The sequence below is a fragment of the Emydura macquarii genome, unplaced genomic scaffold (genome assembly GCF_026122565.2).
Source record: "Emydura macquarii macquarii isolate MOO-44397 ecotype Brisbane River unplaced genomic scaffold, CSIRO-AGI_Emac_v2 contig_1768, whole genome shotgun sequence".
NCBI lineage: Eukaryota > Metazoa > Chordata > Testudines > Chelidae > Emydura > Emydura macquarii.
This window is the reverse complement of record NW_027131905.1, coordinates 418,581-930,462: the sequence shown is the minus strand read 5'-3', so window position 1 is coordinate 930,462 and position 511,882 is coordinate 418,581. Positions and strand designations below refer to the sequence as shown.

The following is a 511,882-nucleotide window of genomic DNA, read 5'->3' as shown; positions in this document are numbered from 1 at the left end:
TTTGCAGGAGCAGGACCTAAGAGTAAGCATTCTCATCCCCATTTTACAGATTGGCGATAACTTTGCCAAGGACTCTACTAGCTGAGCACCCTAAAATTAAATCCAGTTGGACATTTCTATTAGTTTTAGGGCTAGTCTGCACTTAAAGCTTGCAGCGGCACAGCTGTATCAGCGCTTGTGTAGCCACCTTATGTCGCTGGGAGAGAGCGCTCCTGCCAACATCATAAAACCAAAACATCTCCCTCCGACATAGCGCTGTCCAAACAACTTTTCCTGTAGGTTCTCCACCTGGCTACAGAATTCGCTTTAATAAACAATGAGGTCAAAGGTATTGGAACTGAACTAATGAATGGTTCAATGATCCTGCAGGAGCCTTCCTGCCTTCCCTTGAAAGCTTTAAATATTTTTCACCCTCTCCTGACCATTGATTGATAAGCAGCAATATGATGTACTTGGAATATTTGATCTCCTTAGGGACTCTCTCGCCTCCCCCTGAGAAAATAACATCCATTCAGTAGGTGGCGCTCAGGCAGGACCAGCAAATGCTACAGGCCCCTCCGCTTGCCAACAGCTCTGCAGCTTATCAGTGTACCCACTTGGGGAAAAAGAGATCACACTTTAAACTGTAGAAGCCTTAGGAAAAGAACTAACGAAAGAATCAGGGGAACTAATAATAAATTCCCTTTGGCAGGGAACATTACTCCATGACACAATAATTTCCTTGCTAGCAATAGTGTAAATTATTAAAGAAAATAACTTAACAAAATGATTTGCATAGTAACCATGTCAGTTTAATTAAACACTTTATCCTTTGCTTTATTCTGTCTATGCATATCTGACGGGTACTTTACCAGCATTTATAAATAGAAATTTTAACCCACTGGTGAACGTAAATTATTTTCCCTCTATCCAGAGAGGGTGTGGTCTGTTTCTGGGCCCAGTTCCTTAAACGTATTAGGTGTTTATCTACTCCCTTAGGGGCCCAAGTTCACCATTTAGGCACCACGGACATTTTCAAAGCCTCTGCTCAGCTGCTGCTGAAACCGGTAGGCCCCCATATCTCTTAGGCCCCCTATAGTGCAGCTGGTTGGAATTGGCAAAGCTGTCTCCATGCTGATGCCACCCCACAGCTAATGAGTTGCTCAGAACTCAAGCCAAAGGCCTGGAGGCCCCAAAGTGGGATTCTCTAACTCATCGGGGAATGCCTGTCTTGCTAGAGAGGCCCGTTCCATAGGTAGACTCAGAGCACGCCTCACACTTGTTACCTGCCAACCCCCACAGCAGGAGGGCTGGAGGCAGACCACCGACCAGTGCGTAAAGGGGCACACAGAAGACAACTAGGGACACAGAGAAACATAGAGGCAGTATGAAAGAGATCTCAGGCATGAGAGAGAGAGATGGTCTTCGCTGCTAGGAGCTGAGCTGCTTAAGTGGCTGATCTGTGTGAGGTGCCTATCTCCAGGACAGGGTTTGTGGCAGAGTACCCCAAGGAGAGAAAAGCTGTGTATTTCTGGCACATCAGCCGATTAAGCACCTTACCCCCTTCTTTCTCTCCCCCCCACCTTTTCTAGGCATTTCACTCCCGGCTAGCTTAGGTGCTCCCTGCTCAGCTGGATGGCTTCTAAAAATCCCTGCCTTAGGCACCTAGTTCTCCCTCATGCCTTTTATGGGAAGCCTGAGTGCCTGGCTTGGGGCTGAAAGTTCCACTGGGCAGTGGGGTTTGGCAGCACGTCACTGTGCAGAGCAACGGCTAAGTATCTTTAACAATCTGGGCCCCGGTTCTTTATTTCAGGCTGTAAGGACTCTTGCCTATAGATCCGGAGGGCTCTTGCCTAGTCCCTGATCTTGGCCAATATGATGGCCATCACACAGGCATCCTCAGATTTAGTACTATATAGCAACAAATCCAGTTTGTGGTGTACTGTTCAAAAGCTATGAATTGCCATCCTGCTGGAAGGCCAGACTGTGCTGTTCAGGTATAGGCCCGTGAGGGGGGAGGAATCTGGTTAAATTGTTCTGTGGAAGCTGCAAGATGAACTCTGCCTTAAGAAGATGCAATAGGTCGCTTTCTGCATTGCCTTGCACCTTGTTTCTTACAAAGTGTGTGCTGTGAAATCAAAATGATAGCATTTCATGCAATGATACACAACTTGCAAGGCAGTGGAGAATCTGGTCCAGTGCTTCCTGGAGCTTGGCCTTTTAACAACCCTTTATGGAGAGAGGTACATAATTCTCTATGGCCTATGCAGGTGGTAGTGGACCCTCTGGGGAGCTAACAGAGACTAGTTCCTGCATTCAGCAGAATACAAGAACTCATGTTGCTCCTGGCCTTGTAGGGAGATGCTGACTCTTTGGCCCAGATCATCCGAAGTATTTAAAGTGCTCAACGTCCATTGGGCACCTATATACCTTTGAGGCTATGGGACTTTGTGCTCACCACTTGAGGCCCAGCCACAATCTGATCCAAATGCTGCAATCTATCACCTCTTAAACCCTTTAAAAGCAATATTGCCAGCCCCAAGCACTGAAAAAATCATGAGATTGACTTTAAAACAATATGCTGCTTTTTGGGTTCCTTCTGGTTTTTGAGTCTTTATATTTTCAAGCTTTGTCTGTGACTAGCAGGGCCTAAAAAACTAACATTTCCTTCCAATGGCAGCTGAGAGTCTTGGGTGATCACATGACTGCAGGAGCCTGGGCTTTAAGAAAATCACCAAACATCATCATGAGACTTGTGGTAAACTACAAGCGTTGGCAAGAGGTCATATGTGGGACACAGAACCTTTGCAGTCAGTCCACACTGGTGTGAATGTCAACCAACATATTTAGATATTATATTACAATATTCATTTGTGTGTATGTTATACCCTGCAGATTCACTAAATATATTAGTTAGCAAATTCCATTTCATTCATTTTGTGTGACGAGAATTCTTTCTGTCTTGCTACAGCTCTAAGCACGAAATTGAAACAATGTCTAAAATCACAATGTTACAAGAAAAGTGTGCAGGTGACTTACTCCTCTTTATAAGAGCTGAGATTTAAAACATTTTATTTTTCCTATCTCCCTCTGTCTGGGTTGGCAACATTGGTGTACTCTTAGCAGGTAAGAAATTACTTTTAACCAATTGTTTGACTACATTATAGTGATTTGACCATGTACAGATGTAAATCTGGTTCCAAAGTAAAATATTGTCACTTTTATAAAACAGCAGGCCAACAGAAAGTTTCCACATTTTGAAAACACATTCCAAGGAGACAGTTCGTGTGTACACAAAATAGTGCTCTGCAGGAGTTGGAATCAAAGGGTTGCAGTGGTGAGACAAGTGTAGCTGACTGTAAACAAAAGTGAACCTGTGTTAAAATGTAATGTCTAAACTGAGAGAAACGTAAAACATAAGCAAAAATAATCACTGATTAAACTGCAATCAGTCACTTGTAATCATCCACGTTATTAACTTGTATCATAGATTGGTTTGTTTGCAGCATAAATTTTAAACTGACAAGGTGGGTAGGGTAATATGTCACTTTTAGTCAGTTGAGTTATTACTAGTATCATAGACTGGTAAATGGTATTACCGTACCTACCTTGTTTCTCTAATATTCTGGGACCAACATGGCTACAACAGCATTACATTTTGAAACAGACAGGCTTCTCTCTAATGAGATCAATTCTGAAAAATAATTATCTGCGTTTACGTGAATCTACTGAGTCATGCCACTTTCTTATTTTTCCAGTTGCTATTTGAGCATCTTTATTTCCCAGGGGGAAAGTTAAGTAGTATGCTGTTTTCCTAATACAGCACAGTGCCAATAATTACCCTGCTTCCCCTCAACAGCTCTCATTTCTTGCGTCTCTGGCAGCAGGTTAGTCCTCTTGAAATTAATTGGCCCAATTCTCCAGCCTGGTCTATACTTAAAAGGTTTGGCTTTGTCTATGCTTGTGGTGGTGTCTAGGATACTTGTGGCTGCACAGCACAGTGAAAGGCAGGCTGCATCCACACTCACTGTAGTGGATAGCTACACATGGCTGTGACAGGTGCTGGTGATGGAGGAGTGAGGGGGGCGCGGAGCAGGGGTACACTACAGAAGTGTAGTTGCCAGGCGGTGTTGCTTGGGTGTGCAGAGAGTCATGTCAGCTACATACCCTAGGGTTCCGCTGTGTCTGAACTCTACTTGCCTAAGCAGCAAGCTGCTATTTATACCCGTGTTAGCTGGGTGTGCAATGTCTATCCCAGGGGTTCTCAAACCTTTTTCTTTCTGAGCTCCTCCCCCACACACATGCTATAAAAACTCCACGACCCACCTATGCCACAACAACTGTTTTTCTGCATGTAAAAACTCTACCAGTCCATGAGGAGTTGTAAAACTAGCCAAGGCCCTGTGGCAAACCCTGACCGCCCTGCCCCCCACATCTAAGAGGGCAGAAAGAAAATACTATGTGTCAGCGAAGGGGTTTGAATACCTTTATACCCACCATGCACTGGGGTCCGTGGTTGTCACGGCCGCCAACGAAAGGGACAGGCAGGGGAAAGTCAGCTCAACCCCTAAACATAAGGATGCAAAGAGCCCCAATTTGTTTGGTCGAAAAATTTATTCTACGGCTAGCCTGCAGCTACGAGTGGCAAACCAACAGGCGCTGCTAGGTAGCTACCATTTTAATATCTGGCAGTCGCTGGACAAGTTCGCAGACTCATTGTCCCCCTCCTCTAAACAGGCCATCTTAGAAGACGGGATATTGGTGGCCAGGGCATCCTTGCAAGCGGCTTCTGACACAGCAGACTCTGCAGCCAGGACAAAGGCCTGGGCTATATCGATGAGACGGGCATCATGGCTCCAGTCCTTGGGTCTCCCGTCAGAGGTCCAGCAATCTATCCAGGATCTTCCCTTTGATGGCACAGCCCTCTTTGCTGAGCAGACAGATGCCCGACTGCATGGCATGAAGGACTCCAGGGCTACTTTACAGTCACTCAGCCTCTAGGAGGCATTTTAAGCCCCAGCATGAACAGTGCTGTGGGGACCACCCCGGCAGAGACTCCTATAAAAGGAAAAACAAGGCTTACAAGAGGCACCAGAGCCATTTGTCGTCTGCCAGCCATCATCGGGGCGCTAGCAGCCATAATTGGGGCAGAAAGCAGGCCTTTTGAAGGTGCACCCAGGAGTGACTTACCAGTTTGTTCCATGGATCCAAACCTCTTTTTGTTTTCTTCTCATCTAGCCCGTTTTCTCCCAGCCTAGACTACCATAACATCAGATAGAAGGGTGCTCAGCACAGTGGCTATTGGTTATACCCTCCAATTTGCCTCACTCCTGTCTTCCCACCCTCCCCCCCATCCCTCTTCAGGGACTCCTCTCACAAGCAACTCCTCGAACAGGAGGTGCAAGCACTCCTCCAAGTGGGTGCGGTGGAAGAGGTTCCCAGAGACCTGTGGGGTCAAGGGTTTTACTCACGTTACTTCTTGATCCTGAAGGCAAAGGGAGGGCTAAGGCCTAATCTGGACTTAAGGCGTCTGAACAAGCACCTCAGAAAACTAAAATTGTGCATGGTCTCCCTAGCCACCATCATTCACTCTCTGGTTCCAGGCAACTGGTACACCACTCTTGATTTAAAGGACACTTACTTCCACATTCCAATCTTCCCTGGTCACAGGAGATTCCTGAGATTTATGGTAGAAGACTGCCACTACCAGTTTGGCTGCGCCAAGAGTTTTCACTAAGTGCATGGCGGTGGTAACAGCCTACCTCAGGAGGAGAGGAGTGCAGGTGTTTCCCTATGTGGATGACTGGCTCATCAGAGGCAGGTCAAGGTCCCAGGTCCAAGCCAGCATTTCAGTCACCCAAAGTGTTTGTCAGGCGCCGGGCCTCTTAATAAACTAACAGAAATTGGTATTAATCCTCGTGCAAAGGATATAGTTCACCGGGACAATGCTGCGCTCAACCAGGGCCAGAGCATTCCTTCTGGAGGAAAGATTCCAGGCAATGGCAGAGATTATTGCCCACATTTCGGTTTATCCGCTCACAACAGTGAGGATGTGCGTCAGCTTCCTGGTCCACATGGCAGCCTGTATCTACGTGGTCCCCCAGGTCAGGCTGCACCTCAGACCCCTCCAGATGTGGTTGGTATCAGTTTATTCTCCAGTCAGGCACCACTTGGACAGGATACCTACAGTCCCTCCAAAAATACTTACCTCCCTGGCATGGTGGTTGAGTCTGGGTCACGTCCTCTCAGGAATGCCCTACGAAGCACCTCAGCCATCAGTAACTCTGGTCTCTGATGCCTCGGACCTGGGATGGGAAGCTCAAGAGCCAGGGTATGTGGGCCTCAAAGGAACTGGGGTTACATATCAATATCAAAGAACTCAGGACAATTCATCTAGCTTGTGCAGTCTTTCTACCACATCTTGCCAACAGAATGGTGCAGATTCTCATGGACAATAAACGCCATGTATTATATCAACAGGCAAGGGGGGGACTGATTCCCTGCCCTATGCGTAGAGGCCATGCGTTTCTGGGACTTCTCCATAAGCCACAATATCCACCCAATAGCTGTTCACGTCCCAGGGGTCAACAACTCTTTGGCGGACCATCTCAGCAGGTCCTTCTGTTCTCACCACGAGTGGTTCCTCCGTCTGCAGGTAGCAGCTTGCATCTTCCAAAGGTGGGTCAATCTCTGAGTAGACTTCTTTGCCACTAGGGCATACATGAAGTGCTGTCACTTCTGCTCCCATCAGGGACTAAATGCAGGCTCCATCACTGATGCTTTTCTCCTCCCTTGGTCAGAGGGACTCCTGTACACTTTCCTGCTGATACCTTTGATCCACAAAGTCCTCCTGAAAGTGAAGAGAGACAAGGTGCAGGTCATCCATGTGGCACCAGCGTGGCCCAGACAACATTGGTTTGGGATGCTGTTATAGCTGGCCGAACCCAGGCATTGGACCCTGCCGCTGTGCCCAGACCTTGTCTCCCAAGATCATGGTTGCTTGCTCTACCCATAGCTGGCCTCGCTCCACCTGACAGCTTGGATGTTCTGTGGCTGAACCAGCAGTAGCAGGCCTGCTCAACCCAAGTTCAGTGCGTGCTCCTGGAGAACAGGAAACCATCGACCAGATCGGCCTATAAGGCTAAGTGGAAGCGCTTCACCTGCTGGGCAACCGAACGTGGCATGTCCCTGACAGAAGCATTGATCCTAACAATCTTGGAGTATCTGCTCCATCTGAAGCAAGATTGGCCTTCTTGTCAATTAAGGTCCGTGTGGTGGCCATATCTGCTTTCCACCCCTTGGTGGGAGGTAGAACAATCTTCTCACATGAAATGATGAATAGGTTCCTCAAAGGTCTGGAAAGGCTTTTCCCATCAATAAGGGATTCCATACCCGCCCTCCTTCCCCTCAATCGGCGTTCCAGCAAGAAGGAACTGAGAGAGAGGGGGAGCCAGAGGCGCCTATGTGCGAGTGCATGTGTGCACCGCTGCAGGGGGTGCTAGAGCCGGCTTGTACGGGCACCACTAAGGGAAAATGTTTTCCGGCACCGGTGCATGTGGTGAGCATTTTCCAAGCGAGCATGTGGTGAGCCTAAATTGGGAATGGACATGAGCAACATATCTCAAAGAATAACAGTTACGAGGTAAGTAACCATTCTTTTTGTTTTTTATGAAAGGTTCAATTGAAAAAATTACCTTTATTTCAAAATCAAAAACTTTTGCAAATAGTGTTCATTTTAAATGTTTTAAAACTTTTTCAGCAAAATTAAAAATGAAAAACTTTGCTCCCCCCCTCTTAAATTAATTCTCCCAGATACCTGTTTTCCTTTCTCCCCTTTTCCCTTTTGTGCGTTCTTTTTAAAAATGGCTGAAAATCCTATTTTTGTCTCATTTTTTAAATGGGGGCAAGCAGGAAGGCATAGAGAAATACAGCATGCATAACAACTACTGATTCAGTTTGAACCCTGAAAAATGAAAAACAATTCAAACATTTTTATGAACCTGATTTTTCCGTTTTTTGCCAAGCTCTAGCGTGGTGGTGAATGGGTTAAGAGGAGCTGGAGAGTTCAAGTAGTGCACTCAAAAGGATGGACCAGGACCACTTTAACATGAGACTCAGCGGTGGAAGTGGCTACTATAAAGTCAGAGCAGGGGAATGCATAAGCCCAGGGGGAGGGGAGGTCTTGGGGTTCTTTCCTGAGAAAAAGCTCTTGTGAAAGGCCAGGTGACATGGAGCAGCTACCAGGGTAGAGCAAACTCCAGTGATGAGCCCTGACAAAAGGGCAGGATCTGGATTTCCAGGGACAGAATCTTGGGAGAGTTACTCAAGCAGGGGAATCCCAAGAGGAAAGAAAGATCCTGCTTGAAGAGGGCAGAAGTTTATTTTTTCAGCTGGAATTTGTTGGTGGACTCCAGAGGGGAAACCCAGTGAGCCCCAGCCCTAGAAGAAGGATGAATCTAGAGAAACCCATGGAGCCTGGGAAAATAGTGAAATCATGGAGCCCAGGAAGGGGCTGTGGGAAAAGTCTGCTGACAGGCTGAGGTAGGAATAAGCCTAGGGAAAGTAGCAGGGACCGGATCTAAATAGATACATTGACTGCTCACTACAGTACCCCTGGCCTGGAACCCAGAGAGAGGGAGAGCCTGGGTTCCCTTGCCAGTCACTGAGGGAAGTGGTGTGAAGCCCCCAATATAAGGGGCTAGGGTCTCCTGAGAGTCCTCACATAAAAGGTTGTAAGAACCACTGGGCACAGAATTGGGGGCTGAAGAACTGATTTTGAGAGATCGGACTTCTATTTACTGTACTCTGTTACCCTGGAAGGGGGCTGGGGGACTATAAGTAACTTGGTTAGAGGGCTGAGTCATGAGAAGAAGAAGACCGCTGGAGTGGCTGTTGGCAGGGGGTGCCGGATAAGGAGAGTCTGCTATGCCATGGCAAGTGGCATGTACTTTTCTACACTCTCTTCCACAGCCTTCCATAAACTGGTCTCAGTTAAGTCCTATTGGTACATTAGACTGCTGGATCTTGCACTAGCTGGGTTACAACAGGATTTTGAAGCCATGCTAGAAACCAACAGCTCAACTGTGCTCCCATTGAATTTGCATTATGCCAGCAACTTCAATGGGGAAAGTATTAGGCCTTTACTTGCTAGCATGGTTTCAATTAGTACAATTGTAACTAAAGAAGCCAACCAACTTACCCACACTGGTCAGAGAACTTGTTTTATAACAGAGCTGACGTCTCAGTCTTTGTCCTCAAAGGAAAGCTGAATGACACTTTCAAAAGACAAGCCTGGGAGCTTAAATTCATAACTTTGTTAGACACTAAAATCATGGACTTAAATCCATGGCCTGGATTTATAGTTCACTACAATAATCTGTAACCCACTAACCTTCCTTTGTCCTATGGCTGCAGAAGTGTTAACTGCCCTCTTCACCCTGAATGGTCTCTTGCAACTTGTGTTAACTCTTTATGCTGAACAATCTGTTCCACCTTATATTTAGCTGTGACTTCTGAGGCTATGTTCAGACTGACGGCGGCAAAATCGCCAATGCCAGATCGATCTTTCTTGATCGATTGAGACCTGCTCAAGCGATCAGGAAGTTGACTGAGTAAGTCCACCCCCTCAACTAGTGTAGCACTGAGCCACAGCGCAGTGAGAACAGCGCACAGAAGGGAAGCAGAGCAGTCGACGTCAGTTACGTAGTTTGCGTAACTCCAGTCAAGTGCCGCCAAATCGTGCGGTAAGTGTGAACCAGACATGAAGAAGAGCTCTGTGTAGCTTGAAAGCTTTTCTCTTTCAATAACAGAAGTTGGTCCAATAAAAGATACTACCTTACTTACCTTGTCTCTTTAATATCATGGAACAACTAGTCAGTAGCGGAGACTGACATTTTCATGGATATTGTGTTAGCTGTACTCAAGATCAAGTAAGGAGTTGAGAGACTTTGAGCCAGACCAAAATCAAATGATCTGACTCAGTGAAGAAAGCTCAAGAGTGGGGGGCTGGAGATCTGGCGTGAAATCCTAGACCCACTGAATTCAATGGGAGTTTTGGCATTAACTTCAGTGAAGCCAGGCTTTCACCTTTGAATTTTATTTCTGACTCTGCAACTGACTTTCTGAGTGACTTGGGTAAACTGTTTTAATGCCTCTGTTTCCCCATCTGTAAAATGGGGACAATGCTTACTGCCTTTGCACATTTTGAGGTCCTGAAGAAGAAAAGCTACTATATATTATTGTTATTCATTAATGCTTTTGGGATCTCTCCTATTTTGTTTTGAAAATGTTTTTAATTTATTTTATTTAATTTTTATCTGAGATTAAGCAGAGTGGAAGATCTGTTAATGCTAATGTTAAATAGCATGTTAATCATCTTTTGTTTTGTTCCAGGATTACTATTGTTTTCTGATGCCTTTGAGTCACTGAGAATAGAAAGACTTTACAAAGTGAGAACAGATGTAAAACAATTGCTTTAATTTGTTCATTCTTGCAAAGTTATATATTGGATAAAACATGACCCTGGAATACATGCAAGGCTGTAATTTACAGAGTGCAATTGACATTATAAACAGCACAATGTAATTTGAAAGTGAGCATATTCCCTCCAGCCAATTTAGTTTCCTATTGTTGATACAGTGTTGTCCCTTATGCTTTGCAATTGCTTTAGACAACTGTCAAGTGACATTTTCCAAGATGACCTCTGCCTTGGAGTGCCTCGGTTCATGGGTGTCCAACTTGCAACTCTTCAAGCTTGATTTTCAGAGAGACTAGGCACCCTCAAAGAGGGCCCTGGGTGCCCTAGCATCTCTGAAAATGAAGTCAAAGGTGCCTCAGGGTAGGCACTCAAAATTAACATTCCCCAGATCAGTGGCTGCTTCAGGAAAATTTTAGCCTAAATATTACAGTCATCTAACCTCAATTTTTGCATGTTCATGACATTTTGTATAGTAAGCATAGGAGACACATGGAACACGGCTGGTTACCATATCTGTTAAGCAAAATGTTAAGGGCCATGAATTTCCTATATTGTAAACCATCTGCATTAATGCATTGTAGCTGTCAAGTAAATAAACACTTAAAGCCAGATTCTGCCACTCTCACACCTTACTCCTCAAATAGTCCCATTGAAATCAATTGATTTCAGCACATTCAGAATCTCCACCAGTGCTGTGGTTTACAGAATGTAGACCCTAGTGCTGCACTGATTGACCTCAATGAGAGCTTTGCCGTTGACTTCAGCAGTAGCGGGGTTACCCCCTGTGATCTGATTCACTACCTGGAGATCAGAGAAAACTGGATAGTCAATATGCTACATGAGCTGCAATATCTAGATGCAGTGGAATGTGTTTGGGGATAGAATCTTGGTTTTATTTCTAAATACCTGGTGAATTGAAACTGGCTTTCAATCTTTAGACACCATCTCATGAGAATTAATGTCTATAAACCTAAAAGGCTCTCTTAAAGGCATATTTGACTAATAGGGCCCATTTGTATTGTTCTAAGCAATTCACTAATTCCTTTTGTTTAAAATGATATTGCAGCATATGGGAACAGATGCTCAGTTGTACAATAATGACTCTAAATTCATGTTGTTCATCATGAGCCATCCCACTGCATTACAGAAATTAAGAGCATTGATCATGTCCCTTGGTGTCTTTCATTAACGTTAAGAGGAAATTCTTTGTTTCTGAGGCTTGGAACACATGCAAAGGAACCAGTTGTGCACTCTGACATTTGCATTATCAATAGAGTCTGAAATTTTTAACACACATAGCACAATACAGAGAACCAGAGCCTGAGCTGGTGGAAAGCAGCATAGTTCAATTTATACCAACTGAGGCCTTCTGTTTTGTTTTTTAAATTCTTCTTTTTTTTTTTCTTTAACTTTAACAAGCACAGGTAACGAGGGGGAATATTTTTTCATAATTTCAATTTTGTGACATCCAGTATCTGCTTTGATGTTTGGAAGTCGGTTTGATTGCTATATTTACCCCTTTCTCGTGATAACTTAGAAATTGTTCCCATAGTTAATTGAAACTTCTCATTTTATTCTACGTATCATAAATTACTTTTCTACAACATAGAAAATTCCCTTATAGCTGAAATCCATTCCTTCCCTTTTTTGCCTCTTCTATCCTCCCAGCACCTAAAGAATTCTTGTTTTATTCTTACCACAATTAAGCAGAGTAAAAAACCTTTGCATTTGCATTTTAATAGTCTGATAACACCAGGATATAAAGAGTTGAGAAAGTTAAAATGATAGTTATCTCTTTAACAATTGTCATTTGGATATTATTCCAGAACTTCAACTAGGGACCTGGGCATGGGTGGTCATACCTAATGATTAGTCAGGTGCCAGGAGTAGGGCCATGGAGGAAGGCAGGAAAACAGGACTTTGAAAAAGAGAGGGTTCTGGGCTGAGGAGCGCAGGAACAGGGTGATAGGCAGGGCTCAGGAGTCAGACAAATAGGCAGCATTCATAGCAATCAGCCAGCGATTAGCCTAGTGGCTCAGACAACTTCCTTGCCTCTTTTTGGCTTAAGTAGTGCGTACCGCCAATCAGTGGGGCTGGACATCTCCCCCAGTCAGGAGCTCTGTAGGTGTGGCCCTTTGTGAGCTAGAGCAGTAGTTCCCAACCTGTGGCCCAGGGGCCAAAAGTGGCCTTTCAAAGTGGCCCACTGCTCCCCTTCTGCTGGCTGCAAAAGGGAGTCACCACCTAAGGACCCAGGTGGAGCACGTTGCCGTGGGGCTACAAGGCTGGTACAGGCTCCTTGCTACAGCCAAGGGGACGGGAGATCAGCACTCCCCTCCCCCTGGCTGTAGCAGGGAGCACGGCAAATTGCTCTGCCTTGGTGCCTAGGTGCTGGGGTCCCCACTGGAGCCACAAGGAAGGGAGCACTGATTTCCCGTCCCCCTGGCTGCAGAAAGGAGCCACTGCCTAGGGACCCAGGTGGAGTGCAGAGAGCTACAGGACGCATGTGGTTTCCCTGCTGCAGCCAGGGGGACAGGAGATCAGCAAGGAGGCAGCATCCTCGCTGATCTCCTTCCATCTGGCTGCAGTGGGGGGCAAAGGAGGGAGGGCTGCTGGTGGAGTAACCAGGACCCACCATGTTTGAGGAGGGGCAGGACTTTAAAAATCAGTGCCTTATGGTTTGGCCTGCACTTAGCAGGCCACCCACAGTGACTTAGTTGCAAGACCATATGCTTCAGTGTGTAGTGACAGTCACTCATCCACACTAGTGCTTTGTCGGTGAGTGTGAGACATACGGAGAGTAATTTGTAGGTGTAAAACAGTGAATGTAACAATGAGCACAGTCGCATCAAAAGTTTACTTTAAATATGTCATGATCTGTAGTCCTTAATGGTGTGTACGTCAATACATTTTTTATGAGGTGATAGACTGGTGGCCCGTCAGGGTTGTAAAATTGATATTTGTGGCCCTCGAGCCAAAAAGATTGGGAACCACCGAGCTGAAGCTTCACCAACTCCCCTCTCCAGCAGGTCAGGTGAGCTGGTGGGTGGCAGCCATGGTCCAAGCACTGCCTGAGGATCTAGGTTCAAAGTCTGCAAAGCACCAAAATATGTTTTGTAGTCTCGTGTTTTCCTTGAGCAGCTTTATTGTTCTTTGTATTACAGTAGTATCTGTTCCGTGTTTCTATGGCACCAGTTATATATATTATGCTAGATGCCATATAAACACAGAACAAAAAAGGCATTCCCTGGCATCCCCCAAAAGCTTACAGCCTAAATATAAGAGAAGAGACAACAGATAGATACAGACAAACTGATGCGGGGAGGGGAGAATAATGAAACAATGTTGGTAGACAGAGGTCTTTGCACACCAGTAGTTTAATTGTTCTCAAGTTCTTTATAATCTTCATGGCAAAGTAATGCCTGGGGGCCCCCACTGTGCCAGGCACTTCAAAAGAGTGTGCACTCTTCAAATAGACAAAAGTGTTGTTTTCTCCATTTTACAGATAGGAGAAATGAGGCACGGAAGAGATTAAATGAGGTGAAGTAGTGGAGAAAGAGTGTTCTTTCAAATAAAGTCTATTTGCTTGTGTGGCTTTTACCAGAGTAGTATCTGAGAACCTCACGCTTACAAATGGATTTTGTTGTCACAGCAGCCTTGTGAGTTGGGGGCGTACTGTCGCCATGTTACAGTTGGAGAACTGAGGCAGTAGGTAGATTCAGGGAGTTGTCCATCCTGACACATGTTTGTGTCTGAACTGAATGCAGGCCTCTTGAGTGACAGGCCACTGCTCAATCCATTAGACCATCCTTCCTACCCTATGACTTAGCTTCAGTTCATGGCCCTTTTTGTTAGTTTTTGTCACCATTCTTAGAGGCGACTTATTTTTTCTTGCATGGATAGTTGTGGAAAGTGAAAGATGCATGTAGGTGTACAAATGTGTTTGCATGAAGGTATATGCAGAAATGTTTGCACGAGCCTTATTGAAAACCATTTGCTTTCTCTTTTCCTGCTTATGTGATCCAATGGGGGAATGGAAACAGTGCCGTGTTATTTAGGTGACCAACTGCAGAATAGGACCAGCAGAGTCAAAGGTGTAGCTGAGTTGAATAGTACTTGAACAATCATATAGGAAGAAATATGTTTGTGTAAAACATTTGCAAATTTCTGAATCATGAACAAATTGATAGAAATCAAAGTCTGTCTGTGGTAATTCAGAAAGAGGAAATGGGGCTCAGTTCATCAACTAAGCCATTAGCTATGGCTGAACTGTCGATGCAAGTATTTACTAGCGGTCCATGGCCCACACCTAGATTTCCATGTTGTAGGGGCCTGTAAGGAAGGTGGAACAGAAAGAGAAGGAGAAGACTTTTTAAAAAAATGATAGATTCAGATGAAGATGGAAGTTCTCCATCTTTGAATTACATAACACAGGCTGAATGTTTAAAAGCTAGCATTATCTTTGGCATCACTTCAGTCGCTTCTTAGAGAATATTATGTAGAGTGCATCCACAAAGCATTTCAGTTTCTGTATCGTTCTGAAGCGGAGCACCGAATACAAAAAGAAAGAATGATTGTAACAAAACTGTGTGGTATCAGAAGCTATCAAAGTGATTCTACAAAAGCCATTTTAGCTAAATGTATTTTTTCATTCCCTTTCAGTGGCTAAATTCCACTGTGGTTACCAGCGGGTTAAATACATGTTCTGTCAGATCCTAAATTTAGAAATACATGTAGCAGGTGGAGCTGCAGTCACAATGCAGAGAGCATAAAAGCTATTTGTTAAAAAATGGGTCTAGATGTATCAGTTTTGGAGCTATGGTGTTTCAAGAGATATCTAGAATAATAGATTTTCATGTGGCCTAGCAGAGTGAGCACAGAGTCAAGATGACTTGAATTCTACTCTGTTCTACCAATGGCTTTCTCTGTGGTCTTGAGCATCTTACTTCATTTCTCTCTGTGAAATAGGGATAGTGAAACAGACTGACAGACCTGGTGGAAAAGAGTGTCCCATTCCCTGCCCCGATAGAAATTTTGACTTTGTGGCCAAATATTTTGCTTCACAAGAATTGTAGCGCAGGTGCCTTGTGCTCCCATTCTTTACTATGGACTGGGGTCCCCAGGACAGACCTTAGAGTCCATTTGTTTTTTATTTGTTTTCATTGCATTTTGAGTTTGTGATTCCTGTTTTACTTATGTTATTGTAGTAGATTTCTCAAGGGGTATGTCAGATACCAGGGTCGTGGCTGGTAGAGAATATAATATTTCCGAGGTGATCTTCTATATTTTAGATTTTTTTTCCCTCAATAAACTGCAAACTAAATGCAGAATGCATCTATGCTCTGAAAGGTGGTATAATTGTTATATTGACTAACAGAGTTGCAGGCTAGGGGTCAAATTGTTTAATCTCTGAGAAATCTATCATTGACAATCGATGGACTGTAACCGTCGCTGAGTGATACCCTCAGGAATTGAAATGACCACATGGCTGACCTCCAAAGAGATGGGAAGATTTTTGTCGTGAAAAGGCATGGCCGCACATGGAGAAGGAAAGCCAGGATAAGAGAAGAATGGAAGACATGCTGTGATCAGCATAATCTATATGAAGGCTGAAGGATTGGATTGATCAAGGTGATCAATGTCATTTGTCTTGAAATTATGTTCTCTGAATTTTTGCATAGTAGCACTGTTCTCCATGACAATGAAGTCTTCTTTACTAGAATAGGTTGGTTGCTTCAAAATAAAGGCTCAGTTCTCCCACTGACTTGAATGGCAGCCAATTATGCCTCTTATTTCTGAAAAGAGAATCATCTTAGGTCCTTGTAGTGTCCTTTGAAGTCGAAAAGAAAGAGGACTCAATTGAATACGAAATGGATACTTTACTGAAGTTGCTAGATTCTAGTTCTGTAGCTCATCTCCCAAATTGATCATCATAATTGTATTGTATAGTGTCACCACACAGGGTCTCCCTAAGTTCTGGCCCGACCTGAAAAATCACAGAATGGCCTGTTGAATACACAGCAGACCCTGTGGATACCTTCATGAGAGAGGTCAGTTTTCAGAATGGAGAGAGATAAATAGTGTTGTCCCCCAGAGGTCTGTATTGGAAGCAGTACTGTTCAACATATTCATAAATGATCTGAAAAAAGGAGTAAACAGTGAGGTGACAAAATTTGCAGATGACACAAAACTACTCAGGATATGCAAGTCCAAAGCAGACTGCGAGGAGTTAAACAGATCTCACAAAACTTGGTGACTGGGCAGATTAAATGAACAAAATGGCAGATGAAATTCAATGTTGATAAATGCAAAGTAATGCACATTGGAAAACATAATCCCAATTATATATGTAAAATGATGAGGTCTAAATTAGCTATTACCATTCAAGAAACATCCACTCAATGTGCAGAGGCAGTCAAAAAAGCTAACAGAATTGTGGGAATCATTAGGAAAGGGATAGATAATGACAGAAAATATCATATTGCCTCTTCATAAATCTATGGTACACCCACATCTTGAATACTGCGTGCAGATCTGGTCACCACATCTCAAAAAAACCATATATTAGAATTAGAAAATGTACAGAAAATGGCAACTAAAATGATTGGGGGTATGGAAAAGCTTCCATCTGAGGAGAGATTAATAAGACAGGGACTTTTCAGCTTAGAAAAGAGATGACTAAGGTGGGGACATGATAACGGTCTATAAAATCATGACTGGTGTGGAGAAAGTAAAAGAAGGAAGCGTTATTTACTCTATCATAACACAAAAACTAGATGTTACAAAATGAAAATAATAGGCAGCAGGTTTACAACAAACAAAAAGAAGTATTTCTTCACACAACACATGGTCCACCTGTGAAATTCCTTGCTAGAGGATGTTGTGAAGGCCAAAACTATAACAGGGTTCAAAAAAGAACTAGGTAAGTTCATGGAAGATAGGTCCATCAGTAGCTATTGGCCAGGATAGACAGGGATTGCTGTTTGCCAGAGGCTGGGAATGGACAACGGGAGGGATCACTTGATGATCACCTATTCTATTCATTCCCTCTGAAGCACCTGGAATTGGCTACTGTCAGAAGACTGGATATTGGGCTAGATGGACCATTGGTCTGACCCAGTATGGCTATTCTTATGTCCTGCCTATCAGAGTATAAAGGGGACAGTTTATTTAGTTGAAATAGACTCTTGCTATATGACCAAGAAATGCAAAATCGATATTGCCCTTAAATCTAATTTAGAGACAGCTGTAAATAAAGGCCCTGATTTGCAATTAGACACCCCAAAATCAAGGTATCCCAAATTAGTGGGTAGTCTAAAAAATTTAGTCTTAGATATCTGGGCCTTTTTTTTTTTTTTCAACTGTAAAATGGGGCAATAATCCTTGCCCTGCTCACAACACCCTTGTAAAGTAAGCATACCTGTATTATTGTTTGTGAGGTGTTCAGATAGTGTACCCCATATCATAAGTTTTATAGAAAAGACTATAAATTCACTGTTATTAAATTATGATACTTTGGATAGTACATTGGCAACTGACAAGTTCAAATATTAAAAATCAATTGACTTTCCACTGCAAAGGCCTGACAAGAAACTGTTCATTGAGTAATTTCTTTGTTCTATCTTCGAGTGATTGCTCATATGCATTCCAATTAGGTGTGTGCATGCCCCGTGCACAGATTCCCGGAACCTTTTTCCTTAGCACACCCGCAGGGCCGGGTACGGCGCCCCCTGGAGTGCCGCGCTCATGTCACGGTATATAGGGCACTGCTGGCCCCGCGGTTCCCCAGTTCCTTCTTTCCGCCTCTGACGGTTGCTGGAACTTCTGCCCCTTGCTATTGCAAGCAGCAGTCCTTAGCTTATCGTTCTTGGTCAACAACCATTACTGTTAATTTAGTTTTCTTTTTGTTATTCAACAAAAAAGTCAATTGGTGACTGTGTTACTTGTTAAGTGCCCTTAATGGCTCCTGCAGAGTCATGCCTGGCTCCACAGGCTTCAAGAGTTGTACTCTTTGCTCTAAGCAATTTCCAGTGAGTGACCCTCACGATCGCTGCTTTCGTTGCCTCGGGGAGCAGCACCGAAAAGACAAGTGCCGAATCTGTAAGTCATTTAAGCCTCGCACCCAAAAAGAACGGGACGCGAGACTGAAGGCTTTACTTATGGAATCCGCGCTGCACCCGGCCTCCGAGCCGTCGAGATCCCTGGCACTGAGCGTCTCTTCGGTGCAGAATGCGCCTCCGGCACCGGCAGCGGCACCAAAATCCTCGGTGCCGACTAAGAAGAAGCAGCGGTCGGAGATCCCTTCGACGGACTCCTCCCTGCGGCCACCTAAGCAGGGAGCTGTCCCGGAGACACCCCAGCCACGTGCCGTGGAGGCTCCTCTGGCACCGGTGTCTCCTCGTAGGGAGCTTCCCCCGACTCATGCGAGTGGGGGAGTGCCTCTACAAGGGCCGTCGACACCGGAGGCGTTCGCCGCGGCAAGGGCCCTCATGGCCTTGCCTACGCCTCCGTCCCCCCCTCGGCCGAGGGACAAGGGACCTGCGTCTCGGGGCAAACCCGCGCTGGGTGGCCCCGGTGGGTGGAGGAAACACTGCTCCCGATCCTCGCCCAGACGCTCAAGGAGGGTGGAGAGCCGCTCCCCTCCGAGCTCCGACTCTCAGTCGTCGAGCGCCTTGGCACCGGGGGCGGTCAAGAGGCCCCAAGAGCCGATGCAGAAGCTCCAGTGCCGGCTCCGGCACTTATCGCAGCTCGGGCTCGAGCACCCCGGTGTGGGAAACATCTCGACACCGCACCGGCTCGCCTACTGGCAGCCCCGGTCACCATCACAGACTGACGGCACCGGGCCAGGAGGTTCTGCCGAGCACCCTTGCTACGGCACCGGACACTGCGTTGTCAGCATCGGCACCACCTGTTACGGCGATGGCAGCCTCCCTGACGGGAAGATGCCTCTGGTGCCCCTAAGCGCTCCGGCACCGCTGTGCCCGGTACCACCATACCCCACGTCGTCGGTACCGATGTTACTGGCACCGACGCATTCTGTGATGTCAACCTCGGTACCATCACAACAGGCACCGATGACTTTGGTACCGACGCACTCGGTACCGGTGGGACCGGCACCGGCCCCGATGAGACCGGCACCGATTCCATCGGCACCGACGATACCGGCACCGATTCCCTCGGCTCCGACGATACCGGCATACTCTACGCTCGATCCTGGCACGGTACCGACCGGCGCGGCGACGGCGGGAAAGCCGCGTTCCCACTCAGAGTCCCCGGCACATAGCCGCAGACATCGCCGTTCACACTCCAGAGGTGGCAAGCGGCGTTACAAGAGGTCATGCCATAGACATAGGAGATCCAGCTCCTCTAGCTGGTCTTCTTCTAGACGGCGCCATGTTAACAGGACCCCCCTTCGAGCCCATGGCCACATGCTCCCTATTGGTCCTTTCTTGGAAGGTATCCTTCCTGGTGGCCATCACTTCGGCCAGAAGGGTCTCCGAAATAAGGGCATTGACATTGGAGCCCCCATCCACTGTCTTCTATAAAGATAAGGTCAGGCTGCGACCCCACCCGGCCTTCCTGCCCAAGGTAGTGTCCCAATTCCACTATAATCAGGACATCTTCCTCCCTGTGTTTTTCCCTAAACCACAGGGGTCAGCGAATGAGCGCAGGTGGCACTCTCTGGATGTCAGACGGGCCCTGGCATACTACTTGGAGAGAACCAGGCCCTTCCGAAAGTCCACGCAATTATTTGTAGCAGTAGCAGACCGTATGAAGGGCTCTCCCGTCTCCACCCACCGAATCTCATCATGGATTGTAGCCTGTATTAAGACATGTTACGAACGGGCAGGAGTGTCCCTGCCCGGCCCTGTGAAGGCGCATTCGACCAGAGCCCAAGCCTCTTCAGCAGCCTTCCTAGAGAGCGTGCCTCTGCAAGACATCTGCAGAGCAGCGACCTGGTCGTCGGTACATATCTTTATGACTCACTACGCCATTGTTGAACAGGCGAGGGAGGATGCAGCAGTCGGCAGAGCCGTGCTGAATAGAGCTGCTTTCCAGTGACTCCTACCCGCCGCCGAGAGTATGGATACTTAATCACCTAATTGGAATGCATATGAGCAATCACTCAAAGATAGAAAACAGGGTTACTTACCAGTAACTGTTGTTCTTCGAGATGTGTTGCTCATATCCATTCCAAACCCACCCTCCGTCCCCGCTGCCGGAGTCGGCAGAAAGAAGGGACTGGGGACCCACGGGGCCGGCAGTGCCCTATATACCGCGACATGAGCGTGGCACTCCAGGGGGCGCCGTACCCGGCCCTGCGGGTGTGCTAAGGAAAAAGGTTCCGGGAATCTGTGCACGGGGCGCGCACACACCTAATTGGAATGGATATGAGCAACACATCTCGAAGAACAACAGTTACTGGTAAGTAACCCTGTTTTTCAGTTAGTGCTTTGTAACACCAATTGGATTTTGTTTTTAGCCACCTTACTGCATCAATTCAGTTGCTAATGGAAAAAAGGGGTTAAAAATGGCCCTTCTTTGTATCAAATGTCTGTTCCTTCACCCATTGAAATCAATTGCAAAGCTGCCTGCTCAAGATTAAAACAGGGATTCTGCAGTACTGCTGGGAATAGATCTCCTAAGAAAGAGTCTTGTACCTTAATCACAAAACCATCCTTCATCTCGCTCTGCTGCCTTTTTCAGGTTTTCTGGGCTCTCACTTGTCAGCCTTCATTCATTTGTCTCTGTCTCCCTAAAATATTGCATTATTTAAAATATTTTGACATCTGTCATGTATTTTCTGCTTGGTATTGCAATCAGTTCTAACACACAGTTTAAAGAATGACAGCCCACTGGGTAAATGAGCATTGGAATAAATTTTATTTTCTCTAGGGGATTTTAATATATTGGCAACATCAAACTGTTACATTTCTCTTCCTGAATTTTAACCTCGAAGCTGAGGCAGAATTATTGTATGCTGCTACTGTGTGTAATTCCTAATTTCAGCAAAGATTTCATCCAACAGTAATGGATAACAAACTTGGCTGATCATTTCCTTGGTGCAGGCCAAATGAAAACAGGTTCTATATGTGACCAAGCAATGCCCCTTATTCTCCTGTGTTAATGGTTGCAAACTAAAGAAAAAGGTATAGCATCAAAGCTCCTCTTTTGTCTTAGTTTCACACTGGGCCAGTGGTTTTATTCTTTCCAGGATGTATTAAGATGTCATTGTCATGCTAGCTGGATTGGTGGGAGGGGGCATTTATTATATTGTTCGACATCAGTATGTCAAAATCATAATAATTCATGTGAGATATGCCATGCCAGGTACTGTTAGAAAGTCTATAATGTGCTAAGTAAGATGATAATGATTATGTTCATGTGTTATATGTGTAATTGAAGTTATGGATATGGTTACTATATCTGTATTTCAAATTGTGCTGTGCCTGGGTAACACCTCAGACAGGATGGCTATAACAATAGCCTGCTTAATGGGCCATTAAGACATTCACAGGTGTAAGGGGCCCAGGGGGAGAAGCCAGGGATATACCTGATGAGTCACCAGCACTTGCTCATGTGACTCTGGACTCCATTTTGGTTCCTGTGAAATTCCACAAGCAGCATGGCAAGGGCCAGAGGACATAAAAGGCAGAGGCCCGGGATCCATTTTGGTCTTCGGTCGGTCTTTCAGTCATCATCTACCTCTGGATCAACTCATCTACAGAAGCTGTGAAACAAAGGACTGAGACCCATCCAGGTACTGGATGTATACCAGAGGGACTATACAAGCCTGCAAACTCCACAATTCTTCTAGAAACCTGATATATATGGACTTTCAGATCATTTGTATGTATCTGATTGCTTTAATCCCTTAACATTTCTCTTATAGTTTGTTTCTTTCCTTTTATAATAAACCTTTAGTTTTAGTTACTAAAGGATTGGCTGCCAGTGTGGTATTTTGGGTAAGATCCAAACTTATATTGATCTGGTACTGTGGCTGACCCTTTGGGGTCAGGAGAAATCTTTTGGGTAAAGAGCATAGAGTTTTAAATAACTGGTCTCTTTACTGGAGCTAGTGGCTGACTGGGAGCCACAGACTGAAATGAAGTAAAGGGGGAAGTGCATATTTGTATTTTGGCTTCTGGTAACTATTGTACGGAATCAGAAGCACCGTTTGTGGCTGGTTGGGAAATCTGACTTCAGTGTCACCCACCAGTGTTGGGAGAATCTGCTGTCTTTTTGCAGCCTTCCCTGACCTTGGCATTTTCAGGTGGCTATCCTAGGCACGGAAGGGTCACAGTCATTACAATCTTAATTTATACAATCCATCATACTATGTGCATTTGGTTCTATTTTCTTTTGGGTTTGAACAAACTCACTGCTTGTTCTTTATATTCACTTAAGCAGTTTCTGGATGTATGGGAAATTGTTTTTCTTCCTCCCCGCTAATTTCTTTTCAAGACAGGCTGCAAACTCCGATGAGGTTAAACGATGTGAATAAATATGGCTGGGATGAGGACAAGTATGACTGATCACTGGACCATACAGTACCCAGGTAGTTTTGGAATTATTAACAAATACAAGGAAAAAGAAATAGGAGAGATCATAACTCATAACTGAGAAGCTCTTACTGTTAAGATTAAAGTTTGGATGATGCAACATGCATCTCTGCATATGAATGCAGAAGAGCAAATAAGGACAAAGTGGAATTAGCTTATTAAGAACTCTGCTTCTAACAAATGAAGACATCATTTTGGTCTGAACAGACAGAACCCTAGAGTTCAACTGTCAATAGGAAATCAGTGTTTACCAAGAGTTACTCACACTCTGGTATATGAAATACCATTGCTATTTCCCAGAGTTCAGTACTAGAACTAAAGACCTGATCCAATGGCCTTTGAAGTCAATGGCAATCTTTTTCAACTTTTTTTAAGTGGCCGCAGCTCAGACCAGAATTTATTTCAGACCATATTTCCGTTCTGTGTTTAGAGAGTGCCACACATGACAGGGGCTATTAGATGCTACTACAATGCAAATAAATAATAAATAGTTACTCTTGGAGGATGGATCACTTGGTAATTTGCTGTTCTGTTCATTCCCTCTGAAGCACTTGGCATTACCCACTGTTGAAAGACAGGATACTGGGCTAGATGGACCATTGGTCTGACCAAGTATGGTTGTTCTTATGTAGAATGTGAACTTTAGAATGGTGACCATTGACTGGATGTATAAAACTCAGTATCCACTAAAAATTGTCATACACTATTTTCTCAAATAAGAACTCTGCCATGGTAGGTCTCCTTCCTGACTTAAATTAACTTAGATTAATTGACTTAGATTAAACCTGGGTTCTTGAATTTGCCCATCTAAAGCAGGGGGTTCAATGTTACTTACTATACTATTAAATTACATGACTGGATTCACTCATCTCCCCCATAATAGAGATTTCAACCAGAAAAATGAATGGTCAGAAAACCATTTCAAAAATCATTACTGAAGAAAAGTTCATTTTAGTATCAGATGCACTTAATTAAAAAAAAACATGCTTAAATAATTGAGGCTACACTTGCTGTACCGTTTATCCCAGTTTTGAATCCTCAGGTCCATATCTATGGCTTCCATCTTCCTCTGCTTCTTCTAGATTTCAAATTGTCTGTTTGCTGTAAAAGCTGGTCTACACTACAGACTTTTGTCGACCAAAGTCAGCTTTTTGCACCAAAACAGTGGTGGTATAAACACTTCAATCCCCACCAACGCAACTCCTGATTTTGTGACAAAATAAAACCACCACCACAAGAGGCATAAAAAATTTTGAGCCAAACTTTTAGCATCAAAGCATCAGTGTATGTGTGACATCTGTCGCCGCACCACAGTTAGAGAATCCCATCACTGAGAAGCCATCCACTATTTCATGCACATTTCCAAGACTCACAGTCCTTGTTAGCAGAATGGAATTAATGGCCCTGCACACTTGTGATAACACAGCGCCAGCGGTGGACTTCCCAACTCTAAACTGATTAGCAACTAACAAGCAGCAGTCTGGAGTTGCCAACTTCCACATGGTGATCACCACACGCTTCTTCACCAAGAGGACAGCTCTCATTCTGGTGTCCTTGCGCCACAGAGCAGGGACAAGCTCTGCACAGAATTCCATGAAGGTGCCTTTGCATATTCGAAAGTTCTGCAGCTACTGCTCATCAACCCAGATCTGTATAATGATGTGATCCCACCACTCAGTGCTTGTTTCATATGCTCAAAAGCGGCAGTGCACCATGTGCAGATGCTCTGTGAATGCAAACAGTAATCCAGCGTTGTTTGTTTGCATGGCACACAGCAGGTCAGGCACCTTGGATTCCTGTTCCGATTGGGAGCTCATGATATAGTGCATGGTCAGCCGCAAGGTGTTCAGAACACTGAAAACAACAGGGGAGAGCAGTGCAGCATCCATCCTTTCAGATAAAGATGGCGAGCGCACAGGGAACTGGGGCCGTTGAAAAATATGAAACAGTTGGAAACTCAAGGAATGGTGGGACAGAAATCAACGCATCATAGGACACTGAACCTGCACCCATGATGCACTTCGATCCTCTCCGCCTTCCCACAACTCCTACCGGCACAAGCTGGTGAGTTGCACAGTGGGATAACTGCTCACAGTGCATTGCTTTCACTGTCAATGCTAGAGCACCAATGTGGCCGTGCTTCAGCCACATGAGTATTGTGTGAACAGGCACAAGCTTGTAATTATGGTGCTTTTTGATCAGCACTGTAACTTGCGTTGACAACACTCTAGGGTAGACAAGGCCTAAGTCTCCCTTAACTTCACAAAGTAGAGAGTGCTGAATTTTAGTCTCAGGTACCTCAGCTTCTGTTGACTCCAGAATAATTCAGTTTGTGATTAAGGTGCTGGACTGAGAACAGGGAACTCTGGTTCGGTTCCTAGTTCTGCCACAGACAAAGGGTGACCATGGGCAAATCACTTAATCTCTCCGAGTCTCATTTCCTTGTAAAATAAGAAAATAATACTACTACTTTGAGTGACATCACTGTGAGTGCTGCTTCACATGCCCATGCACCTCTTAAGTCCTTGATCAGAGATTTTTCCACTAGCAGTGTCTGTTTGGCCCATGCATGGCTCTATACAACCTCATGCCTCTAGGGCTATGGACAATGGGCATCTAGGGCTATGGGCAATCTGACCTCAATTTCTTCTCTGCTGCCTCAACCTGAGATGGATCTCTAGGTTGTCCACACTGTGCATGCCTCAGTGTGTTTTGTAGCTCTTGTTTAGTTAGCTTAGTGTTTCTAGTTAGTGCTAGTTGTTAGAATAGACTTAGTTCTGAGAGATTTCAGTTTTTCCCTCCCACTTCTTTCTCCCTCATTTTTTTCCAGGGAGCTTATTTGGCCTATCTGAGCATGCCTGGCTCACCAGTTTTCAAACACTGCCTCTCTTGTCGGGAGGCTATCCCAATCAGTAACAGCCACTCTAAATGTATCCATTCCTTGGGAGAGTCCTGTATCTCCCAAGAGCTTAACTTTTGCCTGGCTCTAAAATCTAGAGCTCAGAAGAATCAGAAGACCAATCTGTTGCTGGAGCTCTTCCTTTGATCTGCTTTCAAGACAGGTCAGGAGGCCCTCCTGCATACATCTTTCTCCAATCAGATCCAGCGTCCCTTTGACTTCAGCTAAGGTCTCCCCTAAGAAGGCTTTACTCCTGGGGGAATTCTGCACCACTGTGCAATGCAGAATTTGCACAGAACATTAATTCTGCACAGAATTTCATTTTTCCCCACAGAATTGGTGTTGCAGAGCTGCTGGCTGACGATCTCCTGCTATGTCTATTGTGTCAGAGGTTTCAACCACTTGACTCAGTACCGTGGAGGCAAAAGACATGGTTAACCAACTGAGCTGAGTCAAGTTTAGTATTCTTACCTGCTTCAATTATGTGTAACTGGCACTCAAGCTTCCAGCTATCCTTCATCTCCTCTCCCGTTATGTGGGTCATAGGACTTCACTCCAACCAAGGTGTCCTCTATCTCCAAGCATGGCTCCTAGATGGTTTACGAGATTAGAATCCACCTGCTTAACAGGAGTAGAAGTATTACTTAACAGTAGAAGGGAATCAAGTTGAATTACTTACCTTTAGAAATGGAAGAGATTCAACTACCGTTGTCATCAAGGCCTTGTGCCTGAATCGTCTCCACTTTCAGCCATCTTGGATTATCTGCTGGACTTTAAAAAAAATTGGGTTTATCAATTAGCTCTATTAATGTTCATCTTGCTGAAATATCTTTTCATTCCTCAATAGAGGGATTTTCTATTTTTGCACACCCCATGTCCTCCGGATTTATTAACAATCTGGGGACTCTTTATACCCAGGTTAAGGATACTACTCCTATTTACAATCTCAATCTGATATCTAGATATTTTCATTTGAACCTATGGTGACCTGCTCCTAGCTTCACTTTTCTATGAAGATGGCCTTTCTAGTAGCTATCACGTCAGCCCGCAGAAACTGAAGCTTTGATGACAGACATTCCCCCTCCCATCTGATATTTTTCAAGAACAAGGTCTCCCTACAACTGCACCCAAAGTTCTTACCTAATGTGTGGTCAGATTTCTATCTTAACTCATCTACTGATATTTTTTCCTAAACCACATACATCACAGTGAGAGACTTCCCTTCATACATTATATGTACAACAGGCATTATCCTTTTGTCTGGCTATGACTAAGCAATTTTGGAAATCTAGATTCTTTGTCTCCATTGCTGAAAGATCAAAGACATCCACGATCTCTTCCCAGAAGCTATTGTATTACTGTTTGCTATGATGCATCTGATGCTTTGCCTCCCCAAAGCATCACTCACGTACATTTCTGTGTCTGAGATATGCATAACTGCCACATAGACTTCAGTGCATACATTTTCTAAACACTATGCCTTGGTCCACACCATCATATCTGATACAGCACTTAGTTTTACTGTGCTGTCTGCAGTCTTGAACCTGATTCCAAAGCTCCCTTCTTCCTGTGAGGATGCTGCTTGGGAGTCACCTGAAGTCTCGCACAACAGGGAAACTCTCAAAAAAAGTAGAAAAGATCACTCCTCTCATGCAGCAAGTGTGGTTCTTTGAGGTATGCATCCCCATGGATACTCCATGACCTGCCCTCCTTCCCCTCTGCTTCGAACTGTTCTTGTTGGACATTCAGATAGAGAAGAAGCCGAAGGCAGTTGGCTTGCACAGACTATATACCCTCATAGCATGGCACAAAGTTGTATTGAGTGCATGTGTAGGATAAACAAACACTGTTAATGGAAAACAAGAGACACATTCACACCTAAAGTGACCTATATGGATGCACACTTCAAGGAACCACAGTTACTGCACAAGTTGAGTCACTTTTTCTTCCTTGCTGTCAGTTTAGACTATAGGCTGTTTGGAACTGTCTACAACCTGTTTCTACAGTGCCTAGCATATGTCGACCCCCAAACATATGAACAAAGGGTTAACAGCAGTCAGAAAGCTCAATATACAAAATACTGCCACCCTACTTATATGGTATATTCTAAATAAACTGGCTGAGCTGATAAGTGAATCCGTTCTAAATCTCTTTCCCAAGTGCTTGTTTTAAACTCCAACATGACCTCATCCCTGTATTTTGTAATTTTTTTAAAGAGTAACTGGATAGCAAATTTAATTCTTATCAATTGGCCCACCATCATGATAACTGGCCCAGGAGGAGTTTGAGGAGATGGGATGCAGGAGTGGTGCCTGGAAAAAAAGTATGTACATAAAGAGCTTACAAAACCTGCGTGTAAACAGTTACCTCTCAAAGCATACTGGAAGTTAAGAGTCAGTGCTCAAAGAAGTGCAATAATATGGTTCTCTAATCTCAATAACTATATTACACTGGGAAGACTGAAGTTGAAATAGTTAGGAAACTCTTGCTGTATGAGAACCAGCAGTTCCATTTTGCAAGAAATTCCATGATTTTGGAAAAATTAGTTCAGAACTGGAACAAACCCAAAAAATTCTGAAACTTCTTGCAAAACAAAAATTTTTAGAAAATGTTGGTTTGGGTCAAGTGAAATGTTTTGTTACATAATATGACAATAAATGTTGATATAAAAAGTTGTTTCAAAACAAAAAATAGAAACATTCTGTTCTGAAAATGTCAAAATGGATCGATGGACTGTTTTAACAGTATTGAAACTACTTGTTTCATGTTTTAAAATAAAATTTCACAGCGGAAACATGGATAATTTTGATTTCTCAGCTTGACCCTGATTAATTTATGTTACCTGTCAGAAGATCTTACAGTAGTATAGCAGAATTTCTTGGCAAATGTTCAAGGAAACTGGGTTTCCATTGTAGATAGTTCTGATTCTCTGCTGGACATCAAAAATGCAAGCTGTGTCAATGTGAAAAATAGATAAATAGTGTATTATGTAGTGTATGTAAAGACTTCAATATCTGCTCTGCATACACTGAATTCTCCTGAAAAAAAACTATGCTTTTAAAGAAAAAGTAATAAAATATTAGATAAGATGAATTAGCAGCAGAGATTCAAACAAAGGGAATATATTGTTTTGCATAGCTCAGGTTTATGTTAGAACTGTCACATGCTGCCTGGAATTTGGGTTTTGTTTTGTCAGGCTTTGAATAATGTCTTTTAACATGGCTGCTGGTTGCAAAAAACTAGAAACATTGTAAACTATGCATCCTTCTCACAATCCAAGTGTGACAGACTTAAATATACAAGGAAGATGTGAAAAGACTTGTCTATGTACATGTTAAAAAACTAAATGCTCAAAACATCAAAACTTTACTGGTTTCTCCATGTGATGAAACATTTCCTAGAGGTGTAAAACAGACTGAGAAAATTAAACTCAAATACAGATTATTCAAAAATGTCAAAAATAGAGTAAACGTTCTCAAATTCCTGCACAGCTGCATTTGGATGAGACATTTGATGTTACAAAACATAAAACAATGAATGTATGTTAATTTAGGAAATTAGTAGAACACTTGATCAGTAACAGGATCAGAGGAAGTGTTGTTAATACTGACAAACAGTGTAATCCCAGAGTCAGAAACAAATGGCATCTTATTTTGGTGGTTGTCCTTTCAATCCCCATTTGAGTGGATGCGTGTTTGCATTTGGATACACTGGATACAATATCTCATACTGAGTTTTGTGACCACACCATGTGCTTTTCATTGTTACCAAGCTGTTAGAGATGCCTAATATGTTGCTATATTGCCACTTGCTTTTCATTTTATTGAAACCATGCATGTTATCTAATGAAGTTGACTAAAGATGGCTAAGTAATAAAGTGTCTGATCCTTTCAGACTTTATTCATGATTAACCTGAAAGTCACATGACCATTGAATAAAAAGGGAAACATGGGACATAGAGTCTTTAGTCCTTGTGTCACTGGGATTCATGCTCCATTTGATAGGAATATAAGAAAATAACCCAAGAAGATGGCTATAATAGTTCAGAGAATCCACAACAGGCAAGACGACAGGAAATTAACACAACACATTCATATTGAAATAAGTCAGTATTTCCTCCTTATACTTTACAAAATAGCCAGGACTGAGTACTATGAAGTTATGTAATTTTTCACCAAATCCAAAATTCTGATTAAAAAGAGCAGGAGAGAAAAGATGCCAGACCCAGCTTGTCTTTCCCTGGAATTGATACTTGCAGCCAGCTTTTCACAAAGCTGTCAGGACCACGCCTTCTCATTGATCATGAGGTATTACCAGCAGCTCTACCATGTGCTCAGGTGGCAGCTGATTACTCACATGGGCTGCCCTCATGGTTAGGAGCTTTTTAAACAGTAGTGACACCATCTCTCATCCAAAGTTTGGCTACCCATAAGTTTGCAGAAAAATCACTGAGTGTTCCCTTGACACGAGCTGCACAATTTACTCTTAGGATTCCTTCCAGTATTCATGTCAGAGAGCTGTGTTTGCTTGGCAGATACTGCTTGTGTAAAGGATTTGGCTCCCAATCCACAGCCCACTGAGGTTTATGGAAAGGTTCCTACTGCTGTCAATGGGCTTTGTATCAGGCCCATACTAGACTATAATTCTTTATATCCTCTTGTTTGTGTCTTTTGTTGCTGCTGTGTGTATTCTGGGGGAAGAGGAGATGTGGGAGAAGATGAACTCTTTTCAGAGAAGCACTAAAAATGTTTATCAGACAATTCTCCAGTGTACTGTGCCACATTGGACCTTTGTGTTAACAAATAATGAACACACTGAAACTGTACAAAGTTCAATGGTTTGCAGTTCTTGGTTGTGGGGCCAAGTTTTGCTTCCTTATCCCTGAAGAGTGGATGGGGGAGCATGGCGACTGGCCACACCCAAATGATGTCAAGAAGGAAGAGGGGAGGGACTATTGCCTAACAGGTTATCACTTCATCTACTTCTACAGAAGTAATCAACAGTCATGTTATGGAAAACAGGGAATTTTGTCTGCTTTCAGGTTTCGCTATGAATATTTTGGACAATCCCTAGACACATTCAATTAAATCAGAAGCTAGGGATACCAAAGTGCATGACAAAGGCATTATTAATCACTGTTTACCTTTTTACCAGGCCATCCTTTCTTAAAGGACATCAGAGTGTGGCATCTCTTCTATCCAACGTGCCACCATATTTGTTGGGATCCACACATGTAGCTAGTTTTGTACGTACATCTTCTGCCCTTCAGTGGGAGCTGAGGCTTTCCTCTTAGTGTACATTTTCTCTTTCCCATCAGTATATTTCAGTAAGTCTGAATGTTTGTGTGGTGTAGAGTAGTAATGTCCCACAGGCATCTGGGAATCATTACTTTCAGCTTGATCTTGTAAGATCCCATGCTGACTGTAGAATTCTAAATAAAAGAACAGCTAGCCACAAATATCTGCATAGTGGCAGCTAAAGTCCTGAGTAAGAAGAGACATTTCCATTTTTTCTGCATCCACAAATAACAGGGGAACTCAGATGCCAGTCTTCCCTAGTATATATCTCTGAGCAATACGAGCACTTGATATAGCTCTCAAACTCTCTGGCTTGCAGAGTTTGACCCCCACACAAGGCAGGTGTGACACTGAGCCAGAAAGGCTTAAGCAACTAGCAGGCCAAATGACTCAAATTCAATCTTTAAAGACCTATTAGAAAAGTATATAAATGGTAATTAGGGCCATTCCTTATAAATAGCTAACAAAGCCATGTTAGATAGACTAGAGTCTCATGACTAATGTGAATTTGAAGTGCCTTGATGTTAAAGCTCTTCCAAATTCCTTTTGGTTGTTTATGGTGTTGTGGTACAAGCTGCATGTTCATGACTGATCTGACTAAATGATGGTCTATCTAGCAGTCATCCATACCTCTTATGGCTCGTGTAATATTTATATCAGTACGATCATGGACTCTGACAATGACATAGTCAAGAAGATGCTAGTATTTGGAACGTGGGTGTTTCCAAGTGGTCTTATATTTGTCCCTCTGTCTAAAGATAGTGTTTATGATAAGCAAATCGTGCTCCACACATTTACTGAGGAGAAGAATGCTGTTAGAGTTCACTTTCCCCACTCCTTCTTTCCCAATAGTACCTCTCCAGAATTTGGGATGTTGCCCAACTCTTGCATTGAAGTCACCGATGAGGATAAGCTTGTCTTCCTTGGCTATGGCAGTGAGAACTGCATCAAGAAAACAGTAGAACTGCTCCTTGTTGTCTTTGTCATCGTCATACACACTGATGACTGTGGCATACTGGTTGTTACTAAGCTTAAGACGCAGAGTCATGAGACATTTGTTAATACCCATAGGGAGTTCTAAAAGTTGGCTAGCAATCTTGTTCCTGATGGCAAAGCCAACCCCGTGAATATACCTCTATTCAGATGGCTTTCCTTTCCAAAAGAAAATATAGCCACCATCTTCTATCAATTGACCTTCATCAGCCCGATAGGTCTCATTTAGGGCAGCAATATCGATGTCATATCTTGCAAGTTCTCTAACTATTATGACAGTTCTTTCAGGACAGTCACTGTTCAGGGAATCCATGAGAGTGAAAGCATTCCAAGTGCCAAACTTCATTACTTTGCTTCATAGGTTCTGACCGTAGAGTGATCACACTGGACATGGCCATCCATACAGGGTGGGACAGGGGTTGAGACAGTATGTTAGGGCACTTTCTAGCCCCTTCCCCATTCAGGATGAGCAGAGGGGATCCTGAAAAGGACTGCTCAGTCATGGCCACAGCTGCTAAATTGCACCGGCATGGATGACATGGATAACATATTGAAGCCATCTTAAGCATCTGGAATGGTATCAACAGCGCTGCCTTAGGAAGATTCTCTGTACCAGATAGGAAGACTGTTGCACAAGTGCCAGCGTTTTCTCTGCAGCTAACACCACCAGTGTTGAGGCAAAGATTATGAAACATTGACTTTGCTAGACTGGTCATTGTGTGCGGATGGCTGATTCTCGACTTCTGAAGCAAGTCCTGTTTTCTTCTTAGTCATGGTAAGAAGACCTGTGAGGGACAGAGGAAATGCTGCAATTACACCCTGATAGTATATCTTAAGAAGGGAGGTATTGACTCCACAAATTGGGAAGAGCTGGTTGACAATAAACTGCAATGGCGTCACATCATCCATCAAGCCTCAGCCTGTTTTCAAGAGAATCATCTTGTTCACGAGACTGAGAAATGGTAGAGAAGGAAAGAAAGTGTACAGCATCCCATTCAACAGTTGTGCTGTCTCCAAACAACCACCTGTCACGATGTGGCAAAATCTGTAGCACATGAATTGGACTCCTCAGCCATCTTAAGTCTCAATGACATTCCCTCTGGCAGACATCATCCTTGTATTGAGGGATAGCTGCTGCTGCCGCCACCAAGGTAGACTAGAGTCTTGAAGTGCAGATCTGTATTGTTAGAGAATTAGAAGATGATGAATGTATTTGTCTGTATTTACCTATAACTTGCTAGAGATTAACAATGTAGCCAGATGGCTCCTGCCTGTCACTATATTCTATTGATTCAGAGATCAAAAGGGGATAAAACTTGGGTGTAATAATATCATTGTCTATCCCTCTCTTTGAAGTTTGTAGTGAACTGAATCTGAATTGCTTAATGGATAATTACCTTATGCTGATGAATGCATCTAATTACCTGTGTATACATAGGAAATAAAAGATTTTACTTCAAAGCCCCAGTAATTACCTGTTGCTCACTGAAGGAAAACCTGCTGTCAAGAAACTATCAATAACCTTCCAGAGAAGGATAAAAGAACTCTAGGGCCTTAATCCCGTCATCTCAGCTCTGCTCACACTTTGTCAGGGGACGGGTAAGTCGCAAGACTGATGTCTTCAGCTCTAGACTGGATTACCCTGATATTTGATGTGGACTGCCTATTTGGACTATAAGCTGATGAACTGATTCTGGAAAGAACTTTTAGCAACTCAGCAGCTCACCATCTCTACTATGAAACTGGCCTAAGAACTTTATTCATATCTGTATGTATAATGATCTTTAATCACAATACTCTCTCTTTTCTTTTTAAATAAATCTTAGATTAGTTAATAAGAAGTGGCTGTAAGTGTGTATTTGGGTAAGATCTGAAATATTCATTGATCTAATGGGTAATGTATCCAATCTATTGAGATTGGTAGAACTTCACATGAGATAAACAAGATTTTCAGTAATCATCATCATATTTGACTTGGCTGTCTGGGTGGGAGTCCAGGGATAGACTGCTTTAAAGGATCTGTAGTTTTGGCTTCTGGGTAACCAGTAAGGTATTGTAGAAGCTGTTTTGTTGCTGAATTGGTGAATATAATTATTAGAAATCACCAGATTTGGGGATTGTCTGCACCATTCTTTGCAGTTTCCCCTGATCAATGTGGCCCCCTCAGTGACCACGGTCACAGAAGGCTTCATGGAATATGCACTTGATAAATAATTCTCCCTTTGAATAGCCTGGGGGATATGTCAAGAGCAATGCTTTGGCCAACCTATTCAAATGTTGTAGATAAGAAATCAATAATGGACAGCACTTTAACAAGTCAATCTCAAATGGCAGAGCCCCGGGGGAAATGTAAGAATTGTTGTAGTGATAATGGAAGTAAGCGTAGGTACTATATTGGTCTCTACAGAGTTGCTGAGAAAAATAGTGGCCTAGCAAAAGAAGCCTGGAGAGATCATATCTAAGGAAAGGCTACTCTTCTTTATTAATCCTATTGGCAGCACTAGACCTCACTTGTCTCTGGTGTGCTCTGCCTTATATGCCTTTCAATAGGGTTGACCTAATTTTGTCCATCTTAGGACCCTAAAGGTTGTGCTATGGCTCACAGACACTACAGGCTGTGATATCATATTCCACCTTGACCCGGCTAACTCAAATGCACAGACCTTCCAAAGAGACTCATAGTCAGGCTGAGACTATGCAAGAAAAACTTCAGCTTTAAAAGACTACTTGAGCAACTGTAGAGGTGGGGTAGAATGATGATTTGAACTGTCTATGAACACTATAATCAAAAGGCTTCAATTGTGCCTGATGGAAATGGATCTGAACTAAGGTCAGAGAGAATGTGAACTAATACCCTGCCCCAATAGGAATAAGAAATAGTGTGCCCCAAGGGGACACAGTACAGCTCTATTCTCCTCTTCATGCACCTTAAGAAATGGGAGCTTCCTAGAGTAGGAATGCTGCTCTGCAAGGGAAGACAGCACTTGCTTCTGGCTTTGGTATTTTTCAAACTGACTCCATTATTCTGTATGGAGAAATTATGTCAGATAAATTTTAGGGGTCTAGAATTTCTTAAAGTTAATTTTGTTTTTCCTTCAAGGCTTTTGCAAATTGAACTGAACATACTAAGACAACCTGGCTTCATAAAAGATGGGATATGAAAAAATAGTGCCATTGACAGATTTTCTTAAATAGTATTTCTTTAAAAGGTGAGGCATAAACAAAATGCATGATGGTGTGGGGTGATGGAAAGGCTTTGTTGCTACCATTCTGGGATGGCCATTTTCATCATGATCTACAGGGTCTACTTACTGCTCAAGGTGGAAAATAAAACAATTTCTTTTGATTTTTTTTTTTGGTTGGCTTTCAAAGAATGGTCAAAATATTTCAACCAGCTCTTCCTGCAGGCCTTGATCCTGCAAGCTGCTCCTCACGGAAAGGCTCCTGTGTCATACAAGGTACACAGGCAGCCCTCCTGATATTTCCTAACTTCTGAGAGTTGGACTTTGCAGCCTTAATAATATCCTTTAGCCATCATTTTGTTGTGTGTAATTTTTTTGGGTTTAAAAAAGCAAATTTGAAAACCAGATATTCCATAATATGTAGAACTGGTCAGAAACTTTCTGACAACGTGTTTTTCTGTCAGAAAATGATGATTTGTAGAAAGGGACTTGTTCCATGCAATGAAATTTCAACTGCAACCTTCTCAGCCTGCTTTCCTGACTCCTCAGCAGTGTGTGGTTCTCAGTGCTCACCAGCTTGTCAGCAGCATGTCTGGCAGGCTGTTATGAAACTCGGTCTCAAAGGGCTTCCAGTTCCTGGAGACCATATTTCACTTGGAAACCCTAAAAACCATTCCTGCAATGGGAACGTTTGGGTCTTTCTGAAATAAAATATTGCAACTGACAGTTCCATAAAACATTTTTTTTCAACCTGAATTGTAACTGGGAGTGTGTTTCGTGACCAGCTCTAATCATGTGGCATCACATGGTTCATCAGTAGCTTGCCCATCTGACTCCTCAGCAGCCTTCCTGCCAAGCTAGTGGGAAGCTCAGGCTCCATTGCTCCTCAGAAGCTTGCCTGGCAAGCGGTTGCAAAGCCATGGCTTTCAGGGCTTCCTGGCTCCAATTCAGGACAAAATATTTTCCAGATGCCCAACATTTTTCACAGAATTGGAAGTCCATTTTCTACCCAGCACTAATCATGTAGTATCATATTGACATCCACACAGTTCACCAGCAGGGCTGGACCCTCTAAATCCACAGCACAGACCTTTGCCTTATGAGCTAACAGAGTAATAGTAGGTTGTCATCCTCTATGTAGACCAACAGAAGAGAGGGATAAGACACACTTTGCAAGTCAGTTATTTGCTGACTGCAAAGAAATTATGAGACTTAGGAAGCTTGGCTTCCATACAGGAAGGAAATGTTCTCTCTAGAAAGAATAGACTCTTCTGCTCATTTCCCCCCTCAAATTTGACATCTCCTGCCCTGTCCTCCTAATCTACTCCTGTAGCAGTCCTATCTCTTGCCACCCAGGCTCCTTGTACAGGCACCTATATAAGACAAAGCACTGAATATCAGGATTTTCCCTATGTAGGCTAGCGACACGGCCCAGCAGGGGCGTTGCGACCCTTCCTTGGGTCCAGGCTCCGAGGAAGGCCCCAGCGCCTTGCTTTAAGGGGAAAAAGCTAGCAGGTTAGTGTGTGGTTCTCAATGCTCACCAGCTTGTCAACAGCATGTCTGGCAGGCTGTTACGAAACTCGGTCTCAAAGGGCTTCCAGTTTCTGGAGACCATATTTCACTTGGAAACCCTAAAACCCTAAAAACCATTCCTGCAATGGGAACGTTTGGGTCTTTCTGAAATAAAATAGCCCCTCAAGCGGGGCAGGCATGGCCAAGCGGTCTGGTGCCCCTGGCCCTCAAGTGGGGGCGGGTAAGCAGTCTGGTGCCCCTGGCCCTCAAGCGGGGGGGAGGGGGGAGGCTGGTAAGCAGTCTGGTGCCCCTGGCCCTCAAGCGGGGGGGGGGGGGGGAAGGGGGCGGCTGGTAAGCAGTCTGGTGCCCCTGGCCCTCGGGCGGGGGCGGGTAAGCAGTCTGGTGCCCCTGGCCCTCAAGTGGGGGAGGGGGGGGCTGGTAAGCAGTCTGGTGCCCCTGGCCCTCAAGCGGGGGTGGGTAAGCAGTCTGGTGCCCCTGGCCCTCGGGCGGGGGCGGGTCAGCAGTCTGGTGCCCCTGGCCCTCAAGCGGGGGGGGGGGGGGGAAGGGGGCGGCTGGTAAGCAGTCTGGTGCCCCTGGCCCTCGGGCGGGGGCGGGTAAGCAGTCTGGTGCCCCTGGCCCTCAAGCGGGGGGGGGGGGGGAGGGGGGGCTGGTAAGCAGTCTGGTGCCCCTGGCCCTCGGGCGGGGGCGGGTAAGCAGTCTGGTGCCCCTGGCCCTCAAGCGGGGGGGGGGGGGGGCAAGCAAAGTAGTCTATAGCCCCCAGCCTTCAGGCAGGTGGGGCTGGTAAAGCTTAGCAACCTCTAGCAGGCAGGTTCAGAGGAGCCAAGCACTCCCGGGGTGGCTAGGGGGAGGGGGATGCAGGCCCCATCAGCCATTGAGTCAACGGGGCTCCAGCCGCAACATGCTGACTGGTTTGACTGCAGACTCACCCAAACTGTATTCGGCTGTCCCTGGGCTACTTCCTCCCACCCTGAACACGGGTACCTGCAGCCAGGGGTCTCCCTCCAAGTTGCTGGGTAGACAGCTAAGGGCAGTCCCACGATTACCTCATCATCAGCAGGCAGCAGGTCTGGGAGCTCCTGGGGGTCATTAGCAGATGGCAGCCCTCCAGGTCCCCAGTGGGTCCTCTGGCACACCAGGCTCAGACAGCTCCAGGGGATCCCTGGCGACAGGCAGATCCTCTAGGTCAGGGCTGGCCTTGGGAGGTTTCTCCCAGTCAGTGGTCTCAGTAGTTCTTTCCAGTCACTAGAGCCTGGTGGCCTTATCAAGTCACTAGAGCCCGGCAGCCCATGCAGGCCTTGGAAGCTCTGGTTGGTGGGGGTGTTTGTTCCACACAGCTGTGGGGCTTGGGTCAGGCCCAGATCACAGCCTCAGGGAAGGCACATCCTTCTCTAGCAGCAGCTTCTCTCTGACTGACCTGCCTTTTATACTTCCCCTTCCTGTCCTGGCTCCGTCTCTTTGCTCATGGGGTATTTGGCCTGCAGGACCCTGATCTGCTCAGCAGGGGCGTTGCAACCCTTCCTTGAGCCCAGGCTCTGAGGAAGGCCACAGCGCCTTGCTATACCCTATAAAATTGGGACATCTGGTCACCCTACTTGGTAGTAAGTGACAGATGTGTTCAGTTAAAAAGTAGAACTGGAAATACATAAGTTTGGTTGTTATAAAACTATATTAATTATCATCCTACTCTATTTTTCATTTTCAGTCACTTCACATTAATTTGTATATAGTTAGGAGAATTGGGGAGAGGAGTCCAGTCTCCACCAGCAACACATGACTCTGTGGACATTTTTGAAGAGGAGAATGTCAGTGGTGATGATTACGAGTAATATATCAGAAGCAAACATTCTGATGGCTTTGTATTGAGCAGATTTTACCTTCAAAGCAAAAAGAAACTTCTTACTTCAGCTGATGTTGCTTTTATATAGGTGCTTTCATCCTCCAGAGGAAATGGATCCAGAAGAGCATCAGTAGCTTCTCTTGTATCTTTTAAATTGAAGGGAATTTTTAGGCACCTTGATAGATGGGCTCTTACGTTGCATCCTTACTCATTCCATTCCTTTCCCATCCATTTTGTTGTTCCTAAGACTTTCATTTACAGCCCCACTAATTAATATTTAGCTGGCCAAATCATTTTGCAGCAAATGAAAGGCACCCTTTGATCACCACCTTTCCTGTCCTCTCCTGTGGTGCACAGTTCTGTCTTCCTGGCTAAAAAAAAAAAACCCAAAACGTTTGTTGTTAATGAGGAGCGCCCACCAAACTGCTTTTTAGAGAGATGTTAAAAAAAAAATCATAGGGGGTTTTCCTTCCTGTTCCAAAGTTCTTAGACAGCAGAAATGATCATTAAATATAATTGTTTTCAGAAAGAGTATACAATTAAAGTAAAACTATCCAGAGGTGATATGTAAGCATCTCTTAAAATTGGAGGCAATGGATGATTTTGAACATGCTTTCTTAAACTAGTCATTTTCTATAACCCCTTATAGCTAGAGTACCATTACAGTAAAATGGGAAGAGTAGCGGGTTCTGACATTAAGATTTCTTTGAGCAAAACATTTTGTTCCAATCTAGACAAAAAAGCCTGAAGTACTTCTGGGCTTATATCAGAAGTGAGGTGCATAATAATTTAAATCTCAGTACTAAGAAAGTTCTATCCCCTGAAGAACTCAAATCCTGGCTTGAACAACATAATATGAATACAGACTGGACACCAGTCCCTGTTCAGCATGTAGCTCAACTGGAAAGCAGGTAATTGATGTGGAACTTGCACGTCTTATCACTGAAACATAGTTTGATAGGTTTCCAGTTCAATATACTGTATGATTCTGTGTATGTTGTGTGTGCACTTTTCCTATATAAAATGTGTATTTTCCTCTCGGTCAACATAGAACTTATACAAATGTTCAGTATGCAGTGAAGATAACTTATTGAATAAAATACAGGATTACCTCTTAAAAAAACAAACAAAACCTACATCTTGCTTGCTTTTTAAATGGCCAATTTCCCCTGGCTCTGTAGCTCAAGTTGTGTGAGTGACTCTTATTATACACCACCTCCATGGCTTTGCAACGGATTGTACAAAATTTTTCTCTAAGATTGATTTTTATTGCCTTTACTTTACTGCAAAATTAGATTATTACAAAATGGTCATTTTAGCTGGCAAATGAATGTACTTTGGCTGGTTTTGGATGCTACTCTGCTTTCTCCAAGCTATCCAGCTTTGCTTATGGCTATTAAAATGCATACTTTCACGGATTTGCAAACTGATGTTGCCTCACTGCAGATTGATATCACCTTCAAATCCTTCCAGAGAGTTGTAATCTACTTATCACATCAACATTAAGGCTGGTCTAAAATATTTTTTGAAGGAAAATGGCTTTTCAACAAAATGAAAACTGTTACAAAAATATTTCTATAAAAAAAATAAATCTTTTGCTGAAAAATCATAAAACAACTGAAAACATGTGGCTGGAATTTTGGCAAGCCAAAAACAACTTTTTTCTGTTTTTAAACTATTTTTTTTTCAGTTTTATGATAAAAAACAAACATTTTAAAGAAATAATTTCCTGACTAGCTCTAGCCCATCATATGAGGGGTTGACATTATGTGCATGTAATGCATTGGCTAGGGGTATTTGACTATGTCTCCATCTAGTGGCTGTCCAGCATCAGGATAAGAAAATTACTCTAAGATAGCAAAGTTACTTCTTTAACTCAAGTACTATGGTGCTGACAGTCCTGGGATTGACCCTGATAAGAAATCATTGTAACTGTATGAATGTGGCCATGGGGATGCTTGTACACCTTAGAATAGACCCACATTTTTTTGTCACTGCACTATTCCTGGCCTGTGATGGGACATTTGATTTGGGGAGGAGGGGTGGGTCTGTGTTATTACAGAGAAGTCTTTCTTGAGTACCTGGCTGGTGAGTCTTGCCCACATGCTCAGGATTTAACTGATTGCCATATTTGGGGTCAGGAAGGAATTTTCCCCCAGGGCAGATTGGCAAAGGCTCTGGGAGTTTTTCACCTTCCTCTGTAGCATGGGGCATGGCCCACTTGCTGATGGATTCTCTGTACCTTAAAGTCTTTAAACCATGATTTGAGGACTTTAATAACTCAGTCATAGGTTAGAGGTCTATTACAGGAGTGGGTGGGTGAGATTCTGTGGCCTGAATTGTTCAGGCATTCAGACTAGATGATCATATTGGGTCCTTCTGACCTTAGAGTCTATGAGTGCATCCACAGACAGTCCAAGGAACTTAAAATAATGCGGGTGGGGGAAGAAATTTTGCAAGTGTGGCACCTCCAGAATGTTGAAGCTACTGTGTCTGGAACCTTGTCACTACAGAGAGGGGTATAGAGTGGGAGCCTCAAGGCTCTTAAATAACTACATCTGTATATCTTTGAGTTCCAGCAGCCTGAGTAGAGATAGGTGAGAACCAGGAAACAGAATACATACACACACACCTGTGGAAGACCCTAAAGTAGGTGTAAAACGAGAACGGAAGGGAAGGATGGCACCTGTAAGAGAGAAAAGAGGGAAGGTATAATGGGATAGAAAAAGGGTAGTGGGATAAATGTGTGAGAGATGGGAGAAAGAAGATTAGTTTTCTTCCATCTTATGTTGCAGTGTTTGACCTATTAAAGCATTGAAACTAAGGCATTAAGAGCATAAAGAATAGTGCACAGTGACAAAAAATATTGGGTCTATTCTAAGGTATTTGAGTATGTTTTACATCCCCATGGCCACATTCATACAAAAAACCCACAAAACTGCACACATTTAATCTAAACTTTATTGAAAGGACTTGCAATAATACTCTAATCCAGAGCAATTGATCATCTCCAATTATCTCATAAATAAAATTTAGCTATTATACCTAAAGGTTATTAGTAGCAGTCTGAAATAGTACAAAATGGTGAGGTTTTCTTTCTTTATGGACTTAATAAAAATAGAAAAGAAAATGAATGGCATGATATACATTTCCTTTTTACTAAAGGAAAATAGATGTGGAGAAAAGCAATCAAAATTTCTAATATCCAGCCTTTGTGTTAGAGAGCCCAGAAAGACAGACTTTTTTTTTTACAAAAAAAAAAACCAAAAAAACCCCCCCAAAACACCCTGCAACAGCCAGAATGAATTAACGTGTAACATGTTATCATTAAACAGGTTAAGGAAGTGAGAGAATTCACACACTCAAAATCTACTGCATTCTTTATATGGATCAAGCTTTAAAAAATGTGTGCCTAGAGTTTAGGCCCCTGTGGCAATTTACATTAACTGCTGTGTGCTCAACACTTATGAAAATCAGACTCTTTAGGAACTCAGGTAAAAATTATGAGGCCAGATCTTCCACTTGTGTAAACTGGCAGAGATCCATTAACTACACCACTTAGCAGCTGTTGAGCACTTGGCTCTAGGAACCTAACATTAGGCTCCCAATTTTGAAAAGCTTGATAATCATAAACAAACACTCACTTAAGGCTTGTCTGCATGGCAGGTGGGTGCACAGCAATCAGGATGTGAAGCTCCAGCCCATCAGATCGCCATACGCTAATGTCCCATGTGGACACCACTACAGAGCAAAGTCCTGGAGTGCAACTTAGTGTGTTGCTACTTCAAAGCATAGTTCACTAAGCTGCATTCCATGACTTCGACTATTTCATATCCGTGTCTACTTGGGACATGGCAAGCTGTTGCATTGTAGAATCATGGCCTGGCTTGCTATGCAGTAATTTGCCATGTAACGAAGCCATAAGACATTCTACTTCTAAATAAAAAGTTCCTGCCCCAAGTTAAACCAGTACAACCATTTAATGAAGCAAGACAGGTGAATATTCATACACTGCAGTGCATGTGTAAATAGTTATAATCACCTCTCCGTTCCCTAGGAGTATTCCTTGATATTAAACAGATTTAACCCCAAATCATGTCAATTTGAGCCCAATCCCTCTGCTGAAACTTGGATAAGTGTCTTTTATCTAAACAATGGACAGTTCTGCCCCTCCCCTTTTCTACAATCCTGCCAAATATACGGCTGGATGTCAGCAAGACTAATAGTCCCTTCTTGATCGTGGTAGCCCCAGTTATATAAGATTTTCAGAGAGCTGCCTTTGCCTTTATCCAGGAAGGTTTGTTTAGACCTACTGAGATTTCATCATGGACGCAGAACAGACCTTAACTAGGGTCAGGGAAGAAGGATAAAACAGGAAGAAAGAATAGGAGTCGCTGGATCTCCGCCAAAGCTGATTGAACTTGAAAGAGAACTTTACTCGGTGGGAAGCAGAGGGGCTGGGTTTTCAATCAAACTGAAATCGGTGAGAGGACAAGAAGACTGGGGTTGGTTGTGGTGGAAGGTATGGAGAGAAAATTATGTAATGGAGAAGTGAGGAGAAGAAAGCTCAAAGGCTTCCATAGACTTAGTTGAAAATTCAGGCTCAGGTTTATTTATTGATAATTGCTATTTATATTGTAAACTATCATATCCAGTTTGTCACATAAACCTTTCCTGTTTAATACAATTATCCAAGTAGCATTTAAATGTTTAAATATCAGTGTCATGCATAGTCCTACCTGGTCATGTTAAAGAAACTACTTTTACTGAGGAAGCTGCAACATTCAACAGCAAAACATTTCAAAAATAAGGAATACACATTCTGGAAAAGAGTCTGCACTCCTATCTCTGAGAATCTGTTTTTTGTTTTCCTTCTGCCTAATCTCAATCCATTTTCTGTCCTATATAATAGATATTTTGCAGATCTCAAATCCTAAGAAGTGGGGATAGCGGGATACATTACAAGCTTCAGCTTGTATTATGTTTCATTATATTTCAGGCTTTCTATCTGTGTGAAAGAGCAAAGCTTCTTTGGCTCACTTGTCAGGAAAAAATCTGATCTTTTTTTTAACTTCCCTGAATGCTTTTCCTTTGCCCATACATTTTGAATTTTCCAAGGCTGATGATGAACCTGAAGCATGGGCTAACAAGTGTCTTTCAAAACTAATTTCTTTCAATTAAGATACTTCTCCATTAAACAATGAGCCAAATGTACAATGTTTCATTGTAACTTTGCCTTAATTAAAAAGTTTAAATATATATATGCCACATGATGAGGATGCTATTGTGGAAAAAATTCCAGGAATCATTATCAGTACTTCTACTGCACAGAGAGATTCATGACTGGCTTCTTCAAGTAGCCACGTGCATTTGTTTGCTGTCCAAATGTCCTCAGCAGATATTAAGATAAACATCTTGCCAAATGCATACTTACTCACTGAACAGTTAATGGATAGTTGGAAGGTCAGTTTCTTCTTAAGCAGACTACTAATGAGAAAAAGCTTTAGCATTATTGCTATCAGCTGCCAACAGAGTAAATGGCCCTACTTTATTAAAGGATTAAAAACAGAATCAATTTAGCTATTTGTCTAGCTATAACCAAATGATATGGGTGTGATCTCCAACAACACGGATTTCTCTGTGGTATGGCCTAAGAGTGTTAGTTTATTTTCCTAACAAAAGCTAAGTGACTCAATAGCTGGTAAATGAAATTCAAGATAACGTGTGTTGGAAGGAACAATGTGAATAACTCAGACACATTGCTGGGCTCTAAATAAACTGAAAACACTCAGTAAAAAAAGATCTGGCCTTCACTGTGCAAAGTTCAATGAAAGCACCTGCTCAATGCACAGTAATGGGCAAGAAACAAAAATAGTATTAAGAATGGGATAGAAAATACTGATGATATTTTAAACACTACATCCTTGCTTTTAAGCAATTTCAGTTCTGGTCAGGCCATTTTTAAGATATAGCCCAGGTGGAATGGTTCCAAAGATAGTAATAACATTTATTAGATGTATGGAGAGATTTACATGTGAGGAAAAAAGGAAAGCTTAGGGTGTGTCCTCTTAAGACAGGAGATGAATAAGATGGGACATGATACAAAGTAATGAAGGGTACAGAAAAGGAAAATAGAATGCTCCCATTTATCCTTTCTAAAAATACAAGAATAATAGATCAACCGAGGGAACAAAAAGGCAACAACAGCAAAACTGATAATAAAAGAAGTACACTTTTTACACATCTCATAATTTGATCTGTGGAACTCAATGTAACAAGAATTCACTGTGGCAAAAGTGGGTGGTTTTTTTTAAAAAAAGGATTAGAAATGTATATGGATAATGAGAACAACAACAGTTATATGTTCGCTCAGATAACTTGTAACCCTTTTGAATCTTTTTTCTTACTTCAACCAAGATAGGAAGAAACTTCCTTTAGAGAAGGTTATTCTAAGAACTTAGAAATTGCCAGATATCTTGTACCTTTTTCCTGTTGACCTAGGAAACAGACTTTCCTGAGACCCAATAGCTTGCCTATGAACCAGACACCCATAATCCTCTCCAGGCATGTGAAAAAGAGGGAAAATAGCTTGCTAAAATTACCAGGTAAGATCTGATAACCTCTACAAGAATTGTTAAGCAAGGAATATTGTTTTTAGCAATGTACTAACTGCAAGTAACAGATGCTGAAGTTAGCAGAATTTAATATACTTACCAAAAAGTCAGAGGTAAATAATAGATGTTACTGGAAATTTATGAGTGAAATTAAAAGGTTCGTCTGTGAAAAAGGGGAAATAATGAAAACAAAACTGTAAATGGATTGTCTATAAAGATGTCAAGCTGTAAGCCAATGGCTAAACAAAATCAGACAACAGTGCAAGCTGTTCGGCATCAGGCTACAAGGTGGGTCTCCAGATGTGGTATGCATATGCCTTTTCTGTAAATCCAATCAAGCTGACAGATTCTGAGATCTCTTTCATTACTGAAGCAAATTCTTGTTGGCAAGACTCCAAAGCCTTGAGAATTTGCAATTGTTCATAAGATCTTGGACTAGATGGAGCACTAGTCTGATCCATTATGGCAATTGCTATGTCCCTATCATTTATTAAGAAGATATATGACAAGTCATAGGTCTTTATCTGTTCCTAAAATTTCTCATAGGAATCCTAGCAAGATGCCCAGAAACTAAATATTCTCATCTTGAACATAAGCTGACTTTTTCACAGAATTCTATTTAAAATTCAGAAACACTGTTCAAAATGTGGAATTCCTGATTTTGATTATAGAGATCTGAAACTAAAGGAAATTTCTGCCTGCATCTTTTTTTATAGCAAATATTTTTTTTTAAATTCAACTAAATATAATGTTTACTTTTGATCCAAGGTAATCAAAACTGCTCACATACGCAGGGCCACATCATCATAAGACCTTTGAAAATGGGCACACCTACTTGTGTGCACCATTCATGCACATGAAGGAGCATTTGTGTATACACAGACTTGGTAATTATGGTCATTTTAGTTACATGCAAAATTACCTAATTTGTTTATGTAATATGCCTATGCACCAAAATATGGTGAGCACATATTATAGAGACTCATTAAAAATTATCTATATGACTTCGTTGATCTGTTTGACCTACAGCTACTGTTCTCTTCATTTTAATGCTTCAGTACTTAGTCTTGTCTTGGAAAAAATGTAAAATAAAACCCTGCATTGAAATAAGGGGGATGTTCTCTACAAGAATGTGCACCTTTCATAAGCATGTTCAAACTCTGCCCAATAAGACTTGACAATTTTTTTAACAAACTATCAGCATTTCCACAACCCTCATTTTCAGGAGTTTGACTCACCATATGAATAATTGTGCAGCAGGAGAAACGTGCACTTCTTCAAAATGATAATTGATACGAGCAGGAAGTATGGGTTGCATGGGTCGAGCAGTATCAGCAAAGAAAGATGTTTTTGGAATGGGAGGTACATCAATTGGTACCATGTGAAAATTCAAGATGTTGAAGATGTTAACAGGAAAAGTGTGGGAAGGTTGTGATGATAATTACCATCAAGCGCAAAGTTGCTGGGAATCCTTTCTTAAGTCAGGTTTAGACATTCACTGAGACTACAGAGGGTGTAAGAATAGAGAGGAAAGAAATTAGTGAGATTCATCTAGGGAGGACAAATGAAACTGAACTTGGAGACAATGGAGAGGGACAGGATCCATTGGGGTAGGAGAATAGATGCATACCTGCTTCCCTGATTCTACCAGTAGTGCTAGAAGGCTACACTGCTCCTTCCCTTCAGTCGTATTGATTGTCAGTGCAGCCCATTCTGTCAAACATATGGTTGGACTGGGGAGCCAAGTGCCATTTAGACAAGTAACTCTGTTCATAACCAGTGCTCCTCTGCTCAGTGGTCACGTGTGGCAAATGGAGAAGGAAGAAGTGACCTTGGAGTGACTGGGGAGAAAAGTGAATAATCAGCTCTCCCACACTACTGCCATGATCAGAAGGTGAAGAAGTGGAGAGAGAGGGGTAAGACTTGGGGGAGATAGCAGAGCTGGAGACAAAACTCCAGATCTCCTTCCACTACTATAGAGTCTTTCTCCAGCACTAAGCAAGCATCTTCCAAAGGTGGTGGCTAAAACTCAGCAACTTTGGTATTGCTACCATACATTGAAGGGTGCTGAGAGGAAATGATACTGTTCTCTATGCATATATTTTATCATCTAACCTTGTAGCATGGGGTCTGGTCCGACCTTGCAGTTGAAGCCCTTCTTCAGGCCCTGGCTCGGTGGAAGGCCACTGCACCTTCCTTAAAGGGGATTGTTAGCATCTGCAATGAGTCTATCGCCCCAGCCCTGAGGCAGGGCGGGCGAGCGAGCCGTTTCCTCTAGTCAGAAGAGCAGGGGACGGTAATCACTCCCTGGGTGGTGAGGACAAGGGGGAGGGGAGGGGAACGCAGGCCCACCCGACTCCACTGCATCCCAGCCCAGGGCCCTAGCTGTGGCAAAGGCGTTACCACTGAGTCGGCGGGGCTCCTGCCGCAACACGCCGACAGGGCTTGGCCCTGTCTCAGCCAAGGCTATGGCTGTCCCTGGGCCACTTCCTCCCTGTATCCCCAGGTACCTGTGTCCGCCGGGTCGCTGGGGTACACGGCCCGGGGTAGACCTACCAGTCCCTCCTCATTCACAGGTGGTAAGGCAGGGAGCTCCTCTGCGAGGGGCAGCTCCTCCAAGTCACAGGGCTGGGGGGATGGCTCAGCCTCAGACAGCTCCTCCAGGTCCTGTCCTGTCTCTGGGGGCTCGGCATCAGGCAGCTCTTCCAGGTTGGGTCCGGCCTTGGGGGGAATCCCTGCCCTCAGGCTCAGGGGACTCAGTCCATTCTCTGGGGCCTAGGGGTCTGGCCCAGTCCTTGGGGCCTGTAGGCCTAGGCCAGTCTAGGGGGCTCCGGGGGCCTATCCAACCCTTAGGGGTTGGTTGCTTGGGCCGCTCCCAGGGTCCTCACTCCAGGAGGCGCTGGCTTGGGGCAGCAGCCCAGCCCAGCCCAGCCCAGCCCAGTTCAGGCCTTTGCTGCAGCCAGCAGGACAGCACGTCTACCTCCAGCGGCAGCTTGTCTCCCTCTGAGCTGTGGGGCCTGCTTTTTATACTCTCAGTCCTGGCTGAGGCTCCACCCCTCGGCTGCCGGATTGGTCAGCTGGCAGGACCTATCGCCAGCCGGCCTCCCGGTTGCCAGGAAGACTGGGCTGCTGGCCCTTTTACTGTCCGGCCCCATGGTTGTGGCCCTTCTGCGGGCCCTGGCTTGGAGGAAGGCCACTGCACGTTCCTACAAACCTTTATTCACCTCTCCTGTTCTTTCCATCTTGCAGCTATTGAGATTTGCTACCAATCACTATGTTCTATTGAGCCCAAGTTAGACCAGAGGAATAATAACAGCAGCAGCTGGTAGAATAATACACCCTTCCCTCCTCTCTAGTCTACTACATAAATAGCCTAAAATTTCATGTTAAAGTTGTGTGTGTGTGTGAGAAGTCACATAGAATTTCATAGAGATGAAATCAATGACTGTATAGAACTGCCACATATTACACCTAATATGATGATTTCACTGTTATCTGCTTCTCTAAACAACCTTTACACCATTTGTTTATCTCTACCTTTATGTTATATTTCAGATGTTTAGAGTGTAAGTTCTTTGGGACAGTAACTGGCTTTTGTGTTTGGCATAACGAGGCCCTTATTGGGGAAATACAACTAATAATTAATACAAATTAAATAAGGTTCTATAGAAATTATTCTCAAAATATTGAAAGGAAAATGAAATCCCTGCCATAGAATTCTATTTGCTTGTTTAAAATTGTTTAGGGAAGTTATAATTGTTAATAAAACTCTACAGGATTCTTCCATGAGCGATCTTTATGTAAAAAAATAACCACTGCTGCAAATTTCAAGAGCACAAAATTGTCTATAAAACAATGAATATTTTCAAGTGAAAACCTAGCTCAACCCTTCAAAACATACAGAGCTTAAGTTCCAAGATGGGCCTAAACCTGGAAACATTTATGCCTCATGCCTGTGAGTAAATGTATTCATGTGAGTAATTCCATTCAATGCAGCAGTCAGTGGGACTGCTCATCTGAATACACTTATTCATGTGCATAAGTATTTCCAGGGCTGGGCTTGTGGTGTGGATCTGTTTTCGTCTAAGGGATGTTAAAACACCACATATGTCCTGGGACCTTGATTGGGTTCTTTATTCATTTTTTTTTTAACTAAAAGCTCTGAACCACAGAAACTTTCTGTTTTTAGAATATTACTTTTGAATCTTTGAAAGGACTTCTGAGGACTGCTTAGCTATTTTGTAAAAATGCTGTAATTGATTAGACATATTCTTCCTTGCAAATTAAAAATAAAAAATGAACTGAGCCAAGTTCATTAACATACAGAGCATAACTAATATCAGTCACTATTAAGATCCTGATTGTAGAGTGTGTTTTCTCATAAACATGATTATAACAACCTAATTTGCATTACTAAATGATTGCTAAAAATATCAAAACAATTTTTTCCTGCTGGCCAAAAAAAAAGTTGATCCAATCATTAAAACAGAAGTAACACAACTGTGATGGAAGCAAAGATGATTAATCACAATTTGCATAAGAGCTTAGTTATTATTTAGCTAACACTATGCATGCCAGAAGACTAATTGCAAAGTACTTGTTTAAAAATCAGGTCAATCTCTCACAGACACTCATATGAAGAGAAGATTCCACAAAAAGATTTCCATGAATATTTAGTCAGGTTTTAAGAGCTAAATCATGGCTTTTGCTATGGGCCCTGAGCAAGGGGCTGTACGTAGTTGTGTGGCCACAGGATCACACCTGGCACCAAATTGCGATTTCTCTGTAGGGAAAGTCATCTATCTCATTCCCATACCATAAAATCCTAGAACTGTGGTGCAGATGACTTCCCCTGATGCACAGGCTCAGATGTGCTGACTAGCATAGACTCATAGAATCGTAGGACAGGAAGGGACCTCGTGAGGTCACCTAGTCCAGTCCCCTGCAGTGGTGGACTGACCGACGGTGGAGGAGGGGAACAGGAGGGGGCCTTGGTGCAGGCCTGGGGGGGGGGGCGGGGGGGCGGAGCGCTGTCCAGGTCCCCCGTTGTAGCAGGCAGACAGGGGCTGCTGGGCTTTGACATCCCTGGCAGCTGCACCAACCCCAGCTCAGGCGTGCCGGTGGCTGAGGACTCCTGCTGCAGGGGGAGCAAGCATCCTCCCAGCCTCTGTGCTGGGCACAATGAGGGCGCTGCAGGGACCCCGGCAATGGAGGGGCCAGGCAGCCAACCCCACAGCGGGTCTCCAGGGGAGAGCCCATCACGGCTCCCACCTCCCCACCGCCAGAAGGCTTGGGGGTATTTGCCCTTGTCAGTCCTGCTCCCAGCCTGCCCTCACAGCAGGGGGTGAGAGGATGAGTGGGGGAAAGCGGGAAATGGGCTTGCAGACACCCCCTTCCATGAGGAGTGCTGTTACCAGCTGCTGCCTCAAAGGGGGGCAGGTGTGCAAATGCAAGCATTGGACCCCTGGTGCTGGTGAACCCCTGGTACGCCACTGGTCTCTTGCAATTATGACAGGACTAAGTATCATCTAGACCATCCCTGACAAGTGTTTGTCTAACCTGCTCTTAAAAATCTCCAGTGATGGAGATTCCACGACCTCCCTAGGCAATTATTTCTGGCAGTTAGGAACTTTTTCCTAAACTGTTTTCGCTGCAGTTTAAGCCCATTGCTTCCTGTCCTGTCCTCAGATACTCAGAACAATTTTTGGCCCTCTTCCTCATAACAACCTTTTATGTACTTGAAAACTGATATGGACTCCCTCAATCTTCTCTTCTTCAGACTAAACAAACCCAATTTTTTCAATCTTCCCTCATGTTTTCTAGACCTTTAATCAGTTTTGTTGCTCTTCTCTGGTCTTTCTCCAGTTTGTCCACATCTTTCCTGAAATGTGGCACTCAGAACTGACACAGTACTCCAGCTGAGGCCTAATAGCATGGAGTAGAGCAGAAGAATTACATCTCATGCCTTGCTTACAACACTCCTGCTAATACATCTCAGAATGATGTTCACTTTTTTTGGAACAGTGTTACACTGTTGACTCATATTTAGCTTGTGATCCACTATGATTCGCAGGTCCCTTTCTTTAGTACCCTTTCCTAAGGAGTCATTTCCCATTTTGATTGTTCCTTCTTAAGTGGAGTACTTTGCATTTGTTCTTATAGAATTTCATCCTATTTACTTTCAGACTATCCCTGCAGTTTGTCCAGATCATTTTGAATTTTAATCCTATCCTCCAAAGCACTTGCAACCCCTCCCAGTGTGGTATCATCCGCAAACTTTATAAGTGTGCTCTCTATGCCATTATCAAGATCATTGATGAAGATATTGAACAGAACTGGACCCAGAACTGATCCCTGCAGGACTCCACTCGATTTGTCCTTCCAGTTTGACTGTGAACCACTGATAACTACTCTCTGGGAACAGTTTTCCAACCAGTTATTCACCAACCTTATAGCAGTTCCATCTAGGTTGTATTTCCTTAGTTTGTTTATAAGAAGGTCATGTGAGATAGCCTTACTAAAAAAGCCTTACTAAAGTCAAGATATACAACATCTACTGGTTCCATCCTATCCACAAAGCTTGTTACCCTGTCAAAGAAAGCTGTCAGCTTGGTTTGTCACAATTTGTTCTTGACAAATCCAGGCTGACTGTTACTTATCACCTTATTATCTTCTAGCTGTTTGCAAATTGATTGCTTAATTATTTGCTCCATTATCTTTCCAGGTACTGAAGTTAAGATGACCAGTCTATAATTCCCCGGGTTGTCCTTATTCCCCTTTTTATAGATGGGCACTATATTTGCTCTTTTTCAATCCTCTGGAATCTCTCCCATCTTCCATGACTTTTCAAAGATAATTGCTAATGGCTCAGTTATCTTCTTGAGTATTCTAGGATGTATTTCATCAAACCGGGTGTCTTGAAGACATCTACCTTGTCTAATTTTTAACTTGTTCTTCCCCTATTTTAGCCTCTGATCCTACTTCATTTTCACTGGCATTCACTATGTTAGATGCCCAATCGCTACTAAAACTGAAACAAAAAAGTCATTTCACACGTCTGCCATTTCCATGTTTTCTGTTGTTGTTTCCCCCCCCTCATTGAGTAATGTTCCTACCCTGTCCTTGATCTTCCCCTTCCTTCTAGTGTATTCGAGGGAATGTTGGGAGAAGGGAGCCAAGGCTCTCCCTACTTCTAACGTATGCCCACTCCCCTTCTGCCTGCATGGTGTGGGCAGTGTTGGTCTAAGGGAAAATGGTGCCCTGGGTGAATTTGTATTTTGGCACCCCTGGCCCCTGCTGCCTCCCTGATCTAGGTTTGCCTACCCCCATCCAGGTTTGCCAATATTGTATTTCAAAAATAAGGGACTGTTTTCTTAGCACTCCCACCCTAACTCTCCCTCTGATATTATCATTTTTATTAATAAAATTAAAAAACAATAAAAGCAGTACTTACCTACATTTGTCAGGGGTATTTCTTGCTTCTTTTTGAGGCACTCAGTGACGCCTGATATTGTTGTACAAAGATGAAGAAATAAGGGATGTCTGTTGTAAGATAGCACTGTTGGCAGCCCTACACCCTGGCCCCCACTGCCTCCCCTGCATCCACACCCATCCCCCCCATAGCCACTGCCCCCTACTGCCTTCCCATCCCTTCCCACATCACCCTTAACCCCCACTGTCCCCCTGGGCTCCCCATCACTCCAATACCCCCCAGACCCTGCTGCCCCCTTCCCCCGTCCCCATTGCTCCAAGCACCCTTCTGTAGCCCCACATCCCAGGCCTGCCCTGCTCCCTGCCTCTTGATCATGGCACTCCCCACTCAACCATGGCATCCTCAGCAGTTGCCCACCTATCAGGCTGGCCCAGGGCATGGTGAGTAGCAGCCTGGAGAATCTGTTCTGTTTCCTGTGCTGCTATCTACCATACAAGTAGCCTGTGCAGTGAGTGAAGAGGGATCCTTCTGCTCCATTACTCCCTTGAACAGAAGTGTAGTCAGGGTTGCTGACTGCCTCTAAATGAATTCACTTTGGACATGCTCTGTTGTGTTTGCTTTCCACTTCTATTCAGACAACTGAGATTTCCTGGCACAAATGCGCTGAAATTTTCTGTGCAAAAATTTGACGCCACGTTTACGTTAGCATGCACAAACTTTCACACCAGAAGTACTTGTGCACTCTTCCAATCAGGACATGGAACCAACGCCATGTTACTTATCTAGCCACTAAACTCACAAATGCAGCTCAGTAGTCACAGGCTGCTATTTACTATTAATTCAGAGGTTAAATTGAACAAATAATATGAACAAGTACATTCAAAAAATTGTGATTGTATATATTCTGCAACCAGAAAAAAGCTAAAGTAATTGGCTAGATGGATTGCTGCCTGTGATTTACTCTGGAATATATAATTCTTTGAGGTAATTGCACATAGTGTACTAGGGTCCATTACAAAAACCCTGGAAATACTGGTGTAATCATTTTTGTCATGATTGCAGACGAAAGTAGCCATTTGTATTTTAAGACCGTTAGTAATTAAACATTTACAGAAATGTGCCAGTATTTAACAAACAACACAGAAAAAAGAAAACTGAACAGAAGGCTGTATCTGGCACATTTCACCATGGCAATACTGTGGAATGGTGCAATGTGAGTACTATAACTCTACAAAAGCAAGTGTCACTCTAGTAAAATGTGGTAATAAAAAATAATTTCCCCCGCTGCAAACAGCAAACTGTTTTGGGTTTCTCCCCCATCTATTCATCTCCCCCATCTCTTCAGAACAAAATTGTGACTCAAATATTTTATCCGTGAAATAAAGCATTGCTCTGAGTTGAGTAAACAAGGCAAGCCCAGTAATCTGAGATCATGCAGGTTGGCAAAGGATGAATGAGCCCTGAGGAACTTTGTTCATTTTTATTTCTGCCTTACTTTGACCTTTTCCCCCATATCACCCTTGTGCTTTGGAACAATCATCCATGACTTGACTGCAGCTTCCTGCATCCTCTTTTTCTGGTCCCATTTCTGTTGCTAAACAAAGGTGTATTGATTTTAAGGAGCTATAAAGCACATTTACATGTTAAATTAATTCTTTCACCGTCTATTACCACTTTCCCAAATTAAGCTCGAAATCAGTTACTGGCCTAAGACCATTCCCATTAAAATCAATGGAAAGATGTCTATTGACTTCAAGGGGAGTTGGTCTGGGTCCAAAGTGTGGGTATGATCTCCAAAGTGACACCCCCAAATGAGTCCTCAGCTCTGTTGCCTGGCAGTGTTTCTTATGTGTAGTGACCGAACTGAGTTTGTTACTACTCTCATCAGCTCTGTGACGCAAAACTATTACAGACGCGGCTGGTGTGCTCCTTACCTTCTTTTTCCTCATCACCAGACAGTTCAATTACAGGCATGTGGCTGGTCATGATTTTGCACCAATGGGATTAAGGTTATTGCTGGAAATCAGTGGGGTTCCACAGGAGGAACCTGAAGGCATAATTTGACCTGCAGAATCTTTGGTGATGATGATGATGTGCAGGATGGCAAGAACCAAGTTTGACTGTCAGAGCTAGGTCAATGCAGGGGAGGAGGGGGTGGAACTAGGTCCATGAGCTTTCGTGCAAAGTGAACACATTTGCCTCAGAAATGGCGAGGCACTGAGTATGGAACCCACAATGTCATTTTAAGAGTTGCTTTTTAGAGCAGACCTGAACCCTGGAGGACCAATCTATGAGGGCCTCTGTACCTCCTGTGAAGTGTCAGACCCCCTTGACGCCAGCTGACTACAGTGTGAACTGAGGTACCTAGCACCAGGCAGGGTCAGACCTTATGGGGCCATATGCTCCTGATGCTAATTAAATTCCACCTTCAGGAGAAAGCCTCAGTTTATGGTTTATTTGGTCGCTGAAGAAATTCTGGAGTGGATCATTACTTTCCTTACTGTGTTCCTCCATGAACATAGCATCCCTTATGTCGCCTATGCTGCACCAGACAGTATATGGGCAACAATAAAAATGTAATTTCACCCAAAACATTCATAATTACAGTGTGTATAATCCATTGCTCTGGCTTGGTCATGTTCTTTTCAACTTTACAAGTATTTCATGGCACTACCCATACTTATCATATATAGGACTTATCCTGCAAACATTTACATGTGAGTAGTCCCATTGACTTCTCTGAGACTTCTCAGAGGAATGAAGTCACTCGTGTACATTCAGGACCATTTCAATTACAGTGGGAATACTGAAGTCCCCATAAACCATGTGAAATGGTATCCGCTGTGATTCCTCCCAAGAGAAACAAACTTTAAGCAAGAAAAAAGTCATTCTAAAAAAAGTATAAGCAAAAAACAGTTTATTTTGGTCACTGAAAGATGTGCAGACCCAGAAAAACTCTGCTCTTTGTCTTGATCCTGTGTTTATTCCAGTCTATGCCACAGCTAAGCAATAAACAAACATTTTCATATGAGACATCTAAAATCATTCTATTTCACTACACTACATTTGTAAGCTGTTATGTTACCCATGGGAAAGCCGCATCAGTTCATGGAGCTTTAAAAATCTGAATTATGAAAGTATTATGCCAAAAAATTATATATAATGTGCAACCAAATCTAAAAATAGACTCAAATATAAAGAACAAATAGGATTTGTGTAAAAAAATTAAGCTATAAACAATACAATAAAATAGAATACTTTAAATAAAATATGCTTATCATCACTTCCTAAAGTCTAATTTATTTTTTTTAAAAGTGGAAAATGGAAATTTGCTTACAGATGTTGATCTTAAAATTATATTAAAAACACAATACAGCAGAACAATTATTCATTTATTAACAAAATGTGGATGTACCAAATTGTAAAAGTACCACAAATATATGGAGGTGTGAATAATTTTTTAAGTGTTTTATATCAGCATTACTCCTAAGAAAGTGGATGTATTTTTCCCTACCCAAGACAATTCTTAACCAAAACAGATCAATGAAAACAGACACATGTTACTTTTTCACAGTTTATAACATCTTTCTCTCTATAAATGTTATGGACATGAGCAAATTTCTAACATTTTTAGTTTTCAGATTTTGAGTTGTAGCTCACTCAGTGTAACAATCATCTTTCACCTTTATGATAATACACTATCAATGAATCTGCTTCCACTAAAATCAACAGCAAAACTCTCATTGACTTTAATGAGACCAGGATCAGGTCTTTTACTATAAAGCAGAATGCATAAGGTTAAAGAACAATCTGAATACATTCATGCTTTGACTTTTTCAACTCATTTCAGGTAGTTAAATGAAAGTATTAGATATCGGGTCTATTTCACATTACATTAATTTATTTACAGTGTATACATACATTTATGACTTTGATGGCAAATATTTGGGCTGTGGTTAGCAGTTTCACAAAATTCCATTTTCCAATTTAAGTGACTTGTTTTAATTAACAGAGATGGCAGCATATTTCCTTTAACATTTGATAATGTAAGATCTTAAGGACAAATCTGGCCCAGACATAGCACTGTATCTTGCAAGTAACCAGAAATCTAACAATCTTGGAGACACTTCCAAAAGAATTCTTTCAAGTTTTGTTCCAGGATTTTGTAGATGTTACAAGAGGAGGGTCAAAATATAACACATTTATATTTTGCTGCTGATGATAATTTTTCCGGTAGCACAGTCTAAAGAGAAACAGTGTCATCTGTGTAAACTGAGCTCCCAATCTGTGTGCTTTGTATCTTTGTACTTGGCAATGGGATTGCACTTTTTGTAAGAGTCAGTTTTTCTGAGGGGGAAGGTGACCAAGCTGTGCACAGACAAGCTTTCACTGACCCTTTCAGTGTCAAATTTGCAACAAGATTTGTTTCTAACTAGCTGCTGCAGCCTTTTGTGCAGCCATGTCCCAGTAGGTTGTTGTTGCGTCCATCCTGAAGTTTTCCATGTGTCTGAAAGGATGCTCTGCTGTCCATACTAGACGTCTGCCCACTTTGTTCCTGCTGTCTTCTCAGTCTACCAAGAATTAAAATTATACATATATTAGCTGTGGACAAAGAATTATATACAAGTAAAAAGTACTGTGCTCATTGATTTATGGATATGTACATATTCCCACTGCACATGGAGCCCAGGTTTGCCCCAGTTATACTTGTTTGATTGACTTCCCTAGCTTTGTCTCTGCAGCTGCTGCCCTTTTTCATTTTTCTTATTCTTCTAACTAGTGGCGAACTCCATCTTCTGGGGTGGCTTTTAATTTACTCTCTCATGCTTCCATTCAACTCAAATGGGTAGTAAAAGAGAGTGTGCCCTCTGTCTCTTAGCACCCTACCTGCTCTACTTCGAATAAGGGAGAAGGAAAGGGAGGAAAAAGGAGTGTGCAAGGGAAGGCGCCCTGGCTCTGCCTACTTCCCCATGCTGACCAGCATGACTAGGGAATTACCGTGGTGGTACGTAATCACCTGCCATTTTTACCTGGGCCAGACAGTACTTCCCTGTGGTTTTTTTCACTGGGGTGCAAATCAGCAAGGCTGACTCACTAAGTGGCTATGGGCAAACCACTGCAGTGCTCTGCTCCCTTCCCCATGTTTAAAGTGGGGGTTATGATCATCCTTACCCAAGGCTGCATGAAGAGTGATGTGTTTAGCTGTGCAATGTTTTGAATATATAAATGACACGGTATCATTACCCCAGCGTTTCCCCGTGCTTTAAATACTGATGAGAGTTAACTACAAATCCGATGTAGTCATCTAAGGAGAGGGGCAGCTTGCTAAGCCTTACCACTGTGTTTGATACACTTTTTGTTCATAGCTATTGCACCTACTTGTTGCTGAGACAACATTGCAGGCCATACATCATTGCTCCAAACTCTGGTAAATCACTGGGGGAAACAGAAGAGGTTTGCTGGGAAGCAAGCACTGAGTGAGCTGCTGGTTGCCCAATAGGATCATTCTGGGCCTGGCTAAAGGGACATTCCATATCCCAGTCTCCGCGCATGTCCACTATCTGCGGTACAGAGTGAAATTCGCATGCTGTTCCTGAGAATGCAGCACAATAGTGCCATCCGGTGGATGTTCCAGCATGATGTCAGAAGCACATACATGAGAAAACATTGTTGGAACCAGTGGGGGTGGGGAAAAATATAGAATTTAGGATGGTGCAATTATAGAAGAGATGAGGCATGGCTGCAGAAATGAACTGACTGGAAGAATGGAGCACAGAATAGATGGTTGAATGGATCAGGAGGGAGGCAGGACAGAGCTAAACTGATCAATTTTGTAGGGAGCTAGACCAGACAATTGCATTGCTGGGAGCAAAACAAAATTGATTGGAAAGAATGTATGGGTGGAGTGGCATCAGGTGCAGAATGGATGGATGCAATGTGTGTGGAGAACTGCACTGGGTAAGGAAAAGCAGAGAATGGATTAAGGGGAGACTAGAGAATGGATATTGTCCTGGATAATTTGACATTAGGGAGGTCTGAGATAGTATTCCAGGGGCCAACAGACTCCAGAACATCCTCCACCTTGCAGCTATGAGTTTGCTTATTACATAATTGGCCCATCAGTGTTAAATCAAAATAACCCAGCAGAGAAGTTGTGTTTCTAAAATGCAGGTCAAAAGAAAAAGCCTCTCAAGAAAAGTGCAAAGCAAAAAACCTCAGGTCTCAGCAAAAAGTCTGAACCCTTCTAAAAGCATTCAGATTGGCACAAAGCATGCCAGTGGGGACGGCAAGAGCAGATCAAAGCAGGGGCGGGAGCTACAAGGAACATCTCTGCCCTAGCTTGCTCCCCTCTGGTGCAGGGTTGTTTGTTTTATTTCCAGAGAGAAAGTGGCACTCTTCCCTGAGTGTCAGCACTGAACCAGTGCTTCAGCATGGGGCACAGTGTGGCTGGAGCTGTGTTGTTCAGATGAGAGACAAAACTGAAACCCGGGCCTTTAAATATCGTATGGCACGATATTTAAAAATTAGGCGATAACACTGTTATACTGGCCACTTTCCTATGTAGCTCATTCTAGTCTGCTTAAATAAATTCCTCCTGCAGTTTCATTTGGAGCGCTATTGTTCAGAACGTGCCTACTGCTGCAGCTTGCTGTTAAAGAGCTGCTGCATTCCCCTCTAGACATGGTTGTCCGTACCCACCACACAGGTCTAGTGTGTCACTTAATTAGATGAGGCTGGCAGAGCACTTTGGAAGATGGGCTATAAGTACAAGTGGTGGAATTTTTTTTTCTGTGTCCAGCTTAGTTACCTATAATTGAAGACTGAATTTGATTGGTCTTTAGTTTCAAATGAATTGATAGATTTGTTGGCTACTATGCAGAATGGGTGGGTAATCTTCATTATTGCTATTTTATTCATTTACTTATTTAGACTTTTAAAATATATTTTTAAAAAATCCTATCCAAGGCTCCAAGCACTCTAATATTTACTGGGCAGTATGGCCTAGTGCCTAGAGCATGGAAAAGGGAGTCAGGAGTCCCAGGTTCTATTTCTGCTTTGGCTCTGCAACCAGCCTGCTGGACTACCTCCACCAAGTCACTTCCCTGCTCTGTGCCTCCATTTCACCATCTGTATAATGGCAATAATGATACTGACTAGAGCTGGGCCAGGAAACAGAATTCACAACCCATGAAAAGTGTTGAGGGTTTTTTTGGGGGGGGGGGGGGGGGGGGGGCAAAAATCATCATCAATCGAGCCAAAAAGTCGATCTCCAAAATTTCATGGAACTGAAATTCAAAAATATTTTGTTGCAGAAACACTGAAATGTTCCTACTGCCCAGGCAAGCTCTGCAGCCCAGGGAACCATTTTCCTGCGGGAGCCCAGGGAGCAGGCTAGCACAAGAGGGAGTCCAGCTTTTGCCTGTTTCTCTTTAAAGTTTTGATGGAATCAAGAGGTTCCCGTGGAATGTTTCAGGGCCACCAAATCAGCAAATTTCTGTTCTGCCCGAAAATTTTCAACCAGCTCTAGTACTCGCGTCCTTTGTAAAGCACTTTGAGATCTCCTGAGACACGGTGCCAGGTAAAAGCTAAGTATTATTATTAAATAATAATAATAAAATCCCAGCAGGATTAGTCATTTCACAAGAACTCAGCCAAATATGTGTTACAATTACACCAAATATAGTGTCCCAATTGTGTTAGGTGCTGTGCAAACGTCTGAGATATTCCTAACCCTGAAAAGTTTACACTCTATACAACGAGAGATCTATAAAGGGCCTGATCCCGTAGCCACTTCATAACCTAGGATTCCCATTATATGCCTCATTTAAGGCAGCAAAGGCAATGTTTTCAAAGAAATGAAAGAGAGAGAATTTTAACTGCCAAAGAAGTCTTCTGCAGAAATTATGGGTTAGATGCAGAAACGAGAAAGAGAGATTCTTTGGCCTGTATTAGGCAGGAGGTCAGACTAGAGGATTATTATCCTTTTGGGTTTTAACATCTTTCATATACTGCTGCTCATTATGGTCGTATCTGAAGGCCAGATTTTTATAGGTGCCTAAAGATGCAGATAGGCACAAATGGGATTTTAAAATGCAAACAGGTGCTTATCTCTGATTAATTTCACTAGGAATTAGGCACTTCTGAAAATCTTAATTCCCACTGAAATTAATTAATCAATCAAAGAATTAAGCACCTATGTGGTTCTGAGTGCCTTCCTCAGAAAATCAGTAGCAACAGTGAAATCCCTAGTGGACTTCATGGACTTTCTGTTATTTCTCCTTTTTTTGGGTCAAAACTCTGATTAGGGTTGGTATATTTTTTCTTTTGATTGGTAGGGAGTTGGAACTATCAGGGTGGTCTGACTATGAGCATCACTTGTGTTGGAAAGACTTTCTCAAAAAGGAAGGATTGGCAATGTTTCCTAAAGATGGTCAGAGACTGGACTCAGAGTTTTCTGACTTCTGAGAGTCTATGAATAGAGTTGATCAATTAGCTGAGGGTCCGTGATTCTTATTGACCTTCACACTGTTTGCGCTGGCAGTGAAGGATAAAACACTACTTATACATTTCCTTCCCTGCAACTGCACATGCACATCAGAGCTTGGCATGGTCTTGCCCTCTGTTAAGTCCTTTATGCATAGATTATAAATTCCAAGGCCATCATGGATGATGGTGATCATCTAGTCTGACCTTCTATATAGCACAGGCCATAGAAGTTCTCCAAAATAATTCCTAGAGCAGATTCTTTAAAAAAAAAAATCCACTCTTGATTTAAAAAATTGTCAGTGATAGAGAATCCACCATGACTCTTGGTAAATTGTTCCACTGTTTAATTACTCTGACCATTAAAAATTAATGCCTTATTTCCAGTCTGAATTTGTCTAGCTTCAAATTTCCAGCCACTGGATCAAGTTATTCCTTCTTCTGCTAGACTGAAGAGCCCATTATTAAATATTTGTTCCCCATGTAAATACTTACAGACTGTAATTAAGTCATCCCTTAACTTTTTCTTTGTTAAAATAAATAGATTGAGCTCTTTGAGTATCTCTCTAGAAGGCATGTTTCTAATCTTTTTGTTGTTCTTGTGGCTTTTCTCTGAACCCTCTCCAATTTATCAACATCCTCCTGTGAGCACCAGAACTGGACACAGTATGCTAGTAGCAGTCACACCGGTGCCAAATATCTGCTCCTACTGAAGATTCCCTTATTTATGCATCCAAGGATCACATTAGCTCTTTAGGCCATAGCATTGAACTGGGAGCTCATGCTCAGGTGATTATCCACCACAACCACAAAATCTTTTTCAGAGTCATTGCTTCCCAGGGTAGAATCTCCCATCCTGTAGGAATGGCCTACATTCTTTGTCCCTAGATTATATATATTTACTCGTTATTAAAACACGTATTGTTCGCTTGCACCTCATTGACCAAGTGATCTGGATTGCTCTGAAGCACTGACTTGGCCTCCTCATTAAATATAAAGGAAAGATTTCTACAGAGTTTATGCTTTACATTTCAGTGGGGATTTTATGTAAGAGAGACATTTTGTGATTTACCTATTCAGGCTTGAATATTTGAAATTTGCTGACATTGAAGTTGTAGGGACAAATTCAGCAACCCAGGTAGCAAAGTGAAGTTGTAAAGTACAGCTCCCTGTGCCAACTAAAACTGCTGCACCAATAGGGGCTGTCATCCTTTTGCAGGTCAGACCACAGCCCAACCGCTTCCCCACCTCGGGGCTCTGCCAGAGGTACAGATTTCATTTCCAACAGGACCATCCTCCAGGTTGATGTGGGCTTAAGCTGGGGGTGAATTTAGCTTTATATGTGCTACTGCAATCCTTTGTTTACTCCTCTGGAAGCTCATACACATCAACAAAGGTACACAGAATAATACTACAGAAATTTTTGGAAAATAATATTGAGGACCTACAGTATGTGCACGTCTTATAAAAAATGGGCTATATGCACCACTTTGAAATCTTCCCCCATTATTTTTAGTGCCATCATTTTACCATCAATTGCAGACAACAGTTGTCTGCAATAGAAGAAAATATCAATAAGTGAGCATGATTTCTTGGACAATAAGCAGGTTGGCTTGGTATCTGGCTGCCACTGTGGAGCATAAGAATTAAGCTTGATACATAAACACTTAATAAATTCTCTGTCTGTATTTTCCTAGCAGATTTTTTCTAATAAACAGACTTTTGGTGTTTGACTATTTGTGAAATTGAGCAGTCTGGGAGTGTTTTGCAGGTCATAACTGAATTTTATTATTTGCCTAACATCTGAATCACTACACTTAGTTCTCATCTGCCAATGTTTGTAGCTAGCTACAATTTGATGAATAAGAGACAGAAACAGCAAGAGAAATATGCAAACCCTGCCGCTTAAGTTGCTGTCAATTTGCCTCACTAAATAATCAAAATTTTGGGGAGTTATCTCCCTTGCCGAAAACAAACTGAGCAACCAGATAATATAATAGTTGGATCCTTGTCCTTTCTTGGGTTTTTATTATTATTTATATCTGACAGCAAAACAAAAGATGATCCATTGGGTGAGCTCTTGTTAGGTAAGCACACTTGTTAATTCTACAATTCCATACACAAAGCGGAAAATATTTACTTTCACTTGGAGGGAGTTTTAATTTAGATTAAGGAAAAATGACAACAAGAACAAACAAAAGGTAAGAGAACACAGTGTCTCCTCTGTAACAGATATGGCAGCCCTGCCCAGGGCAGGATGCTTAGAAATTTAAAGGAACAGATAACAAAGGCTTTCCGGTTTCATAGCTCAATACATCAGAACTGATGTAATGAGAATTTTGTATTAAATTGAGTTATCATTGTGACACTGGCAGACTAGGTGCTAGTTCATGCCAAAGCCCAATGTCAATTCACTTATTAGTAGAGATCAAAGTAATTGCTATATGCATAAGAGTGTATTTGGTGTTTAAACTTCAAGTAAACTAATGGGACATTACATGGATTGTTTTTACTTGTCTGTATACTGTTATAATGCAATCACTGTAGGCCATGGGCCTGGTACTATCCTGCAGCACTGACCACATTGTGCAACCTGTGTGCTGGCAGCCTTTTAACTACTGACCAGTCACATACTCACAAGCCAGCAGCCTAAATCAAAAAAAAATACCGTTTAGGAAATGCAACCTTGAATCTGAACATCCCCATGACAGACAAATAGTTTTAGCCTGAGAAAGAATGTCATTGTTTGTTTGTTCTTATGATAATAGTTTTGTTTTAATAGTGTGAATAATGTAAATAATAGTAAATAATTAAAGATTGACATGGATGAGTTGAATAACACTGGAAAATACATGGAATATCCAAGAGGAACAGCCATGAGATGTTGTCAGCTGCTATGTACCAGCCACAGTGGTTGTGTACAAATGGACTATAAAAATAGTGCACTTGGGCTGTCAGGTGTGCGTTCTGCCACTCGAATCCAGCAGGCACTCTATCAGACTGGCCATCTGACAAAGATTCCTGAAGAACACTCCTGTGCACAGCCTATTGGGTGAGAACTCATCTCTATGGGTTTTGCAAGTATAGCATTGTAATAGTGTTATATTAGTATTGTATTAGCTATAGTGAGCATGTTCTCATTAAATTGCATTATCAGTCTCCAAATCAGTTGTTACTGTGTCTCACTGGAAATTGACACTGATTGCTGACACCAGCTCCATGCAACACTGCAAACATTTACATTGTAAATACCCCTGTAAATAAATAACCCATCAGACAAGGAAAAAGCCTTGTGAAATGCAAATGAAGAAACTTTAACAGAAAATCCCCTGATTTCTAAGAAAGTGGTCATTGTGTGTGATGATTGATGGTCAAAGAGTCATGTGATCTGGGTTCAATTCTTGGCTCAGCCACAAACTTCCTGTGTGACCTTGGGCATATCATTTAGTCTGCCATCTGTAAAATAGGGCTAATATTAGCCTACCTCATGGAGGTGCAAGGGTTGCCAACTTTGTAACATTTAAAAACACACTCCAGCACGAGTGCCAGAACCTCTCCTGAGGTCCCGCCCCTACCCCACCTCTTCACCCAAGGCCCACTTGGGACAGTACTGGATCAATGAGAGTTGCCTTCTTTACTTGTGTAGCAGTGATGGATGTGTTCTCAACCTGTTCAAAGTAGAAGATTTCTTTCTGGCCAATATCTTGATGTTTAACTGGTAAAGGCAGCCTTGAGAGACCGTCTGCATTGCAGTGTAGAGTGGATCTCTGATATTTGATCTTTTGTGTGTGTGCAGAAAGCAACAATGCCCATCATTGCATACGACTAGCAGCCAATGGTGGAATGCCTGTGCTTGGTCCAAAAATTGATGTTAGAGTTCGATGGTCAGTGAGAAGTGTGAACTTCCATCCAAACAGGTACTGGTGAAATTTCGGAATTCCAAAAACAATTCCCAGTGCTTCACGTTCGATTTGGGCATAGTTAGTTTCTGTCTTACTTAAGGTGCATGATGCAAAAGCAATGGGACTCTCCTCTCCAGAAGGCATAATGTGTGACACGACCACTCCCACGCCATAAGGAGAGGCATCGCAGGCCAACTGTAGAGGTAAGGATGGGTCAAAATCTGTCAGAACCTCTGATTTTAACAATGCACGTTTAGTCTTGTTAAATGCAACATCACAGGCTTCAGTCCACTTCCAGACCTTGTTTTGGCAGAGGAGTTCATGTAGTGGTTTTAGTAGTGTTGCTAACTGGGGAATAAATTTTCCATAATAGTTCAATAGCTCTAAAAAAGAGCAAAGTTGGCTCACGTTTTTAGGAGGTGGAGCTTCCACAATAGCCTTGACTTTTGCAGGGGCCTTACGAAGGCCGGTAGCATCAATGATATGTCCCAAATATTCAACAGAGGGCTGGAAGAATTCACATTTGTCTTTGTGGACTCATAGGCTGTACTCTTCCAGTATTTGCAGGGCAGCATCCAAGTTCTTAAGGTGATCCTCCTCATTTTTGCCAGTGACCAGGATGTCTTCAAGGTAGCACTGGACTCCTGGCGAGCCACTCAAGGTCTGGTCCATAACCCTCTGGAACAAAACTGGAGCAGACGTTATTCCAAAAGGCAAGCGACAGTATCGGTACAGCCCTTTATGCATCATGATAGTTAACAGCTCTTGGGACTTCTCATGGATGTGCATTTGTAAATACACCTGACACAGATCAATCTCGCTGAACTTTTGTCCACCAGCCAAGCCAGCAAAGAGGTCATCGATGCGGGGAAGAGGGTATTGCTCTGCACACAACACCAGTTTAACAGTAACCTTAAAATCCCCACAAATCCGAATGGAGCCATCTTTCTTCAATACCGGAACAATTGGTGTTGTCCATTGGCTGTGGGTAACTGGTACTAAGACTCCATTCTTGACCAGGTGCTCCAGGTCTGCTTCAACTTTTGGCCTGATGGCATATGGCACAGTTCAGGCTTTCAGACCTTTTGGTTGGCTGTCAGGCTTAATGATCAATTTCACTGTGATTCGCTTCATACTTCCCAGGTCCTCTTCAAAAATAGCAGCATGTTTCTTTAATACGGCTGCCAGACCTGTTTCTCCCTTAGCCCTCATGTGCACTTCTGCCCAGTTCAGCTGGATCTTCTGAAGCCATGACCTTCCAACTAGGGCAGGGTAATTGCCTTCCAAACAGTGGCAATTGAGCAGTCTGTCCATTGAGCTCCACTTTAACATTAGTAGTATGCAATATAGACACAGTTTCTCCAGTGTAAGTCTTCAGAACAATTTTTGTCGGCTTAAGGGGAAGATGCTTTAGCTTCTCCTTATACACCATATCTGAGACCCACGAAACTGCTGCTCCTATGTCCAGTTCCATGTGTACAGGTATACCTTCCAACAGCGGATTTACCCAGTATTCATGTGAGCCAACTGCCATGGACAAGATGTGAAATGGCACTACTACTTCTGACTGGCTGACAGACTTCTTCTGACTTCTGTATCATTTCACTGAGCAGACCATTGACTAACCTATCACACAGGGCTTCATTTATCACATCATTACATTCACAGTGCTCAGCAAGCTTCTTAAGAGCTGCTACATATTGGGAAATTGTTTCACCTTCTTCTTGATTCCTTTCGTGGAATGTAAATCTCTCTGCAATTACCAGTGGTTTTGGGGAAAAAGGTGCCACCAAGATTTTCACGTCATTGTAAGATTTGTGCCTGGCTTATCAGGTTGCGCTAAGCTGTGTACCAAACTAAATGTTTTAGCTCCCACAACACATAAGAAAGTTGCCACCTTCTTATCATCTGCAATTCCATTTGCAACAACAAAACACTCAAAACACTCAGTATATGAGCTCCATCGCTCCACAGTTTCACCAAAATGTCCCAGGGACCCCGTGAGTGTAGCCATTGCTGCCTTTTTTTTCTTTTCTTTTCTTTTAGTGTCTCTGTGTTGGGGGTCATTCACACACAATTACTAGTAATTTCCTTTCACTAGCACTTCTTTCCTTCCCCTTCCCAATCTGTCTGCTTTACTTTTGGTTTGCACCGTCAACATGAACAGCAGCTCAGCCACACAGAACGGCAAAAGGTTCTCCTTATGTTTTACTTTTGCTGCTTGCCAGTGGCAGTACCAGCACAGGTCCATCGTCCTTGTCGCCACTTTATTATATTTGGATACTTGGAAGTTACTTGCATTCAGAGAGAAACCAGCAGACAAGAACACAGGGAGATGTAAGCACACACAGACTGAGTTTTTTCTCCTACTTGTACGACCAGACAGAACTGGCTGAGGTATATCATAATATTCTAGATCTGTTAGATACAGCAAGCTAGACAGGACACAAAATACGCAACAGTAGGATCGGATTTTCTTTACTTGTTCTTTATAATCCCAGTGCTTTTCTCCATTGTGATTTAAATACAGGTTTCTTGAACACGCTCCTGAGATTTTAGTTTGATTGGCGTTGAATATTCTTAATGATTCACTCTATACCTGGTTGGATTTCCTTTTCTTAATAGAGATTTCACATCTATAATGTCTGTCTTGGTATTTATATCATTCATTACTATAATGCTGAATGCCTCTTCTATGAGGCTATCGCTCACCTTTTTTTTTTCTTTTTACCACTTGAAGTATGCTCTGCTGATCTTGCTTCAGTTTAAGTCTCTCTCTATTTCTCAGCATTTCAGGTCACTATGCTGCTTCTCACTAATCTCTTCCTTGTCCCTTTTGCAATGGATATGCCTGCCTTTCTACATCAGCAACCTTAATTAAAAAGATGCCTTGCTAAATATTATACAATCTGGCTGGCTTCTCAGGACTAGTAACTGCTTCTTAGCTATGAACTGCTCCACTTCCGTGCTGTCCTTCCTGTTCACCATTAATGATTTAGAAGTACCAATCCAAACTTGATTCTTTCCTGCTGGTTAATTGAGTTGCTGCATAGCCAGGGACTGGTGTTTCATTTGAAGACAATTTCCACTTAAAGGAAGCCACATATCAAATACCAGGAACTACATAACAGTAATTAGAGACATACCTTATGCTTTTTAATATTAGTTCTACATTACATTGCATCTATATAAGGCTTTCAGCAGTAAGCCAGGGGCCCTGGCACCAGAAAGTTTACAAAGGGACCAAACAGTGAGCTGTACCAACTGGGCAATGAGGCCAAGGAATGCCCTGTTTTTCAGAGTGTACGCCTGAGAGCTCTAGTTACAAATTCTCCTGGCAGAACACCGAGGCAGCACTGCTATCTTCTCTTGGGGTGAATCTCTCATGGGGCCCAAATGTACAATGGACATCTATTACGTCAGATTCAGTTCTCTGTCTCAGCACATTATTACGCCTCAGGACACCTCTATGAGGAAGGCAAAAGAGCATTAAGCACATCGTACATGTATGGAAACAGATTAGAGAGTTGAGTGAGTTGCCCAAGGTCAAAGTGCCTGATCTAAAGGCCACTGAAGTCAATGTCCAAGATGATTTTTCTTTGGATCAAGAATCCATGGAGGATAAGAACTGGGTGCTCTGTCTTCCCAAGCCACTAGCCTAGACTTCTGCCTGTATAGTGTTTTGCTTGTATTTTTGGCTATTTTGGTTCCTGCACATCTGTTTATAGAAGCAGTCAGATGTGAAGTTTCTCTAGTGATGATAACATTGGAAGAAGAGCAGGAATGATCTGTGCTCAGCCCATTTAATAAAATCATGAACAAACAACAGGATTTTATCTTTACAATTGTTTTCTTAAAAGAAATTGAAAATACAGCTTTCAGCTATGCTTTCTCATCAGGGGATTCCTTTTATTAAGGTTCTAATAAACAAAATCAGCTTCTTAAGAAACTGCTGGCAAAACTGCCAGAATACGAATTCAGAATATTTCTGCAAATGTTTTGGGAAAAATGATCTCTGGATTTTTCTAGAAATAAAAACATTAACAATAGAAATAGAATTATGAACCTAAAAATCTTAGATCAAAACATCACGATGAAATCTATGTTTCAGATTGTGGGTCTTAGCTAAAGAAAATGAAGTGGTAATAGAGCAGGATACCTCTATTGTTTAGAGCCTGTTTTATGTTTTTAACTGAGGGTATGTCTACACTGACGGTGGCAAAGTCGCCGCCATCAGATCAACCTAACTGGATCGACTGATCGGTTGGTGAAGACCCGCTCAGTCGATCCAGAAGTTGATACAGTAAAACCACCCCCCCAAGTGGCGCAGCGCTGTGTCGACGGAGCAGTGCAGTGAAGAGGCCGCACAGAAGGGAAGCACAGCAGTCAACAGGAGTTATGCAAGCTACGCAGAGTAGCTTGCATAACTTCCATTGACTGCCGCGGTATCGCTCAGTAAGTGTAGACCAGGGCTGAGACATTTTAGTATAGCTGCTAAAGAATGAAAGCAAACATTTACTCTTGTTATCAAATTTAGACTACATCTGCACTAACAGCATTTACCCATTTTATCTGGGTTTGGATTAGAGATTTGTTCTGCAAGTGTTAGTACTGAAGAATGTAACCAGTGTAAAAATGTCCCTCTCATGAGGTTCTCATTCACAGCAGGTTGTGCCTCCTCTTGGCTGCTCAGGGGATTAGCTCTCCTCCAGGTTTGATGCCTCTCTCCACCTCTTGTCCTCTCTCTGACTCTGGGATGGCCCTCTTTTGCTCCAGGAGCTGGAGCTTCTTCTTCATGATTCAGCTCTCAAGCCAGGTCACTATGTGGTTTGCCCTTCCAGGGTGCGCTCTTCCCTCGGCTCCTACTTTTTTCCTGGGCTCTCTCCATCCCTCTCTCACGCACAGAGGATGGCTGCAGACTTCTTCACTTCAGCTTCCTGGCTTTATACTAGCCCAGCCCATACCTGCTCAGGTGAGCTTCATCCTCCAATCAAGGGTAGCTCCTCCAGCATACTCCCCTTATGTGGAGCCTATCCCACTAATTGGCCCCTTCTGAGCGTCCTTAACCCTTGCAGGGTTGGCCTGGGATGAACACCCCATTACAGTCCCCTAAAACGGACTCTGTATTTTGTAGCTCATGTTCACCTGAAATAGACATGCTAATAAAAATGAAGCCTTTTACCCAATTTCATTTCTGCCACTGGCATATCTGGAGCATTGGCCCATTCAGAAATGAGTAAAGTATATTTAACTCCATCCAAACTGCACGTGACAGTCAGAGCTCTTAATTTAACAAAATAGCGATTCTAGCTGGAAGAACCAGGTGCGGCAGCATCTCCAGAGGCCGCGGCTATGAACTACGTATTCCAGCAGGGAGCAGCAAGCTGTCACCTCCACCTCCCCTTCAACAGTCCAGCAGGAGAGCAACAAGGAGTACATTCTACAGCTAGGAGCTAATCTGCATCTTTCACTCTATGCACAGAGGTTCCCAGTAAAACTGAATTGATGCAGTAATGGGCCAAGATTTTCAAAAGTTCAATAGAGATTTTGGGTGCATTGGCTGTTGGTGCCCAACTTGAGGTAACAAGAGGGGCCCGATCTTTCAGAAAGATTTGAGCACCCCCCTCCTAAAATCAAGCCCCTCTAAGACGTCCCAAGTGGGACATAATTAAAAATCGAGCCCCACAAAATTAATAGTTGCTTTTGAAAACCTTGGTCATGTTGCACAGGGAGGGAGGATTTGCACAGCTTTGTGGGGGTTCCCAATGTGCTATCATGTGGAGGGGGCGGGGTGTCAGGGTTAGGAAAATGGGCATCCCAAGGAAGGAATGGCAGTGAGGCTGGTGGATTGGTTTCCATGCAGATTCATGGATATTGCCCCCTGCATAATAAGGCATGGGTGCCACAGGACCTATTGTTGCCTCAAGGCTGGAGCAGGATCTGTGGAGCAGTTCCATGGCCATTTTGCAGCCTGGGAAGGAGGATTCCTTCCCTTCCAGGATCAGAGAGCCCGCAAGCACAGTCCTGCTACTTTGGGATGCACCTACTCTTCAATCAGAACATGTATAACTAAGATGAATTACAGTGCCCCACCTGAGCTTCTGACCCAGAGCATCCACAGCATCTACCCTTGCAACCTCTCACCAGACTGATTCAAATGGTAAGAAAAGGGCGTACTTACTCATTGGGATTTTCCTTGTGTTCTGGGAATGATCATATTATTTTACTCTCTGGAAAAGTAGGTTTTTCTGTTTCTCATGATAGCGGGCACTTACATGGAAGTGTTCCTATTCCATGTGCTGTTTCAATGTCTGCATGCTGATCACAGCTATGTACATTCAGTTTTCTGCAAAAGACTACTTTGATTCATGTATCTTACTGCTTTTGGTCACTAATTTTTTTTAAAACTGGGTGCCTGCAGTGAGGCTCCTAAGTCGTTATGAAGCACCAAAATAAGTGGGCTGATTTTCTAAAGTGCTACTTCCCATTTATAACATTGGGACCTACTGAGTGAACAGCAATTTTGAAGTTTTGGCTACTTATTTCAGTGCCTAAATAAGTATGTAGATACCAAACTTTAGGGACCTCTTTCTGAAAATCTTGGCCATATTGCATTTGTTTATTTGGACAGTCCCATGCATTTAAACCAAACATGCAGGAAAAACAGTCAACATCAGCCTGATTCCTCCATTTCCAATTCCTATTTTACAAATACATATAATTTCTTCCCTGTACAAATTCTGCATGGCCTGATGCTCCTCAGATCAACTTTACACACAAATGACTCTGGGCTTTCTTTCAGGTGGCACTCTTGGCCTGTAATGCCCTCTCTCATCCTCTGTGCCATCCCACTTCTCTCTGCTCCTTCAAAGCCATTATCAAATCTTAAAACTATCCAGGACACGTGTGTGACTCAGCAACCATTTTAAAAGACTGTCAAGTCAAAGGAATTAACATCAAGCTAATCTCCAATCTCACTGGAAAAGAACAATGCTAGACATAGCTGGTAAATCCTGAAGCACTGAAGGATCAGTCTATTGGATTGAATCCACTCATTTGAATGGAATATTGGGGCTTTTCTGACTGTATCCTCTTGATGTTTATCTTGCTCATAACACTTGTTATACTTATCAGTTTCCAATCATTTCCCTGCAGTGGAGATTATCTAGCCATCTGCAAAAAGCAGTATATAAGACATAGGGTGCAAATTCCATCTCTGCCAACACTGATCTGGCTAGATCCTAGCTATGCAAACCCTGAAAAAATATAGTCAGTTTGACAGTTATACTTTTGCTAGGGCATTATGACAGTGTACAGAGCCCATTCTTGAATCTCAAAGTCCCATTGACCTTCCTTAAATTATACTCAAAAAGTTCCTTGTCATACCACAAACTGTTTGAAAAATATAACACAATAAGTACTGTATATTTTCAGCTGTGTGATATCTGATGCAGAATGAAAGGTATATGGTGAGAGAGAAAGTCAGACAGTCTGGGGATACTCTGAGATGTCAGAGACAATAATAACTGACTTGGTTTTCTACAACACAGAACTGAAAGGAGTAGCAGGGCCAAAAGAATCCCTAATCCTATCCTAACTGTACCACATTATTATAGAACCTGCTGCTTAAGAAAAGATTATCGTAAGCTTAAGAAGCTTTTCACAGATACCTCTATTCTGGGGGCTTATAATCCTTTCACCTGAAAGTGGTGAGCTAAATTCTGATCTGATTTACATCCATTTCTGTGCTACTGAAGTAAACGAGGCAGAAGGTTTAAGTCACAGCAGAATTTGGCTTTTTAGAGCGAAGATTCATCTTGGCCACAGCATTGCACTGGGCGCTTATGTTGATTTTCCACTATGATCCCTGCGACATTTTCCAAGTCACAGATTCCCAGTATAGAATCCCCATCCTGTAAGTATGACCTTCATTCTTTGTTCCTAAATGTAGTCTTTTACAAATCATAACAATCAATCTTACATGATCTATGAAATTACTATGTTTTGGCCTACCCTGGGGCATGGACCCTTCGGAGGGAATGGATCAGAAGGAAATCCATTTGATCAGAAGGCAAGGGATGCATTCTCCTAGGGACGGGGGTTCCACGACCACCATTCCCAAGAGGAAGAGAAGGGTGATGGTGGTCGGGGACTCCCTCCTAAGGGGGACGGAGTCATCCATCTGCCGTCCGGACTGGGAAACTAGAGAAGTGTGCTGCTTTCCTGGAGCTAGGATTACAGATGTGACGGAGAGACTGCCAAAACTTATCAAGTCCTCAGACCGCTACCCCTTCCTGCTTCTCCATGTGGGCACCAATGACACTGCCAAGAATGATCTTGAGCAGATCACTGTGGACTATGTGGCCCTGGAAAAAGAGATAAAGGAGTTTGAAGCGCAAGTGGTGTTCTCATCCATCCTCCCTGTTCAGGGAAAAGGCCCAGGTAGAGACCATTGCATTGTGGAAGTAAATGCATGGTTACGCAGGTGGTGTCGAAGAGAGGGCTTTGGATTCTTCGATCATGGAATGTTGTTCCAGGAAGAAGGATTACTAGGAAGAGACGGGATTCATCTAACGAAGACAGGGAAGAGTATCTTCACAGACAGGTTGGCTAACCTAGTGAGGAGGACTTTAAACTAGTTTCGACGGGGGATGGGGACCTAAGCCCGAAGGTAGGTGGGGAAGAGGGACACAACAAGGAAGCAGAAGGAGGAGGGTGCAGCAGGGGAGGCCTCCCAATTCATACTGTGAAAGTAGGCCAATCGGCTACTTATCCCAAGTGCCTGTACACAAATGCAAGAAGCCTGGGAAACAAGCAGGAGGAACTGGAAGTCCTGGCACAGTCAAGAAACTATGACATGATTGGAATAACTGAGACTTGGTGGAATAACTCTCACGATTGGAGCACTGTCATGGATGGGTATAAACTGTTCAGGAAGGCAGGAAGGACAGGCAAGGGCGAAAGGGTGGAGAAGTTGCACTGTATGTAAGAGAGCACTATGACTGCTCTGAGCTCCAGTATGAAACTGGAGATAAGTCAGTTGAGTGTCTCTGGGTTAAGCTTAGAAGCAAGAACAATAAGCGTGATGTCGTGGTGGGTGTCTGTTACAGACCACCAGACCAGGAGGATGAGGTAGATGAGGCTTTCTTTACTCAACTAGGGAAAGTTTCCAGTTCACAGGACCTGATTCTCATGGGAGACTTCAATCACCCTGACATCTGCTGGAAGAGCAATACAGCAGAGCACAAACAATCCAGGAAGTTTTTGGAGGGTGTCGCAGACAATTTCCTGGTACAAGTGCTGGAGCAACCAACAAGGGGCCGTGCTTCTCTTGACCTGCTGCTCACAAACAGGGAAGATTTGGTAGGGGAAGTAGAAGTGGGTGGCAACCTAGGCAGCAGTGACCATGAGATGGTCGAGTTCAGGATCCTGACAAAAGGAAGAAAGGAGAACAGCAGGATACGGACCATGGACTTCAGAAAAGCGGACTTTGACTCCCTCAGGGAACTGATGGGCAGGATTCCCTGGGAGGCTAATATGAGGGGGAAAGGAACCCAAGAAAGCTGGCTGTATTTTAAAGAGATCTTATTGAGGGCACAGGAACAAACCATCCCGATGTGCAGAAAGAATAGCAAATATGGTAGGCGTCCAGCTTGGTTTAACAAAGATGTCCTTGGCGAACTTAAACGCAAAAAAGAAGCTTACAAGAAGTGGAAGCTTGGTCAGATGACTAGGGAGGATTATAAAAACACTGCTCGAACATGCAGGAATGAAATCAGGAAGGCCAAAGCGCAATTGGAGTTGCAGCTAGCAAGGGACATGAAAGGGAACAAGAAGAGTTTCTACAGGCATGTTGCCAACAAGAGGAAGATTAGGGAAAGTGTGGGCCCCTTAGAGAATGAGGGAGGCGACCTAGTGACGGAGGTTGTGGAGAAAGCTGAGGTACTCAATGCCTTTTTTGCCTCTGTCTTCACAGACAAGATCAGCTCCCAGACTACTGTACTGGGTGGCACAGAATGGGAAGGAGGCAAACATCCCACAGTACTGAAGGAACAGGTCCAAGACTATTTAGAAGGATTAGACATACACAAGTCCATGGGGCCGGATGCAATGCACCCGAGGGTGCTGAGGGAGTTGGCTGAGGTGATTTCAGAGCCATTGTCTATTATCTTTGAAAGCTCGTGGCAACAGGGGAGGTCCCTGAGGACTGGAAAAAAGCAAATATAGTGCCCATCTTCAAAAAAGGGAGGAAAGAGGATCCAGGGAACTACAGACCGGTCAGCCTCACTTCAATCCCTGGAAAAATCATGGAGCAGGTCCTTAAGGAATCCATTTTAAAGGCATTTGGAAGAGAGGAGGGTGATCAGGAACAGTCAACACGGATTCACCAAGGGAAAGTCATGCCTAACCAACCTGATTGCTTTCTATGATGAGGTGACTGGCTCTGTGGATGTAGGGAAGGTGGTGGAAGTGATATACCTTGACTTTAGCAAAGCTTTTGATAATGTCTCTCACAGTATTCTTATCAGCAAGTTAAAGAAGTATGGGTTGGATGAATGGAATATAAAATGGATAGAGAACTGGCTAGAGCATAGGGCTCAACGAGTAGTGATCAATGGCTCCATGTCTAGCTGGCAACCGGTCACAAGCGGAGTTCCCCAGGGGTCGGTCCTGGGGCTGGTTTTGTTCAACATCTTCATTAATGATCTGGAGGATGGGGTAGATTACACCCTCAGCAAGTTTGCGGATGACACTAAGCTGGGGGGAGTGGTAGATACCCTGCAAGGTAGGGATAGGATACAGAGTGACCTAAACAAACTGGAGGATTGGGCCAAAAGAAATCTAATGAGGTTCAACAAAGAAAAGTGCAGAGTCCTTCACTTAGCAAGGAAGAATCCCATGCACAGCTATAGACTGGGGACCGACGAGCTAGGCAGCAGCTCTGCAGAAAAGGACCTGGGGGTAACAGTGGATAAAAAGCTGAATATGAGTCAGCAGTGTGCCCTGGTTGTCAAGAAGGCTAATAGCATACTGGGCTGCATTAGGAGGGGCATTGCCAGCAGGTCACGGGAAGTGATTATTCCCCTCTATTCGGCATTGGTGAGGCCCCATTTAGAATATGGTGTCCAGTTTTGGGCCCCCCACTACAAAAAGGATGTGGACAAGTTGGAGAGAGTACAGCAGAGGGCAACAAAAATGATTAGGGGGCTGGAGCACAGGACTTATGAGGAGAGGCTGAGGGAACTAGGCTTGTTTAGTCTGCAAAAGAGAAGAATGAGGGGGGATTTGATAGCGGCCTTTAACTACCTGAAAGGGGGTTCCAGGGAGGATGGGGCTAGGCTGTTCTCAGTGGTGGCAGATGACAGAACAAGGAGCAACGGTCTCAAGTTGCAGGGCGGGAGGTCTAGGTTGGACATTAGGAAAAAGTTTTTCACTAGGAGGGTGGTGAAGCACTGGAATGGGTTACCTAGGGAGGTGGTGGAATCTCCATCCTTAGAGGTTTTTAAGCTGAGGCTTGACAAAGCCCTGGCTGGGATGATATAGCTGAGGTTAGTCCTGCTTTGAGCAGTGGGTTGGACTAGATGACCTCCTGAGGTCCCTTCCAACTCTAATATTCTATGATTCTATGGTCCTGGAATAGATACTTTGGCATCCACCCTGAGAACACACACATGTACATATTTAGAGACTTGGGACTGGATTCACAAGGGGATTTATTTGCCTAACTGCCATTATATGTACCTAAATCCCAGAATCAAGCCCCACCAGGATTCACAAGGTCTCTGCTCAGCTGCCACAGAACCCTGTAGGCACCTAAACACCTTCAGTGCCTAACATTTTTCAATAAAAGTTCCCTAGGTACTCATGATTCTGTTTCTGAGCATTGTACTGAAGCCTCACTCTAGGCATCCAGACATCTAAACCCCACAGTGACGCATAATTTGCCCATGGGGCCCGATCTGGTACGTGTGCTCAAATCTCACTGGATCAGGCCCCTATAGGTGAGCTCACATAAAACAAGGGGGAGGGGGAGGAGGAGCTTCCCATCACTTTTAGCCTAGTGGTTAGGGTACTCATCTGAGGTAGGGGAGACCCGCACTTCAAGTCCACCTACCTCCTAAGCGGGGAAAATAATTTGAATAGGGATCTACCACCACTCAGGTGAGTGCCCCAACCATGGGGCTATGGGTTATTCTGGTATAGTGATCCCTCAATTTCTCCTCTTGAAGCCGTTCCACTGGGGGTCAATAATGTTTAAAATACAATCAGTCATTAGAACAGGGGGAGTGGATCCTGGGTCTCCTACCTCCGAAGCAAGTGCTCTAACCAGTAGGTGTGACAAAGTGGGAACTTTTTGTAATATTTTATGAGGCCTGTGTGTGCCTCAGTTTCCCCAAATGCTGCACTATTGCACAGTGGGAGTGGAAAAGGTCAGTCTGCTCTCAGGGCAGGCTAAGAGACATAGGTGGGGGTGTTACCTAGCTGTCTGGGCCTTAGCCCCCATATCAGTGGAGCAGTTGAGAAGACAATGGCAAACACAATCGCCATTGACACCTAGCAACCAATGACTGAGAGGAATATGGATTTCCCCACCTCTCAGCAGGGACACTGCTGAGCCAACAGTCCCTAGCTGGAGAACAAACGACTGGAGAGGTATGAGGCGGAGGATAAGAGTTGGCTGCTGGAAGGAGTCAGGGCTCTCACTTTATGATGAAACTACTGAAAACAGTGAGATCAGGGGAAAGGAAAATTTGGCCACGGACACTGGAGCAATCTACTTCTGTTATGAAATTTGCCACTGGATCTTTAATGTCAATGCACAACAGACAGGACCATAATTTCTATGGTCATATCCATAAGACCCCACACAGTACACTACGTGGAATCCAATGTAGGAATCCAATTAGGAGGACAAAGGAGTGTGTCTACCCTCTTGGGATTCAAACCTGTTTCCACTGGTTCTAGCTAATGCTTAGACCACTAATGCATTCCCACTGGCTGAAAAAAGGTATCACTTTTCTCTGAATGTTCAGTTATGATGAAAAGAAGTAATGGTGTCTTGGCTTTTTGAGGCCAAGTACACAATGAATATCCACATCAGAACACTGCAGCTTACTTCATGAAAATTTCATGAGTTATCACCTCTTTTGGCTTTGTTCCACTCATGAAAAAGCCGGCCTTTGTATAATAGTCCTTTTGCTTAATTGTTAACTGCTTCTCTGGAGACCGCCAGTGACATTTACTTCTTCTTGTACCACACATTCACTGTAAGCATTCTGCTTGTTTTCAGAGATGGAAGAACAACAAAATTGCTACAGCACAGACAGTACAGCAGGGAAATCAATGAAAGTCCAGCCTTTTATTTCATGTAAGGGCTTTTAACTCATGCTGGTGTGATCATTAATCATTTTCGTTAAGACGGGGGGCGGAGGGGGACCTTGTCCTTTTGAAATTAATTTCAACAGTGTATGTTAAAGAGGCATTGAAGGAATGCACTTACTTTTCTCTGTTGAATATGATGAATTCTTTCCTCACAGTTTCCAAGCACTGCTGCAGGTGTACATTCTTTAAAAACAGCATGAATATGTTGGTTATAAATGACAGAAAATTGTACACAAAGTCACAACAACAGAACGGGTGTTGAACAAAACAGCTTACAAATTAATATGAACAAGTGGCATTTTCCAGACTCTCCAAGATGTATATATCATGTGCTGCCAGGATGTTTTTGAAAGGGAGATGTTCATCTTTAAAGGATTCTTGAAGATTTTAAAATCTGACCGCTGTCAGAAGAATACGTGTGAGCATTCAAAACCACTTGAAGCAGCAACAGAATGTATAAAATATCATTGTACTGAAAATTTGAGCCTGGAAAATAATTACTTTTTATCTCCTTGAAAAGCTTAGGGTTTTTATACAATGAGCTGTGGGATGCATAAATCAAGACTGGTAAAAAGGGGGAAAATGTTTCTAGGCTTTCCTTAAAACATTTATAAACATGCAGTTTGTGTGCTGCACACTTGTCATCCTAAGCACTGGCTGTGGATAAGTACTCCTTATGTCTTCTTCCATCCATGTGTGGGAAGTGCATTTGCCAATTGGCAGCAATTTTCTTACTTTAAAGGTGTATACTTTAGCATTTTAAATCTTAAAGTTGCTCAAATTATTTTCATGGCTGAAATAAATTGTTGCTTTGTGCCTTGTTTTGAAAGTGTTTCGGGACTGCAGACAAATATAAATTTACCAACATTGGGACCAAATCAATTTCAGAAATGCTAAAACTGAAGTCAACTGATCAAATCCTTCAAAGAAAGGAAATGGGATGCTAATTGACTAAACCCATAGTTCATGACTTACCAGTGAACAGCTTTCTTTTGCTCCATCTCTGGATTTGTTTTTTGCAAGTCGCTTTTTCTTTTTATGAAGGGGCTTGGACTCCAAAATCATCTCTTCTAGTTCAAATGTAGGGTCACAATTCAGTCGTCCTTTCTGTTACAAGAGGATACAAAGTTATTTTTCAGAATACCATTCTGTCTTTTGTTTGCTTGTTCAATGTTAGACTATGTCTATGCTGTATCGCTGCAGTTGCGCCACTGTAAGGTCTCCCATGTAGCTGCTCTATGCCAACCACAGAAAGCTTTCCCATCGGCATAATTAAACCACCCCCAATGAGCAGTGGTAGCTATGTTGGCAGGAGAACGTCTCCCATTGACAGCGCCGTCCACAATGGCGCTTTTGTTGGTCAAACTTATGTTGGTGAGGGGAGTGTTTTTTCACACCCCTGACTGACAAAAGTTTGAGAGACAAAAGTGCTAGTGTAGCCATAGCTTCTGTTCAGTAGATACCAAGGTCAGAAGGGACCACTGTGACCCTCTACTCTGAGCATACATAACATTACGATAAATCTCCCTCTCACACCATCCATAGGGGCAAAATTCATTCCTGATGTAACTACAGAAGCCCAATATATTTGGCCTATCTTAACTGTACCAGCTGTGAAACAGAAACTGTTACTTTCATTTCCAGTAATGAAGTTCAAAGTTTAAATGATGGAGTAAAAATTTATAAATGGTTAGTGACTGGAGTGACTCTAATGAAGTTACACCAGATTTACACCATTGTAACAGAGAGGAGGCTGGCCCAATGAATGAGGAGTTTTCTCTACTTTGTTATGGTAACCACAGCAAGGAGGCAAGGCCAGGAAGTACTTCAGAGGCATGGCTTGTGCAGAAAACATACACCGCTAGATTTTTCTTTGATGCGCTGCATGTCAATTTAACTCCCTTTTGTGATGCTGGGAATCATGGCTAAATCCTATGCCACACCCTGAACACTTCATGAAGAGCTCTAATATTCCCCCCCTACCCATACAAAAGATCTTGTAATTTGCTGCAGAGAATGTGGTGCCAACACAGACTTAATTTCAGCATCGAGGCCTGCTCCTGTTGCAGTCAGTTATGGACCCTGTCTATGCTAGAAAGCTATAACTATATTGGCAAACTGGAAACATGGTTCATACTGGCAAAGGAGTGCTTTGGCTGGTATAATTTAAACCAGTTCCCTGAACAAAGTTTATCCTGTCAAAAGGACTTTTTTGCTGGAATAACTGCACCTCCGCTAAGGTTTTGCTGGCACAGCTACGCTGGGAAAACATTGAAGTGTAAAGCAAGCTACAGTTTTGACATTAGCTTTAACTGGAGCAGAATCAGCTTGTTTATGGACTTTTCTCATAAATCAAGAGTACTAAATGGACTAACTTTTAGAAAGAGGGGAACCCATTTCCATCCAGTGAAAGTAGATCTGATTGAGCAAGGTACTTAAGCATGTGAGTAGTCATATTGACTACATATATATATGCTTAACTACCTTACTGAAACAGGGCCACTGTGAGCTGAGAGCTAATTTTGTTACTTCAGCACAACACAAGCAGCAGAGAAGCCAGTGAAAAAATCAGCAAGAGAGATTAAGAGTATAATTATAAATGGCTAGATTCTATTCTCAACTACATAGATATAAATCTGGAGTGACTCCAGTGAAGTTACTCCAGATTCACACTACTGTAACTAGGAGAGGACTTTAGCATGAAAGTTAATGTACATGACCATTCAAAATGCAGAATTTTCCTGCTGTGGGCAATTGAGATTTTGAAATTATTTTCCATTCTGAGTTAGAATAAAAAGTCATAATATCAACATTTTCACAAAATAAAAAATTCTGAAAATTTGGTAATTGGAAATGTCAAAATGGAAACTTTCTGACATTTCCAATAAAAATGAAATGATGTAATGTGTCAAAACAAGGTTTTTTCATTTCCATTCTCCTGATCAGAAAATAAAAAAAAATCATAGTTGAAATCAATATTTCCCGGGAAAAATGTCAATTTCAACACAATGATATTTTGATAGGAGAAAAAATGTTGGTCAAAAAATCTTGACTAGATCTAGTGTTGTGGTTTAGTGGAATAGACACAGTGTTGGGATTCAGGAACAAGTAACCTGGCTCTGCTATTCATTAGCTGTTTGTTCTTCGGAAAGTTATGTCATCTCTCTGTTTTGGTTTTCCCACATGTAAAATAGGGATAATCCTGACCATGCTCACCTCATAGAAGTCTGAAAGTTAATGAATTAATGTCTACACAACACTTTGAACATAAAAGTACTACATAAATGCTAAGCAGGAGTCAACCAGAGACTCAGATGTTACTGCTGGAAGAAGCTAAGCTTGTTTGGCATCAGGGCCTGTTTAGAGCTGCAGGCAGGAACCTTCCATTGCACAGCTGTGGGAAGAAAAGGATGATGAAGGGGAGGAAAAATCCCAGCTTCTGGGCATTTTCAATTTCATAAACAACTGAAAATATGAAAGGATGTAAAAATAAACAAACTGTTCCAAAGGCCAAAAGCAAAAAAAAAAAAAACCATCGATAGAAACTTAAAGAAAAATATAACTGAAAAAAGTCACTGGGTATTTTAAAAAAAATCAACATCTGACTGTCTCTCTCTCTGGGAGCAGAATATTCTGTGTGCTAAACTGTTTTGTAGGCTGAGATATGGGAACGTAGAATATACCTGAAGTGCCCTGTCCTGTCTGACTTTTTAGTTAGCTCTGTTGACAATCATGTTGACACTAGGATTAAGCAAACCACTTCAGATCTGACAGTCCTTCCTTACAGTACAAATTGTCTAGAGGAACAAACTGACAGTTTTAACCTGGGTCAATACTGGCTGAACAGATCCTCACTTCCTAGTTTATGTGCTGATTTACTACTGGAAAAAGTAAAATAGTCAATCATTCAGTGATTCTTTTGGAGATCTTGTGTGTGCATGCACAGACATCACTTAAGAGCAGCCCTGCACCACAAAAAAAATAAATAAATAAGTAAACTCTTATAATTATTATGGATTTCAGCAAGAATTCATAGACTTAATTCAAAGAGTTCATGTAGAACCAGTTAACTAATGGAAGGTCCCTGCTAGCGTCTCAAGGACTGACTGACACCTCTTCCTTCTCAGGTTTATTTAAACTTGCCTTTTTTATATATGTATATATTGTTGAAGTCACTGTAATATTTGGGCATGGAATCCTTACATTACCTTTTGAGGTATGCAAAGCCTGATTTTCAACAGTGCTCAGCACCCAGTAGATCCCATTATAAACGATGAAAACATGACACATTTCAACAAATTTATTTTTTGTCTTTTTTGTCCAGCTTAGTTTACAGTACCACTGAGTAAACTGATTAATCTGTCTCCTTTTCTACACATTTTACTTGCATGTTTTAAATTTAGTTCCGCACCCCCAATCTGAGTGTGTGGTGCATATGTCAGATCTAATGTTGTTTGATCATATCAAGGGGTGAATAAACAAACAAGGTGTTAGCTAGTGCCCTTCATACACAATGCTTTTTTGTCTGCTGAAAACTGTCCTGAGGTCTGAGTGGCAGGAGAGAAAGTTCACAGGAGGCCCAGGTTATGCATAAAGCAAACTCTATCTGGGGTTTTAGGTTTATTTATAGGTTCCCTTTTCTCTCGATAAGTATCAGGGCCATAAAGTGGACTGTAGGATCTAGTGGCCAGAGCAAGGAGTAGGATCAGGGCTGTGGCCATGAAATGGGGTCACAGGAAGGAAACAGGAACAAGGCAAGTTGGCAGGAACCAGGCAAGGAGGCAGGGACTTGCTCTTAGAGCTCTAGGCAGCAACAAACCTAGCAACTAGGTGCTCAAACAAGGGGCCCAACAGAAAGAAGAAGCTTTATACTCAGTGGTGTGCAATCAGCAATCTGCTATTAATCATCTGACCCCACTGAGTCGCAGGTATAGTTTTTGGTGGTGGGATATTAGCAGCAGTTTCCTCCCCAGCCCTAGCTGATTGGTGGCACAGAAGGTAAGGTATTTATATGGTCTTCATTTCTACAGTATCTGAACACCTCAAAATCTTTTATTTATCCTGCAAACACCTCTGTGAGGTAGGGAAGTGCTATTATTCCCATTTTATAGCTGGAGAACTGCAGGACATGCAGGAAATAAGTGGTAGAGCTGGGAATTGAACCCACATCGCTTGCATCCTAACCATGGGAGTATTCTTTCTTTATACTTTTCCCTGGTGCAACCAGAATACCACCAGTTAAGTCGCTGGCCCTGTTCCCACCATGCACTTCAAAAATCTGCAAACTAATTCAGATGCAGATCAGCTTTGTTTGGCTGAGAGCCTTCAAAAAAGGACTAGGCTCCTCTCAGAAAAGAACAGAGAGTTCTGAAAGTTTGGGCATGTAGGATGCTGGGATTTACCTTCTAAATGCCCACGTCACAGTCTGGTGGTGCAGGGCTTACCTGTAGGGTCACTGAAACAAGGTGTGTTTCACATGACTATCTCAAAAGCAAACTAGGGAAATATAGCTTAGATGAACCTACTATAAAGTGGTACACAACTAGGTTGGAAAAATATACTCAGAGTAGTTATGAGTGGTTCAGAGTCAAGCTGGAAAAGCATATTGAGTGCGGTCCTGCAGGGACTGATCCTAGGTCCAGTTCTGTACAAAATCTTCATAAATGATTTGGATAACGGCATAGAGAGCACACATTTAAAATCTGTGGACAATACCAAGTTGGGAGGTGTTGTAAGTGTTTTGTAGGACAGGAATTCAAAATGATGTTGGGAAACTGGAGAAACAGTCTGAAATAAATAGGATGAAGTCCAATAAGGACAAATGTGCAGTGCTACACTTAGGAAGGGATAATCTGTTTCACAAATACAAAATAGGAAATGACTGTCTAGTAAGGAGTACTGCAGAAAAGCATCTGGGGGTTATAGTGGATCACAAAATAAATATGAGTCAACAATGTAATACGTTTGCAAAGAAAGCGAACATAATTCTGGGGATGTATTAGCAGGAGTGTTGTAAGCAAAACATGAGAAGTAATTTTTCCACTCTATTCCATGCTGATAAGGCCTCAACTGGAGTACTGTGTCCAGTTCTGGGTGCCACATTTCAGAAAAGAAGTGGACAAATTGGAGAAAGTCTAGAGGAGAGCAACAAAAATGATTAAAGGTCAAGAAAAGATGAACTACCAGGAAAGATTGAAAACACTGGGTTTGTTTAGTCTGGAGAAGAGAAGACTCCGGGGAGACATAACAGTCTTCGAGTACATAAAGGGCTGTTATAAAGAGGAGGGTGATCAATTGTTCTCCTTATCCTCTGAGGACAGGACAAGAAGTAATGGACTTAAATTGCAGCAACGGAGATGTAGGTTAGATTTTAGGAAAAACTTACTAACTATCAGGGAGTTAAGCACTAGAACAAATTACCTAGGAAGGTTGTGGAATCTTTGTCACTGGAGATTTTTAAGAATAGGTTAGACAAACACCTGTCAGGGATCGTCTAAATAATATTTAGTCCTGCCCAAGTGCAGGGGATTGGACTAAATGACCTATCGAGGTCCTTTCCAGTCCTACATTTCTATGATTCTCTGGTAGAAGATGCCCCTGTCAATAGGCACTAAAAGACCTCTATGCCCAGCCCACCACACATCCATTGATATAGCTTGTTTGTCTCCCCAGACTGAAATGTTTGTTTTCTAGGCCAGTTTATTATCCTCCTTCCGACAATGTTTTCTGTTATTTAATTATCAATATAATCAGAGTATGGCATATCCACATTTTAAGATCACCTCAAAATATATTTAGCTCAAATATGAGTTCTGCTGGAGTCTGTAGCAATCACTATGTTGCGGTTTTTTATGAACACCTCTAGATTAGAGCACTTTATAAATAAAATGCAATCTCGTTTTATTCAAACACCACTGTCTCTCTCAGGTTATACAGTTTAGAGACTTATTAAAGCTTTTGAGAAATTTTTATCTCTCTAGTTTTGAAGGCTATGGAAAATGAAAACAAGTGAATTACATTTAAATCACCTTCTTGACTGATTCCTCCAACATTTATTACTATACAAAGTAAATATCTAAGAAAAATACAGGGTTTGACAGCAGATGACTAGAACAAAGCACAGATGATGATGAAATAATAACAGTACAACAATGTAATAACAGAAATAACAATGTTTCAAAACAGGGAGACCAAAGATATATAGGGTGAAATTTCATGCCTCCCACTATGGGCCCTGGGGGACCAAAATTCATTTGTAGCTGAGAAGTGGCAGGGACATTGCAAAAATGTGGACATGCACATGGGAGTGCTGAGGGCACGTCTTCACTATCGCGCTAAATCGGTGAACTGCCATCAATGTAGTGGCATTGATTTAGCAGGTCTGGTGAAGACAAGCTAAGTAAATGGGAGAGCGCTCTCCTGTCGATGTCTGTAATCCACTTCAGTGAGAGACAGAAGCTATGTTGACATAGTGTAGTGTGGACACCACTGCAAGTCGTTCTAAGGTATGTCGATTTAAGTTATATTACTTACATAACTTAACTAGTGTAACTTAGATCGACTTAGTGAGGTAGTGAAAATGTGCTCTGAGTAAAGGCACCCTGAGTAAAGTAATTCTATCTTTATAATAAATAAGCCCTAACATCACAACACACACACCCCTCAACCCAACCTCTCACCAAAAACCTGGAAAACAAGACAAGCTTTACAGTGTGCTCCGAAAGTTAACTAATCTGGGTTCTGCCAGAGTCATTGGCAGGGCAGGGCAGGGCAGGGCAGGGGAAGCAAATTCCAGGGAAAATGTCTTTCCATCAGCCCAGTCCCCTGGTCTTCAGTCAGACAAGATGGAGAGATAAAGTAGGGTGGGGTTCCCACAAAGGTACGGTAACATCTACCTCTTCACTAGTCTTTCTAATGACCTGATTCCCATGTTCAGCAGAATGGAGCACATCCTGCCATACAAGCCTATCATGAAGCCTTTGGCAAAGCTTTTAATTGAGTCTTTAACTAGGTCTGAGGGTATTTGAGTGGAGTTTTACTTCTCTCTTCCTTTAATTGGACAAGAGTATTTCATGACATTCCCTTGTAACTAATGTGGAAGGGTGTTCTTTTAATGCCTAACTCTAGACTTGGAGTTTCTATTCTGAACTAGTTTTCACTGTTATCAAAATTAGTTACAGCTGGTATTATGGTCTTGTTCCCCATTATGTGCCTTTGTAAACCGAGGAATCTTTTTTTCAGGGCATGTTTATACTGCTGCAACTGCAGCAATCGATGCAGTGACATTGATTGAGCGGGTCTGTGTAGACCCATTAAGTCAATGGGAGATAGTTTTCCTGTTGACTGAATTAGTCCACCTCCCCAAAAGGCGGATGGCAGCATCGACAGGAGATGCTCTCCCTTCGACGTAGCACGGTGAAGATGCCACACTGCGTAGCCGTAAATACCGACCCAGTGCAGCAGTGTAGATCAGGCCTCAGAGTAGCTCCAAATGCCAATGAGAGTTGGTGTTTTAGCTAGGAAAATTGTTTTGCTTGTAATAGTGGAGGGTTCTTTTTTTCCCCTTTTTAAAATGTTTTGACTTTTGGTGGACAAGAATTTTTTTTTTTATCCCTCTAGGGGAAGACCATATTCAGACAATTTTAGCATTGGAATAGTTTTGCATCTAGATGTCTATGATATTGCTTTCTTTTTTAATCTAACATCTACACTTTATGTATGCCTTACCTCCTAGACGTAGACAAACCAAACAGACCAAACCCAAATACAACAGAGTGATGCATCTTTAGATATGGCAGACACAGTCTTTCCAAGTAGGATGGAAATTGTGAACAGGAGTCTCTCTTGTTTCACAGTCACCATCACCTACTCTGTTATCAACTACAGTTATTGAGACAGTTCAGTTGGCTGACAAAATGGGGACCAAACAATTAGTTTCTACATCTGCTTCTTAAATAACTTTTAAATGCCTTTTGCTGCAACACAAGGTTTGGAAACTTGTCTCGACTCTTTTGAAAACAAGATAGATAAAACGCCTTCAAAAAAATCTGTATTAGGAAGAACGCCTCCCCAACCTAGAGCCCCCAAACCTGAAATCTACCAAAAATATATTAAATAAATTCAAGAGAAGTAAAGAACTGTAGAAAATAAAAAAGAACTAGGAGTGAAATTTTCAAATTTAAATAACTGTAGACACCTAAAGTGTTTTGATGCAAAATGTTGGACCTGATTCTGTCAATATGTTCATGAGTAACTTTGAATTCAATGGCACTATTCACATCTGCAAAGTTATTCATATGTATAAGTATTTGCAGCACTGGAGCCTTAGTTAGTGTCTTAATACAAGACACTGGGACAGATCTCCAGTTGATATAACTTGTCATTGTTCCACTGAAGTCAGAAGCTGACTTCAATGGAGTTATGACATTTTCCATCAACTGAGGATTTGTAACTTGCTCTTAAACAGGAAAGTTTGAAAACTATACTAATGTTTGTAATGTGTTAGGTTTTTCAGTTGTATCTGAGGGAGAGAAATTGCACCACTTTGTCCATATTTGTAAACTCAATTAATGATATCAGTTCTCCCTGTTATCTACTCAGATGATTTCAAATCCCTAATAAGGGATCTCTGCATAGGTCCCTCATTAAATCAAGTCTGCAAGTTATCAACATAATGTTTCACCATATGTTGACTATGGGAAGTTAATAAATCAGATATGGGTGAAAAAGGATACTACTACTTTTCAAATTAAAAATATTCATATATTTCTACGTGCATCAACGGGTTCAGAGAAAGAGACCTATTTCCTACAGCTGACATTATACATTTTGTTCATCAAAATAACATCTCAATTAACAAGAAAATAATTACTATTTACAATTAGATTAAGCAAAATAGTTTTATTTGCTCAGATGACAAATATGGATATCTATGAGGATGATTCTGAAGTTAATTTATTTAAGATTTTGATACCTCATTTTGTAATTTCTGACTGTAGGCTGCCGTAATAATAATCATTATGTCAGAATAAGAAAAGGCAATTGGATTTAGAGGAGTCCTCTATGGTATGTTACTTGTCCTATCTGAATCCCAAAATCTTTTAGATTCTTTTTCATCTCAAAAACTCTGGATTTCATTTTTTTTCACAGGATGTCTAGAAGTAGCTATTTGCTTTCTTAGTGTTGTTCTTAGCAACTGTGGTAAAATAGAGGTATGTATTTTGGATTTATAAATAAAAGATAAAAAACCAAATATTTCCATTTGAATCGCTTTTGTATTACAATGTACTTTGAAGATAATCACATCAGTGATAGTGCATGTTCTTATGGTCAGAAATTTACTATAAGCTTTCTTACTGGTACAAATTCCACCCTAATATAAGCCAATGGAGTTGTGTTGCTCATGCTAGGGCTAAATTTTGCTTGGTGACTTAAAAATAAGCACTGGTTCAATAGAACATTATTTCCAACACTGAAAATATAAGGAAAGGAGGTAACCTTTAGATTTTGAGTAGTTGAGCTGAACTTTTTGTCAAAAGAATTCACTCCTGGTATGAAGGACTGGTGCAAGGCAAACCCTGAAGAGAGATGCCTTGGGCTTGGACTGGCTAGCTGAGTGGCTAAGAGGGGTGTCTGTACTCCTCTTGAGTGTCACACAAATGGCTTCTGTGCTGGCTCTGAAGATTCCTCTTTGGGAGGAGTTGGGGACTATCTAGGTGTTGGCCAGGGGAGGGTCCATGGATCCAGTAGCTTACACAACTGGTGTGGAGTGGCTGTGGCCATTATCTCAGTTCCTAGGCTGCAGTAGAATATGGGTAGGAGTAGGAAAATGAACTCCATTCTCACCAAACCTGCACCCTGGTCCTAGTTTGGTGAGGATGAAGTTCACTTTCCTACTCCCTTCTGCTGTAGCCACAGGGAGTTAAAATGACTGTGTGTGTGTGTGTGTGTGTGTGTGTGTGTGTGTGTGTGTGTGTGTGTGTGTGTGTGTGTGTGTGTGTGTGTGTGTGTGTGTGTGTGTGTGTGTGTGTGTGTGTGTGTGTGTGTGTGTGTGTGTGCTAGAGTAAATTTCATCCACCATTTCCTAGTATAGGTTATATGGGATATTTTACTCCCACCCCCTTCTCGGTTTGCTCTACAGTGCTTTTTCAGCTACAACTGTTATGCTCTTTTAAGCGCATTGATAGAAGCTTTACAACACCCATTCACTGTACACTTTTGCTGAAAGGATGAGATATGGCTTCCAGTAATGACTCTGGATCAGATGCCAGGAAGTACAACTAGTGCTCCTCTCCCTGAAGAGACCAAGAACATTATCTCTGCAATTCACCTAGCTTCATTTGCCTGATTAACCAATGCCTTCTTTATCTGAACTGTTATAAGACTTGATCATGCTCCCTTTGAAGTTACTGGGAGCTCAAATGGGAGTAGGATCTCACCCACGTTTTTCAGGTTTGGAAAAAAACCTCAACCAATCCCAAATCTGTGACAAATGTATCCTTTTGGGGAGACTTTCGCAAGAATTCTAATGGAGCTTCTATGATGGAATGAAGCCAGAGAAGCATTTTATCAAAACATTCTTTGCTTTTCATTCATTTTCTCAAATGCATTCATTCAATAAATCATTTTAAGAAACAGAATCCAACTCTTCAAATGTGGAAAATTGTCTTCTAGAAAATAAACCAACCATAGAAAGGTAGGGCTGGAAGGGACCTCAAGAACTCATCTAGTCCTGTCCCCTGTTCTTCAGAATATAATATTTTTGTACCCAAATGGATTGGAACATGAGGATGAAAAATCTAAAGGCCCTAATCTTGCAAGCACTTATGCACATGTGTAGCATTAAGCATGTGAGCAGTCCCCCTACTTAATCAAAATAATGTGCTTAAAGTTAAGCACGTGTGTGTTTGCGGGATCAGACCTAACATTAGCTACCCTCTGTTCTGACCTAGAGCCATTTTTATTTGAAAGAAAATAAAAAGTGAACCAAGTTTAATTATTTGTCACAGAAGGGACTGTCAGATTGTCCAGTCTGACTTCCTGTATATCAGAGGCCACCAACACCATCCAGCACCTGCACACTAAACCCAACAACTAAAATTAGACCCACAGCCCACAGAAGACTAAACTATTATGTGCCACAGACAGATAAGAGGAAGGACCAGGGTGCACCAGTGCCTGGGGCACCTGCAATGGCAGTCAGAGAAATGGTTGAGTGAGATATACCCAGATAAGCCTGGCAAGTGAGCCGCATCCACACATTGCAGATGAAGGCAAAACACCCCAAAGGCACTGCCAATCTGACCTGGAGGAAGATTCCTTCCTGAACTCACATATGGTGATCAGTTTGGCCAATAGCATGTGAGCAAGAAGCAGTCAGCCAAGCACCTGAGATAGAGAATGCTCAGTGCCATCTCACAGCACAGGCCCACCCCAACCATTGTTCTATAATAACCTAATGCAAATTTTGTTCTCTGTTATGGCAGGATGAATGAGAGCAGAATTTATTTGAGCGTGTGCATCAGGAGGAAAACACTGAAACATCCTTGGAGAAATACATGCAAATGTCTATTAGTAAACGGTTAAAATGACAGTGATAATTGGATAGGGGATTTGCAAATTTAGTTCAGCTAGAATATTGACTCACATTAGGAACAAAGCCTGGTGTCTCAGCTTTCTCTAGGACAGCATCCCAGTTGATATCAGCTAAGTACGGAGAGCTCTGAATGTCTGCAAGACTTGAAAGGCGGCACTCAGGGTCCTTAGTGAGGAGCTGTGATCAAAACAATGACAATTTATGCCATAGGACAATAAGACAATTTATGCCATAAGGATTTCAAGAAGAGTAAATGCATCTTACTAATGTGGATAATAGATTTATAATTAGGAAAAGCTTGGAGAACCATCTCATACTTCCTAGAAATCCCAGCATGTTTTTTAAAATTGAACTTACACGATGATCTGAGTACATTTCCCAGATCTGAAGAAGAGCTCTGTGTCGAAAGCTGGGCTCCCTCACCAACAGAAATTGGTCCAATATAAGATATTACCTCACCCACCTTGTCTCTCTAATATCCTTGGACCCACCCGGCTACAACACTGCATAGAATATTAAGGTAATTTAATTACCAACGGAGGTCTGTTCGATGGCCTAGAGAATATGAAAGAAGTTGGTAACACTAGTCCATTTACTAGTGGACAAGAGTCCAAGTGATGAAAAAAAACCCCACCATCATACTTTGGCACTACTTACCATCTTACATGCATTCTTTCACTTCATTAGAAGATGTTTTCACAGTGAACTCCCTGACAGCATTGAAAATTAAGCATCTCATTGCTCCATATAACAAAAACCAGATTGCTCATTCCATCAAATGTAAATCTGTAATTTACCCCTCAATGCTCCAGTGGTACATTTTAAAACATTTTCTGTTCAAATGGCGGGGGGGAGGGGAATATACCTTGCAGTGTAACTGGGAGATGAAGTAATCTGGGCTCAGGTGGACTGATGGAGGAAAGCAGGTTCCAGTGTCATAAGGCTTCATGGAAAATATCCTGCCTGTGGCTTCTGGCCACTTATAGCGAGGAAGCTACAGTGTGAGAACCTTTTCTGCCACAATTATGGGAGCATGGCACAAGGAGCGAGGCAGACTCTTAGGTTTATAGGTAGTTTTGCTGGCAATCGCAGCAGAGAGGCCAAGGACTGAGTGGGAATGGAGAATGTGGTGCTCGCAAACAAGGGCTGAGGCAAGAACAGGGCAACACAGGAGTGCCGCTGCTTGATCTGTGGAAAAGTAGATGTCACTGGTCTCTAGGGCTGTTTCATGAAAATTCAAATTCCTTATCAAATGGAATTAAACAGATAAATGTAACTGTTCTTTCAGATTGGTATGAGAAGAATAATAACCAACTTCATAAGAGGGAATGCTGCATCTCTGCTGTTCAGAAATGCCAAGGAAAGGCACCTTTTCCTCTGTCCATGAGATTTAAACAACATCCATGATATTTAAACAAGCTATCTCTTGCTTGTAAGATATCCACTGGATTGTTGGGGGAGGAGGCAAGTGCAAATAGTGCTTGTATTTTCTTACCTTTTTCAGCAATGCTATCATGCCCTGGCACCATGTGGATGAGTAGTGAACTCTTTCTATCTTGAACATGTTGAGGATCTCATCAATTGGAGTGGCTGAATGAATTTCATATGGCCTCTGTTATGTAATGTTAAAATAATATCAATGTAAAATCAGCAAGAAAGGTTATAAACAGACCATACAAAATCCTTGTTTTCCAGTACTGCCGAATATTTTTGTCTCTGGAGCCATTTGTGTGATGTGTAGCTTATTTATTAGTTGTTATTATTGTTATTACAGATGAGCCTGGAAGCCACAACAGAGATCAGGGCACCATTGTGCTTGGTGCTGTATTTACACTTAGTAATAGATAGTCCCTGCCCGAAAAGTTTACAATCTAAATAGTCAAGACAAATAAAGGAAGAGTTATCATCTTCATTTTAATGATGAGTAATGGAGACAGAGAGATTAAGTAATTTGCCAAAGATAACATGAAAAAAATGTGTCAGAACCAAGAAATAAAACCAGATGCTTTATATCCCAGTCAAGTCCACTGCCTTAATCTCAAGGCCATCCATAACACCCATTCCCTGGTGGGTATGTGGTGAATTTAAGCTTGTTTGTTTAGTTAGCTACTGGGCATGTTTGCAATCATACTTCCCTCGGCACCTCCAAATATTAAAAAAAAATGTGCTTTTTAAGCTTATTACGTGGCTCCAACCTCAATCACATTTTAGAATATTGTGAAAATCTTCGCTACTGTTGTGTTTTGGTTAATTTGGTTAACAGTCCAAGAGCTTCAAGACATAGTTAGTCATTTTGGCCTGATCTTTTGAGATTCTAGGCACCTGCAGCTCTCAGATTTTTCAATGGGAAGTGTGGCTGCTTAGTACCTCTGAGAATCAGATCACTAGTGATTTTTCCCATGCAGAGGATGAGAAAGGGAAAATGGGGGAATGGTTTTGCATTTATCTAGCATTTTTCACCAAGGATCTCAAAGCACTTTGGAAAACTCACAGTGAATGGTTTAAGCTTCACAGTGCACACGGAAAGTTAGTGGCCAAATCAGGGATAGAGGCCAGGAATTCTGACTCCTATGTCCCGTTCTGATCACCAGATCATGCTACCTCTGCTGAGGACACAACTTTCACCTGCTATGAAAACTGCTTTTTGCCATTTTCATGAACTGTATTAGATTTTTTTTCATAAATTATCACTCCACCCAGTCTCACTGTTAATTGTTATCACACTCTATAAGCTGTAAGGATAGTATAATATTTTAACTTCAGCATACCTGGGGTTTACAGGAATGATGCAACCAAAGTGTATCAGGAATTTAAATCTGCCAAGAATGAACAGGAATTTTTTGATAGACATAGACTTTTTTTTTACCTTCTAGATCAAACCAGGCAAGAGCAATGGAAAGAAACTGTTTCCATACTGAATTACACTCATTCCAGTTGTAAATTCTGACAAACTATGAAAAGCAGAGATCCTAGTCTGGGTAAGATAGAAAACCCATTTACAGCAAACTCTATTGCATCCCAGCTCGTGGCCAACAGCAGAGCTCCTAAACGAGACAAAGCTTTTAGCCATGCAGTTAAAATGGTGGTTGCTGAGAGGTAGCAGATGCTATGTGTAGACACAAACCTGATGGCTCCTTTCATTGATCAAGAACTCAACCTGGTTAGACACAATTGGAGCCTACCAAGGTTCCTGACCTATATTCTATCCAGGACGAGTTCATCTCTCATTTTGGACCAATCACCAAAAGCTGAATCACTGTACCCAGAATTGCAGCTTTGGTGGGAAAGAGACTCTAACACACTACGTAAATTCATGAGTCCATTGCTGCACCTGTCTCCTTGTCCACTTTATCACAGATCCTGGACCAGCCTCAACACGCTACTCTGGCTTGACCAGAGTTACCACAACCATGCACAAGGTTCCTCAGCATACTGTGTCTGTGGGGCACCATCACAGACAATAACTCATGTGATGGAAAGTGTGCCCAATCAAACGTCTGGAGCATGGTCTACAACACATAGCCTGCCTTGATACAGAGGCCATGCTCTGGTAACAGAACCTGGACACTGAGCTCTGATGTCTGCATATGAGTGAGAGAGACAGGAGTGGGAAGGCTAATACCATGGCTACCATAATGCACAGTATTAATTTCCTTGGGGGTTAACTTCCTGCAATGATTTACAAGTTATCTTCTCTTCTTTGCAGGTCTTTTATCATTAACTGCCTAGATATCTAACTGTGTCTGCTGGGTTGTGGGAATAGACGGACACCAGTGGGAGATTCTGTGATACACTGGAAGGGGGCAATGGACTGACCACTGTAGTACGTATTCCAAACTGCTATGATAGCTGTAGCCTAGCTTCCAATAACATGCTGTTTTGGCTGACTGGTATTGCACAGTACAGTACAACAAGAACAGCTGTGAGGTTTATGATCCTCCCCCCCCCCCAGGTTAGTTCCATCAAACACGGGTAGAGGCAAACAGGAACAAAAAGTCAGCACAAACAAAATGCAATTTTTTTTAATTTAACTCCACTTGATCTCCATCAAACCATTTCTTACGTTACCCATATTCTATCACCAGCTCCCGAGTGGGAAATGATTTAACTGGCAAACTACTTGGTCACAGAATGACGGGTTTATGTCTCTCTCCTTTTTTCCACTGGCGGTTTTGTGGTTCTGTCTACTGTGAAATTCCTACAGCTTCCTCTGAAGCATCTGGCAGTAGCCACTGTGAGAGACAGGACTAGATAGAACATGGGTCTGATCCAGTATTGCAATTCCTTTGCTCCTATGGAAATGAGCCATATGTGCTCTTGCAGCTGAGCTGAGAGCTGTGGGAGCAGAGAAGAGAATTGGGCTGACTGTCTGCTGCCTGATCTTGAAGCACTGTATAAGCAAGTTGCTTCCCCACCAGAGGCCACTGCAATGGAAGGTGGGGTTTTGAAGCTTGTGCTTTTAATGGGTAGTAACATATGTAGGGTTGAGTACATTTGCTCACCCCTATTACTCCTCTTATGCTTTGTGCTCCTCTGCTTGGGGCTTGTCTAAACCAGTAAAAATGGTGTTTACAATTTAGAAAAACAAATGCCATTTCCCTACTCTAGCCAAGGCCAGGGACTAATCTGTCCCCACAGTGACAGCCTGCTGCATAAGCAACAAACCCTACTCAGTAGGACAGAAATGGCCGGCTAGGTCATCAGATGGATGGTAGTGTTTTTATTTTAACACAGTTTTGAAATTCAGCCTTCATTCCACCCTTGCTTTGCCTCTAGCCAGAGAAAATCATTCTAGGAAGATTGTGTTGAGGTTGGCAAATAGATACCTACCTAATCTACATAATTATTCAAGTAATTGGCAACGCTTTGTGATCAGGTTTGGGACTCATCCAGGTCTACATCCACTATTGTGCATTCCATCACAATGTTGTCTTCCTAGGAACACCCACTGCCAACAGACTGCTGTTAAAGCACTACGTTGTTCTTTCATTGGTTTTTCTTATATCCAGAGCTGCATTTTATTAAGATTGCCTGACACTTCCCATTACGATACCCTGTTTTCAGTTGCGTATGACTTTGCCAACATGTAACCATTTGAACTAAAATTTTACATGCCATCTTCTGTCTGCCTTCTCTAGTTAACCTTTGAATTCTTTAAGTCAGGGACTGTTTTATACAATGTGTTTGTACTGTGCCTGGGGAGCTGATCTCTGTTGTGGTCTCTTGATGTTCCTGTAATACAAATAATAATGACTTCTCTAGAGAACATAAACCATATGAGCTGACCACCATGCAGGAAGGAGTTATAAAACTCTCTTCTCTTCCCTCCCCCTCTCCCCCCCGGCTCCATCACCCAAAAGGAATGAAATATAAAATGAAAACACTTAAGACACAAGTAACTGCACTGAAATTGTATTTAAAGTACTATTTTCCATGGGGAACGGTTAATATTTAACACTATCAGGTTTTAATCCTTTAGAACCACAATGGAATGGAATTTTTCATTATCTTCCATGAAACTCAACCATGCTTAGGAAGATTTTTCATCAAGCTCATTCACATAATTGATTAGATAAGTAACAAGTAGTCTGGCAGATAAGCCTCTCCTGTGGTTGATCCAAACATCCTGGCATATTATATTAACTCTTCTAAGGTATTCCTCAAGAGAGCAAAAATATAATAAAACCCCATAGGACTTAACTTCTATACTGAAAAGACATAATTGTTTTCAATTTGGTACACTCATGTATTCAGAAATCAGTCCTGCAGCCCTTACTTGCATGAGCAGTCTTGTAAGCAAAGCCTGCAGGAGTAATTCTTAAAAACATTTCCGTTGAACACACCATGCGATTTATGCCCCCTTTTTGTGAATTGCCACGAAATAATTACTAGAGCTGAGTGAAAGCTTCATGACAAAAGGTAAAACTGGGGAAGTTACCTCCAGTTGGAGGATGCAGTACAAATCCAAATCTCACATCCTGTTCACCCAAGGTTTGGCATGAAAGCTAAGCGAAATGAGACAGACACTCTGCAAACATTTCAACTATTGTCAGGCAACACATTAAATAAAACCAAAACCAACACTCTTACCCAACCCCGCAGCAATTCATATGCTGTAATTCCTAGTGACCACCAGTCTACTGGGTATGAGTATCCTGGGCCCCCATCCATAAAGGCCTGGAACACTTCTGGAGCTAAAAATAAATAAATCAAATCTAACGAAGTGCATTGTATTTTAGTGTTAAATGGCAGCTTAATAACATTTGCATTTGAAAAAAATGAATAACTGTGCAGTTAGGTTGAAAGTAAGCACTCAATCTGTGCTCACGGATACACAATTATTTTCAGGGGTGCACATAAGTTCCTTCTTTAACTAGAAATAAGGGATTTTGCATGCCCAACTGCACTGTTCGGTGTTCAAACATAAAAAGAGAGATGGCCAGGAGTGTACAACATTCAGGCTTTATTCCTTCCTCCATGTATACAGTCCTCCTTCATCAAGCATTTCCTGAAAGCAGAGTTCTCTAAGTTCCTAGACATTACCCTATACATAAATATACTATAGAATAACAACCCCTGTTGGGAAACTGTATATTGTAACATGCCGACCTAGCTCAGAATGCAGATATCCCACTGTACTGCGAAAGTAAGTAAGGCAAAAAATCTGTTATTTTGAAAATATCAAATTGTGCATTGAGAACATCATTTTTAAAAGAATCCAGGGAAAACATATATATTCAGTGTTTATTAAATGTTTCTAGATACATAGAGGCAAGTGTGTTGCTGAAATGGAGGAACTATATAAGAAATACTTTTGCTGTTTAATACCTGGAAGATTAAAATGAATAAATGAACTCTGAGCCAAATTCAGGTCTAGTGTAAGCAGACTCAATTCCACTTAAATTAATGGAGTAAATGCTTTCTTAACACAGGAATGAATTTGACCTTATGAATACAGACAAACAACAATAACCATTGGACTTTGACCACCAGACTCATTTCATATTGGTCATTCAACACACATCCAGGTAAAATCAACTTTTGGTCTCTACTGACTTAGGATGGATTTGAATGGGTGATCAAAAGGTGAAAGGCTTTAATATTCTTGGCCAACTCTGAACCAGTCAGTCCCCCAGTATTGAAAGGGATATAAAACCTCCGGCTTCAGGGATATTGAAACCTCCAGCTTCAGGGATATAAAACCTCCAATCTCTAGCAATTAAAGATTAAGATGAAAACTTCCTGGAGGATATCTGCTGCTGCACCTGCCTCTGGAGCTGGCCACTGAGAGACGGGATATTGGACTAGTTGGACCATGACTCTGATCGAGTATGGCAATTCCTATGCTACGATATGCAGTTAAAAATCCTGAGATGGTTTATCATCTATGTTGTTGTCTTCCAGGCAAAAAGTTTATCAGGATTTTTCTAGGCCATCCATTTTATATTTGAAATTCTATCTAGCTTGTTTGGATTTAGCATTATGTGAATTACAATAAATTAGAGTCAACCAAATTTAGAGGAGTTGAAATGTAACTAAATAAGTTGGAAAATATGAAGTACTGCAAATGATTTCAATTCCGGTGTGAACAAATTCGAAGGCAAAGAAGGTCACTTTGACTGTATTGCCACAGAGGGTTAATTTAGTGGTTATTTTATTTATTCTATCTAGAAAGTAAAACAAAATACACAATAAATCAAACTCACATATCATACATATTAGAATGGAATTAAGTTAATTAAATTCAATTAAATTGTTTTAAATTCAATATAAATTTAGTTGCTGATATAATATCTGAACTGATTTGAGATAAACATACTATTTACGAAGTGATAAAGGCCATAAAAATAGCTTGCCCACAAAAAAGCTTTGATCTTTTCAAAATTAGAGATGTCATTAATTAAGAGAAAAACAAATCCTCTAAATAAGACATTTGTAGATTCATATACAACTAAGGTAAGCTCTGAAATGAAAAGACAGTCATGCTTTTCTAATTATTTCACAGTATAATCTTAGTAAACTCTGTGATAACACCACGTTCCTGGGGTATTTTCTAAACAATGGTTTGGCCAAGCAGAAACATGATGCTACATTGCAATTACCTGGTGAGTTCTTCCATGGCTATGATACTGAGACTAATACACTACATTATCATCTCATCACTTTCAATTGCACACTAATGTGAATGTGGTGGTAAATGATCTACCCTCTAGTTTAGTCACACCTAGTTCACAGCGGCAGCCTGGGATTTGACTATTTCATTTAGAGAATCAGCTTTAAATAAAATGAATTCCTTATGGAGAAGTATGCAACTTTTGGATCATTTCATGAGGCATCCTCATGATCTAGATTAAAAATCCCTTAAGTGGTGAATTCAGAAAGACCATAAACCTATTATTCACATGATAAGCTGTACTTACATACAGAACAGATCTTTATGAAATATACAGCTGGAATATAACAGCTTGTTTTCCTTACACACAAAATGAAATTCAATGCTGATAAATTCAATGGCAGAGAGGGTGACCGGATGTCCCGAATTTATAGGCACAGTCCCGATATTCAGAGCTTTTTATTATATAGGCACCTATTACCCCACATCTCTGTCCCGATTATTCACACTTGCTATCTGGTCACCCTAATGGAAGAATAAATTCAATGTTGATAAATGCAAAACAATGCACAGTGGAAAACATAATCCCAAATATACATGTAAAATGATGGGGTCCAAATTAACTGTTACTACTCAAGAAAGAGATCTTGGAGTCATTGTGGATGCTTCTTTGAAAACATCCACTCAATGTGCAGTGGCAGTCAAAAAGGCGTACAGAATGTTGGGAATCATTAGTAAAGGGATAGATAATAAGACAGAATATCATATTGCCTCTATATAAACCTATGGTACACCCACATCTTGAATACTGTGAGTAGATCTGGTTGCTCCAGCTCAAAAAAGATACATTGGAACTGGAAAAGGTACAGAAAAGGGCAACAAAAGTTATTAGGGGTATGGAAAAGCTTCCATTTGAGGAGAGATTAATAAGACTGGGACTTTTCAGCTTGGAAAAGAGATGACTAAGGGGGGATATGATAGAGGTCTTTAAAATCATGACTGGTGTGGAGAAAGTAAATAAGGAATATTTACCCCTTCTCATACACAAGAACTAGCCGTCACCAAACAAAATCAATAGGCAGCAGGTTTAAAACGAAAAATTGTCCCTAGTTCATATATTAGGATTTATTTAAAAAATTATTCCATTGAAAGTAAGTAAAGAAAATTTGCTTGCTACTACGTCGGCTTATTACTCTGCTGTACAGGTGTAGTATGACTCTCACTATTTAATTCATTGCTCTACATTGATGAGGGGCCTCTGTTTTATTTCTGTGGGGTAGCATTGAAAGTGCTTTATTGATGTAATGTTTCTAGTTGTATGAGAGGGTTGTAACAGTGCCAGACTGCTACAGCTGTGTTTTTCTATTTCAGTGACTGAGTTATTTATTTATTTTATTTTATTTGTTGTGTCTGGGAGCAGCAGTGAACAATGTCACCTCATCCCCAAATTAATCTTATCAGCAGGATGTGCTTCAAGTTTCAGCACTGAGCCAACTGTTTGTTTGGTTTTAGGGTCTATTAAAAGGCTCTCTGTTTTTCAACCTTAAACTGGTGACTGTCCTCAGATCAGAAAATGAACATTTAGGCTCCTGTTTTCTAAAGCAGATAAGCAGCTTTTCACTGCTTTAATGGTATTTATTTTCCCTCCAGAGCAACTCTCTGTATTCCAACAGATTGAGTGACAGTTTTAGGATTTAAGCACTTGCTCTACAAGATGAGAAAAGGCTGTGTGAGTTAAAGTGTTGCATCAATTATGGCAAGTTAGGTGGTATCTTACATGGCCCTACTGAAGTCAATGGAAATTTTGCCATTGACTTCCATGAGACCAGGATTTCACCCTTGGGCCCTGATTCAGCGAAGCACTTAAGTAATATGTTTACGTCTCAGAACATGGTCAAAATTAAGAATGGGTCTAAGTACTTTTCTGAACTGGGATCTTAGGTCCATAGAGTACCATGAGATCTGTGTTGCAAAGCTTTGTGATTTGGCATTATTGGTGCACTTCAGGGGCTGACAAATGCTTCCTTGCTCAATTTTGGACCCAAAAGAGGCAACAGATCCTACAGATAATCTGAATTTGCAGTAGGAGAGCTTTGAAGCAGGGTATAGGGAATAAAGAAAATAAACTATTCTATGGAGGCTAAATTCTGAGTGCAAACTCTTTGGGATAAAAGCAAGTAAACAGTCTGCAGGGGAGATTGAAAAATTGCAACTGACTTTACTCATTGTATTTACTGGCATACGTAAAACAATTATCCAGAACTATTAAGTGTAAAGGTCAAATCCAGTCCTGATGCCCAGGGCTACAGAAATCCCCCAACCACATAACCAGTGTGGTTCTACCTCATAAGACCAGGAGGGAGTTAGAGTCAAGGGAACTATGCACGCAGCTGGACACATTGGTGTGGTGTAGAGCCCCACTCTGGGCAGGCGCCTGGTGCACGGGAGTTGGGCATGGGGTGGTCAAAGATGGAGCGGGAAAGAGGGTCTACTACTGTGTAGATCCTCCGCTGCTCTGACCCTTCATGGTGTGGGGCTGCATCTCAGTCATGGAGGGCTACTTCAGTCCTCCATGGAGCAGATCCTCAGCATATCTGCAGGCATGAGGTGGAGAGAATGCCTACTTTTCTTCTCCCCGCACATCGATCTAGCACTCAGAGTAGCTACTTGGACTGGGCTCTGGGCTTTGGATTTTGCCCTAAGAGATTCATTCAAATGTGCTGAATTGAAAGAGCACAGGTCGGAGAGAAAATTCCAGTTTTGCCTGGTTCCAGTGAAATCCACCCACTAATGCTCTTCAGCAAAATATTAAGTTAAAATCGTTGGGCCTGCAGATCCATCCAAGGAGAGTTCTTACTTTCATGCATTATCACATTAAAGTCAATGGGATTTCCTGTGGTAGCAAGCATAACTCTTACCATGAGGTTAAGTGGTTCACTAGCCCCTTCTAGATGTATGGTAGCATGTGCCCTGTGTACTACAATCTCACAGAGGAGAGAGAAGTGCTGTTGCAAGCAGTAGGTTCTACAGACTCCAGCTCTTGGTGAGTTCCCGTAGACACATTTCAAGCAAGTAACAGAAGACTATTTTACTAGGGCTGGCAAAAATAAAGGTGCAAATGCCCTAGGCATAAGGACTTCAACAGTGATGATAAAGTTCAAAACCAACAGTCCTTAACTCAACCCCTAAGGGCCATCAAGAACAGGGCGATAAAGCTAAGAGTCTCCCTGGGATCGTTCCACACCATGCCCCTCCCTGAAGGCAGCTGCCTGTTTCTTCCTGCTGTAGTTACTGCTGACCCTCTACCTGCAACAGCATTTACACAGTCAGCTCCCAGCTAGACCTCTAGCCCCTCCCTTACTCGTCAGCTGATCCCCTCTGACTTCAAGACATGCTTCTTTTTGCTGTACCTGTGATTATGAGCTTGCTTTATATTTAGGGTGACCATATTTCCCAAAGGGACAATGGGACACCATGTGGGGTTAGCCCTCCCCCTCTCCCTACTCCATGCAGGGCTGGCCCAAACCACTCACCTGAGCCCCTCTCTCTGCGTGGAGCTAGTCCGAGCACCAACCCCCCTCCCCACCCAGGGCTGGCATTGTTGCTCATGTGAGCCCTGCCTGCCCCCTGCCTGGAGCCCTGTCCCCCCAACCCCCATGGGATTGCATTGCTGCACTCCTGCCACTTTCACATTCCTCCGCACCCTCATTTTTGACAAAAGTGGGCATTTGTCCTGTTTGCTCTTGACAGCACATCAAGTTGGCAAAAGCAAATGGGAGAAATGCACACTTTTTCCAAATCAGTCAGGATGGCTGGAACAGGGCTTAAAAAAGGGACTTTCCTGCAAAACAGGATGTATGGTCACCCTATTTATACTGAACCTGGTAATGCAGCGCTCTCCTCTGGCTAATACTTTCCCACCAGTTCAAGTGGCAGGAAAGAGCCAGCAGGTTCATTTAGTATTATAAGAACAAATTATCATTCATTGACCATACGATGAGACAGAACGTTCTTGTTCGTTTCTTGTAGAAGCAGAAGCCTCACAGAATTAAAACAAAAGACTGATTTTCAGAGGTGTTGAGTATCTGCAGTGCCTATTGAATCCAAGTGATTTCATTTTTTGTCACATCCCCAATTAGTGTATTCTGCCTTCCTCTCTCCATATCTCTACATCTACTTACTATGCATTAGTCAGTACAGTAGTTTCACTCATGCTTTTAAAGGTTGAACTCAACAGAAATGGCAGGTATGGAGGACTTCTGGAAATCTGGCCTGACACTGGGCACCCAAAGACACAGGCACCCAAAAAGGTGGACACTTTTGAAAATGAAGCTTTCATGGACCGGCCAACCTTTTGGTCTAGGTAAAAAGGAGTGTTGTAGTGCACACCCCACTGGTGTTATTGCTTAAAGTCAAACCCCTTTCTGTACAATACTGAATGCAACTGAAAATGAACAGTGGTAACTTAATCACAGCAGGACAGAGAGGACTTGATGTCCCATGTTAGGACACCTGTGCCAACTTTCACATGGTAAGTAATGATATCAAGGATGATTTACTGTCAGGTCTGATAATGAACAAACTCACACTTTTGACTGCAAACACTCTCTGACATATACATCTTAATTTCTTTTTCCTCTACCTCTACTCTGTCTTTTTCTCTTAACATACTTTTAATCTCACTCTGTTTTATGCTCTTGTTCGCTTTTTTGAATTCTGACGTAAAATGAACCTGTGGGTTGTAAACAGAGTCCGTCTGAATGTATTCAAGGGTCCCCCCAATAAATTTTCTTTTAAAATGAACCAATAAATAAAATAACATACCATCTCCTTTTCCAGAGTTCTGTATTTTACGATTTTTGTAGCTGCATCACTCTGGCATTCAAAGAACCATAATGCAATATCATTGCAGATCTTTATAGATTCTAAGGCCAGATGGGACCATTGTGATCATCTGGTCTGACTTCCTTTATAACACAGGCCATAGAACTTCTCCAAAATAATTACTATTGAAGGAGAGCATAGCTTTTAGGAAAACATCCAATCTTTTAATTTTAAAATGTCCAGTGATGGAAAATCCACAACTACCCTTGGTAAATTGTTCCAATGGTTAATTATCCTCCCATCTCTGCACCCAGATCTCTCACTATAGGATTTTATGATAGTTTAGCCCATTGCATTTTTTGCCTTAGAGTGAGATCATATTTGGAGAACAGGTAATAACTATAATTGAGCATAAAAGCCGTAAAGCATGTTTCTTTCAGGTTACTGCTTTCGTTCTGATGGGTCTGGCCAAACATTATTAGACATGGCTAACTTCAAATTACCTCAGTCTATCAGTGTTCCATGCTCACCATTATTCATTTTAATTGTGTACTTTGAGCGACAAGTATATTTTGTGAACTAGTTCATTTCTGACAAATTAATTCATAGATACTATTCTACTCTGCAGTTGTCATACCAGCCAAATGATCTATACTTTTGACAGCATAACAATGATGCAGTTCATGGTTATAGGTGTGTTGCAGAAAAGATAAAACTGATGTGAATTTTTACTTAATCTACTGCTAATTCTGCTCCCTACTTGTGTCAAGTCCTCAGTATCCAGCATTATTTCGCACAAGCTTGCAATAAATAAATAAAATATATATCATATATAATATCATATATAATATAATATAATATAATTAATATAAAATATAAAATATATAATATAAATAAAATAAATATAAAATAAAATAAATAAAAATATAATTGCAAACAACATAGCACTCACTTTTCTATGACCATATAAAGCTTTATTTAACCAGTATCAGTTATTGTAAAAGACACTAGACGTAGGCCAAAACATTGGCCAGAGCTACGTTAAACCGAGGTTGCCTGAAATTAGGTACTCAAACGAAAGTAGTCAGCTGAGCACGCTCGGCTCCCATCGAACTTAACTGCCAAAATTTAAGCGCTTAGCACTTTTGAAAATCAGGCCATTTTAAATTAGGTGCTCAAATGTGAGTTTAGGAGCTTCACTGCAGGCACCCAGGTTTGAAAATGTTGACCACAATCAATTCATCGGTTTGAGGTTTGTTACCTGCAAGAGTGGCTGAGCCAAACAGAGAATAACTATTACCTTCTTTGGTAGATTACCTTTATGATCAAACCAGTATGCACAAGATCATCAAATCAGGGCCTTGGCACACCTCTGGGAAGAATGCCAATTGTGAACAGGAAAGGAAGGTGGGTTTTTTTGATGAACTATTTTCGTTTCATTCTTTCAGTAAGAACCTCATTGAAGAGTCTCTGATGTGCCTGTCTGGTACTACATTTGAAATTGACTGGTGTTGATTAGGGAAGCTTTGGGAGGCTTACAGCAGAGATTTTTCACACTCAGAGTCATTGCTGTGGTCTCTGATAGAACTGGTTAGAACTGTGCAAAATCAGAGAGAGAGAGAGAGAGAAAAAAAAGATGCAGTGCAGACCTTTTCAAGTGACCTTTATTTTCTTCTAATGCATCTCCTGGTTTGCAATACGTGTAAGCAATAATGATAGCAGTGCAAGGCAATTCCTGAAGATTAATTACTGCTGGAAGTAGTTGATGGCCTCAGATGTAGCTGAGTGCTACTAATCCAAGCTGGTCATTAATTCCTCTGAAATGTCCTGTACTGAGGTTATCATTGCTACTATAAATTGAAAATAAAATTTAAAAAATCATAGTTATGTGATCTTTTATTTAATGTGTGAGGGAGTCTGAATTTATATGCACAAGGTTATTGCTAAAGAATTAATGCCCTGATATTTTAGCCAATCAGACTAGTGGTATCATCTCTCAACATTATCTTCTACTGGTAAGCATCAGTGGAGTGAGAAATCTGCATATCACTGTGTGCAAGATAGGAATTATATAGGTTCATAGCATATGATAGCAGAAGCACATTCTGCTTATTCAGTGGCACTCATACATCACAGTGATGGGGGCTGTATGAGAACCTAGCCAGTAAGGGAATACAAATAAATAAATAACAAATGGATTCCAGTACAAATACTTTGTGTGTCATATAAAATTCTGCATCTAAACTGTAGGCCCCAACCATGCAAAAATGTACCCCTGGGCTTAACTTTATGCACTGGGAGTATTCCCATTGAGTGAGTAAAGTTAAGCACATGTGGAAATCTTTGAAGGCTCAAGGCCAAAGCTCTAGGGGCAGGGAAAGTGTCTTTTCTGTATCTTGGCAAGGACCAGGCATTTGTGAGTGTTTAACAATGAAATAGTAAAATACAAACATACAAACATCTCTGGCATTAGGCCATGTGGTCTATGATTAATCTTAACATGCCAAGATAGGGGAGTTCATTGAATTATATATAGCACATGTTAGACTAGTCAGAGGAAAATGGAAGCGTAAATTGCAGCCCTGGGAGATAGCAAATTACAATGTAATATCCTCAGTTGCTATAGTGATGAGTGTTATAGAAATGCCTTTAAGTACATAAAATACAGAGTTGCAAGAGATAACTTATTAATTAGTCCAACAAAAGACAAGCTTCTATGAATCAAAGCCTCTTCATCAGGCCATGATGAATAGCAAAATAATCTATACCATGTAGAAGAAGATTATTAATTTTAAACCACAATCAAAGTCTGGTCAAATAGAGATGAGGCCAGATTTTCAAAGATATTTTGGTGCCCAAAGATGCAGATAGGTGCCTAATGGGATTTTCAAAACCATCTACGCAGGTTGGATGCCTAAATTCAATTGATTTCAATGAGAATTAGGTACCTAAATACCTTAGTAAATCTGGCCCTGGATTTAGAAAGATGTGAAACAATCATAGGTGTGGACTGGAGCTCCCCAGCATAATTAATAGTTTTGTTGGGATTACATTGACACTATGTTCTATCAAGCATACCAAAAGCACAGGGTGAGGACTAAACAAACCAATATATTTCAAAGCACAGGGCTTTCCACCTCATTTAAAAAAAAACAGCATTAGAAGAATACATCTAATAGAGAGACTACGCCATTCTTAATGTAACCATATTGGTGTTAAAAGAGACACACTGCAGATGAAAACAGATCCTTGGTGCGTGAGTGGACCTCAAAATCTGGGCAAAGAAAGCACTGGTCTGGCCTCCACAGATCCATCCCTGTCTCCAAAACAAGTCTCCTGCTGGAGCCCAGAATGACCAGGATGTGGGACAGCTCCCACATCTTTGATTTCTGTTGCAATGCTGATTTACGTTCTGTTTGCCAGCAAGAAGATGAATCTGAGGACCTACCCCCTCTATTCTGAGCATTGCTGCCAGATTGTCCTCTCCCCTTGACCACAAGAAAAGAAGATGAAACTCTGGTCCATTCTTTGCTACACTGTTGAGAGTGGAAGATGACTGGGCCCCCATCTTCTGTGTGGGAGAAGGAGCAAAGGAGATGGGGCAAGAAGATTAGTAGGATGAGAAAGAGAGAGAATGAAGAACAAGGAAAGAAATGGTATAGGGTACAGGGAGAGAGAGATGGAAATATAATATTGGGGAAGAAAAGCAAAGATACATATAAAACGAAAACGATTGGGAAAGAGAGATAAAAGAGAGAAGGAAGGTGGTAGGTACAAGAATGAAGAACTGAAGACACAGACAGAACCAAAAAAGAGAAGAGCAGTGAGGAAACAATGGCGAAGAGAGAGTTACCCATGAAGGAGCTGTTCATTCACTGTGCGCCTTATTGTACACCTTACACAAAGCGCACTGAGAGTCCAATCCTGCATGAGATGAAAGTTCCCATCATACTAGCTGTATATTATGTGGTGAAACCAAGGGTCCTGAGGAGCCCTACCTCATTGAGTGCACCATACAAAAATGAGTAACTTAAAAAAGTGCATCATGATACATGCAGAGCCTTGCCTCCTTCAGGACCCAATCCAGTTTCCATTATAGTGACTAAAATGACTCCCACTGATTTCAGTGGGATCTGGATTGAGCCCTCAGATGCACACATTATGAAATTGTCATCCTACCACATACACACACTTGCACTGGGCTGGTGCATACGCTTCAAGAAGTATATAATCCTGATGCACTTACAAAGTGTGCCAGGTATGAGACAGGGCTCATGCTCTACATATATGCAGTGCAGCTGACTTAACGCCAAACATGGTCTAAAAGGACTAATGTTCATATTAACTTCACTACAGACACACAACATACCATTGCCAAAGTCCCACGGTTAGGCCAAATGAAAAACACTTTCCACTGGAACACTCAAAGGCTCCTCTCAATGACAGGATCCCCGTCATTTTTCAACATTCAGTTCCCAGTTGGGAGTGGGCAAAGGAGACAAAGGGAACTGCATTCTGGATTACAGTGTTTGCTACTTAACTGGTGCTACAGCTCAAGCAGGGAGAACTACTCACCGGGGGTGACAGCCTGGCCCCACTGAAGTCAGTGGCAAAACTCCCACTGACTTCAGACGCGGCCAGGATTTCACACTGTAATTTTTTGACTGTGTCTGAGAAACCAGCAGTTATTTTTTTTAAAATGCACGTATCCAAAAGAGTTTATTTTTTCAACTATTATCTAAAAGTCCAAAAGCCATTCTTACACCATAAGAACATAAGAACAGCCATGCTGCGTCAGACCAATGGTCCATCTAGCCCAATAACCTGTCTTCCGACAATGCCAGGTGCTTCAGAAGGAATGGACAGAAGAGGTAATCATCACGTGATCCATCCTGTTGCCTATTGCCAGCTTCTGGCAAACACATAACAACAGAGTTAAAGTCAAAGTGCTTGTACAGTGTCACTTTAATATCAGACAGTTGTGTGTTTTAGATCACTTGGGACATAATCCTGCATTACGAACTCAGGGTGGCCAGATTCTGATGCCAACTCTGGAACCACTGACTCCAGTGGGTCTCCAGGTGGGAGCAAGGGTTCATGTACCTTACAGTGGTGAGTATTTAAGGCCTGATTCTTCCACCTTTACAAATGCTGGATTGTTCCTTACTATAAAAGCAGTCCATTGAGTTCTTACTCACAGAGTAAGAATGACAGAATTAGGCTCTTAGACCCAGATCCACACAAAGACTAAGACATAAATGCTTAAAGGTATTTAGACACCTAGCTCCTATTGAAATCAATGGGAGTTAGACACCAAAATGCCTTTGAGAATTTGAGCCTTAGTGCCAGATGTAGAGGGACTTATATTCCTAAAGTGACAGATAGGTGCTTAGTGAGTTAGGCGCTTAACTAACTCCCATTGACTTTTGATGGGAATTAGGTGTCTAACTTGCATAGGGACTTTTATAAAATAAACTAGATGCCCCTCTGTATCTTTCAACACCTTAATCCCTTTGTATCTCTGGCCCTTAGGCCCCAAATTCAACAAGGTATTTAAGCACATGCCTAACTTTAAGTCAACAGAAGTCACTGGGGCTACTCATGTCTCAAGTTAGACAGATGCCTAAACACCTTCCTAGCTTAGGGCCTTGTTAGTTAATACATTAGTTTCAATGAAAAGTACAAATGAACCTTTGCTACTGAAATTATAGCCCCAGATTCATAGATTTGTACATGCTCAGGGGAAATGCTAACAGCTAACATTCCAGTATCAATTTTTCACTTCTCATTTAAAAAAAAAATATCAGAGAAGGTTAGTAAGTCTGCCAATTGAGATTTAAATAGAAAGCAGGAATTAAATCAGAGGGGTAGCAAGTAATTTACTATTTAGAAGAGTAGCGATTTAAAAAATAAAATGAAAGAAAACAACTTTCTACCTCCACTGGAAATGTAAATACAAACTGGATTCGAGGCGTTTACCTCCTTACTGCACAGGATTTTTCCTTTTTGCCTCCCATAAGTCCAGCCCCTCCTTCACATTGGATGGGGCGAGTAGGGGATTGCTCAGATTCACCAAATATGGAAGCAACATGGAATCATGAAACATCACGAAACAGATGAAACATGAAACAACATGAAACAGACAAAAATCAAAGTCTATCATATTGTTGTCCTCATGACATTGCTCTAGGGGTGTGAAACGTGGATCCATTATCAGCGACACAATATAAAGCTTGAGAGTTTCTACTGGCGATACCTACAATTGCTGGGCATCAAATGGCAGGACCAGGTTTACAACACTGAAGCCCTGGTGAAAGCTGGTTTGGTCAGCATCGAGGCTCGGCTCAGCTCATTGGATCTGCACTCAACTGAGATGGACTGGCCATGTAATCTGAATGCCTCAAACCAGTCTATCAAAACAAGTTTTATATTCTGAATTAAGCTACTTCAAGTCTGAACATGCTGGTAATTTCTAGTGATAGGCCAAGGCTTTTGTTCCCTTATTCACACCTCAGTACTTAATATACCTCAGAAGTTTTTAATCCTCATATTTTAATACAATCACATCAGAGCAAATATTTATTAGATACAATTAGCTGAATACATACACTGATCCTATAACCCTTATTAATCTGCCATGTAGTTATACAGTCTCTCTTGGGTCTATTCTTAGTTTATGGTCCACTGCACCATTTAAGTCCTGAATGTAACTCTGTGTGTGTGTGCATGTTTGTACGTGCATAATCTCTGGACCAGCTTCAACCAGGCAGCATTAAGCTGATGTCTAACACACAATGTTGGTTCTATATATTCTAAAAAACAATAATGAATATGTAACAGTCTCAGGCTAACTAATATGAAATGTATCCATAATTAAATGTCCTCCTTATTTTGTGCTGTCAAAAACCACACAACAGTGGAACTGTCACATCTTTCCTAGCAATCTGTTTGAGCAATCATTTGCAAAAAGATAACACAATGTCTGGCAGAGCATTATGATATAGTGGATTGAGTATAAGGCTGGATCCCAGGAGCTTCCATGTTCCATACCCATCTATACCACTGATTGATGTTAATAATATTGGGTTTATATAACATAATGTTTATAGTTTGTCATTTCAGGAACATTAATTGCCTCACAATATTCCTATGAGGTGGGCAAATATCATTGCCCTCAATTTATATGTGGAGAAATGAGACTTGGACAGGTTAACTGACTAGCATAAAGTCCCCCAAGTTAGTGGAGGAATCAGAATTAAACCCAAGTATCTACATCCATGCCTAATCCTACTCAGTGCTTAATCCACTACACCGTAGTGCTCTCTAGGTAAATCACATAAACCTATCTATACAAAGGGGATAATTACTTGCCTGCCCATCCCATGGAGCTCCTGCTTAATCCCTTATCAGAATGAGCACTCAAAAGTTAACTCCCATGGCAGGGACCACCACTTTTTCGTACATAACATAAGAATATAAGAATGGCCATACTGGGTCAGGCCAATGGTCCATCTAGCCCAGTATGCTGTCTTCCGACAGTGGCCAATGCCACGTATTTCAGAGTGAATGAACAGAACAGGTAATCATCACGTGATCTATCCCCCTCACCCATTTCCAGCTTCTGGCAAACAGAGGTTAGGGACATTTCAGAGAATGGTTTTGCATCCCTACCCATCCTGGCTAATAGCCATTGATGGACCTATCCTCCAGGAACTTTTCTAGTTCTTTTTGTACTCGTTATAGTTTTGGCCCTCATAACATCCTCTGGCAAAGAGTTCGCCAAGTTGACAATGTGTTGTCCATTTGTTCATTTTAAACCTGCTGCCTATTAATTTAATTTGGTGACTCCTAGTTCTTGTGTTATGAGAAGGAGTAAACAACATTTCCTTATTTACTTTCTCCACACCAGTCATGATTTTATAGATCTCTGTCATGTCCCCCCCTTAATCGTTTCTTTTCCAAGATAAAAAGTCCCAGTTTTATTAATCTCTCCACAGATGGAAGCTTTTCCATATCCCTAATCATTTCTTTTGCCCTATTCTGTACCTTTTCAAATTCCAATATGTCTTTTTTAAGATGGGGCAACCAGATCTACACGCAGTATTCAAGATGTGGGCATATCATGAATTCATAAAGAGGCAATATGATATTTTCTATCTCATTATCTATCCTTTTCCTAATGATTCCCAAAATTCTGTTAGCTTTTATGACTGCCGCTGGACATTGAGTGGATATTTTCAGAGAACCATCTGCAATGACTCCAAGATCTTTTTCTTGTGTGGTAACAGCAAATTTAGACCCCATCATTTTATATGTAAAATTGGGATTATGTTTTCCAATGTGCATTACTTTGCATTTATCAACATGGAATTTCATCTGCCATTTTGTTGCCCAGTAACCCAGTTTTGTGAGATCCCTTTGTATCTCTTCGCAGTCTCCTTTGCACTTAACTATCTTGAATAGTTTCGTATGATCTGCAAAAATTGCCACCTCACTGTTTACCCCTTTTTCCAGATCATCTATGAATATGTTTGACAGCACTGCTCCCATTACAGACCACCCCGGGAAACAACCATTTACCAATCTCCATTTTGAAAATTAATCATTTATTCCTACACTTTGTTTCTTATCTGTTAACCAGTTACTGATCCAGGAGAGACTCTTCCCTCTTATCGCAGGAGAGCTTACTTTGCTTAAGAGCCTTGGATGAGGGACCTTGTCAAAGGCTTTCTGAAAATCTAAGTACACTACATCCACTGGATCACCCTTGTCCACATGCTTGTTGACCCCCTCAAAGAATTATAGTAGATTGGTGAAGCATGATTTCCCTTTACAAAAACCAGGTTGACTCTTCCTCAACAAATCATGTTCATCTTTGTGTTTGATAATTCTGTTCTTTACTATAGTTCCAACTAATTCGCCTGGTACTGAAGTTAGGCTTACCAGCCTGTAATTGCTGGGTTCGTCTCTGAAGCCTTTTCAAAAAATTGGCATCACATTAGCTGTCCTCCAGTCATCTGGTACAGAAGCTGATTTAAATTATATGTTACATATGACACTTAGCAGTTCTGCAATTTCACATTTGAATAAATGCGTTCCAAATGCCACACAAGGGACATCAGCACTGGAAGCACTGGCAGATCATCAATCAAACCATTAAATGTTATAGGCCAAGGATGGGATTTTCAAAAGTGCTGAAACGTTGCCTAAATTGTCTCCCAACGCAGCAAATGCCAAATACTCCCATCAGTTTCTGTAAGAGCAGAATTAGGCCAGTGCTGAGCATTTCTGAAAAATCCCACACCAAATTCATACCTAGTATTCTACATTTCTCTCGATGTAATCACAAGAAATTCAACTGATGATATTTTTGCTTAACCTGTAAGGTTTAAGGTTGATGTCAGAATATTAACTGGCTTTCTTCTCCCTCTAATAGTACCTCTATGCAGTATTAATTCATATATGCCTGACTGTATGTTAAATGTTGAATAGGACTCCTTTGTAAATCCACATGTCTCTAACACTGTCAACTTAAGTTATAATTCAGTGACCTCCAAAATGGGCTGTGGAAATCAGAGCTAGCTACATCTACCTGCCATGCATGCTGGTTATGACTTTTTCAGGTAATTTACTGTAGATTTTATTGGATCTGTATTTTGTCAGGTGGATTTGTGTCCTGAAAGTTTGATATTAAATGAAGCCAGGCTGCACTATTCAGAAAATTGAAACAGAAGAGAAACCATGAAACCTCTACGTGGGAACTAAACTATCCTCCACAAACTCTAATACATGATGTAAAGAATAAACACATGTAGAAACTGTGCTAAACAAAACTCAATTATAGTTCAGCCAGTAAACAGAGATTTGTAGGACTCAAATAATTTTAATGTTTATGCAAAATAAATAAAATGATAGAAAGAAAATATTCACACATTTTAATATTTTTAAAAAATTAACCAAGCATATTGCAGGGATATAGCAATATTACAAGCAGGCATGTCTGGTAGCATGATTTGATATTTTATGTAGGAGAATGTTGACTGCAACCCATATCTGAAGGCCACTTTGTAGTTTGTACTTATAGGTTCATAGACTTCAGAGCCAGAAGGGATCATCGTGATCATATAATCTGACATCCTGAACACTGCAGGCCCCAGAACCTCACTTATCCATTCCTATAATAGATCCATAACCTCTTGCTGAGTTACTGAAGTCTTCAAATCATGATCTGAAGACTTCAAGTTACAGAGAATCCACCATTTACTCTAGTTTAAACCTCTAACTGACCAGTGCCCCATGCTGCAGAGGAAGGGGAAGAAACCCCAACATCTCTGTAAATCTGACCTTGGGAAAATTCCTTCCTGATCCCAAATATGGCAGTCAGTTGAACTCTGAGCATGTCGGCAAGACTCACCAGCCAGACACCTGGGAAAGAATTCTCTGTAGTTACTCAGAACCCTCCCCATCTAGTGTCCCATCTCAGGCCATGGAGAATATTTGCTATTCATTTGTTCTTGTGTCAACATTGGCACTTAACTTATAACTCCTCTCCCTCCCTGGTATTTATCCCTCTGATGTATTTATAGAGAGAGTAATCATATCTCCCCTCAGCCTTCGTTTGATTAGGCTAAACAACACAAGCTCCTTCAGTCTCCTCTCATAAAGTAGGTTTTCCATGCCTCTGATTATCCTATTAGCCCTTCTCTGCACCTGTCCGAATTTGAATTCATGTTTCTTAAACATGGGAGACAAGAATTGCACACAGTATTCCAGAGGAGGTCTCACCAGTGCCTTGTATAATGGCAATAATATTTCCCTGTCTCTACTAGAAATAGCTCACCTGATAAATCCTAGGACTGCATTAGCTTTTTTCATGACACATTGCATTGGCTGTTCATAGTCATCCTGTGTTCAACTAATACACCTAGATCTTTCTCCTCCTCTGTTGCTTCCAAATGATATGTCCCCATCTTATAGCAAAAATTCTTGTTAGTCCCTAGAGCATGACCTTGCATTTTGCACTATTTCATCCCATTTCTATTACTCCCAGTTCTCCAGATCTTCTTGCATGATATTCCAGTCCTCCTCCATACCGGCAATACCTTCCAACTTGGTGTCATCCACAAATTTTATTAGCATACTCCCAATTTTTGTGCCAAGGTCAATACAAATATTAAATAAGATTTGTCCCAAGACCGATCCCCGAGGAACTCCACTAGCAATGTCCCTCCAGCCTGACAGTTCATCTTTCAGTATGACCCGCTGTAGTCTCCCCTTTAACCAGTTCCTTAACCACCTTTCATTCTCACATTAATCCCCATCTTCTCCAATTTAACTGATAAATTTCCAAGTGGAACTGTATCAAATGTCTTCCTGAAGTCCAAGTAGATTAGATCAGATCTACTGCATTTCCTTTGTCTAAAAAATCAGTTATCTTCTTAAAGAAAGAAATCAGATTGGTCTGGCTTGATCTACCTTTTGTAAAACCAGATTGTATTCTATCTCAATTACCTTTTCCTCTATGTCCTTAATTACTTTTTCTTTCAACATTTGTTCCAAGAGCTTCTCTTATTGCTCAGAAATCTCTGTTGTTACTGGAAATGCCTAGCAGTTACACACCATCTACCCTTCCTGAAATTCCAAACTTGGGACTTGGGATAGTGACTGTACCAGAAGCTAGATAAAAATCTCTCCATCATCACTAATAACCATCACATTCTTATTCTTCTCACAGATATTCACACTGCAGGTTTGATGGGACCCATGCCACTAAAATATTTAGGATAGTTTTTGGTAGCAGATTTGCTTGTCAAAAGCCAGCCACCAAGTAAAAGATCTGACATACAAAGTGACCTCCTCCAACGACTGCCCAAGAAAAGGAGCATGGAAGCCTGGCAAGCCTATGTGTTTTCTGAGAGGTGTTCTGACCATAAAAGATTGTAGTGATTGTTTTTCCAATAAGCACCCTCAAGCTAAAGCTGATGTAGGAGAGATTTGGAGTTCTAACACTCTGCATTTCATACCAGTAGGACTGTAAAAATAAAAAAAGGACCCAAGAAATTCAAATAGACACCACCTAAGCAACTTTGAGTGTTTTAACAAAAAGTGCTTCCTCGGCTGCTTTGAGACCTCAGGCTATAGCAGTGCTTGAGAACACTTTGCTTTGCTAGGAAGTTGCAACTTTTTTTTTTTTTAAATTCATATTCAGACACTGCCACAGTTGGCTTTCTCACTTCCAGACTGAATGACTGTGTACCCCTCCCCTGAGATGTGGCTCAAGCCTCCCCTGAGTGCTTGCTGTTTAGAGCAGCTTTTCCCCTCTCCTGGTATGGGTTGGGTCCTGGGTTCTTTTCTGACACGCCTGATGCCTCCACCCAAGGTGACGCCTCATTGTGCTCAGGACACAAGGGGCGCGGTCTCTTGAGAAAATGAATAATGCTTCAGCTGCTGACCAGGAGTATAGAACCCTTACACAAGAAACAACAAAGTACATCAACACAAACCCCAGCAAAGAAACAACATGACCCAAAACAACAACATAACAAAGGGGGACTTTATTGGGAGGAGGAAAATAGGATGGGAGAAGGAAAGGATTAAGGTTAACTAATAAATACTAAACATTAATAAATCAACAAATTCCCACCTCTCAATAGCCACAATTTATCCCAACCCCCAGCTCCCTCCCTGGCACCTTCCCAAGCAAATGGTACACTGGGGAATGAGTTCAGAAGCAAGTGCTGCAATGCTGTGAACACTGGCCAGCTTAAACAAAAGCCAAATAGAGTTGTGTTCCGACAGGTTAATGATCCTCGAGAGTTAATAATGAGTCAGTTAGTAATTAACTGGATTTATTATAAGACAACAGAAATAATATAGAATTTTAACTATTTATACACATTTAAACAAACAATTAACTACAATACACAAGCTAATACGATGGAATGCTAAACAGACAGTTAACTGCAAGGCACAGACTAATTTTAAAGAGACAGTTAACTGGAAAACACAGACTAATTTTAAAGAGACAACAGACAGTTAACTGCGAGTCACAGACTGATATGAAGGAATGTTACAGTCAGCTAGCGGGAGGACACGGGCTGATAATTAACTCCTTACCACTCCGATGAGAACGGGACACAGCATAATGAACACAGAAACTCGAACTCGGCCGGCTAACAAACGATTCGCGCTCGGGGGGGTACACGGGAGCGGGAGAGTCCGGACCAGGTGATCAGGCTGGTAGTTCGGGAAGGCTCTCAGCGGGGGCTTGGGAAAGACCCCTTTTTATGGGCTAAATGGGACATGAATGGTTAACTGATTGGTCAGAGATGCAGCAAGGGATGGGGCTATGGGCTTTGTGCCAGCACTGGATTGGCTGGGGGACACTTGCAATAAGTTTAGTTTCCTGGTTGCTGTTAAGTTTCGTTTCCCATGGTCAGTTAAGTTTCGTTTCCCATATATGACGTGGGAGCCGAAGGCACGGCCGATCACATAGGCATACCCTAATAAGGTCAGGTCCTGGGTTGACTGTTAGCACCGAATGGGTGGGGGGGGCGAGGGGTGATCATGGCAGAATTGGTGAAGCGACAAGTTGGACCTTGCAAAGAGAATTAAAACCAATAGTAAAAGGCTCTATAGCCATATAAGTAGGAAGAAGATCAAGAAAAAAGAAATGGGACCACTAAGCACTGAGGATGGGATGGAGGTTAAGGATAATCTAGGCATGGCTGAATATTTAAACAAATACATTGCCTCCGTTTTTAATGAGGCTAATGATGAGCTTGGGGATAGTGGTAGGGTGGCTAATCGGAACGAGGATATGGAGGTAGAAATTACGATATCCGAGGTAGAAGCCAAACTTGAACAGCTTAATGGGACTAAATCGGATGGGCTGGATAATCTCCATCCAAGAATATTAAAGGAACTAGCACATGAAATTGCAAGCCCATTAGCAAGAATTTTTAATGAATCTATAAACTCAGGGGCTGTACTGTATGACTGGAGAATTGCTAACATAGTTCGTATTATTAAGAAAGGGAAAAAATGTGATCTGGGTAACTACAGGCCTGTTAGTTTGACCTCAGAAGTAAGCAAGGTCTTGGAAAAATTTTGAAAAAGAAAGTAGTTAAGGACATCAAGGACATTAACAGTAATTGGATAAAATAGAACATAGCTTTACAAAAGGTAGCTCGTGCCAGACCAATCTGGTCTCCTTTTCTGAGAAGAGAACAGATTTTTTAGACAAAGGGAATGTAGTGGATCTAATTTACTTCGATTTCAGTAAGGCATTTGATATGGTTCCACCTGGGCAATTATTAGGTACATTGGAAAAGATGGGAATTAATATGAAAATTGAAAGGTGGATAAAGAACTGGTTAAAGAGTAGACTACAGCGGGTCATACTGAAAGGTGAACTATCAGGCTGGAAGGAGGTTACTAGTGGAGATCATCAGGGTGAGACCTCATCTGAAATACTGTGTGCAGTTCTGGTCCCAATGTTTAAGAAAGATGAATTCAAACTGGAACAGGTGCAGAGAAGGATGATCTGCAGAATGGAAAACCTGCCTTGTGAGAGTAGACTCAAATAAGTTGGCCTGTTTAACCTAACCAAAAGAAGATTGAGGGGAGATATGATTGCTCTCTATAAATACATCAGAGAGCTAAATACCAGGGAGGGAGAGGAATTATTTAAGTTCAGCGCCAATGTGGACACAAGAACTAAGGGATATAAACTGGCCATCAGGAAGTTTCGATTTGAAATTAGACATAGGTTTCTAACCATCAGAGGAGTGAAGTTGTGGAATAGCCTTCCAAGGGGAGCAATGGGGGCAAAAAACTTAACTGGCTTCAAAACTGAGCTTGATATGTTTATGGAGGGGATGGTATGATGGGACAGCCTAGTCTGGCAATTGACTGATCTTTATCTGCTGGTGGTAGTTATACCAATGGCCTGTGAAGGGATGCAAGAAGGGGTGGATTCTGAGTTATTAAAGATAATTCTTTCTGGGTGTCTGGCTGGTGAGTCTTGCCCACATGCTCAGGGTTTAACTGATCACCATATTTGGGGTTGGGAAGGAATTTTCCCCCAGGGCAGATTGGCAAAGGCTCTGGGGGTTTTTCACCTTCCTCTGTAGCATGGGGCACAGCTCACTTGCTGGTGGATTCTCTGTACCTTAAAGTCTTTAAACCATGATTTGAGGACTTTAATAACTCAGTCATAGGTTAGAGGTTTATTACAGGAGTGGGTGGGTGAGGTTCTGTGGCCTGCATTGTGCAAGAGGTCAGACTAGATCATCATATTGGTCCGTTTTGAGCTTAGAGCCTATGGTAGGCAGTCAGTTCAGTCCCTGAAGCACATGTGTAGTATGCCCCTTGGGAACCGCTCCACTGAATAAGAAGGCAGATATTTTATAGATAAAGAAACAGACACAGAGAAGTTTAGGGCCAAATTCTGAAACCATTGCATCAAGTAGTACTAAACAAAGGGTGCAAAATCAGATGCTAAGACAATGTCAATACTAGGAAAATAGGCTGTGTTTTAAAGTGTATTGACCTCAACCAATATTGACCACAACCAGCTAACATGTTTTTAAACACAACTTACCCTGTCTGTACTAGGTGCAAAGTTCTGTTTAAAATCATGTTAGTTAAAGTATGTTCCTCAACAGGTTTTAAAACATGACCTCTTCTCCTAGTTTAGACACAGTATATGTGACTTGCCAAAGGTTATATCGAAAGTCTGTGGCAAATCCAGTGAACTTTTTAGAAAATATCTTTCTTTCAGATATCTAGCACAAGTAAAAACCACAACTTTGACACCAGCATTGCAATTCATCATTAGCATTTTGCTAAGGATCTAATTTTCCTCTCACTTAACCCACATAAATCAGGAGTAAATCAAGCAAACTCAATTTAGTTACAAAGGCAAAACCAGTACAAGTGAGATCAGGATCAGGCCCTGTCTGTTTTAGTGTTGTTGTTTGAAGGGTTTCTAGCAGCCTTGGTACTTAGCATAAGCTGCAGAACATCCACACTCCTCACTTCTCATGCTGAAACAGATAATTTTAACAGTTCAAAAAGCCCTACTGGCTATGCAAAAAATGCTTTCTCACATTTACAAATGAATCCAAGACTGAAACTTCTTTGACAGGTAGCGTAGTGAAGGCTTTGAACTTGTGGCTTTTGCTGTATATTTGCATTTCCAAGAAATGGGGAAGATACAGTAGATGGAAAGCAGGGAGGATGGAGGAGCTTGATAATCTCTAGTTAAAGAGCTAGATAGCATTTATCTTTTGCTATTTCTTTCATAGTGAGATTTTTGTGGTGTTTTTTTGGAGTGTAGGAGGAACAGGACTCACTGCCGTGTAACTTGAACTAAATTCTGAAATGCATAGAGAAGAAAGAGGCTACCAAAGCTACTTGTCTTAATGTTAAATCAAAAAAGAGGAGGCAGAATGATGAGAAAACAGGAGTAATTAAGAGATTTAGGAAGAATTTCTTTAGATACTGATGTGGAATCTAATCACGTACATTTCAGCATCAACGTTTTTAACCAATTCACTGCAGATAATTTTAACATCCAGATAATCTGTTTATTCCCCAATAAGCATCGTCATACTGGTGCTAAGACCCCACCTGTCCCCTAACCAAACACCCAAACCTCCAGCTTTCCCCTGACAACTTTCATAATAGCTGTGCATTTTCAATATAAATTTCTGCAGCCCACTGAAGATTAAAAATGTCAGGATGTCATAAAATTCATTTAATTGAATATCAAATTAAGTGACATGGAAGGTTCTACTGTTATTGTTTTATTCATTTTCACATGTAAATCAATAAAAAGCCCTCTATTTTTCATTTATATGAGGCCCCTGCAGAATCTCCAGGAGTCTTGCTGAAGAATTTAAGTAACAATAATTTGTGCATTATAGTGTCATGGCAGTTAAGGTTGCTTCATGATATCTGCTTAAAGGTGGACCTTTCAAAGTCGTCTAAAATTGACATACTTAGCTGAATTTCTTTGAAAGTTGGTGTGCCTCACTAAATCTTTGGAGGATGCAAATTAAGAACAGTATTTAAGAAAGAGTACATTTTTTTTTACTGTGCATGCACCAATACAGAAAAACAGCTAGCGGGACTCCATTTCTGCCATTGTATGTGCTTTAAACACAACTCTTGTAGGTGCACTAAAATCTAAATGCTTACTCAGATTGCTCTGAAATTCTTCCTCCGGTGATTGCAGTCTGGAGTAAATCAGTCCTCCTCTAGAGGTTTTTAATTCTTCCCTTTGGTTTATTTTTCAATATTTACAAGGTGGACCTCAGTGTAAGCACTACTAGTTCTCTTATGCAAAAAACCTAAACTCACAACACAAAAGAAATACATTTCCTTGCCCCCTACCTTGCCTTATTATGCTGGCTTCTGGTTGCCAGCCCTTCCCCAAACAGAAATTAACTTGATTGTTTCCCCTAGAGGGAAGAGAACAGCCTCCCCCATCTAAAAAGGCCTTTTCTCTCTGCTCCCCTTAACCCTGCTGCAGCTTGTTTCTCATCCCTCCCACCTCTCTCTCACCAGAAGACAGGTTTTAAAAGTCACTGGCAGCCCTTAATTGGACTTAATTGTCTCTAACCTAAGGTAACCGTTTTTTCCAGTTCTTAGGGAAAAGGGCCTTCACAATTCTAGGGCCTCCCCCAACTCCTATAGCTTTCAAGTCTGACTGTCACACTGGACTGGGGCCATACTCAGCAGTCATGCTCTTGAGATGCTCAATAAGGCCCCAGTTCAGCAAAACACACAAGCATGTGCTTAAAGTGTTCAAAGCTGATATTACACGTTCTTTCCCAAATGGTGGAAATAGGAACAAAACTATTATCATTTAACCATATCTGCAAACTCTGGGGATTCAGATGAAATGAGATGTGGGTCTAAACCAAAGCCACCGCTGAGTAAAAGTTTCGCAAAACCATACTCATCATCAATTTCTCCATCCTTAATGTATTTCCAGTTGCACTAAAGCGTGTCACAAATTGCTTATTGTTATCATACATGTACCCCCAGAATTAACTTTGTTTAGACACACTTCATTGAAATATGCCATGTGTGTTTTTACAATGGCCTTTAAAACTTACCCATGTAGGGCTTTGTGCCAGCCATGGAGGAAGCCTTTTCTGATCCTTTCACAATAGTCGCTATGTTAAAATCAGTGATGTGAACATGCCCTGAAATTAAACAAACCAAAGTATAAATAGAACAATAGACAGCACATGTGCATGAATCCTCCACCTTCATGTAGTGGTGGAACCTGTCTACCTTCAGACCTTCTTCAGGCTACAGTGACCCTTTCCTATGGGCCTTTTTGAGAGTCCCCCCAGGCTGGGTGGTAGTCAAGCAGAAAGAGACTATACAAGAAAATTCCATTTGTTTCTGATTTAGTAACCATAAAACAAGACTCAGACTGGCAGGAGTGTGTGTGTGAAGGCAGCAGACAGGCACCAAATGACCAGTTCTTTCACAGCAGGGTGTAGGACAAAGGATATGTAGCAGAAGTAGGCAGGTGTCCTCACCATTCTGATTTGAATTGAGTTGGGTGGCCCATGCCTGCCACCATTAAGGTTTTCACTAGGACAATTCACTGCAGGGTGTGTCTCACTCATTCCCCATTCAGCTGGCTGATATCTTGGCTGCTCCCCTGTGTGCCCCAGCAGACTTTGTGGACACGCCTGTTGACATGCCTGGTGTCCTGTAACAGCTGCGGGGGCAGACAGAATGGAGAGAGAACAAGCCAAGAAGCAGAGCTAACATTTAGCTGTGAGAATGGGGGAAGTGCTAAGAGAAGTCGCGAATGCTAACTGGTGCTAAAATCATGAGACAGTGAATGAGGATGATGACACTGTAGTTGGCTGCCAGGCTGAATTGAGGCACACAGCATAGGGTCCTGCACTCCCAGGAGCCCTATGTGATTGCATAGGTTACATAGGCTTAAGCTGTCACTGGATTCATTTTCTTCTGTTTACGTACTGCTTTTACATTGTAAAGCAAAGTTGCACAGGCATGAAGTTATTTAGGATCACATCTGACTGTTTTGCAACACAGGTGGAGCGGTAAAGAGAGCTACCCCCAACTAATCATTCACCCCTATTCATTTGGAGCATAATTTTTAAAAGGTATTAAAAATTATTCAGTCGTTGTACAGTAACCTGTTCCCTGAATTATCACCACCTCCATTACAGTCTAGCAATATTAGAAATCTAGTTACATCTACTTAATTGAACAGAATAAAACACAAATGAATTATATTAGGACTTAACTTAAAGCTTCTTATTTATTTCCTTTTATAAAGAAAAATTTCTTCTTCAATTAAAGGCCATACCCACTTGAATCCACAAGAGTATTCGGGGGCAGATTGGCGCAAGGTGCATGTGATGTTGAAGGCATTCTGGTGTATTTGGCAAATGTCCTGTGATGATGTAGTCTGAGGGACCAGTGAATATTTCAAAGTATTATACCTCAACAGCTACCAGAAGTAGAAACTACAGCTGAAAATTTCAAAGCTATCATTTAAATTAATTGGAATTGGGCATCAAAATCTCTGCATAACTTGGATAATCTCTACCTAAAGATGTGCAATTTTCCAATGTTGTTTAGCATTTTCCCCCTGCTACGGAGTAGGAAGTAGCTGAAGTCATGGTTCTGACCCATTTCTGCACTGGCCCACAGAGCTGACTGCTAGAGATAGAGGGCTTCATCATCCCAAAGGATTAGGGTGACCAGCTGTCCCGATTTTATAGGGACAGTCCCGATATTTGGGCTTTTTCTTATATAGGTGCCTATTTACACCCCCACCCTCTGTCCCGGTTTTTCACACTTGCTATCTGGTCACCCTACAGAGGATGCAGCACACACACGCTCTCTGTGTGCCAGAGACCCCATTCCCCATGCTCCCCATCCCCCCTGGGATGGTGCAGCTCTGCACAGGGCATTGCCTCAATGGCACAGTCTGACCCTACATGGTACAGAAATGTTGCCCTGCCTGCTCTCAGGTGAAAAGCCAAGAGATCCATTAGCAGAAAGAGGATAATAGCACCGATTCTTACTGAGCTGATGGAGAGTCCAAGGTAACTTGTTTAAGTGGACTTGATTATATCAATAAGATTCAGTTTGTTTGTGGAGTAGAAGAGCTTCTTCTAAGGAGCTCAGGGCAGCATTGTTGAATCCAGATATCAACAGAGGAAGGGGTAAGGGGAAAATGCTATTCCAAGATACACTATTACTAAGAGAGAATTCCAAAGAGGCTTCATAGCGTCATATATTTTAAGGCCATCAGCTGCTCTACTCTGACCTGCGGTCATAGAATTTTATCCAGTTACCCAATAACTTGGACTTCAGTAAAACATGTCTTCCAGGTATGCAGTCTGGATCTGAAGACTTCTACAGATAGAGAATCTCTTGGTAATCTCTCCCATTGGTTAATCAATATTATCCATAATAATCTATGTATCTTTGATACAGCAGTCACATACAGGAAAAGTAATGAAGTAAAATGTTGGAGAGCAAATTCTAGGATTTTTCATATTGGTTTAAAAAGTTAAGAACATGGGGTGACCTTTTCCTTGTCTAGCTTCACAACGTCTGTCTATAAATGCCTTCTAGCTAACATCGTGAACAAAAAATAAGAGGATATTCAGGGTTACTGTGAAAAACATCATCAAGCATTGTATCCTGGCACCTATTACAGATCTTATGTACAATATTGTACCAGACAATATATCCATATTGCTTTTTTCTAGATCGTGAGAGCTGCAAAATTGGTCAGTGCAAGACAGATCCAAGGTGCAGAAATAGATCTGAAAGTCATTAGCAAACAGATGATATTTTAACCCATGTGAATGTATGAGACCATGCAATGGTAAAGATGTGGAAAAAATAATTTAAAAAAAAGAGAAGAGAGCCATTGATGAAGGTCTGTGTGACTCTAACAGAGGGGAAGTAGAATCATAGAATCATAGAATATTAGAGTTGGAAGGGACCTCAGGAGGTCATCTAGTCCAACCCCCTGCTCAAAGCAGGACTAACCTCAGCTATATCATCCCAACCAGGGCTTTGTCAAGCCTCAGCTTATAAACCTCTAAGGATGGAGATTCCACCACCTCCCTAGGTAACCCATTCCAGTGCTTCACCACCCTCCTAGTGAAAAACTTTTTCCTAATGTCCAACCTAGACCTCCCGCCCTGCAACTTGAGACCGTTGCTCCTTGTTCTGTCATCTGCCACCACCGAGAACAGCCTATCCCCCTCCTCCCTGAAACCCCCTTTCAGGTAGTTAAAGGCCGCTATCAAATCCCCCCTCACTCTTCTCTTTTGCAGACTAAACAAGCCCAGTTCCCTCAGCCTCTCCTCATAAGTCCTGTGCTCCAGCCCCCTAATCATTTTGGTTGCCCTCCGCTGCACTCTCTCTAACTTGTCCACATCCTTTTTGTAGTGGGGGGCCCAAAACTGGACACAATATTCTAAATGCGGCCTCACCAATGCCGAATAGAGGGGAATAATCACTTCCCGTGACCTGCTGGCAATGCCCCTGCTAATGCAACCCAATATGCCATTAGCTTTCTTGACAACCAGGGCACACTGCTGACTCATATCCAGCTTTTTATCCACCGTTACCCCCAGATCCTTTTCTGCAGAGCTGCTGCCCAGCTCGTCGGTCCCCAGTCTATAGCTGTGCATGGGATTCTTCCTTCCTAAGTGGAGGACTCTGCACTTGTCCTTGTTGAACCTCATTAGATTTCTTTTGGCCCAATCCTCCAGTTTGTTTAGGTCACTCTGTATCCTATCCCTACCCTCCAGGGTATCTACCACTCCCCCCAGCTTAGTGTCGTCCGCAAACTTGCTGAGGGTGCAATCTACCCCATCCTCCAGATCATTAATAAAGATGTTGAACTGTCCCAAAATATTCAGATTTCATAGATTCCAATGCCAGAAGGCAACATTGTGATCATCTAGTCTGACCTTCTGCATAACACGGGCCATAGAACTTCACCAAAATAATTCCTAGAGCATATCTTTTAAAAAAACATCCAATCTTGATTTAAAAATGTTCAGTGATAGCGAATCCATCATAACTCTTGGTAAGTTGTTCCAATAATTAATTATTCACTGTTAAAAATGTACACTTTATTTCATGGGCCCGCCTGCTACTCTAGGTTCCAGTCCATTGACCTTCAATCACCAAGCAACCCTTTCTGCTATTTCCCTGGTCCTCCTTCTACTCTGCCGACTTTCTTCACCACTCTTCTGGGTTAAATCCCTTCCATCAGGGTCCGAATCCCACTGATTCTGCTGCCCCTGGGATATCCTCCTTCTCTCAACACTAGGCCAGAGAATGACTACAGACCTCCATACTACAGCCCCTTCTGCTTCCACTTCCTGGATTTCTACAAGCTGAGCCTGCCCTGGCCCAGCTGGACTTCATCATCAAGTAGTGTTAGTCAGTTAAGCCTAAGTCTATCCTCGGGTGCGTCCTATAAAGTTAATTGGCCCCTTCCGAGCCACTTTAACCCCTGCAGGGTTGGTGTGGGGTGAATTCCTCCATCGCAGTCTGATAGGCCTATAATTATCTGGGTCACCCTGTTTATCCTTCTTAAATATTGCCACAACGTTAGCTTTCTTTCAGTCTTCTGGAACTTCCCCCACATTCCAATACTTATTGAAAATCAACATTAACAGTGCAGCAAGCTGGACCTGCTGATTTTAAAATGTCTAACTTTAGTAGCTGCTGTTTAACATCATCCTGATGTACTACTGGAATGGAAAAAGTGTCTTCATCCGATGAGACTACATCATCTATTTTCCCCCCAAATACAGAACAGAAGTATGTACTAAACATTTCTGCCTTTTCTGCATTATTATTGATAATTCTACCATTTCCATCTAGTCATGGGTCAATACTGTTGTCATGATACTTTCCTAATATTCTTTAAAAACTCATTATTATTATTCTTAACTCTGCTGACCACATATTTCTCTTTGTGTACCTTTGCTTCCCTGATCAATTTTTTTTTCTAGCTTCTGATTTATATTCATTATTATCAACTTCTGTCTTTTGCCATTTGGTATATTTATTTTTTATAGCTGCCTTCACTTCTCCTTTAAACCTGGTCACTTTTTAAACCAATGCGGCCACCTTCCTCAATTTTGGCTTTTTTGGGCATCCCATAAAGTGTTCTTAAATAATTCCCAATTATCATTCATATTCTTCTGATTAAATTCTTCCTCCCAGCTGATGTGACTCATAATTGTCTTCAGCTTTGTGAAATTGGCCCTTTCAGGTGCATCACTAAAGAAATTCTAAATAGAAACAAATCTGAGTAGACATTGTAAAGGTTAAATTCCTTTACAAAAAAGTTGCGAATTTCTGTAATCAACATGGCAAAAATAAAAATATAAATAAATGTCCAAGGCACAATGTATATCTTTAAGAAGCTTTAAATGTGTGCCTCAGAAGTGGCATATGGACTGTATGCCTTGTATTAATCTGGATGCTTCTTTTTTTCCACATGAATGTGTAATGTAAACAACAAATGTTCACTCTCCCTCCCCCCCAAAAAACTGTTTAATCTTTGCTAAGAGAAGATGGACCATACGTAAGGTCAAAACAAGTTCTGAATGAGATTGAGGCTGCTGCACTAACAGAGAAATGCTACATTAAAACTAGCTCTAGTTCTTAAAACTACGGGATTGATAAAATGCGAGTGAGCACAGGTACAAGAGATGACAAGACTACAGTTGAAGTGCTAACTGCTCACAGTGTAATAGAACGGACGTCATAGAACAGGATGATAAAATTTTGGAGCCGTTCATAAGTAGCCTGTCCTCAAAAGGCCAAGTTCTTTTTGAACTCCTTAAATATACTCTGTGGGGATCTGGGATAAAGAACAGTGTGTGCATCTGTGAGTCTAAACATTCTGTTGACTACATCTGCAGTACTAGCATTTTAAATTTTTTGAGGTCTATAGCCATTTCATCACATGCCAGTAATTATTTTTTTCAGTCAGGTGTTACTCTCAGAGATTATTGGAAACCCTTAGTATATTGTTATCGACTCGAAGACTAGATATGCCAAAATACAGAGAATGTTTCATGACCCTATGGGTATACAAGAGATTGCAGGGGCTAGATAATTTCACGCTAGTGAGAAAGCACAAGCCACTCGTACCATTAACAAACAGGGAAAGCTTAAGCAAAATGTTTGCTGCAGACTGCTCATGGATTTGGTGAGATTTAAACCTATTTGAGAACATGCATCAGCAAAATCTTCAGTGATAGCTAATACCTCACCAAGAATTCCCACTGATCAATCAGATCTTCAGTACGATATTCGTATTGCCAACTCCAAGTTTAAAAAATAATTAGCCAGACCTCACATCATATTGCCTTACAAATCATGACATTTTAAATATTTTTTGGTTCATTTAATTGCCTTTTGGTTTTTAGTCTGTAATCAGACCATGTTTTCAAATTTTTCTTTACAGACATGAAGACTAAAAACTTCCTTCTATTTTTAAATGAAAGTAGAGTGTTCCACATAATTACAGGATTCTGGGAACTGAGGCTTCAAAAAAACAAAACAAAACAAAAACAAAAAAAAACCAACCCAAAATATTAAGTGTCATGAGACTTACAACAGAATGAAAAGATTTGACAATACTGGAAACAGAGGCAGATAAGAGTGCCATTTGAATGGCCTAAAAGTCACACCCCAGAAATTGCTAGTGATTACAATTTTCAGAAATGCTAAAGCACAAATACAATCTTTATGCAAGTGTATAACACATAGTTGGCCCAGTTGCTTATCAAAGCTCAAACATCCAGCCTGTGTCCTCTATGCAATGAGAGGGAAGTGTTGCAACACTGAAGACCTGATTACCTATGACAATAGGTAACCCTACAATCTTCATAGAATGACATAATGGAAAGAATACAGGCGGGAATACATTGATGTTAATGGCTGAAGGGGACTCTGTCTGGAGCCTATTAAGAGAGCTCATAAACCTAACAGACAGGTTGCTGCAGAGGAGACCAGACTTGGAAAATGAACCCAATCCAGTCTCTCAGATGAACTCAGATAGCACTAACCACAGAGCCACTGGGACAGCCCATGAAACTGAAATGTTGGGGATAAAATAATCGTAGCAACTCACCATGTTCATCCAGCAGTATGTTGTCAGGTTTGATATCCCTGTAAAATAAGAAATGGAAGTACATTATATACAGTGCCGAATGGATATGTGCAAATTCGAAAGTGTTTCTCTTCTGTGCAGGAGAACTGGGTCAGTTAAACTATTACACATCCAAAGGAAAACACACCATCACCCAAAGGCAAATGACTCTACTGATGTCCTTTTATTGACCTGAGAAAACGTGCACACTGAGCTGGTTCAGTTAGCTTCTATTTGACATGGCTTTATTTTCTCATGGCTAGCACTGAAACAGGTACATTTTAGGGATTACATTAATTGTTCATTATACCAGTGGGCAGGGAGCGGGGGTGCTTTGCAGCTGGAGGTGCCCGTTTTTCCTGGGGAGCCCTTGTTGGATAGACCTGAGCAAGGAGGACATAAAGAGGGGTGTTAATAGGGGGACATGGATGACCCCCAGGCTCCTCCCAGTCCTCACTAATCTCCTATGTCCCCCACATCACCATATAGTCCTACTAACTACCTTCTGCCACCACTTCCCATAACTCCTCACACGGCACCTACCCCACAGAGCAGCAGGTGAGTGAGGATCTGGGTGTTATTCAGGCAGGCATGGTTGTGTGTGAGGAAGCCCGGGACAAAGGAAACTCTGACTGTGCTGGGAGCTTGGGTAGCAGGGGCCCAGTGGCTCTGCACCAAGGCATTGGCATTTTCAGGCCTCCCCTAAACCGCTGCCTCAGCTTCGGGGCACATGGAAACAGCATGGCCACGATGGGGAGTCTCAATATGCTGATGCCTAGGCAGAAAGATGCTGAGCTCCCCATCATCTCACCCTGATCTCAAGCTGCCTTGATTTGAAGTTTCTACTAATCTCAAGAAAGCAGCCATTACAAACTGTCAAACCAAGCAGGAGAACATATCTACAGACAAGTTTTACATGATAAGCAATAAAGACCTTAATACATGCGTTTCCATTTACCCAAGTGACAACTTGATTACTCCAAGTTAAATATTTCTCAGGAAATACAAACCGGAATTATAACAAACCTGTAAATTACTTTAAAATATGCTAATGTATACTTAGGTTTCACTAACAAGGTTCAACCTAGGTGCCTAGAAATAATTTGAGTCAATAAGCAGTTAAGAGTGCTGAAACTGGAAAATTTGTTACATGAATTCAAAGCAATACTTTTTAAAATGAAACTGTGCACAGCAAAAAGACAGTGGTAGCAATTACACCTTGGATATTTTTCACATAAGATGATTTGTGATACCCCACAAAACTGACAACTTCTCCAACAAGAGAAAGAAGCTTGATGGCTCAGTTAAGAGTTATAAGACACAAAGTTATCATTGCTTTAACATTTGGTGAGAGTCCTAAGAACTCATAAGTAAATTGAATCTATGATTGCAAGTTAGCTGTGCTCGTAACAAATGGTGAATTTTAGGAGAAATCAGAAATAGCTTTGAAACATTCATTGCACACTTTGGGGGGGGAGGGGAGAGAGAGAGAGAGAGAGAGAGAGAGAGTGTGTGTGTGTGTGTGTGTGTGTGTGTAAGTAAAAGGTCTGACTATGAATTACTGTCTGGAAAGACCATTTAGAATTGTATTGTTATTTCAGTATTAAATAATTATTTAAATTTCCAAGTTTATAACTTTACGCTTATTTTTGATCGAACTGTCACGGACAACTCAATAAAATTTTGTTTTATATACAATTTGATTGGCAAATCAATAACAACCTGTTTTAAGGATCCATAGTTTAAATATCAAATATGCCCAATGGAGCGCTGTCTATGTACGCAAGGCACACAGTGCATGCCTGACCCGCTGTGTGTTGTACAACTTCCAGCCTGTTGGCCAGATTCGGATTGCAGGATGATTCTGTCCAGTACCCACGGAGGATATCATTTTGTAGAACAAACCTTTGCACAGTGACCTCAAAAGCAGCATACGTGCAAGTTTATGCCACATGGAGGATGCCATTTTGGATCACCTAAGGTATATAAGTGAGCTGTTGCAAGCCTTACTAAAATTATCATAGCACGCCACTGATATACCCATTAGTATCAAAAGTGCCTCCCCAGAAGGGTACACAATCAGAATAAGTTTATTACTTTGTGACTTACAGATAAACTTAAGCCTCCTGGGGCAGATCTTAAACTGTTGTAAATTTTCATAGCTCTAGTGCAGTGGTTTTTAACCCACAGGTCATGTGCCACTTGCAGCCCAATCAGCATACAGCTGTGGTGCACCTTGACATCCTCAGAGCCATACAAGCCATACATATAGATACCGTGTGGATGAGGCCCACATAATGCATATATGGCGCACAATGGTAAATAGGTTGAGAACCACTGTTCTAGTGATTTCAGTGAAGATACAACTATGTACACAGATTGAAGATCTGTTCCTGTAGGTAATTTACTTAAACTTTGTCTTTGCTGTCACACAACCATTTTTATTTTACTTTTCTAATTTATTATTCATCCTTTTTTGATTAACAAAATACATATATTTATACTAATTCTCAAGACTTTGCTTTATCTTACAATACCCAAAATTCAACAAATTCACAAGAAACATGGAATGGGGAACTGATCAATTAGACACTATGTGTTGTTATAACATGTACCCTAATATTCTCACAGTCTGCTATATTATCAAATTTAGTGTCTGATCCTGCACTTCTCAAGTGAGTAAAGATACTTGGGCTTAGGTCTTTGCAGACTATTTATTATTTAATAATACATTCTTTAATTCTTCATAATAAATTATCTAATAATGAAGCAGGGTTTAGTAGCATTAGTGATATAATTAACTGGATTTTTATTTCAGGAAATACGTCTTAAGGGCTTGATCCTGCTCCTATTGAGATAAATGGCAAAACTTAACAGGGCTTCAGTGGGAGCAAGATTGGATCAGAGTTTGATCAAGTTAATAAAATGGGAATTCTTCATAATCTATGATAGTTTTTCATGACAATGCAAAAAGGCACCCAAGAGATTAGTTATTATAAACTCAATCCTTTTTAAATTTCAGTTTTTGAGAGTTTTAAGAATGAGATACGTCTCTGAAATGGCTTAGAAGTATTAAATACGTATTATCTAAACACAAAATATTATATTAAAAGAAATTGGATCTAGTCTGGCAAATCCAATGTTCACATTGCATATAGCATCATGACAGATGTGTTCTACTTGGCGGATGTATCTGTAATGTTCTGAAATAGTCAAATGATAAAATTAGATCTGTGCTTATCTATCTGAGACTAATTCAGAGAGTGGTTTATACCAACAGATTCTCATATACTGTAGACAGGGGTCTTTTCCCACCTGGGGGAGCTACCATAACACTTGCTCCACTTATTTTGTTCTTTCTGTTCTGAGGCAAACCAGTGTGTGGCTATAGCCCGTGGGCAGGTTACCCTCGGTTATGTCTTATTCTGGAAAGCAATCAAATCAGTCAAAACCTAAGGAAATGTGATGTGTGCATACCACTGCTTTGTCTGGAAAGAAATGCATTTAAAGCAAGTACAAGTCAGGAGCTAGCCAAAATCACTAAGGGAACATGCAGTTATTGTTACTGGATATTAAATACCTGGAACATTTATCTCCTACAGACCAAAGTGAACCAGTCTCTTGACAAATAAATGGTCTAGTCACATATATCTAAATGTATGAGTAAAGCATATTGCAATGCATGAAAATAGTCATAAGTGGGACAAGTCATTTGATAAGGCAGCATAAATTCAGATATGTTAATTTAAGTGAAAACCTATTTGTTATGATAGAAAATATTTTGCACCTTGGCATGTATGTTTGAATAACAGTATATGAAATTCAGTACACTAACTTCAAGGTTTTCCTTCTGTTATGCATATCCATACAAATGAACTGAAGCTGTCAAGTCGGGATCCAGGACCCCTCAGGTCTTACTTCAGTCTCAAAATAGAAATCTGATTACATCTACAAAAAGCAAACTAAGTCAGACATTGAACTGTGCCGATGCCTTGTGCTGCTTCCAGACCATTCACTATGTAGTGACTAGCAGTACTACACTATTCATCAGTTTCCAGAAGAGCAGAAGTTCATTCCATCTGCCTTCGTTGCTCAGTGTGAATTGTTTACTACTCAGCATCCCCTTGTAAAGAGCAGATTGATCCTAGCAACTCGATTGTCAGGCATGCACAGGACAAAAGAGAAGAGATATTTATGTAAGCTTTTCCTGCTTACCATTGCTTGTGAAACCATTTCTGCCTCCCTCTGTTCTCTGGTTACTAGAGAGTGTCAGACTGGTGTTGCCTTAAGAATATAAATGCAATCAAAATAGAAAATATCCTACCAAGATTCCAAATGAGAAATAAGAAATTAACGTCTGCTTTAAAATCCAGAGCACGTGGAATCCCCACTATAAAGATGCTCACTGTGTAGGGCGTAAACCATGCTGCCCACATCATACTGATCAATGTGTGATTCAAAGCCCATTGAAGTCAGTGGGAAATTTCAAGTTGACCTTGAGGGGCTCAGCTTCAAGCCCTTAATATCTCCACTACTCTTTCCTTTCTCTTATCTTCTTTCTATATTGGGGGTTGGATTAGATGACCTCCTGAGCTTCTTTCCAACCCAAATATTCTATATCTCATGTTGGAGAGTGGAGTAGAAGCAGGCTTTTACACCAGAAAGTCAGCAGCCAATAGGAACAGAACAACTGGATTTACAATCCAAAATCCAGGGGGCGCCGGAAAACATCCAGTCAAACAAATGATGTCAGTTCCAAAAAAAAAAATTTTTTTTTAAATCATGACATCTTAATTGCCTTTTTTTTCCCTGATTGTGTGCAGTTTGTTGGTGATGACCCAAGGAACTTCTCTTCAGGAAATCAGTCAGGTAGCATGAGTACAGTAAAGGTTGGCATGGTGGCATAGTGCTCTCTGTGAAGCCTGACCTTTGAATCTCTGTCTTTGTCTCTAATTGGGCTGGAAGGATGGCAAAGACAGCATGCTGAGCCATTGAGAAGTGGGAGGGCTGCATCCACATGGAACGTTGTCTTTTCCCCTTTAGATGCAAGAAGATGATGGCAGTAATAAAGGAGAGCAAGTAGATATTATTTACTTGGAGTTTAACAAGTTTTTATTAAAGTCCTTCCCAGCAGGCTATTTTGGATACTAAGTAGTCATAAAATAAGAGGTTAAAGTTCTGGTGTGGACTAGATTAACTGGCAGGGACAAAAGGTAGGAATAAGTGGCCAATCTTCAACATGGCAGGAAGATAATAGTGAAATGCTCCGAGGACCTGCATTGGGATTACTATTTATAATATTTATTAATGATCTGACCTGATAAAATTTCCATATGATTTAACCTAGAGAGGATTGTGAGGAACTGCAGAAGAACCTAGCAAAGCCAAGTGATTGGGCAATACAGTAGTAGATTGAAATGGGGGTCACTCACCTCTTGACACCTCCTGCTGCTGCGTGCGATACTACAGTTCTTTTCCTGCTCCTGGCACCCTCTGTAGGTTGTCAACCTTGCTTGGTGGGTTTTCGGTGGCTCAGTCCTTTGGCCAGGTCACACAATCAAAGTGAAACCCTTCTGGGGTAGCAAAGAGTCCAAGAAAACAGTCTATCTGCTCTCAAGAGGGTCTTCAAACCCAGCTCTGGACCTTTTAAATTCAGCTCTTTGCTTGGGCTTCCAAATGAACGTTTGGCCCCTTCTTGGGGCTTACGCCACTTCAGCAGTGGGGAAACCAGGGACTGCCCACTACTCCAGGTTCCAACCCAGGGACCCTATAAACAGCAGCCATGTACCCTTCACCTGGCCCTTTTCCCACCTGACCCTTTTATTTCATACCTTACCTCAGGATTAAAGTCCTCAGGTCTTCTCTCAGTCAGCTTAGGCAAATGCAGCAAGAACAAAACTCTGGCTATTCCTTAGGCTCCTTCGGCCTGAGAGGAACAACCTTCCTTGCCCCTCTGGTTCCATCCAGGAACAGAACTACTCAGGCCCTGCAGCTCCTTTTATCAGCACCTGCTGGGCTCTGATTGGCCTTTCAAGGCAGGCCTGGAAGGCCCACCTTCATTGCTTCTTTTCTAGGATGGGGTGTAACAGGACCGTGGGGTCTCCTGTAGGTAGCCACGAAGTTCAGATAATACCTCATCACACAGAGGAAATTGAGAGTAGACAAATGCAAAATAAAACACATTGGAAGGAACAGTTTGAACTACTCATACACATTAATGGCTTCTAAATTAATCATTCTAGAGAGAGACCTGGTGTCACTGTTTGCAGCTAAATGAAAATATCTGTTCATTTGGCTGCCATTACATATTGAGCCAGGTTGTATTAAAAAAAGGATAAAGAATAATATTGAAAAAATTGTAATGCCATAATATAAATCAAATGGTACATCCTCACTGTAAATACTGAGTTCATCTCATTCCCAAAAGGACATAGAAGAAATAGAAAAGATCCAGAGAAAGGTAAAGAAAATAGAGCCATGGAAACTAAACTAAGAGACTAAATAGACTAGGGCTGTTTAACTTACACAACATATTTGTAAAAGGCAACATGATAGGGGTAAATAAGATAATAAATGGTACAGGGAAGGCCAATAGAACACTCCTATTTCCTCTCTTATGATTCAAGAACAAGGTGATACTAAATGGAATTGAAAGAAAACACATTTTATATACAAGGATGAAATATTTTTGAACAATTTATAATTAACCTGTGAAACTCATTGCTACTAGACATAGTTGGGACAAAGAGCTCAGTAAGATTAAGAAAAGGGTCAGACATTTCCATGAGTAATAGGAGTATCAGCTACAGTTCCATTGGCTAAGATAAATATGAGCACCTTAGCAAAGCAATTCTACAATCAGTACAGCTGCCGGCTCTTCTTACTTTGCTAAAATCCATTACTTATAATGTTGTTATTCAGCCTGAGAGACGTGAAGAACTAACACTGGCCATCTGTTTTTCCCTACTCTCATATTCTGCAGCAACCATGCAATTACCAGAGTCTTGGTTGCTGCCATTTTCCAGTTTGTTCATAATTTCTTACTCATGCCGTGATTTCCCTTCTATTTTGTCAAAGTATTTTTTTCTAGAGAACATAAGTTATTTCTGGTGACAGCTGTCCCCTGCTAGCCTAAGCTATTTTCTGATATTCCTGGAGAAGATCATTACACCTGCATTTGCAAACAGTTCAGAATGTCTATTAGCTCATGTTTAACAATTGCCATCCCTTTCTTGAGGTCCAACAAAAAAACAGGAGATATTATTTCAGTTTCTTGTCTGATGAGCTCCTGTTCTTTTCCCTGGTGACATCTTGCAAGATTTTCTTGATGATATTTCCAGTCTCCCAAGCACTGAAAAGCTAGGTGATTCTTACAGGGATGTGTTAAAGCAAGTTCACATTTTATCTGACAGATGTTTTAACAGCACGTTATTATAGCATCAAATTCTGAAGACTTATTATACTAAGGTTGTGTCAGCACTGCTAGCACAAACCTTGGTTTTTATGGTGATTATGTACTAGCTCTGAATGGACAATGAAAGCTAGTGGTGGGGGTTCAGGTTTTCACTAATCAGAACAGACTTACAGAGCAAACTCCAGTGTCCACAATATTATGAAACAAAATCTTAGCCTTTATGGGTCGTAAGGATCACCTTTTCAAAAGTGGACTTTAATTTTAAGTGCTTTTTTTAGGGTTACCCAAGTGAAGACAGCTACAGGCATGATTTTCAAGGGGGCGAAGCACCCACTATTCCAATTAAAGTCAATGGGAACTGTGGTTTCTCAGTATCTTTGGTTCTCTCAAGTTGGGAGATCAAAATTGAAGTGCCTATAATTAAAGACAAGTTTTGAAAATTTGGCTATAAGTTCCCAAGGCCAGAGATGGAGTCTCTGCAGGAACCAGAATTAGAATTTATGAATTCCTTATCCATCGTTATGTATCCAAACCACTAGGCCACACTTCTCACTCTCTAAGAACAGCTTCCCTCTGGCAAGTTTCTTTGCTCAGGCCATTCTAGAATGCTGCTTTTGTTCAAAGGGCGAAGTCTAACATGCTAGTAAGAAGACAGCGTACACTCCAGGCAGACTCCCTTGAAGATACACACCGCTTAGACACAAAGTCACTGCCTGGAGGCCAGTCTGAGTATCCAAGCCCGGTTAGGTTTTGGCAGATGTGCGGAGTGCAAGGGGAGAGGGCTCTTTCTCCATACACCCATCCAGAAGCACCTCCTAAGGGGCTCTGTAAAACCTACTCTTGCCCAATGGTTGAAGTAAGCTCTACAGTCCTGAATGCAGCCCGCTGCAGTGAGGAGAAAGCAGGAGCTACTCAGTTATAGATCCCCATTGGCCTGCTCACACATTATATCCTGCGCACTCGGAGCTGAGTTCCACACTGCACATGAGGTCTTTACCCCTTCACAAATCTGCCGGCTCCAGCCCCAACACTCGCACAATGGAACTGCCCTGGCCAAGGGGGCCTATGTACTTGTAGAAGAGGGTGCTGGGTTTGAACCGAAAGAATAATCAAAAAATATTTTCATCCAAGGGAGTTCGATCAAAAACTGAGCTTGCCTTTTGAAGGTGATTTTTTGCATTCTTATAGCAGGTGATCACTGTCTGTAATGTAATTGTTTGGCCTCCCACCCAATCCCCACTCCCAACTGCTAACACTCACAAGCTTGTAATTTTAAAGAGCAAGACACTGTCTATGGAATTTTTGATTGATTAACTTTTCAGAACAATTTTTCTCAAGCAGGCTCACTGTGCTTGTGCAACTCCTACAGCAACCTGACACTATGTGGTTTGAAGCGTCTACAAAATAAGGGCCTGATCCAAAGCCCATTAAAGTCAACGGAAAGACTCCTATTGGCTTTAGTGGCCATTGGTGCAGCCCTATCCAAGCCCTAACTGTTATGTTAATGGCATATACACAGAGAAGTTAGAGAAAAACATTAATACTCTTGCTAGAAGGTTGCAGCATAACAACTACTTTATTACTTAAAATTTAGAATGATAACACACAAGAACCCCAAAACAGAGAAAAACAAAAGCAGGCTGATCCCTAAATCAAAGATTCACGTTACCTTAGGATAGCTGCCTGCTGCTGATCACATGCTTCCTTACAGAGCCCCCTAGCATGACAGCCAGACCAGGAAACCCCCCTGCGAATTTTAAGTGATAAATCACCATTTTAACACATTTTTTTCATAAACACCACTAACTGTTTAAAGTGCTGACCTGCAATTAATGAAAATGAACCCATGCTGCTAATTTAGCGATGTGTCATATGGCATGAACAGAGAAAAACCAGGACAGAATTCACTGTACATTTAAAGTGCAGTATAGTCCCTTTCTATTTTCCTAATTAAACAGCTAATCTCTTATATTAAGCAGAAGTCGTCCACAGGAGAAATTCTTATTATTTCACCTAGGAGAAAGATGGGTACAAAATTACAGAGAAAACCCCATCAACAACCTTTTAATCTATAAGGTGTTTCACTATCTATTTGTCAGATCCTATATGTTTCCAGTTTGTCAAATATCCCACATAGCTATGGCCAATCATGCACATAAACTGCAGCCTAAAATATGGAGAATACAGTACAAAGAGCAGCTGTCTGGAATGAATAATAGCTTCAAGCTGATGTCTAGAAGTTAGCTGCTCCCATTAAAAAAAAAAAAAAAGCACAGGTAAAAAAGAAATGAATTATGGATGACAAATTCAAGCAATGCAAGGACAATTCAAATAACCTGATCCTGGTGAATATCTGATCCACTCAAAAATTTAATTATTTCAGATTAGCTCTTCTCTACCTGTTTGATGCAGCACACAAAACACCTGAACACAGCTTGTTAATATTTAACACTGAGTCACATCAAGATATATTGCACACTTACCTGCCATACCATAATGGGCTAATTTGATGTGGGTAGTTCAGGACAAATTTAATAAAAATTAATATTACCCATGTGATATTTCTTAACAACCATAAAATAATAGCAATGGAAGTTTCAGCTAGAGAACATTCAATTCATGAGAGATTTATTATTACATGAGAGAACTGAGGTATAACGCACTGACCAGCTGGGGAACCAAGGGTGTTGTTAAGCTGGTTTCTACTGACTACAGAAAAGACCCTGAACAGGTTATGATGTTCACATTTGGATTCAGGGTCTTGGCATTGTGCTTTACTCATATTTGGTGTTGATATTCAGAAATACCAGGATTTTAACATCACACATCCAAGCCATGCAGTTAATAAGGAAAGTGGATAAAAAATGCAACATGGTTAAGTCACTGTATATAAGGTGAAACCTGAGATATGGGATACATCACTATTCACTCGTTATACTAAAGCTAAGACAAGATTTGAGCCAGATGAGCGTTGTCTCTGAATGCAGGGCTGGATCTAGGGGCAGGCGACTGCCTGGGGTGTCGGGCTTGGGGGTGCCAAGCTCAGGGTACTGTTTTTGTTGTTAGTGACAAAAGGGAAAATAGAATGTTTGAAGTAAAATGTTTCAGGTATTCCGTATGTGGATTCATTTTTCACTGATCTCCTAGAATGTTCTGGATCTTTGTAGAATCTAGTGGAATCTTACAGACTTTCTGAGAACTGCATTTTTCTCAAACCTCCTAGAATGTTCTCAGCCATGCCCTCGCAGGTATGTAAAGGGCGGTATATTGCCAGTCAATCAGTAAGATATAAGAACTAAAATGAAGTGACAACCCAGCTGCGACATTATGAACCTTGTTTTATTGTATACCTGTGAAAGTGTACTTGTGTTTAAGACTTGAAGAGTGTCAGTAATGACTAAAAAAGGACATATATAAAGAGATACCAGAGAGAGATCTATCAAAACCCCTAGCTAGGCAATAATATAAAATAAATACTGTTTCTTCTTTTGCCATGCTTTTCAAAGCTCAAGCTCATTAAAGCATAACTTTGATCGATGATGGCCGACAAGAGACTGACATCGTTTGCTATTTTATCTCTTGAAAATGCTATTGGCTAGTCGTTGGATCTTTCTGACACTGCTTCAGTTCGCGAGGGCAAAGGTGAGAAAAGCAATCTTTTGAACTAAAGGACTAGGGTTAACAGTCTAAGGCTGTCATCTACGATAACACTATTTAATACTGGTCCACCCAACATTGGTGCACAATTCAATTTCTTGAAGTTAGAACATTTTTGTTATTCTTATAATTAAAAAGTTTCTATAAGCTTAGAGGTAATTTTTTTTATTTGCTTATACATGGCATGAATAAATACAGAATTACAGATCCAACTGTGCAAAGTTATTGACTTATATGACAGGGATAAATCAAGCATGCAAATTGTTCATCAAAGTCGTGAAATGGGCTACAAATGCCATAAAATAATAAGGTATTCAAAGTTTAACAAATGGAGGGTGAGGGGTACTGAAGACTCTCCTTACCTGGGGCGCCATTTGGTCTAGGGTTGGCCCTGTTTGGATGGGCAGCACAGTAACAGCCCAGTGTGGTGAATGCATTGCACCTTCAGGGTTCAGTCCCTAGCATGGGTTTGCTGAAGAACACACTACAGTGAAAACAACTATGTTCCTTTCCTCAGCACCCTGTAGTCCAATCATCTTTATTTTCTCACTCCTGCCCAAAAACATTCTTCACAGCAACTAGTACTGCTCAGTGTCATTGAGCAAGCAGCACAGCAAAAATATTAAATAAAAAGTGCGACAGCCCTCACCTTTTTCTGAGTGGAAATGGCAGCCACTGCAGCCCACGCAGACCTCTGACTGGCAGTCTGTGTTCACCCTATATTAATCTTGCGCATTACTGACTGCCAAAGGCTATCCATCCATAACTAAGTCCTTCAGAGCCATCTATTTCTTTATTAATTAATAGTGTGGTGTAGTGATGTGTCCCTTTAAGGCTACCATAGTAAGAACCTCAGCCGAGTTGAAAATTTTAATCCAGTATGCCAGGTGTTAGATTGCTAGAGAAATTGCTAGCTCTTTCTCTGCAAAGAAAGACCTTCAATTTGTATGGAGTTGTGCGTATGTGCATACGTATCTGGATGTACTTTCAGAAAACAATACATCTGCTACCCAAATAAACTTAACATTTTGGTTTTGAAACAGGGTTTCAAATAGAGGGGAAAGCCAAGGAGGACGTCTGTAATCCAGTCCCTGGTACCTTCAAGGATTAGTTCAGATGTAGGTCTATTTAAACCTGTTCTAATTACATCGACAGCCAGAGGCAAGCACTATGGATGATTTACCGTAAGATGGCCTTCTCATGAACTGAACTATTTATCCTGCAGAATATATCTTTAAAATATTTTTCTCTCCAATGAGGTGAAAATCCTAGCACAGTTGAGATCCATTAATTCTGCTTGGAAGCAAAACAAATGGCTATTTTGCACCATGAGATCCAAACATAAGTTCATCATTTAAGAAGCAAAGGGTGCAAGAACGTGCTTAATCAACCTAGCCACTTCCGGCTGCATTTTCTGGAGGCTGTTATGAACAAAGGTTTTGGAAATATCTTACAGTGTCTCATTCTAATCCAAAATATTAGAAAGCCTAACATTAATTGGGGCCAAATTTGGCTCAGTGAAATTTATTTAAGTTTTATACAGCTCTTCCCACCCCCTGACCCAGAAAAAATTACATTTCAGACTTAAATAATTGAAAGCATCTCTTCAGAGTGACTCTGAACTAGAATGGTAGTTTCACAGTAATTTATGAGAATTTCAGAAACAAACTTTTTATGTGAACTTTCCAGACTCTGTTCAGCTACCAGAGTGAAATGTGTTATACACCATAGAAAAGTGTATTGTACTGTACTGCATTGTATTGTATATTTGGACAGCTATCAGTGGTCCTAAAAAGGATTATATTTTTTCCCCATAAGAACTCTGGGCCAATAAACATTCCAACGCCAAAGATGGACTGTTTCAACCACCGTATGTTATTCATTTTATATTGTTCAAATTCTGCTGCCCTTATTGAAGCAAATCTTTCATTCTTACGTCTGCACATTAATGGGCATTTTACCTGAGTGAAAAGTGAATAAAAATGTCAGGATCTGGAACATCACTGAATATCATGCACCATTGCCAAAAGTCTACAGATCTTACTCTAGATCCTGAATAAAATCTTTGTATCACATTTTAGAAATGCATAAGACCATAGGCCCTACAAGTCACTCATGCAAAGATCTATTTATCTTTATTATGGCTAGAGATTTTCCTCCTATTTATAGCCTTAGGCATCTTTGCAGTAATTCACCCCTAGGTTCTAGTGTATAATGCAAAGCCATTATTACTTCCATATTTATTAGCTGATAGGAAGAGCTCATGAGGCATTTTGATCAGACTTCCACTGCTCCATTCGTGTTCACTCTCATATCTAAGATCTTTCTATGTAATATATCGCCTAAACAAGAGGACCATTTCTGATGCATATATGCAATATAACTGTAGTGAATATTAGCACAAAATGATGAAGTAGCCTTTATGAGTCCATTTAAGGATTCTGAAGTTGAACAACTTTCCTTTTGTTTTTCATTAAGGTTCTTATTTTAAAAACAAATGAACAAACAAGAACACTGATAAGGCCTGAAGTCCAAAATATCTATTATCTACACTCTTTCTAAATGACCACTGAGTGCATTACAGATCATTACAACATTTGTGCACTACATTAGTTCTTGCCTACTCTGAACTTTTTTGGGAGATCACCCACTATTGCGCTATAGAAGCAACATGGGAGCACTGGACAGGGCACCAGTATTTTTAGCATGGTAATCTGAACAAAGTTAGTAGTAAGAAACCTGATACTCCACCAACACTACAATTTACACTGTTGCTACCACCAGTACAGCTGTACCAGCGATAATATGAATGATAGGAGATTTCCACTGACTTCAATAGGTTTTGAAGCTGGCCCTTCTGTGGACTTAATGTAACCCCGCTTCATGAAACCCTCATCTTTATCCAGTATCTACATGCGATTGGAATCAATTTTCAGGTTCCCATATTTTTACAAAAATGCACTTAGATAAAAAGCACCCCCCTAAAATCCCAAGCTAATGTACAAATATATTAATTGGAAGTAATTAAAACAGATATCTGTTAGCTATTTCTTTATCTCATCTTTGCTTGGAAAAATGCAGATTAGTGAAAAACTTTCAATTCTCCTTTTTTGTCAATAGGTGGCAGTAGTGATAACTACATTTGTGAAGTATGTCTAGTGGTCACCCTTAAAAAGTCTTGATTTTGCCTTAGAGAAACAGATCCATTTACGTCAGTACAAAGCAATGGCCATTTTTAAAGGGTGACCACTGTACTTGGTTCTTCCCACAAACATAAATCAGCACTATTCTGCTATTCTTCACTGAGCTGCTACTATTACATCTGCTGAATTTACTTATAGATATTCTAGCACAGCATTAAAACCTCACTGAATACAGATATCCCGTTGTTGTACTGTATTTCTATCATATTTTCCTGCATATCCAGTACGATTTTATTGCAGATTTAATTAAACTTTGCATCAAAGCAGTGAAAACAGATACAGATTATAATACATGAAATACAGCATGAAAGCTTTCTAATGCTACAAGGGCTTGATCCAGCAAAATGGTGAGCCCAACCACAAGGTGCTGCTAAACACTGTCAGCTCACACTGTGTTCACTGGGATTTGAGGGTGCTCATCACCCAAGAGGAGTTCTCAACACTTCACAGGAAGGCACTGTGCAAGTTCAAATACTGCCAGTACTAATAAGCTGACCAAACAATGAAAGACTGAATCCTCCAATATGGCCTTACCAGAACCAGATGATAAGTTGGCTTTAGAGAAGAATTATCAGATCCAGCAGAAAAGAATACCTATCACACACAGTTGCTTCTGACATCAGAGCTCATGGTGAAATCCCGATCCGGAGCAGCGTGAAGCAGGCTGTCTCCTCAACCCCATCATCTTCAGCCTAGCCATGGAGCCACTCCTCCGAGTGATCTCCAATGGCACTGGTGGGTTCAAACTCTATGGTGAGAGGGTGAGCGTCCTGGCCTACGCGGACGACCTCGTCCTGATCACAGATCCAGCTCATGCTCAATGCTATCAGCCACGCTGCCAACTGGATGAGGCTCCGCTTCAATGCCAGGAAGCGTGTCCCTCCACATCGATGGCAGCAAAAGGGATTCTCCCTCCGAAACAGACAAGCGTACCAACAACTCGGCACTCCCATGGGATTCCGCCTCCAGCAGATGCCCAAGGACACCACTGCGGAGATCCTATGGGACAGCACCAGGATTGACGCCTCCCTACTGGTCCCATGGCAGAAGATCAATGCCCTGAACACCTTCCTGATCCTCCACATCTTGTTAATCTTGTGGGGATCTGCCGTGGTGAGGGTGAATCTCAGCAAGGAGGACAACACCTTCAGGCAGCTGGTGAAGAAGTGGATGTTTCTTCCCCAGAGGGCCAGTAACGAGCTGGTGTACATCATGCACAAGCAGGGTGGCACTAACGTCCCTCGCATGGGCAACATGTGCGACATTGCAGTGATCAGCCACACATTCCACCTTCTGACGTGTTCCGACACCACGGTGGGGAACATCGTGGAGAGTGCCATGTGTGATGTCATCAAGAAGCAGGTTGGCAGAACCCCTTCCACCAAGATGGCACCACATACCTGAGCGGCTGCCTGGCTGGCAAGTTTGGATGGGACAGAGGTGACTTTGCTTCACTTTGGACCTGTGCTTGCAATGCCACGCGATGCCTGGAGAAGCGCATCTGCTGCCACTAGACATGGTATGAGGAGCACCAGGAACTCAGAGTCCTGGTGCCACAGGTCAAAACTACCAAAAAACAATAGTCGCCCCGATAGCCAGGAGCATTCTGGAGAGGGCCCTGAAGGGTGCCATTCATGCACAAGTACGTGGAAAATCTCAAGTGGAAGCAGGACCAGGGCAAGGCCTTCAAGGTGATGAGCAAGTGGGATACCAGCAACCACTTCCTCCCCGGGGGAAGCTTCACCTGATTTGCCGACTGGAGGTTCATCCATCAGGCCTGGATAACTATGTCCTGCTGAACGGAGCCATCCACCACTGGAATCTGGACAAGTGGTGCAGGACATGTGGCTACTCCAACGAGACTCTGCCTCACGTCCTGTGTAACTGCAAGCTCCACTCCAGAGCCTGGCAGCTGCACCACAATGCCATCCAGGATTGCCTGCTCAGAACCATCCCGCCACCCATGGGGAAGGTGGCGGTGAACTCCGTCGTCCCTGGAACCGACAGTCAGCTGCGACTGGACATCGTCATCACTGACAAGGAAGGAAAGATCATCATGGTAGACGTCATGGTCCCTTTGAAAACAGGACCCTGGCCTTCCGCAATGCCTGAGCTCGAAAAAGAGGAGAACTCCCCCGGCCGATGCTTTGAGAGCAAAGGGCTACAAGGTTCAAATGCACAAGTTGATTGTCGGACCCCGGGGCACATGGGACACCTGCAACGAGCAAGTGCTACAGCCGTGTGGAATCGGTCAGTGTTATGCTTGGCTGATGCGGCGCCTCATGGTGTCTGACACCATCAAGTGTTCCAGAGACGTCTACATGGAACACATCACTGGTCACAGGCAGTACCAGGAATGAGTCATGCTGGAAAAGTGATGCAGAAAGAAGTTTGCTTTGTGGATCGTATTTGCTAAATGGACTAACCATCCTGAATTTATCATTCAACGAGGGACAATCAGCACTCATTGTTATACTTGCTTGCCACTCACCAACTTCAGTATCTCCCTTGTACGAGTGATGTACCCAAATGTTACAATGTTTATATCTCAACTGTCTCACTAAATGAATAACCCTTAATCTGGGATAATGCAGATAATGTATTCTTTGTACTGTATGACTTCTGAATCAAACCCTGTACCTTTTGGATAATCTATGCATTATCCCCAGATGTACAGAATCTTGTCCCTTCAAAAACTATGTATTTGATAATTTTATAACATTAGCTTTAATAAAAAATTGTATCTCTGAAGATTAAGAATAAAGTTGCCACCAAAGCACAAGATAAGATCAGCAAGTGCTCCATCAACAAACATAAAAGTATCACTGTCTCCTTCTAGGTACAAAGGAGCAGACAAAATGGGCTAGGTCCTGTTCTCACAAACACCTGTGTAAATGAATATACAAGAGTAACTGAGAAGAGGATTTGATCCCATGAACTTTGTCCTGCATAAGTGGTCTAAACGAAGGGCAGAAGGAATTTGTCATTATTGAGAACCATGTTCTGCTTTATCAATCAGGAAAAAGCTGAGTCTGGAAAATATACGTTGTTTCATTATGAATGACAGACTACATGAATGTGTTTGGTTCCCTGCCAAGAAGGCCCTATTCCCGGCACTGTCAAGTTTCACCCTAGGCACAGTCAACTGTAGAGCCCCAAAGAGCCTACCTGTCATGGAAGGCCAATGTCACAAAGAGCCAGGTTGAAAAGACATCTCTATCACTCTATGTTGCTTGAATCTCGGGAACAAAGATACCGTCTAAGGACTGAAATGGGTGATTTAGGATTTTTTAGAAGGGAAGGGTGGGGACAGGCAGTGATTCTCAGTAGAACTGCACATCTCTTCAAGGAGATAGTTATTTTAGTCTGATATGTAAAATATTTCTGCATGAAACAGAGAGATAGATATTGCTTAATAATTCTCTTTCTTCAGCTTTAGGTCTTCTAAAATATAACTTTTTTACATGAAATCTTCCTCCCCAAATCAACTACTAAATAATCATGGTGCAGTTTAGGGATAAAAGATTATTGGCTAGGAAAGCACAGCTTTGTCCATGTATTCATAATTTTTAGTCTAATGTGCACAGCCCTTTTTTGGGAGATGGGGAAATGGGACACAGTTTTATTTAATGTGGAACTCTGCGTGAATCTCAGGCCTGGTCTACACCGGCAGTCAACGGGAGATACACAAGCCATGTAACGTAGCTCTTGGCACTGCATCGATGCAGTCTTACTCCTTTCGGGGAGGTGGATTACTGGTGTCGACCAGAGAGGCCATCTGGGATTGATCACTGTGGAGCCCTCTATGTAGACATACCTCATCAGTTTGTGTGTAGGTTTGCATAGGTTTGAAAGAGCACCCTACATGGAAAATTCTACAGGGCTAGTGCCACAAAGTAAAACAAGGGGAGTTTGCAGAGCTTTGTAGCTGAAATCCTTAAAGCCAGAATTGTAGATGAGTAAAGCACTTAATTAGCACAACAGCTTGGAAGTGTGGCATTCCTGAAGATAACTTTTTATCTCAGCTTGTCACGCTAAAATTACTACATTATTAACTGTCATTGACTTTCTTTCAGAAGAGAGGCCTGTTATTCACTGAGTAAACATGTTGATCAAGTCTTCTTTACAGAGGGCAATCTTTCAACGTGTGCAGTAAGCAACTTGAAAAGTAATGTAGAAAATCTAGGAGTGCATTTCTCACATCAAGATCTCTCCATGAATACGTATGAGAGCAAATTTCCCCTGACAGTGCTTCCTTCTTCTCCGTATTAAGTCCTACGTAGAATATGCATGAAAAAGACTGGATGAGAATTCTTCAAAGATACAAATTAAGGCTGTGTGAATTGTTCAGTATGAACTGCAAAAGTATTCAAAATCAGCCTGGCCTTGAATTAGAACAACTCTGTGTTCATCTGCTCAAATTTTATTCATGCCCATGACGGTGAATGACATCTGGAAGTGAGTAAGCAAAGTTACTGTTTCTTCTTTTTCCAGCTGCCCATGAATGTCCCTCACATTCTCTCCAGTCACAGTTCTCACTGCCATCACCCCCATTCAATATTCCCCCATTTGCCCCTCAGTTCTCCCTTAATAAATAGGTTCCCCCAGCCTCCGTATTATCTCTTCAGCTACTGCCCAATCATAGTTTCTCCAGCTCTCCGATTCTTAACAGCTTTCCCACTAACTCCATTCAGCATTCCTACATACCCTCCCCAGCTTCTCTCATTCATCATTCCCATTCCTGCACACCCACCTTTTATCTGCACTCTAACACTGTGTGCAGGAATTCCCTTCAGTACAATCAGAGGCCTTCCCATACATCCACAGTCAGCATTCACCTGCTCTCCACAGATGGCTCCATTTCCCAGTCTCTTACCAGCTTCATCATCATTTCCCTCACTTCTTCCCCAGTTGGCCCACCATTTAGATTTCCCTCATTCTCTTCCCAACTCCTTCTACAGTCAGAATTGTCTCCTCTTTCTTCTCAAACCCCCAAATTAGAGTCCCCTTTCTCTTACCACCAAACTCCTAATTTGCCTCTTGCTGCTGGCTTCCCTGAGAGCTGCTGGGGCTCAACACCCCTTAAAGTCAGGCCACTTTTATTTAGGTGCCTAATTATTGATTTAGAAGCCTAACTTTAGGTACCTAACATTTAAGATTTTTGGCCATTTTGTATTTTCAGACACTGCAAAAGAAGTATGATACTTTTTGCTATATTTGTTATAGTGTTCTCTCATTATTCCTAGCATTCTTTGTTCTTCCAATTCTGATGCAAGTTAGTTGGCATTTATCAGAGACATAAAAAGTGATGGTGTTATTTTAAATAACTTTACTATTTTAATAAACTGACAATGTGCTTATGGCTGTACATACCTAGAGAACAACATGGTTCCTGCCTGAAGGAGTTTCCAGTCTCATTTGAATAAGACAGAATACAGACAAAGTGGTATATACACTGACAGTCCACATGTAAAATAAAACAGTAGAAATTCCTTCCATGGTAGAAATCAAATGTTCTTCCTCCCAGGACACCATAGAGCACTTAAACTTTCTGTGTGGAAAAATATGTTTGAGTGCTGTATAAGAACACAGAAAGAAAGAAAGAAAGAAAGAAAGAAAGAAAGAAAATCACAGAAATGAACCAGGAACTTATCACCCATCCCCAACCATACAATTAGATTAATGAAATCAGGGTGAACAAATAAGAAGAAATTATATTGTTTTCACTTATTTTGAAAAGTATCACCTTTAGCATTTATAAGCCAAACAGCAACATCTGCATGTTCTTTATTAAAGGATATGCTGAAGTTTCAGAGTAAAAATGAACAATGAAATGAGGTCTGATATGAGTAAGATATAAGGAAACAAACTAACTGCCTCCCAAAACAAAAAACAACAACAAAAAATGCAACCAGTTGAGAGAAGTTACAGTAGAACCTCAGCGTTACGAACAGCAGAGTTACGAACTGACTGGTCAGCCACAGACCTCATTTGGAATTGAAGTACGCAATCAGGCAGGAGTAGAGACAAAAAGACAAAGCAGATACAGTGCAGTACTGTGTTAAATGTAAACCACTAAAAAATTAAGGGAAAGAAGCATTTTTCTTCTGCACAGTAAAGTTTCAAAGCTGTATTAAGTCAATGTTCAGTTGTAAACTTGTGAAAGAACAACCAGAACGTTTTGTTCAGAGTTACGAAAATTTCAGAGTTACAAACACCCTCCATTCCTGAGTTGTTCCTAACTCTGAAGTCCTACTGTATTTTCTATCTGTTTGCCATTGTCATCACTGTAATTATGTAAAGGCCTGATTTTGATCACATTGTAACCATAGAATCATAGAAGATTAGAGTTGGAAGGGACCTCAGGAGGTCATCTAGTCCAAGCCCCTGCTCAAAGCAGGGCCAATCCCAACTAAAAAGTGGACCACCATGCCCACTCTATTTTATTTACTCAGCTTTAGTCCATCAAAATTATTATTGTTTACTAGGTGCTGATAATAAGACCATTGATACTCCAACATCAAGAAAAACACAATTTTACTTCAGTGTACTTATAGTCTAAGGTTTCAGTTCAGCCAGGTACTTTTTAAAACATGACTACCTTTAAGAATATTCATTTTCCCATTAATTTCAAGTTAGACGTGATTAAGTAACTTGTTGGTTCACTAAGTCACACAGAAAACTTCATTCATCGCCACTAGTGCAGGGACATATAAATTGCACCTCCTTGAGCAGCAGATAATTCACCCCTGGACTGACAGTAGGTTGTGTTTGCACAATCTGGAACATGCTGACACTGTCTACGAGGAGTCTCATTCAGAATCAGAAACATTTAACTGCAGTGCTGCTTCATGAGGAAAAACTACATTACAGTTAGAATTCAAATTAATGGAGGATATAGAAATATTTGAAAGCTGCCATGTAGGGAACTCCCAGATGAGCCCCAAAAGGCAAAAAAGAATAAAGGGGAAATAAAAAAGGAGTCAACAAAGGAGCTTCAGAAAGAGAACTCTTGCACAATCAATAACACAATAATTAAAGCCCCTGCCTGCCCAATGAATCTTTAGCACATAAAACTGACTCTTCCCTCTCTCTCACTCTCCATAAATCCATCTAAGTCAGAAGTTACACAACTCATGCCAGGATCATCTTGCCTCTCTCAAAATTGTCCTAGAATCTGCTGTATATATTTATGAGTGAAGGACAAGATTAAACTGATGCTGTCCTTTAAAAAAATCCCTTCCACCTCATCAGCTACACAGAAGGCACTCTGCTACAATAGTGGGTACCTGAGAAATACCTACAGTAAGATAATATGCCTTGTTGATGTAGCCAAGTTGGTCCCAGGATATTAGAGAGACAAGGTGGGTGAGGTAATATCTTCTATTGGACCAACTTCTATTGGTGAGACAGACAAGCTTTTGAGTTTACACAGAGCTCTTCTTAGACCTGAAGAAGAGCTTTGTGTAAGTTCCAAAGCTTGTCTCTCACCAGTAGAAGTTGGGTCAATAAAAGTTATTACCTCACCCACCTTGTCTCTCTACAGGAAGATAGCTCAAAAGACAATAAAACTCCTGCAATGACGAAATATTCAACAAAAATCTGCATTTTCTCATCTTCGTTCATTGCCAGTCTGCCGGCATTAAAAGAAAAAAAAAATCTCTGTAAAGAAATCCTCAAGAAAAATGATAGGAAACCCCAAAGAGATACAGTAGCTACAGAGTAAGGTAATGCATTTTTCACTTGCTAAAGCTGAGACATGAGGTATGTGTAAATGGCACATCTGTTGCTGTTGGTTCGAGTTTATTCATGCTGAAACCTCCACATGCTTTATTCATGCTGTATCCTTATCCAACTGCTTAAACTTTTTGATGTCTTCTTCAAAAATACAAACCAGAATAATTCAATAATATTTAAAGCCAAATTGCTCCTTTATGCATTACTGGACAGAATGTGCCTGTATGCATGAGATCAGAACAGGTGCACATAGGAGATAGTCCAACAACAGCAGATGAGTTCAAGAAGCTCTGAACTTCCCCCAACATGCCAACATGTCCAGTGGCTAAAAACACACCTTAGTCATATAGAATACAGATAGCACTGTGAGAAAACAAATGAGGGAAATGACAATCTCCGTCCTTTTGTCACTGTTGGAGATTCTGGATATGATTTTCAAAAATGCTCCACATTGGCCTAACTCTGCTCTTACTGAATTCTGTTGAAACTTCTATGACAACAAGGAGCAATTTTGACAATCCCACTGGAAAAGGCTGGTTCTGATCCACCAACACTGCTATGCATCAGAGGTAATATTAGAGAGTCTACTGGAGTTACAGTAGCCGAAAAGTGATGTAAGTGAGATCAACACTGGGCCTGGAGACATGAGATAGTCTATAGTGTTTCATCAGTGTCAGCTTATCCCGGTTCATACTGTATGAAGCTATGAAAATGATGATGTGTCACATTTTAAAACACAGAGTGAAGGAAGGAGAATATATTTATTTCTATTTTCTGTATATGGACAAGAATGACAAATGTGAAAGAGAAATAAGATGGTCCAAAGGTCCTTGACAAAGAATCCAGGTGGATGAGAGGCATAGAGGAGAAGAACTCTGACACACTCCCCACCCTATCCCCCAACAGTAAGTGAGAGGTGGTACGCACAGGGCCCAGAGCCAGCAAACTGGTGTAACCTACTGGTTAGCATATGTTACAGTTTCCCCTTTGTTTCCAATCCACTGAGATTATGGGCATGTCCATATTGCAATAAAACACCCATGGCTGGCCCATGTCAGTTGACTCTAGGGGCTCAGGGTGCAGGGCTATAAAACTGCAGCATAGACATTTGGGCTTGGGCTGGAGTCTGGGCTCTAGGACCCCATGAGAAGTGAGGGTCCCAGAGCCTGGACTTTAGCCTGAGTCTGAACATCTACATTGCAATTTTCTAGCCATGCAGCCTGACCCCCATTATCCCAAGTCAACTGACACAGACCAGCCGCAAATATTTGTTTTTTGCAGTGTCGACATACCCTATGGCTCTGTTACAGCCTCAGCAAGTGAGCTTTAGCTTTATCTGTAGCAGCACATGTTTCCGTTGTAGCCTATTGTGTTGGCCAATGTGGCAGCTGTCATACTTGATTCAGCAGAGAATTCTAGTTTCAGGGAATCCCTCCTGGCTATTTGTGGTCCATTTTATAGCCTCTTTCCACCTCATGAGTTGCACAAAGCTGCTGATCTGATTAGAGCTTAGTGTCACTAAAGTCAGCTGTTCTCTGTAAAGAACAGCTCTCTCCTTCCCCTGCTCTACCCAGAGTTGGTGCTATCAAACCTGATCTCAAAAAGAGAATCTAAATTAATGGAGCATGGGTTCATTTCAGCAGGCCTGAACTCTTTGGTACAAAACCATTCTGATTCCTGGCAAGCCTGTTCCCTCAGCCCTAGTTAGCACTAATGGGTTTGATCCTTTCCAATTCTTTTTTTCTGGAGATATTCATATTTTAAGTCAGTCACTGGGACCCTGCAGATACTTAAGAAAGTAAAAAAGGGGTTTGTGGTCTTGAATTATAATGAGAATCATAAGAAAAAATCTTCTAGCTTGTTGCACTGCTCCATCCAGCTTATATGTCATCCTTTCCTCGTTTTTCCCAACAATGAGCAAGAATAGATATTTAGTCCTCCTATGAGCCCCACTGATGGGTTCTTTATCTTGTTCCAGGACAGAAATATTTTCATGCAGTATGGAGTATGAAGCAACAACTAAGTCTGAGAATCCCTGGAGTCCATAGTCCTCTAATTATAACATTATCACATACTTATGACTTTAGAAAAGGAAAATGAAGACTTAAGTATATTTATGTAGTGTTGGTTGCAGCTAAATCACAATGGGAAGAGAAAAGATTCAGAAGGAAAAGCAAAATCAGTAAGTAAATACCAAACAGGAAACCAGAAAAAAGACCAAAAATAGTAACACAATTTGTAAGAACTGATAGTGAGTGTTTGTGGAACAGACATATAAGAATAATATTTAGCACTAATATAGCTCTTTTTTTATCTTCAGAGTGATGTACAAGCATCAAAGATCGGATCACAGAAGCATAAAATCGTAGGACTGGAAGGGACCTTGAGAGGTCATCTAATCCAGTCTCCTGCACTTATGGCAGGACTAAGTATTAGCTAGATCATCCTTGACAGGTGTTTGTCTAATTGCTCTTTAAAATCTCCAATGATGGAGGTTCCACAACCTCCCTAGGCAATTTATTCCCATGCTTAACTACCCTGAGAAGTAGGAAGTTTTTCCTACACCTGCTTGGGTGTTTCATGATATACAGAATCACAGCTTCTCAAATAAGAGGCATGTATTAAGAAAAGCAGCTACAATTACAAATAGTCTTCCACGTGGCTTGAGTTCCAACTTTGTCTCCTTTTTTTTTTTTTAAACCTGTGACCACACCTTGTCTGCAAGTCTATGCAGCAGATAGAGACATCTGGTGGCTGAACAATATACTGCAAGTAAACATATCATTACAAAATGTGGAGCATTTGGGTAGGGAATTGCATAAAGAGTCTTCCCTTCCTCACCTCCCTATGTGGAGGTCAGACACAATCTTCATTTTTGCACTTCCAGGATGTAAGGATCAAAGGAGTCTATTACCAATATCAGCACTAGACTCCCAAAAAAAGTGTGGGTAGAGGTGATGTGAGGATGGGTCTTTCTCTTTCCCCTTCTTGATACTTGGCAGCACAGCTGACCCCAACTTGCACCCTGTAAAAGAGTATGGCAATGACCACTGGTGTGGATGGTCTTTTTCTCACAGAGGTATGCATGGAGCATCTCAGGACAACTCACAGAATCCCCTAACTGATACAGACAATTATTGACTTTATCTACTGAGTCTATGCTTTAGATACCTAGACTTCAATATTATTTCCCACCAAATTTTGTCAAAGGCAGGTAAGTCATGTGGTAAATCATATAACACAAAGAATATGGGTTTTTTTACTGCTTTGAAATAAATAATAACTAATAATAAAATTAGAATTCATTCTCATACTGAAAGATCTCAGTTCAGATGGTGAAAGTTTTTATTTCTGAACATAAATAATGTCTTGTGACATCTTATTCCTTTTTAAGGTATCATTTGAGATTTAATTTTTATGCCAAGAATTTGTGAATTACATTCTCTTTTATCAATGCTAGCTTACAAATGCTCAGTATTTTTTCTGCACTTTGTTGTCTGCATGGTGTTCATTTTCTTAATGGATTTGATACATCATCTAATTTTCTTCTCTTATTTGAGATCTATTATTCAGCACCTGCATTTTTTTTTTTTTGAAAGAATGCAAACTTGCACTTATTTCAAAAGCTCAATAAAAGGATTTAAAATATGAAGGAAATGGAGAAATACACATAATCTGAAGATAATTCAGTGGATAGGTATCTTATGCTGTCATGACCTTTGTGAGCATATATGAATAATAACCACACTCAGAATATTTTTCCCGTTCAATCTGCTTCAAGATGCTGTTAATTGCTAATGAGCAAAAAATGTGTTTGCCAGCAAGAAAAACTCTAGTATGGGCTGCAATCTAGCATGCTCTATCATGAACATACACTGCTTTCACATATGCCTAAGGAAGAACTCAAAGTGAGACTACTTTGGTTCCTTCCATATCTGAACTTTCCTGCCCTATGTTAACTACCACTTACAATTTAAGTGGACAATTTTACACAGAAATCACTTTATTTTGGAGTTTATCATCTTGACATAAAATGTATAGAGCCATAAGTAAAAGTCTGTATAAAAGATAGAAGTTGTAAACATATAGAAATGTTTCTTTACTTTACAGAATTGTTGGTGTAGTCACCCTCTGAGCAGTTTAGAACTTGTGACCTTTTGCATTGCAGTGCAGATTTTTGCCATATGAACTAAAAGAATAATTGCTGAAGTTAGTAGGAGTGGTAAACTTTCTGAAAGTGGACCAGCCACAAGAGAGAGGGACACAACACACACTTTGCTTGTGTGTTACACTGGCAGCTAAATAACCTCACTACCACCCATGAGCATAATAGTTTTGCTGTTCTTTGTCAAAAGTGGAACCTACAGCCATGCCATTCAAAATGGTGATGACAATAAAATCACGAGATGGGTGGGTGAGAGAAAACAAATGAAAATCAAATGAAAAAAAAAATCAGGGCAGATGGACCCTTTAGTACTTTACACTAAAATATTGCTGGAAGGCTATTGAAATTTCTTTTCCAGACATCTGTCACATCCAGCCTCAGTCCTGACAGCATGAAACTGCCAAGTGATGACAGAGTTGTAAGGATAACACAGTTAATTTAGGGCCATAGAAATCTCTTACCCCTAGTGAGAGAGAAAATGTAATTCTACCAACATGGCATGTGTTTTAAGGGAAGCATCTATAGAATCACAGGCCTAACGTTCCTCAGAACAAAGCCTCTATCTGCAAAAAACATCCTTGATTCAACTCTTCAAGTAAACACTGTAAGAAATACAGTGAAAATGTGCAGCCCAAGTTACTCAGGCTGAAAATGTGTGGCATGTTAGCCAACTACTGGCAGGTTTTGTTAAAATGTATGAGCAGCAAAGCTTGTGAGGGGAGGGAGGTTGTGTTGGTCATGCCTGAAATAATAATAATTCATTCAGCTTTTAATGGGAATACATTTGTCAAACAAATTATTCACTAATTCTTTTCAACCGGCACTAGACACAATATAAAGGACCTAGACATGTAGTCTTAAAGCTTGTTATCAGTGAGGAAAGACTTCAGGATTTGATCCAACATGATCAAAGTGTACCCAAGTTAGATTGTTTCATCCTTGCACAGGTGATATTTTAGCGGATTTGCTCTCAGGCCAACCTCCTGGAGGGACTAACACAGCCGTCACATGTTTTAGGTGGTCCTGCCAGTTTTGTCCGTAGACTATGACGTTATCTAAGAACATGGCAGCATGTTGGCTATGGAGTTGGAGGATCTGGCCCATTAGCCACTGGAACATGGCCCCAGGCAATCCAAAGGGCATTGTCCAGAATTGACAGATCCCAAAGGGAGTGGAAAAAGCTGTCACTTCCTTGGATTCTGGTGTGAGGGGAATATGCCAATATCCCTTCATCAGAGTGGTGATGTACTCTGCTTCCCCTAGCCAGTAGAGTAGTTCATCAATGTGAGGCATTGATACACATCAAATTTTGAGACTGGGTTGACCTTTTGGAAATCAGTACAACACTGAGTGGTTCCATCAAGCTTGGAGACCAATACTACAGCGCTTTTCCAGTCACTGAATGATTCCTCGTTTACTCTATCATTGACTGGAGTTCTCATTTCATGGTTTCCTTCAACTTCTGGATAAGAGGTCAAGGATCTTCTCTGACTTTAAGCCCTGGTTCCATCTGGATGTTATGTGTTATTAAATGGATCTGTCCAGGTTGAGTAAAAAATACAGAAGAGAAGTAGTGTATCACCTGTTGAGCCTGGTTCTTTGGTCTGAAGTGAGGTTATTTCCAATCTTGACCATTGCTGGCTCTGAGCCTTGGAAACCTGTGGGCCTAATTCAGCTTTGAGTGGGTAGGGGGCTATTAGTAGACACTCTTGGGCTTTCCACGGTTTCAAAAGATTCACATGGTAGATCTCATGTACCTTTCCAATTGTCAGATTTTGTGATTTACGTGCCTCACTTGTCGCATCAGCTCGTAGGGCACTTGCCAGTGGGCTAGGGGTTTTGATTCTGAACTTTTCTGGTCTACTGGTCCTTCTCAATGTAGCATAGATGACCCCCCTGAATTTTGAAGTGTGAGAACACTTCTGCTTGATGGAGCTCTATGGTCTCTCCATTTACTACTGCCATTACTATGCTCAGTTCAACATGTCATCCGCCCATTGTTCCACTACAAAGTTTGAGAACTAGGTCAGAATTTCCAAGTCAAATAATGGGGGGTTGCCTCCTTGTGATCCTGGGATGGGGCCTTGTTTTGTTGGGTTGGGTCAGATACATGGGACACCCCTCACCCATGAGATCTCACCCATGTCCACAAGGGTCATTGGCCCAGCTGGACCTGTGGCTGGAGGCAGAGAGGTCCTGCCATTTGGATAGGATCCCACAAGCTACTTTAGCAACTCCCCAAAATAGTTCTGGTCTCAGTCAGCAATAATGGGGTAAGTGAGCATCGGTGCAATGGCCCCATCAGGGACTCTGTGCACTCCCTCACTATTAGAATCACTTGAATGCACAGGTACAGTTTCATGTTCCCATGCATAACACTGTAGTATGATTGAGCCCCGAGTTGGCCCTTGGTTAGGAATCACCAACTTCGCAGGTCTTCCTTGTCGAGCTTGTGCCCATAGGGTCCAGATCTTTCCAAAGCTGTGCTCCATTTAGGGGCGATCTCAGGAACAGTGCCCAGGAGGTGAAATGCCCACACGTGAAACACTTAGTCTTGGCTGTGATGACTGGCTCTACCTCCAAGCATTTGAGTGGGGATCACCCAAGTTCAGATTCCAGCGATATCCCCATCTTTACGTCTGGTGGGTCAGCAGTCTCTCAGACTAGGGTGCAACTTGATAACCCCGGGTTTTTGAGCCAGAAGATCCTGGGGCCCCCTCAATCCGCAGACCATCTGGTGTCCCTGTGAGGATGGAGTAGATCTGAGCCGTTTGAGATCATGAATTAATTGGGTTGCTCCCTTTTTTTGGTGGTGTGCAGCTTGTAGTCCCCCTAGATCCATTGTGCAGTGTCATTATAGGGGTCTTGGCAGCCAGGTAATTTTTCATGAGCCAAACGGTGTCAGCTATTTTTGAGACAGTGCCGTAACACCCATTTGTTTCCCCCAGGGATTCACATACTGTATGGTTATTACAAAATAGCTATAGAATAGTTACACAAAGCAGACATTCAGAACCAATCATGGTGCTAGGAACTGAATAACTATGGGGGGAAGAGATGAACTGTATTGCTTTCCAACAGCAACTGTACAATTTTTGTATATTATGATTGGATGAGACAACAGTGGCTCCTTGGCAAAGGTCCCCTGTTCTTTACAATTCTCACCTCAGACCTGAGAAACTCGCTACATCAAACATATGTCTTGCAGGATATTTATCCATAGAGTAGAATTTAAGGTATCTACAGAAAGTTCATAATGTGTTAAGGTTAATAATCATTTGAGATATATGTATGGCATAATGTATTTATATTGAAAATATGTTTTATGGACTTGGAGTAGAAGATCATCATCAGTGAATAATATGTCTTAGTAATGGCCCATTCAGGCATGAGGGAGTTGTCACCCCTCCCTGGTTAGTCAGTAATGTAATGCAAGGCTCCAGAATCAAGCCTTGCTCCACCAAGGACTTTCAATGGAAAACCATCAGAGACAACAGCAATGAATCAAAACCATTTGGAGATTAAAAAAAAAAAAATGGAATGTTACAACAGACAGAGAATCGTGCTGCTGCTGAATAAAGACAGAAGACTGTTTCAGCATAACACAAGGTGGGGAAAGACACTCTCCATCCATTCACTGAGGAAACATCTTGAGTAACGGGGGTTTTCTTATGAAAAATTGGATCCTGGTTCCTGTGAAGCCAGTCAGCTCTGCAACAGACTGCACTTTGTGGGGGAGGGAGGAGGGGAACCTACCTTATTAGATAAGAAAGGTAACTATTAATAAATGTAGATCCAGGTTTCTGTTTTTGATTTTTGGTATTGTGAACATTTGTTTCCACCACTCTCTCGTTTCTAGTTGAATCTCTGTTCCTTCTTACTTTTGGTTTATATAAATGGCTACAAATGTGTTTTACAGGAGCAGTGAGTTAAACCAAAACTGGTAAATGGGGGTACATTGCTCCTTGAGGGGCAGAGGATCTGGAATTTCTGTGAACCATCAAGGTTAGTGGCTGGATAGCAGAAGGAAATGCTTCAAAGGGCCTAGGGACTAGGGTGCATCTATTGTTAACCTTCAAGGCAAAGACAGGGCTGGCCATCACCCAGAGGAGAGCGCTTGTGGGGCTGAAAGGCTGGTGGTGCTAGGGAGCAAACACCCACAGACAAGGCTCCCTCTTGTAGAGCCAGGGGCTAACAAGGTGATTCACTGTCCTGGGTACCTGGAGAACCACCACATAGCCATAGAGTAGCTACAGAAAGCAGACATTCAGAACCAATCAGAGTATTGGAAACTGAATAACTATGGAGGGGTAAGGGGGTGAACTGTAGTTTACTGTGAATCTGAATAGGAATTAGTGTGTTTCTATAAAGTTGGTAGACAAGAACGGCCATACTAGGTCTGACCAATGGTTTATCTAACCCAGTATCCTATCTTCCTGCACTGGCTTGTGCCAGATGCCTCAGAGGGAATGAACAGAACACAGTGATCAAGTGATCCATCCCCTGTTGTCTAGTCCCGGCTTCTTGCATTTGGAAGTTTAGAAATACTCAGTCCATGGGATTGTGTCCCTGACCATCTTGGCTAATAGCCATTGATGAATTTACTCTCCATGAATTTATGTAATTCTTTTTTGAACCCAGTTATACTTTTGGCCTTCACAACATCCTCTGGCAATGAGTTCCACAGGTTGACTGTAAGTTGTACGCAGAAGTACTTCCTTACGTTTGTTTTAAACTTGTTGACTATTAATTTCTTTGGGTGACTTCTGGTTTTTGTGTTACATGAAAGGGTAAATAGCAGGTCCTTATTCCCTTTCTCCACACTATTCATGATTTTATAGACCTCTGTCATATCCCGCTTTTAGTCATCTATTTTCAAAGCTGAACAGTCCCAGTCTTTTTAATCTCTCCTCAAATGGAAGCTGTTCTACATCCGTAATCATTTTTGTTGTCCTTTTCTGTATTTTTTCCAATTCTAATATATCTTTTTTTTGTCATGGGACAACCAGAACTGCTCACAATATTCAAAGTGTAGGCATACCATGGATTTACATAGTGGCATTAGGATATTTTTTATCTTATTGTCTCTCCATTTCCTAATGGTTCCTAATTTATTGGAATAGTTCTGAAAATAATTTCTATGTTATTTTTATTGGTTGTAATTCTGCTTTTGCTAGTAACAGAGTAAATCTGTATTAACTCCATCAGTGTCCATGGAGTTCCATAGGGATTTAAAACCAGTTTAGTAAAATCAGAGGTAGGCCCATACAAATTACACTTGTGTGGTTCTGGGGTACCTCCATTGAAGTCAAACTGGCAAATGTCAGTGGAGTTATTCTAACTTTCTACATGTATAATTATAATTTGGAAATAACTCACAGAATGTATCAGTTCTCTAAGGGTACGTCTACATTAGAAATGTAAGTTTACCTGTATTAGGTTGACTTCCACCGACCTAAGAGGGGCAATGCGGGGAGCTGAGAGTCCGGTTTCTCAGCTCCACTGGCAGCTCCCTGCTTGGAGTCCAGCTGCCCCACAAGCTCCCAGGCTTCTGGTGGGCTGCCTCACCTCCCTGCTTCCTCCCCCTCCCCACTCCTCATTCCCCACTGGATGCAGAGAAAGCAGCAGGGGCTTCTCCCCTCTCCATTCCATGCTGGGCTTCTCGCCCCGATCCCCAGTCGGGAGCAGGGTCTGAAGCCACTCAGGCTTCTTGCTCCAGTTCCCAACCAGGAGTGGAGTCTGAAGCCACCTGGGCTTCTTGTCCCGGCTCCCAGCCCAGAGCAGGATCCAAAGCCACCCTGGCTTCTCGCCCCAGCTCCCAGCCCAGAACAGGGTCCAGCTGCCCAGCTCTTCAGGGAAGACAGATATCAGCAGATATAAGGAACGCAGTGTCTACACAAAAACACTGAGTCACCCTAACTACACCGACATAAGCCTTATGCCTCTTGTGGAGGTGGACTTATTATGTTGGCGTAGAAGGGCACTTACATTGGTGGAGGAAGGCTGTACTATAGTCACTGATATAATTTAGGTTGACATAAGCTGCTGTATTTTGACCTAACCGTGTAGTGTTGACCAGCCCTAAATCTTATCTTGACAGATTACAAAACTGATATTTCAAGATTTGGGGGAAGAAAAAAAGCAGTTACATTTTAAATTGCCACTTCTTGTTGTATTAAACTTACATGGCTGCAGGTTAGTCTCAACAACAAAACATAACAATATAGCTGGAGGTAATAGTAATGGAAACCTGTGCACATTTCACACAAAACTGTAAATATTGGGGAAGATTTAAGTTCCTGTCTCAGGTACTGTATATTCAGCCCTTTATTATTCTGCCATTTTACAGTCTAGCAGCTCAGTCTGATGAGTCACACCATGGTTCTTTCTTTGTAACACAGACAAAATGTAGTGTGTCGCTCTTTCAATGAATCACTAGCAATTTTTTTTCTAGGCTATTAACATACACATTCAAAAGCAAAGATTTACTGCAATTTTCTAGGTGAAAGTGTGACTACTGAAGTGGAGAAGATTTTGTTGAAATGTTATTGCTGATATCTGCTACCAAGATGTAGAAATACCCAACTGTACTTTGATTTAATCTGTGGTAGTGATAGAATGCTCACAACACTGAGTCTTTTCTTAGCGGATACATGTACTTCCTCACTGTCTAACAATGCTGGCTCAGATCCTCAGCTGATGTAAAGTGGCATAGTGCCATTGATGCCCATGGTGCTACACTGACTTCCACCAGTTCAGGATCTGGTTAATAAAGTTGAATTTCTGATTGTGATTGAGATGGAGTAGAAGGTAGTGCTGGTGGGAACATTTCTGACAAAATACAATTTCATCGAAGCCAGAACATTTCAGTTTGGATAACGTTTTGTCAGGAAGGTGAGAGAAAGTAAAGTTCTCTTTCGCTATAGCCTGGTAGTTAGGGAACGGCTCTGGAATGTGTGAGACCCAGTTTCAAGTCCCTGCTTCGCTTGATTCAAAGGCTTGATCCTGGTTCTTCTTCCCACATGCCCCTAGACCAGACTAGGCCACACACACAGGTTTTGAACTGAAAATGGACATTTCAGTCAACACCAGTTTTGATCCAAAAACAGACATTTCAACAAAATTCTGTTTTTGCAAAAATGTTTGAAACGTTTCATGTTTGTTTCAACGTGGAATGACAATAAATGTCAGAACCTTGAAAGTTGCTGCAAAACAGATTCAAAGTCCTCCTGCCAGCTCTATAGAAAGCAGAAGGAGAGGACTCTACCAAATAGGCATAGGAAAAAATTACTGAGAGAAGTAAAAATATTAGAGGCAGCACAGATGTTCAGTAAGTGTTAGGTGACTGTGGGTTAAAAAAAATGGACTTTGCTAGTTTGCTTAGGGCAGTAGAATCCCTTAAGCACAAACTGGAACAAGGTGAATGAAGCAAAGGCAACTAACAATGGTCATACCTCAAATTGATTGAGATGTGATTTACCTTTCACCCCGGTGCAAGTCAACCATCATCAGTTCAGTGCAAGTGAGGAGAATCAGACCCTTGGAGTTCAAGATGAGCTGATTTATAGAAGCAGAAGTAACTCTCCATTGAAACAATTAATTTTCCCCTAGTTTTGCACCACAAGCCATAAAAAATGCATTAATTTTGATGCAAAACCATGAATTGCTTGAAGCTGGATCCTGATTTGCTCAAGATGTTTGCAAACCTTCACAAACTTTTCTGTGGAACTTCATCTCAGTTTCAAGTTTGAAACAAAACCCAAAAGTTGTTGGGTTTTGTTGGTGTAAGGTTTTCTTAATATTTTGCGTAGCTCAGCTGTACAAATCTCTCCCCATTTGCACAAGAAAGAAATGCTCAACAATTTGTTCTTACTCAGGGAGTGTTCCTTAAGGCATAGAAATAGATCATGCTGAGTAGTACTTTTGAAACATTCACTGTGAATGCAAAATTTATAGAAATCTATAAAAAAATGTTAGTATTATGCAGAGGATGCAAAAGTTCAGGAAATTCCCACAACATTCATCCAAATTTAACTTGCAAGAAAATCAATAGTTACAAAGCTTATTTCAGTTTTGTTTTGTGTGGGTGCTACAATACAGAATAAGCTTCTACTTCTGCCTGATTTTAGACTGGAGATGTATCCAATCAGCTGGAAAAGATAGGATATGATTCCGCCTTTCCATGTTGAGTCAGAACGTACTTGTAATCAGCTAGCTTTCTCATACAACAGCACAAGGGAGTACTGGTGGGTGGACAGGATGACAGGTCTCAATTAATTTGTTTAGAAGAACCTATTTATATTGATCACTGTCAACCCCATTGCATGAACAATTTCAATTTGGCCTCTGAAATAAAGATCTAACAATTCTGGTGACACATGAGGCCGGCTTCTCCTCCCACTTATACTGATGTAAACCAAGAGGAATCCTACTGAATTCAATAGAATTTCACTGCTGTAAAACCAATGTAAAAGCAGAATCAGGCCCATGACTTTTTTTATTCTGCAGTTTGCGGTTATTGACATCACAAGGGAACCCACCTTCAGGCTCAAATTAGGTTTAGAATCATTCAAGAAAGATGGACAGATACCTGATGCGTGGCATTCTTGACAAAGAGGCATAATTTACACTGACTACTTTTGTGACTACTTTAAATAGTTTAAGATCCGGCAAACTAACAAACAGATCATTGCATTATAGGAAATGCCACAGAGAGGGAAAGAACACAGAGCCTATAATTTCTTCCACTTTGTTCCTTTCCATTTCTCTTGTTTTCCCCATGCACATTTCTAGTCTTCTGGAAACTGACAGCTAGTTCCTCATCATCAGTTGCTGTGATGTGATGCTCTTTGCTTTTTTTCCTTCTGATGGTTATTCCATTGATTTACAAATGTGTGCGCTCAGGAAAATTGTAAGGGAATTAAGAAAAATTCAAACAGGTGGCCTTCAGAGTATTGTATCTAATATTAAACAAAATAAAATATTAAACAAGCGTGCACCACAGCTCTTGAATAAGAGGATAAACAAAGGGAGTATGACAAAGAAAGGGGGGATGGAAACAGCAATATTGCAAGGATGAGTGAAGGGAAAAAATCCCACCAGGGTCAAATCCAACTCCTGGTTACATTTATGCAGCAGGAGCTTTGCATAGGTATCAACAGGCAGAATTTAGGTTACTCAAAACCAACAATGCAATAAATGAGACACATACAGGTGGAGTAAAAGAATCCGCAATGTGGCTAAATAAAGAAGTCCCTCACTTGTGTCATAGTTTATACGTTCTTTACTAATAGAATGAATGCTATTCATTTACCTGTGAATTATATGATATCTCTGCAAATAGTCCAGTGAAAGTGCCAGTTCACAAATATATAATTTAACAGTTCCTTCATTAAAATGCACATTCTGTTGTAGGTGGTAACGCAGATCCCCTCCAAGCAACAGATCAACCACCATGAACATGTCTTCTTCATCTTGAAAAGAATACCTGGAAGAAATAATTATGGAAATGAAAAAACTATTATTCGGTTCAATTCAATTAGCTGTTTTTGGCAAAGCAAGATATTAAAAAAACAAAAAACAGCCAGATCCTTCAGGTATCTGCCCATGGTAGGACAACAGTTTGCTCAAATGCAATAGATTGTTTTTTCCAGTACTACCAAGACTAGCCCAATCCTGTGTTCCTTATGCACTCAAACCTCACTCTGACAACAGCAGCTCTTTTGGATGCACAAGAAAAGCAGAACTGGGCCCACAAATGTCACCTGGCATTTTGAATTTGAGAAACATGGATCACCAGTTTTAAAACTGATTTATTGCTGCCAGTATTTCAAAAATCTTTTGGGATTTATGTATTTTAAAATGAGTAGGTATCTTTCAAATCCATAAATTGCCTCCCAAGTAGCAGGAATGAAAAAAAGGCCTATAAAAACCATGCTCAATAGTCAGATAAATGCAGGCACAGGTGATGAATCTGCATCCACAAGTATTATCTTGCAGGATTGGGACCTTTTATCATGTAGGGTATATTCCCCACTCTGTTTATATAGCCAACTCCCAATAAGACACATCTACCCCATATCTTGTATTATGGCCCTGAATTCATTCATCAGAGGAAATAAAACTACATTGCCCAACATTACTTATGTTCTCCATATATAATGACATTTTATAAAGTCTTCTCGATGGTCACTGATTGATTTCTGATTAACCCTTTACAAGAAGTGCTTGTGGAAAACACCAAGGGCCAAATTCTAGTCTGTCTTAAACATTATAAATCCAAAGATCAGCCAACTAACACATATAATGTGGTTATCACCAGGACAAAGGGTAATTTCCACGAATTTCTACTTACCATGCCATTGCCATATTTTTGTTGTGATCAGAAAACACTGTCAGGAACTCACTGGTTTTAAATTCTGAACAGTGGATTTTTATAAGATGCTGTTTTTTTCTTACATATAGTACAAGATTAATGCCTTATTTATTTTTCTAATATAAAGTAAGTATGTTATAAAGTTATACCAGTTTACACCATCTGAGGATATGACACACTGACTGCTAAACTACTGTAGTAATACATCTTTTGACACATATTACCCTGTGTGGTGTGCAATTGTGTATGCTCTCTCTGAGTCATCTTCAGTACTACAATAATGTTGTCCTCTAATTTTTAAGTGTCCCTAAAAATATGTTACAGAAATAATGAATGTTTCATCTAGAAAATCCATAGCAAAAATACGAGGCAGAAAAGTCTATATTAGATTATTTTAATCAAACAGCTTTATACAGCTTCACTTCTATTCCCAGATTCATGCTTTCTGAAATGAGGTAGTGCTTAGGGGTTGTCACAGATGGCTCATTTTGAATTTAAACTCTTTCTGTTCTTTTAGAGCATAGCTCTGAGAAGCACATGTCTATAGGTGTATCAATCTTCTGTTGCACTTCTGTGCATCTGCCAAATGCCGGGGAAATAATACATATTTATTTACATTATATTTGTTTCTTTATAAGTCAAATTTTTTAACCAAAATAAAAAGGGGGGCGGGGACTGGCACATGTATGTACTTCCCTCCACACACGCAGTGCACCTCAACAAAAGAAATGAAAGGCTGCATTTATGTTCAGATTTATTCTGGATTCTACCTATTACAGAGCCTGAAACAATCTCAAAAGTGATGTTTAAATACATGGTTGATGTTTAAGACTGATTGCTTTTTTTTTTTCTGTTCTGTTTTTATATTGAGTGGTTGTAGCTTAAAGCAGATGTAACTAGAAAGGTGATCCACCTGTTATTTGGTCCTTAAGTGCCTGCTTGAATAAGACACTCAATATTTTTTTTTACCATTTTTTATTCTGAGATAAGAAGTTGCAGATTTAAAAAATGCCAGTTAAATGTATTAATAATATTTTGTTTGGTTTGGGACCGGAGATGTCCCATGGCCGCTAAAATTATATCTTGATAGAATGGATTATGAGAGACCTCTCCTCCCCACAAGGAGGCTACCTGGAGGCCACTTCCCCAAGGATGCAAGGATTAGCTGCTAGAAGGTTGGATTTGTGTTGTTGCTGTTATTAGCTTGCAAAAACCATGTGCTGGGATATTCTGACCTTGATTTTAAACTCGGCATCCAGTCATTTTCAAGGAAAAAGAACGAGTTGTGGGTGAAAAATTGTGCCCACAGAAAGATTGTGTAGATGAAAGATGGATCTGTGTAATTATAAAGAGACACAAATACAAATCTAAAGATGAAATCTTGGCCTCCTTCCAAGTTGATGGCAAAAATACTATTGACTTAAATGAGACCAAGATTTCATCCTTAGTGAGCAATTCTGCTTCCACAGTCTATTTTTTTGTGCATAAAAAAAATGGCACTGGTTAGTTATCCCACAACCAAACCTTTAGTGTGTATCTTAGGAAATGTGGATATATGAGTGTACATGTACCAAAAAGAAAGCAGGGGAGACAAAGAAAGTAGGGGGGAAAGGAAGAAGATAGTGCTGTACTAATACTAAATGTAGTCTCATCTAAGGCCCAATTCTGCCCCATTTTCTTATACTAAATAATCTTGCTCTCTGAGTAGTTTCAGTGAATACCAATCCATTCACTGAACTGGACCCAAACCAGTCCACATCAAATTAAAAAAAAACAAAATCGACAAACCATACCTTCCAGATTCAAAAGTTTGGATAATGTTTCAATTCTTGCATCTCTCTGCATCTGTCATGACTGGAAGTGGAAAAAATAAAATGTACAACAAAGCAAGCTGTTATCCAGCCTCAGGAGGTAAACTAATGGGCTATACACAACCTAGCTCTTAAAGATTTGAGTAAGGTCGCCGCATACGAACCATCCTCACCAGAGGTCAGATTCTCATCTCACCTACACTGATAGAAATCTGGGGGTAACGCCACCAGCACCAACAGAATTACTGTAGACTTATGCCAGTGTAGCTGTGGTCTGAGCTGCATGGGCCCAGGGCCATGAAGAAGATTTGTCAGCTAAAATGTCTGAACCTGTGAACATGCTGGGAATGGAACAGACACGATAGGTGGAAACATAGGATGCAGAGGGCAGCCATTTTCAATGGCACTATATCTCACCTCAAGTGTGTGTGCACAGGCACTGAGTCATATTACACAGAGATACTGGAAAGCCACAGATATATCTTTTATCCTTCATACATAACACCTGCCACCACGCTGTGTCATCGTCTTGTCATGTCAGGAATCAGGGTCTGCAGCAGAGCAAATCACCTGGCAGCCTCATCAGTACAGCTGGCTTGAAGCAGGCTGCCTGACTGGCCACACCACTTGATTGACTGCGGGGACCAGCAGGCTGGCTGTTAAGCCAGCAGCACCAGCAGCTCCCTGGCTTCACCATGCTCATGCCCACCACTGTGCCTGCTCTATCTTACCATGTTCCTCCTGCTTCTGCCTTGCACCCAGCCTTGCCTCTATCCTGCTTTGGTCTTGAACCCCTCCTTGCCTGCTACCCTGCTGGCTCCAGTTCCTGACCTCTAGTTTCATCCTTGGCTTTGGCTCCTGACAACCGATTCCAGCTTGACCCTTGGCTCTAGTATCTAGTCCCTGCAGTCCGGTTTGACTATTGAGTCCAGCTTCCAACTACTGACTCGGGCTCTGACCCTAGTCCTCAGGGCCCAATGCCTGCTCCAACCACTAGGCCTGACACCCACTCCAACTACTAGGCTAGACCACCCTCATTCCAGTTAGCTGACAGATTCAGAAGCCCTTAAAATTAGGGCCAGGGATCCTTGGTGCTAGTATGGATCCTAGTAATGCCCCAGCAGAAATGGTGGACACCATCCAGAAGCTGCAGGTGCAAGTAATCACTCTGCACTCACAGAATGCGGCCCTGCAGGCGCAGGTTGCTCTGCTGGCTCCTCCTACTCCACCCTTCCCAGAGCCAAAGAGTCTGATGCCCAACAAATTTGATGGAGTAAGTTTCAGGGGTTCCTGAACCAATGGCAGCTCCTGTTCCTACTACTTCCTCAATCATTCCCTATGGACCAAGCCAGCATGGGGCTCATCTTAAGTTTGTTGACTGGGCAGGCCTTGTCATGGACTTCCCCCCACTTCCTGGAACAGTCCAGCCCCATCTTGCAACAATTAGAGGAATTCATTCAAGCCACATCCATCATTTTTTATGACCCCAGGCATGTACGGGCCGCTGATGCAATCCTTCAGGCCTTACGGCATGGAGGCCGACCCGTTGCCAAATATGCTGCAGGGTTTTGTTGTTTGGCTTCTGGGACTGGGTGGAATGAGGTAGCACAACACCACCATTTCTGCTTGGGGCTAAAAGAGGATATAAAAGATGAGCTTGCATAGGTGGAGCCTCCATCCAGTTTGAACAATCTGATTGACAGAATCAGCAATCACTTCATGGAGTGGCATTACGAGCGTACCATGATTTTCCACAGGCTACCATTCACCCTGCCCATTACATCCATAATGTGCAGGTCTGTCCCAGCATTAGAGGTCATGCAAGCCAACCAGGTTCATGCACACCTCTCTGACTTTTTGCATGAACAATGAAAGAAAATAGAAGGAAACAGAGGTGACAAAGCATGAATTTACAAGTGACATTGTAAATAACATGTAGCTAGTAGATAAAGGAATAGTCTGATAAGCCTGCAGCTGCAGCTATTGCTTGCTAGCACACTTTGTAGCTCATGGAAAGCTTATGATCTGTACAGGGATCAGTTCACAAAATTAGTAAGCCAATTATAAAGCATGTGAGACAATGTAGAATGTAATGTGCATACATTAGTCTGTTTTATAATATTTATATAATCTGATTTATAATTATGTACTCTGGAGTTGTGGTGCACGCTAACCCACCCCCCCTACATTTGATCTTGATCACCTCAGGTGTAGTTTTATAAAATGACAATAAAGAAACCTCAGTGACAACTCCAGATTTTAACTGAGTTTTTGGATTCCAGAGAACTGGATAAAATGTTCTCCCAGAACGGGATGAAGTGTTCAGGATAAGCCAATAGGAAAAGGTCTTGGAGGGAATCCCAACAGTCATCCACTGGAAGACCCAGTCCCTCGGGTAGCAAGACTGCCAGGACCTTCAGCGTCCACTGCAGCACCACCTGTGGTGGCCACAAATTCCATGACTTCACCAATGTTTTGGACAAAGGAAATCCTACATAGATTCCTGTGAGCTTTATGCCTGTGACCAAGACTTCTTGTTCAAGACTGCTGAGTCTCTTCCAGCCCTTTCCCGCTCCACCTCAGCCTTGGGTCATCATTTTCATGGAGTTTATTGCGGAATAACAACCCTCCCAACACCACACTACCATTCTAGTGGTTCACCACTTAACCAAGATGGTGCATTTTATTCCACATTGAGTGCTTCCCTCTGCCTGTTTGAGAACAACATCTTTCACCTCCATGTCTTGCCTACAAGCCTGGTATCTGACCAAGGATCCCAGTTTATTTCTCATTTCTGGTGAGAATTTCTATGCCTTTTGTGTGTCAAGGCCCTGAACTCAACAGCCTCTCATCTCTGCACCAATGGGCAGGCAGAGTGGGTGAATGAGGTCCTTTAACAATACCTACATTGCTTCCTAACTACCATCAAGATGACTAGCTGTCTGATTCCTCATGCTGAGTTTGTTTGCAACAATGCCACATACGCCTCCCTCAGGCAGACTCCCTTCTTTGCTAACCATGGTTTTCATCTTTGTGCTAATCCAGAGACCCCCTCTGAATTATCGATGCCTCCTGTTACTGAATTCATGGCCCACATCTGGAAGGGGTAGCAAGAACTCCAGAGGCAATTAGAAGTCACCAAGACAACCTACAAATGATCTCACCAGACAACATCTGGCTTTGGGGTAGGGGATAAGGTGTGGTTGTCCATCCAAAATCTGAAATCGACTGACTTCTCTGTAAAACTGGACCATAAGTATCTGTGGCCTTTCCAGATCACAAAACAGATTAACCCAATTACATTCTAGTTGCAGCTACCAGATTCCCTCAAGATTCACCCAGTCTTCCATGTCCCTCTTCTAAAATCATTAGTCCATATATCTCCCTCAGCTGCCTATAATTGTTCAGGGCCAAGAAAAATATGTGGTTCAGTAGATTCTAGACTCTCATTGGGTCCAAGGAAAACTACAATATCTAATTGACTGGAATAGGTATGGTCCAAATGACAGTTCACGGGAACATTCAGAACACATCCATGTCCTGTATCTCCTGTGCTGCTTTCACCACACTTACACTGAGAAACTGGGTCCCAAAACCCCCAGATGGTGCCCTGGTGGGGGTACAGTCAGGAATCAGGGCCTGGAGATGAGCTAATCTCCTCATAAGTGCAACTGGCCTGCAGCAGGCTGACTTATTGGCTATTTTGCCTGATTGGCTGGAAGGGCCAGCAGGCTGATTCTTAAGCCAAAAGAACCAACAGCTTCCTGGCTTGTCAATGCTCATGCCCACTCCTGGGCCTGCTCCTGTTTTACTTTGTTCCTCCTGCTCCTGTCTTGCATCCAGCCTTGCCTGCTACCCGGCTTGCTCCAATTCCTGATCTCCAGTTTGACTCTTGGCTTTGACTCCTTACTAGTGACTCTACCTAGACCCTCACCTTTGGTATCCAGTTCCAGTCCCCCAGTTTGACCCTTGGGTCCAAGTTCTGACTACTGACTCCAGCTATGACCCTAGTCCTTGGGTCCCGATACTCACTACAACCACTAGGCTACTCTGCCCTCATCCCAATAAGCTGACACACCATTAGCCAAGGCAAATATAGTGCCCATCTTCAAAAAAGAGAAGGAGGAGGAACCAGGGAACTACAGACCAGTCAGCCTCTCCTCATTCACCAGAAAAATCATGGAGCATGTTTTCAAGAAATCGATTTTGAGGCACTTGGAAGAGAGGAAGGTGATCAGGAACAGCCAGCATGGATTCACCAAGGGCAAGTCATGTCTGACCAACCTGATTGCCTTCTATGATGAGATGACTGGCTCTGTGGATGAGGGGAAAGCAGTGGTCGTGATATACCTTGACTTTAACAAAGCTTTTTATACTGTCTCCCACAGTATTCTTATCAGCAAGTTGAAGAATTATGGGTTGGATGAATGGACTATAAGATGGATAGAAAGCTGGTTAAACCATCGGGCTCAGTGGATAGTAATCAAAGGCTCAATGTCTAGTTAGCAGCCGATGACAAGCGGAGTGCCCAGGGGTCGATGTTGGGGATGGTTTTGTTCAACATCTTCATTAATGATCTGGAGGGAGGGGTGTATTGCACCCTCAGCAAGTTTGCAGATGACACTAAGCTGGGGGGAGTGGTAGATACCCTGGAGGGATGAGATAGGGTATAGAGTGACCTAGACAAATTAGAGAATTGGGCCAAAAAAAATCTGATGAGGTTCAACAAGGACAAGTGCAAAGTCCTGTACTTAGGATGGAAGAATCCCATGCACACCTACAGACTGGGGACCAACTGGCTAGGCAGCAGTTCTGCAGAAAAGAACCTCAGGCTTATAGTGGACAAGAAGCTGGATATGAGTCAACAGTGTGCTCTTATTGCCAAGAAGGCTAATGGCATATTGGACTGCATTAATAGGAGCATTGCCAGCAGATCAAGGGAAGTGATTATTCCCCTCTATTCAGCACTGGTGAGGCCTCATTTGGAGTATTGGGTCCAGTTTTGGGCCCTCCCACTACAGAAAGGATGAGGACAAATTGGAAGGAGTCCAGTGGGGAGTAACAAAAATGATTAGGGGACTGGAGAACGTGACTTATGAAGAGAGGCGGAGGGAACTAAGCTTGTTTAGTCTGCAGAAGAGAAGAATGAGAGGGGATTTTATAGCAGCCTTCAACTACCTGAAAGTGGGTTCCAGAGAGGATGGATCTAGACTGTTTCAGTGGTAGTAGATGACAGAACTATGAGTAATGGTCTCATGTTGCAGTGGGGGAGGTCTACGTTGGATATTAGGAAAAAATGTTCACTTGGAGGATGATAAAGCACTGGAATAGGTTACCTAGGGAGGTGGTGGAATCTCCATCCTTAGAGGTTTTTAAGGTGTGGCTTGACAAAGCCCTGGCTGGGGTGATTTAGTTGGGGTTTGTCTTGCTTTGAGCAGGGGGTTGGACATGATGACTTCCTGAGGTTCCTTCCGACCCTAATCTTCTATGATTCCTTTGATATTTTTCCTGCACAGTCGCTCTACTTGACTGAGACCTGAGTAGCTGGCACCTTTCTTAGGGTCTGAGCAATGGTAACAGTTGCTTTGACCTTGTGCAGTTAAAGCAGCATGTATGGGGTCAGCATGGATGAGATATGTATACCTATCACATGCAGGAAGAGCTGGGCACTCCTAACAGCAGAAGTCCTCTTGCCCTGGTGACCCATACTGCTCCCCATCAGCAGTTGCTTAAGTTACCTGCCTTTGTGTTAAGGAACAAGGGGTAGGAGTTCCTCCAACTGCACCAAGTAGCTGGAGTATTACAAAAGACCTACCTATCTGCCAAAGTTCTAAGGAGAACTCTATGGAGCAATCCTAAACTCTGATGGATTTTCTTTAAAGGGTGAAAATGTCTTTCTTCCACAACACTTTCCCGTCTACAAACCAAATACCCTTTTTAAAACAAATGAAGTGTTCCCTTTTAAGTCCCTTCCATTTGACATTTCATGATACTAGTGATTTTGATTTATTATTTTAAGAATTGGAGTTGACAGGAAATGAAATACCAGTCACCTGAAAAACAAATCTTTGAGAATAGTTATGCAGGTTTGGGAGAAGGGGGAGGGTTGCTTGGCAAATCAGCCAAGCAGAGATTAGCTTTTTGAGTTAGCGTTGTAATTTTACTTCAGTAAGCTTCTTATCTGCTCAACAGCAAATGACAAACCAAAAAAGGCTGATTGATTCTGAAGTAAATCAGAGGTTGTTTTTGACTTTTATGTTTACCAGGTAGCTGGGGAATACCTTACTGTATGAATTACAAGTTTGTGCGAATACTGACTGCCACATTACTGATGGATTGTAAAACCACATTTTAATCTACACAAAAATGAAAGCGTAAATGGCTTGTAGCTGATTGCTTTGTCTGGATTCAAAAATCACACAAAAAAGGAAATGGTAGCATAAAGCTGTTATAGAAAAATAATTCTAATTACAGACCTATGTTCTGCTTTCTCTTGCTTGAAGAAAAGTTTTAATGCATTATAATCAGCTTTCTCTGAATTAAGATAAAGTATAATGCCTTTAGCAACAGTGAATTGGTTTCACTTTTTTGGCTACTTTCAGACTGGATTATAAATCATATGTTGAGCAAACTCATAGAAACCAAATTAAAGAAAACATTAGCAACAGAGAATTGGCTTAATGCTTTGGCTTTTTTCAGACTGAAAAATAAATCAGATGTTGAGCAAAATCACAGAAACCAAACCAAATACTTTCTAAATGAGTTATTTGATTTCAGATTTTAATCCACATATTGCACATTAGGGTAAAGAATTAAAGTTATTCTGACTCATTTATAGTCCATATTCTTTAGGTTGACACCAAGTAATTTTTAGTTTTAAGTTCCACCAGCTGAAGAACCCACTGCCCATACTCCTGGCTTCTCTTTATATATTCCTTGGGAAAGGTGGGAAACTCCATTAAGATAGAGTTAAGGTTGAGAATATGCATCAGTAATTTAATGATAAAAAAACATTTCAGGGATGTTGTAATTCTTCCCAAACCAAGCATTATAAACCCGGGTAATTCAGTCAAGTGTGCACTCAAAAGAAATCCAAATGTGTTAAAGCAAGAAATGCGCAGCCCAGGCACCAAAACAATCTTAATTCTGCCCTGTAGAGACACCATACAAAAATATATTATTACAATTAAGGCATATTACTGTTTGTGGTCCCCAATTCAATTAAACTAAATCTTAAAAATAAATTAGATTTTTTTTCTTAGATTTTCTTCTCTGGGCACCATTGCAGGGCAGAGATGTATTTAGGAGCAACCTTAGCTCTTTTTTTTTTTTTTTTTTTTTTAAATTTAGTTGCTAAGAACAGATTCACTGGTACCCCAGAGCAACACAAAGCAGCCAGAGAGCACTAGCCAGTTAAACTGGGATTACAGTTACTTTGCATCACGGGTGTAATGCAGAGCACTGAACTGTACTAGTGAATCTGGCTCTTCATTTGCAATTGAGTTTATTATTTTACAGGGCTGTGCTAGTGAGATCCAACCCAATGTCTATGTGCCTTAAAAACTCCCCATATGTTTCTGTTTCAGTTCCTCCAGCAATGCTACTTCAATGCACTGCGTAGCCAAGACAGCAGTGCCATAGGGAGCCTTTCTAGGATTGATGCACAAACTAATGTGCAGCTGTGGAACCTTCTGGCCTTTTCTATGTTAAACTGATCCATGTTACCAACCTAAAGAGGACAAGGCAATGGCAGTTTTAACTTGTGTTACCTGGTCAAAGTAAAGTCCAGGTTCCTGCCCCAACAAAGAAAAATTCCAATGAGTGCCCTGGCTAACGCTGGTTGACTGAGTTAAAAATGATTGAAAATTACACATGGTTCACATATTGTGTTGGCATGTCTTGCTAAGATCATAAAGTGTGCAGTGAAGGAAGGCCACACAGTGTATGTGTCTGGCTAATTCAGATGCATGCTGAACATTATACTATGGACGTGCAGGAGTGGGGCAAGAGCTCTTCGCCTCAGCTTCTATTGGTTCTATAGCTTCTTATACAGCTTCTTATAGCTTCTTATACAACTTCTGTAGGTTCTAGAGCTCTTAAGGTTTGCAGGAGCAGGGAAGCCCAGGGGCAAGTGAGGGGGAGCGGGTGGGGGGAAGGGGATCCTAGGAAAAACTAAATTAAGAGAATAGTAGTTATGCAGTTAAGTGCACAAAAATCAGAGAATAGAAAAAAAGATATGTTGCATATCAAGCCCTTGTTTGTATGCATTACAATTAAGTTTTTAATTATATCACCACATACTCAAATAACATACAATTGTTCAGTGCTGCCATTTAGATTATAAGATGTTCGTGGCAGAGTGTTCTGCCAGAGCGTTCTTTTTGTTCTGTGTTTGTACAACACCTAGCGCACTTGAGTCCTGGTCCATGACTGGGGCTCGTAGGAGCTATGGTAATACAAATAATAAATAATAGTAATATATTTACTAATGCATATATGCCGGACAAGCAGAGCCTGATTATTCACTGCCTTGAAACTTGTGTGATCATTTACAACTGTGCAAAGTGGGTATTACACCCTGCCAGATCAGAACAACACCATTTCACCCTCACCTTACAAAGTAGAAATAACTACACAAGATACAAGACAGAGGGTCAGATTCCTGGGGTAGAGAACACAGTGAACAAATCCTATCCAACACATGCCACAGAATAAATATAACAACAAAGAGTAATAAATGCATTTTGCAGGCATATATAAGACACCACATTTTTCAGGTAAATTAGTTTCATACATGACTGCCTTATCCTCTGCACTGCACCTTAGGAAGGCTGGGCTGTAATTGAAAAGAAAATGTACAGAACATGGAGACTATCAAAATTATTAAAATACATGTGTCATTTGGCTGCTCCTTTAAGGAGAAGCAGCTGTCCAACCTACTTGTGACAGGCTCTGCTGAAGAAAATGAGCCAGTCCTGCTCGACCTGGTTATAACCACCTTCCAGCTATAGACCTGAAGAAGAGCTCTGAGAAAAGCTGGTTTCTCTCACCAAGAGAAGCTGGTCCAATAATAGATATTATCTCACCCATCTTGTCTCTTCCAGCTATTTAGGCAGATAAAGTAAGGAACTCTTGGGCCTAATGAAAGGATTAGGAGGCTCCTGAGGAGAAAAGATGCTCTGGAGGAAGGGGAACTCCCAGGGAGACAAAACCAGGCAAAAGTGGTACTCCCTAAGGCAGGGAGAGTCAGGATTACAGAGCTCTCCAGGCAGAGGGGCCTGGGAGAGACCCTGACCAAGCACGAGGAAGACTGCAGAGCTCAATAGAGAATGGAAAGCCTGAGACCTTAAACAGAAGGAACTGCTGCTGGAACCCAGGGACTTTTGTTTTGGGACTTTTCAGTTTTATCTGGGCTCTGAAGTCAGAGCCTTTAAACAGCTTTTTACAAGTGCTTCTGTCAGAACTCTTTATTAAAGGGAGACACACTGCTTTAAAGAATGTTTGGCTTCTCCTTGACCGGGCTGCTAAAGTGACCTCATTGTTACCTCACTGAGGGGGAAACTGAGGCAGGATACAGCAGAGCCACACTCAGCTGCAAGGTGGTGTTCAGGAAGTGAAGGAGTCTCCTTTACAATATGTTGAAGAGAAGAGAAGATACCATTAAAAAGTCTCAGTTAGTAAAGGTTCATAGATTCCAAGGCCAGAAGGGACCATTGCGATCATCTAGTCTGACCTCCTGTATAACACAGGCCATAAAACTTCCCCAAAATGATGCCTAGATGCCAAATGATGCCTATATCATAGAGTCATAGATAATTAAGGTTGGAAGGGACCTCCGGAGTCATCTAGTCCAACCCCCTGCTCAAAACAGGACCAACCCCAACTAAATCATCCCAGCCAGGGCTTTGTCTTTAAGAAAAAACATCCAATCTTGAGTTAAACATTTTCTGTGATGGAGAATCCACCATGATCCTTGGTAAGTTTTTCCAGTGGTTAATTACTCTCACTTTTAAAAATGTACACATTATTTCCAGTCTGAATTTGCCTAGCTTCAACTTCTAGTCTTTGGATCATAGTATACCTTTCTCTGACAGATTGAAGAGCCCATTATTAAATATTTGTTTCCCATGTAGCTACTTATAGATTGTAATCAAGTCGCTCCTTAACCTTCTCTTTGTTAAGATAAATTTGAGCTCCTTGAATCTATCATTATGAAACTCAAATAGTGTAAATATACAAGAATTTTAAAAATTACAAAATACTACCCATGCATTTCTTAGGCTATAGATAAACTGTAAGATCATCTGTTGTATTATTTGGATGAGGATATCATCACATAACTAAAAAGACTATCATAATGCACATGAACAAGGAAATATAATTAATGTTGTATTTACAGCTTTAATGTTGTCATTTCCTGAAAAGCCTGCCTTGCTCTAAAATCTTAACATTCTCTTAATGTAGTTTCTTTACTGAATATGCTTTGTCCATATGCTAGCCTATGAAAATAACATCAAAACAACAAATGGACTAAAAGCAGAAAGAATTAATAAAAAAGCCAATCATAATCGTAGGCTTTATATAGCAATTTACACTTGGTGAAGTGCTGGATGGATAAGAGCTAATTAGACCACTCACAGCCCCTGTGAAACAGGCAATCTGCAGCATTATTATTCCATGTTATAAAACTGACACAGACACAAGATATGTAAGTGGTTTTCTACAGCCAGTCAAGGCAGAACCAGGATCAGTACTCCTTATTCAGTATCAGTACTCCTTACCAGCTGTTTATTCTGGACTTGTTTTCTAGCCTCTAGACAATTCTGCTTCTTGGAAATTTAATAGTTTGGGAAGTGAGCCAGATTATCCTGTTCCCAACAGCAGCACAGGCATGGGTTCAGAGGGAGGAACTCTCAGCTAGGAGCCCCATGTAGTGTTTCTTTCCACTGGGGTCTCTTCCCAATGGAACAGGCTCAGAGCTCGACCCCAAACTTCCAGGGATCAAGTGTAGGACAGCACTAACCATGGGGAAAGCCTAGGCCTTGAAAGCGGCTCTAAACCCATGCAGCATGGCTCCATGCTGCAGGGACACTACCTGGCCTTGGCTGCCCCAGTACCCTCTTATCCCCCTCCAGCTGGAATCTGCAGAAATGATTATACAGTTCCCTTTGCTACTTAACTCCCTGACTCAAATGCCCCCACATCCATCTTGTGAGGTTCTCTTCAGTGTTTTACAATGGATATGCATTCCAGATTTATTTATAATTCAGTGAGAGGGGAGGCTGGGTTGTAGGGTTGCCCTGGTAACTCTCTTGCCAGTGGAGTTGAAAGCATAAAGGGCCCAAGGTGCTCAATCATTGTCCAGGCTTTGCCCAGTTGGTTCCCAACAGGGTGATCTCCAAAATATTGGCCCCAAGTACAAAACTTGGGCAAATTACATCTCAATGTCCTTAAGCTATCCACAGATGAGGCACTGCCTTTCTCAACTGACTCCCCTTGCTCTCTAGCAGATGACAGCAAAGAACACAAGCTGATATGTAAATGAGCTACTGCAGAGAACACAGCTGATATTTAAATGAGGGTCTGCATCACTCAGTCAACTCCCCTTGTTCTCCAGCAGAGAGTGCACTCCATTACTTCCTTTCTCTCAGAAGCTTCAGGCCACAGGGCTTTGTACCGGTATGAAAAAAGAAGTCAACACAAGTAATGCTTAGACTGTGATTCTAGAGAATCATGTCTAATGCGGATCAATATGAGGCCTGCCTTGTCCCAGTTAAGTTCTGCTGTGTGAGGGTGAGTACAGGTTCTGAGAGTGTGACTGGCAAAATGAAAACTGCAGCGATTTTAGTCTGAAAATAAATAATGCGGAATGTTTGTGTGATAATGGGTAAAGTGACTGGGTGACATTTGCTCAGATATTCCAAAGCTATTTGCCTTCAATCCTGGAAAATTTCAGGCAAATAGGTGAAAGTTACAAGCAAAACCAGGAATTTAAGCTAGAAACCTTCCTCCAACATAAATACTCTTGGTTGCTATGCTACAATAATGTTTTTGGTTATGTTATAATAATGTTTTCTGTTGTTTCTAAAGACTATCTACACATACTCTTTCTTCAAGTGATCCATCCCCAAAAGTGCTCTCTGATAATGTGTTTTTCAGGACTCTAATTATTTACTTTTCTGGCTCAGCAGCTACGGATAAACCCATATGCTTGCAGACTTAATGGCACAGATCTGTGGATGAAAAGCCTGCAATTTTATCATATATTAGCAGGCCAATAATAGAGTAAAACTTGCAAAAGAAAGCAAAAAAAGGCTCCACATCTCAGTCTCTCTCTCCGTACAACCTTTTGGCAGACTCAGATACAATCATTTCAAAGCTCATTTTAATTGTTTAGTTTTTACATGGGGCACTACGGCAAGTTTTGCCAAGTTCAGCTAGTCTTATGCACACAATCCCACGTCCGTTTCCATTTCCATCATCTTATTTTTTCCAAATGCTTTTCCAAATATTTTTTCCATTCTCATTGTGGTGAGAAGATTAAATAAAATACAATTTCCTGTATTGTACGTAGCAATCCTCATGAGAGGTGCCCCATAGTTATACATGATAAACACATTCAAATTAAAATAACAGTACATTGAAGTGGCACTGGGATTTACTGGTAATCTTGGCTGAACACTGACATTACAAGTCAGGCAGCTCATGGAGGAGATGTACTGTGGCTGGATAACATTCATCATATTTTAACAACTATTCTTCAAGTTCTTCATTATCATTTCATGTTATCACCACTACTTATTTATATCACTTGAGATGTACGTGGCACTATAGCAGTAGTAATTATTATATCTATAGAGCCAGCAAGCAAGGTTCCCCTGTGTGCTACTTGGCACATAAAATGCAATTAAAGCAAGGAAGAACTCAAAGGTTTTACCCTTAAACATGTGGATTCCCCAAGACACATACACAGTATACGTCAATCTCTCAGAAAGGCAGGATTTCAGGAGTGATATGAAGGAAGAGAGAGCATGGTTAGGAAATATGATGAGATAATTTTCCAAGTTTGGGAGTTGGCATGAAAAAAAGTTTGGAATCTGGTTCTCAACTAATAACTTGACATAGCTCCAAGGATCTGGCTTCCTAAGCCAGGAGCATGTAAAAGATAAAATGAGACATTTAGGAAAGGGACTTGGGCACACATATGTCTGTGGTATCCTGGGGATTTGGGATAGTTATTTTAGGATAGTCCTTAAACATGTATTCTAAGATGGGGAATTCTGCCTGGTCCTTAAGCTGTTTTTGAGACCAGAACTCATGTGTTGTGCTCATGAGACACTACAGACCCCCTATCCGCTTGAATCTGTAGACAGAGGGTGTGTAAGTAATTAGGGCAGAATAATCCCTTTGCCCCTTTTTTCCTCAGAAGGTCAGTTAGTCTGCCCTGCACTTCTAGTTAGAGTTCTAGTTACTATATTGAGCTGTTGATTTTCCAATCAAGAAACTTTGCTGAGCTTTGAGAGGAATGAATGATATATCCTGAGGGTTCAATATAGTTATTTTAAGATAGTCCCTAAAGACATATTCAGGAGTGGGCAGTTTTTCCTGGTTCCTGGATGCAACTTTAAGAAAGATGCAGTTGTTGATACCTGTGCTCCCTACACACTTTGCACTACTGTAACAATATCCCAAGATGTGTTTTTTACCCCTTTCTTCCTTAACAGAAGAACCTGTAACAGTACGAGTATCTTTCTCAGCATGTACTTCATCAACGTAAGGGGAAAAATACCTGCCAGCACTTTTAATTAGAGATAGGCACAAACTGCACAAGAGCGATTCTAACTCAGACTGGAATTTTGAACAATCTAAAGTTTTACGGTATTCAGATCTAGGGTTTTGGTTTTGCCAACAAGAGCCATTCACAATATTCAATTTCCAAAACAGGATTCAGACTTCAATAACTCCCACAGTTCAGGGTGATCAGATATGGGAGGAGAATGTCTGGGCTGCCACAGACCCAGCTCTACTTTTAACATTAAACATGGTTCTGTTTCAGACTCATGCACATTCACATTTTTAAAAATTCTGGCTTTCAGAATTATTATGCAAACAAAGTCACAGATGCAACATTCACATTCAGGCACTGGTCCTGCAAAGACTTGTGTACATGCTTAACTACAGCACGTGAGCAGTCCCTTTGAACTATGCACGTACTTAAAGTTAAGCAGAATGAGGACCTTAGATGCTATAATAATTGGTGCCATATAGACACAGTAAGAAACCGCTCTCAAAGTTTTGTTGTTCTTTTGATTTAGCAAGGCAGGATCAGATTCTGTTTTGAACTACATAAAAAACCTTCATATTTCCCTCTGCTACTTCTGTGACCTAGAAAAGGCCATCCAGGCTTACCTAGTAGATCCACCATGTGGATGACAGACTTTAGCACTTGCTGTCAGCTTTCTATAGCTAGTTACTCTGTAGGATTTTAACAGTCCTCCTTTTATGCCCTTCACTCCACCTGACCTTGCCTTAGACCAAAAAACCCACTCTCCGCTGCTGTCATAAATGATTCATGTTCTCTTGCTTTTGTTTTAGAAGTACCACAATTCTTCACAGATAGCATCCCTAAGTATCTCCTCCGGTCTGATGCTGGCTTTAGTTATTAAAGCTAACCTGACCTTGTTAAAGAAACACTTCACACAAGAAGCTCCATTTATTTCCTGAGACTATTTTAGCTAATTTAAAACCATCATATTTGAACATGCTTATATTACTTCATTTAGCTGTCAATTTTTCTAGGAAATTGAAACACTTCTCCTGGTGAGACCTATCCCATTAGTAGGCCTTCTTTTGTTTTAATTTGTGAGTGATTATGAAAGTGAGAAATGAATTGCACTAGCTTGAGCAAGATATTTTGCGTGTAGGTGTTGTTAAATATTTGCCACGCATCTCTACCAATACACCTTGATCCTGACCTGCCAACATCTATTTCTCAACCTATTCAGAACAAAAGGCAAGGCAAAGTCCTAGACAGCAGTTTTGGGAGCATAATACAGGGCAGAATTTAGCTTATTGTCTCCAGTGGGGTTGCACAGATATAACTGAGGGCAAAAATTTGTCTTCAAATTCCAATTCAGAGTCCAATTCTCCCTTCTATGGATTATCCCATCTAAAGGAGTGGAAAATGAGTTTCTGTTAAGTTTCCTTGTAATTCTTCTGTCAGGGTGAAGTTTGTTTCTCTGTGAAGGATGCTCTTACACATGTGATTGCCCCAGCTTCCACATAGACCTCGAGAGATCCCGAAGAGGAAATAATCTTAACTCCTGGGACCTCTTGTCATTCACTGTTGCCTGTCATCCATGCACCAACTCCCAGAGCTCTCAACAGGCCTGAGAGATGGTCTGTCTCTTGCTCTTCTTCCAAGCATATATGTCCAGAATCCAGAACACTCAGCTCCAGAGCAGTGAGGAGTATCCTAGAGTCTAGAACTCTCATGTATAAATATAGCTGCTGCAAAACTGCTAATAAAACAACGTGCCCAGAATCTGTAACTTGGTACTACTGTCTTATTTAAAAAAAGTTGAGCCAAAATCAGATTCAGTCCCTGATTAATGTTTCTGACTTAAGTACGGAGTACAGTTATGCTTTCACACTTTCCTTTCATTCTAGGGTTTACCCTGATTCAGGGGAACCCACTAGTTGTGCATTCATCTCCAAGAAATTATACGTTTGTTTGAACACTCCTTTTGTTTAACTTTTCTAAAACATTACATAGCTATGGAAGTTCCTGGGTTACAAGCACTGCAAGTTAAAATGCTTTATTCAGGTACAACACAGATGGGAACAGTGGGAAAATTCCTTTCCTGCTGACAGTGTCTCAACTTTGATCTTGAGAGGCTATTTTGTTACTGTTTAATTTAATGTACATGTCACATTTTCTTTTTCAGCATCAGCCACGGAATTTGTAGTAAGGAGATGAGGACAGAGTGATAAGGCCCCTAGACCAGGCTCCTGAGTCCATAGAAGTTCCCGTCAAGGCAGATAGAATGAAATATAGGAATAGTTGAAAGGAAATAACTATAGGTCCGTTATCTGCTTTTAAATATCTACAAGTGAAGGGCTTAGGCCAAATTTGCTCCTTCCCCATTGTTTAGATGTCATTGACTCCTTAGGAACAAGAGCCCTTCTTGGTGTACACTTTTCCTTTCATAGCATCTGTTCCCAAGCACAGATTTCACCTTCAGTATGCAGAGTATGCAGATTCAGATCTAGGTCCTTTTCCTCCTGCCCCAAGGATAAATGTGTTGGATGGAGTTTGCAAAACCACCTAAACAATTTGAGTGTGCAATTCACATTTATTTCTAATGGGAATTGGACATCCAAATCCCACTCATTAACATGTAAAAGTCTTTCCTCCTAACATAACATTTATCCACTAATCAGATATATAACCTTCCATCAGCCCTTTCCCCAGACTTGAGGAACATACACCGTTACATAGCACATTACTATAGATAATTCCCAATAAAGGGCATTATAGTATGATAGTATGCTTACATATAGGGTACTGTTTAGGGACTTAGCAAATTCCATATTCAGGAGGTGCTGGATGGGAAAGTACAGCATTTGTGGCCGAAGGAATATAGTCCGATTGTTGCACTGTTTAGGCTCTCTTCTTATGCTTGAAAGCGGAACACTGCACATGCAAACACATGCACGCACCCACTAGAGGAGCTATTTGTTTTTCTTATGAGAAAAAAAATCTATTTCTTGCCATAGTGTATGTAGTGTTAAGCAATCCATTTTCACAAGACCCTTTGAAGGAGCAAAATATACACAGTTTGTTATACTCTCATTTTTATAACCTGTATGGTCTGCTGATCTTTTCTATAGCCAAGAGTTTAGTGGATGAGTAATGCAGATTATTGGAAGAGCAGAATGTTATTTTCATGTACTTCCCCCTCAGACCCACAAAAACATTGCTCACATCTTCAATATTACTTGAAAAATCTATGCGTTTTGCTATGTACTTTATGGCAGAATATGGTTCCTAAATATTCAGATCTTATTACCTCACCCAGCTGCAGTACTTCAATCTCCCAGTTCCCATTATTGTCACAGTAAAAAGGTGCATTTGATATAAAAATGAAACATCCCATCTTCTTAGCTAGCTGATGAGTTTATCAAATTGATTCAGGAGGCTCTGACAAAGGAACCTAGATCATTGAGTACTCTGATTTGATCTTGCACTAGACAGTTAAATTTGTGCCACAGAAATTGGTTGTCAGCTTGGAATACGTGTACAAAGTGTAACAACTTATCCATGTTACTTCATGTTAACATAGGTTACTGATGTGATTTGTAATAAGGGAATCAGAGCTGTACACTAAGAGGAGATGAGAAGATTACCAGGAAGAGAAGGAGAGGGAGAGATCCTGGGAAGGAATGAAAAGAGCATCCTGGAGAATAACATTACACTAAGAAGGCGTCACTGCTAAAAACCTGTGGGGAACAGCTAAATATGAAACTTCTGCCCCAATAAGCATCATCTTACTTGGTCACTCCCATGCATCCTATTAGAGCTATGCTACTCTAGAAGCTGAAGGGACTTGTGTGATTCGCAAGATCTGTAGTATTGGGGCTCACAATCACCTTGTCCTTTCTACTAGAAGGAGTGGGGTTGATAATGCCTTTCTCTGACAGATTAACATGGTGGAAACTCATACCATTTTAGGTTCCCTACCTATTCCTGTTGTCCCCATGAATGAAACAATCTAACCCTAAATCTCTCTGTAATCATTTTAGAAAAACAAACATACCCGGTACCTGGGCAGCAGGAATGTTTCAGTGTTTCTGAAACAAAATGTGTTCCCTGGGTTCCCAGGGCTGCCTGGCTGTGGAGCTGGGCAGATGGGGAACTGGCGAGCACACCCACACACGAAGCAGAGAGCCCATTGAGCTAGTTAGCCCAGAGTCTAGGAGCTGGTCACCTCACCAGGTGGGCTGTGAGGAAATCAGTCAGCCCAGGAAGTCTGGGAGGCCAGCAACCTGGCAGCTGGGGAGCTGGGCAGCCCAGGAACCCCAGTAGCCCAGCAGGTGGGCTGTACGGAGAACCAGGGAAGCAGGCAGCCTAGAGAGACGTGGAACCCAGAGAGCCCACACCAGGCAGGTTGTGCAGAACCCGAGATCCTGGAGAACTGGCCTACCTGGCAAAGATCCTGAGGAACTGGGCAACCTGGCAAGCCCACCAGGTGGGCAGCTGAGCAGATCAAGGAACATGGGAGCCCCAATTCCCTGGCTTCCCACCAGGTGAATTGTGGAGCAACTGGCAAGTAGCCCACCAGCTGGGCTGCCAGGGATACTGGTGAGCCAGCAGGCTAGCAGGAAACCCTGCCAACAAACTTTTGATGGAATTGACATGTTCCCACCAAACCTTTAGATTCTGTTGAATCAGCATTTTATGGCAGAAAACTGTTCTATTGCAAAATTGTTGAGCAGCTCTACTAACATTTATTTTAAATGCATTCCTAATAGGAAATCACTATAAGACACAGTTGCGAGGGCTGAAGGACGGGGTAGAAAGCTATGTTAATTTGATATAATACATGCAGCTGATATGATTACTGGCTCCAAAACTGGATTCTGTAGCCAGGTTGGGGAGGACAATAGGAAACAATATTTTTGGGGGGTTTTTTTATAAGTATGCTCAAGCTGAAGAAATTCTGGAAGGTGACTGGAGTTAAGCAGGAAACAGCAACATGCATACATATGAGATGTTAAATCAGAGCTCCTAATGGAGATGGGTTGGGATTCAGGGACTCCATTAAGTGCAAATGGAAGCATGCTTTCAGTATAAACATTTGTTTTGCATTAAATGATCAGAGCAATCCTCCATCAGTTAGAAGGAAGCATAAAGATACACTAGTCATTTTCATGTATAACACTTGTGTTAACTATGTTCTAAAGAGGGGGCTTTGGAGACAGAGTAGCTGAGCAAAACAAAATCATTCTTGGAATTCATCTGGAATTCTGAGAAAGAAGCAGTGTAATGGTTTAAGCATAGGACTAGGAATGCGGAAGCACTCCGTTCTAATTTAGGCTCTGACAGTCTCCTTCTGTGGTTTCGCTAATTCACTTAGGCAACATTTTTCAAAATTAGGTGTCTAATGTTAGGCATGTACATCTATAATGAGGCACCTAAGCAATGGACATAATGTACCTACATCTACATGTTCCATTATTTAGGTGCCTCATTATGGATTTACATGCCTAACATTAGGTGCCCGAGTTTGAAAATTTCAGTCTGAAGCTCTGTGTGGCATTTTGCCCGTCTTCAACAATGAGGACAATTCTCATCTACCTTATGGGGTTGTTGTCAGTGTCAGATGCTGTTTATAGAGCACTTTGAATATGAAAAGCATCCTGTACAGGCTAACTGCTGAGTATTAATACATTATATATTTGGGCCCAATTCTGCCCTGAATGAAACTCCCTTGGAAATTAAAGGGAATCTGCATACAGATTGTTAGTATTGTGGGGTAGAAAGGGGTCAATCTAATTACACCAAGTAATTTTATTTAAAAAATATTTAATTTAGAGAAACAAGAAATGGCAGGTCAGCTCTTACTAATTGTTTCCTTTTCTGCCAACTCAGGAGTGTGACTCCTTCTATTTAGTCACAGGGGTTCTTTTACATACCTTAAGGGACATCACAATCTAGACCAAGCAAAATAATCACGATGATTAACCATGGCTATTTTATTATTAAAGAAACTAAAAGAAATTATTAACAAAACAACACAAATGACAGAATACAAGAGATAAACTGGTGACTTCTGTTGCAATCTCTTCTGTATGCCTCACTGTGGAGAGCGTTAGAAGAGAGAGAGAGAGAGAGAGAGTGAATTGCCTGCAGGTCATTCTTCATTTGGGAATATAAGACCAAAATATATTGTTTCCAAAGTTATTGTGAATTCCATTTAGCATCTTACTAGATACTTAAAACTGTTTATGTATGGGCAAAATAATTTATTTAAATGCAAGTGGATGCTGTTGGCTATTAATAAATAACCAGTTTATAATTAGGGGAAAATAAGCCATTTTAACTAAATCCTATGAAACTGAAGAAAATATTTAAATTAGTGTTTTTACTTAAAAAAAGTCATTTAAGGTACTGTCTTGAGACAGAGCAAATAACCAATATTAAGAGTCTTAAATCCAATTAAATCCCACTGCTGCTCTGTTTATCAATGGTTAGCCCAGTCTCCTCTCTAGGATTACGTAGTCAAATCATCTGATGATTAACAGGAGAAACGTTAGTAATTTAAATTTCAACAGCACTTTCATGTCCCAATATAGTCACTATAAGATTTTAAATCTCATCCCTTTGTAGTGTCTTACTTAACTTTCTCTCACCAATCCATGTTGAAGTTTGAGAAGGTTTTCCTTTGCTTGGTTTCTTCTTCAGTCCTTTTTGTTTTTTCTTATCTGCCTGTGGCTGCTTGCTTGTAGAGATAGACAGGATAAATTGTGGCATGCTTGCTGTCTAAGCAGAGTAGCCGAGGATGGTAAGGGGCACGGTGCTCACTTCATAGTCTTTTATACTCTTCTCTTTTCTATTTTCATGAAATTATAGTAAAACATACTTCTTTCAGGCTTGTTTATATTCAAGCTGGTTGCTGTCACTCTCTCATTGGCTCCATGCCTTCATGGGTAGTCCTTAGGAGCCTCTTCATCTTATGAATATGTAGTGTATTAATTTGAATATGCAACATTTTCTTAATTCCCTTTATTCTTCCTGTAGCAGGAAAGCATTAGACAACTATTTTCAAAGCCAGTAGTAACTCTCTTTTTATTCACTCCACTCTCTGAGATATTCTTTCACTTTCTGCGGAAAGTCAGTCATTTTTCGGGTCAGCCATTTCACGGAACCAGGCATCAATATTTGGTGAGGACCTACTTTTCCATTTTTGCAGGATTAATTTTTAGCAACCAAAGTGTATGTTGGAACCATGCTGCCTTGTTACCAAGTAATCTCCAGGTATCAGGAATACATCCAAGAATGAAATTTAAAGGGTAGGGCTCCAACTTAGCATCCAATATCAAATCAGTCCTTTGATCTACTTCATACCAGAAATTCTTAATACAAAATAACTCCCAAAATATGAGCTAATATAGCACCAAGTTACATTTCCAAAAGCTGTCAGCACTGATGTGGCCCATTACCATTAGGCTGTGTGGGGACCAATATATTAAAAAAAAGTGCCTTTTGGTGAATAAGCCATAGTCTCAGGTCTATAGTTGCTTTTTTCACATTAGATATAATTATATTTCATTGGGTTGAAGATAGTTGTGTATCTAAATCGCTATTTCAAGCAACTCTCAAATTATCAACTTTAGCAGAGTTTTTTGGGTCCAGAACAGTGTAAAAGGATATCACTGGCCAAGTAAATCCAAAAAGGTTTCTCGTAAATAATAAAAGTGCTGGAGGTTCTGGAGCTCCCAATGCATCCAGTCTGAATAAATTCATAAGTAAATGCTTTAACTTTTTTATATTTCTACTGATATTTCTATGATCTGGAGCAGGACAAGTCAAATTGTTGCTGAAGATCTACAAATGATTTAGATTTATCATTATCAGTTAGTTGTAACAGTCATAATTCCTCTGTCCATCATGTGATGGGTGTACCAACTCTGAATGGTGAAGCGAGGGCAAGAAATTGCTCTGCATGCAGGAAGCCGCACCTCCTTGCCCCGCTCGGCATGCTCCCAGTGGAGGGAATGTTCAAAAGGGAACAAGTCAACTCAGTCTGGGCTGACCGAGCAGGAGAGCAGTTGGGTGCTACATCATAGAATCACAGAAGATTTGAAGTCCCTTCCAACCCTAGAGCTTATCTAGTACAATTCCCCCGCTCAAAGCAGAACCAACCCTGACTACATCATCCCAGCCTGGGATTTGTCAAGCTGGGCCTTAACAACCTCTAAGGACGGAGATTCCTCCGCCTCCCTAGGTAACCCATTCCAGTGCTTCACCACCCTCCTAGTGTAAAAGTTTTTCCTGATATCCAACCTAGACCGCCCCCACTGCAACTTGAGACCATTGTTCCTTGTTCATTGTTCCTTGTCATCTGCCACCACTGAACAGACTAGCTTCATCCTTCCTGGAACCCCCCTTCAGGTAGTTAAAGGCCACTATCAAAACCCCCTCACTCTTCTCTTCTGCAAACTAAACAAGCCTAGTTCCCTCAGCCTCTCCTCATAAGTCATGTGCTCCAGCCCCCTAATCATTTTCATTGCCCTCTGCTGGACTTGTTCCAATTTGTCCACATCCTTTCTGTAGTGGGAGGGAGGGGGCCAAAACGACACAATACTTCAAATGTGGCCTCACCAGTGCCGAATAGAGAGAAATAGTTACTTCCCTCAGTCTACTGGCAACGCTCATACTAATGCAGCCCAATATGCCATTAGCCTTCCTGGCAATATGTGCACACTGTTGACTCATATCCAGCTTCTTGTCCACTGTAACCCTCAGGGCCTTTTCTGCAGAACTGCTGCCTAGCCAGTCAATCTTTAGTCTGTGGCAGTGCATGGGATTCTTCCGTCCTAAGTGCAGGACTCTGCACTTGTCCTTGTTGAACCTCATCAGATTTCTTTGGCCCAATCCTCCAATTTGTCTAGGTCATTCTGTATCCTATCCCTCCCCTCCAGTGTATAAAGCACTCCCTGCAGCTTAGTGTCAGCTGCAAACTTGCTGAGGGTGAGATTCACCCCATCCTCCAGATCATTAATGAAGATGTTGAACAAAACTGGCCCCAGGACCAACCGCTTGTTACTGGCTGCCAACTAGACATCGAGCTGTTGATAACTGCCCTTTGAGCCCAATGATCTAGCCAGCTTTCTATCCATCTTATAGTCCATTCATCCAACCCATACGTCTGTAACTTGCTGGCAAGAATAATATGGGAGACAATATCAAAAGCTTTGCTAAAGTCAAGATATATTACATCCACTGCTTTCTCCACATCCACAGAGCCAGTCATTTCATCATAGAAGGCAATCAAGTTGGTGGTCAGGCATGATTTGCCCTTGGTGAATACACACGGACTGTTCCTGATCACCTTCCTCTCTTCCAAGTGCTTTAAAATGTATTCCTTGAGGACCTGCTCCATGATTTTTCCAGAGACGACTGAGGTGCGGCTGACTGGTCTATAGTTCCCTGGATCCTCTTCCTCCTCCTTCCCTTTTTTGAAGAAGGCACAATATTTGCCTTTTCCCAATCATCTGGGACCTCTCCCAATCGCCATGCGTTTTCACTGATAATGGCCAATGGCTCTGCAATCACATTAGCCAACTCTCTCAGTACCCTCAGATGCATTGCATCCAGCCCTATAGACTTGTGCATGTCCAGCTTTTCTAAGTAGTCCTGAACCTGTTCTTTTAGCACTGAAGGCTGCTCACCTCCTCCCCATTCTGTGCTGCCCTGTGCAGTAGTCTGGGAGCTAACCTTGTCAATGAAGACAGAGGCAAAAAAAAGCATTGAGTACTTCAGCTTTTTCCACATCAACTGTCACTAGGTTGCCTCCCTCATTCAGTAAGGGGCCCAAACTTTCCCTGATCATCTTCTTGTTGCTAACATACCTGTAGAAACCCTTCTTGTTACCCTTCATGCCCCTTACTAACCGCAACTCCAATTGTGCTTTGGCCTTCCTGATTTCACTCCTGCATGCTCAAGCAGTATTTTTATACTCCTCTCTAGTCATCTGACCAAACTTCCTCTTCTTGTAAGCTTCTTTTTGTGTTTTAGCCCACTGAAGATTTCTCTGTTAAGCCAAGCTGGTCGCCTGCCATATTTGCTATTCTTTCTCACATCGGGATGGTTTGTCCCTGCACCCTGAATAAGGTTTCTTTAAAATACAACCAGCTGTAGTTTCCTTTCCCCCTCATATTAGCCGCCCAGGGGATCCTGTCCAGCAGCTCCCTGGGGGAATCAAAGTCTGCTTTTCTGAAGTCCAGGGTCCATATTCTGCTGTTCTCCTTTCTTCCTTTTGTCAGGATCCTGACCTCGGCCATTTCATGATCACTGTTGCCCAGGTTGCTACCCACTTCTACATCCTTTGGCAGAGAAGTCTCAGGGGCTCCAAGGGGCGGAGACCATGCCTCATAGTCAAGCCACTGGTGGCTTCTCAACCATGGGGGCCAAGGATGACAAGTCACTGCAGAGAAGGGAAGATGCTCCATAGATTGACCCAAGAAGACTCCAAGAGGGACCCCAACCTAGAACCATCGCACAGATGGAGGAAGAGAAGCAGGTGTATGAAGTGACCCAGGGAAAAGACATAAGGATGCCCTCCCTAGGCTGATTGGGATAATTATTTTGAAAAGCCCTGGGTTGGAACCCGGTAGAGCAGGGTGGGCCTGACTCTTGCAGTTGGCTGATATTGCAACTGATTCTAGCTGCTAGGCAAGGTGCCACAGACCCTTGCTGTTGGGTGATATTACCACTGACACTAGCCACTAAGCAAGGTGGCCACAGGCTCTCACCATTGGGTGGTATTACCACTGACTCTAGCAGCCACAGACTATTGCCTCCAGGTAACATAGCCCAGAGTATTGCCACTAGGTGGTACTGCTGGCCTTGGACACAAAACACCCCTGACAATCCAGTCCCTCCATGTCAAGGTTTTGCCACTGATTTTAAGGACTGGCTCCATAGGACCGCCTCTACATGGAAGAATAGATGGAAGCACAACTTTCTAACCAAGTTTGACCAAGATTGCCCCACAGCCATTATTATGGGAGTTCTGGAGCCACCAAATCTGTAATAATTTGATCCTACAATGTCTGAAAGGGCGAGAGGGTATACGAATTCTTGTTCAATCTGAACCCAAAATGGGGTCATATCAAACAGCTACAAAGATGCCTCGCTTAACAAAAAAGGAGACATAGAGTTTTCCAGGCTGGTAAAACAAAATTCTCCCAGAGACAGGAGGAGCTGTAATTTGTTCCGAGCCAGTCTAGGATTCTTACCTGTGCCCCAAAGGAATGTTCTAAAAATATTATTGAATTTCTCAAAATACATTTGAGGACTTGAAATAGGGAGACCTTCAGGACATACAAAATTCTGGGAAGGACATTCGTTTTCTGTATATTAATTTTACACCACAAACTGCAGGTTAATGAACTCCATCTCCCCAAATTGCTAGCCACTTGGGCAATAACTGGTTCTATATTTATCTTAGAGATCTCCTGAACATTTTGAGGAATCAGTATTCCCAAATATTTCATAGAAGAGAATTGTCACTGAAAGTCCAAATTTGAGAAAAGGCCATTGTGGACATATTTGTTAATGCCTAAGATTTCTGATTTACCCCAATTAATTTTATATCCTGAGAGGAGTCCAAACCTATTAATAATGGCTACAAGGTGAGGAATGGCTTAGATACAAATTCAACAGCATCATCTGCATAGAGCATAATGTTGTGCTTTATTTGGCCCACTGTGATATCATGAATATGTTGATTGGCTCAGACAGCAATGGTTAAAGGTTCTAGAGCTCAATCAAACAGAAGAGAAAGGGGGCAGCCTGGCTTTTTAACTCTCTGTAATGGAAATGAGGTGGAAATAATACCATTGGTAACTACCCTGGAAGTTGGGTTAGAGCACAAAAGTTTAATCCAAGCAATAAATTGGTTACCAAATCCAAATTTTGCTAACACATGAAAAATAGAGTCCCAGCTATGCGGTCAAAGACCTTTTTGGCATCTAAAGAAACGGCAGCCAAGAGTTCTTTAGAATCTCTTGAAGTGGCAATAATATAAATCAGTTGATGCAAATTATCTCAGTCATGTCTATTATGAAGGAAGCCTACCTGATTTATACGTATAATGGGTGAGAGAACTTTGGCCAATCGCATAGCAAAAGATTTAACTTAAATTTTAGTGTCACAATTGATTAAAGAAATTGGCCTGTAATTACTACATAGTCCAAGGTCTTTCCCAGATTTAGGAATAACTGAAGTTACAGCTTCTCTTAGAGTAGACAGGAGAGTTGGCTCATTCATGGCCTCATTAAACATATTCAGTAACGTAGGTGTTAAAGTTTCAGAAAACTTTTTGTAAAATTCAGTTGGGAACCTGTCTGTCAGGAGTCTTTCCAACCTTCATTTCTTTATAACCTGAGTCAGTTCTGCAATTTCTAAAGGGACATCTAAAAGTTCATTCTGAGAGTCAGACGTATGGCAGAGATAATGCCCTAGATAATTTTTTTAGTGGATCTTTACTGATTCCCTCTTCAGTTAAATATAGTCTTGAATAAAACTGTTGAACTTGTTTATTAATATCTGACTGTGTTGTATATAATCTATTGCTACTATCGCAAATTGCAGCAATCTTATTTGTTAGCCTTTTGTTTAAGTCTATATGCCAACAACTTGCCAGCTTTCTCAATGGATTCCCAATACTTTTGCTTCAAACAGAATAAAGCAAACTCAGCATTTTGGTTCAGAAATTTGTTGATTTCATATTTTAGATTGATAAAGGTTCTCAATTTCTCTGGGGAGGGGACAGAAGCACAGTCTATATCCAAGGTCTTAATTTCCTTTGCAAAGGTATCAGAATTCTATGTTCTCTCCACTTCTTTTTAAAGATGACATAAGAGATGATATGGCCACTGATGAAGGTTTTCCAAAGTGTGGCAGCAAGTGAAGTAGTGGGGGCATATTATTTTTTTTAAGAACAGTTCTAACTCTTACTGGATAGAGTTAACAAATGATGTATCATACTGCTGAGTGGTATTTAATCAGCACATTTTAGTTGGGGATGCGTTTCCTGGAGGCCTAAAAGACCTATCTGACCATGCTTCTATACATAACAATAGTACCAATGCCACAATCAGTGACAGAACTGATCAAGTATTGTGACACTAATAAATAGTCCAATCTTTAATATGCTGAAAGAGTTACAGAAAAAACCCGATTATAGTCTCTGGCTGCAGGATTACCTAATCTCCACGCATTTTGTAAACCTAGATCAGCCATGTATATATGAAGTACCTGACAAGTATTAGTGCTTTTATATGGAGATAGAGAAGATTTATCAAGGATTGGGTATAGAGTTTCATTAAAGTTTTCAGCTATAATAATAGGATGATGGCCCATGTCATTTATTCTAAAAAAATTTTACAAAAAAGTTTGGGATTATTCTGGTTTGGCCTACATAGATTGGCAAAGATGATTGTAGACTTGCCAATTTCAGCCCTCAGGACAGCAAATCTGCCCGCAGTGACAGACCTAGTGCTTAGAAAATTAACGTTCAACTTCTTATGTATTAGTATAGCATTGGCCCTCACTTTAGAATTAAAGCAACTAAAAACAGAGGCCTACCCAATCGCTATTCAGTTTACAAGCTTTACAGAATGTGTAAATCTTCAGATGTGTCTCTCGAAGCATAGCAAAGTCGACATTTTCTTTAAGCGTTGAGTATATTTTTTTCCTTTAATAGGGTTATAAAAACCCTTTATATTCCAGGAGACACATTTAATTATTGGAGCCACCACTGTTAAAATATACTGGATAAAATAAAAAGTTGCTTTGTGAATATGAGAAATTGCAAATTTTCCTGAGCAGCACACAGTTCTTGTATATCTAAGAAGGAACAGTTATATAATCTGAGGTAGGGTGTTGCTTCCCAATACATATTCTACAGAAGTGGAAAGGAAATTCCCAGAATGGGAGAGTAACAGGAGGGGGATAGAAAGAGGAATGAAGTAAGTGAAAAAACAAAACAGAAAAGATAGTGGAGAGAGAAATACACATTAGTACATATGATCAAAAAGAAGAATCTCTTTAAACCGTCCAAAAATACACACCTGACACCCAGAGTGGGTGGCTGATTCAGGTGAAACTTAGAGATCTGTACAGGGAGATCTTGGAAGACCAGTAAAATGCTTGGACCACTATTGATAATTAGAATGTCAATTATCTTGCTTAAGGCCAAAAGCAGCCAACGTCAGCCAGCTTTTAGTGGGCCTGTACAGCAGCTTTAGCATAACTAAACCAGAAGGGAAGGGATTGAGGGCGGGAGAAGCCGACTCTGTATCCTTCCTTATAAGATCTTTGCTGAAATTGCTGATGCATCTGTTCTATAAAAAGAGGAAACTTATCTATAACTGCCTTTTGCGATATGTTTGTCTGGACCCTCAAAACATGCAGGATCTGCAAAAACCATCATTTAGACAGATGTGTTTAAGAAAAACCTCTTGCTTAAACTTTGAAGTTGTTTGCTTAACAAACTTTTTATTGACATGTTATTTATACAATAACCCAATAAATAAGGGGAGGAAGTATGAGGTAGTTGGAATCTTCAGGGACACAATACAGCTTAGTGTCCTGCATGGCAGCTGAAAGACTGGCCAATTGGCCAGACACTACTCTAGACTTTAGTAATTATTGATTTTGGGGTATTTTACTAGCCTGTTGTGGACATGTGTAAGTGCTTGAGACTAAATAAAAGTGCAGCTTTCAGGGAAAGTGCTCTTGTATTGAACTGTATGTGCCAGTCATCTATCGGTTGAATAGCCGTATTTCCATTTATTTATTTCCTGCCACTGCCTCCCCAAGAGTAATAGTTACCAAGAGCTTTGGGGTTTTAGAAGCATGGTAACACCCACAGCCCCTGCTGTCCCAAACATTACAGCTGTTGTAATCAGCGATTACCAAAAGAATCTTCATACATAAATGCATAAGGAAGCACCATCTAATAAAGCAATGATTATCTATCTAAATTTATTTTCCTATTGCCTTAAGTCACTGGAAAGAATCTAAGGTAATAGAAAGTAAATTGATAACTCTTCAATCCCAATGAGAAAGGAAAAAAAAAAAAAAAGAAAGAAAAGGAACTAATATCAATATTCACTAACTCCCATCAACTTGTATAGAGCAACCATATCAGATCTTAGAGAGCAGTACATAAATTCCATATGGTTGGATCATTCCATAGATGTCTCCTCTTTCAAGGGAGGAGTTTGCAGATTTGTGAGGTATTTTTCTGCCTCCTGAGGGGAACTGATGATACTGTGTTCTCACTATTCTTAATATGGAGTGTTGCTGGGTATTTAATAAAATACTGCACGTCCATCATCCTGTACAGTTTTTTTTTTTTTTTTGCTTAGCTAAAAGCTGCCCTTATTTTAACTACATCACAGGTATAGTCTTCAAAGAGCAGCATTTTAATTGCTGATTCTCTCCACAACAGCTCCTTATTTCCTCTGGATTTCTGCAGTATAAGCTCCTTAGGGGTAAACTTCAGGAACTTCACAATCAATGCTTTAGGCTGACCTCCTGGAGCTGGCTTGGGGGCAAAGGTCCGGGGTGCCCATTCTATATCAAAAACAAATCTACCATCAGATCCAACAACTTAGTTAGCAGTTTAGGGACAAATTCAGAGCATTTAGCTTTCTCTGTTCCCTCAGAGACACCCACAACCCTGATGTTACATTGGCTTGAGTGGTTTTCTGTATCAACTAGCTTCATCTAAATAGCCTTGATATCATTATAGTTCTTTCATAACCTGTAATTTTTTCTCTTTGGAATCATCTTCACATTCAGAAAGTCTGTGTTCTGCTTCACCCAGCCGTCTGGACAGAGTACAGTAGTGCACTGTGAATCTCAGTCATGGAGGTTTTTAGGGTGTTAACTGTAGATTTAATTTCAACAGTATCTGCGGCAACCTGTGGCAGTACAGCCATCAGCTGTGTTCCAACAGTCTCAGACACCATTCTGTTTGCTGATGAGGAAGAGGAACATCCCTTCTGGTTTTTTGGTGCTTTCTGATCCGGAGAAGATGCAGAGCTAGAGGGCATCTTAGGGGTTTCAATAGTCAGGTACAATATTTTTAGGGGTTGGATGTTGGGCTTTAAGGGATGATGTTTGGGGATTGCCCGTGGGCTGCTTAAGAGATCAAGCAATCTGCATCCACCATGGCTGCAGTGCCCTGTGGTATCCTCTTTCACCTTAATAAAAATTTGACAGGAAATGAAATTCTGTTTTCAAAAAGTCCAAACACTTCTGTTCTTTATATGGTTCTCAAAGTAGTCTTATACAATTAAATAACTTCTAGAATGTCTTTAGCATAAGTTGTTGACTCTACATGATAATTTTTGAAATAATGATTTTCTTGTCTGAGTTAAATAAGGATTTACTTTTGCACTGCCAGTAATTAATTAATTCCCCATTAATACAAATATTCTTTAATTAAATGACTTCTTACACTAGTTTACTTTAGCATCAAATGACCTTGCTCTATTTGTACATAAAACATCTTATTATTCCTATAACAATGATATCAGGCAGTTATTATATGAAGGCGTGCATTTTCAAATACTTGAAAATATATATTTTAAAAGAAGCTTATGCTTATCTTTAGCATCTGAGAAACATCAAAAGTGTTCACCTTTATGTGGAAATATTAGTTGGAAATAATCAACATCTTCTTTAAACATTGTCCATCATAAATGTTTTCCAAGTTTAAAGATTGAAGATGTTAATGTGTTTAAAAAGGAAATCAATTTCAATATGGATATTTCTTGAATCATTTGTGTGGATTTAAACACAGGTTTTTGTTTGAAAAGAAAAGGGTGAAGGAAGGTTGGTATAGGCCCACCTTCCACCTAAATGTATGGCTCTGATAACACACCTTAGATTCCTTTTTACAATTAGGCCTCTACTTAAAATAGGAATGTTGTGCATGTTTGTTTTCTTGATGTTTTCTTATCTTTGGAAGATAGAAATAAAAAAACTTCTGGAATTTCTTTGATGAGCTTCAACATTTTGTAATCATAATTAATTAAACATACATATTGTTTTATTTCCAAGCATCCTGGCTATAACATACTTATAGCTTTATTTTAATATTCGGTAAAGATGCAAACAAGTTTTTAACAGCTTAAAAATTGTTATAATTATATTAATATAATTTTGAATAAATATTTAGGTCTCTCCCCAACATTATGATTGGTCCCTCCATGAACTAGAGTTTAAAACAAAAACAAACAAACAAACAAACAACACCCTACAGGATAGGATTCTGTAGCCAGGAGTAGGCAAGGAAAATGTTGGCTTTTTATTGTTGTTTTTTCTTCTGACACCAACATCATGCCTTTGCCGAACAGTAACAGATGTCTGGGGCCTTGCAGGTCGGCTTTCCAGTGGAGAAAAAATCAGTGACATGGAGTCTGGGTATATGTGAAGTGTAACTTGCTTTATTTATGCATACACTATAGACACACAGTATGATAGAAGATTAGGGTTGGAAGGGACCTCAGGAGGTCATCTAGTCCAATCCCCTGCTCAACCTCCTGGAACAGAGGTGGTCACAAACAGCATGCTGAGCAATCACTTCTCTCAGGGAATCTCAGCATGACAGACTCCTGGTTCCCAGGGAGCAACTTTGCCTCAAAAAATTGCTCTAAATGAGAACCCAGGGCACAAAGCAAAGTCGCTTGCTGCTCACACAGCTCCCTCTACACAGAACCTTGTATAACCTAGCACCACCACAAACATTTCTTCCAAGACTTAAAACTTGCTCATAAGCTAAGAAAAGGAACTTGGAAGACCATGTGTAACTGCACCACCTGGTGATGCTTGATACAGTAGTACTCAACATCTGGCCAAAATAGTGGTTCAAACTATGGGCTGATGTCAAGTCAATGAGCATGCAAGAAAGAATTACAGGGAGGTCATCCACTGTCTTGTTACATTTATGTATTAACAAGAAACAGATTTCCTGGTCAATTTTTGCTTTGGAGGTGAGAACTAATCTCATGCTTTCTGATTACGGGAAGATGGCATCAGGGCAGAAACAGCCCTAAAGAGATTCCCATTCATTACAAACATCTAAAGGCTTTCATAAAACCAGCTTTCCTATTAACCATCCTGGACTTAACCATTTCTTATCAAGTGACTGGACTGCCCGCTAACTTACTTCGTTCAGAAAATAAAACCAACCAAGTCACACAGAGGCCTGGTCCTTCACAATTCCTCCTGCACTGCAGGGTGGCAATTTCTTTTGAACAGGAACGCAGTACTGATTACTGACCAACATTTGTTACGTGTGCAATGGGAAAATTCAGCATGTCAGCATAAAGGACAAAGATGACCACATATTTATAATATGGCATATAAGCTAGTGATATATATTAAGTTACATAAGGAAGGACAGTACATAACACAGCAATTCACCGAAGTGAATCATTGAGGGAATGATATTTAGCACAAAAAGGGCTAATACAATTATTTTCCAGCAATGCCAGATTGTGAATCACTATCTGATCATACCAAAGATGGTGTCACAATCATGGAGAATACGGAGTATAAAAATGTGCATCACATCTACATTCACAGTGTGAAACCTGACAAAAAAGAATAAACAGGAATAAGAAAAACACTACAAAAGAAGAATGTGATTTTCAAGACATTTTTACTATAGGGAATACTATAGGGAATGATGAACCATTTGCTCCTTTTATTTGTAACTATTGCTATCATAACTAGCTAACTTTTTTGCTAGCACCAATGATGCAATGGTTGTCAAAAAGATGATCAGATTGGAGCAGAAAAGAAACAGAAGAACATTAGCAATTAGTGTTGAGGGGAAAACTTGAACTATCACCTGAAAGAAGCATGAGCCTATCAATGTGCCGGTGGAATTCAGGCTTGGTCTACATGCTAGTTGCATAAATTCTGTATGAAATGAATGTTTAGAAAGGTAGGAAGGAAGCCCTTTAAAACAGCAGGGTTTCATCAAGGAGCACAGCTGGGAGTCCAATGAACAGCATTATGCTTAGGGAAAACATTGACAGTATTGCTAGCTGGGAAGGTTAGTGGATATATTTTTCCTTGCTGCATTGTCTATCTTAAACTATTAGATGAGGCTCATCCCTTTATCCAGAGCATGGCTAAAATCTCATAAAGTTGTAGTGTGAACTTTCAGCACCTCTCTGTATGTGAACTGATTTAGTACATGCATTGCTACTGTGTGAAAATGGAACTATTTTGCAATACAAAACTGTTTGTACTCTTATAAGTATAGCAGTGACTCTGCCCCACTTCGAAATGAGCAAATTAAATAACAGTAGAATAAAGTTACTATCTCCAAGCTGATCCAATGTGACACTCATGACTGTTAATAGCATCACTATTTCAGATGCAGGATCTAAGCAAGGGTAGCTGCTCCATTGCTACAAACTCGCATGCCATGTTCAAAAGCAGCAGAGGCAGAACTTCAGTGAAAATGCACACCTTTGTTGAATAGTCCAGCACCCAAAGCAGAGGACTGTGAGCACTCATTAAAAAGCAGCCAAGGAAAGTATTTCACTTAAAATTTTGAGCTAGAGTCACTGACGCTGAATATGCATATACATTTCTACCCAAACCCAGAAAACTAACATAAGAATGGCCATGCTGGGTGAAACCAATGGTCCATCTAGCCCAGTATCCTGTCTTCCAACAGTGGCCTATGCCAGGTGCTTTAGAGGGAATCAACAAAACAAAACAGGCAATTGTTGAGTGCATAAAGTATTTTTATCCCCATTTTACAGACAGGGCAACTGAGACAGAAAAATGAAATGATTTGCCTAAGGATACACACCAAGTCAATAGCAGAGTCATTAATTAAACTCAGGATCTCCTGATTCCCACCACAAAGCTCACTCTGCCACAGCACATTAGACTCCAGAGTTCACCTTTGCACCATCTTTAGATGAAAGACTTAATGTAGTTCAATACCTTAATGCTTACGCTGAGTCAGTGAATACAATCATCTCCCTCTAGCGGATGATCCTAGCAACTGCATGGACTGCTACAACGCCACAGATAAAGGAATTTTTCTGTAAATCAAATGGAAAGAACTTCTGCTTTTGATGATGAAGGTCCTGGGTTTGATCCCTGGTGTCCATATGTGAAATATAGCCATGGTGTGCTGTGATTATACTATGACAAGTTCTCCCCAGAGGAACAATCACTCTTGAAGAATCAAGCTAATTAGGATCACCACTGTGTATGGCTAAAGTGGGAAACCAACAGACTGTTAAAGAAACAAAGAGGCTGTACTTTGTTAGATTTAATAATAAAAACATGCTATTACTCTAGTTAAATTACCAGATGCTTTAAATCACATGCACCAGTAATTGTTAGTTACTGCTCATGTGAATTTGACCATTGTAATTTTTATAATTTTAAATTGGTTTAAGTCTATTTTAGCAGCTAATCTGTTATATTAGTAACAGGATGCTCATTTTGTTCTATATATAAGTGACGTCAGAGAGATTTAACATGATTAAGCAGAGATTTGTGTGTGCCTTTATTTATACACATACACACACTACATATATAGATGATGGGTACATTACACAGAGAATACATGGAGTTATGTAGGATAATGACTTTTTTGGCTATTACTAGTTTTGCAGGTCAGTTCAGTCTAGTGCTGACAAAAAATTTAAACCAAACCATATCAATGTGTATTCTGTATATACCATATCATTTATAGAAAACTATTTGAAAATATTTTATACAGCTTAAAAAATATTACTGAGATTACTTTTTATATCCCTCTGACCGTAAAGGGACAGTAGAATCAATTCAACTGCAGAGTGAAAGAAAAAACAAAGACATTTTAACACTTCTAAAAATGACCAAAATAAGTTATTTATACATAAAAATGTTATGATTTAAAATCCAATTTCTTGGGACTTTCAAAGGCTACTAGCAAATGTTTTGTGTACCATTGGAAGGGCGCCCAGCTTCCCAACGGTATTATGCCACCATTTACGGTCCAGATAGCTAACAATGTAGAGATATGCTTCTAAAAAATTTCAAAGGGGTAGTCGTGTTAGTCTGTATATAGCAAAAACAACAAGAGTTCTGTGGCACTTTAAAGACTAACTAATTTAATTTTTGTAGGCATAAGCTTTCGTGAGACTCAGCTCACTTCGTCAGATGCAGAGGTAGAATGATACAGTAAATAGGAAACATAGATATACAAGTGCATAGAGAACAATGGGGGAGGTGGATGAAAGCCAGATACTTGAGGGCTAATGACAGTCATTGAGTAGGAGATGAGAATGGGTGAGCAAAGCAATTGAGCAACTGAGGAATATTGCATGCCAGAAAGGAATGTGACTTGAGAGACAGATTTTTTACATGCATGCAAAAACCGGATGACACCAGTTACAGAATTAGGGAAACTCAGTAAAATCTGTAACTTTGGTGGCTTGACAGTTTCTGATCACAAATAGACTCATTTGTGGCATTGAAGACAATATGTGAAGAGAGAGATTGTTCCGGGAGAGGGAGTTAACATTGAACAAAGCTCACCAGGCCGCCGAAACAGTAAAAATGCACGTAAAACAGCTGAATTCACCAGAAGGAAAACAGCATATAGCCAGAGTGGCTCAAATCACAATGTGGAACCAATCCTTGCTAAAGCAAAGACTGAGTCCAAATGGTCATGTGGCAAGTATGAATCATGGCATGGCCCCAGACAGTGTCTGGCCTATTGGAACCTCTGTCATAACTGTGGGAAACTTAATCATTTTGCAAACTGCTGCAGATACCAAAGCCATAAAAGTCAAGTGCATTTAGTTACTGACAATGTGACTGAGGAGTTTTTGGTAGATGTACTGGGATCAAGCAAGACTGATGAAAGGGACTGGATAATACCTCTGACAGTGAATGGAACAATCATTCCACTGAAACTGGACACAGGAGCTCAGTTTAATATTCTGTCTGCATGAGATTATGAGAGACTGAAAATAAGACCTAAACTGGGATCAACAAACATAAACGTAACTGGATATTCTGGAACAAATATACCAGTGCAGGGGTGATGCTTTGCTAGCATTAACTATAAAAACACCATATACAGGCTCCCTTTCGTTGTAGAGACACAGGAGGTGAGACCAATTTTGAGCCTGGCCACACATGAGAAACTCAATCTGGTAAAAAGTGCTGTCACTACAAGATTATACTGAACCTGGCTATGAGGCACTCTTTCAGGAATATCAGGACCTGTTCCAGGAACTGGGTTGCTTGCAGGACGAACATACAACCCAGATAAACAAGCAGGTCCCTCCAGTTATTCATCCATGTGGAAAGGTGCCATTTGCATTCCATGACAAACTCAAGGCTGAGCTTGCAAGGATGGAAGCTATGCATGTAATACAAAAAGCAGAGGAGCCAACAGAATGGGTGAGCTCCCGAGTCGTGAAAAAAAAGCACTGGCCAGCTGCACATATGTTTAGATCCCAGAGACCTCAACAAGGCTGTACAAAGAGAACATTTCAAACCACCAACCAGAGAAGAGATTATGGCTCAGTTTCCAAATGCTCAATGTTTCAGTAAATTGGATGCATCCTCAGGGTTTTGGCAGCTAAAATTAATGGGGGAAAGCTCAAAATTATGCACATTTAATACTCCATTCAGAAGATACAGATTTTTACACTTACCCTTCAGTATAACTTCAGCACCAGAGGTGTATCACAAAACAATACACATGATCTATGACCATTAGCGGTGTGGACACATCCAAGGATGACATTATCATCTGGGGCTTAATGAAAGAGGAGCGTGATTGTTGACTTCGGCAAGTCCTGGATGCAACTAGATCTGTAAACCTCAAACTTAATAGGGACAAATGTGTCTTTGGAGTTAGAGAACTGACTTTTATACGGGACATTATTTCCCATGAAGGTGTAAAATCTGATAAGAGGAAGATTTCAGCCCTTGAAATGATGCCACGTCTCCAGTCAAAGAAAGATGTCCAAAGGTTCCTGGGAAAGGTTAATTATCTTGAAAAATTCTGCTTTCTGCCAAAGCAGCGGCTTTGGGACAACTCCTAGAGGAGAAAAAATGAATGGTATTGGGGTGCTGAACAGGAGGAATTATAGTAAGGTTTAAAACATCTGATACAACCAATATTGAAGTTCTATGCATTAGGAAAGCCTATTAAGATTTCATATGCATCACAGTCTGGGTTGGGTGCAGTGATTTTACAGAAGCATGAGGATTGCTGGCAACTAGCAGCATATGCATCCAAATCACTGACTGACGCAGAAACTAGATATGCAGAGATTGAGAAGGAGCTTTCGGAAATCTTGTTTGCCTGAGAGTGATTCAAATCAGTATATTTATGGACAGACAGTAGAAGTTGAAATGGACTACAAGCCCTTGATTGCATTATTTAGCAAACTGCTAAATGACTGTACCTTAAGGATTCAAAGAAGATGATAAAGTTGCAAAAATATAACTTGCTGGTGACTTACATGCCTGGTAAATTTATGTTCACAGCAGATGCACTTTCCAGAGCGATGCCATCCATGGCACCTGAGAAGACAATAGAGACAGAAGTGCAAGCCTACATAGACGTGATTGTGAGGTCGATTCCCATAGCTAACAAGAGACTGCAATAAATAAGTGTGGAGACAGAGTAAGATGAATTGTTGATAATCCTTAAAGAAGAAGTGATCATCAAAGGGTGGCCTGAAGAAATAAGCAGTTGCTGTCTAAGTATAAGAGACTATTAGAACTGCAGACATGAACTGACCATGATAGATGGGGTGATTTTCAAAGGTGGTAAGGTCATAATTCCACTAAGCCTCTGAAAATAAATGCTACAGAAGATCCATGAGGATCATTCAGGAATTGAGAAGTGCAAAGAATGAGCGTGAGAGGTGCTATATTGGCCACAGATCAATCACAACATCACTAATGTGATAAGAAACTGCTTTTCATGCTTGAAATACAAGCCATGCCAACAAACAGAGCCACTGAGACCCCATCCAGTTCCACAAAGGCCTTATGCAAAGGCAGGCCTTGACTTATTTACCTGACAATCAAAGGATTACTTAATAGTCACCAATTATTACTCTCTGTATCCAGAAATTTGCACATTGCACAGTACCAATAGTAAGTCAGTGATTGCTGGCATGAAAGGAATTTTTTCCAGACATGGAATTCCAAATGAGGTTTTCAGCGATAATGGGCCAGAATTTTCCAACGCAGAATTTAGGCAATTTGCCTCAGTTTGGGATTTTTATCACGAAACCTACAGAACAAATTACCCCCAATAAAATGGACTGGTGGAAAGGTCTATACAGACGGTAAAAAACCTGATGAAAAAGACTTCTGACAGTGGGGTGATATGTATAAAGAGTTGCTGGTCTACCAAAGTACACCCCTGCAGAATGGCTTTTCTCCAAATCAGCTGTTAATGGGAAGAAGGATCAGATCTAATTTATCTATTACTAATAACTTGCTGTGATCTCAGAACAGTGCCATCCTCCAGAAGATGAAAGAAAATCAGAAGTGGAAGCAAAAATATTAAGTTGATAGAAAGGCCTGTGATCCCCCATTTCTTAACCCAGCTGATGGGATGTATCTGATGAATCACACCTCTAATACGTGGGGCCAAAAGGGTACCACTAAAGAACAACTGCATCCATGGTCTTACGTAGTCCAGACAGACCAAGGGGACACATTTCAATATAATTGTAGGGATCTATAAGTTATACCAGAGAGTTCCAACACCATAAAAGTTGAGGTAGATTCCAGCATATCTCCTTTGACTGATCAGGTATCATCAACACACCATGAAGAAACTGTCGGGGAATGAGAGAGCAACTCAGACTCGAATGAAGGGCTGGTACTGAGAAGATCTGATTGTGTGATCAAACGTCCAGAAACACTCATAGAGCCTTACTAGGATATGTGAGGAAAGTGAGTGGTAAAGACTCACTTGAGAGTGATGTGCTAGTAACCTCTCCTCTCTAAGTAGTTGACACGTTGAGTTTATGGAGTTGTATAATGCATGTGTTATTAGATAGCTGTTCTATGTTATTAGATGTTAGATATATATAAAAACTATATATTGACGCATGCACTAAGAGTTAACTTGTTTCCATAGGAGGGAAGATGTAGAGATATGCTCATAAAAGATTGTGATTTAGAGACGCTCCTAGCATGGGACAGTGTTGTATGAATTGGGAGATATGCCCTACATCAGATCTAACATGGCTGTTCCCAGCTGCATGGCATGCATGTCCTCCATCCTATGTAGGCATGCCCTACATCAGATCTAACATGGCTGCTCCCAGCTGACCTGAGAGTCATTCCTGTCTGTGTTATTAAAGTTCTATTCCTTACTCATTCAATAGTTTATTCTTTAATGAACCCTCAAGATCGTTACAAACAAGATACCTAATTTTAGTCTGTCACTGGTCCAAAACTGATTAGAGCCCACTCTGGATCTGGGACCAGTGTAATTTGCGGGAGCAATGGAGGGAAAGGTAATAATTTTGTGCCATGTTGATTTTTTCCAAAATGGCAGCTGTTTGAAGCTGTTCAGCCATTTCAAATGTTAGACTAAATCCTGGTGAGAGAGCACAGTAAGTCCATTTCAGCTCACTAATCATCTATGATCTCCCCAGCAACACTCCTTGCCTCATCTTCCTCCCATGGGGAGACTTGGGATCATGTTTGGATGGCATGAAATCTTCATAGCACTGTCAACCACAAATGATCAGAAGTCATGAATCAGGCTCCCAAATCATGAGATTTTTTCTAAAAAGAATAATAAAATATGGGTTCTTTTATTTGTTTTCTGAACCTTTAGGGTGCATTCAGTTGATATGTTCAACCTTTTCTCCATAACTCTGAGGTAAACAAACTTTTTCATAATGAAAACTGAGATTCTCTTGCAATCACTTGGCTTCAGATGCTGAGGCTTTAAATAATACATCAAATAGGGATAGTTGGCCACACTCTTCACTGCAGGTCTTCTAAACCTGCTTCAGCAGAATCCTGTCTTCCTTGTTCACCAGCACCTGCTGCTTCCTGTTGCTGCTGCCAGCTCCCTAGAGCATTCCCATTCCCTAACGCTGCTTCTTTTAAAGGTGGTGGGCATCCGTTGATGATTTCCCAGTTGCTGTGCCCAAGCAGAGCCAGGTGTTCCAAAGAGAAAAGGCCCCCACAAAAGTGAAAAATTAAAATAAAACCCATGCTCAGGCTGGAGTTGAAGCTACACAAATTCAGACCAGAAATAAGTTATACATTTTTAACAGGTGGGCTTAATTAGCCATTGGAACAATTTACCAAAGGTTGTGGTGGATTCTCCATCACCGACGATTTTAAAATCAAGATTGGATTTTTTCTGAAAAGTTATGCTAGGAATTATTTTGGGGAAGTTCTATGGCTGGTATTACACAGGAAGTCAGAATAGATCAGTGGTTCTCAACCTATTTACCATTGAAGGCCACATATTAAGCTCTCTTTCTGTTATGTGTACTGCATCCACACAATATATAGTATTTATATAGCTCTGAGGATGTCACATGAGCCTCAGCTATGTGCTGATTGGGCCGCAAGTTGAGAACCACTGAACTAGATGTTCATAAAAATTCCCTCTGGCCTTGGGATCTATGATTTTCTCTGGTCTTCCACTAGCCATTTTTAAATTAATACAGTGACATATCACAAATAATTTCATCTTCCCCACCTGGAAAAAGAAAGGGGCTGGACAGGACTGTATAGCTTTTTGAGTCATTTTGATGTCCCCTCTGTATGTCCAGGAACTTTTCTTGTTTGTATTTGACTAGTTTAAAAACTTCCTATTAAGCAGTTTTGTTGCTCCACCTAACTTCACACCTAAAATAGCAATGGAGGAAATATGGTCTTGTGGTTAAGGCATAGCTTGGGGATTAAGGAGATCTCTATCTAAGTCCTAACTCTGCCACAGACTTCCTGTATGACAGTGTGCAAATCACTTTCCCTCTCTAACTATGTCCCTTTCATGCAGCTCAGTATATTTTTCCCAGTTTACAGATGGAGTACGGAGGGGCAGATTCTCATTTACACCAAGCCCTTTTATGTCACTCTACTCTTACTGCAATGCCACTTTACAGTGCTAAACTACATTTACCCCCCTTTATGTTGCTGGAGTGACTTAAAGATGCCTTAGTATAAACGATAATCTGCCCCTCATCTATAAAATGGGGATAATAATCCTTCCTTTTTCGTACTGTTTGTCTGTCTTGTCTGTTTAGACTGGAAACACTTTGAGGCAACAACTGTCTCTTACTATATGTATGTACCATGCCTAGCACAATTTTGGTTGTGGTATCAAGGTGCTACTGTAGGGCAAATAATATTGTTAGAAATATTTATTGACGTTAACATTTGATTGGGCTGGTTTCTGGTTATTATGGTAAATCCTGAAACCTGTTCAAATTGTTATACAGCAATTCCTGGAACTCTGTTGCCACTTGGCATAGAAATTAGATCTGAGTGGTACTGTATATTCTGCTCTTGATGTGAACATGCAACTCCCATTAAAGTGGAGGACTAATACATATGCATCAAAGAAAGGATATACCCTAGATTTTCATACTGAATCCTAAGTGAAGCAAAGCTACAAATGTGTTGTTAGTTCAGAAATATGTACTCATTGGAATGAAAAGGAACTACAACTGGAGGTGGAATGTGATTCAAGCTTGACTATGGGTTTTGAATTATGGATGACTTGTGATCTTAGCACAAATGGAAAAGCAAAATAACAGCCTTTAATTTGCAAAGGAATCTTGAACTACAAAAAAGGAGTGATGTGACGTTCCAGACTTGACAAACTTGGCAGACTTTTATGGGAGATTTAAAATATTATATATGCATGCATGCTCAGGTTATGAGTCTGGAGAAAACTTAAAATCAATGAGATTTAAAAGATGGTAAAAAGTTATCTGAAGGGAAAATACACGAGAAGAGAGCAATGAGTGGAGAACAATATATAGAGGGAGTTTTTTTAGGGAATTATTAAAACTGTTCAGCTACCACACTCAGAATTAACAAGCCAATTATTTCCTATATGCCATTGAATAAGGAATACACCTTAAAGGCAGTTTGACATTTTTAAGAGGAAACATTTTAAATTAGGTTGAGTGAAGAGGAGAGGAGAAAATCTGAAGTCACTTGACCTGGCTATTTTCCAGCCTACTGAAATGAACCTCAAATCTCTGAGTTTATGAATGGAAGATAAAGCTTCACAACTTTGCCAAGGACCATCCGGCACTTTAGGACCCTCTCCTAGGAACATGAGCAAGTTTCTGAGTTTGGATCAAGTAAACAATACTCGAATATTTGAGCTTGTCTGGGCTCAGGTATGTCACCCTAAATTCCCAAATTACCCTAAATAAGGCACCTTACTGCACTGATAAGGGTACAATTTCATACCCTTATTCATGTTGAGTAGTATCTTACTTCACAAATTGTTCTATTGATATCCTGAGTAATTACATTCTGCTTAGAATTTCCACTGTACTTTAAATTTGGAGATGAGTTTTTTTTTTCTGTTCCTTTCAAAAAACCTTTAGTTCATTTTTGAACAAATCTGGTATATCTTTCTAGAAAAACCTCTCCTCATTCCACCATCACATCCAAACACACAATCACACCATACTGCTATTAATGCAAGACACATACTGTCCTATACATTATGCATACCAAAAAAAACCATGGTAAAGAAATGAAACATTCCTGCCAGTACCCCCTTATTTCACATCCAAAATAGGGTCCAATTACCAGTGAAACTACATTGCCAGTGCGTCGCTAACCTGCAGTGCTAGTGCTCTGCAGTCAGAAGGCAGCAGGAATTTGCTTTTCCTGCTCATGGAGTCTGGTTTTTATCAAGCTCAACTGACTCCACAGCTCCCCATTTCAGCTGGAAGTGGAATATTGTTAAATCAGGTCTTTCAAGAATGTCACAGCAATGTCAAAAATTACACTGAAATTCAAAACATAAAATTGGCTAATTTAAATGATCTATTGGACATCTTGGCTCTCCAGCTAATAGCACAGCATCTGGTAAGTCACAATTAAAAAATGAATTCAAGTAATCTGTAAATGCTTTGGGATCCTTCTGGTTAAGAAGGTGTTATATGCTATTACTGGTCAAATAAGTTAAATGACAATCCTGTTTAAAGTGACTAGACAATGTTAGTATGATAGCTGGGACCAATGTACTACCACATGTATTATGTGCCTCTTTGAAACTGTCTTTAGAGATTCCATTTTCCTCGATTAGCTTTAAATACATTAACCAAAATAAATATCCATAAGGAGTGGGATGGGCGTGGGAAAGCTCTTAAAATGCTCTTTAATATTTTGTCTTGGGCTCAAAGTCTTTTGCTTCATTCCTTTACTGTTTGCAGATACAAAATTAAATATACAAAAGCTCTTAAAGGTTCTCTTAGCGATTCATTGAAAATTCTTCCCTCTCCTCTTTTATTAGTCTACCTGGTACACAAGACAAAGCCACCTTTAAATGTTCTTTAGGAGCTTAATCAGAGCCAGTCTTAGAGCTTCTTGTGCCTCAAGCAAGACCATGTCACAGTGGCCAATATGGGGTCAGAGAAGGGAGAATTTTTAAACAAGGGTTTTCACAGCAGGGGGGAAGAAAAGTGTAAAGATTTTCTTCTCTTCTCTTCAAAAAAGAAGTGCTTCCTCTCTTCATTGCATTGTTAGACCCGTCAAACTTAACTGACATGTAAGCGTAGGAAACTGGAGGCTTTGATCTCTTTGTGTATAGTTTAAAAATGCAGATACTTAGGCAGGGCCAGCGGACTGCGGCAGTTTTAAATAAAACATTATGAAAGTAAGCACTGACATTTTTTGTGGACGATAAATGAGTCCACAGTACATTGGCACATCTGAGTGCCAGTTTCATGCTGGCGCCTTTTTCAGCTGCAGGCTTCATTCATATTACACTCACACATATTTCTTCTCCCTCTCCACTGCTCAAGACTGTCCAGTCATACACACAGTCTCTCTCAGAATTAGATCAATATACAGTGACATTAATTCTGAATATTATTGTGTGGTTCAAACAACTTCTCTCTTCCCCACATTTGGAGCAGTTTTAAAGTCATGGCTATGCAGTGGAGCAATATCTGGCATAGATTTTAAAGCTTGCTTATAAGTCTAACAACAGTACTTTAAATTCATGAGAGAGAGCAAGAGAAATGGTGGTATCTACAGGGAATAGTTTGTGGCTGTGTTATTTTGATACTATTAAGTAATAAGAATATTATTATGTGCACATTTAAAGTGCTAGTCACTATAGCATATGCGCTTTATGGATCTGAATGACCTTGGGCCAATCCCCTGTAATGGCAAAATTTACATACAGGGTATGCAAAAATGGGTCATGCAGTTATATATTATACTAGAGCCAGGAGACATTTTTTTGGCCAAAACTTTCTTTTGCTGAAAAATGCAGATTTGGGTCGACCAAAAACATTTTGCAAATTCATGTCAATTTTGGCAAACTGTTTCAGCCAAAATGAAAAAAAAATTGGAACTGTTGAATTGATTTGTTTCACCTTTGTCAGAATGAAATGTTTTGATTTTAGGCACCATTCACAAAACTGAGGAGGAACAGGGCTGTCCCACCCCTTACACTCAATGCTGAAGTGTTTTGGACTATCCACAATGGACAGAGGAATTGCTAGGCCAAATTTCAGTGGTATTACAACCCCATGCATCAGGTCTCAATGCCACTCACAGATATTTAGCCTGGCTGCCTCTGTCTCTATGCAAAGGCATCTGAGTCAGATTTCAGCAGTGTCGTGACCACGCAGCCGGAGTGATTCTCCAGGCCACTGTGGCAGCAGTCATATTGATTTAATACAGGATCACTGCTTAAAAGAGGGTGGGCCATGGTCCCCAGGCTGTCTGACCTATGGAATTCTCAGCAGTGAAAAAACCTGCTTAATTGGTATCACTGTGTAATATGGCAACTACCAAGGTGATTGACACTGGGTATTAAATCAAAGATTTCCAGAATTAAAAACAAGCCTCTGTAGCTAAGCTGGAGTCCCATAATCAGGAGCTCTAACAGACCCACTTTCTCAGTGGATCAGGCTCAGAAGAATAACATATTCCAAAAGCTGGATCACATTAACATCCTAAAACTAGGTGAACATTCTAAACTTCTGTGCGGCAGATCCTGCTTTCTGGAGTGGACATCGGAGCTGTATTAGACATGAAAAGATTCTAAGCAATTATTTCAGTGGGACTTTGCACATGCTTAAAGTACATAGATACCTTGCTGAACTGGGTTACCCAAACTAATTCTCAAATAGTTTATCTGGATGGATGTTAGAAGGACCTGTAACTGACCTTATCATTGACATAACCCAGCAGAGCATGAAATAGTGGGATCACATTAAGTGGATGAATGGTAGCAATGATTTCTTTAAAAAAAAAAATCCCCTATCTTTCTGTTTGTACTTCAGTCACTTATGTGGAAAATCCCTAGGGCTAAATTTTCTAAATTACACGCACCAATGAGTGAGTAAAGACAGGGAACACACTGGCATGCACAAACAGATGTTCACAGAGCAGTTCATATACATATACATTTGGTGTAAACCTGTTATAAATGTGTGGGCACATTGTATACCTTGCCAAAAAAGGTGGGGAATATCAGTGATCAACTAATAAAGTGCTCAGCAATATATTGGGCCATATGTCAGTGTCGTGCGAACACATGGGAGAAAATTTTCAGTTTCCATGGGTTAATTTAGAGGAATACAGAAGCTTACTAAATAATAAGTGAGAATCTAATAAATGCAGGACATATCTGTCACTGGGCTGCACACCACAGACATTTATGACACTCCTGACAGTGTGGAGAAGGATGGTGTTGTTGTTAAAGTACTAGCTTGAAACTCAGGAGATCTGGATTCTATTCTCTGCTCTGCCATGACCTTCCAATGTGACCTTGAGCAAGTTATTTAATCTCTCTCTGCCTCAATTCCCCATTTATAAAACAGGGATAATACTTCTTCCTTTGCTCATCTTATTAAGTGTATGTAGAGTGACCAGCACAAGGTAGTCACAATCTTGGTTTTCTACTCTAGGTCCTCCTGAAATATAAACAACAATAGAATGGGGGCGGGGAGGGGAGATCAAGATTTTCCTGCCCCAAGAGCCCAGTTGAGCTAAATCTCTAATGCAAACCTGGACGGTTCTGATTGTGTCCCAAGGAGGGTGGTAACATGCAGAAATACTGGTCAATTCCTTGCTATATTGTATGAGTGTTGTGTTACAAAGGGGTTGGCAGTGACTCCATTCTACAGTTGCGCTGAGATTTGCATTTAAACCAGCATTACAATCCCTCTATTTCACCCTTTTCTGACTGAATTTAGTTTGCAAATTTAATTCCGTATTTTTTCGGATAACAACTGAATTTAGCATCATGTTTGTAAGAGTGTTTTAGTAACTTTTCCAGAAGAAACATTTAAAAATAAAAGCCCTTTCTGAATTTTCTCGTTTGGAGTCCAGTTTTTTGGTTGCCTGCCACTGAACATTCACAGTCACTTTTACACCAAACTTCACACAAAAATACATTCTTATAACATCTCAGGGATCAAACATTTTACAAATCTTATACTTAAGCACAAAAAGTTATTCCTTTGATTAATCACAACCTAACTGATCTCTGCAAAGAAAATACAGCAGAACTTTCCAGATCCACCAGATACTTATGTTCTCCAGGGCTGCTTCCATGATTTACTAGATCTCCTGTCCCATCTCCCTTTTGGAATATTCACTGATTTTAAAGCTAGAAGGGAGTCTGACCTCCTGCACAGCACAGGCCATAGAATTTTATCCAGTTACTCCAGTATTGATCTCAATAAAATATCTTTCAGACACTAACATTAGTAAAAACTCATTTGCTAGACTATTCACAGAAAGCAAATGCACATGGGGTTCAAATACAGAAAAAGCAAATTTATTTAAAATGAATATTCATGCAAGATGTTTGCAGTATTTGCCTAACTATTAGCAGCATCCTGGTTTTGGCTCTTATTTTAGCATATACTTAAAATAATAGTTAAGCCATAGCTCTGTAATGGGATCTGAAAGCTGAATTCATTGGCATTCAGTTTTGACCAGCAATCATTGCATCATCCAGAGCGATATTTCACCACGTGCCTCTGTTAATAAAGAATAACTAATGGAGGTAATTCAAAGGAAAAGTAGTCAAGATATTAGTTTTCCCCTGCAGTCTATGACTACAATAGCAGAACATGTATGGATTTTTCTTTTAAAAATGATTTTCTTTTATCAGTCCTGGGAGCTGTAGATACTAACTTATAGCAAGAATTTCCTACTATCCACCGTAATAAAAAAAAAATCAATTCACATTATCTCACTTTGAGCACATATAGTTCGTGAAAAGAAGACAAAAAACAAAGATGTTTTGGCCAAAGTGGTCTTCCGCAGGGTTAGCCACATACAACTGAAAACACTAACTGAAATTATCTAATTTCAGTCAGAAAACTATCTTCAAACCCCTCCCTGAAACAGCCTTTCACCAGGTCACTTACTCTAAAATTTTCAAACCTGGGTGCCTAAATCCCATACTTCAGCACCTAAGTTCCCATAGCTCCTATGATCTCAGACCCTTTTTTAAAGTGCCTGTGTTTGAAATACCTGCCCCTAGTACACATAATTATTAAAATATGTATTTAGAGAGACCAGAACTGGACATTAAGGAATCTTAATCAATGAAGGAGTAGTAAAACATTCTGACAATGAAATTATGGTAAGCAGTAAAAATAAAAAGACATGAATATCAAAGAGCCTGCGCCTGACAGATGCAGAGTACCTGCTAATGCCAATAGAAAACAAGACACAATGTCTCAGAATCGGGGTAGAAAATTTGTATATTCAATTGTAATATTTGAGGAATAGTATATTGTAATTGGCCAAGCAAAGCAAGGTCCTACAGTAAATTTGATGGCATTTTTCCATTTTGTCTGTATATCTGTTGTGACATTGACTCATGCCAAGGCCTCTAGGTCTCACTGAACACCAACAAATGCATAGCTGGAAACTGTTCTGGCTCACCTGTGTGTTAGTATTGCTCCAATAGGTAGTAGATTTACAAAAATGTGTTTAGACTTTATGAAATGCTTAGGAGTCGCTACATGTGTAACGCTGACAGACCCCAGTTGCCAGCAGATGGAATTAAACCTGGGATCTTTGAAGCTTAGTGTATGAGCCTCTACTGCATGAGCTAACAGCCCCATGACTCTTAACTAACTCAGTAGCAGACTCATCAACCTCTAAATGGTCTAGATACCACTAGAGGGGGACAGAGTGCCATACCAGGCTTCTAATACATGTATCCCATGTTATAAGGTAGTATTTAAGTGTTTATTCTGAAACTGTAAACCCTCACAGTCAGGAGAGATGCATTACCAACTATGAAATACTAGTTTTCTGTAACAGGTCTCACCGATAGAAACCAGACAAGCTATTGTGGAACATCAGAGGACAAAATACTTTGTTAATTGCCCACATCCATGAAGAGCAAGTGCAGATAGGCTTGTCCCATCATCTTGAACTCTGGGGGAGTATCATTGTGCCTCAGTGAGTCACAGCTGAGAACACCAGATTCAGGACAAACTACTGAGAAATAGGGCAGACTCGTGCCAAACTGGTAGTTATCCTACCATTAGATATACCAAGCCCGTAACAAAAGTAAACTTCTGTCTCAACCACACTGGTTAACAAGACGTCAAAAATGAAGTCTTCTTAGGCATTCCAGCCCTTATTTCACCACTCAGACACTGGACCTTATGATAAGTGGCTACTGAAAACCAGTTTAATCAACAAAGGGTTATTCTGATCTCAAGAGATCAGTCACATAGCCAGGTCAATATATAATTCAGACTTTACCCAATAATCATGCTTTTGCCAATCCTTTAGTAACTAAAATCTAAAGGTTTATTTATAAGAGAAAAGAAGAGAATGAAAATGGTTAATATATCATATACATACAATCACTGAACAACAACAACAGAAAACGTGGAAATGGCAGAAGCGCTAAATGACTTTTGTTTGTTTTCACCGAAAAGGTTAGTAGTGATCGGATGTCTAACATAGTGAACGCCAGTGAAAATGAGGTAGGATCAGAGAGAGACTAAAATAGGGAAAGAACAAGTTAAAAATTACTTAGGCAAGTTAGATGTCTTCAAGTCACCAGGGCCTGATGAAATGCATTTTAGAATATTCAAGGAGTTGACTGAGGAGATATCTGAGCCATTAGCGATTATCTTTGAAAACTCATGGAAGATGCATGAGATTCCAAAGGACAGACAAAGGGCAAATATAGTGCCAATCTATTAAAAGGGGAATAGGGACAATCCAGGGAATAACAGACCGGTCATTTTAACTTCATTACCCAGAAAGATAATGGAGCAAATAATTAAGCAATCAATTTACAAATACCTAGAAGATAATAAGGTTATAACTACGAGTCAGCATGGATTTGTCAAGAACAAATCATGTCAAAGAAAACTATCAGGTTGGTTTGACAGGGTAACAAGTCTTGTGGATAGGGGGAAGCAGTAGATGTGGTATATCTTGACTTTAGTAAGGCTTTTGATACAGTGTCATATTGTCTTCACATAAACAAATTAGGGAAATACAACCTAGATGGAGCTACTATAAAGTGGGTGCATAACTGGCTGGAAAACTGTTCCCAGAGAGTAGTTATCAGTGGTTCATTGTCAAGCTGGAAGGGCATATCAAGTGGGGTCCCAGAGAATTCAGCTTTTGGTCCAGTTCTGTTCAATACGTTCATCAATTAGTTAGATAATGGCATAGAGAATACACTTAAAAAGTTTGTGGACAGTACCAAGCTGGGGGGGCTTGCACGTGCTTTGGAGGATAGGTTTAAAATTTAAAATGATGTGGACAAACTGGAGAAATGGTCTGAAGTAAGAAGGATGAAAATCAATAAGAACAAATGCAAAGTACTCCACTTAGGAAGGAACAAATCAGTTGCCCACATACAAAATGGGAAATGACTGCCTAGGAAGGAGTACTGCAGAAAGGGATCTGGGGCTCATAGTGGATCACAAGCTAAATATGAGTCAGCAGTGTAACACTGCTGCAAAAAAACCAGACGTCATTCTGGGATTTATTAGCAGGAGTGTTGTAAGCAAGACACAAGTAGTAATTCTTTTGCTCTACTCCACGCTGATTAGTCTCAACTGGAGTATTGTGTCCAATTCTGAATGCCACATTTCAGGAAAAATTTCAATCATACAGCATCACAGGGATGGAAATAAAAAATTCCTGACAAGAAGGAACTAGGTCTCTTGGACTTTGGCAGGAAAGATTTCTAAGCATAAGCAAGGGATCCACAGTGCTTGGCCTAAGTTAGCTCTAAAAGACTTCTAGAGCTTGCTTATTATAAATGCTTCTACTACCTTTTGGAACCTAAGACTGTAACTCATTTGTGTGTGGATGTTTACCTCTTTAACCTTGCAAATAAACTAATTTCTTTTTCTTAGATAATTGATTATAGGATTGGCAACAAGCATTGTCTTTAGTATAGAATCTATGGTGCAATGACCTAGGATAAGTGACTGGTCCTAACCTGAACACTGTTGTGCTTTTTGGTGTCATAAAGGCAATCTTACCTGAGTAGCGAGAAAGTCTGGAATACCCAAGGGGACTATCTATGATTCCGCATTTAGGCTATTAGAGTGGTTGAAGAGTTCATTCTTGATACTTGGTGGTGAAATCTAAGTATAGAACTCACAATCAGTCTGGGGTCTGTGTCCTGATTCTTCACATTCTGCCCTGAGGTTGTTACTCATGCTTGTGAGACACTCCAGTCAGCTTGACTTCTAACCTGATAACTTTTGACACCAGTGCTGTAACTGTTTATGGATCAAGGAACCAATTGGTGGCAGCCATTAATACCTTCCAGCATAATAATACACCTCCATTTTAACTCTGCCCATAGTCTCAGTACAGTTTAAAATGTCATAAAAACATAAGAATGGCCTTACTGGGTCAGAACAATGTTCTGTTTGGCTCAGTATCCTGTCTTCCAACAGTGGCGAATGCAAGGTGCTTCAGCGGGAATGAACAGAACAGGTAATCATCAAGTGAGCCACTCCCAGCTTCTGACAATCAGAGTCTAGGGCCACCCAGAACAGGGGTTGCATCCGTGACCATCTTGCCTAATAGTCCATGAACTTATCTAATTCTTTTTTGAATTTTGTTATAGTTTTGGCCTTCACAACATCCCCTGGCAATGAGTTCCACAGGTTTACTGTACATTGTATGAAGAAGTACTTCCTTTTGTTTGTTTTAAACCTGCTGCCTATCAGCTTCATTGAGTGATTCCTTGTTCTTGTGTTATGTGAAAGAGTAAATAATACTTCCTTATTTGCTTTCTCCACACCAATCACAATTTTATAGACTTCTATCATATTCCCTCATTGTTGTCTCTTTTCCAAGCTGACAAGTCCGTCTTTTTAATCTCTCTTCATACAGAAGCTGTTCCATACCCTTAGTATTTTTTGTTACCCTTCTCTGTACCTTTTCCAATCCTAATATATCTTTTTTGAGATGGGGTTTGTTGGGATTCCCTCTTAGTCCTTTTCCCCTTGGCTTATCCAGATACCTTGTCTATTTCTCTGGTATCCAAAACACTCAGTTTGACTCTGGATTTTGTCACTCAGGTTCCTTTAGTTGGCATACAGCAAAGCTATGCTGAGTTGATCAGAGTCAAGCATAGGGAGTGAGTATAGGGCATACCACATATCTGAAGTTAAATAGAAAACCCCTTTCTTTATATACACTTACACATTACATTGCATTTGCTATACATTAAATCACACATTTTGGGATTGGCTGGTTTACTTTGCAGGAACCAATCCCTGTACAGCATGCGCTGTCCATGAGGAAACCGATTTTGACATTCCAGGTTTAGCTTGTCCATAGTCCCTAGCATCAGGGTGCTTATCTTAGCTAGCACAAACATCCTGACTCCAGCATACAGTTTGTCAAGCCCCTATTTACAACTTAACCTTCCATTCACCTTACCAATTATGCCCACTGAGAAATGAAGCAAGTTACTTATGTCAAGCCGGGTCTACAGGGTGACAGAAGTGAATGCAGTATTCAAAGAGTGGGTGTACCATGGATTTATACGGTGGCATTGTGATATTTTCTGTCTTATTATCTATCCTTTTTCTAAAGGTTCTGAACATTGTTAGCTTTTTTGACTGCCACTGCACATTGAGCGGATGTTTTCAGAGAACTATCCACAGTGACTCCAAGATCTCGTTCTTGAATGGTAACAGCTAATTTAGACCTCATCATTTTGTATGGATAGTTGGGATTATGTTTTTCCAACATGCTTTACTTTGCATTTATCAACATTGAATTTCATCTCCCATTTTGTTGCCCAGTCACCCAGTTTTGTGAGTTCCCTTTGTAACTCTTCACAGTCTGCTTTGCACTTAACTATCTTGAATAATTTGTATTGTTTGCAGATTTTGCCACCTCACGGTTTACCCCTTTTTCCAGATCATTTATGAATATGTTGAACAGCACTCATCCCAGTACAGATCCCTGGGGGACACCACTATTTACCTCTCCCCATTCTGAAAACTGACCATTTATTCCTACCCTTTGTTTTCTATCTTTTAACCAGTTACTCATCCATGAGAGGACCTTCCCTCTTATCCCATGACTGCCTACTTTGCTTAAGAGCCTTTAGTGAGGGACTTTGTCAAAAGATTTTTGAAAGCCTAAGTATATATCCACTGGTTCACCCTTGTCCACATGTTTATTGACCCCCTCAAGGAATTCTAATAGATTGGTGATGCATGATTTCCTTTTATAAAATTCACATTGACTCTTCCCCAACAAATAGTGTTCATCTATGTGTCTGATAATTCTGTTCTTTATTATAGTTTCAACCAGTATGCCTGGTATTGCAATTAGGGTTACCAGCCTGTAATTGCCAAGATCACCTCTGCGGTCTCTTTTAAAAATTGGTGTCACATTAGCTATCCTTCTGTCATCTGGTACAGAGGCTGATTTAAGTGATATGTTGCATACCACAGTTAGCAGCTCTGCAATTACATATTTGAGTTCCTTCAGAACTCTTTGGTGGATATCATCTGGCCCTGGTGACTTATTACTTTTTAATTTATCAGTTTGTTCTAAATACTCCTCTATTGACACCTCAATCTGGGACAGTTCTTCAGATTTGTCACCTAAAAAGAATGGCTCAGGCGTGAGAATCTCCCTCACATTCTCTGCAGTGAAGACTGATGCAAATAATTCATTTAGCTTCTCCACAATGGCCTTATCTTCCTTGAGCGCTTGTTTAGCAGCTTGATCATCCAGTGGCCTCAATGACTGTATGGCAGGCTTCCTACTGCTGAAGCACCTAAAAAAGCTTTTTGCTGTAGTTCTTGGGTCTTTAGCTAGTTGCTCTTAAAATGCTTTTTTGGCCTGCCTACCTTGACGTGCCAGAGTTTATGCTCCTTTCTATTTTCCTCAGTAGGATTTAACTTCCAATTTTTCAAGGATGCCTTTTTGCCTCTAACCATTTCTTTCACTTTGTTGTTTATCCCTTATGGCACTTTTTTGGTCCCCTTACTATGTGTTTTAATTTGAGGCATACATTTAATTTGAACCTTTATTATGGTGTTTTTAAAAGTTTCCATGCAGCTTGCAGACATTTCATCCCTGTAAGTGTACCTTTTAATTTCTATTTAACTAGTTTCCTCATTTTTGTGTAGTTTCCCTTTCTGAAATTAAAGGCTACTGTGGTGGGCTTCTTTGGCATCTCCCCTCCCCGACCAGTATATTCAATTTAATTATACGATGGTCGCTATTACCAAGCAGTTCAGCTACATTCACCTCTTGGACCAGATCCTGTGCTCCACTTAGCACAAAATCAATAGTTGCCTCTCCTTTTGTGGGTTCCAGGACTAGTTGCTCCAAGAAGCAGTCATTGATGGTGTCAAACTTTATTTCTGCTTCCCATCTTGAGGTGCATAGGCAGTGCATGCCTCTCATTTGGGGGGCTTTCATGCGAGTGCCAGAAGCTCCCTAGTAAGGCTATAAAAATGGAAAACTCGATAATAGGTGATTTCAACTGTCCCCCTATTGACTGGGTACGTGTCATCTCAGCATAGGTGGTACATATAAGAGGCTTGGGGAGGCTTTGCCTCCCCAGAAAAGGCTGGCCATGCAGGGGGCAAGAAATGACAGATGCGACACACATCGTCTCCCTTTGGAAGCGTGCTGGCCTGCTGCTGGAAGCTCCCTAGAAGTCGGGAAGCCAGCAGTGCCCAGACCGTGGCCCCATCTGCGCTACACCCCCACTCCATTTCTTCCCCTGAAGACCCCTCCCACCCACCACTCAGTCCTCTCTGCCCCAACCCCCCACATTGCTCACCCTTAAAGCAAAAAGGGGGGAAAGTGATGGGGCCATGGCCTCCTGACGCCCCCTGTTCCAGCACCCCTTAGCTGAGTTGCTCTGGCATCAGCACAGCAGGAGTTGTCATCTCCCCATATCTGGGCCAGCCAGTGAGAGGCAGAACCTCTTTTAAAAGTGACAGGGCCAGTCTCACTGTGGGACTTCTCCTCCTCCTCTTGTATGTGCGCATTAATGCCGGAGCAACTCAGCCAAGGGGCACCAGAGAGCCATGGCCCCATCACTTTTAAAACTGGGAGGGCATACTGGTAAGGGAATCTGTCCATGCCTCCCCTCCATTGCTGCACAGTTGGCTCAGCAGAGGAGCTTGGGCTGAACGGAGCTGGGGGAAGAACTGGGGATGGGGAAGGAGCTGGGGCTAGAGGCAGAGTTGGCCTGGAGGCAGCGAGGGAATGAGGGCAAAACTGAGCGGGAGGGTAGAGCAGGGGGCAGAGCAGAGCTGTGACTGGGGCGGGGCCAGAGTAGGGGCTGGCCCAGACCTTGCTGTGTGCCCCCTCCTCCCCAAAGATTCCTCCATGCTCCACTGTTTGGGGACCACGGCTCTAGTGTTGTTATATATTGTATGAACATTTATATGCACTTCAAATGGATACAGGCAGAGTACAGACAGACAACATATTCCACTTAAAAATGGCATTTCCTGACTTCTCAGGCTTAAATATAGATCAAGCTTGTATTAAATGTAGGTTTCTGTATGACTATACACATAAGGTTTACTTTACCAATCACAGAGAGGAATGCATCTCTGAGGTGCAGAAGGCAGCTTTTACACAGTACACAATACTACATGCCAGACCAAGGAGAAACAATTAAGAATAATTTATCCATCGGAATCAACAGGAAAATTTTGGTAGGTGGACCACCAACCAATTAGATTTTAACCAGAGCACCAATATTAAAATCTCTACTATTAGACTGCCATCAGATTAGGACCCTTGTTAATCAATCAAAGGCACATTGCCTAGAACAACATGCTAGGGCATTAGGTCTATATTGATTCAAAAGGAAAAATGTCAATTTCTGCACCACATACTTTGCCTTTGTATGCCTCCCATACAAGCACGGAATATGCCCAAGCCTGCTTAAATGACACATTAAATTAAAATCATAGCCCTGGGTAGTGAAAAATATAGCTCCGAATACCTGGCCTAGAAAGCGGTAGTGGTGAAATACACTAATTAACAAGCTAGCTAATTACAAGCTCTCCCACAGAACCTGAACATGTGCAAATATATTACACAAAATTCTTGACAGAATACACATTGTATTTGTGAGACAGACTATCAGGTGTGACAAAACATTACAGGATTGGACAAATGTTCTTTGTCTAGTTTATTTTATAACAAAACAGCTACAAAGTGAAGACAAATATTTGAATTATTCATTATGGGGGTATTAACTTTTCAACTTCCATGAAAAACTTTAATATCTCATAAGGTTTAGCTTGTATTATTATTTCTAAAGTAAATGTAATGGGACTCCGTCCCTCCTCCCCCAAAAAATATAACAGTATGTTTCCTTGTCTTCATATTTGAATGTTTCCTTTAAAATATCCTGGCTGAACAAATTAAGTGAGACTTGGCAACAGGCATGTTATTTACAAAGAATACAGCGCATACATTGCTTGTTATTTATTTGTATTATGATAGCACCCAGAGATCCCAGTCAAGAGTGCTAGATTCTGCACATCTCCATAGAATTTCTAATCTTATTTGTATATGAACATATTAAATCACATTTTAATGTGTAAGGACGCGAGAAGCTTGTTTACAGAGTCCTGTGCAACAAACCACTTAATTTGATTCTTTTCAAATCATATGTTCATAGCTGATAGACATGTTCATATATGTAATATATCTATCTATAATACACCATACAAATATAGTATATAATACATGCATGTAAATGTATCTAAGACACTTACATACTGACCAACATTTTCAAACTTGGATGTCTTCAATCCATATTTGGGCTCCTGAGTGGAAACTGTCTTTTTTTTAAAACGGGCTGAGCCCTCATAGCTCACACTGGCTTCAGCAGGAGGTGAAGTTGCTAAGGACCACTGAAAACATCAAGCCAAATTCTGTCTAGGCTCCTAAACTTAAGGCACCCAGGTTTGAATATATTATATGTATGTATACCGTACACTGCTAATTGTGGATTTTCACTTTAAAGCCACAGAACATTAAAATTCTCCTATTCTGCAGCTTCCAAAGGACTTTCAGTGTGAATTCTATTGAATAACATTTACAGCAAGATTCTCCATGCTACCAATACTCCACTTGGATGCAGTGGAGAGGTAAAGGCCACAGGCAACTGGTTGTAGCTCCCTGATCCTGCACAGCCCAGCGTTAGAGTAAGTTAGAGCTGAGGAAAAGAAGTTTCCCCCAAAGACCTTATGTTGGTGGAAAATTGGACCTAATGAAGTGCCTCTGTCTGGAGTATAATCAAAGAAGATTAGGATTGGAAGGGACCTCAGGTGGTCATCTAGTCCAAGCCCCTGCTCAAAGCAGGACCAACCCAACTAAATCATCCCAGCCAGGGCATTATCAAGTTGGGCCTTAAAAACCTCTAAGGATGGAGATTCCACCACCTCTCTCAGTAACTCATTCCAGTGCTTCATCACCCTCTTAGTGAAAGTGTTTCCTACTATCCAACCTAGACCTCCCACACTGCAACTTGAGACCATTGCTCCTTGTTCTGTCATCTGCCACCACTGAGAACAGCATAGCTCCATCCTTCCTGGAACCCCCTTTCAGGTAGTTGAAGGCTACCAAATCCCCCCTCACTCTTCTCTTCTGTGAACTAAACAAGCCTAGTTCCCTCAGCCTCTCCTCATAAGTCATGTGCTCCAACCCTCTAATCATTTTTGTTGCTCTCCGCTGGACTCTCCAATTTGTCCACATCCTTCCCAAGGCATACACCCCTTCTCTCCATATCACTCTTCACCCAGTTCTGATTGGGTCTATTGATAAATAATGACTAAGAAAGGAGTGATGAATGTCAATGGGTCTATTTGGTCTCTCTTTCAGATAGGGTTATTCAGTTTCAGTCATCTGAAATGTTATTTTATTTAAAAGCTGGTTATTGGAGGAGTTAATGGATTTAGATTATTTACTAGGAGCTGGTCAACAGATTTGAGGCATTGATGATACAGCATTTGAAATTAAAATGCCAACTTTTATCCTCACTTACCAACCAGTGGTATATGGGATACCTTCATGTTTTCTATTTTAGATATAAGGAAAATAACTATGCTTTCTCAGATACCCCTGAGTAGTAATTATGGGTGAAGACTGACTGTTCAAAAGGCAGCTTCTAGCATTACTAATGGGTCAGAGAGCCAGCTCTCTCCCCACCTGGATGTGTCATTTATTCACTGCAACTTGCATTTTCTATTCCATCAGGAGCTCTCTTCTGAGGATCCAGTGTATGAATATATTTTGAATCAAGTTCTAACTACAGGAGAAGTAATTTTCTAATTTTCTTCTTCATAAAAATCGGAATGTACACACACACAGCCTGGACAAATTCATACTAGATTGTGTGAATCCTGGATACATAACACCTGCTTTGTGTGGAGACAAAGGACAATTAATAGATTGCAGAATTTGTGATTATAAGGATATTTTTCTATGATAAAGCACTTGCAACCTACCTCCAAATTACCCTTAAAAATTCTGCTTACTGGCAAGATGGAATTTGATTTATAGCCTTTGAAAGGTAAGAGACATGAGAGTCCCTTAAAATAATTGCACTCTCCAGAGGGTGATCTGAAAATGAGTCAACCTTTAAATTAAAAACAAACCTCTTCCTCTCTAAAAGCTGGGACCCATATTTAATCTAAGCTGGATAACACAAGGGTGTTTTGTGGCTCACAGATAGGTCATATATTCTGTTTACCCCTGAATGAGTGAGTGCTACCAACTTGATTCCAAAATTCTTTTGAGCATTTGCCCTACAATGTCAGTTAATCCTTGGTGTAGCTCCACTGATGTCAGTGTTGTTACACCAAAAAATATTTGATCCATTTAGTCTTATTCAGGTATTGACTGACACACAGCAATAATAATATTCACAGGGCTGATTGTTCAGGGAAAGCACATGTATCACATACAGAGCTCAAGTCTCCAACTCTGTAACTTAGAATCTGGCATCCTATTTTTTTTATTATTATTATTATCTTCCCAACATACACTGCTGCTATTTCAAGGAGGTAAGCACATCAAAGAACAATGAGTAAGTAAACATTAACCAAATGGGAAACTACAGGAAGTGTTAGTGTACAAAAGATCTTCATGCTCAGAAATTTTGAAGTAAAAGTGAAAATGACAGTGGCCCATAGATAACATATTATGACGAAGAAAATGAAAATATCACACCAGCCCCTAGGAAACAAATTTAATAAATCAAAGAACAACACTACCGACACCTCCGGAAGGCACTCAAAATTATTAGTGTGCTGAAAATTAATGCTGTACCTTCCCTTTACTGTAGGTTGCATTGATAGTATCTTGATGTGGAACTTTTATATTAGCTTTGACACCACTCTTTTACTATTGGAAAGTTTGTCAAAGAATTCTTCACAAAAACAAAGCTCTAAAGCTTCACTGCAAACCTGTCATTGGCCCAAAAAGTTCAAAAGGAAATTTTGCTTCCTTCTCATAAACGAATGATGAAGCTACTGAAAGACATACATCTGCTTCAATATCTAAGTCTTTATGGAATCTGCTTGAAGCAAAATGCTTCACTTGGATTACTCAAAAATATATTTACTATCATGTGTAATGCAGTCAATGGACCAGCCTCCACCTACCAAAACAAGAGGGCTAAATTCTGCTCTTGATTACATATGTGCAACCTCACTGACTTCATATTTAAGTTAGCATATTCTTGGAATTTGGGTTTTATGTAGGTTAGTTTGTGTTCTGTATTTGGGCTAATTTCTCTATTGTTCCCCCTGCCCTGCCATTGCTTTTCTAATAAATTAAGGGCAGGTCTAACAATAGAAATTTACATCGGCGCAGCTACACCAATGCAGCTGCACCACTGTAGCATATCTGGTGAACACACCCTAAGCCAAAGGGAGAGAACTCTCCCATCATCTTAATAACTCCACCTCTGCAAAAGGTGGTAGCTATGTCAGTGGGAAAAGATCTCCCACCAACACAGTGCTGTCTACACCGGTGCTTAGGTTGGTATAACTATGGGATGTCAGGGGCGTGGATTATTCACAGTCCTGAGCGGTGTAGTTACACCAAAGTAGTTTTATAGTGTAGACCAGAGCTAAGAGCTCCTAAATTCTCCTACTACGGACCACAGCTTGTTTCATGGACACCTTCTCTCGCATTTATGATTGCATGAACCATCTTCCCTCCTCTTTGTAATCACAGGGAGTTGCATCACTTCCCTGAAGCAGCCACAGCTATGGCTTGCACAGAACAGTAATATTAGGAAAGTTCCAACTGTCGTTAGCCTTGTCTATATGAAGGAAATTCACACTGCTATACTCACAACAATGTAGTCCTATTGTAAATCAACATGAGGGGTTTGTAGTTGCACCTGTGCATATTTCCTTATTATAGACAGAGCCTTTAAAGGCAATATAACAACCAGAAATGGGGAGGAAAGGCAGCACCATATGACCAGCACCTCTTCACAGACCACCAGCAAGGGTACTGTGGATACTACTGGTCCGTGCACCACAGTAATAAACATTCCAGACACCAAAATGATACAGCTAATAGGATAGGAAGTCAGTGGTGGGAAAGACATATTACATCATTAAGTCTCCTCCCCTGTATGTGCAATAGGTAGCCCTCTGATAGAGGATGCATCGGATCCTGAATAGTTACTATATATTTTTAGCCAAAAGGCCATTGTTCTATTAGATTTAAAATCCCACCCCCAGGTCTCCTGCATTTAGAAAAGATGAGTGACAAGTGCATGGGTGGGTGGCAAGGTGGCGTGATGAAGACTGGGTTATTTTCAGGAGAGCAAATTACACTGGTAAATCAGAGTAAAAGTAAAAATGAATGCTAGCTGCAGGCAGATGTTACATCAACAGAGAGCCAAAGCATTAGTTGATGTAAACATGCCTAGCTCCATTGACTTCAGTTTACACCAGCGGAGGATCTGGTCCAGAATCCAGACAACTAAAAACATTACAGTAAAAGAAGAATTATTCATACTATGGACAATTCTTGTGTCAAATTCTTTTTCTGGAAAGAATTAATAACTGAGGAAGGAGAAAGACAGAAGTGAAGATAAAGAGTGAAGGGAAGGGGTCGGAGGTGAAGAATATGAATGTGACTGAAGGTCATCAACAACATTGTACCATTTTGCACCAGCCAAAGAGTACCACTAGTTTAACAAGTCAAAGTAAAATGGCAGATTGTAAAGAAAAACAGCAGGCTGTCTGAAAGATGTAGAAAGTCTACTTTGCTAAGGGTATGTCTACACTGATTGTGCTGCGTCGGGCTCCATGGATTGACACAACAGGATCAATTGAGTGGCCAGTGGAGACCCACTCAATCGATCCCGGAAGTGCTCTCCATTTGACGCAGTAACTCCACCCCTCGGAAAAGAGTAAGGTTGCGTTGACCAGAGGGCATTTCCCATCGGCACAGCACAGTGAAGATGCTATGGTAAAGGTGGGTAAGTCACTCAACAGGAGATGTACATTCTACAGTACGTAGCTTGTGTATCTCCCATTGACCCAGTGTGGCAGCGTAGACCAGGCCTAACTTAAGTGAGAAATGATCATTTCAGAGGCTGGACATGAGGGGGCAGGTATGGTAAATGATTCTGATCTCAGTTATACTACAGTAACTCCTTGAATTCTGGTGTAACTGATCAGAATCTTGCCCAGAAAAATTGATTGTTTCACACTCTCTTACACACACTCACTCTTGCATACTGAATAGAAAATTAAAGAGATTGGGTCTCAGTCCAATTCCTTACTGCTGTGCACCTCGTGTAACCACTGACAGCTTGAGAAGTAGGTATAAATGTCACCAAATCTGAATGAAAGTATTTTATATCTATTTGTTTGGATGGAAGTAACTTATACAAGATGGTAGAAAATTAGGCCCATGAATTTTAAATCAGTCAAATTTGAGGTGTTATTCCTAGTTTGTTCAGCGTTATAAATACAACTAAAACTAATTGCATAGTTTGTTGGTTTAGCATAGTTGCAAAACCGCTGGCAGATAAATTCAAACATCTCTTCATGTAGCTGAAAAAAAGCTCTCTCTCTCTTTCTCTCAGGTACATACATGGCTTCCATTACTGTAGTCTCCAAAAGCTTCACAATCTTTAATGTATTTATCCCCACAACACATCTGTGGCACAGATTTGTTCTATTAACCCCAGATAACTATATTTCCCTAACAGGGAAAAGGGCCTTCTCATTGGACAGAAGAATCCCATGCACAGCTACAGACTGGGGACCGACGAGCTAGGCAGCAGCTCTGCAGAAAAGGACCTGGGGGTAACAGTGGATAAGAAGCTGGATATGAGCCAGTAGTGTGCCCTGGTTGCCAAGAAGGCTAATAGCATATTGGGCTGCATTAGTAGGAGCATTGCCAGCAGATCGCGGGAAGTGATTATTCCCCTCTATTCGGCACTGGTGAGGCCGCATTTGGAGTATTGTGTCCAGTTTTGGGCCCCCCACTACAAAAAGGATGTGGAGAAGTTGGAGAGAGTCCAGCGGAGGGCAATAAAAATGATTAGGGGGCTGGAGCACAAGACGTATGAGGAGAAGCTGAGGGAACTAGGCTTGTTTAGCCTGCAGAAGAGAAGAATGAGGGGGGATTTGATAGCAGCCTTTATCTACCTGAAAGAGGTTTCCAGGGAGGATGGAACTAGGCTGTTCTCAGTGGTGGCAGACGACAGAACAAGGACCAACGGTCTCAAGTTGCAGGGGGGAGATCTAGGTTGGACATTAGGAAAAAAATTTTCACTAGGAGGGTCTTGAAGCACTGGAATGGGTTCCAAGAGAGGTGGTGGAATCTCCATCTTTAGAGGTTTTTAAGCTGCGGCTTGATAAAACTCTCGATAGGATTATTTAGCTGGGGTTAGTTCTGCTTTGAGCAGGGGGTTGGATTAGATGACCTCCTGAGGTCCCTTCCAACTCTATGATTCTATGATTGTATCAGTAACAGTGGTGTATTCTGGGACATTGGAGACCCACTTTCAGATTGACCTCACATCCTTGCACTCATGGAACTCAGGCAAGCTGCAAAAGTGTTACTCTTGAGACCTCAAGGGTGTAGAAGAGGAAGCAACAGCAATTTGGTCCACAAACACCTCCTAGCCTAGTAGCCAATCATAGACAACTGACATTAACTTTATAGGTGCCTCCTTCTCTTCCTCTTTCTTCTCTCTTACATGGAGAGGACAACTCCAGTCACAGGTCTTAGAAAAGAGTAGGTATTAAAGGCTGGCCAGATAAAGCCATCAAGAGAAGATATGCCCCAGGAGAGCTGGGGTAGGGGCAGGGGGAGGGAGAAATATCTCATTCCCTTCTGTATAAGGCTATTTCTTATTCTGATATTCTGATTGGTTTAATGTAACCAGAAATAGATTTGAGTTTCTGATAGATTTGAGAGTGCCATGCAGATGTGTCTTTTGGTTTCCTCCATTAATAGCTGCTGCTGTTGATTATTCACTGTTAGTAACTTTAATTACAAAAGCTTTCAGTTATCATTTTCACAGTCTACTATTATTACTTATTTCTAAGTACCCAACTCTAATTATTAGGAAGTAATTACTGTTGTTGAAAGATTACACTCTTTTGTCTTTAGTTTAAAATATTAGAATTGATGGCTACGCCTCTACAACAAAATCAGCATAAAATACTGATAAAAATTTAAAACAGCATTTAGAAGAAGGAAGCATAGTGCAGATATTATTTAAGACTGGCAATTAGCAAGAGATTTTTGCAAACACAATGGCTTTTAAATCAGCATTGGAATGTGTGAATAGAAGGAGATGTACAGTTGCCTGCAACATAAAACTAAAAGAGCTAAGAACCCTATTCAGAAATCAGTCCTTTACATGGTGGAAAAGAGGATTTAGGTGTATTGCTCACACAAAAAACATTTGTAGCCAAAAGACTTTCATAAATGGAGGCTGACTATTTCTACAGGGCACACACAGACCTCAGTGAACACTGGTCACTGCTTACAGTTACCTCTCAACTATTGCTTCTCTTTCCCATTCTCCAAAGCAGAACTGACATGTCCTCACTTGCTATTAGCACCAACCATCATGCCCTTCCTTTACCAATAGTTCAAACTCACTGTAAAAATCTCGTAATAAGAACCAGAGATGGCCAAAAAGACCCAGATACTAACCTTCAGTAACTGTTGTTCTTTGAGATGTGTTGCTCTTGTCCATTCCAATGTAGGCGTGTGCTTGCCCTGAGCACCACTGCAAGAAAGTTTTTCCCACAGTGGTATCCATCAGGTTGGCTCTGGTCCCGCCTGGAGCTCCCTCAGTTCCTTCTTGCTGGCTAACTCCAACAGAGGGTTTGGGGTGGGGGTGATTGGAATGGACATGAGCAATACATTTTGAAGAACAGTTACAGAAGGTTAGTAACTGTTTTTCTTCGAGTGCTTGCTCATGTCCATTCCAATGTAGGTGACTCTCAAGCTGTTGTGCAGGTGCAGGGTTCAGAGTTCATTGACTAGCTGACTGTAGCACCGCTCTGCCAAATCCAGCATCATTTCTAGCCAGCTGAGTGATGGCATAACCACAGCAGAAGCCATGGACCGAGCTGCCGAGTCTGCCACATCCAGGGTTGCCTGAAGGGACGCCTCTGCTATGGCCTTGCCTTCCTCTACGAGAGCCACAAACTCTCATCTGGACTTCTGCGGTAGCAGCTCCTCATATTTTTCCCTAGAGTCCCAGGAATTGATATCGTACCTGTTTTGGAGCATCTGGTGATTGCTGCCCCTGAGCTGGAGCCACCCCCGTCAAGTATACTTTCTTCCCAAAAAGTTCTAACTTTTTGGCATCCTTGGCCTTGGGTCAGTCCCTGTTGGCCCTGTCTTTCCCACTCATCACCACCAAACATCCCTGTGGTGGGTGGGTGTACAGGAACTTGAACCCCTTAGCTGGGATAAAAGTATTTCCTTTTAGTTTTCTTTCCCATCAGCTGAAGGGATTCTGGGGTCTGCCACAACACCCTGATGGGGTCCATGGTGACATCATTCAGGGGCAATGCTATTTTTGCAGGGCCTGTTGCTGTCAAGATGTCTATAAGGGAATGAGAGGACTCTGATTTCCTCCACCTGGATGCCCAGGTTCTGAGCTACCCTCCTTAGGAGCTCTTGATGCACCTTACAATCTTCCTATGGGGGCGCAATATCAGTTCCTGAGACCACCTCATCTGGGGAAAAGGAGAACAACACTTAGGCTAGCACTAGGCCCTGCTCTTCACCCTCAGCACTGGACTAGTCTCGTGGTGCCAACTCTTGATACACGGCACCGGCCTCTATATTGGTGCCTAGATCATGTTCTGGGGGTGATGGAAGCAGTCTGGGCTCCAAAGCCACCCAATATGACCTTCTGGAATGGGAACCTGCCTGTGATGCAAAAGCTCAAAGGTTCCAAAAAGGCTACTGTATGGGGAACTGTCACTGCCCTGGTGGCCATGTTGCAGGTGGTACTCCCTGGCTTGGGTCCATAGTGGGATAGTGCTGGCTGTAATGGTGGTGCTAGCTCCTTCGTGAGATATATGACTCTGCCTCTGAGTCCATCTCCAAGGATCCCTTCAGAAATCGGGGTGAAGGGGTGCTGACTGGGGCTAGTGAACGGATCTGTGAGGGAGGGGACAGGGGCTGTGCCATCATGGCTGGTTTCCCCTTTGACACTAACTAGGGCCTCAATCCCACAGTAGTCTTTCCTGTTGGTGCTGCTGTTGACAGATTCTGTATGGATGGGGATGGCGGTACCAGTAGAATGAGTAAGTCCCTCACTTCTGCAAATGCCTCTACTGTTGACAGCACTGGCAAAGGACTCTGGTGCCTCTCCCATGGAGGTGAGTCCGTTGGCACCAGAGTCAAGGCTCTCATTCCAGGACTGGAGTCAATGGCGCAGTGTAGGTTGTTGGTGCTGCAGAGTGGCCCAACACCGGTCACATCCTGGCTGTGTCTACCTGCTCTGTCCACCTCAGTGTCGGTGATCGGCCTCTGTCAGTCTCTCTTTGTTTCTTCCTAGGCACTGGCAATGCTGAAGGGTGCGAAACATTTCTTGCCAGCACATCTTTCTTTGGCACCGGGGATGTTTGACAGTGCCACGATTCCTTAGACGGAGTTGGAGCATCTCGTCTCGGTGCCAGAGGTGGGTAATGACATCGGGTGTCCCGAAGTGTATCCTGGCACTCCTTACTGAGGCCAAAGTACTTAGTGCCAAGTCCAAGTGACCCGGCTCCGAAGGAGGTCAGAGTGCTGCCTCCATGAGGCTAGTTCAGAGTCTAGCATCTATATCCTTTTTGGCGTGGGGCTTGAAGTCCCTACAAATCCTGCACCGCTCCTGTATGTGAGCTTCCTGCAGACACTTGAGGCAGCTGGAATGGAGGTCACTCACAGGCATAGGCTTGTGACAAGACTCACAAGACTTTAAAAACCCAGAGACTGAGGCATGGCCTGGTGCAAGGAGAGTTAAACCTGCTTAGCGAGGTTCACTAACTCTTAACCAACTATCTAACTAGTAACTGAAACTTAACTACTAAATTCAATCAACTATATGTTGATTGAATAAGAGAGAAAAAAGTCCACTGAGGAGCTCTTGCAGAAGCAAGAAAGAGTCATAGTTCCAGTGACTGTCATGGGTGGTAAGAAGGGGGCGGTGAGTCAGCAGGGCCCTTTATGCTGGTGCTATGATTCCAGGGAGCACCAGAGATGACCCAATAGATACCACTGAGGAAAAAATTTTCCAGCAGTGGTGCTCGGGGCGAACACACACCTACATTGGAATGGACATGAATAAGCATTCAGAGAAAAGATGGATCTTTTTATTTAGCCTCCTCCAAATGAAGGTTCATATCAATAGGCCCTTGATTTTTTGGAAAGCTGAAACCTGGCCAAAACGTTTTGCAAAACCAAAAGCCTGTCCTCTTTGGCTCATTTCTACTAAGAAAAAACATTCTTGCCAGCAGTTCTGGCTTCTGAAAGCCAAGTTTCCCTTCTTGTAGTCTTCTGTGAAAGAGCAGGTAGCCTCAGTCCAGTTGTCAGTGAATAGCCATCCACCTCACAAAACCATTCCCACACCTAGCATGAAATAGTAACCCTTAGCCTCCGCAAATAGAACAATCTTAAAAACCACCCTCTCCTACCTTGAAATGTTCTTCTAAAGATCAGGGTGGAGACCTCTTGGTGCAAAAAGTGAAGAAGCAAGCTTGCCTTGCCAAGGTTTTATGCTGTTCTGTGGCTTGAAAGCTTAGCTTTCCCTATACTTTAAGTGGCATCAGCCACAGACCATGAGGGGTCAGGACAGGGAGGGAGGTTTGTCCTCCCTTTGTTTTCAACAGAAGGTGATGGGACCTTCCACTCTATTTTACTTTCATATCAAATCAGAATTAATGTGGGGCAGACATACAAGAATGATTTTTTTTAATTTCTATTTTCAAATATGGCAGAAACAGTCTTATGATATAGAAAAGACACGGGAAGCCATTAGCAAATCTTATATTAATACAGCACACACCATCCTTGGATTTAGCAAAGGTAGGAAGGAAGAATGGATTAGCAATTTCACTTGGGATGCTATCACAGAAAGAAAACAGGCTAAGTTAAATCTACTCAATGACTTAGAGCCAAGGAAGATAAACAATGAACAAAGAAGAATATAGGGATAAAAGAATAAATTGATCTTGTATAGTCCACATTTTCATCCTGTGTAATAGCAATGAGTGGAAGCTGCCAGTAGTCCTGAATTATGTGGATTTTCGAAAGGCATTTGACAGTGTAGATAATCACTGTGACATCACACAAATCCATGGAGTCCTCAACAAAATCATTCATATTTACATACAGTAAAGATAAACCAGGAATGGACTGGTGTAGTGCTAACACTGGTGTCAGGCAAGGTTGTATTTTGTCCTCCATCTTGTTTGGAGTTGCTATTGATTTTGTTATGCAACAGACTGTCAGTATGGAAATGGGTATTGTTTAGATAGATGGTGAGCTTGGAGACCGACTTTGTAGATGACATCTGGTGTTATAAGTAAATCAATTGAAGATATGCAGTGAAAGACAGATGGTCTTGCAAATTCTGCCAAGCATATAGGTCTTATTAATAAATCAAAGATGGAAGTTACGGAAATTAATTTGCCTACCAATAATAGTATCAATTTGAAGGATGAAGCCTTGAAAACTGTTAATAAATTTACTTATCCAGATAACATCATTCACAATAGGCCCAGAATAGGTAAAGCAAGTGCTATATTTCAAAAACTCAATACTGTGTGGCAGTCCAATGTGATTAGCAAAACCACCATGCATAAGCTCTGTAGAAGCAACATCCAAAGCATCCCCCATATGGAGCAGAGTCCTGGAAAAATAATAAGTCCATTCAATGCAAACTGAATGCCTTTCAATGCAGGTGTCTGTGGGATATTCAAAGTAAAAAAGACTAATAGAACAAGTAATGAAAAGATCCCGAACAGGCATAACTACCTACAATAATACAAGTAGTACAAAAGACAAGATGGACATATATGGGACATTTTAGGAAAGCCTGACAGACTACATAAACAAGTGTTTCTTAGTATCCCCGGGCAAGAGATGCAGAGGCCTGTCTAGAGGCATACTCCATGACATAATAATGGCTGAAGCAGCATTATTACATCTTAATAGAAAAGACCCGGAAAAACAAGCCAAGGATAGGAATAATTGGCATTATTTGACTTCTGCTTTATGCACTAATAGTGTGGGTAGATGATGATTTTGATAGGAGAAATATGCCCCCATCTCCATCAGCAGCTCACTTTAAGAGATCATCTTGATTTGCTCATCTACACAAACTTCAGTCACCTATATCCATTACACGTAAATGCACGAAAGCTTTCTAAAGGGCAGAATTGTTCATTAAATTAATAAAAGATGTTACTGGTTTGGAGGAGACTCATACATTTTCGTTGGGTTAAATTAAATCCATTTGGCAGCAGCTTTACAGAGGCCATTAAAATATTCCATCCAAACCAACACGTGTTTGACAAATTTCTCCTATTACCAGCTTTTAGAACTCTTCCACACAATACAGTATTAGCTACGAGGAATCTAGTTGTCCTTCATCTGCCTGCACTCTTACAATTATACAGTGGGGAAACTTAAAGCTAACTGTCCTAAACTAAGACAGGTATTTATAATCATGATTCAAACTAACAACAACTTTAGGTCACCTCTCTGCTCCTCTCAGTCTTGGGTATTGTTGGGGGGGATTTCATCTCTGTGCACAAGTTAGAGGAGCCTCATAGTTATTCTAATTTATACAAAATGGAAGGGCTCCCTATGGGCTGTTCCACTGGCCCAGAATCACCAGAACACAGTTCCTTTCCATTTCTCCTCCAGCAGCCTTCTACTGTAGTATGCCCTCAGAATACCCACTATGTCAGTGATCAGGAGTGGGTGACACAGAGCCAGCTATACCAGCTCCATGCCACCTGGAGCTTCTCCCACAAGGGGTGAAGTCCAAGCAACCCAGTCAAAGCAGCTACACAGACCCTTTCCAATGTGAGAAAGGTGCCAAAGAGATGGTGTATGGGCTAACGATCTGTCCCGTAAGTGGCAAGTGTCTCTTGAAATAGGTAAGAAAAGGCTTTTATACATATCCTGGTTTCTGACACCTTGTAAGCTGTTAGAAAATTCAGTTAAAAAGTTTTAAACAAGATAGTCCTATGCAAGAAAGTTTGGATCCAGATCTGAACTTCCTCAAAGTTTGAAGGCATACTGATACTACATTCATGGTGATTATATAAAATAAAAACCAGATAGACAGAGCTAAGGTTTTAGTTCGGGACCATTTTTAGATTTCAAATGCTGAAGGCTTTGAACTGTGCAGGTGAAGCTGGCCAGAAAAAGGATTTTTCTTGGTGAAATTTTTTGTTGTTGTTTTTCACCAGAAACCAAAACAGAAATATTTTGATTCTGAAATGCTGCCCTGATGGGAGTTTTGTTCATGTTCTTCATGCTCCTACGCTTAACCACCTTATGTGCAGGTTCCTATCATGCAGATATAACATGTACTGTTAGCTTACATATAGTACACACAGTTCTTTACCTGGTGTTAAATGTGGCGCATTTAAAAATGATAAAACTTAGCCCATTCAGATCACAAACATTTGCTATAAATAGAAAAAGTCAGATATTTGGATATTGATATCCCATAAGGTTGTGTGTTATTACAGAAGATTACTGAAACATGAACAGGCAGCAGTATAACATGTGACCAAGCACTGAAAGAATCTAACTATTTATAAATGTACATCACATTTTTTTAAGCTGACAACTAGAATGTAAATGGTCAGTTTTAACAACTGGCTTTGATAAATTTTTCTCCCTTTGCAGTCATGGAAACCTGCATTAATAAAGGACAAAGTAACGATGCAACCTTATTAATGTACCATGCATCTTCCACAAGGCAGACACATTGACAGTTATTATTTATATTATAGAAGCACCCACAATGTGTTTTTCAAACACAGACCCTGCTCCAAAGAGCTCACAGTCTAAGACAAAGAGCAAACAGGAAGCAAGAGGAGGGGAAGGGATAAACCATACAATCAATTTTTTAATGTAAATATCAGTTGCCTGCAACTGCCAGCTGGGTATCTCTTCTAAGCATTATGGTAGAAGTCACTCTGGAGGAGAGGGTAAAGGCCTTGCGGATTAGCTTGTTCCAAGTCTGAATGGGGACTGGTATGTAAAGAAGTGTGAAGACAGTTGTGAGAGAAAGAGAAATGTGGAGGGAAGGCGTGTTGAGGTTGGCATAATTGACTAAGGTAGGCTAATGGGCCAGATGGTCTGTTCACACAGAAGTTGCTGAAGATAATGGCAGGAGATGTGAGGAACGGAAGAGGAAGAGCTAGTGTTAGAATCAGAGAGGATGGTGGATGGGAGGAATGAGATGGGGGAAATCATAGAGGTGAGCACCATGGTGGAGGAGAGGAAAGAAAACTAATGGAGCATTATCAATGGAAGATAAAGAATATGGAAGCAGAGGAGTAGAAGAGAAGAACGATGCCAAGGCCATGATGCTTTTGGACAAGAAGTGCAAGAGGAGAAGAGCTCACCTGTAAGAGAAAGCAAATGCAGGGCTGTATCCAAAAAAAAAAAAAAAAAAAAAAAAAAAAGAAATCTAGGCTTCACTGAGTGGAAAACGAAACGGTTGTGATGGAATGTGGATTCCCAAGGGAAGCAGGAGAAGAGGAGGGAAAAGGAGAGGAGGATGGAGATGAGGTTTCAAAAGTAGGGGCCAGATAATATTTTTGTAGTTCTTTAATATTCCACTAGAGTGATTTTTTAAAATTTTTTGTTTCCTTAGGGTTTTTAATAAATAAATACATAATAATAAAATAAAATCCCCTGAAAGAAGCAATCAGCTATGGTGCACTGCACTGCAATCAGCTGCTTAGTCACTCAAAGTATTCCATCATTTAACCCTACGCCAGACAGAGTGGGTAGCTTTCTGATAGGGTTAAATTTATTCCACCCTCATGAAGCCTAACGATTTGGGCACAGTGCATGTTGAGTCTTGTGGCAGGGCTGATGCACAGCCTCTCAGTTGCTCTATTCCAGCCTATGGGCTGAAACTGAATCCTTGATCTCTCTGTGCGAGTTGCACACGATGTTGAGACCACAGAATCATTGTAAACATGGCTCTGAATACAAATGGATTTGTGGGCCCTGCTCTGGCCTGCCTTTATTATGGTCTTCTTGCTGCTTATGTTTCTGCACGTGATTCACCCTTTCCCTGACGAGTGTGGTGTGCAAAGAAAATCCTGTGCGGCTGCTCTGCCTACAGTCTCCACACACAGCCCTCAAGCCAGATGTAAGCAGCACACAGACACTTGTGCTGACCCACCAAACCACAAGTGAATTACACCAATAGTGAGCACTGCTCAGAGCCCTTGGGCAGTGAACCATCTTTAACTGTTCATTTTTATCTGTGCACATTTGTAACACCAAGTAATAAAATAGCAGATGCACATGGGCATCCTGAAACAAAGTGAGTGAGTGAGAACAGTAGGAGCTAGGGTAGTTTCCAAACCACTGAAGGAAACAAGTGATGGGTTTTCATTTTACATTTTATAACACACTGCCTAATGACTAAGAACATCAAAAGATTTTCCTAATTTGGTGTTTCTTCATGAGGTGTTTAGTGAAGAATGCATCTCAGCTGGAATTTTAACTGGAAACCTATGTATCCCCCAAAATGGCTCTATCTGTCAGGATTTACCTGTTAGCTGTCAGTCAAAGTAACAATAAACACACATCCTCTTTTAAAACACATGGTCGCTGAAAAGAACATTTCATCCTTCCTCATTCTGGAATGGCCACTCACTGTGATTTGCATAATTTACTCACCCCAGGATGCATCTGACTTCAATGTAGTTAGGTTTGGTTTAAATTTTATAAGGAGGTGCAAAGGTGAAAAAAAGAAAAAAGTTTTAGAAGGTTAATGTTGCTGGATAAGTGAACTGAGCAGTCATAACATGACTAAGTTATGGTATGTAGAAGTGCCGTAAAAAGTTGCTGAATGCCTTATGGTCTCTCCTAATTCCCTTGTTCAGATGTCAAAAATTCAAAAGCATGTTTTCTTTGCTATTCAGTAAAATTAATGTCAAAAACAGAATAATGTCTTTGTTATCAATGACTGCTGTGTCTTGAGCCAAGATTGTTGAAAACAGGTGCCTGAAATTACAGCTTTAGAGACCTGTGTAGGGGTCTTTACATGGCTGAAATTTTTAACATTTTTGAAGCTCTGACTGACTTCAGTGGGAGTTTCTGGATGCTCAGCCCTTTGGAATATCAGGTCACTTATTCATGTCCTTATACATGTAAAAGCTTAACTTTAGGTATCCACTTTTGAAAAGCTTAGCCTTTGTCATCAGAGAAAAGGGCTCTGAATTCAAAATGGCAGCCACAAACAATTTCAGTGGATAGTGTTCACTTTGATCGAGCATGGACTGGCGTTTGATAAGTTTATGAAAAATGTTGTATTGCACTAAGCTAAGCTATCATTTTCAGACAACAACAAAAAACATTTAAACTTAAGTTAATAACTGGAATTAGTCTAAAAGCCTAGTCATTTGCCACATAGTCTGGAAAAATCAATGTTATTTTGGAATGAAGAAAGAACTTGAAGCCCACAAAAGTTTGGTTTGTGTATGATTGTTCCTATAAACTCAAACACAGGTGAATTTATCTGATTTGAACAAGTCATTTGCTGGTAGACCAAATTCATGTACTGAAATGATTTACTTGCAGAAAGAGAATACAGGCTCTCTCCTTCCATTTCACTCACACCACTGCCTTCATCCCCTTCCCTCTGTCTCTTCCTACTGTCACCCCTATTCATCTGCAACCCCACCCCATTTCTTCCACTTATCTTCTCCTCTCACCTATCTTCCATTGCTTCACTTCTCCTGACTTGTCTTCTCTTGGCCAATCAACAGTAGCAATGAGGCTTCAAAGGAGAAGTTGATGCTGCTGGCTCCACTCTGTTTATTTATTCACTAGTCACATGGCTTCCAAGAAAAATCAACATCTACTCCTCCACTTTTTCAAGATCAGAGGTGTTAACCCCAGTGTCCTGGGTAAATTCCAGTTTGGTTAGCTATAGAAAAAGTTGTCGGTATGCAGAATTCAGTCTCCATTTTCTCTCTCTGTCCAAAAAATGTTTTGAAGTGGTACTGTGCACTATAAAGTAGCTGCTGCCCTCCACCCTAGAGATGGCTGCATTTTAATGCTGAGTCAAATGTTCCTTATCAGCCTGTAGTTTGTAAAGAGTTTTAGGATCCCTCTGGAGGAAAGGGGCTATATAAACGTAAGTCCTTCATTACTGCACACCATATAATGAAACTCAGCATTAGTCTCCTTTGTAGCATAAAATTCTTATTATAAATGTAATTGATTAAACCATCATCTTTATAAATTAAAATCACTTTCTTTAACTCTCTTAACATAAGCTCCTCAAAGTGCTTTACAAGTATAATAAAATATCATTTCAGATCAATGAAATCCAATTAACTGGCCAGTTATACCGTAAAAAACTCTTTAGTTTACTTTTAAAAGTAACTAAGGCTTCTACTAACTTTAATGAACTAAGGCAAAGAATTCCCAAAGCAAGAAGTATTATAACAATGATGCATTATAAAGCTTATTCCTTTGCTTCAGTCCTACTGCTTGCCATCTTAAAACCACTCCACTTAATGTGACTCTTACAGCGTAAAGTTTTAAATTGCATTACACACAGGAATTTGTTACATCTCTTATGTACTTCAATTATACCTTGTGCTGCTGTTTTGTCTCTTTAGGTAACTGGTGGAATCAGTCACTGTTATTTATTATTTCTACAGCACCACCAACATGGTAGGCCTTATGGATGGGTAAAGAGACAGGGATCCTGCCCAAGAGAGCTTCTAATGTAACCTGAAGGAGAGGTACAACAGAAGAGAGAATTCGGGCATTTGCATCTCTCGTTAGTTCCATGATTTTTGCTTTTAATAAAGATGTTGCTTTGTCAAGATTAAGGACACACTTAGATTACATCTATTCCTTTGCAAGTGTATGAGATTTCACCTGTGCCTTTTAGTTGCAGTTCAAGCTAAAATATCACAGATGTCAAAGCCCCAGTCTACTCTTAACGAGGCCACTGTGAATTATTTACAAGCTATAATATGTCAGCACAAATTCCTAAGGAGAACAGTTAATCTGAGACAATTTCAGAGTTGGATACAGATTTTGAGGAATAATATGTCCAAAGCAACATACAAAGTTAAAGCAGTGTAAGTGCCTATTTTAGTTACTTAGCACTAATAAATGCCTTTAGCATATGTTTTATGTACACTTGAGTCTATCCACCGACTGTATCCTTTCTCTAAGGGGGAAAAGCACTTTACTTGCATAAAGCTTTAGAATGTGGGCTCTGTGCAGGTGGAGCGTGGAGTGGTTGTCTGGTGAAATTCATCTGATCAAGTCTAAATTAACAGATTCATTCATATGTGTGCACTACCCCTTCATTTTATTACACTGAAGACCAGTGCTCGGCGGGGGGAGAGGGGCCTACCAGCACTGTCCTATCAGGAGTTCTTGGCTATGCAGAGGCCCATGCTGCAGTCACGCCTTCATGACTTTGCTCAGGCGGTGTTGGAAGGGTCCGCTCACCTCAAGAGCACCTCCTCCTGGTCAGGCATGACCTAGAAGCTTCTTCCCATATGGCACCTCCGCCAATGGTAACTCTGTGGCTGCGGTGGTCTTTCTTCCCATAATTCACAGAATTCTCTCTTTGCAACATAGTCCCCTGTTAGGTTACTATAAAGTCCCCATTTCTGGGGTATCAAAGTCTTACCAGACCAGCAGTCCAGGTGGCACCTCCAACAGTCCTGCACCACTTCCCTGTGGCTGGTAGGGGAACACAGCCCCTCCAGCTACACTGGGTTCCAGCCGAGAGACCCTATAACCAGCAGCCAAGATCTACATAGTCCCCCTCCTTGGTGCTGTTTCCTTGAGCTTCTTCCTATCCAGTCTTCTCAGATTCTCTTTCCTTGCAACTCCTCTGGGTTTGACCCTTCTTCCAGAGTTAGGGTCCCCCAGCTTATTCACCCCACTGAGCTTCCTCCTTCCCATCTCTCTTCTCTCAGAAGAATGAGTACAAACTCTCTCCCTGCAGCCCCCTTCTGCTCTCAACTTCTTGGCTTTATACAAGCCCAGCCTGCTCCTGCCCAACTAGGCTTCATTTTCAATTAGCTTTTTCAGTCTCTGACTGTCCCCCCATTGCAGCCTATATGGTTAGTTGGCCCTCTCTGAACCACTTTCACTCCACATTTTTCCTGAAAGTGCTAATACCCCATCGCAGGTCCCCTAACACAGAAGGGTGACAGTCTTCCTTCCTTTGGGCAGACCTCAGCTGACAGAAAAAAGCAATCTGGGCAGGCCTAGCTTGCCCAAAGAGGTATGGTGGGTGGCCTTCCATAAACCCACCAGATTGCTTTTGTATAGATGGCTCCTCCCACTACCAAGAAGTGGAGTAGCCATGCTGACACCCATGAGGGGTGTGCCTACAGTTATGGGTTGTCTTAGTCTGGCCATACGCAGGGACTGAACATGATCCTACATGCACAAGAATAATTTAGCTTCTAGGTTACAACGGAACACAGAGTTATTTTAATGAAACTGACAGAAAGTTGGGATTTTTTTTTCAATGCATTGGTACAGGGTCTAGTTGGGAATTTTCCAATGCAACACAATTTCAGAGGAAAATGCTGATATGTCAAACCCAAAATATTTCATGGAAGCACCTCAGGTTTGACAACTTTCCTCAAATCACAGAGAGGGTTCTGACAGAAGCTGCTGGGGTTCCTCAGAGGGGCGTAGCCAGAAGTGATTTTCTGGCAGGGCCTGTGATTGACTTGGGTGGGCCTGGGGCACGTCCTGCTTCTGGTCACATGACTGGAAGCAGGAAGTTCAGGAAGTGACAGGGCCAAGAAACTAAGCTGTTGGACGTTCCAGTTACCTTGGCAACTGAAGCTTCAGGCAGCTTAGTGATTTTCTGCCGGTCACTTCCTGAACTTCCTGCTTCCGGCCATGTCACTGGAAGCAGGAAGTTCAGGTAGTGACCGAAAGGTCCCTGCAGCCTGACACTCCAGGGTAGCTTAAGCAGAGTGTCGGCAGCAGAAGCAACAGATTGGATGGGCCTGCTTTCAAAGTGGGTGGGCTCTGGCCCACCCAGGCCCACCCGTAGTTATGCCCTTGGTTCCTGGTGGACTATTGGGGCACCTAGGCTTCCAGGGTCTGTGGTTCCAGGGCAGCCCCGCCATGTGAAATGAAACATTTACCTCAATAAGGATAATGCAGAAGAAATTAGACCCACTAAACATTCTGGACTGTACATTACCTGCATCCCAGAATGAAGACAAATGAAGAGAGATGACAGATGAAATAAAAATACCTACAGCAGAGGGAGGGAAAGAAATCAAATCCTACCAAATTTAGCTAAAGGCTAATTCCAAATTATGCCCCTTAACTTGTGTTTTAAGATGAAAAGTCTGACCTACAACTGCAGTAAGAGATAGATCAAGTAGGATGCAACTCAATAACTGGATTTAAAATACAGCTGCACAATTTCAACGTTGGCAGTAGTACTTTACATTTATGCAATTCAAAGAATCAGCATAAACAGACAAACAAGGAAAGTCATCGTGTCAAGTTATACATTCTCATCACATCTGTAAAAAGAAACAATGGTAAACTTTGATTGGTTACTGCTATTTATGAGCAATACGAGCCTCTGGGCTCATGCACAGCAACTAAATTGCCAAATTCCAACCAAGTTGACCCATACAAACCTCCTTTCGCCACTCAAACTCCCAACCATCTTACACTCAAGCAGAAACTGCCATATGTCCCCCTCTTCCCACATCCTGCCCTACTTGTTTCCTACCCCACTTCAGCCCCTTTCCATTTATCTGTGCAAGGCTTTGGCTCTAGCTCAGTTTTCCCAAACATACGTATAAATTTCTGGTGGCTTTGCCTCTCTCTGCTCTCCCACTGTCCCTTGTCTTTCTGGCCCTTTCTTCACCTCCACCTCTTATTTTAGGTATCTTGCCCATCACCAGTGGATACACTAACTAGACAAAGTGGTCACTGCTACCATCTGCCTTCCCACATATCCCTCCCTAAGGCTGGCTGCTTCAGGTGGGGCCAGAGGAACAGGAAAGAGGTTCACAGGTAGATGGATGGACAGATTGAGAGGGTCTACTAACTATTTACTCTGCAGCAGAAGCAGTAACTTCCTGTTCATGCATCACTGCCCCTTTTTGTGCCACTTGATACTTCAGAAAGATGGGCAGACCTTGAAGCTTTATGCTCTCTCATATGATTGTAACAGGAACTGCAGGGCTCTGCCCCTCACTGAGGCTGTGGGTATAGGATTTATGTCTAGCATGTGCTGTTCAGTTAATGTGGAACTGTTGTGATAACTGGGTCTACAAATGTACCCTAATTGTGAGTTCAACTGTAAAAAGTGAGTGAATGTTTATGTAGTGTCACAAGTAGAATCCCACAGGGATTGGTTCTTGGCCTACGCTATTTAACGTTTTTAATCAATGACATGGCTGAAAATATAAAATCATCACTGATAAGTTTGCAGCTGATAAAAAAATTGGGGGAGAGGTAAATAATGAAGAGGACAGGTCACTGATTTAGAGCAGCCTTGGTAAGCTGGGTGCAAGCAAACAAATTTTGTTCTAAAGAGGCTAAATGCAAATGTGTACATCTAGGAACAAATAATGTGGGCCATATTTACAGAACGAGGAACTCTACTCTGGGAAGCAGGGACTCTGAGGGCTTGTCTTCACTTACCTCGGAAATTCGGCGGCAGTCGACTGGAGTTACGCAAACTATGCAAAAAACTTGCGTAACTCCCGTCGACTTCTGTGCTTCTGTTCCACGAGCCGTCTTCACTGCTGCGCCACTTGAAAAGGTGGTCTTAATACGTCGATTTCTGGATCGACTGAGCGGGTCTTCACTGACCGCTCAGTCGATTCAGATAAGTCAATCTGACGGCAGCGAATTTGCTGCCGTCAGTGAAGATGTAGCCTGAAAAAGATTTGTGGGTTATGGTGGATAATCAGTTGAATATAAACTCCCAGTGTGACGCTGTGGCCAAAAGTGTGAACGCAACCCTAGGCTGCATAAACAGAAGAATCTTGAGAAGGAGTAGAGAAGTTATTTTATATCTGCTTGGCAATGATGCAGCCACTGCTGAGATACTGTGTCAATTTCTGGCGCCCACAATTCAAAAAGGATATTAATAAATTGGACAGAGTTCACAGAAGAGCCATGAGAATGATTAAAGGATTAGAAAATAAGTCTTATAGAGAAAGACTTAAGGAGTCAAACTATTTAGCTTAACGGAGAAGGTTAAGAAGGTTAACAGTCTATAAGTATCTACATGGGGAACAAATATTTAATACGGGGCTCTTCAGGATAGCAGAAAAAGGTAAAACACAATCCAAATTCAAACTGGAAATAAGGCATACTTTTTTAAGAGCGAGTAATTAACCATTTGGAACAATTTGCCCAGGGGCAAAGTGCATTCTTCATCACTGACAATTTTTAAAACAAGGTTGGATTTTTTTCTAAAAGATCTGCCCTAGCAATTATTTAGGGGAAGTTCTATGACCTGTGTTATACAGCAGATCAGACTAGATGATCACAATGGTCCCTTCTGGCCTTGGAGTCTATGAATAACCTATAACAACTTATGTTGATGGGAAAAGAGTGAATTAGTCCAAACAAAAAAGGTCCACTGATGTAACTCAAGAACTGTGCTAAGATCATGCTTGGTAAACAAGAGATGTATGGAACTGGAGGTCAGTGAATCAAAACTGGTATGTTGAAAACTATGCCGAACTGTTGGACCAAATAATGAGAAGACTGGCTAGCCAACCCTTTTGGGGTCCTTAAAGAAAGAAACTCTGGGAGAAAAATTGGCTACAGGAGTGAAATTCACTATCATGGCTGCCACTCCCACTGTCTCCTGGGTCCCTGAGCCTTAGTCATCCTGATCCTGAGAGATGTCCTGACCTGACCAGGCCAGCTAGAGGGACCCAGACGACATTACCACCTCTACTGGAATTCAGCCAGAGCCAACCACCACCTGGTATGTGAGACTTCTGCCTCTTCCCTGCCCCCTCCTGCCACCAGCCCCACTGCATGTCCTTTTCCTTCCCCACCTCGTTTTTTCCTCTTTCCTATCTCTCTCCTATTTCCTTCTGTATAAAAAGGGTCTGGCGTAGTCAGCCAAAATGTCGTATTTTGCAACGCTGCTGTAAGCCTGTGATCAGAAAAAAGGCAGCTAAATGTTTGTTTTGTCTTCTTAGGAAATGGGATCATGCTTTAAACAGCAGCAACAGCAGCAGCAGCTCCAGCCCATCTCATTTAACTTTCTCCCCCCCCACCCCAAGAAGGATAGTTATTACCAATTTGAAAGACTTTCAGACAAGGTGTTTTTTTTTTTTAAATGCTCTCCAGCTAACGGGAAAGGAAACAAGGGATGTTGTTAAAATGAAAGCCTGACTGAATGCGTCACATTTCAAATGCTTTCACTGTTTTTCCTCCTTTTCTGTATCTTTTATTAAAGATTCAAATGATGTGTTTGCCATGGTACTCAGCAGACTAAGCTCTCTGTATACCATACCTCAAACAGGGTTGACACCTCTGACTACATGGGCCCCTTTATTCCATCGCTGTTAATACAACTTAACTAACCACCGCAGTATCTTAGTCTGAAATTATTTCCAATATACTTCTAGAATTCATTTGCTACAAATCTTTCAGCTTGATTAAAGTCACAGCCCTGTGCAGGGGGAAACAGAGAGCAGCCCAAGGGCAATCCCCAGAAAGACTGTGCCTGCAGGAGGAACTGTGTCTTCCAGTGCTGCTCCCTCTGCATGTGGAGTGCACAATCTAGTCCATCCATTAGGATAGAGTAGATCATTCCAAAAAGGAGCTGGGGAGGAGGAGTCTTGCTCCTGAGGACACAGGGAGCAGAGCGACTGCTATTGTGAGGGGGCTCTGTGTGTCCATGGAAGAGTGGGGAAGAGTTTCTTCTTTATGCCTCTGCAGCCATGCAGGGACAGCTCACAACCTGGGTTGATGATGTACATAAATAAATATCGCTCCAAACACTGTTCACTGTCCAGAAATACACTTTTGATGCCGGTTTAGTGTTGCACACTGCTGTGCAAAAACCAGTGTTGAGGAGGTCCCACCTCAGAGAAAACGCAAAAAAATGTGAAAAAGAGGCCCCTAGTGTTTTTTCCAAAGGGGAGCACTTCATGTTTGAGTTAAACAGAGAAATTACAGTTGACTTATTTGATAGCATAACCCCGGTTATTATGAATGCAGCACACAAGGTGTTGCCAAGAACCTGTGAGACTCATCCATATTTTGGCCACAGTTAATATCCTTTATAGTTTGCTATTTCCAATTTTAATTGAATTTGAAGCAGTTTTAACATGGGCTAGCATCCTGCACCAGTAATCTAAAGCCGGTGAGACTCCTGTACGCTTTTCTTGTGAAATACACACACATCCCAGATAGTGTAGTGTTGGAAGGAAAATATATCAAACTATATCACGCCTCTGACAATGCAGCCAACAATCCTACTTTATATGGTATAAATGCATTAAACATATAGCTCTGAGCAGACTAGAAAAATGACCTGTACGTTGACAATGATTGATTCTCGAAACTGCAAAGGAGCCAGCAACAGACTCCAGCTTCTAGAAGCAGAAGCAGCCAAAGCAGGAACTGCTGCCCTGGAGGGAAGGGGGTAAAGTGGGGCCTAACCGGGGGCCCCCTATCACCCTAGGATTACCCTGGACCCAGTGTTGTGGAGGAGGACTTTTCTTTCCACTTAGCAGATCCCCTTCTAAATAAATACAGTCAAAATAATCACGATGGAACTAACATGCCTTCTGATGCCATCACATGGTTCACTCTGCTTTTGTCTTCTACCCCTTCCCCCAGCCTGCGTCTGTCTTTTTTATTTAGATTGTAAGCTTTTCGGGGCAGGGACCATCTACTATGCTGCCTAATATAATGGGGACCCCATTCTGGGTTGGTCCTCAAGCATTTTCCAAATAAACATGATTCATAATAATATTCCCCATAACCTGTCAATGCGTTTTCAATGTCAGTTATGTTTTTAAGCAAAGTCAAAAAAAAGCAAGATTGCCCCATTGTTTCCACAGGTCTCAGTAAGACTTTCAGGAATGGTACTGAAAATGTGTCTCCTTTCTGTGCCAGCAGTTATACCATTTTCAACACCTGAGTTGTTCAGCAGGGAGGATCTATGGCCAGCAATGGGTCTTTATGGTTTTCTTGGAATAGTTAGTCAATCCCTTCAAACTCAGAAGTTGTGTCAAGTCTAAAGGCAGTGCAAAGAATTGGTATATAGGGGGTTTAAACTTGGGTCCTCAACTCAGTTCTAATGTCAATTGGAAGAGAAATGTTTGTGGGCCCTTTAAGGAAGGACAAAAGAGCCTGACCTAGAGTACCCCTGTGTACACGTGGGAGGGAGAAAGAGAACACTAAAATATTACAGACCACTATAAAGTAAGATGTTGAAGTCTAGAGCTGCATGCTGCTGTTTTAGCACGAGCTTGCGTTAAGAATTGGCATTTCTACAGCTCATTCATCTGTGCTTGAAATACAGAGAAGAGCTGATGCAAAGCTAGGGCACTTTTCATTAAAAAAAGAAATCTCTATTATCAGAAATGCATGTAAAACCGAGAAAGTTGGTTATAAGGCTCACATCTCTTCACACACATTTATTCAGTTTTATTTGCTAAGTGTAGGTTATAAATCAAACCCCAAAACCCTTTCTGAAAAACTGAGTTTCACTCAGGCTATTATTTAACATTTGGGGGAGGGGTGGAGGGAAATGACCTCTCTCTATATCAGATATTATGAAATGCTATTCATAGTTCAAATAATATGATTTATAAGTTCTGCTTGTGGAGTTGAATTTAATAAAAATGAGGCAAGATGCATGAGCCTCATAAAAAAATTATGCAGCTCTTCTAGAGCAGAGGCACTATCTTGTTTAGAACAGCTATTCTGAGTATTTTCTATGCAGTGGACAAATTCTCTGCTGGGGTTATCCATTGACTTCAGTGAAGTTATTGCCCTCAATGCCCTTAACCCCATCACAGTATTTGACCCAATATCTTAAGTGTTGACAGACAAACTGCATAGTTACCTCTCATCACTTTCTTGTGAATTTCTGACTCAAGACCTAACTGCTTTCCAGTTGTAGTGTTACAGAGGGTGAAAAAAAAATCATGAAATCTTGAGTTGAGCTACTAATGAACATTTTCCCTTTGAAAATTTAATTGCACAAAGAACGGTTATCTTGCTTGATGAGTATTCACCGCATAGGTCAACCCAGTTTTCCAGGCTTTAAAAAAAAAAAAAGTTAGGAGAGTTGTCATTATGTATTTAACTGAATAAATGTTATTAACAGAGTTGGTTAAAAACCAGAATTTCCATCCTGTGGAAATTCTAATATTTTGAAATTAATTTTCATCCTGAATTGGGCCAAAAAGTTGAAATATTGAATGTTCACAGAACAGAAATTCTAAAACATTTTAATTTGGAAAAGCCAGTGTTGTTTTAACATTTTGTTTTGATTGAAAATGTTTTGACATTCCTAAACTGAAAGCTTTTCATTTTGGTTTTGTTCTACATTTATCTGTGTCCTCTGTGATGCCTTGTGGCATGGGAGCTGTAGTTTGGGTTCCTTATGCCTCATCTCCTGTATGGGAAGGAGTCCCCAGATGGACTACAACTCCCATGATATACCATGTCATGTGACTCCCATGATGCACTGAGGCGTCTTAACCAGAGAGGAGACGGTGGTGCATCATAGAAGTTGTAGTCCAGACAAGAAGACCAGTCCATATAAAAGTGTGGGGGCATGAGACACCACAGCAGCTCAGGCAAACATGGGTTAATGTCAGACTGACCCAAAATAAAAAAGATTTTGAATTGGTTTGACCTGACCCAAAACAAACTATTTCATTTTGATTTTCCCAATGGAAAACCCTATATCTTTTTTTGCAGAAAATTTTGATTTTGTGGAAACTGTATTTTGATGAAAAATTCCTGACCAGCTCTGGTCATTAACATTTATGCTGAGCAACAGAACAGTTTTGCTGGTATCTAAGCTCATTTGACTTCTATCTTTATTCTAAACACCATCCATCACACTGACCACTTGTTCCACTGGACTGATTGTTGCTGGTAAACACAGAGCAAATCCCAATACTGTAAAATACACGCAAAATACATTTAGGATTCTTGAATCATGCAGTCTATGAAAAGGCCAACTAGATTTAGTCCTGTGCAAGATGGTCCAGTGCTTAGGGCACTACCCTGGTGCTTGGGAAACTGGGTTTCAAGTCCCTGCTCTGTCAGATATCCTGTGTGACCCTGGGTGAATCACTTCACCTCAGTATAGCTCAGACACTCATCTGTAATGGGGATAATGCTTCCCTACCTCACACAGAGGAAGTATGAACACCTCACACATGTTGATGTATTTATTCTCAGATACTACAGTAAAGGAGGCCATAAAGGCACCTTAGATAGAATTTTACAATTTATTATCCAATTTTAGATCATTGTTAAACATTTTTATCATGCGGGTCTTTTTGAACTTCTCTAGCCATTTTTGGTCTTCTTCTGGCCCTGAAATTTTCCTGTATTTTATAATATTAAGTTTCTCTAGCACAGTTAGTGCAACATGTACATATGATAGATAATCTCATGATCTGAGGATTCACGTATGGTCTCAGAAGTGTCATAAAAACAGATTATTTATCATCAAAACTTGTCATGAAAATGAATATGTTTTGTGGTCTTGCCTGTTCCAGGTTTAATGTGTGTCATGAAAAAGGGAAATAATGAGGAAAGGAATTTGTCAGGCATTACAATTCTGTGATAACTCAGTCTTACTGTTACGAGATCAAAACCTAGCATACAATTTGTTTCACAACAAATGTTTGATTTTTGGGACTGATCCATTATTAATATTGCTAAAGTTTCTTGTATCTTATACAGTTTGATGGTCCAGTAAGAAAATGGTTCTGTCCTAAATAGGGATCACTGATTATATCTATATATACACAGTTCTATTGTGCCCATCTAGACTAGAAGAAACACTGACCTTTCATGTTCACGAAAGATGCTATATTGACACCAAATGTATCAGATAGCTCTCTATTATTCACCCATGCAGATATAGAATGAGCGAAATGACAGCAAGAAGAGGGTAGATTAGTTGTCCATTCAGAAAGACAGCTAAGAACTGTGTAGGCCTTGCAGGAACCCTAGGCATGGCTAAACAGTAAGAATCAAAGGCTGTGAATTAGGATAGGCCTTATTAGAATAGTAATACTGGGTGTCAGCAAACCAAGTTAGCACATTCCAGACCTGAAAGGATGTACAGAAACACACAGGTGTGACACACTGTACCCCATGTACACCCTTATGGCGTGATTTGTGGATCATTCTTGTTCACCCTTACAGTGTAACTGTGTATTGTCTGATGCAAAGTATGTCATATAAGGTATTTTTGGAATGCTCAGGACATACTGAACATTATTGTTATGGTAGCATGTTTCCTGCAATGTCATACATATGTACAGATACGAAACTCTGCTAGGTCATATCCCCAAATGTGTGTCTCACGTGGCTTGAATAGATGCAGACAAACACAAAGCTGAAGGTACATGCCCCGCAGAGGCATGCATACAGGAACAATAGACTGTCCTAAGCACCTTTGAACACTTTGGCTCAAGAGGGGAAAAAAATCACGCCCATTGCTGGACATGGACGATCAGCTGACCCCAGAGGGGGTCGAGGAAACTTCTTAAAAGCTGAAGCATCTTTGTCCCTTGGCTCTCCCTTAGAATCCATCTTCTAAGCAACACCAAAGATTGAGAATCTACCCACAGAGAGGCAGGGGGGGTAGGGCCTGGTTGCTAGAGACATCGCAGCCAGCCTGTGTGGTAAGCTAACATCAGACTGAAAAGCTATAGAAATATTAATCTTAGTTTAGGATGCAAATTATCTTTTAGTTAATTGTGACCAACTCCTTGACACATTATTAATCTCTTGATTTATATTAATCTGATTTATATTCACTTAAAATCTTGCTGTAGTCAAACTTATTTGGTTGTTTTATCTAAAACATTTTAGATTGAATGTGTGCAGAGACCTCACTTAAAGTGACAGAGCTAGTGCACATCAATTTCTTTGATATATTGACGGACAAATGTAAGTGAGCTTGCAGGGTGCAGTGTATGGCTCTGAATCCTGCAAGACAGCAGTTCCTGGGGTTGCATCTGGGACTGGTGGTGGTTTCTTGGAGTCTATCCCATGAATGGCTGGCCAGAAGCGCTCCTTCACTAGGTCAGAGACAGATTACTCTCAGGAGGCTGGGCTGACCCAGGAGTGGGTGGTTCACACAGCAAAGTGGGTTAAGTCAGGGCCCAGGAGTGAAAAATTGGGGTGACACAGCTACACACAAGTCCATACTGCATGGGGTGCAGGGGAATGTCACAACAGGGTTCTCAAGTAACTACGTAAACACATTCTTAAGAGATGGTACAAGAACACACTGACTACTCAAAGATATAGAGGATGACAGGATAATGGATGAGGATATTATGTTCAAAGTACCAAGTACAAGTACAAGCATAAGGGTAGTAACTAACAACATCTGGAGTGTAATTTCATAACTTGTTTGTATCAATGTATAAAAGAAGAAGTCATAGGAGGGGCATCTTTGTGCTTTTCTAGGGGACAGCATCTTGGTGTGCTGACTGAACTGGTACCTTGTTATGGCCATGTGTGTTAGCGTACCTGTAGTTCCTATATGGCGCTAGCCTGTGCTCTGTCGACACTAAACATGGCCAAGCATCTTTGCCCCTGAACCAAGCCTGTGGTCTTTCTTTATGAACAACATCAAGCTCTGCTGAATCAACACGCTGCATTCTCTGCCAGTGCAGCTAAACACCAAAGATTCAAGAAAAACAGCACTGGCAACACTCCGAAGCAAAACAGACTGTTGTTCATAATATAGTAACCTGCAGACCAGGAACCTACCCGCTAACTAAAGAGCTATGAAAAGGTTATGACTTTTGATCCCTATAGCAAATAATCCAGGTTATTTTCAATTCAGAGATGAAAAACTTGCATCTCATTGCCAATGTCTTGAGATATATGCAGTATAGTTTATGAAGTCGCCAGATGAATATCTGGATCCACTCATTGTTTCTTTGCCAAAATATTCTCAGATCCACCATGTGAGTCTGGGACACTCACATACCATAATGGTGGAGGCCTCAAAGTGCTTGTGGTGGGATAGATGTTTTAATGCTATTCCCAGCCATACTATTTTCCATAACAGAAGAGTAATTTGGGGAATGATAGAGATTCTGTTACCCATAAAGATAGGACACGTTATACAGTAAAATCCTTTCCCTATTGCCATAGCTATGAAAATACTTGAATCATCAGTGGTGTCCGGCCACCTTCTTTTGAACTTTTCATCTGTTGAACGATACTTGTTATTCTCCTTATTCCAGACTTCTGCAACTCCCAGCTACATTCAAACTTCCTATTACTATCTTTATTATCACAGTGGCTGTGTACAACATCCATTATTCTCAGTTTTATGAATTCAACATCCAGAATAACTGGGTAATTTGTTGCAGTTGTACAAGGTACACTGTATGGTGGTCAACCAGAGAAGAAAACAGCCATTTTATCTAGTAGAAAATAATCCTTAAAGACATTAAAAAGGGGAAAAGCTTCTGGGGATACTGTAGTTGGCATTGACAAGATAAGATAGGGAAAGGACATGTTCACTGACATATTCAGTTCTGTGTGTGGGAGTGTGTATTATATACAAACTGCATCTGATCCAGAATTTCAGTCTCATGGGCTGCCTAGTTAACCATCCTGAAACAATAAGCTTTTCCTCCTTTAGTTTCATCTGCATCAATAGATAGTTCCTTCCTCAAAGCATATTTTATCCTTATAAGTATTCACAATGTGGTTTCAATATACCAAAATATTGTAATCACATGCCTAGCAAAACTAGCATAAAAAAAAAATGATAAACCATGGGAGACCAACTTTGTTGCACACAGCTACTGTAACAATTGAGAGAGAAAAACATACCAGCAAGTAAAAAAGGCAAATTGTTATGTTTAACCATTCCAACATGAAAGGGCACCTTTAAAATATTTATGGAGGCAAAACCACAGAAAAAATTAAATGAGCTTAAAAAAAAAAAAAAAAGCTCCAAGAATCCTTTCAAGATTTCAACTCCCTGCCCTTTGAATTGATTCAGCAATAAGGAGATAACCTAAGGAGCATGATAAAATTTTAAAAGTTTGCTTACCACAGATTGACTAGGAAGGGATGCTCAAGGCCTTGCATGATCTGTAGCTCCCGAAAGACATTCCGCACTTCATCTCTCTCAATGCACTTTTGTTTATTCATGTATTTCATGGCATACATTTTCTTGGTGTCTCTCTTCTGCACAATGCACACCTAATAGACAGCAAAGTTAAAAACAGAAGTTTCACAGCTGCCTCCTTTTGGAATCTCAGAAAAATATAACATTGTGACTTTAAAAAATCCTTCTTGAATAATGATAGTTACTCTAAGATTTTGAGGAGGAGTAAATACTGCTAACCAGTAGGATCCTGAGTGAGACCTCAACTTAGCTTTTATATAGCACTTTTCATGACTAGATCTCAAATGACTTTACAAAGGAGGTATTATTATGTCCATTTTACTGACGTGGAAACTGAGGCACAGCAAGGCAATGTGACTTGCCCAAGGTCATCCAGCAAGCCAATAGCAGAGCAAGGAATAGAACTCAGTCTCTTGAGTCCCAGTCCAGTGCTCTAGCCTTAAGGTCACACTGTCCCCTTAGTTTAAAGAAAAAACTGTCCAGTGTCCTCATTCACAAAAGCACAGGCACATACCTTGACTATAGCATAATCATCATTTCCTTGGATAATGTGCTACAAAAGATCATCTAAATATCAGAGCTATTTTCCCATAACAATTGTTAAGGGAAAGATAATCTTTGCTCAGACTGGATTATTGTAGATTTTAAGGCCAAAAGAGACCATTGCAATAATTTAGCCTCACACCATAAATCACTTTGTTTGGTTTCTTTCACAGCCTTATAGACTCAAAGAGTAAAACAAACTAATGCAAAGTGGTAATCTAGTGTGAGAAAATACTATTCTCTGCCTTCATTAGCCTTAAGGCTATCTTAGCTCTGATCCAGAACGGACTGACTACCACATTCTTAAATAGCAGACATTTCTAAGAGCCATCACTTTAAAAAGCAATTTGTGGCAACATTGGAACGTAAATTTAAAATGCATCTTGGCCTGAAAGCGGAGAGTGATCTCACATTCACAACGAGTGCTAAATACAGCAGCAAAACTATGCGGGTACGGATTGACTGAAAAAGCTTTCCCATTGAATGCTCTTGTTCTGCAGGGTTTTTCAAAGCCACCCCCTTGAAGATGTTCTAACATACTTTCTGCTAGAATTTACCATGTTATTCCCTATTTAGTATTTACATTACAGTGGCATGCACAGGCTGCAGACAAATTCAAAGTCCCATTGCACTAAGTATTGTACTAAGCACTATAACATTATATATGAAACTGAAATTCATTTCTGCTCTGGACAATTTATGCCACATAAAAATAAGATTTTTATAAGGGTTTAAAAGCCCTGTATCTAGCTAAGGGAGAAATTCCCTAGTGCAGGAACCATCCAAGACAGCCAAAGCTGCTTTCTGATTATTCCTTGCATATCCTGGTGTAGGGAGCATTTTCTGGGGGCAGGAGGACATGTCAGAGATGGGGCCAGAGGACATAGAGCACTTCCAAGATTACATACAGTTCTGCAATCGAGGAGGCTGCCATAACTTAGGCCTGTCACGACTAATTTATCTCACATGCTCCAGAGCAGCCAAGGGTTTGGAGGGTGCAAAGATAGCTTAAAGTCACTTTAGGACTGCCTCCCTCTGGACTGCAGGTTCTGCGTAGAAGCGGCTCTCAACCTTTCCAGACTACTGTACCCTCTTCAGGGGTCTGATTTGTCTTGCGTACTTTCTCATTTTTACCAACTAGTTATAAAATAAATCAATTGGAATATAAATATTGTACTTACACTTCAGTGTATAGTATATAGAGTAGCATAAACAAGTCATTGTCTGTATGAAATTTTAGTTTGTACTGACTTCACTAGTGCTTTTTTACGTAGCCTGTTATAAAACTAGGCAAATATCTAGATGAGTTGACGTAGCCCCTGGAAGACCTCTACGTACCCCAGGGATACGTGTACCTATCGTTGAGAACCACTGCTATGCAGCACCTTTCAGAATTGCACCAAACAGTCTCACCCATTGCAAGTTTTTTGGGGGAGGGACAATCTAAGGGATTTTACTCACATTGAATAGCAATTTACACCATGCGTAATCCCAGTGACTTCAAGGGGAATATTTCTGGGGTAAAGTATTGATCAACATGAGTAAAGGGATCAGAATCTAGCCCTCAGAAATCATGACATACAAAGAGTAAGGGCAGGGAGAGGGATAGAATCAAATATATAAAAATCACATATATAATATATATTTATATATATGTGCAATTTAAGATAAAACCAGTGCCAATTATCTCCATCTGCTCATCAAGAAATCATAAATTGATTGTTTTCTTGTGGGCATCACAACACAGGTGGAAAGGTTCAAAGAAGGAAAAGGTAGTGGAATTAAATCTTAGAACTGTTTAATCTATAAAGCGCTTTTACAGAGAGTGCTCAGGATATTTACTTTACATATATGTTTATTTTAAAATGTCTGTAAAATACAGTAGTTGTACAACACAAACTTGATTGAGGAATATCAACTGATGCAGTGGAACGAATAACCCATTGTCTACACAAGATTGGGGATTGGATGATGGTTAGCTAGCCAATAATGCTCAGACCAGAGAGACTAAGGTAATATTGGTAAACTGGAAAAGCAGCCAGAGGAGCTGATGATTAGATCAACACATATGATTCAGGGAGTATGACCACTTTTTATAAACAATTAAAATTTTCAATCTGGAAATATTATTAAATCCTGGCTACTCCCAGATGCTCAGAAGGCAGCGGTAGTTAGGAGCACTTTCTTCTGTCTGGGGTACCTTTCAAAAAGATGTGGATCCTGCTATTCTTGTCACTGAGGTTCAATTATTGCAATTTAGTATATTCGAGGCTGCACTGAGACCAACCAAAAACTGAACTAGGGCTGAATATGGCCACTCACAAATTAAATGATATGCCTCAAAGAGGCAAATTGTCACTAATGGCACATGATCAGCACTAGCTTCCAATAATTTAAAGCCATAAGTGATTTGGGACCTGGATATTTAAAACTAGAGCTATGAGGGAAATGGTTTCGCATCCCACATGAATTTTCCAGATTTCAAAAAGCTTGTCACAATTTGGAATGCGGAAAGAGTTGAAATCTCAAAGATCTTCATTAACTAAAAATCTGAAAAAAATTCAGATCAAGACAATAGAAACATTTCATTTCAATAACACCAAAGCTTTTGTTTTTGATTTCAACCTTTTAATTTCCCCCCCTATAAATTGACAAATAACAAAACAAGTTTCAAACTGAAAAACTGAACTTTTTCATTTAAAAATGTTGAAACATGCTATTTCGCCATTTTCAAAACTATTGTCCAAAATTTTTTTTGATATGGGAAATTTATTGAAACTGGCCCTTTCCTGTGATAAGTTTCAGTTTTGATGTTTTGGCATTTTCAGATGAAAAACATTGTGTCTAAAATCTCCCAACCAGCTCTACTTAAGAAAACCTCTCACCCTGTGTGATACTCTCATAGCTGTGACCAGTGGAGGTATGGGAGTTCCATATCCTTAGTTTCAAAAAGAGACCCTGCCAGCAGCTCCATCTTCTGTGAAGGATACTCACCTTTGGAATCTGTTTCTCCCCCATGACCATCACAGCCCAGATTTTTCACACTTCCAGCCACTCTGCAAAACCCATCACTTTTCTTGGGCAACTGCACAGGAGGGGTTTTACGAGAATGTGATCTATTTGTTTTGCATTGGAGCTATTATACATCTGGGGGGTATGATATATTTGCTACAGGATTTTAAAGTTTTTTATTAAATATTGTTTTTAAAATGGTGAAGTGCCTAAAATTGGAAGATAGGTGCTGAAAAGTCAAACAAAATACTGACAAAAAAAGAAATTGTGTGGCTTTATAAAGTATGTTTAAAATTAGTATGCACGCTTAAAATCCAACATTACTCATGTGGATTAGAGAGGATTCAGAGAAGTTAAACCCCCTCATCTCATTGTAATGGATTGTCACTCATGCAGGAGCATCTTGGACCTAGTTCCAGATCTGAAGGGATAATGGGAGCTGTCTGACTACTTAGACCTCCACACCAAAGCAGCTGGGGAGAGAATCAGGCGGGAGGGCGGGGAATGGGTTAAAACCTTGGTAGCATCCCCAATGCTCCAGCCAGCAGAACAGTTATTGACCATCAGTAAATTACTTCCTTCATTCCCTGAGAGGAAATGGGGAACAGGACCTGAGTCACATTTCCTTTCCAGGGTAGCTTTGGGATAGGGCAGCAACAGGTTGCCAGTTGCTATGGGCTGTGTCCTTGAGACATAATCTTGTCCTGTGATGTGGTGTGCAGTGCCCAAACTGGTGGGCTAAGGGTTGAAGAGCTCCAGTCCTGGAAGGCTATGCCCAGCTGCACCTGCTGGGCATGCTCACATTGGAGGCTGGGCTCAAAAGGGAGCATCTCAGCTTGCTCTGGGTGGACAGAACCAGAGAACAGTTGTGTGCTGAAAGCTCCTGCAGAGAAACCACTGAGGCGCCACACGGCTGACAGACTAAGCCCCATGGCCAAAGTGCCACAGGCCCTTCACCCCAAGGCTGGGATAGGAAGTGTTCCAGGGAATCGGCATAAGGGTGCCTGCCCCTAGGCCACATATTTGAGCTATTATTCACAGGGTCTTGGCCTGGAACCTGGTGGAGCAGGGAGGATCCAGGTTCCCCTACATCTGGCCAATGACTCTTGCCATTGGGCAGCATGGCAGAGATCACTGACTCTAGGTGGTGATACCAGGCTCTGACTTCAACAAGTCCTAAGGCATTGTATTCTATTAACATATAGTTAAAGTCAGACATTTAGGTGTGAATAAATGCAGCTTCTGATTGCCTTTCTTAATGATAGAAAGGATCTATTTAATTAATTAAAACAAGGATGATAAAGATTTGGCCAAAATTACCAACGATGTATAATGGGGTGCGATAAAAGCTTCAGGTGTTTTTTCCCTGATATAGTCAATGGAAGTCTGATTGTTAGTGAAAGAACTCAGGATAACTACAGGCTGAATGCCAACATGTCACTGCTGATGCAACATAAGCTGTTACACATATATGGAACGGGGGGGGAATAATAATAATAATAGAAAAAAGACTATGAGAGCATTAAAAGATGGATAAGGGAAGCTAAAAGAGAGGAAAATGTTCAAACTTGTCCAGGCGCTGCAGGAGTGTAAAAAGCAGGAGATTCAGTAGAGATTCTTGATTCCCCATCTGAAATTAAGTAACTGCTTATAGAATGCTAGATGTTCCAAACCAATTTCCCAATGCACCATGTAAATCAAACACTACTAGATTTTTGCTCCCCACCTAAAACCCGGAAGTCAGTCACTTACATGAACATGTGGCTTGCTCTTTTCCTTCTAACTCTTGGCCAGGCTTGTTGGGTTTCCTCAGAAGCTACCTGTTCTGTTATATTGAGAGTCTGCTTACTAAGGGCCATGTTAAGATTTCAGTGAGACGGCTCATAGAGTAAGGTGTTATAGTTTAAAAGCGACAGGAATCAGTCTTAAAATAGCAATATAGAATCATCCACCCAGCTATGTCAAATCTGCTCTAACAGTTGAAATTAAGTTCACTTTTATAAATATTGTGTTTAAATGGATTTTAAAAGTGTTTTAAATGAGAATCTGCTCCTGAAAGGTGCTGGATTCTCTCCACTCACACGGACGATGAGGGGGTTGAGCTATATGGAGGTAATCATGATGGGATTAGATCCTCTGTTATTAAAGGATACATGTGTAACTTGTAAAGACATGTCTTTTTTAAAAAAATTAAAAGCCATTGCTATAACAACTTGTTCCTACACATTTTTAACATATAATTTTCTTTGCGATTAATGAGAGTTTTCATTAAAATACTTTGGATATTTTGAGGAAAATTATGGAATCAAGGTTGTGTCTACACTGAGGTTATTGTAAAAATCTCCCACCATTCAGAGATTTCAAGGCCAGAAGGGACCACTGTGATCATCTAGTGTGACCTTCTGTGTAACACAAGCTATAGAACTTCCCCTAAATAATTCCTAGGTTATATCTTCTAGACGAAACATCCAATCTTCATTTTAAAGTTGCCAGTGATGGATAATCCAGCCGTGTCTCTTGGCAAAGTGATCCAATGGTTAATCACTCTCTGTTAAAATTTTATACTGTATTTCCAGTCTGATTTTGTTCAGCTTCCAGCCGCTGGATCATATTATACTTTTCTCTGCTAGACTGAAGAGCCCATTATCAAATGGCAACGAGTACCATGTAGGTACTTATAGACTATAATCAAGTGACCTCTTCACCTTCTCTTTGTTAAACTGAAGAGGTTGAGCTCCCTAAGTCTTTCACTATAAGGCAAGTTTTCTAATCCTTTAATCATTCTTGTGGCTCTTCTCTGAACCCTCTCCAATTTTTCAAAATCTTTCTTGAATTGTGGACACAAGAAATAAGCACAGTATTCCATCAGTGGTCGCACCAGTGCCAGATACAGGGGTAAAATTACCTCTCTTCTTCTACTGTAGTTCCATCCAAGGATAGCCCTTTTGGCCCTAGTGTTACACTAGGAGCTCATACTCAGCTGATTACCCACCATGACCCCCACAGAGTCATTATATGGCATTGCCATGAGTGATATTGTAGACCTCTCACTGGTATTTTTACCACGCTGCTCTCTAGCCTTCTGCTGAATAACATGGAAAAAGGCGGCTGGCAGTGCTGTTTTCACCAATGAAGCTGCACCAATGTTATAGGGATGGTGGGAAAAAATTCACAAGCTTCAGTGTACATGGAGTCTTAATGAGAAATTATTGTGTTGCTTAAATACTTTCAAATGCTTGGAGACATTTTGAAACATGGGCACAACAAGTGCAACAACAAAAATGGGAACACAAATCCAACATTTGTAAACAGAAACAGGCTAACTGATGTGTAAATGAGGAGGCAGGTGCAGAGTTGCATCATTTGCACATAAGTGTGGGACTCTGCACCTGTTGGGCTCAAATTACAAAAGTTATGCATTTAGAATTTCCTTTGAATATCATTAAGAGCAAATCAGTAATTACCGCTCTGCACAATTGGTACCTTCGGCTTCAGTATCAGTGACAGCTGCTGAATTTTCCTATCAGTTTGATTTTGGGGGTATGTGATGCTTAGTTTTAAAATTTCCATTATGAAAAGGTTCCAGCCACAGAGAGAGAGTTGTTTCTACATGCCTGAGCTGCTATCACCAGGAGGTGGAACAGTCCCTTTCACCTGATAAAATCTAAAGACTAATTTGTTTCCACTATTGCTGTTCTCTTAAAGCTAGCAGCTGATAAAGAATCTGACAAGGGCCATATTCATACAGAGTTGCCTTCCCCATGGAGCCAGCTGGAGAGTGAAACTGATGTAATTGTGACTTCAGGGCTAGATCGTGCCTTTGGTGCACAATCCAAAGTAAAGTCCAGTGCTGAGCTGCATTCTGCCTCTGAGTTCCCCAGCATGCAAAGGGAGGACACACACCATTACAACTCATTTGAGATCTAGTTTACTGCCCCTGCTCAATAAGTCCCGTGAGTGCAGAGACTGCAATTCTACCTGGCCCTCACGTTGCATAATGGAACCTGGAAGAGGATTTGTTGTATAAAAAGAAGGCAGAATTTGTCCTTTAGCCAGTTTTAATCTGCTATCTGTACCCTGGGGAAAGACTCACTGTGCTATGCAGGATCCCTACCTACTCAAATGGCCCTAAACAAGCACTTTCCCCACCAACAATGGGGATTGCTGAGAGTCACTTTCCCTGCTGGAGAACATAAACCTGTTAAGTCTCTGATCTACCCAGGAGAGTTGCAATTCCAGATGTTTCATGCTGGGCTCCCGAACAGCTGCCTAGGGGAGACCCAACTGGAAGCAGGGGTGAGGTACTCTGTCCCCACACACTTAGTCCCAACTAAATTGTTCCTGTCTATGTCTGGGATGAACTAGCTGAGACAATAGACACTAGAGGTGTGTATGGTACAGAATCTACCCTCCACTACTGATCTGTCCTCTCATGCCCTGAGCCACTAACGTTTTTGGTCTCAGCTAGGTTGCCCTAGCCATGGAGAAACTTACACAGGGGTGGGGAGAGGGTATTGTAGACCTGGCTTTATGCTACTAGGGAAATTGCCTGTCCCAGGGAACCCACAGCTGCCCTTTTAAGGCCTGTCCAATATAAAACTGCAGGAACAGAGGCAAAGCATCTGGCCCAGTATCTTCTCATGTCAGTTCAAGCTCAAAAATATATGTGGTCATGTTATCAAGAAAAATTATTATTCTGCACTTGCGCTATATGATGCTGTTGGATAAACTGCAGATTATTAGAAAATACTTTGCAGATTATTCAGTAAAACAGGCTCTGTGACTGAAGGACTGATTCTGATCTCACATCCTTGTTACACCAGTGTAGCTCCCTTGACTTCAATAGAACTATTCCTGATTTACACCAGTGCCAAATAAGAATCAGATCCAATCCATGTGTCTCAATACCTGAGACAAATAGGAGAAGGAAGTGTTTGTACATTCAAATCATAATTTAATTTAAGGAAGTCAGATTGTCAGGGCTTGTTCTAGGGACAGGTAAGCAGGGCAGTCACCCTGGGTACCAATTTCTAGGAAGTGCCACACTATTTGGCCTTTTTATTTTGTTGTTGTTTTTTCCACTCTGATTGGCTGGCTGTGGGGTGGTGTTTTGAATATATGGAATATTTTTTATTCTTTTTGGTTTGGCTGCTGGCAGGGTCGTGAACCCAAAAACGTTTTCTGCCCTGGCTGGCAAAATGGATAGGCTTGCTCCTGCAGACTGTTCAATGTACTTGATAATTTGAACAGAGAATTTGAAGACGTCTGGTACAATAATATCCCTGGAAAGGCGACCCTGAACCTGAATACAAATTATCCTGACAGTCTGAGCCTACAATTACATGGCTACATCTGTAGTAAAGCTAAATGAAAATTATAGTATTTCATTCCTAGTCAATATTTGATTTATTGAATATCCAAATAAATAATTTTTACTATAATTTGTTTGACTAGAATCATATTTTACAGAGCTATTAAGAAAATCTAGCTAGATTAAATGCAAGCACACAATTACAATATTTGACAGGGAGTAAAACAACAATTACCTGGACTAATATTAGGAATTTGCAGTTTGAATGGATTTTTTTAAATTGTGTTCCCACCCAGCTGGACTTTCTATAGGTTACTGAAAGCAGGAAAAGAAATACTGACTACCAAGGAGAAGGCTATTCCTGAGGAATTTCTGACTTGGCCAGCTTTGGGTATTACAAGGAATGTTAATAGTACACTGCCTTGAACCTGGAAAGTGCCCTTCACACAGTGATCTTAAAACACTGTGAAAGGTGAGTAAATATCAATGCCCTGTGGTACAGATAAGAAAACTGGGAAAGTGAGCTACCCAAAGCCATAGAGCAAGTTAGGGACAAAGCCAATGGGACTGCTCACTTGTCTAAAGGCACACATATGCTTGGGTACCGTCCTAAATCACTGCCTAAACCAGGCTCAGAATTTAGGTCACTCAGTATTTAAGCACATCCTGTGCTGAATTGCAGCCTTAGCTGTCAGAGGAGCCTCTTTATGAGCAGGGTAAGTAAACCTTTTTACTTCAGGATTTTACTCCTTGTTTCACCTCCCCACATCCCTGGCCCTTTTTCTATCCTGCTCACAGCCATTGTGGTATATCTTTTCACTTTCTCTAGTAAAAGAACTACTACTGTAGTTACAAGACTGCATCTGCCTTGTCAATCTTGATAGAGATAATGCTCCTTTAAGAGAATGGTGCATGTTGGTACAGGCTCATTTGAAAGTCTGGGGGCCACTTCTCAGGTCTTTATATCTCAAGAGCTCATCTTTCTATCTTCTGAATGGCCTGTGAGTTCTCATACAACAAGTACTATTGCAGTAAAATATGGAAGATAAACTGGCACCGGGATGTCAACAAAAGTCAGTAAAAAATGCTTTGTTGTTTTTTGAAGCTGCCTCTGGGGAGACAGGCTAGCTGCTGAGAGAGTTAGCTCCAGGGCGGGAGAGAAGGAGAATTGATGGAGAGACTCACCTTCAGCTCTGCGCACAAAAGCATGCTGAGCTGTGTAAAGTCTCTGTCTGGCTGTCATATCAGCTGCCACCTGCAGCCCTCTGCAGAGGCCTAAGGTTGCTGTAGCAACCACTCTAATTTTAAGATATATCTACATAGAGACTGCATTCCAGTAGCAGTAAAATATAAAGTTAGGGAGTGTCATAAAAAAATCCTACAGCTGTCACAAGACAAAAGAGGCTGGGGTGGCCAGAAGAGGGGGAATAACAAAATGGAAATTTCACAATAAGAAGAAAGACGCCATACTGAACAGCAAAATCTACCTCTTGAGGAGGCACAAGAAAGAAAACATCATCCCCAGAGGACTCACCATGTATAACCCTCTGACCGCTACACACAATTCCAAGTGTGCAGAACAGCTCTGCAGAAGAGCCTCAGAAAACACTGAGGAACCATCAGCTTTTCCTTACATACTCCAGAAGGGAGCACCTCAAACATGAAATTATCAAATGCTCGCACACACCAGAAGGAAAAATCAGGAAACTTACCTGGAAATAATTCAGGAAATACAAAACAACTATTAAAAAAGCCTGATGACACCCATCCAACATAAACACAAAAATTGGAACCACATCTGGAGTCACCATGATACCCACGTGAACAATACACAACACCTTATCATCAACGTATCAAGAATGCCTCTAACTGGAACTGAAGTATCTGTACTCGCCAAGGGACTCAATTTCTTCCCCACTACAGAATCTGATACCATACTAACATGTGGAGAACTAGAAGAATTCTTCTGCTGACACCAACTCAAGGAATTCTTTCACAACAAAGATGATATCACCCACAACTACCACATCCTCACTGACAGTCATAAGAAAAAATAATAATTTGATGGGACACTTTCCAGCGGATGAAACTACACATTGGCTCATAACATCCATTGCTTCAGGAAAAAAAAAATCAATAGTGCTATTCTCAACAAATATTGCATCTACCACAATCTCTCCACTGACAGGATATCTATACAGTTCTAAAATCTAATCACTAGGTAATGACCAAACCAGCAGACAGAGGAGGTGACATTGTAGTCTTTAATTCTGATGACTACAGCAACGAGGCTAACAGACAACTCTCACCACCTACTATAAAGAACTCAAAGGAGACCCACACCACAATTTACACAAGCATTTAAAGATACCAACAAATCGTTCCCAAATAACTCCAAGAGAAACTCTACAACCTCATCCCCCATGAACCCTCCCCCCAACCTTCTGAGGCATTCTACATGCTTCACAAGAAATGCAAACAACAGAACACAGGCAGAGCCATCATACCCGAGCATGGTACTCTTACTGAAGGAATATAGGACTCATAAAAACCATATTTAAACTACTCACCACACAAAGAGCCAGCTTCCTCCAAGACATTACTGACTTCCTCCAGAAACTCTGCAACTTAACAGCCTCCCAGGGAACACCTCCTTGCCACCATGGATATCACCTTCATATATATCAACATCCCTGACCATGATGACATCACTACCAATCTCAGATACCTACATGTTAATGTACACCACTCAGAAATCCACTCCAAACACATTGCCAAACTCTTCAATTTCATCCTCACCCACAGCAACTTCACATTTAACAACAAACACGGTGTCCAAACCATGGGAAAAGCCATAGCTACTAGGATGGTTCCCCAACATGCCAACCTCTTCAAGAGGAAGGATTTCTGAGGGGGAAATGCACCATGAAACCAATGATATACCTGGAATACATTGATGATATTTTCATCCTCTGGAGAGACGATCTAAGTCCCTCAGATTTTCACCACAACTTTAACAACCACTATCCATCCATCCAACTCTTTATAGAACATTCCCACACCAGCATCAACTTCCTGGACACCACAATCAACTTCAGCAATGAAACCTTACAAATGGTTATCTGCAAGAAGTCCACAAATCACCACAGTTACTTCCACTGACCCCAGAAACACTAAGACATTTGCTTCTACAGCTAGACACTCAGATACCACAGAATTTGCTCTGAAGAGAAAGTCTGGAAACACCCTAAACACATTTAAAACCACCTTCACTAAACAGGGACACTCCACCAGAGAATTAGATCACATCATGGAAAGGTCCACCCACATTCCCTGGGAGAACCAGTTTCAATGTTGGGGGGACGGAGGGGAGCAGAATCATTTACCATCCCACACTGGAACCCTCATATAGTATCATCAAACAGCTACAACCCATACTTGATGGCGACTACACCCTGAAAGAAATCTTTTCTAAATCCACCCTTCTGGCCTTCAAACAATCCCCCAAACTCACCAAGCTCATCATCAGAAGCAAGCTCTTGACAGACCAGGACACACCAACTCAAAGTGGCACATGACCCTGCCAAAACAACAGATGCAAAATCTGTAAAAGTATCTCCACTGCTACAATGATCAACCCCCTCCCCTCCACAGCACAACTTTCAAGATCCATGGGTCCTACACATGCCTATCACACAAAGTGGCATACCTCACCTAGTACATAAAATGCTGCAACAATAACTATGTGGGTGAAACCAGACAGTCACTATGCTCTTGAATGAACTTACAAATAAAAGTGATAAGAGACAAAAACATCATATCACCCATGAGTAAACACTTTTCATAAAGCTATCACTCCATATATGACCTTTCAGTCCTCTTCCTCCAAACAAACCTACATAACACCTTCAAAAGATGAGCCTGGGAACTTAAATTCATTACTCTGCTGGACCCTAAAAACCATGGACATAAACAGAGACACTGGGTTTTTAGCTCATTACAATAATTTGTAACACACCCTACTGCTTGCTAGCATGTGTGAACCCCTTTGCTTAATAAGCTATCTCAACTTGTATTTAGATCAGAGACTCTGGTTACCTTTCCAATCCTGAGGAAGAGCTCTGTGAAGCTCAAAAGCTTGTCCCTTCCACCAGCAGAGGTTGGTTCAGTAAAAGATATTACCTCGCCTATCTCAACCTCTGATAAAGTCAAGTCAAGAAAAGTGCCACACTCTACAAGCACAAAATAAAATACAGGACATTCATCAGGTAGAGGGCGTTGCAATAGATTCTGGCACAATTTATCAAAATAAAGAAATGATGAGGCAACTGCATTGTGTCTGGGTGCTTTCTGCCACCAGGAGGTTCCAGACAGAGACTGACAGGTAAAGTTGGAAGCAAGGTCATCCTGAATGGATGGTAGGGGCTGAAAGTGATTTGCTGAGGAATGTTTTTGGAAGCTGTGCTTTTGACTTGCCCTTCTTCTGGATATCACAGGACAGGGTCATCTTAATGTGTTTTCTCTTTTTTCACTGTTTGTGGAAGAGACAGGAGATGGAGTGGAAGTCTTCTGTGTTGATTTGGGCTAAATGAGTACATTATGCTGAAGTCTATTCTGTTGCCTTGACAACTGTACATTAAATATTTAGGTTAAATGTTGAGCAGCATGTGTATATTTCTTCCTATTGTTCAGTGGATCTTCTAGGGGACTAAAAGTGAAACTAAATCCAAATGATAAAAAGGTTCAGAGAACCCTGCAGCCAACTGAACCCCAAACAAATACTCAGCACCAACAAAGGCTGCTATACTGGGAATTACAAAAACAAACAGTGCTTCATGAACCACTTTCTTTGCATTGCCATCTGCCCCCAACAGCATTGAAAAGAGTGAATGCACCAGCTAGCTCCTGAATAGCTCAAAAGGTTGTAGCATTCTGTTTACCCTTCCGCAACAAAACAGCTGCATTTGACATGAAGAACCAAGGCCTTTTGGGGAAGGCAGTGATGTCAGGGGTGAGGGGGGCAACTCTGAAGGAAAGAGAGGAATGGAAGGACCTCTCCATGAGTTAGGATCATTTGGATATACCTATGAATACTTATCTAACCTGTACCCCAGACAATGTTGTCATTAAGGACTTCTGTAGTTTCAGTCTGATGTGACATTCTAGTGTGTGATAGTAAACAGTCACTGAGTTCCACCCTCAGTGCTATGGGGAGGATTCTTGGAGACAGTTTTGCATATGACATTCATTCCTGCAGTCTTACTCAGGCAAAACATCTCTTGAAATCCATTGCATTTATTTAAGGTTTTACATCATGGGGCCAAAAGTTTGAAAGTCAGCTTGCAAAGTGATTTGGACTTCTGCTGGATAAAACGCACTGTTCCACGTGTAAGGACCTGACCCCCAAGCCTGCAAAATTTAACATATGGACTTAATTGTAAGTGTGGGAGTAGCTCCACAGTGGGCATGTGCTTAACTTAAGCATCTCCTGAATCAAGGCCTAATTCATTATTGTTACTTGATCTGCTATCCAGGTTATACACTAGCTTCAAATTCACTATTTCAAGTAATGATCTCTCTCTAACATTTTCTTAACATGACTCCATCTGATTGCACCGCCTTGTATTTACCCATATGAGAACTTAAAATCTTGGATACTACAGGTTTCTTTATTATAAACAATGAAAAATCACCTACTCATTTGTAAACAAGTCATTAGTATTCCCCATTCTAGCAGTTGCTCATTGATTTGAACAAACATTTTCTCAGTCATCATAATTACCTTTCAGCTTATAGAACTTTACACATATTTGAATCAATGTAAAAGTATCTTTGTAATTGAAATATTTTAATCATATTAAAATGGATAAATCAGGATCAGAACAAGATCATTCTTATCTAGATAGCCTAACTGAGCTATTTGTTACTACTTCTTTTGTTTGTTTGGCTTTTTTTAGGTTGATTTCTTAGTCCTACTAAGCCCTATAGAAGATATTTAATTATTATAATCATCTTTACACAATTAACTTAAACAAATGTACTGTAGACAGAGTAACAATTTAATGTACAACCAAAGTTACACTAAATTTGATTGTGATCAGAATGTTACAAACACACAGCTCTCTCTATTAGTCTAACCAGAGTGAATGAGCACACCATATTAGTATGAAGCAATCTGCTGCTAGATTTTCATCACTAAAAAGTAAGTTGATTCTTACCTTTCCAAAACTCCCTTTCCCAATAGCCCGCAGTATTTGAAAGTGGTCAAAATTAACTGTGAAAGCAAATAGAAAAGAGAGGAATAATAGTTTTTAAAATGTAGACTCAGAATCAGAAACAGTTATTTAAAAATTAAAGTCAATTCAGACTTGCCTACTCTTGTGGCTTTACCATGTATCTCATGATCTTTACTCTCTTAAAGCCCCAGGTCCTGGAAATGAAAATATGTTTGACTGAAAAAAATGTTTTGTATGCAGTGTTGCTGTAGCTGTGTTGATCCCAGGATATTAGAGAGACAAGGTAGGTGAGGTAATATCTTATATTGGACCAACCTCTGTTGGTGAGAGAGAGAAAAGTTTTTGACTTATACAGAGATGACCTGAAGAAGAGCTCTGCATAAGTCAAAAACTTGTATTGCTCACCAACAGAAGCTAGTTCAATAAAAGATATTATATCACTCACCTTGTCTCTTTAAAAAAAAAGTTGTAAGTTTCTAGTCCTCATGGTTGCAGAGAAAAGCCTGAAAGTATGAACTGAGTGTAATCTAAATACTCAGAAACCAGGAAATAAAATAAAATTATCTCCATTTAAAAAAAAAAATTCATGAGTTTAAAGAAAATCTCACAATTTGGCAGGCTAATTCATTATTTTGAACATCTGAGATGGGCAATATTGTACCAATGGAGGGAGAGGGGAAATATATCCTGGTGAGAAGTCAGGAGAAGAGGACAATCACAGCTGTTGCTTTCCCCCAAGAGAGACAGATACATGAATTCAGACCCATGTGTGAATTCTGGGCAGTGTGACCCCACTCCTCTTCTGAGTCAACCTTATCCACTTTTGGTGTCACAATAACTAGCTCCAGTTCTCTAGCAGAGCAGAGATGGTTTGGAATTGTAACCATTGTACCAGTCCTAGAAAAATGCATATTTCAGGGCTCTAGAATCTGTTTAAGTCAACAAAGTTCAATGCCAACCTCATAGGGGTATTTCATTGTTTGTATAGCACATTGGAGATCTTCAGAGAGAAGAAACTACAGAAAGTGCAGTTTGATTAAAATAAATGTTACTGTGAATATGAAGAAGATCCTCCCTTCACTGCAACAAACTTAGATACTCAGGGAATGTCTACACAGCAATTAAATACCTGCAGCTGGCCCATGCCAGCAGACTCAGACTGGGGAGCAGTTTAACAGCACTGTACGCATTCGGGCTCAGGCTATAGCCTGAGCTCTAGGATCCTTACACCTTATAGGGCCCTAGAGTCTAGGCTTCAGTCAAAGGTTGAATGTTTATATCACAATTAAAGAGCCCCACAGCCCGAGCCCCATCAACCCAAGACAACTGACATGGGCCAGCCACCGGTGTCTAACTGCAGTGTAGACATACCCTGAGTGATAAGAAAGTCACCTCTCTTGGGGTCCAATTTATTATTAAAAAGGTCTTTCTCAAAATGCTAATAACTAAAAATTCCACACTCAAAGCATGTCTGAACTTACAGTTTCTTTATTCCTTCCCCCAGGTCCCAGCTCAGGTTACTTCCAACCTTCCTTGCAACCAGGTAGGATAATGAGCTAGCTGCATCAGTGAGTCAACAAAACCTATTTAACAGTTTAAAGCAGTAGCAGAATCTGCTAATAGTCAAACACTGACATCCTGTTACAGATATCCAATAGCAGTGGTAGCAGTAACCACTCTCCAGGCTTATTCCTGCCATCTCTTTATTCAGGCAGAAAATCCATTGAAGTGAATGGGAGGTTGGTGCAAAAGGATCAGGATCAGTCCCAGTGAAAAATGTAATTGTAAAAATTTGTAAAAATGTAATTAAAAAAGAAACACAGATTTTTCTTAGATGTAATACAAAATCTACTTCAGAAGATTTTTATCTTAGCATAGAATGGATTTTCTTCAGTCACACCAATGTACATTAGAGTAGTCTCTGCCCCAGAGACTACTCTGGGTTTGCATGTGGGTGTGAGAGAGTAAGATTTTGGCTTTCAGAACCTTTCTTAGTGGTGTTGTCGCATACAGTGTGACCTTCAAAGCCCAGGTTAGGTGGTAGGGTTGGTAATTAAGGGGAAAATCTATCATTATTCAGAGCATATTTGATATGGAGTCATTGAGACACAACTATGGGAATGTGTGATTCAGTTTTTACAATCACTTGTCAGCCAGAATCACACTTTAAAGTGAAACTCAAAGGCTGCAAAACCACATGAACTGAAATTGGCAAAATGTATTGAAACATTTAAAAAAAAAATCCCAAGAACTGGCAACTTGTGTGTTGTTCTAGCAATGGCTCTCCATTTCTAATGTGCCCACCACTGTTATCTGGGTACCTGCAAAATTATGTACAGCACCTTTGCAAAATTGCTCTGAACATTTACCACCCCAGGCAAAAAAAACTACTCACAAACAAACAAAACTTAATAGTCACATTTTATTCACCTGTCAAAAATATCTATCAGCCCAGGTTGAATGGGAGAGTAGAGCTTTTTAAGGCTGATGTCAGTTGTTTGCAATTATACAATGGGGCTGTCTGTGATAGCAGGAGACTAGTTTTGATGAATCATAGACTACAAGGTCAAAAGGGACCATTATGATCATTTAGTCTGACCTACTGCACAACACAAGCCACAGAACTTCACCCACCCATTCCTGGAATAGATCCCTAACCTAAGACTGGGTTACTGAAGTCCTCAAATAATGATTTAAAGACTATAAGATACAGAGAATCCACCAGCAAGTGAACAGTGCCCCCTGCTGCAGAGGAAGGTGAAAACCCCCTCAAGGCCTATGCCAATCTGCCCTGTGGGAAAATTTCTTCCTGACCCCAAATGTAGTAATCAATTAAACCCTGAACATGTGGGCAAGACTCACCAGCCAGACACCCAGAAAGAATTCTCTGTAGTAACTCAGAACCCACCCCATCAACCATCCCATCACAGGCCATTGGGCATATTTATCAGTAGTAGTCAAAGATCAGTTAATTGCCAAATTAGGCTGTCCCATCATACCCTCTCCTTCATAAACTTATCAAGCTCAGTCTTGAAGCCAGCTAGGTTTCTTACCCCCCACTGCTCCCCTTGGCAGGCTGTTCCAGAAGTCACTCCCCTGATGCTTATGACCCAGGAGCTCCCTTCCCGTTCTAAATCTGGACATATAGCAAGTCACTGAGAAGGGCTAACATCTCAGTTTCTCCTTTGTAACAATGCTGGTAATGTGTTTTTCCCCTCAATTAAAGATATTTATAATATATTTAAATATTAGATTATTTTTGTTTGCTTGTAGTATCTTCAAGGAAGCACTATTGGTCCATTTGTTAATGCTGTTACTACAAAAACCCTCTTCATAATCACCAGAGATTGAATCCAGGACCCAGAGAGCTGGATGCAAGGTACTAGAGCTTGAGCTAAACATATCAGTGGGTTAATTAGGTGCAGTAGCAGAGTCATATCATCTGTGGATTGGGCCCAGCGGGGAAGCATAACATATGCTGAAGAGGGGGCTACACTGCTATTGGTGGAAGGCTTATCAAAACAATGAGTCTAATATATTGCTTCAAATGAGGTGAAATTAGAGTTGCCAGGTATCCAGTTTTCAACCAGAAAGTCTGGTCAAAAAGGGAACCTGGCAGTGTCTGGTCAGCACGGCTGAGTGGATGCTAAAAGTCTGGTTACCTACAGTAAGCAGCCTCTGTCACTGGGGAATGGGAAGAGCAACTGCTGACACCTGATGGAGAGAGCTGGCTGGCTCCTAGACCTGGCTCCAAACTAAGTATCACCGCCACCCTGGGGTGCTGGGAACCTGTTGCCCCTCCCCCGCTGTGTCCGGATTTCCTCAACCCAGCCCCTGCTCCCCACCACCCTCTTGCCCCTTTGTGCTCTAATTGTCCTGGCCCCTTACTCCAGGGACTGAACCCCGTTGTACCCCACTATGCTCCACTTTCCCCACTCCAGCCCCTTGCTCCAGGGACCAATCCCTCCCACCCCGCTGTGCCCCAATTTCCCCACCTTGGCCCCTCGCTCCAGGGACTGACTCCGGCCATGTGATTGCGCTGATTGGGCAGGTGGGCAGGCTCCGTGTCAACTCTTCCCAGCTTGGCCCTGCAGGTGGCATGTGATGTGCATCCCAAGGGAGGGGGAAGCGAGTGACTGGAGGGGTGGAGAAGTGGGGTGGGGGCTTAGGAGAAGGGCCAGGGAAGGGCACAGACATTCAGTTTTCAGCAGTGAGAAAGTGGGAAACCCTAGGTAAAATATGGCGTCATCCTGATTTCTGGAAGAAAAGAGCTTATCTATCGAAGGCATGCTGCTGCTGGAAAGACTTTGCTCCCTTCCCTTGACATTGTGCAATCCATGGTCATTGTTGATCAAAGCTGGTGTCCAGGAGATCTGTTCTTTCTGTGATCCAGAGTTAGCTAGTCCCCAGGCCCTGTTCCTGCTAACCACTCTGCACAGGTGCGCCCATTGAAGTCAGCTGAATGGAGTGACTTGCAGGATCAGTGACCCCAATCTTGAAACTGATCAAAGATTTACATCCTTGTAGCATGCAAAAGTTCAGAGAAATGTTTCCCTCAGCTCCTGCTTAAATAGTATAGAGTGATTTTTACCTCCTGTTTGGCATGTTTTCCTCCTTTGCAAACAAGCTTATCTCTGTAACTCGCATACTACAACCCTTTTGGTATTTCTTGTGTATTTTATTGATTTTGTTTTCAGCCAGACACCTCTGTTTAAAGAAAATGCAATCTGATTGAGCATGGCCTCCAGCCTGCATGGTGTAGCCAGGCAAAAGTCCTATTTATGAGAATGGGAGTTTGGTCTCAGAAAGAAGGGTAGGTTTGAGCTCTTCCACGGGGCCATATCCTGATTTTGGCTAGCCCAAAGTAAGACCTGTTAGGTTGGATTTCCTCTCAATGTAATTCAGGAGAAAATAAATGAGGAGAATCAGGTTCATTGGCTTCAACTGATTTACTCCAGACACACACAGGCATAACTTGAATCAGTGTCTGGGCCACTGAGGCCAGTCCCCAGTGACAACTGGATAACATTTGATGTAGATTTGTCTCCAGCAATTTGAATTTAATCTCACACAAATTACAAAGGAAATATATTCTATTATGCTGCATCAACTTGATTTTGAAATGTATCGTTTTAATAAATGATTTTATTTTTGAAAGAACCTAGATTAAACACTCATGTTTAGCTAGGGAAAGGAAGTTTATTAGTGTCCATTTAAAGCCTATTTCTCCAAATTGTGTTCTTTAATGATTATCATTATTCTTAATGACTAGGAAATTTTATTTATTATAGGGGATTTAAATGCAAATTGGACTTCTTCAAGAAGAAAATGATTAAATGAGGCATTTGTCCCTTTTAATTTAACTCAGATTATTAAAAAAACCACACAATAGTGATTGAAATCACAGCCACAATAACTTATTTCATTTTCCCAACTTTCACTCTCAGCGGGAAGATAAACTGGAATGTTACATTTTTCAACCTAACATGAAGAGAAAACAATGATATCTTTCCATGGGTTGCTATAAAACAAGCCTCTTATTTTAAATTTTAAAGTGAATGTCTGCTTCTGGGTACTGTAGTTAAGATGGGCACTGTAATGGCCAGGTGGATCAGCCAGACAATGAAAAGGGACACAACTCATTGGTAGTTGTCAGGAGGATGAAAAGGAATCCTGGCTTCCTACAGCCATGCCAACCTGAACTGTGATCTTCATAGATACACACACACACCAGGTAAATCCTGGTTCTATTGAAGTCAATGGCAAAGCTCCCGTGCACCTTAGGTTACAACCAGTGGGGTCTGGGTCAACATTTAGATTAGGACTCTCCACCAGCATCTCTTCTGCAAGAAGCAGTGCTGCTGATTCAGTAGGTAGCACTCTTCTCTCTGGGTCAGTGCTGACCCAGTGCTCTCGGCATCGTGCTAGAGAAGGGTGGAAAGGACATTTTTTCAGATGAGACCTACAGTCAAAATAGCAATATTCAATTTTTAGGATTATGATGTTTTAAACAGCAGACTTATCAGAGGCCAGAAAAACATTAAATGTAGCAGAGACAAAGTGGGTGAGGTAATATCTTTTATTGGACCAAGTTCTGTTGATGAGAGAGACAAGTTTTTCCAGTTTACGCAGAGCTCTTCTTCAGGTCTAGGAAATGCATTCAGTGTCACAGCTAAATACAAGCGGGAACTGATTGCATAAGTAGTTAACACATAAAGAAAAACTCTATGTGTAAGCTAAAATGCTTGTCTCTCACCAGCAGAACTTGGTCCAATAAAAGATATTACCTCACCCACATTCTTTCTAATATCCTGGGACTGACATGGCTATAACACTGCATACATTAAATATAGCAGTCAGCTTAGCAGCACAGCTGTAACTAACAGAGTATTGCAAAACTAAATTGAGTGCTACTTTAATGTTACACTAGTCCATTGATTTCAACCCTTCCCTTTGACATTCCTTGCCTTTTCTTATTTAATCACACAATTTTTATGTTCTTTTCATGTGTTTTTCCCTGTTGTGAACACGCAAGACTGCAGTGCCACTGTTGATTCTGATATAAGCCATTTGACCCTGACCTCCAGCAGCTCCAGTACTTAAAATATCATCAAGACCAGACATTGTCTGTGCAATGAGGGTATCACAGAGTTTTCATCCTCTAAAGTATTCCATGTCTAACGCTCTTGCAGAGACTGGCAATGTATCTAATGGTGTTTTGCTAGCACAGAACCCAGGCGAGACAATGGTATGGCTGGGAGGGGAACTCATTCTTTACCAGTAGTAATATGACCATTACTTAAAAAAAAAAATAGTTTTCTTAGTATCCTTCACTTGAGGGGAAAACACTTCCTTCTCAACTTTTTGGGAGGTTGATGCATTTTATCCTAACTAGTTTTTGTAGCAAGCACCATTTGCTAATGAGTTATCACGTGTAGCATAATAGGTGTTAATGGTGCTTTACAAACATGTAGGCAAATAAAGTATCTCACGGAGACTGCACTCTAAGTGCCTGAACCTACATTTGTTACTCATTCAAAATTCCAACCACCATGAGTGGACCTTCTGACTGACTAAGGATTCCAGGATCAGGTCCTAAATTAGATCCAGCACAAAGATTAAGGTCAGGATTAGATGTCAGCAAGGGATTCTTTCCCCGCAATATATTGTTTATTTTATATTTTCCCTCTGAAGTATCAAGGATGGCCATGACTGGAGATGGGGCATAGGATAGGAAGAATCGGGGCTCTGGTGTAGCCCTGAGCATTCTTTCTCTCAGCTGCTTGGCTGGTTGGTTCTTGCTCACGTGCCTAGGGTCTAATGGATCACCATATGTGATGTTGCAAAGGAATTTCCCCCCTGGGTCAGACTGGCAGTGAACTCGGGGAGTCACCTTCTTCTGCAGCGTGTGTGTGGTTCACTTGCCAGGATTATTAGGGTATATCTCACTTAATTATTTCCCTGCCACTGTGGAGGCCTGGGATGCTGATGCACCTCAGTCCTTCCTATTATCTGCCTGTGGCACATAATAGTCTAGTCTGCTGTGGGCTGTAATACTTTGATCTAATTTCAGTTTTGAGTTTAGCAGGCTGGGTCCTGTTGGTGGTTTATGATATACAGACTATATTTTACACAGACTAGATGATCTGCTAGTCCCTTCCTCCTTAAACTCTAAGACTATATTTGAGAGTGGAAACAGGTAGTGCTAAAGCAAAGGGTAGGGTGGAAAGTAGTGAGTAACTCACATGGTGATTGTCCAGAAGAAAGGACTGTAGCAAGAAAAGCAGCTAAAAGAATCCTGTAAGAATGTGTAAATTACGCCTTCATACACACTCTTAAACTTAAACCTTTTTCTGACTCCTCGGCATGTAAATTTCTCCAAATCAGATTTCCTTGCATACATGTAAACGAATGCATTCCTAGAGAAGTAGTTCCAGGAGAATTTAAGCAAGTATATAGGAGCTATAATTTGCTCATCAGCTCTGAATTTGGCCCTTACAATACACAATTTACTTGGGCATTTTACAGAGACTAGGAATTAGTCTGGATTCCTCCATCCCTCTTCCATCCAAACAAATTCAGAAAAGTTAAAATCAAGGCCCTTTAACAATTATGCACGGGGGAAAACAGGAGAGTTAGATGCTGGCATTAATCAATTTGACACAGCTAGATATGTGTATTACTTCCACAAAAATGAAATGGTTAACTGGGACACCTATACAAAACTGAGAATGGAGCACAGAATACAACCCACGCAATCAAACTGTCTGGCTACATAGGGGAGAAAATGCAGAATAGTTTATGGTAGCTGTTGCATGATAAGGTATTAGGGTGCCTGATGCCTGTTAATTTCAGTGATGAATCATATGTGCGTATAGATTAAAGTTTTATTTCTCTCAGTTTAGTTACGCTCAAATAATTTTTAAAACGAATTCCATAGCACAGCTTCAAGTCTCTATTATTAGTTTTGAACCACAGAAGTGTACTTTGCTTTGATTATTTTCATGGTTTTCAAATAAACTTGATGCATGGTCTCATGGAGAGCATATTATACTAGTTTACTCTTGAAGTAACAAAGGTGTGAATAATGGTAACAATATCCACTTCCAAAGGAAAAGGCTATACACTACCTGCCAATGTAGATGTAAAAAAGTCATCACAGTCACATACAAGTATTGCATTCAAAATATGTTAGAAAGACTAATAATTTCTAGGCAGTATGGTTCAGCATTTAGGGGCTAATCTGGGACACACACAGACTTTACTTCTGTTTCCTGCTCTTCCACAGACTTCCTGTATGAATGTGGGCAAGTCTCTCAGTATTTCAGTTCTCCATGTGTAAAAATAGGGATTGCACTTCTCTACCTCCTATGGTTGGGCAACTAAATACATTAAAGGTTGTGAGTAAAGCTAGCCAAAATTTTCAGTCAAAACTTTTTTCACCAAAAAATACAGATTTGAATGGATCAAAACATTTTGTAAATTCATGTCAATTTCAGCAAATTATTTCAGTTTTAAAAGGGGGGGCAGGGGGAAGGGGATTCAGAAATGTTGAAATGAACTGTTTCAAGTTCCTGCTTGATCCCAGGTCTCCCATTTCTCAGGTAAGTGCCCTAACAACGAGGCTATAGGGTGAGAGAGAACCACTGCAGAATAACCAGTAACAGCGGTTTGGGCACTCCTATGAGAGACCTGGTTTCAAATCCCTGTACCAGAGTGAGACTATGAATATGGGCTTCCCACATACCAGACAAGTGCCCTAACCACTGGGCTACTGGATACAAGGGGGTGGGGAGAGAGCCCACATGCATGCCCTCCTCCCTTCACTTCCAAACATCCTTTCCTTTTATTAAAAAACAGATTCGTAAACCTGTTAATGCATCCTAAAGAAATGAAAATAAATGTAAAGAACTGTTAAAGATGTCTAATATCAAAACAAAACATTTTGTTTTGGATTAAACAAAATGTTTCATTCAACCCCAGACTATTTTTCTGACTTTTCAATTTGCAGAAAATTCCAAAACATTTTGGTTGGGGGCTGATGCAAAATGAAATTTTATATTTTGGAACTGCCAGCAAACCAAACAAATAAAAGAGCAATAGTTATTGACACAGCTCCAGTTGCGAGGTGCTCAGCTCCTATTGTAATGGGGTCCATTTCAGGAGCTAAGAAACAGATAAAATAATATGCGGAGTTAATATAATAGTGCCTTCATGTGAGGATCTGAAATCAATTTACAAAGTTGTATAAGAATTATCATCCATATTTTGGAACGCTGTGGCACAGAAGATTAAATGACTGACCCAGACATCACATAGCAAATTAGCCATAGAGTTGAGAACAGAATCTGATGCCTAGTCCAGTCATACACTTCCCAGATGACACTGGTATAGCTGAAAGGATGTAACACAGCAGAAAGTTCCTAATGCAGTAGAAAGATATACACATTTCCTGGTCTCCTCCACCCCACCCTTCAAGAGAAAATACACCATTAGGAAAATAACATTCATATCACAGTCTACTGACTTTTTACTGCCATACTGCAGACAAACTGGATAATTTTCATGGAAATGTCTATTACTTATCCTTTTACATAGACTATACAGAATTATATGTATAATGATGTGTTAAAATAATAGAGTCCTTTACATGAGTTCACCCCACTTGCATTATTCATGAGTGGTGCAGTGATTCGAGCCAAATAAAAATAAGCAAACCATTATTTTGATACAGATCATTACATATATGATTTATGCCGCATCAGATAGGAACAAAATTTCCACTCACTGATTTGTAGGTTTACTTAGGAATTTAATTTCAAATCTCACTTTCAGCATAATTTGTTCAATTGTAAATTACAGCTAGCTGAGGTGATGATATGTATACAAGATGGATTTTGTAGAGTACTGACTTACCTATTATGTGCTCAGTGTGGCTGAGATATATTTATTCTATAAATATGTCATTAGCCCAAATACATTAATAGGAGTTATTTGAAGAATTTTACACTCCATAAAATAAAACATATACCTCATCTTAAGTGGTACAGATGCAGATATATACAACTTTAGCATTGCTGAAAAGAATGCAGAGGAATAGATTTGAAATTGTTTAAGCAATTCAGAAGATGTTAGTATCCAAAAGAAGATGCTATTCTGAGCTAGACTCCTCCTATTTTTTCCTAGGTAATCCTATTAACTTCATTCAGCTGCATGGGTGTAACTGAGGCCAAAATATGACCCAAGTGTATAAAGCTAAAAAAGACATCAAAACCGTGACTGAGTCTTCTATGAAGCATAAGCACAAACCACATGGTGTTTGAAGCACGGGAACATTAGTTTCCTTATTAATTCCCCATATAAAGTTCTAGAAAGCCAAGAAATTTGGATGAAAATGCAGGGGTGCTGGAACAATTTTTATAGTGGTGATGCTGAGAGCCAGGGAAAAAACTATCAACCCTGTATATAAAGGAATCCACTTCAAACCACGGGCATGGAGTAGCATCCCCAGTACCCCTAGTTCCAGCACCTGTGTGAAACTGTGTTTCTATTTTGCATGCATCATCCATTTCACATGATACAGAACTCTAACAAATAAGTTACCGCCTAGGACTGTGCCCCAGAGCACACTGATGCACACCAGGGTCACTTTGAACTTGACAAGGCCGCAGTGATTGAATGGAGACATTCCTGCTTTAAGAACACAATTTGTTAACCTACCACCACCACTTGAGCTAAATGTCCCTATCATAGCATAGTAGCATAGAGTTTATGACACACGGTTGAGCAAATCTGATTGCACTCAGTAGAGAACAGTAGAACTTGAGCCCTGATCCTGCCCTGTGTCTACATGGCGCTCACTGTAGCTCTGTATCTCACTACCGTGATATAGATACACCACCTCTCTGTTTCTTCCCAAACTGGAAATTTTAAAGTCATTTGTGTGTGTTTGTTTCTTAACATTGCAAGAAACAGAAAGGGAACAGTGTATTGCAGCTATTCCTAGCTCCAGTTTCATATTCCATAACATAGCTATAGTTTTCTTCCAGAAAAGATAGGGCTAGTACATTACAATATATTTGAAAAGGTTTGCTTGGGGACAATGCTTTACAATGAAACACTCGGCTAAGGAGCTAGATTTGAATTCAAGTCTATTTCATGCCTTGAACACCTGGTAATTTTTTTACATTCTGCTTCCATTTCCTTTGTAATTCAGAGAACTAGCTAAATATTATTTTTTTCCTTGTGGCTCTGACACGTACTGCATTGTACCTTTTACTCATTTGGCAGCATTGCTAATAAGTTTTCAAAGAGTCCTGCGGCATACTTTTTCCATTTGGTTATTTTGTAAATTCTAAGGCTTTTTGAACAAATAGAGATATGACGATTACAAGCCACAAGGTTGTTCTGGCAGTATCTAAGTAAATTTGAGCAGACATCACAGCTTGTTAAACTGCTACTGCACTTGCATGCACAAGCACAGAAGATGAATAGCCAGCTACATGCAGTTATGTCAGCTGCCATAATGGAGTCTTGAAGGTGAACTAATATATACAGGAGAAACATGACAAGTACTTAAAAATTAGATTAAGGGGCATAAAATGTTTTATTAGATGGAATCACAGTCCATATTGCTCTATTTATAGAAAATGCATTAGTGAAGAAAGATCATGTTTAAACTGAGTATAAAAAACAATATTTTGTTGACAGAACATTAAAAGCAACTGTAACTTTGAGGCAAGCAAAGAAGAAGACTGGGTACCTAAATTGGGTTTGAAATTGGAACATGCCATTAAGATATATTTATTTGATTAGGAAGATGGAGAGAACATGGTAATTAGGAAAAGGATAGGCTTTTGGAGAAGAAAGATAGCAGTTTCAAAGGTGAACTTTTATCTTCCTAATGATACATTTTTCTATCATTGCATATCAGAGCTTTGCATTTAAATTGAATGAAGACATTTCAATTCTTCAAGCATAATGAGTGTTTTAAGTCAAATTTAGCTGCTGTTTCTAATTACTGTTTTAATCACTCCTAATTTTTTTCTTAATTATCTACAGTCTGTTTAGATTGAGGAAGATCTGAATACTTTTATATATGCAAAAGCTGAGAACCAGAGCCAAGTGAAAAGTGGAAAAAATAGTTCTGTAAATATTTCTTTGAATTTGAAAATAAATTTCAGTTTAATCATATTTGCAAAGTAGAGGTTTTTGGAAAATGTGATTCCTATCCTAAAGGAAATTCTGATATTTTAACATTTGTTTTTGTACCAAAATGGGATGAAATATTGAAATATCAAAAATGTTTGCAAAATGAAGTGTTCAGAAATCTATCAATTTGGAAATGTCAAAAAAAATCTATTTTTTGTATTAAAATGAAAAGTTGGGTTTGTTTTTTTTTAACATTTTGAAAGTTTAAAATATCAAAATTAGCTGAGCAAAAATTGAAATTTCCATCCCACAGGAAATTCAGCTATTTCAACATTTTTGTCATGACAAGTTGAAATATCAATTTTTTTTTCATAGAACAAAAGAGAAATTGCTGTTTGGCAACGGTGAACTGCTTTTTTCAGCATTTTCAGTCAAAACAAAACATTCTAATATTCCTGAATGGAAAAGTTTCATTTCAATTTATTGAACTGATCAGAAGTGTTTCATTTCAAGTCAGTTAAACATTAATCTGTATTTATAAATACACCTTATGATGGTGTATTGCCTCAAGGGAGTTGTAGTTTGGGTGATTAATGCCCCCATTCTCCCCTATGGGCCAGGCTCTCTGGTTGAAATACATCTCCTTCTCCCAAATATTTAAGTTCAGCACCAATACAGACACAAGAACTAATGGATATAAACTGGCCATCAGAAAGTTTAGACTTGAATTAAACAAAGGTTTCTAACCATCAGAGGAGTGAAGTTCTGGAATTGCCTTTCAAGGACAGCAGTGGGGGCAAAAAACCTAGCTGGCTTCAAGACTGAGCTTGATAAATTTATGGAGGGGATGGTATGATGAAACAGCCTAATTTGGCAATTAGCTGATCTTTGACCACGAGCAGTAAATATGCCCAATGGCCTGTGATGGGACATCAGATGGGGTGGGTTCTGAGTTATTACAGAGAATTCTTTCTGGGTGTCTTGCCACATGCTCAGGGTTTAGCTGATCGCCATATTTGGGGTCGGGAAGAAATTTTCCCCCAGGGCAGATTGGTAGAGGCCCTGGGGCTTTTTCACCTTCCTCTGCAGCATGGGGCATGGATCACTTGCTGGTGTACTCTCTGGTGAATTCTCTGTACCCTGAAGTCTTTAAACCATTATTTGAGGACTTCAGTAACTCAGTCATAGGTTAGGGGTCTATCACAGGAGTGAGTGAGTGAGGTTCTGTGGCCTGCATTGCGCAAGAGGTCAGACTGAGATGATCATAATGGTCCCTTCTGACCTTAATGTCTATGATATACCCACAGCCATATGTCTCCTATGATATAGGATACCACTTAGTCACAGGGAACATTCTGTTATATCATGTATCATAGTCCAGACAGGGACCCCAACTCAGAAGAGAGAATGGGGACATCTGTCACCCAATGACAGCTCCCAAAAGACAGTGCACCACAACAGGGAAATACAGTTTAATGTTGAACTGGCTCAAAATGCAACATGTTTTGGTTTTTGGAAAATTGGGAATTTTCCATTGGAATAATTTTTCAACAGTTTCAGTGCAGTTTCCACAAAATCAAAATTTCCTATGGAAAGCTTCAACCAGCTCCAGTCCAAGTGCCAATTCAAAATGAAATGTTTTATTTAAAATTTTTCCCATAAAAAATTGTCATTGAAATCAACATTTTCTTGCAAAATAATAAAATAAAATAAGATTTTGACAAGTCTTTGGCTTTTCACAGAAAGTCTCTCCTTCAATCCTCTTATCAGTAAGTACATGAAATAGCAGCAGCAAATTTGTGATAAGTTTACAGGTTGCATGGTCTGAGGACAAGAAAACACTTGGGATAAAACTCTACACCAGTTGAAGTCAATGGGAGTTTTGCCAATGGAACCAGAATTTCACCCTTGAGTTCTGTAACTGGCTCTTATATTCAGTGCATCACTTAGGCCAAAGTTTTTCTTAAGTATCCAATAAAATGTACGTGTCTCAATTTTGGATGCCCAACTTGAGATTTAGGCCTTAATTTCCTTGCCTCAGCGTCCCAAATATCTTCCTAGAACATCCAAATATTAATTTAGGCTACTTAAATAGAAAACAGACTTTTTTTCCCCACAGTATGCACCTCAGTACAATTTAAATGCCCAAATGTGGGATCTAGTGTTCATATTTAGGTGAACACATATGAAAATTGTTCCCACACTGCAATACAATAAAAGTAATTTTGTGAAACCAAAATACTTCGTGATTACTAGTAAGCTGTAAAGTAAATATGATACATTTCAACCACTTAGAAAACAGAAAAATTCTACATTTTCTGGCATAAAATTAAATGGTTGTTTTTATTCTAGTAGCTTTGATTTATGTTTCTGTTTGCCAAGGACATGCAGGAAGAAGAATTATCTTATTCCCATAATGATTATTCTAATAATAGATTTCAGTTATATCAAGAGAACCCAAAACATTTGTAGTCCTTTTGATTTTTTTTTTAAATTTCATAGCTTTAGGCTAAGTGAACATTTTAATAAAAAAGCCTCCCCATTGACTCAATCTTTCCTACCTTAAACCACACATTTACTTTTACCGCCTGCCATCACTGGACAAAGGAACAGGATTTCTGCACAGAACTCTTTTTCTATGTGCTATAAAGTATATGGTTTAATGTAATAAATGTATTTACTTTAATATGGGATGAAATGTTAAAATTCTTGGTGTAAGAGTTCTGAACACCTGTTTATATGTATTCATATTTTGACTCAATCACCTAGTGTCCTGGACTTCCTTTTCAATGGTAAACTACTTGGATTAGACACAGCACCATTATAAATTACTGTTCAGAGGCTGTGCCGTGAAAGAAGTTTTTTCCCTTAACAATATTAATTTTGGTGGGTTAAAAATTTTGGAGCGGCACTAGAGTGACCTGTCATTGTATACTAAGACTAACTATCCTGTTAACAACAGATTAGAATAATAAAGTGTAGTCCACGAAAGTAAAGCATGAGTACAGTAATGTAAAACTGGAAATCATTAAGTAGAAGAAAGCATCGTGGGGAGGGGGGGAGTTGCTTAAGATGTTATCCCAGAATTTGACATTTCTATTTGTACCTCAAGTGTACTGTCAAGTTCTGGGATCAGCAATTTTGTAAGTTCAGCAATTGCAAGCTGAAAACCAAACATCACATAGCTAGGAAAATCTTAGGCCTTCGTGAGGTAAGGTCAGACAGCTGCATACTTGCAGTTTGCCAATCAGAATGGGAGGATGGGACAGAAAGTTATGGAAGAGAGTGAGTGAATAGACCTTAGTTTTAAATGCCCCTAACACATTGTTTTTATGACTAGAAATACTAGAAATGTTTTGAGATAATTAATAGTTTGTTGAAATTAGGAGAATTGGTGACCCAGTAGAGGTTACTATGCTGACCCACTAGATGTCACAGTAGGTTACGTGCTTTGTTAGAGTTAGCTATAAAAGATTAAGTAAAAGTAAATACCTTAGAACAGTCTGAGGGAGCTTTCGTTCAGGCAAAGAACTGACATCTAAACTCCCCATCAGCCAGCCAGAAAAAAACCCCCTGAAAGCCCAGCTGGTGATCACTCGAGACCTTCTTAGACAGTGAGTAACTATATCTGGAATATCCTAAACCTATTGCGTATGTGTGCATGATCAAAGTCTAATAAATAGTAGTTTTAGATAAGAGCATGCTTGCTTGTATCGATCATTTATCAGATGCATGGGCTGTGCCCTCTATTGATTTATTCCTGACACCATCTGGAAAGAAACAGTTAAGTTACTAGTGCTTTGGGTTCTGAAAACCCTGGGTAACAAAGAAGAAGCTTCAAAGGATCACATCCTCAAAGACTAACCTCACTTTTGAGCCCACAATTTGCAACTACAAGAAACTGCAGATGCAATTTTGCATCCAGAGTTATACACAGGCAAAATGTTATCATTTAGATATTTAATTATCTGAGTGTACCTGAGATTAAAATGATGTAGGTTGTGCCTACAATTATTTTCTCCCACAAAAATCATACTGTTAAATGCAAATAGGCAGTAAATATATGTCAAACAGCTCATTGAGACCCTTAGTACTTTGCTGAAAGAGGAAAATTAACAAATTATCATTATTGAAGCTTCGCTGAGGTGGGGTTAAATGCACGCTATAGTGGGCCTGACCATGCCACAATCTCAAGGCCACTTCTGATTAAATCAAAAGATAAGTCAACAAAACCAAGTTACATTAATAAACAAAACCTCTATTTCATACTGAAGCACTGAGGGAGGCCGTTGTATAAATCCTAGATTCTCAGAGAGGAGAGAGACCTGTTGTCGAATCACCAAAGTCAAATGCAGAACTCCTATTGCCTTCTGTGGGACCAGGGTTTGACTCCAAGAGTCCAGCTGTGTCCTTTTGCCAAAGAGCCTACTGGAATCTCTGAGGTGCACCTCTGTGGTAACCTGAGCAAAGGCTTCCTCAGAAAGCCCAAGTGCTGAAACTAAAGGGAATTCTTAATGTTGTCCTGAAGAAAAGAGTACTGTACCAGTGGAAAGTTATGGTGCTTGCCTCATGTATTGCTCCTTGTGTATTTACAATGGTGGTTAGATTTGTTATTTGCCCTCTTAGAGTGGAAATGTCCATTTACTTACATATCATGATTGCAGCAGTCAGAAGAGCCATAATTCTCTGCCACAGTCCACCTTCAGAGCATTAGGTTTACTAGGATCCATCAGCCTTGAAAACTAGTCATTGGTTGGTCCAAAACAGAATCCATAACAAATCTGAGTCTGGAAGTTATGGGTGCTTCTTTGGTATTTAGAAAGGTTATTGTGTTACAAATCATTGGATGTCAGGAAAATAGTAAGCAATTGGAAAGCAAATATTTGATTGTCATAGCCTGGTTGAGTATATATGAGTGGGAGGGCTGATTAAATGTATTCAGCTTTCATTATGATTTGAATTGAAATGAATGTACTGAATTTCAAATTTATTTTAAAATACATTTTGTTTCCAACCATTTAGTTAAAAGATCAGAACATTTCAGAAAAAATTTTGAACAACATGAAGATTTTTAATTTTGCTTAAAATGTTTCATGGAAAAGAATTGCCAGTTTTCAACCAGCTCTAATAATGAGCCAGATTCTCTGTTGCCCAGCACCTGTGTGCTCATTTACACCAGGACACAGTAGATGTAAGACACAATTAAATCAGAAAGTGAATAATTGACATGACTTTCCACTGGCATAAGTGACTTCATAAGGTGCAAGCAGTTGAGCTTCTGGCCCCGTGTGGTAGAGTGGCTACTTATTAATCAAGTTTATTATGGTAGTGTCTATGGGTCAACCAAGAATGGGGCCCCATTGCCCTAAGCATCATACAAACACAGCAACAGACATTCCTACCCCAAAGAGCTTACAACCTAAACAGACAAGACAGACACAGGGTGTAAGAAGGGCTAGAACACAACAAGAGAGTGAACAATGTGATGGCAAACTTATTACTTCCATGTTTTGTTTTGGTGGTTTGTTTGTTTGTTTGATTTTGTGGGTTTAGTTAGGAGAAAATCAGCTAAAAAGAAAAAAAAAGCGGAGGGAAGGGGACATGAAGAGAAACAGGGTGAGTGGGAAATGGCAGAAGAGAAGAGAAGAAAAGAGAAGAGGGGGAGGTGTGTAATAAAGCTGAGTGAAGAGACTGAGGGAGAGGAAGAGAGAGGTTTGGAGCAAAAAATCAATCAGCACAGGGCAGAGAAAGTCTAATCAAAACTAGGGAAAGTTCTCTGAATGTCTGAAGGTTCCTGTTTTGGCTGCTTCTGCTTGGGGAATAAGTTACTACTCAACGTGAAGGTGGCAGAATACATAATTTGTTTTTATCCTACATCAACTACCCCAATTTCATAAAAAGGATGGAAAAATTCTTGTTAAATTAAGAGGAAAATAATGAAGAGGATGAAGTAATTAGAAAATTTGTATTGATCTACACATATCACATTTACAATATTACTACTGAACAGAGTCAGTAAAGTTCAGAACTTATCCATTTCCATTGATGTACAATCAAACTCTTCATCATACCATTAAAGTACACTGATTCTGATCCTTCAATTTTCTCATAAAACATAGGTTGAGCATGTGCCAATAATAAATCATTTGTTTTTAAATGACCTGCCAACAGGCCTTTAGACTTAGATGGAAATCTAAAAAGGCCTACCATCCAACCTGCCTGAAAATTACTTGGAAAAATTTTAGGAATAACAACAGTTACCATGTGTCAGTGTGATTTAAATTAATGTAGTCTAAGATAGGAATCCTGTTATTCAAAACTAAAGTTATGTGAAATACAAAGTCCTGATAAAACGTATCAACCCATTTATGAGTCTCATCATAATGAACTTTAAATCTTTCAACATTAGCAAAAAAAGAAACTTCAAATAAACTGAATTTGTCAGCTGAACAATAAGATAGGCATCAATCCCTTGCATGGACATTGCTAAAAGGGACAGAAATATGGAGAATGGAAAGTGCTCACCTAAGACAAGAATGACTCTTTGTAATGTAACTGCTGTGATCTGAGCTGCAGAAACACACCTGGTGGATAACATGTTCTACTTGTTATTGCTTGGGCCAATTCCAAGTTCTCATCAATGGTGTGCGCACAAGCAAGGTAAAATTTCCTTGACAAAAACTTTGTATTTATAACAGCAGTTTCTGAGACAACCTGATAGGAGAAGTGACAAGAGGAATTTACATCCAGAATAACTGCCAATAGCGATTACAATTACAAAGGAGAAATATAGGTTAGTGTTATTTCAAATGAGAATATAGCATGAGCCAAAAAAGGACCAATAGGTTCAAAGAGGGATAGCATTAGAGCATAATGCAGGCATATAAGTGAGTCAATGGATGCTATTCATAATTCTGAGCTCTCAAATTTTAGAGCAAAATTGTACCTAGCTGACTGAAGATACAAGCCAGATTGTGATTTCTAAGCCACAGCTGTGGGTATGGGGCAGTACAGAATTGCACCATCCCAGAAGGACATAAGGAAGATCATCCTCTGCTGCTATTCCTTGTGCATGATGGAGTGCAATCTGACCCAGCCAGGGGCAGTGGGGTGAGAAAGGCACCAGGATCCCAGAGCACGAGCACAAGCGGAAGTCCTTTGCACGGATAGCCCTGGCCTCCTGTGGATCACGTGGACAAGACCTGAACTTATTTTGCATAACCCTCTTTTCATGAACCCTTCCTCCAATTCAGCTATTCTGGAGCAATCTCTGAAGAGTATCTTAAGGAGATTTCTTTCCTTTTAGCCCCCAATGGGTTTTCATGCAGGAAGAGTGATCAAATGTGCATGGCAGTTAATTAGAAAGGCAATCATGCCTGACAGACAGAGACTTGCTAAGTTATAACACTTAATGCTCAAGAGGAAGAAATTTGTTTGAACCTCTGGTACTGTCATTTTCTACAAGTCACCAAAACCCATGGAATTATTGAAAAACCACTGTAATTACTGACCATGTACTTTAAATACCATGTCATTAACAGGTAAATATCTGGTCATTTCTGCTGTCAAAAAAAAAAAAAAAAGTGGCATGATGATTCATGGGTTCTAGAGATTGCAAGTTACATTTCATATATCTAATAGTAGTTACTTAAAAGTAGATATTAAGTATAATGATCAAACCTTACATCTATACAGTAGAGTAGAACATAATGCACATACAGGATCAGTCTACACTGCAATTAAAAACCCAGGGCTGTTCCATGTCTGCTGACTTGGTCTCGGGTGAAGGGGCTGTTTAATTGGCTCGAGCCCAGCATCCACACCTCAGTTAAACAGCTCCTTCACCCAAGCCAGTTGACACGAGCCAGCATGTAGACATGCCCACAATCTACTATATCAAAATTAATTAGGCTAGTAGTATTTATGCAATGTCAAAATATTCAGGATAACTCCAGTTTAGTTTACCATGTTTAGGAGTTGTTGCTACTGATCTCATTGGTATGTTTACATTCAAAATAGAACAGAACATTTAGCAAATCCATTTTACTCTGTAAAAAAGCTATTTTTATATGGATAACTTGCTTGAGTGGAAAGTAATTGGAATGCAAGTTACTTTCTGAATCACTACTGGCACATAGCCTTTTATAAAGTAATCATTTATAAAATTCCATTATTGAAAACTCAGTCAGTGAATTTCAATTTTTTTTATAATATCAATAAAAGTTTAATTAAAGATCTTTTTTTGTTGCTCCTGAGAACTGTTCTGTTTTGATACAGGATAGTTTTACTTCAAAAAAGCTATTAACCTCGTAACAACACTGGAAGCATCAGAAGTTATTGGAGAACAATGGAATCAATGTACAAGACGTTATCACAGACACAGAATAGCAGGCAAGCCTTTGTGAGGCTATGTGCTCTTCTTAACCCTTTTGAAGGGTAAATGTGACATTGCAAATAAGGAGAAAATCTTCAGACTCTGTCCAAAATTTAAAGTAGTCTAAAGACCTTTCCTAACAAAATAAAGCTCCATTAGCTGAGTCAAAGGGGCTGTCGATGGATAATGATTAGAGCTGGGTGGGAAATGTTTTTCCCATCCTGTAAAAATTTAAGATTTCATAAAGTGTTCCCATTCTGCTTTGGATGAAACCCAGACCTTTTAAACCTTTTTTTGAAATAAAAAAAAAAAAAAAAAAAAACCAAGAGAGAGACCCTAACCCAGAGTAGCCTAGTAACCACTATTAACCTAGGAAGTGGAAGGCCCAGGTTCATGTCCCTGTCTGATTCCCAGCAGGACTTGAACCTCGGTGTCTCACATCCTAAGTGAGTGCTCTAACCAACAGGCTGTTAGTGGGGGCAGCTATCTCACGCTGTACTTTTGGAGCTGTTCCACGCTGTATATATAAATATTCATTGAGTCTGTAGCGGGGTGGTTTGTTCGGTCAGCAAGCCTAGTGGTCTGGGTCTCTGATTAGTCTCTCTGTCAGTTTGTCCCAGGATGGTTAGTTGGCCAGCAGGTATAGTGGTCTGGGCCTCTGACTACAGTCCTATCAGTCTGTAAAGGGGTGGTTTGGGTGGTCAGCAGGTCTATTGGTCTGGCCATCCAACTCCAACCTTTCTCCTAGTTCAAGGTGTCCCTGCCCTCTGGATGAGGTCATAGCAGGGACTGGCCTCTTTGATGGTGGTAACCCCTCGTCCTGCCCTCCTTGGGGCCAGGAGCATAGCTCTAGGATGGGCAGGGGGACCCAGGCCCTGTGTCTACCAGTTCCTGGCCCAAGGCCCTGAAAATGAAGTGGTGTGCACAAGCCTAACTTTAGCCAGCTCACTTGCTTACTATCCACTGGGCCACCGCATCTCAGTATGGGGCATGGTCACAGTGGACTTAGAGTCTTTACTTACAAACCCCCAAAGTCTAGGGCCAGTGCCTGTGGCCTTTTTGAGCCCTTGCACACAGTTCTCCCTCCCTCTTGGGGAGCATCTGGGGATGTGGGAGAGACTCACAGTTACATCCCCTCGGTGGAAGCTTCCTCTTGTTTTGCTGCAGGGTGGTGCTTCTTCAGGAAATAACCTTTTTCTCTCTCACGCACCTCCACAGCTGTGGCTGTTGAAGCTCTGTTTATCCTGTTATTTTCTCAGGAGTATGCTTAGCAGTGCCTGAGGGGCAGGGCCTCACTGGCCCAGTACTGCTCCAGTTCTGCCCCTGTCTCTGTCCTAGTGTGGGGTTCGTAATCCCCAACAGACACCTTCCCCCACAAAACTGGAACTGCTGGTGCACCCTATGCCAATGAATCTCCACTGTCGCTCAAGAAGAAGTCAGAATTTTTATGGCCCTTACCTGCTCGGTGTAGTGCTTCGAAGCATTACAGCTGGAGCACTAAGTATCAGCACGTTTTTGGAGGCTTATGGTCTTTCCTGGCAAGCAGCCACCTTGAGCCACAGGTACAAGATCTATTACCATACAAAATGGTTGCCCTCACAAATAGTACCTTAGTGCCTCAATGACTCATTTTGTGGCTAAAGCATCTTTATTGTGGAATACACGACCTCCTGGGAAAACACTCCTGGCTGAGGTACAGAACCAGGTGCTCCTCTCCCTCTATTTCTTGTGAGACGACTCCATCTTTTTTTAGGATGACAGATTTTGAAAAGTCTGAGTGAAATTGTACAAGTTCTTTTGTCAGTTGTTTTAAAGGCCCTATCGCACTCCTCAGGCCAGCAGATCTTTCGTGGTGTTGTGTTTTTCACAAGATCTGTCAAGGGAGCAGCAATCATGGCAAAGTTAGGGATGAACTGCCTATAATACCTGGCCTGTCCTAGTAAGTGCCACACATGTTTCTTAGTGGTGAGGATTGGACAGCCTTGAAGAGACTGCTCCTTCACTACCAGCAGTCACACACATCTACCCCCTACTAAATAGCCCAAATAGGTCACCTCCTGGCTGGCCAATTTACATTTGGATGGGTTTGCCATCAGCACTGCATCTTTGCGGGCCTGATAAGTTGGCTACAAGGTGTAGCTGATGTTCATCCCGAGTCTTGCCCGATGGATGCCTCTCCTGGCCGCAGGGCGAGAGGTGCTTCAAGGCTCAGTTCAGGCTCTGGAGGAAATGGTGTTACCAATGATCCTTCTTGTTCCTTCCACTCCTTCAGCAAGATGGCATGGTATATCTTAGAGAGTTTTTTCTTACCTGGCTGATAGACTTCATAATCTACAGGGCCAACTCTCCGCATCATTTCAAAAGGGTCCTGCCATCGGACCATCAGTTTGGACTTAGCAGCAGTACACAGTCCCCCAACTGGAATTCCCAGGTGTGTGCTCCTCTGTTATAAATCCTTTCCAGGTTGCTCTGAGCCTTCACTAGGGGTTTTTCCCCCCACAAAATCTCCTAATGTCTTCAGCTTCTCTTGCATCTGGAGCACATATTGCTCTGTGCCAACTGCTCTGGACTCTTGCTCTTCCCAGGTTTCCCATAATAATTCTAATATTCCTCAGGGTTGAGGCCAAATAGCAGTTCAAATGGAGAAAGCCCCGTTAACACTTGGGGGACCTGGCAGATGGCAAACCATAGGGGTGGGAAAAGCTGATACCAGTGGCAGCGCTTTGTGTCTGTGAACTTCTGCAACATTGAGTTTAAAGTCTTATTAAAGTATTCCACTAGTCCATTGGTCTGTGGATGGTACGCCAACAGCCTTAACACCTTTACCTTTAGTAGCTCACACAGCAACTTCATTAGTTGGGATGTGAAATTGGTTCCTTGGTCCATGATGACCAAGATCTCTTTCAGGATCTCTACATGGGTGAACACCTTCATTAGTTCTGGAGCCAGGGCTGAGGCTTTCACAGATCATAGTGGATATGTCATGGTGTAGCCCACAATCATCAATATGTGCTGGTATCTTGCTGCACTCTTTTCTAGGGGGGCTATCAGGTCTGTGCCAAATGAGATGCCTACCACCAGTTGAGGCATCAGTGGGGCCCAGGAGACTTTTTTCTGGCCAGTCCACTGGCATTCTGGAAGGATTTCTGGTTACTCTAGATGCCCCATCTTGGCAGTCTTCCTGGGGATTTGTACTCCTGCCCTTGCTTTTGGATGGGAGGCATCTTTCTGCTGGGAGGGGGTGGCCCTGTACTCCTCCATTGCTCTTCTGGGCTCTTTCCTCTGTTCCTTGGACAGGTTACACTGTAGGCAGTTCACCCATGGGGTCTGGACTGGCAAGTGGGTGGTGAACATAATTTTCAACCAAGGCCACAGCATCAGAAAATGTCTCGAGGCAGTGCCACATCAACTATTCCTGGCTCCAACCAGTAGCACTTGGAAGAATTGCTCTAAGACAACTTTTTTGGCCACTTGGACCCCATCTTCTCTTCTGTCCAGAGCCACCAACAGCAGTGCTCCTTCAGGAGTTGTGCCACCACTCTTGCTCGAGCTCCCGGCAGGAACCTGTTTTGCTGAAAGTATTGTTGGTAAGTCTCCTCTCTGATCTCAAACACCTCCATGATGGATGACTTGAGCTGAGCATAGTCTTGTGCTGCAATCAAGGCCCCTGTATACTATCTGGGCTGTCCCTGTCAGGTATCGAGCCAATATCACACCCCAGCGATCTTCAGGCCAGCAGGCTGCTATGACAACCATCTCAAATGCTAAAAGGAAGGCCTCGAGGTCGTCCCCTTGTCCCATCTTCATGAGCTTTAAGGGAATAGGTGGTGGATGAGGATTGGGACCTCTTGAAGCCAACAACCGACAACAGGGTGGCCATCTGTTGGACCAGTTCCTGTTGCTGGTCTCTCTACTGTGCCGCTAACTCCCACAACAACTGTTATTGCTGCTGCTGTTGTTGTTGTTGTACAGCTTGTTGCTGATGTTGTGTGGCCAACTCTTGGAGCAGCTGGGTCGGCTGCTCCTGCTGTTCCACCACCCATTTCGGTAGCTGGTCCAGATCCATGTTCTCTTTTTTGCCTCCCTCCCCCTCTAACCTGAGCAGCAATGCTGCCTTTTTTCTCCACCAATCTGTAGAAGGTGGTTTGTTCAGTCAACAGGCATAGTGGTCTGGGCCTCCAACTCCAACTAACTCTGTTAGTTCAAGGTGCCCTCTGGACAAGGTGTTAGCTGGACTGGCCTCTGATGGTGGTAACCCCTCACCCTGATGCCCTTGAGTAGGTAGGGTGACCTAGGCCCTCCTTCTCCACTGAGTCCTGGCCCAGGGCCCTGAAAATAAAGCAGTGTGCACTGGCCTAAGTTCAGCCAGCCCACTTGCTCACCTTTCCCTGGGTCACTTCCTAATAGCACTGCACCTCAGTTTGGGGCATGGTCACAGTGGACTTAGAGTCTTTATTTCCAAACCCCCACAGTCTAGGGCCAATGCCTGTGGTCTTCTTGAGCCCCTGCACACAGTTCCCTCTCCTTCTTGGGGAGCGCCTAGGAAGGTGGGGGGAAACCTCACAGTGAGGTCCCCTCAGTAGAAACTTCCTCTCCTATTGCTGCAGAGTGGTCCTCCTCTGGGAAATGGTCTCTTTCACCCTCTTCCTGCCCCACATGGGGCTGCTGAAGATCCCTTTATCCTGGTCTTCTCCCAGGAGCATGCTCAGCGGTGTCTGAGGGGTGGAGCCTCCCTGGCCCACTACTGCTCCAGCCCTCCCTCTGTCTCTGCTTTAATGTGTGGTTTGTAAATGTCATCACAGGGTCAAAAAGAAAGAGTTATTCTAGAGCTTGGTGGTTAGGACACTCACCTGGGAAGTGGAAGATACAGAGGCTTGAACCTGAGTTTTCTACTTTCCAGGTAAGTGCTCTAACCACTTGGCTATTCTGGGGTGAGGCCTCTCTTTCCCCTACCCCATTCAGGACCTGAGAAACCTCTCTCAATGCAAGTTTTGTCAAAACTGATACATTCCTACAAAAAGTTTCATTTTCAACACATTCTCTTTCATCAGAAGAATGCCAATGTCAAAAAAATTCCTGACTAGATGTAATAACTATATGTATTAGGACTGAGCTGACAAAATACATCTCTGAAACCTATTACTTAGAGGAACGAGTTGCTAGAACTGTTCAGCAGAAATGATACCTACTAAGAAAAAAATTAACTGATAAATTACAGGCATCGGAAAGTCTGGATTCCATTCCCAGCTTTACAACAAACTTCCTATGTGACACCAGGCAAATTACATAGACCTGTGAGACCTTCAGATATACAATAGGAATAATACTCCCTACCCAGAATTATTAGACTAATCTTCTTAATGACTACACTGCAAGACCCTCAAAGGGAAGTAACTATAGAAATTCAAGTATTAATGTAAACTTATTAATGGGCCAGACTGAAACTTCCTCCAATAAAACCCATGAGAGGGGTCCCCATATGGAGAAGAGTTCCTTCCATGGAATTGCCTCCAAATTCATCCATCAAGGCAGATTTAGGGTTTCCCCATATGAAGGAAGCAGTGGGTCTGAGCCCACACTTCTCAGAATCTAGTGGAATCTACAAGGAGACCTTGTGCTTCTGTTCTGGACAGAGGCCCCTAGCAGTTCTCCCCTTCCCCCGCCTACAGAGCCCCATTGCCTGGTGGTTGCCAGGACCCTCACTCTGCAGAGAAGGGTTGCATAAAAGGTCATTTTAAGGCTATATATATATTGCTTTTTTGGTGGCATCGCCAGTGGACACTGGGGCGGACAAATTGTGCCTCCACCTTGGCTGTCTCCTCTCTAATGCACAGAGCCCCAGAGCTGAGATCCACATGCAGAGGGCTACCTCCAAGCTTGGGCCAGAGGAGTAATTTCCTCCCATTCATTGTCACTATTATTGATAGGGCTCATGCAGTAAATTGAAAAACGAAGAAGCAAAGGGAGTCAGATTTCTTCTCTCATTTGCACTTTTGTAAATCTAGAGAAACTCCATTGATTCCAAATAAATTATTCCAGTGTAATTGAGAGCAGAAATGTGTCCAAAGTGTTAAGTGGTGAATTTGGTTTTCATTCACTTTGGTAAGAACTCTGCTGTTCAGCCAGAGAATGGAGATGACAGGCAAAGAGAGGCAAACCCACTGAATGTCACATTAATGGGGCTGCCCAGTTACGACTTAGCTTCTTTATCATTCAATGTGTGCACTACTCACCTCTTCAGTAATGTTTTCAGGCAAGTGTGAAATATACCTTCTGGTGATGCCAATACCTATTTTTGTCATTGGTGGCCCTTCCTCACCAAAACCAAACACTTCAGGAGGTACTTTGAGACATAACACCACACTCACTCAATCCCCGTGTCTTTCAGAAAACAAGTTCTTTCTCTGGCTACTCAGCCAAATTCTCACAAGAGTTTTCACCGAGCTGCGATTTTGCAATAATGGGATTCTACTGCAGTCCATGGGATTGCACAGGTGTAACAGAGGGTAACATCTGGCTGTAAAACAGAACAGGTTACCCTTTGTTATGAGAAATGGTCAAAGGATTTAAATTAACACTACCTGTGGTGAGTGGGTTTAGGTGCCAAATATCTGGAGTGTGGGAGAACCATTGTAGACATCAAGTGTTCCATTGCAAGGATATTAATAGCTGTGGGCACAAAAAACTGCCAACGCATCTGGCAGAAGCTAATTGCATCTATGAATCTGATATCAACAGAAAGATTTCCACAAACTTTTTCATCAATGACAACTGTTTACTTTTACAGAAAGTTTGATCTCTAACACCATAGTGGAGCATTATAATCTGTCTTCCAGCCTCTCCGCTGAGATTGATTTCACCAAGATTTCCAACAATCCCTTTACCCATAAACCCAATCTAGCCCATAAATGGTTAAAAAGTTGTATTTTAAAAAATATGTTCAGTTTTAGAGATGGGCCAAAAAAAAATAAACCTCTTCAAGATTTCAGTATGTGCGTATGAGGGGGATGGAATTTAGATTAGAATCCCTGATCTGAATGCACCCTTACAGCATTGGCTCCAGTTCATATCCAAAGTCAAAGAGTTGCTATTTTCAGGTTCCAGGTAGGATACCTACCATTCCACTCTGGGATCAATTGATCTTTTGAGATTTTCACAATTCAGGCTGCCACTTGGGGCCAAAATCTATTGAGAGCATCTTGCAAGGTTTCATTACCATCAGATCCAGACCCAAAACTGAACCCTGAGCCTAATTTTACTCAGGATCCCCAAACCACCTCCTTGTCCCATCTTCTTTCAACAAGAAATTTGGTAATCACAGCCATAATTCACTTCTCATAACCTTGGAGACCTATCTTAAAAATGCCTGTACTCTGTTTACATCCATTTCACACAATACAGTTGTATAGTTATCTACTAGTATTGGTACTTTTGGTCCCGATGAAGCAGGTAAATATCTAGATCACTGCAGAATGTATATAGAGTGACTACCCTTAAAAAGTGCCAGTTTTTACTTTGATCAAGTTTCCTCTTTTTTTTTTTTTTTTTTTAAAGCTTCCCTATACTTTTCTCTAGGGAATACCTCAAATGCTGATATAAAACTATTTTCAGATGACTGGCAATATTCTTAATCACACTGAATAGCACCTAAATGGTTAAACAGAAGTTAATGAGACCAGTTATGGAGTAAGGAGCTAGTAAATATGAATAAGGCTATAGGAATCTGGCCCTTTACATAGATTCTTGGAGCATCTAGTCCTGGAGCCCACAAGGGGAGATGCAATTTGTGATTTAGTCCTAAGTGTAGCATAAGATCTGGTCCCAGAGGTGACTATAGCTGAACCACTCAGTAGTAGCAGTCATAATGTAATTGAATTTAATATCCTTGTAGGGAAGAAAATACCAAAGAAACCCACTATAGTAGCATTTAACTTCAAAAAGGGTGTCTACACAAAAATGAGGAAGCTAGTTAAATGGAGATTAAAAAGGAACAGTCACAAGGATGAATGCCTGAAAGCTGCATGAACACTATTTAAAAACACTTCAATAGAGGCTCAAACTAAATGTATACCTCAAATAATGTTTTTTTAAAGTAAGAGGACCAAAAATATGCCATCATGGCTAAACAACAGAGAGAGAGAGAAAAAAAAAGAAGTGGATAGAGGCAAAAAGGCATCCTTTTAAAACTGGAAGTCAAATCCTATGGAGGAAAATAGAAAGGAGCATAAATTCTGGCAAATCAAGTGTAAAAGTATAATTATACAGGTAAAAAAAGAATTTGAACAACAACAAACAAGCTCCCTCCCCCAAAATTAAACTTGATTGGAAAAAAAAATCTGGTAATCTGGGGATCATGTAACTTGTTTTCTAAACACAACCTTAAACATGGGGTAGCCAATCATAACTCCACTACATATTGTGCATGCACACAAAAGAAAGTTATCAGTCCTCACAGATGGCACTAAGATCATATCTAAAAACAACACAGAAGCCTCCCAATCTCACTGTCTAAATTCATAGTGGGCACCAAATTGTATGGCCCTTGTTTATAAAAGAATAGAAGAGTTCTCCAGAGTAATGCATATCAACTGAATGGTATAAACATGGTCTTTGTGATATAACGTGATAATGATACTAGAAATGTAAGGAGGAATGTGAGTATGTATCCAGAAATTTGAGGTGTGTATTCAGAATTTAACACTAATGCTGATTGCGTGATTACATTCTCTCTCTCTTCTTTAGTGGAGCGTCAGCTAATTGGAGGCAGCAAGAACAGTTTTTATTGCTCTAGAAGAAATACAACAATGTAGTGAGAAAGAAATTATTAATATCTGGATCAACTCAGTTTGCAGTTAAAGGACACATGCACTTTCAGATATAACAATGGCCCTTATCTTGACATCAATTCTCTAAAAGAAGAGGGATTTTTTGTATGAAAATCTATGCCAGGAGCTTGTCTCAAATAGTATCAAATTTACTGTAACACACTGTGGTCTTGCAAAGGATAATTGAAGAGCCAAAATCATGAAGCTGTTACTTGATTTTTTTTTTCGGTCCTTCAAGCAAAATTACTATTAAAATCAGTGGAAGTTTGGGCTAACAAAGAGTGAATAAACCAATCATCTTCTGTATTTTGCCCTAATTTTGAAGAACTAGAATAAGAACAGTGAGGAAATAGAAATAGATAAAAACATCTGAAAATATTAATATGTCAGATAAAAGAAAAAAAGAACTACAAGGTGTGGATTTGAGTCATATAACCAAACTACGGTGCAGATTTGATAGGAAGTAATTAGAATAAGCATATTCCATATAGAGAAAATTAGGAAAGCATCACAAATTATGAAGGTGCAGTATATTTTAAGAATATGGGTTTTGTAAAAGAAAATACTTATGAGGCTTATTATATCTGACAGAACAAATAAAGATCAAACATTTGAAAACTGTACTGGTTGGTGCCTCTGACTCTTGTAAATGCTTTATAATTATACTGCACAAGGGGAAATTTAAGAAGAAAATGCCTTGGTATTAATTATGAACAAATGAAAATAAATTCTTCATACGCTGCTAAATAAGTATATCAAAAAATAGGGTAAGATTCATAAAAGCACTTTGAGATTTTTGTGTTTAGAATAAAGCAGTGTGACAGAGATAATAGAAAACAGACAGACTGAAACACATTTTGATTATAGATAGAATGGATCTTCTATTATAGTTACAGAAGAAACTGAGTATATGTGAGAAACTGATAAAACTGATATATAAAATAGATAAGAGCAAAATAAAATTGGACTCTCCAGGACTATTTATTTGGAATACACTGAAAGATGCTAGAAAGAGTTTCTGAAAGATCAAAGCATTCCAGATTGGGAAGGACAGCAAATATGTCATTCTGTATAACTGAACTAGTGGTATAAGACAACAGGGCATCAAATTGTTTATCAGTATTTCCTACAGATCTGAAAGCAGTTGCATTGCAAAAAAACAAGATTGTCCAAGTGCCTTACAGATCCTAGGCTGCTCATTTGGATTGGCTGATTTATTTATGGAGATGTTTATATTGGTGACCTTTGCCAATGTCCCTGGTGCTTTGCATCAATAAAATCCAATTACTAATCAGACTACAGAAAACTGATTGATAGTTACCAGGCCTTCTCCCTGACATTTCCTAATATCAAAATCAAACCACAGATAAGCCAGACAAGTCTTACATCATCCATTGAAGGCTACCAAACATAGGCTCTGATGGATTAAGCAGATTCAAGATACATGGGTCTGCCATTCAGAATGCTCTGTTGCCAGCAGTGAAAGGTCTGAGCTCCAGAATCAACAGGGAAGGCAATTCTGCCAGTTTTACAGATAAAGCCCAACTCTTTGAATTGAACTTGGAAATAAACTGGAAGTTGGTGCAATCTCTGGAACACAAATGTAATGCCAGCATATGCCTGCAATCTGTAATTGCCATTGTGTTATATGAATTGTCACTGTTTTTGTTAAAGAACTGTTGCTATGTTCAACAGCACTGTAAACACAGGCCTATTTACAAACCAAGAGCATTACAGTTAGGACAGACACAGAGAGACCTATAAAAAAAGTGCTACTCTGCCCCCCAGCCTTATAACCCTTGAACACAATGTTGAGGTAGAGAAGGCAGTGCTGGGCTAGTGCTTGAGCTTTACGGAAGATGCAAGTCTTTCAGAGTGATTTGATTGAGGGCCTGTATTCGGGATAGGAGAGCTAAGATTGGAAGCAGTTTCAAGCATGGATAGCATAGAAAAAAGGTATGGAGTTGACAGTGGTAGAGGGAAACACACAGCTGCGTAAGGCTCACATCACTGATAGTGTGAATGGACAAAGAAGGACACACTAAAGTGATATCCAAGCTGCATGGTGCTCAACAGACAAGGATGAGAAATTTGAACTTGCTCCAGTAGGCAAGGATTTTGAGAAGAGTGTTACAGGGCCTGACTGGGTGAGGAAGATAAATTTAGCAGTTGCTTTCTGGACAGACTGGAGGGTTTCAATGAAGGAATTATGGAAACCAGAGGACATTACATTAGTCAGAGTGAGTGCTGAAGAAGTCTTTTGGCAATTAAGACAGAAAAGGATGGATACATTTTGGACCAAAAAAAAAAGCAGGAAAGTCCACATTTGCTAACAGTTGCCACACAGTGTTATCTGAGATACCATACGTCTCTACACTTAAAACACTTCACCTTTGTGTGGAAGATATTGCAAGCGTTGACTGTCTAATGGTGACCAATGTATAACAGCAAATTTTCCTGACTTGATGAAGTCCTGCAAACAGGCTATGGCCTATAAATTTTTGTTTTTGTCAGATGTCTGCCAAGCAAGAGTATAAAAGGACAAAGTAGGCAGTGCTAAAACAAAAAAGCAAAACAAAACAAATCCCTCACAACACCAACTCTTACTTACTGATTAAGGAATCATGCCATCATTATTTTCCTGGCCAACATTTCTGATTTCTGAAGGTCAAACTTTTGGAATTTTATGAGCTGACAACAATTTTCTTGAGAAAGAGAATAAACTGGACCAAAGTCTACAACTGCATGTGCTGACATGTCAGAGGAAAAAGAAAAGAAAACTACTGGATAAGGGCAAAACCACACACAGTGTTAGTTTTGCAATATCAAAAACCAAAACCTCATGTAGTTCATATAAATATAATCTTCTCTGAACCAGCCCTAATTTGGATCCAGCTTTGGCCAATCAGCTGAAAGTCAACCTAAAACTCAACTTTGTTCCATGATAAAAAATGTTGGGCCTCTCCTCTGACCTGCCCTTGTTGGCAATATATATAGAGCATGCACAGAATTCTTTTTTTGTGTGTAAAGCAGTTTCCTGGTGCCAAGTGGATACTTTGGGCTGGTCTACACTACACAGTTAGGTCACATAAGACAACTTATGTTGACCTAATTATGTCAGCGTCTACACGACTTCCTTCTTCTCACCGATGTAAGTGCCCTGCTACACCAACATCATAACTCCACTTCCACAAGAGATGTAAAGCTTATGTTGCTGTAGACACTGCTTCCCTTACATCAGCTGTTGACAGGCTTTTCAATTTCACAGCTCTTGCTGCAAAATTGAAAAGAAAACCCCAGAGCTAAAACCCAGCTTCCCATTGCTCCCTTAGAGAGGAGTGGCTGGACCCCAAAGATGGTTGGGAGCCATGGTGAGAAACCCAGGCAGCTTCGGACCCTGCTACAGGCTGGGAGCTGGAGTGAAAAGCCCAGATGTCCTCCCCCCTGGGAGCAGGTGGGCTGAAAAGCCAGGGTAGCTGGACCCTGCTCCCCTGGGGCGAGAAGCCCCAAGCAGCTTCCGATGGGGAATGGGGAGGAAACAGGTAGTGGAGGTGGGGGGTAGCTTGCTAGAATCCCAGGTGCATGTGGGGCAGCCAGACTTCTGGCAGGAAGCTGCCAGACCAGGCTCTCAGCCCCACACTGGCCCTCTCAGGTTGGTGGAAGTGCTCCTGGTGAGGACTCACACCACCAACCCAAGGAGGGCAGGGTGGACATCAGCCTCGGCAGTAATTACTGCAGTAGCTGTAAGTTGACCTAATATACGTTGACTTACGTTTCTAGCATAGACGTATCTTTAGAAAAGTTGGTATTGTCCTTGGAAGTGGTTAGTGTACTGGAGACTAAACTCCATTGAGCAAGACAGTTTGGTCCTTCTTTACGGGAAGGGAAGGATAAAATTGGTACATTAGCCTATTCTGCTGACAAATCAACTAATCTGCATTTATTACATGTACTAAACTCTAGTTGGAGTCAATGGGGTTTCAGCCTAAAAAGCAGGGGAAGACTACAACCCCAGGAGTGATTTAAGGAAATATGTTCATTGCCATGATAAGGGTCTCTTTGAGGGTTAATAGTTTTTAAACTACTGTCTCCTGTTGCAAGGAAACTGATATATATCAGCGTACCTTAGTGACTAGAGGACTGGACTGGGATTCAGGGGACCTGGGTTCCATCCTTGGCTCCACTATCAGCCTGCTGGATGACATTAGGCAAGTCACTTCACCTCTGTGCCTCGGTTTTCCCTATCTGTGAAGTGGGGATGGACTTACCCATGCTCGGTATTGTTATCTGCAATATAGTTCATAAAAAAAGGCCCGGTCCTGCAAAGACTTATACCTGTGCCTATCTACGCACTGTGTATGGTTCAACAGAAGTCAGTGGGGCTGCTTACAGTGGACACAGCTAAGCCTGTGCACAAGTCTTCTCAGGACTGGGGTCTAGTTTTGTATCTATGGGTGAGATTATAGCATTTCCCATGCACCACTCTTTCCCCCTTTCTACTAACATTATCTCAGTCTTCTGGTAGGTAAATTTGAACCAGGTCTTTCACTCAGGGTCCAATTTCCACCTTTCGTCTCTTGTCCTACACTTCTTTTGTAAGCTCCTTAAGAAAAAATGACCATCTTTTTGTTCTGTATTTGTACAGTCTCTACCATAATAGGATTCTGGTTCACCAGTAGAGCTGCTAAGCACTATGGTAATACAAATAATAATGAAATTGCGACTAAGGGTTGATACATAAATAGAAAAGATAATTGTATAAATCGACATAGCCATAAGGGAAAAAAATGCTAACGGTTTTCCTAGTTTTATATTTGATCTCTGCAGTAGCTTGATATCAAGCACAGGTGGTAAAGCTTGAATAAAATACAGGATTTTTTTTTAAAAAAAAAGTTTAAATAATACAAAGAAAAACTGCTTTGGAGCAATTTTATAGATCAAAAAGTTTTGTTTTGTTTTCCCTCTCTATCCAAAGACAAATGCTAGTGGGGGTCAAAATACTCTTCTTTCTAAAAAAAGATAGTGAAGAGGAATGTAATCACCAGGGTTTGACAAAAATGTAATTCAGAGCTAAGAGTGATCCCATTCTGAATTCATTACTTTCATCTGGAGCTATTGTAATTTATCTTGTCCATACTGTATGTATTGACTCATAATTCATTTTATTGACTCACTTTACTGTAACTGTTCTTCTAAAGCTATGAACTAACCTGCAAGGTCACTGTAAAAACAGATTTTTGGCCTTCAATTGGAACAGCTTTCTTTGCAGCTGTTACGTGGATCTTTCGGACACTGTCAATTAAAGTCATGTAGCAACAGGCTGACAGCAGCTATCTGATGATCATTGGCGAGAAGTTAGACGCTTCATATTCTGTTTTGCATCAGATTCATTACGATCTTTACCCATTGCTCTAAATCAGCTCCAAGTGCAACCTTAGGTGTCAATTTTGACTATTCACTTTTAAATGCCCCCAGATTCCACTGTAGTTTATGTAAATTTAGTAATTATTTACCACTTTATCCCCCTCAAATCCATGCTAATCCAGGCATTTTTATTCATTAGCATCTTTTCATATACTTTATGTATTCATCACAAGCTGTCAGTCTGGTGAGCCAGTCACTTAATTGTCAGCTTTTCTGCATTCTACTGACAACTTCAAAACCTTCCTTAAAACGATGGTCTCCCATGAAGCTTTTCCAAGGATGACACACAAGTCAGAATACTTAAATACCACTTAGAATTTGAATGGATGGATCATGCATTCCTTGCATACACACACAAAAAACCCCTCATTTCATCTGCGTTGGTCCATTACAAGATTGCTATAATAATAATACAGAAAAGGCAGAAATATTCGATAAATATCTCATTTTGTTTCTGGGAAAAAGACAGATGATATCGTTATACCATATCATAACACTTTTTCCATTCCACTAGTATCTCAGGAGGATGTTAAAGAGCACCTACAGAAGTTAGAAAATTTTTATTCAGCAGGGCCAGATAACTTGTATCCAAGAGTATTAAAAGAGCTGGATGATTTTCAGTTAGTATTGGAATGCTGGGGATGCTTCAGAAGACTGGAAGAAAGCTAACATTGCTACAATATTTCAAAAGAGTAAATCAGATGACCCAGATGACTATAGGTCTGTCAGTCTGACATTGATACTGGGCAAGGTAATGGAGTGGCTGATAACGGACTTTGATTAATAAAGAATTAAAGGAGGGTAAGGCAATTTATGCCAATCAACATGGGCTTATGAAAAAACAGATCCTGTTAAACTAACTTGATATCCTTTTTTGATGAGACTGGAAGTTTGTCTGAGAAAAGTAATAGTGTTGATGTAATATATTTAGATTTCTGCAAGACGTTTGACTTGGTATCGCATAACATTTTAATTTACAAACTAGACTAAAATTAACATGACACATATTAAATGGATTTAAAGCTGGATAATAGATAGGTCTCAAAATGTTATTGTAAACAAGAAATCATCATTAAGTGGATATGTTTCTAGTAGGTGCTGCAAGGATTGGTTTTTGGTCCTACACTATTTAATGTTATCATCAATGACCTGGAAGAAAAACATAAAATCATCACAGATAAAGTCTGCAGGTGAAACAAAAATTAAAGATGTGATAAATAATGACGAGGACAGGTCATTGATACTGAATGATTTGGAATGCTTGGTAAACTGGTCGCAAGCAAACAACGGGTTTTAATATGGCTAAATTTAAATGTATACATGTACACACAAAGAATGGAAGCCATACAGAGACTCTATCCTTAGAAGCATTGACTCTGAAAAAAGATTTGGAGGTCATGATGAATAATCAGCTGAAAATGAGCTGTCAGTGCAAAAGAGCTAATATAATCCTTGCATGCATACAAGGGGAATCCTGAGTAAGAGTGGTAGGGTTATATTACCTCTATATTTGGCACTGGAGTGACCACTGTTGGAATACTGTATCCAGTTCCGGTGTCCACAACTCAAAAAGGATGTTGATGAATTGGAGAGAATTCAGAGAAGGGCCATTAAGAGTTATTAAAGAAATAGAAAACCTACCATATAATGATAGACTCAAGCAGCGCAATCTTTTTAGCTTAACGTAAGTTAAGGAGTGACTTGATTACAGTCTGTATAGTCTACATTGGGAACAAATATTTAATAATGGGCTCTTCAGTCAAGCAGAGAAAGATATAACACAATCGCCAATTGGTGGAAGTTGAAGCTAGACAAATTCAGACTGTAAATACATTTTTAACAGTGAGGGTAAATAATGTACAAAGAGTTGTGGCGGATTCTCCCTCATTGGTAATTTGTAAATCAAGATTGAAGATTTTTCTAAAAGATATGCTCTAACAATTATTTTGGGGAAGTTATATGGCCTGTACTATACAGTGGGTCAGACTAGATTGTCACAATGGTCCCTTCTGGCCTTGGGATCTATGAATGTATAAGATTATGAGTGTGAAAGGAATGCAGCAAAGCCCTATGGTCTTTGTTTTCAGGATAATTGGAGGCATTGCCACTGACTCAGGCCTTGATTTAGGAAAGTCAGTGGGACATTAGCAGGTACTTAAGTGCTGTACTGAATCAAGAACTCACTGTATAGCCCTTAGCCAGGTCATTAATGTCACCATGCCTAGTTTTTATTACACCAGGTTATAATAATATTGTGCAACAATATACCAGAATATTGACCAGCCTTACAGGGATTTTCTGAACCTAAATATTTTTAAAGGGCTTTGAACACCTCACATTAAAGTTGCTATATAATGCAAGTTCACTATGGATATACTGTCACTTATTGTAAAAATATACATGGGGTTTATTTGAACAATTTAGAAAAATTTCTTCTAAAACTCATTTCACTGTGAAATTTGGGGAAATTAAGGGTTTAAAATAGAAGTTTTTAAAATAAAAAATAAAAAAGGCCGTCATGTATAAAAACTGCCATATCAATGCAAAACTTTTTGTAGTCAAAATTCTATCAAATACCACTCCTTTTCCCATTCTCACTTCTTTATCTTGTTCCATGCTGCTGCCTATGCATGGAATTATCTCCCGAACCTGCTTACCAAAAAACATCCCTCTTCATTCAAATCGTTCCTAAAATTCTACCTTCTGTCATCTTCTGCCTGTAAAAAGTATTGAGGGAGGAAAGATAAAGTTACATGAACTGTACCACACACTGTGCTGACCTTATTAAGTAACTGTTATTTGTCCTTCCCTTTCCCCACATTTTTGTCACTTTATAATCCTCATTTTGTAAGTCATATTAAATTTAGATTGTATAGTCTTCAGGGCACTGTGTCTTTAATTACTTTTCTGAGATGTCCCTGTATGTCCTTGTACTACAAGGCATAAAGAGAGTATAAGCATCTTGACTGGACTTTGATGATGCTTTAAATTGACAAGAAATTAACAGTTAATGAACAGTCCATGCCTATTGGGTGAAATTCACCCCTGTTCTGAGGGCTAACATGAGGCTTACATACTACCTAAGCCCCATTTTTAGCCCCAGCTTTTAAGCACCTAAAGTTATAAGTAATAGCCAATGTGGATCTGACAAAATGTGGATCTGACAAAAATAAATCATGCCAAATCAACCTAATTTCCTTCCTTGACCAGATTTCTGGCCTAGTGGATGAGGGCGGAAAGCAGACATGATATATCTTAAGGCTTTTGACACAGTCCCACATGACATTCTCAGAAGCAAACTAGGGGAATGAAATTACAATAAGGTGGGTGCACAACTCATTTAAAATGTGTACTCAAAGAACAGTTATCAGGGGTTTGCTTTCAAACTGGGAGGACATATCTAGTGGGGTTCCACAGGGATCTGTCCTGAATCCGGTACTATTTCAATATTTTCATTAATGACATGGATCATGGAGTGAAGGAGTCCCTCACAATAACTGCTGGAAGGCTAAGCCATTATTATCCCAAACAGACACGGGGGGAGGGGGGGCAGTGGGGATGATTTTGAAGGGATAAGCTTTGCTGTTGGATGAGACCTGGGGGTGAAGCTTCACAATTAAGATCAATTCTCCTTTGAAGAAATGGGTGGCTGGGGACTGTATTGCCTAGGATTTGCCAGGCACTAGGTGTGGTGCCTGTTGTCTCTATGCAGTTTCTCCATGATCATAGACTCATAAACTATAAGGTCAGAAGGGACCATTATGATCATCTAGTCTGAGCTCTTGCACATCACAGGCCACAGAACTTCACCCACCCACTCCCATGGAGAAGACTTTAGGTATAAGGGATCCAGTAAGTTATAGTTGTTTACATTAACAAAGTTATGGTATGAGACAATTTGACACCTAGGTTTTTACACCACATCCATCACTATGATGTGCGAGAGCCATATGATGTGTATTTCTTTATTTTGCTAGCCACACAGAGAAACCAGCACCACAGTTTCCAATACATTGAATCATTTTGTTCCAATTAGGCCCTCAAATATGCATATAGAACTCCTATTCATTTTGATTCTACTTGTATTGATAAGCATTGTTATTATCAGGCAAAATTTGCCCATCCCCACAAATGAAGCTACCCTCAATTGCAACAATATTTTTTTCCTATTCTTATTGTAGCTTCAGTACTCTGGATAGCACAGGCAATTCAGTACTCTGTTAGGCAAACAGTGACACACTTTGGTGCTAGTGAAACTATGAAGTACAAAGTGTTTTGGATTAAGCCCTAAGGGTGCGATTTTCAAACACCAAGGCATTTTGTGCTCCCAACTCACTTAAGCACTTCGGAAAACTCTACCCTAAATGCTTATTTATAACTCAGCCAATGCCATTATATATTGTCATAAATAAAAGAAAGATTGTTTCTAATAAAGTAAGCTAGCATTTCAATATTAACGAACTCTTCCAAACTGGAAGTCTGTTGTAAACATATTACTTTAAAAGAAAACATGAAGTTGATATTAGAAGCATCCAGAATAATAAAAAACAAAGAATAAATAATAGTTTGATAGACAGCTTAGTGAAATATATCTACATTATATGAACTATGATTATTTTAGCATAATTAATAATAAGTACACAATGGAAATGGTTTTCTGTAGGAAAAGGACAAAGTGGCACGAAGATTTCTTCATATGAATTCACAGCTGAAATGTGTTTATTTGCATTGATGACTGGGGCTATGTCTTCACCGGAAAGAGCGGTGTGTTTCATTGAGACAGTGAACTTGAGATGTTGCTCCTGATGTAAAATAATAGTGGAGACAAAGCACAGGTAGTTTTTACCTTGATGTAGCTAGCTGAGATCAACCTATGCCTTCCACTTGGAGTTTGTCTTGTCTAGCTGCATGGACTTAAAAACTACCTGTGCCTTATCTCCTCTAGGATTTTACATCTAGAAAGATATTTTGATTTAAGCACACAGCTCTTTTGCAGTGAAAACATATCCTGAGTGACCCTGAGTAAATTTCTGAATTTTTCCCAATGCAGAAAAATCAATTCTATCAATGCAGAAAACAGTCATCTACCTAATATTGTCAGGTATTTTGTAAAAGTAATGGGGTCTTGTTATTATGACCCTTCACCTCAGTACTCTGCTATTGAATCTTTGCTAAGAAGAAGGGACAGACAACTGGGTTTTGTGTCTGAAATGAGAATTAATGAGCATGTACTTTTTAAAATACGTTACATTTTACCTAATTCCTCTATAATGACAGAACAATAAAAATGTCAAGTGTCTTCAGAAGATCATATTACTGGGAAGTTTTGAGAGATGTATTAAAGACACATTACAAACATTTGGTAACTAAAGCAATGCAGTGTAATCTGTTGTGCCATAACATCCCTTGAATAAAATATATATCCTTTAATAAGTTTAGAATTATTCGGAAATGAACATATTCAAAATTCAGTCTGAACTCTCCATATATACAAAAATAGATAGCACACATATACGTAACAAAAAAAGCATTGTCAGTGATGATATGCAATGTCTGTTTTTTAAAATTACAACATACATTTTCTTCTATTTCAAAAAGCTAAGGTGGTTGAATTCAAGCAGTCACAACATTTTAATAAAATATTGTTTGTTTTTAGACAAATTTAACATAGAAGCATTAAAGAACCATTATACTTAATAAAAGCTCTTCTATTAGTTCAAAGCACTTCTTTTACTATATAATACTATGTGCACTGTAGTATTATCTCTGAAAGTGATATCTCAAAGTAACATAGACTCAAAGTTTCAAAAAGTAGGGGGGGAAATGTATAATGTTGATGGCAACACACATCATTATTTAAAATATGTAATAACATATTTTAAGAGCACAGAATTGGACAGGAAAATAGAAAGAAACACCCTCCAGTTCGAATGTGATCTCCATTCAGAAACGTATGCAACTACATGTGGTGTGAATCCAGGTGGACAGCGTGAAATTGAGCAGATTAGCTACATTAACAGTGAATTAATTGGTTACATGGAACAGTAAATTCTGAATAAAGATAGGTTAGACAGGAATTTTTTTTAACCTAGTCCATTTATTTATTTTAACCCAAGGATAATAAACCCTTAAGAGACCCAAACAAATCTGGAACTGGAAATGATTAAAAAGGAAGAGAGTGTTACCAAGTCTCTGAACCGTTAAGGATCGTTGTATTGCTTTGCACCTAAGTATTAATAAAAAATATTTGACACATGAAATAGGGAGGAAAACAACAAACAACCCATGGGGGTGATGAGGAAGCAGCAATGGAGGGGCAGTGCAGAGAGAGAAGTGAAGAGGGGCGGGGGGGGGGCAAAGTCTGAGGCTGGGATAGCACAAGGGACAATGGACAGCTCCTTACTTACCATCTTCATTCTCATCAAACACAGGAGTTTTGTGGGAGTGATTGCCACCCATATTATTCCACAGCTTCTTCCACATGCCCAGCCACAATCTCCGCGGGGCGAACGGCCAGCATCCCAGGGGGAACGGGGGAGAATGCCAGAGAAAGAAACCAGCCCAACTAGCAGTGTGGGGTTGATCGCACTTCTCAGCCACGTCCCAGGCTCGGAGTCCTCCCTGACTCTGGCTCGCTCGAGAACTAGGAGGGAGTCCCCGCATCTCCTTCCATGCTCTCACGCCTTCAACCTCCCCTCCACGCCCAGGACTCTCCTCCGATCGCCGCTCCTAGTCGGGCTGCAGCTGCTCCGGGAATCCTCGGGGATGTTAGAAATCATCCTGCGAAATGAAAGCGATCCATCTGCCTCTGACAGGAATTGCTGCTGCTACTCGCTAACTTGATACATGTTTCATAGCAGACGCGGGGAGAGGAGGGGGGCTAGGTCCTGCTGATGGTTGCCTTTGGTAAAAGGTAAAAGCTGGATCTACCTGGATCCTTTTGAATTTGGTACCCAAGATCCCACATTCCACGCCCTAAAGTGAGCACATTATAGCCACGCAGGTTGCTCCCTGACCCCGGTGCAGCCCAGCATCTCAGAGCTCCACAAACCAGGCTCCAGCACCAAGATCCTGCTAGTTCCAGCCAACTTTTGGCTCCACTCCCCCCTGCTTCCACTGGCCCAACAGAGAAAAGTGGAGCCACTCCTATTGTATCAAAACCAGGACTGTGATGCACCTCAGAGCAACCTCTCCGCAAAAACTTGGATTCATCGGCCGGAGCTTGCCACATACAGCCTCTAAACACAGAAATGTTAATACCCTCCCAAGAGAGCAGGGTTTCCACTCTTCCACGAAACCAGCTCCTGGTGTAAAAAACTGGCCCCCACGTCCGGACACCAACATCTCCTGTGGCAAGAAAGCTGCAGAAACTGGTTCAGCACCTGTATACCCCCTGGATGGAGCTAATATTAGGTGGCAACCCTCTACCCCCACATACTTTCCTCATCTAAATTTAGCATCTAGGCTGACTTCTTCTAGTCTCCCAGAATCATTAGGATGCCAACATACTGCGGTGCAAAAATTTGCAGCCTAGAGGCCGGGTCTGAGGTTTTGAGGCGCTGGATTAGGGTCTAGATTGCCAGGTGAAGTAGGAGCAACTAAATCAGTTCAAACTGGCTGGATCCAAGAGGATCCAGATAGTGGATGTGGGTGTTTTGTGGCACTGTTATGGTGGGATCTGGGATTTTTTTAAATATATTTTTTGGCACAATAGGAGCTGCTAAACTTGTTCTCCACTTGGGTAATGGGATGTAGGGATCCGGGGTTAAAATCTAGGAGGATCCAGGTTTCCCCCGGACACCGTAGCCTTTTAAGGAAAAGGGCTACCTTAGCTTCTCAGCCTCCCCCCGTGGCAATGAAGGCTGTGGTTTGTGGGTTAGGGCGAGGCGTATGGACATGTTCCTCCTCCTCAATAAGAGAAGCGAGGTCCGCAAACGACTGGTCTCATCACCCAGGGAATGGCCCGGTACTGGGCAGGGAAGGTTGCTAAAGTTGGCTGCACCTTTCACCCCTTGCGTTGGGGCACTTAGAGTGGTGGAATTGGGGGCCGGGGTTGGCGGTACAGGTGGGGCCGTTCTCTCCTGCTGTGAGGGCCAAGTGATGGAGTCATAGGTGAACCATGCTGGGAAACAAACTGCACCATCACACATCATGGCAGATCTGCTCCTGGACTGGATCTTACACCTGCCCGTGAGGCAGCTCGGCCGTAAACAACATGCAATTAAACAAATGGGGAAAGGCAGAGCCCAGCCTATGGGTGGTACAGGGATCTTTAGCTCTACTTGATCCTAGCACAGAAAGGGTTAACGCGTCTAAACACCTGTTTTCACAACACCCCCTCCCCCAGTAAACCTTCGAAGAGATGTTTAGCCTTACAATGCCACCTGCTGGCCCAACTAAACACACTTTTGTCTGTGCAATAAAAATGTCAGTTGTGTGATCATTATTGCTGGCATCAGGTGAAGTCACTGTAAGGTACCTAAGCAGGACACAACAGTCGTCTGGACTGAATGCAAAGCTGCTGCTTTTTGTTTTGTGTGCTGTTAAATGTTTGCCTCAGTGCTTCAGCTTACACTAAAAAAAACCCAGGAGAGATGAGTGTGAGAAATGCTGCTCCAGTTGCTGTGGCCCACGATAATCATATCAGACTAATAAGCCAAAATAGGTATATCTGATATTAGGCCTAACTGGTGGGCAACCAATGAGGGGATGGGCTGTTCCACTCACCACTCACTTTCTGGGTCCTTAAAAGAAAAATTTTGTAGAGAGAGTATGAAACAATAAAAAACAGAAGCTACTGGTGTGAACTTCACCATCATGGCTACCTCCTGGCCACACTGGGACAGACAGAGAGAGAGACCCAGATTACATTGCTACCCCTACCAGATCCAGCTGAAACCCAGACAGCTCCTGAGATGACAGTTATTACCAACGAAGATACTGTCAAACAACAGAGGGAGGGCAGGGTGGAGGAAGAAGAAGTGTCCTTCTAAAAACTGACTACAGCTAAAGGGAAAGGGATTGAGGGGTGTTGTTAAAATGAAAGCTTTATTTAATACTTTACATTTCAAATATTTGAATAAAGTTTCCTTCTTTTCTGTATCTTTAATAAAAGGTTAAAAGGATTTTTAATGGTGTGTTTGCTATGGTGCTAAACAGGCTAATGTATCTGTCTATCAAGCTCCAGACCTTGTTTAACACTATTTAATATTGGGCAGTAATTGGTTATGTTAATTTAGATGGAATAAAGGGCTAAAGGGCTAATAAAAATAGAGGGAACAATGCTGTGTAGAACAGATATAGACCAACAGTCCTCCAGTTCTGGCCCTTCTTTCTCTAGAGACCAGTCTCTAGGATGTATCCAGAGAAGGGTTTCTGAGGTATCAAAGACAGGATAATACTATTAGAGTCAGTCCTTCCCCCTTTTCTGTGGCCTCTTCCCAGACAGATCTGCCTGCCCTGGTTCCCCTCCGCACAGGGACAGGGAGTGAACAATAAGGAGCAAGATTCCTTAATTTTGATATTCATGAAAATTTAAATTTTAAAAATCATAACTTTAATTTCCTTTCCACTATTTGTGTCATTTGTTTCCTTTTTGCATTTCTGACAGCTTGGATAAGGAACAAGTTTATTTTTGTTTGTAATCATCTAGTCGCTTTCACTTTCAGATTCATATTTTATTTTGCAAAGGTTCTTATACCACCCCCATCACTGTAGCATCTGAATCCTTCCAGTAGTGCATTGAGACACATCATTAACATCTATCATGTGCAGCTCATTCTTTGTGTCACCCTTTTTGTGGGGGAATTGTACATGGTGTAGTGTGGTTTGGTAGGGTTGTGTATTTGTTTGCTTTAAATGTACAGGCTACTGTGGATGTGTGTGTTTGAGAAGGCAGGTTGAACAGGTGTACCTTGCATTGGAGAGAAGGTAGTGAAATTTGTGATAGTCTTTAGTTCATGTACAAATTCATTCCCCAGTCTTAGACTAGCCCCATAGAGAACTTTGTCTTCTACTCTATCAGAAGGCTAGTGCAGGGCCATGTTCATTTGCTAACTAACATTAGAAATAAAAAATATGAATGACATTCCCATTGGTGTTATATTTTTTAAAAGCTTATTTTTTCAAAACCTAAAATTCAAAGTTAACTTTGACCTGACCAGCATCACTGATGCTTTTGCTTTCATGATTTGTGCATTAGACGCCTAATGCAAAGCCCATTGATATCCATGGAAAGATGCCATCTTTCGATCAAGCCCTAGAAGGGAAGCTGGCACTGTAAACTATTTAGTGTCTTGCATACAAAAGGAGATATAACTACTGGCTCTTTTTCTGTAGAAAATTTAAATTAAAAACTCTAAAGAGCACAGAGAATTACTTATGTCTCTTTGTAAAAAATCCCTCAGAGATTTTTCTAGGTGAACTTTCATGCTCAGTCAAAAAAATTTGAATATAAATCACTATTTTATGGCTTGATCCTTCAAAGTGCCAAGCATTTTGGCCACGATCCCGCAAAGCACTTAAGTAACTTTAAGCATGTGAGCAGTCCCATGAAAATAGATTTTTTTCACATGATTAAAGCTCAGCATGAACGTAGGCCCAGACCCAGCAAAGCATTTAATTCCATTCTTAAATTTCAGAGTTCTCAAATAAGCTTGGATTTTTAACATTCTCCCTGAAAAAACATTCCTAGCTCAGCCGTATGGACCAAATGTACAATTAGAGTAAAATCGTTACATTTAATTTTCATATGGTGTGATAGATTCTTGCTTTTAGGGTGGTTACTTCAATTTATGATGGTGTAACCAAGATCAAAATCTGCCTTGGTATCTTCAGACCCCTTACTAGGACTGGTGAGAAATATTAAATCAAAATCACCAGTGCCTTTATAAGACCCGAATCCTGCCACCGGATCGGTCTAGGCAAACCCTTGTGTCTATGCAGAACACCATGAATTTCCAAGGCATAGGGGTTCAGTCATGCGGTTCCAACTGCAGAATCAGGATTAAATTGAGCAATTTTAACACAGTACTTTAGCAAGAACTGGAGAGACTCCCTTTTAGAGAATGTTTACCAGTAGTGATACACCAGACAATTAAACATAATATTGTTAGTCATGAGGGTAAATTATGAGTGTTGGCCAATTCATAAACACCGCAGGAACTTCTCCAACAAAGAAGTTTCTGCTTGCTATTTCCTTCCATTGCCAGATAACAGCCTTTACAAGCTCATAGTGGTTATTTAATCAAAAGAGTGTTTTGCTTCTGAATGTAGTTATTGCATTGCATTTTTCACAGCTTCTATATCACAGTCAGGTTACTCTTTCCATTGGGATGTAAGGAGATCATTCTGATCATAGAAAATCATCTCCAGGGAATAGTTGCCATCTTGAAAAATAATATTAATCTGCTGAGTGGACTGGGAGTAAGGACAGCTGGGTTCCAGTCTGGTTATGACACAAGACCCACTGTGACACCTTGGGAAAGAAATGTAAACAAAAGTCAAGTACCACTCATATATAAAGTGAGCCAAGTACTTACTAGCCTCCAGGGATGACGTTTCTGTAAAATGGGGATAATATTCCTTTCACCTGTCCTGTGTCCGTTTTGTGTATATATATTTACACACACACACACACACACACACACACACACACACACACACCCACACCCTTTTATCATGTTCACTCTTCGTTACTTCCTCTCAAAGTACAGTTTCACTGTTTTCAATCTCTCTTCATATGGGAATTTTTATATGACTGCCCTTAGTCATTCTGATCACTTCTCTTTGAACTCTATCCCCCCCAACTGTGGTATAACTTTTCACGATACAGTGACCTGAACCGACCACCATGGGTAAGATTCTGTGGTACATTATAAGAGGGCAGCACAGAACATAAAAACTGCTATGGCTGGTTGACCAGTGCAAAATAAATTTACAACTTTCCATAAATAAATGTGATGAGATTGCTTATAGCAACTGTTTATTTGTTAAACACCTGGAGAAGCTTCAGAAATGTTGATATGAATGATTATTCATCCAGACATTTGCACAGAAGTGCATTATTTGCTATCTGTTATTCTTTATTTATTATTTTCCTCTTCAGGAAGTTTGTCAACCAGTTAGTTAGCAAAACTATACGACGTTACTTAGCTGACCAACCACACACACACACACACACACACGCACGAAAAATGGTAGAAGCAAACTCACAGGCTGAACATTGTTCAGTGCTTACTGAATACATTCACAAGTCAATCCTGGGGTTTCAGAATGATTTGCATGCAAAAAGAAGGGCTACATTTGTCAAATTATTATTCACAATGACCTCCAAGAACTGCTCTCATCCTTTATCTTATTTCTTCTGTCTAACCTGAGTCTTCAGTAAATCTTCTGAGATGCCTTTCATGCATTCCCCTGTCAAAGTCCACAATGATCCAAATGTTTTCCATTAATTTACAGGATGAACATACACAGACAAACCTGCTGGCCACACAAGTAGTTTATGGATTATGGCATTCCTTTTCATTTCCTCTCCCATCCTCCCACAAATGTAAGCACTATTCCCACTGTGATACCCCTAGGAACAGAGGTGAAGCAACAGAAGGGCTGATCCACCATCCAATCCACAGTCAAGGCCCAGCACAACTCCCACTGAAATCCATGGCAGATTTCCAACACCTTCTATAGGAGTAGCATCAAGCCCCAAGAATATCTCTCTCTCTCCTCTTTGTTCTATACAACACCAACACACTCTCAGTTCTTAACCGATACTGAACAACAAGAATCCTCCTTTTGGGTTTACCCAGAACAGCCGGGATTCCAGTGTACAATCTTGGTCTTGTAGCAACTCTCCAGGAACAGTTACCCATATGCTTTTCCAACTGCCTTTGAGACCTAAAATTGAAATGCCTACATAAAAATAGTTGATAGGAATCTCTAAAGCATAAACTTTTGGGAGAAAATTCAACCCAAGACTAAGTTATGTCTAATATGTATTGTTGTGGGACAGATATTTCCTCTCAGCTACATCAAAGAAAATCCAAAAGGTCTCCAGCTGTTTCAGCAAAGTTATCCCAGATTTACCCCATTTAACTAAAAGCTGTATCTAACCCTGTATGCTTGTGTATTCTCTTTAAAGTATGGACATTTTGGTTTTATCTTCACAGACACTTGACAGTTGTACACTGCATGCAAAAATATAGATATTTTTGACATTGTGTGACAAGAAAAAGGAGTTTGCTAGAGCTGAGTACTTCTCTGTGAATTCTTTATTAGAAGCTGCAAAGTCATCTCAATCTTAACTTCATCATTCCAACAGATTATTGTACATTTTCAGTTATTTAACATCTGTATTGTCTCATTTCTTTTATTTTATTGCTCACTCTACAATCTGTAAATCACCACTCATGTAACATGACTACATTCCTTTGCACTATAAAACTTCCCTTAGGGCATTTTTGTAGTGTAGAAGTCAGTAGTTAGTAAGTCTGTGATTACAGCTTTTACATTAAAATGCTGTTGAGGCAGTTACATGGTGACTGCACAGTTCTTGATTTCAGAGCATAACCAGTTGCAGTTACAATGTTTGTAAATCACAGGTTGTTGTATACTGAAGTTTTACTGTTTGAGTATTATCAAAGAGTTAGTTCCTTTATTAATAAATAACTAGCTGTTTATTTTCTTTATTGATTGTGTATTTTTAAATGAAGCTATGAGAGGTTCCCTGCACGAAATTGGTCACCTCTTTCTTTTTCGGACAAAGATCCAGGTTTACTGCTTTGTATTCCAGTTAGCACTGGAGAGCCAATCTAGCTATGGGAAAAGCAAAGCTAGGTATTGTTCTGGTTCACCCATCCTCAAACAATGTGGGATTATCAGAAGAGCTTAAATGATTTAGAAGCCCCAAGCCCATCAATTTTTAGAATCCCCCAGAACTGTCAACTAAATTCTATTTGCAAAGTCTTCATTAGTGACAGAAAATGCACAAGCCAGAAAGAGACCAATTCTATTTTCAGATCCAAGGGCAAGTTTGCAGTTCTGGGGATAGGATTGTTTTTAAAAAGCTGTAGTTTTATTGGATTTACAATAAGAAAGATGGATTGTATTATAAATCTGTTGTATAAAAATTCAAAGAACTGACCAGGCTCCATAAATGATCCAAGGATAAATCTAGGATTCACTACATTGGGTTTGACTTACAACCCACCCTGTTTTTTGGAGGGCCTAGGCTGGCATCCCAAATTCTCCTGCCCTCCTGAAATTATTTCCTCTCCCCATGCATCCACAATCCCTATCCCCAAGATACAGCACTAGAACAAAATAAAGTTTCTAATGGTATTTGCACCAACCATGGTTTTCTGGATCCTCTCTTTTCAGGCGGAGGCTGAAAGCCTTCAAACAGGCTTAAGGAAACAGAGCCAGACACACTTCTTAGATCAAATCAACATAGCTTCAATGCAGCTGTGCTAGCTGAAGACCTGACCTACAGTCATCGATGTCCCATTTTGTTCGGAAGAGGAACAGAACCCAATATTTGATGCAAACTAGTCTTCCTCTGAAATTACTAGTGCTTACTTAATCAGGAGCAGATCTTCCCCCGATCCTGTCATGGCGGGCTGCTCAGCCACTTCCAGCACATAACCAGACAGGTCTTAAATAATCAAAGTGTTTTAAATAGAACAAAACTCATAGTTAATGTTAAGGTTTTCTCAGTTATTTTTAGTAACTGCCAGGAACAGGTCATTGGCAATAAACAAAAATTCATAGAAGCCCATGACCTGTCCCTGGCTGCTACTAAAAATAATAGTGTAAAAAGGTAGCTACCTGGGTGATGAGAGCCCTAATCCCCCTGGGCAGGGTCCAGGCTCAGAGCTCTGGGGCCACCATCCCAGGGCTGAAGCAGAAAATATCATGGAAGTCTCTGGAAGTCACAGAATCTGTGACCTCCATGACATAATCTTATCCTTACTCATAGTGCAGCTCTGTGTGGGTGTCCAGGTCCCAGCAGTACCTGACTTACATTTCTATTTGTATGTTCCAGGAAGGTTAAAAGGACTTCAGCTGTTTTCTAGCCACCGTGGCTATCTCCTTCCCTGCACAGCACAGAACAGAACAGAACGCCCCAACCTGGAGTTCTACATTCAACCTCATGCCTCCAAGGCCCAGTGCTATCACATCACAGCCTGATTGTACTGTACAATTGTACATTGGCTTCCCAGAAAAGTTAGCCTGAGAAGGTACTGCAGGAGTGGGCACGTAACATTTGAAACTGGTAAAAGTGTATAGGGCAAAATATAAAGGGTAAATAATATAATTATGTCTGTTTATGAGAGAGTATTTATACAGAAAGCTTTTACCAAGAAGAAACCCTAAACCAATAAATGGAAGTTAGAGATGGTGCTGAGCTGCAAATGCACATCTGCGCTCAAACTCTTCCCAGATTCTGAGAGTTTTGGATTTGGGGTTCTACTTTGGATCCATCCTTACTTACCATACATGATAATTTGTTACTGTACAATAAAGTGCTCTCCTTCAAACAACCACACCAGACTGAATTGCTTGCACTGGTGCAGTGGACACCTTTTTAAAAATGCATTCAGATTCTACAGATGTTATTGGTTCTAGAAGCGTTCCTCATATAAAGGACAGGGAGTGTCTAGGATACCTTTACTGTCTCAAACTGGAATGAACTTTTTAAATGCAATGTATGAAATTAAAATAAAGTAAGTGGAGTTTGGTCAGGGATGAATTTACTTCAAGAATTGTTGTCTATGGGTTCAATCCTGTTCCCACATAGCATTAGTTTTGCAATGACTTCAGTGCTAGCATGACTAGGCCCATTGTTACTGTCTAATGATTTGACACTATTTATTACTCTAACTCACGCCTTAGTATACCCTAATCAATATTTTCTGTACAGTATGTAACAGAAGCCACTTACACTAGAAAGCATTTCACTCTTCTGTGGTCCAGTCCTGCTTCTCTGGAGTTATGCCTACTATACAATAATGACACTGTACCCATTTTTCTCAGCACAGGAATGGGAAAGTTCATTGTTCATGAAATAAAAGGCATATATGAAAAGCTGTGAAACCCTCTGTAAATTATATTTCCCTCTACTATTGATCTTGTTGCCATTCCTTGAAGAAGGCTGGTGCAGGATTACAGTGCTAGCCTGGGACTTGGAGGAGCTGGCTTCAATTCTCTGCTCCACTCCAACTTCATTTACATCAATGGAGTTACTCTGGTGTAAAACTGCTGGTGGGAGCAGAATCCAACTCTTGGTAATGCTGAAAAGAATGCCAGGCTTTGCCTACACCCCACACAGGTGGAGAGATGGTACAAGGAATATTCATCCTGTCAGGCATGACTCACAACTTTTAACCTTCGGCTCAGGGACTCAGTACAAGGACTATTGGATGCAAGTACTAAGAGCATCAGTACCTTATCCAAAGTGGGCAGCAGTCAGCTGTAAAACAATGATGTTTTATTATGGGCAGTTTATTATAGTGCTTGAGAAGCACGAAACAGAGCCTACATTCTAATTTTGACTTTGCTGCTGGCTGTGTGTGACCTGCCAAAATTACCCTCTCTGTCTCAGTTTTTCCATCTATAAAATGGGACTAATAGACCGAGCAGAGCCCCAGCAGCCAAAAGACCAGTATGAGGAGAGGATGGGTCAATGAAAAGTGAACCTCTCCTCTGCTTGGGGGGGGGAGAAAGGAGAGAAACAACAAAACCACCACCACCACCACCACCCACAAAAAAAAAAAAAATGGATGGCAGTGGCCAGAACAGCCAAGGGATGCACTAACTCCAGCAGCTACGCTAAGCAATTTCCTCTCGCATAGCTGCTATGGACCAGAACCAGTGCTGGTGACCTGTGCTGTATGTTTCCTTTAATGTTAGTTGTTTAATAAGCTTTACCGCTAAATGATTATTCTCTTCTCTTTGTGCAACATAGCTACATCTAGAACACTGGGGATGCTTTTAGTAACAGCCTGTATCTTGACATCTGCCTTTTGCTGTGATGAGCAATTTATCAGGAATATTAACTGGTGTGAAATTATAGGCTTCCCAATTCTTTATTAGTCGACTGAGGGGGAAGGCAGAATGAGATTGCTACAGTAGCAAATGGCTCGTCCGCATCTGCTATTAGCAATGGCCAGAGATAGGACAATTGATGGGGAGGGCTCTGACTTACCTGGAGAAGAACTCTCTATAGTGACTGGTTGGTGGGTTTCATCCACATGCTCAGGATCAAATTTATCACCATATCTGGGGTTGGGAAGGAATTTTCCTCCAGGTCAGACTGGCAGGAACTCCATGGGGTTTTCACCTTCCTCTACAGTGTAGGGCATGGGTCTCTTGCTGGTTTGAACTAGAGTAAATGGTGGATTCCTTGCAACTTGAAGTCTTTAAATCAAGATTTGAGGACTTCAGTAACTCATCCAGAGGTTTTGGGCCTACGACTGGAATGGGAGGGTGAGGTTCTATGGCCTGGGATGTGCAGGTCAGATTAGATGATCATGATGGTCCCTTCTGGCCTCAGTGTGGGAGTGTCTTTCAAGAGCACAGGAAATAGCTCCCTTTGAGTTCAGAGGCAAAAATCCTATTAGCTTCAATGAAATCAGGATCAAGCCTTTGAAGAATCATTCTGATTGTTTGGCCACAGACTGAGACCACATCTAAGCCTTGCACGGAGTGTCTCCAAGTCCCCTCACAGCCAATTGCAAGAGAGTGTATTTGGTACCGTGTATGATCAGGCCCTCAGTTTGATGAGACTAGCTACTGCAGCAGGTAGGCAGAGTCTGTCAATACGTTGGCCTGTTTGTTCTCAGCATGGGAGGAAAGTGTTTCTACTTGCTTATCTGTTTTGTTTCAACAGTTGGCAGCCTGTTGCTTGATGTGCTGTGAGATTGCTCACAGGTATCTGGAGTGTATTTCTGTGCCTGCATGAAATCAGAGCGTGCTTGCTCTGAGGGAAATTTGTTACGTTTGTTGCTTGCTGTGGAGCAGTGGCTATTGATTGAAAGCAACCTGCTGTGGCTACTGCTGAAAATAGTGGGGTCTTCAACAGATTGACAGACAACACTAAAAGCAGAGGGGTGGAGGGGGAAGATGAAAAATGTGAAGGTAGAATTATACTGTTGGAGCTGTGTGTTGTTTATTTGAATCGGTCTGATCATGGATCCCTCTCTCACGCTGGGTCAGTGGGAGTCACTAAAGGGAAAGGGACTACTTGTACAAGTGCTCCACAGCACACCAGCAAGGGTTCTAGGGGCTAGGCCGACCGTTTATATCAGCCTTCAATTGAGAAGGCTGCCTGAGGGGCCCAGTCCTGCAAGGTGCTGAATGCCTTGAAATCTCATTGACTGCAGCAAGGTTTAGTGGACAGGGTGCAGCAAGGGGAGTCAAGAAGGTTTCTGCTCTGAGCTCTTCTAGTGACCTTGGGTAAGTCACTTCATCCCCCCCCCCCCCCCCCCCGTGTGTTGTGTCTTTAGATTGAAAGCTTTTGGTGGCAGGTGTTGTCTCGGTTTACCCCGGGCTCACACTGGGGTCTCTAGGCACTAGTGTTACCACAAATAAAAAAATCACAACAGCAGCAAGTCAGTAAAGTAGAAAATGTCACCCCCTGAAATCCAACCCTAAACACAACAAAGCTTTCTTGTATCTAAAAGGCCTAGAAAGGGGACGTGAGCCACTTAACAGGCAGAAAGAGCAAAATACTTGATTGTACCTTGTTGGCACAGCTCACAGCAGAGGGTAGCACACAGCTGCATTCCACAGGAACAAGGCTGGAGGTACTCAGCTTTTGGGAGTCAGAATACCTTCCCCCCGCAGTACCCACTGTGCACCAACATAAGGGCCAGGCCAAATCTGGGCTTAAAAGAAATTTCAGGGGCTGCATATTGACCACCCTCGGTGTCTGGGTAGTTACCAAGGTATTTCATATATTAATTGAATCTTAGGATGTAAAGACCTTTTTTGTAATAGAAACTGGATGAGTCAAGTCAGGGAAGGACACATGGTTCAAATCATAGAGAGCATAGTAGAAACACTAAAATAATTGGGTTTAGTCCTCACTTGACTGACTAGTGCTCACTATTACGTGCGCCAAATTAACTACACTACAGTTACTTCAGAAAAATTTAAAAATCAGTGGAGTTTCATGTGCTTACATCAGGCCTGAATCTGACTCTCCATACCCAATTCACTGTTTTCCTGCATCTTGTGCAGCCATTTGCACAAATGCAAAAATTAGAGTAAGACACTCATTTGAACTGGCCATGTTTGAAAGCCAGGTAGCACTCTCTTTGCAGGGGCCAGTGTAATCCATTGTCAGAGTGCATTGAACATCTCTCTCTGTGCCTAAGCCACACAAGATATGCCCCTTTACCCCTCCCCCCACCCAGCTACAGAGCCTGACTCTTCAGCTCAAGTTGTGGCCATTTATGCTTTCAGTTCTGACGACCTTCTGTTCAGTCCCCACTATCACCAAGATGGCAGCCATCACATAAGAGGAATTCATCTCAAGCATCAGAGGTCCACAACAGGTCAAATCCCAGGCAAGCCCCCCTCTTATGTGATAGCTACAGTCTTGGCCAGCATCAGGAATTGAACTGTACAGCTGAAAGAATGAGTGTCTACAGCTTGAGCAAGAGAGTCAAGGTCTGTGGAGGGGAAGAGGAGGTCTGTGAAACCCCCACAATCTGTGGCTTGGGCACACTAACTAGTGAGTTACACACGGCAATGGGCAATCTGTCTTTCTGTTTAGACCTGAGAAAGAATAGCCTGAAAGTGACAGCTTCCCAAATGTTTCCAAAATAAAAGCCACCTAAGTGTCTAAGGTATATTTAAAAAAAAGCAGTGCCTGTGCCTTTAACTGAAGTAGAAAGAGACTTGTGTGAAAGGCACATAAATTGAAGAAAACTTGGGTAACCTGGGCACCACAGCGATAAGAAACCCTCAGCACCCAAGTCAGATATTGGCCTGTGCTGCTTCTGAACAGATGTGCGTTATACTGGCTTGAGTCTTTATACATGAGAAAGGATAAAGAACCCTAGAGGATAGCACATGGAACCATCCTGCCCTGGAAAGGAGACAAGTTATGGGTTGCCACCTCTGAGATGCAGAAAACCCAACCATTAGACAACCCCACTCCTCATCAACAAAAAAATTGGCCACAGGCCATCACCCCTGCCCTTCACCAACAAATAGGATCCTAGTGATTATAGTTAATTACTAAATTGTTTTAGAGAAACACACACACGGAGTATTTTTATGTTATTTAATCATTGTTCTTATGTTAGTTTAACATGGTGCTGCAATCTGGACTGCAGGGGGTTTGAATTGTAGAGCACACTAACATATCTCAAGTGAACCACCCCCCCACCTCCAAATGCCTGAAGCATTAAATCTTTTAACCAGCAAAGCAGTACAAAAACTAGCCAGTTACCCCTAGGCACAACAGCCAGGAATCCACTTTAGTGATGTAGATGTTTTTCATATATTGATTTCATGACACAAATGCCAAGCCAGGCATGAAAGAATCAGTCAAGGAAAGATATGTTGTTACCAATGGCCATAGGGAGACAGCCTCAATGAGAAAAAGGCTAGTGGGCAGAAAAGAGAGAGGTGTATAGAGAATACATCATCAGATTGGTGGAGGAGGGACCATCTCTTTGTTGTGTTTGCACAGCACCTAGCACAGTGGGGTCCTGATCTATGATTGGGGCTTCTAGGTGTTATTGCAGTACACCACCACCACCCTCCTCTCTATGGCATCTGAAAATTCTTCTCCAGCTTTCAGCAGCAATAATGCATGTAGTCAGAGCAAACAACCACATCAGGTGCTTTCTGGAGCTTTCCTTGAAGCAGCAGAATAGATTAGAGTTCTCTTGTAGCCTGTCTGAACGCTCTTAGCTAAAAGAATTATGCATAAACAAAAAGCCAGCGTTATGTTGGCCTAGACAGCAGCATCATGGGTTAGTAAAGATTTGTTACAACACACAGTTGAATTTTGCAGTACTGCAATAATTCCATCACAGAACTACCTAAAACATATTTAGCTTGAAAATATGCAGCACTACACAAGCATTTGGCTACAGCTTTCTCTGGCAATACTTCTGCATCAGCCTTAGACCCTGATCCAGCAAAGCATTAAAGCATGAGTGTAACTGAGCATATCAGTTCTCCCACTGAAATCACTGGGAGTTATTGGATGCTCACTCACATGTTAAATGCTTTGCTAGGTCAGGGCTTAGTCTCCCTATATACAAGAACAATATCTGCTTCTATTCTTTCCAAATCAGTCACAGTAGCCCCCCCAAGAGGCAATCAGATGATGTTCCATTATATAGAATTTAGGTACATAAATTGGGGGTGACATTCAAGTAACCTCTTCACCACTGCTATGAGAAGAAACATTGAGCATCAACCACCAAATCCAGTATTGGCCCGTGCTTTTTCAGGAGAGAGATACCAATTATGCTCCTATTAAATGGCAACACAAGTAAAGCTTGCAATGAAAGTAAAGAGGAACAGACTACGGCAAAGAAAAAAAACCTCATCTTTATTTGCATTGGTCTCACCCCAGTTATTAAGCAGCTACTTATTAATTAGTTAAGAAATGACAATATGCTCAGTGCTGTACAACACAAGATGACACAGTCCCTGCTCCATGGTGCAGAGGATCAAAACAGACAGCACAAATCAGACATAATACACCAGATGGCTCAAGGGATGGTTTTAATGACAGAAGAAATTGCTATGCTCTGAATCACGGTGGCATCAAATACTGGAAAGGAAAACTTGGCTCACGTGATGCTTCCCGGAAGGAAGCCACGTATTCCCAGAATCATCCCACCACTGTGTGTGTAAACTGCAAAGCAGTCATTCCATCACACGTTTGTGCAGTTTGCACTATCTAGCCACATAGAACTGGGCAATGTCTTTTTCCAGTCTGTACTATTTCTCCCTACCTCCTGCACTTAAACCTGGAGCCTTCATTCGAATACATGAGACATTAATGCACAGCCCTGAGAAAGGGTGGAGCTCGCTGGTGTAGATGAAGTGTGAATGCTGTGTCATACCTTAAAATCATACAGGCTGTGTCCCTCTCTATGGCTGGCCAAGAAGTGTGGGGATCCAGCCCCTGGCTCTTCCCCAGCTTTTTTACCCTCTGAGTGGCTTGTGCTCCAGAGGGCCCCAGGAGGTTCAGTCCCTGTGTTCAAGGGCACAAAGACTGCAATTGTGACTGGCCTTTGCATGGGATACCAACGTGGGGAGGCAACCCCCATCTTTGTGCACAGCTGCACAAGGGCTGGCCATTGGCTGGCATTAAATCTATATAAATTGACCTACGGCTTCTGCTCAATGAGATTTTGACTAAATGCCTAAATCCCTCTTGAAAACGAAACCTAGTCCTAAATCTGGTAGAAGTTGCACTGCTGAGTGCAGCAGTGCCTAAATCCCTTGAATAATCTGGGCTTTCCCTCTTGCTGATGGAACCCCTAATCGGGCAGTATGGTGGAAAGTAGAGTTGAAAAAATGGTGGCACGAGGACTTCATGCATTCCACCCTACCAGCAGCTATGCCTCTGCACGGTGACAGACATTTACCATATGTTCCTAATCAAGGGCCAGATTGATACCCTTGCTCTTATTGAATAGCGCCTTACTCCACTAGCCATCCCATTGGGTGCGAGTCAGGGTATGAGTCAGCATCTGAACTACCACGCACAGTGGCAGATTGCATGAAAGAAATAAGAATGTAGAACAAACAAGTCTTTCTTCACTCTTTTATCACATTGATTTTAAGATGGAAATTGGTGCATCGTCGTGTTCTGAATTCTTTGCCTTTCTTAACTTTGACTCATGATGAAAACTGACCTTGCCTACGTCTGCCTCACATGCGAGCTTGTCTGAGGTGTATTGGGTTTTTTAGTTTTACAGCAGCCAGAGGATGTGAGACTGACCTTGGGTACTGCCGTGTCCAGAAAATACATACATTATTCTGTTGAGTCAATTACTAAAAACAAAAAATGTGAGGGGGAAAATTCAGTGTATACTGACTTTGAGACCCCCAGGGCAGTTTTTTGGTTTGTTTTCCATTAAAAGTTAAATTCTTCTCATCTAATTCCTGGTGTGTATGTTTTGGCCTCTGTTTCCTGTAAAAAATGTGTCCACAGAGCTAAACAAAATGCTTTCCTAAGGGAAGCTGAAACTTCACATGTGGTACAGCATAGAGAGAAAGAAGGCTTTATAAAGAAAGAAATGCATTAAGTTCTATGAGGAGATAAGAAAAGATTGACATCATTAATGGTCAAATTATATCAAAAAAGTAATTTAGGATTGCCAGTTAGGTCTGGTGCTCTGGAATATATTTTCTACACTTTCTGAACGAGTATGAGAAACAACAAGTTGCCAAAAAGTTTAGTCAGTATTTTCTTGACTTTAAAGTACTTTGACCAGGCACCTTCTCCAAACAGCTCTTCAAAACACAGTTCACACACTATGTAAAGTCCAAACTATCCTCTTTCTGGTGCTTGGCTTTAACAAAAATCAGCTCAGCTCTTCTAGCAGTAGCCAAACCTGGGTAGTTCCTCGCACAGGACTTATCAGCTCACACACTAGATTCTCACTCACACAGAGAAACAGCCTCCTCTCCTACATGCAGATAGGATAACAAACACATAACTCTTTCCCAGAAAGATCAACACCTGATAAGATTTCAGGCAAACACTTCCAGACTGTAACTTTCAGAAGGTAACAAGTTGGAACTGTTGCTGCTCTCATTAAGTTAATGGCCAAACTCCCATTGAGCTACTTTAGTGCTGTGGTTTTCAAACTGGGGTACACTTCCACCTAGGAGGTACACAAGCTCTTGTCAGGGGGTATGCAAGAAAAATCCTGTAATGGCAGACAATGCACTTTATTTAGTGAGACTTGGGAATCTCATCATAGGGTAATATACCAATCTCAGACGGGGGCTAAACAGCCCACTATATTTGGCAAGGGGTACGTAGCCTAAAAAGTTTGGAAGCCACTGTGAGCAGAAACTGACCCTTTGTACATCTGTTTCAAAGGCGGGCTACATTTACAAATACAAAGTTGAGTTAGAAGCTATTAAAATCATAACTAGACTTTGTTTGATCACTGAAACTTTAACGAGTGCTGCTGTGTTCTGAAGGGCCTCTGTCTTTCATTCCATTCCCTTGATTTCTTTTATTGTGACAATAAAAGTAATACAAGTAACACAATCATTCAAAGTATCCCTGCTATGCTTTTTCAGTAAAGCAAAGCTGTACCGAAATTATACATGAAAAGTAATTGCACCTATGGCTGATTGACAAGGACAAAGTCATTGCCAGTTATGTACACCTCGTAACTAGAATGGGTTTATGTTCTGAGTTTGGTTCACAATATGGCAACAGTCTGAGGCCATTAAATAGCTGACACAGTTACATAAAGGCTTTAACACTGCATTCAGACTGGGGTTCAGTAGTGCAACTGTATCTCACTGGTCAGTGTGTGTTACACATCCCCTCTGTGCCTGATCCGCAGAGGATATGAAAGTCTGTTACAGGTCTTGGCTATAACTCAAGTTCTGAAAGATCATGTTAGCTCTGGAGGTCCCAGTTCAATCTATTGCATCAGACAAGAGGATAGCTATTGCATAATGATCAGGTCTGTATTATATAGATGCTGGTTTGTTCAGTTGGTCCTGACTCCTGCATGTAATGTTATAATTTCACTCCACGTGGAAATGAGGCAAATGAGGTTTGGCTGAAGCCTGCAGTCCTTCAATAGAAGGATTTCTATGTTTTCACATAGCATGGATCACATCTCAAGACAGTAGTTGTTGTAACGATTAGCCTTCCTTCCATTTTCTAATGCAGACACTTGCAGTTGCTTACATGGAGAAGCAATATTAGAAAAGTGGTTTTGAGAAGGGGAAGTCAGATGGCCCAGCAGCACATGGCCAGGCAGCTGACTGCAAGCCATTAGCAGATACTCTGCAGAACCCCACAGTGGTTCAAGGGGGTTGTCAGGCCTGTCTACAGATGCAGTCTTCCTCCAGCCATGTGTTCTAGACTATGATAAAGAGTAACCCATTTTAACGATAATGTTTTAAAATTCTAGGCTATACAGGGCAACTTGGCTTTTAACATGTGTCAACTGCTTGAGGCAAACCCTTGCCTTGTCTACAGTAAGGTTTGGGTATAAATTAGAAAGTGTTTTTCCACCTCTAAGTTTTCAAGTCTGTCATGCTCATTTGGGGCCTGAACCAATGAGAGCCTGGACAATGAAGCCTAAAGAGCTGTGTGTGGCTCGAAAGCTTTTCTCACTCACCAACAGAAATTGGTCCAATAAAAAGATATTACCTCAGCCAACTTGTTTCTTTAATATCCTGGGACCAACACTGCTACAGCACTGCATATTGGCAGAAAGAAATTTAAGGGAATCAGGCAGAATTTTCTCCAATGTTTATCTATAGCTACCAAGGAACTATGGAGTCTCTCACCCCACACTCATGTTATTTTATTTTTTTTATAGGGACAGGCCTTTATCTCAAAGAAGATTTAATTGCCTTCCTATTGTATACAACAGTGTCGTTACAAACAGAAGCACAGCTTCAATCAGTGGGGATGTTTTAAAATTCAAGATTAAAACACTTTTTCCACTGTTTTTGTAGAACACTGCTATTATTTTAGGAGAACACTAGTTTGGGGATCATTTCCAATATCAGCAAGAGGAATTAATCACTCCACTGCTGCAGTCACTACTTCTCACTGGATGACAAGATTACCTTGGGGGGGGGGGGGGGAAGAGAATCAAGATGGCTTGTCTATTTTTCAGCTTGGACAGCTTCTTTTAATTCATGTAATGATGCCACCATCTAACCAACAACAGCATCAGAGCATGAATCACACCATTTCAATTGGCTGATTGCGACTTCTAAAGTACCAACACGGACAGTAGAGTGCTGGGTTATCTATTTTGCCATTTCATTTTCACAATATGCCCTTAAAATGCCAGGCAGCCCATTAGCCAAGGGGAAGATTGAGGAAAAAATGAGTTACAGTTTAAAATCAAGCCTAAGCACAGAAAATCCCAACCAAAAACCAGAAAAATGAAGATCATGTGGTTATTCGAAGAGAATCCAATATAACATTGCGAGATTTCAGCCTGATCTATATTTGAAACTATACTTGAAAGTCATGCCATGGCAGTTACAGGTGTAATCTAGTTATGCTGGTACAACTGCTGGTGGAGGCACAGTTATACTGGTGCCTTACACTGGTACAGTGATTCCCCTTTCAACACGGGAATAGCTATACCTGTATAAATGTGTCCCATGAGGAAGGATTGTACCACTTTAACTATGCCAGTATAGTTAAAGTAGTACAACTTTCTAGGATGGACAAGGCCTTAATCTAATCTATGGTTAGGTTAATTGGGGGAAGTTACCAGGAATGCCAGCAAATACAAAACTCCACAAAAACTATATAAGAGTCCTTAACATTAACCAACTCACTGCCTTCTCAGCTGTCTGAATAATATAGTTATGGGACCCTGAGTAATCAAGGTGTTGGGAAGGGTGGTTCCTAAGAAGGAGAAAGTTAATTTCTTTTTTGTTTAATAAAAAAATTTGGGAAGAATTTACAATAAAAATAAAAGGTTTTTAATTGAAGAGTTTGATACATAGTAACACTAATTTTTGCCATGTTCCATTATTTACTTTTCCTTGTCATGCTCAAGTATTTATTTTGCCTAATTCTATTCCTGAAGCAGGCTGATAGAACAAAAATATAAGGTTTAATAAGTTTTTCAGTTTCTTGAACAGAAGGCAATTCCAGTTATTTTCACAACATAACTGTCTATAGTTAGTAGCACTTCATTCATCTGTTGCCTGTTCTCCATGTTCTTGCACCTTATGGAGTTATTCACATCGTGCAAAGTGGGAAAGATCCTTGGTATCCAGTGCAGCTTGAAGGAGCTGGCAAAGGCGGCTTCCTGATCATAGAGCAAGGATTTCACTTTAGGTAAGTCAGTGAGAGTTTTGCCTTTGATTTCATCCATAAGGTTTATGCACAGGATGAGATGCATGTACGTGGGTGAGAACAGAATAACAGTCTCTTACATGGATCTGATCTGGGAACTTTGTTCATCATAACTAGCTGATTTGAGGATTTATTTTAACTCTGCTGTTATAGGAGTCTGTTGGAAGAGCTGTTTACAAATCAGAGATACACAAAGCAATGCACATTTGACCAGCTGAGAGTTTCTGGGTGAGAAGGATATATGGAAAACTGAATCTGCTACCAGTCTAAGAATGTACTGAAAAAGCTTCTGTGCATGTTACAGCTCAGCAGGGAAGTCTCCCTGGATTCCTGTTTAGATTGGACCAGTAGATTACACACAGCTGCACTCTCAATCTCATTCATTCCTTGTGAATTAATGCTGGAATGCTAGTCCCAGGAAACAAAGTCCTCCATTTACCTACAGATAAGGCACCATATACACAGGAGTTCCTTACCTGCATGGTTTAGAAGGACAGTCTTCAGGGGCAATTGGGTAGCTCAGACCCCAGCATTTAATCGCTTTATTGGGTTTACATTAGAGATGAATTTGACCCACCGAATGCATTTATTTCTACTGCCCTAATACTGTCGTTGCTATCTAGTAGTTTCACACCATTTTTCATTGTGAAGATGACCATGAGGGGTGTGAAGATGATTGGTGGTGAGAAGACCTGGAGCTATGTAACACATTTTGGGAAGGGGATGGAGGGGGTGATTTGTTAGTAAGTGGGCTTGGTTTCTCAGCTGCCTCAGATCAAGGGTTATGGCTCTAAATCTAAACCAGAATCTCTACACATTGCTTAGATCTGGTCACTGCTAGGAAATGGAGTGTTCTGACCTCAGAGTACACACAAGCTACTCCAGGTAAAACAAACAAACAAAAAAAACACACCCTCTCTTCCCCCTCCCCCCCCCCCCAAACAAACACATATACACATTGACGACCAGGCACTTTAGTTTTACCTTGAAATAGAAGAGTCTAACCAATTACTCCCCCCACCTCATATTCCTTCCGGATTGATCTCATCTGGTTTACCTCATGGTGAGACTGAAGTGCCTTCTCTTGACTGTGTTTTTGCCTTGGCATAGCTCACATGTATTAGTTACCCTGAGGCTGAACAACACCACCACCACCACATTTTTCTGGCAGTGAAGACAAGGATTAAGTCTCTAAAGCTACATTACTAAAGTCTAGTGATCACTGCCAAAATATGGGAGTCAGGACTAGAGCTGTGCAATCACAAATCTTCAGTGTATTTATCTCAATGCCCCCATGAGGTAGAGGATCATCACCATTCTAGAGATGGGAAACCGAGGTAGACACACTAAGACCCAGATCCTCAAAAGGTATTTAGGCTCTTAATTTCCACTGAAATCAGCATTAGGAGCCAAAATACCTTTTGAGGATCTGGACCCAAGTAACTTCTCCTCCCACTGGCATTGCTACAGTGCCAGGTCCCTGTCAACAGGGCCTCCAGGTTTGTATGGCTCATGTGAAATGAATCCAGATGTGCTGACCATCCCTAGTCACAACTCCTGGGTTGTACTCCCAACTGTTTTGTGAAGATCTGTTTAGATTCCCCCCTCCCCACTTTTATTCACTGGATTTTAAAACGTGTCTTTTTGAGTGGCAATATCCGTTTGGTTTTATTATAAGGAAACAGCAGGGATGCTGGGGATGAAGATAGGATTATTAAAAAAAGAATTCAGTAGGAGAGATTAAGCAGCAAAGAGGATTCAATCCAAAACAAAAGGCATTACAGTTTCAAGCTCGTTACTGTATGGTAATAATGGCAGCCATCATTTCAGAGGTACTATAAGTCAGTTAGGGTTTGTCTGCACTGGGGATCTATGCACCAGTGTAGCTTCACCAACAGGTGCAAATCACTAGCAGAGAGCACCAATATAAAAAGTGACTTGCACCACTCTGACTTACCCCCGTTTCAAAGAGGGCAAGCTGTACCTTTTACATGTATGCAGTGCTACCAGGCAGTTACATCAAATATAGCTACATCCTTGCAAAATAAATACATCCCAGTGTAAACAAGCCCTTACTATAAATACCAGGAGTGTCTATAAGCCTCTGAATACCTCTGTGTAATGGAGAGACTGAAGTTTAGAGCTGGGCTGAACTGCTTTAGTAAACACAAGTGGTATTTTTGTCACAACAGTAAGGTTAGGCAGCATGTTTTAAATCACTTCCTAAATACACAGGACTTCACAGAAAAACACTTCCCTCCCCCCCTTTAATCTGTGGCTCATTTCAGGAAGTGCCTGATGGCAGCTCCCAAGTATTACTTTAAAAAAACATTCACTAGAGCAGTGTGCAATTTTAAAGGGATAATACAGAATGTTGTTTGGAGTCCCAGAGGACTATTCAAATATGAGAGGAATTTCTGCATATACAGCAAGCCCTTTCATTTTTAGAAAAAATATTTGTTTCAATTTTTAGTAAGTTAAAAACAAACAAGACTATGTAGCTCAAAAATGTAGGTAGTTAAGCCATGAGATATTTCCAGTTCGCTCTGTGTTTGCTTTTATAATGAATATTGCATACTAAAGGATAAACAAACAAGTTGTCACCAGCACCCTTGGTGAAAGTTACATCATAAACCATAAGAGTGAAGCTGAGATGGTTGTGTGACAAGTGAGCACCAAGACAGAAACTCACTTATTTAATGTACGTACAATTAGGGTGTTTCTGTACAACAACCATCACTTTGATCATTACCAAAGATTGAACCTGGGTCTTCTAGACCCATGGGCATGAACATCTGGAACTTCAGCTGGTAGGCTGAGCTACTCCTCACTGAAGAAAGTGGAAAGATTTCCACTGAATTCAGGGGGCTTTGAATCAGTCCCACAGTACTCTAGCTGGGTGCTATAACAGACATAGATCCTCAGTGAATCAGGCACAGAAGACAACACATAACACACATTGAATATCAGGTTATATCCTGCTCTCCTCCAGTGTCTTCCTCCAGGCTCCCTGTCATCTGTTTCTCCTGTCTAGGCCTCTCCATTCTGCTACCTCCTCATCACAATCTTGTGATTTGCAGACCACCTCCCTCTTGTCTCTTCCCCTTCCCTGCTGTTGGTTCTCTTCTCCCAACTCACATACCTTTTGATTGCTTGTCATCTGTGGTCCTCACATCTCTAACCGAAACTTAGATCTAAGCAGTGTCCAACCAAGCAGAGTTCAGATCTGAATCAGAACTTAGTAGCTTAGATACACCTTTACTTTCTAATCCTGTCTCCAGTCCCCTCAGGTCAGGGCACAGCATTACAGAGAGACTTCCCTCTTTAGCACTCCTTGTTATCAGCTGGTCTAATTCCAGAGGCTGTCTTCTTCTGGGTAACTCAGTCCTCCGGCAAGGTAACACTTAGAGTTTAGTCCCTTTCCAGGGTAAGGAAAGTCCAACTGAACATCAAACAAAACATCCAAACACTGTGCTTCTGGTCCTTCGTGGCTATTCTTCAGCCCATCTCCTGAGCTCAGCTCTGATCCCTTTGGTGCTACCTTTAAAGCCTTCTGGCTCTGCTACAGAACACATCAACTTTCCCTGGAGCCCCTCTCACTGACCATGGTTTACTGCAGTTCTCTACACTTCACAGAACTGCACAGTTCTCCTTTGCTCCTTTTAACTGAGCACTGCCTCTCAGGGCCCTCTCACTGGAAACTCCTTGCCTCCTGACTGGTTTCCCACTGTCTCCCCTCCCCAGGACTCTAGCTGCTTCTTCCAGGAACCTCTCTATGTCTTACAGAGGGCTTTTCCCCCAGGTGTAAGCTACTACCTGCAATTCCCATCACCGCTTTCCCCAACTGTGTTCTCTCAAGCCTGTTTATAATGCAATATGGTCACCATGCTAGCACCTGATACCAATAGTCCCATCCCCCCTCAGGCTGGGAGGAAGTTAATTACATCACAGGTGGGGCTGGCCTATTCCCCTTAAAGAGGCCCATCACCTTGTGATATCCCAAAATAGATTACCCCACATTTAACAGGATTTTGCCCATTGTATTTTTTAAAAAAAGACTCTTCTGAGGTCCTCTATTTTCCTCTCAAAGCCTATGTGCCACAATCTTCTCCGTGATGTGAAGGGCTAAATACAGTTTTATCAGATGCTATCAACTCCACCACTTCAGTGAGCCAGAAGAGGCTGCTGGACAGAACTACTCCTCCTCCCCTGGAGCTAAGTGTGTTGATTCTGCTGGACTTCCTAGAGGCTGGAGAGCAAGGCAAAGGGTAAGGTCATGACCCAGACTTGGATCCCTGTGTTGTATTATGACCAGGCCAACCCAGACTGTCTTTACTGTGTATTTACATTTTTTAAAAACCCTGCCACTAACAACTCTGGTTTGTTGTTTTAATAGCGTATACACTAATATATTGGCGGACCTCTTGCTGAAGTCCATGGTAGCTACTGGAAATGTAAAAAGACTGCTTTTCTCTTTGCTTTTGAGCTGTAGGTTTTAAATAACATTTTCTTATCGCTGGAAGGTTTGTTGGTTTTAAATTTAAGTAGTCTGCAGTAGTAACATTTCCAGTATTGGGGCCTGATTCTCTTCTTACTTACACCAATTCTACATCAGTGAAACTCTACTTCCTTCAGTGAGCTACTCTTGATTTATATCCGTGTGAGAGTAGAATCAAACCCATAACTTGCCCTTGTTAACACTGAGTAGTCCTTCCAGAAGTAGTTCCATTGAAATTAAACATGATCAGTACCGACGGGACTATATATGGCGTAAGGTCCTACTCTACATGAGTAAGGGAGGCAGAATCTGGCTTTAAGTAAATTTTCAGAGCTCATGAAATGTGCCATTTTGATGGTGCTAGAGACAGAATATTTTGTCTACAGATCAGATATGACATGGAGCGTGACAGTGCAAATTAACCCACACTGTCCTGCCAATGTGGATCACACATCACAGACCTGAAGGAACCAACTCATGGAGCAAGGAGTTAGTTGGTGGAAGCTTCTCAAGGTGGACAAGCCCTACCTCCTTTGAATCAGATGCATTTTGATCCTTGCCTACTGCGGCAAATCTGGCTCTAAGGACCCCCTTTTATATCAATTTTGATTACCCACTTTCAGAGGTCATTAGCTTATGCTAAGGGTAATTCCATTTCCATATCTATTAAAGTCTTTCATCTCTCCATAAGATGAAAAATGTGATCTAAGACCAACTGGCCCCACAGTGAGCAACAAATAGATTGTAATGGATTTTAGTCATCATGTACCTAGACCTGATTTGTACCAGGTGCTCTGGAAGTGAAAGTTTCCATGTCCCATCATCAATCCTCAATGTCTAGAGCTGATAGCATGTTTCTCTAAGAAGTTTAGTGGTCACCTCGAATAAAGGGAATAATTGTTTGCCCATATCAGAGACGTAAGCTGAAGTTCACATTAGATCTTTTAAGAACTTCTCAAATCAGCTACAGCCTCTAATGCAACTGAAAAATAATTCTCTGTTATTTTCTTAACTGAGAAGCTTAGTTTGCATGCTGAGAAGTGTCAATGTGCTGGTGACTTTGGCAGACATCCTGAGCCACTCACTTGGGTTTGAATCACCTATATGTGTGTGATCTGACCCAAAGATGTTATGATGTAGGTAAGAAAATTAAACCTGACTTCCTCTTTGTCACATAAAGATTTCCTTAAAACCAGCCTCTATTCAATAGCATTTGGTGTAGCTCATTTTTTAACTGTCACAGCTGACATGAGACTCAATGAATCAGGTATCTTTCTCCACATTAGCTTCACCAGAAAGCAGAGCAGGAAAAAAACTTTATTGTGAGTGATGAATGCTAGAGCTGAGCAAATAATTCACAGTGAATTGTTTATTTGACCAATCTGGCTTCTTTCTCCATGCACAAAATGTCCATTAGCAATTTGTGATTTTCTGAAATTTATTGGTTATTTGAAACTATTCACTGAGGGCTAGATCCAGCCTTTGCTTCTAGCCCGGAGCATGAGGCAGTGCAGCGCTGTGTCACCCCAGGAGGAGTCCTGGTGGATGAGGAACTGCTCTCTCTCTTTATGGGTGCAAGTCAATTTTACCACTTCCTGTGCCAGGTCAGCTCCACTAGTGAGTACATGGGGAATAGGGGAGGATGTGCAGAAAGAAGGCTGCTGGATCCAAAGCTCTGGCTTCTCCACCTGCAGCGGGGTAGGGAGCAGTGCTCTCCTCCTTGTGCCTGAGCAAGGGTGCAGGATGCAACACTGGGGCATGAGTAGGCGGGTGGGGTGGGCTGGGGTATCTTGCTTCCTCTTTCTCCCCTTTGTTGCCATACAAGCAACATTCAGACTCAAAGTAGCGTCCGCACATCTTTCCAGCTCCGGGGAATGCTCACATGTAACTCATTGCAAGTATTTGATACCGAGAATTTAAAATGGCCAACCTTGCCAGCCAGCTTTGGAGAGGCCAAGAGCAATGGAGACATCATCTGGGACCAGAGTGCGGGGGGTGAGCAGATGAGGCAGAGCTCCATGGACCCCTGCCCTCTCCTTTCTCTCTCTCACCCTCCTTTGTTCCAATATTTAGGGGTGCGTCTGCTTTCTTCTCCTCACCCCTTCGTTCCTCATGCTCAGGGTGTGGGAAGGGAGTCACATGCTGCATCTGGGTCCAGAACTCAGGGGGAGAAGGGGGCTTTCCCTGCCCACTGCTGCTGCCATGGAGCACGGAGGGTGGTACTGGGGCCAGATCTTTGGCTGCCATTTGGTTGTACTGGAGCGTGAGGGTGGTTGATGCAGCTTGCTACCTAGGCTGGCTAGCCATTGTGGGTCCCCAGTTTCAGTCCCACCCTTTATCTACCTGCTGGATCCCTGGTGATGGCAGGGTATGGCTGATCACCAGTTTTGGGGTCTGGGAGCACCCTCTTCCATGTGGCAAAACTGATAACTGCTGCATGAGGGTTTCACCTTCCACGGTCAGAGTGCAAGAGTTGAATGACAACTGTCGCACTTTAGCAGGTATCCGTGCAGCTGGTGGGTTAGACAATGTGTTTGGCTAAGGTACCTGTAAACTAGTGGGCTGCAGGCATATGGCCATGCTGGGTGGGAGGCGCAGGAAGGGAGAGGTGCTTCTATCTCAGGCAATTCCCGGCTCCTCTCCTCTCATCTCTCCTACCCTCAGAATGGAGGAGGGGAGTGGGTCAGACTCTGGCTTGCAGTCAGGGTCCCTTAGCAGACGTTAGAGGGTAGAGAAGACATGGCCTTCATACCCATTCTCAAGTTTATGTCTACAGCTGCCCAGTGGGAAATGCATTGGAACAACCTTTCCGGGGAGTTTGGGTAAAGTTACCTACCCAGTTAGGTAAAAATTTTTAAATAAAGCTGTGGCCTCTGCATTTAGCCATATTATCATGTCTCTCTCTCATTGTTTCCATGTGCACGTTCATTGCACATTGTTAATTAGATGAGACAGATAGGTTAGAGTGTTAGAGGGTGGTGAAGCACTGGAACGGGTTACCTAGGGAGGTGGTGGAATCTCCATCCTTAGAGGTTTTTAAGGCCCACCTTGATAAAGCCCTGGCTGGAATGATTTAGTTGGGGTTGGTCCTGCTTTGAGCAGGGGGTTGTATTAGATGACCTCCTGAGGTCCCTTCCAATCCTAATCTTCTATGATTCTATAATTGGATACATTCATCACACAATATTTGTTTTTGTTCTCTGATTCAATGAGTAACTAAGAATCAAGTTTGAGAGTCACATTTAGGAGTTTAAAGCTTTGCAAAATGTTCTCTATTATTTAGTTGAAAACTTATTTCCATGAACACTCCTGCCAATTAACTCATGCACAGGAATAGTAACAAAAAGTGAATACAAGAGGGACGCAGACACAGGTAGCGTAAACTTCATGTTTTCTTTGAGTAAACATTCATGGAAAATATTTTGAGGTATTAGCTCCGCTCCATTCATTCATTCATTGTCAGCTCACAAAATGATTTTTTTCTTTTCCTTGTATTAGTCTACTCTGCAATTGATTGGCAATCAAAACCTTAAAATGCTTTGAACATGTAAAGTGCAATATAAAAGCTGTTATTGTTAAGTATTATGGGAATCAAAATAGACATTTATGAAAAAGATGCGTGTGCTTTTAAAAAATTCAAGCACCTGAGGCAATGACAGTGGGTTTTTATAGATCTGGCTCCCATTCCTAGGTTAAGGAAAAACAAAATGTAAAAGAATATAAAAGAAAAAGACCTGGGAAATATAGAGATTTTTGTTTCACTGTAAAAATTGAGGTTGTAATACAGGAACATTGAGAGGGAAGATAATATTGTGCTTAAAGCACTTATTAGGACTGGAGATCCGGATTGATTCTCATATCCACCACATTCTTCCTGAGTGATCTTAGACAAGGCAGTCAGGCTCCGCAATGCCGAGTGAAGCACCACAATTTGAGATTTCAAAATTTTTCTCATTCACCATTGGTATGAAAAAGGCCTTCCAAAAGTTTTCAAGAAATCTGACGAGAGAGAATGCACAAACAAAACAACTCCTGCTCTCCCTTTCCCCCAACTAGCCAATAGCCTAGCAGTTGGGGCACTTGCCTAGGTTATAGGAGAGCCAAGCTTGAGGGCCTACACTGCCTGATTTGGAGAAGGGACGTGAATCTAGGTCTCCTACAGCCTCACGGTTAGGGCTCACCCAGGATATCAGCTATCCTAGTGTATCTTGTTTAACATGAAAAATGTTGAAATGTCTTTTATATCACTGCACCATGAGAAAAATTTTGAAATCTCAAAAGTGTTTATGGGATGGTAAAAATATTTCCCACCCAACTCTATGCCTAAGAGTGTAAATCACTTTTGAAAATGGGATTTAGGCCTTGCACCACTACGGAGACCAACTCCTAAATACCTTTAAAAATCTAAGCCTTGTGTTGGAGCAACCTGAAAGGTTATTAAATCACTGATTGTATTTGTTATAAGTTGTTAGTTTAATTTAATAGCATTTTAGTTCAGGCAGGAAATTTAGAAAGGGATCTACAAAAGGGAAGATGTGCTATAAAGTCCTCCAGGAAGTGCTGTGCTTCCTGTACACTCTAGAGGCAGTCTTTGATTTCCTGTGACACACTTACTGCTGGGACAGAAACAAAGCAGCCCAGGATAGGCTAGTCACAGGCTCAGATTCCCAGAGTAGTAGAAAGTTTAGTTACCTTATTCTGTAGATAGTTCCTGTCCATAATGATGAGTTTATCTTGGTACCACTTTGCTCGTCTGTAAGGTTCTACACTATCCATTTATCATAATAATAAGGTGAATAGGAATTTGGTTCAGCATTGAGAAGTTCAGTATGAAACATTATTTTCCCTTTCATCTCAAAGTATTGAATATATAGATAAGACAATAGAAACTGACTGCAAAAAAACCCAACCAAACAAAAACAAAATCTACCACACTCCCTGCTTCAGTAATATCTTCAAAACCAGCAAAGGATATGTGCCACTACAGCAATTTTAATTGGTTTTCTATTTTAACTAATACAACAATATTTTGCCCCCATCTTGCTAGCACTGAGACTTAGAAACCTGTTTCTCTTTATGCACGTGAGCAGCCCCACAATGAAACTACTTGCATGCATAATGGGAAGTAAAGTGGTTGCAGGAGCAGGACCTGCAACTCCACGATAATCCTGTGTTGCTTATTACACATACTTGTTATCCTTTAAATGCTTACTGAGTTGTTTTCTCTAGAGGATAAGGTGTATCAGTTGTGTTTGTTTTGTTATCCTCACTCCCTCCTTTCCCTGTTCCAGGGCAGGAAAGTGCTAGCAACTTTGGCTTACAGGTTTGCAGGAAATTTAAAACGGCAGTGAGCTGCTGTTTGGACCAACCCCAAACTTTTTTTTCATTGATGCAGGAGCCTATTTAAGGTGGAAGTCGAGTTGTCAAACAGACTCCACTGAAACCTAGCAATAGTTGTGTAACCATTAACATTTATTGACATACTCTCCACAATGAAGATGATGCTACGTTTGGTTGTTCTGCTCTCTGTTTTTCTGTTGGTTAGTTCAGCTCCTCCAACTTGCTACTCAAGAATATTGTCTTTGAGCAAAGAAATCATGGCATCGATTAAGAATTTAAAGAACACTGAATCTGTGGTGAGTTGATCTAAAACATTACTTAAAGGATACATTAAATTATTGCTTTTGAAACAAAAAAAGCAATAAAAGGACATAAAAATTGCAATGGTCTCTATTCTTTACTACAGGACCGATGTGTGGAGCTGCTGCCCATGCTCTACTTGGATATACATGTAAGTTTACACTATTCTTTCTTTACAGCCATGAATTAAAAGCAGCTAATGAAAAAAGTGCAAGTAAGGGATATATTTTAGGAGTATGGATTGAAGCAACTTTTTGAAAATTTAACTAGAGAGAAACAATGAAAAGCAGCATGGTGGAATCTCATTTAAAAAAACAAAAATATTTTTCTGACGCTCTTCTTGTTAAAATTTTGGAAGTGATTAAATCACCATTTTGAAGCGATTAACATTTGTGTATTATCAACTTACAGTTACGGAATTTTACCAGCAAGTAATGTATGCATGGTAATGCCTGAGAATAGTGAAAAGGTCAAAATCAAAACCATTTTGTATTCTTTCCAGTTGTGGCATGTCTAGCTCATACAAATTGCTATTTTAATACATTCAAGTGGGAGAAGTGCATTGCTGAGTTTTTCTTTTTAATCAGCTGCCACTTCTTGAGCTCTCGGAAGATTTTCCATAGGAGACAAAAGAAGGACAGCAATAATGATAAATGCATGTCCATCCCCAACAGAGGATGTGTGTGAGATATTCTTGTGTGTAAGCACCTTAAATTCCAGTGCCAAGCCGTAGAATGTGTTATCCTTTCTTCACAAGCATCTGGAAAAAAAATCTAAGAAGTTTTGTTGGCGGCAGCATAATCTAATAAAGTCAGTGAAGGGCTGAGATCCAGGAATTCCTTGATTCTCCTTCCAACTTTGCCACTGACACTTCATGGCAAAATGCAAGTAATTTGATTTCAGTGCCTCGGTTTTCCTGGCTTAAAAATGGGGATAGTAATATTTAATCATCTGCTTTACAGGAACGTGGTGAAATTAGCTTACCTTTTCAAAATACTGCACAAAAGTTTAGTGCTATGAACAAAGTTCCATCTGATCTTTACACCACTGTGCAGTGGGAGGCAAATTATAATAAAGAGGTCTTGGTTATTGTAACAAACTGGGATGCTCCCATAGAAAGAGTAGACTAAATTCTTCTCTATATAATTCCACTGACACCAGAGGGTTATGTTGGCATTTGTCCTCTGCTAGAGCACATAAAAAAGAAGCCAGTGATGGTACCAAACTATGAGACCCAAGACTGTGGTGGGCTACGCTGTTAACAAAACACAAAGATGGAGCAGACAACCCTGTTATCAAATATTGATTGTTTGCATTATTTAAAAAACACACATACACAGAACTGGGCGTTGTGAATTCCCATCAAGGGGAATATTTGAGAGTGGCCAATCAGTAGTGTAAGCCCCCCAGCACCGCAGCAGAACAGTTTTACAAATTCCTTTTTCCATGCCTTGCAGAATCATTGTGTGTTGTCAAAACTCCGTAACTTTGTGGCGTATCCCGCATGCCAGAGAGTGCCCCAAGTGAGTGCTCTGAAAGAAAAGGTCCGGAGCCTGTACACCATTATGATCTCCTTCTGCAGGAGGGTATGTCGATGAATGTACATTGCTATTATTGCATCTGCTTCCAGCCGGATACAACCTCCATTGACATCAATGGAGTTGGATCAGGCCCTAAGCGTCTTGATATTTTCCACTGCCTTCTGCCTCCCTACTGCCCATTTATAACACTCATGATTTCTCTTCTTTCCCCAGGACTTAGTTTTCCTTACTGATGATTGTTATGCTTTGGAATTCCCTATCCTGTCTCCTACTGATCCCTCCGTCATTCAGCGCTAAAAGAGAATCAGACCACAAGAACTACCTGGGATGGTTTAAAGGAAGCCAAAAAAAAAAAAAATGCAATCAACTCCAACATTAACGACCTTGTTCTTTTTCAAGCACACTAGCACTATTATCTCAGACCTATGCATTTTTCAGCCTTGCAGGAAATGATCTGCATGCCTTACATACCTATCAAGCTGCTAGTGAAACTATGGTTAGAAAGCATTTTAGTCATTTGGCATTTGATGTTGTTTCAGGTTAGTCAAATTAGAAGGTATGTTTTGTTTGAACATCAGAAATTAAAGGCTGGGTTTGTTACTCTTTCATGAATAACTAGATTCGTACAAAGAAAATGTATAGGATTCATATTCTAATCTAATGATTCCTCTCTCATTAGAAGGAGGCTTGCAATTGTCTGCTTTTTCTTCTAAAGCAACGGGTAGAAACGTTGGTCTGTAGTCACGGACCTCTCTGTACTTTTATACACATGTTGATCGCTTTTAGTGTTAACTTTGTATGTATAGAAAGTGACTCTTCCGTCAGTGAAAAACTAAAATAAAAAAACCCCAACCTCTTCTAGCCCGAGAAGTCAGCGTCACATCATGTCCATTTCATGCACACACTGAAAGGTATCACTCCTCAAGCTTCCTTTTCACAATCCCCCTATAACTTCTTTTTTTTCAGCATGCCTGGTCTTCAGCTTTGTTTCCATGGCAATGCAAACATTTCCACAGCTGCAGAATGAAGCTGTTTTTAGGCTGTCATCAAAATGTGTGTTAACATTTTAGGAAACACCCATTTTTTAAATGCTAACTTTATTACTACTACTAGATAAATATTCACTTTTAATTCAGTTTCTGTGTTATGAAAAGTTAGCTGCGTGAGACAGCAGTTCAGGAAGCTTATTCAGTACTTCAAGTAATAATTGAGTCATGCAAATATAATACATAATAAAGAGCAATGACAGAGTTTCCAGTCAAACATCCTCTCTAGTATGAGGGCTTTGTGGCCCTACAATGTTTAAAGAGTGAGGCCGCCCAACCTTTCAGATCCTGGGGACCCACATAGAAGAATCTTTTCTAAGACCCATGGAAGTAACAGCTGTATGCATAGTTGTCTCCTTCCTCCATTCTATGCGCTGGTTCCTCCATTGGTTGGCAGCATGCCTCGTTTGCAAGCCTTGATGCTGGTGTTTGATGTGTTCTTCTCAGATGTTACCAACTCTCATGACTTTAATTGCCAATCGCAGTGTCTGGTGTTTTTCTGAAAGCCCCAGCTCCTGGAGTCATGTGATTGTGAAAATCTCAACTTTCATTTAAAAATAAAAATAAGTTTCTAGCCCCCGTAGCTGCAGTGAAAAGCTTGGCACCATGAACCCTAAAAGTGCAAAAGTCATTAGGCAAGTAAAAAGAACCCCCAAATTATTTTTTAAATGTCAGGATTTTGGGAGCAGGAAGGGTTTTGGACCATTTGGGGTTACCCCAAGCCACAGAAACTATAGTCAGTTCTCAGCTACAGCATGCAGCACTCGGTTCTGTTCGGCATTCCAATGCAAAGAGGGGCCATTAGAATTCTCCAGCTGCCTCCCACAAATTTATATATCGACAGCAGCTGCTCCACAAAGTTGGATCACATTGTGTTCGCTCATGAGCAGAGGCACAGTTGTGCATGGATAGCCACACTTGCATGGAGTTTTTAGGGAGATAATCCAATGGGGCAGCCTATCTTCTGAGAATGGAGGATGCCCTAGTGCTTAGAGAAAGGAAGTGGAATCAGGACTCCCACATTCTGTTCCACCACAGGCCCCTCTCCATGTGTGACTTTAGACAAGTCAATGTAACTTCTCTGTGCCTCAATTTACTCAGTTCTAAAATTAGTATAATAATATTTACCTACCTGACAGGAGTGCTCTGAGTTTAATTAAGATGATTTGATATTTTCAGATGAAAGGCGAAGTATTGACGTATGAATCAAAAATTACCATATAGATTAATGAAGATCTAAGCAGAAACAAAATATGCCTACAGAAATCAAAATACGCTGGAGAATTTTGATAAAAACCACATTGCCATAAGCAAGGAAGATTAACTCCTTTGCTTGAAGAATAAGTTTGACCTTGATTCTATTCAGGTATGTTGAGTGTGTATTATTTATATCTCAACAGTCCAATGTGTTCTGAATATGAGATTTATTTGACAGCCATCCCAAGATACTCCACAACCCCAGAATATTGCATTAGACTGCATGGAATTAAGGGCCAGTGCAACACCAAGTCAGAGACGTAGAACAAGCAAAATGATAGTGAGAGGAAACCCCTCCACCTTCATATTCTGATCTCAGCCTCTTCCAATTTGTGTACAATCTGCCAATCTCCATACAGAAAGGCATCTTTAAGACTCAAAGGCCGTGGCACTCAACCCGCAGCCTATGGGCTACTTACTGCCCAATCAGCATACAGCTGTTGCCCATGTGACATCCTCAGGGCCATACAGGTAGTGTATATATTGTGTGGAGGTGGCTCACATCACAGAAAGCTGCTTATGCAGCCCACAGCGGTAAAGAGGTTGAGAACTACTGCTCCAATGCCTTGTCTGCACTAGAGAAATACAATGTTCTAACCCCCATTTCATTCCCCTGGCATGCCTGGAACACACCCCATGTTCACATGCATTCCCCAAATTTTCCCAACAGTGCACAGGCATCCACCCAACCATTTGGTTTAGCCTTGCTTACAAACAAGGTTCACCACCATGTGACCTTCACTGACACAATGCCCATGTGGATTGAAGTGTTGGCATAACAGCCCTAGTGGCGCAAATAGTCTTTCTCCAGCCTACCAAAGTGCAATGATCACAGCTTAGGTTGTTTGTGCTTTCTGCTCAAGCCACTTCCCTGTATAGAAAGTACTATACACACCTCAGAAGTCATTTGTAAGCAATTTGCCAGTCTGAACTTTTTCGATAGCATTGACTGAGGGCAACTCCTTTAGCAGCATGTATATCTCAGAAGAAAACTATTAGCATGCTGGCAACAGGCACAAATACTGGTGTCTCGCTGGGGCAACCAGGAAATCGAGTCACAGTTGAACTCCGCTAGAAAAACACTTGTCTATAATTAAATGTCTGAGCAACTGGACATTTGGTCTAGCAAGCAATGCTGGGAAAATAGTAAGGGCCTTACAATGCAACGCAACAAGACACATGATAATAATAGCCAATCCTGGGCAGAAGGGAAAACCTATGTATTTTGGGAAGACCTGGACTTGAACCTCAAGGCAGCCTGACGTGCTACTAGACAGTAGATGCTCCCTGTACTGCAATGTTAAGGGATGAAGAGAGCGTGGAGGAGAATGTTTGCTTCATAGTCCAGGTACACCAGTGATGAGAAGCTGCAGCGGGAAATGTCTAAGAATGCGCCAATACCCGAGGAATCCTGAGGTCCACAGATAGCAACAGAGGCAGTAGCCAATCCAGTTTGGGAAAAGGAATTAGGAGACTAGGAATCCTCTACATCAGCAGTTCATTTTAATATATAACAATGGGGACTGATTTTTGCAGGGTCAGGGGCTAATGGAAGGGCTTTCTAGGCTCTAGTGAACATTAAAATTACCTATATGAAATGGGCACACAGTATGTGGCCTTACATGAGGGTGGATATAGCCCCCTCCCTCCCTTCCCTATTCCATTTGCAAAGTGCAAGCAATAGTTGCTGGGCCACTCCCTCAACCAACTGGTTCAGCTCTCCTGGCTTCCATGAGGTCATTCAGCAGCCACCGGCCTTGGTAACTCTCCTCAACTGTCAACTGCATGACCCGATGTCCCTGGGAATGGCAGATGTGCCCACCCACTGGCTGAACTACACCATGTGGTCAGATGCAAAATGGAGTACAAAGGGGGGATTTCCCTACTCTATTTGAACTGAACCCCATGGCCTATCTTCGGGCTTGTCCCACATTGTTCCCATTCCTCTCATATTCCTTCCCCCGCTTCAGGCTTATTACATTTGTGAGGGAAGTCTAATCTGATGCCTCTACTATTTCTAATCCTAAAACAAATGGCCTTTCAAGAAGGCTCTAGAATTGGAGACTGAACAGAAATTGTTACTTTCATTGCATGCATATGGCTGGTAACTTTAGCATTTCTGAATTTTCATGACTGCAACGAAGGCTATGCTACACCATTGGTACAATCTCATTCATTTACCAATGGTTCAGTCCTCCCATGTAGATACAGCCTATTTCCTGCATGAGCTGGGAGAGGAGTCTGGGCGGTACTTACACCATGCATTCTAGATTGCATTTTAAAAGCTTATCTATTTCCACTCAGTGTTTATTTTATTCCCAGAATCAGTTCTGTCTGACCTTTAAAGTGCTTTCCTCCTAAAATATATTCCCAATGGCTTCAACTCAGACTCTATTGCAACTCTCATGCCATCTTTAATGGAAAATATACTGAAAACAGAGCTAGTTCTTACGTTTCACAGCAACATACAGGGGCCCAGATCACCCCAGTGAGAGTCAAGGGTGGGTAAAGTGCTCTGTGCATGGGTCCCTCTTGTGGCATGTGAAAGAGGCACAGGTACGTGTGCAACACAGTTCCTCTCTTCTTAGGCCCCAGTGGAGGGATCTCCCCAGGATCAGTGGACGGGTAAGGAGTGGGGACCGGGGAGGAATTAGGGAGACATGGTGGGCCAACTTTTTGTTGTCATGCACCTCATATAATCATGTTATATCAGTGCAAAGTGGATGTAAAATGCTAGTCAATTCGATTGGTAGCAGTCTACATTCACTTTGCACCAGTGTACAATGACTGCAAAAGGTGCAGAGCCATGAAGAATCTGGTCCATTATCTGTCCACTCACCTTGTGGAGATTAGTTGGAAAAAGTAATAAATCCTGAGGCTAGATTATCTTTCCCTGGATCCCCTCTGCATGCAGCAAACCCTATGTAAGATTAGTTCCTCATGGGCAAAAGAAAGGGTTCCATGGTGATAAGGCATAAATGAGGATGCCCATGAATAGGGCAGAAGCACACTTCTGTCCAGCTTTGGGAACATCTCGAGTTCTTCTGCCCCCTGTCACCCTTCTCAGTGGATTTTCTCCATGGGGGAGAAGCTTTGTTTTAATCATGTCATTGTTGCTTCCTGTACTTGTCTTTCTCTTTACATTTACGCCTAACTAAAGCTGGCATGTGAATGATGGGGTGTTGGGGCAAAATTGTTCAAAATATTTAATTTCCATTTTTGGCAAAATTGTGTGTTCTGAAAAATGCTCCAGCCAGCTTCATTCCCAATTCTCTTCCTCTCTCCCAATCTCAAACACAGACTGGGGTTTTCTAGAGTGGCTAATGTTTGCCTAATACTCCATCCACGGGGCTCAATGCAGACAGTGAGGCCAATGCTGAGTGCTTCTGAAAATCCCACCACATCCTCCACAATAACTGAGTAGAAACTATGGTCCTATTTTTCATATAGATCCAAGATAATTGGAGGTAACAAACTATGTTTCCATTGGTCTGATGGGGACTTGCTGGACACAAGATACAGACCAAATTCACCTGTATGCAATTTCATTGAAATAAACAGCATTAGACTAGAGATGGATTTGACCTGGTGTGTTTTAATCCCTGTACTACTATTTCTTTTGGTATTCATTGTCCAAACACAGGATTTAAGTAACTACATATAACCATGGTCTCCATTCTCCCTGTGTGTATGACATCTCTGGAGTGCAAATACAAGGACATGAGTTAGTTTTTTCAGATGTATATTCCAAGAGTATAGCTTTGAACGTTACTTTGCAAACATTTAATCACTATGGTTATCTACACATTCTTCCCTCCCTTGGCTCCCATGAGAAACTTTCTGGAGTGGTAGTAAACTGCTCAACACAGATCCAAAATCCAATGAATGAACACCACATTTACTTGCAAAAACTCTTGGACTTCCATACACTCTCCCCTTAGACTCACAATAAGCTGCAACCCTGAATTGCTGCTCTAAACTGCATGGCCAGCCTGCCAGAGGAATTCAAAGAGCAAGGGAGCTGCTACTATCTTTCCAAGCCAAAAATATATAAGTGTCCCATCCAGAATAAGATCGTGTTCCTATGAAAACAAATTTTCATAATCTAGAGTGACTGTGTCCATGTTAAAAGCCTCAGCCCAGAAGAAAACCACATCCTTGGGTGAAATAATATAGCATTTAGAAAACTATAAGCTCTGAAAATGAAGCCAATTTTTTAAAAAATGCTTGAAAGATTTTTTATGTCTAGACATCTTGTTTTATCTTTGTGGGTCTCAAAAGAGAATGTGCTTAGATTCCTCATTGAGCTAGGATTCCTCATTGAGCTAGGACCATAAAAATAGTAGAATGGCCAGAGTATCACGGGCAGTAGCAAGGAGTAGCACTGGCTAGCCATGCCGTGTAGAAACCTGGTTGAACCCCAGGGGTATGTACATGAGGCAGCTAGCCTGTGCTGCTGCCCATGCTACCCCTGCTACACGACTATTTTTAGCACCCTAACTCAGAGATAGCGTGAGTATGTTTATGTACAAGTTCAGTAGCTGCTCCCACTACTATGGGGCCCAATCCAAAGCTCATGGAGGTCAATGGAGTTTTCCGTTAACTTCAGTGGATTTTGGATCAGGGTAATACTACAGAGGCTAGTAGTACTACTGCCTAGAATGCATTTAATCATTTCTAATGATGCACTATCAGGTTACTACAGGGATTAATCTCTGAGATATCCCCACACCAGAACAGGCACTCACTTACCTTACACCATGTGAAACAAACCCAACAGAGGGGGATACTTTTTTCTGACAGGCTTATTTTGTCTTCTATACTGTGTAGAGAGCAGGTAAAGGAAGAAGAGAGCTTTTTTTTTTTTTATCCTGACCACAATTTATAGATTTAAGGCTCATTCATGCTTTATAGACACTGAACCACAGTGGGAGCTCTGCATAGCTTTACCACCTCGGGGGGAGCTCTCTGCATCAGTTTCTTCCTCTGAGAAATTCAGAGAAGACATTTACCTCATAAGTGTGAGAGTTTATTAGATATTTTTAAGGGGTATTCAAGTGTGAAGCAGTGGCACAGTTTTATCTTGAGGCATCTTTTTATTATCTTGTCATCTTATCTTTGTGTTCTGGGTTTGTGCTAGGTGCTGTACAATCAGGTCCTGAACCATGACCGGGGCTGCTGCAATTCAAATAATAAAGGCACAGCCACGTTTTTCGGGCAGGGGAGAAACAGAGGGTGACAGCACCACAGTGCCCCCGAAGGCACAATTACTGCTGGACTTTCCAGGGTTGCGGGGGGCACATGCACATTGCTATTCCCTTTCAGGGCTGGACCATACTCCTCACATTGTGTTGAATCTACTCTCTGGCCCTTTCTCTGGTACAGCCCCATGACAACCTGGTTCTGTACTGTTAAGGTATAAAGAACTGAAGAATATATCAAAGCCACTTTTTTAGAAGGAACTTTTCAGCTTCTTCCAGGAGGAGTGGGGAGGAGTTAAAATATGAAGTTAAAATGGAAGAGGCTTCGGCAAACATTCAAGACCTTAGCACTCTACCCACATAGGGACACGAGCAACAACATCACTCTGTTTTCTAGACACAGTGGCAGCTGGCCAAATCCTGAACCTCACCAAAAACATGCTCTGAAGTGCCCCTAGTCTCTGTTTGCCAGAAGCTGGGAAATGGGTAACAGGGGATGGATCACTTGATGATTACCTGTTCTGTTCATTCCCTCTGCAGCACCTGACATTGGCCACAGACAGAAGACAGGATACTGCATGAGATGAACCATTGGTCCTACCCAGTATGGCCGTTCTCATGTTCTTCCCAGTCTATAATAAAGATATTATATTGCTTATACAGTACCTTTTATCTTAAAGGAGCCCAAAGTGCTTTATGAACTATTATTAGTATTAGTATTACTGTAGCACCTACAGGCCCCATTTATAGACCAGGATTCCCTTGTGCTTGGTGATGTATAAACACAGAACAAAAAGACAATCCCCATTCCAAGGAACTTACACCACACACTACATGCACCATCATTTCATTTAGCTGTGTCTGAGACAGAACATGGCCATGAAGTGGCATTCAACACCACATAGTGCAACAGTGTGGGAGATGGGAGATTTTGGCTACAGACACTAGGACAAATTCCTACCATTCATGGGATCTTTGATGACCCTGCAGAGCTAACAAGAACTCAGGGTCAGACCCTCCCTGGTGTAAATCCCCCTAGTTCCATTTACTTCAGCAGGAGTGTTGGGTGCTCAGCATCTTTGAAAACAAGACTACTTATCTAGCAGCCTGACTTTAGGCACTTTTTTTTTTTTTTTTTAAACTTGATCTTGTGCAGTGATTTACACTAACAAGGATTCCTTGCTGACCCTAACAGTGATCAGTTGCGGCATATGCTGGATGCTATTAGTCTTTGTTTAGCATAACTGAAGGTTAGCATTGATGATATCATCCACCTACTTTTTTTTTTTTTTAAACCCAGGCACAATAAGAGTTTTCTTTGACAGAAGAAATGGTTATTTTACTGGGAAAGTAAAAAGGTCTTGTGTGGCATCATATTTGTTACTTAATCTTCCTGATTAATTATGGCTGTATAAACTATTCCCTAAAGTTCTTCATGCCAGGCATCTTGAAATGGCACATCCTGCCCATTCTTCATCCAGGATGGGTGGAAGGAAGCAAAAAGGCAATGTAAGAGCATTAGCTGAGTAAACAAGACTCCACAAATTCTTGCAGCAATGCTTTTCTTTATATGCCAGGAGGTTGTGGAACAGTATTTTTTCCTTAGCCTTCTTTGATTTGGTTTAAATGGAATTTTTTTTAAATGTATGTCATCACTAAAAGATTCATGACCAGAAGCAAAATTATGCAAATGGAATGATTTCCAATCATTACCACCTTCAAATGGAGAACCACAGAGATGTACTCAAGAAAATCCATTGATAAGGGTAATTATGTCATTAAGCTTTTTCAGCCATCTCTTTATACATAAACAACAATTTTTCAAATATATAGAATCTTTCATCACTATGGTAGAAAACTAGGCAAGTAGCTAGACATGTAAAGAAGACATCTCAAAGTGCATTACACACAATGAATTATACTCAAGTCAGAAGGGGCCAATATGATCATCTAGTCTGACCTCCTGCACAACGCAGGCCACAGAATCTCACCCACCCCCTCCTATAATAAACCTCTAACCTATGACTGAGTTACTAAAATCCTCAAATCGTGGTATAAAGACCTTAAGGTACAGAGAATCCACCAGCAAGCGAGCCATGCCCCATGCCACAGAGGCAAAAAACCCCCCCGAGTCTTTGCCAATCTGCCCTGGGGGAAAATTCCTTCCTGACCCCAACTATGGCCATCAGTTAAATCCTGAGCATGTGGGCAAGACTGACCAGTCAGACAGTACCTCAGAGTTGAGAAAAAGAGCTGCAGAGAGGTTGACACCTGAGGGCTTGTCTACACTTGAAACACTACCGAGGCTGACAGGAGGGGTTCTCCTATCAGCGTAGGTAATCCACTTCCCCGAGAGCTGGTAGCTAGGTCAATGGAAGAATTCTTCCATCAACCAAGTGCTGTCTATACCAGGGGTTAGGTTGACTTAACTACATCACCTTACGGGTAGGGACACCTAAGCCATTGAATTATGCAAGAGCTTGCTACAGTAAAAGATAAACAAATATCTGGTTTCAGTCTCAATGGCTAATGGTTCTTTACATCACCTCCACACTCTGCAATTTAGGCTGCCTGTTCTCATAGAGATCTCTTTTGGATGTGCTGACATGTTGGTTCTGCAGCCTTCTGTTGTAGAGAAAAATCTGACATCAGAGAAAGATGAGTAAAAAGCTGCTGAGCACCTTCAATGCTCATTGAAATCAAGTGCTTAACACCATATAAGATTTGGCCTCCTCCTAGACAAGCTCTCACAAATTAGAGGTATAAGAAGTCCTGGTAGTTCATTTTGGACCATTGGGCACAGCTCATAGTAAGGGTTGATTCAGAGCTGCTCCTCCCTATGGGAACATTGTGCATTACAGAAGTCCTCAGCCTACAGAAGCAGGGTGTCACCCCTAGGTTTCTTTGTGTGAGGTGCACATTATTGTCCCCTGTACAGCCAGCTAGATATGCCAACTGGTGAGAGAGGGGAGCAAGTTATGATCCTACCTGCTTTTCCCCCTTTCTGGTTCCCAGAAGACTAGGGAGGAAGCAGCCTCTGTGCTCCCCAAAGCACAGGGGCTTCACTTCTGTCCTTTCGTGGTCTGTGTCAGAGTGAAGAGGCTTCTCACACCCTCTCCTACCATTGCTCAACCAAGCGATGGCCAAACACAATCTGACCTTTGAATTCTAGGATGTGATTCAGCTGAGGAATTGCAACAATCAGGCCCTCAATCTTTTTTATTTGGGGTAAGTTGGTTTGTAAAGACATTAGTAACCCAACTTCACTTCTTCAATTTGGAAAACATGTTTTAAGTCCCAGCATTCCGGCAGTTGAGCTCAACTAAAGAGAACATTTCTGAGATAGAATTACCATTGAAATTGATCAATTATTATGAAAGAAAATAGAGTCTCGCAGTTACATTGAAAACAGCCTAGTCAGCAACCATAACTCTGACCATTCTTTTTTTTAAATCGAGTCTTCCCTGAAATAATTTTGGACTGACTAGTCTCATCACATTTCTACTGGTTTTACAAACAAAGTTCTTGGCACTTTGCTACAGTTGCTTTTCAGCCATCCACCAATTTATGACTTTTGGAACCACGTCCAGATTGTAGCTCAAAAACTTGCTGGGTCAGTGTTCTTTTTTCATTTACCTCATTGATTCTGAAACTAACTGTCCAACAGCTGAGTCAGGCCCTGGTATTAAAAACTAAAATATTTTGATAACACAGATGCTGAAGGTCATAATTGATAGTTGGAAGGAGATGGCTGTAACAAATGGGAGCAACTGGCTTAGTTTTGACTGTATAAATATGAAGTATGAGGTGGCTGATTTCCACATGTAATTTATATCCAAGTTAGACATCTGAGCTCTAATGAAGAAATAAAACAATTTATAATTAGTAGCAGAGTGCACACTTATGTGCTTTTTATGCCAATCATTTGAATGTACCCTTTCAGTTGAGTTTTTCAAATCAAACAATAATAGAAATTATAAGTGGCCCATTGTATCACAAAAGATAATTGTGGCAAAACTGTATCAGGATTATCTCTATGAAACTGCAGGATTGTCCCTACAGAAGATTGTTCTGTCTTCTAAAGAAATTGCAGGATTGTCCCCATCTTCTAAAGCTTTAAAAGCCTGGACAAAGGCCTAGGAGTCCTAAGAATCTGATACTTTTCCTCAGACCAAGTAGCAGTTTACTTCACAAGTGGTCCTACTGACTTCAAGTTATGCAGCTTCCACTATCTTCATCTGATGACTATTCCATAGCCCAATGGACTGTATCTCACAAAGTTTTTATTGATACAGAGGCCTGGTCTACCCTCACGCTGGCGGTCGACGGGAGAGATACAAGCTACATAGTGTAGCTTGTGTCTCTCCCGTCGACTTACTTAGGTTACCGTACCACAGCATCTCCACTGCACTGCGTCAACGGGAGGCACCCTCCTGCTGATGCAGCCTTTCTCTTTTTTTTTTAAGGGGGGGGGAGAGGAGTGGATTTAGATTTACGGCGTTGACCAGAGAGCACTTCTGGGATCGATTGAGTGGGTCTCCACTGCCTGGTCAATTGATCCTACTGCATCGATCCGTGCAGCCTTGGCAGTGTAGACATATCCTCAGACCAAAAACCAGAGTTAGTCAAGAATTTTGGAAATGTTTCAATTAAAAAAAAATATGCAGGGACAAATTTTTTAACCAGCTCTACTAAATTTTCCCTTTTGTAGAGGCCCTTCTCTGATTTCCACATTTGCCATATATCTTCAGGGCGTCCCACCTTCAAATATCCATCATCAGAAAGGCTTTTGTCTCTTATACACAGGAAAGAGAGACATTACTATTATACATTTACTTTGGGAATCAAGTTTCCCCTGTAAAAAAAAAACCATCTATTGCTTGTGATCAAGTGGGTTCTAAGAGTTTCACTCATCCTAAATTTTGACAGCATGCAGTGGTCTACTTCCCTATTTCAAAAGATGCAGAGTTCCTTTGCTCGATGACTTCCTAACCTTTTTTTGTGACTCACCTTTCACGCTAGAAATGTCTCTCTAAGAGCATGCTTCTAGTTTTTATCTCAGATGGCCTTGCCTCTAGCTTTTTCTTTTATCACACTTTTGAAAGTGTCCTAGTAGTGCCTCCTAATGGGAGGATTCTTTTCCTCAGAGACAGTGTAAGGATCATTAAATTAATACCAGTACCAACACCTCCCCATGGCAATTGTGAAATGATGAGAAAAAAGAAAATCCATCATGTCTCTCAAAGCTCTTAGGTATCTTATTCCCTTGATAACAGTCTCATTGAAGTATAGGACTGGAAGGGACCTCAATAGGTCATCTAGTCCAATTCCCTGCACTCCAGGTAGGACTAAGTAATAAGTAGACCAGTGGTTCCCAACCTGTGGCCCGTGCGGTCTTTCAGAGTGGCCCGCGGCTCCCCTCCTGCTGGCTGCAGAAGGGAGTTGCTGCCTAAGAACCCAGGCAGAGCGCATTGCCAGTGCAGCCTCCTTCCTGCAGCCAAGGGGATGGGAGATCAGCGCTCCCCTCCCCCTGGTTGTAGCAGGGAGCACATCAAAGCGCTCTGCCTGGGTCCCTAGGATCCCTGCTGGAGCCAGAGGAAGGGGAGCACTGATCTCCCATCCCCCTGATTGCAGAAGGCAGATGCTGCCTAAGTACCCAGAGTGCAAAGTGCTCTGCCTGGGTTCCTAAGCGCTGGGTCCCTGCTGGAGCCAAAAGGAGGGGAGCACTGATCTCCCGTCCCCTGGCTGCAGCAGGGAAACTGTGTGCTCCAACTGGGTCTCTAGGGTCCCTGCTGCAGCCAGAGGCAAGGAGTTCCTTCTCGTTGAACTCCTTCCCTCTGGCTGCAGTGTGGGGGAGGCAGGGAGGCTGCTGGCAGAGACTAGTGGCCCTTCAGGGTTGTAAAAATTATATTTGTGGCCCTCAAGCCAAAAAGGTTGGGAACCACTGAAACTAGACCATCCCTGACAACTGTTTGTCTAACCTGTTCTTAAAAACCTCCAAAGAGGGAGATTCCACAACCTCCCTATGCAATTTGTTCAGTGCTTAACTATCCTGGCACTTAGCAGAGCATCTGTTTAAATTCATTCCTGTTCAGCACAGCATTTAGAAATGGTCTTAAGTGCTGTGCTGAACTGGGGCCCAGGACTGTATATTCTCATACCATAAATCCTTGCCACTGGTGCATGTTTCTTTTTGATTTAGCAAATACAAATTTGGCTACTCCAACAAACGCTTCATACTACATCATTATTAACTCTGGTGGTTCTTGCTGCTGTGACGTGGCTGTAATAGCATGTTTATTAAGCTGTTCTGATGAAGGAATATGAAATTTTACTTAGGTCCAGCAAAATCACAGTCTCATTTATCTAAGTGTGCTGTTAAAAGTTAAGCGCTCCGTAAGATTCTATTAATAATTAATGGTAAGGAGCACTAACAGAAGTATGTTATGGGCCTGTACAATAGGAAAACCATGCAATAAGGCCTGCTCCTGCAAACAGTTAGGCATGAAAGTAACTTCCTTTACTGAGTTCAAGGGGCTATTCCCATAAGTAAAGTTGCTAGTGTGCCTCAGTGTCTACAATATTGGGCCCATATTGTATAAGTTGATAAAGAAATTGAGACTAAAGTTAGTGTATACCAGTCAGTGAAGAATGGAAAGAATAGTCACACACAACTGAGCATTTCCTTTTCAAAATTCACTACTACTCACAGACTTATATTGTTAGTGGTATTACAGGCAATATCTTACGGCCCCAGCTGAGGGCAGGACCCCATTGTGGTAGGCAGAGAGAGTCTCTGCTACAATTAATTTACTGCCTTAATCAAAAGTGTCAAACATACAGCCCACCAGCTGGATTCAACCTACAGAATGTACTGGTGTGGCCTGTATAATCTATTCAAAGTCTGGAAAAACTCGGTTTTCGTTTTTTTAAAAAGTTTCTAGCCCTAATGGCAACAGAGATTGACCTTCCAAACAGAACTCGAGTGTAACTGATGCACTAATGTCTGCCTCAGTCTGCATGAAACAGTGACTCAGAGGGGCAAACTTCCCCCATGCCCTAATCACCAGATTGGTGTGTCTGCTTGTCACAGAGTCCCACTCACTGTTAGGGTGCCACCCCTGGTTGCTTTGGGGGATTAGCTCCTTCTAGGTCTGGCACCCCCTTCTTATGCTCTTTTGCACGCCCTGCTGCCTCTCTCATTCTCTCTGCAACTCAGAGTGCTCTCTCTTCATGGCTTGGCCCTCTGACCAGGTCTCTAGGCATTTTCCCCTTGCTGGGGTATCAAAGTCTTTCCAAACAAACAGTCTCTGGCAGTCTTCTCATTCACTACCCAGACTGTGCAACTTCCCTAGGGGCCGATAAGGGAACTCAGGCCCGCCCTGTACTTTGGGTTCCAGCTCAGGGACCCTCTAGTCAGCAGACAAGGTCTGCACCGTCTTAAACTTTGCTGCCCTTTCCCTGACCCTTTTCCTACAGCCTCTCCCCTAGGTTTCCTTTCTTTCATCTCTCCCTCCACAGTATCCAGGGTGTGTCTACAGCCTCCCTCACTTCAACCCCTTTCTGCTGCCAGCTTCCTGGCTTTAGACTAGCCTTGCCTGTTCCTTCCCAGCTGGGCTCCATCATCATTCAGGGGACTACTTAGGGCACCTAATTTCCCTCTGCTGTGCCTGTTCAGTTGATTGGCCCCTTCTCAGTCTCATTAATCCTTTCCAGGCTAGTATGGGATGAACATCCCATCCCTCTATTCTAAAACCCCCTGGATTTTCAAGATTAAACTATTTAACCCTGACCAGTTTAGTGGAAAGGATGAGTGGAGCTGGGTTAGCCAAGGTTACTGGGAATTACATCAGGGAAGGAGAAGAGAAACAGGGAAATGCAGATGGAGAAGGAAAAATTACAAAGGGCAGGGGTAGCAGTGCCTAAAGGGGAGCAGATTTCTCAGACAGACAGAGTGACCATAAAGGTACTGAATAAAAAATAATTATATAAAGGTCATATTCCTTCCTAGATCTCTGCAAATCTCCTGATATCAGTGGGTGTTCAATCCACTGCTGGTGTGTATAAATTTAAATTTCTACCCTGGCACACCATCTGTAAACAAACAGCAGTTGACCCACTCTGCCAGATGACTGCAATCCGTGATCTAAAGAGAGACAACACAAACAACGGGAGGGAAAAACAGAAGCACAAGGAGGGGAAGTAACTTGCCCAAGGTTGCACAAAAGTTCAATGGCAGAGCCAGGATTAGGATCCAGATCTTCTCTCCAGTGCTTTACCCACTAGGATACGCTGTCCTATTATTGCCTATTAATTAAACTACTTCCAATACTCACATCCTACAACAACACCTTCAGACATTCTGCATTGACCACCTTGCTAGAAGCATTAGAGACTTCTGTAATAAGGTTTTCATACCCACCTGGCTTGGGACTTCATTACAAACCTGAAAGTTGGCCAAGATTCACAAACCTTTCAGTAAAACAGGTTTAAATTTGAGTGAGTCTGGACTCAGCTCTGGTTTGTGTTTGTGTAGTAGAAACCTTTCAAAACTCCATTTTCCCCTCAAGGGTTTGACCTGACTCCTGGCAAAATTAGCAAGATCTGCTCAGTTGGTTTGAGTTCTTGGGTTCACATAAACCCAAAGCTTAAAGTAGAACTTTAGGCAGTTTGAACCCAAGTGAACTGAAATAAGAAAGGTTCATGCAAATTCCTGTGAACAAATGAAACTATGTTTCATATAGCCCGGCTTCAATAAATGAACAGGCTTTGGCCTATCATCAGTCTTGCAAGGAGAATAGATTAATTCTGCGTTAAAGAAGGCATGATAGTGGTGAGACAGTGAATCTCATTCTAGGAAAGAAGATTGCTATTGATCAACTATAGTTCTGCTATTTAAAGCTTTACTTCAACAATTTAACTGAGGTATGGCCCTATCTCGTGACTCCAAAATTGAATTCATTTTAGGCCTTGCTTGATGGATACCTTGATTTGTGGAGCAGTGGCTTTCCTATCTTGGACAAGATTTACTGGAACTTGCAAACACATGTGCTGATCTGGCAGGAAGATGAAAAATCCAAATCACTTATGACAAGTCTCAAATGTGAACTGCTAGAAAAAACTGAAGAAAATGGCCTGCCTGAGGAATGCCTTCATGCTAAGTAGTAGGTGAAAAATATGAAGCTTGCAGGCCTGGAAGAAAAGAAGAAACCTCATCAAAAAAAGATGCCGTAGAGATTTCCAGTAACTTTTCCTCTACACTTTATAGTTCACAGTCTGTTGAGCCTCAATAGGTTCATTGATACCAGCAGCAAAGCTTTAGCTCAGATGTCCCACCTGGCTTTGGTAGGATGGGAGGACAGTTTCAGTCCCATGTCCTACCTGGTTTGCTGATAGAAGGGGGGGGGGGGGGACCTCCTTTAATCTCACACCACAGTTTATTTTAAGCATTTGGGATCCAGCCACTCTCACCTTATGGACATGATCCAAAACCATGGAAGATAATGGGAGTTTTTCATTGATTCAGTAGGCTTTAGATCACATGCTATATACAGGACAAGAGAGAGGGGAATACTAATGGCAATGACCAATACAGGTGAAGGCCAGAGGGGGTGAGCAAAAGCTTTTGTGCATTATTTCCTCTTTAACAGCAACCAGACACTGAAAAGGTCCTTTAAGCCACACTACTTCTTGGGCCTGTAGGGCCTTTGGACAGGAGAATGTGTTTGTACACTTTTTCCCTAAACAAGTAGTTTTTTTAAAAATGTTTGCTGACTTCACACCGCACACACCAGCACCACCACGTTAGAAACAACAGGTCTTGATTGCTTTGGTGTTCCTAGAGGACTCTGTGGAGCACTGGAGAACTGGTAACATCATGGCATCCTGACAGACAAGAGAATCAAACCTGGATTTTTAGTCTGACTTTAAACCTCTTTAGTTCAAATGATGACAAGGATGCGGGTGATGTATCTCCCCCAAAAAGAGATGTTAATAATCCCCCTGCCCTTCAACTGAGGCCTGGGAAAGGCCCCAATTCAGTTCTGTGATCCACTAAAAGAATCCTTTAGCAAAAACAAGGAAGACAAGACTTTATATTCCTGACATTTAAAACAATCCTTTCAGGGGGGAAAACAAAAGCTGCAGGCATATCTTTCCCTTTGCAGGCTACTTTTAAAATGGATGAATATTAATTGTGGGCCTGTCTATGAATTTCTTTTATTCAAAAAGAAACAAAACAAAACTCAAATCCTTTCACCTCCCCAAGCCAGCTCCTTGCAGCTTTCCCTTTTCTGTCAGGGAAACAAAGTGTAGTTAACAAGAATGAATAAAATAGAATGCAGCCCTAACCACAAAGCTTTTGGCTAATCTGAGATGGGTCTTAATCTCTCCTCTTGAAGCTGGTTCATTTTGCATAAAATACTTCAACAGACATTGAGCTAGAGGGAGAGAAGGGGAAGGGTTTTATAGCTTGCTGGTTAGAACACTCACATGGGAGACCTGTGTTCAAATCTGCTGCACGCTAGCGATTTGAACCTGGATATTCCACAGCCCAGGTGAGGGCCCTAACTCTAAAATTTAAGATGGGCACACCCTTTCTTCTCGGGCACCCCCCTCTCTTTGGTCACTCTGGCCCTCTAAAAATGCTTGGAAGCAAAACATTTTGGGTCAAATAACGTGTTTTGTTTGACTCCATTTCTCAACGTTTTTCCGGTTCGATTCAGGTCAAACTCAATTTTTTTCCCAAATTTTTTGAACTGTCAGTGAACCAAAAAAAAAAAAAATTAGTTATTTGCCCTGCTCTAATTCCTGGCTCTGCCACTCACCTGTGTGGCCTTAGGCCAGTCATTTTGTCTCTGGACCGGTTTTCATTCTCATGTTTTGCCCCTCTCATCTATGTAGATTGTTCCTTCCCTAAGGAGCTTACAGCCTCTCACTGTCTGCGTACAGTGCCTAGCACAAATGGACTCCAACCTCTGGGCACCTGTATCATACATCTTGCCTTCCGTTTCTTGTATCCCCTTCTCTTTCTCACTCCTTTGTTCCCCCCCCCCCATCTCCCTCTCAATTATTCTTTCCCTGTTTATTTCACTCTCTTTCTTTGTAAAGCAGCATTTCCTTTCTTTGTATTTTTAGCTTTCTCAATCTCCCACTGCTTATAGGGCCAGGTTCTGTTCCATCCCCACACTCATGGTGAGTAGTTCCACTCAGAAAAGGACTAAACCAAAGTACTAGTCAGCATGAGTAACAGGAGCAGAGTCTGTCCCTGCATGTTCCATTGTCTGTCCCCCCTTTCATTCCCTCTCTAACCTGCCTCCTTTCCTCTCCTCCCCCTTGAATCTCACCCATTTCTTGTTCTCTCTTGCCTCCCCATCCGTCTGTTCACTCCAGTCCCCCTCCGCCTTCTCTTCTGCCTCCTTACAGCATTTCTCTTTCTCCCTCTTCTCCTCTTCCCTCTTCAGTCCTTCATTTCTCAGGCTTGAGCCTGACTAGGGATATAATAATTAGTTTGTTAAAGAAGCCATTTAAACGTTCTAAAAATAGAACGTTTAAACGGTTAAATGCATGGAGGGGGGAGCACAGCTCTTCACTGCCAAGCCAGACCTGCCTAGCTGTGGTTCCCCTGCCGTGTGTGCAGAGCCGTAGTTGGGCTGTTTTCGCTTGCGGGGAGTCGAGCCCAGCTGCAGCTCCCTCCCCACGGCGCTGGGCTCCACGCCTCCCCACGAGCAAGAGCCAAGCCCAGCTCCTACTTCCCTCCCCCCCAGTTTAAATGGTAATCAGCTGTTTAAAACACAGAGCCCTCCCATTTCTTCTCCTCTAGGCCCCTGTGTTCTCCACAACGATTTTTGTTCCCACCCCCACCGAGGGGAGTAGGAGGACTCTGTTGCAGTTGAGTGAGTTACCAGCAGGCTCACTCACTCCCTAATGCATTGCCTCTCTGCACCTCTGCTTTCTACTCCAGCCAGTGCACTGCAAAACACGACTGAATGCAGACTGCTAAAAGAGAAAGTGTGTGTCATCCAGGAGTCAGCCAGTTTACCCAGACTAAACTAGGAGCACGCCCATGTAACGAGGCACCACAGCCCTTTAAAAATTAGGGGTCCTGATCCAAGCATGGGTCCCAAGTCAGCAAAGCATTTAAGAATGTGCTTCACTTTAAGCACAAGTAGTCCTGCTGGATTGAAATCATCAGGATGATTCTCCTGCCCAAAAGGTAAGCCCATGTTTGTGGGGTCCTGGCCAGAATGCTGAGCACCTTGCCCAATCAAACCCTCAGTTCCATCAACTGCAATGGGACCACTCAGGAAATGAAAGTGCAATTTAATACGCAATCATTACCAGACACAAAAATGCTTCTTTCATTCCTGAAATTACTGCATCTGAAAATGGAGAGGGGGCAGAAAGAGGTGGAAAATACTCTCTCAAACACACACAAAATATAAATCTAGATTTATGAAAGTAATTATTTGCTGTGTTTTCCCATATATTAAGCACAGAGGAATCCCCCCTCCTCCCAGACACAGACATGTCCAACTACAACAAGGGCAGTTAACATAATATTCGTTCGATATAAGTATCAGGCAGGACAGCCCTCTTTAGTGGCCATGTACCTTCCTGTCTAGCACGTTTTAAGTCCCAGGGAATTCTAGTTGGAGAAAGGTTATTAAACCATTTCTGTAATGCAAAAAGACTAAGAACCACAGACAATTTTAAAAGTGACTTTTATATGGTCTGTTAATATAATTGATCCAGATATCAGAAAATAAATCTGTGCATTAAATGTTGCTTATGATGAAATATGGCAAGCTGCAGAAAGCTGAAGGTACTTTGTTTTCCCCTTACACTTTGGAACAGGAGAAGTGTGTAATTATTTCACATATAACCATTCCCTGTTGAGATATTAGTGCTTACTTATATACAATGCAATGATAAATCTCTCTCTCTTATCGGTGTAACATATTTCCTCAAATCTCTGATAAGCATTCACAACACCTGCTCCATAATATCCTAGATTTGCCATCCAGAAATCTGGTCAGCTTATTCCCAGTGCAATAGAATAGTTTATTGTCTTGCTTTAAAGGGATTGTGATTCTACTTTTAATTAAAATAGATTTATATCCTCCTCTTATCACCAGGTTCAGACTGCATTTACTCAAAGGGGATTCATAACCAGAAAGAAACATGGAAGCAGGCAACAACTCCTATCAGTATGAAAATAGAATATTTCAGTTTTCTTTACAAGCCAGCTCGGTTTTGAGATTTAACCAAACTTCAAGGAAGATCTCGTTCTTATTGCAAAAGCCAGGTTTACAGGACACCCTCGAATAAAAAAGGCTTTTGGAGGGCTGCTCTAGTCCATTTTGCATCTTCAGTTAAGTTCACTAAAACATTATGCCTAGCTCTTTTGACAAATACACACTAGGCAAGGGTGTGGCCAGGAATAAAAATGTGATGGCTTTTGAAGAACACATTTTGTGCCCCCGCTGCAGCCCTGCGGGTAGAGGAGCTTAAATCTCCCCCTGTGGGGCCAGAGAAACTCACTCTCGCCCCCGGGGCCCCAGGGTTGGAGGAGTTCTGTGCCCCTACTGATTACTGGGGGGCCCCTGCTTGCCCCCTGCCCTGTGCATGCCTCTGACACTAGAGGCCTGATCCTCTGAGATACTGAAAACCTCGGCTCCTGTTGATTTTGGCCTCTATTCAAAGCAGCACACCTCTAAATCCCACTGAAGTCAAAGAGTTAAACCTATGCTTCAGTGCTTTGTTGAATAAAGAGTCCAGGGCACACAGCACCTCACCTCACAGGACTATGCCCTGGTCAAAGAAAAATAGGAGAACAGACTTGGTTGCTCTAATTGAACTCCGTATGAAGGGGGAGGAAATATCTACCACCAAATACTAGTTTCCAGTTTTCTTGCGCTGCAAGGTGAAATCCTGGCCTCACTGCAGGAAACACTGTTTAGTTCTTCACCTTAGTAAGAAAAGAATGAAAACTCCAATATCTTCAGTTTCTTTCTTTTAATCCTGCCCTTTCATTTACTTCTATCCCTCCTTCTCATTGCATTTTGCTCAGTCACAGGCAGATAGAAATAAATGAAATATTTACTATTTTGCTTTTCCTCCCCAACAGAGATCTTTGCTGACTCACTGTCCTACTCCCACGCAAATTACTTATCTCCCCTCTAGGCACTTATGTTCTGGTAATGGAATGTTGCTGTCTTCCTTCAGAACATGTTTGTTGATTTGGGGTGATTGTGATTTCCTTCTCCTTCCCTCCCTCCTTTTTAGGGTGATGGTCGTCTTCCACCTGAAATAAATTAGCCAGGAGACTCTGTTCCTGGTGGCAGTGTTAAAGCTCTTCTTAACATTCACCATAGAAGACTGCTTCATTTATTTTTAACAGTAGTTAATACTTCTCTTTTGTTAGCTGAGAAGTTTCTCGAGAATTGGCTAGAGAGGTGGGATGGAGAAGTGTCACTTCAAATCTGTACTGCTGTGCAAAGGATAACAAATTCTGCTCTTCGATATAGATCCAGGCTAATTCTGCTAGAACTACTGCAGATTTGCACTGCCAAAACACAAAGCAGATTTGGTCCATGGCCTTTCTTTCAGCTAAAGAAAAAATCTCAACAAATATTTATGGAATATACATACCAATGCAGGGAGGGTATATTATCATTAGGACAATGTGTTGCCCCCTTTTACAGTGTAAAATAATTCACTTCCTTGTTGTGGGGCTGCAGGGAATAACGCAACAGCCCAGATGCTTGGTGATTAAAATGGAAGTGTGAGGTGAGGTGAGTATGGCTAGTACCTGTTTACCTATTTGTATCAAGTGGATAGAATTATATTATTGTGGGTCAACGGTAGCAGCATTAAGAGTGAAATTTTACTGTCAGCCAGATTTACTGATTCACCTCTAGTGCTCCGCATTGTGCATGAACAGAGCAGCATAATTCTTTGCAAATCCCACCCTTTCACAAACAAGTGTTCCCACTATCAGTGGACTTTGCTGTGGAAGGGGTTTATAGACTGGCACTTCAGAACTATATGGTCAGTGTTGAACAGAAGTGGATGAAAAATTTTGACAGAATTTTTGGGGGATGAAAAATGCAGAGTGGTGTCGACCCCTAAGAGGGGATATGATAGGCATCTATAAAATTGTGACTGGTGTAGAGGAAGTGAATAAGGAAGTGTTATTTATACCTTCACATAACACAAGAACTAGGAGACACCTAATGAAATTAATAGGCAGAAGGTTTAAAACAAAGAAACAAAGGGAAGTATGTCTTCACACAACACATAGTCAAACTGTAGAATTCGTTGCCAGGGAATGTTGTGAAGGCCAAAACTATAAGAGGTTAAAAAAAAGAACTCGATAAGTTCATGGAGGATAGGTCCATCTATGGTTATTAGCCAAGATGGTCAGGGATGCAACCCCATGCTCTAGGTGTTCGTAGGCTCTGATTGCCAGAAGCTGGAAGTGGACGACAGGGGATGGATCACTCAATGATTGCCTGTTCTGTTCATTCTCTCTAAAGCGCCTGGCATTGGCCACCATTGGAACACAGAATACTGGGCTAGATGGGCCAGACCCTTAGTCATTCTTATGAATGAAATAATTGTTTCAGTAAAAAAATAATTAAAATTAAAGCTTTTCATTTTGACATTTTCAGAACATTTCCATTTTAAACCGAGAGTCATTTTACTCCAAAAATGTTAAACGCTCAAAGTCAAAATAAAATATTGTGTTTGACCTGAATTTTTTTTTTTTTTGTAAAGTTTGGAATTGTTAGCAAACTGAAAGTCCAGTTATTCAACAGCTCTGGTGTTTAAGAAGCTGAGGCTACACTTTATCGTATTTTATTCATTCCAGGGGTTTCATTCTGGCTGCCAGCCAATGAACTTGCCCCATAGTCATTTCTTTACCCAAAGCAATCATGAACATCTTAACTTAGTGATGCATATGGGATTTTGGCCAAAAGAGCAGGTTCTGCGTTGAGATTGCTGTTTGTCCTTGGCTTAGTCATGTAACTTATGCGTACCTCAGTTTACACATCTGTAAACCAACCATAATCATCCTTACCTACCTCCCAGTGGCCTGAAGTGGTTGGATGAAAGGCACTATATTATTACAATTTTGTGAAATATTATAGCTATAAGTCCCAGCCCTCCTGAACCCCCCAACAGGGGCACCTGGAGGCATTAGGATTTAATTCTGCACAATGTACCTTTGATCACAAATTTAGCACAGCACTGAGTCACCCTACATGGACCCAGTTCTGCTTGTATAACCCACACCTACTCAGCATGGTGCTCGTCTCCCTCTAGTGATGACTGTGCCATATCATAGAGGTCCACCCAGCTCAGATTGCCCTTACACCCCATCACTTCAGACACAACACCTCTGGGTATGCCATCAGCAGTGAGGATTGCATTTAGGACGTCAAAGCATGACCCACTACTGCCTGAGCTAAGAGACCCCAACTCTGTAGCAACAGAGGAGTACAGAACACTAGACTGAGCAGACGTGGCCTCCAGCAAGGCAAAGGGCGTGTGACAGCAGCTGTTCACTCTACCTGTTTGGGAGACTTTGCTGAAACAGAGCCTACAAGAGCTAAGGGCCTTCCACGATAATTAGAATTGCAACGGTGCTCTCTGTGTTTAAGAAATTTTCTTTCACTGTTATAATTCTGATACATCCTGCCCCGTAGTACAGAGAGTGATCTTAAACATTTGGAGTCTGGGCACTCTTTAGGTATCATGCATTAAAGAAACATTAGTATCAGGGCTGTCAATGACTGTTTTGATCACTAAGTTTTTCCTTCTTTGTGTATTAGCTGGTACTTGGCAAAAATCACACTTATATTCTAGCAGAAGCTAGTTTACAAATTGGTGTGGTGGGTAGCCATGCCATTTCATTTCCTCTCTCTTCAATAACGTCATTCAATAAACTGAGTAAAAGATCACACAGATACTTAAAATGTTATCTGAGCAATAGACTCGTGTTGTCTTGTGAATTATATGCAGACAGTCAATAGGACAAAGTGAAATTTAGCAGCTAATTCCTATCACAAGAAGTCTACAAATATTCTCAGAGTTCCTCAAATATAGGTAATAAATAGAGAAGCATTTCATTTGATTCTCAGACTAATACATCAAATATTTATGACTGTTTTTAAAATAGAAAGTTACTGTTATAACCCTTTGTGCTTTATTAGCTAACTCTAGTGTGCTTACAACATAGAAGTTGAGATCCTGGATTTGACTTTTGGTCCATCTAGTTCAGCTACTAGCAATAATTAATATCTGGGAGTTCAGAGGACAATTAACAGCCATGATATTCTATATAGGGGACCTAAGTTGATTTCAGAGTCCAGTAAGTGATCAGTTTATGCATAAAGATCCTGTTGCTGCTCCCACTGAAAGTAATACACCCACTGATTTCAGTGGTGCAGGATCAGATCCTTAAAAATGAAATGCAATTACCTGTGTTATTTCTGGGTCACAATCTGCAAACCCTTAGCCTCACTTGAGTTCATGGGGCTACTCCCAGTAGTAAGAGTTTGTAGAGTTCACCCTTACTTTGCATAGCTGTGAATATTACCAGGGCTCAGGAAACTATCTGGGAACATGAGTTCCTCCCTGTTCTTTTTTTTTTTTTTTTAAATGTCTCTTTTTTGACATAGGTATGACCCATCCATGCCTAGGATAACCATCTGAAAATACCAAGGGCAGGACAGGCTGCAAAAGGAGAGCGGATTCTTCCAAACTGGTGGCTAACACTGCAGTAAGTTCACCAACCAGTTACAAACAGTGCTTCTGGTTCCCCACACTGGTTATCAAGACGTTAAAACAAACAAAACAAAAATACACAGCCCCCTTTACTGCATTTCAGTCTCTGGATCCCAGTCAGCAACTAGGTCCAGTAACGAGTTAAGTATTTAAAACTCTATTCCCTTTACCAAAATGTTCTCCTGACCTCAGAATCAGCCACATTACCAGATCAATATATGTTTGGATCTTATCCAAAATACCATGCTGCCAGCCAATCCTTTAGTTATTAAGACTAAAAGGTTTATTATAAAAAGAAACAAATAATGAGAGATGTTAAATTGGTCAAAGCAATCAGATACATACAAATGACTGTAAAATCCATATGTATCAGATTCTCAGTAGAATTGTGGAGTTTGCAGACTTATACAGTCCCTTCGGTGTACATGCAGTACCTGGATGGGTCTCAGTCCTTTGTTTCACAGCTTCAGTTGTAGATGAGTTGATCCAGAGGTAGGAAGAGGAATGAAGACTAAAGACAATGTGGATGTGGTGCAGCTGCCTTTTATAGTGGATTGCCTCGTGGCTTGTGTCAAACACAAGCCCTCAGCACATGGCATGAAAAAGCCTCAGAGAGAATCTCCTGTCTATAAGGCATGTTCTTATATGTCCTGGTGACTCATAAGGTGTAGTCCTGGCTTCTCTCCCTGGGATCATTGTACCTGTGAGTTTCCTTGATGGGTCATTAAGCAGGCTTATTGCTGCTGCCATTTTGTTTGGGGTGTCACCCAGAAACACAGCACAAGTTGAAATACAGATATGCCATACATAATCATAGCCTACATTACAAATATGACACATACATATAAACAATATAAAACTTAGCAATTATAACCTGTCTAATGGTACCTGACATGGCCTATCCCATATGAATTATTGTAAGTTTGTAATATTGATGTTAAGTATTATAAATGGTCCCCCTAATCCAGACAGCATCACAATAGGGTTTTCCCTTTATGGACCTCATAGAACAATAGATGCATAGTCTAAAAGTGGTTAAGGAAAGTGACTTCTGCACAATTATGTTATTATATCCATTGGTCTGGGAAACTGGTATTTGCATGCTATGATAAGTAGAATTTACCACTTGACAAATGTATTGGCTCAGTCCTGTGTGGTGCTGACTCCCTTCAACATCCGCTGGGTGAATCATGCTCCCACTGAAGTCCAGGGCAAAACACACTTGCTATTAAAAGACATAGGTCAAGATTGCCATGAATGAAAGGTGGAAGAAAACATGGCAGGACAAACCTCACTTCTGCAGGATCTTACTGTTCAATTTTCTAGCACTGGGTTTTAGATAGCAGTCTAGCTTTGTGTTTCCTTCCCTTCATGATGAGCAGAGTCCAGCACTGCTGCTGGTTGTAACGAGCAATCACCATTTATATAGGCTTCCTTGAAACATAATATTTTCCACATTCAGAATGGACAAGGAACAATCAGTGTAATAGTTTTGCTTCTGCTATTAACAAAACTGCTTTTCCCCACCAGCAAATAGACAGCTCCCCAGTGCATTATGGCCAGGCAAATTAAAAGAGGCATCCCATTTGAACAAGAAATTTCCATGTTCTACAAGTGTATACAAAGAGCCCTGCCTGGATACAAACATTTGGATCCGCATCCGATCAGCATCTGCGATAATTAACTTGCGATCCACATTCCACCTTTTATATGTATCCGCATCCTCACCTTCTCCCTCCAAAGCAGTGGTTCTCAACTGGGGGTCCACAGCTTCTTGAGGGCCATGAGCCAGTTTCAGGGGGTCTGCAGCGCACCTTGCAGGGCAAAAGCCCAGAGCCCTGCCGTTTACCCCCATGGGGGGCACCGGGTCTCCAATCACATGGGACCCCATAGGGCCCCTGAAACCAGATCACAGCCCCCCAAAGAGCCACAGATTCCAGTTGAGAACTGCTGCTCTAGAGCCCGGGTATGATACAAAAATTTGGATCTGCCACCGATCCACAATGATGGTCAACAATACAACCACATCTGCGGCTGCAGATATCCATGGATATAAAACAGAAATCTGCGGATCTGCAGGGCTCTATGTATACATATCCCTGAACTGTAACATTAAAGAATGTTTGGAACAGTGCTTCAAGTCTGTTCCAGGTTGACAGTGGCTGAAAGTCATTTCCAAGTCATTCTTTATGAGATGGGCTAGTTGCCCCAATGTGGTTCCTAGCGGACTATCATCCAGATCACAAAAATCACCACATTTCAGAGATTTTTACGTCTGGAAGGGACCATTATGATCATCTAGTCAGACCTCCCACATAACACAAGTCAAACTGTCTGGTGTGACTCAAGAGTGAGTACCAACCTCAGGGCAGACTATGGCTGTGAATTCTACACTTAGATTTCACCAACCAACTATCAGGTATAAACTCCTGAGGCACTAGAACAGCATAATCATGGAATCACAGACAGTCCCCTTGGGTACTCCAATCTACCATGTCACCTAGGCAAGCTTGCCTTTGTGATATTGTGATTTTTGGTGTAAGGGATCATCTAATATTCAGGATGCTCCCAGTCCCAAAGGACCAGTCACTTACCCCAGTCAACTGCACCTCAGACCTCACACCAAAAGACAACGCTTGTAGCCAATCCTATAATAAATTTTTAGATAGTTTATTAACCAGGAAAAGAAAATCAGAGTTATTTTAGTTAAAGCAGGTAAACATAACGAATGAGTTACAGTCTTAAGTTTCAAAAGGTAATAGAAGCTTCTATAATAAGAAAGCTCTATATGTCCCTTAAGGCTAACCCAGGCTAAACACTGGGGATCTCTTGCTTATGCCTGGAAAATCTTGTCCTTGAGAGTCCAAGCAACACAGAGTTAGTTTCTCCGTGTCAGGGACTTCTATTCCCTTTTGCCCTTCTCTAAGCTGCCAGCTGTGGGGAGGAATTCACTTGCATGTCTCTTCTTCATGGTGGAGAAGAAGGGAGCAAAGCCTTTTGTCATCTGTGGTGTTCCACAATAATTTGTCTGGTGTTGATGGGCCTTCTCTGTTGGGCAGGACCTAATACCCTCTTTTGGAAGCCAGCATTTCACACTAATTCATGTCTCTTTCCTGCCTGGTGATTTACTCAGAGAATTACAATGCAAACACTCAAATATTACAAATATGGGATACAGATGTTATGAGAGATCAATGCATGCAGAACTTATAAGCAACCAATAAAATCTGAACACTAAGCACCATTCCTATAACTCTAATATCTACATTAACAATACTAACACACAGGTGAGCCAGACATCACCATTCTAAATAGCTAAGAGACATAGAACCAGACTAAGTCCACACTATCATGAGAGTTCATGGATGGATTAAAACATAGGTCCATGCCTACGGCCCCAGCTCCTGGAGTCCAGTATTGAGGTCAGGATCTCAGCTTTCATTTTTAAAATGAAAGTTTCTAGCCTTCATAGTTATGAAAAAGAGCTTGAAAATACGAACCAAGCACAACTGATGCAGCAATGTCTGCCTGAGTTTGAAGAGAGCCTGGAACAATAGCTGAAAGTTGTGAACAACCCAATGTGTCCTCACTGTATCCTGGAATTAACTTAGGGTGCAAATCATGCCTCTGTCAAACAATAGCTTCTTTATTTGGGCAATTACTTAGAGTTGAAAGAGCTCCGTGTGGCTCAAAAGCTTGTTTTTCTCACTAAAGTTGGTCCAATAAAAGATATTACCTCACCCACCTTGTCTCTCTACTTAGAGTTAATTAAGAAGAGGAGATTCTCTGTGTGTGCTTCACCACTTTATGAGCTTTAGTTAATACAGACAAATATAATTGAAATCATAGAAAAATGCATAAGTTCAATAAGGTGGTTTCCTGCATTGTTCATATTTACAGTCTTACATTGTGCAAACTTACAACCTTATGGAGACCATTAGAAACAAATTGAAAGAGTCTGGTGCCAAGGGTGGGTCTAACCCACATGGGGCTGGTTGGGAGTCATGTGGATAGTTCTGAGGCAACTGAGGGCAGCTACTTACCTTGCATCCTGTACTTGCTCTAGCTACCAAAGTGCAAAGTGACATTTTCTCCTATTGTACTTCAGGGACTGCTTCAACTTCTCACAAGATTCATAATCCTTTCTATAGTGTCTGGCAGAAGCCAGGATTTTCTGATGACTCTGAATAGCCTCAGCTTTCCATAGAGTTCCCCACTACATCACTAAGATAGCTGAGAACTAATTTGCCTGAGTATCTGACCTGAAGTACCAAAGCCCCACAAAACAAATTTGTATTCCACTATCTTTTTTTCAAGGAGAAGCCCTTGTGCTGTGGAATTTTGAGGTTGATAGCGACCATGTTTGCCCCTGTTAGCACTGTTGGTGAACATATACAGAGGCAGTGAGGGTGTTGGATAACAATTTGTAATTTTCTTTTAGGCTGGTCTGATGCCCCCTGAAAATGTTGATGTCTCAAGGAGTGGGCTGAGGTGATACCTGCCTGGACTTGGCTGCCTGTGTAGGGCCTATATGCACATATCGTTCCATGACCATCAGTCAAGCGTGTAATACTCATGTTATCTTATGCCAATTGGCATCTTCTACTAGATGTCACTCTAACCCCTTAACACTTAGGCTTGGCTATAGGTCTTAAGCATTATTTTTTTGTATAATTTGGTTCTTCTCCTTGCTGTTATAGCTTCAATAACTTCCATTATTACTCCTATAGGCATGTTTAGCAGAGAAATTATAATTTACTCCAAACCATAGACTCTCCAAAATCAGGTCAGAGGTCAATACTATGGGGGTGTTAACTTCTACGTCTACTACTGTAGCATGGTTCCATCAATGCCACTCTAGCACAGGACTCTGTTTGTGGCACAGGGAACGTGCAGCAAGCCTAGCCCACCCGTTCAGGAAGATTCACTCCCACACCTAGGGTGAGCACCTTTAACTTTGCAGTGAGAAGGAACCCTGTTGCTGTTTCTCTGAGCCGGAAATTCCGCTGCAGCCAGTCCTGTGGGGGATTAAGAGGACTCTATGCCTCTTTGGGATAGGAAGAGGAGCCACACTGCCTCTCCAGGGGTATGAGGCTGCACAGGGCCGGAAGGGCCTAGTGTTGCAGTGAGCCTAGGGCCCTAGATTGCCTTAATCCAGCCTTGGATATAAAGTATAGAAGGTTCAGGACAAAACTTCTACTGCCCCCTGATGTAAAAAGCTGCATCGAGGAAGCCATTTGCAGTACACACAAGATTTTATTGGTCCTATGCTGTCTATTCCTGGGTGCCATCTACTTAACCTTGTCTGTCGGCTAATTAGATATCCTTTACGTTGTTGTTGCAGCTGTGCGGATCCCAGGATATGAAAGAGACCAGGTGAATGACAGAGGAACACTCCCTTGCATTGCCATTCAGGAAGCAACCGTTTTAAATATAAAGACCCAAAGAAAAAAGAGCTTGTAAGTTATGCCTGACTAAAGAAGGTCACCCATGGGTCAGTGCAGTGGAAAGTCTTGTTTTAAGATTCAAGAGAGCATCTAACAACATCTATGAAATATTCACGTAGACTGCAGTGCTGAATATTAAATGTGAAGTGATTCTAATCCTAATTCAGAGCTCCTCAAGTGTTCCCTCTATCTCCTTTAGAAAGCCTGCTAATATCCCCGTTGAGAAGAATATTAAATTGGTTGCCAAATTTTCAGCTAGTTAGAGATTTTAACATCACAATCCATAATCTAGACAGACTTCACAATTGGGACCAAAAAAATGCAGCAATGAGAACGAAGTAGTATAAAGTGTTTTTTTTTTTAAATGAACACAGTTACATTAAATCCTCATACCCAAAGCTTGTTCACTTGCAGAAGGGAAAGAAGACACTTTTGTAGTCTGAAATTTCATTGCTTAATAAACTGAGCAAAGTAATGCTTTTATTTAAAAAGAGGGCTTTACCTGCAGAATTCATTATAGTCTCAAAAGATGACAGACATAATGATTATTCTGTGGAGGGGGGAAAAATGCTGCCAAAAGCATTCATGTATGTGCTGTAAACCAGCAGGTTTGTTCACTGTGGCATTTTACAGTGATAAGCATCTCAAGACATGCTGACAGACAAGGGAAGTATAAAATGTGAAACTGACTAAGTGGGACACAAAATCTGTGTCACATTCAGCCTTGCTGATTACAGATAGCAATGATAGTGGAGGCTGAACAGGAAAGGGAATAGATTGCAATCACTTATGTGCCTGGAAGGATGAGCGACAAGTATAAATGGTCTTCTAGGGTGGTGCGAGACAGTCATCTCCCTTACAGTGAATATGGATACTAAAATTCTGGTGGCAATACTAAAAATAAAGATAAAACTTATCTTTTATTTCCACATAGGCCTAAAGATACCCATGAAGCGAAGCATGACTCGATTCTTCCATTAATTCATTTGTAATCCTCCTGCAGCCACTCCTCTCTTTTGTTGTGACCAAACTTCATTCCTAGGTTGTTTATGTGCATTTTGCTCACTCCCATCTTTGTGCCATCTTCCACAACACCCCACTCACCTGTAACCGTGCCATGGCACACAGAGCTCTGTAATGAGCTAGTGCTTCCATCAGAGAGAGCAGTGTGCGCTTCCTCTGTAACAGCCTGTATCTGAACCAAATACAAAATGTCAGCTACCTCCCACAAAAAGCAGACTCTTAGAGATTTAAAAGTACAGTGCACAAAACAAAATCAAAGTTCTTCCTTCTTTTTCCTCGCTATTAAACAGGTATTTGTTTTTTTGTGTACAGAAAGACAAACACCCCTCCCCCATTCCTCCTTAAAGATAAAATTATCCTTAAGACTCACCTATTCCATGACCAATTCCAGTTACAACCACCTGCTGCTCCATCTCTAGTTTTGAATTAGTCTGTAACATATCAGCTTTGAATAAAAGTGCAGCAGAATTATCAAAAGTAAGCCATTGTTATGCATGAATTACACCAATATGTCTAAACTGGACCCTGGAACTGTGACCCTTACTACCTGCATTCCTCAGTACCTCCAATGTGAATTACGTTTGATACACACTTGGTAAAATTCACTATTTTACATAACAAACCTATTCTGCAAAATCTCCTACAAGGACTAGTCCTTACTAGTACTAACATTGGGGGAACATAGGTAAATAAGAGCACAACAGATTGGAGAAAACAAATGAGTAATCCAATGGCAGTAGCAATCACCTGAGAACTCTCATCAGCAAGTAGAAAAGCTGATACACCTGTGTTTGCTTCAGTTGCCTTGGCAGGGTCAAACTGTGTGATAGGTCTATCTAGAGAGAAGCACAATCACCTCTGACTGGCATCACCCACTGGAAGCCAAATGGTTCTCTCTCTTTCTCACTGGACAATAATGAGTGCAGTGTGCCTTTGTAACCTGGGACTGCAGCTTAGAAAAAATCAAATCATCTGCCCTGTATGGAAACAAATTAATGGGCAGACTGCTCAGTGGGTAGCACTATTTGCTAAGCTGACAGCACAGTTGCATGTCAAAGATAGCCATCAGCTGTTAAAGAGGAAACATTTCCCAGACAGTGACACCACAAAATGCAGCAACTCGTTTAAGAGACAACCTGGAGTTCTAGTTCTTGCAAAAATGCATGCAGATATGACCCTCATATCCTATAGTTCTCTCCAGTGGGGAATCTGGTTACAAAACAGTGACTAGGAGTTGGGGGTCTTGAGTTTAGTCCTTGTATTGTTTGTGTTCATGTAATTCTTGAGCTAACTCCAGGAGTCCCAATTCCTTCTGCCCTGACATAGGATCGCACCCGTCCCCTGCCCCCAGATGGAAATAGAATCCTGGACCCTTAATCCCAATCTCCCCTGCTCTGGCCACTAGAATCACATTCATGTCTCCAATACAAGTCAAGAATTGGGAATGTGAAGGTTGTCTCTGGATGCCTTTGGGGAACTGGCAGCAAGAGCCATTTGCTGCTTCCCTGTCCCCTGACACACTGCCCCTTCACCTCCAAGCAAATAAAGGTAGTTCTTAGCTGTTGCAAAATGAACAAACCAACCTTCTCCTGCAAACTGTCTCACATCTTGGGACAAATTGCAAGGTTCATCAAATGTTTTTTCTGCACCCCTGCAGCATACTCAGATAACAGAGAACAAAAGAAGGCTTATTTGGCCTTTTATCTTTGGGGCTTGTTTTCAAAAGTACTAGGTGCCCCAGCCTACAGGAGCAGTTACATTTTTATTGAACAAAAATCGTAGCAGCGGAAGGATGGTTGAGGGTGACTCACCGTGATAAAAGAAAAAGCATCTCCTTTGTGCCCCGTCCTCCCTCTGTGTTCTCTCCCCTTCCTGCATCTGGGAACGTGGGTGGATGTGGAGCAGGTAGTTCAACAGCTCCTGTAGTCCATCTCGGGAGGCAGCATTCATTGCTACATATTGCTATCTAGTGGTAGAATTGCAAATGTTCACACTTTACCAAATGATCCTCACAAATGCAGCTGTTTGTGTGTATTGAGGTGTATGTTAACACATGCTGTGGCAATAGACTCCCTAAAACTATCAATACCTTTGTTTCCTTAAATACCCCTTTGTAAACAGGAGGAATATTTGAACAACTGACTTGGTCTTGAATTCCCTCTGGGAAAGAGGAAGCATGAAATAAGCGGTTCTAGGGAATTTTAGGACCTTTTCCTTTCCTCATTTCCACAAGAAAGAACACTGTATTTAGCAGTGGACATTTGACCTCACATATTAAAATACGTAGTCTGTAAGATATCTGCCATCAATGGAACTGACTAACTAACTGACTTAATAATCTTGAGTTTAAAAATTATGAACTGATTAATTTAGTCACCTGTCCAAAAATTGGAACATTGGGTTTGAATTAATGTAACAAACCGCTGTCCTCGTCTGGACTCATTCTCTTGACCTGTGTAACTGGAACAACCACTAAGCATCAGAGATGTTAATTTACAACTCACCATAATTCAGATAGCTCCGCTCATGTGATTGAGTATTAAACAACATCATGCAGAACATTTTTCTGTACACATTATTATTTACTCTCTCGTGTGCTCTGCGAGGCAATAGGCTACAGTAGATGAAGTTATCATTGCCCTTAGAATTCATTCTATGAGTGGTTATCATCTGAAATGATTTCGCTTTTACAGCTTGTGGTGATACTAAACTAGTATGGTCCATGGTTAGTAGTACTTCTGACAATTTTCCCAAATTTTCACTTACACAAAGAAAGTTCAGTTTATTATTTGTCTGTTGCAGATATTTCTAAAGCACCCATCACTGTGTTATCGAAGCAGGAAAAAATTTGGACATTCAAAATGAAAAAAGAAGTTAAAAATGGGAACATTGCAAAGTGAGAGAAGCCCAAAAAATACTTGCTGAGCTGACTAGGAATTCATATTCATCATTCAGATGGGAAAATAGTTTGGAGATGTGGAATAGCTCAATCCGATTGCTGCAAATGTGTGTCTAAAGGGGAGCTGCTGTATTAATATCAGCTCCACTATCAGGCACAATTAAGGCAGACGAATGGCACTCAGATTTAAGATGAACATCTGTTTCGATAGGAGCGTCAGTGTGAATTGTTGATTGCTCTTGAGACAGGTCAGTCAACATACCCTCCACTCCATATCAGTAGCCATATCAATTAAGTGTAAAAGGAAAATGCCTGGGAGAAGGGGAGTGGCGGTGGATAGCAGTCGATGGAAAGCCACACTGGATATCTGAATATCCACTTCTAGTGTGCTAGACAAAGCTGCCGAAAGGGAGTTAGGAAATTCTGGATGACCTAAGATAAAGCAGTGATTGCACCGTATTACGCTACTCCAACTCCTGTAGTGTAGTCAGAAAAGAAGCTAGACCTTCCTTCGTCCTCTGGCTGTTGTGATATTACTCGTTTAGCCTTTCTGGGCCACATTGTGGTATAAGCCAACTTCCCTTCCTTAGGGCCTACGTGCAAGGGCCAGCCATAATTGCAATGTTGCTATCTCCTAAGTCTTCACAAGACTGCTCCTTGATAGGGCACAAGTCCCCTTAAAAGGGACAGGGAGGAGGTGGGACCAGCTCTTTTATGGCAAACTCTTTAGTGGAGCTTGCCAGCCACAAAAGAGATCACACAGGCTGCACTTATTTCAGGAGAGGGGCAGTAGCTGCTTTCCCAGGTGCTCTGTTAGACATGACTCTGGGACTCCCATGATCCCCAGAGCTCTGCTGAGCTGATGCAGCTCTGCACCATTACACATGTGAACCTATGTGTAGTATGTGCAAGCAAGCCCTTTAGCGTTAACTAGGGTAATGTTAAATTATATGTGGTACAGGAGTGGCCCACCATTTGTGATGGCATAGTCTACCCTTTAATGGTAGTGGGGCCTAGTGGTCAGCCCACCCCCTCACATGTCATGGCCCTTTAAGAGTTTGAAAGGTCTGACTCTATATAAACAAGGGCCTGGGAGGTATTGGACAGGAGGGAGGGCTCACCAGCACTGCTACACCCCCACAATATAGTACCAGGCATGGCATCGTGAGCAAGCCCTGCCTCACTTCCCTTCACGCAGCTTATAAACAAGTCTAGACACATCAATTTTAACCAAAGAGCATCCCTTTTCCAAAGGTTTATTTATTAACAAGGGCCATAAACAGAAGTCAGAGACCCTTCTTTCCTATGCCTGTAAACAGTCTGTATTTCTGGAACCATTCCCTCTTCCTTTCCTGGGTTACCCTCTTCATTCTCCCCTTAAGCAGGAATCCCCAGCTCTTCTCCCTGGAGCTGGCATCAGTTAATCAGATTTCCTGGTCCTTCTTAAGCAGAAGCCCCCCCCCGAGCAGAGCTGAGGGCTAGCTAGCTGTAAGGCCTTTGCCACCTTTTCCCTTAGCTGGCCCCTTTTCCTTAATCAGGCTAGCCTCCTCCTGCTAGTATCTCCTGGAGTCTCTCTGCTATGAGGGAGGAGGCAGCATTTATACTGTCCCCCTTTCCCCAGCTCATCCCCAATTGGTTGGGGGAGAGGGGAGACTTGCCATGCCCTCTTTGCAAGGCTCCTGGCCTTGGGACCTTCAAGAAAGGGTAACAAGGTTTCCTCCCAAAGACTTCTGACTCTGGGGATTGCTTCCTGTCACCCAACGTCTCCCGGGTCATGTGTATTTATAGTCAGATCTTGCAAACTCTTAAAGGGCCATGGCATGCAACAAGATGGGCTGACCCTGAGGGGCAGACTACACCGTCATTTAAATGAGAGAAAGGGCTCTTAAGACTGTCTCAGAAGCAAAAGACTGTTCCAGACAAAAAAGCAGCATGGGCCTGAGTCCACAACTGGAAAAGGGAACCAAGAGGAGAGTAAGGCTGACCGCAGTGGGAGGAGTGTAGAGTCCAACAGGCAGTGGTGGTTGGTCATGGGCCAACCAATTAAATCCTCTCTCCTGTCTTTCAGCAAACCTAAAGACTGTGTGGGAAATACCTCTCCTTGCTCCCTTGTCTCTAGCACGATACTGGACTTTAGTGGGGGCACAGAGTATAGTCAGGAGAAGGAGGGGCTGGTGACTGCTAGCTCCTAAGAAGAGCACCTCCCTCCACTGAATGTAGAGAGCAGCACTGAGATCACAGCATGCTCAGAGGGTGCTTTTTCAGTCCTTTGGGGGCAGAATCTGAATAGCCCCCCCGCCCCCACATCTGAGCACAGATGAAGGCCTACATACAGAGATCCACCCCCCACACACACCTCAAAAATACCATGAGGTGCGAGTGGGAGAAAGCTGAGCCGAGTGTGGAGATTTCAAGGGAACAGCAAATACGAACTTGGAGGAAAGGGGGAACAAAGGGGGCTGGAGATCCAGTCAGGAAGTACAGAACTGAAGGAGGCAGGGCATTAGGAGGGACCTGTGATCTCATGAGGGAGGTGGTAAAGGGTGAGGTTACCAGAGGAGCAGGCTTTGTGTTTCAGGTGGGAGAGGAGAGGCATGGAGCAAAACAGAACAGGGGAGCAGTGGTGGGCATTACAGTGCAGGAGCTACTGGGGGACAAAGTTCCACATTGCTGATTTTATTTGGGGCATCAGAAATTTTGTGTGTGTCACACTTAATTTTTTTGGCCGGGGAGGGGTGTTCTTCATTGCAAGCTCCCATCCCAGCACTTTGGGGAATTGGCCACCATTAGTGAAAGGGCGAGCAAAGGGAAATGGAGGAGATGGAACTTGAATCCAAAGATGTAAGAAACAAGAAGCCAGTGAAAGAACTCGGGGGGCTGGATGGCACAGCTAGAGACATGTCAAGCTCAGAGAGGAATTAACTTTAGTAGCTGAATCCGGTGCTTCATTTGTAATGAAAGATGTGCCAGGGCTCAGACACAGCAAGCGCCAGCACAAGTTAAGCACAGGCTGGGCACCCAGAGAGCAGAGGCTGCTGGCTGGGCGCTCAGCTCTGAAGGCAGCACCTGCTGCCAGCAGCAGTGCAGAAGTAAGGGTGGCATGGCCTGGCGTATTGCCAACCTGACTTCTGTGCTGCTGCCGGTGGTGGCGCTGCCATCCGAGTCCGGCAGCTGAAGAGCGGCAGCTGCTGGCTGGGAGCCCAGAGGTGCCGAGGCTATGAACTGTCAAGCCTAGAGGTGCCGGGGCTTAGCAAGCCCTGGCCTAATTTAAGAACTGGCTGTATCTTAGGTTGGCAGGCGTGATGGGGGGAGTGGCAGAAAAGGCCCGACAAGAGAAGGTTACCATAATCAAAGGGAAGGATGACGAAGTCATGGACTAGCATTTTGGCAGTAGAGATGGAGAGAAAGGATTGAATGTTGGAAACCGAGAGAAGACACAAGAATTAACAAGAGCCCTCTCTCTTAGCTTGATCTCTACAATGGGTTGAAGCAAAGTATCAACCGCCATCAAACTCTGAGGGATTTGAAATCTGCATCCATACCCAAATCTGGCTTTATTTCTTGTAACAATCTAGCAGATTGGTTAGCAGGGCAAGGGCTCAGGGACAAAACCTTCCCTAGGAGAGTCCCAGCTTCTCCAGTTCTAAATGTGAAGATTTGGATCACTTTTACCACATCTGATATATTGTTACTGTTGTTATATAAGCGATACCTCCAGCATTCATCCTTCTGAGAGATATTAACCTAACTGGGTACATCATAAAGTACTAATCCATCAACCAGATTAAAAAGCTGTGGGCTAAGGAAGAAATCACATGTAGTTCTCTGGATGAAGTATGCAGGAAAGAATGTGGTTTTTAGAACTGGAAGACTACAATACAATCCTCTTAATCAGCACCCTAAAAAGTGTCATGCCCCACTAACTGACGAAATTGCCAGGGAGCAGATTCATAATAATGCAGACCAGTGACTCTAAGCAATGGATAAATGACAGGCCATATTACCTACAGTAATCCATTTGAATGTGGGGTACAAGCTGGTTCACAGTCACGTACAATATGATGCAAGCACCAGTGTTAGCATACGTTTCCCAGTGAGTATTACATCCTCTAGTCAATTAATGCTGAGTCATTAGTATCAGCCATAGGAAGACAAATGATTCAGGCTTAATATCATTTTTAAAGCAATATATTTTACAATGTTTGGCCCAAATTCTGCTCTCAGTTACTCCCCTCTAACTTGTGTTTTATGGGGCCATTCTCAGTACCAGACTAAGGTAAAACTGCAAGCGCATCTACTATGTAGCAGGACCTGGGCCCATTGCTTCAGGCTTTGGAAAGGCTGCCATCTCCTCAGAAGCTTTACCATGCTCACACCACAAAGGTGGAAGATAAATTGTTGATCTATCCACACCACTCCCTTAAGGAAGCCAGGTAATGGAATGGAGTCAGCCAGCCACCCCAAAAAGCTATTTAAGGTGCTAGGAGGTTTCAAACCACTGGGCCTGTTTTCTCCACATTCCCTGCCCCGAGGAAGCACAATCAATCTGGGGAAGATGCAGATTCTTTGGAAAGAGCTGTTTATGAATTCATGTAGAAGTGCTGAGAAACTCCTTTGACCCTTTAACTCAAAATAGAAACGCAGGGGGAGTACAAACCCACATCACTGAAAGCCCTCATGAAGTTCAGAGAACCCCCTAGATACTGAAGCAATCGAGTCTTATACATCTCAACCACTCCCTTATACTGCAGCAGAAAACACCCGAGGGGACATGTAAACATAAAATCTATCATAGCCATAGAACATTTTTTAAATTGAGACTCAGATCCTCAACTGAGCTCAACTGGCATAGTTCTACTAACATCAATAATGTGATGCCCATTTACACCAGTTGAGGATCTGGTTGTGTACATTTTTCACAAGATAGTGAAGCTCCTAGAATGCTGTTTAGAAAAAAAGTACAACTGGACAAGGGTCTTGTTTGAGAACTAAATATTCATGACAGAGAATGTGCCCTTAACATCATTTTACAGACAATGAATAAAGACAAATCTAAATTATTTTATTTGAACTTTTATTTTTGTATGGTATTGTAATCATGTTGGAGAAAAGTTATAAATAGACTTTAAGAGCACTTTTGCTAAATTAAAGCTTAACTGACCTCTAGTGGTCAGTATTCAGAATTAAAGCTGTTGCACACGTTCTAGGCAAGAGGCATTTTCTACCTGATAAATTAGTCTTTGAAATGAGGATTCAGGGCTTTCTTCCTCCCCTTGTTTCTTTAGGAGACGGCTCTTTTCCTTCCTTTTCCATTGCAATCCTCCAACAATCCCAGGCCTTCCTCTGATGGTAGCAGGGATCTGTAGGACAAAGGTCAGGTCCTTACATTAAATTCTAAAGCTGATTGAAATTTTTTTAAAACACCTTGGTGGTCAACAAGTTTCTGTGGGAAGCACCAATTTTCTTCAGGTTTTTTCCACCAGAAAAATGAAAACTGAATTTCATTTTTTGGCAGGCATGAACTGAATAATTGTAGCTGGTGAAGTGAGAATTTGGGGTTTAATGGAAAACTCACCTGACCAGTCTAAGATTTGTGTTTTCCCAAAAACTAAATATTTGTAATAACCTCTCACCCCAAACAAAAGTATAATGGAAAAACATCAATATTCACCACAGGGAAGTATGTGACCCACCGTAGAGAACACCCTCATTGTAACTGGTTACTTGAGCTCGTATCTGCCACCTACCCCCCTCCCTTTCTTGTAGAAGAAGCAGATTCCAAAAGCTATACTTTATAAAAACATAAAGTTGTGTAAATGTATCTGTGGAGGTTATCAATATTGTTCAGTGAAATAAGGTAGCCGCCAATCTATGGGGAATGATAGTTAAGAATGATACTGGGACTTCGCTCTCATCCCTGCATCTGGGGCAGTACATAGCTGCTCTGACCCAAGAAAACCAACCGCCTGCTCCCCTCTTACTCCTGAGAGAAGTAACTTAGAACAGCTTATATCTCCCCCACCCCTGTGCCAGCAAGCAGCCAGCCCAGGCTCCACCCACTCCCCTTCTTCTCCACCCACCTGTTTGAGGTAATAAGCATTAGGGGCACAGGCCCTGCTCTCTGCCCTGAGCCACAATTCAAGGATCCTACCAAGATCTCTAAATTAGTGGATCTGATCACCACACTGGGACAAACCATCAACCACACTCAGTTCCATTTATCACCTGTGGACCTTCCTAGCCAGGGGGCAGGGTCAGCCAGGGGGACAGCTTGCCCTCTCACAGCCTTGTGCAGCAACCATAACAACGTTTACTTACATACTCCCTCTTTCCCCTCAGGCACTGGGGCCTTGCTTTATATCTTCCAGCTGGGAATCAGCCCCAATCAACAAGTGCTTCTCAGCTGGGTCAGCTGATCCCCAGCACCTGCCTGCTGGACTTCCCTCCAGCACAGGGTCAGCTGCTCCCTGGCTCTAAGAGGGCCAGACCATCCTGTTTGCAACTCCTTCCAAGAGTGGAGTTGGAGATGCACCAAGCCTCCCGCTCCCATGAAAAAAAGTCCATATTCATATGGGTGGCTCCAGACCAGTAGTGAACCGTAAATGCATATGGCTCCAGAGCCTTACCATCCTGTCAACCTAGGGTCTGTCTCTCCCATAGCATGCAATCACTTTAGAGAGGTGTGGTCAGTGACGAGGGAAGCAAATAGTACCTCAGGCCCTCAATGGCCCACTTTATCACTAGATACTTCTTCTCAATCCCTGCATAGTTTTGTTCCTAGCTTTCTGCTCAGGTATAAAATGGGGTGGTTCCTATCCTCAAACCCCTGCAAGATGACAGCTCCCTGTCCCTGGTCAGAAGCATCCATTTGCAAGATAGTCTTCGTTATAATCTGGGCTATGTAGTAATGGTGTGCTGCACTGGATCCACTTTATTTCCCCAAATACATCCATGTAGGCAGCAGTCCAATGCACCTTATAGGGCAGTGATCCCCAATGTGTGGGTCATGCCCCCCGAGGATTCGGGGGGGCACAGCAGGGCCCACGCCAGCCCCCATGGGGGTTGACAAGGGAGTGCCACCAAGCACCGCTCTGCCTCCAGCTCCACTCTGGCCCCGCCCCCAGCCCTGTCTCCAACCCTGCCGCCAGCTGCAGCTCTGGCCTCAGCCCTGACTCCAGCTCCTGGCCATAGCCCCCCGGCTCCCATCCCCAACCATGATCGAGGCCCAGCTCCCACCTCCCAGCCTCGGCCGCAGCCCCAGCCCAGCTCCCGGCCGTGGCCCCTATCTCTTGGGGGGCACAGACCATGTAATGGGGGACACGGACCTAAAAAGTTTGGGGACCACTGTTCTAGGGTGCTTTGTTGAGCAGAAGGTCCGTTAAAGGGGCTGTGATTCTCAAAAAATTGGGGCATGAACTGCCAGTCCCAGAAAAGATTTCATCTGTTGCTTTGCAGTGGGGACTGGAAATTCTACAAGGCTGTTTACCTTGTCTGTTAGGGGCATGATTCTCCCTCTCCCAAGACTTTATCCCAGGTATTTTGTTTCCACACAGCCAATCTGACATTTAGCTTGGTTGGCCATGAGGTCCGCTGACCTGAGGGCAATGTTCTAACTCACTGTAGATGCTCTAAGCAGGAAGTTATATAAACCATGACATCAGCAACATGGGCAACAGCATAAGCCCAGTGAGGTACAAGTATCTTATCTGTTAGTCTTTCAAATGTCGCCAGGGCCCTAGGCAGCCCCAATGGAAGGGTCTAGAATTGGTAGAGGCCATAAGGTGTGGCAAATGCAGTCAGTTCCCTGAATTTTGGGGTGGAGGGGAACTGCCAAAATCCCTTAGTAAAGTCTAAAGTAGTTATGTTTTGGACCGTCCCCAGCCCATCCATCAATTCAAGGCACATGTCATACATCAAATGAAGAAATGACATTTACTTTGCAGAAATAAATGGAAAACAAGACACTATAGTCTGGCTTCAGGACCAGCATGACTGTGAGATTCCACAGTTACTCCCATTTGAAGCATGCTCCGCAGCTCTTTCTTTACAGTGTCCCTTAACCACTCAGCTATCCAGAAGCAGACCTTCTGGATAGAGCGTTCAGGTTTAAGATGACCGTGGTGTTTGATCAAATGGGTTGGTTTGGGTTTGAAAGTAATAGTATCAGCAAAGTCTCCAACTGGCTCCCACAGCTTCTTGCTGTGTATTGGACAGATTTTCTCCTAGGGGTACCTCTTGTGTGGCTCTAGATTGTGTGTGGTCCTAAATCTAGCTCCTGTGTCATTGGATGGACAAAGCAAGTCTCTTGGGTTTTCCATGGCTTTAGTAAGTTGACATGGTATATTTGTGAGCCTTGTCACTTCTCTATCAAATGAATTCCATAGCCCACTTTCCAGTTGCACTTCAGAATCTGGAAAGGACCCTGTCATTTTACTAGTAACTTGCTTTCAAAGGAGGGGAAAGCAGCAAAAGCACTCTATCCCCCAACGGATAAACCCACAGATGCCATAAGCCCAGTGTTCAGTCCATTATATGGTTGACTGGCTAGGGCAAATGGCGTGCTAGGTGACCCTGCCCAGGACTCCCAGTACCTCCATTCTGAACTGGACGGGGATCTCTTGGTGAGGGTGAGCTGAGACAAACAGACCAGAGTGCTCCGAGCACAGCTTCTAGTCTCCAACCACAACTGGAACTATGAATTGCACTGCTACAGACTGGGGACTGACTAGCTAAGCAGCAGTTCTGCAGAAAAGGACCTGGGAACAAGTGGACAAGAAGCTGGAGATGAGTCAACAGTGTGCCCTTATTGCCAAGAAGGCTAATGGCATATTGGGCTACATTAATAGAAGCATTGCCAGCAGATAGAGGGAAGTGATTATTCCCCTCTATTTGGCACTGGTGAGGCCACATTTGAAGTATTTTATCCAGTTTTGGGCCCCCCCCACTACAGAAAGGATGTGGACAAATTGGAGAGAGTCCAGCGGAGGACAACAAAAATGATTAGAGCCTGGAGCACATGACTTATGAGGAGAGGCTGAGGGAACTGGGTTTGTTTAGTCTGCAGAAGGGCCAGCTGCGAATCAGTCCCAATCATTTGGTGCTGTTCAGATGACTCAGCTGACTGCCTACCGGGCTTTCCTCCAGAACAAGTCTAGCTGCTTCATGACCCCAATGGCTCCTACAGGTCAGACTGCCCTGTTAGTCACCCACAGGAATACGGGTTGTAATTTCGCTTGCTCTCCATGTTAGGCCCAGTCACAGTCTGGCACAAAGTAACTGTCAGAATGTAACAGCAGTCCAAAACTGGATTTTCAGGGTGCCTGAGGTGTCTCTGTTTGACCACTGAACTTTTAAAAAATGTTGAATTCTCAGATCCTTCTGGAGGGTGGCTGGGCTAAACTCGCTGGCCCCAGCCTGTTTCCCTCTATCTGCAATGATACAAGTTCCTCTTAAAAGGTCTTGTTTTTTGGACTTCAGTTAAGTCTTCCTTCCCACTTTAATGAGATGCTGGGTTAATACCACTTCTGCCCACTTGAGCCCAGAAAAGCTCTCCCATGATACACTGCGAAAGAATTCATACAGAGGCTAAGCTTTGTGCAGCACTGTGAACCATAGGATGTCCCCCCGCTAAGACTGAGCACGCACATGAGTGAATGCAGTGCCAGTGTGGACTCGGGTGAACAGATAGCAAGTGTGAAAAATAGGGCCAGGAGTGGGGGGTAATAGGCGCCTATATAAGACAAAGCCCCAAATATTCGGATTGTCCCTATGAAATTGGGACATCTGGTCACCCTAGTGTGGACACAGCAGCTCGACTGTTATTTTGCAGTGGGGCCACTCTCCCTCATGCTAGGCTAATGCAAGGGAAGTAACTGGAGCGTAAATTACTTGAGTTAGCTCTGCAATGTAAAGACACATTAAAATTCTGCTCTCTAACAGGTTTCATTTTAGAGAGTTTGCACTTTAAAATGTTTCTTTCTTTGAAAAACATCCAAATCAATTGTCCAGTCATCCAAATTCAGTTATAGGACCTGACGGAAGTTTTGCTAAAAGGTAATTTGAGGAACAGGGTGTTTTTCTCATATTGATTTATGTTTCCTATGTAACTCTGGTTACTATTCTTAAATAGAGTTTAATTCCAATGTTTATAGAAGAGATAAGACCTAAAACTGCGCATGATGAAAAGAATGTCTGGCCCAGGAGATAGGTAAAGAATTGTGGAGTTTCTAGCTGAGTGATTAGAATTCAGCCTAAGGTGGAAGTGACTGAAAGATGGTACTTACCTGACGTCTCTTCAGTGACTTGTAGGAAACAAATTGGTTGCCTCAGTTCAGATTCTAGTATCTTTGTTCCAAACTGGCACTCCTGCTTGTATTTTTAGCATAAGGCCAAGGGCTGAATAGGCATGTGGACTGAACAACCCTCTGACTCAGGGAACGTCTACACTAACAGCGAAAGTCGACCTATATTAGGTCGACTGTGGTGGTTCATGTCCACTCTACCCTCCTTGGGTCGATGGTGCGCATCCACACCGGGAGCGCTTCCACTGAGCTAAGAGGGGCAGTGTGGGAAGCTGAGAGCCTGGGTTCTGGCTGCCCCAGAGGCTCCCGGTCTCCTGGCAGGCTGCCCCCCCACCCCTCCACATTTCCCGCCAGGAACAGGGGAAGTTGCCCAGGGCTTCTCCCCTCCCCTTTCCTCACTGGGGGCTGGGGGAAGCTGCCTGGGCTTTTCACCCCAGCTCCCAGCTGAGGGCAGGCGGAGGGCCATCCGGGCTTCTCACCCCAGCTCCCAGTTGGGAGCATGGGGGGGGGGGGAGCCATCTGAACTTTCTTGTCAATTTCACAGCCCCTGCTGTGAAATTGACAAGGCAGCCAACAGCAGAGGTAAGGGACACTGCATCATCCTAACTACACCAATATAAGCCTTACGCCTGTCCTGGAGGTGGAGTTATGATGTTGGTGTAGTAGGGCGGTTACATCAGCAAGAGGAAGGCTTTAGTGTAGACACTGACATAATTAGGTTTATGTTGACCTAATTGTATAGTGAAGACCAGCCCTCAGTCTCTCTCAAACAGGGTCAGCCCAGAGTGGGAATGTTTGCACTGCCTCTGTATCTGTTTCTTAATGGCCTGATCCAAAGCTCATTGAAGTCAGTAGAAAAACGCCCACTGACTTCAGTGGGCTTTGGAACAAGCCTTAGATGAAAGACTTCAATCTTGCCGGCTGTCAGTCTGGCACCTTTTTATGAATATTGGCGTTTTTAAAAACTCAAGAAAATAGAAGTGTTCAAAGTGGACCCTGGATGTCTAATATTTTTCTTGTGACTAGGTCTCATACACTGCGTTGTGCTCGTACAAAGCCACAATATATTTTTTTTTAATTGCTTTGACGTGTGCTTAAAAAGTTCCAAATCAAGTCACAGTGATACTGTATAAAAATAGCTAAAATGGAAAATCATCAACAAAAAATGTTAAAATACTAAACACTAAATGATCTATGTTATTATTCCCAGCGTGATTAATGCACTGGCATTTTCCCAACCTGTTGTAATTTAATAGTCCATATTTTTCTATAACAAAATCAAATATTATTTCATTATAAAAATCTCTGTGCTTGTTAACAAAAAAATCCAAATTAACTGTCAACATATGTTACTTTCACTTTTTCAAATTAGAGTACACAAAATAGCTCTAATTGGTTTCCTGATTAATAACTGGATGGTAAGCAAGAGAATTACATTAAGAACAATTTCCAGTTTGCACTGGTTAGAAGGAAGTAAAAAAATAATTTTTCAACAGGGACCACATAAATCTACAGAACCCCTTTTTAATTTTTTATAATACTGTGAAAATATGCAAGGCATCACATTGTAAAATGCTGGTTAGGTCACTGGAACAGGATGAATAAATACTGTTTGCCATATGAAATTGGTCAGTTAAATGAAGATCACAAAATTGTTTGTTGCTATATAAGGCTCATTTTTGTTGTAAAAAGAGCAATTTTAATTTACAGGGGCTTAAGGCAATTTTCCATCTAATTTTATGTTTTATAATGTCTGCTAAAACACTGGTGCCTTATTAGTTTGTGTGGTCGAATATATATTGTTTTCAAATTTCAAGGCCATTGGTTCATCCTGAACAAATGAAAACAGGCTTTCTTTTTTTTTCTACATGGTAAAAACATGCAGATCACATCAAAGCAAGACTAAATTCATGCTATCTTGGGTATTTATACTGATACATGGACAGCTCCATGATTTATTTGGGGGCAGGGATTACGGCTCAACTTCACTGATCAAAAGCAACAATCCTTCCTATGCCAATCTCATTTGTGCAATCTCAGCACTAAACCTCTTGAAAGCGGCGTCAGGGAATTGAATGATGGAACAAAGGAACATCTGGATGGACATACAGCATCATTTCTAGACCCCAAAAAACTTTAAGTAATCACAGGGTTGAGGCACATGGCTAACACTTATACCTCGTCATGACCAGATATAACCAAAGGTTTTTCTTCATTCTGTAAATCAGGATCTATAATTCTATATCTGTAAACCCGGAAGATATCAGTTTATGGAAAACTGAAACCACTGAACTCTCTTTCCTTCAGCCACAAAGATGACCAAATGCCATCTTGTGTGCTCAAGCTCAATGCCTATATCAGTTCTTGACTATGTCTCTATGGGGAAGGGCCACAAGCAGAGCAATTAGACATCAGCCCATACTCGAAAATGCTCATGGATTCCTTTGGCACCTATAACAAGTGTCCTTCTGCCAATTCTAACCCTTCATGAAGTTTCCTTCATGAATGTAAGTTGCACTGCTGACAAGTCTTTTTGTTGGCTCTAACTAAACTGTTCTGCATCAACTTTAAATTTCTCTTTCCTTCTTATTTAGAAACATGGGACATGTTCAGATGGTGGAGGCCAGGAAGGCAATCTGTTTTCCCTCTCCTCATTCATTCCATTTTCTCTCTTTCTTCAGTTCTCTCATTCTTTCCCCCTCTTTTCTCTTGCAGTGCCCACCCACCCTTCCATCCCTACCTCTTTCACTCCTTTATTTGCTCTTATTTTCAGGATTGACTTTGTCTGGAAACAGGGTACCATGTCATCTCCAACAGGGCAACTTGGCAGTCAGCTTTTAATGTTTTATTTCTTCATCACATATGCTGTGTTTCCAGAAGCAGAGATTTTTCTAGTTACCATGAAGAGGAGGAGGATGGGGACACATCCCCTACCTGGCTTTCAGGCAGGAGGAACCACAACTTCATTCCCCTCTTGCCCCTATCAACTTTGATCAGGTGGTGGAATGAAGGGAGGGAAGGGAAAGTTATTCCATACACACCCTATTTCCCACCTTCCTATGGGGCTGCCTAACAGCTGATGAGCAAAGATTCCCTAAAAAAGGCAGTGCCAGACTCAGCCAGCAGGGGCTGCTAGAGAGAAGAGTCACACCTCCCTTCTACTAACTCTACTCACAGTGGCTCTTGGGAGGAGCAATGGACCCCTACCTGCTCCTGGTCCAATCTGTGGAAGGCAAGTACTGCTGGGAGGAGAGCAGACACCCCCTAGTGGGAACACTTGACCCAGCAGAGGGCAGAGCAGAACAGAGATGGACTCAGAACCTTGAGAGGGGCACAGAGCCCTGGGAGGAGAGCACTATACCTGGGCATGGACACACACACACACACACACACACACAAACACACATACAGATTAAATGAAGGATGTGGTGCTAGCTGCCCCAGCCCGTGTTTAGTCAGTTGGGGAGAGAATCAGGGCGAACTAAAAGTCCTGTCAGTGGTTTGACTAAGGAATCCCCTTTATATGCTTCACAACCGGAGGAATCCTGTTTCCTCCTCCACAAGGGAATACTGTAGCCTTATCCTTTTTGTGCCAGAGTTTCCCAATCTGAAAACTGGCAATAACACTTCCCTGCAATGTGGATGTTGTTCACCCGTGGAGTGAAAATGGCTTTGAGATGGGAGGAGTTGCAGAAGTACAAAGTATTGATATAGATATCACAGCTAGCATTATCAGAGGCAATGGTCTCCTGAAATTCTCTCCTTCCTCCCTGATCACAGAAATAGAACTGTATAAACATTTAAACAATTGAGGCTTTAATTTTTTAGCTAACTAGGGTTTATTGTCATGCAGAATAATTGAAAAGGCAGATTTTTTCCCTTGGCAAGAAAATTCTTGGAGCCGCGTGTAAACAGACCTTCTTGTGGTATTAATATTACCCCATTTAGGCTGAAGCAGTGCAAACAGAGACACATAAAACTGTGCTCCTAAAAAAATGTAGTGTGGCAATAAATACTTCTACTGCTTTTAATTTATACTGTTTGCAACTTTGCCCCATTGCACAAAAGTGATCCCGGAACACAAGCTAAGTTATATAAAGGTTACTGGAGCCATCAAATGCTTATAAGAGTGATCATTTTTGTTCCCATTAATTTAGCCTGTTGCCCCTCACACTTCTTTAGGGTCCTTTTCAGATTTTATAACAGTTACAACTAAAGCTGTAGAAAAGCAGCCTTTTTTTAAAAGCCCAGGCCCTTGGATATGTCCACACTGCAATAAAACACCCGTGGCTGGCCCGTGTCAGCTGACTTGGGAACTCAGGCTGCAGGGTTATAAAATTGCAATATGGATGTTTGGGCTTTGGCCTGAGCCCTGAACGTCTACATTGCAATTTTATAGCCTCACAACCTGAGCCCTGCAAGCCCAACTCAGCTGACCTGAGCCAGCCGTGTGGGTTTTCCTGCAGTGTAGATATACCCTTCGTTTTCAGCACCACCTCTTCTATGTGCCAGCAGAAGGTCACCAGGCTGTAGAATTGGTACATCTCCATTATATAAGGGAGGGGGGGCTGTGTGTATCACCTCCTAAAAGCTGACTTGGCCTTTTGGAAAGATTTGACCTGAGAGTGTATAAAGATACATCTTGTGGCCTACTAGCTGTGTTTCCAGAAGCAGAGATTTTTCCAGTTACAAGGCAATACAAGAAGCCTGGTCTAGTGTTCAAAAGGTATCCAGAGCTGAGAGATTTGAGTGCCAGTCTCAGCTCTGCTATAGGCTGTGTCTTCACTGCAGAAAATATGTGGGGTGTTTTGTTTTTTTTTACTTTGAGATAGACAGATTTCTTGATGTAAAACCTACTGAAGACAAGACACTGACGTTTTTACTTAGATGCCAAGGTAAACCCCAGGTCGGGGGTTTACTGTTGACCTAATTTAGCTAAATTTACCCAGGCCTTTTTTGCAGTGAAGGCATAGCATCAGGCTTCCTTTATGTCCTTGGGTAAGTCAGTGGGATCTCTGGAAACCTTGGCCCCTTAGAAAAAAATCAAGCCACACTTATTTTGATGCCTGTATAAAGATTGAAGTACCCAACATTTCTAATATTGCATTCAAAATTCAGGTATCAAGTTCCCCAAAATCAGGAGATCAGCTTAGAAATGAGATTTTTTAAAATAATGAATTTGGGGGTCTTTTATTTGCTTTCAGGTTTTAGAGTCACAGGGTTCATGTTGTCAAGCTTTGTGCTAGAAACTTGCTTTTTTTTAAAAAAAAGGGGGGGGGAGTGAAATTCTCAAATGATTATATGACTGCAGGAGCAGGGACTTTAAGAAAATCACCAAACAGTGCGATTTCACAATAAAAGAACAAGAGTTGGCAACAATGGACATCACTGAAAATCAATTTTGAACTATAGAGAGAAAAGATGGATGATGTAATATATTTTATTGGCCATTTATTTAGTGCCAGAGACAAGCTTTCAAGCTTACACGGAGTACCACATAAAATTTTGAACTATCATAGTTATAATGTGTTAGGCAGAGTCCCGTGGAAAAGTAGTACATGATGTTGTAATTAACGACTGTCAAAATGCATACACATGTAGGGGCTGAATTAAGATTATATGGGCAACCTACATTCTGACACTTCCTAATATTTGAGCGCTTGACTTTGCAACCTCAATCATTTTCTTTTAACAGTTTAAAACTAGGTAGATAGATGTGGCTACTTATAAGTAAAACACCAAAAATAGTTATCAAAAACAGTTTACAATTCTAACCATTAAAAAGTTGTAAATAATAAATTAATGTAATGTAAATACATATTTAAATATGCTTTTATTGAATGAATCTTACAAAAGTCTAGGCATTTGAAATCTAATATTAGACATTCCAGGAACAACCTTAACTTAGACTCACCAGAATATAGCTACCAAGAAATATAGTGCTTCTGTTTTTGTTATGGAAGAACAGTGGGAAAAAAACATAAGCACTTGCTTAATTGTATAGAACTTGGTCCAGCACCCATCAAAGTCAGTGGAAAGACTCCCATTGACTCCAAAAGGCATCAAATCAGGCCCATAGAGCACTAATATGTCTGTCTCTAATAGATTTTGCCTCAGGATTATCCTTCCATTGTATACATCTTCTGAATACTATTTTAATCAGCAAAGTATGTAAGTATTACACAAAGAGCACTCTTTTGTGTCCAGTGTTGAATTATCGAGAGGTAACTAATAAGTACCTTCCTTCAGTACATCTTCTAGAAAGCTATGTATATAATATATTCTCATTTCCATACTGTTTAATATTATAGGCTTTTTAATTGTAACATTCTTGGTATTTTTTCTAGCGTTCATTGCTTACTGAAGGAACCAATGATTCTAAATTACCAATTATTTTTGTTTGAGAATTTCCTTGTTTTTAAGTTGCATTAAAAGCATAAATGTGACTCCTGCAGGATTTACAGGATCTGCATGGTGCTCCTGCAAGCTTTGGACTTCGGTACATAAAGCTTTTTTCATTTGCAAGCTCTAGTTCTCCTTTTGTTCCAGGCTTCCATTCCTTGTTCAGACAAAAACAAATATGAGGTCTTTGCAATTACAGTTTTGTGCATCATTGTTTCTTAGTTATATGCTTAAAATTCACTTTTTAAAAATCTAGCCCTAGATGCTGGCTCTGAAAATTAGGGATCTGTGATGGGATGTACTCCCCGCACCGACCCTGAGAGAGTTGAATTAGACCAGGATGGCCCAATCAGCAGATGGGGGAAGATTTAGGCTGTGTGGAGAGTACCATTTAGAAGGAAGCTCACCTGTGTGGAAATGGGTGGGACATCTATAAACGCAGGAGGCTGGCAAATGTTGGCAGCAGGGAGGAAGTTTGTAGTCCCTCTCCCTCAAGTAAGGGAGAAGGAAGAGGAAATCACAGTCTGACCTGGATGGAGTACCGAGTCACAAAGCAGCCGTACTGTGACTCTGTGAGCAAAAGGAGAGTTGCAATGGTGGAAGAGAGGAAAGAGGGCACTGAACTGGGTGGAGCTAATCCCCAGAATTGCCAGAAGAGGATGCCAGCCAGTGGTGAGTAGAGCACCCTGTGACAAAAGACAGCTCACGAAGTGAGTGCAGAAATGCAGGCATGTCTGTCTGAGGCAAAAAGAAAGCTGCTGGACCAGGGCAATGCACTGTGTGGTGCACTTTGCTGATCCTCTGAGCTGGAGCAATTTATGTATCTGCTAGTCACTTTGCAGCTGGGATCACTCTTTGTCCTTAAAACCATACCCCAATGGGGGTGGGGTGTGCAGTCTGGCATATTATCTGTGTATCTCACCTAGCGCACAGTTGAATACCATTGAGATGTACTACGTGGCAGCCAAACCATGCTTGTGTGGGATTTTGTAGCTGCCTGAACCCCTTTTCTTGCCTATGGAGCAACACGAGCCAGGGCAGGATTTATGCCTGTGTATGGAACAACAAATATTCAAAGACCAAGACTAAGTGAATATGATACAAACAGGCAAAAAGAGGAAAGCAAAACTTCAGCATAGATCAATGGTGATGAGGTCAATGAAGCTGGTTGGTTGTTAGGTTTTGGCTGTGTGAATAAAGGACTTTTGACCAGTTAGACAGTGCTTTATTCTAACAAGGTTACTGTTATATCCCTGTGCCACCCAGTTTGTAAGCATAAACCCAGGAATAAAATGACACTTTTTGCAAGTTACTATATAATTTTCAATGGCCAAATGCCAACTGGCTGCTAATTGTTATTGCAATGAAACTAGAAACAACCCTCTTGGTGTGACTACATTGACTGACTGACTGTTATATTCTCCCCTGAAATACTTCAGGAGCTGCAATTAACTGCAGAGTCAAACAGCATGCTCAGGCCATGCCTACACCGCAGGGACTATAGTGGCATATCTACTGCACTGAAGCTATGCTGCCATAAACCCAGGGTGCAGATGCAGCTTACGAAAACTAAAGTGCTTTTTCCTTTGCTGTAAGAAGCACCTCCCTGAGCAACAGTAGCTAGGTTGATAGAAGCATTACTCTATTACCCCAGCTGTATCCACACCAGGAGATAGATCGGCATATCTACGGGGCTCAGGGTTGTGGACAGCTATGTTGCATTGCATTGCATTGCTATGCTGAATTTTTAGTGCAGCCCAGGCCTCAGATTCATCCACAGCTCTCACTGAAGTGAATAGGAGTCATGTGCATGCAGCTGAGTGCAGGAGTTAGTCCAAACCACAATGAACAGTTTGGAAAGCTTTCGTAGCTGAGATTTATAGTTTGGGTGGCTGAAAGGCTAATTATTTATTCATTCAGCCCCTCTGGGTGCCCACATCATTTTCCAGAAGATGGTGTAAACAGTTCAGTAGGGGCCTGAGCAAATTGGGGAGAATGGGGAAACAAGTGGTGGGACAGGGATGGTTAAGAGCTTGAATTATCACCAGCCCTACCAAGGATACCACACACCCAGATAGCTGCCACTCACTACAGAGATTATAAACCTCTTGTGGCAGGGAGTGTCTTTTTGGCCTGTGTTTGTACAACACCTAGCACAGTGGGGTCCTGGTCCATGAGTGGGGCTCCCTGGAGCTACCACTATACAAATAAATCCTCATAATCATCATGACAAGGGCACCACTCACTCAGCAGACTCAATCTGAGTCGCCAGTGCCCTCCCTTTTACCCCTCCCCCCTCCATTCAGAACAGACCCAATGCGGTGAATGTTTGTTCTTAGCTCAGCTTTCTTCCCCGCACAAATCCCACTGCTAAAACAGTCAACGTAAGATGAAAGGTTCCTCTGAAACACAGATGTCGTTTTTACTTTTGCAGAGGGCTCTCTGTAGGACCCACTGTTGCTTGGAGGTTTTTTAGAAAAGAAAAGGTTACACTGCTGAGTCTAATACACACGCATCGACAAGGTCCCCCTTCAACACACTAGCCTTATAGTATATTGCCTCAGGTACCCAGACCCTCTGAGGACTATCTCTAGCCATTCAGAGTGGTGAAAAAGAAAAGACATAATGGGGACATCAGTGAGGAGATATTGCATAGTTCCTCTGTTCCCTACCCTAAACATCGCCAAGGAAACACACTTCCCTTTCTTAGTCTTCCAGCACCCAGCAGTTGTCCGCAGGGCCCCAATATAAGTGCCAAGAGTTCCACTGGAAAAGGTGAGGGAAAGTTAATGAAGCAAGGAGTTGGCCCTCCTGGAGATGACATCAGAAATGGGCTCCCTACACCCCAGCTCCTTACCTTCTTGAGCACCACCTCACAAAAGGGAGCAGCACTTGTCAAAATAGCCCTCTGCAATCCCACCACCCCTGGATCAGTCAGGCAGGGGCTCAGGGGGATGATTCTGACTCCCTGCCATGCTCCCTTTATGCATAAGGATGTAGAAGGGAAGAGCAAAGCAGTGCATGGCCCTGGCCTATCATAGTGCATGTGCTTCCTCATGCAGGACAGATTCGTGCTAGGCAAGAGTGGGAAAAATCAAACAGATTAATAGAGGTCATGTTCCCCAGAGATCCTGACCTTATACAACTGTGGCAATGAGAAGTGCATCCTAGACTGTGCCAAGATGTGGGATAAGTACATCAGTCACACAATCTTGGAGGCTGATTGCCATCTTTTATTAATTTCAGGCCTAAGGATAAGGCTATGGTAACTCCATTACTTTCAGTAGAATTACTCCCACTTAATTCCAGGATTTGACCCAAAGACTTGATTCTTAATCACTGTTTAAGGCCCCTTAGCACAGCTCAGGCAATGTAAAAAGGCCTTAGATTGAGTGTAAATCTAATTTGCACTCATATGAAGGCTGCTTTACACTACCAGCCGTGTAATGCAGCCTTCATGTAAACAAGAACCAGGCACAATATGTTTATCATTCTGCAAATGTCTCTCCAGATACAAGAGGTCCAGTTTCAAATCACTGAGTAATTTTGAAGTGAAGAGTAGCATTTTCCAGTCAAGTGACGGACTTGCTTTAGAAATATGGAGTCTCCCAGCAAAGTCTCTCAATTAAATGTTTTAAAGTTAATACGCCATCACAGGCATGAAATAAGAGCAGTCATAGTTCACTGCTTCTTATAAACTCTTGTAACAAACTGTCAAACTATGCTGAGAAATTCCCTTAAAAACATACAAATATAATTATTTTAGATAAATATTCAAAACACCCCTCCTGAAACATCCATTCCAAATCAATTTCCTGTTATGATGGCTTAATCACCCTGGGTCTAATCCACAGCTTGTTGAAGTCAGTGAGAAGACTTTCATTGACTTCAGTGGACTTTGAATCATGCTCTATATCCACAGTTTTAAATGACCAATTCTAGCAATCTGTTCTTACAGCATGTGTGGTAGTGTTTATTCACATTAATCACACAAAAATCAAATGATAGCAATAAATTACCTGACATCAAATTTTTCTTAACTTGGTTAATAAAAATCTCATACTTTCATCTGTGCTTTCAATAAAGGCTCGCGTGTATAATGGTAAATCTTTTGTCATTAATATGATTATTGTCTACTATTTGTTTTACAGTAGCACCCAGCAAACTGAATCAGAATTAGGACCCAGTTGTGCTGGACATTGTACAAACACAGAGTAACAGATGGTCCCTGCCTCAAAGATTTAAGGCTCCAATCCTGCAAACACTTCCACACATGCTTAATTTTACTATTGGGAATGGTCCTGTTAACCTCAATGGGACAACTCACTCTAGTGAATTTCAGCTCATGCATAAGTATTTGCAGGAACAGTGCCTAGTTTAAAGCAAGATGCAAATGGAGGTAATTAACAACTGGAGGTAATGCGGAAAAGAGGATGAAGGTAATGATAGGAACTTGTAGTTTTGTAGACACAATGTACAGGTTTCAAGGCAAAACAAAGAATATTAATGTGATTATTCATCTCTGCTGGCTCCATGCCTAGCCATCATATACTCTTCACCAATTAAAAACTTCATGAAAAGAACAATTAGAAGGAAAACAAGGATTTCTGAACATAAGTCACAGAAAAACAGACAAAAATCTAATATACTCTTCAACTAATTCCTCAGGGTCAATTGTGCCATTAAGACACAGTCCTGTATTATCATTAATCATTCATATTTTGATAGCAGCTAGAAGCCCCAGTCATGGATTGGGACCCCATTGTGGTAGGCATTGTACAAACACAGAGCAAAAAGGTGGTCCCAGCCCTAAAGAGCCTACAGAGATAAGATGGTGAGGTAATATCTTTTATTGGTGAGAGAGACAACAGAAGCTGGTCCAATAAAAGATATTACCTCACCCAACTTGTCTCGCTAATATCCTGGGACCGACACAGCTACAACTGCATTGCAAACAACTAGAGTCTAGCAGTGGGGCTCTGCATTGGCCCAAGAGAAGCACTGAAAGACATTCTGCTGAGGAAGGTACAAACACCTAAAGAGCTCCCAGACCGAGAAGGCAGACACTTTATGCAAACGTATTTCAGTCTATGGTTTGTTTGCAAACTATTTGCTTAGATTGCATCTTTAGGTATTGCCCATTCAGTCTTTGTGGTGCATAGTTGGTTACCCAAGCACAGTTGCCAACCCCAAGCACTCAATAATCATCTGTCAGGACCCAAAAAGTCATAAGATTGACTTAATAATCATGAGATTTTAAAAATAATAAATTTGGGGGGGTTTCTGATTTAGCCTTCTTGATTTAGCACCTTTAGGGGTTACAGTTTCATACTTGTTTCCACAACCACAAGGGCTAGATTTTTAAAGTAAAAGCTGAGATTCTGGTAAACTCACAAGACTCCAGGGTTTAGGGCTATAGGAAAAACACCAAATATCATGAGATTTGCAATAAAATCAGGAGAGTTGGCAACACGGCCTAAATCACATGATATTATTTCTGCTCTCTGATTAGATGATAAAAACATTTGCAAGCAGAAAGAGGAAAATCAAAGAGACTTCAAGATGGCCATGCAAACATATCTGGGGAGCACCTTCCTGCAAACACATATTCACATGAAAATTTTCAAGAATGTTGCTTTCTGCCCATATTACTTGTGAACCAAAACTAGTTTGTACTAATATTTGTGTGAAATGAATAAAAAAGGGACAAGAGAACTGTCTAGCCAAATTTGTACTGTTAACTCAAACAAATGTTTGTGCCTACTGCTGTGTAGAATTCACTTAGCTTGAGACCCGACAGGGTCCCTCTAATGAGATGGTTTAATACACAGTTTAATACAAACAAATACTGCATAGCATTTACATGATTTTACAATAGCTGCTATATAAAGATTTCATTTCTAATCGCATTTGTAAATCACACATACAGCATGTCAAAAATAAATAAATAAAATAAATGGGAAAGTGAGGAACTTGAAAGCCAACATTGCTACAGCAGAATTTTAATTGCCTAGCAAGAAATGTGTTTGGGTCAGTATACAGAAAAACAGCTTGGATAGTTTAAGAGTTACTGAATTCCCCTAATAACTCTCATTGTTAACGCACAGTAAAAATACACAACCATTATTGCCAGCAATAATATCAGATGTTTTTATTATCCAGTTTAGGAACATGCCTAAAACAGACTGTAGCAGGGAAAACTACATGAGCTGGGGAAGCAGAGCAGGACTCCCATGGGTGGAGGCAGCCCCTGGGAGACACAGGATTATCCTCTGGAGCAGCTGAGAATGGTGGTTTTTCTAAATTAAAACTTTCAAAACACTGGGGGGGGGGTTGTTTTTAAATGGTAAAGTATTATTCATTATTGCTCCCATTTGTATTATCAGAGTCCCTAGGAGCCCAGCCATGGACCAGGACCCTAGTGTGCTAGGCACTGCACAGACACAGAACACAAAGATGATCTCTGCTCCAGAGAGCTTACAGTCACAGCAGTGATTCAGACCCTTTGATTCCAGAAAGGGAGGACTGCACCTTTAGACTGTCACCAAGCTAAAGGTTTACCCTATGGAAAGATGTGTGTGGCATTTAGGAATGTTCCAAATACCTTTACAGCTTTAGAGAGTCTTTCAGCCAGACTTCCTGGAAGGCCTATCGAAGTTCTTATGTTGTGCACATGACTTCAGATCAGCCTTACAAGCTTATTTGTAAGGTAGGTAGACAGGCCCCTGTGTATTCTAAAGCCAGGGAATTTCACATGGAAATCACCTCTTGTCACAGAATTGTGCTCCTGAATCTCAGCTTTTATTTTTTTTAAAGCATGGTTAGAGGATCATACGGTGATAAATAGCCAACATGGATCTGTCAAGAGCAAATCATACCAAACCAACTAAATTCCCTTCTTGGACAGGGTAACCAACCTCGTAGATGGGGGAAAGCAGTAAAAATGACCTTCTTGGTCTTTAATAAGGCTTTTGACAGTCCCACATGACACTCTAACAAATTAGGGGAATGTGGCCTAGATTAAATTTCTATCAAGTGGATGCACAACTGGTTGAAAAAACACTCAAATTTTGAAAGAAAAGTAGTTAAGGACAGAGGTTAATGGTAATTGGGATAAAATACAACATGGTTTTCCAAAAGCTTGATCATGCCAGATCAATCTGATCTCCTTCTTTGAGAAAATAAATTGATTTTTTTAGACAATGGAAATGCAGTAGATCTAATCTACTGGGATTTCAGTAAGGCATTTGATACAGTTCCACATGGGAAATTATTAGTTAAATTGGAGAAGATGGAAATTAATATGAGAACTGAAAGGTGTATAAGGAACTGGTTAAAGGGGAGACTATAACAGGTCATGCTGAAAGGAGACTGTCAGGCTGGTGGGAGATTACTAGTGGAGTTCCTCAGGGATTGGTCTTGGGACCAATCTTATTTCACTTTTTTTTTTTTTTTACTGACCTTGGCACAAAAAGTGGGAGTGTGCTATTAAAATTTGTAGATGACAAAGTTGGAAGGTATTGCCAATACTGAGGAGGACCTGACTATCATACAAGAAGATCTGGATGACCTTGTAAACTGGAGTAATAGAAATGGGGTTAAATTTAAGTGCAAAGTGCAAGTTCATGCATTGAGGGACTAACAACAAGAATTTTTGCTATAAACTGGGGTCTTATCAATTGGAAGTGACAGAGGAGGAGAAAGACTTGGGTGTACTGGTTAATCACAGTATGACTGTGAGCCGCCAATGTGATGCAGCAATGAAAAAGGCTAACAAAGTCCTAGGATGCATCAGGCCAGGTATTTCCAGTAGAGACAGGAAAATGTTAGTTGCACTATACAAGGCCATGGTGAGACCTCCTCTGGAATACTGTGTGCAGTTCTGGTCTCCTATGTTTAAGAAAGATGAATTGAAACTGGAACAGGTGCAGAGAAGGACTACTAGGATGATCCAAGGAATGGAAAACTTACCTTATGAGAGGAGACTCAAAGAGGTAGGCTTGTATAGCCAAACCAAAAGAAGGCTGAGGAGAGATATGATTGCTCTATATAAATACATCAGAAGGATACATATTAGGAAGGGAGAGGAGTTATTTAAGTTAAGTGCCAAAGTGGACACAAGAACAAGTGAACATAACTGGCCATAAACAAGTTTAGTCTTGAAATTAGAAAAAGGTTTCTAACCATCAGAGGAGTGACGTTCTGGAACAGCCTTCCAAGGAGAGCAGTGAGGTCAATAAAACCTAACTGGCTTCAAGATTGAGCTTGATAAATTTACGGAGAGAATGGTATGATGAGACTGCTTACAATGGCACATAGCCGATATGCAACTGCTAGCAGCAAATACCTCCTATGGCTGGTGATGCCAGGGAAGTCTCTGAGTTACTACAGAGAATTCTTTCCCAGGTGTCTGGCTGGTGGGTCTTGTCCTCATGCACATGATCTAACTGATCACCATATTTGGGGTTGGGAAGGAATTTTCCCCCAGGGCCAAATTGTCGGAGACCCTGAGGGGTTTTTACCTTCTTCTGTTACAGGAAACACAAGTCTCTTGCAGGTTTAAATTAGTGTAAATGGTGGATTTTCTATAACTTGAAGTCTTTAAATTGCGGTTTGTGGACTTCAGTAACTCATCCAAAGGTTAGAGGGTCTATTACAGGAGGGGTGAGTAAAGTTCTGTGGCCTACAATATGCAGGAGGTCAGACTAGATGATCATGATGGTCCCTTCTGACCTTAAAGTCTATGAGTCTATAAAGTAAACCATTGCCAGCTTGAACTATTATCCCCATGTTACAGATGGGGCAGCAAGGAATCTTAAGACTAAAGGCTTGTCTACATGGGGAAACTTACCAATAGGACTATATCTGTATGATTATATTGTTGTGGTATAGATTCCTGTGTCACCACTCTTACACCAGAAGAAGAATGCCTTTTTCCAGTTTAGTCTGTGTCACTTTGAAAGTAATTTAAGCTACAGAGGAAAAAGCACTCTTATTCTGGCAGATGTATGTCAAGACAGGGAGTTATAGCAGTATAGTTCTGATGGTAAGTTTCTCCATCTAGCCAAGCCCATAGTAATTTGTCTAAGGTTGCACAGGAAGTGGGAGAGAGCGAGGCTGGAATTGAACCCAGATCTCCCGAGGCTTAGCCTTGTACTTGCCATACAAGCAGCCTTCCTCCTAGCAGGCTGGATTGTTTTTAATTTGGCCAAGTGCTTCAAGTGTTGGGGGTTTTTTTTCCTTCCTCCATAGTATCTCAAGCACTTATAAATAATGGTGCATGTTTAGAATTGATTAAAACAAGTACAACTCCATCAATTCAGCCCACTGTGTTTTGATTAATAAAGATTTTTTATTTCTCCTTCTCAATATTGTAGTATAGTGATGTTTTGTTTTTCAGTATCAGGTTACAGCAGGACCAACTAACATGATTGTAAAGATGTTACACTGCCTACACTAGGTGCCAAGAGGTATTTCAATCATGTTAGCTAATTTGATGATAAAGCTCATTTTTTCCCCTTGTCTCTTCCTTGGCTAAACAGATCTTGTGTGTTTGAGCTGGCCAGCTCCAGAGCCTCTAATGGAGGGGACTGAGGCAGCTTGGGGAGACTAAGACAGCTAACAGTATCATATCTTCATTAAATCAATATTATGTTTAAGATTCCATTATTAACCCAAGCCGTTGGCTTCTCTATTCCAGAACAGCCCCTCATGGAAAAATCCTATCGAATTTTTGATTGGTCTCTAAGGTACTATCATAATACAAATAATAATTCAATAGACACAAAGCCAGTAAGGTTATATACACATTAATATGATTCTATAACATGATACTTTTGAATAGAAAAAGTGATTCTGTGAAATTGACATTTTGCACAAAGTCAAACCACTTTATGTTCAGGATTTGGCTCTGACAGCACATATAGAATTGGACCAGTTAGAGACAATCTGCCTGTAAGAGGGGTGAGGTTTCTGACCCATATAGCAATACAGGTAGGACGCAGATTCTGAACTTTGTCTCAGCGCAGATGTTTGTGTCCATAAGTGGTTCATGGACTCCATGAAGGAGGTGGCAAGATCTATTCAAAGAACATCCGGTTAGCTGTGCTCTGCTAGCAGCCTAGGCAGATGAACTTGGCAACACTTTCCAAGGTTCTTGACCCCACCTGCACTGGGTTTCTGGGGGCCTAGCTGTTAGGTTCTGGACCTCTGTCTTCTTCCAGGAGACATTCAACCCATAATGCGGGCAGCATGTTGGAAACTTTGGAGGGTGGGGCTGAAATTCTGACTTCTCCACAAGCAGGGTAGCATCACTGGAGTAGTCTTTGTTGGTGAACACTTCTTAACCAACCTTCATTCTGACATATTCAAAACAACGTTGCATGCTTTTTGGCCATGTTGCCAGGATGGACAAAAACACCCCAGAACACTGTGCTCTCAAATGTTCTATCAATGCAAGAAAGGGTGGACACTCTGACCCTACCTGTCACTGCCCACGGGGCCACTTTAGAGATCTGTGGATTTGTCGCATTGAGCCAGGTCGAGGAACTTCACCACATGATGCCTGGTCTGATGCCTGGTCAACCATGGTCACTCTGGCTGGTGCAACAGTCCTCAGTATACTATGCAAGTTTCATGATGAAATAATTATTTTATAGATTTTGATAGAGAATTAAAACCTTCCCATAGACTATAACAGAGAAAGGTCTTTGCTATGGAATTCTGTAGGATAGCTTTAAATGGTTCCATAGTTCAGTTCCCACCTAAAGAGAGATGTGACCTAAGTCAGACTCTCCTACTCATAAGATACAGTGGAGGGAAAACAAATTAAGTACAACAGCTGTCTGACTCCTTGCCTACTGGCTGGCTGAACTCTCTCGTTCCTCTGATGATTTGACTTCTGAATGTTCAGACGCACAGTAGAGCCTCATTTCAACCAGTGCTCACAGGAACATTAAAAATGATTTATATGAGGAAGTCACAAAGGGGCAGACTCTGTCCTCCTTGCTCATGTTAGTAGGACCTTGCTCACATGAGCAGTCTCCTGGATGGTATGGAAGGTACTGCTGAACATGAAGTAGGGTGGCAGAACCAGACAATAAGAATTTATGATTTTCATGCCTGGCGGTAGCACCTTGCTAAGAAGTTTCCCTGTCATCTTTTCCTACAGTTTGAACAAAAAAATCTTTCTTACCAGCTCAACTGTACAACATCAAGTGAGCCTGCTCCAGTAGGAAGATGCCTGCTTCTTTTATTTCTTAACAAAAATAACTCTTCCAGATTTACAAGTCCCTGAAGAAGAAATCTGAATCATGAATAAGGGAAAAGTTGTGTCTAACTAGCTCAATTTCTGTTAGAGATTCTGTTAGGATCTATAAGCATTGAAGGTCATGGCAGTATCTATGTGTAGTCACTTATACTGGTGCTCCCATTCTGATGTGGAACCCTTGTACTCCCACATGGCACTGAGGTAAATGATTAGACAGGAGAATTGGGTACACTGAGTGTCAAAACCTGGAGTCAGTGGTGCCAATATCAAAGTACTAGCCCTAATAGCAACCACAGACAAAGCAGCAGCTGTTTCAGCATTTCTTCACCCTCCCTTTCTTCCTTCCCTGCTCCCCTATATCCCAGTGCTTTGAATAAAGGCTTCCAAAACTTCCATCAAGCCCCCTAGTGTTCATAATTATGAGAACTTTTCCCTGTTTAAAAAAATAACTCTACTTGAAATATGCTTCATACTATGCCAGCAACTTGATGCTAATGAATTACAGAAGAGGGGTTGGCAAAGAAGACTTTACATGAGTTTCATTGTACTCAATTTTATTTACAGACAGGGTAGCAGATCTGCTAAATGGTGAATTATTCCAACAGAACATAAATCAATGCAACTGTTTTCCTGTAATTTTTATATCAAGTATCAGTTTTCAAAAATAAATTTCTTCTTTCCCTTATAATATTTTCCTGTTAGAGACAAGCCTGATCTGTATCTAGTTTGTGGTATATAACAGAAAAAAATCACACAGCTGGGTAGAGCTGATTTCAACAGAGTTCCCCTTCAGGCCTTGTGTACACTGCAGATTTGCCACAGTTATGGCCATTGGGTTTAGCCATCAATACAGTTGCACTGGTACAAATCCCTAGTACAGACAGTTCAAAGCCAATATAAACCATGACTTCCACTGGTATAGCTTACCCCAGTTTCAAGCAGGGCTAAGCTGTGCTAGTGCAAATCATGGTTCACAGCAATTTTTCTTGTCTACACTAGGGGCATGTCTACACTACAGAGTTAAGTTGACTTAATTTAAGTCGACATCCAGCTGCCACAGTAATTAAGTCGGTCAGACTTGTCACGCTCATAACATTGGTGGAGTGTGTCCTCACTAGCAGTGCTTGCATCAATGCACAGAGCAGTGCACTGTGAGTAGGTATCCCATGGTGCAACTAGCCGCAGGGGAGGTTGGGAAGAGCTTGCAATGCTTCATGGGTTAAAACATTATCACCGGGGGGAATGGGAACATGGCTTCAACCTCCCATGATGCAGTTTCCTCCCTCCCTTCCCTGATATCAATAGCTAACAAACCAATACTTTTTTGAAAGCCTGACTCAGCCAGACATACGCCAGAGCCTGAGATACATGGAGCCCACTCAGCGGTGCACTCTTGTTGTGAGCATGACAAACACTTCGCGCCTTATCCTGCAGTTTTTCCAGAGCCAAGAAAGGAGCCGCCACGTAGTACATTGTGATGTCAGTCAAACAGCCCTGCGGCAAGCCATAGATTGAAATAATTCCCAGTTGCTGCTGGTAGTCACGCAGCAGCTGAACACGGTGGAGCACCGTTTCTGGTCCAGGGAAACAAGCACTGACTGGTGGGAATCACATCGTGATGCAGCTATGGGAGGACAAGCAGTGGCTGCAGAACTTTTGAATGCAGAAGGACACTTTCCAGAAACTTTGGGCGGAGCTTTCCCCGGCCCTGAAGCACAGCAACACTAAAATGAGGGCTGCTCTAACAGTGGAGATCGAGTGGTGATCGCTCTGTGGAAGCTTGCAATGCCAGGCTGCTGCCGATCAGTGGGGAATCAATTTGAAGTTGGTAAATCCATCATGGGAGCTGTTGAGATCCAAGTGTGGAGGGCCATTAATCGATTTCTGCTAAGAAGGGTAGTGACTCTGGGCAACATGCAGGACATAGTGGATGGTTTTGCAATAATGGGGTTCCCTAGCTGTGGTGGGGCAATAGATGGCATGTATATCCCTATCTTGGCACCAGACCACCTTGCCAAAGTGTACATAAACCGGAAGGGATACTTTTCAATGGTGTTGCAAGCACTGGTGGATCACAGGGGGCATTTCACTGACATTAGCGTGGGATGGTCAGGAAAGGCGCATGACATGCACATCTTTAGGGACACAGGTCTGTTCAGAAAGCTGCAATCAGAGACTTTCCTAATCACAAAATAACCATTGATGATGTTGAAATGCAAATAGTGATCCTGGGAGACTCAGCATACCCCTTGCTCCCCTGGCTCATGAAGCCGCACACCAGCTACCTGGACAGCAGTAAGAAGCAGTTCAACAGTAGACTTAGTAAGTGAAGAATGGTGATGGAATGTGCCTTTGGATATTTAAAGGGTCACTAGCACAGTTTGCTTACTAGGTTAGACCTCAGTGAAAGCAATATCCCCATTGTTATTGCTGCCTGCTCTGCGCTCCACAATATCTGTGAGGCAAAGGGAATGAAGTTTCTGCACAAGGCAGCCATTGTCAATGTATACCTTGGGTCTCATGCAAGGTTGCTATTTAAAAACCACTCCCCTTAATACACTCAAGTGCAAACCAGAACATAATCAGAATCCCTAGCTATTCAATGAACCTGTTTGCTGTTCCAGTCATGGTGAGTATGGCTCAGCGGCCTGGGTGACAAGACTAGTACTGCAACTTGTGGGAAACCTGAGATGGGAGCACAGGCACATGGATGCATTTTTGAGACCAGAGACCAGTGTCAAGCGTCCCAAATTGCAGTCTTTGTCTGAGGTGCCTCCGGGGCGGGGGGTGGGGGGTGGGGGGGCAGTTTGCAGCCATGAGAAAACACATGAAGGTCAGCCCCCTTAAAGCTGCTGGTAGTAGTCGCCCTGGACTTTCAGATTCTGAGGTCAACCCCAGTCCCTGCCAACCAAACCAACAGCATGTTAGGGAAAATGTGGTGAAGGGACCTGGAAATCACCATGGGTAGGGGATCATACACTCAATTTTCTGTGTGTGGTCCGACTAAATGTAGTAAACACTTCCACCATCTCCCCTTATTAGTCTCCTGAGGGTAACACAGTTGGCAAAGGAACAGATGCTGCAAGCATCTGGGTGCAGATCTGGTCCTTATATTGCTATGCTATGTACCTCAATGTCACCAGAAGAGTTAATACTGGAATGGCCTAATGTGGTGGAAGAAGTAAGGCAGCCCTCCGCAGAAACTTTCTATAAAGGATTGCAGAGTACCTCAATGAAAGTTTCCTGGAGATCTCAGAGGGCCATCCCTGTGCACATAAACACAGTCTTTTATGGGGGCCACCCTCTGTGGAGCTGGAGCAGCTACTGGGAAGCAGATACCCACAGCACCTAACTTTTTTTTCATATTAAACATAAAACAAGAGGATGTGAGCCCTACAGTTTGATTGGAATTGCATACTCACCAGAGATACCTTCCCTGGCATCACGGTCAGCCAGGATGCTGTCCTGCAACCAGCTGGACTGCTCCAGTCTTAAGAACAGCTCCTGGCTCTCGGAGAGAATGGATCCCCCACTTGCCTGTCTCCCATTCTCCTCCTCCTCTTCTTCTTCATCCAGACTGATCTCATCGTTGTTGCCTGCAGTGGACTGAGATTCAGACTCTTGGAAGGTATCCATGCTGCATTTGGGGGTAGTGGTGGGGTCGCCGCCGTCACATGCAATTCATTGTAGAAGCTGCATGTCTGCGGTGAAGAACCAGAATGACTGTTTGCCTTCCTTTTTTTGTGGTACACCTGCCAAAGTTCTTTGATCTTCATGCAGCACTGCTGTATGTGCCTGGTGTAGTCCTTCTCCCCATGTGATCTTTTCATAGATGTCTGCATTTCTTTGGCTGGATCGGAGCTGTGCCTGAACAGACTCTTCTCCCCACAGACCAGTAAGACCCCACCACCTCCTGTCTGCTTCAGGCTGGAGCACATTTAGAGCGTTCAATCACCATGATCATCTGGGCTGCCGAGCTCTCCATGCTGATCAAACAGGAAATGGGAATTCAAAATTTCCCGAGGCTTAAACAGGGGAGGTGCTGTTTCCTGTGTACTTGGCTGCATTGCAACAGAGCTGAAAACAATCTCCAGAGTAGTCACAGCAGAGCATTGTGGGACACCTCCTGGAGGCCAATTCAGTCGACTTGCACAACTCTGCATCTATACTGCCTCTCAATCAACCCATGAACATCAAATTAAGTTCTACGCCTCTCACGGAGGTGGAGTAATTAAATTGATACTACAGGTGTGTTAGGTCAGCGGAAGGGACCTGGCAGTGTTGACGCATACATTATTAGCTCGACGTAAGGCGGCTTCTGTTGACATGTTTGTAGTGTAGACCAGGCCTGGGATTTTGCACCAGCACAACTGTACTGGTGGCTGGCTTCTGATGGCTGAAATCCCCAGTATAGACAAGATCAAAGAATAAAAGCTAATTCTTCAGCATTAACCACATTTAATTAACATGGGTGAGATTTCCAATACACAGAAATCAAGAAATTCAGAAGTAAAATTTCCACAAAAGTCTGAGCTTTGCTCCCTTCCACATGCATTATTGTAGTTGTGGAAAAAATATGCCCCATTTCTCACTGCCACAAGTTGTAAAGAGAGAGTAAAGAAGGTGAACGGATTTATTTATGGCAAAATTTTGCTCCCAGTTGCGGTGTTGGTCTGTAGGACATATTCTATATCAAATAACTGCATCGTTCCCACTCACCTCAGAGAGAGTCCAGCTAAGTATGCACTATACAAATCTGCATTTCAGATCCAGGAGCAGAATGTTGTCTTTAATTTGTAAAGTATATACACAAAGGGAACGCTACATGTGATTTATACTCTTTGTGCATACAACATGGCCCTGCTGTCAACATAGACTTATGCATATAATTTTTTTTTCTTGTTTAAAAATGGTCTATATAGCTCTCTCACCATCTTCCCTCCTGCCCCTCTTTTCCTCTTGGTAATTCTCAATGTGTGCACACACAAAGTTGACCAGTATAATTAGTGCATTGCTCACAGATGCAAAGAAATGATATGTAATCTGTTGCAGGCAAATAACCAGGATTTTGTATGAGGGCACACTGAATTCACAGAGATGTCTGCACTCTCAACAATAAGAGAAAGCTTATCTGTCTGGGAGACAGAACCTTCTCCAGAGGTGGTTTGAGACTATGGAAGGAAAGCTCCCTGGAACCATCACAGGCCTTACCACTTTCTACTCCAAGTGCAAGACATTTTTTTTACCTTGCCTGCTGTAATATAAAGGCATAGCAACAGGTATATTTAACAACAACAAACTAAGATGCTCCTTTCTGCACACTTTTCCCTTTGAGGAGAGGATGAGGGAACAAACAACAGAAGACAGATGTGTAGTCACATTGCTTAATGCACAATTAGAAGGCACTCAGATGCTAAATTATAAGCACAGTATAAAATTTAGAATAGAATAAAATAGAATTCAAAACTACCTATTGCACATGGCCCACCATCAGTTTCAATGTTATTTCTAGTCAGTTTTAAAGTTGTGTCGATGTAAGATTTCTTCCAACATGTGAAAAAGTGCATCACTTGAGTCTATGTGCATAGTGGCTTTAAAATTGAAGTCCTTAGTGCTTACCTGTGTTTAAAAAAAACTGAAAGCTTCTCTAATAGACAAAAGCTCTTTTTTTAAAAAAACTTTGGCTCAAAACCAGCCCAATGGATTTTTATCTACAAACAATAGCAGGGCATAAGCTTTTCTAATTTTCATTGAGTCTTCCCAAACACAGGTCCAAAACCTGGAGACTATTGGATCTATCTGGCAGGCAGAACTGTCCCTAGGGTAGGGCAAATCGGGGCAACCGCCCTGGGCCCCGCGCTTTGGGGAGCCCCGCCAGCAGTGTAATGGGGGGGGGGCAGAAGGGGGCCATGCCCCCGCCCTGGGTGTCGACCTAGAGAGGAGCGCTGGCTGGGTCCTTATGGGAGAGGAGTGGAGCTGGGAGAGGGGGCAGCCGCTGCGCTCCTTGGGGCAGGAGCAGCTCCGGGCCAGGGTGCTGGGCCCACATGGGAGGGGGTTGGGAAAAGAGGTGGGGCCGGTTGTGGCTGCCACGCTGCTTGAGGCTGGGGAACATGGGCCGCAATGGCGTACCAAGGGGGAGCCCATGCCCCCGGGCACCGGCCGGGGGGGGCGCCGGCCAAGCCCTCCTCCTCGGAGCCACCCTCCACTGACATCCCTGGAGGCCACGCCAACCTGGCCCCTCCGCCTCCCATCTTCCTGGCCCCTCCGCCCCTGCGCTGGGTGCAAAGAGGAAGCCATGGGGATCCCGACTGTGCAGGGTCCAAGCAGCCAAAGGCGGAGCTCTGGGGCAGAGCCCGTCACACCCCCTCACTGCCAGGCAGCCCCCTCATACTTAGATGTGCCCCCCCCCCCCTCCCATCAGCAGCAGTGCCTGCGGAGAGGGGAGGTCTGTGGGCCTGTTTCCCACTCTCCCCCACTCCCGCTCCCCACCGCACCCACCACTCCCACAGTGGGGGGGCGAGTGGGGAATAGCAGGACTGGGCCCACAGACACCCCCCCAAGGGGCATTGCCACCAATGGGGGGGGGCAAATTTAAGCATTGGCCCCCAGGCGCTGGAGACCCTGGTACGCCACTGCATGGACCAGACCCGCATAGAGATGGGGGCCCGGCCTGCCGGAGCCAGGAGCAAGTCCAGGCTTGGGCCGACACAAGAGATTTGCCCCGGGCCCTGTACCATCCTAAGGATGGCCCTGCTAGCAGGTGCTTGTGCATCAGCAGTAGGCAAGTTGAAGGTGTTACCATGGAATGTAGTCTCTCTTTACTCAGTATTGCAGATAGGATGGATAATGAAATTTCATCAAACAAAGCATACTGGATATACAAATTAAATGTGCTTTAAAATACTTTAAATAACAAGTCACATTATTTTCTATGGTATTTCAATGAGTTGGTTAAAGCATAATTGGAACACTTTTATTAATATTATTATTGTTTATGTAGTGTCAAATTCAAAGAATTTTAGAAAACAAGGCCCCAGTCTGATTCATATGGGTGAACCCTTATACCCTCACAAAGTCCCATGTGTTTCAAAGGTGCTCTACAGAAGAACAGAGGGGTTCTGCCAACACGGAGCATCTTGCAGGAAGGGAGCCTAAACGAGACCACCACATCTCTGCCCCACAGAGTGATCAGTCTAACACAGGCAAAACCAAACACATTTCAGGCATGCAGTGGGGTGGAGCTGGTATCGGTGAAGAGACCAGTGTAGGAAGGACTTGTGCAAGAAAGAGGTGTTGAAGACAAGGGTTTTAAGGAGGGGCTTGGCAGACAGGAGCTGGGAGGATATTCCAGGAGTAAGAGGAGGTAAGACAGTTCCAAAGTCAAGTGTGGGAAAAGGAGAAGGAATCAACAAGGCTATAGTTTGGGAGGAGTGTATGGCATGTGGGATTCAGACAGTAGGAGGAACTGTTTTACCAACATTTTTGTGCACACAGTGGAAGGAATATCTACCATCCTGAGCCAGTGTCATTCTCCATCTGTTGTTTTTTCTGGATGGTCTGACAACTCTTGAAGTTTTCTAACTTGTCACGGGAAAAGGTTCAGGGAACTTCCTTACTGCTCTGAAGAGCTCCCCTCCTTCTCAGTTAACATTTTTAGTATTCAGATTAGACGATTTTCAGCATCCCAGGGTGAAACTCAAAGCACTTTCCCTAGGAAGCCTGGGAGCATATTAGAAATAAATGGCATGGAGGATGGAAAAAGTTTCAAAAATGTGAGACTGGCAGGAAATACTGGCACATTTCTGTTTGATATTTACTTTTTTGGCACAGTATGACTCTTTTAGTGCCAATGGAAAATCCTTCAGTGCCAAGCCATTTTCAGATAATCTGCACACAAAACACACTTTGAATTGGCATATAGCATCTGGGATTAAGGTTTAACCCTAGCCAAAATATATATTTTTGGATTCTAACAACTCTCAAGCAAATTAGGCGACTTCATAATACACAAATGCTACATGTGACTAATTCTGAATTGATGCATCTGAACCCAGCCAAATCAAGTGAATGGCAGAGATTGGTGACACCTGATAAAGGAGCAAAACCACCCCATTAAGGCTCCAAGCCAATTTGTTATTTAGTGAGCACAGACTGTGTGCCCTGTGTTGTACAAACTTACAAGGAAGACATGGCCAATGCCCTCCAAGGGTTCACATTCTGAATCTAACCTTCAGTAGTAATTAAAGGTCTAACTGTATTTTACTCAAAAGAAGATTGGTAAAGCATAACCTATCAACACAGAATAGGATGACCAGCTAGCAAGTGTGAAATATCGGGATGGGGGTGGAGGGTAATAGGCGCCTATAAAAGACAAAGCCCCGAATATCAGGACTGTCCCTATAAAATCAGGACATCAGATCACTCTAACTCAGAAGAGTCTTCCCTGCTGACTGAGTGGAGAAAACAGAATCTTCCTGCCACCAGAGAACTAGATGTCAGGAGTTTATGTCCTAATCAGGGCTCAATACGTGATCTGAAGCAATTTATTGAACAGCCTCAGTCTAACCATTTGTAAGACGCACATGTAAGCACAGACCAAAGTTAGGGGTTGGTGCAAAGCTGCATTGCCCCCAGAGAAGCACAGGAATGTATCACTGGAGTTTCCTTTCACTTAGGAGTGTGCCTGCTATTGCTCCCTATTATGGGTACAGTTTACTTCCCCCTGTGTGATAATCTGACCTGCAGAACAGCACAGAGAGAGTGGTGGACCCTTGCTAACCTCTTCCTCATCCATCCCCTGCTCTTTTCCCCTTGCTGTTCAATACAGAGCAGTCCTAATGGTAGAGTCTGCAATGGTGCCTGTTCTTTACGCCAACCATACTAGGAGAGGGACAATTCCTTGCACCCTCTTCTTTCCCCACATTCACTGCCACTATACCCTTATGAAAGAGCCAGGCAGAATACTGCTCTCCAGGCTGGTATAACCTGGGCATCAATAGAGCACAGAAGTCTTTGTAATACTGGGAAATGATTGCCTTCAGTATGCTATGCCTGTCATCCAGAAGTGATAAAGGGCATATATTTCTATGGACCATGTCTAGCTGTAAAGAAGTTACAACCAATTGCAATTAAACGTAAGGTGTTAAAGTTTTATGGTCACTGATTGATGAGAGTAACTCAGGGATTTCTACTGCTGTCTTCTGAATTGAAATGTTATTTTAGGCTGTTTTGAAAAGGCTAATGGTACATTAGCTCAGCGTGAATTCCAGTTTACCTCTTTCCTTTTACCTGGGATTGTATCCTTTTTGAGCCTCTCCTATTACAAAGCAATTGCTAAAATAATCTCTTTTGTCAATGGCAGAACCAAGCTTCTTAATCCTCAATTATGGAAATGAGGGGGGGAGGCCTAGCTCTGCCTAAAAGTAAGTTGTGTGATTATGCTACATCCTTCAGAAAAAAGAGCAACTCCTATCTTCCTAATTTAGCTCACTGTATAACATACGAGCTATAGTCTGTTAAATTAAACATACTGGCCCTGCTTCCACTTGGACGTGCAACTGTCCTGCACTTGTGTCATTTCATTGTCTTCAAATTAGTTATTTCTTATTTACACAGTGTAGCAAAGTGGAGACTTGGGCTCAGTGAACCCACTAACCTCTTGAACTAAACAATCACCACCTGATATTTCCGTCCCTCTGTAAAATTGTATTAGAATAGCTGTATTAGAATAGCTCAAGTCCAACCTATCAATGAAAACAGGTTACTGATGGAGTGGGCACTCAAAGAAATTGTATGTTGTTTAGATAAGCAATTTATGTCTTTCAGGCAAATTCACCCAAAATATATGAGGGGGGGAAAAAGCAAAACACACCTTTATATATCTTCAAATCAAAGATTTCTCTATCAAAAGTTTTGTCAGATTTCTGTTAATCTTTACAGCTAGCAAACATAGAAAAAAATTTAATGCTAATAAAAGCAACTATAAAAAACTTCATATACAATTATATGTAAAAAACCCTCAGTCCTTTGAGATCCATCTAGATGACAAACATCAAGCAATTCCACAAATATAAGAAATATTTACATACAGTGATTCCAGAGACAGACTCGACAACCGACTTTTCTACTACATATTATATAGACTGTTAGTTTACAATAGATATGTCCAAATATAATATTTCATTACCCACAAATTATTTTAGTTCCCTACAGTTGTCAATAAGATTTGATAAAGGTTGCCATCAAGCTGCCCCAAAATCACTTATTTTTCATGCCACATTTTATCATTGTTTATGAATGTTTCTATTTCTTTATAACTCCTGCATCCTAATCCACTAATTTTATGGGGACATAGCTAGAAAATCCACATCTTTTACCCTTTGATTATTAGTAATGCATTATTCTGAAAATGTGAGAGATTTGTTGCAAATTGTGGGACCTACTAAGTTACACACACTTTTAGCTATGACCCAAGATATAAGTAGTCCCATGACCATATTTCTATCTATAAAAGATTCATTTGGGTTACAAAATTCTTTTTTCATTTTGTCTATGTCATTGAAGAATACATTTTTAGTTTTGATGAAACAGCATTTTGAGAATAGGTTTTTAAATCTTCAACTGTGGTTGTAAATGGATTGAAAGAAATCCAAAATGGTGACTGTGATATGATCAATCCATTGCGACACTTACAGGTTCTTAAATTTGTTTAATGATTTTTCCACACTTTCAAAAGTGATGGCAATCTAAGAACATAGACTTCTAGGAATCTAAACAGACTACTTTAATATTAAATGTATGTGTTCATGAGAGTTATATCTATAGAACAGCGAAATACAGAGTATTCAATGCATCTTAAAAAAATGCTTTCAACTGCTGAGAAAGGAGGGGGAAAAGCCATGGAAGTAATTTGCTACTGAATTTCTTCATAATTATAGGGTTATACCATATGCAACAAGTCCTTTTGAACTTTTATGTGGGTGAAAGGTGAAGACCAAACTGAATTGGGTCACTTGTTAATTCTTCTGCTGATGACAAGTTTGTATGTAAAATAAATCAAGAGTCTAAAGGAATCCAAGAACTACACAAATTCAGAGAAAAACTAAGATATTCAGGTTCAAGACACACCTATGAAAAGGTTTGGAGTCTTTCTAGTTTTAGAATGGTTTCTGCAAGTTCTAGAGACACAATTGAAACTCTAGAACAGTGTTTCTTAACCTGGGGGTTTAGAGGGGTCGCAAGTGCAGAGCTGGTATTGGGGGTGGCAAGAAAGGCAATTGCCTGGAGCCACAGGGGCGCCATGAAATTAAGTTACATGCCTCAGCCCCGTGGGGGTGGGACTCAGGCTTCAGGGGTACAGTAGTTTGGAAAGGTTAAGAACCACTGCGAGTCTAGAAGAATAAACACAATTTTTAGATTCTGCTGTATTTGTTAGTGCACACAAAGTTTGTGTATGTATTAGTCTTCCTAATGATAACATATTATCTACCTTGTCTTCTTGAAAGTCACAACAACTTGGAAAGCTGCAGAACTGACAATTCACCTTGCATATGTGCAGTACACATAAAAGGTGTTCCAGAGGAAGAAATCACAGGATGTAAGACTGTCTTCTTAATCCACTGATGTTCCACTATTTCATACCGTTAGGGTAATTCCAACTGCCATTAGAAGGGTGCATTCATAAATATACACACTGTCAATTGGATAAAGAAATGTTTTTCATAGATTCAAACATTAGGGCCAAAAGGGACCATTATGATCATCTAATCTGACCTCCTGCATAACAGGCCAAAGAACCTCACCTAGTAAGTTCTGTGTTTTGTTTCTTTATGTAAATTTTAGAATTTTGCTAATTAGCATTTCTACATTTGAACAGTGAGAATCATATATCATTGAAAGAGCCATTCATACCACTGTTAGAACTACATGATTTATCTCCTGAGCTGCTAAGTTACCCACATCTTACATTGACTTCAGCAGAAGTTGCAGGTTCTCAGCATCTTTGAAATTCATGCAATCAGTTGGCTAAATTCATCTACTCCACATAAAGAAACCTGTCTCAAAATGGTGTTGGCTGTCCCCTAATTATGTCAAGTTCAATAATATAAAATAATCATCTCTCATTATTAATGTTCTCAGGTTCTTTTGCATTTCAAAGCCACAAATTCAGTATTTACTTCATTCAAAAAATGTAATATCTGATTCTCCACTGCCTTGCACCTGCTGATGTAATTTATGCCTGTAAATTGTGCAAAGTGGATGTACACTGCTACCATTCTGAGCTGGTCAAGTGTTCTGACTCCTGGTTCAATGCCCTATTTGCCAGATCACATTGCCTCTATTTACTATTATTATACCTGCATTTGTTACATATGGCTTCCTGCAAAATTGAATGCCTTTTCCTCTTAGCTAAAATCATGGATCAAAAGGTATGGTTTTAGAGAGCCATAATATGAATATCATTAACTACAAGGTCCTAAAAAAGATGTGTGCTAGATTCTGCCAGAATAATTCCATTGGCTTCATTGGAGAGATTCTTCAGATTTTCACTGGTGTAAATAAGATCAGAATCTGTCAGTCCATATCTAGAATGTATGAGTTGTTTAATAAATTGAATTCTGTCTGTAAATTGCCTGTAAATGTTTCTGAGCAAATATTACCCCGTTAGCCTGTCTTTCTACTAGTAAGATAATGAACAACAGGGGGCATTTTATTAATACTGAGGCACAGTGAAATTCAATGACTTGTCCAAGGTCACACAAAGTCTGTAGCAGAGCCTGGAATTGAACCCAAGTCTCCTGAGTCCCAATTTCTTAAATGCTAGACCCTCCCTCCATCTGATGTCCAGCTAAGTGAAAGTTCAAATCAGCATAGAGGCCAGTGTCTCCATACTAAAAATAAACTTAGATGCACCCTTCATGGTGTTAATATTGAAGGTAAGACTTGGGAAATCTTTATAACTGATCAGACTCAATGAAGAACTACAGTCAACAGGGCAACACCGCCTTTGAATGGAACAACCTTTAGTATTGAAGCTGAAAAAGCATTGCTTGTTCTGACTCTGGATGAATTAGTATTTCCTTCCTAATAATGAACCTTGAGAACAAGTTCATATTGTCAGAATGAACTAGATGACCTAATAGATCTTCCACCTCTAATTTATCAGACTCAGCAATCACCTTAACATGCTGCTTTCCGTGGTAACAAGGGCCTATCGTAATAACGGTGCATGTGCCCTTTTGTGTAATCTATGTAGTTAACATTTTGAAATCACTAACATTGAAAAGCATTTACAAAACTCAGAAATACATTGAAAAGCTAGTGTAAGCATGCCTGGATCTGTCTTCCATGTAAACTTGCAAATATGCACAGAATGATTATCATTGTTTTAAATGGCTTTTATCATAATTGCATTTAAGCTAAATTTCATGTGGTCTGGAGTTTCTTTAAGAAATATATTGTCGAAGACAAGAGACTCTCAACCTTTCAAGAGTGTGATTTGTCTCATGTACTGCAAGTTTCACCTCGCTTAAAAATGACTTGCTTATGAAATCAGACATAAAAATACAAAAGCGTCACAGCACACTATTACTGAAATTTTTTTCCTTTCTCATTTTTACCATCTAATTATAAAATAAATCAATTGGAATATAAATATTGTACTGACATTTCAGTGTACAGTATATATAGTAATATAAACAAGTCATTGTCTGTATGAAATTTTAGTTTGTACTGACTTCACTAGTGCTTTTTACGTAGCCTGATGGAAAACTAGGCAAATATCTAGATGAGTTGATATACCCTCCTGGAAGACCTCTGTGTACTTCCAGGGGTACAGGTACCCCTGGTTGAGAACCACTGGTCTAAGACAACAAATCACTTCTAGGCAGCTTTCTAGCCCAATGTCTGGTATGTTTTGCGTGTCATAGCAAAGAATTCAGAGACTATGATGTTAAAGATAGAAAGACTATTATTCATAACAATTAGATCTATATTGTGTTCATTTACTGCAATGGGCTGATGTCCACCCCAAAATATACTCCTTAAAACTTCTTTATATTTCTTAAAATTCTATGTACTCATAGAGGCTAGGATGGGCTATTCCCTGTCCTGTCCTTTCCTCAGATTCCTGACATCTTTCTTTCCAAAATATCTTCAATGTAAAAGCAGTTTGAAAAGCAGAGTAAAATATACAACTACAAATGGTAGAAATCTAAACATACAGTGGCCCTGTCTTCTGACAATAGTATCCTATTCCAGCACCAGCATCTCCGCTCTACTAAGCAGAAGCAGATGTCAGGGCCTTGCAAGCTAGCTTCCCACTGGAAGTGAAGTTATTTATTTATAAGTATGCAATCATCCCGAAATGAGATGGTCAAACAGCACTCAGAGCAATCCTTTCTTCCAGGAAATGTCAGCCCCAAGCACCAGTGCCTGGTTCCAAGGGACAACTTTGCCTCGAAACTGGCTCTAATGAGAACCCAAGGCAGACACCAAACTCTCCTGCTGCTCACAGAGCTCCCTCTCCCACCAAACTGCTTCTACACAAACCAGTGCATAACACAGACAGTATGTCTTTCCAAGAGTCAAAGCTCACTCACATTTGAAGAAAAAGAACTTGGAAGACTGTAACAGCGCCACCTGGTTACGCCTGCCATGGTGGAGTGACGCAAGCATGAGGGCTGAAAGTCATGAAGATGTAATTTCTGGGACAATGTGTGAAAAGCAGCACCGCTGGAGGGTTTATGAAAATAGTATGATCATTTTGCGGGGGATAGATACAAGGTACTGAGATGTAGAGGCAAAGGTGACTCCTGGACTGAGAGAAAAAGGGGAAATTTGATTGTAATGATAGTATGTCCTATACATAATTCAGTCAATGACATTTTGTGTGTGTAAAGATACAGATAATACCATTTAAAAAATTGTGTGTAAAGCCCACTTTCACACATTCGTCACGTGTTTTTTGAGAATAGGCCTTTTACTGAGAATGTCATTTGTCTTATAGACCCCTGTGACCAGGGCCTCAGCTTCTGTAAATTGGTGTACACCAGCTAAGGCTTTGACCCAGATTATTAAAGAGACCATTTGTGTTTTTAAAATTCAAACATTTAATATTGTCCCCTCGGGCTAGTGAGAAAAATCAGATTCAACACTCACCAGCCATCTGATTTATATAAATTTTAATAGTGGTGCCTTAACACACTTAAGGAGCCACACGGGATATGAGAACAGGGAAAGGTTGCATGGAAAATCAGTGGGAAAAGATCTGGTTTCTTAATTATAAAGCAGTAAAGGGCATCAATTTAAAATTACATATTTTAATATTTTACATAACCTAAACAGATTGCTTCAGAAAAAGGGTAGTTTGGGTCTGAGTCCTGCATGTTTTTTTCATTGGATCAAATCTATGCGGCGGGCCTTATTAACATGTTTTGGGACTATGTGATCAAGTATGCATAGTGGATATTGACTTTGTGGATACTCCTGCTCTGTATATTACCGGTACTTCTCATCTGCAGAACTTTCCTTCAAGGAAGGCAATCTGGTTATGGCTAAGATTCGCAGTGGCAAAGAGAAGCATTCTAAGGCATTGGAAAGACAAAGCTCCCCCAACAGAGGCGGAAGGGATGACTATCCTTACTCAGATTGCATGTCTTGGGAAAGTGGTTTATAAAACACAGAACAGGGGAGATTCATTCAAAAACATATGGAAACCATTTATGCATTATGTTGCCAGGCCTGGGATTAATGTATGAAAATATGTAATACTTCTATATTTATTGGAAGGATTGCTACATAATGAAGGTTTCATCTTTAAACGGTGCATTCCATCTTCAAGCCATGTACTGCAGGGGTTGTTTGATTTTAGAGGGGGGTCAGTTGGTTTCGGGTTCATATGGTTCTGTTTTGTTCTTTCGGTGAATTAATAGATGGGGGAACTTGTTTGGGGGCAAGGGGAGAATGATTATCTCTAGTTATATTTTAGCTGTATATTGTGATCCTGATCCTAAGAGATGCTGAGCATCCACATCATCCACGGAAGTCAAGAGAACTACTGGGTGTTGAGCACTTCTCATGATCAGGCCCTCAGTTTATTGTTAAAACCTTAAATGATAACCTCAGGCCAAATCCTCTTTATTTTACTCAGTAGAGTAGCTGCATTAACTACTCACTGGGTGAAATTCAGCCCAGTGAACAGGGCCAGTACAAAGCCCCACCTTAGATCTCAAAATAGAGAGTTAGAGGTGCATTCACTGCACACAGGTGAATTTCACTGTACGGAGAGAGATGGTGAGGAGGGAAGAAAGGTTGTTGGATGAGGAGGGAGTTGGAAAAAGTAGGAAATAAGAAGGGAAGAAACTCCCGCTAGACAGGGTCACTGGGAACAGGAGGCAGTTCCTAGTGCAACCCTGATGATGATGGAGAGTCTGAGAGCAAAGAGATGACTTGTTCTCCATGTGGCATCTTTATATTGTACACGAACTAACAGGGAAGTGTTTGAGTGCCTATTGGCCCTTTAACTAGGCCACTGGAAGCTTCGGGATAATTTCTGAGGCACAGGATACAAATGAATCAACATTAGGGCTTATCTACTGGGAAAGTTTATTGTTATATAAACTAAGGTATGAATTTAAACTATCAGTTTATATCAGCATATTATATTATATCAGTACAATGCCTCCTATGAACAATCTTATGCCAGCATAAGAGGGCCTTTAATTCATTTTACGTTGCTTTGGAATGAAAAAAGCCACTAATTCCAGAATAACACCTGATCTATATTTAAAAGTTTTATGGTATAACTATTTCACTTAGTGTTTTGATTTTTTTTTAACCAATACAGTTATACCAGTAAAAGCCCTAGAGTGCACATAGTTATATTCATATAATGGTAATTTATACTAGTCTAGTTATTCCCCTTTCCATAGAAGAATAGCTATACTGGTTTAAAGCACCTTCATAACAGAAGAACTGCATCCACACTTAAGGTGTTGCACTGTTTTAACTATACTGGTATTGTTAAGATGTACAACTTTCAAGCATAGATAAGCCTTAAGATTCCCCACACAGCAAGTCATGCTGGTATAATTATAGCAGTTTGACTATACCACGATAATTATACCATTATTACTAGCAAAGGCCATAGCTGACACTCACTATGGAGCCCTTAGTGGCTAGTGGGAGAATGGAGAGTGAAAAAAGAAAAGACAATTGAAAGCAAAGGCAACAACAGAGTAATAGAAGGAAGCCAGGTTTTGGAAACAATGGTACTGAGAAGATGCTGTATATATATATCAGAAAAATTGTAGGCATGCAGCATATGTGTCAATGCTCACATTCAAAGCTTTTACATGTCAGTGGCTTCTGGTCAATGAAGAGCCTCAAGGAGGAAATCAAGAGATCGGCAATCAAGATGATCCATTAGAGAATTTCAGTTGCTGAAGGGTGGCAATTATTACAGGTTTTGTTACATAGCTGAACATGAGGTAGAATGAAAGAAATCCAACTATGTCGTTAAGAGCCACACAATATAGGCTTGGAAGGATTAGATTTTTCTCAGTGAATGTCAACAAACGTCTATTTCACCATGCATACAAACTGACAAAAATATTTATATCAATGATCCAAATTTACAAACAGGCAGAGTAAGAAATTCTTCCTGAGAACTTATTAGAGTTTGATTTAAGGATATTTACTTTGTATCTTTTGACATGTCGTGTTGACAATTTGTGGTTAATACTTATAAAGCTTTAATTTTTTTAATCACAGCATCTACTGTCATTAAATTATTGTCTAGTCCCCCTATTGTCTGACCTTCTTCCCCTCCATAATTTTCACACAGATGTGAAAATTTAAATCTATTAAAATAGAAAAAAATGCTTAAAAAATACAGTTGGATATTATCTGTCAAAATTATAAAAAATAAAAATAAAAGTCTGCCAAGCCTAAATGTGTAAATTTCAGAGCTGACCCTCTGTCATCTACTGTGTCCCTTCTGGCTGGTAACACTTCTCTACCTGCCTATTGCCAGTGGATTACCAGTGTGTAATCTGTAACTTTTTTATTTAATCAATGTTGCATATTTTCTAGCCGCAGTGAATATTGGTTGAAAATGTATATTTATCTATACACAAAGTGTGCATTTGACCCTGATAAGGATCATAGTGTATACTTCCTAATGCTTTCCTCTGAGAGTGGGACCATATTACCCATACATCTGAGGCCATGTCTACACGATGGGGACTATAGTGACATAGCTGTGGTGCCGTAGCTATGTTGGCATAACTCTGTAGTTTAGCTCTAGCCTACAGCCATTGAAGGAGTTTTATTGTTACTGTAGGAACAGCTCCATGAATGATGGTGGATAGGTTAATGGAAGCATCACTCTGTTGACCTATCTGCATCTACACAGGGTATCGCAGGGTAAGCCCACCCCATTTCCCCCAGTGGGGAGGTTTGAGGGACACAAAGGTAACAGGGCATCCCCGCAGGCACAGTCGACAAGACTGTTCTCGAGCTCCTGGCCATATGACTCAAAGGTCCAAGTCAGGGTAGCTGCCCTCGGGTCAGAGCTATGAGGCCTAATAGCCTGAGTCAATCGCCACCCCCACATCAGGGCTGTGGGGCCTAGCAGCCAGAGTCAATATTCGCCCCTGGGTCATGCAGGGTAGGGAGAACCAGTGGTCTATATAGCCCAAGCCCTCAGGCAGAGCAGGCCCTAAAGCAGCCTAAAGCCCAAGCCCTCAGGCAGGGCAGGGCAAGCAAGCAGTCTGTAGCTACAGCAGGTGTTTGCACACCTCTGCACCTGAAGCTCAGGTAAGGGGCTATTGTCACCCCACAGGGAGTGGTGGGGAGATAGGGGAACACAGACCCACCCGTATCCACTGCATCCCAGCCCAGGGCCCTGTCTGTGATGGGGATGGTCACCACCCTGGTCAGCAGGGATCCCACCATAACATGCTGATCTATCTCAGGCAGGAGATACCACTCTCTGCCTCCCTGGGCTACTTCCTACCATGCCCCCTGACACTGTCATCTGGGTCTCATCAAGGCCTTTGGGTTCCCTAGTGCCGGTATCTCCCTGCATGTCTGACTCTGGGTGGTCAGCCATGGGCAGCAGGTCTCCATTTGGGTCTCCAGGACCTCTAGTTCGCTCAGCCTCAACCAAGCATCCTTCCTCCTCAGTGGTCAGCCTAGAATGAGCTGGGCTGCTCCCTTTTATACTGGGGCAGCAGTTGGCACCTGCCCAGCACAGCTTGGGGGGGCGAGACTTCTGCCACCCATAGTGCAGGTTTAACTCTTTCCTGCTTAGTGCGAGGTAAGCCCACCTCATCACACAGGAGTTTAGGTCAGTATAGCTACAACCGTGGAGTGATGGATTTTTTTACACCCCGGAGCACCGTAGTTATGCCAACCTACATTTGAAATGTAGTGTGATCCAGGGACCTTTTGGTGCCAACTAACAGAGGGCACAGGGGTGCATAAGGGCTACAGGGATCCCCTGGGTCTAGGGTCTACATACTAGTTCACCAAAGAATATCGTGTAAGGTCTCTAATGAAAGCCTGTGTCACACTAGTCACCATAATCATTGAGAGATGTATGTATAAAAATATGTGAGGAGTCATGCAGCGATATTAAACTGTATGTTCTCTAGTTCTGTGAGTTAAGGCAGGTCACCCCAAGGTGAGCCATATATTCCTGTCAGGCAGGAAGGAAGAGATATTCTCTCTGGCTGGTCATGTGCAAATTGAATACTGTATGAGTCACGATGGACACCCATTAACAGTCTGAGGAAAATGCTAATCAACAGATTGTGAGGGCTCCAAAGAAAAAATAGCAGGGGTTATCCTGTTCAGGAGTAAAGACGGTGAACTTTTGGAACTGCATCAGGGGAGCAGATGAACCCCCACTTATCCTTCATCAAGGGGAGATAAGTTGCCAGCAGGCATGGTCTCATGAAAGAAGGGTCTTAGACATCCCAGTTGAAAAACCACTGTAAGAAGGACTTTGGGGTACCTTGTTAGACAAGAGGGCATCTTCTTAGAGGAATTTAGACTTTATGTTATGATTCTGTTTTATACGTAACCCTTTGTCTGCCATATTTCTGTTTGCTATTATATCAACTTCTATTCTTTGTTAAATAAACTTACGCTTTCTTTCTCTATAAATAAATCAAAGTCCTGGGTGTTAAGCAGAGCTGTGTTCTAAGGTATAACTAGTAACTGTGGTGTACTGTTCCTTTGGGAACAACAGGCATGATAATTCTGAGCATCTCCTATGGATAAGGGACAGGATACCACAAGAGGATGCTCGGAAGACTTGTGGGTTGGAGCATCCCTATGTCTAGCCTGCATATATGTGTGTGTGTGTGTGTGTGCGCGTGTGAGAGAGAGAGCGCGCTGACCCCCAAACAGGCATGGACAAAGCTTCCTTACACCAAGAGGTGTCATGGAGCCCTGTGAAGCATTACACTGAAGAGTTCCTAACTGAGTAATAAAGAAATTGCCCACCTAACTTTATTATACGTGAACTTTATCAGTAGCCGCTGGTAAACAGCTTGATCGGGTTATATCCACCCCCACCATTTCTACTAAACAGGCAAAAGTGGGTGCAAGAAAAGAAAGATGACGCAACATCTTCAGAATCTTTCCCTTCTTCTTCATCCCTGCTACTAAAATCCTTGTTCAGAGTTGGCCTACACTTAACACTTATGTTGGCATAGCTACATCAGTTGAAGGTGTGAAAAAACCACATCCCTAAGTGACATTGCTATGCCAACAAAAACCCCAGTGTAGACACAGCTATATCAATGGAAGATGGCATCTATCAACATAGCTACCTCATTCAGGGGAGTGGTATTCCTATGGAAAAAAATCCTACCATCAGTGTAGGCTGTGTCTACACTATTGGCTATGCTGACATAGGTTGCATAGCATAGACATAAGCTTAGTGGTCTCCTACCTAAACTACTGCAAACTCCTTCTCTCCAGTTACCTGACAATCACCTCAGACCTCTCCAATCTATCCAACATGCCACATTCAAGCCTTAAGTATAGCATTCACAGCTCATTCTACAAGTGTATGCCTGACCCACAAAACTGATTGGTTTCTTGTGCCCTAACCCCTTACTCATGGAGAAGACAGGTCTATCTGGCAGGGGGAAATTTTTCTACATCTAAAACTCACCTCCCTTGGTTATGAAATATTAATTTCACAGGCCATACCCAATCTGCCGCTCAGGATTTTACAATGCAGCCCATGACCACCCATGAATTTATAGAGGCATACAGCTTAGAAGACTATAGTGTTCTAGTATTCAATGCAACTTCTTGATCTGACCAGTGAATGGCACTATCTCGAGTGAGGATTAGCTGAGGACCCTGTTGGTGGTAACTACTAACACTTCCTTTCTATAAGGAGCTTTTACAGGAGAACCATTGGTGAATAGTCTGAACACCAACCAACCGTCTAAGAGCACCCTCCACATTAGAACTTCATTTTGGTAATGGGGTGGGGAGCAGTACTACTTGTTTTGACAGCTTGTTGCTACATGTCTAGTGAGAAGAATTAACTATATGCTATTTGTGCTGGGTCTAATGTTGAAAATAAACTATTACCGTCACTACTCTGTAATTGATTGTTATAATAAGACATATACATGTGTCCCTAGTTCAAAGTATGAACTCCTAGTTGTTTGAGCTAATAAAAGAATTGATGATAGTTTAGGACAGGGCAAAACTCAGATGTGCCAGCCTAGTCTGGTTAGCTCTCAAACACTTCCTTACATTTTGACACACAATCCTCTGTCTTTAGCTTGTTTCATTTTTTATTATCCCTATCACAGGGCTGTTTTGACTCCCCACAGTGAATCGATACAGCTGTCTTACAACAGACAATCAAATATTTAAACTAAGAACTTTCTTCCTTTATAATAATCTTGCCATTTTAAGCAGTAAGAGCAAAACCTATTATGAAACAAACTAAGATAAATCCTGCTTATGCTCAACTGTCCCTATTAATAAATAACAGGGAAAGAGAAAAAAAAGAGAGACTATATAAGCAAAGTTATCCCTAACTAGAATAGTTTTGAAAGTTTTCTATGAGGCGTCAGCAACTGCCTGTCAAGCTACCTTCAATGCCTGAAACTAATTTAGCACAGGCCCTAGAGCAGGAGATCTGTAATAGGAGATGGACTCTTTCACCTCTAGGTCAGTTGTTTGAGTATGGCCCAAGTTAATAGTGACTGAAAGTCATTACCATCGGCTGGTTATTCAGTGGCCTACGTGAAATGAGTTGGTGGTCTCACATTTATTTGTGATTGACAGGTGTCCACGCTATAGAAACCTCCTCTATAATTAGAACTAATTGTCAGTCTCAGCAAGCAGGACACAGACTGAGTCAGCATGGAAACTGAGCTACCGTCTCAATGTTAAAGGTGCTTCAGCAAGAACAGATTGAGGTGCTTTTTTGGGGACAATCCGAGGTAGTTTGCACTGCTGATATCTGTGTTGGTTCTGTTCTTTGAATAACCGTAATCTCCAAGGTCACTGTCCAAAGCTTTCAGAAGCCCCAAATTTACTTCAGTTTTTATTTTTAAAGAAGCCACTTTCTCTGGTACACAACTTTCCCCAGTCTGAGTTATTTTAACAGCACACCTAGGTAGCCTGCTCAGTAAAGATGTATTGGGTCAGATCCTTGGCTGATGTAAATTATCATGGTTCCAATGAAACCATGATATTTTAAGCAAGCTGAGCATATACCCCATTAAGTTTGATATATGTCAATGCTCACGTTTGTATGATTTGGGGACTTTTAAGGCAAAGAACAGTGGCTTGGTCAGGAAGAATGAGCCCAGGAATGGGCATCAGGAAGGCCTGCCTTTTAACCTTGAGGCTGCTACTGATTCATGGTATGGCCCTGGGCAAACCACTGAATCTCTTTGCCTCTATTTTCCCATCTGTAAAATATGGATGAAACTTGTAATTCTCATAACAGTGGTGGAAGGATTAAATTAGGTAACGCTGGTTCAACTCTTTGTAGAATGGGAAGTGAGATGTATTGATTTCCACTTGCTATGGATTCTCTTTATTTTACAGCAAAGTAAACTTTTAAGGTATGAAGGAATCCCCTTTCAATGCATTCTCACTTCACAAACAAACAAGCATAAATTCTATATAGTCCTCTATACACTACACCAGATTTACAAGTCTGACAGATAAATAGTTTTGTAAAGCCATTACACAGACTGTATTAGTTTCTATTACTTTTATAGCTACCATAGTACATTCAATTTTAGTAGCTAGCCAACTATAGCTGGACTCGAGTTGAACAGCAGATGGTGTCCTACTGTAACAGTAACTCATACTCTAAAGGCTTGTTAAAGATTCTTCTAAGTACTACATTATTTTTAACCAGACAGATACAATGAGTAACATTTTCAAAAACACCTATGTGACTTAGAAGCTTACAACCCATTTTCAAAAGTGATTTAGGCACTTGAAGCTTTTGAAAACTTTACCAGCATCTATTCTGAGATTTGATCACATCACTAACAATGTAAGTAGAGAATTTCAAAAGCACAATGGGCAGTCATCCAAACCCCATGGAAAGCCAATGAGCGTTAGGCACCTAATTTCCATCAGTGCCTCTGAAATTCTCCTCCATACAGCATATGTTGTCATTTATAATTAGAAATATGAAACTATGGATATACTTGTAAAGGTCCTGTATATTCTTGTAAGCTCTCTATAGCAAGGATCATCTTTGTTCTGCTTTTGTGCAGCACCTTGCACAGTGGGGTCCTGGTCCATAACAAATACATTTTTATAATCTTGTGTCTTATTTAAAAACCTCATCAGGGATGAAACCCCATGTTCTGCATTTCCCTAAGCCTCTAACTGCCAGATGCTTAGACTGGATAATAGGGAATGGATTACTCAATAATTGCCCTGTTCTGTTCCTTCCCTCTGAAGCATCTGGCATTGGCGACTGTCAGAAGACAGGATACTGGACTAGATAAACCAATGGTCTGAGCCACGTGGCCATTCTGAGGTTCTTATGCTTTAATTTAAAAACTGACAAATGAACACTGGTACTAAATTTACCCCTGAAAAATTAGTGTTACATTACTATAATACTGAATTTAAAAGCAGGAATTTTATTTATGCAATTTGTACCCAAAGATATGTTTATGTTACATAAATCAGTTAGATTGGCAGTGTATCCCAAAGAATCAACTGGGCTTGCCTTCCCCCAACATACGTTGGAACTCTGAATAGTGGTGTAATCATGATGGTGGACAGAAATCTCTCACAATTAGAAGGGAGAGGGCATAAAAAAATTCTTCTGACCCTGAGCTTGTGACATGTGGAATGGATAGATAAAATTGACAAGTACAGGCAGGCTCAGAATCTGTTTAATTATAAGGCATCTGTTTCAAAAACAGGGTGGCAAAACGTAGCCTTCCCTTCTCTACTAGTAACTTCCCTTTCATATTGCTTACTGAATTGAGGCGTTGACCAAGCTCTGATGACTACTGAACTGGCTTTTGTGACTCAGCTCTGAGTTATCATGATTTAGCCCTACTTGGATTTACCATCATAAGAAAGCAGAATTGATTTGAAACAGTTTTATCATTCATGCTCACAGACCGACTGAAATTCTTGCCTCTGAGGTTATAACAACCATCATTTTGTCCAGCCAAACAAGTTATATAGTGAAGGAATCAAACACTGTGTTATTCATCTGATCATTTTACATGCCGCTGAATCACACATCAAAGTTAAAGGAATAGTTCACACATCAACATGAAATCAGGGTGGTTGTTTTTTTTCTATTGCAGTGACTCTTGAAGAATCCCATTCCATTTCCTCTGCTTGCATAATAAAACAATTCATCCTGCAGCCCCTGATGATTTGAGTGGTGCCACTGACTTCAAGGAGATTACTCTTATGAACAGGGGCTGCAGGACTATAGGGAAATGAGATAATACTGGGTATGTGAAATAAATGGAAAATATAAAATTTTTTCAGTTATCCAGAGTATGACTGAGGATTTAATGGTCAGCATTATCAAAAAGCATTTACATAACCTCACCAAAGGCAATAAAATGATGAAACCCAGAATCCGCTGGTTGTGGTGACTTGTAGTTCTGTGATTTATAGCCCTATTGGGTTCAGAAGGAACAAGTTCTACAGAGACCAGTCCCTCTAATCTGAATTTTACAAGAAACGGATGTGCTTAAAGAAACAGAAAGCTAACAGGGCTTCTGGTTACATTTTCGGCCTGATTTATAGAGCTGTAAAACTCTCTGTATCAGGGAGCTGACACCAATTTCTGGAGAGCTGTGAACATTTGTTTTCATCTGATTTCCTTTGGGGTTTCTGGGCGCACTTCACTCACAAAAGAGTCCAGTGCAATCCATGTCAGGAATAAAGGGAACATGGATGCTGGAGTTGCATAGGAGCGGGAGGTTTGAGCTGAGTGAATATGGTACTAGAAATGAACAAGGGATGGAAGGGTAGCTGGGATCAGAGCTGATGGTAGGATTGAGTCAAGCTGGAATTAGGAATGGAAGTGGAGATGAGACTGGAGCAGGCATTATCACATGATGATAGTGGACAATGAGATGAAAGTGGTGCCAGGACCAGCTGCAGAGCTGAACTGAGTTGCGGCTAGAGGTGGTCCTAAGGAGAAGACAAGAGGCCAAATTCTGCCCTGTTGCAACAGTGAAAATCCAGAGTGACTCCACTGGCCTCAGCTCCACTTCAACAGAACCCCTCCATGGTTACACCAGTGTAAGCTAAGAGCAGAATCTGGCTGAAGGAGCTCTCAGAGCAATGGAGGAAAGTTTGTGAAAATGAAGTCAAGCAAGACAGGAAGAAACAGAAAGCCTTTCAGCCTTAGCTTCATCATACCTAAGGCCCTAATCCCACAATTCGCTTCACACTGACAGCCTCTTATGCCTGCAGGGACCTCATTGAAGACAATGGAGCTCTGCACAAGCACAAGCGCCTGCCCAAAGGTAGATGTTGCAGGACCAGGGTCTAAGTTTTGTGTATATTAACTGGCATGTTACCATAAATAACATCTTCTCCTCAAGTAAGATCTAGGGGATGTGTTTTAAGGATATTATGCTGTTTTTAATAAACCTTATTTTAAAATCAAATACAAGAGCTACAATACAACTGGAGCATGACTACTGCAAATAATTCAATAATGTGTCAATAAAGTTTCATTTTTAAGATGTCACTTTAGAAAACATTTGCTAGCTAAAAGCAAAGTAAATTTTCCTTCACCCGTAAGTACAGCTCTAAAAATGTATTAAGAGTTTTCCAAGATTTATTTCCTCTAGTTTTAAAATACAAATGTATTGATTTTTACTACAACTAGTTATAAAGATCAAAGTTGAAAAAAAACCACCCAGAACCTGGAAACACTCATGTTCATGGGTAATGTTACCTATATGAGCAATTCCACTTAGTTCAATGAGATGCACAAGTTGGAGTTCAATGGGCCTGCTCAGATGGGTAAAGTTATTCATATGCATGTCTTCACAGGATTGAGGCCACATACAATGCTTACACAAACACCCAACTAGGAGAAAAGAAAAATGGACACAGCTATACTGTAAAAAGTGAATTACACCTTATTCAAATTTCAAACCACTAAATCTTCAAGAACTGGTGTACTAACAGATACAGGCTGAACCATGGGGAATGGTCTAACCATAATAAAAAAGAAAAGTGAGAGAAGTAGAATAAAATAGAAAGAAAATGACAAACAGTTTGTGTATTCCCTTAGTCTCTCACTGACTGAATTGTTTCTTAAGCATACCTGCTGTTTACAGGAAATACACAGAAAAGCGACAAAAAATTCAAAAACAAAACATGAGGCCTAAACATTACACCAAGAGAAAGATTGGGGCACTTCAGTTTTGGGTGAGGATGAACTCAGGCCCAATGTGAGAGTTCATTAGGCCTGTTGTGGGTATGCTATGCATGTGTGATAGGTTTGGGGAAGGCAATCTGCTAACAGCAGGTATAGCATTTCTTTCCGCTGCCTATACCTCTGCAGGTTTTTCTGCTGTGGTACTGACCAGAGTTTAGCCTTTTCAGAACCGACATACAGATCTATTATACAGTGTTAAATCTCTGATAGCAGAGCAACACAACCTTTAAAGGACAACCATTTACTAAATATGAATACTTAATTTACTTATGACCCTTGAAACAATTGAATATTGTCAATAACTCTCAAAAACAACATCTTCAGGGGGCATTTCCCAAAATTTTAGTATTGTTACTATTACAAGTGCAAATGCAAAAATATAATTATGCACATACACACACTCTCCCAGAGCTTTTCTCTGGGAGAATTTACCCTTCTCTGTGGAACGGTGTCCAAACTCTCTGTAAGGCACACGTGCTTCTTGAAGTCTGGGAAACAAATGTTAGTCCCACAGTCTCCTTCAAACTCGCTTTGTATCTCTGCAAGGACAAGCTGCAACTTGCACAATTCTAGTCCTCTTCTGGTGGGCCAAGAGAGCCTGCAGTCTAAATTTAACAATTGGTGAAGTCCCTGGAACACAGTTCTTACAGCTGAAGACCATGCTGGTCCCTGTGCTGCCCCACCACTGAGTCTCTTAAGTCTGGCTCCTACTCCTACATATAAATTCTCCTACTCCCCTTGAGTTCCTTTTGGTGCCACTATCAGACAGTGATTCAGAGTGTGTCCTGCCAGGCTGCTTGACCACAATGGAAATCAGCTAAGTGACTTTAAACAGCTAATGAGCACACCCAGTGCCCACCGTGCCCAGTCTGTGGAGGATTCTAGCCCACCCAGCAGAGTCACCCCACCCAGCTCTGGCAAGTCTGTTGGCACACAGAGATTATCAAACCAAAAAGTGAGAACTGTGTGTCCTCCCCCCTGTTGCTTCTCTTATTTACACTTAGGGTGACCAGATGGCAAGTGTGAAAAATCAGGACACTTTTTCAGAGGAGGGGATTGTATTTAAGACACAGTCCCTAATATTGGGATGGTCCTAATATCACCAGGACGTCTGGTCACCCTATTTACTCCACTAAGTAGTGCAGCGCAAGCAGGTGGGTTACATGCGTATGGAGCAGGTTGCTCTGGAACTTCTCACTAAGAGTTGACACTATTTACAATGCTGTTTCACCATTGTTAGCATGCTTGTGTTTATCTTACCACCCTGGAGACATGTTGCCCAAGCTGTGTTTGTGACCTGCCCTGTATTTTTTGGACAGTTCCTGCTGCTATGTCCTTACGGATGCATTCTATATTGACTTACCCCTCTCTGCACTGTGCCTTGTACTCTGACAACCACCACACAGAAGCTGTTCAGATTTGTTAGCCCCTGTTGGGTAGTGCCTTGAGTAGTGTCTGGTTTCAAATTGTGTGAACTTTTTTGCTTCTGTGTTCAGAGCCATTTCCGTAAACACTCTTACCTTCCTTCTGGCTGCATATGGCTATGATGTACATCACTCGTCCCTTAGCTGTGCTTCTAGCCTGGACATTACCATAATGACATGAACAGTGAATTTCACTTTTTCCAGTGTAGTGTTCTTGCTTTCACACTTTGCTGTGCAACTTAGAATGCTAGTGCCCTCTTGTCCATTCAGATATACTGAACCACATATCGTACGTCTTTCCTTCAGTTTACATGGGAGGAAGAGAATAAGAATAAGAGAATATAGAAGCTTTTAATAATATTAGCTAGCTCTTATAAGGTGCTTTTTGTCAGTAGATCTCAAAGCACTTTACAAAGGTGGTAAGCCTCATTATCCCCATTTTACAGATGGGGAAAGTGAGGCCATGCTGTAGGCCAGCAGCCACATCTGGAATAGAACCCAGGTATCCAGAAGACCACACTGCTTCCTAACAGAATCCAACATCCTATTGTGCCATCTCATTTTAAACAAAAAGTTCCCATTGATCTCAGTAAGGAGCGCGGTTGATAAAGTTAAGGCACAATGCAGCCTTTGCAAGTATTTCACAAGTTAGGCCTGATCCTGGATGTTTTTCACTCCGGGTCAAAATTTCACTGAAGTCAAGAGGAATATTGCCTGAAGAGGAATTATTCATTATAGAGTCAGAGCCTAATAGATGAAACAAAGAATAGCCATAAATAATTTGTATAAGATCATCCCAGCCATTGAAATGTTGCACATTCTGCTTTTTCTTTATGTGGAAGTTTTTTAGAATATGAGCTAACGTCACTTATCTGAATCCAGAAAGCATGTCCCTAGGGGGTCCATACTGGTGAATGTTGCCAGCAAGTTGTGTCCCATACTGACTGCAGTAATTACAGAGAGGCAATTTTCCAGTAATGCTTGACAGAATAGATCAAAGACACAAACTGTTTCTGGACATTGAAAAGATAAGCTTATGATACTAACTGATATGTCCTTTGGTTTTTATTGCAGTTTACTGTAAACAGATTCTGCTGATTTCAGAAGTATGTGTTCAGGTCTGTCAGTGTGTGTATGTTACTGCAGTGCTACCTACACAGTGAATGGCGATGTTTACCATAGTGCATAAATACTTATTTCATTAGGCATTGTGACAAAAAAGTTTTAAATGATAATGTACACTTCATATAAGTTGTGTGTGTTGCACATCTTTATACATATACACACCTGTATGAATTAAATGGGAAAACTAACTATGATTTCCACAATCAACCCACGATAATTCCTCCATACACTCTCACATTGGGCTCTATTTAACTTTCACATAAGCAGTTCAACTGTATTGTCTTCAGTGAAGTTGCACCAGCTTATGAATCTGATCCAAAGCCTGCTAACATTCCTGAAAAGACTCCACTGGACTTTGGATCAGGCCTGAATCCAGTGGTCAATTTGTCTCTCTTCCTAACAGAAGTTGGTCCAATAAGAAATATTACCTCACCAACCTTGCATCTCACATGTCATTCACTACTATTTCTACACAAATTGAGATCCTAATCCCAATAGTTGATTATAGTGTTTTCAAACGAATTCATCTTAGAGTAAAAATGCCCATGCTTGGTCTCAGCCCCAAGTTGTATTTTAAAATTTATTTTTATGTATTTTGAAAATTGATTCCTTCTTGTTTAAGGTTATGAAATCTTGGGGGGGGGGGGGGGGGCAAAAATTACTCCCCTATCTATTCTAGGTGACATTTGGGGGCATATATAACTCCAAAACAAATGCAGTTAGAAACATCAAACCTACCTGGTTTTATAATCCTCATGAGGAAGGTAAAACAATACTACTAATATTCTAACATTACATATCCATCACAGCTTTCTATTTTTCCCCCTAATGGTTTTGGCCTGGAACAGTTTAAAAACACATTTACAGATGTGTTTGTTATGGAATTTCTGTATCAGGATACCTTTCCTAAAGCTTCCTGAGTAAAAGACAAGTTTAAGGATGCTTCAGTTAATAGTAAAACTAGGTAGTTAATCATAGTTCAGGTTACTTAGTTAATAAAAAACACTGTTAAGGAGACTTCATAGTAGGATCCATTTGTGAAACAGTCCCTCAGTTCAGGATGTAACAGTCCAGAATACATTTATCAAATCATCATTTAACAATGAAGATGTGAAAGATGCCTTAGCTAAAGCTTCCTAACTTAAAAATGTCTTAAACTCTAAATTTCAGAGCTTTCTGAGTTTAGATACCAGCCCATCAGATAAAGATACTTTGGTTTACAATACATCAGTTAACGCTAAATTGCTAAAGTTATTTAGCAATGCTCATCTCTAAAGACAGTTTGTATTTAAATTACTATTCATGTTATTGTTGGTTATCTAATATTATTTACCTGGTACTTATATAGTGCTTTGCATGATCATGCAGGAACAGGCCACACCATTATGGTTCCTTCTGACCTTGAAGTCTGTTAATCTATGAAGGCCCATTGTCTATTCCACATTTAACTCAACTCCATGGCACATATATAGTATTTTATAATCCTGCTTCCCATTTAAAAAACAAAACTTCAGCACATACTGTTTATTTAATCTATCACCACTATAGAAATTTTGCACCAGATTATCTGCTAATGTAAACAGATGCAATTCTATTGGCATAAGGGTGTTTCATCCATTTTACACCAACAGATAATTTAGGCCCAGATCCTCAAACGTATTTAGGCTCCTAACTTCTATTGAAATAAACGGGAGTTAGACGCATAAATACCTGAGAGAATGTGGGCCTTAGCCCTTTAATTTTTCAAACGTCTCAGTCATATTTCTGAACTAACATTAGTTGTTCTTTGCACATGTCAGACATACACCCATTATACAATTACATGAAATGGAATTAGTATTTCCCCCTCTCCTGCCTTTCTAAGAAAATTACTTTCCCCTTTTCTGAGAACTTTCATACCCTATTCACACACCCTTTCCAATCCTCATGTTTTTCCACCCCTTGCTATCAGGGTTCTTCCAACTGCCTCAAGTCTTCAATTTTGCCTTTCCACTCCAAATGGAGTGCTGAGGAAAAAATAAACTAATTAAATGATTTATTTCATGTAACATATATTAATTTAATTGTATCTTTAAAACTTGTATCCTTAGGTTCCAGTCCTGGGAGATGCAGATTCCCCCCTAAAAGAAGCTGAGCACCCTTCACTCCCATTGGCTTTAGTGGAAGTTGAAGATGCTCAGCCACTTTCAGATTTAGGTCCTTCTTTCTCTGGAACATCCTTCCCAGTGAATTGAGCCATGCTAAATCAAGTACATGTAGGGCCTGATCCTACAACACTGAAGTCAATAGGAGTATGACAGGAACTCTACTCACTGCTGGACAGCACCACCTCCTAGCAGCTCTGGGTGTTAGCTGTGACAGGCCTACAACCCTTCCAGCAGTCACACTCTGTCACTGCCTTTTCCTCTGTCTGCAGCACCGCTCTCACTCCAAGAGCTGCAGCCTCTTCATCATGACTCAGCCAGCCAGGGCACTGCATGCTTTCCCCTTCAAGTTGGTATCAAAGTCCTTCCACACAAATGGTCAGTCTCAGGCAGTTTTATCTGGCACTGCCCTGATGATGCCACTTCCCCAGAGGCCAGTAGGGGAACCCAGACCCACCCTCTACTCCAGGTGCCAGCTCAGAGACACTCTAGTCCACAGCTAAAGTCTGTTCCCTCCTGACCCTTGCTGCCTTTCCCTGAGTCTCCTCCATACCTTCCAGTTCTCCACACTCCTCAGAGTTTCCCAGCCCAAATTCCCTCCTCCCAGGAAGTAACTGGGGGCTATCTGCTCTTTATAGCTGCTCCCAACACACCTCCCTTCACCCAAGGAGGGACTGTAAACTACTTCCCCTCAGACCCTCTCTGTTTCCAGTTCCTGGCTTTATAAACCCCACCCAGCTCCTCCCCCAGCTAGATGTCATCAGCCAGTTAGGCCTTAGCAGGCCCTGTCTTTCTTCCAGCTGCAGCCTATAGATTAATTTGCTTAATTTATCCCTTCAGGCTTTGTGTGGAATAGACACCCATCACAAGGAGATTTGTCCATAGCATCAGACACAGAGGATGTTTCTCCTAGAATGATAAGCAGTGAAATGTATAACAATAGTTCCATTTAAATTTTCATCATTAAGTTTCAGAATCAACAGTCTGTTGAGATGAAGGGGCAGGTCACATCATGTCTGTCCGGAGCACAAAGGCAGCTAAACTCAGTTATAACAACTCTTCCCTTACTCCATTACAACACAGCTCCAATTTGTAGTAAGAGGGGGTCCTTAAATGTGTTCCATTACCAGGGAAGTAAAATAGATTGACCTGGTTAGGGAACATAATTAATGGAATCATGTTGTAACTCAGTTAGTAGCCAGCTGTGTTGTAAGCAAGTCATAGATACAGCTATATGTGTAACATATTGATATTTATTAGTTGTCATGTAGCTGGGCCCTCAGAGCTATGGTTCCAGTTTCACTGACTACACACTTCAAAAGACAATGAATAAATTTTTCAGAAGTGCCTAAATGACTTAGAACCCTAAATCCCATGGTCAAAAGTGACTTTGGTGTTGTCTACGCACAAAACTCTACTGCTTTAATGGTATGGGTACAAGCCCTCTAGTGTAGATCCAATTATTTGGGTATAAGCACAGTTTTAACTATTGTGATAGAAAAAACCATACATCTAACCAGAATAGTTAAACTGTGTGCAGACATGGACTCAGTCACCTAGGCGCTTCTGAAAATTGTACCCATGTCATCAGGAACTAGACACTAAACTGCATTTTGAATTAAATCTTAAAGTCTGCAAGAAACATTGAAATGACTAGACATTCACAAAATACCATAAAATCCTACTCGAGTAAGGCATTTTTGCAGCAGGTTTTTCTCGTTGTTCTCCTTATGTGTGAATGGCAGTGTGATCCTAAATTTGGAGCAGCCGGTTTCCCTGCTTTAAGCTGGTGGGAAACCAACTATTTCACCTTTTGACAGGAGCCTTTAATTTTGGCTATCAACATTATTAGGACAGTCACACTTTGGCATTTGGGGGGCATGGCATTTTTAAAGTATGTATATGTTTGCTGGCTGGCAACGTCTGTTAAAGGGCTGAATTCTTGTGTGCATAATGTGCACATCAACAAAACACTGCAACTGGATTCATTTTAGGGGGAAGAGTTACAAAAATGGCTTCCTTTTTTCGTTTGTTTATGATCTCCGGATCTGGCTACTGCCTCAGTATTATTTCCTCTGTAGAGATTTGCATTAACATGCTACTTCTTGCATAGGAGGCGCCCTCTTTGGCTTTGTCTGGTTTGTTTTCACTATAGCCCAGTGTGTGTGTGTGGGGGGGGGGGGTTAATACATGCAACGTTTGTGGGGTGATCTGTGTTCTATACGTTGTGTGTGCAGAGCCTCTAGAGTTATGCTGTGTGTGAGAGAGAGAGAGAGTCAGAGAATTGACTTGGGGGTGGGGAGGGGGAGAGGGAGGAGAGTTATTAGGAAACTTTGCTTTGGCTACTCTCTATCCTTGGGGCTGCGTGGCGCCAGCACCCTCAAGTTGAAAGGAAAACAGCCATTCTCATTTCCAACTGCCCACTGAGCTCCTTAAGGCGACAAAGACACAAAAGTGAGTTTTATTTGCTGGTAAGCCAGAGGCAAGAAAAAGAAAAGCCAACTCCCCCTTAAAAAGAGCCGACAAATCCTTTTTGCTCTTTTGTGTGAGCTTTTCCTATTCACATGGAGCGTTCATCCGTGTGATTCCCAACTTATTGTCATTACTTAGTTATTAATTGTTCTCATCTGGGTTTAATTGAGCAACCAGGGACTTTACCCCTAGGGCGGGGTGGGGGACCTAAAGGAAAGACACGTTCAGTAGGAATCGTTGCTTCAAATACACATCCCAAGTAGACATAATTAAAAAAAATAATGACTGAAAGAGAGAGATGAAAGGGCATCGCCGGGATTTGAAATCTCAGCGTTATTTTGATTATATCACTTTAATATCCACCCAAAGGTGCAGCCAGAGGTAGGGGTGACAGCCCCTAGCTTCCCAAAAGCAAATAGTGTGTTGCCTGAAGACCTTGGGTTGACTCCTGCCGTCTGATCTTTTGAAAAGAGGGTCTCAAGGTAAATTTCGGTACAAGATCTAATCTCAGAAGAGGCAATGTTATCCCAGTCCAGCCAGAACGTGGGAAATCGCCAGCATCTCGGTGTGTCTCACCACACAGCACGGGGGTCTGCGCTGTTGTCATGATCACAGCCGCCCTCATTTTCACAAAGCAGAGAAAAGACATGACAAAAAGACAGACCAACAAGAAAAAAAAAAAAAAAAAGGAAAGGACCAGGGAAATGAGGAGCGAGAGAAAAGACAGCGAGGAGAAAGATGAGAACGGGGAGATTAGAAAAGCAGGCGCTTGAGAAAGTGGCTAGGCGCAGGTATGTTGTGCTGAGTTGTTGAAAGCATCACTGATATTTAGAAGATGATAAAAGTCCCGCTTCGCCCCTAGCTACAGCCTAGCTGGAGCCATGTAGTGCCTGCAGAAGATTGCCTTGGCTCATTACGGCAATTATTTCCCTTCTAACTTTGCCGCAACCTTAACGTTTTGAATTGCTGGAAATGAAAGCAGGGCAGAGCTCTTGCTTGAACGCAAAGACAAAAAGACAGAGAAAATCCTTCCCTAACGACCCCTTCGCCAAACGAAATCAGATTGAGTGGCACGGCTCGGAAGAATTTATGGGGAGCATTCATGTCACAGCAACAATGGGCGTACATAGGAGGGGACTTCATTATACTTCAGCGCGGTCGGATCTTGTGTGTTTAGCTGGAGTCGGGGGGTTTCAGACCAAACGTTTCCTCACCCCGTGTTTCGAGATCTGCCTTAGCAGAGCAAACGTGGCTCGGCGCTGGTGCCCCTCGCCTTTTGGTAGGCTCTCTTAGTAGGTTTTTGCCTTGCAATACCAGAGAAGACGAGTGCCACCGCCCCAGGCTGCCCACCGGGGTCTTTCGCAAGTTCCCCCGCTGTCACCGAATACCTGCGATGGCTCTGACTATTTTCTAACGCTGACACGTTCAGACTCCAGTCCCCGCCGGGTTGACACTGACCTGTGTCCGCGTTAGGAGTCCAGGGAACGCGGGGGCCCGCGGAGCTCTCCAGGCGCCAGCGCTGAGCTGAATTTCGATCCGACAGGGCCCAAGGGCAGAATGTCTGAGCTGCTAGCTGCCCCCCGCCCCCCACCCCTTTCATGTAAGGTCTGTCCCCTCCGCGGCCCAGTTCGTTGGCCCCCATTAATGGCGCTGCCGGCCCAGACATCCAACATCAGGCATGGATGGGTCCAGTCCCCCTCTATACACCGAACCGTCCTCCAGGGAACGCCCTTGCAGCCTTGCCCCTCAACCCCAAGGATGGCAAACCCTCCCCCCTAGGGTATGACAGGACGGACTAGCTCGCATCCTCCGTCCCCATCTTCCCTGCCGGCAATATCCCCTCACTGAGCACACCCTGTTACCTACATCCTCGGGGCGACTCCGAGAGGTGTCAGCCAGGGCTACCTTCAGCTCCCTGCGCATTCCCTTCCGCCACATCGAGCCTGGAAATCCTCAGCCTGCAGCCTGGCGGAGAAGAAGCGTTCACCCTTCCCACCCCCCTTTCCCGGGGCTGTGCCACCAAGTTATGTTTTGCCCTAGCCCGGTTAAGGTCAGATAAGAAACCAACTTCCCCTCCCGAGCGCTTTCATGCTCCCGGCTGACTTGGGGACTTCTGGACTAGACGAGTTGCTGCTCACTTCACAAATTGGGGCTGGTGAAATGTGATTATTCGGGCGGGGGACATTATTCAGTTCAGACAGACTTCGAAGTACTTTGGGACAAGCAAGTGAGCACTTGCTTCTTCAAGCAGGGAGCTGAGACTCAGCATTGCTGGTGCATCTCTCCTCTTCATGCCAGGCTTCTGACATTGGCCGAGCAATTCCTTTTGAGTCGAAATGGTTGCATGGGGTCGGGATGTTTATTTCGCATTAGAGAAGACGAGGGGGAGCTTTTAAGAAGTAAAATTCAAGCAGCGCCAGGAGTACAACAGAGAAGCCCTAAAAATAGGTTACAAGGCCATGCAGCACGTTTGAGGTGTATAACACTGGCCCAGGGAAAGTATTTCTCTGCCTGGGTGCTGGCTGGGGAATCTCAGCTATCTAGTGACCGCACCAGAACAAATCCAATCCGTTAGTTCAGTTCTAGTGTGGAGACAAAGGACAATCAAAATACTCCAAGCACTGTAGCTTAAAATTAATTTATTTAACAAATATAGCTATAATATAAATGATAATAAAATTTCAAATATACAGTATATTACATAGTACACAGAGCTCCTTCCAAAGGAGCTGTTGGAGGAAGAAACAGATAACAGACAACGCTGTTAAATGGATACTGCGGGGCTATTTTACATTTCGTCTCTTTCTTGCTGGAGAGAGAGAAAAAGTGTCATTCAGCCTGTGTCTTTTCAATTCCAGGCCAGCCCTTCCCACCTAAGACAGTGTCAGTGGTCTATCCCCAAACTCTGGTGCTGCTTGCTTGCAATGTCCCCGAGTTAGCCTGGGAAGGGATTGGGGTTTGGGATCACGGCCTCTTGTCCGCCCTGGGAGGAGGTTTGATGTTTTAGGCTCCTTCTGGTGGGGGAGTGGAGGAAGGACCAGCTTGTGGGTACCCCTGGAGAGATCGGATCACCGTTTAAACGCAGCGAGGGTGCAAGAGGATAAAGAACTAAGAGAGGCGAACAAAGCCAGACTTGGGGGCCGAGCCCGGGGGCTGGAAGCCTCAGCAAAGGGGTGTTAGGAACTTCGCATAGTGTGAGGAGCCTGGAACCGGGGCGAGAGGCGCTGGGTGGGTGGGGTGGGGAAGTGTGTGTGTGTGGGGGCGTGCGCTTGAAAGCCAAGCGGGCGCTCAGTGGGGACAAGTGGGCTAGGCAGGGACAGGAGCTGGCTCCCTGGCTTTTGAGGGAGGTCGGGGCGGGAGGCAGGCGGCAGTCTGGGGAAGGGAAGGGGGGGGAGGTCCGTGCGCCCCGCTGCGCTATATGTTAGGTGGTACATGCTGTATCCCACGTGAGCCGTGTACAGTCCCACGGGAGCCACCGGCAGCCCCGCCCGCTGGAAGGGGCTGGAGGCTCCATACAGGGAAGCGCCCGCCACCGCCGGGCCGCCCAGAGGGAAGGAGATGCCGAAAGCGGCCGGGGGCAGCATGGGCTTGGCTGCCATCTTCAGCTTCTCCAGCTCGGCCTCCTGCAGTCTCTTGGCCTTGGCGCGCCGGTTCTGGAACCAGATCTTCACCTGGGTCTCGGTGAGGCTCAGCGAGCTGGAGAACTCGGCTCTCTCGGCGATGGACAGATACTGCTTCTGCCGAAACTTCCGCTCCAGGGCCAGCAGCTGGGCCGTGGTGAACGGGGTCCGAGGCTTCCTGTTGGTCTTGTGCTTGCGCAGGGTGCAGGCCGGGGGGCTCAGCCGCCCTGGGGGTGGGGAGAAGGGGCAACAAGGACACACACACACACACACACACAAAAAAAAGCAACGGATTAATAGCACGTCGCACCCGGCACCAGGCAAGGCTGCAGAGCCGCTACCGGGCGCAGGCTTGTCAAATTCACATGCAGTGCCCCGCATCCTGGAGGGGTGGAGAGAGACAGGGCTTCATTCCACCACCCCAGTCACATTCAGATCCTGCCCCCGCGGCCCGAGTGCAGGGAGCTGGGGGGCCTGGAGCGGGCCCATCTCGAATGACTATGGCAGTTTTTGAAGTAATCTCCCTCCTTCTGAGGAAGAGGGTGGTGCTTGCCAAAGAGCATCTAACAAAGGGTTCAAAACTCTCCCCCAAATGGTCACAGCCCTAATGATACCGACTAGTGTCCTCTGAGGGCTCAGAGCTCGATCACCAGCTGTCTGGCTTCATACAGAGCTCCCTACAAAATGCTTTGCATTGGGACAGGTGACCGCATACTCAGCGCCGCTTACTTTTTAATACTCGAATGAACTGATGTATAAGACACAAAAAGGGGTGATGGTGTTAGCCCAGGACAGAGAGGGGAAGACCCCCAATAAAGTGTCTGTGTTGTCTTTTTTATTGGCCTAGCAAAAAATAAATAAAACAGGCAGGCCTTCTCAGGCTCCCACCCTCTTCATTAGGCCCCTGGGAAAGAGATTAAGCATGTAATTAATTATGAGCTCTGAATTAACACTGTCGCTCTATTGCCCTTCAGAGTCCTATGGCCTAATTTAAAATGTTAAAAAAGACTCTCCAAACCCTGCTCCATTTATTTTTAATTAAAAAAAAAAAAAAAAAAAAAAAAAAAAAGCTTCTGGTTATTTTGTAAAATAAATAAATGGAAGCCATAAAAATAGGCACACAATTCACTTTTGGAGACTGGGCTCTTCTCAAGGGCCTTTGAAAGAGTTTCACAGTGCTGAACTCTATATGGCAACAGGGGTATAAATCAAATCCTGCTCGTTTTATTTGGTAAGGCAAGAAAAATTTGGCCCACAAAGAATCAGAGATAGAGTCCTCTGCACTGAGTTTACAGAATTTCTGGAACTCTGCGTAATAACTAGACGTGACTTTTTTTTTTATAACTCCTCCGGATTGATATTCTTAGAATTTCACTTATATCAAGAATAAAGTAGAAAACATCTATAACTGCAGATTTATGTGCTTTCAAAATAAAACACTGGCAATTATAGAACTTGCTGTCATGACGCCTGTAAGAGTCCCAGGACAGAAGCATCAGGATTTAAGAATCTGAGCTAAGCGTATCGCTATAAAATAATACAAACAACTTTCAACAGAAACACCGCTGAGCTGAAACCATGATTGCAACATATGTATGGTCCGTTCAAATCAAAACTTGAGCTGACACAGGCAATCAGGTATTTTCCCCCACACACATTTGGTACGAGAAATTTCAATTCCTCCCTTGCATTTGAAACTCTGAATCTGCGGTCATTAGAAACATTTTAAATACGTTTATTTTTAAAAGATATCATGTGAAACGTGCTTGGGGAAAAAAAAAAGAAATAAATTGCACGGGACCTGCAGGATAGCTAACTCATCCTAAGCGGAACTCCAGTTCTAGTGATCTGCAAGGGTAGTCCCAAAGGATTCAATGCAATGCGATGTAGAAATGGCTTTGAATGAGTTTTTGCTTTTATGTGGGGACAGAGAGACAGGGGCGGGGAGGAGAAATAGGGACTTCTCTAGAATGAAATTTAAAATTAAGTAGCAGAGGGCCTCCGATATTGAGTCCTGCAGCATTCCCCTGTGATCAGGAGTTTGCGCTCTAGTGCGTATAACACATACGGTATCGTGCTGTATTTACACGTTCAATTTCGCAACGCGAATCGGATCTTCTACTTACTAGGGGGAGGCGGGGAGAACCTGGGGTTCTGCATCCAGGCCGTCCTCTCTTGCTTCTCGGGGCTTTCCGATTTGACAAGTGCATCTTCGGGCAATTTTACTAGTCCCCCGACAGAAAAATGGCTGTTGAGAGGCAGCGGGGAAGCCGGCGTCTCTGCTGCCACCGCCACCGATAAGGATCCCACCCTGGGACTGAGGGAAGTCCCGGCAGCCAGGGGCACGGCCACTTCGGGGCTGGTGGCGATGCTGTCTCTGCCCCCCGGCTTCCTGTGATCAGCCATGAGCGCCTCCACGCTGAAAGGCAGGAGGGAAGGGGAAACTTTGGGCTTGTCACTCTCCTCCTCTCCCCCCATCGCCGCCACGCTCGCCTGGATGCAGCTGCTGGGCTTGCTGAAAGCAGACGCGGGAGACTCCTCGATTTTGACCCCGATCTGTACAGTAGTCATATCAACACCGGGGGCCATGCAGAGGCAGTCCTCCTTCCCCCACCTCCGCGCTAAGTCAGGGCAGCAACTCCTCCGCTTCGCTTTCGGCTGGGTGTGTGTTTGTGTGCGTGTTTGTGTGTGCGTGTGTGTGTGTGAGGGGGGGGGGGTTGGCACTTTTCTGTCCCAGCTCCCAGCCGGCCTTGTTAATAAGGCAAAGCGAACTCCGGAGCTGCCCAACCAGCGCGCAGAGGGGAGGGACGACCGCTTCCCATTGGACGCGGCGCTGGACTTCGCTGCTATCAACAGGCCGCACTGCCTTCTTGCTCCCCCTGAACCGCGGGGATGTGAGTGGGAAACTTTCCTCTGGAGTAAATTCGGTGCCTGGCTCTTGTCTTTTGCAATAATGGCTCCTGTTCAAGTCTCGTACGTTCCAATCACGTCGGGGGCTTGTTGGTTTGGTTTGGTTTGGTTTTTCCTGCGCTGGAAATTCTATGCACTGCACATTTCTAAGCCCGAGATTGTTGGGGGTTTTTTTTTCAATGTAAAGAGCACGGCAGTTGACGCTATCTGGATCCATTTCTTGTGGTGGGTTTGTTTTTAAATCTACGGCAATGAGGAATATAACACCAGCTCCCACGTAGGAAAATATCCTCAGGGTTTATGTCCGATAAACGCCCGGGGCGCTTTGTGAAGGGTAGAAAAGAGGCAAAGGAATAACATATAGAAATATGAATAATGCACGCTGGGCTGCCCGTAGTGTGACCTCACAATGTGATTCCGTATAGACTCCATCAGCTGTCGGCGCATTCCAAACACGGAGATCATTTTTAAATGCGCAGACGTCGTGTAAAATACAGTGTTTATGTGTATATGTGTCTGTACGCCTATACATACAGAACTGAAGTGTGATATATTTCATTGAATACCCGTGGGTGGACATATAATAATATTTAATAAAATACGCCTTAACGTAAAAAGAAAACCTAAGCTCATCGACACATTAAAAGGCTTATTTTCTTTTGTAACTTTGTTTTACGATCCCGATCTTTGTGCCCGGGACGGATGTGCAGTAAAACTGAGCAGCTCTCTAATAATGTGATTGGTCACTGCTGAGAAAAGTTTATTGATAGCTGCAGGGCTCTAATGTCCTAGAAACACAAGAGGCTCTTGCAGTCATTTAAGGATAATTATCTAAACCGGGAGGGACAGCGAATTCCCTTTCATTTTAAGTGGACCCAATACAACTTGTAGGATATGAGCATATAGATCATGAAATGAATTGATATAATAGAAATGTTATTTAGTTGATCAGTGACAGATCTGATTGAAATGAATTCTCTTATGTATGCACATATAAGATAATTAATCTATGTATTCATATATACACAAATCATCTTTATATAAAGGATCATATATCATATACACAACAAAATATTGTAGTATACCATAGATATAAACACAATAAAATATTATACTGTATGTGTAACATTGTGTTGTTTATATGATATATCCTCCTTTAAAGATGATTTATGTACGTTAAACTATGCACGGGTGTATATACATATTGACGCCCACACATCTATACACACGTATAGAATACGAGTTAAATGTATTGCATTCTACTACCACATTTCATTAATGCAGGACCCGTACATTTTCATTTAAAATCCGGCCATGCAAACGATTTCAAATAATGCGATCGCGTTTATAGTTTGCTGTTGTTGCTGTCACAAATCTATCGCCCCTGCCTTCGCTGGTATAGCCATGTGGGATTTACAAATTCTGCCCAGCCTCCCTTCTGCAGTCTGGTGGGAATGAAGAGCAACATCCCCCCCCCACCCCCCTCCCCCCATACACACACTCCCCGCAGCTCCTATCGATCCTTCTGAGGGGGCTGGGTCAGTCCGATGGGGTGAGTGGCTTCTCCGAGAAGCGGCTGCATTGCTAATTGCGAGAATAAACAATCTGTCACGATTAGTCAGTGCCTCTAATAGGCAGACAAGTGATGTTGTTTTTAGGCGCCAGCAGCGGTCTGATCAAAGGCTTCGACTGGAGGGGGGGACTATTGAGGACGTTAACCCGCATCAAGGGAGCAAGACGCCTTAGCCCTGGGACATCAGCACATTCAGCCTGACAACATTAGTTTGCTCTACCAATCACACGACATTTTCCCAACCCCTGGTGCTGGGTGCGGGGCACCATTTCTTTTTTATTCCTCAAATAAGAAATCTTTTTTTTTTTTAATTAAAGTAAATGTTGGCCATTGATTCTACAGGTGGGGACCTTATTTCTGGCTCCCCAACGCAGCCGCGCAAAAGGAAAGGGGACAATGTGTTTGTTTGACCCGCTGGCAGCCGTTGGGGTTGCTTTCGATCTCCTTGTTTTGATGGAAACCTGACTGGGAAATACATTATTGAATTGGTTTGTTAGTGGTGGGTGTTGCTGGGGTTTTAGGGAGTGAGCGGGTATCCCATTCTGAGATCCCGCCCATTGGGAGTTGTCAGGATGAGATAATTATGAGCTTATTTATCTCCCAGCAATGCAACGCTTGATGTTTATTTCTGTCATTCCTGGTGGGATTTTAATCATTGTCGCATAGCAAGGGCTTGATTGAAACTCGCATGCTGGCAAACGCTTTGCTTGCAAAGGAAAATCCAGTAACGTTTCTTTCATTAAAGAATAAATACACATTTTTTAAAAATAAACATCCAAGCTCACAATTCAGGAGGAAGAGATCAGCTGTACCTCCATGCAACGAAATCTCCCCTGATATTGCTTTATACGTTTAGCAGAAGGATTTTAATAGCAAAACTTTTCCTGCGTGTCCTGCTCTACTATGGAGGATCTAAACGCTGAGGGATGTTAGAAAATGTTCTTTGCTTGTGTTATGATGACACTGTGACATCCGCTTTTCAATAGCTCTCAGGCATTCCCCTTTCTGGGCTCGCCGAAATTCCGAAGTGAAGTGAGGGCAGGAGGCTGTTTTATTGGTGCCTGTTTCAGTCCAGTGTTTTTATTGGAATTCGCGGAGCTTCGGCAAGGCGCTTGCTAGATGACAAGATTGGGCAATTAGCATCCCAAACAGTCCAGTTTAATACAATGAATGTGCTAGGAAAACCGATTACCTATAGCATTTTATTTCAGTGTGAATACGATCATAAGAAGGAGGGGGGGGAGGAGAAAAGGCAGCTCTAAGCCAATTCAGGGCATTGTCTGCCTTTTGTAAATGTTACTTTTGAATTAGTGCGGAGAAATAAGAAAGAGAGGGTTGAAAAGACGGCGGCTTTCTTTTGTCTTAGGTTACTGGAGATCAGACAGCCCTGCAAAGTACATGACAGGTTTTGCAGACGGGGAAACGAGCCACTCCATAAACCGAAATGTAAAGGCACCCTGGACCAAAGTGCCCATGTGCTTGCATTTATCAGCACGGATGTCCTACACTGAGATGGTTTGGAAAGATGCATCAAACTATGCGCGTGATATTTACAGACGTCCAGTTCATTATGTGGCTGGGTCTTTATGGAAACTTCCCAGAGATGAACCCACATTCCTAGTGTTAAAATTGTCCTGCAGACTTACTACCTTCTCCGAACGCTAAGACCCCCCCCCCTCCTCTTTTCCACCCCTGAACCTTAATAAAGCGAAACGAGCTGATCAAACATTCTTAACTACTTGTAAGGCTAGAGACAACTGGTAGGCTGCTCCTGAGATTACCAAGAGTGGTAATTTTGTTGGTCGAACAAGCCCCTGTTGCAAAGGCGTCCTTGTCTCTTTAAGACTCGGAGGGGCTGGAGGCTGAATGGAAGGCACTATTTCAAGTGGCCCAAATTAATTTGATCGCGACATTATGATGCACTTGGAAAAGATGAAAGAAAAGGCTGGCCGTCTCCTCCAAGATCTCTATAATTATAGATAATATATCCTATTTCAAAGCAATTAGCTCAATCAGGCGTAACGAGGCACTTTGCTGCCAGGGAGTAACAATGCCTTACGGTTATTTAAGCTTCAAGATGTCAAGCAGACTCCGAGACTCTTAGCTTTGCCCAAAAGGGAACTTGGCTCTCTTGGTGAAAGACCCCGTGGCAAACGCAGTGGTTTCCCTCAGTGACAACGCGTCTTTAGAAGAAGAAAAAAAGAAAAGAACCCTCAGCCCCCCCCCCCCCCACACACACACACACACACACCCCTAAAAAAAAACCCAAACTCTGTCAAAGGTGCCAACTTTCCCCTAAAGAAGGTCAGCATCACGTCTATAGACGATTGGGTCTGTGATGGTGAAAACACTACTACAACATGAATACCGTAGCACTACTGCTGGTATCTAGTCAGAAGAAACTGACCTCAGTGCTAGTTTTCCCTCCCTCGGCATTACTCTACCAGTCTTTAGACCACAGATTTTAGGCTTCTTTTGTTTTCCACGCCGCTCATTCATTCATTCATTCATCCGTCCGTCCGTCCCTCCATTTCTTTCTTTATTCCTTCCTTTCTTTTGATTTTATTCTGAATATTTTTCATTTGATCTAGAGGATAAAAACATCCATTGGATGAGTTCATCGTCGAGCCTCGCCAGCAAATATGATCTAATTGGATTCCAAACAACTTCCGTTCATTCATTTTCTGCCATCAACGGGCCTGATCCTACCCCCATCTCAACCAAAGGGAGTGTGAGGGTCGACTTCTAAAGGAGCAAGATTGGGCCCAAAGTTTATTTCTGCTCAGCAGCAGCCTTTCCCGTGTGGCCTGAGGGACTTGGCATTTCCATATTAGCTCTTAACCTGCGTGGTTGCTTTGAGGGTGTTCGTGTAACTGCCTTTACATTTTAAAATTAACGGCTACCCCTTTTTATCTTAACCATTAAACACGTAGAGATGACAAGGTTCCCAAAGGAAAATACAGAATCCCAGCAAAAGACTATAAATTATATCCTTCTGTGCGTTAGAACTGAGTTGCCTTTTTTGCATACATAAATACATCTGCCGGGGGGGGGGGATGCAGAGTTTAATACTGATGCTAAAATCCACCCAGCCTAACGTCAAAAAAAGCTGAGGTTCAGTGCAATTTCTGAGCAGTCACAGAAGACTCGAGGGGTGCGTGAAAGGAATGCGGTGATGTTATTTCAAGCGCTGATTGCCTAGAAATGGTTAGGAAGCGCTTATATAGATGTGCTGGGGGCCCGATCGTTAAATTGTGGAGCAGGCTCGTCTGTCTGGACATCACCGTACTGTGCCAATTCATCTTTTGTAGTCGCCACTTTAGTTAAGAAACAATGAGGCAAGTAAGCCACCGACAAAGCCTGTATTTCTATTTCAAATATGTCCAGGTGTTTTATTTTCATCCGTGCTGGACAGACAGCTTCGTAAGAAACAGCGTTTGGTGTAACTGCATTCGATTTTCCTATTCAATCCAGCCCCTTTAATAGACATTACACACACAGCGGAGAACTCTGCTCAAACCAACCCTGAATCTAATCAGACTTTTGCAGTCCGATGACGTGCGCTTTAAAAAGGAGAGTGTTTTATAACCCATCCTTTGCCCCTGGCAATGCTCCGCTAAGCAAAAAGTTAGCTTTGAAATGTGTTACAGGGGGGAGGAGGGGGCTGTGCGGGCCCAGTCTGAAACATTAACGTATGACAATTACTGTATAACTGTGCAATTAACCTGTCAGCTATCGTTCCAGTGACCTTTATTGTGATGAGGGTGATAAAGCAAGTATCACAATGGCTTAGTGCTTTGAATTAGACAATTCAAGATAAACAGAGAGCTGGGAGGATATAAATATGAATTAAACCAAAGTTTAACCGCCCCTCTTTCTGTCCTCCGTGTACAAATGGCAATCTTCTTACATGACTCATTGTGACTCGAGATAGAATGCGATCATTATGAGTAAATGAGAGCTGGGGCTCCACTACTCTTTTTTGTAGAGGCAAAATTATAAAATATGAAGGTGGTAAAAACCGATGTTCTCTCGGATCTCTTATAAAGGAAGCTCATTCAAAACAGAACTGTCTCACCAAGCTCCATTCTCTTGAGCTTCACCGAATGCCACACAGAACAAGGTATATTTCATTTCTTTGTATTCATGTGTTTGTTTATTGGCTAAATGTCACCAAATGCAATTTGTCCCAAATTCTGCAACATGTGAAAATAGTTTGTGGCTTAAAGAGTCCATGCTGGTACTACCCAGCCAATCTCAAATCACGAGTGGAAATTTATTCCAATGCTATTTTACAATGTTCCCATGTTTACTCCATGTTTCTCAAAAGCATTTTATATATCGTTGCATAAGAGAAGGATTGCGCCAGCTCCAGTTATGAGATTTGCTAGATTTTTTAACAGGCAGAACTCTTCACAAAAGCTGTATTGTTTGCCTGCGGTCTGTGTTTCCATTTGGGGTAATTATTGTATTCCCAGTCTTCTTCTAATCATTTGCTCACAAGGCCATAGTTTTTTTTCTTTTGAAGAAGATGAAATACTCCAAACTTGTAAGACCATTTGGAACAATCCTCCGCTTCTTTTTCTATTGTGCAACAACCAATCCTTACACGACCATAAGTCCCTGGAAAACATATGATGCAAAGGCCATTAGAAAAGTCTATAGCAGGGAAAGAGACATGTCGCCACATATTTTTAAATTGCAAACTTTAAAAGTCCCCAATCTAAATCTGTTCTCAATAGATTTTCACTTCTGGAGCAAATGTGCCCACAGAAAATAATAAGAGAGCATTGCTTTACAGTGGGGGTATCTATTTCAGCTAGATAATAATCAGTTCCTGGGAAAATACATACGAAGGAAAAATATAGGAAGAAAAATACCCCATATATGACAGATTTTATTTGTCTAGAGGATTTTCTCTTCCATCAGCTGATCATGCCAGATCCTCAACTGCTATAAACCGGGATAGCCCCATTGCAGTCAGAGGACCTCTGCTAATTTACATCAGATGAGAGACCTGCCGATATTTAATCTGAAACTGACAATGGTGTCTACTGTACACATTTTCACTTTCCTATTGGTTTAATTTATCTTTCCACGGCAATGTTCCTTGTCTTTGTTTCTTCTTGTGTGTGTTTGTACAGACCTGGGACCCGATTCGTCAGAAAATTCCCGCTGTACTAGATGGGAACAGAGTCAGCCCAGAGATTTCTTTCCTTCTGGTAACAATGGGATTGTAAAGGGATTGCATTAAGCCATCCAGGCGAAATATGGATACCAATACCCCATTGAAAAGGAGGCTATCACTTTAGAGTAACCGACAGGTATCTTCTATACAGAATTAAAAGTAAAATATATACTGCTAGAACTTTCCAAGTCACCCACAAATTTTAAAACTTTCCTAGCTTGTGTGTAACCTCCTGTTTAGAAACTCCAGTGCCTTATTATATTTGTGATGTGATCTTATCACATCCTTTTGTTTAATGGCACCTGATGGCTAGATATGATACTGCAGAGTGACATCATTCTAATAAATTAATGTGACCAAACAATTTCTTTGCCAGAGGAGGAGGAAAAACTCACAATATTTTGTACAAAACGGACTTTGCCGTTTAAAAGCTTAGGTTCGTCTCAGACTTTCCATCAACCATAAGCCTAGACATAATCTAAAATGTTCCTGGCTTGCCCGCTCTGGTGTGATTAGAATTTGGAACTGCAGAGATAACATTTTGAAACATCAGCACGGCTCCGGTTGCATTCATGCTATTCCATGCATGTGTGTTATTGACATTATTTATGTAACAAGTGCCGGCGCCCTATTGGTGATATCACTTTTCTTCTCAACAGCCAGACATTTTCTGTCAATCAAGGCAAAGCCTCTTTCAGCCTTTCAAATAGCATCAAACTTGCTATATCCAATACCCACAATGGAGTAGCCACTAAAACCATCTCTAAGATAATCATAGTTCACTGCCCCGACAGAAGCAAGAAAAACTTACACTATTAAAGGGGAGTAGCTCTATGTTTCTTGGCAGCAAAGGCTAATATGAACCTAGATCGATAGTTCCCCCTTTACTGGTGGGCCTATGGTACAGAGTTTGAAGATATGGTCCTGCTGCTATTAAAGTTAATGGCAAGATTCTCATCGACTGATTTTTGTAAATACAGGATGGGGCCTGTATTTTACTGCTAAAATCCAGTAATATTCCCTTGCTAAAATTCTCATTCTGGAATGATCAGAAAGATAAATGCAAAGTGCACAACCTCATCTGACATAGGTACCTGTGTGTGCACAGTGTTATTGTTGTAGCTGTGTTGGTCCCAGGATATGAAGAGAGAAGATGGGTGAGGTAGTATATTTTTTTGGACCATCTTCTGTTGATGAGAGAGACAAGCTTTGCAGCTTACACATAGGTCAGCACTATATATAATAGTTAAAGGTGGAATAACATATTAATCAGATATAATTCACACGTCTCTGTACACAAAAGAGATGTAGTATGGCCTAGCAGACAGAGCACTGGACTGGGACTCAGGAGATGTGATTTCTAGTCCAGATTTGCTACTAACCTGCTGGGTGATGTTGGGCAGGTCATTTCACTGCAGTTTCCCCATGGTAAAACGTAGATAATGATACCTTCCTTTGGAACTAGGTATTACTATTATATGTGTAAGTGTTAATGTGTGTATAAATACACACACATATATTAAAATATATCTTTATATCAAAATACTAATTTACAGTATTTGATCACAGCTCCATCACTTAAGAAATAATATATTTTAAATCTTTGATGCTGGTTTTGAATTTTTAAGAAATAAAAATAAGCAACAAAAATGGAAGGTCTAAGAATTTATTTGAAACTCATTCTATCCTCACTATTACTTTTGGCTTTCTGTAATACCTACAGATAACTACACTATTTCACTTTTAACTGCACTTTCTACCACTGTGTCAACGGAATTATGGTCCCATTGAACTCAGTGGTAAAATTGTAACAGGATTTACGTGTGTGCATGTGTGAAGGGGGGAGGGAGCGAAAGAGAGTGATTACCCTATAGCTAAGAATACAGTTGAGTTCAGAATACATTCACAGGACCCCGCTTTTTCAAAGAAATCTACTCATACTGTAGTGCTCAACCAGCAAAACTCCCAGTGATGAGAATAAGGATTGCAGGACCTGGCCCTAAACTGCAAACACTTCCAGCCCTAAGAAAGCTATTTACAGCAGCATTTCTAGGGACCCAGACAGAGGCTTCTGATGTTTACCTGTGAGACATCAGCCTGAACTTTTTGTTGACAAATGGGGGGTGATTGAGATCACCTTACCAAATTCAGGTAGCCTTCTCCATTTTTCTTTTGCCATCTGCTTCAGAGAAGTGGGTGAATCGGAGACTGGAAAGCAAAATGATTATGTAGGAACAATTCCATATTTTATTTCTGTTCTCTGTGCTTAGGTTCTGAGAACACAAACTGTAGACCTGATCCTTAGGGAACAAGAGTATATTTTGTGAAAATTAATGATTCAGCTAGACAGGTTTCTGTGTCATAATCAAACCTCTTAGGAAGGGCACTCCTTCGATAAGGCTCCTTTCCTCATGTCAGATAAAAGCACTTTGCTTCTTCCACTGTTATACAGAAGAATAAGATCCAAAACTTTCCTTCACTTCCGTGAGAGTTTTGAGTGAGTTAGAATTTCAGGACAGGGGCACGAATGTATTGAAGGTTGTTCAATCCTATTCAGAAGAAGGCTTCAATCAAGAAAATTTTGGAGATACATCAAACACGTGCCAGGTTTATATTCAGATTTTAGAAGCAAGTGGAAATGCCAGGGTGTTTGAAATTCACCAAAATATATCACACATTCCACTGAAAGAAGATTCAGTTGGAATAAGAAAACTTCAGCACTTATTTATGCCAGACACTTTAACTTGAAAAGCCAGAGCAAAACGCCCCATCGGTCTCAAACTCAAAAATAATACAGGGCTAACTGCTTTTAAAACTCCCCGCAGTCAAGAGGCTTTGGGAGCACTGCGCAAAAAAGAAAGTAAGCGCGTTAACTGACCAATCGCTAATGAAATACAAGGTCATTTACCTCATGTCTCGCTCTGATCCATGCGACACTCCATAGACTCTGGCCCAGCGCATAGGAAGCAAGTAATAATTTGGGATGATGAAAGGGTGCGCGCTAAAACTCCCATTAGATCTCAGAGATGTTAATCTTTATCCGCTCAATGTTTATGGGCTTTTATCAACGATCATACACTGAAAATAACCCCTTACCCAGACTAATTCCATCCTGCTCTCTTTTGTTTTCTGTACTTAGTTATGCTGGTAACAGTCTAATGATTTTTTTCAGTTGTGACCTTTAAGGATAAACTTCCCTTTACTTGGCTACTTCGCAGACAAAATCTGAAGCCTGCCTTAATTTGTAGTTTACTAGTCCTCTGATGTGAGACTACATAGAAAGTGCCTATCTGATCAAACGGCTGGTACCCTGACACAGCCCAATTATGTGAAAATATATCCTGGCTTATCATTTCAAACATCATATCAGCGGAGAAACTGAAGTCGCTCCCTGTCTGTTTGATTTTCCTGTTCAGACACACTTGTTTAAACAGGCACCACAATGTTTTCTTGCAGTGTTACTCAGTGGAGTTCCGAGAGCGTTTTACCCTTGAAAACTCCGAAGTTGGGCGATGACCAGATTGCGGAGTTTCACATTCTCTATCTCAGTGGAGGGTATGTCGGTGGGGAACTAATATCCCGGAGTGCAAAGGTCTGAACAAAAGGTAGGTCTGGAATTTTGCAAACCAACGTTCTGACACATGTTCAGAAAATGTCTGGCAGGCAAGTACCTGAGTGCGTTGTTCTGATTTCAGTCGGAGCTGAACTGATGTGCTAACTATGATGGGAAACACCACAGGGGGAATAGAGCTGTGGGCCCGATCTTGGACTCCTTACTTCTGGAATACTGCCGTAAAATGAACAGGATTTTCCCCTACCACGACCTACAGATAACATAATTCTTTCTCCCTCTCTGCGTGTGTCTGCCTCTGTGCGTCTAATCTAACCCCTTATCTGCTCTATCCATTGAACACCCACGCACACACACTGCGCACATTTTGATACTTATTTCGAAAGAACAGGGAGCACTCGGGAATTGTCCTGTGGTTCGAAAAGAGCCAACTTCAGGTTTCCCAGCACGTGTCTACATGTTGGTGCTACTTGAAACGTGCACGTTGGTTTCGCAGAGGAGCAACATGTAGAGCCAACATTACAGTGGTTCGCAAGATGCAGCCCTCCTAGCTCCCGCTCTCGCTGTTTTAGAGCAGTTTGCGATGCCGTGTCCTCTGCGCGGCAAAGAGCAGAACTGGGGGGGTGAGGCTGAAAGATTCCCGGCAAATAAGGACCCAGGCGTTAATTTTTGGCCCGTCTGCTGCAGCGTGTAAACCGGGGGGAGCGGGGCGGGCAGTGACTACACCGCTGATTTTGGTTATTTCTTTGAAAAGGGCTTTTCGTCCTCATTCAGCCGGCGGGTAGGATTGATTGCCCGTTTGTCCAGGTGGAAGATGGAAGGCGCAGTCCTGACCCGGGCAAACCCCCCCCCCCCCCCGACTTTGCCTGTTCGATTGCAAAGGGAGCTTCGCACAAGGGCGGACTGCAGGATCGGGTCCACGATCTCAACCCCCTCCCGGCCCTGAAAAGCGCAGTGACTTGGCTGGATGCGATACCGGAAGTGCGAGGGGGAAGTTTACATGGTGCAGTTTATCAATAGCGCAGACACCTCAGCTGTAACCTCTGTTCAATCCGATTAGTTTCTAGGAGATGCTCCTCTGAACGGAGGGAGCCACCACCTCTGTGCGAGCGAGCACTAAGCAGGGCACCTGTAGCGCCGCATCCTACACACATCTGTCTTCTTTTGTTTGCGTTAGCACAGATTAGTTTGCAGTTTTTATTTGATCCAGGGGATCGTGAGCTGCCGCCTCCTTTTCTCCCAGTTTAGCCTCTGGAGATGGCATCGAGAGAACAGTCAGTAAAGCAGCCGGTCCCCAAAATGCTCATTATCCCAACTGTGCTTGTAACACACTGGAGCCAGCAAACACAAACCAAGCAGGAGAGCTGCAGGGTGTGGTGCCACTGAGAGCAGAAGGGATGACTTTTAACAGCCCTAGTGATAGGTCAGGCACTGCGATCCGCAATCCCGTGGAGTTCCATGCGAGTTCTGCCTGGGTAAGGATTGCAGGATTGGGCCCAGTGATGGATTCCGAGATCACGTTTATGATTTTAAAATCTCAATGAGTGTCATGTCTCCATGTGACAACAATGGAACTTTCCGTCAAATTGAGACAACCAGCAGATTTCATTTTAAAATGAGATTCTGGGATTCTATCACACCTACAGGCTATTCAAGATGTTTGATATGTAAGAGGCTGATCCAAAACCAATCAAAATCAAAGGGAAGTGTTGCCACTGATTTTAATGGTTTTTGGATTAAGCCCCAAGTGCTTATAAAATTATTTTTTAGACATCTGGATTTCTCATGTGTTAGGACTAGGTCCTACTCCCATTGAAATCCATAGCAAAAAATCAAATGGGTTTCCATAAAACAGGTCCTTGGTATTTTAAGTAGTTTCACAAAATTTAAATGTAAACATTCCATAATAATTTATTTTCAGGTTACATGACAAATGTAATTAATTTCATGCTACTGTATATGGAATCCCTTCACAAAACACAGTGAGACAAATTCAATACAGTGAACAAAGTCCCTACCTCTTTAGAATTGTTTTTCCTACCCACTTCTGTGTCGTCCCCCCCCTTTCTATTTTTCCCTTTTTTATTACCTCTGGTTTTATATGTGAGTGTGTGTTTATAAATTCCTGTACATATATACATATACCTGTAATTGATTGAAACCTTGTCTGGTAAATATGCTTAACTGTGTCCTCCTCCCCACGTAGGATTTCTTGTCAATTTTTATATATACATTTGTGCTATACAGATTAGTTTAAAATTCTGATTAGTTTTCCGTTGTTTCTGTTTGATTTTTTTAAACTAATCATTGATTTGTTTAAAAGGACTGGAAACATAGAGAATTGAAAGACAGATATTTAAGGTAACATTTTAATACATTTGCAGGATTAGAAAAAGATTGGTCATTAAACAATAATACAAGCACAATGGTAAAAAAATAACCCTTGAAATGCATAGGAAGAGTAGTGGTGCTACTACAGTAGTTAGCTGCACCTCAAAAATGAAGATGAAGGATATTGTTTGGAATGTGCTCATTACTTGATTTTAAAAGGTCAATATTTTATTTAAAGCTTATTTCACAATAAAATTCTTAAGGTATTTTCATGGGAGGTGAGGGACTGACAAAGAAAAAAAAGTCTTCAGGGTCTAATCCAGAAGTGATGAGTACCATCAATTCTCATTAAAATCAAGAGGAGTTGAGGATGCTCATCACATCTCTCTCAATGTCTACTCTAAAACCTGGAGAAGCCAGACTTTGCTCAGATAAGAGCTACATTGTCAAACTTCCAGAAGCTGAAGGGCCACATATAATTTGCATAAAATGGACCAGAATGCAGAGGATCCCATCTTGTAGGTTTTACATCCTTATTAAAGATTACAGGTCACAGCATGCAATAATCTGGTAAAATCTGAGCAAGTCTGGTTGCTTTACTCAAAATGGAGGATTCTATTCTGGGATTTGTAATCTCCACATCTATTTATTACCCTGAGATATTCCATAGATACAGAAAGTTTAAGACCAGAAGGGACTACTAGATATCATCCAGTCAGACCTCCTGTTTATCCCAGGTTGTTAAATTTCACCTAATTACCCGTGGTTTAAGCTCAGTAACTGTGTCTGACTAAGCAAAATTTATGTTTCAGAAAGACATCCAGTCTTGATCGGAAGACATCAAGAGATGGCAAATCCATTAGTTTTCTTGGTAGTTGTGCCAATGACGAATCACTCGCACTCTTAAAAAACTGTGTATTATTTCATATATGAATTTGTCTGGCTTCAGCTTCCAGCCAGTGGTTCTTGTTATGCCTTTCTCTGCAAGATTAAAGAGCTCTTCAGTACCTGGTATTTTCTCCCATCAAAGGTATTTATACACGAAGGTGCCCCCAGAATTTTTTTGGATGGTAAACACTGTTAATCCTTGTACAGTCAACTCTGCTGCAGCCCTTGTGCCTCGCCCACGTTCAGCCCCTGCCTTCCAACTTGGCCCACCCTGGTGCAGTGTCACTTCCCATCTCTAAGAGAAGACACTGGCTGCTAGATGCAGGGTAGACTCCCAGGGAGGAGCCCTGGTGCAGGAGCTGGCCTCATGGCAGCAGCAAGGAGGAGTATTGCTGGCCACCCCACTGCCCAGTGTGCCCATTCAAGTTTGGCCTTGCAGCCCCTCCATTGTAACTGGGGATGTGAGCACAAGACAGACTGAGTGGCATTGCAAACTGGCAGCAGCACGAAGCTGCAGCAATGGCCACCCCACTGCTTACTCTGTTGGGGCCTTACCCGCCCTCCTCTGCCCCTGCCTTATGACAAAGGGGACAAGGGGGCCAAACCTGAGTGGTGATGACCCCCGATGCCCAGGACTTGCAACACCCCCCACAATTTTGGCCCTGCAGCCACTCCAGCATGACAGAGAGCTGGCAGGGCCACACATGAGTGTGCAGTGGGGTGGCCAGCACTGCTCTTCCTTGGGGCTGCCAATAACGCAAGTCACCTCAGTCTTTTGTTTTGTTTTGTTTTGTTTTTTTGATAAGCTAAACAGTCTGAGTTCTAAGTCTCTCATTCTAAGCCATTTTCTCCAGCCTTCAACTCATTTTTGTGACTCTTTTCTGCACCCTCTCCAGTTTTTTCAACATCCTTTTAAAAATGTGGACACCAGAACTGTACACAGTATTCCAGTATCAGACTCCCTAGCGCCATATACAGAGGTAAATTCACCTCCCTACTCACTACTCCCCCACTTACACAGCCCTTTGTGCCACAGCATTGCACTAGGAACTCACAATACGTTGCTTGCCCACTATCACCTCTAAACCCTGTTCAGAGTCACTGCTTTCCAGAAAACAGTCCCCCACTCTTGTCCTCAGTTACAACTTGCACAGCTGGAAGCATCAGGGTACACTGGGCACCATGTAGTCATGCACAGACCCATCTAACTTCTGTGGATGATAAGAGGAAAGGCAGTACTCTTGGGTGATTGCGATCATCTCATTGGCTGTCAGAGTAAATATATGCCTACAGATGCAGGATTAGTCCACTGACCAGCAATCCTGCCCTCCAACGTGATGGGCAGCACTACATGCTCACCTGTGGAGAATGCAACTGTGATTGACTAGCATGGATGGGTGAGGTTATATCTTTCATTGGACCAACATCTGTTGGTGACAGAGACAAGCTTGTCTCTCTAATATCCCAGGACCGACACAGATACCACAATCCTGCATATATACTGATTAACATCAACAGCATCTCCATCTGCCTGTCTTCTCTCCACTCATAGTTTACACCAGGAACCGGGTTTGCCTGTTACTCTTGATCAATGCCTGGAGTTTACTCCTGATCAGTGCCTGGAGTTCTCAGTAAGGACCAGAACACCCAATATAAGCTGGTAAGGCATGGTACTGCCTGGGGAAAAACAGGTTTGGAGCTAGGACAAACCTATTCCCCACTAAGGATCTTCTCCTTTTCCTTGTGTAGCCAAGAAAGCTTCCCCCTGCATGGGAAGACTATGTGGATGGTGTATACCTTGTGTTGAATGTAGAGTTGCATTTTCTCCACGAATTTGTCTGAAAATGTCACAGGGAGTACCATCGATCACACAAGTTCTCAGAAGGCTTCTCTCTTGTGGAGCTCTGAGCTAGACTGAAAATTAACAGTTGGGAATGATGAAATACCCTGTCATCTACAAAAAAGGTTATGGTAATTCAAGGTATAATCTGTTTTATACCCTCTATTTAATTATATATCATCATAGTGTCTTCCTCTAGATAATTTGCATGCTTCCTTTATCCAAATCAAGTGTGTTGAATACATTGTAACCATAACTGTACTGATTTCAGAAATTCAAATTGCATTTCTGTTATTACCCAACTGTACTCACATGGAAATATAAGTTTATTCCAGCCTGCATACCTTGCCCATCCCTCAGCAACAGCACTAAATATTCCAGAGGTGGTGGGGAGTGACTGTAATTTATCCTTACCAAGAATTTTAAATAGATAAGGTAAAAAGAAAATTAATTTCTCATCTCGGGATAACAAAGACTTTTTAACAAAGCTGATCCAGTTTACTTGCCCTTCAAACTATGTTACAGTAGTAGTGATTACTGTAGTAAACACAGGCCCAGTCCCCAAATAAAAGGATACAGTGCAGTAAAAAGGCACTCATTTTCTAGTTGTCTGACCTTTCAGGCCAAATTCTGCTCATCTTATTCACCTCCAAGACCAATGATCAGAACCGGCTCCTGATGCATGAAAGTCGCCCCTTCTACATAAAAGGGTAGAGTGCACTGCCTTTGTGGCACCATTCCCATCTCCTAGATCCTCACACAGGGCTCGCTGTTTGGGTCAGGATCTAGTGGGAAGAGGTGGGGACTGGATGTTTGGTAGAGCTGGGAGAGGGTAGCTCCTTGGTGGGAGAGAGCAGAGCATACTGATTACTCCTCCCTCCCACCTTGGCTTATGGGGCTTACCCTGAGAAGCTGTGCTGAGGCTGTGATACCTTCTCCATGGAGGCCCCCTCCTGGTGGGGAATCTCCCTTTAAGGGAGGTTGTGGAGCAGCCATACTGTCAGGAAGCAGGATGGGGAGGGGGCCTGGTGAGAGGAGAACAAGAACGCAAGGGAACAGAGTCTCTGAGAAGATGGATCTGGCCTCCCCTGGGATTCATATGGCTCTATCGGCAGGTCTCAAGATTCATTCTGCATGGGTGTCAATCCCATCTCTGACAGAACAGTTGGGGAGGAACTCCACAGAGAGGGTCCAGCCAGAGAATTCTGTCCCTTTCACCCCTCCAGCATGGGAGAGGGAGAACTGGCTCTGTAATAGAGCCCAATCCTATAAGGTGCTGAACTCCTTGTCTGAGGTGCTGAATACAGTCATCTCCCATTAAAGGGCCTGCTCTTGCTCCCATTCATGTCAATGGCAAAACTTCCACTGACTTCAGTGAGAGAGCAGAATTGGAGCAAAGATCAATGAGAGCTGTGCGTGCTCAGCACCTTGGATGTTTGATCCTGAAGAGAGCAACACTCATTCAAGAAGAGATCTTTTTAGAGGATTAATACTTGGTCCTGAACTTATCAAAAAATTACAAAACAAAATAACTCTGATGTATTCCCTTAAAATGTTAGAGGATCAAATCCTCAGCTGCTGTTAGTCAGGGAAACCTCTTTAAGTCAATGGAATTAAACCAATTTACACCAGCTAAGAATCTGGTCCTATATATTATAGATGGGCTCAGAGCATATGATACATTCTTCAAGTATTGGATCTTCTAAAATAAAGCTACTGGCTACAATGGGAAAGGTTTTAAAAGCCATTCTCTTCAAAGAAAATGGATAAAAGAAAAAAGGGAAGAGAAAAAAGGATAGGGAGGGGAATGATAGAACTTCAAAGAGCAAAGCTAACATATTCTTTTAGATTTATATTTCTTAGACTTTTTTCCCCCATGCACCCAGCTGGTTTAAGGGTCTATTCTCTCTGTGATTCATGCATGCGCATAGCTACCATTGATGTTGAGTCTCCAGGTGATTTGATGTGCATTCCAAATAAGGCATGGTGTCAAATGTAGGATCTTGACACAAAAGAACAGACAGGGAACCACATTTTGGAAGATTCCTTTGCTTAACATCTAGATTTCAGCTGAGCAGAGTGCCCGACCACAGCAGTGGAACTGCCACCAGAACTCTTTGATTTTCATGGATCTGGTAAATATTTGTGGGTCTGTCTGGGAGCGAGATTTCCAAGTGTGGAGCTCAGTTGCAAGGCATTTGCACATTAGACTTATCTAGAGGGAGCGTGACTGCATGCACACTGACTCCATTAGGAACTGAAGGTGCTCAGCAGCATGTCACCGAAGGCAAACGCCACTACTCAGGACTGGGAACCTGTGTTTCTGACACACATGGGCACTAAACAGATAACACAGAAATCTCTACTGTATTGTGTCTATTTCAGCATTTTTGTGTCTACAGTGTGACTCATTCTGGTTAGCCAGTCCAGAATAGTTTTCCTTGTCAACTCTGCAACTGACACAATAAAGACAATCATAGGCCCAGCAGCAATTAGCATGTGAGAAATAGAGGCACAGCAGTAATGGCAAGTTAAACATAACTAAGACCAAGAAATGATATTATTAAAGGTGTCGGTCATGACTTCATAATTCAGGCTCTGTTGAGACTTATGCTTAGACAGACTAAAAAGCCGTTGTTTCACATTTTACTGTTGTAATTTAGTCTCCAAATTTGGCACCATCTTTCTTTAAAGCACATGTGAATTTTTCCTAGCTAAGTATATATTGACTTCTGCATACAAAACATTTTAAAATGCTTCATTTCTGAAATTTTACTTTCCCTGTCCATCTCTACTTCTTTAGGTTCCTCAAACTTAAACAAAAACAGCAACTACAACAAAAGTCATATTCTCCAGGAGTTCCAAATACCCCCACCCCCACCCCACTCCACTCATACACTTTACATCACAGACATAGGCCATTGTTGAAAATTTAACATGAAAATACTGCCAGATCCTGAGCTGGTGTAAATCAGCCCAGCTTTATTGGTGTCAGTGAACTGACCCTGATTTACACCAGCTGAGATCGGGCCCTGCTGGAACTGCTCAGATCTGTCAGTTACGTCCAGTTTTCTAAAGTTGCCTGCCTGTGTCCCTGGTTCACCAGCTGTGTTCTCACATACCGCTGCTGAACCAGAGAAGCAGACTGGCCAGCAGGAGACGTGATCGGGGAGAAAGATGGGACTCTGGGGGGAGGAACATGACTTGAGGAACAGGGTTTGGAGGAATGAATGAGGGTATGGGGACAGGCAGAGTGAGTGAGGGCTGGCTGTCATGAGGTGTGGAGCAGGACTGTGGGAAGACAGAAGGTGGGGATTAACATAGATGGGTGATTGGGTTTGTGGGGCAGGCAGAGAGGTTTGTGCTAAAACGGGGAACTGATGGGGTGGTAGAGATTAAGAGTGTGCATTGATCTCAGCATCTGTGCTGCAGCATCAGTCCTGACACTGCTGCCTCAGCAGCCTGCATCTGAACAAATCCCCAGTCCTTCCCTCATGGCCCCCAAACCTCCATCCCTACGTGCAGTCTTAGACTCTGGCCAGATATATAATATAACACACCTATTCAGATTTCAGTTCTGAAATCTCTAAAATAAAACCCAAACCACAGTTTTAGAACACTCCCTATGAGCACAGATGACACAGTCACATCGGTTTTCACAAGCATCAAACCAAAGAGCTCTCTCAGCCACCATTTGTAATCTGACACCGTACCTCATCTCACACACACCAGTACAAAACCACAACAGCACTACAGTGCCGCCACTGTAATTTATGAGAGCTAGGGAAACCCTACACCAGTCTCAAAACACACGAACATGTTACCAATGAACATGGGCAGAGCTCAAGGGTACTCATTGGCTGTTCAGAATGAGGGTGGAGATATGTGGGCTGCGCATAGTGGAATGGGAAATAGCTGAGGTTGAGAAAGGGAACTGGTGAGTGGAGTGTAGATGGAGTGTTGAGCTGCTTTTCTCCTTGCTTTTTACAACTTGCCTTGATGAGTTATGCAGTCTAGCAACTTCAACTCAAAGTGAACAAAGGAATAGATAAATTCTGTAGTGCTTATATTCTTGTTATAACTGTTACAATTAAAAAATACATACAACTCAGAAATGTGGTACACCTGACCTATTTTGCATGTTTTCTATAGATAATGTTCTGAAACAATGAAGCATAGAATATTAAACTATATTTACTCAGAATATAATTTAATATTACAGTGAAAGTATTATAGACACTGTATTATATATGTTGCAGATTTTAAAAACTATACATAGAGATCAATTACATTCATTTATTGATCTATAGGGATCCCAAGTCCAATGGAAAAGGGTCTAAAGTCACATGTCCTTAAATTTTATCCTTTGCTTTTGGCTCTCTGATTTAGCTGAAAGATTTATAAAACTGTATTTCATGAGACAGTTCCCTCTTTGCTATACATCTGAAGCAGTTTGAATTGCAGATGCTTTTAAACCAGGATCAGCTGTAACTTAAGGTCACCAAACTGGTTAAACCTTCTCCATTTCAGAAGGTAGCATATAGACAGAACTCAGATATCCTGGCATCTCTTTGACGAGCATTCTATTGAGAGGAAAATCTGTTTTAAAATAATCTATGTTTCCTTCTCTTTGCCTTGCGTACTAGGAACACGTGCATGAAAACAGGATGTTCATTGTTTGGAATTCATTTGCTCCTGTTAGTTATTTCTTGTTGCAAGATGAAATCCCAACTGTGGCATCCATAGGCGCCACTGTATGGGTGTTCAGGGGCTCAAGCACCCATGCAAAAATATAATAGGTACTCAATACCCACTGGGCTGCCTGTGGATCAACTGTCCCATGGCCCCCCTCAGCAACTATTTGGTGGCTCCCAAATTCTGCCAATCAGCTAACCCCAGCAGCGGAAGGGGTGGAACCAGCCACTTCTGGCTGGGATGCTGCTCTGTGCAGCACAGCAGCTGCCTCCTGTGAGAGAGCCTGGCTGGGGAAGCAGCTTCTGTTTCCTGCCCAGGCTGGCTGCTGGGGACAGCGGCTGAGTGAGTCGTAGCCCCCCGACCTTCCTTGGCACATTTCTGACTCACTCAGCCCCTGTCCCTGGCAGCCATCCCGGGCAGGGAGCAGAAGCTGCCTCCCCAGCCAGGTTCTCTCACAGGCAGCTGCCATGCTACAGAACAGTGGCCGGGAAGGACTGGCTTCAGCTGGCGTTGGAAGCGGCTCCCTGCCCTGGCCTGGCTGCCAGGGAGAGCAGCCAAATGTGTTGGGGGCGGGGGGGGGGACAGCAGGAGAAGAACAAGGCCCCCCTCCACCCACAAGTAATGTGGAAAGGGGAAAGCACGGCAGCCATGGGCTCGGCACAGGGCAGGGGTTGGTTCCACTGCATAGAGGAGACACATGACCGGTCACGTGTCTTCCCACCCTCCCCTCGTCCCACCCCACCCCTGAGGCCCCAACCCCTTCCTCCCCCACCAACCAGCACCCACCAGCAAAAACAAAAGTCGGCACCCCATAGCTAGTTACTGTGAAGATGATTGTGATATTACTGTGGATAGTGACCTCAGATGTGAAAGAAGCAACAGAAGACAAACGAAATACTATGAAGATATTATGAAAATATCTGAAGTGATTAAAACCAGAAGCTCAATTCTCTCCTACTCAAGAATGAATCTTATAGGGAATTAGGAACTCCTCATTTCCAGTCAGTTTTTTCACGTAAGAAGGCTAGGCTCTTCCTCACTGAAGGGTCTGGCGATTCCATCCTTAGGAAAGTTTCCTTGAGGCAAAGTGGTGTCTGCACAGAAATTCCTTGCCTCATTACTCTATGCCCAGCTCCCTGCTCTCCCAGACAGCATAACATAGGTCCTCTAAATACTCCTCAGTGGGATGTGGTCACCTAGCCACAGAGGAAAATAGATGCAGTTATGTTGAGCAGCAATCTAATCTCTTCCTGATCTTTTTAGGACACGCTTCTGAGTTTGATAGCACTAACGTATTACTCTCATCATGCGCTTTCCTCATTTCAATCATACATATCCATGGCCTGGTTCAAAGCCTGCTGAGCTCAATGGAAAGACTGCAGTTGACTTTAATGGACAATGGATCAGATCCATGTGCTGAAAACAATGAAGTGACTTGTTAGGGCTGAGAGACTATTTTTTGGCCAGTGCATTCCCTAGAAAGCCTGGCTGTAGTCAGAAAGGTTGCTAGTGGATTAGTAATTGTGGAACACACAAGATACATATTATTTTGGCTTGTAAGCCACTTTGAAGGATGTAGGCAATGATATTTTCCATGTGGAAATGGAATATACCTATTTTGTGGATCAGACTGGAAGAGAAGAATTCAGACATAAATAATATAATGTCAGCCTGATTTCCTGGTATGAATTCAGACAAATATGTTTAACTAAACAAATATGTATCTTTAACAAAACATTCATGTGGTGTTCTTGTGGTTAGTCCAATAGCTTTTCTTATATTTTTGTATTACCAATATGACTGCTCACCACATGCAATAAAACAATTTCTGAGGCTCATACTCCATCTCGGATAATAGCATTGCTTGTTTGCACTGTTCTTATTGAACTTTCTAAATATATGTCATTTTTCTTTTCATTCTAGGAGTGATTGTACATTACAGCAATTACAGACAAACCCTTCCAGACAGTTTGAAGACCAAAACTTTCTTTGTGTGGAAGTCCAAAGGCAATTATTGGCATTACAGTTTAACAGAGACATTCCATCTCTCTGATGCAACAGTAGCTTTCTGTGGCATGTTAAATAAAGTAATTTGCCCTGTAGGAGACTACAGTGCATGCAGAGTATAATGAAAAAAAAAATCACACAGCTGCTGTAAAAGAAAAAGCTGCCTCTTCTTCAAAAAGATATAAAACTTGTTCTGGCACCATTTTACTCTCAAGACACCAACAGTTTATAACTTTTGTTTTTGCTCTGTTGCCATTTTATATATTGTTCCAAACCCTACATTGAACAATAATGCTAATTACCAGTCAAGTAATCACAATTTAACCAAATACAATTGTTGCTAATGGAAGATGACCAGAGCTTTCAGACCCCTTGTGCAAAGCATGTCAGAATATCAGATAAATAAGGGCCACCTGATTAATGTGTTTTGATAGCAACTACCACTTGCATAGAAGGAAGGCAAGGATTGTTTTGTAGATAAAAAGCATCAGGGCTTGTACTCAGACCTGGATTCTAGTCCCAGCTGTCGTGGATTTCTTGTTTGATAATCAGCAAATCACTTAATTTTTCTGTGTTTCAGTTTCCGCATCTGTAGGAAGTTGATAATACTATCTCCTTATCTCAGAAGAGTCTTTAGAGTTGGGCAAATAATGAAGGGGAGTGGGGAACCTTTCTGCTATGCCATTCAAAACATTTCATTAAATTAATCAAATAAATCATTCATTGAATATATTTGTGACTTATTTGCCCAGCTCTGTAATTGGGGTGAATAATGGGGGGGAAAATCCAATCAATTTATTTTAGCATCTCTCAGAATTCATCATATATATTATTTTATTTGTTCAGCCAAATCAATTAACATTTATAAAGCTCTCTGAGATTCTTAGATGAGAGGCATTCTAGGCCAGATCTTAAGCTGGTATAAATTGGCATTGCTCCACTGATGTCAATTTACACCAACTGAGGATCTGCTCTTATAAATGCAAAATATTAACATAATAAAATAATAATAACAACAACAACCATATTGTGGTTATCATGCGGCAGGGGAGAGATAGAACAAAAACTATGTACTTAGTAGAATTGAACTCAGCACAAAGTGAAATAAGACATTGGGGCAAATTCTCAGCTGGTGTAAATAGAGCTATGCCAGAGAAGATAGCCAGTTTTAAAAAGAAAAGAACTAGATTGCCTTAACAGCTGTATTATAATAAAGAAGAGTAACAGTCACATTTTTCTCTGATATAAGCCACCATGAAAGTTCCCAGAATTTCTGCTCCTCCTCTTCCAAAGTACAGGTCAGTTACTGGTTGGACACCGTGTAGTGCTGAAATCCTCACCTCTGCCAGGGGGCATTTCCTCACTGTCCCGTCAGAAGAATCAGACACTTCCAATTACATGCAAGTGATGATTACGTTACTGGAAATGGCACCGGGAAATCTAGCAACTCCAGTGCAAGTTAGGCAACGTTTGAGAATCTGGGCCTGTAAGTGTTTCACTTGTGTGCCTGGCAATAGCTGGTGACATCTCAAAGTAGGCAGGGAAAACTGACAGGAAGATACACAGCAATAGGCTGTGATCATACACTGTCTGACTCACAACAGGGCAGGCTGTGCCTACTCTGCCCACCATAAGGAGCCTCCACTGCTTCTCTTACGCCCAGTCATCCAACTGCCTACCTTCTTCTCCTATCACCCTTACAGAGTCACCCCATTCATCTCCTTTTATCTTCTCCTTCAGACCCTCTTCTCAATCACTCTAGGGAGGAGGAAATAATGTGAAAAATAGAAACATGGGGGGGCAGGAAGGTGAGGGCATGCTGGGTCTTGGATCTTGTCTACACTGGGATTTTAGCAACTGGTCTAGCTGCACAATTGCAAAGCCCTAATGTAGGCAATTTAAAAAGTCACAACATAGTTTCTACCAGGGCTTTGCTTCAATACAGCTGCCCCAGTGGCTAAAATCTTAGTTGACACTACCTCAACTGGCATCTGGGGTGTGTGCACGTGAGGCTTGGAGAAAGAGGGCATCCACTTCTTTTTCAGAGAGGAGAATGGTTACTTCTTCCTCACTCCCTCTCTTCTCCTGTGGATTTGACTGTGTATGGGGGAGGTATGGTGAGGGAGTGGGGGACTCAGCAGAAGGTCTGGAGAAGAGAGGGTAGGATGTGAATATGTTACAGGCCTAGTTGGGGAGGTCCTTAACATATACGTGCTGTCCTCCAGACTGTTGTAAATTTCACCAGTCATCAGGCAGACAATTCCTTTAGGTGGCCAGTCTTCAGAGGTTTGCAAAACACAGGACAGAACATTGATTGAGGCCCTGAAGAAAGGGACATTCCCAGCTTTTAAGGACAGATTACCTCATAGGATTCCTAGATCAGCTCCATTACACCAAAGGCAGGGGAGGTGATTGAGAGAGAAAACCTAAGAGTTCTTCCAAAACCTTCTCTCCTCTTAGCCAGAATGCCCTGCACCTATACTCCTACTATTGCTTAGCTACTCTGATTCATATATTATAATAATCAGTCCTTCCATGCACATTTAGTACAAGTAAAGTTATTTACACCATATTGTTTTTCTGGAAATTTTAGTTATTTAACAGTAAAATGGTTTCTGCTGGGGTTCAGTTAAAGAGAAATATTTGATGCATTTTCTGGATCATTAATTTAGAGTTTCATATGTGCTTTGAAAAGAATTCCATTTTTATTACTACCATCAGTCTTATATGAAGTTAGTTTATACTCTTGGTAACAGCTGATTTGAAATCCTATTGCATTAACTATGAGCCTAGACTAAGCAGATTAGCAGTGTACACTGACAAAATGCACTCCAATTAGCCCCCAAGAATTGCATTTTAAAAACCTTTCATCTTCAGGCTAGGACTTTGACAGAATTGGTCTATTTTTATACAGGATGACCCTTCACAAAACAAGAGGGCATATTCCAAGAAAACGTGATTCTGAAGTTAAAAGGGCAATCTGAAAGTTGTTTGTTTTCTTACATATGTTTGCACAGTTGATGTAATTCTTTACAGTCCCCTCACATACAACCCAAATGCTTCACTGCAGTTCATTCTTTTTTCTTTTTTTTTTTAAGTTTCATCATCTCTTTTGAACAGTCCTGCATAACTAGTCAGTGCAAAGAAAAAAGAAAAAATAGCTTGCTGCAAAAAACCAGCAGAAAACTTCCTAGGAGGTATAACAGAGAAAAAAGTGAAAAAGTCTTTGGGGGCAGAGATGGAGGCCCAGGAGTTAGGCACCTAAATACCTTGAAGGACCACGGATCATGTCTTTCCATGCATTGGTACCAGTTCCTAGCACAATGGATCCTCTGTTCTGACCGGGACCTTTTCGCACTGCTGTACAAATAAGTAATAATAATTTTCAGAATTGTGGAAAATACTATGCTCCTGCCCCCTCTTCCCCAAAATAATCAGTATAAAAAACTCTGCAGAAGCCAAGTGGGGAAAAATTCCTGCCTAATATACAACTTGTTCCCCAGAACCCCATTTGGCCATCACCCGCCCCTGAACATTTTAAAGGGTGCTTTGAACTGCAGTACATAGCTTAATGCTAGCTCATTTACAACAAGAAAGAAAGGGAAAAATTACTATTTTCTATAGTTAGCCACAATTAAGATACCATAATAATGCTAGATCCTGCAATCCTTATGCATCAGAACTGTCTTTGTCAACAAGAGCATTCTCACTGAAGTCAATAGAACTGTTCCTATGAGTAAGGGTTACCCATGTGAGAAATAGTTGCAGATCAGGTCTGCTGTGATTTAACTCATGCTATCAGCTGACCACCACCAGTGCTGTGAGGCAGATCATTGACACCATTACATCTTTATATTTCCCCTCAAAGCCAATTTGACTGCATATAAGACCTCCATTCAGGACACAGAAGAAATACATTAGTGAAACAATCTGGCATACTGTACAAGGATTTTCCTACACTGCATTCTCTGCAGCTCACTGGTCAAAACCACTTCTTTTTATTCCTGTTCCCCTGGGTGTTATATGGAGACACCAGTCCTGAGACGGATTAACTCTGACTCTTTCATCAAGTGTAACTTGTCTTCACTATGACTCTGGAACAGAAAAGACATGCTATCGCCCTTCAACTTTAGAAAGAAATGCATTCTACCTGCACTCCCTATTCAGTTCTAAAATTTAGCTTGTAAGGATTAGGATTTGAAAGAGGTAGGATAAACCTCCTTTAAAATGTCTGATTTAAGAAAGAGAGGGAGAGAGAGAAGATATTCTTATTGGATTTTTATTAGCCTTAACAATAAATATTCCTCTTTAATTCTAACAGTCATTATCTTACATTTCTGTATGCAGTTTACAGCTGTAGCCAGAAGAAAGGACTGTAAAAGTGATGGCGCAGCATTCCAGATTTATTTTCTCTCAGTGACTTCCAGAACAGATTTGCTTTGTTTGCAATTCATAACAAAATCATAAAAATTGACTGGTGATTTTGGGTGCCTGAGTTCTGGACATTCAACTTGAGGTACCTTAAAGAGTCCCCATTTTCAGAGGGCAGGTGCTTAGCTTCTTCTGAAAATCAGGTCCCTTTAAAGTGCTCCAAAGTTCAGTGTTCACAAGCCAAGGCAGCCAATATCAATAGTCACGTTTGAAAATCTTGGCAAGGGCCCAGTCCTGACAAATGCTGGGTGTGCTGAATCAACTGATTCCCATGAGCATTGAAGGTGCTGAGCATTGTGCAAGGTCCCGTTCCATGGGATGGTTTTCTAACCAACAGCATTGTAAACTTAACTTGAGATCTGAGAAGAGAACCAAGCTGTTCTTTCTGGGCTTGATCTTGATTTCATTGAAGTCACTTTCCAAACTCCCATTGATTTTAAGGGAAGCAGAATTGGGCCTTCTACCTCTGATTCTATTGCCAGTAAGACAGACTCTGCAATCAGAGACACAGCTGACACATTTGTTAACAATATATGAGGCAGAATGGAACCCAGCTGGCTTTTCCATAAGTGTTTGGGCTCTGCAACTCTATTGATCATAAATACTCTTTGCGAAGTAAAGTAAGCAGATATGCTTGAAGGCACATAGATAAGTAAAGTGGTGGTGGTGTTTTCACCCTGGACCTGATCCTACCACCACTGAAAGTAAAAGGGTGTCCTGCCCACTGACTCTGGCAGGCACAGGATTGGACTTAATCTCTTTACTTACTATAAATTCACTCTCAAATCAACGGTGTTGATTAATGTTCCTCTCCCTACCTCTTGCTGAATCCAGAGATTTGGATTGTTTGGCTAACTGCCATTAAAATGAATTATCTCCCCCTAATAACTCTATGGAAACAACCTCGTTTAGGGAAACAAAATCCAGCCAGAACCCAAAAGTCAACACTGACATTTTTAGCCCTGAAGCCTGAGCCCTGCAAGCCTGAGTCTACTGACCCAGGCTCCGCGACTCAGTGCTGCAGGTTTTTTATTGCAGTGTAGACGTACCTCCTGGGGCTCCCTCAGCTCAGCAGGGGAAACAGGCTAGGATGACCAGATGTCCTGATTTTATTGGGACACTCCTGATATTCAGGGCTGTGTCTTATATAGGCGCCTATTACTCCCCACCCCGTCCTGATTTTTCACACTTGCTAGCTGGTCACCCTAAAACAGGCAGTGGAGCAACCAGTACTACTCTTTCCTCCTTACCTTGTGATGCAGCAGGTGGCTAAAAGGGGAGCAGCAGGGAAGAGACAGCAGCTGCCCAGAGCACTCCTGACTCAGTGCAGCATTGCTTCTGGAGCTGCAGAGCAGCAGTGCCACGCACTAATTCAAACACTGTACGTTGAAAGCGCCGGGTACAGCTCAGGGACCATATTTTCAACTCCTAATCAAATAGACATTTTCTCAGCACAGTCACTCTCAAGGGGGATGATTTAGAGCCTTGACAATTGCATGTGGCTCCTGAGCCATAGATCGGCCACCACAGCCATCTGCCTAGATATATGTTACAACAGCAAGAGCCCAGTCCTGCAAACCCTTTCTCATGCGAGTAGTCCTTCTTCAGGCATTGGGGTCAATAGGACTGTGCATATGAATTAGGATTTGAAGAACTGGGCCCTAAAATTGCATTTTTATAATGCCTACCATCTAAGGATGTCAAAGGGCTTTACAAACTTTAGCCAATTAACCCTTGTAGCACATCTGTGAGGTGAATAAGGATTAGAAAAGGAATCCATTCACCCATCACTGTCATGCACCCATCTCCTGGGTAGAACATGGCAGCTGTTCAATGACAAGTAGGAACAAAACACAACAATTTAGCTCAGGAATTGGAGCAGGATCCAGTTGAAACTATAAGGGGAATTTTAGGTAACTGGAGTTGGAATCTGGCCAGACTATCCATATTCAAACTTTATTCATATATTTATAAAAACCAAACCATGGGATCTTTAGTGGGCCCAAGTGCTCAAGACCTCAGTTTTACCGCTCTTCCAGCATCTCCAACAGCACAATGCCACCTGATACCAAGCTGTGAGATTGTTTCAGTAGTGAGGGGTGAGAAGAATGTCTGTGATGAGGTTTACAGGCCCCACACTAAGGAGTGGTGGAACAGTTTTGGGACAAGAAGGCCCCACCCTTCAGCAGCCCCCAGACATGATCCCAGTGGAGGACTGGTTAAAAACAGAGCATTGGCAGAAGGCAATGTGGAGGAAAGGCTGGTTGTGAGAAGGTAAACAGGCTGCATCTGCTGAGGCAGAGTGAGTATAGGGGAAGGACTGGGACTGTGAGTGGACCTTAACTAGGATCACCCTTCCCCCTAACTAAGTGGGGGGCAACTGGACGGTGAGGGTGAGCTGGGAAATGTCCCTCCCAGTTGAAGCCCTGAACTACTGAGAATGTGTAAGCAGAAGGCTGAGGCCATACCCTAAAGAGAAGGGAAAACAGGGAAGATAGGAAGTGGCCCAGAGGAGGCAGATCTGGAGTGGCAGCCAGAATGGACTGAGCCACTCCCCGCCTCTCTTCCCTTGGGCCTGGGTTAGGAATTTGTGGAGAGGGAGGGTCTGGTCCCACTATCCTTCCCTTTTCCCTTGGCCTCCTGATAGATCCTCATGCTCCCATAAAATCATGAGGCTGGCTTAGAAACCATGAGATGTTCTTCCTGAGCTTTTGGTTACACCCACATCATATTCCTAAGCTTTCCTCTGCTCCCAGAAGTGCTAGAAACCTTTTGGGGTCTTTTAGGTCCTTATGCCATCTACTGCTTGCAGCAGCTGGGGCTTCAAGAAAAATATCAGGTGACTCATAATAAAAATGCAAGGGTTGGCAACACTGATGCTCCTGAAGGGAAGAAGAAAAGTGGGTTGGTTTTGGGACTTGTTTGAGGGTAGTCTAGTTGGTGTTGGCTTTGCAATAATCCTTTTTAATCTTAATTTTTGCTTTTTCATTATCTGATTTCCCTCACTCAGATGGAATGAAATTCTGCCATCAGATTTTTCTCTCTTGTTGAGTAATTCCTATTCTATTAACTGGAGTGATCCAGGTTCCACAACAGAGTGAGTGCAACGTCATTGGTCTTTGCGGATGAGGCCCCCCCAAATCTAGTTTTGGTATGTCCCATGTGATGAGAATTTTTCCAGCAGGGGGCCTAGATAGAGACCTATGCTATACTGCTGAAAGGAGAAGAGAAAGGTCATGTGGCCATTGTCTTCTATCTGGAACTACCCAGTAATGTTGACACATGCATACATTTAGTTGGTGAACAGGAAAGATAAACCTCTGGTGTTTGTAGTGGATGACAATATAATTCAACAGGTAAATATTAATTAGATGTACTGGGCTGGTAGTGACCTTCGCAACTGCTTGCAACAGTAATGATGACAGAGGCAATACTATTGGATACAGTTATGGATATGGACTGTGGTGGCATTGGCAGCAGTTGATGGGATAGAGCATCTCTGTAGCCAGCGTGCAACCATGGTCTGGTCCAGGTGAATCAGGGTTATATTAATTGGCATTACATTTATTTCATAGCAAGCCCAATTCTGACTTCTAGTAAACCTTAATTTATTATTAATATGAGGAGGAGGAGAAAATAGAGAGCCCTCCCCCACTCCTGGTGACACTCCCCAGGGGTACCTAGAGACACCGCACTACCACCTGTCCTTAGCATGAGGAAGCCTGGTCTGTGCCTGCCTGAAGTCAGCTCCCTGACAACACCTGGTATTGGCAATACAAGCTCTCCCCTCCAGACCTCCACAAGCCTCACTCTCTCTTTACAGAAATATTGGAAACAAAGGGTTATGTATCAGATAAAATGGTAACACTCATTCTAGAGCCTAAACTCAACAAACAAGGTGCCTGTTTGTCTAATAACGTATTGCTTATGCCCAAAGCTCTTCTCCTAGCATTTTTCAATCAGGATGGCTGAGACCCTTCTATCATGAAATCAAGTCTGCTGGCAATTTGTCTCCCCCTGATGAAGGATCCCAGAGCATCTTTCTGCACCCCCAGATATACCAGACCAGTCCTTTGCTCTTCACCTCTAAAACTGGGTTCACCCCCTCTCTCTTTACTTCTTCCTGTTAATTTTCCTTCTGAAATCCCTGGAATATCTTCATTAGTATTTGATTCAGTAAATTGACAACCATTGTGAGACACACAATGCACTATGGTCAGCTAGGGAAACCAATGTCTCCCACCTTCTGTCTGGTGGAAAATGACTTAAAGCATGCTATCTCTCCTTATATATTATCTGCACATGCATCTTGTAAAGATTATGATGACCAGTGTGACACAGGCTTTCCATAGAAACTTTACATGACACTCTTTGGTGAACTAGAACATAAATATCAGACCCAGGGATCCCTATAACCTTTATGTACCCCTATGCCTGCTACCAGCTGGCATTAAGAGGTCCCTGGGTCTCACACACTCAATTTCAGCTGGTTTTGAAACAAAGTTGTTTGGTTTTGGTATATACATTGCTGAACATAATATTTAGCAGATTCATTCCATGTTTTGCTGCATCCGTTTAGCATTTCACCTTTATATTACACATTATTCTTTGTAAGCTAGTCTGTATATATAGTCTTTTGTAAACTAGTCTAGAACAACAGTATCTTTGGAAGAATATACATTCAACTAGCCAAGTAAGCAAAGTGGCATAGAACGACCTTGAGCGGATCACTGCAGACTACTTGAGTCTGGGAAGAAGGATAAAGGAGTTTGAGGTGCAAGTGGTGTTCTCATCCATCCTCCCTCTTGAACAAAAAGGCCCAGGTAGGGACCATCGAATTGCAGAAGTAAATGTGTGGTTATGCAGGTGGTGTCAGAGAGAGGGTTTTGGATTCTTTGACTGTAGGATGTTGTTCCAGGAAGAAGGATTGCTAGGAAGAGATGGGATCCACCTAAGAAAAAGAGGGAAGAGCATCTTCGCAGGCAGCCTGGCTAACCTAGTGAGGAGGGCTTTAAACTAGGTTCGGTGAGGGATGGGAATCTAAGTCTGGAGGTAAGTGGGAAAGTGGGACACCAGGTGGAACTGCAAGGAGGAGGGTGCAACAGGAGAGGCATCCTGATTCGTACTGAGAAAGTAGAGCAATCAGCTAGTTATCTTAGGCGCCTGTACATGAATGCAAGAAGCCTGGGAAACAAGCAGGAGGAACTGGTAGTCCTAGCACAGTCAAGAAACTACGATGTAAATGGAATAATAGAGACTTGGTGGGATAACTCACACAACTGTATCACTGTCATGGATGGGTATAAACTGTTCAGGATGGACAGTCAGAGGAGAAAAGGTGGACAAGTTGCACTGTATGTAAGAGAGCAATATGATTGCTCAGAGCTCCAGTAAGAAACTGAAGAAAAGCCTGTTGAGAGTCTCTGGGTTAAGTTTAGAGGAGAGAGCAACAAAGGTGATGTCGTGGTGGGCATCTGTTATAGACCAAAAGACCAGGAGGATGAGGTAGATGAGGCTTTCTTCAGACAACTAGTGAAAGTTTCCAGATCACAGGACCTGGTTCTCATGGGGAACTTCAATCACCATGACATCTGCTGAGAGAGCAATACAACAGAGCACAGACAATCCAGGAGAGTGTGGAGAGTGTGGTGGACAAATTCCTGGTGCTAGTGCTGGAGGAACTTACTGGGGGCCATGCTCCTCTTGACCTGCTGCTCACAAACAAGGAAGAATTGGTAGGGGAAGTAGAAGTGGATGGCAACCTGGGCAGCAGTGACCATGAGATGGTCAAGACAAAAGGAAGAAAGGAGAATAGCAGGATACAGACCCTAGACTTCAGAAAAGAAGACTGACTCCCTCAGAGAGCTGATGGGCAGGATCCACTGGGAGGCTAAGATGGGGGGAAAGGAGTCCAAGAGAGATGGCTGTATTTTAAAGAAATGTTATTTAGGGCACAGGAACAAACCACCATGATGTTCATAAAGAATAGCAAATATGGCAGGTGATCAGCTTAGCTTAACAAAGACATCTTAGGTGAGCTTAAACACAAAAAGGAAGCTTACAAGTGGAAGCTTGGACAGATGACCAGAGAGAAGTATAAAAATACTGCTCAAGCATGCAGGAGTGAAATCAGGAAGGCCAAAGAACAATTGGAGTTGCAGCTAGCAAGGGACATGAAGGGTAACAAGAAGGGTTTCTACAGGTATGTTAGCAACAAGAGGAAGGTCAAGGAAAGCATGGGCCTCTTACAGAATGGGGGAAGCAACCTAGTGACAGATGATGTGGAAAAAGCTGAAGTATTGAATGCTTTTTGTGCCTCTGTCTTCACAGACAAAATCAGCTTCCAGACTGCTGAACTGCACCGCACAGAATGCGGAGGAGGTGAGCAGCCCTCAGTGGTGAAATAACAGGTTCAGGACTATTTTGAAAGGCTGGACATGCACAAGTCCATGGAGCCTGATGTAGTGCATCTCAGGGTGCTGGGGGAGTTGGCTGATGTGATTTCAGAGCCATTGGCCATTATCTTTGAAAACTCCTGGTGATCGGGGGAGGTCCCAGATGATTGGAAAAATGCAGATATAGTGCCCCTCTTCAAAAAAGGGAAAAAGGATGAACTGGGGAATTCAGCCTCACCTCAGTCCCGGAAAAATCATGGAATAGGTTCTCAAGGAATCCATTTTGAGGCACTTGGAAGAGAGGAAGGTGATCAGGAACAGTCAGCATGGATTTGCCAAGGATAAGTCTTGCCTGATCAACCTGATTGTCTTGTATGATGAGATGACTGGCTTTGTGGATGTGAGGAAAGTGGTGGATGTGATATGTGTTGACTTTAGCAAAGCATTTCATATGGTCTCCCACAATATTCTTATCAGCAAGTTAAAGAATTATGGGTTGGATGAATGGACTATAAGATGGATAGAAAGCTGGCTAGATCATTGGGCTCAATGGGTAGTGATCAATGGCTTAATGTCTAGTTGGCAGCCGTAACGAGTGGAGTGCACCAGGGGTCGGTGCTGGGGCCGGTTTTGTTCATCATCTTCATTAATGATCTAGAGGATGGGGTGGACTGCACCCTCAGCAAGTTTGCAGATGACACTAAGCTGGGGGGAGTGGTAGATACACTGAAGGACAGGGATAGGATACAGACTGACCTAGATAAATTAGAGGATTGAGCCAAAAGAAATCTGATGAGATTCAGCAAGGACAAGTGTAGAGTCCTGCACTTAGGATAGAAGAATCCCATACACTGCTACAGATTAGGGACTGACTGGCTAGGCAGCAGGTCTGCAGAAAAGGATCTGGGAGTTACAGTAGACAAGAAGCTGGATATGAGTCAGTGTGCCCTTATTGCCAAGAAAGCTAACAGAATATTGGGCTGCATTGCCAGCAGATCGAGGGAAGTGATTATTTCCCTCCACTCCAAATGTGGCCTCATCAGTGTCCAATATTGTGTCGAGTTCTGGACCCCCCACTACAGAAAGGATGTGGACAAATTGGAGAGAGTCCAGCGGAGGGCAACAAAAATGATTCGGGGGCTGGAGTACATGACTTACGAGGAAAGGCGGAGGGAACTAGGCTTGTTTAGTCTGCAGAAGAGAAGTATGAGGGGGATTTGATAGCAGCCTTTAACTACTGAAAGGGGGTTGCAGGGAGCATGGATCTAGACTGTTCTCAGTGGTAGCAGATGACAAAACAAGTAGCAATGGTCTCAAGTTGCAGTGGGGCAGGTCTAGGATGGATATTAGGAAAACGTTTTTCACTAGGAGGGTGGTGAAGCAGTGGAATGGGTTACCTAGGAAGGTGATGGAATTTCCATCCTCAGTGGTTTAAGGTGAGGCTTGACAAAGCCCTGGCTGGATTGATTTAATTGGGGTTGGTCCTGCTTTGAGCAGGGTTTGGATTAGATGACCTCCTGAGATCCCTTCCAACCCTATCTTCTATGATTGTCATATTTTTCTTGCAAAAAACATAAGAATGGCCATATTGGGTCAGACCAATGGTCCATCTAGCCTAGTATCCTGCCTTACAACAGTGGCCCATGCCAGGTGCTTCAGAGGGAATGAACAGAACAGGTCATCATCAAGTGATCCATACCCCATTGTCCATTCCCAACTTCTGGGAAACAGAAGCTAGGGACACTTCAGAGCATGGTTTTGCATCCCTACCCATCCTGGCTAATAGCCATTGATGGACCTATGCCCTGTGAACTTTAATTCTTTTTTCAACCCTGCTATAGTCTTGGCCTTCACAACATCCTCCAGCAGAGTTCCACAGGTTGACTGTGCATTGTGTGAAGAAATACTTCCTTTTATTTGTTTTAAACCTGCTGCCTATTAATTTAATTTGGTGACCCCTAGTTCTTGGGTTATGAGATGGAATAAATAACTTCCTTTTTTACTTTCTCCACATCAGTCATGATTTTATAGACCTCTGTCATATCCCCATTATTTGTCTCTTTTCCAAGTCCCAGTCTTTTTAATCTCTCCTCAAATGGAAGCTGTTCTATGCCCTTAATAATTTTTGTTGCCCTTGTCTGTACCCCTTCGAATTCCAATATATATTTTTGAGATGGGGAGACCAGATCTGCATGCAGTATTCAAGATGTGGGCATACCATAGATTTATAAAGAGGCAATATGATATTTTCTGTCTTATTATCTATCCCTTTCCTAATGATTCCCAATATTCTGTTAGCTTTTTTGACTGCCGCTGCACATTGAGAAAGTGAATGTTTTCAGAGAACAATCCACATTATTTCAAGATCTCTTTCTTGAGTGGTAGCAGCTAATTTAGACCCATCATTTCGTATGTATAGAGGATTCTATATGTCTTCACTTTTCTCATGGATTCTTTTTTCTTGCTACATCTTAGTGAAAGACAGGTTTGACATCCAGTGCATATAAATAACATGCTAATTAACAAGGTTTCTCTTCAACAGCAACATTTGTTTATTGTATTATTATCACTACTATTGAACACTTACATTCTGGTGGCACCTACATAATAAAGGTAAGCAAAAGGGAAGCTACATGCTCATGTAATTTTTCCTGCATCATAATTCTGGCATCTATTAACTGCATCTGTCTAAATATCATTATAGTATTAAAAGAGCTGTGAACAATTTATGGGAACTGCAAACATAAATTATCCTTGCATTTGAATATGACTCCAAATTATCATTTGTTTTATGTGCAAATTGGCATAATTAACATTTTTCACCATTTGTTTGATGAGGACTGTTCTAACATGATCTGTGTTATACGCTGACAAAGAAAGTTTGCTGTAAAAGCTGTAGCTGTCTTTCCTTAAGATGCCAAACTAGTTATCTGAGTGGGATTTTCAAAAGTGCCTAAGTGACTTAGGAGCATACAGCACATGTCGTATTGAAAATCACCTCTTCATTCATTCAACCAAGACAATAAACTCTAAACTAAAACCAACTTAAATGGTTTAATTCCAATAGCAGATAAAACCTTTCTCTGGATGTTTTAAAAGTCAAACTGAAATTTACAACAAAATGTATTTAAGCAAATGTGTATTTTTTCCAGTTGTTTACTACAGACCAATTATTTTTCACTATGCTGTATATATTTCACTAGGACATCTCAGCTGTTTGGCTGAGGATTCTGGATATATAAATATCAGAATGATCTTATGAAGATCCTTAGGGCCAAATTATGCTTTAAGGATACGTCTACACTTGACTTTTAATCTTATTAACATGTGTAGGCTAACATTATAAATGCTAGTGTAGACAGGATATATTACCCACACTTATTCCTTAAACAAGAATATGAACAAACATTTGTATCCCTTCTATACTAGAATGTGTAATAATATCAGTTAATGTGTCAATTAATATAAGTTAAAATCTGAATAATAATTCAAATGTAAAAACACACACAATTACCTGGGTGCAAATCTGGAGTAGCTCCATCACCCCAGATTTATACCACTGGAACTAAAATCAGAATCCCGCCCCTTAAACTAACAAGCCTGCCATATGATATCTGAAAGGTAATTTTCCCTAGATTTGCAACAGTAAAGTCTCAGACGTGACCTATGACTTTGTTGTCACCAAGTATTATCATATGTATGATTCGAATTCGCTCAGTTGCACAACCGTTTGGCCTTGAACTCCATCTCACCTTCTGAGAGCTATAAAGATAACTTTCTTTAAATTTGCAATAAGCTGTCTGATTTGACTCATGATACAGATACACAATAATTTGTTAATATTCTCATTCCTGAAAAGGATTCCTTTATAATAGTTCAATAATAAGGCAATAAAATGTCTTTCATTGCAGATTCATGTTAGTCTAAATTCTTAAGGTCTGTGCTTCAGGGCATGCAGTTCATCACATTTCTGTGTTGTCAAAAGGCATTAACAAGCCATGAAATATTTCCAGAACCTAGACCAAAATGAAGGAAAGGACAAAAGTGGTATTCTGTTTAGTGTTCTGTATTTGATATATATTATCAAACTAAACTAATATCTATATGCTGGCAGAGCTAAGGACAATAAAAAGGTTTTTTAAGTAGATTAGGAACAAAAGAAATCCTGGTAATGATACAGGCTCATGACTCGATGGTGATGGTAAAATTGTTAATTCAGTATTCTGCTCTGTATTGGAAAGAAACAGGATGGTGTACTCATATCACACGAGACTGATGAAGTACTTTCCAGTCCATTAGTAACCATGGACGGTGTTAAACAACATTGCCTAGGACTAAAAATGTTTAAATCATCAGGCCCAGATAACTTGCACCTAAAGGTCCTAAAAGAGTTGGCTGATGAAATCTCTGGCCCACTGATGTTAGATTTGGGATACCAGAGAAATTCCAGAAGCCTGGAAGCGTGGTAAAGTTGTGCCCAGAGGCGTGCTCACTGCCCCGCCACAATTCATTAGGAGGACAGTCGCGCCCTATGATCTCAGCTGCTGATTGGTGGAGGCAGAGAAGGGGGCGGGGTGGATGAGCTCCAACGCGGGCTCCTGAAGAAGGGGATCTGGCTGCCCAGCACTGCAGCTAACAGTTCTACCAGCTTCTGACCCGGCGCAGCTGGAGGGGCTTGTTCTCCCCCTGCAGCCCTGGGGCTGGAGGAGTTCTGTGCCCCAGCCAATTTTGGGAGGGGCCCATGCCCCTGCTTGCCCCTCCTTATTCACACCCCCGTGCCAATATTCAAAAAAGACATGTGAGGTGAGGCAGGCAACTATAGGCTGATTAGCCTGACATAAATCCTAGGCAAAATAATGAAAAAGCTGGTACAGGTTTTAATTGGTAAATAATTAAAAGTTAGGAATATAATTAATGCCAGTCATCACCGTTTTCTGGAAAATAGGTTTTGTCAAACAAACCTGATGTCTTTCTTGTAATCTCATTAAAATCTGGTTTAAAAAGTGAACTGTATGTCTATACTGCAATTAGACACCCACGGCTGGCCTGTGCCAGCTGATTTGGGATTGTGGGGTTCAGGCAAAGGGGCTGTTTAATTGTTGTGGAGATGTTAAGGCGTGGGCTGGAGTCTGGGCTCTAGCACCCTGCGAGGTGGGAGGGTCCCAGAGCTTGGGCTGCAGCTGGAGCCCGAACAGCTACCAGTGGTTCTTAACCAGGGGTGTGTGTATCCCTGGGGGGGGGGTACACAGAGGTCTTTCAGAGGGTACATCACCTCATCTAGATATTTGCCTAGTTTTACAAAAGGCTACATAAAAAGCACTAGTGAAGTCAGTACAAACTAAAATTTCATACCGACTATGACATGTTTATACTGCTCTATATACTATACACTGGCATGAAAGTACAATATTTATATTCCAATTGATTTTTTTATCATTAGGTGGTAAAAATGAGAAAGTAAGCAAGTTTTCAGTAACAGTGTGCTGTGACACTTTTGTATTTATGTCTGATTTTGTAAGCAAGTAGTTTTTAAGTGAGGTTAAGCTTTGGCGGTACGCAAGACAAATCAGACTCCTGAAAGAGGTACAATAGTCTGGAAAGGTTGCGAGCCACTGATCTACACTGCAATTAATCAGTCCCTTAGCCCAAGCCCTGCAATCCCAAGGTAGCTGGCACAGGCCAGCCCCAAGCATCTAATTGCAGTGTAGACACATCCTCAGACTGCAAAACGGAATGGAATTGGACCTAGTACCATGTGCCATTCAAATTAAAATATTGAGCACTAACTAGAATCATAGAACCATAGGGTTAGAAGGGACCGCAAGTGGCATCTAGTCTAACCCTCTGCCAAGATGCAGGATTTTGTTGTGTCTAAACTATCCAAGACAGATGGCTATCCGGCCTCCTTTTGAAAATCACCAGTGAAGAAGCTTCCACAACTTCCCAAGGCAGTCTGTTCCATTGTCCTACTGTTCTTACAGTTATGAACTTTTAATATAATAATAATAATAATAATAATTAATAATAATAAATATAAAAAAGCACCCCTTAGGTCAGTGGTGCTCATAAAGCACAGAGCCCTAGTTAGCGGGTGTTGTGCAAAGGTGGTTTAAAGTTCTCCTTTGAGTGCCCTGGGCCTATGTTGCTCTGTACATACAATTCCCCCTGCACTGTGTTAGAGCAGCCTGGGAGCTGCTGTAGCTTACACTGGCCTTTAATCACCAAAAGGAACCAAAAAGGCAGTGGTAGATTGGGGTCAACCTATCCCACATCAATCAAGTGCTTTCTGCTCTAGGCACACTTCCTTTTCCCCAAGATCCAAGCACCCCAGACCTTGTGTGAGATACACGCCTCCTTGTCAGCTCTATGCCACTGAAAGATCACCTCTACACTGAAGCGATTCTCCCTGAACTAGTAAGGCTGGATTTTCAGCCAAATTACGCTGGCAGTGCAATACAAATTGGTCACACTGCATTCGATGAGCTGGCCCAATAAGTATTACAGGACTTTTCACCTGCCTTGTTAGTGTATCGAGGTAGGTAACAAATTCAGAGACTGACTGAAAGCAGATAAACCAGTTAGGGTTTTACTAGACAAGACAATGAGCAAAAGTTTGTTTCACCATCTGATCACTTGCCCATTGAAATTGAGGTGGGAGTTGCTACTAAGATGAGGCTGTGCATGACTTGCCCCCTGATGATTTTACTGTACTTTCTACCTTTCCTGGTTCATCTCCTTTAATGAATCCAGTGCTCAAGAAAACATTAAAAAACCCACACTTTTAAGCTTTGAAGCAAGCAAAAATACGAATGCTCCCTGACAACAGTTTTATCCACATAGCTTGCTAATAGAGCTTGTAACTGAGGATTTAGGCTTCTGGCCGAGGATCCCAAAACATTTTTATAAACCTTAATGAATGTAGCCTCACAACAGCCACAAGGGGTATATAATTATTAATTGTATTTCATTAGCTTCTGAGCCCCAGAGAGCAAGACACCCTACAAACACATAATAAAAAGATGGTCCTTGCTACAAAGAGCTTATACTCTAAAGGTAGACAGTAAGTCTACACTTAAAACACCACCGCAGCAAAGCTGCAGTGCTTCAGTGTAGACACTATCTATGCTGATGGGAGGGCTTCTCCTGTCTACATAGGCACTCCACCTCTGGTCAATGGAAGAATTCTTCAATCGACCTAGTGCTGTCTTCAGTGGGGTTGGGGTCGGTATAGATACATCTCTCAGGGTTGTGGAGTTTTCACACCCCTAAGAAATTATAGCTATACTGATGTAAGTTTCTAGTGTAGACCGGCCCTAAGTATGAAGATGAGGCAACAAGAGGATGATTGTGAACAGAGTGATAAGCAGCAGTTGCAGAACACCAGCTGCCTGGCTATTGTTGAATTTTTGCTGGCATTGTGACAGAGGAGAGCTTGAAGGAGGAGACTGAGCTGGCTCTGCAGATGTTCCATGCATAAGGGATGGCCTGGGAAAAAAGCATGACGCGTCAGGAATGTTTTAGTGAAGGAATGAGGAAGGGTGTCAGTTTCTTTCTTTCATTTGTGACGTTTCACTTTCCATATGTTTCTCCCCACTACCACTTGATTGCTGATTCCCAGCTACTTTGTGCACATCTTACTCTCTCCAGCTATTCAGGAAATCCTCTTTTGTAAGAATTAATCTCTTTTCTTTTCTCCTTAGAACTACAGCATCTTTGTTGCTGCTGCTTATTCTATGATGTGATCAATGTGACTCTCCTCCTTATACAAATTGCTTCTTCCCAGCTAACCATCTTAACCATCTAAAATACTCTAATCCATTGCAAAGGCTGGTAACACAAGATTAGCACAGTCACCTCACTCTAGATCAGTCTGAGTACATAGAACAATACTGTAAAAAAAGGCCAAATTGTTACTTTACTATCTTATGTCCTTTGCTAACAGGGAATCCAGTTGAAGCCTTGATGCTTCTCTACCTCTGTGCTTTAAATTAATCAGTTTATATATTCAGATTATAGTGACAAGGGTCACACTACATGATCACTGGGAGGTCAGCTGCTACAGCAAGGAATGGAAGCTTGTAAACTAAATGATGAAGCCACCTGTAGTTCATCAGATCTGTCCAAAACAGCAAGTGTTTCTTTGGCAACGAGAAAGGACTGTGGGTTCTTTAAGATCATGGCGATATAATTTGGCCAGCCAAAAACAACAAGAAGTTCAGAAAAGTTTGGCTCGAGAGCGTATTTCTATCTTGAGTAAGCAGATTAGGAATCACTTATTCTAAACTGTGTTCTCAACAAGAAAGAGCTTTACATGTATGGCTTGCTACAGATGTAGAAGTCTAGAGTAATTTAAAAAACAAAAAAACGTCTCAAGGATGAAGTTTAAAACCCCCTGAATTCTGTGACCAATTCAGGTCTTCCAGAAAAGTATAAAATGACAAGGTTCTCAAATCTCTGTTCCTGAGGCACTCATTAACTTCCTCCATACTTTTAAAAACTACCCACCAGCCTTCACTCCATCCCCAGTTAAGATACTCCCAGACTATGCTTTGGTTTGCATTCAAAGGAATAATAGCTGAGCTTCTTTGGTGTCCTGTCAGTAGTGCTGTCTCAGACTCATTTCTTGGCTTTCCTAAGTCACAGAAACTGAGTGCTGTGGATTCAGACCAGAGGGTGAGCTCCAGCTGAGCTTATCCTGCAAAGTCTTTTCATTAGGAGACCAAGGTCGCCAGCTCCGCTCAGAAGGTCCCTTATAGGAATGGGCCGTAAGTAAACAGCACTGATCAGCTTCCACTAGATCTCTGTAGTGGGTTGGCTGTTGTCCCTCCCCCTCCATCACCATGGCATCCAGATGTGAGTCACTGCAGGGCAGGGCCTGCCCTACAGGTGGCCAATGTGATCAAAGGGATGCCATGGTCAAGAGACAAGGAACAGGGTGGACCTGGAGTGTGAGGTCACAGAAGGGAGCTCAGGGCAATGTGGAGGAGGCAGCAGGGGCCGGGGCAATGGGGGTTGAGTCAGGAGGTGGCCGGGGCAATGGATCAGGAGCCTGGGGATGCAGCTGGGGCCAGGTGCCAAATTACTAGTTCACCCAGGGTGCTATTTTCCCTAAAGCTGGCCCTCGTTATAGGGTGATTACCACAAAAAATAGGAGTTATCTTATCCCTACCCACCTAGCAACCCAGAAGCAGCTTTAGGGGGCAGTGAAACAGAGGAGGTAATAGTGAAAGCAAAAATACACATACACATACGATTAGCTCAGTTATCTAGAAAAAGAATGAAGAGAGATTTGTATGTTCTCAACCTTCAACACTAATACGAGACACAGACCCCCAAAGCGTAGGATTTTGAAGGATACTGATGGGGCAGCTCTACTTGTTTTGCTGCCCCAGGTGAAGAATGTTTTTGGTGCCCTCCCAAGTGCATCCAACCCTCTCCCCACCCCAAAAAAAGTAAAACACAAAAAGCATGGCCTACCAATGTGGCAATCCCCCATATTCCACCCTAAGTTGGCTCTCTCCCTCTTGAGGGGACCCAAAAGTAGGGTGTCTGGCAAAATATGGGACATTAGAGAATGCTTTCCAAGCATGAATGGATTAAGCCACAACATCTGGTGAGAGCTAGAGAATTATTAATATCCGCAATTCACAGATTTTAAAACAAGGTGGATTGCCCAACAGAGGCCATGGCTTAGCTAGGAAGAGAACCCACATGTTGACTTCCACTCCTGCACTTTAACCACAAACTTAGCCTTCACCTTTTGTGGAATTGGAGAAGCCTCAAGAACATCTTTGTGTGCAGGGTACTAACCAGGGAAAAATGAGCCCTGTTGGAGCATGTGGGAGGAAAGACAGATCAATTGGCATTAAATCAGACAGTTGATATTGGAGGATCAGCTCCATATATGAAGAGGCTGCATGCACTTCTGCGAGCGTGGATGGAAATGTGTTGCCCCCATATTTGACAGCAAGGCTCAAGCACTGACTTTAAACACTGTCTCAAAACAACTACTAAGGATAGGGAGAAAATCAGACTAAGACCACTTCTATGTTACATTTCATTTTCACAGTCAGATCCAGTGTTCTGTCTTGAGATCATGTCTGTCTCAGGTCATTTAAATGATGTATTTTTTGGTTTTTGCTACTGATATCTATTCTGTTGTGCCTGCTATGCACTGTAAATACTGATCGGCCTGGGGCTTTGTCTGCTGCTATGAATTGTGTGGTGCTTGTTATACATTTATAAATATGGCTGGGTGTTTTCTTGAGACTATGGATTCTGTGGTGCTTGGGGTGCATTTATAAGTACTGTTTGATTTTTTGATTGGATATACACATTCTGTAATATTTGTTGTGATCTAATAAACTTTGATTTTTCCAAAAATAGAAATGTATTGAGTAGAAAAATTCAGTGCACAAAATCAAAGTGCAGACAAACATATAATGTCATACAAACTTTCAACAATTTAACCAGGTAAAATTTTTATAAATTCCACTTGAAAAGGAAATAAATATTTATGTCCATGTGTATAAACAAAAAAGTAGGTTTACAGATCCATACACATATCTGTGGTTTTTCACAGGTCAGCATATGTGAAGCTGTGGTTTTTCTTGCTGTCCCCGGTCATGCAGTGGCAAAGGTAAGGATCTGGTCCATGTTGCCACATGGCATGTTAGGGGGGGTGTAGGGAGCAGTGACCCTGGGAGTTCTCCAAAGAGTGCAAAGGCTGATGAGTCCAGGATATCAACCAGAGCTTGCAGCCAGGCCCACCGACAGCAATCCCGGACCCCAGGGCAGAACAGTCCCATCCCACCTCTTCCATTAGTGGTCCCACCCACAGTCTGCCCCAGAAGCGCCAGTGTGGACAGTGCTATGTCGGCGGGAGAGCTTCTCTCACCAACATAGGTTTTATTATGTAGACAGGAAAGCTCTCCCATCGGCATAGAGCAGCTATAAGAGTGATCTTACAGCGGCGCAGCTGAATCGGTACAGGCGTGAATCTGTAAGCTCTGTAGTGTAGATCCGGCCCAAATCTTGATTTTAAAATTGTCAGTGATGGAGAATCCACTATGCCCCTTGGTAAATTTTTCCAATGGTTAATTACTCCCACTGTTAATTTACACTTTATGTCCAGTCTGAATTTGTCTTGAACACTGGATCATGTTATACCTTTCTCTGCTAGATTGAGGAGCACATTAGCAAATATTTATTTCCCCATGTAGGTATTTATAGACTATAATCAAGTCACCCCTTAACCTTCTCTTTGTTAAGCTAAATAGAATGAGCTCCTTGAGTCCATAATTATAAGGCTGGTTTTCTAATGCCTTAATCATTCTTGTGGCTCGTCTTCTCTGAACCCTCTGTTTATCAACACCCTTCTTGAATTATGGACTCCAGAACTGTATTTGCATTAGTGCCAAATACAGAGATAAAATAACCTCTGGACTCCTTCTCATGATTCCTCTGTTTATGCATCCAAGGACTGCACTAGGTGCTTTGGCCACAGCATTGCATGGGGAGCTCACGTTCAGCTCATGATCCACCCATTGGCCCCAAATCTTTTTCAGAGTCACTGCTTGCCAGGATAGAGTGCCCCATCCTGTAAACATGGCCTACATTTTTTATTCCCAGCTGTATACAAGCCTGGATCCTGGGACTGTCTAAACAGAGTCCAAGATCGCAACATGATCTTGGGCATATCCTAGTCCAGTTCTTTGGCCTTTTGGTCTGTCCGTTAAGGGTGTTCTCCTCCCTTACCACAGCACAGCCTAGAACCTCTAGTAGAACATCAGGGTGCATGGAAAGGTAAGAAAGGAGGAGTCACTGCACTCTTTGTTTCCTGCTCTAACCGATTATTGTGCTGGATCTTACACCCCTTGTACTTTTCACGGCCATGCTTGCTCCACAGACCATGTCTACCTCAGCTCATTGCTTGGACACTCAGCCATACACCAAGGTTTCCTTATGACACAGTTCAGCTGGGCCTGAACCTCCTCTCCCAGAGAGTCAACATTGCCTGTGTGCTAGCAAATGACCTTTTAAATAAATGTTTATATTAGTGAATGGTAATAGGCTCGAGTAGCCCCTTCGTGTACTTGTCCAATTGCCCTGGCGCAAATGGGAATAGTATGTAGATTTCACTTTATTATTGGGCGAGGGTGTGGTGGAGAGAATGGTGGGTGAGTACATAGGAACAAAAGAGTGGGGGCGGGAAAGGGAAGGAGAAAAGAGCCATTGAGGGAAAGAGAAATGGAGAGAGAAAAGAAGAGGGTGTGGAAGGGTGGAGAGTAGCATGGGGGACAGGGTGAAGCTGGCAGCAGAAGGACTGTGAGGGAAAGGGGTGGCAGGCAGGTAAGGGCAGCAACCAATCAACAGTCATAAAATAATGTGTTCGTGACAAGCTCCAAAGATGCTGCCACAGTGTAAAGGGGACAGAGCTCCCAGGAGGAAGCCCTGAGTGCTTAAGTGGTGCATTGACCTCAAGCTGGCTCTTTGTAGAGGGGTGAACATCACCCAGTCAATAGGCCACCTGAGAGACCACCTCTCACCCTGCACCCTTCTCCCACAACCTCAATCAGTGGAGGCATTTGTGCTGGAACCCCCTCAGCTTAAATAAGAGGTGGCTGTTGGCAGGGTATTCTCCATGAGGGCCCCTCGGTTCTGGAAGACTTTTTCTCCACTCGAGTGCACCACAACATGGCTTTGTTAACCTGGCGCTCACATTGCTCAGTTTGTGTTTCTTCTTGGCCATTTGAGATGGGTGGGTGGTTGCAAGGATGAGGGAGCTGGTTTAGGGTGAAGTTGAAGGCTTTTGCTTATTGCTGGCCTGGTATGATTTGGCACCATAAGAAAAAGGTGGGAAACTTTCAAAGGCCCAAAGGAGAATTAGGCACCTAACTCCTATGGCCTTTCAATGGGAGTGTGTCACCGAACTGGCCTGTTGTTTTGAAAATCTCCACCAGTATTAAAGAGGATAATACATAGTGCTGAGAGCTTGAGATGGATACTTTTTACTCATCTACATCAAAAGGAGAAAAAAAATCAGGTTAGGTTCCTTCACTTTGAAAACAAAGTTCAGTCATTCCTCTCACACCTCACAAACTGCCATCATCCTACCCGATGCTGTGTCGTCGTTGCCATGTCAATTCAGGATATTAGAGAGCGACAAGGTGGGTGAGGTAATATATTGTATCAAACCATCTTCTGTTGGTGAAAGAGAGAAGCTTTGGAGCACTGTGTAATTCAAAAGTTTCTCTCTTTCACCAAGAGAAGATGATCCAATAAAATATACTACCTCCCCCACCTTGTCTATCTTATGCCCCTGGCCAACATGAAAGTTTTTAGGACTGGACTAGAAAAGCTGCTCTAAAGCAGCTTAGCTGACACGGAATCATATTGAAATTAACAATGCAATAAACCCTCACCAAGAATGGCCAGGTAGTGATTCAAGGATATTGGGTTTTTTTGCATAATTTTTCCAGTGCTATACATTTCTGGATATGATTCTAGCAGAATAGAAATGCTAAAAAATATATTGAATAGCTGTGTTTCATAAAATGTCATACATGGAACAGAATTATGGTGTCCTGATCATATTTCTTTAAGATAAGCCTAATTTATATATATAGAAAGAGAGAGAGCCCAACAACATGATTTTAAATCATAGGTTCCTATATTCCCTGTAACATTTTGTCTTAATGAGACGTCTGTGTTTAGCTGGAGTGAGGTGGATTATTTAAACTCTTTTGGTATGGAAAACCCACAGTTTGTCCACCTCCAACAATCTATTGTCTCCTGGAGTTGTCACAGCAACAACTTTAGCATTTGAAAGGAATCTACTTCAATAATCTAAGCCTCTGATCTTTGACAGGCTTATAATGAAGGAACAGTTTGTTAATGCTGACATAAACATTTTGAAAAACCTAGAGGTGTGATTATTTCATGTTGTTTAGGAAGTCAGTACTACATAGTCAACAGAACAGCATTTTGTGAAAATATTTACTCATGCAATTTCCTAGGGAGAAAAACAAATGCTGATTATACAGCTGAACTGAGATTCAAGCCCTGTGATTTAAGGGCTGAGGGTTTTTCTTTGTCTCCTGCACATTTATAGTACACATTTTCCCACCTATAATGTCATGATTATCTTCAGAGTAATGCTAAGCGGATACAATTCTCAATCAAATCTATTTGATTTAAAAAGTCATGACAAAAAAGAATGAATTCAACCTACTACTACGTTGATTTCTTGAATATAACATTTGTAACAGAAAAATAGCCAGATCTGTTTCATCATCAACTAATTGCAATTGTTAAAGTTGTTTGTCCATTATGAAAATAAAATGATCCTTTTCTTGGAGGAGGAGGAAGAAAAGATGTCAGGAGGAAGACGTTCTCTGTGGTGTTCTCTGCAGAAGGAGCTATGAGCCTTCCAAAACAGTAGCCATGCAAAGCAAAAACTGCAACAAGAAAGGAACTCTAGCACTGTACTTCGTAAGTCAAAGATATAGTTACATTGGGGGGGGGGACCATTACTCTTGGAGCAATTTTCTACTGTAGCTAGTGCTCCAACTGTCCTCAGGGGTGAAATCCATCATGCTGCATGCTGCATTCTATCAAGCAGTGCTCAGAGAAAGGGTCAAGTGGTCCGCTGCCATGCTGTTTGAGCTCATCAGAGACATATTTAATTTAATTAAGGTTGTCAGCACTATTGATTTTGGCAGTTTCAATTACCATGCTGTTATGGCTTCTGGATCTACTGATCTGTGATGAGCCCTATCAGCACTGGCACACATTGAGGAAAAAGCCCTTTGTCTCCTTTAAAACCTGACACATCCTGCCATAGGCCATAACTTATTACTTTTATCCAGCCCAGCTCCTCTTCTGTTCCTCATAATTAATTTCTCATTAGACAGCTCTTTATTGTTTAATTTGTGCAGTTTATAATCAAATTGGGCACATTAATTGTAGCTGAATTTAAGGCTAATGAAAAATAAAGGTTTTCAATAACTTACTCTTCAATTATTTCAGACAAGATAAAATAAAACACTTTAAGAGTTGTCAGCTTTTTAAATTATAAATTAGGTTGTTTAAAGAGCATGGGCATTTAGGAAGGTGTTATCACACATTTAGTAATTATAAATCCTATGCTGCAATACAATTATTAGGATATATTTACAGTTCCCCTTAGGTTTTTTTCCCTACCCTGTTATTTAATTGCATAACATCTTATTGTTGCTAGGCAAAAATAACTGAATGTGAAGGCTACGGGCCCGATTCTCCTCTCACAGATACAGCTGTACATCAGAAGCAACTCTGATGGGGACAATAGAATGACAGTGGAGTAGGAAAAGGGTACGGCTCAAATGAGTGGATACTTTATAGAGATTGTTTCTATGGGCCAGCAAAAGTATAGGTTAAAATACTACACATGCAACACCAAAGCTAAAAGCCAGGTACTCCTTGCTGGAAGTTCAGTTTCTGGATATTTGACTTCTTTTTAATTAAAGAAAACCCCTAAGACCTTGTATTTGTGACCCAGGTATTAAATCTGAGCTCTTCATGCAAGGCGAAGTTCAGGAGCTCACACAAGGCCTATTTTAGGGGAGTGGTGTTATGGAGGCTGGAAATCTGTGGGGACTTCCCTCATCGTAGCAGCATCACATATAAAATGGAAGTACTTTCTGCTACAGTGAAGTATGTTTGTCTAAAATACTCTGGGTGACATCTTGGCTCCATTGAAGTCCATGGGAGTTTTGCCACTTACTTTACTGGGGCCATGAATTCACTCTGTGTATTGAATGTAGATATGGCCTACGCTACTTAACATTTTAGCCCTATATGGCTTCACTGGCAGAAAACGCTGGGGAAGGGTGGGGGCATGGTTTGGTCAAATCATGCAATGAAATTTAGGGTCACAAACTGAATGTGACCATCAGCCCAAGAAACATGCAAGCTGCTTGGAATAGGAGAGGTGCACATTTAGCCTGAATGAGAGACTTGCTATGAAAGGTGCTGTACTCACAACCCCAACCTCACAACCAGCACACAAAAGAGCAGAACCAGCTCTTGAGTCAGGGAGTGGTAGTGTCTATATGGCAGCAGCAGCAGGAGCACAAGTAAGAGTGATGAGCGCACAAGTGTGGGGCTGGCGAGGGGGCGACTGACATGAATCATCAGGGATAGCAGGAAAACAACAGATCAGCATGTCTTGAGCTATGTGTAAGGAGCTACAATGCAGCTTCTCTGCACACCCCACGACACAACACAGTCAGTGAAAGCACGGGCCCACCAGATGGATCCCACACTCATCTCTCTAAATTAAAGCTTCCTGAGGCTGCTTTAATTTACAGCCTTTTGGCACCTCTCTGTGCTCAATTCACTTTTCAAGGGCAGAGTTTGTGGTATAGTTGTATTTTCCCTGGCTGCACTTTCTCATTTCTTAGTCACACCTTCTTCCAATGGATGAGCTTTGCGGTGTGCACTGCTGATATCCTCCCACATGCATAGGAGCAGCAGAACCGCGCCCCAGTTTTCCACCCCCTTGTCCAGCTGACACCTTTTTGATCAGTTTTGTGCCATGCAAACCGCAGGACAATCAAATCCTTCTAGTTGGTATATCATTCTAAACAGGGCTGCCAGATTGGTTGTACAAATGCCGTATAGGCATCTGAATCCAGTAAACCTCTCCCTCCTTTCATTTAAAAGCAACAAAAAGGATTAAAGCAACATTTATTTTAAAATATTAATAATAATTGTTCCCAGGCAAAAGTCATTTTCAGCCAAGTTTCAGCTGGGGAGTAAATTTTATTAGCCAAGAAATGAACTCATTTAAAGAGTGGCTTATAATGGAAACACTGAGAGACCACAGCAGCATTATTAGCAGGTGCCACTATTACAACAGTTAGAGTGTGAATAATGCTTTTAAGGATGCATTTGCTATAGCAATGTCCACCCGTGCACCTAAGGATCTATGCATATTGCTGTTCTGAACCTCTGTTTAAAGGGTTTCATAACTTGGCCATAAAATTATGCTCCAGGCTGAGATTGGGAAAATAAAGACACAACACTCTAGGGAAGTTAAAAATAAAAATAAAAACTACATGGTCATTTTGGAGCACATTTTTGTTCCTTTGTAACTAAAAAGACTGATTCTTTTTTCACAGTGAAATTTGGCAGTCTATCTGTCAATAACATGAACAAAAAAACAGGGGGACATAATTTTTTGTAAGCCTTTGACCCCATAACAAATCACTGGTGCATACACCCACTCATATATATATATTTTTTTTACTTGTACAACACCATTAGGTAGGTATTATTATTATACAAAATCCAAATCCAACTAGACAATGTACAGTCAAAACCCACTCAGTGTTGAAGTTCTCTCTTGGACTCCCAAAGACAAGGACAACAAAAGCTGAAGTTACATCCTTTACCCATCGAGTTAAGCCCATATTGCAAAGTATCAAGACCCTCTCAGCCTAAGCCAAAAGGCCAATGAAATCCATGGAAGAACTCTCATTGGGATTTGGATTAGGCCCTGAATGATCTTACTTAATATGTTGCAGTAGACCCACTGGGATAGTTTAAAGATGGAGCTTCTGCTTCCACTCTTTTTCATGTCTTTTGTGGGGTTGTTAGACTTTTAGAGCTTGATCCTTGAAATTGCTGGGCACCTTCAACTCCCATTAACTTTCCTGTGTTCAACAGCACAGGCCCTTAGAGCCAAATCTGATCTCAGATACAGGCATTCAGCTCTCAGTGACCAAATCAGGAGCAATGTGCACACATCTGAGGGCAGAAATTGGCACTTACTGATTTTTGAGTATGCAGGAGTCAGGGTGTTTGTTTTCACACATGTTGAACCCATACTCAAACTGCATTAGAATATGACGACAACTATAGTGCAACTATTTCAATCAACAAAGCAAGATCAGCACAACCCATGATTCTGGAATGACAGGAAGGTGTCGAAAGAGGAGTAGTTGGATAGGGAAACAGCCCTCTTCTTGCTGTACTGTGGGGATGATCTCCCAGAGCAGATTGCCCATCTGGATGAGACACTTCCACACGTAACCATGCCTCAGGTATCCACCAGCTCTTCCAGGTCACACTGCCAAGTCAGCTGAACTTTGATCTGCATTTATAAATTTGGTTCAGCTCACTCAAATCCAGCCAGTTTGGAATGGGTCATATTTTTTTCCACAAAACCATTTATCCAGCTCTGGGTGATTTTAGTTTAAGAGGCATACATGCATGGTATACGATAATAGAATCCACACCTTCAGTGCCTATAAAAACCAAGGTAACCAGATGTCCCAATTTTATAGGTACAGTCCCAATCTTCAGGACTTTGTCTTATATATGCACCTATTATCCCCCACCCCCATCCTGATTTTTCAAACTTGCTATCTGGTCACCCTATAGAAAACTGCCATAAAAGAGGCATAGTGTTCCCTTTGGACTTGAATGAGAATGGAGAGTGAAGGGACTGATCCCTGCTGCAAGTAAAATATTATTTTGAAAACTAGCATCCCACTCTGGGCTTTAAATGAAATGCACTGGAGTAGCATGCAGTGTGTATAGGAACTGGCACAATTCACACTTCAACAGCTCAAAGGATATACAAAAGTGAGGCCAACTTCCCAGTGAAAAGTGATTAATTAGAATGTAGCTACCTCGTTCTAGTAACCTGATCTATACATACAGATGCAGGACAGGCCTATGTAGTTACTGAAAGCTGAATTGACCATGACAACAGTTACTCAAAGGGACCAACCCCACAGCTGCATTGAGTTTATACTTGGTACAGCTGAGTGGGTAGAAAAGGTGGTTCTAAAACTCCGCTCCACTCCCCAATCCTTTGCCAACCGGGGGCCAAAACCCCTGATATAATTTAGAGCAGCTTAAGGGCTTTGCTAAACTGCACTAATTCAATTGGTCCTATAGAGACCAGTGGAGCACAATACACCCTGTCCCTGAAACACACCCTGTATGTCAGGGGAAATCCCTGACTTCCCCTTTAGGGTAGTTTTTCAACTGATTTGCACTGCTGAGACAGCACAAAGCGATTGGCACTCAGTATATGCCCCTTTAACCTTTTAACACAAATGGCAAAAGAGCTGAGCTGTTTGGTTTATCAAAATATTGTGAATATCATTATAAAAATTAACAGTAATTATTTGCTTGACCTTTTAATTCTGACTCAGTAATGAAGCTGCACCATATAAGATGTGGGAGGCACAACGAATGTGGAAAGTAAGAGCTTTGAAAATGAACACACAGACTGCTTATTCTAATAGTCTCCACTTCTATTCTTGATTAACAGAATCTGTTTTCAGTACAGGGCCTGATGGGTGCAGATGTATAGTTATTTCATTTTATTTTACCAATTAATTTTTATGGCGCTTATGATGTTTATATGGTGGCAGGTAGTATAGGAGAAGATGAGAGTACGTTATAAACTCAGAGGAATGACCCCTGTGTACCATCTGTCCTTATTTAGAAGTGACAGTCCACATTTTTTATTCATTTAAAGAAAAATCCTTTTCATTCTGTCCTTCAGACAAGTTCATTGAGTCCAGTATATTTCAACAGGAGCTAAAGACATGGCTTTATTTACCCACCCCCAAAAGGTCCTTATTAATTGCTTTCAAATGTTGGCAGCCATGTGAAACCCAGCCTAGCAAGTCTGGCTCCTTATATGATTTTTATTAAAATTCACTTTGCACACAAGGCACATGAGATTTATGGCTAAAACTAATAGGTTGGTTCTCACTAACATAAATCCATAGGCTGTTTATTGAGGCTCATGGACATTAAGATCACAGGTAATTGTTACTGTGAGTGTTCAGCTTAAAGCAGTCAGTCATGTCTCTTAGTAAATTTGTTTAAATAAACCATATGGGCTTTTGGACAATTATTTTAGCTGGGGAAGTAGATAGAGGGGTAAAGGGTGGGGAACCTCGCTACCTCTTCTATGGCATTTCATTTCACTCATTACACTTATCAGTTCTCCCTTTCAAAGTGTGTCTTCTACACTGGAAAGTGACCCAGTAAAAAAGGTATCACTGAGTTCCATCTTTATTTTCTCTCAACAGATTTGGCATCAAATTTGCTCAGTTTACAGATAAAGAGGGGTGTTTTCCAGATCCACAAACCCAACCTAGGATCTGAAAGTCAAGTGGGGTTCTTTCCGGCTTATGCATTATTACCAGTGAGAGAGAGTCTGTCACTGGAACTCAGTTAACAGTTCTGCTGGTGTTGCATGAAGCAAAAAGGAATCTCTCTCTCTCTACTATGTGGGCTCTGTAAGGATCAAAGGAGTTATCTTCCACCCCACCCACCCCCCAAAAAACAACAAAAACCATCCCAATATGTCAGAAAAGGAAGCCACTCTTAAAACACAAGTAAGAATGGTCATTTTTCCGACCAGACCTGTATTTTTAGATCATTAGTATTGATTGTTGCAGCATTGCCTAGTCGCCCAATCGGTACTAAAATTCATGACAGGTGCTGTAGAAACACACAAGAAGACATGATCCCTGACCTGAGAAGCTTGCAAGCTAAGAAATCAATGGATGTGGTAAAAAGATACAAATCCATCTAATGTGAATCTGATTCTATATTCAGATATATTATTTCTATATTTACATGTAATTTTTAAAATAATGAGTTGTGTTAATAAACTCTTAAGACTGCAGCATTTCTTCAGTAAATAATCAAGCTCCAAGTCTCTGTTCAGCAAGACAAGCTGGAAGACTAGATAATCAGCATGATTATAGACTATCTATTTGATTAATATCTGAAACTGTACCTGAGTAATGCCTGTTCTGAGTTTCTCTCATATACCATTGCTGCAGAATGGGCATGACAAGTGAAGTAGCCATTTTAATTTTTCTTTTCTTCCCACCCACCCAGTTTCTCTTTTTGACAAACTCCCTATTCCCAATCCCTTTTTACAGCATTTGCTTAGAAGTCTATCAGTTATCAACATCTGGTATATTATTGTTTGCTGATGAAGTCTCAGAGCTCCTGTCTAATCTTGTGAGTAGGTCGGGAAGGTTGCATGTCCTGGGAACTTTAGTGATTGTATAGAGGTGACCTCTGACACGCTCATCAAAGACTCAGCAGCACTGCTTGACTCGTATCAGTTTAATCAGTAGGATCATTCCTCTCCCTTCACCATTCATTTCATTATTTGTATCTTTCATTGTATGTCTTTCAATTTATATAACCCTGCTTACACCCTTTCCCTTTTGATCTATTTTGCCTATGGATAGGTCCCATGCAATTCAATATTCATTCTGTGTCTAACTCATTTACATCAATCCTTCATCTAGAAAGGTTTGTGCAAAAACTAGGGAACTCTCTTTTCTTTCAGATATACAGAAGGTCAATATCATGCTAGAATCATGCAACTTTGATGTGACAACTACATGGACCTTAAACTATGAAGTCCACTGTTTTACTATCTTTTTTTGCCAAGAATTAGAACTGGTCAAACTTCTTTGGATTTTCATTTTAAAAAAATCAAATTTTGATGAAAAAAATCGGTAAAACAATGTGTTAGAAATCCTCCCACTTTTGACCAGCTATCGAACTGTTCAAAATTTTTCGATCTGTGAAAATGTTATTGAAATTCCAATAATTTGAAAACGGTAAAATGGGTGTACACACACACACCCCACATTTTCCTCTGTAATCAGCATATGTCTTATACACAAGTGAAGCAAAGAGTAGGCTAGATTACCCACAACAATTGAGAAAGCAGCTCCCTTAATGCCCATTGGAAATTTTGGGAAAAGAAGTTCTTCACTGCAATTTTTCAGATAGACCAGAATTTAAAGCTATTCTCACATCATGGACCATCCAATGTTAATGTCTGTAAATCAGCGCTTCTGAGCCACCAAAGTCTGCAGAACCATTGAGAAGTAGCCCTTCCTTGGAGCAAGGTGAGGCAGGCGCAAAATTGGTACATGTGTCCTGTCAATAGCACCCCTACAATTGGGAAACCCCAACTACTTGGACAGGATCCGCAACAGGAGATGCTGAATTGCCTTGCTGATTTCCATAACAACTGCCCTCATTGTGCATTTCCCCACACCAAATTGGTTCTCCACTAACCCCAGTAACAAAGTGAGATGGCAGGCTTCCATGTTGTGATTGACATTCTCTTCTCCTCATGAAGAGCAGCTCTCATTCTGGTGTTCTGATACTGCAGGGTTGGGGCTAGTTTGGCACACAGAATTAGGAGTGTGGACTTCACCTCCTGAAGTTCTGGAGCCACCACTAGCCATCTTAGGTCTTCAAAACAATCTCCTTTCTACCATTTAGTGCTTGTTGATAACCCCAAAAGTGTCACTCCACCAAGAGCAGCTTCTCCAAGAAGAGATCAAACAGGAGTACCTAAGCAATATCAAAGTATGTTCTCCTGTCCCATCTTCCTCCAGCTGTGGAAAGTCTTCTCATCAGCACCTCAGGCACAGTCCAATGGCCTCTCCAGCATAACAAGATCTGCTTTTCTGTGATAATAGTGGACAGAAGCACAGTGTTTCTCTGGGGTGCACCCATACTGGCGAGAGCAGTCTGGCAATGGTGTAGGCATAAGATGAACTCTGAGATACAGCAGGGGGATGATTGGCTTTTGAGCCCTGCTCCCCCAATTCCCATAATACAGCATGAAATTTGCCGGAATGCAGTGATCTTACAGGCAGTGCAAGGGGCTCAGGGATACCCACCCACACAGCACTGAAACGAATGCAGAGTGTTGCTGTGCAGACTCAAGCACAACAGTGTGAATGCACTCAGCTGGAGTTGTGTCAGTTTAACTAAACCAATATATATTATCCTAGCACTTCTTCAGCGTAGAGACAAGTCCTAAGAATCTTCTAATGCTCGCATGTTTCATCAGCACAGATTCAGAGAAGACGATGTAAATTACATCTGTTTAAGGATTAGATTCATCTCTGAGTTTGACAGGAGGAGAGACATACTGCACTGGATTCTGAGATGAGTATATTTGCTACCTGGAGCCGAATCCTGCAGTTCTTACTAATGCAAAACTCTTTGGCCTATGATGAGCATAAAACTAGTCCTGGGAGAGCACATGTTGAAATAAACCATATTCTCAATTTTGACACACCAGAGGTACCTGACCTAGAAAGAATTCATAGCTTGCTATAGTTACTATGTGTTATGAAAACTGAAAACTCTAATGAAAATTCTAGTCATCCTGAATTCTTATGTGGCCAACCAGATAGCAAGTCCCATTATTAATGGGATTTGTCCATCTAATCTAATATGCATGACAATGAAAAATGCACCACCTGTTAATGCAAGGCTGGTATTAAGTGCCTTCTGCTTTACTGAAGATTTTTGGCCACTGAAATAATGTATTTGGACCTTCCAAAAACACAGTACAATTTAATAACAATTGAATGTAGTCTTTAATACCTTATATAGCTATAAATATAAATTTAAAGGAATTATTAGGCTGTATTCTTATACTGACAATAGCAAAATATTAAATTGCACAATACACAACACCGCATCTAAATACATGATCCTTTAACTTTCATTCATTATTTATATTATTTATATTAACCCCTGGGCTAAGACTGCAATGTTATTTGGGGTAGGTCACCAACTGGTGTAAATTGTTACAGATCCACATCATCTGAGGATTAACTATAGTGTCTTACATGTGGAATTATGACTCCCCTGCAGCCTCAAGATAAGGGAAAAGCTTTTATTTAATTATAAATATATTCATTCATTAATAATGCCCAAATATCCACAGATATACAGAATAGTAAATTGACTGGGGAGGGGGAGGAAAGAACATGTATATACACTCTCATGCCAGTGTGAATATCCCCTTTGAGTGACAGATTCTATATAAACTCTATGAGGCCAATTCTGTGATGCATTATAGACCCTCTGTACCATTCCGGTGGCATAAAAGGATCATAAAGCAAGCAGATCTCTCATGCCAAGAATGCCTCCACATAAGGGGGTTCCCTGGATGGCACAGAAGTGGTTGGGTTGCCCATTGACATTACCATCTACCCATTTCAGCCCTAGTTGTGCTGGGGGTGTGGTCAGGTGGGGGAGGTCATGACGGCTGCATTGCTGCTACACTCCAGCTATGCTCAGCTGGCAGTTTAAAGCCACCTTCGCTCTGCCCTCCTATTCCTGCATTAAGCGTAGCTGGACCGGAACACAGCATCTGGCCCTGTGCGCCTGTCATACTACAGAAGTGAATCTGGGCTGGTTGTATGCAACATACGTGATGTGGAACGTGAGCACCATTTTCATTGCATTCAATCCTAAAAGAGAAACCATTAGAAAAGAAGCAAAGGTGGGTTCAGTTCTTCCCCGTATCTGAGCTCTGCTTGGTGCAGGAGAAGTGGGGGCTTTTGGTGAACAGCTTATAGCTTTCTATCCCTGAAGCAGTTCAGACATACCAATGGGCCTTATATCAGCAGAGGGTCAGTGGTGTGAAGCTCCACACAATCATACTCCCACACACCCTAATCCAGCATTGCCCCTATACTGGGGTTATTTGGAGGGGGGGAGGGTGTAAATCAGATGGAGCAGGAACACCTCCACCAGATTTGTGCTAGTGGAGAGTCCTCCTCTATAGGCTCTAAATCTGGCCAGAATCTGGCCTGCTGGGTTTATTCTTTTCTAAAAGAATCTTATATATCTTTTGTTACTGTAAGTCGATACATTTTGTAAACAGCTAAGCCATAATTAAGCATATTACATTATTCTAGAGTCAGCATTACAGTATGGCAGCTTAATTATTGTATAGAAATAATAGAAATATAGACACTACTTACTCATTTACTGTAAGCTCAGTGGATTTTACAGCTATTTTGATATAAAGGTATTACTTTAGTATATAAAAGGAGAAAACTGAGGGTTTTAAAAAATGTTTTATAATATTCAGCTTTGTTCTTTTAGAACTTCTTTTTTAATGCGCAACAGACATCAATGGAATGGTTACAATTAAAGAGCTTTCAAAAGATATTTGTGCTTTTGCCTTGTATTGTCATAACACACTAACACTTCTGGAAGGAATTGGCGGAGGCTGCAGTCAGGCATACTGTGCTTTTTAAAAGGCCTTCAAATTAAAGAGATGATTCAGTAATATAATAATTAAATTTCATGTCCACATTATTGTGGTTCTTCTGTTTATAAGAACATGGCCTATATGTCAAGAACTAATATTTTGTACAAGTGCTGGAATACATAATTAAGACTTCACAGAAAGTGCCCTTTGATCCAAATTATATACCCTTTGTACATTAAAACAATTAACACTGAGGCATTTTATGAAGTATGTAAGTAGTTATGGTTATATAGAGTGTCCGAGACACTAAGTCATTATTAAATGGTGCCATACAGGCTGCACAAGAGTCAGTAACAGCAATTAATGAGTTAGTGGGAGTTCTTCCAAGGATACAAATAATATAATTCTTGGGCTTTGGCTTTTATGTGATCCATAAATAGGGACCTGACTAGGGACTGAGCTTTTTACTCAAGCTAAGTTTTCAGGGGCCAAATTCAGAGAGGACAGAAATCATGGTGTAAGTTACTCATTAGTAAATGGGAGGAAGCTAGTATAGCATGCTAAATGAGTAGAAAACAACTAACATGAGCGTAGAAGAAGCTGTAAGATAAAGCAAATGTCTTTCTGGAAGATAACTTGTTTGATTAAAGCATTTTAGGGCTCAATACAGGAGTAAATGGATGAAGTTCTCTGGCCTGTGTTATACAGAAGGTCAAACTAGATGATCTTCATGGTCCCTTCTGGTCTTAAAATTTCATGAATATAAATCTATAAAGTGTTGTGTTGGGGGAAGGGATTCATCTTTATCCTGCACTTTCCTTAGGGTGCTATATTAGGTGTTATTTATATAGGCAGTTAGATCCATGAAGGCAGGCTCTTTGGCCTGTCCACAGCATCACTGATTTCTGTGGTCTGCCTGTGTGCATCTGATTGCGGGATCAGGACCATACTTCTTATTCAAACATGGTCAATAGCAGCTAGAGCTTTGGAAGTGCCATTTTAATTAGATGCATACACTGAAAGGGAGACATAGCTAAAATCTGATGGCAAATAGCAGAAAGCCAGTAACTGAAAGTGAATCAGAAGATAATTGTTTCATAAAAGCTGAACAAGAAAGTATCATTGCCAGCACTGCCATTATTTCAGATCAAGTTAGCCTTCAGACAGTTCAGCAGATAATGATAGCAGATACTGTGAGATGGTAGGGGGGGGAAAAATCACAGAAGGTTAGACCTAGGTAATTACATTTCTAATCCAGGTTTCCATAATTAAGCAATAATGACTATTGGGAAGGGCATTTCCTGGCAGTTAACGACCGGCTGGAGGATTTGAGGGCTTGAGGTAAAGCCAAGGATTCTTAATACAGTTAGTCAATAATTGCCAGGAAATGCCCAACTCAGGAGGTTATTATTGCTGTTATAAACCAGGAATTGAAAAATATAAAAGGAAAAAAAAAGAGCAATTATCTTTTCAAGTGTTGAAAAGCTAAACCCTGAACTGCACATTGCTATGGTGACAGAGTTATGGTTACGGTACTGGTCCCTTCCTAGCATTTAAAGATTGTTTCAGTGACCAATAGAAAGTGGGAGTTTGTTCTCAAGGTTCCATTAGGTATATAATTGGTAATTTAGAACATCAGCTTTCTGCCACGGGCCACATAACATCTGCAGACATCAAGAGTATCACAAAACTTTACAACACTGATTACAAAATACTGGCAGCCACTCAAAACGTTTTATAGTTACACATACCTTCAGAAAGCATTTCCAGTAGTTATTGCTTTGATCTGCTCAGTGTGTGTCTCTAAATAGGATCCTTGTAATGTCACATTATGCTGTTTCCTAGAAATTAAGTGGTTAGGGAAAAGATCCTTCCAGCTGACTAATGCTATAGACTCATTGGGCCACATCATGATCTTTCATCAATTTTACAATAGTGTAACTCCACTGACTTCAATGGAATTACTCCAGATTTACACCAATGCAAGTGAGCAAAGAATGCAGTCCATTGTTTGCAGCAAATGCAAAATCTGAAACCCCATTATTACCTTTCAAGTTTCTGAAATAAATTATTGGAGACCTGAAGCAGTTCTTTAGCACTGAAGATAAAAATTAGCTTTGCTCCTTTTCATGCTCATTCCCCTTTCCCGAGGAGATTATGTTTCTTTTTATGAAATAAAAAAGAAAAAAATAATATTGGGAGTTTGACAAGTCTTTAGTGAACACATTAATCTAGATGGACCTGTGAGAAAGTTGATTTCTACCAACTGACTAATCTGAGTCAACAGTAGGAATTGTAGAGCCTAATTCAGTCACACTTAATCAAGTGATTAGTCTTTATCATGCAAATTGTTCTATTGATTTTAATTAGATGACTCACATGACCTACTCTGATGAATATGGGGGTGAAGAATCAAGCGGGTAGACAGAAGAGTCAGATTTTTGGGTACTCTGATATCCATACTCAAAGCATGAACCCCATTTTCATGTCAAGTATCCTTGACTTGGCTGTCTAAATTGAGATGAGGTCTGTGGAAGAGAAATTCCTCCCCTTGCTCCAGTGGGGGAATAGTTATCTACAGTCCCTTAACAGGTGTAGCATACTCCCCACTACTGCCAGCTCAGCTCTGTGGGTCCGTTCTTTGGGGGTCTGGCAGAGTCAATGCTCTACCCACTTCTCAGCCTTTCCTGTCCATTGCAGAAGGGAATAGCAGCTACAGAACCTGTAATTATTGTTGTTGTTTAGTATTTGTAGTTCTGTAGCACATAGGACTCCAGCTGTGGACTTAGACATCATTGTGCTAGGTTCTGTACAGACATAGAATAAAACCCATCCTATGCCTGGAGACAAGGCTCGGCAGCCTGAGCAGTAGAATATTATTCCCACATATGTCCCTGCATGGCCATCTTGGGTGCAGCTGTGTTCTTGCCCAAAAGGTGCCATTTTTCTTTAACAATCATCCTCTAACTACACTTCTCAATTCCCCAGTAATATTTTAAGCTAGTCTTCATAGCAGTTTTGTTTTGATAGAACTCTCTTGGTTTTCAACTCGTTGATGATTGCATCGTGCCTTAGTGATTAACAGGGCCCTAAAAATACTACGAGTTATTTCGCTATACGGTGTTCTGTAGTGTGAGGAATGCTGAGGTTATCAAATCCACTCTATGGAGAGCCCACAAAATCTGGAAGACTCAGAAGAATGGTGATGTTTACAGTAAATATTGATAACCCTTTCCATACTTTTCAACCTGTGCCACAATAAACTATTTAGGTCAGTTTGCTGCTGCAGGCAGCCACGTTCCAGGTTAGACTCAGTCAGAAGTTGGGCAGGCGACAGGACACTTTTCTATGTCTCACTGATTTCTGGTCACTTCTGGTCTTGGCTCCAGAGACCTGATGAATTTAGTACTTATTTTTTCTTCACAATTTAACAAAAGAGTAAGGTTCCTCTTACGCTTTGCCTTAGTATAAACGTTTGTCACTGTATCTAATCATTCTTTTGCATTATGAAATCAGGAAAAGTCCCAGATTTGTTGCTGCACTATAATCCATATAAAATGGTCTTTTCATTTGGAAAAGGTAAAATGTCATCATATCATGCCATAATTCCACAGCATTTACAATGGAAAGGTGGATTCCTTGGTTCTCATCCCATCTCAGTCTAAATAATAATAATAATAAAGTTATATGTTGATGAGTATCTTGCTCCACAAATGGGACCATTGATGATTTCAATGGGACTACTTGTGAAATAAAGTTAGGGCTAGTCAACTAAAAACGTATCAAAATCAGGCCTAAAATAAAGAATTACACACATCACATCTATAGGGATGACTCCACTTTGCCCACCTACTAATTGCAACCACTATAAGAGGGCTAATTTTAGGAGCAGGAAGTGAAGTAAAATACCTTACCCAGCAGCATTTACACCAGGCAGGCAGAAGGCAGTTGCCCAAGATGGAATATAGTTAGGACACTGGAATAGACAGGCATTCATATTCCCTCAAGAAGTACCATAGAATCATAGGAGATTAGAGTTGGAAGGGACCTCAGGAGGTCATCTAGTCCAACCCCCCTGCTCAAAGCAGAACAAACCTCAGCTAAATCATCCCATCCAGGGCTGGGAATCTTATTACCATGGAATCTTATTTCTAGAAGTGGTTAGGAACATGGCTATTCAGTAGCACTGATTCAGTGGAAGGAAAAGTACCACCTAATTCATTATCAAAAATCTTTTCCTGCAGCCGTTTGTTACCTTACTCATCCCCCATCCTTATACTACTGAACAAACCCAGCCCTGCATAGCCTATCCGATTTGATGAGATCGCAGCCTAAGATGGTATGGCTGCAGGCACACGTACCCTCTTGAAAGAAACAGGAAGCAAATACTGGATGTATAGTTTACCCATTTGACTCAGGAATGTCAGACTGTCAGCAGCTGATCCCACACTCTTTGTGGGTTACAGATTCACTGGAGCCATCAAAAAGTTTGCCCGTTTTCTGTCCATAGAGACAACTTTTGTGAATGACAGCTTTATCATTAGCTTTATATTTCTATAAATTGGTTTATTCTGTTGCTTAGAAAGGAAAAGGAAAAGAAAAAGTGAGGACTCATTTTTAGAGACAACATTTTAAAATATGCCCAAGCCAACAGTGGAAATCTCTTGAGGACCATTAAAACAAAGGCTGCATATTTTACAGTAAGAGTGAGTAATTTTTAATTAAATTCTCCTCTGCTTTGCAGATTTGAGGCTTAATCCTGTAAGGTGCTGAGCATTCTGGCTTTGAGCTAGACAGGCACTTAAATATATGATTGATATCAATGTGACTACACACATATTTACATTTAAGCATGTGCTTAAGTGTGTTGCTGGATCATGGCCAGAGCGCTCAGCACCTTGGCAGATTCAGCCCTCGATAACCATGAAGAATTTACTAACTATGCAGAATATTCTCAATTCCTCTAGTAAAGATTGAAAAACAATAAGTTATAAGGAACTTGGCATCATAGTTAATAATTAGAACATTTTCTGTTTCTTATTCTGTAACATATAATAATGCAATTCATAGAGGAAACAATAAACCTGATCTTGCAAAACCTGATTAACATTGGTTCTAAATTTAGTGTGAACAACTAGAGCACACTGTCTCACAAACTTGAAGCCAGTGTGTTTCTGAATACTCAAGACAAGGTTACCATTTCATGGATTTATATGGTGCACATCACTGTAGTTACTGAGTGCACATAAAACAGTATCATAAACATATACAGAGCAATATAACTGATCAGCAAACTTGGCCAGACAGTCAAAGATAGTTAGCCTCCCTCTCAGAGATTGTGATCAGCTGATTGAGCATAAATGGAGACAATGGCAGCATTCCTACAGCTTTCCTGTGCTAACCAGCTTTTCCATCGAGGAATTCTAACCTCTCTTGGCCACTAGCCATAATAATTGCACTGAACTGAGAAGAGGTAAGTTTTAGTTTTAGAGCTGTGGGGAGGATGGAAAGTCTGTTTTACTAAGTATTTTGAGATTTTGAAATTGGTTTTTGTTCCCATTCAGAACAAAATCTGAAAATTTAGAAATTCTATGTGAAAGAAATTTCTGGGGGAAAAACTGGATCAATCAAAATGTTTAATTTCAACAAAACTGAAATTTTGATTGGATTTTGACTTTATAAGGTACATTATGATATCTAATATCTAATGCAAATTTTAAAAAGTTAAATTAAAAGTTGTTTCAAAGCAAAAATATTGAAATGTTTCATTCTGAAAATGTCCTTGTTTGGAATGTTTTTCTCTTTTTTTTCTAAATCAAAATTTCAGTAAAATCGACAGGATTTGAGGAAACGTTTCAATTGTCACAGAACTGTAGTTTACAATGGAAAATGGGTCCATCCAATTTTTTGACCCACTTCCATAAGTATATTTTGTGGAAAAGTTTGAATTAAAATTTTAAAGATTTGTTCAAAAGTTTATCATGAAATTTTTCAACTAAAAATTCAAAATGAAAAATTTTACATTTTGTGGTAAAATTTGTTTCCCAACCGAGAGGAGAAAAAACCCACTTACTTTCACTTCCCTCTCCTTTTTCCAGTGGAATATTTTTTTAATAAAAGAGGAAGGATT

General features: G+C 41.6%; 3 protein-coding genes and 2 long non-coding RNA genes across 5 annotated transcripts; 2 read left to right on the top strand and 3 right to left on the bottom strand.

Annotated features, from left to right (window-relative positions):
* Positions 1-55,703: 55,703 nt before the first annotated feature.
* Positions 55,704-312,234, bottom strand: STK32B (serine/threonine kinase 32B). Its single transcript, XM_067556403.1, has 12 exons — positions 312,125-312,234; positions 270,426-270,481; positions 255,264-255,415; positions 164,807-164,980; positions 129,300-129,337; positions 122,233-122,322; positions 97,258-97,361; positions 92,663-92,779; positions 91,219-91,344; positions 79,548-79,679; positions 78,691-78,755; positions 55,704-57,374 (listed from the first exon to the last, which is right to left on the bottom strand). Exons 1-12 carry the CDS (start codon positions 312,198-312,200, stop codon positions 57,236-57,238), a joined length of 1,269 nt encoding a protein of 422 aa, XP_067412504.1. The 5' UTR covers positions 312,201-312,234; the 3' UTR covers positions 55,704-57,235.
* Positions 275,173-277,090, top strand: LOC137158618 (uncharacterized). The gene is made up of 2 exons (XR_010921458.1): positions 275,173-275,256; positions 276,979-277,090. It is a non-coding gene; the product is annotated as an uncharacterized lncRNA (long non-coding RNA).
* Positions 312,235-342,737: 30,503 nt separating the features above from the next.
* CYTL1 (cytokine like 1) lies at positions 342,738-346,043 on the top strand. Its single transcript, XM_067556404.1, has 4 exons — positions 342,738-342,921; positions 343,032-343,076; positions 344,383-344,511; positions 344,680-346,043. The coding sequence occupies exons 1-4, from the start codon at positions 342,778-342,780 to the stop codon at positions 344,761-344,763; spliced, it is 402 nt and encodes a 133-aa protein (XP_067412505.1). The 5' UTR covers positions 342,738-342,777; the 3' UTR covers positions 344,764-346,043.
* Positions 346,044-384,333: 38,290 nt separating this feature from the next.
* Positions 384,334-385,458, bottom strand: LOC137158617 (uncharacterized). The gene is made up of 2 exons (XR_010921457.1): positions 385,358-385,458; positions 384,334-384,492 (listed from the first exon to the last, which is right to left on the bottom strand). It is a non-coding gene; the product is annotated as an uncharacterized lncRNA (long non-coding RNA).
* Positions 385,459-444,398: 58,940 nt separating this feature from the next.
* On the bottom strand, positions 444,399-447,439 carry MSX1 (msh homeobox 1). The gene is made up of 2 exons (XM_067556439.1): positions 446,969-447,439; positions 444,399-445,069 (listed from the first exon to the last, which is right to left on the bottom strand). The coding sequence occupies exons 1-2, from the start codon at positions 447,429-447,431 to the stop codon at positions 444,399-444,401; spliced, it is 1,134 nt and encodes a 377-aa protein (XP_067412540.1). The 5' UTR covers positions 447,432-447,439.
* Positions 447,440-511,882: the final 64,443 nt, after the last annotated feature.

Coding starts and splice junctions, on each gene's coding strand:
- STK32B (XM_067556403.1), bottom strand. CDS start 312,200: ATGTGGAAGAAGCTGTGGAATAATATGGGTGGCAATCACTCCCACAAA. Junction 92,780..97,257: donor ATGAATTGCTGCGGGGTTGG/GTAAGAGTGTTG, acceptor ATTACATAACAG/AGGCCATATGAAATTCATTC. Junction 57,375..78,690: donor ATCATATTCAACAGAGAAAA/GTAAGTGCATTC, acceptor AATTCTTGGTAG/ACTGAGAAGACAGCAGGAAC.
- CYTL1 (XM_067556404.1), top strand. CDS start 342,778: ATGAAGATGATGCTACGTTTGGTTGTTCTGCTCTCTGTTTTTCTGTTG. Junction 342,922..343,031: donor TAAAGAACACTGAATCTGTG/GTGAGTTGATCT, acceptor TCTTTACTACAG/GACCGATGTGTGGAGCTGCT. Junction 343,077..344,382: donor TGCTCTACTTGGATATACAT/GTAAGTTTACAC, acceptor CATGCCTTGCAG/AATCATTGTGTGTTGTCAAA.
- MSX1 (XM_067556439.1), bottom strand. CDS start 447,431: ATGGCCCCCGGTGTTGATATGACTACTGTACAGATCGGGGTCAAAATC. Junction 445,070..446,968: donor GTTCTCCCCGCCTCCCCCTA/GTAAGTAGAAGA, acceptor CCCCACCCCCAG/GGCGGCTGAGCCCCCCGGCC.